Source organism: Haemorhous mexicanus, chromosome 1 (assembly GCF_027477595.1).
Source record: "Haemorhous mexicanus isolate bHaeMex1 chromosome 1, bHaeMex1.pri, whole genome shotgun sequence".
NCBI lineage: Eukaryota > Metazoa > Chordata > Aves > Passeriformes > Fringillidae > Haemorhous > Haemorhous mexicanus.
In genome coordinates, this window is record NC_082341.1 from 39,432,095 (window position 1) to 40,008,810 (window position 576,716).

Below are 576,716 nucleotides of genomic sequence, written 5' to 3' on the forward strand. Positions count from 1 at the left end.
AGTGAGAGGCACAGCCAGCCCCGGGAGGCAGACGGGCAGCATCACCCCTCGCGGGCAGCACCTCCCCGCTGCGCGGTGGGAGCGAGAGGGAGGTCTCCTCCTTCTCTCCCTCCCCGCCCCGCTCTCTCCTCCCTCCCTGCCCGCCTGCCTCCGTGCCTGCAGCCGCAGCGCAGGGCAGGGGAGCGGCGGCGCGGCAGGCACAGCCTCCCGGCGGGCGCCCGGCGGAGGCAGGAGGGCGGGCGGGCGTTGGCTGCGCCCGGCCCCGCCGCGCCGCCCGCAGGCTCCGCCCGGCGCTCCCATGGCGCGGCGGCCCCGCGCCAGGTGAGCAGCGCTGCCTGTTGCGCCGAGCGGAGCGGAGCGGAGCCGCCGGGGCCACACGCCGAGAAGTTTTGCGGGAAGGCGCCGCGATGTGAGTTGCGGCGCCCCGCGGATGCACTGGGTGGGGGGCGGCAGCTCCGGGAGGAAACTCGACGGGGAGGGAAGGGGGGGAAGGCGATCAGCGCTGCTGCCTCCGAGGGGCTACCGCCGTGCCGTGCCGTGCCACCTTGCCCGGCAGCGATCGGCGAGGGTCCACCGGCGATGCCCCCTCCTCCAGCCCGTGCTGGCGAACCTCCGGGGTCCGTGAGTCCTGTGGGCTGGCGGGGTCGGGATTCCGCCGAGGCAGGGGGAGATGGGGCGGGAATCCAGAGGCGGAGGCTCTGGGAAGGGGGTTGACACCCTCTCGTTTGGGAGCAAACGAGGGATTTGAGACCCGCGGCCCCCGATCCCGTACCGGAGCAACATCAGAAAAAGGGGTGGAAAATAAAGCGCCCCTCCCATGCGTGTGTGTTCCCGGCGCGCCCGGCCGCTGTCCCTGCCCGGCCGGGTGCGGGCGGGCTACCGGAGGTCGGTCGCGCTGGTCAGCGTGCGGGCGGCGGCCGGGGCGCCGAGCGGGGCTGCCGGGGAAAGGGGGCGGCGGAGGCGGGGACGGGAGGGAAGACGCCGTGTGTGTTGCCGTAGGATTTTTCCACTTTGAGACCTATCAGGACCAGTTGCTACGGTTCGGGCGGCGGTGGCCGCGATGCGGGGGGAGGGGGGAAGAGGGCATCTCCCTCCAAAGCGAGCAACAAATGGCAGCGGGGGCGGCAGCCGGGCTGCAGGACGGCGGCGGTGCCCGCTGCGCCCAGGTGAGCTGCGACGCCCCCGCTGCACGGGGAGGCGCCGGCCGGAACCGTAGCGGGTGGCGCTGGAGCTGCCCCGGGGGGGCTGTGACGGGGTGCGGGGTGCCCCCGGCCCGGGACAGGAACGGGGGTTCAAGGGTCCCGCGGCCGTGGGGAGCTCCGTGCGACCCAGCGCTCCGAGATGGGAGCGGTCGCGACCTCTGAGCCCGCACAGAAATGTGGTGATCTCTCGCAGCAAGCGGGTACTGGGTACTGTGTGTCTGTGGGAACCGCGGGCTCTTCTCTCGCCTTTCTGGCAGGCTACACGTCCAGAATTTCCCTCGCCAAAAATTTGGAAAATGCCTCAGATGTGCCAACGAGAATTCTTCTTTCCGTCTTAGCTTCTGCCTTCAACAATTAGGAGATTTTACAGTATCGGTTAGGAAATGTGAAAGTGATTAAGGCTGCAGGTTATCATCCCGTCTTTCTGATTGTCCCTAGACAGCAGAAATAGTGTAATTACAGAATGAAAACAGCCAAACAACTTGAAAAGCATAAATAGACCAACCACCTAAAGAGTCAGAATGAGAACCAGGCAAGCAACATTTAGTGCTCTCCTCAAAGAAGTAATTCTAGAGGTATTTACATAGATATGAAAATGACAGACGAAGCTAAAGCTTTTGAGATTATTGGAATTAATTAAAATATAATAGTCATGAGAAAATGTTACTGATTTGGTTAGGAAAGGAAAACAAGCTTTCCTCAAGCTGAAAACTCTGTCTGGGGTAGCCTTTTCTGAATGTTGAAAAGACCTGTCAAAAATTTCTTCTTACAGTAACCTGTCTAATAATTTGTAGGTTTAAACTGGAAGGTGTGTGTCACGCCCTGCTGAAAGTGGTAGTTTGAAGGCTTTGATATAGAGCACCACAGTGTTCATATGGCTTACCTACTGATATTATTCTTAGTAATTTAATTTAAAAGTGTAAGCTCCTAGTTTGGTTTAAAGGGAAGGAAAATAAGCTGTAGAATGAACTTAATTTGCAAAGCCTTTGCTACGTTCAGAGTCTAATTTTCTAGTTTAGTTTCTAAATAGTAAAATTGCTACGTTCAGAGTCTAATTTTCTAGTTTAGTTTCTAAATGGTAAAATTGCTCAGAATTAATTATAACTGTGATTGCAGCAGCCCTTGCTTGTGCAAGTTGCCTGGATTTCTGTGGGATCATTTCTGTAGGTAATCTGATTGCTCAAGATAGCAGGATCAGGCCTGTGGTCAGAGAGTTCCAGCATGCAGCACCGTGTAGGGTTGTGCCCATTGGCGCTAATGAGATGATTTGGACTTTGGCAAGAGGAGTGTGAGGTTAAGTCCAGATCTCTTGCATTTATTCAGCTATTGCTGGCTGGGTCACTGAACCCTGATCTTGCCATCCTCTGAGGTTTGCTGTAAAATTTGTGCTGACTTCAGTCCAGCCGAAAGGAGCTCCTGTGTGATTGTAGTTTCCAGTTGCCTTAGGGCGGGTTGAAACTGCTGAGTGTCTTGGACATCAGGGCCTGAGTGAATAAGGATTGTACCTGCAACTATCAAGAATCAATGTGCTTTGCCTCAAATGTGAGATTAATTGAAAGAGAAGTATCATTTAATAGGCATATAAGTATGTGCTCTGGATCCAGTCCTGAGCTAATAAAGTCCATGAGAGTTTTGCCATGTATAAATGGAATAGCAACACTTAAGGGTACAGGTGTGATTTGTCTTTTCCATGTGCTTTATAGACCTATATTTCAAATCTTTTGGGAGGTAGGAAATTCTTCCTGCTCACGCTGAAACAGCATTAGAGTAACTAGAGTAACAGAGCAAGTGCATGATATGTCAGCTCAAGAAATATCCTCCCAGCAGGAGAACTGGAATTTATAAAATTCAGCTGTATTCAGAAGTGCTAACTCAAGTGTCTAAAGCCAGAGAAAAAATGTATTGCTTCATTTCAAAAGCACCTTTAGATGTTCAGTTAAATAATAAGGTGCTTCTGAGTCTTGTTTTTAAGGATATTTCCTGTCACTTCACTAGGAATATTTATGTGAGTAGCACAAGGGATACATGGCTCACTGGCAGGAAGATTTTAAACTTTTTAATGAAGTGGATGATTTAAACAAGAAGGAATATGGGTAGAAATATTTCTTGTTGCCACTTCAGTTAATCAGAAGATGAACTAAGGAAGGTACTTCCTCTCAGAGTGGAATACTGCATTTGTAATGACTTACAGGATTTGCATGTAGCTACTGTCCTTGTTGTCATCTGCATGCCTGGTCCTTGGATCAGCGCTCATTAGAGAATGCAAATTAAATTAGTGTTCTGTGGCTAGCAAAATAATGCCCCTGATTTTGCCTCATTCAGTAAGCTTTGTTCATAAGCTTAGAGAAAACTCTTGTGAAACAATTTAGAAACTTTTAATAATGTTAAACAGAACCTTATTTTAAAATAATGGTATTTTGAGCCAAGAATAAATTATTTGAATTCACAGAATATGTAGCATTTACCTTGGCTTGTTTGGCCACACATTTTTAAGTTGGTATTTTATTTACTAAAAGTAACCTCTAGAAAGTGCAATTTTGATAGGGCACTTCAGTACTGGTATGGATCAAATGCCAGTATGTCTATTGAAAGTACAAGCAGAAAGGATTTAGGAATTTCTCAGCACCTTCAATAAGTATTTTTAAAGGGATTACAGCCTGTGAATACATGAATGAACAAGGTATATCTTTTGCTCTTAAATCCAATGTGCTGTGGGTGAAGCAGCATCAAATTTAGAGATGTTTTGGTGAATTTAATCTCTGCTTCTAGTTTCAGTCCAGCTCTTTTCATAAGTAGTTTCTATGCTTCTGTCATTCTGGCGTGGTTTGTTAGTCTGGATGCACAGCAGACTTGTGGGTGCATCCCAGGGGGAAAAGGAGTGTGGTGTGGTATTGGTTTTACTCACCGCTTCATCAGAGCATCAGATAAACAGTTGCTGTAGAATTTGCTGTGGAGGAGGATGTCATAAGTTCACAGTGCTTAAAGATGCATGATCCTGCTTCATGGAGATGTCTGTGGGTGACTGGTGCCTTTGTCTGTACTTGCCACTGATGACCTGCACTGCTTATCCCCATCAGCACCTGTATCCAGCACTGGCTTTGCTTTACATGCTTACTTTGAGCTTGGAAATGCAAACACAACGCTTAGTGTTACCAAACAACAAAGCACCTTTTATTTCTCTCTCTCGGCTCCACTGAGTTCCTTCACCAAGCAGATCTTTTTAAAAAACAGACATATTTCTGACTGACTTCTGCAGTGGACGTGGGGAAGTCCTTTTCATAAGGATCGTCCCTGCTCCTGAGTTCTGTTTTCCATCAGCGAGGAAAAGGCAATGGTTGCTGAATTGAAATGGTGTTTCTTTCTCTGGAGAGTATGAACTTTTGTAGTGATGAAAAAAAGAGATGTAGACAAATGGGAATAGATGAAGAAGGCCTGATGCCCACAAAACAGGGGAGAAGTAGATGACAGGAGGGAGAAAGTAGTGGCTGATCTGAGTAGTTTGACTCTTGAAGTTGAGGTGATCTGGGCTGTACCGTAGCCCTCTGGCTCGGCTCCATGCTGTGCCATGGATTTGTCATGGCCCTGCCATGGGCCTTCAGAAAAGATGTGTAGGTTGGTTTCAGTGGGACTAGAAGCCTTGCTGAGGAATTGAATTTGGCTTTTTGTATCTCAGTTCCACTGACAGAAAGGTGATAAAGAATGCCTCTTGAGGAAATGGGACTGGTAAAAAGCCTTTTCAGAGATACATTGATCTGGATAATTGGACTTTTTACTTAAACAGAGATGAAAATTACCACTACAGATCTTGATGTACTTGATTAAGGTTTACCTCTGCTTTTCAGCTAGCGAGTGTGTGTTTTAAATTAATTTGGCACTTCATTAATAGCAGTTTCATAAAGCTGCTAACTTATCCTTTGAGAAGAAGGAAAAAAGTTAACCTCTGCTTGCCAAATAGTACTTTAAAGATACGCTAATAAGGAAAAATGAAAAGGGATAGAAGTGAGTGACAATACATAAATGGGATGCTACTCTGGCCTGGAAGCAGGAAAGCAAATGGACACTATTTAATTATTTAAGGAACAATAAATGAGAAGTCGAGTTCTCAAGTGACAGTAAAAGGAGAGATGAACAGAATTTTAAAAGGTTAGGAATGGGAAACAATGCTTAAAGAAAATAGAAGGTGGACGGGAGGGGACCAAAGGGTCAGGGGATGGACTTAAGATTTCTGTGGAGTTTTCAGCTGGAAAATATTACCTCTATATTGTGGTGCTTGCATAACAGCCAGTATTTCACTCAAATTGTGGAAGTTTAGTATACAGTGTCCTCCTGGGGGGGGGTCACTTCATGTTCCCACTTCACCCTCTGGATGCATGACCTCAGTTAATAGGGCATGTGCTTTTAAAGATGGCATGTCTTAGGTGTCGGGCTCTCTTAAGAGGCTTACTTTGTGGATGTTGTTAGTTGTAATGGTGCTGTCATTTACTTCTGTCAAAGTTGCTTCCTCCACCAAACAATAGCATTGATTTTAAACAGAGTATTTTTTGCAGTTTCCCAAAATTGGGTTACACACTTTCGCAACTGTACTCACTGAAGATACGTTGTATGTAAATATCATAAGTATTCAGCATTTCCTTACAAATGTTTGCATTGGGAGTTAGTGGGACACATGAAAAGTATGTGAAGGCTTTATGCCTCATGTGGATTTCAAGTGTGTATTGTTTTGGTGTGATTTGCTTCATGCAAAATATTCTTGTAATGCTTACAAAGTATACATTTTTTTGTGTCCTTGTGAATAATTTGCAGCAAAAGCGTGAAGCCTTTGGATGTGGAAATAAATCCATGGTGCTTGCCATTGTAAAGGCATTGCAATTAAAAGAAAAGGAAAAGCACTGGGTCAACAGTGTTGAGTTCCTGCCAATATTCCCTCACCTTTAAAAGCAGAGACAAAGGCTTCTTCCTCTTTAAAAAAGGAGCTGCAAGAAAAATTTTGTATGAAGTTGCTTGTTAGGTCATATATGGTTAAGCAAGTAATGGTGGTTTTATATCTTAGTGATGAAACTTCATCTTATCAGCATTAAAACCAAAATAAATTTCTTTTACTGGTGTTTTAATTCTTGACTTTTTAACCTGTTTCTGGTCTGTGTTTGAAAATGAAAATAGGCACAATCTCTTTAGACTTCCATTTCAATTATTTTTATTTTTAATTCTTCACATAGCAGTTTTTGCATATTGCTTTCCATACACTCTTTTATAAAAGAAAAGGAAAAGGCAAAAAACCCCAGAAGGCCTTTTCTTACACTTGTAAAAATACTTCTGCAATGCTTTTTTTCATGCCGAAGATTTATTTGGAAATGTTGATAGTCTGTTATAATTACCACCATCTATTAAAAAAAAAAAAAAAATGGAGTTTGCCAGGAGCAAAAATTGTGGAATCAATAGGAGTTGCAGAAGAGGGAAGGTCCTCAACAGCAGGAGACTGTTTGCAAGGCTGGAAGTTGGTAAATCCAGGGGTCAGTCTTTATAGTAAATCTTGCTAGAGCTGGGTTTGGTTTTGTTGGTTTTTTTCCCTAGATGTGCTGCAGATGGTCTTTAAAATTTATCTTGATTCTTACATTTTATTAAATGTAATTTTTGTTATAAATGTCAAAAGAGTGACCCTTAGTTCTTTTCTCCTAAAATGAAGTTAACAGGCTAATTCTGCCATTGCAACCTTCAAATAGTATGATTGTGTTTCTAAACATCCTTTTTGCCCTTGTTTTCAGCTTTGTTGACACCAAGTCATTGAGATGAGAATTGGTGACTTTTAAATAGTCTATTTTTAACAAAGTTTTTAATAGAATATTACTGTTTATGAATGTGTGTCAGTCCCAATTTGCACAAGCACTAAAAGGGAAGGCTTATATCGGAGCAGATCTGCTTCTAAGTACTCACTTTCAGCTTTGTTGTTTTCTGGCTGTTCCTGGTCCTGTTCTTCAGGTGGGAGTACCAATTTTTACTCTGCTGCTGCAAGGGCATCTATTTTTCAAAGCTGAGATATTTCAAACTGAAACCTTTTGCAAAGGAATGGTCTATATCATGTTATAAAATGAGATACAAGTGGGAAATTTTGGTTTCTAGGCTCTTCTAACTTAGAGTGAAATAACTCCTCAGACTTCAGATTTCTTAGACCTTTAGTTGTCACTTCTAACACGCTGCATATAACCAAAGCACACAATTCAAAAAAATAAGAACATCTCAGCTTTGACTGAAAAGCAGCACATGGATGACAGCATGCAATCCAGGTAGTCCTTTCTTTTTCTGTGTGTTTTGAGGCTGCAGAGCTGACATGTCATGTCCTTCTACACTGGATTTGTGATCCCTTCTTAGTTATGAGCAAGACTGTTGTCATTGAAAGGTTAACAATTTCTGTTCAGAAAATGTATTGGTCATTTTCTCTTTCCAGAGTCTTGCACAGGTTTTGCCCTTTGACAGAAAACATTTAATCTGTATTCTGCTCATCATTTTCATCAATTACTTAGTATACTTATTGGCATCTCTGATGCATAGTAGGTGTTAGGAATAATTTTTTGACAGAAAGGGTTATCAAGCATTGGAACAGGTGTTTGAGTCACCATCCTTGTAGGTGTTTGGAAGATGTATAGATAAGGCACTTAGGGACATGGTTTAGTGGTGGACTTGGCAGCGCTGAGTTAACAGTTGGACTCAAAGATCTTTTCTAACCTAAATGATTCCGTGATTCTATAAATACTTATTTTGCTAGAGTAGGACTTGACAAGATTTAGACATGCAAGAAACCTAAATCTTTGGCTCAGGAAACAATCCTGATGGATACAAATGGTATTTCAATAACTTTCGATCCAAAAATGTTTCTTGCAAAGCGACAGGACTGTTTTTCTTGCCAGTCATGGCAGGTGCTCCATCTGTACAAATACCACCTAATTTGAACAAGTCAAGCTTAACAGTTTTTTTTTTCCCACTATCTGCCACATTTTCAACAATTTTTTCTCTATTCTTTAAACAAGTGTGAGGCGAGGCAGCATTGTTGGAATGAAATGGACAGAGGCCAACCAATTACTTAATTGTAGTAGATTTTTTTCAACACATTGAAAAGCAACAGTCAGTGCAGTGTCAGTAGCATTGCAGCTTCCCTTGGTTGTGGGCAAAAAAAGAAAAAAAATTGCATGAATCTGTTAAAAATGGAAATGCATGCTGTTGTGTTGTCTGATGCCATCTCAGCCCTTCCCATTGTTATGCCATGTGAACAACTATGGTCTTATCAGCTGTGTGCTGTTTTTTCAGTCTGGATTGTGCAGCAATAATTGATGTACCCTCTTGTATTCAGGCTTTGTTTTCTGAGAACAGCCCTTTCTCACAAGCTTGCCCTAAGGGATATTTGCTATTACACCTTTGTCACTGATTTCAGCTCATGGATGTGTATTTATTTTTGTAAAAAGCTGTCATGCTAGGGTTCTTTCTTGAGGTAAAATCTGACCACAGGTCAGATGCAATAAAATATGTTTTACATTCCTTTCAGGATTAGTTTGTATAAAAGTACATTCCAATCTGGACTTTCTGTGACTGTATCACCACAAACATACTTTTACAGACCCTGACCGTTCTCCAAAGAACTTCCCTTAGAGAAACAATCTCTATGCAGTGTCAGCTCCATGCACTGTCATCTTAGTGGTTTTTTTTTTCACTGTGCATGCATGACTTGGCAGGCAGTGCTTTGATGATAAGTAAATTGATTTTAAAAGCTTATGGACGTTTGAATTAACTGGGAAATCATTAGAATAATGTAAAGCGAGTGAGGTTGCACAGGTCCTTTATTTTCCCCTTGCTGTGGGCTTGCAGAGCAGGTGTTCTGTGGGGTCCCAAAAGGAGTCTTGTTGACTGGAGTTAGTGTGTTGTTTCATTGCAGCAATATTCTATCAGTGAGCTGAGACTGCTAGTTTTAAATTCTGATTCTTGAAGCTGTGGAGTGCAGCTTTGAATACCGAGTAAATGCTTGGGCATTTGCGAAGGGAGACTAAAAATATTATCAGGCTTGCAGAGCAGTTCTTCATTAATGGAAAGCATTGGTGGGCTGGGGGCTGATTCTGTGACCTCACGTGGTTTTCCATTCACTTGGCTGCTCCAAGTAGCCTCCTCCATTTCCTATGCCTCCACAGTTTCCTCAGATTATTTTTAAAGATATTTTGTTACCTTTCTTCTAAACGTATGTAAGGCTAGGGGTTTGACTGTTGAATTTATTAAATATCAGTATTGAAGTAAAATTGACATTTTTGTAAATGTAGATGTGATGTGTGTATGAGGAGCTCATGTGACTTTAAAAGCATTTGGTCTCGGCCCTTCCCACCTTGTTTCTGCTTTTTGGACCAGCCACTTGCAGGTAAAGGACACTGACAGGGTAACATTTCAGTGACTTTTAAATACCACAGCTGACAGAGAAAGATTGAATTTTTAAGGATCAGCTATCGGGGAAGTGCACATCAGTATTCCCATCTAGGAAAAAAAACAGCCATGTTTGTTTTTAATTACAGATACTGAGCTTGTTGTGGTCAGTTGATGCAGAGGTAGCCTGACTGCAGAGGTGGAAAGTTTGTGGTCATGGAAATTGGAGATTGGTGAGAGGTGATCTTCTTGCTAACATTGATATTACTCAGATCCACTATTTTCACTCATACACCTGACTGTTCTTGGAATTACCTAGCAGCATTTGGCATGGAAGTGTTGCTCTTGGAAACAGTTTCAATCTGAGAAATTAGCCATAAACTTTGACCCTTTTCCGGTATAATTTAGACTAGATGGTTTTATTTGACAACTTAATAGTTGTACCTAAGCTGCCTCTAAAAATATTTTGCACTTGAACTTTATTAGTCTTGAATATATTACTTTTTCAAATGAATTTTTATAGTTCCTACTAAATAAAGGATGAACCTGGAAAAAGGAAATTAAAAGCAAGTGATCTGTGTCTTCACTTACAAAACAAATGCAATATAAAAAATTACATTCTTCTCAACATTTTCACACCAGCATGGGAAAAAAAAAAAGCCCATCTGTGTAAACTTACTGAAACCTGTTTCCTGTGCCATTGCCTTTACTCCTTCAGGTTAGAGAGAAACCTGTATTCCTCGGATGCCATAAGGAGAACATTGCTATTTGGTGGTTGCGGCAACAAGCAAAGAAAACACTGGGCTGTGCTTAGCTCCCCATAATGGTGAAGGCCTTTAATTTTTCATTAGGGGTTTGACCCTTGGTTCATTTGAAGGGTGAACTTGATTTCTTTGACCCTACAGAAAAAAAAAACCCAAACAGACTAAGCAAAAGCACCGGCTGCTGTCATTACTAATTCATCAGATGTGACGGGGTTGGTGTTCTTCAGCTTGGGTTTGCGTGTCAGGATTTAGGGAAAATAGAATTAGAGGGAAGTGATTTCTGTAAAGAGCTGGCAGGGATGTACCAGATAAAATACCCATGTAAGGAGGCTCATCTGAAGAGATGAAAGGCAGAGTAATCAGCACCTGCAGAAACGTTTCCTTTAAGGTTTGTACTTCAGGTGAGAGGTAAAAGATAAAACACACCACGAATACTACAGCATGTCCTTGCTAAGCCTACGGCTGCTTTCTTGGCAGCCCCAATGGAGGCATCTTGCTGGGCCCTGAGAAGATGAGTGTTCTGGACAGGTCATGAGGATTTTTCAAGGCTAAGACATGAGCCCTGGTGCAAAGGCCAAGTCACGGAGCTCCTAATGCATCCAGGGAGGAGGCATCTCAGACAGGAGCTCTGTCTCTGCCCTCACAGCTGTCAGCAGTGATGGGCATCCCTTCAAAGTTTGTTCAAGAGCTGAGCTTTTCTACAAAAGTGGAGTTTCTGTATAGGATGGGTGGCTGGTCCAGGGTGAAAAAGGAATGACGGCAAGTTTTTCAGTTACTCTTACTGCACTCTAAAACACCAGTTTGACTGTTCACATGAGTATTATCAGTGTAAGCAGACAGTGGTTTTAGTTGCTGTTGTTTACATGAGGCCTTCAAGGTTGTCATTGAGGGCTACAGGAAGGCTGTTCCAAAACCTTACTGAGCAAAAGGGCTCAATTCATTTTCCCTAATGAGTGGCATGGTGTAGGGTGAAATGGATAGATGAGATTTCAGCGTTCTCAGCACTGGGTGGAAGGGAGTCCCCACATGACTTTTGCAATATGGGTTTGTAATATTTTCTAACTTGCCAGGCATTACTCCTCTGTTTTGTTTTGCTTCCCCAGTACTTTTAAAACCTTGTTCTAGTTTTCCTCTTGACCTAAGTGATGTTTAAAGAACAAAGTCCAGGAAAGATGTTGGTACAACAAAGAAAAAAACTTCTTGAAGAGGCTTAGGAGGTCTGAAATGGGAGGTGAATAGTTCTTTTTCTTTCTCAGGGGAAACTGGTCCTTCTAAATAAGAAGGTAAAGTGTTCTCAGGTGGCAGAAGAGTCTTCAAAATGCTTAAACAAGTAAAAAAATCTCTGTGTTTCCCAATGAAAGGGGGGGGGGAAAGATGTTTTATTATAACAGAGACCTGTAGTAAGTTAATAAAAAGTAAATTTTGTGTCATTTTCCTTCAAAGTATTTTGATACTAATGAGAATCTTTACAGTCCCTAAACTTTCTAGAGCTTTCTTTTTTATCCTGCTGTCTTCTCCTTTCACTGCTGCTGCTCTCACAAAAAGCTGTTTACCCTCTCTTTGAGGTGTCAGCTACAGAGGACTCTTCCAAGGCACCAGCTTGACCCTTTATGTGGGCTAAGGGTTGCATGAAACAGGGCAGCAAAAGTCTTTCAGTGCGGGTGCCTGGAGCTACCCTTCCTGTACCCTTGCTGGAGCTGGTGTCTGTGCCTGCTGGGGAAGAAGCTGGATTTTTTGAGAAGAAAAAAGTACAGGAATGTGCCTAGGTTCAGACCTGAGACTGGGGTTGTACAGAGGTTGTGATTAAATTGGTATTTAGTTTGGAAGCATCAGTATTGTGGATTTATTTTTCTTATTTTGCTTGAAAATCACTCATATTTAAAGATTTCAGGTAAACCTGTGTCTGAGCTTGGTGGAATTGCTTTGATTTATGTGGGTGTAAGGCATAATAGATTTATGTCCATAATGTGCATGCTGTCTCAATTTTTTACAGGCTTATGCAAAATCATAATGAAAACACCTTGAGAATGGATGTTATTTGTATTGATTTGAACAGAGCATATTTCCAGATGGGAAGTGAGGTATTGTTCCTAACTTGCAATATAAAAATACTTGAAATAACTGTTTCTGGGACTTTAGTGTCATCTATTGAATTCATATCTACCCTTGTCATCTGACAGACTACTAAAACAAGATTCTGCTCAAAATGATAGAAGTGACAGTCATAAAATTCATTCCTGCTGAGCCCTGTAAGGTAGTTAGTCTGAGGAGATTTGGATCTCACTTCAGTCATTCAAGGGCAGTCCTTTGGAAGCAATTTGCAGAATATGTAATTGTGCCCATAAATCCCTCGCTCCCCCCTGCAAATAGGGTAGATTTCTGTTGCCACCCTACTGTGTTGAGGAAACAGCATTTTTCCCCTCCTTCCCCTCTCCTTTTCCAAAGCCCAGCAGTTGTGGTGAATTCCCTCTGCCACTGGCCATGCTTTCATTCCTCTGCAGTGTGGTTACATAGAACTGCTTCTGTGTTCTGTCAGTGTTTGATCCCTTCCAGCTGGCAGTGAATCGAAGAAGTCGTATGTATGGACACCCAAAGTCTGCCCTTAGCTACACTTGTGAAAACCTGTGGCATTACACGGTTGGCTTGGAAAGGCTTAAGAAATCCCACGGGATCCACTCCGCTGAAAGTCACTCTGTAAATGTTAGACAGGGCTGTTGTTTTTGTTCTAGTACATTTTACTTTAAAGCTGCACCTGAGCTGCAGTCGATGATACTGTTTCATAACATTGAAAAAGAGGGACAGATTTGGAGTATGGGAGTGCAGTGCTGTCAGTGGGGTTTGTCACTGAAACTGTCATAACTGGGTGCCTCGGCAGTGTCTGTGCTGTGAGAATAACATGCTCAGTGGGGTTCTGGTTTCTGGCAGCATTCAAGCCACTGGTCACCATGCAACCATCCTCCTCCACAGCCTGATCTCCTTTGGGAAAGAGCCAGGGCCATCTGCTAGCAGGGGTGGCAGCAGTGGTGTCCAGCACTCTGGGGTATCTTGATGGACCCTGATCTTGCACAAGAGCGAGTCCCAGGCAGCAGAGGATGTTTCTTCTGGGCCAGGAAAACTGTGTTTAGGTCTGACACGTTCCTGGCATCATCCAGTATGGAGGAAGTACAGGTCTGAGGAGCCCCTTTGGTCTTCTGGCTCTGCGGAAGCTCTGGGTACTGGCCTGTGGTGGTGTAGCTGAGTGCCCTGTGACTGTGAAACAAGGTGTAAAGGAGAAGTACCTTGGTGTATGGGTGGGCCCATATGATCCTTTTGCTTCATGTTTAGTGCAGAACTGCAGGAAATAATGTTCAGGCAGATACTGTACTGACCCAGCATCTGACTCATGCTGATCTTTGCCAGTGTGGAGGATACTTATGCAGCTGGTCTACAAATAACCAAAGAGCTTGAATAATTGTATAATACTTCTTTTTAAAAGTGTTGCAGTGACCTGAGCAGATTGAAGTTGCAGTTAAAAAGGTCCTGCCCTGAGTAATTTTCTTTAATTCTTGGTTTCTGTTTCTCGGGATGCTTGGGAGACAAGATCCCAAGATCTCTTCCTTGGGAGACAAGGAAACAAATTATGAGATGTGAGGAAGGTAAGCAGAAGATAGGATGAAAGGTATTATACACACCTCCAGGACTGTCATTGAGTATTTTTATCTACTTCTAAATTGTGGAAAATTTTCAAAAGAAGAGTTCTGTGTATTTTTTTCCAGACTGAATGGAAATTTTGCCATTGGTTAATATAGAAAGGAAGTCGGAAATATCAGAATTACATGTGAATTATTTATGTATCCAATTTGCTGCGGTGAACGGAGGAACAAGGATCTTAAATGCTGTTAATTGCTGTGGATTTTATTTCACTGCCTATGGTCGTAGCTGCAGGCCATGTAGCCTCTGGAGGTGACCTGGGTGCCAGGCAGTATAAGGGCACTTCTGGAAGGGAGGAGGGAATGTACAAAGCGTTCATTGCTGGCAGTCAGCTGACATCTGGAGGTTTTAGCATGTTAGCAGAGAAAAGTGATGTTTTTCCTTCAAGTCCTTAAGGATTAACAGCGTTATTTATATTTCTTCTGGTATGTCCAGAACAGAAAAAATAATAGAAAAAAAGTTACATTTCTGTAGTACAGCATCTTCACATTTTTGTTCTGTGCTTCCTATATTCAAGGGATTTCCTAGCAAGAATAGAAACATCTGCAATAGCAGCTCCTATTTATGTTAATCTTTTCCAATCAGCATGCAGCCTGAAATAATTACAATAAATGCACTGTCTGCTCCAAACACTCACAACTTCCATTTATTTCAGGCTTCTTTGCTTCGCAAGTCTGAGAACATAATCCTTCATTCTGCTCTGCTTCATCTCCTTTGCATGAATTTATCCAACAGTATCTTTTGTGAGCTTCATTAACAATGGTCATGCCATGATAAATTACATAAATTGAGAAGTTTTTAATTAACTAAGTTAACAAAACAGCCCCACAAAGCATAATAAATTTAATTAGGTAACGTTTTCCTGTAATAAGTTTGCACACGAGGTGTGTAATGAAGTAGGCCAGGGTAAAATGTGTAATCTGAAAGCTTTTAGATTTCATAGCTGCAGAAATAGTTTCTTTTTTAAAAAGGTATTTTTATAAGATCATGTGCTAAACATACCTTGTTGTGCAAAGGATTATGCAAACTTGGCAGAAAAACAATAGTTACTGATAAAGACATGACTAAGAGTATGTTTAAACAGAAGAAGACATATCTTCCAGTCTTCCCCCCTCTGCTTCTGCCAGAGCTGCTCCCCAAGCCAGGGTCATTTTCTCCAGCTTGGCAGTGGTGCTTTGGCTCTGGTTGGGTGGGTTTTTTTGGTTCTGGGCAGAATTTTCGGGTGTTTTTGGTCAAATTGGCTAACGTATGTGTTAGAAAGAGCGCATTCAGAGCAGAGTCTCCTTGCTGGTGCTGTGTGCTTTTAGCTGGGCTGCTTGCCCAGGTATGTGGGAAGGAAAAGTAAGATCAGCCTTGGCTCATGTGTGGAGTGCTGTGGAGCGACTTCTCAGGTGTCCTCTGCAGCTAACGGCATCTGTCTTTGCTTTCTCTTTCCTAAACTTGCATCCAAAAATATTAAGATTGTTATCCCCTGCCTCCTACCTTCTTACACAGCCCAGCCAGGCTGCTTTTGCTTGGGCAATGTTCCCACCTAAGGAATTTAGTTCAAAAATAAGAACTTTGCTTTTCCTTTATGTGCAGGACAGCTTTGTGACAGTAAATGGTACTCAGATTTTGATGATGAGACAAAGTAGCAATTAAACAAAAAACAGTGGGATAGGACACAGAAAGGAACTCTTTAATTTATCAATATTGGTTTCAATTTCTCCCAGACTCTCTGCAGTCACAGAGAGCAGTGCAGAGGGAGTATGTGGGTACATCACATTTACTGTTTTGGTTTGGTGATGCTTAAAGTCAGAGTAATTGTCTTTCACAAGTGCAAATGAGTGTGCATTGAAGGCTGTGAAAAATAGTTATCAGTATTTATTATCTCTGTGAAGTATCCTTTTTATATTTTAATTTAGGGCTGATTTAGAGAGACAAGTTTGATGTCAGCAACATCAGTTTACAGTTTGGGGTGGATCTCTGGTTTTTGCAGCCCACTCACATTGTTTATCATCAAACTCTGAAACCAGGGAATGGGACTTTTGGACATTCTGTGAAAAACACATAGCACTAAGTCATCTGATTTGTGCGTGCATGTAATTACTCTGCTATCTGCAAGAGATATGCAGTATTTAACCAGGTGAGGTCTATTGTGAAGATGGAATGGCAACTTACCTGAGCTGGTGAATAACTCCTAACCAGAAAGGTCGCAAAATTGTGAGAGGTGGATATCTTACAGTTTTCTGACTCACAGGCTACAGTTAATTGTCCATCAGAAGACATTATAAAGCATTTCTGCATGTGTATATATCCTGTCCCTCTCTGTTCCTGCCTTTTTACAATCAAGAGTAAAGCAGCTGTAATTCTAGAGATGTTAGGAGGGCATAAAGTTTATGTAGCAGAAGCACATCTATTTTACAGAAAATGTCCCACTTAAATTTTAGGGTTCTACCTGAACTGTTTGAACAGTTGCCAGACACACTCCCAAGCTTGTAGGGGTATGGCACAGAAATCATGACTGTACTCCTTTGAAGAATTCAAGATAACCTGTAGCATGCATGGTAAGTCTGGTGGTAAGGAGGGGCACACAGATCTGGAGAGCAAAACAAAGTGAAAGAGTGGGTAGGAACAAAGAGTAGGGGGGGAAATTAATGCACAGAAGCAGAGGGGGGAAATTAGTGAAAGAAATATAGGAATTAAAATACAAAGTGTTGAGTGAGAAAAGCAGCTCACCAGCAGTTGCTCGCTAGGGTGAGAACATTGTATGTTCAAGAAGAGATTCAAGCAGACCTTCCCCGGAGGTTTGTGAATTTTCCAGGTGAAGGACCTCGGGATGAAGAAGATTCTTTGCCTCCTAAAGTGTTACAAGTTAGGTAGCTGAGGCAGAGGAATTTTCTAATATTATCTGGGAAAGAAGATATTAGAAATTAGGGTCTTGATGACAGGAGTATGTCAAATTAATGCGTGATGTATTTTTGGAATTATACAATGTGTCATAAGCCAATTTTGTTCCAGGGGAAATGTGACATCTTCTCCCTTGTGAGTGAGGTTTCCAAAGGGCTGAAAAGCAAGGAAAATGGAAAGCAAAAAGTGAAGTTGTCAAGTGGAGAAGAAAAGCATCACCTATGGTATTTAAATTGTATAAATTTGTGTTGATGTGTCCTGCTCCTCAACCCCTTCTGATAGCTCTCTGTGTGTTTCTACTGCTACGCCTGTTTTCCATTTTCAGTCTGTTCCAGGACAGTAAATTTTACCTTGACCTGTGAAGCCAGTCATATCCTTTTACATAGCAGTGGCTTCCCAGGAAGCAGTAACATGAGTCTGTACTGTTGCCATGAAATACATGCTGTGCCTCGCAGCAGATCTGTTTCTTAACTCACAAAAATGTGTGCAATAGGATTTTGCTGGGCTGCTGAAAACATTTGAGCTGCAGTTTTACATACTGTATTCTTGTTTCTTCTGCTTTCAGGATCTGGACTGTTTAGAAAAGAAATGTAGAGTTAACATCTGCAATCTGGTGTGGTCTTCCTTTTCAGAAAAAATACTGTTTCTGGCATTCATGTTGGGAGAGAGGAGCCATCCTTTCCAAGACTTTCAGTATAGGTATGAAAATGTTCAAAGAGTTGACAGTTAGTAATTATTATTCATTGGTGCTACTTTGCTTCTAGTACAGTGAACATATTTTTGAAGTAGAATTAAATCCAAGTCTCTCCAGGGGCTGTTGGTATTTTGCTAATGCTAAATTAAAGCGTGCCATGTGCTGTGCACTAGAGGTGGTCAGTGGTGCCTTGACAGAACTTAATTGTGTATGTGGCAGGGGTGCTCTGAGTCACTGCGTGGTAGGTGTGATGCAGCTGCAGTCTGGTGGGAAGTCACAGCCCCTTGTGTTTTCATGAACAGGAAGGAGACATTCCCAAGCTGCTTTCCATCCTGCCTGCAGGTTAGGCAGTCCAGCTCCTGGAGTGGTTATCCTGCACAGCCAATTTTTGTTCCTTCTGCTTGTCACATATCCCGTTGCTTTTTCAACTCCCAGGCTGTAAATGCTTAAAATGAGAAATGAGCTAATTAGAAGCCATGAAATAGAGATGGAAGCCGAGCTTCCTTAAAAAATCAGTAAGTGAAGAAGCAGGTCCAGATTGGAGAAGAAGGGATGTAGTCTTTATAATCTTCAAAATTATCAACTTATTAAGCTGTTGAATCATGTGTTTGGATTTATCAATATAAAATTTAGTACAATTCCATCCTTGGGACATTCTGGTATATGTTGGAAGTTTTTAAATGGCACTGCCCTGTTTTTACCACTTAATACATTTTTGGTACTACTTTCCTTGATGAAGTCCTCACCCTTCTCAGCCGGACACTTGGAGCATGTTCACTGTGCCCGGATGATACAGTCAGTGTGCAGGATGTTGCAGCATGGCTGAGCTGAAGTGTTAGTGGGAAGAGAACCACCACAATTTAAACTTGTGAATGGTGCACCTGAGTCAGCAGAGTCTCTGTGTGGGGAAGTTTCATGAAGAGCTGAACTGAAGGCCTTATTCCCAGGCTCTCCTTCTTCCCACTCTCTTTTCCTTCTCTCATTGAGGGCTAAACTAGCTCAGGCAGTCATGTACTGGATGTGGATAAGGTTCCCTGAAGATGGTAGCTATGATCTCTGTAGCATGCAGTAACTAAAGGGAAATTTATGGGATGCAATGCTCAGGTGCAGGTGGCAGGTGAAGGATTGGGGGGGAAAATCCCCCTCATGTGTATTGCACCCTCAGTTATCCTCAGTGCAGCATTGGAGCAGAGAAGGAGAAGGAGCTGTGGCTGCAGCTCAGTGCTGTGGCTGGTTAAGTGGAGACACAGCAGAAGACTTCAGGAGAGCAAAACATCTGAAGATTCACAGGGCTAGCATGATATTTGGGAATTGCTGTGTGGAATTGTGGCATTTTGTCAATTTATTTTGTAATCTGTGATGACAGTAAACTGAATATTGAACAGCTTAAATCTAAGCAACTGTCATTTCATGCTTTGGTGAAGAGGGAGTGGGTGAGTGAGATAGTAGGGGTAAATTGTTAATAGGACTGAAACCAATATGTGCAGCTTTCTCTGAACCTGCCCACCTCTTATTTTTTTTGTGTAATATTGAGCAGCTGGGGCTGTGCTATCTCAGCTTACCATCACTAATCAGGCTGTAGATCTCTGGGGACATGCTTTGCTCTCAGTTGCTGTGGTAGAAGTCTAAGATTATTACCTAGATTACTTGCATATAGACCAGCAAAATCACATAAACAGATTTTGAACCTTTTTTGTCAGTGTGGTTCATGAGACATACTCTCATTTTTTGAGTGCTCTTTGTTTAGTCAAAGAAGAAGCCACTTGTACTCAAAATGAGAGAGCATTTGCACTATTGCCTTTTTTTTCTTCTTTGTGAAAAATTATACTGCTTTTAGTAGAACTAAAATTAATGGGGTTCACTGGAAATTAAATTATTTACTTTGTTTAAAAATGACATTTTCATAGTCCATAGTCTTCATGTCTGCCTGTAAAAACATAGGACACAAACTTGACCAACTTAGTTACTGAAGCGTTTGCTGCTGTAAGTGAATTTCTTCAGCTGTTTCAAGCATTTTTCAGGGAGATTTTCCCCCTGCCTTGAATTCCATGGAGTTTTTATCTGAAGTATCCCACTGGTGACCCTATATATACTTTTTAATGCTGTGTTAGGTAGGTCTATTTATGAGTTGCTGTTCTAGACTGCTCTCTCCAGAGATGTAATTTAGAACTGGTGTTTCATTCATTACTATGCTTACCTTGGTCTGAATCTACAATTTTGTCTGTTCCTTAACTTTCAGACCAATGACTCATTCCTTTGCTTCATGGGATTGCTGCATGTGATCTTATCCCACTCTGAGATGAGCTTTGGAAGTGAGCTAAAAAGAAATGTTTACAGCATTCAGCATAAATCACAATTCCACAGAGAAACTTAAGGGAAAAATAATGGAAAAAAAAGGGTTTCCTATAACTCGGAGATGAATCTATACCTAAGGGATTCCTTGTTTTCTCCCAGGTAGCAAGTGACAGGACCAGAGAAGATGGCCTTATTGCACCAGGGGAGGTTTAGACTGGATATTAGGAAAATGTTCTTCACTGAAGTGAAGGCATTGGAATGGGCTGCCAGGGAAGTGGTGGAATCGCCATCTCTGGAAGCATTCAAAAGGCGTGTGCATGTGGCACTTGTGGACATGCTCTAGTGATGGACATGGATGTGGCCAGGTTAATGGTTGGACTCAATGATCTTAGAGGTCTTTTCTAATTTCAATGAGTCTGTGATTTTAAACCATTTTAATTATTTGTCTGTTCGTATGACTCCCTTGAGTCTTAGTATATGCCAGAAGATGCTCTTCACCCCTTTCTAACCTTCATGAGAAGGTGTGCAGAAGGAGAGTGGTGCTTCCATTCAGGAACAGGGTGTAGCAAAACCACCTGTGGGAATCCATGTGAAAGAAGAAATCTTAGTGCAATGTCCATTGTATTTGCAGGCATTTTCTTTAGAAGAGCAGTTCCCTGCATGCCGTGTCCCTGCGTGACTTAGCAGCATCCTGTAGGTGTGAATGCCTGTCTCTGCAGAGCAGGATATGCAAAAGATGAGGGCATGGGTGGTGGAGGTAGACATAGTGACTAACTCTTTATTCCTGGAAGTGCACCCTCCATGTGGAGGACGGCATTAAGTGTGTCCCAGATAGGCTTCTCACACTGCGTCATTGCTGGGGATTAAGCCATTTTCCCCAAGGATTCTGTGCTTGGCAGAAAGCTCTGCAGGAAGTGCTAGTGTTCCTCCAGATTTAAACGTATCAGCACTTGCATAATAGGTTTATTCTTTATTATCCACCTTTTTTTTTCTGTTTTGTGGCACGGGCTTCAGATACTGCACATGATGATTTTGTTCCTGCTGCCATGTGGTCCTACCACATGGTGAAGGAAGGATGTTCGGACATGAATTATTTAATCTCCCAGAATCTGACAGTTTTACATTACTACTTCACTTTGTTTTCTTTCTAGTATCTCTTCTGGTATTTTTATTTTTATTTTTAAAAAATCAAACATTATGGCTAGTGATTGTTACCACAAAACTGGTTGTTCTTGTTTCCAGCCAAAAGATAGTTAGCGAACTCCAACTGAAAGAATTATCAGGGTGTAATTTTGAGGAGGTGGAGGGAATTCGCTTACATCAATCTTTCTGTTTTGCTAGGTTTGTGAAGACCACAAGGCTTCAGTTCTCTAGGTGATTCTAACTTGCTCATGCTGATTTTAAATGATAAGGGGAAATTTGCAGTAAAGACTTGTCATGAAATTTGAGGAGTGAGTACCTTTATGCTCAAGGTAAATGAATAATCTCTTTCTGTTTTTAAGTACAAGTCCCAGCCAGCCCTCTTGCTGATGGTATCCTTTAGAACTAACCTGGGTTATTGTACGTGCAGAATGCAGACTGTGAAAGGATAGCAGGCAATGTTTTGGGGGTTATCTGTTTCTAAGGGGTGTCATGGTAGCTAAAGACAGCATAGAGTTTACACTCAGCATGTTCAACTTGTCTTCCAAATGCTGTGTTCCTACCCCTTTGCTGCCAGCCACCTGGGACCTGTTTTCACCTGGTAAATGTTTCTTGTGGCCGTTTGGAGGGTCTGCATGACTACAGTCCACAAGATCTTTCTTCAGCCTGGCAAACCATGTTTGCACAAGTTAGTGGCTAGGTGGTAAGGGTCAAAGCTGGGATTTCTCGAAAGTCTGTGAATTAGGTTCCTTCAGAGCACAGGAAAAATGTGAAAGAGGAGCATGGACTAATTCTGTTTAACAGCTTGTGCAAAATATATGTAGGAGTGTAAAGAAGAAACTGTCACTACTGAATCTCAGAAGAAGTAAATGTAAGAAAAATGTTTAGAATTCAGGGAAGAAGGAGAAAATAATGTGCACAGATATAATGTGACCCATCAAGTTCTTGTTCAAAAAGGAAAAATATTCAAAGGCCGTTTGGGAAATTTGGGTAGTTTTCAGTGGGCGTATTGTGTTGTATCTTGCTACCAGTTACCAAGTCTCTAAGTTTTTGGTGAGTGTCATAGTTTTGGTGCATACCACTGCAGCTTGCTGACTAAGGCTAGTGAAATTTGTTTTTACAATGAGAATGGGTATCCTCATAGGACATGGATATAAAGAGTTTGGCTGATTTATTCTTCACCTTTTGAGACAGCTAAAATGTTCATTACAAACAGCTTGTAAAATAGCAAAGAGCATTTTGTTGTTAGTGTTATGTGAACACAAATTTTCGGTGTGATTTTATATGAAGCAAACAGAAAAAAAAGTACAGCAGTTTACCCCACGTATTTGGCTTCTATCACTATAGAAAAATATTTGCTTAAATGAATGTGACTTCCGTTTGGTGTTATAAGGGAAAATATGTTTGTACTTCTCTTCTTCTCTTTGCCATACTGTTTAATCTTGCTTACTTTATGTAGCCATGCTCAAATATACCATATTATATGGTATTTTTATGAATTACATGGGCATTTGAATTTCCTCTGCATGGCCCTTTTCCACCACGAGAAAAGCAGTGAGCAGTGGGTTTCAGTGCTCAAAATTAATGACTGTGGGCAAGTATGTGGTGGGCTCCTTTTTATTTGGCTTAGTACCTAAGGGAGCTTCTCTTCAGTGTAAAACTTGTTGTTTTGAAGTGTAAAACCAAATTGTTCAGGTTTAAGAGGAATTTGTCTGCTATCAGTGCTATTACTGCACGAATTTTAAAGGTATTTCTGTTACTGTGAACTTGAAAATTCAGGTGGTAGTTGATTTTTTTTTCCCAAGGCAGGAACTGCATGATCCTGTAGGTCCTTTGCTAATGTGTGGAGGTTATCCTCATGGATGACTCCCTCGGTGGCTTTGGAAAAAGTCTGGTCAAGCAGAGGTGCCCCCCTTCTCACCTCCAGATTACCTGGACCTGTAGAAGCGTTGGGCAGAGGTGGTGTGCCTTGCTTCTGCAGTGCCTTCTGGTGCTTGAACTTTCCTTCAGAGCTCGGACTCCTGGGGGGCTCTGGGATTTCTGGGTTAAGCAAATAGCCTGATAGAGTGTTTGAATGATGCCAGGAGATGAAAACAGCCATGCTGGATCTGCTGGAAGATAGCAAGAGAAAGCCACACAGAATCCCTGAGCAAATGCAGTGACAGATACCAAGCACACCCAAGGGCTCTTTGTTTGTCAAGCTGAGGACCAACATAAAAAAAGTCTTTTTTCCTTTTAAGGCTACAGATCCCAACAGGAAGCTTCAGGGAAAACCTTGGTGGCTTGTTCCTGCGGAGTTGGGTTTTTTTCTCTAGGCAAATGTCATCTCCCTGTAGAGGGTTGTGAATTGGCCTCAGATGTTCTAAGAGAGTATTGTAAATGAAGGATGGAAAAATATATTTCCTATTACAATCTGCTTGACTGACATCTTAAAATTAATAACAAAAGTTGGAATTTTAGAAAGCTTGTTCCGTGGGCTTGTTTAATTTTGAAGCTTTCTAGCTACACTTTGAGGATTATCTTCTGTAATTTGTGTATAGAAAACAGAATGAAAGTTTCCCCTTGTTTTCTTGCCAGCTTGAGTGTCATTTTGATGCTCAAAAGCATTTTAAAAAAAGGCTCAAACTTCTTTTTTCTCTCTGTTTGTTTGGTTTCTTTAAGAGCAGTGTTTTTAAAACAGTTTGTATGAGAGTAGGCACCCAAGGTGATGTTTTATGTATTGAATTCAGTTAATCACTTAATTGGTCCATTAGGTTCTTAGGAATTTATTTACCTAAATAAATTGACTGCATGTAACTTGTTGTCATTTAAAAAACTTCTCCTTTCAAGAGTTTATAGATAAGTTTATGCATATTTACGGGGGATATTGTCATGCTGTCAATTCAGTAATTCAATTTGTTGACTTCAGTTACAAAAATGAATAAACATTTGCAGTTTTGGTCCTTTGCTTTTGGATGCTGGTGTGAGTTAAAAAAGAAGAATACTATTTTGATTTAGAGTCACAGAGCAACACAGTAATTGTGTCTCTTCAATGTTAGTTGGCTAATATAACCATTTCTCGGGAAGCACTGTTCTTGAGGAAATGAACATCATTTCAATTAATGCTTTACACCATGTTCCTTTCAAATAGTGTTTTTAAAAGAGAATATCTGTAATTGGATCTGCTTACTTACTGTAGTTGTAGTGGAAACTATACTCAATGGTAAGATATTTCATAAAATCTGAGTGATAGAAAACATCTACAGCCAAGTTCTGTTTTGGCCTATTTGTTTATAACTAACTCTGTGTTGCAAGTGAAGAACCCCATGAATGGCATCTCTTCTTTACAGACCACACAGGTTGTACAGTCATATGTAACATAAAGAGGAAAGAAAAATGTGCATCTGTAGGATTTAAGCATTATGCTGCAAAGCCTAGAATTACCTCTGTCTTAAGTTCTGCTGCTTTTGAGTATTTTCTTCTTGAGCTGTAGATCTTTCAGCTGTTCTGTTTAACTTGATTGGAAGTAATCATGGAATGGCTGAGGCTGGAAAGAATCTCTGGAGTTTGCTTAGTCCACTGCCATGCTCAAGCATGTTGCTCAGAGCTATGTCCACCAGACTTGGATGGAGATGCCACAACCTCTGTCAGTAACCTGTTCCAGGTGTGACCACCCTCACAGTAAGAAGAGGGAAAAAAAGGAAAAGAAATTATTTTCTTACTTTCAGATGGAGTTCCCTGTACTTCAGTTTGTGCCCATTGACTCCTGTCCCTTTGCTGGGCACAACTGGGAAGAGTCTGTCTTTATTATTGTCTCCCATCAGTTGTTTATACATACTGATGAGACTTGCCCTGGGCCTTCTCCAAGCTGAATAGTCCTTGGAATCTCAGCCTCTCATAGATCAGATCTTCCAGTTCTTTTATCACCTTTGTGGCCTTTGCTGGCTTGTTTCAGTCCATGTTTTGCACATACCAGGAAGCCCAGGACTAACTCAGCTCTGTGCAGAGTTAGTGGTGTCTCCCCGGGGCTGAGTGGAGGGGGAGGAGCATCCTTAACCTGCTGGTGCTGGTCTTTCTAAAGCAGCCCATGATGCTGTTACCCACCTTGCTGTGAGGGCACACACTTTGTGTCCTGCAACCCTGATGTTTCTCTCTGCAAGCCTGCTTTCCAGCTGATCAGGCCCCAGCTTGTAGTGATGCCTGGAGTTAACCATACCCAGGTGCAGAACTTGGAATTCACCTTTGTTGAGCTTCATGAGGTTCCTGCCAGCATGTTCTCCAGCCAGTCCAGGTCCTTCTGGATGGCAGCACACCCACCTGGTGCATCAACTGCTCTTCCCTGATTTCTGTTATCAGCCAGCTTGCTGGAGATTCTCTCCCACCCTCCGGGCTGGTTGTGAAAATGTTAAATGATGTTGGTCCCAGTACTGACCCCTGGAGTGCTCCACTTGTGATGGGCCTCTTGCTGGACTTCGTGCTGCTGTGCACAGCCTTTTGAGCCAAGCAGTTCAGCCAGCGTTCTCTCCACCTCACCATTTCCTTATTTAGTCTGTCCTTCATCAGTATGTCAATGAGGATGTTACGGGAGACAGCATCAAAAGCTCTGTTGAAGTCAAGATAAATAACATTCACTTCTCTCTCATCTCAGCAGGCAGAAAACTATTGGTTGGCCTTCATAAATCTATGCTGACTATTCCCAGTAATTTAATTTTACTCCATATGTTAAGGTAATTGTTCCCAGATTTATTTGCTGATCACCTCCCCAGGGTTGGAGGTGAAACTGACCTGCCTGTAGTTTATGGGATCCTCTTTTCTTGAAAACAGGACTGGCTTTCATGCAGTCCTCAAGAAATTCCTCTGATCCCTATGATCTTTGAAGGATAGTTTAGAGTAGCCTCCTGTTAACTTCAGTCAGCTCCCTCAGCACTGATGGATGCATCCCCCCTGAATCCTGGGCCTTGTGTATGTCCAGTGTGGTTAAATGTCCCTTTACTGGATCCTCTTCTGCTGACACCAAGCTGTTACCGCTCCAGCTTTTCTCACTGGTTACAGAGCCCTGGGTTTTCTGAGCACAGAATATTGAAGGAAGAAGTACCCTTTAAATTGATGGCCTTTTTCCTAGTAGTCTGTCTTTCCAGGGACAGATTCACTTAATGTGCTTTAGATACAAACCAGTCCTGTGCAGAGTGCATGTATTAAAAAAATTTAGAGTCTGTTGATAGACCTGTATTTAAATTAAGCTGTTAATGTCTTTCCATGATTACACTAAAAAAGAATTCTGTCCAAAGCAGTATGAATCTACCAAAAAGGTGTGAGTTTTTACTGTGTGCTTCTTTCCTGTGTTGACTTGGCTGAGTGCTGACTGTGCAGAGATGTGTAACAGGAGTGACTACAGACAGTGCAGCGATTTCAGAGATGGTTTTCATGTGTCAGAACAAGGGGAATTAGTCTGCAGTCACATTCGTGTTGCCATTGAGAGCTGTCGTCCGTGCTTGAGCACGGTTGTTTTAAGCTTGCAGGGGTGTAACAGTCCCAATCTACAAGTGTTTATGTGCAGTTGTCAAATGGGGAGAAAGAAGGAGGAAAAAAAAAAGCAAAGCTTTTATTTCCAGCTCAGCAGGAACCTGACAGCTCCTGAGCTCAGCAGGACCAGAAACTGCTGCTTCTTGGGTGAAGCCATCAGCCCGAGGCAGGATTTTGGCTCCTGTCTTCTTCTGAGCTCCAAGTCTGGCAGCAGTCTGGGCTCACGGGTGCAAAGCACAGATCATCCCTTTGCTGCTGAGTATGTGCCACTGATGGGGAGCAGAGATTGGTCAGCCCTGCCCTCCAAAGAGACATGGGGCATCCACACTGAATGGAGTGAGAGCTGAGCAGCCGCTCGTCCTCAGCAGTGTTCATTTAACTTTCCAGCATGGCTCCACCTGATTTAAGTTCATCATAACTTTTTAAAAGCCTTTTCCTTTCTTAAATTCCAGAAACAGCCAGTGACTCTCAGAGGATTGCACAGCACTTAGGACTCAGCCTAGCAGCACATGGAGATCTGCCAGGCTTGCTCCTCCTCCTGCATGGAAGCAAGAATGGCTGTGCCTGGGAACTGTGGCCCTGCCTCAAAATTAGTGGGAGGCTGCAAATGTTGCAGTAATTATTCCCAAGAGTAGCTGTACCAACTTCTGGGCTGCTTTCTGCTGGCACTGCTACACAAAAAAGGTTGTTTATTTTCCTCAGCATATCTGCTGCTGTCATCACATCTTGTGAAGAATTGCAATGTGTGTGTCTGTTCGTGGTGGACCGTTCGTAACACAGCCCACATCAGGTGTCTCCTGTGAAAACACATTGCAGGACCTCACCGCAACCATCTGAGCTTCTGCTTCAGATCATTGCTCAGCTCCTGAGTGTGAGCCCAGCCAAGCAGCATTCGGTGGGGCCGCCTTGTTCACCTGTTCATAAAGAGCTGCAAGGAAGCAGCTTCTCTTTGTTTTGAAGAGAGCTGACTGAAAGCTCCAGAAGGAGGAACTGATAAAGAAAAAGTACCATATTTTTAGAAATATGGTCGTTTTAGACAGAAAATATTTTTAGACAGAAAAAATGCCAATGTGGTTTGTATTTTGTATTTTGGTTGAAGTTTTTCATGTTGTATAATGTTTTTAATTTTTCCAAAAATTTTTAAAATTCATATTTAATAAAACACGTATGTTCCAGTAGCACTAAATAGCCATTAAAATTTTAGTAGCTGTATTGATTGATATGGGTGCTATGAAAAATGCAGCAGAAATAAAAAAACTATTTAACTGAAAGAATGCCACTGTTTAGGAAACGATACTAAATTTTTTTTTTCCTCTTCATTAAACTTCAGGCCATGTCTGTTTTAATGAGTAAAGGAGGGTGTAGCATTTTGCCTGGGAAATACTTGGGTAACCTTAAATAAAGTATGTACTAACATGTTATAAATAGAGTCTTTTTTCCTCTCATTTTACTACTAAAATTTATTCTAAGAGAAGCCTAGCTATTTATTTTGTTATTAATAAATAATTGCCTTACTAAGGCAGATGTTAAAGTCATTGATGGAGAACTAATAATTCATTCTTAATGGAGCTTTTTGCACAGCCATGAAAATAACTTAATAATATGAAATGATGATGTGGTGGGTTAGTACTGTAGATGAACTTGGAAGACACCTCCTGGATTGATGGTTGACTTGCCCACTCCTCCCTGTTTGCAGAGGTCTTTGCCAAAGTGCATTTCTGTGTGCAACTTTGAAGAATTCTAGAGGGGCTATTTGCAAAATCACAGCTTTTTGGTGAAAGGAGAGAGGTTGAATATCTTAATCAAAAGGAAAGCAGACCCATCATAGTAGCTTTTCAAGGCTGTTGAGGCTCGTGCCCCACGGAGCCACGGGCTTGCCTGCCTGCAGTGTCCCTGCTTGCCCTGGTGCAGCCATGTGGTGGTTGGTAGCACACACTGATGCTGTAGCTGTGGGTGTCTCCCTTTCATGTTCTGGGGACACTTTTGAGCACAGAGCACTGTGGGAGCCCTGGTGCTGCAATAATATGTGGCTGTTGCCACTGTGGACACCCTACTGTTGCTCACATATCATGGATCGGTGTGAAGATGGGTCAACAGCACTGTGTTGACTGAGGTTTAACACTGCTCCTCAGGTTAGCAAAAGTTTTAAATGTGGGATTGCAAGCATGGGCTCTCCTTGCAGCTGGAGGAGATGGAAGATTTGTCATTTTCAGAAAGCATCCTTTTGGGGTGCTGCAAACTGTCCTTGGACCAGAACAAGTGTGTGGCACCACTTCATTACAGAAGCTTAATCTGTTTGTTGTGCTTGAGCTAGTCTGTTATCCTCACTGTCCAGGGAGGAAGGGCAGGGTGGAACTGGAGGATACCTTTGCCAGACTGAAAGCAAGAAGGGAAGCAGTCAGGAGTGCAGGAGTGCTCAGATCTGAACCAGCTTATGAAGATGGCTGCGTGTTGCTGCAGCACTGTGGCACTGCATCTATGGCAACTAAGGAAAGAAGAATAAGATAATCTTTCCTGTGATGGGAAGCACAAAAAAAAAGATTTGAAAATGCTGCTCTCAAGTGATACAGTTTGGTTTACTTGTCGTCGTGGTGGTCTTCATGGTACATAACCTGGGACTCGATACCAGTGTTTTTTAGGCCATTTGGACATTTTGGATGTCCTGGACTCCTGACTTGTATTCACATGGGGAAATTGAATGCATAAGAGGTAAAAGTGCCTTCAGAAAAAGGAGGACAGTTAAAAGGGTGCTTTTCATTATTGACTCTCAGTGTGAAGATGTGTAAATATGAGGAAAACTATTTTTTTTTCACCATACCAGTGCATATCTCCCTATTGTGTTAGTCAGTAGAATGCTGCTGCTGCTGAGCTGTTTCATGGTTTGTCATGTAGCTCCCAGAAACATGGTATAATTTATAGAACTTGTTAAGGCTTGGCAGTTTTGCTGGGCTCCAGGCTGTAAGGAGTTCACCCATGGGCTTGTGAGCCGATGTGGTCTCTCATGTGAAACTCCCACATCTGGCTTCCTCCCTTCATGGTGGCTGCACAGGCCTGAGATTAACTTCTGGTTCTTTTTATTCTTTGCTATTCCTGCAATTCCACAGGGTTGTCTGTCAGCCTTAAACTTTCCTGTAGGTACCACTATTCTTCTAGCCTCTGTCTTTTTGTCCTTGAAGTAGTAGTCCTCTCAGTGAGACAAAGGCTTTTCTTTGTAGCTGGGCCATCTCTGTAAGAATCCCTGAATCGTAATATTTGCTCCTGACAGAGGAAAAGAAGTGGGTGAGTTGCTTTGAACTCACATGCTTTTATTTGGGCCAAACAAAAGAGCAAACCAAAGAAACAAACAAAAAAGAGGCAAGTGACAAATAAACAGATGAAAATGTCTTAATTTCAAAAGAATATCCATTATTTATTTGCTTTGCCATTACATTTCATTATTTCTCCATTACTTTTTTTTTTTTTTTTTTTTTTTTTTTTTTTTTTTTTTTTTTAAGAAATTGTTTCCGGAGAGGAAATAGAAGTCTCGTTTCACCAACCAGTGCCCAGACTATTTTGGGAAGGTGTGACACAAGGAGCGCTTACTGGCAGATAATGCCACCATCATAGTTGTGCTGGACACACCTCACTGAGAGTAGCTGTTGCTTCAGGAACTCGAGGACAAGCAGGCAAGAAGGAGGGTGTATGTGTGCCAGGCACAGATTCCCCTTGCTTTGGTTTGACTTTTATACATCTTACTAGAAATGAGTGGGTTAGTGACTGGGCAGGGATCGCAGGTGACACACTGGGGCTTGGCATACCAAGGAAAACCTGAGGCCACTTGGTCTCCTGTACTGAGTGAAGAAATTCAGCTTTATGGCTCTCCTGGACTTCTGACTGAAATAAGACTGGTAGTAAACAACTTATGTGCTAATAGCAGGGTGCCTTATCGTGCAGGTGGTTTGGAACAGAAGTGAGTGCCTTTAAGCATTGTTTTATGGTGTTGTGCGTTTCAGACTGAAAAATGGCCACAAGCTTTATTACTTCAATGTTAACACTTTTTCATTACTCTGTCCCTCCCCCCTCCTGCAAACTGCTGCATTCATCCATTATAGTGACTCTTGTTTCCCCTTCACCTGGCATTTTTCACAGCGTGGGGGACGTGGGTGGCAGGAGGGACAGCTGAGGACATAATGGACCTCATCTGTTGCCGAGTGAAGCCAAAGCCCAGGCAGCCGCCAGATTACCTGTTGAGGTACCTTGTAGAGCCCTCAATGATGACAGCATCCCTCCTGCCATTTCTGCTGGTTTCCAGTGACCTGCAAGGGGACTGCACCTCTTATGAGACCTTTTCCCATTAGGTTTTTCCATCCTCCCTCCTGCTCCTTGATGGCCGGGTCTTTGCAGTGCAGATGTTATCCATCCTTTCCCAACCCTTGCAATCAGCTGTTTTCATTGCACTTGCCACTGAGGGCTGTGTGCCAGGATGTTTTAAAATTGGGAAACAAGCAGCCATGATTCACAGAATCGAATTTGCCCTGCTTTCTCCTGCAATGTGGAGAAATGGTGTTAGAAAGTGTTTTTTTAAAAATCCTATTCTTATATTCTCTTTCCCATTCCAAGTGTGTCAAGTTAAGTTTATCTCAGTGCCAGTACCAACAGTAACCATAGTTAAATTAGCCTTCCTGTTTGCTCTGCTTGGGTTTCACTTTTCAACAAGCCTTAGTAAAATAAATGGTGCCCCACATGTCTTTAAATTTCATTATCATGACCTAACTTAATTTGCTATAAATTATTTCTACCTGAGCTTCTTCAGCTGCGAACTTGCAGCCTCGAGTGTCTTGCTTATTGGATCATTGCCCAGCTAATCACGATTTTTTTTTTCCTTCACAATTCCTGCTTTTTGTATCACCTAGGTCTGCCAAAGTCAACTTGGCTGTATAACCTCAGAGGGGATACACACACAGCTGATACATTCTTGTCTTTAAAATAAGGGTTTTATTGAAACAAGTTTCAGTCTGTTCCTGTTGTGCTCTAGTGCTACTGATAAAGACCTTTTTTCCTTTAGTGAAAATGTGACCTCAAGGGTTTGTTCTCTTCTTGGAGGTAGCCATTGCAACACTTCATTTTGGCTCTTCCTTCCTTTTGTTTTCTCCTTGGGAAAAATGACTGGCTGGAAGATCTGTGCACACTCAGTGTCGAGCAGCTGTGCCTTGCTTTTGTTTTTTGCACAGCTAGGTTCCATGTCTGATAAAGGCTGGTGCTTATTTCCACTGAGAAAAGGAGATTTTTTTTTTTTTTTTTTTTTAGAGATGTTCCTTTCATTTAGCAGTTGGTGATAATTTTTATTTCAGTGCTGTGAATGTGGAAGGCTCGCTTGCTTCTCACCAAGGTGATGAGCTGCTAACAGGCTAAAGATTTTTGCTGAGTAAGGGTCAGGGAACCCTTAAAGGATTTCAGACTGCAACCTCAAGTTGTTATAACTACTTGCTATCATCATATGTATGTCCTCAGAAAAGAAACTTAATACAGCAAGTTTTATTATGACTTTGGAAAAGTACTACTACATGGTTAAAAAAAAAGAAAATTACCTGACTTCCTGGGAAGCCTTGGGGATGCTCCAGAGCACTTATTTCAAAATGAAAACATGCTGATTGTTGCTTAGATGTAACACATGTAATTTGTACAGTTCTTTAATGGCAGCTGAGGGCCTGATGTAACTCACCAGCAGATTAAAAAATAGCCAGTTTGTTTAACTTTCATTTGGAGAAAGTGGTAACATGCAGCTCTTGCTGATGATCAGTGGAACATTATCTTTCAGTATAGCCTTTCTTTTGAAAACAGACACTCTTGCTTGGCATCTGGATCCTGGTGGAGCAGATATGTCTGCTAGGGTAGTTTAGCTCCTATGGTGATTGTTGATACAGGGTGCTGCAAGAGCAGTGGGCACAAAAGGTATTGCCCTGGGCGCACAGAAGTCTTCTCAGTTCAGACATGCTTCAGTCTGACCTAAATTTTTGGGCTCAATATGAGGTTTACTGGTAAAATGACACGTCATTTGGTAGGCAGGGGGTCAGATTAGATGATCTTAAATTCTTAATTAGGGAAGTGCTGCCAGCACAAGATGGCATTGAAGCTTTACACTGCTCGATTTTGCTTTCTTGGGAGATCCTCACCTGAAGCAGGGGTGCAGAAGTTGTACTTGGACTAGTTTTTTCCACAGCCTCTAATGGCAGTCGCAGCCAGCAGAGCTAAAAGTGGGTCCTGATGGGAACCTGGTAATCATGTTTCCATGAAAGTACAAAATCCCTGTGTTTGACTATTCCAGGATACCACATTTTGAGCTTTTAGAGTTATAATGATACCGAAATATAGAAGGAAAATATATTATTAGAACTAAAAAAAAAAAAAAAAAAGAGGTAATTTTCTCTGGCAAACTAATGAAAAAGAAATTACAGTTATTTTAAGCTGTTCATGGATTAAAATATTAGAGGTGGGGATGTTTTTTTTTGAGTAGTTTGATACAGTAGGTTATGATACCTTTGCTTGACACCTTTGGTGCAGAAATGGAAGTGTGGTGTTGTAGATGTGCTCTTGGCTCTCTCAGCTATGCAAATGGCAGTGTGCAGGTGTAATAGCCATTGGCACAGCAAAACCAGCATTACTGATCAGCCAGTTTCTTTGGCAAGGTCAAAAGGCTTGCAGCTAACTCGGTGTGTCACTTGATTGTAGAAGGTCACTTGAAAAGTTGCTTAATTGCTTATTGATCTCATAATTATTCCATACTTGCTGTCTCTTTTGCTATTTTCTGAATTATATTATAAGTCACAATTTTAATTTCATTAGGACAAGCTTGTGGTTTTGTGGTGTTGAGCATTCACTTTTAGGTTTAGAGCTTTTAATTGGAACTTTCAAACTTGATTGGTTTCTTTTATATGCTGGTACACATTTTATTTTTCTTGCATTTTTCTAAATGAGTTACTCTACTTCTGCAAACTTCTTTAAGGTCCTGTTAATATACAGGTAGCATATTTCAAAGCACAAGGAGCTGAATTTATAACTGCTGAGGTACTATATTTTAACTGCTGTCCCTTTTTGCTAATTTGTCTTGTGGGGTTTCTCTCCCCTTTAAGATTTTTTCAAAGTAATTGCTCTGGAAGTATGTTCTTTTTCTTGCTAGTCTCATCTTGTGTATTATTATTATTCAGGTTGCTTCATTTTAGTAATAGCTTCTGCTGGCTTCTTTCCTTTCAAATTCTTTGTGCCATGAATTATTGCTCTGTGTTTGTGTCACTGGGAAGTTGTGCAGGAAGAGAAGCAGCCTTGACTTCCTGAGTTTTAACGCTGCGGGGTAATCTAGACCCAGTAAAAGCAAGAGTTGGTGAAAGTGGGTGCTGAACTGTCACTGTGGCACTTCCTCTGCTCACATCTGTATTTCCTGTTGGGCTGTCTAACCCAAAAAATGTTTTCAGCTGTGGTGACCTGTTGTAGTTCCTGGGACAGAGGGTCAGCTGGGAAAAGCAGCGTTCAGCCATTCTCTGCTTTGTTCTCCTTCTCCCTGTCATGCTTCGGAGTCCGCAGCACCTCTTGCAGCATTCCCTGGTGCCCAGGTGTCTGCTGCCAGCAGCTGTCCTGCTGCTGCCTTGGGCAACTGATGGCAGCTTTGCAGAGCCACCAGTGTGTCCCTTGCTGAACAGTCCCCTCAGGTCAGCATGCTCATTTCTGCCTTGCTGACTTTATTATTAGCACAGCCTCCCCAGCCTAGTTACAAGCCCTGTCTTCTACTAAGTTGCAGGAGCATTTGGATGAACCTCAAATGAGCCTAAAGATCGTGGTACACAGAACCAAAGAAACACCCTTAAAAGTGGAAGAAGGGTCTCTAGGTGGTCTGAATCTTGCTTATCTTTGCAATAGCCTTAGTTCCTTTAAGGCCTGTCAGTTTCTGACAACACAGTTTTGTTAGCAGGGGTTAGATTTGCACTTTGCAAAAATAGAATGAGGTCTTCAACTGGGCAAGGACACCATCTGCAGTCACCAGATGCAGTTATCAAGATTAAATTGCAAGACTTGCCACTGATTATGCTGGTAATCATTGAGGTAATCAGTGTAATTATCTTGAGATCAAGACAAGATTTTCTCTGATCTGATGGATTCTGCCTAATTAAGTTGAAGGAGCATCCATCATTAACTACTGGAAAGAGTATGGCTCCAACTGGGCACTTGTCTGTTTCACTTTGATCATGTTATTTTATAATATGGGAGAAAAATAAGTCAGCAAATATTGTGAAATTGACATCTTATGATGAAAGCATTTTCCATTGGGTTGTATCAGATTTCTTGAAAACATATAGCATTCCTTATTCATGAAAGGCTCCTAGGTATTCTCCTCATAACCAGACTTCAGAAAAGACTTTAGTCTGGATCTCTTTACCCAAGGAAGATGAAGCATTTCCACTTCAAGTTATTTTAAGCTTTCAGTGTATATTTTTTTTACTATAGATCATGTGGAGGATTGACTCAGCTGCAACTGGAAAGGATTTGCTTGCCAAATAGTATGGTTGTTGATGTTTTCTCAGAAAATGTGACTGAGACTTGGTAGAATATAATCCCAAACTCTGATGCACACTAATAATCTAGAAAAAAGTGATGAGGCTTTGGAGAGCTCTTCACAAGTAGTTGTGTGTGTGTTGGAGCATTTTCCTTTAGCATCTGTAATGGGGTTCTTCATGTTCTTAGATAAAAAAATCTTTTTGCAAATGTGTTTGCTGAGCAGTAACTGGCATATCTTGAGCCTTTGTTCATTTCTTCTATAGGTTGTCAAGACAATTTCTTCTGAATATAGTGATAAATGATGTTAAGGATTATCATGTGTATTACATCTTGTGCCTTTCATTTTTTACTTGCTTTATGTTGTAACTATATATGCACTATAAGTGTATGTAGCATTTTGCTTTCTTTTTCAAATGGCATAGGTGTGCACACAAAATGCTGTTTACATTTCCCATCAGGGTGTATTGCTCAGGGAAGGGACAGGAGCCGTCTGCAGTCTACGTCAGATGAAGAAGATGCTGGAGATAACAAAGAGAAGTAGGCAGCACTGAATACCTTCTAAAAAGCAGGTGATTCAATCTTTGTTAAGGCTCAAAAGAATGAGGTCTAACAGCATCCCCAGCAGCTTTAATTTCCAGCAAGTTACCAAATTTCATTCCAAGAAGTGTGTTGCCACAGAATAGTTCCAAGAGCAAAGCATCATAGGAGATGATTGGTAATATTTTTTCTGTCATCAATCTGTTATTATATCTGCTAAGTTTCACACAATTATTTATCAGCTGAGAGCTGCGAAATAATTCCTGACTTGATGTGAAAAGGGAAAAAAGTCAAATACATTTTTTAACAGGAACCGAACCCATCAGTCCTAAAGTGCTGATTCATTTGCCCACACAGTATAATTAAGATGTTAATCTGTAATAAGGAGTGATACATTCAGTGATTTCACAATCAGAAAGTAATTATAGCCTAAAATGTTCATTTGGCTCTCCTCAACCATTTTATTACTCTGTGACAGGTAAGGGAGGGCATTCATAGCTCAGGATCTGTAAACCTTTACCTACACACTTTGCTTGTACAACTGGGAAAGGTTTGCAGTTATATATAGATGCCTGTACTGCCATCCTGGATGTTTTTTGGGAACAAAATGTTGATTGGCATTCTGAGTCCTGTCCTAGGGGAGAATGTTTCAGTTTGAGTACATTTGGTGTTTCATTAGATAATGAATCCATTATGTAGTTTAAGTTCAGGCTCACACTGATTAATCATGACATTTCAATTATTCATAGAATCAGTGATCTTTTGCACCCCTTTTTTCCCACCTCATTTGCCATTGGCTCCTATTAATTTCTCTTTTTGCTGCTTTAGGATTTTTCATCTTGCCATATTCTGAAATCCTGAAACTCTTCCACTGCTGGAGACTTTAATCTGGGAATTTAAATGACCTGGCACCTTGCAAGCAGGTCGTGGTTTGGTGCTTCATAGCATCTTAACTGCCCACTTTCAGGGTGGCTGAGCTGTGAAGCAGCCAGGCCTCCATGTTTGAGGAGTGACAGGGAGAAATGCGTGAAAGACACAGGTTGTCCTGGCAATCCAAACCAGGTTCTTTTTTCATCTGCTAAATGGAATTTCCTCATGTTGTCCTGGAACCATGGAGAGGGTTGAGTTGCCTGACTCGCAGTCCCTCTGTGCCCTTGGCCATAGTGTGCTAACAGCACATAGGTGGCATTGTTTTAAAGGATTGTACTGTTTGTTTGGAGGAATTCACCCATGCAATTTGATGTTCTATAGTGCACAGATAGCACAGGGGTCAGAAGTGGCTGCTGCATTCCCCTTTGGGTCCTGCTGCTCCTGTCCAGCTCCAGCTTTCAAGTATGCTCACTTTTCAGCTCAGTGCCCACTCAGTCAGTCACATTGCCATGGTGTAGTTTTATCATATATCCATAGGTGTGTGAAAAAAAAACCCTCAAGTTCTTACTTTTACATCAATCATGTGTTTTTAAAATGTGTGGGCTGATTCAGCCTGCAGATGTTGGTGGAGCCAGGCAGGACTTGATGGAGGTTTTTCCCCAATGTGCACAGAGTCTGCTGACCTCCAGAGGCTCAGATCTCTCAAACCTGTGCACAGGACAGCCCAGTGTGCAGCTTACTGGGAGGTCTGTATTTACCATTAGTGTAAGATTCATTAAGGGTAGGAGGTATATGAATAGTTCTTTCTCCAAATATCTTCTCTGTTTTAACTCTTCCTAAATATGCCATTAGCTGTTAGTGGTTTGGGAGTAGTGGTGGCAAATCTCTTTCTTTGGGTTCAGATAAAATTGTCCTGTCCTCTAATGAACTGGACTTTTCAGGCTGGATAATCACTTTTCAGGCTGTTAATTTTAGCTTGTAATCTCCATCTTACGTCTGTCTTGTCAATACTTATTGCAAGGTAATATTTTTAGAGATAAAGTAGTATATGGCTTTTTATGACAGTGGGAAAAAAAAAGAGGTATACAATGTCATCAACCACAACTCTATCAATGGGGGATAGCAGGGCGGGGGGTGTGTGTTTTATAAGCAACAGACTGGCATTACAGGAAGCAGAACTCATGAGAAATAATGTATTAGAAAGGGACATATTTTCTGTTTCAATGGTTAATTTGCTAAACCTGATGTAACCCAAAAATACTCAATATGGCAAAGTTAAGACCTGTTTTAATAGAAAATAGAAAACTAGATTTATCAATGAGGATCTTTCTATAAACCAACGTAGTCAATGTCTTAAAGGAGGGAAAAAGTTATAATAATGTCAGATCTTTCAAAACTATAAAGCATCTCAGTAATTTTCTGGAAGTTAAAATAATGATCTTTTTCAGTGCTCCGTTTAATGGATTTTTAGTTATAAAATTTTAATATTTATTCAAAGTGCAAGTTTGCTTTAAAGATGTCTAAAAAAGGATCCCTGTAGGAGTCTCATTTCCTGGACTTTTCTAATTCTGTATCAAAATTCCGATGCTGGCACAGAAGAAAGTTGTTCGTCTGCAGGGTAGGACTTTACTTAGACCAGGCTTGAAAAGTTGAGCTCTTTTTCAGGGATCTCCTGAGGGCTTACTGGGAGATGAGAGCTTCCTTTGAAGGCAGTAGAGCTGCCCACAGAAATAGGAGCTGTCTCTAGATTCATATATGAGTTGTATGGGCTGTGTGAGAGGAGGATGGGAGGCACCCTGATAGGTGCAGTGCACCTCTGATGTGGGGGGCCTGCACTTGTTTGTGGGGATACCTTCAGTATTAACTGAGAACTCAGTTATGTTTGTTGTGAACTCTGAGATCCCAGGGATTGTGGAGCTCTGCAGTGCCATTTGGGATCCATTTTCAAATGAGGGCTTCTCTGGGTACTGTGCCTAAAGTTAGTAGCAAAGTCACTTAAGCTTTACAGCTGTATATCCTTGGAAGCACAGTAAGCCTAGGCAGGTGAATTGTGCATCAGTCCCTATGATCCACATTCTTAGGAATCTGGATTGTACATAATTTTTTCCATTTTTTCTGGTGGTTGAAAAGTGACAGACCAGACAGATTGAGTTACAGTCATGATGCAGCCAACAGCTCACCCCCTGGGGTTGAGCCATTGGCTTCTTCCTTTTCCCTGTTCTGATCCTGCCTGCTCACTTGAGCACATCAGCTACAGTAAAAAGAAATTCCTTTCTAATCATGGAGCCTTCAGTAACCTTAAGTACAAACTGTGTGTGCAGTTGCTGAGCATTAGTATTTAGCTATGACCCCTTTGACATTGCTGGAGTAGTAGATGCAATCTTTTTCATCAGTGGGTCCAGCTTTGAAGAGAAAGCAGAGAGCTGCTGCTCATTCTTCCCATCAGTGTTTGACAAGCAGGCAAAACAAGTGAGGATGCTGTGTGTGAGTCTGGGGGCTCTTGTGTTGGCATGTACCTGTGTGATCCTGTTCTACAGACTTAATTTGTGGCACTCATTCTGTGATTTACAACAGGAATCTTCCCATAAAAACATTTATGTTAAATACATTAGGTCATGGTTTTGTCTTTATGTGTGAGATCTTGCTTGGTGAAGAGCTGTCAGGAGAAGGGTAATAGTCTTGATTTTTCCTCAAAAAAAATGTTTGGGAGTTCACCTGACACTGTAAGAATTCAGGTGAAATTCCAAGTAGAAGTGTTGTCATACTGGAACAACTTGAACAAAGACATTTTACTGTCACAGGTTATTTTTGTAGTGCTAGGAAGTAATCTTTGAAGGATCCTACTAAAATATAGATACACAATGCATGGAGAGGCCGTCTGCTGAACAAGTAGGAGTAAATCCCTCTCTTGCATCTGAAAGATACAAATTTGCAGGAAGAGTGTCATCAACAAGTGGCTCCCCTGATTTCACCTGAGGGTTTAGGGGGTTGTGTGTGTGGGTGTGTTCAACATACTGTAGGCAGAATACCTCTCAAGGCTGGTTGTAGTCTCTGCTTTTGAGTCCTCTGAGAGCAGTGGCTGGCTTTCAAGTGCAAGGATTTGGTGTCTGTTCCATTCTCTTTTATGGAGGCAGGGGACGTGTGAGTACTTGGGTGATGACCAAAGATGCTGTGTGGACTCTGAAAGGCTCAACGCTGCAGTAGAAACCCCTTCCCCTAGTCAGACAGCTTTAACTAAACATATATATCTTTTTATGCATCGTTTGTTATCTTAGCATTGCCCTAAACATCAAAACATCTCAGCATGTGTCATTTTTTGGCTGTTCTGTGTGATGGTTATAGGATTTTCTATCCTTCTATACCTTTCAGTGAAGACAAAACAGGATAAATTAATATTGCAGGCCATCTTGTCCTGGACTTTCTGTGTGACTTTCTTGAGTCTGTGGAACCTTTTTCCATGTCGGTAGTTGGAGGCACCAGTGCTTCCTCACATCACTAGTTTCTTGTGGGGAGAAGTTATTGTTCAGTTAGATAATTTAGTAGTGTTGCATTCAGGAGCTTAGATACAGCACCTTGTTTGCAGTAAAGACAAACACTTGCAAGTACTTGACACCTGAAGCTCAGTAGAAATCTCACTATGTACTGAAAGCAGTGTGCTTTTCCTGAGGATTTCAGGATTTGTACATTTTCCTACATTGTTGGATGTAGGCACTGAGTGAATGGTCTTGGGGGAACTTAAGAAGAGGAAGCCTTGGAAACCTGTTTAAATTGCAAGACTGTAAAGAGCTCTTCTGTGCAATCTTTTGTCTGTAGTATTATTCCCCTGCAATATTGACTTGGTGTTAAGGTATTCTATGTTTGTACTTATATTTTAGAAATGTGCACAAAAAGCCTTTTTATCCCATGGTGCTGCAAGTGCTCCTGGTCTTGCTGTAATTTCCCTGTGCCTTTGTACACTTTAATTTCTTTTTTTCTTTTTGCTTTATTTGCAGATTTATAATTAATTCACATATTTATTTTAATTCTTTGTCTTTCATCTCTTTGTCTGTAGTCATTACTGTTTCTTCTGGGATATCTCTACTGTGTTTGTTCCAACTTTGACACCTTCTTTATTTATTGTGTTCCAAGCAAGAGGAAATTAGATATAGCTCAAGAAGCCACAGATCTTCCTACTGGCATTAGAAATGTGTGAATCCTAGTTTTCTTTTATTTTCTTGCAGTCACTAGAAGTAAAGTTCTTGCTCTAAGTTTATTGTTGAAACCTAAACCTCAGATATCCCTTTGATTGTATATTCTGAAGCAAACAAAGCTCTGTTTACCCTGACTGATGTGGTTTACCCTGATCATTGTGTTTCTTGTGGTTAATTTACTGGGAATTTGCTGAGCTTTGTTCTTATTCAGACAAGTTTTGTTGAGTGGGTTGTTAATTGCAGGTTTAAACTTGTATTTGCTCTATCTAGCAACTTAAAACATTGTGAATTCTTTCCTCTCTATATTAATTTACTTAGTTAGGCCTTTAGAAGAGGCACTGCTTCATTAAACACTATCCTGTTTAGTCTGTAATGACTCTACTTCTTCCACTCTAAGCACATTAATACATTAAATAGTTTCATTTGTCTTCAGTGGGATGAGGATGTTCTACAAACGAGCTTGGGGCCTCTTTGATTAATGCTTTTTTTTACACCATGTTTTTGGTGGTGTAACAGTGCTGTGGAAGACTCAGAAGAGTCTACTCTGTATTTCCAGGTTGACTGGGTTTTTTTAGCCAGTGAAGCAAATTTGATATTCATTTGTCACACTGTGATGAGAACAGTATCGTTTTTGTGCTTCTATAAAATGAAGAACCCGAGACTACTTCAGGTCTTTGCTCTTTCCCCCCAGTCCCTTCCTGCAGCAGAGCTCCAGTGCCAGTGGTGGGAAGCCACTGTGTGCAAGTAGTAGGTGATGAGATGATGCTCCTTCTGTGGTGATGAGCTACACCACTCCTCTTCTGGTGCAGCAACACAGTAGTGAGACACATGAACATGAAGGGAAAAGAAAATAGGTGGCTGTTTTTCCAGGGGACAGGCTGTCCTGCCACAACACCCAGGGCTGCTGGGGGGAGCAGCAGATTGCCAGCTCCGAGTGCCAGGGGGAGCAGCTGCCAGCTCCAGCTTGGCCTCCGAATGGGCTGCACATTTTAGCAAGTACTTAGCGCTTTTGGGCAGGCTGGGAAAAAACAACTTCTGGAGCTTATCCCCTCCTGTGGCAGATTTCTGTCTGGTCTGAAGAGCAGGCACTCCAGTGACCAAAGGGCCAAAGGGAGAAATGGGAAGGATGCACCCACTGCAACAGGGATCTTTCATGTAAACCCTGTTTTTTCCACAGAGGTGATGAAGGATTTCATTGACTCGGGAGGTGCTACCTCACCTCTCTTTCCTCAAAGGGAGCTTTTCATGCTCTGCTTAGTTCCCTTCTAAGCAATTTCACATTTCCAGGGTTAACTTCACAATTTCTCATTTCCAACAATTACATTTCCTTTTAATTTTAGAGTAGGAGTTTTATGGAATCCAAGTGTAAGCTTTCTGTTTAGGTTCTTGGGCAATCACTGATTTGAACAATGGGTAAGTTGAAGATTAGAGGTGACACACTACTCTCTCCAGTAGTTGCAGTGGCTATGCTGAGCTTGTGAGCATTCCCAAGCCATGGAGTAGTCACAAGTAATGTACGTGCCGTTAAGATTGGTTTGAGTTGTTTTATTTTTCTTTTCCTGTGGGGTTACTGACATACTGAACCTCAGCAGAGAGGGTTAAATAGAACTTGAGCTATGAGTTTGAAATTATGCTTGACACATGCAATCCATATTACTGCAGTGTGTCAGCAACTGCAGTTGGTATGTCAGTTGTGCAAGTAAAAAAGTGATTGCAATGCAATTTCTTCTTTTTCATGTAAAATCACATATATCCTCCGTGCAAGGATTTTCTTGCTCAGTGGGCTACAGTGTGGATTTAGAAAAAAACATAATTCATTTATATGTAAATACAACCTGAAGGCTACACATATCTGAGCTTCTACAAAGACAGAGAGCATGTGCATGAAAACAAATGGACCTGTTGTTGTTTTAAATTCATAGTTTACCATAATAGGGGTGGTGGTGGGGAGGAAGGGCTGTCTTTGAAACCATATAGGTCAGCATTTCAGACTTCTGTATCTGTATTCTAATTAAAGGGGAAAATGGAAAAGCTTCTGGATGTTTGCTATTTTAAAGCCAGCTTGAGGGGGAAGAAGGAGAAACAGTATTTTTCATATGTCCTATTAGCAAATTGCATGCCGTGAATAAGATATTGTAGTGTTTGGCTTGTATATAGGTTTTGTGAGTTTTATTATTTGTGAGTTTTGGAGGGTGGGGTATGTGAGTTTTTGATAATTGTTCAATTTCTTTTTGTTACATGAAAAGAAAATTTTCAAAAAAACTGGAGGTAGAAATTATGTCTGTGGCTCTCACCAAATGCTGGGAGGTACAAGAAATCCAGCATTCTAAAGCAAAAAAGAAGGAGGGGGAGACAAACAAGGAAACAAGGAGGTGGTGTGTGATTGTGGTGTCTTGTAGCAGCATTTGCTTTACCTGATTTTTGTTCCTTGATATAGTAAAAATATTTCCTTGCTGAAGTAGTTGGTCTTGGACTTAAAATAGCATACATTATTTTGAGATAAGTTCACATTAAACACCACAGATTCCTCCCTTAACCTGTCACTGTTGCTGGAGATGCGAGTCTTAGCTTCTATCGATGCATCTTCTACTTCAGCAAGGGGAAATGCAATTTAGTTTTATAGCTGTTTAAGAAGAGTCTGTGATAAAAGCAAACCAGTGCCTTCTCTAATAAGTATTAAAGACCAAACCTGTGCAATTTGTAGTAAGTGTACTCTATCCTCTTAAAAATGTCCTGGGGATTTATGCACTAAACTCAGATTAATGCTAATAGGAGTTACTTAAGAAAATAAATCATTCCTTTATCATGGCATTTCCCTTTAATATCTTTTTATTTCCATTTTTTTTTTAATGAAAACAAAGGTAGAATTTGAGTTTATGGTATAAAGAACCTTTTTTCCTTCTCCTTTGTAGGCATGCTTCTAAGAAGCGTATTGACCATAAGGAAGCCCACGTGCTAGTAACCAGTTTTTACTAATCCCGCCGAAGAAGATGAAGCCACGTTTCAGCTTTGCCGATCCTTTTCCCACCCTGTCGGCTGAATGAGAAATGGTCGTGTGATTATGCTGACAGCCCAGCATGCATTTGGTAGACCTGTGGTTAACTCGTTCCCTCTCCATGTGTCTGCTCTTACAAAGTTTTGTCCTCATGATACTGTGCTTTCATTCTGCCAGTATGTGCCCAAAAGGCTGCCTCTGTTCCCACTCCGGAGGTCTGAACGTCAGCTGTAGCAATGCAAACCTCAAGGAAATACCCAGAGATCTTCCTCCAGAAACAGTCTTACTTTATTTGGACTCCAATCAGATAACATCTATCCCCAACGAAATTTTTAAGGACTTGCACCAATTGAGAGTCCTCAATTTATCAAAAAATGGGATTGAGTTTATCGACGAACATGCCTTTAAAGGGGTGGCAGAAACCTTGCAGACTCTGGATTTGTCCGACAACCGGATTAAAAGCGTGCACAAAAACGCTTTCAACAACCTGAAGGCCAGGGCCAGAATTGCCAACAACCCCTGGCACTGTGACTGCACGCTGCAGCAGGTGCTGCGGAGCATGGCCTCCAACCACGAGACGGCCAACAACGTCATCTGCAAGACCTCTGTGCTGGACGAACACGCGGGGAGACCCTTCCTCAACGCTGCCAACGACGCCGACCTCTGCAACCTCCCTAAAAAGACTACTGACTACGCCATGCTGGTCACCATGTTTGGCTGGTTCACCATGGTGATCTCCTACGTGGTTTATTACGTCCGACAGAACCAGGAGGATGCGAGGAGGCACCTTGAGTACTTGAAATCCCTGCCAAGCAGGCAAAAGAAACCAGATGAAGCCGATGACATTAGCACTGTGGTATAGTATTCTGAATACAATGACTGCCTTTGTGATGGAAGCTAGAGTTGGATGACGCTAAAACCAGAGGTTTACTTCTAACGTTCATTGTAAACATTAAGACTTTTGGGGCTTTTTTTTCCTGTTTAACTGAATTACGCCACTGTTGAGCTTTCTAACAGAAAGTTTTGTCCGGGTGGTAAACTTCAATTATTTCTCTGGTGGTATCCTAAAGCAAGTGAATTAATATGTAAACATTAGTTTAGACCCATTCCACTATTTAATAACGAAATTTATTTTTTTAATTTAAAAACCAAATAAAAGCTTAAATTTGAACCATGTAAAGCAGAGTAATTTGTTGATCAGAAACCTGTCCAGTGCCAGAGCACTCTTGGCTTGTTCAGTGCCTGTGAGGTAGAAGAGAGGAGCGATGATGAAGTGGGCTGTGAGAGGTCCAGGATTGGAGAGTGCCCAAAGGGCACATCTCACCCATGGGTGCAAGGTGAGCAGCTGGTGAATGGTGCCCCATTTTGTGGGCTGCCTGCCACGGTGGGAAAGGGGCACAGTGAGGGCAGAGCAGAGTGCCCTGACTCTGAGTGTAAGGGACTGATGCTTGCTTAACCTCTCAGAGGGCATTTTGGCAGTGCTGGGGAGGAGGCAACCTGGAGGAGCTGCACCTCAGGACGTCGAAGAGAGGTAAGCCAGGGGCATGTGGTGGTTTTCATCTTACACCCACTTACTGCCTTGCATGAGCTTCAGGTAGGTGACCTCAGCACTGGGGAGTACAGCAAGAAGGCAACAGCAAGCTTAATATGCTGGTCAAACTAGAGTAACTAGAGTATCACTAGTGATAATTTAAAAAAAAATCTGGTGGGTTTAAGCTGTAAGTAATTTTGTAAGTAAATGTGACTTCTGTTTTTTAGGGAGCAGCCTTTTAAAAAATGTAAGGTAATAAATGAATATATAGGCTGGGCATATTCTATTGTGTGTTAGGATATATGTATGTTTTTGTATGATTTTGTGGCTAACGTGTGGGAAAATAGAAAGTCCACATGAAGTTAAACTCAGCCTTGCATATGACATGGGTATTTTTTATTTCTGATGTCTTTAAAATCACAGTGTTTTTCTCTTTTCATAGATAAAATTTTCAAAGGGAACAAATCCACAAGAATGCATTCCTCTTGTCCTTTTTTACCATAATAAAATGATGCTTGTCTCTGGGTCCCTATAGATCCAGTCTAACTGACATTGGAATATGTATGACAGAAGGGTGGATTAAAAAATGTATAAAACACTGCTTTGCAAGAGAAAGTGTTAAAGGTCAGCCTTAAAAAAATGTAAAAACCCTCCAGAGTAATCTCTCTGATTAGTTTATCTATTATTTCTGTCACGGTTCTGTTACAAGCAGAAGCTTGTTTATATATATATATTTTTTTTTTTTTTTCCCAGAACACTGTTAAAATAATAGCTAAAACTTGTTCCAAAGCAAGTAACAGAAGAGGAAAAAAAAATTAATTACCATAGCGTGAACTTTTTATGTCATCTTTGCAATTTTTGTCATCTTCATAGGGTGAGTCCTTGTAACCGACTTAGCTGTTTGCATACCTCCTTGAGCAGTTTTTGGCAAATTAAGAGAATGTTAATGTTTGTAAAGGGCACAGTCTGTCCATAAAATATCCACTGCCTGATATTTCTGTCCCTGCCACCAACTCCCTTAATTAAAAATGTTACTTTCTAAGGAGAGGCTCTTGTTGATGACACATCATCCCTAGTTAGCATTTTATGTTTTCCTGGTTCCAAGCTCTATCTGACTATCTATCCAAGCCCCCCAAACTCTGTGTGGCCTCCTGCAGGACCCAAAAGCAGTAGGGTTAAATACACATGTGAGTCTGAAGAGAGCAGATAAAATGTTACACTGTACTGGCAATATAACAATCTCTACTGAAAAGGACATGGAGTGTCTCTGTGTAGGCTGAGCAAAATTACTTCCTGATATAATTCCCCTAATTTCTCTAAACTTTCCTTAGGAGTAAAATTGTTCTCATTTCTGTCACTGTGTTCCCCAAGCAATATTTAAGATCCCAGATAATATGCTACTGTGGGAAAAAGCAGGGGGGGACTAGCTAAAAGATGACTCTAAGCTGGAGGTACTAACAATCAAGAATTTGGTGTTCTTTATTCACAGCTGAATGAAGAAATTTCTCCACAAAATTTGGACAGAATTATTTAAACAACATTTAAGAAATCCTGGTCAGTATTAAAACACTTTAAAAAGTCTTGGAAGGTTTTAAATATTTAATTTCAAGCAACATATTCAAAAAGAACCCCTCTTCCCAAAACTGACTGAGAAAAATATAAATAAGTTATCTTTAGGTTTTCTGGTTTTTTTCTTTATTGCTTGGTCCATGAGACAGGATCTGGTATAGTTTTACCCCAGCTGAACTTCTGGCTTTCCAGCTTTAAATTCTGACCCAAACAAATGTAAACAAAGTTAAGCATTACTCTGTAGAACTGCTTTGGAGGGATGGTTCCAAGAAGATAGGAAGATGCTTCTTTTTACTGTGTTTACCTCACACCTTTCTTTCCAAAACTACTGTCTCTAGAAAAGCCTAGGTGCTGCCCTTTGAAGTCAATGGCACAAACTTTTAGACTTTTATCAAAGTTAAACCTTTCGAGTTATTTCATTTACAAAACAAATTTTGCTGAGAAATTAGTAATTTGATATATTTTTATCTATTATACCTTAGCATGTAAATACAGATGAGAGGAAATGGATGTTTTCTTACTCACAGGAGATAGCATATGATAGAAAATAAGAAGGGATATACATAATACAGTGATTTTATTTTTCTCTTAGGATGCTTCAGGAAAAGTAGAGCTGGGACTTAATAGCTTACATGTGATTAATTTCTCTACACTGATTTTCTTACAGAAAACATTCATATTTTTGTTTCTAAATGGTAAAAGATAACTGTCAACATTAGTTTTTTCTTAAAACTAGTGGTGATTTTTCTCTGCTAATTTTCTAGAGTTATACTCTATGGGTGAGATCTGTGGTAGTGCATTTGGTCTGTGTAGTAAGGCTCAGGCTTTATGTGTTTGTTTTATTCTTAATTTGGTATGCTGTTAGATACAGATCTCTTCACTGTTAATGTATGTTATATTCTTAAGTCTTTGGTAGCGAGATTTTGCACTGCAATTGCCATGAATTTCAGGGGTTGAGTATGAACAGAAAATGTGGTGATCCACGTTCTGGTCTTGCCAGGAAAAAAAAAGAGAAAATAATTTTTTTTACCAAATAGATGCCATGCAGAAAATCTACCACATTTGCTTTTCAGCTTAAAAGGGGAAAATCAGAAGCATTAGAAAGCAAAAAAAAAAAGGGAACTAAAAGGAGCAGCTGTAGGCTTAAACACTTGAAGGTGTCATGGGGTCTTGCAACATGTTTAAATATGCAGCGGGGTTCTCAGAGTGAATCTAAATCAATTTTAAAAAGGATGTCACTCCACTTCCACACCTGGAAAAAGAGCTAAACAAGAGTAAATGAGATCTCTTTTAAAAACAATTTTTAAACTTTAGGAGGGAAATCTAAAGAAGGAAAATCTAGGAGAATATAAATTCTGAGGTTACATGTAAAGCCATAGTATGGGCAAAGTAAATGGGAACATTTTTTCCTAAGCAAGTGAAAAACAGAAGTCCAACTAAAGCAAGAACCAAGAGTTCATAAAGTATTAAGGGAGCACTGTGAAGAGGTAGGGCAAATGTTTTGAAAGAAACTAGGCTAACATTTAGAGAAGGGGAAAAAGTCACCTATCAATTAGTTGAAAGATAGAAAAGTAAGATGAAATCATCTGTTGCCTTGAAGGAGAATGGTTACTGAAATTTCTGAGGTGTCCCCTGGAAATCAGAATGGGTGCAATGTTGTACAGTGTATTCCTGGAGAAGGGAGTTGATAAGGAGCTGATAACATTTGTGGGTTATGAACAGTTATGAAGGGCAGTCCAGCCTACAGCTAACTGTGAAGAAATACAGAAGGTTCTCACATTTCTAAGTTGGCAGATGATGATATAAAGAAGATTGGATTTTGTGTGAATAATTACAAAGTACTGCAGATGGCACATCTGAACATGAGGATATTCTCTTAATTGGCTGTAATCAAATGGAAAAAGCATCTTGGAGGCACAGTGGGAAGCTCTTCAATGACAAACACCAGAAATTATTAGGAGGGAAATAATCAAACAGCGTGGTGGAATGGCGTGATAAACCACTGAATAAAATCTGTGATGAATACACATCTGGAGCATTGCATTTCAGTTTTCCTTGTCTTCAAGGAAAATGAACTTACTTCTGAAGTACTGGCTATGTAGAGAGAGATAATAAGATAATCAAGGGTATGAAGTTGTTTCCTTAGGAGAAGACATCTAACATCCCCAGTCATGGAGGTGAGATGACATTAGAACTCACTGTAATAACTGGAGTAGTAAACAAAAGGGAAATTAAGAAGCTCTGATCTCTTGTTTCTTGCAACAAAAACCAGCAATTTGGTTAGACAATATCAGGCAGTGGTTGCAAGGGTTTTTTTAGCATTTTTGTAGAGAGTATGCATTTAAATGAAGTGCAGGTTACTGTAGAGAAGAAAACATATTCAAAGGTAGGACTCCTCAATTCCTGGAAGTCAAGGTAGTTAGCAGTTAACAATGCTAACATTATATAGGTACAGTTCTCAACAAGGAAAGTCTCTGTTCATTCTAGGAAACGGGATGGTTTCCCTAGGAAATGCTTACAGGCTTGTGCTTCTCTTACTCTCTGAGATGCTGTTGTGGGTGTTTGTTGAGGAGAAAGGAAGGTGGGCTTGATTTGTATGGCACTGATGCTCTCAAATGTCCAGCGGGATGCAAATCAAGCTGCCTTCTTGAGAGGCTGGTATTTGTAGCATAGACAAGGAGATTTTCTGTGCTTGGGCTGGGAATGAAGTCTAGGAAAAGAAAAATCCCATGTAAGTGTTAGTGTCTTCTCACTGTGAATTGCAGCGCTAACTGCTGGACAAGGTTTGAGCACTCTGTGCCCAGTTGTGCCAAGACTGTTAACTAAAGGAGTGACAGCTTTCCACTGGGGATCTGTGGAAAAATTAATTCAAACCTTGCTTGACATATCAAGGCAAATTGTTACTATTCTTACAGCTCACCTGGTGGTCCATCTAGAAAGGATGGGAATTTCTCTGCAGGTTCTTCATTAAAACAAGGTTAAGGACTTGATTTTCACAAAGAAATCCCTTCATTGTTGTTTCTTCAAGTGAAAACTGGTGTGATGAATTCTTGAAAGTATAAGTACTTCACTAGTGCCACTTATGACAGGGAAAGGGCTGGAAGCTTTCATTTTGTTTTGCTGGAGTCAACCCGAGGAGCGAAAGTCACCAACAAGCATCAGACAGAGGCGTATGCGTGCCATGCATTAGCAATATGTGAAGGAGGTGTTTTTTGCATGCCAGTGCATCCATGAATATCTATCTACATGTACATGTGCAGATGTATGGATATACATCTCTCAAGTTCAGTCATATTTCCCTGTGGTTAGTCATGTTCAGGTAGCTGTAGATACACACGCGTGCAGATAAAGCAGTGTCTCCTTTGGATGCTTTCATTTGCCCTATTTAATCATGAAAAGAGTTGCTTTGTTGCTTCAAAGCCATGATTCATACTGCGTTTAAGCCAAGTACATCTCTATCCTCAGCCTTTCACAATGCTCCCTGATCCCAGTTCCAGCCACACAGAATGTGGAAGAAAATGAGGCAACACTGGTAGAGCTCATCCTCTTTCTGAGATCCTTAGTCACATCCATTGGCTACCATATCGAGCTGTTTGAGACCTTTGTGAACAACCTTTTGTTTTCCAGCTGGCTCAGAAAGCAATACAACTTCCAAGAGAGCCAGATATTTAGGTGGATGATGCAACGCCTTCAAGCTCATATGGAACTGTCCCATTTGTGAAAAGCTCATATGGAACTGTCCCATTTGTGAAAACCCAGCAGTGCAACTACAGCTCATGTTCCTGGATCACTTCTCCTCTTCTGCACTTGTAAATTAGTAGGTTCTTGGCATTACAAGTGTGTTTGGCTGTGTTTTTCTCCTAGGAGATAGTTACAACCCTTGGAGGAAATTCCTTGAGATGGCTGTGGGTCTGAATACAGCTGCTAATTCCAAAAGAATTGCCAGAATGAAAAATGAGATGCACTGCAAGGAAACTCGAGAAGCTGTTAAGTTTATGGGAAATCAAACATCTGTATTATTCTTAATGCTGTTTTGAGGTTTTAAAAGCACATTGTGGACATCCTGCTGCTTTGGTGGGGCAGTCTGCAAGCAGATTTCATAAAAGAGCAGCAATCTCCAAAGCCTGTTAGGGGCAGATTAAACTGGACATTGAGGAGAAAAAATGTCAAAACCAAACCAACATGACAAAACTGCTAACAATAACAACAAAACCCAGATAAGCAAAAAACCCAACAAAATAAAAAGTCCATGTTAAGCTGTCTGTTTAGGTATCTGCATCCTTCACAATCAGTAGTCACTGCCTTATAATGAAAGAGTTTGCGATCTCTTGAATTCTTCATAGCTCCATTTTAATTTGTAGAAAATAGGTCTGTTTAAATACATCTGCCCTAACACTGGTAGTGTGTGAGCTGACACTGCTCATATTTAAATGGAGATTGAAGTTGAGCGTGTTAGCTAAACCTTGTCTGCACTGAGGTCTGCTTCTATGCCTGTCTGCACATCTGTAAAGAAACCTGTAGGTATATGTTAGAAAAATACACATTTTCTGTATATAGGTGTGGTTATAAAATCATGCTCTTTCAAATATGTTTTGAAAGTTTTTGATATACAAAAGCAAGGGAAAAATTGGGAAGGAAGAACAGACCCCAGAACTTTCAGGTTGCCTTCAGACATCAAAGCGGGACAAAAAGGAGGGGGAAAAAAAGCCCTATCAAAACCTATTCTCTTTTTCTTCCTTTGAGGATTAGCTTTATGCTCAATGCTGCATTTCATGGTTTACCAATTTTTTATTTCTGTACCTAAGCCAGATTAGCATTCACTTTCAGCAAAGTCTCTTATAAATGGAGTTCTTAGCCGCAGAGAATACTGAAACATATCATGGTGTCTGAAAAAAAACCCTGTGACTGCAACAAATAAGCCCTCTAGGCAGTATCTCTATACCCTGTTAATTAAATTTAGTGGCAAAGTTGTTGAATTAAGGTAATACTAGAGAGATTTCAGGTTCTTGAGTAGATGTTGGCTTTTATGTTCTTAATGTGACTGTGTGGGCAACCAACACACCTTTTCACTATTCTGTTTCAGGAGCTCTGGGTCTGGTGGATGTTACAGGACACAAAATCCACTGTCCCTTTCTTCGTGTAGTCCTTAAGGACAAAGGCTTTGGGGAATGCCATGTCTGGGAAATGCCACCCTCACTGAGAGCAGATTGTTCAGAGTCTTACCCCAGCACTGCCCACTGTGTTGGCTTAGGCCACTTGTAAAAGGAGGGAAATTGCTGTTTGGATGAGATCTGTGAAGCCTCTCACTCTTGAAGGGACTTGCTTACCACTAGTAGCAGATACATCACAGGTCAGGATCCCAGAGACTTCATCCTTTAAAACCATAGGGAGCTTGCTTTCCTTCAGAATGATTCCAGTTATTTTTGGTACATCAAACTTTCCAGTACTATAAACTGAAAAACACCAGCACAGCCTGTTTGATTTTCAAGACAAGGGTGTCTAACCACATTGCAGCTGTACTCAAACTAGAATATTTTCCCTTGTCTTTAGTCTTTTGTTGTTTGTTGTTACATTTGTGGTCGAATAAACTTCATGGCTTTTCAGATTGAATCTTCAAGCAAGCTTGTTTTCACTTATCAGAAAAGATTTCCAATTGCTATTAATGGTAAACCTCACTGGAAAATGTATTCATGGGTCAGCAGAGATTTGTTATTTTCACATGTTTTTTGCAAAATTCATGAACTGATTAATGTATTAGGGATTTTTACAGAGCAAATAATGTAAGTACACACAAGCTTTTTTTAAAAGCAGGGATAATCAAGAAATAAAGTGAAATTTGCTGATTCTATTCTGAAGTTCTGAAGTAAAAAAGGATGATCTGTTTAGGAGAGCTGGGTGAAGTATAAAGGTATTCCTTCAAACCACAAGCTCTGAAGTACACGGAAACATCTTTTTGTTTTCAAAAAGAGTTTCAGGGTTGTGGCAACCCTGAAACTATAGTTGCAGGATAGTAGATGTAAATTGCAATGCTGAAAATAATAATAATAATTAATTGATCTTTAATTGATAATTAAAGAAAATCCATCTCTCCATTTGGTTCTCACCCTGTAATGTACGGAAATTCCTGGCTGAACTTGAAATTGTGCTTTCTTAGTTAGCAAGCTTTCTTCCCAAGTTCAAGAATGTACTTTGGACTGTATGTGAGACAGAATTTTGAGATTGCCTTCAGTGAGATCAGCATTTCTTTAATAAATGTATTATTATTCAGGGTGAATTGAGCCACCATACTGGCAATTGCTTTTGTACTTTTGAAAGGGTTGATTTGGGTTTAACATCTAAATAATGACATCACACAGCTCTGCAGTGATGCACCCTCAGACTTCTAGCATGGCAATGAGGAGCTATCCTCTCCTTATCCTAGTGGCAGATAGCAATGACAATTACCTTAATTTTTTATTGTTTATATGACAAAAGACATGTAGTGGGTTTTTTTGTATTTGGCTCTAGACAGACCTCTGGAATCTCTTAAGTATGTGTGTATGAGGACAAGCTTTTAGAGTGAAGAAAAAGAGGAATTTAAGAGGGTTGACTGCATGTAATTAGCTTCCAGTAACGGATCACAGTTCAGGCAGCCATCACCCACAAAGTTACTGTATAGCAAAATTGCTGGAGTCAGCAGGCTTCTGGAAAATACCCACCACTATTGTTTAAATGCTCGTGTTCCAGTATTTTTCCACAATTATTCTTGTTTCTGCAGCATTGTGTTCCCTCTGTGAGCACCACTGTGGAGGTGATTGTTTTGGGAGGAACAAGCTCTGAATATCCAAACTGTCCTGAGGGTGTGGAAAAAAGGTCTTTCATGGAAACTACCTCAATTTAAAAAATGACAGTACATAATCGTGGACCTGAGGAGACCTGACACACATTTCACGCCTGGCCCCTGACTGCCTGAGTAAATAGATGCCATACTTAGCACAGAACAAATGGTTTGGGCTGAGAAGGGTGAGTCATTCAAAGCCAAGTTGCTTTTCCTGAAAGCACACAGAAATGCAATGATTAAATAGGCTTTACATTTGGAAAATCCTGCAGGCAAGTCTTTAATCAGTCTTGAAAAGCTTTCCCACGTGCTGCCAGTAGATTTGTTTTGACACAGCGTGGTGATGGCTCTGGGTACGGCAGTCAGTTTTAGCTGTAGAGGCGGGTGGGTGACGACTGCTCACGTTACGTGAGCTCCGTGTTGGGTGTCTGACGAGCGTGCTCCTTCTGCTGCAGGTGCTGCACTGAGCTCAACGGAGAGCCAGCTTTTCCACACAAACTGAGGAGATGCCTGAGCTGCGTGGGCCGCCTGAATTCAGGGAGAGTGAGCAGATGGCACCCCTCGCTGCAGGCCTGATGGTGCTGTTCCTGATGAACTTGGTTTGAAACACTAGTTCTCATCCCTTGTGGAAAGCCACAGTGGTTCATGATACATGGACCTCAGCTGTTCCAGCTTCCTGTTCCCATACAAGTGTGTGTGTGTGTGTGTGTGTGTGTGCAGCAACACTGGACTCAGCTAGGTCTTGCTGGTGGGAGAGAAGAATTTCTGTGCTGGACATTGTGAGTTACTGTGTGTACAGATGATAATGTTGGATGGCAACAATATCCCTGGAAATCTCCCTGCACCCTTGATGGAGAGTGGGTGGGAGAAGGTCAGAGGGTGCTTGCCACAATCATGTGCAATTGAAGTATTCATATAAGTGGTTCGTGTTTATTCTGTTTTCTATTTTCTTACTGGTTTAATACTGGAGCCTCTTCTGTAAAAATGAAAGAGTAATTAAATCATTACTTATCAGTAATGCCATAATGTTTCTGCCGTAATGAAGAAACACTTAATTACTGTATGTTACATGTCACATCAGAGCCTATCACGTTGCTTTTCTCTGGGAGATTCCCCAGGGAAGTAGTCAGCAAAGTTCTTGGTACATTCCTACCTGACTGTAGAGCACACAGCTTGGCAAAACACACCTTGTTCACCTGGCAGCTGCACTCAGGGGGGTTCTCTGTGTCTGTCAGAGGCAAACTATCCACTCATCTCTCAAACATTGTGCATTTCCACATGTAAACTTCATTTCTTGTTGGAGAAAAGGTATCATTCAGAGGGGATGGATGAAGGATGATGAGAATCTGTGAGTTATGCTCCCAGGGAAAAAAGAGTGGTTGGGGTGGATGAAGCAGAACTTCATTTGAGGCAAGGGGTTACAGGAGTAGCTGGAAAAGTCAATAAAGCCCAGAAATTTGTTGATCTGTATATGGGAGAAGCCCTGAACTCTCTCCAGACAGTGGAGGAATAGGAGGGAGAAGCTGAGGTAAGATGCCTACCTGGAGAGGATGCTCTGCATGGAGATATGCATTCATTCAGGCAGGTGCTGGGAAGGGAGGGGGAGATGCAGGGAATTCCCCTGTTCAGTTGCCCCAACCCTTGCTGACACCATGACTTGTTTTCCACCTCCCATAACACCATTGATCCTTCCTCTGCTCCAGAAAGGCTGTCTGAGCTAGGAGACACATTATGGTTCTGATGGTCAGTTAGCCAGTCCCACCTGGGCTGGCCAGAGTGTTTCTACCTGGACAGCTGAGCTCTGGAAACCTGGGCTGGTGGAAGGCATCCCACCACTGGCACTGCTCCTGCTGCGAGGCTGTTTCCCACTGAGTGGGGTGGGGGAGAAAAGGTTCCAGCCTCTCTGGTGGCTGCTGGGTTGGTCTGCCTCTGCCATATTGCTATACCCCACTGCTTTGCTCTTCAAGCTGATACTTGGCTCTTCACTGCCCAGCCTTCATCAAGGGCTGAGGAAGAAAGATATTTTTCTTTCTAGGAGGTGAATCATAAATAATGTCCATGCTCTGCTTTCCCACTGAAAGGTTTTTAAATCTGCTGCATATGCCCTTTGAAACACAGGGAAAATACAGTGTATGTGATGAAGTCATCCCTTGTTATGCTTCTATCTGCTTTGTATGTATTTTTAAAAAGTTTTAAGCTGGGACACCTGCTGTAATATCTGTCTGGGTGACATCCAGAAGTGTAGAGGGTCAGATCCTTACCTGCAGTAGTTTAATGTAATTCCATTAAAATCAAAGGAGCAGTTCTCATTTATCACAGTAAAGGTCCTCTTGCAGAAAGTATTTTTGACTGCCAGCATCCTCACTGAGCATGAGGGAAAGAAATCCATGGTAATTTGGGGGGACTATTTAGCCAGTCTACTTTAAAGGTTCTCCCGTTTCAGTTGTGCCTAGGGATTCCTATCAGAGAAAAAGATGCTGATAAAGGGGATGGTTTAGCACAAGTTTAATTCAACATTGACTTAAGCTGTCAGGGCTAAGTAGATCAAGAAGAATAGCACTCAAATTATGACAGCTTCAAGGCTTTGTAGATAAGAGAATCTAATTTTAATTAGGATCTTCACTGGATTTTGCAAAGTTTACATTGTTTCATCAGTGCATAGAAGGACAAGAAGCAATATGAACACTTCCATCTTAAAAGTAGAAGCAAACCTGTCTTTTGTTTTAGCCCAAAGCCTGTGAAGGCCAATATAACTCCTGTTCTTTTTCCTGGAATTATGTGGTTCAATATTACTGTTTCAAAGCTGTACTGAAAATGATGTTGCTATACTGCAAGGACAGTAAAACAGACTTTACTGAAAGCAAAATTTTTCTTCAGCTGACTGAAGACACGCCTTCCTCCCAGTTTAGAGATGTCTCCCTCGCCAAACAAGATTTTTAAAAAATTAAGTTACTTTTAAAATATCAGTCTCAGGCTTTGTCTTAAGTTAAAAACTTTTAAACCAGAGTTTTATTAAGGTTAGTGTTTATAATGCTAAGATTATGTCACTTGCTCCTATGAGGAATTTATGGATAAATAGTTTACCAGCAGGCATCCTGCATTTAAAAAACCTTGTTTTGCAGGTTTATGTAACTAATTTTAGATACAGTGTCTGTCTCTACCTAAGATCCTCATCGTTATCAAGGAAATGAGAATTTCTCAGGTCTACTATCACTCTTAATTCTATTAAATGTACTCAAGCACCATGAATGTAAACCCTTGTTGTCTGTTGCCAGCCTCTTCCAGGACCTCATCATTCTTAGATGGGATCAGATAGGAGGCTGGTCTGCTGGGGTGCTTGATATCAAAAAAGACTGAGAAACCACTGTTGAAATAGAGGAAAATTGTTCAATTTTTAAACAAATATACCTGGGCGAAGCTCACTTTTGAAGGAGAGAATCTGTGGAACATGATTTGAAAGGTGTTCAGAAAATAGATGGTTCACTTTTGTTGTTTCTCTCTTTCTTCTTTTTCACTTTTGAAAATGAAGTCCTGCAAAATTTTACAGCGATTGGAGAAATAGAAAAGTAGTGAATTGCCACAGCCAAATGAGAGGGTGTTTAATAAGAGAAAGGAAAGGGGATTTTTTAAGTCAGGTTGCTTTAGACTCTGCTAATTTATTTTTGGTGACTAATTAACTTCAGATAAAAGAGATTGTAAAGCCTTTAATATCAATTTCAGTTCTTCATGAAGATGCAAGGACTCGAACATCCTTGATGCATCCTTTATTAAGCCATGGAAAGTGTGAAAGACTAAACTCTTGATCTTTCAAATTGATCTGAAGGAGACGAAAACCAAGAAGGTTTTAGCTTTATCCTCTTCATCTGTCCTTGACCCAGCAGCTGTAATTTAGCCACCTAGTTGATGGGGAAGACAAGCTTAATACAAAATATATATCTTCTCTCATGTCAGCTACAATGGAAGGAATATTTGGTGTAGAGGTTTTAATTTCTTTTAATTTCTCAAGTTTCAAACTGACCTGTGCAGCTCTAAATATACAGAAAGTTAAAAGCAAATTTGCAAAACCTCAAGCAAAAGTCTGATTGAGTTTATAAATCTGGCCTTGATGAGGAGACTTAAGGCTGGATTATTCAGATTGTTTTGGAAGTCAAGGTGATTAAAAATTTCTCTTAAATAAGGAGGCATCCTTTAGCCTTGAGGAAGACGGAGATTGGAAATGCCTGTTTAGGAAGATGGTAAAAGCCAGAAATCAAAGCATCTTTCTTTAATAAAAATACTTTTTCATTTCAGAAGTGCAGGGCAGCCTGGGAGAATGAAGACAAGAACAGGACCCCTTCTTTTTCTTTTTGTGCTGAGCTTTGGTGCTCACAGATGCTGAGTGAGGGTCTGTGGGGATATTGCTATGGGTGGGGTGAGGATCAAGCAGATGGGAGCTGCTGTTTCTGGCTCTGCCTGGGGAGAGGGCAAGGTGTGGCTTCAGCAGTTTGGTGGGTTGTCAGCCTGGTCATCAGCAAGAGTTTGCACTGCTCCTGCCATCATGCCTGGAACCTTCCCCACCATGCATGTGACTGCTGTGATGCTCACCCAGATCATCTCCCATATGGCCCCCCAGGTGTGGGAGTGTTTGTGGCAAGTGTTTATTGCCTTTCCACTTTGATTTTTTTCTTCCTGTCAGTCACTGAAGGGAAGATTCAGTCCTCTGTGTCAATGCAGAACAATGACATACCCCAGCAGGGCCTAAGGGCTGGGGAGTAATCTGCAGGTATCTCCAACTCCAAACTCTGCAGAAGAGTTTGTCTTCCCCACTTGTGATTCCCGTAATGGGAGGAAGTGTGTTTAGATAAGGAGTCTCATGTTTTGAGAGTGCTGTTTTCTACAGGCAACGTGCTGTCTGTATCTTTTGCACACTGGGCAAAAGGGGCTCTGGCGTTGTAAGAGCAAAGCCTAAAGAACTCTTCTAAAACACACATGCAGCTTGCTAGTAACCACTTTCAAAGAGAGGACATTGCTTTTATATCCTGTTTTCTAAGACTATTGCCAGAGGAAAACTGCATTTACTTCAGCGTCTTGAATGAGGACGAAGGGCTCAGAGTATCCAAATTCTTGGTTGCTCATTAGAACTAAAGTTCTTGGTATCAGATATCATATTCTAGTGGAGTATTAATCATCTTGCTGGGAAAGTCTGGCTTTAGAAATATGTGGCATACTGAAGTGCTTCCACTTTTGCTCATCAAATTTAGCATGAAGATCAATTTGTGCATCTGCAACCTCTTCAAAAGTAGCTGACAACAGAATGGCTTGTTTGCTCAGAGACAGACTTCTGTGGCTTGTTACATGATATGGAGTATCTGAGTTCACCCCTTGTCTTGTATTTGCAGTTATCCTAGGAAAAGGGGTTGGGGAAACAACAGGAAACCTTGAGACAGACTAGGATAAAAAAAAAATTGACAGAATTTTATGATGGAATAAACAGTGTTTTATTTTATCCCCTTATAAACCCAGCTGTCTAAACTATTTTCACTCACCTGAGACCTGTCAGTGTTGGGAACATCTGCTAAGATGTTCCACTGCTGATGATGGGTATGACATTCAGCAAAACACTTGCAAAATTTTATATACAGGGAGATGCAATATGTTTTTCCTGATCATCCCTATATGCCGTTAAAGAACACTAAAGTTCACTCAAGGTTTTCCAGTTGGCTGGTTTTGAATTTAATTATCAAAGACCTTAAATTACTCTTAAGCCCTCAAGCACATTTGCACTTGCTCCCCCTTGCTTAATGTACTTGTTATAAAAGTAAAAGGTACTGTCTTTTCTTAGACTTGTGAATATAGCTGAGAAAAAGGGGGGGGACCCAATAGAAAAGATCTTTCAAACTGCAGAAGAAACTGAAAAAATTCTTGCTTGTTTTTTTTTCTCCCAATTGTGTCAGTTGGCTACAAAAACATGTCAACTTCTCCCATGTATCTTGCCAGAGGCCTTATGACAGCTAAAACAATGCTGTTGCTGTTTAAATGGATACAGTATTTTCAGCTTTGAGAGCAAATAGTATTCATCATCCCACTAATATTGCTATTCATAGAAGAGACAAGTGGTTCACCAATCAACTGCTTATTTTACAAGTCTGTCTCTAAACAGCCCCAACACCACTGTCCACTTTTCAATATAATCTTGTTCCAGCCCACTGACAACATTTAAGACAGAGTTTTCTGGCAAACTGGAGAAAACATGAACTGGTAAATATGGAGTAAATGGGATTTCAAACAATCTAAATGTAATGATTTTCTCTAGATGATCAGAAAGAGCTTGCCTATCATTAAACAAAGTTTGGACAGATCTGCAAATCACATCTGTCATTGCTGCAGACTTGGTCTGCAGTTTGTGCTACTGCACAGCCCCTGACACCCTTGTCTCTGCTGGGAGAGTATAATCACCCAGTGAGGCTTCCTTAGCATTTCAGTGCCACTGCACCATCCTAAGTGACCATGTGCAAGGCTACTGTCAGAATTTCCAGTGAGGAACAAGAAGCCTCTTGTGCACAGAAGGCAGAGTATACTCAGTATACTCATGTACATAAAGCACAGGTTCACTCTAGAAAAGACCTGAACTAAATCTACATTAACAGAATGTAATAGAAGTGGTGACACAGTGTGTGACCAGTTGCACGGTTTCTGATATTTCTAAAGTGATTAAGTATAAATAATCAAACCATGAAAACATTTTTGCTGCTCTACAGGCATCTTGGCACCAACGTGTCAGCCTTGCAGGGACAGCCAGTCACACATTAGTCAGAGGATAAGGTAATGGGTTCACAGAGCACATCAGCAACAGATCAGTATTTCAAGCAAAACAGAACTAATGGAAAAAGAATCATCAGGACATTTATGCACAAAAGAAGCCAAGGGGAAAATATTAAGAGAACAAGAAGAGCGATATTATCCCACTAAACTGTGTTTTGTGATGTTGCAACATGGAATCGAAGTTGGTGCAAATTCTTGTTTCTTAGAAGAGATTTCTAACCGTTTGAGAAGAGTTGGTTCAAACTGATGGGGAAAGTTGCCTTCTTTTCTTTTTGAGAAGCTGTTGGTGTTTTACAGAGAGGTCCAAGTAGTGTTTAAATTTTCCTGGAGTTTTTTTTTGGTTTTTTGATGTTATTCCTCAGTTTGAAATAAAGTGTCTTACTTTACTACTCCATAGAAAAATAATATTTTAACCTTGAGGCATATATACTAGTTTTATTTCATTTTAGCCTATTCAGCTGCAAAACAAGTAGTGTGAATCAAAGCTGTTGGTTAAGATGTTTTATAATTTGTTGGCTTCCATTTAAAGCCAATAACCCTAACACTTCGTGACTGTGCTAGTTCTCAAAGAAGTAACACACACATGCAGCTTTCATTGATCTTTGGGAAGGCTGGAAAGCTATTCTGTTAACATTTTAAAAGCTATGAAAACTTTCAATTAAACAGTGTGACTTTTGTGCTATCGAATTATTCCTTAACCTTATTGAAAGATATAATAGAGCTCTCTCTGCCACTTGTCATTCCTTGTTCACTTGTTATGCTGAGGTGCACCATCCTGAGATGGTTCATAGGAGGCTGCTCAGCTACGAATGTGTGAAATGGATGCAATGACCCAGCAGTGCATCTGGGGAGCTGGCTCCGCTACAGGGCTTTGCATTTAGCCACTGTGGGTGAAAACTGCTTCTGGATGCAATTATCCTGGCACTGCGTGAAGGCTCAGCAGTCAGACAGTGCTGCTTCTGCAGGAGTCACTGTCTCTGGGGGTATAAATCAGTGTCTTGAGTACCGTGCTACTGATTTACAACAGCGAGGGTATCGCTCCTCACAAGCCTGGCCGGGGTAACGCTCGGCTTCCTGGAGCACAACAGCCTTGGGAGGAGGCTGGTCTCAGCTCTCCAGGAATGAAGTTGCTCCTTCAGTGCATGGGAACAGTTAAATTCACTTGCACAAAACATATGTTGCTTGCATAAGATACATTTTGGGTGAAAACTCTGCTTTTAATTATAGACGGTTGCATAAAATGTCAGTGATTAAAGCACAGATTTAGCAGTATTGTTGGCCCGAAGGATGCCAGCCAGAAAGCATGTTTCTCCTCCTGTTTACTCCTCTTGGAGCAGAATTTTTCCAACTTTATGAAAGTTTTCTATGCAAGTGGAAAAAAAAAAAAATCAACCAAAGAGGAAAGTAGCATTTCCTCATCTATTCTGTCTCCCAAGTTTTCTCAACAGTAAGATTTCTCAGGAGCTGAGCAGGGTGGTTTTGAAAGAGGGAAGATTGGAGATCTGATATCTTGTTTCAAAGCAAGAAATCTCAAAGTCAGGTTTATGTTGTCTGAGGCAATCTCAGCCTTTGGTTTCCTTTTGCCCACAGGCTGATGGGGAATGCCCCTCCTTTAAAACTGCCAGTTGCCTCTGATAAGTAAAATTCCTTCAGTAATTCTCCAGAGCCTGAGATAATTATATCCAAGGCAAAACTAGAAAGGTTTGAAATGTGATCAGATATATACCCAGCTGAGCAGGATCCACTTAAGTATTTGTTCTGACTTAGCCATTGTCACTCCAAAAATACTGCCATGGAGGAAAACATAAACATGATCCCTTCCTTTTTGGGATTGTTACCATCTGTATCATAGTAACCAAGCATTTCTTGCTTAACTTGCATTTAAAATTAACTGAGTCTATGCATTGCCTGCCTTTAGTGTAATCATAATATAGTAATCACAGCTCTGTTCACAGAATGTGGTCTACTTCGATAAGCATTTTGCTTCAGCTTTGAGTAATGTTTTTTGACAAGTGCTATTTTTGCCACTTCTTCTATAAATATATAGGTTATTATTATTCTGCTGTAGTGATTCACTTCTGTACTCATTCCTCTGGAAGTACATTGAATTACACCAGCTGAGATTATGGCCTCTACTGTGCTTTTCAGAATGTTTTCTTTTAGTCTCCTCTATTTTTAGGTCAATTACTGAGTCCAAATCACATTACAGGACTGAAGATAGCACCTGTCCTTTTATTTATATCCTCATATTTTCTGAGTTCCTGTTGCTGCTTTTTTTGACCTCCCTTCTCCATGTAACTGCTTCTCATTATGCTATTTCCTGACTTAACCTAGATTACACAATATCTGTGTAGATTCAATAACCCCTTTGGAAGAATTAATTGAGCAGAAAATGCTGACAGGAGACCTGTGGGTTAACCCCAACAAAGGCAAAATCTTCAAGCACATTAGGAGGACACTTTCCTTTATAAATGACGTGATTAATGGTAAGATCCTATTTTACTGTGAATGCTGTGCGTAAATTACTTTGGCAAGGTTTGTTGAGAGAAAACCATGTTTTAAGGAGTACTTCCTGGAAAGCCAGGTTCTGGCTGCTTCTAAGAAGGATCCTTACCACCAGGAGGGAGCACAAAAGGCTGCCTTCGTTTTCTGATCTCCAGTTTCTGCATTTCTTGAAAAGTCTGACAGAAGTCATTTGATTCACAAGGTGGTTGCCAGCTATGCGTTGCCAAATGTTGGAGAAGTGGAGAGGAGCCACGCATGTGGCTCTGGTCTCTGTCTGCAGTCAGACTGGCTGCTTCTGACAAATGTGGAAAGCCAACCAAAGTAGCAACCATCTGACCCTCAAAGAGCACTCACTTGGAGTTACCAAGTTTGTACTGTCAAATGTAATGGCCAAGAGCCAAGGCTCTTCTGTGTGAAGTGCCCAGTTAATAGCTGAATGAGTATTTGGAAGTCTTGGCACATAGTTAGGCTTTGTTTTCATCTGACCTTTTCTAATCTAATTTATTATATGTAACACATAACTTTCTTTGTGTAGAGTATTTTTTGTCTTTAATAATTATACTTTATCCTTAAAAAAGAGCAGTACTGATATATCTATGGCAGTGTAAAACTAGAATTACTCACAAGTGTGGCAGATTTTAAGCATATTTCCAGCATGATTTATAGAGATAACTTCATATGCTCAAAGAAACTTAAATTTCAAGAAAGGACAGCTCTTCCCAAAATTCTGCACTTGCAGTAGGATGGGCTGCTGTAATTTCAGGCTATTCAATCATCAGAGTTCTCCATGTCAGTGTTTGGTCTATATTTCACCATGAGCAGTTAAAGATCAAAATAAGGCTATCAGTTTCTTGTGCTCTATCTTTGATTCTGCATCACTTTACCTATAAAGTGCCATTCCTGTGGGTTTCTAGCTGAAATTTGAGCTGTGCCAGACTTAGAATGACTTCTTGGATCCCACAATGAAATGGCCCTGAGAGGAAAATAGGAACAAAATAGTAAGTAGTGGGTGAAAATTCTACTAGTAATAGATTAATCCTTTGTTCATCCAAATATGGCACTGAATTTAACATATTAGGAATGTTGTCTCCAATTGCCTATTTCTCAACAATGTAAAACAACTACAATTTTGATTGTTAAGACTTGTGTCTAAGATTATGCCTTGAGAATAAGGTTGGAGTGAGTTATGTGGCCAGGGTTAAGAATTCAGTGTTCGAAGTCAGTTTCTGAAGAAGAAGAAGACAGCTCTCATTTTCCAGTCAGTTTGAACTAAAACAGCACCTGAAGAACATTTATGTTTAAGGTGTTTTGAGCTCCCATCTCTGGTATTGCTGTCACTGCTGTTAATTGCTTACTTGGGTTTCTTTCCACTTAGTGCTGATTCTTGGCCCTGGCAGACTGACTGTAAATTTACTGAGAAAGAATTCTTTCTTTGTCCTCAGCAAATCTGAATAATTAATTTTTATTTTAATCATTATTCTCCTTAGCTGATAGTATCTTTGTGAAAGAAAGAAAGAAAAGGACATGTTTAATTAAAACAAGAAAGTGCTGCAGTTAAACAACGTGTCAGTCACTCTGATAGTTGAATAACATGCTATTTTTTCAGGGTTGCACACTTGCCTTCTCAGCACTATTTACTCTACTACTAATGCTTCCAAAGCTTCTTTTTGCAGCAACAATCTGCCAAAAGCTAAATAATTTTCAATAAGCAGGGAGGAAGCTTTGTGTTTGCACCTGGAAAATATTGGTAATAATTCCCTGTCCAGGGGAGTGCCAGGAATGGGGGCTAAGGGCATGCCCAGAGCAGGGGTCAGAGCTGTGCCTTGTGCAACCACCTTCCCCACACAGGTGTTCCCAGTGTGGGAGACTCTGAAATCTCCAATTTGGTGAGGTGATGCATTATCAGCACCTCATTAGCTGCCATCCTGCAGGGGACCTGCAGTAACTGTGTGGGTGTTATGACCAGTGCCAAGCACGAGGCAGTTTGTAGTTGCTTTGGGCTGAGTGAACAGGGTATGTGCAGGGGAATTCACTGTGCTGTTTATGAATGTGTGTATTTTTGCTTCCTGCTGGGCATTTCCTTGGTCACAGTGTGGCCTCCAGGACTAAGATTCTCCAGAATATTGCTGCTTTTATTGAAGATCTAACAAGAACCAATTTAATCTGTACTGGCTCTTCATGATCAGCCTCAGATTTATCTAAATCTCATCCAAAAACACAAGGGAAGATGTTTTGCATCCCAAGATGCCTGCTTCAAGAGCAAAAACCCAAAGTGAATGAAGAAAGCAATAAAGTGGTTAAGTTAAGCATTAAGCTAAGTGGTTTAAAAGTTTTAATGTATATTTGAATATTTATGCACTTTAAAAAAACCCAAAAACAACAAACCCCCACTGAAAAAAGAGAAAAGAAAAAAGAAAAGAAAAGAAAGAGAAAAAAAAAAAAAAGAACGGAAGAGGAAGAGGAAGAGGAAGAGGAAGAGGAAGAGGAAGAGAAAGAGGAAGAGGAAGAGGGGAGAGGGGAGGTGAGGGGAGGAGAGGGGAGGAGAGGAGAGGAAAAAGAAAAGAAAAAAGAAAAGAAAAGAAAAGAAAAGAAAAGAAAAGAAAAGAAAAGAAAAGAAAAGAAAAGAAAAGAAAAGAAAAGAAAAGAAAAGAAAAGAAAAGAAAAGAAAAGAAAAGAAAAGAAAAGAAAAGAAAAGAAAAGAAAAGAAAAGAAAAGAAAAGAAAAGAAAAGAAAAACCACCACATGATATGTGCACAGAAATGGTATTTAAAATGTCTGTCCTGAATAAACATGTTTCCAGGCCTGGCTTCATGTGAATAAAGCATTCTGGCTTTCTTTTAGATAAATTGCTTATGTGTTGAAAAATAATCTTTTCAGTGCTTTGTATATACATGTTTATGTTTCCAGCATGGATAACTGTATAGAGCTCATCACTCTGGTCACAAAAATTACCTAAACTGGAAGCTGTTCACTCTGGGCTGGTCCCACTGCTTATGCAGAGCAATGTGCACAGAGCATCCTGTTTTCAGGATGTCATCCTCCCAACCAGCAAGGGTAGTTCAGTGTGCTTTCTCCAGTTTGGGGACAAAAAGTGGTATGTACAAAATTCTCATTGGTGCCAACATTAGATCTTTTCTTCTAGCTTACTGGGAATTAGAATAGCTGCAGAATCCATCTGTGCCAGGATAACTGAATTGGGATAGAAGGGGACTTGCCTAGGGCTGAAGTGCAGGGTGCATAATGATCTGTGCCAGTGGCTGGAGAAGATGTCTTTGGTATGGACATTAACATGATGGATAGGTTGAAAGAATATTGAGAACCTTCAGGATTCCAAATCTGGAAAACCAATTACTGCATGATGTGGGTGAACTTAATAAAAAAATGATGATGCCAGTGAAACTGTAGCCCTTCTTCACAGAACTCCATCAGAACTGCAAAAACACATCTTAAAAGGAACCTTTGGAAGGATCAGTTTAATAAACCTTAGTGCACATTTCATTAGGCTTGAGCCAGAAGAAAGAGAAGGACATGCTCTAGCACTGCTTCCCTTTCAGAATGGAAGCAAGGGTGCTAGGAGCTGTACCTCACCTCATACCAGTAGAAACTCTCCTATTCCACAAGTAAGGCAATAAAACCCATAACCATTAGTCTCTTGTCCAAATCTCTCTTCTGACCCTAAGCAGACTTCTGAAACGGCCATGGAGAGACCCATCTCTATATGACCAGACCAGATTTTTCATCAAATCCGAGGGAATGCAGAGGAAGAAAACTCTGAAGGGATCCTTTGGCCGAAGTGGAGTGATCTCCCAAGTGGGAGAAAAAGACACACTTTAGAGTACAATTCCTCCTCTTCTGAAGGTGATACCTAAGTGACAGATAGGCTGTGCCTTGTTTTTTCCATTGACTGGAAGGAGGCTACAGGGAGTAACTTATTATTATAAATGTCTTTGTTTTAGATGTCTAAGATTGGGTGAGACCAGCCTTCTTGAGGAGCACCCAGTAAATATGCTCAGTGAAGCCTCCTCTCTAATACCAAGATGAAGAGCTCACTATATGTGCCATGGTATATTGGATGGATTCATCTGTCCACCAAAGTCTTTAGGAAGAATTATAATGAGTTTCTAAAAACTGGAGCTGATGCTTTTAAAATTATGTCATGTACCTTTTGCTGTTCAGTTTCATTACCTTCAATTTTTCGGTTATTTTACACTCCTAAAAAATCAGTGATAAAAATGATGCAGTCATATGGTTCTTACCTACAATCAAGGGTACCTGAAGGAAATTAATTTGTGTTTGTTATAATGCTCTGAATCTTTCCTAAAAAGACAAAATTCACAATAAATTTCCTGACATTCTATAGATCAGCATTTATTTTACAGTCGCTTTTCAGTCCTGGTCATTCCTCTGTCTTAATTTGTAATGATTTCCAAAGCACCATAATCTGAATAAATTGATGAAATGTCCCTGTGTACATCAAAAGCAAATAATTTTATTGTTTCATTGCAAAATAGGTTCTCTAGAGCATCCATCCACACCAAATTGAGGTCCTGCGTTGTACAACTGACTTTGCCATCTGCTTTGGGCATGGAGTTCAACCAAAAGCCTTCAGAGGCTACCCCCATCAAAGAGAAAAATCTGTCTTCTGATACAGAAACTTGGCCCCCAGACTGGCACATCAGACGAAAGCACAGGAATCAAAGCCAATTTGGGATCCAAACATATTAACCAGGGGCAGATTGAAGCATACAGCACATTTCTCTAAGGCTAACATGAGTTCTGATTTGTATCTTGCAGTTATCACTATCTCACTGAGACTTCACAAGCAAGATATGTGCAAGTACAGAATTTGTTGCTTTGCATTTGAAGCTGTACTTTTGATTCAGTTGGTGAGAAAGTGAGAAAACAATTAAGGGAGCAGTTGTTTGGGCTGGTGAAAAAGAACAAAGGAAATTATGGTGACAAACTAAATGCTCACATATGAGCAAGGACAGATAGTCTCACCTGAATGTTCTTAAAGAGCAGGCAGAGATAATTACAGAGGCATTATCAATCATTTTTGACACCTCATTAAGAGCAGATGAATTGCCACTGGACTGAAGGACAGGAGAGCCAAAGAACAGCCAACAGTTAAGTAGGTAATAAACAGGCCAGACAGATGTGGGCCTTTGAGGCAAGCTTCAATATCCAAAGAAACAATGAAAGGGTTTATTCCTATTGCTATGGCTTCCAAATGTACAGATTTCAGTGCCTGTGGGAGGAAATACTCTCGGGTGCAAGGAGAAGCAATCAGATGGTCAAGAATATGTTGAGCTAGTAGTTGCTGACTGAGAAGCAAGACAACCCCCATGCTACCCCCTGCCATTCCTCATATGTCAACACCAAACACTTATTTTATATTTAGAATATATTTGGACAGAATACTGAACAAAGAAATAGTCATGATCAATGGAAGAATCCAAGTAAAGGATTAGACACATGCTTGCTCTGTGATGGTTAATCTAATTTAGCCAGTCCTTGTATTGGGCAGTGATTTTGGATGCTAGCACAGGATTTAGTTTAGTAGACAGAGGCATAGAAGCACAGAGGCTAGAGGTACAAGAATGGGCAGCCATGTCCTGGCAGAAATAAATTTAGCCTTGCCCTGAATCTTCATTTTCCTTTCAAACAAATCCCAGGCTGAGTTACTTACATTGTTTTAGAATTCTTGAATATCATTCCAATATTTTTTCCCCCTATTGGGGTAAATTGTTTTGCTCCATTGATTTAAGACAGCTCCTTTGGGGATTTTTTGTTAGGATATGTATGAATGTCCATTAAGAAAGAACAGCAACAGAAGCATTAATAAACTGGAGCAGATGTTAAATTAATATGAAGGCAATGATCCTATGCTGATAAATGCCAGCTAAAGATCTGTCCTACTGAATACCCAGAGAAGTCACTTGCCAAACCATATTATCTATGCTTCATTGCCTTATCTTCAGTATGCCTGAGAAAAGCCAAAGAAAATTAATTCCTTCTTATACCATTCACAGCCAGAAAAGGATCTGTCATCATCAGTCATGAAAACACTTGAAATATGGATGCACTGTCTTAATTTCCATGGTCTTCCAAGTCTAGCTTATTGCCTTGCTTTAGAGGACATAGCATTTTTTCAGTGTGCATGGGTTTCAGGCATTTTTGTCAGCAGAGCAGGATGGGGTGGTGGAGGGGAGAATGGGTTTTACTGCCATCTCTTCTTCGATTTAGAACTTTATTTACTTCATTAATTTTCAGGCACTTGAGTTTTCTACTTATGTCCCACTATTATGCATAGACCATTAATCTATTCTGAGATCTTCAGCTTTTTAACTTTCGGTCATTCATAGCATTTTCAGTCACCTTTTGTAGATATTGTCATCTTTGAATGGTGTATTACTAGAGCTTTTTAGAAATGTCAGGATATGACATTGGCAAGTGCCAAGTGACCCTCGTTCCCTTCTCCAAAAGCCAGGAGAAGACCAGGTCTGTGATATGTGAGATCTCACTCTTAATTAGGACTGGTTTAAGCCCTTATTTCATTACAATTGTAGCTACTGTTTTCATTTTGTATCTAGGATGGGCATTAAACTAAAAAGTGCAGCTGCTTTCAATTATACTCTAATGTTCTGTTTCAAGATAGTTTTCATTTTTTGTGGCATCACTTAGTTGCCCTTCCCCCTTCCCTGCTGTCTTCTGCACTCAGAGCTTTTAACCACTTGGGAATGATGCAGGGATAGGAATTAACAGATGTAATTTGCCACTGCTTCTGTTTCTGGTAGCAAGACCAATTTCACTTAGTGAAAAAATTATCTTGTTACAAGTCAACTAAAAACTTCTGTCCATAGGGAAATGCTGGAAGAAGTTGCTAAAATTGATAGGATGCTGTTAGAGAGGTGCCAGAGATAAAACCTTTGCAGGCCTACTCCTCCCTTCTCCTTCTGTATCTCTCCGTCTGGGCCTGGGATTACCTTACAGAGAGGGATCTTTGGTGGTGAGATGGGGGAAGGGCAGCAGACACAGACTGCACCTGCAAAGACAGCATTCCTGCATGGAAAGGAAAGGTATCCCAGTCCCATTAAGTCAGTACTATCAGGAGTCATGGACCCCAAGTTAGCGGGGAGAAGCAAGGACCCTGGCATCTCTGACACAAACCTGGCAGAAACTGAAGGGCTCCTGCGATGCCCTTTTTAATGCCATGGTTAGGCTGAGTTTGCCACAAGTGTGGGCAGGTTGAGCAGCCTTGGGGTGAGACACCATTACCAAGGCAGCAAGGGAACAACACAGATCCTGGGAATCACTGGTTTTGCTATAGGTGAGTGTGCCTTCATGGAAAGCAGGAGAGAGGCTTTCCCAACCTCCCTGTGATGAAGATGAACTCTGGCTGTGCTCATTTGATGCTGGGGTTTTGTTACCCTCTGTCAAAATGAATAGAGAGAAATAAACAGCAACACGTGAAAGGCATGTTGGTTTGTTGTGTGGTCATCCAGGATCCAGAGGTGAAGAAGCACCAGCAAGGACAGTGGGGGTGTCTTCATTCTGCTCATTCTTCATTGCTTCCTCAGATTAGAAATCTTTCCTCCTTGTTAACAGCAATTTCAAAGAGAGAGCAGCCTGCTCCCATGCAAAGTAGCCACATGAGCAAGGCAGATGAGGAGGTTTTCCTTCTTACTTACCAGCTGAAAAATGGAATCTAATGTATAAAACATCTCTTGTAAATAATCAACTGGCTTGTTTATGCCTCCTAATCTCAAATTTGAAAACTGTCTGGAAACCTGAAGTACCTTGGTGATAAAATAATGGGCATTAGGCTTATTTTCTAGCAAATGAAACTTTGGGAATCTGCCAGCAGTAGTCAGGCTTACTGGGCCATATCTATTCAAAGCAGGGAAAGGCATGAGCTGAAGTCATTGACTACCTGAAAGTTCAGAGAGTGATGAGCAAGAGTGGCCTCTCTCAAGATGTGAAATAAATAATAAATGGCCAAAAAGAAGTGGTAAAGAGCTAAAAATAAAATCCAACTACACTGTAAGCCCTTGTACAAATGGTGAGGATCATTTCACATTTCAGCCTCTTCTCTGCTTCATTTCAGGGAAAAGTGTGTTCACAGAGCACCTCACTAAGCAGGTTTTTTTCCCCTTGCTGTTCAACTCCAAGCTCTGTAATGAATGTGTCAGCATTCTAGCCGAGCTGGGAGGGGAATTTGCACATCTTGGCTAGAGGCTATGTAACCCTAAGGAGTGTGGTTATCCCTTCACTTTCACGCTGAAAAATTCCACTGACTCTGACTCTGAAGTTGCCAAGCAAGGGCTGGGGTATTAGGAGGTGAAAATGTATTTGCAGCACCTCCTTTTTAGAAGGAAAAAAGAGGTGTCTTCAATGCGAAATAATCTGAAGGTGTTGAAGGGGTCTGTTTGAATCATGCTAATAAACTCTTTGATGAAGTAAATTGGTTTTAAATGGAGGAGCTGGACACACAGTCCAGCAGACCTGAGAGAAACCACAGGTAAGGGATAGATCTGTCCAAAAATGTGTGACTTCATGAAGCCTTGTGATGGAAAAAGAGAGATGTGGGTGCAGGTTGCTGAATCTTCTGAGTGCTGCCTCCAAGCCCTTACCTCAGTGTGAATGGACACTCACATAAAGTCTCATTAAAGGTATTTACTGAATTTGACCAATACAGAGAACACATTTTCCAAATTAAAAAAGGTGGCTTTGATGACTGAGTGAAAGTTGACAGAGATGTTGGTTCTCAAACCCCACGGTCCAAAGCTGGACTGAGAAATGAAGAGCCCACCTCAGATTGCAAAGAAAGGAGTGACTTAAAAGGGAAGAAACACAGAATCACAGAATTGTTAGAGTTGGAAGATACCTCTGGAGATAATCTAGTCCAACCCCCAAGAAAGCAAACATTCTGCACAAGGCTCTTGCTTTTAGAAGAGAGTAATAGGATGGAGCTGTCTCCCTTGCTATGTGCTGAGTAACAGCTGTGAAGGTATCTTCAGTCAAGGAGCAGGGGGAAGCAGATGAGATTCATCAGAGAACTGAGACTGAGCAGCAAGGAGCTATGACAGGAACTGCAAAAAGGGAACAAGTCAGAGACAACACACAGAGGCAACGGTGTCTTCACAAATCCTCCTTCAGATGAGAATTTCCTGTGAGTGGCTGTCAGGAAGAAAAAACAGACAGGATAATGTCGGGTATGATCATAGTGGGCATGCCAGAGCAATGATACAGCAAAACCTGGGGTGAGAGAGAGGAACACTGAGGGCAAATGGCAGAGCAGGGCTTTGGGAGCATGAACTCAGAGTGAAACAATTCCAGCACAAAGGGAAGCAGCACTGCAGATGCACAAGCAGCATCTTGGCTCCAGCAAATGCATTTGGGAGAAGTGCAAATGGTAAAGGCCATTCACCTTGGTTGCATTAGCAATTTCCACAGCTCACAATAGTGCAGTTTTGCTTAAGCAGTTGTGCTTGCATGTAACAAGGCCCAGCCCAATATCCACTTCCACTGGAACAGATCCTGACTTGCCTGTGTGTACCCTCCTTTGCCTGCTGACTGGGTCTCACTTGACAGAGTGTGGGTTGAGACATACTGTGCTTGCCATACATATTTGTCCCATTTTATTTGGTACCACCACCAGGATGCTTCCCTCTGCTAGTACTACTGCAGGCTTTATTTCACTACAGAAATAATGCGCGTCCTCAGGTTCTTTCCATCACACATCCTCTGTGTCTAGTCTCTGAAAATTTTTTTAGGCACAGTGCTCAGTGTCTTTTGGCCTATGTGACATGTGAGAATGGAAAACTGATATTTACTCCTGACTCTTAGTTTGGTCTTAGACAAGAGGTGAAAGCAAGAACCACAATGAAAAACAGAAGATGTATATTGGAAAGATTAAAAAAAGAGATTAAAATATCAAACCACAACAGACATGTGTTGTGTGTATTAGGAATTTAAGGTCCTCTTTCATGTAAAACTTCATGGTGGTCTGGATTTTTTGAAGTTGCTCAAAGAGCTGCTTCTGATGTCACCTACAGTGCCATTTTTTACATGGCAACTTGCTTGTTAGCCCTTTTCAAGCACTATTGGCATTTTAAGAGGAGTATGGCCAGTTTCTCATTTATTTGAACTGTGTAAATCTACAGATCAGAGGCTTCTCTTTGGTATCAGATTATTCTCTGTTAGTCTACTGCAAATTCCCCTCCTCTTTTCCATCACATTGTAACTGCGGTCCTCCATTTGCAGGGAAATGGTCTCACACAAGTAAAATTATATCCAACTCAAAAAATGCCAGGAATCTTGAACTAATCTTAGCTGTTGTTATACTGTCTCACAGTCCATCTTTGACAGAGATTATATTTTTCCCAGTGAATGAAATAATGAGATGTTTTCAAGTCACTTGACTAGTTTTATAGCTTTCAAAAACAGCACTGCATCCCACAGGACAAGGAAGGTCCCAGAGCTCTGTGCAAATTTTCCAGTGATGCTGCTTTCACCTCGTAGCATTGAGCTGCAACAGGACCCAGCCGATCACTCCTCCTGCAGCCCACTGATAATGCCACTGGTGGCGCTTTTGTTCTGAGATTGGGAAGCCCAACCTTAACGTCAGGTTGCCATTTATAATCAGAAAACACAGGAAAACTGCACCACCATATTATCCACATGTCACTGGTGCAAAGTTTGAACTGGCTTTTTTGGTTTGCCCTCAGCTGGAAAGTGGAATGAGCGTGTCACCTTTTGATACCAGTGCTGGATCCATCCTCATTCGTAATGAGCCGGGAAAAAGCTGAGAAATCACTTTCACTCATTTATGAGCAGTGTCCAAAGATTGCTAACAAAGACTGAATGACCAGAGCCCTGACCGCCTCCCTGCACTGCTTGCAGTAAGTGCTCATCAGCCAGCTTGAACGTGCCTTTTTTTGCATGTGGAACACAATGAAATCACATCTGCTCCTTTTTGTGTGCACCACAAGTGTGGCTGTGGCCCATCAGGGCCCTTTCCTTGTGCTGACAGGTGGCAGAAATTGAGTTGGTCCTAAGACCCTAAAAGTTAATGAAGGCAGACATCTGCAGCAGAGCAGTCTGTAGCTGAGCCACTTAGAAAACTCCCTGTGCAGCCAAGAGGAGAGAAGACACTTCTGTGGAGCCTTAATTTAGATGTCTATTTTAGGGTGGGCTGAATCACACTTTGATGCCCATTCAGCACTGACCTCTCCTGGTCACCACTCAGCCCGGGTGACCTACATTTAGGTGAGTGACTCCCACCCCTGCTTTATTCAGGCAGATGAAGTGCCTCTCTGGAAGAGCACTTTTGGCTGGGTGATGTCTGTAGCAGAGCTGGCTCTGCCTTTGCTCCTGTAACCATGACTGCTTGAGAGGTTATTTTGGGGCACCCGGGAGCAGTTTAAATTTGCTCTCCCCAGTTGCAGGCAGTTTCCTCCATCTGGCCCTGAGGTCCAAGAGCTACAGCTATTGGAAATGCAGTTTGCATCCCACTGCATCAATAAAGGTGATTCAAGCACAGTATGGGGCTCTAAAGGCTCATTTCATTGATGTTTGCTGTTATTGAGTACATACATAACTTTCCAGCCAGCTGGAGATGGCTGTAATAAGACCAGTCTCAATAATATGGAAAGGGATCCTTCCAGAGAGAAAACACAATGGCTCACGCCTCCTTCCCGAATTGTTTCTTACTTACAAGTTTCAGAAAACAAAGTTCTGTTGCCAGGATGTTTTCCTAGTGTTTCTTCCCTGCCTGGAGGGAACTTGGGGACAGACACAGACAGTTCTTCTCATTTCAGAAAGACTGTGATAACCATTCAACATGCAACAAAAAGGACGAGTATGACCAGTGTTGCTAGACCCAGACAGCCCCACAGGTAGGGGTAAACCCTATAGGCATTTAAACCAAAAACATAAGCACAAGCATAAAATTACCCTCACATGCCCATCCTTGGACATCTCTGAGAGACCTAAGTGGTAACAGGAGGGAAGATCTCAGAGTGACTCTTGTCTATTTAACCAACTTTATGCTTTAGGAGTTTTTCTTTTACGATACCAAGTGACCTCTGTCTGACTAAAAGCTATTTTCAAGGCTTTTTCTTCTTAATAGAGGTGAAGATTCAGAAACAGATTTACCATCCCTTTTTAAATTTTTTTTCAAAGATTCATACCCCAGTGTTAAAAAAATGGTGGTCTTCTTGTCCTACAACCCTTTCTGGCTTCCAGACTTTGAGCTTTATACCCCTGTTCTTGTTTCCTGCTGAAATCTTCTCACTAGATTAAGTATTCACTGTCCCCTACCTTCCTTTTTTCCCCTATTTCAGCTGCTATCAAGCTACTTCACAATAAATAGATCAAACCCTCTACAAATAAACCATTTTCTCAAACTCATCAGGCCTCAAATCATCTCTGCACATTTTCATTTTCCAAAATGCTTTTCAAGATGCCTGCATCAGGACTTCAAGCAATATTTCAGTTCCAGTGGAATCACTTCCCTGCTCCTACTTGTTCATCTCATGTTTATGTAGCTGAGCATTACATTTGCTTGCCAGAGCATCACAGGGGGACTCTGCTTGCTCTGTGGCAACTCTGAGACTCTCCTTGTTAATGCTGCTTCCACAACTCTGCAGTCTCAGCCGTATTAAAAAGCTTTATTTGATTACACTCATACACCTAAACTTCATGCACCATTGCATATAGTTGTCATTATAATTTCTATTCCAGCAGCATATGTGATATTCACAGGTTTGTTTTAAATCAACAGGAATGTTGCATTTAATTCCAGATCACTGATGAAATTGGTTGGTCAACACTATTTCTAGTACATACCACCATGGGATGCCACTAGAAATATACTCATTCAGAGAAAATTTTATGTTAGCAACAGCTTTGCAATCTGCCATTTAGCAAGTTCTAAATTCATCTTATCCAAGCTTTATTGACACTAATTGCTCATTTTTGCAACCTTGCCATGCAGTTGCTCATTTTTGAAAAGCTCAGATTATTCTATGCCAGCAAACAGTACACATTAAACCATAGAAATATTTTATGTCTACATGATAGTGATTATCAGCCAAACACATAATTCATAGTAAAATCAGGGTGTATTGACAGGATTTGTTTTTTAACAGCATCATATTGACTGTCATGAAATGGTATTCACACCTTTTACTTCTATTTACATTTTCATTAATTAAATCATGTAGTTTTTCCTCTTATTCTGCAAGGGATATACATCAGGATAGCAAGGTGATTGCCCGTATTAGCCCATTTTTCCTTTTTATTGTACCATCACCAAAGGATTGAAGCACTTGGCTGTACGTTTTGATGCAAGTCACCCAAGTCAGGTGATTTATAAACATTCTTTTTAAAGACATGGCAAAACTTCTTACTTTTCAATGGACTGGAAAACATTTGAAGTGGCATAGGCTTATGGCCTCCTTTTCTCCAAATACAGAATATAAATATCTATTGTCAATTTCTTTCTTTTATGTCCATTGAAGTTATGAATGGTCCTATTTTCACTTTGCAAAGATGGTCTTTTATTACTTCATCTGCTTTTACTATGACTCAAAAAGTCCTTATGCTAAACCTGGCAGACCTTTTTTTCTGTAATTTCTTCACCTTCCTTTGTGTGTTTTCTCAAGTGCTAAGTTCTGACTGGTAGCTGTTGTTTACCCCTTTCTAACACCATTACAAAGCACCAGCCCTGTGGTTTATATTCACTCCTTTACTTACAGTGGGAGGTTCAAAGCAGAGAACTATCATACATGTGTAATAACAGCAAATCAGAGGGCATGAGAAGATTAACACCACTTCCTCTGTCACAGTCTGAAAGAAAAGAGCATCTTAAACTTCTCCTGGTACCCCAATCTTTGACCTTGCTGGACCCTTAAGCCATGAAGAGCACCCAACACTAACTTACCCTTGAGAGGACTGATGGCCTGAGAGCAGGAGGTTTCAGGCTTTATATAAGACATGTAGGGCACATTTCTGAGTAGAAACCATTGTTTCATGCTCTCCACAGCTCTGAACTGCTGAAACTCTGCTGAAAACACTGAGGTCAACATTTCAAGGTCTGTTTCTTAAACAAATTAAAATATTGCAAGGATCCTGGAGCTTGGAGGCTTGCACATTTTTTTCTCGAGGTTAGGGGTTCATGTAGTGAGCTGTTGGGTGATGTTTTGGGTGATGACTGAGGTGTAGTGAGCTGTGCAGAGCAGCCATTATATTTAGTAGGATGGAGGGGCTGGTAATCAGGATCACAGAGTAACTTGGGTGGAAAGGGTCAGGAGGTCTCTGGCTCAAGCCCCTGCCTGAAACAAGGTAAGCTTCAGACCGCGCTGCTTGAGGGTTTATCCAATTGGGTCTTGAAAATCCTCCCAGAGAGGAGACTGACTGCACAGCCTCTTTGCTTTGCTGCCTGACTGTCCTCGCAGTGAAAAATCTTCTCCTTAAATTTCATGAGAAATCGACTGTCTGTGCTCCACTATTGTGCCCAAATATGAACAGCTCAGTTCCATCTTTTCTGTGAGTTCCTTGTACTCACTAGGCACCTGTTGTTAAGTCCTTCCAAAGCTATTGTATCTCCTGATGGAAGAAGCCCACCTCTCTCAGCCTCTCCTCATAAGGCATGTGCTCCTGCCCTGATCATCTTGGAAGTTCTCTGCTGAACTTGCTCTGGATCATTGGTGCCTTTCTGGTGTTGCAGGAGGCAAAGCTGGACACAGTACTCTAGATATGGTCTAACAAGTGCTGAGTAAAAAACTTCCTTCATCTAACATCTGTCTTTCAGCCCCAGTCCTTTTCTTCACAGCTTTTCCAGGTCCCTTAAGTGGATTGCTTGTACCCTGTCTCCATTTCTCGTGTCATTACCGCTTCAGTACAACAATCTGCTGCCCTGCTTTTGAAACTCTCACAGCTCTGCCTTGCAGTCTGCCTGAGTAATCAGTATTCAGAAATAAAAGTGATATTTTGAAAAGATGAGCACAGGTCTGGCTTTGCTAATGCTGGCTGCTGTGGCAGACTATACAAGAGAAACCAAAGAAAATCAAAAAGTTCTTCTGTCCCTTCCCAGAACAGAGAGTGACAATAATGGATCCGTTTTCTACAGCAGCAGCCATGGGAACCTTTTCTTTGCTAAAAAAATATGCCCTCTCTGCCCAGCCTACAGCAATTTTTTATCAAGGAAAGCCTCTCAGCACTGCCTTGTTATTTATTCTGCCTGCATGGCCCCTCAGTGCTGTGGCTGCCGCCAAAGGCGGACTCAGGATGAGGCATTGCCAGAGAATGTTAAAAGCAGAAAAAGTCCCAGAAGCCACACAAATGGATGCAAAACTGTACATTCTCTTCTCACTCCAGAAAAAAAAGCAGCAACTGTTGGTTGTACACAGACTTCACGGAACATTTAAGCTAAAGAACCCTGAAATGTCAGGGGAATCATTCCAGATGTTGCGAAAATGGATGTGATTCTACACACAGAATATTGAACATTTCATTTTATGAGGATTGCCAGCATCACTCACTACAGTGGCCAGATAGACCTGTTCAACTTTTCTATTAGGCAAGGAGCAAACCTCAGCCATGTCTTCCAGGTTGGTGAGCTCTGAAGCAAATATGCACAGGAGTGCCCAGTATGCCATAAAAACTGTAATTAATACAGGAATTAGGTACTCCTGCAAGGAGAGGACATTATATAATATTCAACAACTAAAACAAGGCAAATTTTCATGACATTGCAAATTTTCATGGCATTCTGTGTGTTCTTAGAATTTTAAATTTCCATACCTTCTTTTTTCCACATGCTCTGTCACAATCCTTTCTCAGCCCAAGCCTTCCCAACTGGTGATCCTAGATATCACCTTTCTTTCCCAGGGTCTCTTGGATTCTTCCTGGTAGGGTCCATCTTGGGTCTTCCCACCTGTGTGCTCTGTATCAAGAGCAACAGCAAAACAAGGCTGAGATCCATCAACTGGGAAGCTGTGCAAAGACAGAGGGCTTAGTGTTCTTTGACAACGTGATTTGAACAGAGAAAAGGAAAGTTTTCCAGGGGGTAATTGTCAATCACTTATGGCACTTAGCAGCAAGACCACATATTGGCCATGTTGGGGTGCCTGTGGAGTAGGTGCAATAAACACATGAAAATGAACCCATGTGATCAAAATCTGCAAGACAGACTGATGTGCAAATAGAAGGACAAGCAAGAGTTTGGGGTTCTTGTTTCTTATGAACATGTTTTTTCATCCTCAGCTCAACCTGCTTCAGCTGCTCTCCCAGACATTTCATAAATTTGTAAAACCTTTAGGCTACCAGGCCCAAACACCCAAATATGTAACTTATTCAACCATTTTCCAAAAACAACACCATCTGTGATCTATGATAACAGAGTAAATGAAGTAAAAAAAACCACAAAAAATAGAGAAGCTGGTAACATGGTGATTGGGGTGCTCTATTTTAAAACAAGGCTGTTAGGCACTGTCAATACCATAATTAAGGATAATAGAAACCATTTTTGCACACTGATTTCCTGTGATAGATCTGAATTTTCCTCAAAAATTAAGGAAAAAATCAATAATTGTAAAGATTATGTAAATCTGGTCAGCATTACATCAGCCTGAGGATGTATTTATTTTTACTCACTGAAACACGTATATTGACAGTCATAGGAACTGACTGAAAGCTCATTAAGGCCTGTTCTAAACTGGAAGCTTAAAGAGGAATTTAGACCTGATCCTTATTTGCTTAAAGTAGTAATGAGGTATTTCAAGAAAATACTTTGTTGAGAACAGTGAGGGGAGAAACTCTGCTCAAATGAAAAGGCTTTTTTATGTTCTAATGTCTATCCCATACAATCCAGTGCACATGGAAGGTCATTCAAGCCCAGGGAAATAATTTTCCCCTCTCACTGTTGCTTGTTTCCAATTTCTGGAATACAGCAGCGTCCAGTGGCTGTGCTAGCCTCTGGGGGAAAATGTCTGCCCCAAACGTGCATGGTTTGAACACATCAGAAAGATGATAAACAGTGGGAGGCTGTAACCCTCGTGTTACAGAGGCTGACCCAGAGACACTGAGTGACTGCACTTGCCAAAGGTGACCATGGGAATCAGCAGCAGCACCAGGCACTGGATTGCTGACTGCCTTATTGTCCCTGAAACTACCAGCCTCTGAAAGGACACCTTTCTCTCCTATTTTTTCTGAACATGCTTTGCTTTTTACCAGGTGGTGAAACATAATCAAAGAACATATTCATTACTGATGTTTGTCCAAGAAGTTTCTACTAACATCAGCTTCTTTTCCTCCATACAATGCCAGTTTCACAGAGTCATTTGCATCACATTGGGGAAGTCCTATTCATGCATCATTTGCAATATGAACCATCTGTTTTACTCAAAACAGAGATAACAGACAATGCAGTCTCAACACTGAAGGGATTCAATTTTTAATCTTTGTGCACATTTGTTAAAATAATCTACCTTTGAATTTCAAGCTCAAAAATACTGTCAGAGCAAACACTGGCCTGCAAAGATCATAGTGATTTAATTAAAAATGTATAAAAATGTCAAAGTTGGCTTAATGCTCCTGTGGGAAGGAAATATTGGCCAAGTTTCTACCCATCTTAAGTATATATTGGCTTATATTAATTGCCCCAGAATGAAAACAACCTTTTCAATCAGAATTAATTATAAATTAAAATTATTTAAAGTGTATTTACATTTGATGGCGACACTGGCACATACAAAGCTATATGCAATCTCTGTTGTAATGCTGAAACTGTTCTATGGCTCATTCTCAAGATTTCATGTCAGAGGAACCAATAACTTCCTTTTCAGCTTCAGTAGAGTATTTATATATTCACATCTACAATAGTTATTCCATCTCAGCAGAGAAGTAGCCAATTTTTCCCTAATTAAAGCCTCATTATGCCATCTTAATAGAAACACATAGCTCTCTTCCACCTCAAAACCCTTGCTAAGTTTTAACAGTGCCCAAGGACACTCCATAAATCAGTAGTGGCAGTACAATTAGTACTGAGGATTTCTTGGCTCTTAGGTCTATATTCAGCTGCTAAGCCAGCTCTCAGTTTCCATCCCCTGCCCACTCTTTTTGGTCTATATCAAGTTTTGTAGGTCATAAATACATGCAATGTCAAATTAAGTATCCCTTATCACAGCCTGCCCACTCAACAACAACAACAAAAAAAAAAAAAGGCAGAAAAGAAGGTGAATGACTATTCCTTGTCAAGGAATAAACCACTGTCTATTTACCAAAAGAGATAATGTGATACACTTTAAGGGTTCATGGGCTCTTTTCTTCCCCTTTCTGGCAATATATTCCTTGTGCTATTCTGACAATATAATATGTTCCAAAGAGAAAACAGAGAGCCAGTTATTTTTTTAATAAGGTACCATATTTTTATTTAACATTCAAGCAAAAGCTTCACAAATGGGGTTGAAATGTAAAACAAGCTGTTTCCTAGCACCAGTGGAAAAACCTTCCCAGTGACATTAAAGGGAGGTCTTCATGGACTTCAGCTTGTCCCTGGTTAAGCTGGCACACAGTACAGCAGGATGGCTGCAACCCTCTTACTGTACTGGTGCTAGACAGGAGGTTAAGGGATGGGAAGGACCACTCATGTCTTTTCTCTCTGAACTCAAACAGGCATAACCAGACAAATATATTTAGTGGTATTAGCTCCCAAGGCTTTCTTCCCTTAGATTTCTTTGCAACACCTGTTGCCACATTTTGTAAGAAGCAATACCATAAGTCAGTGCCATACAACAGGCTTGGTACTTCTCTTGATGTCTAACCTAAACCTTTCTCTTATCTATTTTCTGCCATGGCTGTGTGTTTCTTTATTGTTCCCTTCTTCAATTCTACAGCAAAATAAACCTTCATTAGATATTGAAATGCTCTCCTTCACTGAATGGAGAGGGATGATCATGTCTCTGTCTCTGCTCACAATGTCCCTGAGGATGGAGCCCAGGATCTGATTTGACTTTGTGGCTGCAGTAGCACAATAGGGACTGGGGTTCAGCGTGTTGGCCAACAGGACCCCCACAGGAGATTCTCTACTTCTGCACAAGTGAACATTTCCTACAATTTCCTTCTAGGTCCAGCTACCTGACCTAACTCTAATAATGAACAAATCTTCTTGTAGTCTCATCCTCATGTAATTTTAGATGCTCCTTCTCAGCCTCAAATTCAAATCCTGATGCTAGGAAATGCTCATTTTAAAATCCATTTCGCATTAAAAATCCCCCATGTTAGGACATCACTCTATCTACCATCTCAATAAAAATTGTGGTTTATTTGACTACTACATGCTTGATTTTGTTCAGTAGTGTCCTTTGCCGTGTTTTTCTTTCCAAAAGTCTTGATGAATTCCAGGGGAGGAAATGTTCTCATAACCTGCACTGGGATTTCATACAGAATCAAAACAAACAATTGCTCTCTCATGTGTAGTGACACATTAATGCCAAATTTCTCTGCTTCGTCTCCACAGATCTCCTTGGTTCTCAAATGACCCATAATCTGTGGAGCAGGAAGGATGGGCTGAAAGCCCTGGTACAGCATTTCGTGAACCCTACAGATTGCAGCGTCCCACTTGTGTGATCTGAAGCTGTCACTGCCACATGGATAAAAGCAGCTTAGTTTAGAAGTAGAGAAATGTTCAACTCATTAGATTTCCCAGACCTTCAGCTGCCTTCCAGATGTGGTTCCAAGTGCTGGCTTGAATCAAAGTCTGTTGGTAATTTCTCCAACATCCAAAATTGTTACTGAACCAGATATTATTTTAAGTCAAAAGAACAAATTTCTTTTTTTTTTTTCCACAGACACAGAAAAAAGACAGATGCTCATTTACCCTCTGGCTCTTTCTCTTTTATTAATTTTATGTTTTAGGGAGTGAGAATGGGAGTGAGGGGGCATGTTGGAATTTTATTTTTTTCTATCTGTTTGGGTAAAGAGACAAACTGGGGTCTTTTCCCTCCTCTAGTTTACAGCTGAAGAAGTGTTTTACCTTCTGTACTGTTTTCTTTCAGTTCAATAAAAAGGATTGAATAAAATACGACATAAAAATATTATTATTATTATTATTATTATTATTATTATTATTATTATTATTATTATTATTATTATTATTATTATCATCTCATTTGGTTTTTCAGACTGAGCTAAATGACTGCTAAGATGTAGAAGAGAATGAGAAGAGAGCTCACTTTTTTACCACAGCCCTCAGAAAAGTTTATTTTTCTGACAGAAGTTAAATCTGCATTTTTCTGTAAGGCTACCTTAAGCATAACAATCATGAAGGGCTTATGTCATGTTGTGGCTTCTGGGTATTTCTGTATTGTTGTCAGAATAAAGGTAAGGCTGGTGTCATGAAATGCCAGTAACACCATGCCCAGCATAATGCAGATAAGCTAAAAGCAATGTAACCTTTAAAAAAACATCAAGCTGCTATTTAGCTACTGCACACATTAGCTATCTGCCACCCCAGGCTAGAAAAGTGGATGATGCAAGTGTCTAACCTTTAGTGCAAATATATTTGTATGTGAATTATCCCAGCTTTGTGACCTGTGGCTTCCTATCCAAACTCACCTTCTGGCACAGAACATGGGATGAGACATTTTTCCAATCACAGGGAGGAAATAAAGAAGGGGGTTTGGCTAGAGAATGGGAGACAAAAAAAATCACATAGCAGGGAACAGAGAAAGTGATTCAGGCACTGCTTAATGAAAGTGGTAGACATGCAAGGAGCTGATGCAAAGCATGACAGCAAGAAATATGAAGGAAATATAATGGGAAATGGTTACATCAATTTAGACCTGCTCAGGCACCGTGGACCCAATGCTTTTAAACAGCCTGTGAGTCCACATCCCCCTACTTAATGTCCAGTCAGCTGTAAGCAGAAGATTGTAGATTAAATAAATACCATTGTAAATGACAACATTCATCTGTCTAATTACCTGCTTGTTGCTGTAATTTATCTGACTTGCAAATCTGTCTCCAGCAAGGTGGTAATAATTTAATTACTCCTCAAATGCAGGAAAACTTGGCAGACACAGATCTTAGTTACTGCACTGAAAGTGTTTTCAAGCATAATATAATGAGGTATTTTATTCAGGTAGTACTCTGGGGGTTCTTGGTTGGAATCTCAGTTGAAATGATGATGTACTGTTCTGCTCCATATTTGTTCTGCTCCATATTCACACACAGAACATATACTTGTTTCAGCTTTTAAAAACAATCTTTTAACCAAAGAAGCATGCAAGATACTACATTCTTGTTTCACTTTAATGTTTGTGCACACTGGTTTTTTTGAGTCTGAGCAGAAGGCAACAGCCTATAATAAGCAATGATGAGAGATCTATAAATATGTTAAATATTCTTTTTGTTTTCCAGGAGATTATGTGACTTTGGGTTTTCTTTAGCAGGAGAAGAGCACATTAGTCTAGTAAATTATATTAATGGCAGACTCAGGCCTGGTCTTCAATAGCAAGAGATATTCCCCTTAGGCAAGGTAGGATAAATAGGAAAGGCATGCAGCTATGTCCAAGGGAGGCTGTAAATGTCTGTGGCAAGTCAACTGTCTTTGGGCTTTAAAGTGTTTTTTTATAGGACTGAAAACTGAAAATATGAAAATAGAAAGTCTCTGCAGACCAGTGGGATGTAAGCAATGGTTGTTGTGTAATTCATTTAGTAGTGGCAGGCAGCTGCCTTCCAGACCCTCTCCTGCCAGAACAGAGAGGACTTTATAGGGGAAAGGAACTTAATTCCCACAGTAGCATGTGGAGGTGTGGAGAAGCATTACACACACTTAACTGCATTATATCCTACTTTCCTTATGTGATAATCCTCACACTATGCATATACGTAAATAAGTATTTGTTTTTAGCACAGCATTCTTCCCAGAAACTCTTTTCAAATAATTTTCTGGCTAGCAATTTATCTTCTTTTGATACAACTATGATTGTTCATGCAAACGCAACGCAAGCCGAACACGGATATCTCTCCAGGATTAGAGCTGCTGAGTGTCCAGCCTGGGAGACCAGCTGCAGTAATACCAACACCTCCCTAAACAGAAGGACAGCCCCTGGCAATGCACAGAACACATGATTACTGTAAACCACAAATTACAGCCTTCTGTGCCCTCCTTGTCGACCGTGTACACACTGGTGGCTCTCTCAAAAACAAGCCTGCAGCACCCTGACACACAGATTAGGAACCCACTACCTTCATTACAAGCCTCCATTTCAGATGTACTTAACCTGCAAGGCTTGTCTTTCTGTTCACCTCCATAATAAAATACTGGATTTGAAAAAGAGAGTTCTTTAAGATCTCTGTTTTAAGTATTCATAGTCCTTGGGACATTAGTTTGGAAAAACTTCATTGCCATCAGTAAAAACAGTTCCAGCTGTGCTACCTTACACTGAGGATGGGACAGTGTCACTGAGAGCAGCCAGGATGAAGTGCCAAGTTTCAGCTTGTGTGGGAGTGATGCTGACTGCACCCAGGCACAGCTCTCTCATTGCAGCCTGTCCGGTGCCTGGCTATAACCCCTGAGAGTATCCTTCCCAGCTTGGGTCCCAGAAGGAGCCATTACACACTGCCCTTGTGCACCCTCATGACAGATAAACTCAGCATGGGTTGGGGTTTTTTAATTCCAAACTGGTTCCAAACTGCTGTTTGAGCTGCAATGTGTAACACAGTCTGTCTGTCATTGATACTCGAGTGCACCCTGATCCAGTATTGGAGGGGGCCATGAAGGCTCAGGGAGGTTGACCAGAGAGGGTGTGGAGTCTATCCCACTGGAGAGACACAAGATCCATCTGGACACAATCCTGTGCCATCTGCTCTAGGACAACTCTACCTGAGCAGGGAGGTTGGACCAAAGGACCCCACTTTGGTCCTTCCCAACCTGACTCACTCTGTTTGTTTGTGATTCAGTGAAGTCAGGGTTTTGCTTGAAAAAAGGCTGGGCAAGTAAAAGACATCACACTACAGCTCAGTTAGGACCACTGTATACCATTACTGTGACTGGGGACCTTTCTTCTCTTGATCCCAGTGATGAGCACCTGTCAGTGTCACTGGGAATATGGTACTGTCATGGAAATGAGAAAGGCACAGCAGAAAAAGTCTGGAAGGAAATTACAGTAAGAGGAGCACAGGTTATAACACACAGCACATAAACACGTGCAGTCCTTGGCACCGTCTGCTTGCACACAAAGAAACTCCCTGTCCCCAGCCCAGTGCAGGTCTGCCTGCTGGTGGTGGAGCAAGAATCCTCCTCCCACTGGCACTGGCTGCTGGCACCTGGTGACCTGGTCAGTGTGGAAATGGCAGTGACAGATCAGTGTTTGTGCTCGATGTGCTCGCAGCCATGCCAAGCCAGCTGTTTTCCACGTCTCTGCTGTTTGCTCTCTCCAGCTCATTAGCTGGTGGTCAACACGAGCAGCAGTGAAACGGGGAGAGCTCTGTGTGACACTGCTGGTCTCACATCTCACCTGCTGCAGGTGTGGGCCAGAGCTCTTGCTCCTCCCTCCACTGCTGCCAGCCCAGCCCACAACGGAGCTCTCCTGGCCCTCCAGGGCTCCCAGCAAGTGCAAAGCCCAGGAAGCTGGGGCAGAGTCATCTCTCCCCATCTGCTGGAGGCTGGATAAGCTTAGCCATAGCCTGAGACTTCACTCAGGAGCTGCACAACAAGCTTGTTACATGCAGATAAGGCAAAAGTCACATTAAATTGTGCATGAAATAAAAACTGACCCCCGGTGGAGGTGGCAGGGTTAGGCAGCTGAGACAGCCTTACCCGGGCTCTGTCATTGCATCCTAATGCCAATGCAATTTCCACAGCCTCCAGCTCCACAATCCCTCCTTTGATGTGACTCAGTGATCTTTTCAGGTGGTTAATTCCACAACCTGATCTGCTTTAGCACTGGAGAAGGTTTATACCTGACCTGAATCTCTGCTTCTTTACACAGAGCTGATGAGCCTTCATTTTATCCCTCACAGTTTTGTGTAAGGGAAACTGTTTTTCTCTCACTTCTTTTCACATTTCAGATGTTTGTACAGCATTATTATATTCCTGTGGATTTTGACTTTTTATTGAAGTGATATGAGAGAGGGGAAGAGAGGGCACACCAAGAAAGGGATACTTAGAGATCTCCATATTAAATTATGGGGGAAACTGAGCAAATATTTGGTATGGGTATGATGTTAAGGTAAATCCATGCAGGAGGATGCTGTATTTTCATATTTACAAAAAATGCACATACATAAGCACAAACTATTTTTCATCATAGAAATTCTTCATTAACCAATTCTTTTAATGCTATAGGAAAATTCCCCCCTTGAAAAAAAGAAAGAATTCTGAATGCCTCTGAACCCAGCCAAGCTGAATCAGAACAAAGTCTCTGTGAGAGGGGACCAGGGAGGAGTTTATTTATTTACATATCACTTACTGAGTCTTGTGAGCCTTCTTTTCAGACCACCTGATCCCAGAGCAGGATACCAGCATGAATGCCTCGGCAGCCTGATCCTATACAGCAGGCTTTATCTATCTGCTTTTAATCTAATTTATAGATCATCAAGAATACAAATATTAGCTGAATACACGGTAAAGGGGTCACAGAGCACAGCAGTGTGGGCTAGTGCCTGAGCAGAAACCCCATGATCTCCAGTGCCCATTTGTCATAATGCCTTTAGCTGGTCCCTGTGCTTCTGAAGCCAGTAAAGCTGGGTCTCTCTAGGCACCAGACACCAGATACCCAGTGCTTCCCACAGGCATGGAATAAGAGATGACAGCTTTGGCTGCTGCTCATGTCCTGATCACACTGAGGCAGGGGATGGCACAGTCCTGGGCTTTACTTGTCCGGTCCCTGCATCTCTGCTCTGCACAAAGAACTTGTGCCCAGATACTTTTTAATGGGTGAATAGAGCTCAGACCCAAACTTAAAATATGGCTCAGGCATCCACTGGATAGGTGCTATGCTGCTGTGTTGGGCTTGTTCAGGCTACAGATTTTGTGTGGCCAAGCAGGACTTTGGGTTGCAGACAAAGAAACTCCCTGTCCCCAGCCCAGTGCAGGTCTGCCCGCTGGTGGTGGAGCAAGAATCCTACTCGGCTGCAGATAGCCAAAAGTCCATCATGGGTCCAGTTGCTGACCCATGAGACCACTGATCGCTTTCCATTCCCCTTGCAGAGTTTACCAGCAAAGCCTCTCTCCAAGGCAACTCAGCTCTATGCTCTTAGCTGATGATCTTCTCATGGTTTACACTGAACTGAAAAAAAGGTCACAATTGTGCCATTCTCTGAGTATGAAGAAAAGCTCAGTGGTTTTCTTTCTGTGAAGCCTGAAAGGCATTTCAGATCTTCAACTGCTGGAAAGCCAGCAACCCTTCCCATGATTTAATTTTCAAAGGCGTTGACTTAATTCCCAGAAGGCAGTGATAATGCTGGCTGTAATCAAGAGGGCTGTGCCTAAGAAGAATAAGAATTCCCCTCCAACTAATTTTTACTGCCTAGTTACATGAGAGCAGAAAGCTCTGCAGAGACAGGGTAGAAATTCCCTCTCCCTGCTCCTACCTCAGATACAAGCAGATGTGTCCTAGTGGGACAGATCCATGACTGCTTCCTACCAGCTTTACTTTAGTGTAAATGTACTGACCAAAAGAAATCATCTCTTCAGTTTCAATAAGCTTAATTTTCCTCTGCATCCTGCAGATAGTTCTGTTTTAATCCTACAATGCTAATCTTAAATGACAAAATGGTCAGAGGGGAAATCTGGGGGAAAAGTGATGATTTCTAGCTACTCAGAGTTCCCCTTCTGAGGGAGTCATTTGCTGTGCTTGGAGGTGCATGTTTCCCCTATTGCAGGGAAATAGGGGAGAGCTGGCATTTCCAATCACCGGCTTCTGAAAGGCAAACTGAGTGCAGCCTGTCTGCTAAAATCTGGCAAGGGCTGAATTATGCAGAGAAGAAAGGAGGACCATATCATTTGCACAGCATGCTATATATTTTCTTTCTCTGTGTTCTCGTTATGCCTCAGCAGTCTTCTCTACCAAAATACTGAAATACAATCCTTCCTTCTGAGAACACAGTGAATAATTCTTTTCTAGATAAATTCAATCCCAGGAAAGCCACTGATCTTAATGGCACAGCAGATGATTGAGCTAAGTCTCAATCCACTTAATGGCCAAATAATGGCCAAATAATCCGAAATCTGCTATTAAAATTTTCATCAGAAGATGCTGGCACGGAAAAACAGACTTCTGGTCTGTCACGCAGTAGCAGTTATTGCATGAGACCATTCCCTTAAAAACGATGCTTTTCTGTAGCCAGGATGCCTCTCTGGCTGGTTGGACCTTGCACATTGCTGCAAGTGCCCTTCCTGTTTGCACTGTGGCAAGTCAGAGCTGCTGGCAGTGCGTGGGCTGGCCAGCAGCGTGTGCTGTGTGCAGGGCAGATGCCTGCTGTTGTCAGCCACCTCCAACGCCTCTCCCACAGCAAATGTCATATAAGGGAGAACTGGAAAACACATTTGACTTACAAAACTATTCCCAGTCGCCTTCTGTAGAGTCTGGTGCTCTACCTCCTCTCTGCTAGTGGCCTGTATTTACTTTTTCTGCCTTCCATTCCCTCCCCACATCAAAAAGAAGGTGGCCATTCAGGCCTGAACTGAATGGTCACTACACCAACTTTAGGTCACTACACCTACTTTATTATTTGTTTTCTGCATTGACAAATGTGTCTGCATTAATGCGTCTTAAATACCAGTTCTCCATTTTGTATTGCATTTACTATTTTCTTTTAAATTTTAAATTTGCCTATTTTAAACATTTATTTTCCCTAAAGTTGATATATTCCTCTGGAATTTTACCATCTTACCTGCATTTCTCTTGTTTCTTCAATAATAAAAACTTTCAGGACTGAAGGGAGAGTTTGGCTACTTAAGGAATGGTTTCAGTTTTTCTAAGAGAGCTGCTGAGAAACAAATTTGTATTTGATATGATTCCATGTTAACAGAGGTTGACCTTATCTGAGCACAGCCTTAAAAGGAAAGTCTGTTCAGGCTCAGGCTTGAGAGTACACAGACATGTGGACCTTATGTAAGTAGTAATAAGTGTTTACAGCATTGCTCAGATATCTTCATTGTTCTTAGCTGTACTTTTGCAATACTTTTGTTTGTTCAATTTCCTTTCTCTACTGTAATCTTAATGTAGTCATAATGGATTTGATTATATGTTGTTGCTCATTCTTGGCTTATTACAAACTGCTGGCAGACAATCCATGGCTCAAATGTACTCCTGCAAAACCAGCTGCTAAATAATGCCAAATAACAAACAAGTCCTTGGTGCAGAATCTGTAAACCAAACAAAGGGACACATCTCTGCAGTATGCTAAACAAGCCTCTGCCAGTGTTAGCAGTGTGACTGACAGGTGAAGATAAAGGGCAGCAGTAAAGAAAACTGGTTTTTGAAGCTTACACAAAATACTTTTTTCTACAGAGCATGCATCACAAATACAGAAGAAGTGCTATGGACTAGCATTCAGGATGTGTGAAAACTTCTTTGGCATGAGCTGCATGTCTGATTTCAGCCCCTCTCATGAATAACACCCTTGTCCCAAACTTAAAACAGTACAAAGCCTCACAGTGTGTTTGTGCTCTTCTCCTCCTGGGAGACAACAGTCTCAACAGAAGATGCCTATTTGTGAGTCATTGGATATGGGAGATACAAACACTGGAATTTATAACAGCTCTCTGAAAAATCCAGCTCCTCATTTCCTTTCCATTTTTTCAGGCACTTACAACAAGCTCACTTTTGGAGTCAGAGGCAATGCTATGTTCAATCCTGAGATTTTATTTGCCTCCTTATTTTTTCAACAACAAAATTAGACATCTATTTATTAATTTCACTTCTGAGAGAACTTGGACACCTCTGTCACTTTTATCTGCTGTCTCTTGTCTTATGCTTGGCTTGTAAGCTCTTTGGGCCAAAGACAGGTTTTCTTTGTAGTGTTTTTGATTGCCAGAGTAATAAGAAAATAGTAGTTATAATCTACTGATGTTTGTTCATAACAATAAATAAATGCTGAATGTTTCCTGAAGTGAACAAAACCACCATGTCTTGCTTTTAAAATCCTTCGATTTGAACTAATCACTCATGGAGTTATTTTCTATGCATCTATGTGATTTAGACTTGCATCCCTGTGGAGGGCATCTTGCAAGCACATACTGAAGCTTGTTTGGCAAAACACAAGCATGTGTACTCCTAGTGCTGGACTGGGCCTCCAGGGAGCAAGTGATGGCTGCCCAAGCACAGCTGGGTGACTCTGTGCTGATTAAATTGAGGGGTATTAATGCTAACTGTTTCTTTAATCTGCTGTCATTTATACTGAGTCTGAGCAATGGTCTGAAACATGACTGCCCCCCCGGAGCAGAGAGCCCTTTGTTAAAGTACTGGGGTTATAGGTGCAAAGAGGGATTTCTTCAGCCTTACCTGCATGAACCAGCCAACACTAAATCATGCATTAACATGAAAACCTCAGCATATTGATTTTACAGACACTGATCTCTTTTCCATGCAACCCTTTCAGTTTTCCCCAACTCTTCACTGAGTTGTGTTATTGTGGCTGAAGTAGCACAATGTATAAACATTAAAAGGTCACCTCACAGCAAGCAGAACTGTGTGAGACACAACTGGTCATCAGTAGGACAAAGATGAAATCATAGAAAAGTTTACATTGGAAGGAACTTTTAAGGTCTTCTCATACAAACCCTCTGCAGTGAGCAGGGACATTTTCAACTACTCAGGTTGCTCAGAGCCCCATCCAACCTGACCACGAATTTTTCCACAGATGGGTATCCACCACATGTCTGGGCAACATTGTTCCAGTGTTTTATCAACCTCATTGTAAAAAACTTGTTACTTATAGCTAGTCTAAATCAACCCTCCTTCAGGTTAAAACCATTCCTCCCTATTCTATCAACAGGCCCAGCTTAAAAGTTTTTCACCTGTCTTTCTTGCAGGCACCCTTTAGCTACTGGAAGGTACCATGTCCCCCTGGAGCTTTCCCTTCTCCAGGCTGAACTCCAACTGTCTCTGCCTGTCTTCAAAGGAGAGGTGCTCCAGCCACTTGATAATCTCTGTGGCCCTCCTCTGGACCTGCTGTAACAGGTTCATGTCTTTCCCATGCTGAAGAAAAATAGACATGCAGAGGGTCAGAAAATCCAGGTGGTTTTTTCCTGTTTAAAATATTTTGGAACAGAGGTCAGGCATACATTCACTTTGAAAAAAATTGTCCAGATCCCGTGATCTGAGAACACTATCCACTGCCATGCAATGCTGTCACAAACATTGACATGTCCCTATATCCCTAGAGTTTAGCACACAGAAATGGCAAATGTACCATGACCAATTTTATTCTGCAGTGTTTACAATACCTGGTGCCTTTGTCACACACCCAGTATTTTCTTACCAAGGCTGTCACCGAAACCTGCAGAAGCTGAGTTTACCTGGTTACTCATGAGGCAATGCCTGCTCTGCACAATCCTGCATTAGGTTCCAGTTTTCTCTCAGGTGAAGTTCTCCTATGGCAGATGGGATTCCACCTCTTGTTCGTGTCCAGAGGAGCTGAAAACAGCAGAAACTTTGCTTAATTGCGCTCTCGCAAGAATGAGCACTGGAAACAGAGCAAAAGAACCTTTTTTTCTTACAGGGGTGCTGGAGGCCCATCTGAAACAGAGAACTTACCTTTGTATGTGTGGCTATCTGGCCAGTGTGTTCCATCCTCCCTATGTGTGCAAGGTGTTGTTCTTCACATAATCAGAGGCTGGGAAAGACCCGATGACCCATGGGGCTGGTCTTTGCCCAGCCGAGACCACAGCAGCACGTGGTCCTTCAGCCTGTATGGGGTAAAGTTATACTCACTGACACTCAGTGGGAAAATTTAAGCTTGTTTCCACGAGATTGCTACTCCTTCACTGTATTTTCCTAGAATCACAACCCAGAAACCATACATAGTGTGCTACGTATATACAGCAATGCCTAAAAAATGCAGTACTGAAAAAAAATGAAGATCTTCTGTCTCAGAAAATTTTCTGCAAACCTTGCCTATTCTATTATTTTCAGCTACTGTCATCTGATCAGAAGTACATCTTTACAGACTAAAATGTATAGAATTGAAGGAAGCAAGCAAATGCTATTTTAGTGAGTGTATTATCTAAAGTAGGACTTCCATCTGTTTCAGACCTAATTATTACATCATCTTTATGTAGCACAATTTACAATGAGTGAATTAAATGCTTATGTGAGTGGTTCATACAATGTAAAACACAGCTGTCATTTTTACAGACAGAACAGGGCAAAATGTTCTTGATACACTGAATTTCATTTTTCTACTGTGTATACAAAAAAAAAAAAAAATCCCTTTGTAGCAAATATTTTTCCCACTCTCTTAGTAATACACAATTGTATTTTTGGGAACCATACAGCACATACTCGGATTGCAATAAAATGCTGGATATTTTCATCTGCCAAAGAAAAGACTGAGTTTAGTGATCAAAACAGCAATCTCTTTGAAAAGCATTCAGCTGGTTCTTCCTAACCTAGCTGTTGCCAAACAAAGACAGATTAAGATTAATTGCAGTAATTAAACAAAGGGACAAGCTACAGCATTAGTAGCAGCAGTGTATCACATTCATGGTTCCCAGATATTTTACTCAACAGGAAAACAGAAAATCACAGGAGTTCTAGTCAACATTATGTACATTTTCTATAAGGATTAACTCTTCAGCTGATACCAGTTACAAGGCACGTGCATGTATAGTTTGCTACAGCATATCGCTCTTCAAAAATCCCTTTAGCAAGTAAAAGTAAGCTAGATTTAGAACATATTTTTGACTAGATTATAACCCTCTAAAATAGTTTAATGGGAGCAATTTTTTTTAACTACCCATTTTTTACTTGCGTTTCAAAATTCATCTGACAAACTGAAGTGAAAAGAGAGGTAGAATATAGATTAGGGTCTAGAAAAGTTCTTGTTTCAAACCAGATAAGGAATAGTCACCATTTTATTTTTGTTTTCCCCTTATCCAAGATTTTTGCTTGCTTTTGGGTTGGGTTTTGGTTTTGTTATTGCTTGTGTGTTTGCTTCAAAAGAAATGTACCCTGTGTGAGGCCAGTTTTGGTCACATCAAAGGTTCAGGTTACAATGTCACCAGGCTCCCAGCAGGACACTGCAAATTAGCTGCACTCAGAAGGCTTGGCTGTGTAGCCATTCTGAAAGCCAGGATATTGGCTGTTGTTTTCTCAGAAAGAAAAACCAAGGACTGTTGGATCTCTCAAGCACACACCCTGTCAGGGTAGAAAGCTAGATTTAAAAAACATGTTCATATTTAGGATATTCCAAGGGATATAAATAGTCTTGTACCAATAGTTTATGGACTCAGCATAAATCCATGTGTCTCCAAAGCTTCTGCTCTCCTAGGATTTTTCCCATCCCTTTTGTCCCCACAGAGCTGAACATAAAAGCAGTCTCAGCTTAGCAAAACATAATCAGAGATTATGTCAATTAAATTTAAAAAAAAAATTCCTCTTATGTCCACTTCAGTGTGGCACAGACACAACCTGTTTTGCTGGGGTTGGCACAGCTTAAGGCTTAGTCATTAGTCATTAGGACAGAAATATACACGTTAAGAAATCAATAGGCAGTTTTGCAGCAGAGAGGTAGCAGAAGATAAACAGAGCTGTACTCTAGGAAGCAATTATGTATTTTCCTCATTTAAGCTTTGAACTGGAGACTGAATCTGATGGTGGGAAGAAAACATAAAGCTCAACTGAGGAGGAGAGAATGTGTCCCTTGCAAATAATTTCCCAAGAATAGCTGCCTGCTCTGACATCTTTTGATCGAGCTATTTCTAGAGCTAACCCTCTGCTTGTAAATACTAATAGTGTAAATACTTGAGGCTAATCTTGTTTCAGAAATGTTTCATCTTGGCTAGGCATTAATAAACACTGTACCAGAAATGCTAGGAGTCTAGCCTTCCTATAACAAATAAGGCCTTCCTATAACAGATCAATAGTGGAGGCAGATGAAGACCAGAAGGATGTTTAGACGCCTTTGAAGTTCTTCAAGCACATTTTGATTCAGCCAAGATCTGGTTTGGCTTTCCCTTTGCACAAGAAAATTTTCGCTTGTGTAAATGCTCACAGAAAACAATTGTTAGTTCACAGGTTGAAGTTTGCTTGATGAGAAAAGAAAATTTTATTTGGTGGAGAGAACAAGACCCGTGTAGTGCAGTCATTCATCAGGACAGTACAGGTAAAGCAAGTGGATACCTGCTCTCCCTCCAGCTATGAGTTACAGCAACAGCCATTACAGACCATTCGCTAATCATTTACAGAAAGGAGGGTCTATTGTATAGGCCAAAAATAGATTGTGGATTTTTAAGTCTCCTTAAAGGAGTCAGATTTTCATGGTCAAAGGTCCTCAAGACAATCTCATTCTTCAGTTGTTTTTGAAAGCCATAATGTATAGATCAGTCTGTTAAATAACAAGCAAACTACAAGTAGCTGGCTGCTATTGCAGTAAATTATTGTTATTATTACTATAACTTGCTATTATTATTATTACTATTACTGTTGCTATTGACAAAGATTGGCAGCATGGGTGAAACAACTGGAGACAGGTCCCCTCTTTGAAGGAAGTTCTGTAAAATATGCAACACAAAAAAGACAAGCTCAGCTCTAAATAACTTCCACTCTCAATGATGCATTAAGGGGAGAGAGAGAAATATTACTTTTCCTTATTCAGTGCAGTGATAGCGTTGAACTTTCACCACTTATCTGTGGCTAAAGGCTGTCCTCACTTATGCCAAATAAAGGGTAATAATAGCAACAAGTGTCACTGGACAAAAGTGGTGAGTGAGTCTTTGGTACAGCCTGTTATTGATAAGACTCTGAACCCCTGCCCAGCTGAAGAACAAGACTACAGCTGCCAAACAAAGCGCTTTTGTTTGATGTGGTAGCTGCAGCCATGTAGGGAAAGGTGCCAAGTATGATTCTGAAGTAGCCTTTTAATAGCAGATAGCTAAAATGAGAGGTTGCACTGAGTGGGAACACAGCACACGTGGGGGGAGGCAGTTTTGCTTGATGTGTGAAAGCTTACTGTTTATACAAGCTGATGCACATGGCATTGCATAATTGTAATTGGATGCTTTTTTGTCTCAGGAGACATCTGAATTGTAGCTTAATCATTTGTACGTGACATCCTACAGCTCCTATTAACAAAACAAAAGTTTTGAATTGTACAAAGATATTAAAAAATCCCAAAGAGAGTTTAGCAGGAACCACAATCACCTTTTCTTTCCATAGCTTTGCCTTAGACCCCCCAGCGTGATGTTTATGGAAATGTATTTCAGGGTAAATTATTAACAATGCAGACAGTAATGTTGTGATTCTGTTTCAGTAATGTTATGATTCTGTTTCATTCCAGTAAAAAAAGAAATGTACTGTAGAATAAAAGTCAACAACTCATTTCACAAGTCACCATCTAGTGGTATGTAAGAACAAGAACTACTATTCTTAAAGCTTAGATGTTAAATAAATCTTGGGGTCTTGGGGACCTAAAATAACCTCTTCAGTGCTGCTCCAAATGAATTTCTGAATAAATATATGGGTCCATATGTGAATATACAATTTTTACATATATGTTCAGTATTTAGATGTATGCATAGCTGTAGTATAGAGAGCTATTTTAAGTAAATTGGTATTAGTCTATTCAAATTTGAGTTGCAATAAAATTTTATGACATGTATTTGAAATTATGCAGCACAACAGTTTGTAGGGTACATGTTTTTTTAGCCTTTTTCTCTTCTCTGTATGCATTTATGTGTGCGTTTCTCTATGTGCATCTGTGGCTGTATTTGTGTGCCTGTAACTGATGCTCCAGAGCATCCCATGGAAGGGGTCAGTATTTCTTACTAGGCAGCTGAGTTGCAAAGCAACTCAGTGGTTTGCAGTGGCAAACTTGTGGTTTGCTAGTACTATTTGGTTGCTGCAGGAAGAAGTGACATTTCCCCCACTGCAGCTATCTGTTCAGAGAGAAAGCTATTAGGACTGACAGAGAAGCTCACTCTTTCTCATTATATTCCAAGCCCTTACAGATGAGGCAATTTTTCAATCTTCTCAGTTGTGATAAAAGCTGAGGACAAATACAGCATTATACTCTATTCAGCCTGTATCTAAAAATGTTCTGAATTTATTTATCTCTGAAGAAAAGCTGTATGCAAGCCAGCACTTTTTCTCCTCCCCAGTCTACCTTTCCTATTTGCATTTATATTTAGCATTATTTCACCTGGGGCCAAATCTTTGAGACATTATTTGACTTTAACCCAATCTTTCTTCCTGCATTAGTCACCATATGAGATTTGTCCAACAAAGGACTAAATTAAAACTTTGCAGACAGGATGTGCACTAGAACTTCCTGATGAAACAAAAACCACATGGCAAACAAGATATGACATCAGATTACAAAGATGCACTGATGGCAAGCCATAATATTTCTGCTCCTAGGCTTCCAAAATGCCAGAGGATACATGGGGTGGAGCTGGAGGCAGAGAAATGAGATAGGCTTGGTGCAAGGAAGGATAATCTGCAAATAAACAGCTATGATTAGTACTTGGCCACGTGCAGCTTTTGTTGCTTGGACTCCCACAGAAAGAGCAGTATGACCTGTCACAGAAGCTAATAGCAGGTGCTGACCAAGGCCAACTCACCCTTCTCCCCGCAAGGCTGCTAAGAGCAAGAATTTGACCATGTCATGCTATTCTAACTATCCTTTCCTTTTGGGAGACTTTTGTCATGGAGATCTCTAAAGTTAAGGCATTGTGGTGGGAGATCTTTCACTGGTGAGCACTGTGGTGATTGAGCCAGACTTCATTAAAGGCAAGAGCACAAAGGAATGCAATGAAACCATCTTACAGAGCACCAGGTGAGCTTTGGGGACGAATCTTCCTAAAATCTAGTCTGCAAAGCAGGGGCTTTTAAATACTTTTACCAATTTTCAGTACCTGCCTCCTTGTACTGAGCCTGGAATAAGGAGAAGAGCAAGTACTTTCTATGTGGTCTGATGCACTGGATTTGGTTCTCTCAGTGGCAGGGTACCACGGGTTAGCTTAGTCACAGGACCTGTCTATATGCCCACTTTCACTACTTTAAGTGCAAATCAAATATTTTACCTTTAATTGCTGCATTTAGCTAATGCATTTTAGCCCATGTTTATTTTAGTTTAGGAGCAGGCATATGGACACTTACTTCAGCTCAGCCCAAGAGGTAACTGCTTAGGTCTTGGCTGTCTTCTTGAATTTTAAAGTCTGCCTGGATAGTTCTCCATGGAGTCTGGGAAGGGGAAGAAAGCTGAAAGGAGAGGGAGTAATGTCCCTGCCTCAGACATCCTAAGAGCCCAGATGCCAGTAGGAAAAATGCAGATTCATGCTTCCCCAGATTATGTACTAACTTTAAAAATTCCATTCAATTCTCTCCTGAAGGAATTTCCCGGCTTCCTGTATTATTTTCTTTTTAAAGGCGTGCAATGTTGCAAGTGGCCAAAGGCACCTCTTGCCTGATGTCTACTTTTTACCTGCTCTTTTAAAAAATGGCTTTTTGCAGATAGCATCTAAAAAGCAAAGTAGAACACTTGAATTTGTAGCACAAACACAGAAGAGTTAGCCAAAACACTCTAGAAGAAAATAAAAAAGTGGGTTTAGGAAATGCCAAGGCTCCACTGCAATTACTGGACCACCGAGGAAGATAAGTAACAAGGATAAGTGGTCAGATCTACAAGTGGTGTAAACTGGCATGGCTGAGGTAATTTCAGGGGCACTACATTGATTTTCAGCACTGAGGACTGAGGACTGTAACTAGGGAGGAATGTGTAACAGCCTTGTGAGGCACAGATTTTCCTTTCTGTGGAGAATATTGTTTCAGTCTCTCCCACGGTTTGTCAGTGACTGCTCCCTGGTGAGAACATGAAGAAATTGTCAGGTCTATTAACCTTAACAAATGTAAATATGAACCCAAAATGTGGAAAAAATGCTTGAATCTGAGATGAATTTCATTCTAAAAGACTGCACAGCTAAACAGTCACTTCTGCAGCCAACCCAGCAACAGCAGCCACTCAAAAAGAAAATTGTTCACCTCGCTCCTTTCAGGTTGTCCTTCCTTCCCATTTCTTGTTTTGGTGGCAGCTCATACAGACAGCTGCACTGAAGGAGGTTGGAGTCACTGATGTGATTTATCCCAAATAAATTGCCTTGCAAATGCAGGTCTTTCTTCTCCAGTCAAGACTATTGCTCACAATTTTTCTATATAACTGGAAACAAATCTCACTCACAAATTCACTCACAAAGATGCTGCTAGGAACAAGATATATTCTCAGTTCTTGTAGCACCTGACTGGAACCAGGAGCTGTATCCCCTTATTGCTGTTCCCTGAAAGAATGGCATGTCCCATGTCCCCTGTCCCACAGGGAAAGAGGTATTCTTTTGCCTGATAAAGGCTTTTCCTGATCATGGGGAAAAGTATGGCATCAAACTCTGACCAGTGCTCCAAAACTGCTTGGAGCATGGCTTAGTTTGGGATGGAGTTCATAACGCTTACATTTCCCATAAAAACTGTTGCAATAAAAACAAATAATCAAAAAGAGACTCAGCCCACATTTCCAGGTCTGCACTCATACAGGAGGGCCCAAGGGATCCCGCTGCACAGGACTGGGATGGCAGGAGCTGTGTGAAATGGCCTTTTTCTCCACATTGTGAAAAGGCCTTTAAAAAATTGCTTCCTGCAAGGACCACTGCCCTGCAAGGATTGGGATGGGGCTGGAGGGAGAATTGGACTGGGGAATTCTTGGCAGATGCTTTGCATTTCCTGCCAACATACACAGACATGCCTGCAAGAAATGCAGGAAAACCTCCAACTAAGTTCCAGTCTGTGCTTCAGGATCAGGCAATACTGGCAAAGCAACTCTGCAGCTTAAGGTAGAGAGAAGCCACTCTTTGGTTTATGCTCTCAGGTTCACTTCTCCATGGTCCAGATTCATACAGAGACAGAAAGTTGTGCACTGTATTTTTTAAGGAGTCAGAGGCTGGATTCTCCTTGGTGCTCCCATGGCCCAGTTATGTACTAAATAGGAGAACTCCCAGGCTCAGGACTACAGGCTGTAGAAGCTGAAGGTGTTCCAGCCCAGGGCTGTCCACCTGTGTTTCTGCATCTCCAGCTGTGCCTCTGTTGCTGCCTCTGCATCAGCAGCATGGCACACACTTCTGCATCTCAGCAGCTTCAGAGCCAACCTGATGTCACAGGTTGAACTGCTGGGCAGAGAGGGTGGAGTTAGCCTGAAGGACTGGGCACCTGTGTTCTCTCAGCTCTGTTAGAGAGGTAATACCTTCCAACCAGGGGTAAAAGTTTGTCTGTCCAACCCTCTAAGTGCTGGGGCTGTGCCTGGGAACTGGAAGTCCAAACCTGGAGACAGGAGACACTGAAAGCAGAGTAGGGGAGAGAAACTCAAACTTTTTCTTTCCCGTGTCTCTATCATCAGTTACCTGTGAAGGTGGTTTTCAACCTCCAAGGTCTCACTGAGGGCTCAGGCACTGGCACTGTGCATTCAGGTGCTGGCAGGAACACGTCTTTCTCATTCTGCAACAGAAAACAGGATTCCCTCTGCTTACCAACCAAGTGTTCTAGGATACTTGCCCAGACAGCAGACTTTGAATTTCTGAGTGAGAAAATAAATATAAAATAAGAGAGAATTCCAAAGCATTAGGAGAGTTGCCCTTATATGCAAGAATATTGATGAATACTTTCCGTACTATAGTGGCACTATAGAGTATACACAATGGGACAAAGATAAAAACAGGACTAGATTTTTCAGAATAACTTTAAAGCATAGATGGACATTGGGTTCCTTTAGCTCCATTTAGATTAAAAAAAAAATTATACCTACTGTTCTTTTCTTCCCTTAAAAAGAAGACATTTAAACGTCAATGGAGATTTTATTTCATTTTGGAGCTTTCTTGTGTTTTTCAGTTTCCAAGTCAGAAGTAAAATGGGTAGCCCTTCATTTTATTTAGCATGAAATGAATTACAAGAAAGTGGCACCTCTAGGAATAAAATTACTTCAGTCTGCATGTTCATGTAAGTGTAAAACGTACTGCAAGGCAGATTGCTTCTCCAATTTCACTACACATTTGTAATAATAAAAAAGTGGACTCTGAGGAGAAGTGAGCCATGGGCTGTGTGATTTGAACAGCTACATTAACACACAAAGAAAAAGGAGCAAAAGTTCTAGACAGTTCTCTATTAATAGAAAAATCAAACAGCACCCAGAAATGCATAAAGAGGCAGTAAATGAAAGATTGGATGATGTACATGGTAAGAGCAAATCTAGACAGATTTCCATTTGAAAATAAATAAAGGCTCCCAGTGGCAAGTAAATCAGGGGAAGGGAGGCAGAAACAAATGAGCAGACAGAAGAGGGGAGGAGGGATCATACATTGCAATGTACAGTTACTGGTACTTGGCTACAATACAGTGTTGGAATGAATGAGAACCTATATCAAGATTCTAATTTACAATACAGAGATACAGGGAACATTCCATCAGTGTTTGGTAGGAGGGAAAATGAATGCCTGAGTCATTCAGAAAGCAATGATAGCTTGTTTATAATACCCACATCTGTCACACCACTCTCTGTTGTAATTACATTCCCCTTGATGGTAAAGAAGAAGATTATGGAGAAGATTATCCCAGGGAAGGATGTACTCATGAATCTGCAGGCAACATTCAAAGAACAATCCACTCAGAACTTGGCTAATCCAAGAAGCAATAGAGCATACTGAGCCACTGAGCCACATTTCATCATAATAAAGCTAAACAAAAAGAAGGGACATACTTAACTCTGAGCAGACCTTTGATACCAAAGTAAAGGAAAAGAGATGGAAACTGGAGGAAAACACCTAACTAATAGCTAAATAACTCATTCTGGGCCACCTGCAGGTAATTGAGGTTGGATCTTAAGGACGGAATAGAATAGAACATTTTAGGAAGAAGTCTTGCTTTTTGAATGTCTAGTAGACAAAAACCAAAACAACTGTGTATCTCTAACTCCCACTTGAAAAACACCAATCTGAAAATGCCTATCCACCATGGAACAAAAGATATTTTTTAGCACTCAAACATACTGGGTTTTGCAAATATTTTCTGCTATTCATTCTACTTTGAGACAACTGAAAACAAGCTATAGCACTCCCAATTTAAACTTGATGGTCAGTGATTATATTATAGGTTGTCCATGTAGCTCAGCCTTAGAAAAAGAATGTGGAAAATCAATAGGATTCTACACTAATGATGAATTTGTAATAGCTCAGAGTAGCTTGTTCTCTTCAACTGATACCATCAGTGTAATGGCAGTGCCAAGGAAATGACAGACTTGAGCCCTTGCAAGATAATGATCACATTTACTCCTGTTTAGAAAGAAAAAAAAAAACGATTAAGGACATATCATTTTAGCAGTACAAGCAAAATAGCATGTTACAAATGCTCTGTTAAAAAAAAGGGGGGGGGTGGGGGCGTTGGGAAGGAAACTGGGAACAAATCTTACTGCTGGACTAAAACCTTGGTGATTTGGGGAATCAGTGAATTGGTCCCTCAAGACTTCCTCTGCCCCTCCCTTTCACCCAGATATCCCATAAAGATTTTTTTTTTTTTGCAAAAAACTGTTTAGAAGTGCAGCTACCTGGTGTAGCTACATATTTTCCTGTGGTTTTGTAGATGTTTCCACATCTACATTTTCCTGTTTCAAGGAGAAAATCAGACAGTACCACCTCTTTGTTGTTCCACCTTTGTCTCTCTGTGTAAGCACAAAAATCCAGCACACGCCAGAAACTGCCCATACATCTTCCCAAAACAGACAGGGGAGCTATGTGGGTGCAAGGGCCAGGTTGAAAATCAGTATTTTCTTCTAGATGAAGGTGATGTGACCAACCCTGCAGTGTGATGAGTCAAGGCCTTGAAATGATGCACATTTAGTTCCCAGTGCTAAAGCACCAAGCTTTTTACACACCACATGAATATGTAGCGTGATTGTCAGAGCCTTACACTTTGAAAAGTTAGGGAATTGGCCAGCAAAATGGGATTTTGCAGACAGGCACCTGCCACATGTGCCTTCAGGACTGCAGGTGCACAAGTACCAGTACAACATTTTATAGCATTGTTTTTAATTTTCACCCCAAATCCCCAGCATCCCATATGGAAGAGGTTCATTGTAATTAAAGAGTACACCAGCTGTTTCCATGTTGCAGCTTTGTAGATTTGCTCTGGTTTATGTATATTGCAGCTGAATCAATGTACACTTAAGCTAATGGGAGATCTCATGTGGAAAGCATCACAGAGAAGCTCATACATCCTCTTTGCACCCTGGGACTATAATCTATTTACATTCCAAGGCTTTTTTTGTTTCATACCTGCACAGGAGTTTCACTTTGGTTTGCACTGTGGCCCTTACTGTTCCTCTTCTCTCCTGTAGCTGGCAAAAGAAAGCTGTAGCATCTTTGTATTTTGTGCCTTGCCTGTAAGATCTGTGGCAGTGTACCATGTTTAGAGAGTTTGAGGCCAGAGGGGATCTTTAGCTCATCAGCTACTGCTCTTTAAACTGCCCTCAGAGTAACTTGTCATTGCCAAAAATGACACACCTTCAGAGAACATGCCTGTTCTGGAAGTCACTGAAAGATGGAGAATCTATCACTTCACTAGATAGTTTGTGTCAATCACTCCTACCAGAACAACCTATGTCATGTTTTTAGTTTGAATTTTCTGTCCTTTATCTTCATGTTTCTTTCTGTACCTTTGCTTGCTAGATTAAATGGGTGATTCACTCACAGTATTTTCTCCCCAGTATGTGAGTATTCTGTGACTAAGATGTTACTTTTCTCACAGATTCATTCTGTAGTGTCCAGCACCAAATGCATCAGCCTTTATACTGTTCCTTGGAGAGAAACAAGTGAGATCACTTCTATCCCCTTTTATTTATTCAATTAAACATGTTTATTACCAAAATAAAATCAGCTAATTACTCCCTGGCTAACTATCCTTCTTGACTGCTTTTACAGTTTCACTGACCTGTCAGGGTGTGCTGCTACCTGGAACAATGTGCCAGTGGTTAAATCAAGTATTAACCAGCAGAGATTGACATTAACTAATGTAAAAGTATTCATAATTTCAGCTACTATCAGAGAGAAGTCTGGACTGCTGGTAACAGAACATTTTAAAGGCTGGAGGGCATTTTCAGTACTTACACTGAGTGACATGCTCACTGTGATGGCTCAGTCTAAAATATATGTTGTCTAAAGCACAATTGTGCACTTTTGGCACAGCAGCATTTACTAGCTAGCAACTGGGTGGAATCATGGAAGCACCAACACGACCCCTTTAGGTTTCCCTGTAAAAGCCAACAGGCAGAGAGCTTCAGAGGCATTCTCGCCTACCTGTCAAAGCCAAAGGTGCAGAAGTCTGCGTGGGCTGAGCAAAGCTGTGGGCGCTGGGAATGCCAGCTGTTTGCTCCACCACTGGAGCTCCAGGGACACTGGTCAAAGCAGAATCTTGTCCCTGAAATCAGCCCTCAGCCTTGCCAGGTGCCTGCAAGCACGTCTAGCTCTGGAGGGCAAGGCTGTCATTCCCCCAGTGAACATGCTTGCAGATTTTTTTTCCAACCAGCTTCACTTCATTGATCCTGCTTAAGTGCAGGTCACTACCCACAGTTACATCAAACAAATTGGAAGGGCAGAGAATTGGAAGTGAGAATGTGGGAGCTGGCAGGAGTGCCTTTTTAAAGATGGTAAAAGGTTATGTTAGAAGAGAGTCAGTTATCTACACAAAGTGTAGTGGTCAGGTTTATCAGCTCTACTGTGTGTCACTTTTAACACCAGAACATCTTCAATTCACTATGGGTTTATTCTAGTAAGACAAATGATTTCATTCCTGATTATAATGTTGAAAGCAGGAGTGTATAGACAAAGACAGCACAAAGTCATCCTGAGCAGCACTTTACATTTGAAATCTCTCTTAACTGCTGTCTTGGCTCTGAACGATATTACACTGTCATCCTGAATTGCTAGTTCTTAGATTTCAATGATAGTTTACAAACTTACAAAGTTAGTCCTAGCCACAGGGACAACCACCTGTAAAAAAAAAAAAATCCAACCAAAAAACCCCCACCAAAAAAAACCAAAAAAAAAACCCCAAAAACCCAATACAGAACATTTATAAAAACATTCTTTCATACCATCTAATTTTCCTCCAAAGTACATTTGATGCCCTCATCTAAATTCCTTATCAATGGAATCATTGTCATAAAATTCAATTTTAAAATTTAAAATTATATATGCATACTTTCTTTTGTTCATTAAATTATTTTTGCGTACATCTGAAAGTAACTTATTTGAAGTGCTGCCTTAAAAGAATAGATATTCAGCACATTTTTTTTAAAATGTCAAAGTTTGTTCACAAAAGTAAAATATTCTTCCTAGTCCTCGGTTTATGGTTGGATTGTAAAATAAAAACTTCAGAGATATGAAAAAACTTTGGGGGAAAGGCAGAATGTTAGTTTATTCCAAAATACAGATTTCCATACATGAAATATGAAAACGGCTTCTAATATAAGATCAAGATTTTCAGGCTCTTAATTTGCAGGGCTTTGGAGATAACCATTTTGCAGAGAAATTCCTCAACATTTCTTTGCACTCAAGGATGACAAAATAAAAACTGCTATGTAAGTCAAAAACACATTTGGCAAAAATGCAAGAGATAATTTAAATTTTTGTAGTATACATTCAAGGCTGTATAATGAGCCATATATAGCTTCCCTTTTTGTATTATGCAGTATATGGACTAGGAGATTATTTAGAATAATATTAATTTTCATGCTATATTAATATGCACTGCTTTATGGCTAAATATTGTTTATATATTCCAATATTCCTGGTGTGATTCCATGATGCCTTCAAAGTAAGCAACAATATGGAGAACAGTAAAGGGACTGTGCACCGACACACACAGCTGGGAACAGCTATTGGAACATTTGAATATCTCTGTGTATTGGGATATCAGTGGCCTTTTTAATTAGAAAAAAATTTAAAAACCCTTTTGTGCTTACCAATTACAGCCTAATTCTAAGCAGCCCTTGGAAAAAATTATTCACACCTCTGTCATGATGATGTGACCTGACATTCTGCACTTCTGAAGCAGTCAGAACTGCACTTCATCAATTTCTGTGCTTTCTTGGTTTTTAGCAATAAAAAAATTGTTCTTTTAACTGTGCTGCACTTATGTTTGTTATGGATTCCACTCTTATGCTGTTTTACTTCTGATTGGCTATATTGAACAATTGAGGTTCTTTACAATAACTACAATAAGCCTTATAACAATTATTGCTACCTTTACTGATCCCGCAAATTTATTTTTCTGTTTATTTGGGAAATTGCAAAGATCTTTCCACTTAGGGAGTGTAATGTGATTTACTGAAGAAATTACTACGGCCATCAGTGCCAAAATTATGATCTCTATTAAAAATGTAGTTCAGCCAATGAAAAATGCTATGGTAATTAGACTTAATCTGTAGTTAGACACATATTAGGTACTGTATTCTATATATAACAGACACGATTTAGTTATAATAAATATATGTGATAAAATGCTCTCTATTTTCTGCGAGCTTGAATACACAGGCTAATCTTAGCAATAAGTCTACAAGGTGGATTTCAACTTTACTCAACATATGTATCATACTTTTTTTGGTGAGGGTTAAAATTCTCTTCATATAAAATAAAGAAAGAAACAGAGGATTCTGCAGTTTGAAAAGTTTTACATAAAGGTAAAATTTTTTTTTTGGATGGAGGTAATACCTCAGAGCCATCTAGGGAGAAATGAAGTTTCATCAAAGGCAGGTTTGACTTAGTAGTTCAGAAGTCCCCCCCATGTCAGAGTCCTCTGCCATCCCCAGAGAAGGGGGTGAAGTTTTCAATAAGCCCTGCTGTAAAAACGTCTGGAAACTTCCAAGACTTGTCTGAAAAGTCTGTGCTTCACAGCTTTGTTATGCACACAGTAGGTATTAATATTCAGAAATAGAATACCCTTATGTCTCTTTTTGTCAAGTATTTCATTTTTCCATAGCTGTTAAAAGCACTTCACAAAAGATAGCTTTTTTCCTTTTTTGTGAATTGATCCTCACCTGAGTTACAAGTAGAAGAAACATCAGTAGTTATTTATGCAGCGCCATATCTGTGATTTTACTTCAAGGTAGTCTTGGGAAAACTAAAAGAACCAAACCAAAGTCTTCTCTTTGTAAGCTTTGTCAATAGGTTTTGTTAAAAGACTTGATTTCTGCAGGCTGAATCCTACAATGCTAACAGGGCTTTATTGAACAGTTAATTCCTTAGTGTAGTTCTGCAGAGATTTGATGGACAGGAATCCAGGCTTCCGCTAATGACTGTAGATGACCAAAATGGTAGGTGGTCTTTTAATCCAAGGAAGAGTCTTGGTAATAGCACCTGGCACTACATTTCTCTCTTTTATTCAGGAGTTCCCTTTCCTCATCCTTCTTGTCTCCTTACCCCATAACAAGGGGGTTTTGATAATAGAGATATCACTAATTATCTCTATTTATAGAGATATCTCTAATTATTACCATCCTTCTCCTACTGCCTCACTTTCTGGACTTGCACTCTGAAGTATCACGTGCAAAACACCTCTATTGCCACCCTGGGAATGTCCTGAATTCATAGTCTAGGTATGTTATTGAAATAAGTATGTTTTTCCTGCTTAAAGTGGCCTTCCTGGAGGTCAGATCTGTCCAAGAGACAACATTCCCACAGTGCTTCATGAAGTGTATGTCATAAATCACAGTCACAACATGCATACCTTAGCCAATGCAGACACGGTGCATTAGAAGCACAGATGACCGAGCACTTTCTCAAAACTGCCTTTCCTCTCTCCTTATCTTTCCAAGGAGTTCATGGTTTCAGGGAGACCAAATCTGACACTGTGAGATTTAGGAATTTTTTTCACACCAAAACCATGAAATTCTTTGGGGCTTGGTGAAATAACCATTCTTCTGTTTACATAGCTTTTTAGATCTTTTTGAAAAATAGGTGTTTTTTTACCACATGTAAGGAATTTATATTGGTTATGTTTTCTTGTCAAAGCTGAGATACTCTTCCCTCAAGAGGATTTCCTTTGAGTAATTGCCTAACTGGTGGTCACTGAGCTGTAATTACTCCAGATGAAACCAATTGCCATCATTCCTCACAGTGCAAACTGCACTCCAAACACTCCAAATAGCATTCCCATTAGTCATATCTCCAGCACAACCTGCACATTTTTCCTGCTGAAAACAGATATTGATTTGACACCGTGCTGAGATGATATGATGTATAACTGATTGTACATTTCTGTATAGTATTAGATTAGACTAATGCATCCAGGTTTTCAATCTAATTACCTCTGCTCAGCTGATGGAGAGAGTTGTACCCTGTGCAATTGCCTTGGCAATTGCCAATATCACTTTATAATAATCTACTTAGAGTAAAAAAATCATAGTGAAACAGGAATAAGCTGCTTCTCCCAGATCTTTTCTAATGTCACTTGCATTTTCAAGAAGATTAGGCTGATCTCAGTTGGTAAATAGACATTTGAATCCTACTCATGAAAAATCACACCAAAAAGTACTCAACATTTTCATGGTCTTTGAAAGATTGTATCACATTGGCAGTCTACCACTGTTCCATGAATGCACTCTGGTATGATTTGGTCTTAGCAATTTATGATGATAAATACCTGAATTGTGCAGCTGGCCCTGGATCTGGACTCAAGATTTCCCCTAGTGTAAGATTAGCTAATATATAATTTTTTATTCCCTGAACAGTACCTGCTTGATAAGGCATACAGTCAGAGAGTCATCTTAAGTTTGGCAGGAAAACTAAGTGGTAAACATTCCATTAATATCCAGCTGGATGAAGAGAGGAACAAAACTAAAATGGGCAGGAGACAGAAAGTACAAATGGTCTTTGATCATGAGTAGCCGCATTTTTTAGAAGCAAGGAATTTCCAAAACACCACAGAATAATTTTTGTTGCTGTTCATTATCCATTACTTCTCATGGAAATCTAAGTCCTATCACTTTGCTTTCCTAGCTGTTGCAAAAGTACCATAGTATTACCTGAAGCATGTCAGGGAAACAGGCTCACTTGAGAGTCTTCTGTGTCTGTGAATGATCAGGATATGAAAAGAATGCTCAGTTTCTGTGAAGCAATAGCCAAGAAACTAAACAGCATCAATACACAAACCAGAAAAAAAAACAGAACAACTCCCCTGCTTGGACTCTTTTTTGTGGGAAACCTCATTACAAAATCTGGGTGATACTGAATTGACTGTAAAATAGATGAGGCTATTTTTGTCCTTGAGAAAATGGACAAAAGTAGCAAATTTTCAGGATGAAGATGGTGGTCAGGCAATAGCTCTGAAAGAGCTCACCAATGAAATGGTTTGATTACTGAAAGTGGCGGATAATGCTCTTAAACCTGCCCCACACACCTGAAAATGTCAGATATGATACTAACTGACCAAAAAGCAGTTTCAGGGAGAACCATGGAAGTCCAAACATGGACTTCTGATGCCTGACCTTGGCTTCAGTAGCATGCTACTACCACAAGGAAAAGACACCAGGATAAGGATGATCAATTAGGGAAGAGTCCACGTGTTTTTCTCTAAGGCTATGCCTTACCCTGCTGGCTCAGTGAAGTAATTTGAAGAAGTCAGGAAGGAGTTGAATAGAGTGAACTGACTGGTGTGGTGTATCTGTCCTTCTAGAGCAACTTCAGTAGATTTCCTCACATTTAATTTCCTGAGCATTTGTAATAAACATTAAAAAATAAGAGAAGTGAAATGAACAAATGCGATGGTGGGCAGAAACCAGAGGGACGTGTGCAGGAGCCTGTTCTGGTCACAATATTGATAAATGAACTGTCTGTGAAGAAGTGCACAACTTACAATAATGAGTGCCTGTGCAGATCACAGCAGCTGATAGCTTTCAATATAGATAAACATAAAGGGATGAGCCCTGGACAAAAGTACTTCTAATGTCACATCCTAAATGATGGGCTCTGAGCCCAGCACTAATATTCAGAAGCGAGATTGTTCCATGAATACATCAGTGTATCGGTCAGTAGCAGTCAGGGATAAATAGAAGTTAAAATTGCAAGACATTAGTAAGAAAAATAGAGAGTGCAATATGCAGTGTTACTGTAACACTCTATGGATGCATGGCTTGACTACAATTTGAAAAATATGCAGTTTACATCTGCCTGTGCCAGAAAATTTATATTAGAATTAGAAAAAGTGCCAAGAAAAGCTTGAAGGATAATCTGAAATGGAAAACACCTTCTATAAAAGAAGTAATTGAGCAGGCTATGACTTCTGAGTTGGAGGAAATTATCCAGAAAAATTATGATTGGTATGACGATGGTAATTAGAAGCAACTGTGAGCAGTGTTGTCTACCACAAGAACTGCGGATCTCCAAATGGAGCTGGTGGGAGCCAGATTCAGAACAAACAACAAAGGAAATTGTTCATTGTGCATAATGTACCTGACAAGTTGAAATATTTGCCAAAGGATGCCATAGAATTATGGAACACTTATATGATCTCCTTTTGTTCAGCAAGTGCTTGGTAATGAGAATGTGATCTTGGGTTAGGACAATCATACGAATTCATGTGATCAGATCTGCTTTTTGGTGAATTATAGATTTGGTGCATTGATTAGGACCTGGAGAAAGGAAACACAAAGCCATAGCACAATGACTACTGAGGGAGAAATGCTGCTGATAAATCATATATACTATGTTATTTTTCCTTTTCTTTAGTGCCACGAGTGTTTTCTGAAGAGGCAGGAGTCCTACTATCACACCTGTAACTAAGACCATCAGCAACAGAGGGCTGTGTATCAGGGCAGGAACATGCAGGCTGGAAGCCAGTGAATCACTGATGTTGTGTTCCAGGTGGTTTTACATGGTAGACTAAGAAGTTTGGGCCCTGGAAAGTTGGCACAACCAATTGCATGCTGTGCACTGTAAATCAGGGAAAGCAGCTTGCAATTAAGAAGGAGCGTTGCAGGTCTTGTCAATATACTCCGTTTTACTGATTTTCAGAATGGTCCAAAACCTCTGGGTCAAATTGTTAGTGAATGTAAATTTCAGTCAATTAAAATTAGAGTTTTAAAGTTTCAGAATCAGGTAAAAAAAAAATCCTATGAAAAGGGGAAAAGCAATTATAAAACCTGGTCAAGAGAAATAATTCCCCTTCTACCTCTCTTGACTACCACATATGACTGCTCCAGCTTCACCAAAAGAAAATCTCCATCAAGAGTCATTGACTACATAGTAATCCGCTCTACTTTCTTGCACCCATTATTTTTACCAAAAAAAAAAAGTTGAAGCATTGATATTTTACCTTTATGTCATCACATCCAAGAACTGGAGCCTCATCTAAACCCCCTTGAAGTCAGGAAAGGCTGTCATTGACTTCAGCTGGCATTGGAACAGAGTCTGAGAATGTAAATTGCCTGCTAGCAAGCTAAATAAAGATCTGGGTTCAAGAAAAGTTGAACAGAGACAAATTTAATAGTACTGGCATCAGTGAAGTTATACAGGTCTGCAAGCACATCAGCCTTCATTCTGTTTGTTGCTGTTCAGTTAAGTTCAGTAATTCATTCCATGAGGCAACACATCAAAATGGCATTTGAAAATGATTTTCACTATCAGTGAGGGCATGAAGCAGAAGATTAAGTAGAAATCAAAGATTCAAAGGGTTAATAATAATATCTTACAAATGGGAAAGGATACTTTGCACTGTTTATGCCATGAACAGTATTTCAAAAAATTGAAGCAAATCCCTTTTTCAAGACAGCATGAAGTCAAGCCCTATCTAGAAAATGGTACATTTATTACGATTTCAAGAAAAAGTATTCTTGCTATTATCTCTGGGATGAGATAGACTTTGCAGGAATGACATAAATATTCTTCCCTCCAGTGTTTGATTGGCATAATCTGTCCCCAACACCTACAGAATATGATACTATATTGCAGGAATGTGGCATCAGTCTTTTTTTAGGAGCAAATATTTAGAACATCTTGAAATATTTCATTGTCATACATGTGTCTGTGTGTATAATGGAAAATCAATTTTGCTGCTGATGTCTTGGGATGTATCTTCTTGCACACAGAAATACTAATTGAAGTTTCATTAGTGCATAGAGACTTACCTTATTGTGGTATCTGGGCTGGAGAAGACAAGAAGAAATAAAACAGAAAAGGAAAAATTCTTGTAAGTATTTTTGTCATCTGAACAATTGCTTTGAAGGGAAGAAAACAGGACCTGCTATGCTACACAAGTTTATATTATAATTTTTTCTATTGCTATACAACAAGCGTCACAAATTCACACAAATTTACCACTGAGTTTTGGTTGGGGTTTTTGTTGAGGTTTTTTGACTGACAACTTTTTTTTTCCCCAGTATCTCAAAGAAAATCCACCAGTGTTGTTCTTTGCAAAGACCACATTAACCATTATTGGTGGGAAAAAAGATAACCCTCAAGAAAACCACTTGGAACTAACCAGTTCTTGCCCAACTCTTTCATTCCTAATCACACAATGAGAACCTTGAATGGATTCTGAGAAGCACTCAGAACCCAAAACATCCCACCTACTCACTGAGATATTTTGCACAAACATTTTTGGCCATGTGGGCAATCAAATCTCTCAGACAGGATGGTCAGTTGCTGTCTGGATGGGAGTCTCCATCGCAAGCATTCTTGCAAGAGCAGCTTCTACAAGATCCAGGTGGGATACCACAATTTGTTCTGATTATTTCTTACAGCCCAGCTGGTCTGTGGTCCTACATGATGACTACAGTACATCAATGATCCGTTTCTATTTATTATCTTAAAACTATGCATAGAACTTCTTCTAGCTTTCCTACTATGTACAGTGTCCTATGGAACTAGAGAATGCTTTAGGTTGGAAGGGGCCTATGAAGGTCATCTAATCCTACCTCCTGCTGCCCCCAATCCTGCCCTTAATTGGTTCAGGCTGTTTAGGTAGTGAAATCTTGCTAGTTATATCTAGAACATGTCCAAAGACATTTCTGCACCTGCATTTGGCAGACTATTTAAATTGATCCATGTGGCATTTGGCCAGCCGCCTCACCTGTCTCTGGAACTAACAGTATCATTGGTACTGCCCAGGATTCCTCCACCCAGAAGGGACTCCACCAACACTTTGAAGCACACAAATAGTGACTAACTGGTCTAGGCACAACAGGCAATTGTCTGAAATTTCCACCGTGGCAGTTTCTACTCCATTGCTGTGCCATGGAACAGCACAGAGATCAATCTACTGCCAATTTGTCTCAAGCCAGTCCATTGCCACTTCTACTCAGAGATCACCAGGAGACTTCATGGATCAGCCACAGAGCTGAAGACAAAATGCATTGGCTGTGTGCACAGATAGAGTGCTGGTTCCCATCTATATCAAACCTGAATTTAATCCTTTTATCAGAGCTATAGTTCAAACCCAAGCTTGTCAAATGCTTCATTCTTGGGTCTAACCAGGCTACCACTTCACTAACACACACATAATTACGGGGTAAGAGAAATTTTTCCCACTTCAGCACTTCCATGCATTCAGCCATGTGATACTGTCACATTTGGGAAGCATGATTCTATTTATACGTTCAAGTAGCTGTCATAGCAGCCTCAGCATCAAATAGCTGCTCTGCTGGAGTGAGCAGATAGTTGCTAATGGGAAATGTTACAGAACTCCTGTGGACAAACCTCATGCTAAGCAGTATTGCTGCTTACTGTAGGAGTCAAATTAGAACAATTTTGCATCTCTGAAAAAAAAATTGCTGCTACATAATTGGGTGCTTTTAGCTGAGGTTGGTGCCACCAGGGAATTATCTGGATACATGTATTTCAGCAATTCATTTTACAGAAATCATTAGGAATGGATGTCCATCTCAGACATACAGCTGCTTCACAGTTTTCACCCTGGGTTAAACTAACTAACTTACAAAAACACTAGTCAGGACAGAGCACCAGCATCATATTTTGATTTTCCCTGAGTCATACTGGTGATTACTTCATCAACAAAGGAAATTGAATGTGAGACTGAAATGGGAAACAGAAGCACACAAACTAATTTATAATGGATGTGTGTCTCATATTTCCATTTGCATGTAATTCTGATATACTAACACGGTACTTGCTGGTACTCCCAAAACCCCATAATACTCCAAAACCCACCAGCTTTCTGAGCAGAGTACAGGGACACATACTGTGCTCAGACACTCCTCTAACACACTTCAGAGGAGGGGCCATTTTTTTCAATTTAATGGGTTTTTTTTCTTTATTGCTTTCTGTAACTTGAAGACTTAAAAAAAAAAAAATAGCTTCATTCTAGCCATGGATATTTTACTGAAAAATACTGCCTTCTGTAATCTTATAATTGACCATGATTTGGAACAGAACATTGTTTACAATGCTTATAGTTTCGAATGGGAAAAGTTTACCATCTTAAGGCAAGAGATGCAGTCAGGCATGACTTTGGCTTACAGGGTCAGATCTCCAGTACCTCATGTATAATCCAGAATTAAATTAGCTAAAAAACTTATTGCATTTTATTCTCTATTTTTTCATATAAAGATATAAAATATTTTTATATTTAGACATATACTACATATTAAAAAATACCTAATTTACTATTAATTATATTAATTTATCTAAAATTAATTAGAGCTAAAAATCGACAATTTTATTAATATGGAATTATGACCTAACAGCCAAAAACATTAAAAACTTTTAGATCAAATCTGTGAACTCAGAGGCTCATTTGCAATAGAATTTCCATACTTCCATTGACACTTCCCTTGAGGGAAGGGTTTCTGCAGCTGCCCAGGCAGGGTGGCTCAGTGAGATGAGGGCTGAGCATGGCAGCAATTCCAGTGGAAAAGCACCACTGATGTCTTAGCTCCATATGTAATTTTTAGGGTATTGGGGTACACAGGCACGTTCTGTACACACATACCTGTCTCAGAGCTGCTCTCTCCTCCTTACAGATCTTGTCATCCACTGTCCTCCTCTGTGAACACAGACTCTCCAGCAGAGACCATGTTATTTGTAGCACTGCCAAGTCTAATCCACCTGCAGAGGCACCTGGGAAAAACAATTTATATACACACAAAAGTACCTGTGGAGGTTGAACACACTACATGTCAGCACTTCTACTTCAGTTAAGAAAAACAGCATCAGCAAATATAGGTCAAGAAGAGGAAATGTATTCAAGTAATCAAAGTTATCAGAAGAGCCCAGTCAAGCAGATTTGAGTCTTCAGGTAGCCATGAACCCAAGTCCTGACTATCTGGAGTTCCTTGCTGAGAGTGAAGCACTAGCTGGATATGCCATGGGAGCCTTGGCACTGAGGATGTGCCAATCAGTAATCTACACTACTAGGATTTACTTGCCAAAGGGTCAGTGTTCCAGGATGTCAAATTGCCATTTGAGAAGTGATAAACTACAGAGAGATCACCGTTCACCAGGAAGCAGTGGAGACTTTGGGACAGATTGAGATATTATAAAACATTGTTCATTAATTATGCCCCATGAGAGTCTACCTCCAACAAGGGACTGCCATGCTGGCCAGCTTAGTGTAGATCACATCAGATTTTCCCTGTCTATTTCAGGATCCTTTTGCCTCCTTGGTCTTTCTTCACAGATTGACTTTTTGCAAGCCTTGGACCTGGACCAAGATCCTGGCCCCTGCATATCACTGGCTCATGGTCTGTACTGGCTCACCAATTCAAAGTGTGGCCCATTGTTACCTTTCAAGGAAAACAAAGAAATGCTTCTAAAAGAAGTCTAAGGATGGAGGGGTAATTTCCTGTTGCAACTCATTGGACAGCTCCCGCCCATACCAAGCTGTCATTACAAGAGCACATTTTAGCACCCCTGAGTGAGAGAGCAGCATCTCACGGTGACACAGATAGGATATCAACAGGGGCTCTAAGAAAATAGATCACTCTGTACCCATTAATGCTGGGAGATCATCTACTCATGTTGCAACACGACTTTATATCCTGGCTGGAGTCCAGGCTTTGTTACAATTAGCAAATTAGCTGAAATTACGTGAGCCAGCAACTAGCTTTTATCTAATATCTGTAATTTACCTTGGGAAGAAGTTTGATTTCGTCTGTCTTGTTCCTGATGTAGCTTGATTGAGAGTGAATTTTATGCAGAATATTTCCTCTCTGGCTAAAATGCTGTCTATTTCTAGAAGCTCTGGAGTCAAGGTCCCATTTCACATCTTGGGAAATCTGGAATGGGTTTCCCTGTGTGCCCAGCTAGGGTGCTGGTTGTTTGAAGATGTCCAAAACATCCAGAAAAAGCCTTAAGTTTATATCTCACTCCAAGATAAGTTTCAGAAGGGACTCAGCATAGAAGGGTGATGCCAAAACTTCAGTGTGCACACCCCATTTGGGAAAAAAGCAGATCCCCACCAGACAAAGCACTGGGAGAACTGGGAGAAAGGTGTCATATTAAAATATTGGCTGGTGACTCAGACTTGAGACAACTTCTCTGCTTGATTATAAACTTAAGGGACATGATCTGGGAAAATTTAATATTTTTGCTTGTTTTTACAAGGGGTGGGGGGAGTTCAGCCACAATGACTTCTGCTGCCGACTGTAGCACAGAAAGAATAAGTTCACAGGTAGTTGTGAGGCATTTAAATGTTGCAGTGGAAAAAGGCCATGGATATGCCTGGCCAAAACGGTCAGGTCTTTGCTTTATATTAATATATATGTTAACCTTCCCTCAGTAGAATTGTGGCCTAAAGACAAATTCATTATCTCTCCTTAAAATAGCCTAGACATAGCTAAAGCAACTGAGGAACAAAGGACTAAAAAACTGTTGGAAATCTGGGAGCTGTTTAAGCTAAAAAGGAAATGGTTATGAAGGATTAGAAGAAGATGTAGTAGCTCCCCTGGGCCTTCAGCTTAGCAGAGCATAACCATGACCAGCTCTTGTGATGACCCTGAGAGACTAGGAAAAGAGCAGCAGGTCTAGGATTTGTGTTCTTACATCAGGTAAGACAAAGAACATTCCATTACCTCATGGCAATGTGGGAAAATGGAAGAGCAAATGTTGATTGACTGCTTTTTTAAAGTGAGATATGAAATGAAACACTTATCACCAGAACAACTTCTGATAGATGAGATCAGAGGAGAGAAGAGGTGTCCCAGCTAAACAATATTCCGAGGAGTTTATCTGTGGATAATCCACATTACTCTTTTCACAGAGCTATGATCTGATATTTAATTTTTCCACCACACTGTGTGTTTTGGCAGGATGTTTTTACTATCTCACATAAGAACCAAATTGTTTTGCAGCTTTAGGATGACAAACTCAAACTCTTCTTCAGGGTAACACTAAAAAATGAAGATATGGAAAAAGACTTCAGTGATGCACAGCCCTTATGTGTTGTTTTGTTACAAGACATGTATCATCAACTTCCCACACATTTTTTATGCAGGAGATCTATGGGATGCTCAGCTTGGTGCTCCACAGATGCCACCACCACCAAACAAATGACAGGAAATTGGCAGCATGCTGTGGATTTACTTTCTTCAGCTGAATGGAAAACACTGTGCAGTATGGATCTAATACCCTTCCCTCTTCACCCACTCCTGCCATGACTCCATGCCTTCAGGTTTCCAAAGCAGGTCTCAAGTTGAAGAAAAACTCAGTCCTTCATAAGCTGAGTGTAAGGTTTTGCCAATGTACAGCAAAAACCTAGCCACTCCACAGGTGCCACTTGGAAGACATCCAGTCCCTCCCTCCCTCCCCTCCCCAACAACACTACAGAGAACAATTTTTTTTCATAAAGGGGAAAGCTGGAAGAGAAAACACTTAATTAGGAATTTCAAGAAGAATTAGAGTGGGTGGGACATTATCATTCCATCTGTGTTTGTGTTACAATTTCATCTGGAAACTAAGCAGACCATTGCACATGCCGCTACAAATGACAGCCTGTCCCCCAGGCTGTTCACCCCACAGACAGTCAGCAATTATAGCAGTGCTCTCAAGTGGCCAGCTCTGAGTCACACCTAGTACTCTTCATGTGTGCATACACCTTAAGCATTCCACAAGCTGCTAACGAGGCATTTGCCAACGAGGCTCCAAGGTTTTGAATTGTGTATCTGTCCTGCTTTAGATGGAGACTAATACAAGTGAGTTGCCTGTGCTGTATTCTTCTACCTCTTAATCCCCAGGGTTAGCACTCCCTGCACACAAGCTGAGGGCGGCTGGCTGCCAAACTGGCCCAGCAGTCTCCTGCATCCCCTTCAAGTCAAAGGCATTGGCACAAAGTCTCAGTGCACCTAAGGAGCTGCGAGGAGCTCCAAAGACAAAAGTCGGTCATACTGCTTCTAACATCCCTAGACTGAGCTGATTTCCTTGCAGATCAACCTTACAAATACACAGCATGACTGGAGATGACAGCAAAGGCACAGAATCAGTGCTTACTTGTATTATTTGCTGGTTTATACATATACAGCCACAGAGAATGGCCCTTGGTACACTCCAAGCTGAACAAGCATCATCTAAACCATAGGATTTACCTGGGGAAGCAAGCCATCCTCAAGGGAGGCACTAATATTTCTTCCAGGCCTTTCAAGATGATTCTGTCTGCTCTTGAGCTGGGCCTGGCACAGCTCTGGGGTAGTGTGGATGCCCATCTCCATGTCTGTGGTTTCAAGACAGAATTGATAAGGCAATTTTCTTCCCTACAGAACATTTTTTTCCTCCAAAGCCAGGTACGGTTATTGGGTTACCAACCAGGGTGAATTTCAGCTGCCTAAAAGAAATCACAGAATGGTTAGGGATGGAAGGCTGTTTAACCTAGGGAAGAGAAGGCTCCGGGGGGATCAAAGACCATCTCATTAATGTGTACAAATACCTGAAGGGAGAGTGAAAAAAATGGAGACAGGTTTTATTCAGTGGTGCCCAGTGACAGGACAGGAGGCGATAGGTGCAGACAAAAATACAGGAGGTTTTATCAAAACATCAGGAATCACTTTTTTTCTGTTTTTACATCACTGAGAGTGACGAAACAACATCTTGTCCTGGGAGGTTATGAATCCTCCATCCTTGGAACTGCTCAGGAGCTGTCTGGACATGGTAGTGGTCAACCAGCTATAGGTAGCCCTGCCTGAGGTCCCAGATAAAACTCGTATGTGCATTGCTTTCCTTCACAACAGATTATTGGCAGAAAGACATGTCATTTCCATCAGAGCTAACTGGAAAAGGGAGCACAATTAAGACTGCAAAAAACAGGCAAAATCTAACCCTTATAGCAAAGAGCTGCTCAAAACAATCCTGGTTGTTACAGTGGATAAAACACATGAAAAGGGAAGCTTGAGGAAGGACAGATGTGATGTCTGGATCTTAAGGCAAATGCAAGGTGGCAAATCTTATCCCTACCAGATGGCCCTATGATTACACAACCTTTCAGCACACTGATGGAGTTTGAGATTTTCTGTCTTGCAAGAAGCAGCTTCATATGAGTTTCAGCAAAGTAAATATGCACCATTGACTTTTATTCAGTTTTAATAGACTTTTGCAATTCACTTCTTAAAACATACTTCTGCTTTATGACTGCTGCTTTCTGATACTCTCCTCCTTAATCTCTTTTCTCATAGATGTTTAATTGTGTAGAAGAATCACTGTGATGTATTTAACTTTCCTATGATTTCCCTGTTTGGTAATAATACCCCCAATAAACTACTGTTCTCATTAACCAATTTACTAATTTATAATCAAGGGCAATGGCTTTAACAGTTTTAATAATATGCCTTGTTAATAATGTCTTAATGAGGATTACCCTTATACTGCTCTCAGTAGGCAGAAGGCTCCCTTTCTCCCCAAAATGAGAAAAGGCATATTAATGAAAAATAACCTTCTACCTCCTTGCTAAGTGTTTTGTTGGAATAAAAAGAAAACATGGAAAAGTACTGTCGATTTTTTACCTCCATATTCTGCCATTTAGAAAACCAGTGAATTAGAGTAGGTGTAGTACATGATGCACTAGCCCATAAATCAGTTCTGACTCTTTCTTACTTGCTATAATTAGACACCAAAAGGCTCCTTTTATATCCTCAGCTGAATCAGGATGCAGGCATTCTTATCAGCTTCACTGGACGGAGCAAAGAGAATACTGTTAATTAACTCAGGGCAAGAAGTGAAATCGAAAAGAAATATTGAGTCAAGGTTTTATTGAATTAAACTAAAAGATCAAATCTAAGAGAATCTTCTCCCATAGAACTAAGGAAACACAATAAAACTGCAATGACTGAATATATGTTCTGCTAGCAGTAGCATCAAATATTTAGTGCTTGCAATTGAACAATAAGGAGACAGGATTACCAATGATTAGCAAAAAGAATCTGGAATGGCCATGTTAAAAATAGCAGCTCACACATTTACAGGTAGAATAGAGAAGCTGCATAAGAAACCTTGCATTTAAATAGAGGGGAACAGAAGCATAAGTCAATGCATGATCAGACAGCCCTGGAAGTTTAAGTGTTGGAGGAAGAAGCACTTGGCAGAAGGCAGCTCTCTAATGCATCCAAACTGATGGAGAACTGAATGCATCTTTCCTTTCACAGTTTTGCCAAAACAGAGCACCCACAGGCTGGTCTAGCAGTCTCTGAGGAGCAGAAACCTGTTCACACTCACCTGTGCAATGCACTTTTGCTATGCTGCATTCTATACACATAAAGGCCCACCGACCTCTGGTGATCATAATATTTTAGGACAAAATTACAAACCCTTTAGCCCTCCATCTTCCAGCATGTTACTCGGATGTCTCTGTATTCCCCATTCCATCACTGTTAGGATTTGAATCCTGCCTCCACTGATCTGTTAGGATTTTAAGGCATACTTATGTGAGGAAAATAATTTAATCTCATTAGCTCTATGTACTGAAGACATGGCAATTGCTATGATAAACACCTATGCTGAGATGGGGAGAAATTGATCTTCAGAAATCAATATTTGCCAGCCTATTTCTTGCCTATATTTTGGTTTTAATGAGTGGAAACTAGAAAGATAAAAAGAGCAATATCCAAACAATATTTCTCTTCCAGAAAAGCCATTGCAGCTAGAGCTATAAAGTGTCCAAAAACATTCATTCAGTTTGGGATTTAGAACACAGTAAAAATGTAAATGTCACACTGTTTTTCAACCTTTTGCAGACAGGACAGATCAAGGCCTATTCACCTTACACATGTGACTATACCTTTAATTTATATTTTGATCAAGCACAAAGTTGGAAGTAGCCTCAGTATTAATTTTTAAGAAGAAAATTTCTAAGAAGAGAATTCTCTCACTCCAAACTTTCATTAGTTTCCATTATTTCTTGGAAGGTTCCCATGATAACAAGAAATACACATGGATGAAATCTTGTTTGCACTAAACTCATCAGGCATTTTCCTACAGACTTTATTGGTGGCAATATTTTACCTAGTATCTTAGGAGGAGTAGATTTTACTTTCCCTTGAAGAGTCACAATTTTTACTGGTAAGCAGGCAGTATCCTTTATACAGCAATTCTGAGGCAGCTCAGGCAAGTGATAAGAACTCACTGAACAAATTTTGATGCATTCTGAGACCACATGAGAAGGTAATTAGATAAATTCATAGAATAGAGTTTTCAGAAAAACAGGGATGATTTTGTTCTTTTCCTTGGGCTTCAAAACAATGTAAGCCCTCTGATTTGGTACTGAATTAAACAATGAGCTCCTTGCCCTTGACTGTGTACAAGCTACTTTTAAATCACTGGCATGCCAGTTCAATTCCATCACTTATTTATTTTTTTAGACTGGAATAATTTAAAGCCAAACTTAATTAAGCTTCTGACATTGTGAGATGGCATACAGAAAACTGTTTAAAATACGAGCCTTGTGTGACTTGGTTCTTGATATCAATCCCATTTTAATTTCCTACATTATCACTGTTTAAAAACATGCCTAAAGCTGTAGGTTTTTTCCATGGCTGGTGTTTGTCATCTTTTGTACAGATCTATGACTTTCTTTGCACATAAAGACATGCATGTTCCTGTGAAATATTTTATATCACTTGGCTGCCTCTTGATTACATCTTGTTTCTCCCCAGATGTAAATACCTGGGGTGCAAAGACAGACAACTTCACTTTTCTGTTTATTGTGAAAGTCAAGCTGAAGCTAGAGGGGAAGAAGTGGGGATGGAGCCAATCAGCACTTGGTCTGACACGTTTTAGGGCCTACCTGACTGTTAATGAACAATGATATTTCCCTTCCTATATTTGCTGGACTGGCTTGACTGTGGCATAAATGGAGATGAGAGAGGCCACAGAAAAAGACAGAAAAAAACATGGCCAAAGGACGGGAATAAAAAAATACACACAAAACATGACAGAGTCATAAACCAGGACTCTGGACAAGCAGAAACCAGGACCTCCTTGGTCCAAACTCCTCTTGCAAACTGTTACACAGCTTTAGGTAACGAGCAGATTTGGCTAGCTTTGGAAAATGGAACTTTTTTCATATCTTCTGGCTAAAATCTTGGTCCTATTAGGCTTCAGCATTTTACGAGTCACTAGGATTTCAGTGCTAATGAACTGCATTCCAACTTCACTTATGCGAAAGCCAATGGTTCAGACAAAATTACTCATTCATATATAGTGGTAGCTGTTCATTCACTTAGAGAGTGAGAAAAGGCATTCAAATGCAAAATAGCCTTCTCCTTCTACCTCCTGTCTGAGTGTTTTGTTGGAACGAAAAAAAATATACTTAGATTTACCATTTGATTATGCCCTGCATTTTAAATCACACTGAAGTAATGTGATTGACTGAACTTTGTTTACATAAGCTCGTTGAGCCTTGTGATAAATTTCTCTCTGATAACCCAGGACTGACACCTTAAAGTGCCATCAGTTTTCCTGCCAGATAAGGGAAAAGGCAGGTAAGCAGCAGATCCTTTGGAGGTGGTGTAATACTTTCCATCATATCGATTTCCTCCCTCCCAGAAAGGTACAGCTGCATCTGACTGTAAAACTCCCCACCGTGGGAGGTATTGGGTGTTCACATGGAAGCCAGAAGGCTTTTTTCTCTCCCAGTAAGGGAGGGAAATGGCACAAGGAAAAGCATGGCCAAGCAGCAGTTAGGTCATTAGAAGGGGTCACAAAACACCAAAGTCCCCCAAAGTGCCCCCCAACTAATTTCCACAGTGTTGTTTCAGACAGTGTAAAATCCCTCTGCAGGGGAGGGGTCAGGTTCCTGCTGCAACCTAATTATTTTAAAATAAACCTGGCTCATATGTACACAGGTCATTCACTGTCTTTTCACTCTAATCCACCACTAGGGATCTGTTAACTCAGTTACCCTGCCTCAGAGGCGGGCTGTAACAACTAATAAGTAAAAATCTATAGAACTGGCAGGAGAGGCCAGAAGTGTCAAAAGTGGTCATATTACCATTTAAAATCCTTAGCTGAAAAATTAAGAAATAGCCATGTTCTGTTTAAAGCATATGAACAGCATATAAATGAGGAAAATACTTGTTTACACAATCCAGTCCGCTTTGATTCAAGAATCAGTCAAGCAGCTGCCCAACTTGAAAGATGGATTACACATTCACATACCACAATCAAGGTCAAGACAGCTCTCCACCATTTCCTGGTACATAATATTTCAGACTTGAGTTTTTAATCATTGGCTTTTTAGATACAGTTACTTTAACCCATTTAGCATCAGCTTGGATGTGCTGCCTGAATACTTCCACTTACTTGTTCTGAAGGGCTGTGGCAGAGACAGGAGCTTATTCCTACCCTCATCATTGCTAAAGAAAACCCAGGTCTGTGCAAAACATTTATACTCTCAGCCTCAAGATCCATCCTGATGTGGATGAGGTATTGTCTCTATTCTGGCCTCCTGGGCCAGGTATTCCTACTTGCATCCTGTGATGGAAAACTGGCAAACCATAACAAAAGCTTAAAGTCCACTCTTCAGAGTTCTCTGGGGGAAAAAAAAAAAAAGTAAAAGCTTGCAGAAGAGACCTAGCAAATACTACACAAATTAAAGATTAAAAGAAAGGGCTGTTCTGGTGACATATCTGTTGGGATCTTGCTCTGAGCTTTTGCTTCTGAAAGATAAACCCAGGACTTCCCTTCATGAGTCAGCAGCAACATAAAAGTAATTGAACATCCTGCAAGGAGAGGCCTGTCGTGTTGCTGTATTTCACTGCTTCAATAACCCGATGTTATTAAAATTTCTTGCAATCTTCTTGCTATTAGGCAGTGCCTTATTTGATCAAATGATTATGAAAGATGGAGGGGGCTGTTAGCTTATAGAGTTTCCTTCTGATACAGAATTACATGGTAGGCTGATTCAACCTGAGTGTGAAAGCAAAAATAAGAATTTCTTTGCCTCCTTGCTCATTTTTCTATTTTGATTTCCTTATATTTTTTATCCAAGAATGTCATAGACTAGTAATATCCCATGACTCCATTTCACACTTACTTAGCAATGGTATTTATGACTTACCTCTGGTAGCAATCTCCTTGTGTGAAGGTATGCAATATATCTTGGGATCAGGAAAAACCTCCTTTTTCCTCTTTTTAGATGATATCCTTGCACTCTTTTATCTAACTGTATTACCAGTTTTTTCTACTACTTTTCTGTAGCTTTTTCCTCCTTCACTTCTATAGAAGACAAATCTCAAGATGAATGTCTGCTTTTACAATGTATTCCTTGGAGGAGGAGAGCACAGGAATTTGCTTTGACATGCTCATGCTTTTAATTGTCTGGAGTATTCTCAAGACACATCAGTGTATTATCTTTCCTAATTTCCTTTTAATCCTCTACACAAGTCTCTAAAGAGCTGATGTTGAGTCTCTTCCTGATATCCCTGGATGTAAGGATGTTCAATGCATATTCCCTAGCACAAACAGAGTCATGCCCAGGCTCAGCCCCCAGAATGTAGCATTTTTAGACCAACACATGGGTATATTTGAATGCTAGTAATCTCATGTCTGTTTATAGTTATGGTTGTAATGTTTCCCCCAGATAATAACATGGAAATGGTCTGGGCACTACAAGAAGAAAAAGAAAGCCCACCATTCTGTTAGAATCTAGTTTTACATCACACCAGACATTTCCATTACCTTCTCTGCTATGCCATAAACACAGGACTAGGTGCTTCTCTCTGCTCCACACAAAATCCTGTGAGAACCCAGAGAATGGTCTCAGTGAACAAGCTTCTGTAGCAAAGAATAGCCAACCCACTGGCAGAAAAAAGAGGCTTCAGGAGGAAAAACTATGTGACAGAGAGGACAGGCCTTATTGCTTTTGACTCTTCTCAGCTTTCTTAAGTGGAGTTTCTTTTCCCTTTTTCCCCTGTCTTTGGCCTGAAGATGTAGAATTTGCTTATTATGGCAAACAAATTCAAATAACAACCAGAATCAAACAATCAATTTAGAAACTTATTTACCAGAAAGTTTTCCCCCTCATATTAAACAAAAAAAAAAACAAAAAAAAAAAAAAAAAAAAACAAAAAACAAAACAAAAAAAAAACCAAAAAAACCCCAAAAAAAAACCAAAACAAAAACAAAAAAAAAGAGCTGTTGCCATAAATCCTTTGCTGGCAGATGCTACTGCTGTGATGATATCCAGCAACCATATCAGTCCCATTCATTCCTTGCTGGACTTGGTACTCAGCAGCCCCTACATCACATCCATGAATGATCTCTCTTCTGAATGGCCATGCCAGAGCTTGGACACACTAGCTGCATCCTGAGCCTGCTGCTGGGTCTGGGAAGTCCTTCCTGGTTCTTGCTCAGTTCTTCATGCTCTATTTCACACCTTTGGAGGGAAGCATTCATTTTACCTAAAACAACTGTGGCTGCCTGAAAATAAGGTTTAGACTAAACTAATTCACTATATTGATTCTGTAGGCCATGGAGAGAAATACGAATGTACTAAACACTGATGCTCCCCACCCATCTCAGGATGGAAGGACTGCTTTCCTTACAGAGAAGTGTCATCAACTGACTGGGCAACAATCTTGAAATACTGATGCAGGCTGTGATAGGCAATATTGTGCCACTATATTTATGGCTTTTTAGTTTTCTAAGCAAGCAAACAAGAATTAAGAATACCGTATGTGCAACAGTGATATCCCATGCATTACAATATAGTGACATTTGTATCATTAAAGGACATTGTGACAGAGTGCAACAGCTAATGTACTGAAAGCTGATATATAAGGCTGAGGTACCACAAATATAGATCCATGTCAATCTGCATGGCATGGTCATAGCTGATTTTGAGAATGTTATGATCTGACTATATATTGACAATCCTGCCAGATTTTGAGGGGTGTTTCCTTCCCCTTTCCCATATACAGCTGCTTAAGCTAGAAAACTGTCACAGGCCCTCTGTACCAGGGAATAAACTGAAATTATGAGACTAGGAACTACATTTTCCTGTTCTTTATATACTTCTACTAATTCATCCTTTTTCCAGTTCTCTTCTTCTGCACTGCTTTCTGAGTCTTTATGTCTCTCCCTTCCCCCAATTCCCTTTAGATTATCTGTCCGTTTAAAATTCTAACAACACAGTAACCATTTCTCATGCTTTTGATGACAGCTCATAATTGCTGACAAGAAAGAGAAGTAAACCATGAGAAAATGTGCATGCATTAAATTGTCATAATGTCATAGACACTCCTGAGATTAGTAATGAGGAGGTTGGGCTATAGTTAAGACAGCTAGACAGCAAATACATACCAGTAAGAAATGGCGGAATATAAAAATGAATAAAATAGTGGCTGTGGAAAGATAAATTAATATAGTAAGGAAAGCTCCTCACCAAGAGAACAAAAAGGTGACAAATTCTGCTGATGATCCTGCAGAGTCCAGCAAGAAGGGATTTTATGAGAGAGGCAGTTGGAAGTTGGAATAAATGTGGTGTGTTTATTTCTGGAGCAATGTCTACAGCTCCTGCCTCCTTTGCAACCTTCTAGGAATGTTCACTTTTAAACAGAAACATCAAGAAATCAGCACTGTAATCCAGCTCATTGCTGGGTTTAGGGGTGGAATTGCAGTCCATCTCTGCTATAAAATATGGCTTTAAGATAGACGGCTTTGGTAAGGACTTGGCAGTCAGTTTGTTAAGACAATACCTTTCTGTATCTGCCGCTTTTAGACAAAAGAAGGTAAAGGCTGAAACAGCAAAGTTGAGAAGAATTCACCTCTTTACATTTTTGAGAAAAAAATTCATTCCACTAACACTAGATTTAAATTTAGGCCATGATAATCAAACCCAAAAAAGTCCCAGTGAGCAACGCTGAATATCCAGTACTAACGCCAAATGATCTGCTGTTGAAAACCTGATCATGTCTCCTGAGGTTTCCACAAGTGGTTCCAGTAATTGGGGTTGCAGTTGGCCAGCTGCCGTCTAAGCCAAGCTCCCCTAATTAGGAGACCTGCCCGTGCTCCCCAGGGAATTGCCTCATCAGGACATCCCTATGGATTTCTGCAGACCCCTCAGACTTTCTGCTTTCAAGGTTACCTGGAAAATGTGCTTCTCAGAAACACAAAGGGATTCCTGCAGCAACACAGACATTAGTTGGAATGTATTAACTTTGACTAGGATAAAGTGGGGCTGGGGGAAGGGTGTAGGCAAGGGGAAATGACAAGGAACTGATAATCTACTTGTGATCTATTCTACAAACATCAAAGAGGGTGAGATTTTGGGCGGGTTTGTGGTAGAGATTTTTGGTTTTATTCATTTCTAAGGATGGATGAGCACTCTAAGGGAGAGAGGTGAATGGCTGAGGTGTGTTTTGGAGTTCAGAGGAGAAAAGGAGGTGCCAGATCTCAAATCCAATACACATTTTACACAGTAGAGGAATTATCATGCAAATCTATTTCAGTGATCTGGGTGTGTGCAGGAGGGATCCCAGATTTCCACAGTCCCTTTTAAAATAGCTTGCATATAGCAGTGAAGCTTGGCAAATGACCTCCTTCCACATGACTAGCCAGTCTTGGCTGACTAGTTTTTATAATCAGCCTGTAATGTAAAACATAAAATACTAGTCTAAAGCACAGCTTACATTTTCCTTCTTTCTCACCTGATTCTGATCTCAGCAAATCAAGTTAGTGGCTCATTAGTCCCAGGCTTTACTTATGGAACACAAAACAGTTGTTCTCATGCAGTATTTCCTTCATTAAATTCTTGCTTGAGGTAGGAAAAAGTAATTTTCTCTCTGGAATCTGAACAAGATGGCCACAGCCATAAGGTTCTGTTACAGATGGGTTGATGGGACAGCTGAGACAAGAATCTCTTTACTGAACAAGCTAAGGAATAAATGCTCCTTCTGCTGGGAATGGAAGCTAATACAAATTGTTCAGGATGAAGAAATTACTCATCTCACAACTCCCTCTGTACAACTGAGCATCTCACCAGCTTCCCATCACAGAATGCTCTGGCTGGTGCCTAAGGTACTCAGATGAGTTTCATTTCTTTGCTCCAGTGTTTTCCATACTTAATGCCTATTCTCAGAAATATCCCATTAACATCCACTTTCCTGTAAATGTCCCTAGTGACTTGACATTTGGGCATAAGCAGCTCACGTGGCCTCAGATGGCAGTTAATTTTAGCAGTGGCAAAACTTGAGATAGCAGTCCTCCCCACACAAAAATATGGGTGGCATGCTCATAAATCCAAATGTTAGTGGTTTGAAAAGGCTGACAACTTCTCCCTGTTTCATGGAAAAGAAAAAGAGGCAATTTCACTATAAAAAAAGAGGAATCTGCACACATTTGCCATGTGAGCTCACTGGTACATACCATGCCAATACTGCCAGGTTTATCAGTATCTTGGTGAAATACTCAAATCTGGCATGTTTTACTGCTTTATGCTCTTTGTCTTCAAATACTCTTGCTATGTCTGGAGAGAACTGCCTGGGCCAAAATAACTTACTGCACATTTCAGAGCACTGCCTTCAGCATAGCCTGGATTCAGTCAAGTTAAATTTCACCTGGGGAAGAAAATGAGGAAAAGAAATTACCCCTTGTAGTCCTGACTTCCTAGGTCACTGGGATCAATCTTGTGAAAAATTAGTTATGGACATCATCCCCACACAGAGCTGGTGGTCTGGAGGATGCACCCACAGTGAGGCTCTGCCCATGGGGAGAGCTGGATCCACACACACCTCTCACACCAGAACCAGAGCTGCAGGGGGTGAATCATAGGCAGTCCCCATGATGGTCTTGGGGACCTGCAGCATGCACAGCCTCCCTTTCATCCCCATGACAGGACAGGCACAATACACCCTGCTAAGGGTGTTACTGCAAAGGAAGAAAGTGAAGAGAAGATACTTTACCTCCCTTGAGTTATTCTGTGCTTGAATACCTGCAGGAAAGATGTAGGTTATTAAATTCTGCAACAGAAGAAGCCTGGTTTCTGCAGGTTGAAGTCTTGAGGCTCATTGATATTGCTTTGTGGGATGGTAAAAATTATGGCTGAAAGTCTGCCTGGAGCTGGGACAGGTGTGAGGCCAAGAACTCTGCTTGGTGGGGTCCCACTGCACTCACCAGCAGGGTGTTTGCAACAGGGTTCCTGGTCTTCCTCCTTTGTTGTCTTCCAGACCCTTTTCTTTCTCAAGTTTGGGTGATATCACACAGCTGGTTCAAAAATTACTGTGGGGAGAGGGAGATATCAACAACTGCATATTCCCACAAGCACGAGTTTTATAGGACAGCATGTGTCTGCATCAGCTGTATAATTATTCCAATAGAAAATCTTTACACTTTAAATAGGGAAGTCTGAAAAAAATAAAACACCTGGTTCCTGGAAGTGACCCCTCTGTTATTCTGAGTCTCTCTGACAAATCTGGCAGCAGGTCACCCTTGTATCATTGCTCAGTGCAGTCCTGTCCTCCTTGTCCCTGCCCCAGACAAGTATTCCCAGAGCTGCCTGAGTTCTCCTTAGCAGACTCCAAATTGTGTGCAGCACCCTTTTCCACTCTTGTTAACACAAACCTGGTTTCAGCTCTCCAAGTCCCACAAAATAAAGGTGAGGCCTGGAAAGAAAAATCATCTAGACCCACATTCTTGGTGGGTTGCTAATTGTTGCTATTTATGATGTTGGAAGTTCAAAGGCCATTTGAGGGGATGCTGAAGACACTTGGGAGTGTTTTGCTTTATCCCATAACACAGAGTAATGTGTAAATTCAGGCATGTGGGGAGAAGGTAAGCTAAGTGTATTCTTGTAAAATCTGTAAGAGATAATTTGCTAGCCCAGGACTGCATTTTCAGAGTGGGCTGCTCTCACTGACCATGTTGGGACATTGGCTGAAACATGTTAGCTCTCATCAGTGTTTTGGGGTCAGGTGAAAAACAGTAACTCTCAGAAAACCTAGGTATTTCAAAGCTGGAAAAAGAAAAGTCTGACAACATTCTCTACACTGCTGGAGCAAGACAGAAGGCGTGAGACACTGGTTTCTTGAGGAGTCCAGACATAATATGTGGAAATAATACAATATAATTTTCATGGGTCACCCATTGTTAAGCAAAGCTCTCATTAAAGCAAGGCAGAAAAGAGCAAACTTTGAAGAGAGTGATAGCTTTAAAAGTGGATTTTTCAGCTTTTGTTACATTTCACTGCATTTTTCAGCCATTTATACCACAGATAACCAGTGTCTGCTTTGCACTGGGGTGGAGGATTATGGCAGCTAAGATGTACTCTCTTTTTTGTGGACTTCTTTGCATTTCAAACATTGGTAATTAAAAGGAGAAAGGTTTATTCTCCTGAAGAATTTCAATTGCCAAAGAAATACAAGAGAATTTAATCTCCCATCCTAATGTTTCTGCTATCTTTTTTGAGATGCAAGAGGTTATTTCTAGTGACTGTGGGAACCTAGGACATTGCCAGTTTTGAGAAAAATCCAGATTTGATGACTTACAGCCATGTCCTCCAAGTTCTGGGAAACAGAATGATATGTTCAGTTTTTGGAGGAAAAATAGTCCTATAACCCTAGGTATTGAGCCCTGAAGTTTGGCCCTGATTTACATTTCTGTTGAAAAATTATAAACCCCAAAGTATTCAGGAGATATAAACCCAGGTCTCCTAGAGCACTAAAGATAATGATGCAGTGAAGTAACTTCAAGTATTATATGACCACCCCATTATTTGTCATTGTGCATTTCAGGGCTCTGCCAAGTTGAAGTAAAGGCCATGCCAAAATATCTGGTGCACAATGAAATGAAGACTAAGAAGATTAGATATGAGCCTCAAACTCCATTCAGGGACACTGGCCAGATGAAAATTCACAGATTCATTTCTTTGGGGTTTGTTATGTCTTAGGTAGGTTTTGCAGTGTGTGCCTTAAATCCTGCTGCTGATTCTGACTCCCTTCTCTCTCTCTTCTTGCTACATTCTGCCTTCTCTACTACAGGTTTATCACCTGTCTCCTGGGTAACAGCTCTCAGTGCTGAGGACTGGTTTCTTGTGATGGTATCCTTTCATTTCTTTTCCCTGTAAAATCATAAGAACTTATTGAAAGTTACTTTCCCCTGTTACTACTGACTTACTAATCTATCTGGGCTGCAATTTGGTTCCTAGAACATTTATTTCTGATCACAGACTATTATCGTCCTCATTGAAAACATTTGACCTGAAGAGAAACACAACTGACCTGCCCCCTTTTCTCTTGTTTAGCCAAACAGAGCTCTTTAACTCTAAAGTTCCCAAACATTACAACAGATTTGGAAGGGATGAGCCAAAAATCTGGACATCAGCTATCCTTATGCTTTCTGAGTTTAGCTCAACATCCAAGAGATAGAATAGGGCTGAAGGTGACAAAATTTCCCTTTATGTCAAGTATGGTCCAGCCTGTAAACACAACTTCCTTGCACACATCAAATAGAAGGGAAATTATATGATTATTTGCTCACAGAGACTTGGTATAAAGTTATCAGAGCAGAACCAGAGCTCAGTGATTGTCGCTATGGTATGCTACTGCCAGCTGCAGAAGAATGAAGGGACATGAACAGACTCAAAAGTCTGGCAATCTTTATTGCTGCATTTGATTTTGAAAAATCCTCAAAGTCTCTCTTTATAAGCAAGAGACATATTGAGTAATTTGAAATAAAATATCCCTGTCAGAAAGGCATTCCAGTGAAATTCCAAGTACTCTTCTCTCACCTGTTCACCCATTACATCAGCAGCCTCTTCTTGTGATAATACAAATAATTTCATTGACACAACTGTGGTTCTGGGCCATAGCTCCTACAGTGACATCTGTGATTTTCCAAAACCAAGGAATGGAACAACCAATTAATTTCTTCATAGTTCTACTTCTCCTCATATGCACTATTTTCATATTCCAAATAAATTTTCTCTCAAATCCACTGCATTGTGAAAATAATACTGAAACAAACCCCTTTATTTCATAAATTATTTGCCTGCCCCATTCCACTGGATTACTTTCATCTTTAACTGTGTACTTGAAAATTTATCAGAATGTTGCTTTATTCATTTTTCTACTATTATCTATGGTAAGGAAAGAAGAAGCAAGAGAATAAACACCAAGGGCCATTTTTTCCAAAGGAACTCCAAAAATCACAAATAGTATGTGCTGGTGAACAGCTGTACATGAGAGTAGATATATATTTACAGATACAAAACACAGCATTAGCCACACAGTGTTTTATGAACGTGGAATGTCCCAGTGCCTGCACAAACACAAACACTCACAGATACGCTGAACATGTTTCTGCAGAATGACTCACAGTTTGCCTTGAAAAGGCAAGTGGAACTGGCAAGACTGTGCTGATATTTCTACAGAACTATCACCTGTGCTCTTTGGGTATGAAACCCAGTGAGTCTGAAGTTGTAATTGTGATTTCTTAATGATCAGAGAATCACATTCTTCAATAGGGTAATCTCTCTCTTTTTTTTTTTTTTTGGGGGGGGGGGGGGCGGGGAGAATGTGCCTGGTTTTGTTTGTTTGTTCATTTGTTTTTAAATGTATTTCTCTCACCACCACCAAAGAGCATTGTAATACTTTTTAAAAACAAATTACTTCTGTGAGGAGAACAGAGCATAAGGAGAACAAAGCATAAGTAATTTCAGCCCAAAGGGTAATTTTTCTGGAAAGCACTGTGCAGCTGAATAGAAGGTTTGGGCATGAGAGAGTTTTTTCACTCATAACTATAATGCCTTGTTATAATGAATGTCAGAAGTCAATCCTTCATTACCCAGCAAACAGAAATTAAATAGAAACCCAGTATGTGACTTGGATTTCAGACTCAATGACAATATATTTCCATCAGTCCAATTTAGTTTTCTTTTACCATAAGGTCATTACCTTCTGAATGCAAATCTGGAGAGTGTCTTCACAGCCATCTTTGGGAATATTTGGAAGTGCATTAGTCATTTCAGTTACAGTAAGAAGCATTAATCACTAATCCATATGAAGCATCTATCTGATGACAGGATACTTAGTATCTTCTTCCTAATGGACAGAATGAATATGTTCTTAGAAATATGCAGAGGGACCACAGAGTTATCTTTATAATTCATAACTACATAATGAGAGGCAGAAAGCAAAGTAAAACAAACTAATTTATTTATTACATAGAAACAGCATTACTTTTCAGAAAAACATTTTAATTTTCCTAATTGCCACAGACCTTATGTTCTTCAGCCTTTTTTTCCTAAGGCTTGTCTCTGCTGTGTGTTGCACTTCTGTGGTCCACTTTAAGTTCCAAACTGACACAACCAAAACCAGCTTTTTAGACTTGATTTCATTAAAATAAACACTTTCCAAGGGATGTGGAAAGGGAAATAAGGCAACAATATTAATATTAGTGTCACACACTCGCCAAGGCAATTAGGAGGTCCCCATTGCCATCACAGTTACACTGAGCCCTGGGCCACTGGTCTCCTGGGAAAGGGAAGCATCCAGAAGGCACAGGAGAATTGCCCTGGCAGGTCTCATGTTCAAAGACCTTCCTTAAAAAAGACTCTATGTACTTCCTAACTGCTGCTCCCTTACATGCCCCAAGCTCTAAGCCTGGAAGAAAACACCAAATTTTAACACCATTGTGGAAGACCTGTGTTGAGATACAGAGACTGAAAGTAAAGATAAAACTTTTTTTAAAAACACTTTTCCATACTTCCTAACTAATTTAGCAGTTTAGCCACAATTCAACCACAGCACAGTTATGGGAAATCATTATGTGTACTCTTCAACTCCACTCTTCATGACAGAAATTATAAGGGTAAACATCAGGGAATCTAATAGCCTGTAAGACTGAAAACTCCAAGTTACTTCTCTGTTTTTCAAGAAGAAGTGAAGGCTTCTTTTGCTAAAATATACAAAAAAAGTATGTCTTTAAGGACTAATTTAGCAAAAGAGATGAGCAAATCTGGAAGACAAACAGGAATTTTTACACAACAGTTTGTGTGATATTAGGTAAGCAATCATATGTGACTGTAGGCATATATCTCTTTAGCCTAAGTGGTTGAAGCTGATCTCTGAGCTGCTGAGTGAGCCTTTGCAGTTACTAAATAAACCTTTTTTCAAAACCACTTTCCACCTAAGTCACTTTAGAAATTCAGATCAATGTTCTATTGTAAAGAGTCAGCTCCCAGTTGAAATAAAGCAATTCTAAAGAGCTAGAAATGCACTTGATAGCAGTCCAGACCATGAATCTGTACTAAAATTGCATTTAGTGAACAGTTTTGAAATATGACAAAGAGCTTTAAAGTAAAACCAGATTTTGATTAAATGTTTACGGGTCATCTATGGAACTGACCTTTACCTAAACTGTAGCTTGGAACAGAGACTTCAGCAAGTTTTAAGCATAATTTTAAAGCCCAAAGAAGTCAGCTGCCTCTCAACAGAGACTGCCCAACATATAGTTTTTAGCAAAACTTATTTATCCCGTGGCCTCAGATGCTTTGCATGGGTTTACAATGCAGCATTTGGGATCTGCCCCACAGCATTCAGAGCCAGCTGGGTATTAGAAAGACAAGTGATGCCAGCCTATGGTGGGACCTAAGCACTCTGTATCTGATCTGGGTATTCATCAAATCATCTCAAAATCAGGTTTGATGTGAACAAAGGAAGTCTGAAAACCAATGACTTCTGAGCCAGAAAAATATGTGTGAATCCAACCACAAAGTTTAGTTTACCTCTAGATGACAGTCTCAATTTTCCATACTGAAATAACTGTCAGGCAAACCACTTTGTTAATGAACTGTTGTCCAAAAACTGGACAACAGTTGTGAAGAATAATAGAAAATATGAATAAAGGGGGAAAAAATGTGGCTGTAAGGAAAAAAAATCTCCTTCACCCTTTTCACTGCATCTACAGTTTTTAAATTTTTTTTATTTTTTTGTTTCCCTGCACCATTTTCTTCAAACAACTCTTCTTGTGGTGCCATTCAGCCTTTTCTTTCTGTAGAAGCTTAAGAGAGAAGCAATGGGAAGAGACTGCCAAACTTTTATGTGCATGATGTGGGGAAAGGGTAAGAAAAAGAGAGGTGAGATACTTGAAATTCGATCTCTTTTAACTGCAGGTTTACAACCTACAGGCTACCTACCTGTTCCTTGGGGATCAGGGGCACTTTGATGTTTAAAAAAAGAGGGATGAACTTGGAGTATGCTGAGTACCAGTTTTAGTCTAGTGAGGGAGCAAGGAAGGATTTACCAGTTGGCCCATCTGTGAGCAGCATCTGGGAATAAGAGTTTGGAAATACTTATTAGGCTTATGTATTATTAATACTTATTACAGGATGGCTTCAATAAGTCGGTTCAATTAATGTGGTGATCAGGTCTTTAAAACTTTAAAAAAAAATAGAAAACAACTGAACACTTTCCTAAGACATGCCTACATTTTCTATAACATTTTTGAAGCGTTAATCCATTAATCTTTGCAACACACCAACAACTCAGGTATCATTATTTGTATGTAATGGGAAAACTTAGACTCTGAAATTAAACTAACAGAGACAGTTTTAGAGTCACAAAAGTGTCCAACTTTCCAGGTGGAATTCAGAGGGTCTGCAAGCACAGCTATTAACATTTTATCAAGTGCCCTCCCAGCTGCCCCAAGACATGAAAGCTAGAATCAGAGGGAGATCCAAAGCCAACAATAAAGATTTGCAGCATCTTCACAGAGGAAAACTTAAGGACTTGCATTAATTGCGAGGTGAAAAAGTACCTTCAAGTCAGTGACAAGTCACACACATACTGCCACATACTGAATTGCATGGCTGATTTTACAAAAACTGAACTGCCACATACCGAATTGCATGGCTGATTTTACAAAAGCTGAACCCTAAAAGCCTCACTCTAGACTGGACTAGGTCTGGAGTTCAAGTCTGTTCCACAATCCACACAGAGCATAAACACCTCTAGCAGATGTTTGTTAGTTCATTCTCTCTTGAGGTGGGAGTTGAAAACACATTTTTCCCACGGACAAGACTGATACAGCACTGAAGACTGCTCATCTCAGGTGGCTGAAGGCAGGGAAATGGGTCTGACCCTTGAACAGACTTACTGCCATTTCTCATATGATTTTTCCACTTCACTTAAATCTCATTCTCTCTTTCTCTTTCTACCTATAAGTCTGTAAGCTTAAGATAAATTTTCCTGAATTTTCATACTATTTTTCACCACTGTTAATATATACAAATGAGAGGGCTGGGGTTTTAAGATAATAATACATCCAAACCAGATTTTTATTTTAAATTATATGGGGTTGCCACAGTGCAAACACACTTCGGTACCACCCAGAGCACAGCCCACTTGTTAGGCAATTCTCATTAAAACATGAAATCAGCTGTGAGTTGATGGTACTAATGGACCAGCAAGAGATCAGTTCAGTGTAATATTTTTTAAAGGAAAAAACCCACCTGTTATTAAGCCTTGTCTTAACTGTTATGTTTTGTCTTGATGATGAAAACTCACTTAAGCAAGTTATCTACCAGTAGCCACTATTATTCCTTGACCAAAAAGTCTTAGTTCACACTACTCTGTTCTTGTTTGGAGAGAGAAGATGCTCTCTCAGAGCTCAGCTTGATAAATTATACAATTATATATCCAGGGATTTGGTTTTGATGCTTTTAGTGCCTTCCGCCTTTGCAACTTAGAGAGCCAGAAGCAACACAGAGCTGAAAGCTGACAGGAAAAGGTTTACAATCTTTTCACTGTAGAGACAGTGAAAAAAAGGAACTTGAAGGAACAGGACAAACTGAGTCAAAGATTCTGCTTTGTTAGAAAGCAAAGGAAAAAAAGAAAAAGACCTGAAAGTCACAAAGGTTGTCTCTGCAGACCCAGGGAGAAAACAGCTGGCAAGCAGAGATGCTTTGGAGACATTCTCTCCGGCCACTCTGACCTCCAGGGAAGGACAGGCAGCCCTCACTGCTCTACAGTATCCCTTCTCTTCAGCCTTTCCTTGTTCCCCTGCGTTGGAGGCAGATGAGCTGTGGAAGCTCCTGGTGCAGATTCATCCCCCGGGACTGACCAAATGCAACATCTGATGCTGCAGCACAAGGAGTCAGCCTAAATTGAGATCAGCATAACACAAAACATTATCCCTACCTTAAATTCTTGTTTTCCAAGTACTTCTAAGCATAAAGAAAGCCATCTGTGACTGCTCTCATGAAGAGCTGCATATGATGCCCTGCTCCTGTGCGTTCTGTTTTAGGCTGCAAGCTCTCTGGAGGCTGCAGTTAGGCCACAAGAAGGAAAGATTTTGCCTGAGCCAAATCCTTGGGCCCCACCACCACACACCACATAGCTCCTGCTTCTTAACCTGCACCTGCAATGCTCACTAGTGCCTCTAATTCCAGGGAATAACTGTGGGTTTGTAGCAAGGCACCAGATGCTTGTCAGTGTAATGGACTGGGCTATCTCAGTGCTGGCACTTCTGGCTTCATGCAGCCAGTGTTCCAAGCACAGCCATCCTGACAATTAATGATGACAAGTGACCATCTCACTACTACACTACCACAATCCTCTACACAGTTTCTTTACAGATGCAATTATGGGATACCAGATCCAATATAACCAAACCATAGCCCAGCCCAAAGCAAACAGCAGCAGCGCAATCCCTGCTTTCCAAAATCCATCAGCCACCCAGCTGCTCTATGCCCCGGCCCACCCAGGAGTAAAAAGAGACTCTTGGGTTGGTTTAGGTCATAACTGCTACAGAAGTGACTACAGAAGGAGTTGGGGAAAAAAATGATATAAAGAACAGTAACACATTGCTAAGACCAGATGGTAATCACTGATGAGTTTTAAAGCAATTCAAGGATGAAATAGTTGAATTGTGGGAGACTTCTGTAGCCTTTCATTTTAAACAGTCTGGGTATTTAGAACTGGAGGATAACATATGTGATGCAGAGGTCCCAGAGGAGAATTACGGGAATATCAGATTGATGTCCACCTTGGACAAACTAAGAGAAACTATAAAGGGTTAGCAGACAACTGCATAAGCATTGTACCATAAATAATCCATACTGATAGAGTCAGTGAAGCTTTATATAAAAGGTCATAATCCTGCTTTTTCTGTCATGTCAACAAGTTTATGTATGGGACAGGGTTATCTGAACAACACAGCCTATTTTTAATTTTTAATAATTTTTAAGAAGGCTTTGAGAAAGACCTTTAACAAATGCAGCTCTTAGAGGGAAGGTCTTATATAGTTGTAAGATATGAAAGGGAAAAAAATCACCAGTTCTCTTATGAAAGAGAAAAAAAATTACCAGTTCTTTCAATGGAGGGAAGAATCAAGAGGAATTTTTCAGGGGTCTGTGCTGAGACCTCTACTTTTCCACATATTCATAAGAAAACCTGGGAAAAGTTGAATTGTGGAACAAAAAAAAATTGTTGGTGACAGCACCTTTGCTAGTCAGACCATAGGCTGACTGTACAAAGTCTTACAGCAAGACTGAGAAACAGGATGTATAGTAAAATTGTAGAAGATGATAGAAATGATAGAAGATGGAAAGAATAATCCTTACTTCACACAAAGAATGATGGACTTTAAACTGGCTTTCACCACTCAAAAAGTCCTGGGGCTCTTGCAAGTGACACCATCGAAACAACACTTCAATACCTAACTGCAGTCAACAGAGGAACTTGGATTTCTGGCATTTTTAGAAAAATAATGCAGAACACAATGTAAATATTTTGTTATTGTATAAATCTATGGTTTGTTACTTCAACCTTAGAGAAGGTTGACAGAAAGGCAACAAGAATGGATAATCAAGGGCATGAAAGCATTGTCATACTGAGGCTAAACCCTGCAGTCTGGAAAAGGGATAACTGGGTATGATGTGGTATACACAAAATATTTGTGTCATGGATAGATAGGAACTGATGTTCACTGTCTTATAGTACAAGAATTGCAGAGCATCAAATAAAGATAACATCAGCCAGGTCCAGTACAAATACAATGTCTTTCTTATTCACACAGTAAACAGTAGACTGCCGGATTTGTTGCTAAATTACTTAAGGATGCTAAAAATTGGCATGGGTTCAAAGTGCACAGGTACATGGAAGAGAAATATAATGACAATCACAAATACATTGAAATACCAGGAAGTCTCTGAAGTGGAAAAATTTTGGGCCTGGAAGAGATTCAGGAAGACGTTTCACAAGTGTTTGCCGTTTCTTATTCTTCCCAAGAAGTCTGTTCATAGGTACTCTCGGTAGCAGGGTGCTTGGGTTGGATGGATAAATGTTCTGACCCAGGACAGCCATCCTACTGATCTTAATATATTCATATCCCCTTCTGACCTAAGGAATAAGAAGATGAATTCTCAGCTTTCAGTAAATGAAGCCCCTTTGAAAGGCACTGCCCAAAATGAATACACCAGGGAATAAGCCATCCATCACATCACTTGCTTTCCTTTAATCTACGTGCAGTTGAAAAAGGTTTTAAGCTTCTTTGAACATGAGCCTTCAATGCTGGAGGACCAGGCTTTCTTGTGGAAATCTACTGTATTTCTCTGAATGCTGGGTCAGGCTATAAGTGTCTCATCTGCTCCTGCCTCAATAAAGTTTATTTCTGGTAGCCACTGTAGAGATCAGGACACCTCAAATTAGAATTATAGCAAATGGATCAGTAAAGAGGAACTTTTTGAGGTATTTCAGATTGATTCAGGTCTCCCTGAATGTCTTGAGACTAGGGAAACTCTCTTCAGCATCTCATCATTTCCTTGGAAAGGAAAAGGAGTTGGGACAAGGAGTCAAAAACAAAGAATGGTAAACTCGGAGGGTAGGGCAGCTGAGGAATGTGGACGACAAAAGAGAAATGCAGCATGGCAGCTGGCAGAAAACAGTGGTGACACTGAAAAGGACTGTGAAAGTCTAACCCATTTTCAAGAGGTTTCAGTCAAGATTCTAACCTTGATAGACCCAGATTCCAGTGCTCTTACATTAAATAACACCTGTTCTGTCAGAAGCTATTTAGAAGAAATCTCCCAGATACCACTGAAGCCACCAGGTGGAGATGCCATCAGCATGAGTTGGAAATATTGGATCTCATGAAATTAACACAGGTCAGAATAAATCTCTGTGCTGAAGCCAGTCTCTTAAGAGATGGAGAACTGCTTACAAGCACTCATTCTTCTGAAATAAAACTGGGGCTTCAGGTAAACTCCTTGTTTAAATATCATACATAATTTCTTTAAAGAGCTTACAGTCTTCCATATTCAGGATAAGGAAGATTATTAATTTTTAAGGGTATTTCAAGATAAAGGCAATGGAGTGGTGTGTGTGTGCATGTGTATGTATGTTAGGTCAGAGAAAATGAAACTCATTAAAAGTACAGGACTTCCAAGGCTTGAATGAAGTAAAATTTTGCTGAAGGAATCTTGTTCCCATCCTGCAGTCAGCTCTTCCTCGCATGTTAGAGTTTCTAGCACACCAGCCCTGGTGTGCTGTGGCTTCTTAGCCCACATCTCTCACCTACTGAACTTTGGAGCTTTACTCCTACGGATATCTGAATTTTTTTTTTAGGAAGGGGTTTGAATGACTTTATGGCAAATTCAGTGGTGATGGAGCCAGGATTCCTGGAAGATGCAATGCAATTCCAAGATCTCTCATAGATGTGCAGCAGTATATTAAAATTCAGTATCTAAGATTGTTCCTATTTTCAGTTTTCAGCACACTTTCTCCCATGGAAGTTGCTAACTTTATAGTGGCAGCTTTGTTCATGAACCAGCTCCTGAACTACCTAACATAAAACTGGAGGAATTTTACCTATTATCTCCCTTCCTTTTCAAGTAAATAATCTTTCTTTCAACTATTATCTTCATTTGCACTGAAAGAATTATCTGTTAATCGTTTTGGTTAATTTACATCTGTTCTTTGCTGCAAAATCTGAACTCTAAATACAATACTTTCAATCTGCAAGATTTTACTGTCTTGAAGTTTAACAAAGGAATCCTTATACCAGGAAGTATTGCAATATGACTGAGAGTTGGCTGCAGATTTTGAAGGCGAGGTTAAGGGTATGATTGCATAAAATGCCCAAGAAAACAATACTTCTCACTGATCTCTGACTTTATCCTTACCTCACTGTCAGAGGCTTCTGTAATGCTGCTGTTTGCCTTTAACATTTGCTTTCTTAAGTCATCAGCTGGTACTAATCCACAATGAGACCTAAACAGAATGTGAGACAAGCACAGGCTGCTGCCAAAAAAGGTGAGTGTGTGACCTGATAATGTCCTGAAGTCAACAGAATTGCACTGATTTTTCTGCCTGAAAGGCCACAGCAAACATACATGAGGACATACAAGTGCTGGGAGGTACAGCTGTGATTTCATACCATGGCAATGCTCTGAAGAAACTTGACGTAGACACACTTGGATATGTTCTGTGAATCTGGAACACTCAAGGAAAGGTAGAAAAGAGCTTTACAGCAACTTCATAAACTATATTACCTCTGTGAATCTCAAGTGAATCTGATAAGCTTCTTCCTATTAACCTCTGAAATCAGTGTCTGGTATCCTTTAAAAAACAGTTGCTTCAGTATATTACTCACTGGCATTTCTGTTTTATATGAGCAGGTCCAGTGAAAGGGCACAAAAAGTACTCAGCATATCCTGTTTGTAGACTGAAGCTAAGAAACCTTCCTCTTCAGCAGCAAACATAATTGAGGATGTAGTGGACAACTGAGTCATCCAGACTCAGCTTGGGCTGAAGCCATCTGTGCAAGAACCATACTAATTTTTAATGATAAAGGCAACCATGAAAAGAAAAGCCTGCCCATATGCTGTTTAATATGGATGTATCACACATGGCAATCACAGCCCCAGGTGTATCTGAGCTGCTGGAGCAAATAGTTTGTTTCTGATTAACAGCTCATTTTTCTCTCTTAATTACAATCATGTACTTTTTGGAAAAAAAAAAAAACAACAAACCAACAAAACAAAAAGCCACTCCAAAGACCATTTTAGAAAAGGCAGGCAAGACTGAGGAAGTCACCACTGGTTACCCACCCATAAAGGGTCTCTTCCATGTGTTTGCTTTTGCAGATGTGGATATTTGAGCCATTGCTTGCAAAAGGAATGCTACAGTGGCACAATTGACTTGTTGGGATAAAGCTCTAAAAGCACACGTGTTTCTGCTACCTGTGGAAGGCAGCACGTGAAGGAGAGGAAATGCTGCAGCAGCTTCTATAAAGGAAGAAGGGCTGACCCTTCTATATAATCTATTCCAATTTTCTTCTTAGCCAAAGTACAAACAAGATAGCTAGTATGAATGGAAGAGCAACCAGAAAACTCAGTCAATTAATCCAGCAGGTAATCTTTAAAATATGCCCAGAAATCACTGGCTCTTTCTGATACAATCCCATTTCTTACCCAGGAGCTTTGTACCCAGGCTGTGCTGGGATGTCTCACACTCTGAAGAGGGCATACACAAGCCCCCCCACTAAGGAGGGGAGGGAGGTGCCACTGGGCAGGGTGCAACTGCAACAGAGGGCCTGATCTTCATGTGAAAGTCCTTCCCCAGCTTCAGATAGTGAACTACTGCAGGAATGATGGAAGGAGAGGGACACTGTCCATGAGAAAAAGGTTTGACATTCAAGCAGAATTAATGCTAACACTTCTCACTTCACAAAGAGCTTGCAGGAAATGTGAGTTATGGAAGGATTGCAAGGATTTCCTTTAGAGGAAGACTTAGATGCTTGCCTGTGGTGTGCAGTACACTGCCAGTCACTAACACCAATCTCTTTACACCCTCCTACACACAAAGCCTGTGCTATCCCTATCGCTGCATCATTCCTTGAACAGACTGTTTCACACGGGTTGTCACGCGTGCAAATGAGGTCACCAAAGGGGAATTATGCTGTCAAACAAAACAAAGTCTATCTCAGGCTGTAAACACATGAGATGTCTTTTCTTTCAGCTTTTGGGGTGGATAATTTTGTGAATAATAGCAGAGGGAAAGAAGGACAAAGGGAAGAAGAAAAATATAGCAGGGTAGCTACTGATGGGTTTAGCTAATTGCTGTATTTAATTTTTAAATCTCTCCAAGACAGGCAGTGACTGGGGCCTATGCAGGGTTTAAAGACTGAAGTGCATTGTATGTAGACCTAGAGAGAATTTCTTTTACTAAGGCCTGCAAAGGCTGACAGTGCCAGCAGGAGGGAGGTCAGGACAGCCCTTTCAGTATAAGGCAGGCATCACTGCACCCCACTCACATGCCTAGACCTAGGCCACAAAGACTGGGCTATGATGAGGAGCTGGGTGGCCAGACCAAGCCAAATGGCAGAATGAGAAACAGCACAGAGACAAGAGCAGACCAGGAGCTACACACCAGTCACACCAGAGTATCAGCAGGGTATCAGACTCATGGCAGCTGCATGAAATCCTCCCAGGTGACCTCTCTCGCCTGTCTGCAAGGACTGTGACAAATAGAAGCAAGAATATGATAGCTTTATAACCCTGAACAGAGACAAAATGAACAGAAGATTACAACCAAGAATAGCCAGTAGGTCACTTAATCTTGTTCATCATGTATTATTGATAGTCTCTGTATTTTTCATGACCTATGTTCAGTACTTGTCTAATCTTTTTCGCATGGTCTTACTGCACACGCGAGTCCAGTGTTTCCAAGTTTCTGGGCAGTTGCCTGTGGTGGCACTCACAGGGGGAATGTTTCAGAAGCAGCAGCCCATGTTGGAGAAGGGGTTCTGAAACATTTCTCCCCATGTACAATCCTTTATGACCTGCATAGATATTCTAAGATTCTGTCCAAATATTTCTGTCTCTGACCATGCCCTATTATATCCCCATGTCTTCACTGGAGATCTGTCATCTCTTGTGAGAGCTGTCCCTCACCCTTCTTGCCTGTTATCCCCTCTGAGTCTGTCTAGGGGACTTTTGAATAAAGTGAAGGGGAAGCATAATTCACTTTTGAATAAAGTGAAGGGATAGTGCTTAATCCCTTGGAGCGATCTCCTTCTGTCTGAGCTATGTGGGTGCTATTGTGTGAGGCACAGGGGTTTTGGTAGAAATCAGGGACAAATCACCCACTTCTTTGGCTAGTGCTGAGAAATTAGTTTTCAGAGATTTCATTTTCCAGCACAGGTGAGCATTAGACTGCAAGATCAGGAGTTAGGCCTTACATCAGCTTGCATATTTGCAGAATAACTGGTTTTTTCATGAGTATTTTGGGTGCTCTTTGATTTCTTTGAAATTATTTTCACAGCCTTACTTTTTAATACCTCAGGGGATAAAAACCAATGCAGTGCAGAGGAAGAAGACATGCAATAAAAAGCATATAATGTTTTATCTGAGTCTGTCCGTCTTTCCTTGCAAGTGGAAAAACACAGTTAAAAACAGAATGGTGCATGACCAATTTTCTAGTCATTGTGTCTTGTTTTGTGCTTGCAAGAGACCCATGCTTTAAAACCCCTTTTCAAACTCCCTTTCCTTCCCTTAGAGAAGGGAAATGCTGGCCTGCACTCAAGGGGAATGCAGGTTCAGACAAGTCCTGGAGTGTAAAATTGCATTGGGTTTCAGCTCAAGTTCCACAAGGTAGATCCAACAGAGCTGGAAAATATCTACATTTTCCCTGGAAGCTTTGGTATCCCGTTACAGAGTTTCTTTAAGCCTGCCCTGATGTTTCTCAGAACCAGAAACATGCATGAGAGTACAGAAGCAATTCAGAGAACTCTTGTCTCAGAGCAGCCCAAGGCTGTCTATTTTCTTTGTGTGTGATCACTCTAAGATCAAAAGAGAGGAGAAAACTGACAAAGTCATAGAAATGGGAAAATCCTTCAAAATATTCAACTAATTCATGCTTTCCTGGTTCTGATCTCTCCAGAACTAAAGAACTGATTTTAGTTCTGTAGTCCTGAGATGAAGCCCTTGGAAATTTCTTCAGATTTAAAAACCTCGTTTCCCACTTTTCAGCAATTAATGTCTTAATGGCACCAGGGTGACAAGAAAAACATTTGTTTAAGTCCCAAAGGCCCCAGAGACCTAAAGATTATAGAGATTTTGAATGCATTATCTGGCATAACAGAATTAAAGGTAGGATGCACAATGTGCCACAGCTTACCGTTGTCCCAGGACCATGAAGAGGTGTGTAGAAGCATCTTGGTGTGTAGAAGCATCTTGGTGCCCAAGAAATTTTGTGCTTTCCATTGCAGTCTCTCCCCAGAGATGCAGGTTCAAGGCTGTGTACTCCAGAACTCTCAGCCATGTCACTGCTGCTTTGTGTGTCCTCCTTACCTGTTAGCAGCAGCATCCTCCAGCAACCTCTGGGCCTACATGCAAATCACATGCAAATCACAGACTTCACTGTAAGGGATTGCAGGCGTGGTTAAGGAAAAACCCAAAGCATTTTGTTCATAAAGAATGAGAAGGTAACCCAGGAAAATGATATTTCAAACAGCAGACTCAACTTCAGCTATTGCAACAGTGCAAACAAAGAATCATTGTCTTTTCTTGTGAATTCTAAGGCACATAAACCTTTCCAGTGGAAACAAATGTGAACCAAAGTAATTGATCCTAGACTTACAGAGGGAGAAATAACCAGACACCTGGACAGGTCTGACTTCAACAGAAGCCAATGCTTAGGTGCAAATTGTATCAACAATTTCTAACACATCTCTCTGTTTAATTACACAGATCTGTACTGTGTTTGCTTGGCTGCTTGATATTTTGGCATTTCTTTTCTCTCTAGGATTTTCAGAGGCTTCAGATTTCTACTTTCTGCGTACCACTTCTTTCTTTCCAAAGAATTCCTGCTCTTTTTTCATGTTCCATTTTAAATCAAGTCCCACCTACAGCACATTTTGATATTTCTGAGCTGTCACTTCTACCTATGATTCATTTTTGCGTGTTTTGTCATTCCTAATTTTGCAGTTTCTTGAAGTGGCTGAGGAAGATGGCAGGTGATAGAAAGATCTACAGGAAAGAAGGAAGAAAACATCTTGTATTTCTTAGTGAGCTAAATTGCAGGCTGTGACATTTTCAACAGTCCATATGGAGGTGATCAAACTGCCTCCAAAGGACAGCAAATGCTTCTCCACAGAGCCTGTAATATGCATATATAAGACATTTCAATCACTTCTATTGCCTGGCATTTCTCCTTAGGTTCTGTTTCCTATGTTTCCATGACTTGGGGATTTTTCAGTCCTTCAGGGCAGAGCAGGAGCTGGGCTGATGGAGGTGGCATATTCCCCATTGGCAGAAAGGGGCAGATACAGAGGGATGTTGGAGAATATTTTTTATTGCTGTTGTAAAGCTGAAAAGAAAGATCAATTGATAGAATCAAACTACCCCTAAACTTCTGGATTAACAGCTTCTCAGATAGATCAATTGAACAAATAATGAGGAAAAAAAAATTCTGAGTTGAAATCAGATAAGAAAAACTCCACTCTCCAAGATACAGAATTAGAACACAAAAACTAGATCAAAAAAACATGATACTTCAGGCACTGTGAATCATCTGGAAATCTTGAAATAACTCTACCTTACTGAGACAACTCTGAATAGATGTATACATTTGTTTTATTTGGGTCCATTTTCCTTCCTTCTTTTTTTTAAACAAATGGGTCTCTATCAATGTCTCATCTGTCTGCATTCCATACTGAATTGTAAACTATATCCCATCTTTCATCTGCAGATTGAGAGAGCACTGCAAGGATCCAATCAAGCCAGATATTAGTTCAAATTCATAACTCTCAACTCAATAGCTAGTCCTACAAGAATCTCATTTTGCTTTTTAGTTGTAAGCTCTAATGATGGCTGCTTAAATTTCACATTGCTTTCTTCACTGTCAATTACTGTATACCTCTCCTTTCTGACATGTCTTGGAACTGTTTCAATATGAAGTGTAGGCAGGAGTGTCATTAGCAGTTTGACACACACACACATGCTACTTCTACTGCATCCTGGCCTGTACTGTTCCAGCATAATTAATTAAACCTGGCATGTCTCTGCACTAAAGAATATACAGGGACTGCTAGCATCTGGAGTGCACTAGTCAGCAGCAGCTTCTTTTCAGGACTATTCCCATCAAAGTTAATGGGAACAACTTCTTGTCAGTCTGCTCACATGCTTCCTCCTTAACAGGAACCCAGGGAACACCACTGAACACACATCTGCATGTAAATCCCCACTTAGCCCACACCTCTGGAGAAGCAGCCCTACCTCCAGGGCTGCGACATGTGAGGCAATTCCATCTGTCCAAACAAAATCCATAAGAGATCTAGGATTGGAGAAGGCAGTGGAGTATCAAAACTGCTCAGTGATGAGGTTCATTAGCCCAGTTGCTGCACTGCACTGACATGGCTGTATTATAAAGTTTCCAACAGCTGACCTGGATTTTCTGCACACTTCCACTGGAAAGCAGATCTTCACAGACAGAACAGGTCCTTGCAGAGCAGGTGATGGTAGCTAAATTGGTAATGCTGCCAACCCATTAATGAGTTAGAAAACAGGCTCCCAGCCATGGTCAAATGCAAGTGTTATTCATCCAGACAAGGCTGCTGCTCAGAGCTGGAATGAATTGAGAGAAATAAATAAATGTCTCTCACAATCATGAAATATTTGAAAAAGGAGACTTTTAAAAGCAATCTAAGTGCTGTTTTAGAGATGAGTTACTCAGCCTAGGACCTCCTACAAAACTGAAGCAAGTGAACCATTTTTTCTGCAGGTCAGCATGTTGTATTAGAGCAAACTTTCATTTCCCAAGAATTACACAAAAGAATTCCAAATTCATTTAGGTAAATGTCTACCTCCTACAATGACAGACAGTTGTCAAACACACTTGGTTCCCAAGGACTAAGATAGATTGAGGTGAATTTAAAAAAACCCAAGACTATTGTGCAAGAGAAGAAATTTAGAAAAAGCCCAGACTATTTCTAGAGAAGTAACACAGTCGTTAAAGGACCACAGCTTCCTCTACAGATATAAGGATCAAGAAACTTTCCAGAAGTTGAGTCAAAGCCTTTGTTGTTTCTATGAAAAAGCTGAATTCACACAGCATCCAAGGATGCTGATTTTAGCTGTAAGGTTAAAGGCAAGAGACTTCTTTATTTTACTGAATGCCACTGTGCCTACTTATTGCTTTAAGGGTTGCTTCATTTTCAAGCTGCAGCAACTTCATAATGGCATCTTTAAACCATAATGTTCTTTTTTTATACTGGAAATGTCACTCAGCAAGTAAAACCAGATCAACCATATCCAATTCTGTCCTTGTGATTAGTTTTCATAGCTGGTCTTTCATATTGTGCTTAATGCCCTGAACAAGAATAATCACACCTGCCTAACCCATCAAACTTAGTGGTTACACCAAAACGCCCACTAATGTAACATATATAGAATTAATATGAGGTCAGGGTTGAGGACCAAATATGGATTGATTTATTCAGAAATCTATCTGTAAAACTGATGATTAAAACATGAGATTAACAACACAGCTCTAATGGAGACCTCGGGCAAGAGAGGGGCAATGCAGAGCAGAATGTGCACTGCTTTTTGCCCCTTGCTTATACACTTCTTATAAGCTCAGTTATCTGTTGCAGGGTGACAGTTACTAGAGATAATTCTGCTTTTCAAGATATTATGTAGATGACTTTCCAGAAAAACCTCATTCAGTGCTGGTAAAAAACTGCAGACCTTTTTCTGGGGAAAAATGTCTTGTTCATCTCATCTTGCAAAGACTATCAACAGACATGCACAAGATTCAGAAGCACTGTTTGAAAAGAAAGAAAGCAAATTCCAACCTCATTTTTGTTCAATGGTTTTGATGTGACGGATCCCGACAAAAGAATACCAGAGTTTCAAATACCTTTTTACCTTTTCAGTGTTAGTGAGCTGCTAACTGTGTGCATGAAGGACCTGCCAGAAACCTCTGAAGAGTCACCTATGTAAAGATGATGTTTGAGACATGGTTTCTCCAGCAGTCATTATTTGTCAGTAAGAGCCTTCTCTTTATTTCCGCTTTTTGATGCATCAAAGGTGGCTCTCATTTTCCATTCCTTTCTTTCCCTCTGCCCTGCACTGGCAGCTCTTTAAATAACCACATCTGTTATTTGGTGGCTTTTAGCAGAGAGAGCTGAGCATAATCGGCAATATATTTTCCAGTAAATTCATTAGGCAAGAAGAATACTTTTTTTTTTCTATTACATCAGCCTTACACGCAGGACAATCACTTCATTTTCCATTTAAATCTGCTTCAAATAATTCCACATCATATTACACTAGACCCTGTTGTTCTGTGCTACTTACAAATGGCAGGAGGAAATTTGGAGTAACAGGCTAATGGCCTAATTCATAGACATGGTAAGGCATCTGGAAATCAAGTTTCTACCATGGCCCTCATCAGGGATCTATTATTAGATCAAATCCTGAGAAAACTTCTGGAACTTGAGCAGGACTCCTTCAGCAAACACTGCTGACTCATCCAAAACCAAATTCCTGAGCCAAAGTGTTTAACACTTGGTCAAGTTGTCTTCTACACTTGGAAATACTCTGATTCTTCTCAATGTCCTCTCAACAAACCCTCAATCTCCTTGCTCCTTCACTGGGAACATTACAAGTAGGCAGTGAACACATCTGCCCCACCTTCAAGACACTGGGGACAGCAAAACTGCAAACTGCAGATATGTGCCTGAGTAATGACTTCTTAAAATGCCCTAACGTGCAAAAGGGAGAAATAATCTAATTCTCTTCACCCTTTTATCAGATGCTGGAGACATTAAATCAGCAAAGAAGGCATCAGGGAAGGCAGAGCTAAGCATTGCTGCCTGTCCTATGAGGCTAAAACTGACTGCTCTGACTCATTCCAGCTGCCAGCTCTGCTCTGCAGGGCAGTGTTACTTCCACTTTCACCCACATGAGCAAGAGAAGTCTCCTGGCATTGCTCTGCACTGGCACACCAGCTGCTAGAGCTGTGGGATGGATGCCTGGGATGTAGTGACAGAACAGAGTTTCACATTGCCCAGAGAAAGGAGATGGAGGCGCTGTTTGCTGACCTGCCACGTGCTGGGCAGCCTTCCTAGTTACATATCACCCCAGATGACACTTCTCCCAGATCCAGCTATTCCAGTGTCAGCCCTTCAACAGGCTCCCATGGTTCTGTGCCAACCTGCCCTTGTTGCTAGCAGGTACCTGACCCTAGAGAGATATACAAGGGAGCTGGGTGGTTCTTCAGGCATTCAGGCATCTTTAAGCTTTGGCTTAAAGATTAACCTCACCTGTGGATGAGAAATGCCTTGTGCTAATCAGTTCAAAGCAGGGTAAAGTGAAACACATTTTATTTCCAAGATGATTTCTTTTCAATCTACAAAATAAAAAACCCAGTTTCAAAACTTTATAAAAAATGGAAGTGAAGAAATGAAAGAAAAGTCTGCCACTATTCTGATCACATCTGAAAGGTTGACTATTTGTATTCCTGACTCATTTTAAATCATCTTCCTGTTGAAGCATGTTAATCTTAACGGTTTTTTCAGCCAGCCTCTCTTTTGAGGTTCTCCAGCTCCATCAATATTCCACCCTGCTTCTGGATGCCTATCAAATTTATTTCATTCTGTCTCACCCAACAGATAACAAGAGGAGGATTAAAACCAAGGAAGGAAAAGGAGATGTTTCTTTAAGGGAACAACTACTATTTGTTGTACTTGACTGGCCTGTCAGCTATTTCTTGGCTGGATGAGAGGTAAAATTTCTCTGTCCAACAATCTCATGTCCCTTTATGCATATATTTTAGTGTGACATATCTTCATTCACTGAACCCTGCCACAATTTGGACATTAGTAAACACTGTTGCTACAAACATTTGCATACATGTAGCTCTTACTCAGGCCAGGTACTGAAGCAGTCAGCACTTCTTTTTGGGAAGTAGTACATGTGGGCTGGCTGGATCCCATACCTGGCTTTGAAGGGAGCCATAAATTCCATTGGCAGTGTAGGTCTTCCATGCTCTACACTTCCAAATTCACTGTTTGTTACCACATGTATGGATACTCTGCATGCATAGCTCAAACTGCCAGTGTCACTTTCTGCCAAAAGACTTTTCAACTCTCACAGTGTTCTGTGTACTGAAATGGTCTCCTTTGCTCTGTTTTTGCCTATTAAAGGCCAGGTCAACCTTCATCTCCAGCAGTATTGTTGGCTGAACAGTCCTTCCCCCTAAGCCACCTGGTCACATCCCTGTGCTGTCGACACAACTGCTAACAAGGTTGTCAGAGACCCAGAGCATGAAAAGGATCCAGCCCAAAACTGTTCTCCAGCCAGCTGTGTGATCAGGTGTGCTGACACAACAGCAGGAGCAGCACAGGCTTGTAAGGGAGCAGGATTCTCTAGGCAGCCTGGCCCCCAAACACTCATGTGTAAGTCAGGTTTTTTATCACATCAGCCAGTGAACTCTGTGCTATGTCAGGGAGCACTCTCCCTCCCCACTAAGCACCCATGTCACCTATTCACAAAACAGGAATCCAGAGAAGACTGGGTCAGGGAAGCTTTGTAAATCCAAAGGAATGACAAAGGGCAGTAATTGTAGAGCAAGATGCATCCATAACTGAAGCTGAAACCAGGAGTTTTTGGGTATATGGGATACTTCTCTTTACAGATTTTAAGAAAAACTCATTTTAAATTTTGAGGGGCAAGACTGCCCACTGCAGAAAGGCAGAGATTGTCTTCATGTCCATTTCAGTGTTGTCTCTGGCTAATGGGTATCCCCAGTCCTGCACAACCTGCCCATGGGAGCTGACCAATACATAGCAACTAAGGAAGCTGTTCCTGGGGCTGATCATGGACCAGAACTCAAGAAATACAGACTATTTAGAGCTGTTCAAGCACCTCCACTGTACACCAAATTTAGCGTGCATTCTCCTATTAAATCTCCTTATTACTTCCTGATCTATAGCCACTCTCTACCTTGGGAAATGAAACCTGGCAGCACAGGTGATTTTTCTTCCTACTTCCATCTGCTGCTGCAAACACATGCTGCAAGTTAAGGAGCTATGAATGATGGAGTGTATGTAAATTTAACTTAATGACAGCTGCTTAAAGAGCAATGGGCTAGAAAGGAGAGCACAAAGGTCTTTGGGTGGAGTATGTAAATGAAGAGAGAGTTTCTATGTTAAGAATTATGTTGGGAAAAAAAGAACTTGAGGAATAGTGGAGGTTTTAAAGGGTGGGAGTAGGATCAAAAAGGTTTTGTAGGTCTGTAGGGAGGCAATATCATTCTTCTGGTGAATTAAAGAAGATAAAGTTTCCATAGGCCTTTGACCTATGTAGCCTAAAGTTTAGGTGAGATCCCTGAGAGCAGAATAACCATGTGCAAATTCACGCTTTCCTAAATGGGACACTGTCTCAGAACACGGCTAAATCTTGCTCTGACATGACATAGTGCCTCAGAAAACACTATAGCATGGTTTACTGATGAGATATCCACCACTGATGAGGTATCCACTTGGGTTCAGAATATTGTAAATGAATTAAGTTGTCTGTTCAAGTGGAAAAAAACACTAAGAATGCCATTACTAGTCATGACCATAAACACCTTTGTTCACAGAGTAGGCAAGTTACCTGTAGACAGATTGGCATCCCTCCAGTTATGATCTTTATTCTTGATTTATTCTTGGCTCCAAACTTAGAAACATTAATCAGAATCCAAAGAAACAGGCTATTTGAGAGGCAGGAAAAACAGCAAAATAAACATTTCGACTTCCTGACTACTCATTATTTATAGTGAAATGAAGACTGGCATGTATCTAGAGGAGCTTTTCCACATTATTTGCCATAATCAGTGGGTTTCAATGCCTCATCATACAATGACAGCATCACCAAAAGGAAAGATGACAAATATTGTTTAAGACAAATAATGCTGCAGGCAAAATACAGAAAGCTTGCCTAATCATTCTTGTTATAATGAGGATTCCAACTTTACCTCCACAGTTTCTTGCAACATTTCTATCAGTATTTGGCATGTGACACTAAATAATTGAGATGCTAGTAGTTAGGGACACAAGGAGTGACAGCAGCAAGAAAAGATGTCACATGTCACCATTGTCACAACCTGTTCCTGCTGCTGGCACTTTCTTTAGCTCCTGTGTCCTGGCGATGGATTCTACAACCTTAATACAATTCTAATTGCATTAGGAGGTTTTAAAATATGTTGTGCTGATCTGTGTTGAATTCAATGGAAATTGTGCTCCTGCTGCCAAAATACATAATTAAGAACAAGATTTAGGTATCTTCTGGGAAATACAGCTCATAAGAGGACTGATTCTGAGGTCTGTTATACTGTCCTGCCTGAGGACAGAAGCACAGCCTAAAAACTCAAACCAAAGCACTGTCCATTGTGGACATGTATGTAGTGCACTTGATATGGTCATCTAGGGGCAATTTCTGTGTCATTCTTTGTAGTTTTTTTCATAAGAAACCACCAACATGGAGTTGTGATTTTATGAAAACTGCCAAAAACTGACAGCAAAATTAATTTCCAACAGAGCAATAGCCCGTTTACAGCCCCATCTTGCATGGGTAAAGTGAAGGCTATTTTTTTTTAGGGTTTAAATGCCCTAGAAGTTCAGGCATTTAGTGGATCCCCCAAGCAAAATGTTCTCATGTGTATAGACACTCCCAGAAACTAAGGAGTTTCAACAGCCAGCTAAACAGTTGGTAAGTTTCTATCTTTATTTATACTTGAAGAAAAGAAACCATTTCTAAGTTGCCAGGCTTCATCATCAAAGCACATCTATACTTAGTTTTTAGTGACAACCCCAAAGGTTAAAAAAATATGAGTTACCCTCACACAAAAAATATCACTGACATTGAAATAGCAAGATGTTTTTGTATGGGATTTTCAGACTTTTCTTTGACAATTGGGACAGCTGATGCCACATTGATTGAAAAGATCACAGAAATGGTAGAGAGGTGGGAAGAAAACATCTACAGATGTCATCTAGGTCAATGCAGTCATCACCTAGAGCAGGTTGCACAGGATGTTGGGTTGAGTTTCGACTATCACCAAAGATGGCCCCTCCGGCCAATCTGGTTCCAGTCTGCAGTTAACCATAACATTTTTTTCCCCTTAGATTTGAGTGGAATTCCTTGTATTTTAATTTTTGCCCATTGTCTCTTGTGTCTTTTTCTTGTCATCACTGAGAAGACTCAACCTTTCTTACTCCCCAGTATGTCAATTGCTCTCTTGTACGGGCGAGCCCAGACCTGAAAAAATCACTGGAGATGTGTCTCATGAGTGCTGAGTAAAGGGGAAGAGCCATCTCCCTCAACCTGCTGCCAAAACTCCTTCTACAGCAGCTCAGGTGATTGTTGGTCTCCTTTGCTGCAGGGACACATTACTGGCTCATATTCAACTTGGTGTCCAACAGAACCCCATGGCCCTTTTCTGCAAACTTGCTTTTCAGCCAGTCAGCCCCCAACACAGCTGATGCATGGCATTACCCATCTCCAGATGCAAGAATTTGCTTTTACCTTCGCAGAGCTTCATGAGGTTCCTGTCTATTTCCCCAGCCTGTTGGAATTCTTCTGAGTTGGAACACATCCCTCTGGTCTGTCATCTGCAAATTTGCTGAGGGTGTACTTTGTCACATCCCTCACGAAATTAGTGAAGTCTTAAACAGTTCTGGACCCAGTTTTGACCCTTAGAATACTCCACTAGTGACCAGCTTCCAGCTGGACTTTGTTCCCTAACATCCTTAAGACAAAATGGGGATGGATAGTTGAGGTAATCAGACAGCACAGCAGATTGGAAACTGGCTGTACCAATGGGCTCAGAGGGCAGCTGTGGCACAATGTCAAAAGCCTTGCTAAAGTCAAGATAAACAGCTGTGTTGCTTTTCCCTCATCCACTAGCCAGTCAGATCACCATGGAAGACTATCAGGTTGGGCCAGGTGGCATTTCTCATTTACAAATCCATGTTTACTTACCTAATCACTTCCTTGTCTTTCAAGTGTCTGGAAACAGTTTAACAGTTATTCATGCCCTCATACTGCCAGAGATCAGGGTGACACTGACCAGTCTGTAGTGCCTCAGATTTTTTTTTTTCCCTTGAAGATAGGAGTGGCAGCTGCTTACTTCCAGCCTTTTCTAGGGAGCCTTATTCTCATTCCAAGTAATTTCTAGGCAAAAAAAGCCTGACCATCTTTTTCCCAGATTTCATACCTTCAGTTCCTGCTTTGTGATCCATATTCCTCCCTTTCAAGTCTTAGCACTGTAAAAATCAACCAAACATTGATGTTACTGCAGGGTGACATGAGGTGGGAAAGGCACAAGGGAGTACAGCTACTAGGGTGCTTCTGCACCTTCCTGCCCTTCCTGCTAAGCAAAGGAGTAAGGATTCTGCTCATTTTGCCTGTCTGCTCTCCTCCAGGAGCTGGACAAGTGGAGCAGACATCTGAACAAAAACTGGGCTGATCATTCGTTGGAGACTGAGGTTTTTCATCTCCCTAGAAACTGGCTCTTACCACAGCAGAATCATCATTACCTTTGGCCTTCTCCCAAATAAAAAGCACAAAGCTTGCAGGCTATTATCAGAAGCAGCTTCCAGCTTTGCCTGAGAAGTGGTTCTATACAGGGACGGAAACATTACTGAAATGCAAATTGAAGCAGTGAGAATATGCAATGCCAAAAGGAGAAGTTAGACAACATGGGGAAAGCATATTTTCTGATGAGAGATGACCAGTCTTTCTCCTCTTTCAAACCTTTCATATGTTTAAAAATCCTCACAGGATACATCCAAGTATCTCAGACCCAAAGGGTGACTTTCTTGGCCAGCTTGGAAAGAATATTTTCACTGCATATGTTTCCTTCCCTGATTCCACATCCACGAACCCAATTTTATTTCAAGAACTCCATGTCAGCCCAGTCTCCTTATGTTTGCATGATATAAACCTGGCACCGTAGGCCACATGCAGCTACAGAACCATCTTGTCCATCTCACTATTACAATGCTTTTCACATAAAGTTTTCAAGTCATGTATCTGACCCTACATTCAGTGTGACACTCTTGAAGTATGCAAAGCCAATGAATCAGGCCCTTTAGCAAGGCAGAATTTTTTTTGCTTGAAATATTTTGAATTTAAAATAAATACTATATTTTCTAATTTATCCAGCTATTTGTTCCACATTTTCAACTAGAATTGTTTACATAGATGGACTATGTAAACAAGCAAAGTAAGAGCTTCACTAAACTGTGAAATTGAGAATTCTACACATTCTACCTCAATAGGTGACTTATTTGAGACAGTGACTAAACTCTGGCAGTTGAGCCTATCAGGCTCATCTGAGGATTAGATTGTACAAAAAACTATCCTCTCATCTTTTCTAAAGGGCCCAAAAGACAGGTGAGATAGATACCTATATCTTACCTTTAAAGTTCAAGTGTAGAAGAGAACAAGATGTTGGTGGGAAACCACCAACCATCTTTTCAAAGGTGTTAGCTGTGCAAATTCACCCACACACTGCTACTTACACTGTGGTTTTGCTGGCAGAGGATAGCATTGGGAAAGAAGAGAAATGCTCATTTGTGTGTCAAATACAGTTCTGCTTTCTTTGAAAGAAGATTTTAAGAAAGAGGACATAAAAGCAGATGTTGGTTTGTGCCCTTCGGATCTATTCCTGGCTCCAATCTTCTACAACTGGATATTTTAACAGAATTGGAGACAGCTGGGATTGGATTCCTGTTACACTGGGCATTTTTTGTATGAAATAGAGCATGTGGAAAACTACACGCAGATAGAGAAGACTAGTAGGTCTTCTAGGAAACTGCAGGAGATGTCCCGTCCACAACACCGCAAGCAGTTGACAAGTGTCCTCATCCTGCTTGGTCATTTTCCAGCCCTTGAAGTTTGGTATTTTTTTCCTATCATTGCCTCTGTTAGGCACAGACATACAAAGCATACACACACTGAAACCCCACAGGATTAGTCATTCTTTGTTTTTCCATTCACATTGTTTCCTAAACAAACATCCATGAAAGAAGTTAGGTATCCATGTACATAACAGAATCACAGAGCCAACATTTAGGTTGGATAAGTCTTTTAAGACTACGAAGTCCAACTATTATCCCAACACTGCCAAGTCCACCACTAAACCATCTCCCTTAGCGTCACATCTACAAGTCTTTTAAATACCTCAAGGGATGGTGACTCAACCATTTCCTTGGCACCCTGTTCCAAGGCTTGGCAATCCTTTTAGTGAAAACATTTTCTTAATCTTAACCTCCCCTGATGCAACTTGGACTCTTTCCTCTCATCCTGTTGCTTGTTACCAGGAGAAGGGGCCAACCCCCACCTGGCTACAACCTCCTTTCAGATAGCTGTAGAGAGTGATAAGAACTCCCCTGAGCCTTCTTTACTCCAGGCTAAACACCGCCAACTCCCTCAGATGATCCTTACAGGACTTGTGCTCCAGACTCTCCATCAGCTCCATTACCCTTCTCTGAACCTGCTCGAGCGCCTCAATGTCCTTTTTGCAGTGAGTGTCCCAGAACCAGACACAGCACTCAAGGTGTGCCCTCACCAGTGCCAAGTACAGGGGGACAGTCACTGCCCTGCTCCTGCTGGCCACACTACTCCTGATACAGGCCAGGATGCCATCAGCTTTCTTGGCCACCTGGACACACACTGGCTCATGTTCAGCTGAATACCAAGCAACACCCCCAGGTCTTTTTCCACCAGGCAGGTTTCCAGCTGCTCTTCCCCGAGCCTGCAGTGTTCAATGGGGTTGTTGTCACCCAAGTGCAGGACCTAACATTTCACCTTGCTGAACCTCACACAACTGGCCTTTTCCCATCATTCCAGCCTGTTCAGATCCCTCTCTAAAGCTTCTGTACCCTCCAGAAGATAAGTACTCCTGCCCAACTTAGTGTCATCTGCAAACTGACCAAGGGTGCACTCGATCCCCTCATGCAGATCACTGATAAAGAAATTAAACAGGACTGGCCCCAGCACTGATCCCTGGGGAACATCACTTGTGACCAGCTGCCAACTGGATGTAACTCTGTTCACCACCACTCTCTGGGCTCAGTTTTTATCCAGTAAAGAGTACATCCATCCAAGCCACAAGCAATCAGTTTCTCTAGGAGAACGCTATGGAAAAAATACTTCATGGCCATGCTACAATAGTTAGAGAGCACCTCTCTCTCACTGGCTTCAGTACAACATTAATGCAAAGCTGTAATTCTTTTGTACTCTTCAAAAGTCCTGAGGCATTCCTATCTCAGAAGCAAAGCATAATTTTTCTGCTTTCTTTCAACAAATATCCAGCCTGCAGCCTCAGCTGACATACTGGTCATGAAGATAAGCAGACATTTGCTTCAGTGCTGTCTTTGCTCCATATATTAAATTTTCCATTGCATTTGATCACTACCTTAAATGGAATCTTCTTCTCAAAATCTGCAGAATCTCCTCATTATTGGCTCCAAAAAGGCAATATATAAATATATATAAAAAATAGAGTAACCTATAACATATAGTCTTTGTAATAGAGAGATGTAATATTTTATATCTACACATTCAGGTATATATAATGATATGAAAGAAAAAAAAAATATGTACACTTTTTACACAAACCACATAGCAATTTTTTTTCTTAAAGAAATGTGTCCTGAGGTTTCAAGTTGAAAAGAATATGAAAAAAGGAAAAGCTACTCCTGACTGAGACTATTTGCACATGTTAAGATATTGCTGGAAGTTATTTAGGTGCTGTAGTGATGGCTGAATACCTGTAGAAACCAAAGTAGTAAAAAAAAAATTCACTGACAAGAACCTTATTTTTCACTCCTTTGCTATCTTTCTACATACTATTTTTGGTTAGTTCCAAAACCATTGGACGATCTACTGAAGCCATTAAGCCAATGCCCAAGGGAATCTCCTTTCATCCATGGAAGAATTGCAAAAATTTCCATGAATTTCCCATCTGCCCAGGGCTCTACAAACTGTGATCAGCAACAAAGATGACATGTCAGTGCAACCATTCTTGCAACCACCTCCTGAGCTAATTTGGAGATGTCTTACCTACAGTCACAGACTAACCTATGCCCCCTGCAAAGTGCTCTGAGGTCCAGCATTTCAGTTGTTTCCCTACATAGTCGGGTGCACCATCCCAACTTATGCCTGGATTTTCATGCAGGGTTTTCATATCAGTCTCCGAATATGAATAATGAAGACTTAGTGGAGTGAACTGCAGAATGTATCCACTCCAGGTATTGCCAGAGACACTGCAAAGATACTGTCAGATTCATTTCTCAGAAACCACCTCACTAATCTCTAAGTAGCACTGATTTTCAGATGGTGGTCTAAAGATTCTGTATCCTATTGGCAATGCCTTGATTCATCCTCTTGCGTATTAAATCAGATTAATATTGAATTATATCAAATTTAGAAGGCTATGCTGTGATTAAATTCACTAGAAGTTCTTCAGATTTGAAAATTAAATACTTAGCTGTTGCTATAAAACTTAGTTGTGGGTCTTGGCAAGGTGATGCCATGTACACGCATGAAATGCAAACCACGTTAATGATACTGATTTTTGTTAATACTAACAAAAGGACAGACAAAGAATTGAAACTCAAATGTTTTAAGTCCCAAGGCAGTGCAAAGATTGTGTCTCAAGGTTTTGTTTGTGAGGGCAGAAAAATCCCTTTACGTACTGCAGAGCTCTTCATCCTGTCAGCCAGAGCACAGGGCCACAGCCATCACCCTACACAGCTGTCACAGCACATTTGAGCACTCTGATCCCTCACGGCCTGCTGGGCTCAATGCTTCCCCAATGCACAAGTGACAGACATCCATCTGTGTCACCAGTTTCACCAGCACAGATCTCTTGGTAGTGGCAGGAGAAGTTCAGTAACAGTTCACAACAAAACGTTCAAAAACAAAGCACCAGAGGCAATGACCAGTGGCAGTGACATTCTGATAGTGGTCAAAAAGGTCACATGTGCAAGTGAAGTTTTGTTGTGAACTACAGATGCCTCTTATGGTCAAGGGATCTCAAAAGAAAAGCCAGGCAAATGAACCATTGACCTTACTTGTCCTGAAGAAACATAAATCTTTTTGGCTACTGCAAGGGTCAGTAGATGCACACTAGAGACAGGCTCAAGCTTCCAGACTGAGATGCAGACAGGATTACAATTTAGAATCATCCCTTCTTTCATGATGAAAAAATGTCTTTCCAGGCTTGGTCAGGAGTTTGAGGCCAGGCTTATCTCTATTGCACAGACCTCTTGATGCAAGAGAATGCTTGCCTGAAGAACTCTGGCAGAAAAACACCGTGTGTCAGAGGGATTTAAACCAGCAAACTAGTTTGCCTCCTGGCAAACAAAACTTGCAGGTTCGGGGTTTATGATCTCAGGAAAGCAATCGTAAACTTCTTATGCATGCTTTTACCATACATAAGCCCTGTGATGCAGCACTGCAAGTGAAATTCAAGACAAACAACAAGGTATTGACATCCTGAATGCTTTTCCTGGATGTGCAAAAGATGAGAGATTTTTTCCTTCTTTCTTGTATACACAAGTGGAAAACACGCACTCCTTCCTCAGCACTGACTCAGTTGTTGCATAAGGATTGTTTGTTCCAAATGCAGTTAAATCTCTTCAACGCAGACTTACTTTGGGCTATTGCCAAGGCTTTAACAGAAGCTTCACTTGAGCAGCCATAAAAAAATCATTTCATTTGTTCTAAGATGCTCCCTGAACCTGAGCTTGTCTGCCTAGCTAGACTCTAAGTATTGCCAGCTGACTCCAGGGTCTTAGACCTCAGTTGTCACAATCTTCTAGAGCTTTCTCACACTCCCCCAAAGACCTTCTTGATCTTTCTTTTTATCCGCTTTCTATATGTAATCATCTTCCTGGTGAACTAAATTCATTTTGTTGGCAGCTGACCTGGAAAGGAAAAAAAAACATGTAATCAACTAATTATTATGGGAGCAATAAACACAACTAAGTCAAGGGATGGTATCTCCATTGTTGGCTCATATCCCAAGTTGGACAGACAGCAAAATATCATTTTTACATAAAAATCACAGGTGGAAAACACCCTACCATAATCTTTCCTGCCCATGCATATTATGCTAAGTGTATGCTGAAACAAGCTAAAAATAAGTAAACTAATGTGGCAAACTCAGATGCAACAGGAACTACAGTCAGGGGAGAGAACAATAAAATTCTAAGGTTTTGGGCTGTGGGAAGGGATTACAGTGCAATGAGAAGGAAGTAGACGCAAGAGTCTCTCAAGGTAAAAAGCAAAATTACTATGAGGCAGTTGAAGCCTTAGGTCTCTCTGAGAGCAATTTCCTGAGGTGCTTCTTGTGTCTTGACTAGAACAAGACAAGGAGGACAGGTCCCATTGAGTTGTTCAAGGCATAATACAGAAAACAGTAACAGACAGAGTGGGTTTAATTTACTATGACTTGGGAAAGCTTGGGGTAGATGAACCTACAGGGAAATAAATGTCTCATTGTACACCAAAAACAATTTGTTCACAACTGAAATTAAAATCAATACAGAACAGCTTTTTAAGACTTGAGAAAAGCCAACAGGTGTGAAGGAGAACAACATAATATGTTAAAAGATATTTAAGGGATTAAGTCATTAAACTAAAGATAACATTTTAAAATAAAGTTTAACATAAAAGTTGATAAACATCTAACAGGAAACAGTGAATTACAATGCCAAAAAAAAAAAAAACCCAACTTGTTAAGCAGGTCTATAAAAAGAAATTATCAGTTCAAAATCATCCTTTCAGATACTTTTCAAGAGCCAAAAAAATGGTCTTAAATGCTTAGCTTGATGTGATAATAACACAGCTCAAAAAGTTGGTGAAAAGAAAAATATGTGATGCATGATAATACTGAAGGTGAAGTAATTATATAGGAATGATATAGTAGTAGGGACATCTGTGAAGGAGTATTTACAGATTAGAGAAAGCCTACAGTCAAAAAGGTCACAAAAATTAACAGGGTCACTAAGAAACATTGAATTCATACAGGCTGAAATTTGAATGCCCAAATTGAAACAGATTATTATTTTTGTTGGTATTGTTATTTTTATTATTACTTTCCTAACTATCCAGAGGAGCTGCTGGGAAAAGGGTGTGAATGTAGAGGACTAATAATGGAAGGGGAGTTTTACCTTTCTACATGTGGAGTAAATGTCACAACAGCGCATAAGAAACGATTTTACACCACTTAAACTATATTTTCATGGAACAACTAACATAAACAAAAGAAGTAATATTTGGCTGTTTCCTAAGTACACAATTGGACCTGGATCAAAATGATACTGACATAGTTACCATGATTATTAAAAAAAGACTCCAAAAGAGTCTTGATTATTAAATGATTATGATTATTTAAAAAAAACCTCTAAGAGAGCAAATCACATCCATGCCAAAACTTAGCATTTAGTACTGGCACATAAGAAGTATAGAACATGATACTACAGCTGAAACCTGCTACTGGCTAAAACTGGGAAATGGGATCCTGCCAAACAGAAAAGAAAGGCTCTGGAAAGGAGATATGATCAAATTAAATGCAATTGAAAAAAAACCAAAAAAACAGAAAATGAGGAGATTTAGTGACTACAAGAAAGTGGTCTGAGAGGAGAAGAGATGCAGTGCAAAGGACCAAAAGAGGCCAAAACATACTTTATAGATGTTGCAAGAGCAGGGAAAAAACAAGGAGGAACACACAACTTGCAGGGGAAGATATGAAGAACATGACAAAAATATTTAAAAAAAAAAAAAATTCTTGGTCGAAGTGAAAGCCATCAAAAGGCATGTCATGCCATCAAGTGCAGGGACATGCAGCAAAGCTTGCCCAAATTGATCCCCATTGAAGGCTGAAACAGAAAAGGAGGACTTACCAACACTCTGGAATGGACATACCACCTAGGGAAATGAAATTGAAGGAAGAAAAAATAAAAATTTGGGAAATTGAGTGACTACAAGAAAATGGACAGGGATTACATCAGGTGCAATGCAAAGGACCAAAAGAAGCCAAAAGTAACTTCACAGATGTTGCAAAAGCAGGAAAAAAACAAGGAGGAAAACACAACTTGGAGGGGAAGATATCAGGGACTAGGCATGGATACTTAAAAAAAAGAAAAAAAAAGAAAAATCTTGGTCGAAGTGAAAGCCGTCAAAAGGCAGGGCATGCCATCAAGTGCAGGGACATGCAGCAAAGTTTGCCCAAACTGATCCCTGTTGAAGGCTGAAGAGCATGAGAAACAGGAAAATGTTCAGTCATTGGGGTGCAAAAATGCACACTTAGAGGGGTACAAATGAATGAACACTTTGCACTGATGTTTGCTATGGAGGAGCTTGCTTAGATGTCCTCAACCACACAGGGCTTTGCAGGGGCAATTACAAGAGCTGGGTTAAGCTGAAGAGACAGTAGAAAGGTCTTAGAAAAAAATCAGCAGAAGTAGCATAAAAAAACCACACCAAACCAGGTAACTGTGATGAGTCCTAAAGTAATTGAGCTATTAGTTGGGAGATGTAAACCCTCAGTGAAATCAGACATAATGTCTGAAGAATGGAGGAAAGGAAATCTGTTGAAAATTCATTAAAACATTCCCATGGTGAGACCAATAAATCTAAGTTCTCTGCAGGAAATCAGAAAAAAAAAATAGAAACAGAAGTGCCTTCAAACCAGATGAAATCTATTCTGTTTTTTGTTTGGGTTCTGACATCTCTGAGGACCTACAGGGACAGGACTCACTACTTCATATTTTAAAGTATACATAGCATTTTCTAATATAAGTGAACCATTTTCTGATTCACAGTAAAAACTTCAAAGCTTAATTGCTTACTTGGTGTCATCTAGATCACCAAAACAAATTTAAAAAACCCATCGAACTACTGAAAACCAATCTTAGACTTGATTGATAAATGAGAGTAAATAGTAAAAGCAACTGATAATCTGTGTTCTTAAAATGATTATGTGGTGCCAAGGATAGTACATTGATTATATACATCAACTTCCACAGTTCACAATCCTATGCCAAGTTTCATGCTGTTGCTTTTTGCAGCATTCCCATTTACTCTACCTTACCTGTGATTTATTTCTCCATTTTTTACCCTTTTTCTCAAGCTCCTGTGCTAACAACCTGTGCTGGCCTATGCCATTCCATGTAATATCTAATCCTTTTCCCATTATTGATGCTTAGCTGTTTTTCAATATGTTTTCCCATATTTATTAATTTTTAGTATACCTTTATTCATCCTCATTTTATCAGTGTTTAAAACTGTAGCCCACTCCCCACATCAACCATAGTTTTCGTTTCACCTTGTGACAGTCAGATACTTTCCCATGACTACTTAAAACTGATTTTCTGTGATGAATTCCAGCTCTCATCCTATTATTTCATCAATAATCATTTGACAAAAGAGTTTTCAAACATTTAACATGGCACATTGCTTTTCATCTTGCTTTTCATAGGCTTTTAGTTTCCTGAGCTTTAATCTTCATTTAGATTGCTGGGTTGTGCAAAGCACTGATCATATGATAATCCTCTTTTTTGCTGTAATGACCATGACCTAATCAATTTAAAGATGATTTGTATCCAACAGTCCATCAGTTAAACAGGTTCTGCACCAGTTTACTACAGAACAGAAGCAGTGAGCACATCTTTTGATGTTAAACATCACCCTTGGTAGTATTCTGTTAGAATTCACATACAAAACAGTTTTACATTTTTTAACCTTAAAAAGATGGTTAACCTTGTTTAAAAGTTTTTAGAATCACTCTTGCAGTTTGTGAGCAATCCAACCATACCAGAACACAACGTGCAAGGCCAACTAACATATTGCTGTAGCTACTATAATTAGAGGACATGAGCAGCACTATCTGAAGTCATGAAGCCATAATTACCTGCACCCGTGTTGAAATGATGCTTGTGAAGCTAAGCAGTAACTCAGTGTCAGACTATCTAGAAACAATCTGCTAATGAAAAGAGACAAGTGCACCAACCAGGTACAACAGAGTGTGTACAGCTGACACATCATGTCATTACAGCAGACCATAACTCTGAAAGCAAGATGTAGCCTGTAAGCAAAGTGAAACAGACAGGCTAAGATTACTTCAGAAACTAAACATTACGACCACTAACTTTCTCCTTTTTTTTAATTATGTATCAGAAACGTAGGTCTCTCCCTCTTACAGGATAATCTCTACAAGGATGTGTAAGGAGGGTTTTTTTAAAAAAAACTATTCAATGTTAAAAATCAATTTCAAGGGCTAATTAATATCCAAAATATAACAGTTTGGTAGTATTCTGTACTTCTTTTTTCCAGAGAAACCAATGGCAAAACTCATAAGGAAAGGAAGACTTTAAACGCATTCTTATTCTCAGACAGTGGGTTCTAAGAAAAAATTAAATCAAACTTTTCAGCCCAAAGATGACCCAGGAGAACAAAGAAAGAGAGTAGAAAAGGTTTTTCAAAGAGAAAACAGCATTCATGCAAAAAAAAAAAAAAAAAAAAAGGATAACAAATAAGGAATCTAAACTGGACTTTAAAATGAAAAAGCTCAACTTAGACCACACAAAAAAAAAATTCTTTACGTTAACAATTGTGAAAGAGTGGGCTGGGGCACCTGGACAGGTTTTAAATCTTGTGAGATTTTCTTTCAATGTGACTTTCTTGGTCATACATCACCTCACAGATTTTGTCAAAATCAGGTGTAATTGCAAATACTAAGTAGCAACAGTCAGCAGCAATTCAGTAACCACCCAACACAGTAGCCTGAGTCTACCAGAGAATAGACCAAAACTGCTGGCTGTTAAGTGAATTACCAAAACCATTAATTACCAACACCAGTTCAACTAGAGCTAGACAGCAAATACAAATTATAAAGGTAGCAGGTCTATCTGTTTATTTCTCTGTCTCAGGACTACTGAGGCTTTGCTCATTTAAAGACTGGTAAATGGCTGACCTTTGAAACTTGCAAAAAAGAGTAAAAAATAATAATTAGTTACACACAATCATCTGTGAGAAGTTTAACAAGTCTAACTGATGCTATCCTAGGGCAAAAGAACCAATCCCAAAATCTATTCCAGCCTTATTTTCAGTTATTCTAATGATCCTATTAGCTAAGAGAAAGAAAGAGAGGAAAATATGCCTTGCACCAATTGCACTACTAAACGAGCTGCAGGATATAATTATATATTTCATTGCTTTTATGAAAATGGATATTTTTAAAGCTATTATTTTCCAGATACTTTGATCTACAAGAGAGTAGGGACTCCTATTCTGCATTAATGAGAGTCCACACATTCAAGTAATCCAGAGTTCTCTTCCAATGTAACTGCATGCAGATAGAAGGCCTTCTTTAAAATGAGCAGTATGAATATTTGAAACACTGATTAAAAAATTTGTGAAATGGCTTGAGAAACAGTCTCATGAGTTAAAGATCAGAAAACAGTCTACAGATCCTTTCATTTTGCCATTCCTGTGGAAACTTTTAACTTCTTTCCATCTTACTCTGCCTTTTTAAGTGACAAGCATTCACTAATCAAATGTGAAGACAAGCTACAATTCAGACAGCAAACAGATAAATATTTCAGGGGAATGTTAGAAAGATAGCACCATCTCAGTCCAACACTTCTGTTACAAAGACAATATCTAACACTTCCTATAAGAATAAATGGGAAGGAAATGAGAAGGATCCAGAGCAAATTTGCACAAACAGACAGGAAAAATTATTGCAGAAACTCTTAGATGGCAGCAAGAACAAAAAGTTGGCATATTTCTTCTGTTCTGTGCCCATACAAACAAGGTTACCAAATCTAGGATAGTTTTGTACCATTTCATCATTTTATATTAATCAAGAACATCACTTTTCTAAAATTTTGGGAGAACAATAACTGCTAAGATGAGGAATGGATCCTTCAGTATTTTATATTTAAACTCCTTGATTTTTCTCCAGGTCTTCAAGAGTTTGATTTTTTTCCCCACCACATGAAAAACTTACCTGAATAATAGTAGTAGTCAATTTCCACCACTGTTGTCAGAAAATTCACTTAATTTTAGGCTGCACTTTATGGGACACTAACACTCTCAGTCTGATTGCTTCAAGAACACTCATTTCTCCTGCATTACTTGACATGGTGCCTTCTTAGTGTGAGACAAATATTACCAACATCTTGTCCTGCACTATATGGCCTATGTGCTTAGATAAAGATTAGCATGCAGTTTTGCCATTAGGAATTCCTTTTGAGTTTGTTGTATCCCTACAAACCCCACCCCTCCCCACATTTTTGCAATGTATATAGAATTTTAAGGCATGTCATGCAGATGCCTATTGCAGTAATTGCTAACCAGCCTTAAGGCTGGATTGAATTCTATTCATAAAGAAAGGTTACGTCCCTTAAATCATTAATGTTGGAGCACAACTGCCAAATCTGTGTAATTTCTGAGAACAAAAACAAATGAAATTCCAAATTGATATTCCAGCTAGGCTCTGCAGCAGTTTGAAGATTTTGAGCCATTAAAAACACTTCCTTTAAGAATGTGTCTTTAGATTCTTTTTTTTTTATTATTTTTCTCTCAGGTCACTCTAATTTAATCAACAGTTGCCTAATTTACTGCATGAGTTAGCTTCACACACAAATATTAATGTAGGGGAACCTGAAAGGGCTGCAAAGCCTTTAAGTGATTCAAGGCATATTTTTTTCTGTAGGGATACTGGTCCTTCCAGCATATAGGAAAGTGTATGGGTGATAACTAATGCATGATAACTAATGTCTGGGAATGGAGCCTGACAAACTGGAGGCTCCAGGCATCAGAAGAAGACCTTATTCAGGTCTGCTGTTCTGGCATCTGAGTCTCCTGGGTACCTCCTGCTGAGGTAGGGTAAAAGAAAATATGATGCTCTTTGTCCAGCACCTTCGAGGACACAAAATCTTCCCTTTTTTTGTGGTGCCTGAACAACAGAGAACCCCTTTATTGTCATTTCCAAATCAAACATTCAGCTTCAATGCACCTCTAGCATTTCAGCTCTGGTCACGGTGTGTGTACAGCATAATGAAGAGTTGTCTCTATAAATCAGGCAGAGCCAGAGCATGGATGGAGTGACAGCTTCACACTCTGGTAAGTTGCCATGATCTCTATGCAAGCTTTAAAAACTGGGTTCATGAATAGGTTGAATAGTATGAAACTAGGGCAGGAGCCTGAAACAAAGCCCAAAGGTAAAATACAGCAGAACATCTGCAGAAAACACCCTGACACTGAAATAACACTATGGCACTTCCTCTCCTGTCCCCTTCTACCTGTGATCAAGACTCCTGTCAGGCAAGAATATTTGGCAACTGGTTATTTAAATGCCTTCATATTGTCAATTAAGTAAAATGTGGGGTTATGAATACTTTAGGCTGAAAGGTCCTAGATGGCTCTTTGGTGCAATGTAAATTTGTAAAACTTGTTTTAAAAGGGTCAAAAAAGGGGAAAGTCCTTTGGAAATGCTGAAGTGCATCAGTATCACACAACTTGAAAATGGTCTTTCCCTTTACTCCTCAAGGTGGGGAAGACCTGGATTGTGAGAAGCATGTGGAGCCCTTGTAAGAGAGCTGAACAGCCTGTCCGCTTTGATGAAAATGATTACAAGCTCGCTACAACAACAGCGTTAGAGAGCAATAGAAACAAAATATAAAATAGATGGGGAAACACAGCAGGAGGTGCCTAAGAGCCACTGCAGAAAGATGTTACATGGACAGAGGCAAGGTTCACACAAATAAACCAATGCATTATTAGAGTTCGAATCACGTAGAAAGCAAACTCAAGAATTTCAGCAGTTTGCCAAGAAAATCAATGGCTAAGCCCCTGATGACTGGCAGAGCTAGACATGAAACAGCTGTTGAGCTTGTGATGATGTTCTAGCTAGATGACTGGTCCATAGCTTTCTAATTAGCCTTTCTGTTCTCAGTCACTTCTTTGAAAATGGATCTTTATAAAAGTGGTTCCTGTCATTTACCATCTATGACCTGTTAATAATCTGAAATTCCAACTCCTATGAAGCAATTTCTTTGGAGTTCAAAGAAATTGTTCCCCACTGATTGATATCATGTCAAAATCTACCAACAGAACTGATGCAAATCTGTTGCATTACACAAACCAAGGACAGAACAGATACAAAATACCTTGTTTTTCATCACCTTTCAGGCACTTTGTCCAATGCAAAATAATCTTGCATTTCAAGTTTCACCCCTTCTTTCCAGAATAATTTTTCAAAATTCTTCAGCAACATGGAATTAGGCGCCAGGTTTGGGGTTTTATTTAAGTGTTTGGAGATGTTGACAGGGTTGGGAAAATGACAGTTTTTCATATGGGGACCAGTGAAACACCTGGGAAGATCTGATTGGTTTGCCTAACAGAAATCTCAAAGCAGACGAACTGTCAGAAACCTTGGCAAAATATAAAATGCAAATGACTCTCCTTCTGATTTTCAGCCACACTCAGTCTCCAGCTAGGAAGATGATTTTCCTCTTCAAGCAACACTAAGCTCAAATCTGTTCTTATCCAGGTGATCGATACACTCCAATGAAGTCTCAGGAAGAGACTGAAAACAGCAAAACAACGACCCAGTGCTCTTGATTTTCTGTGAGGCCCCATATGGGACAGGAATCACTCCATCAGCTCATGTAGATAAAGAGTTCCACATCCAAACCTGTCGGCAGACCATATTTTGCAAACATTACCACCACTTAAGTTGCTGTATCTGAATCTGGTGTTCCTGTTGCAATTATCCTTCTGGCTGTACTTAATTCAATTGGACAGATGAAGACATCAGGTTGTACAGATCAAGACACAAAAGAAGTGTGCTAGAGGACCTCTACATTTTGGATATGGTTTTGGCAGATGTCCTGATTACAAACACGATCTCCTTAATGTTCAAATTATGTTTTCCTAATAGTGTTTGCCCTCACTACACTGGCAGTAATTTACAAGCTGTAATCTGGTCTGTGTCTGCTACTGTATTATCGCTCTATTAATATCTATTAAGTCTCTGAAATATATTAAAATTCACGTTCAACACATTTTTCATGGAATGTTTCAGGCTAATGCATATTAAATAAAAAGTCTAACAGTAAGGAAGCAAATGACACTGTCTATAATCAAAAAGGAAAAACAGAAGTCTAAATATGTTTAAAAGACATTATTACATTTGGACCTGAGGAGCACGTTAACAAGCTAATGGAAATTTATAGAAAGCCTACAAAGACATTTCTGTCAGTATTAGCAAGCAAAATGATATACAAAACAATTGGAGTTAGCATTTGTAGACCTAACATACTTTTTCAGAAGGCATAAATAACATTTCATGCCTCATTGTGTTTTAAAAAAACTTAGTTATGGCCATAAGTTTTGTGAGTAAAAATTCTGATATTTTAGTAAGTATGACTGTGAGTAGGTTTTGGAGAGCATCTGATGGCACGTTGGAACACCTGTAACTTTCCAAGTAGCAGAGTACAAAATAAGCATTTTTTGAAACAGCAACATATTGTCCATAAGTAAGAAGTGAACAAATAAACACCCCGAACATTTAGAAGGAAGAATTACACAGAAAGATTTTGACCATACAGCTCTGAAATAATGATGGTATAACAAGTTTGAGTAAATAAAGTGCACCTAAATAAGGAAGGAGATGTGTGTGTGTGAAGGAGGGCACTATACTCCAGTAGTTGGGAATTTCCAAGATAAGAGATTGAAACTATATAAAGATCAAATTTTATTACCCTGTTCCAGGCATCATTTAAAATATATGGTTTTACTGCATAATTAGAAAAAAAAGAATCCGCACATGAATTTTCTAATCCCAAGGATACAGAGAAACTGATCAAATAACATAAAATTCATCAATTAAAAAAGCTAGGCAGTACTGTATAGCAATGGATGACACTTTTCAAGAAGGTCACCTGGAAGACAGGAAGTCTACATGCATGTGTGCGATTCAACACTCCCTGCAGAGAGCATATTTCTACAGGATCACTAAAGCTGAATGTTTCCAAGTGGCCCAAGTGCCATCTCTGAGATTCTGAGAAATACACACACACAAAAAAAGAAAAACAAGTCATGAAAGCAATACAGAAGGAAGTAGTATTAAAAGAAAATGTTACTAATACATTGAAAATCCTTGATACAGAGATACAGCTTACTTTACTATTTTCCCCTATCTAACAAATAAATTCCCTTATCGAATAAATAAAATTAAATATGAGAAAAGTGTTCATTTTGGGGTCATTGCTTTAGTAGGTAATGAGCAATTTTTCTCAGCACTCTGATATGTTACCAATTCCATGCTCCTTTCTTTGTCAGTTTATTTTCAGTTTCATAAAATATATTATGAGCAATATAAGACCAAATTATGCCATAATTCTTGATGTGACATTCTGTAGATTTTTTCCCCCATTCCTAACATTCTTTACAGACCATTTTTTAGACTATAACAAGCTAAGGAAAAAAAGACTGGTTTAATGACTGTTGTTAGACAATCCTCTTAAATAGCACATTTCATCATTTATATATCTTTTATCTATTTCATTCAATAGTGTGTTGTTCCTTTTCCCTTTTATCACTGAAAAGCTCAAAAAGGAAGTCATTCCATGTGTTCAGTACCATCAAGAAAGACTATTGCACAGAACCAGTTAGAATTTCCACATTCAAAAAAACTATCCCAATGCCAGCCTGCAGTTTTCTCAAATTCTTTCATGACTACTGTGCATAGAACAATCTGTGATTAGAACTAGAAATTCTGACATCCACAGCAGCGATTAAAAACTGACTTTTGCAGACCAGTTCTAAACTTCTGGGTTTTGCAGATCCCAAGGACACAGAGAATCTGACAAAATAATGGATATTCACAGAATGGTTGAGGGTGGAAGGGATGTCTGCAGGTCATGTGGCCCAACACCTTGCTCAAGAAGGGCCACCTAGAGAGCTCAGTACCCAAGACCATGTCCAAAAGCTTTTTGAATAGCTCCAAGAATGGAGAATCCACAACTTTCCTGGAAAATCCGTGTCAGTGTTCAGTCACCTTCACAGTGAAAATGCGCTCAGGCAGAGACCCCTGGTTTTCATCTCTGTGCCCACTGTCATTGGTCCTGACACTGGGCACCAGTGAAAAGAGCCTGGCTCTGTCCCCTTTGCACCTTCCCTTCAAGTATTCATGCACTTTGATAAACCCTCCTCAGCCTCGTCTTCTACATGTGGACAGCCCCAGCTCCCTCAGCCTTTTATCCTATGTGAGATGCTCCTGCCCTTTCATCATCTTTGGTGCTTTGTCTGCCTCTCTTTGCTGGGCTCTCTCCAGAATGTCCATGTCTCTCTAGCACAGGGTCTGCACTGGACACAGCACTCCAGGTATGGCCTCCACAGGGCTGAGCAGTGGGAAGGATCACTTTCCTTGACCTGGTCTCAAAACTTCCCAGAATGCAGCTCAGGTCTATGCCACAAGGGCACATTGCTGGCTGACATTCAACTTGAGTCCTTTTCTGTAAAAATGCATCTGCACATTCTCATTCACCACTCTAGTGTCTGCCCTTTTGGTGTTTGGTTATTTTTTCAGTTTGCCAGTGGCAGTACTAGGACATCCATGCAATCAATTGCATCAACAGCAGCTAGGAATGAGGTGAAAAAGCATCTTTATATCACTACATTTCTGCTTCCAGATTTTATTTTTTAAATAAATTATTAAATGTGGCTTAAGTAGCAGGACCAGAAAGTGAGCCAATCTCACAGAAACTGGATTTGATCTCTTCAGGAGCACATAAAAAAACCTTATTTTTCCAAACAATAATTATAATAATATTCTTAGATATAAGATAGTAAGAAGAGGGAAGATCTTCTTTTTAAGGAAATAAAGAGGATGTAATTGCTAAAATACAAGTCAAAATTTCAGGAAAATTTGATCTTACATCCTGAAGTGAAATAGGTCTATAACAATTCTCAAGAACTTGTTGTTCTCATCTGTGACATGCGCTGTTTCACTCAAAAAACCTTCCACTAGAGTTCCGATTTATGAGTAAAAGAATAAAGCTATTGCTAGTTCATCTGCCCCTGCATAGCTTTTGCACCTGTAAGATGAGGATCTTAATCTTTAGCAAGTTTGGGTGCTAAAAGATTTAATTAATTGATGTCTATAAAGCACTTCAGAGGCTTAAATGAAAAGCTGTACTGGAATGCAAATAATCACTACACCCTCCAATACGTTACAAAAAATACAGCTGCCTTTTCTCATCTAAACAAAACTCTCCAATGTAATAATGAAATTTCAAAATATTTCCCACGATTCTTTCCTCCTCCTCCCTCTACTTTGCCCCAGCGACACACAGTAATAACCTTCACCTTCCTCTAGAACTGAATGGGAAAAAGAAATGATGAAAACCTTCTCAAATATGAAAGACTAATACTGAAACACCAAGTAATCTGAAGGCTTTTAAAAAACATACAAATGAGTCAAAGCTACAGGACGTCAATCCCTACCATTAAGGGTATTTAAGACTTAATATTTTACTTGCTAATGAAGCAAACATGTAAAATAATTACTGTCAAGCACTTAACACATTTTAGTGAAGAGGATGGATATAATTTGCTTTAGGAAAAAAACAGCAGTATGTGCTGCAGTAATGATTACAGAATTGCAGATTACAGTACAAAATTCACTGGGCTTTCTTTTACAGATTATATTGAAACGTGTTTTAGGATACCCTTCAATATTTTATTTTTAAGTTTATTTGAATGCAGTGCATTCAGCTTGTCTCTTTGAAACAGCAAACAGTCAACATTTGCAATGTGCAGTCTTGAAAAATAGAAATGAGACAAGAGAGGGGTAACAATCACACTTCAAAAAAGATGGGTAACCCTCTTCATTTCTAAACAAAAAGATGCACCTTGTTGCCAAACATGCTTGGCTGAAGAACTAAGACTATCTTCTAGATCTTTCTGAGGTATACAAAAGAACAGTGCAGCTACAGAGGAATACACAAAATCAAATAACAGATCTTGAAAAATAGCCTGAGGAAATTAATCTCTCTCCCACATATAAGTATACTATCTTCTCTTCACAGGCTGACAAAAACAAGCAGGAAAGCATGAAGCAATTGAAATAGAAGGTGATAAAAAGTTAGGTTAAAAATATGAGCATAGCTTTGATTATGTGGGGATTATCTTTTTCCTGCTACTAATTCTAAGAAAACTCAATTTGATTAGATGCCATACATACTTTTCAGGCTTCCTGCACTAGGGCACAGTCAGCTTCCCAAATGCCTCTGTAGTGGCAGCTTCAAAAAAGTTTTCCTGAGTACTCACCAGGATAGTACCAGTATGGTGGGTGTTTGTTTGCTGTTATAGCTCTATATTTCAGCAATATTATCTGTTTTTCTATGTTACATTTGCTAGAAAAATCTGTAAGAATCCCTCCCTCCTGGGGATTAGCTGATCCCCAGGTTCTATAGCAATATATATCCTGATTTTCTGTGTGACCTCAGTGCTAGCTGCACCAATGCAAAGGTCATGTGGTTCAGAAAATGCATAAAGGAGGAGACTCACTCTTAGGAATAATTACAATACTTATTTTGTCAGTATGGGCAGTCTCATGTCTCAATAAATGAAATTGCAGAGAAGTAGCCTGATCAGATACTCCACAATATATAGTGATTTCAGCAGAATAGTGCTCAATTATTGTCTTTTTTTGAGTTTACTCAATCTTTTAAACAGTTGTCCCAAACTTCTGCTCTGTCAAGTACACTCAGTTTCACCTAGTGAAATCTGAACACAAAATGAGTTTCCTATTGGTAAAAAAAGGGTTTTACTGCTGATTTTCACCAGAATGTCTCACAGCAGTGACTTCTTACAGATAACAGGAGTAGAAGTTAGTTCATTGTTGATTAACTGGAACATGATATTTTTTCTTGTCCATTACTCCTTCATGTCAGGAACATCTATTTCCATCCATTCTATAATTATTTTTCAATAAAATATCACTATATTGCATCATCATTTAATCTTTCTGAAAGTCAGTGGGCAGGTCACTCAAGGCAAAGCTCTAATTGACTGCCAGGCTTTCTTATTCAGAGAGGGTATTCAAAATTTATGCAAAGGAGCATGGTAAATGTCTGTCTCAAAGAAGTGAAGATGACAAATAGGTCAACCTTAATTTAGGCCCCATTCAAGACATCTTTTAAAAATAGCTGTCTGCAGTTACAGACTGCTACACCTCACTCATTTATTTAATGCCTACTCTCTGCAATATAAACCTAATTGCAGAAATGATCCCTTCAGCACAACATAATTTAGGACTAACAGATTGTATTGTAGAGGTTTACAGAACTGTGCTCCTGCTGGTTCCTACAGGTCTTCAGGGGAGGATCATTCCTACCAACACTGCCAACAGGTGAAACATCGGTCTGTGCCTATTTTCACAGTCTATTTTCATTGGCTGCAACTGGATTACAAAGGATCACATCTGACAGCAGATTCCACACCCCTACAGGAATATGCTGTGGGCCAGAGTGTCAGAAGCACTACATCAAACTGACATGTTCTGCTAACATAAATCATCTTGTATACTTCCACTGTATCATGACCTGCCTAAGAAAAGGTAAAGAATTAATCATCACGATCATGCTAAAGAAAGGCAAAATTTTGATTCCAAATACTGCTAATTAAAAAAATTTTTTAAATCTTTCTAAATAATGTGAATAAACATTGTTTCAATGGCTACTGTTTCAATTCTTTTATGCATGTATTTGTAATATCTATACATATTACACTGTGACAGAAACTCAAAAAGGTATTTTATGGAACAATTCCTTCCTTATGCTGTCTGAGGACCAGGTAGAAGAAATAAGAAAGCTATAAGCAAGCTCAGAGAGCAAATTGACTGACATTCCACTCTCCAATAGCATACCCTCATAGTCATGATCTTTTCAGTGGCTACCATCAGTAATAATCAAACTATTCCTCACGGAGCCCTGCCATCAAGGATCCAAGATCCCCACAGACTGCTGCAACCCCACAGAGCATGTTCTGCTCAGTTCTGAAAGTCAGAGGTCTCTTCCCATCCACCAGCACTGCAGCCTAAGCTGCACCTGATGCACAGGCAGTGAGTCCTCTGTATTCAAACCCTGTCTTTGGCAAAGAGACTAATTTTCTGTCTGGTGAGGTGCATCTCCTGTTTTCATCCATTCCTTTTTACCCTGCAGCAGCACTGCTTGCTGCTCCGAAGGGTGGCTCCAATGTTTGGCCACTCTTCAGCCACACAGTCACACACTTGGCAATGCAATTCACCATTTGGGCAAGCGTGGAAACATTAGTCCTCTTTAAATGGGTATTGCTGATCACACAACAGACAGGTCACAGACACCAGACTTCAGCAACAAGATCTTCCCTCTTTTCTGACACATGGGAATATTGCCATGGTGTTAATGACTTGTACCTTTTGAAGGCATTGAGAGCAGTACATGGGGTACAGGAACAAGAGTCAGTGCATTTTTAAAAGCTTTGGAAGCTGCAATCTTAGAGCTCTGCAGTACAGCAGTACCACTACCACCAACAGGCCATAAATGCTTAATTTGCAAGGCTTCAAAAGTCCTGAGGCTTGTCAGCTGTGCTTTGTCTGAAAATATCTTTGTTTCAATTGGAACAGCTATGTTTACGATTCCTCCAACTGACCAGTTCAATACCTCTAATTGTTGTACTTTGATTTTTCTTTGAGCAAGGATAGCTATATGTAGAGAGCTGTAAAAAGTGGTTACTCAATGTATACTGAGATACTTACAAGACCAACATAAGGATGTAGTATGAAGAGACACGGGCCAGGTCAGACAGCAGGGTCCTTAAGAGGGCTGTGACTTAAAACACAGGATGTGGTATACAGGAATTCAGCTATGGGATGTTAAGAGATGGGGCACAGACTTGGCACTGGAACCTATAAACAACTTCAGCCATGATCAGCAACAAAATGCAGATCTAGACAAAACTGGGTTTAGAGGTATCTAAAAGAACAAAGAAACAGTATCCAGTACATGTAAAATGCACCATACATTACAAATCCAGATGCCTCATGGAGCTGCAAACCAAAAAAGAAAAGGCAAAGGAGTAAAAGGGTGTTAGCAAATGTAGAAAAATTATCCTGAAGGGAGGATCCTAGGGTGAGGAAGATGGAGCCATCAGTGTGAACATCCTGTTCTTCCTCGGACAGGACTACAATTGCTGACAACCCCACTAGAACCAAACCACTGACCCTGGGTCACTAAGGAGCAGTGTAAGGGTGAGCATAACTGCTCCAAATGGGGAGAAGCTAAAAAGTGTTTGTAAAACAATTCAACTGCATTATAATTATTTATTTTTCCTGCAAGAGATCTAGACTCATAATGATTCTTTAATTAGATTGCTAAGATTTCAACTATATTAACTTTTAAAAATCTCATCTATACTTATTTAACATATATATACACAGATATAGATATATACATATATATACAAAAAGATTTGTGTATCTTCTTGTCTATAAAGATTTGGACTGTAACTGACTACAGATTCCATTGCCAAGCAAACTCTCAACTAAAAACAATCTGTATTTGCTTACATTGCACCAATGGAGATGGAGGCAGACAAAAGACAGTAATGAAGCTACAGCAAGCCTAAATTTGGAGCAAAACTGAGTAAACGCAATTACAGTTTAAGTCAGGGAACATGTCCTGACTGGTGGAAATTAGAAACATAGGTCAAAATACAGCAGCAGACAATGGGTTTAATTATGGACATAAAGCTTTCATAGAAATAAGTTTTAGTTTGGTAGGAAATTTGATTACTCAAATGTTAAATATTTTTAAATTGCTAGTTTTCTCATCATGAGTCTCATGTCTCCTGTTGAGAACAGTTGAATACAGAGTATTCATACAATTTAGCTTCCTTCAAGTCACAAAAAAAAAATTAATTAGAAGACCTTTGTTTCCAATTGCTGTTATCTGTCTAGACAAATTGAATGATGAAACCTTCAGCTGAGAAGTTTTTTAATTCAAGTGCATGGTGAATTCATACAGTCAAACCCAAATATTCTCAAGTGGCTTCCTCTTTTCACATCTCCTGAAATGCAGTCATTCAGAATTGCTGGTTCTTCCCAAAAGTAGGACAGAATTCATGCATGCTAAAATTGTGTCTATTATTCAGTTTGGAGAAGTCACTGCTAGAAGCTTTCCTGTTTACAGCATGGAAATTTGTTGGCCTTTCTTCTTTAATGAATATAAATCCAAAAGTTCCTTAACTAGACAAATTTCTTGATGTGAAATACCAATAACCAGGCACTAATCCCACAAAGTTACAATGACTATAAGAAACAGTCTTTAAACACATTATTTTGTGCCTGTGAACAGGAATTTCCTTATGGAATAAAACTCATGATTTGGTCCAATGTCAGCATCTGATTATTCAGATGGATATGAAAGGAGACTGGGAAACGATTCAGACAGAGTACAACATATGTAAATCAGGCTATAGAATACAGACACAGTACATTCTCCTGAGAAAGTATTTGTAACCAGATGACTGTAGAAAGTGAGTGCATGAATAATAGAAGACAGAACACTTCATAATCTCAGGTACTCCACTGCAGCCAAGCAAACTAAAAAAAGGACTTGCACAAGTCACAGTTTAGATTAACTCACAAATTATCTAAAGTTACCTGTAGTTCAGTATAGTTTTTCAACATGGTCAATACCACACTTTGCAGGATCTTTTTCAATTAAATACTAAGTACAGCTGTGACTGTTTCTCAGATTTTTGCAGAGGTTATATTAAAGATGTAAAAAAAAAAAAAAAGAGCTACGCACCATGAAGGATACCAGTTATGAGCTAAACTGGAACCCAGGAGATGTCAGTTCCATTCTCAAATTTGCTGATTATTTGTTGAATGATATTGAGCAACTTAGTTTTGGTTTCTGTGTTTCCCTAAATATGCTTCACCTTTGTTATCTATACAGAATTTAGCCATACAGAAATCATTCACGTCAGAATTGGCTCTTGTTACCTTTCATACAATGGGAAACACAGTGGAAGCTGGTCTCAGTAGAGACCATCCATGTACTCATGCCATAAAGTATTTAACAGCTTAGATAATAGATCTTCTGTAGCCACTGGCTGCCCCACATGCAAAATACATCAATCAGCTCTTTCCTACAAGAGTCAGTATGTCTGTTCTGTTGCAACTAGGGAGGGAAAAATAATCCTATGGAAAACTGGGAAAGAAACAGAAAAGACCACCAATTTCCTGCTTTAAATCAAAGCCTTGGTGGTTGCACATGCCACCAATCCACTTGGAGTTACTGGAGAGAAGTCAGTTCCTCTGCTGGCCACTACCTAGTGTTCCACTTCTCACAGTCAGAAAAACTAGTACAAAATTTTCTTCCAAGTTAAAACCACTAAAAATACATTTTTTTAAAAAAAAGCAGTAACACTAATTAATTATATTCAATTTCTCAACAAAAAAAAAAAAAAAATTAAATTCTAAATTAACATCATACAAATCCAGAAAAAAAATATAAAAATGATTCTTCAAAACACACTTGAAATAAAGTCAAAAGTATTTCTAGAGTATTCAGTGCACACTGGCAGTTTAGAATTATAAAAATTTCTGAAAAAAAATTATATTAGAACAGGTTACTTAAGTGTAGATTGTTTATACGCTATTTCAGCGGAAAATTATTATTAGAATTCATACGCAATTTGAGTAGGACATATCAAGGCTGAGTTTAAATGAATAATTTTGGATAAAATAACCACGTAATCTGTTCCATTGGCAATCTAATACAGTGTGGATTTGCTTCATAATCCATCAGATTTAACCATACTGCATTCCCTTTCTTCATACTGGCAAAGCAAAACTAACACTCTGAACTAGAATAGAAATTGATTTTGAGTGGCACCATTGCAGGAAATGCATCATCTATGGTGATTAGCAGACTTTTACCATCAATATTGCACCATTGTATAGATGCAAAGGCAGTGCCTGATGACTTTCAATGTAATACGTAAAAAGAGGATCAGTTTAATTACTATTGTTTTGGGGTTTTTTTGCATTGTCCACTGGGCCCTCCTTCACTGCTTCAAAATTCGGGGCATTGAATTCACAAAGGTAAAATTGTACATTTAAATTGCTATGAAATGAATGCCAATTAGCTATTTAAAGTTACAAATGAACCACTAGGGGAAAAATAAAGAACAATGTACACACATACATACATCTGTATCGAATTACTTACAAGTAATTGTGTGACTGCTATAAAGCTAATAATTTTCAACAACAATAATCACCAAGTGCATCCTGATTATTTGAAACAGTTATGGTTGCCACAGTAGCAACTGTAGGGGAAAGCCTTTGCACTTAGTAAGAATTCCTTACTAAACTGTAGACAAAAACATTGCTTCTCTGCTACTGGAGTGAGGCATTTTAATCTACACCTAACACAGTGAATAAAAATTGAAATTCTCGAAGTGTCTTTAAGTACTTTTGATTAGCAGCAAAAAATGTATTTAATTTACTTATGCCTGTTAAAGAGTAAAATGACTCTGTATATAAAATGTATAGAGATGTACATGATGCATTTTATGTACACAGATCTTTACAATGTGTGGCTACAGACATATAACATGAAGACAGAAATAGCAGTAAAACCAGCTGGTTTTAAAATAACAATGATTTCAGAAGTTGTGCCAGTTGCAAATAGTGACTATTAACATGTCACATCAGCATTAGAAGTTGCTACTATCCAAATGCAAAAAGTGAAGTTCCTTCTAAATATTAAAATCATACTGATGGTATTTAATCTGTTTCTAATTCTGGCACAGTGAATCTACATGTATTTTCTGTCTGGTCATATTACAAACCTTTTTTTCTTTACATAGAAGGCATACATGAATATAAATAAGGCTACCAAACCATTGTTCCAGAAAACCTGACTAGGCAACAGCTTCAAAAAAAAATTTCTAAAAATAGAAAATATGTACTATTGAGAATCGTGCTTTTTTCCTAATGTATAAACCTAGAAGCATTTTTTTGCAATTCTTCTTGTAAAGTGCTTATGCTGTAAACAAAGCTAAAGAATATCATCTGGAAATGGTACTTGAAGCTGTTCCACATTGGTATGTAATTCAATGAGCAAAGCTTGACCCTTTGGTAATCAGCCTCTGCTGAAGTACAGGCAGGTTGGCTTCACTAGGAACAATTCCAAACCCTCTGTTTAGAACCACACGTTTTCTTCTTTTGCTGGATAGTTCTTTGTTCCCTTCGGGATAGTAGAGATACCTGGGGGGAAAAAAATTGGTAGGCAGTTGGAAGTAAGAATTTCCCACTACTCACACTCACCAGGCATGGGATCAATCTTTGTGCTACCAGCAGAAAGCTGATGCATGAGCATGATGTAGAAGCCAAGGAACCTCAAAAGTCTATCAAATGAAATGGTTTTAGTTCATAGTTTACAACAGTTTGATGCAGAAATCTCTGGGTGAAACTCTATCATTTATGCTACACACAGGGAATTACTTTGTCTAATGATCCTCTGACTCAAAATTTATGGACTAGTCTCCACAGCACACAAATAGAATTAGAACAGCATGGTGCAAAGGTCTCCTACAGATAATCAATGAAGCCTGAATGCAACATAATGTATTTGTGGGACAGCTTTAACTTATGTTGCTGATGTAACATATCCAGAAACTTCAGCACTATGGAGAACTAGCTGAAAGCAAGTCTATAACATCTCTTCTTTCTCCTTTTCTAATTTCTCTTTAGCTTGCTACATGGAAAATTAACACAGAAAGGGATAGAGCTGCATCTGTCAGCTTTATATTGGTGAAACTTGTCTCATAATCAAGATGCATTATACTGTTACAATTCCTCTATGAAAATATGATGTAAAGATTTCTCATAATCAATGCTGTGGAAAAGTAAAACTGGTTGTTTTGGTTTTGCCTCAAAATTCTATCCATCCCCAACACAAGTGTAAGAACTCTTCTGAAATTTTCCCAGACTACTCGTATACAATTTGTAAACTCAGACACATAAAGGCCTTGCAAATATTCCTCTGTTCATGTGGTCCCTCAGGAAGCAGTGTTATTTTGATTACTGAAGTACTGAAGGATATCAAAGTATTCCAGGAAGGAGGAAAGGAAAAATATGAAAAATAGTTTATAGCATTGTATGCACACTTCAACAACAAAGGCAGATAGAAATCCCTAAGCTGAAAGATTGTTATTAAAGTTGTAAAGTCAAGGGCACTTAAGGAAAATTAAAAGGCTGACAGCAAACTTCCACTTAGCCTGCTATGTGGATAACATAATCCTTGATGGGGCACCCTGTCTGTGCAAAAATTAGAATCACAGAATGGTTGTGACTCAACAAGGCCTTTAAAGATCATGTAGGCCAATGCTCCTGCCATGGGCAGGGAAGACTATCATTAGGTTCTCAAAACCCCAACCAACCTGAACTTGAACACTTCCAGCGACAGGGCATCCACAACTTCTCTGGGCAACCCGTGCCAGTGTCTCACCATTGCCACTACAGACAATTTCTTCCTTATGTCTACTCTAAATCTACTGCTTTAAGTTTAAAACTCTTGCCCCTTACGTGATTGCTACAGGCCTTGGTAAAAAAAAAAAAAAAAAAATCTCTTCTAAGCCCCTTTTAAGTATTGAAAAGCTGTAATAATTTTTCCCTGGAATCCCTTTTGCCTGAGCTTTAGAGCTTGACTCCTGTTCCACGTGTATAACACCTGCCCCAACTGCAAATCATTCTCTCTTCTCTTGGTCAGTCCCAGCTATAGGTGGTTCTTCCTTCTGCCCATACCAATCTCCTTCTCAGAATTCCTGCATTCCATCCCCTGTTATTCTTGGCTCTGCACTAGACCCATTCTTATTTCCCAGCTTCTATCTCATCAGTTTTTTCTTATCAGTTTTTGCCCAGGCATTACTTTAAGATGATGAGACAGCCTCACTTTCTGTTCTGATGTCTAGACTTGACCTGACACTATTTCAGATATTTCAGTACTCTATTAAGTCTGCTGTTAAGCATACACCTACTACTGTGTGGTTTTTTTTGAAATTATGACACTGGCACAGATTTGTTAAATGAAGGGTGAAATTCATACCTGTGAGCAAAAACAAAACAAAACAAAGTACTTTCCTTGCTGTATCACACAAGTTAATCAAGAAAACATCACTAGAATGTTTTTAATATGGGCAAGCAAGGTAGGCCAAAGTTTCTTATCTTCAATGCCTTCATTTAGTGCTGTAAAGGCAAAAATCTTTCAAATTCTTCCACAGAACAGATTTCTAGAACTGTAAGACTCCACGAAAACATGGATAGCTAAGAAGATTGAGAGGATTCACAGATACAATGTCACAGTAAGAAAAACAGTTATTCCTTCTTTTTATATCATTTTCCCATGATTTGTCTGAGTAAAAGCTTTCAAATTAACTTTCAAAACTGGAGTTGATAATATGGCAAGACCTAAAAATTATCTTTATGGAGTACCATGTCAGAAACATGAATATTTGACTTTCCCTTACCAGTAAATGGATGTTATGCTAGATAAAAGGGAGTACTCAAAAACAAAAGACACAACTACAGTACTTAGAGCAACATTGTGTCTGTTAGTACTATACTTACATCCTGAAATAGCTTTTGCTCTGTCTTGCACCTTTATATCAAAACACCCACCTACGTAACTCTGCAATTCCTCCTCTAGCCATAGTCATTAAGGTCGTGAAACAGGTAAAAAATAATTTATCTTTGTATGGCCCTGATTTCTGAACACTGAAATTTCATCTTTCATTTCTTCCCAAACTTTCAGATTGTCTTTTATTTAGTCTAAGAGTTCCAAAAATGCCTTTAAACACCATATTGCTATGACACAGAAGGATATTACATTCTTAGCAGCTAAACTGACCGGCTGGACCAAACCATTAAAGCCTATAAAACCAACCAAACCAAACCAAATCAACAACAACAAAATAACCCTATACCCCCCCCTAAAACTCAAACCAACCGAAGAAAAGCAAACTCTTAAACCTTCCCCTTAACTTCAACTGAAAGTGTTAAGTTCACAGCAGCTGTATAAGAATGCTTGCACAAGAATGATTTTAGACTATACTGGGCTTTCTGAACCAGCTTTAATAGGAAGGTGCCTTCTTATTTGATGTTCTTTGGCAGAGTTTATCTATGCTCTGTGGACAATTTCCGCCATGCGCACAACTCTGATGCACAGCAGGTGTTCTTAAATCTTTTCATCAAACTGGTAGAAAGACCTGCTTCAGAACTGCAAGAGCAAACCCATTTTATTAAGGCCAAACAAGTCTGTGATGACAGATGCTTCCACTCAAAGGTGGAGAGCTCATAGAGGAATGTCTGAGAACTCAGGGCATGTGATCTCTGCAAGGCACCAGAGCCATCTGCCCGCAGTGGAAAACAGTCATTCCCACAGTCCAAATGCTGACAGACAGCTTCATAAACATGCACTTTTTCTACAGCCACTGTGGACTTCAGGCATTCCTAGTGTCAGGAGACCACTTAATTTTGTCTATACATCACTGAACTGTATCAATGACTTGGTACCTATCAGTCAGCTTAAATTCAGGCTAGATGTTCTTTCATGTTTTCCAACAAGAGGTGAAATGCACCTTTCCACAGATCTCATTGCTGAAGATAATCCTCAGCTTGAGTGAAGGAAGGGGTTTTGCATCAATAACAATCCTACCACGTGATCAGATTATTCTGGTACTTGCACCAGATGGATCACTTCTCTGTTCTACACCACACAATGTCATGAATAACAGCCAGGTTATCCATCTTTTATACCTAGCAGTACTAATACGAGCCAAGTCTAGCAGTCTTGATGCTGACTAGTTGCTAAAAAGCAATAAACAGTTTCTTCCACAGTCATCATTCTGACTCACAGGAAAAACAAGCCTCAAAAAAGAAAAAAAGAAAAAAAAGACTTACTAACCAAAGAGCAAAAAATGTCTTGTTATGGCACTGTAATACCAGGAAAAAAATTAAAATTATCTTTGTTATTAGCTTACTGGCTACACACGAAATAACCAGAACATTTCTGCAATTCTCTAAAAATATAGTTAGCAATAGGTTTTTTCACACCTAACCATTTGACTTTTACATGAAGAGCTGTAATGCCCTAGAATCCAAAGCATACATTTTCCAAAGCATACAGTTTACAATTCATCATTTCTGTAGATTTCTACCATGACCATGAAGCCTGGACATGTATCTTCTGAATGCAGCCTACATCTGTGAAGCTGCAACAAAATTATCTCTCCAGCAAGTGTGAAAAGGCACAGCGTGACAATCACCATGAGCAGCAGCGAGCCCTGCCCAGCAAGTGTCTTTTAATCCACCTCATGGCCAAATTTTTGCCATTGGGACTCTCTGCATTCATCAATGTGACAAATATTAGTCACTGTCCAACCCCACGAGTCGGCTGAAATTAAAGCTTGGATCAATTGCTACACCAGGTTTTCATGTTGCTCTTAATTTCTGCAGGATCCGCGACTTAGGAAAGATAGGCCAATACTGCCTCTTAGTGGAGGGACAGCTGCCTCAAAAGGTGAAGTGAATGCTGGTCTCTGGAAATGGCCTGGAAACTTCCAGTGCCACACAGACCCTCAGCTGGCAGCCATCAGAACTGCAGGGGGCTAAATGAAACTGTTGCAGCCACGAATACTTAGTAATGATGATGATAATAATAATAGTACAATAATTAATAGTAATAATAGTAATAGTAAAAAGTACTTCTGCGTTTTGGCAAACTTTTTTACCTCTTTGGAGAGAGGCACAATTCAGCAGAATGCTGGTATGACTTGCTGGCCCAAACAATTTTTTTTATGTGTGAGAACTAGGAACTTACAAGGACAACCATTTGGAAGAAGAAAACAATTAACAAATACCTGGCAGCATTAGTGAAAATGGTTCCAGGGGAGAATAAAAAGGAGCAGAATGTCTTAAATCACCTAGATATCACCAAGTCAAAAGATCTGCTTTAGATTCCAGGAGTGTTGCAGCTGTGTACCACCATCTATTGCCTAGTTCGGTATGTTCTAGAACATTAAAAAAACATTAACTAAACGAAGTACAAATGTGAATCCATAATTCTGTTAGCCATCTAACAGAATTAAAGTGGTACATTATGTTGAAGAATACTTAATTAACACAGTAAAAATTTGCAGGCAGCAAAAGCTCCACTAATGCATTTCTATTTTCAAATTATGAACCAAATAAAAATGAGGGCTGCCTCAAAGAGGCTCAGTTCAGAATCTGCCATCATTCCTGAGCTATATAATCCTTCTGGGGATAATACCTTGAGATATTCTTTGAGTAGTTAAAAATGTATAGCTATCATTAGAGACAGACTTGACAGTTTTGCTCTTCATGAAATAGCTCTAATGACAAAATTAGTTGCTTCTCTATTTCTAAAATTTTAATAACAATGGAATAAATTTCACTGAAGAAAATTAAGAAATTATGTGACAACATATCAATATATCCATTTGATTATGAAGCCTGTTTCCTTCTAGTCTTAATTGCACTGCAACCATTTTTCTTTCCTACAAGACAATTGTTGAAGCATTTCTCACAAGCAGACATGGTCATTTGAGCTTGTATGCTTTCAGCTGGGTTAGAGTTAAATTTCTTAGTAATTTGCATGCTGCTATGTTTTGGTTTCATGCTGAAAACGGCCTTGACAACATAGCACTGTTTTAGTTACTGCAGAACAACACTTACACAGCACCAGGGCCACTTTTGCATCTCTCACCACCCCACCAGTGCTTAGGCTGGGGGTGCACAAGAAGCTGGGAAGGGACACAGCCAGGACAGCTGACCCTAACTGACCAGAGGGATGTTCCACACCATGTGGCATCACGCTCTGCAATAAAAGCTGGAGGAAAGAGGAAGGAAGGGCAGGGTGGTATATTTGGAGTTATGGCACTTGTCTTCCCAAGGAATCGTGAGATGTGATGGAGTCCTGCTTTCCTGGAAATGGCTAAACCTGCCTGCTGTTGGGAAGTAGAGAATGAATTCTTTCTTTAGCCTTGCTTGCAGGTGCAGATTCTGCTTTACCTAGTAAACTATCTTTATCTCAAGGCAAGAGCTTTTTCACTTTTATTCTTCCAATTCTCTCACCTGTCTTAATGCAGGGGAGTGAACGAGTGGTTGTGTGGTGCTGAGGCTGCCCATGGGAGTGAAACCACAACAGAGCTACAGCACTTGGCTGAACACATCTCCTCTCTCTGACCACCGCATTTTTTCTTGTAACTGAGTTTCTGCTTGGATTAGGTCTCTTCAAGCAATTTATTAAAAATACATTTCTGCATGAATTTGGGTATTACATGTGTACTTGAATATAAAAAAGCAGGATGAAATCTTGAAACTGGTATTCACTGCCTTATTTATAAATAGCCTCACAAACAAGGAGTTTGCCTCTTGTGCAGTATAATATTAAATCAGAAGGTGGAAAAGAGAGAGTGGCACAATGGATGTGAGCGGAATAATTTGGAAACATTACCGGGTCTTTTTATGCATGTTTACCAAATTTCTGTATAAATAAGTAATACAATTGGAGTGCTGAGTAATTTCAGGAGATTAGTGATAAATGGGCACAAGTTGATTATTCAAGATAAAGCTGAGGGTCATTATCCTCAGCTGGTCATTAATCCCCATGAAATGACTGGTATTGAGATAGTAATTACTACTATAATGAAAATGGGGTAAAAAAAGCAGCATGACATTATCCTTATGAAGCTGTCAGTTCCTAAAGAATTCATGTTTCTCTCATCACCCAATCAAGTTGCTTGAATTATTTTATTTTTAACTCTTTATACAATTCATTTGTCCTACTACAATTTTCACGTTATCACCTCACTTGAGGTTTGGTTCCCCATCTTATCTTCTTGGAATTTTAGAAGGGCACAGCAAGGGACCTCACTGATGGGAGAGAAAGACAATGCACATAAATTCCCCCAAGGCAGAAAATAAATACAACATATTTTTGGGATTTTCTCTATAAAGTGTGTTCCACAGTGAGGTAGAAGATTGCATTATTATGTTATCTAGCTAATTTGTCTGCATTTAACCATGGTTTTAGCTACAGCACACATCCCAATTCTTTGTTCTAAACCAAGATTCACCTTGTAGCCTTACAATATATGTAATGGATAATGTCAATGTTAACTTGGTCAGAAAATGTGAGGAAACTTGGCCCTAAAATGAAAAGCATCTTTAAACATTTGCAATTTCTCAAATCAAGTTTGTGGTATTTTGATGTGCCTTCTAAGGACTTTTGAGTCCTTGAAATTCTTTTCCTTCTCATTTCTACTAGACAAGCTAGAACCATATTATGAGCTGAAGGGAAGGCAATTTGTTTCCTGCTGGAAGCACTGTCATTCTATTTCCACTGGGAAAGACCCACACATGCTGCATCATTACAACTTAGAAAATTTAAAACCCAATCTAAACTAAAAGCTTTTAACATAGCATAAGTAAGTTTAAAAATAGTATTGCCCTATATGTTGCTAAAGCAAGTAAGATCCAGATATTCATTACTCTAAGTAGTTTTTTCTAAAGCTCCTCTGTGAACATTTTTCTAATAAGGGGATTGCAGGAAAGCTACAGGATGGATTGAGGTTCTGCTGGATAACTCGCAGTTGCTTCTGAAATGTCTCACTGTATGTAAAAGAGAGGAAGTAGAGCCAAGCTCAAATCAGCTTTAGGCAAGAATGGCTGATGGGATGTTGCTGTGAGGGCTGCAAACCAATTACTGTGTGATGGAATAAAACCAGGTAATGGTGGACACTGATAAGTGACTTGCAGTGCAGCTCAGGAAACTGATTTGTTCTTCTAGCTTGCTCATGTAGTTTGGAGAGTTTGAGGTGAAACCTAATGATTCTGTCTGCTAACCAAATGAATCATTTAATACTGGACAGCTATCAAAACTGTGCTCTGGCTTTTTGGACAGAGTGTGAGCAGCAAAAAATAAAAATTGCTTAAGTTCTGAAGGCTCTGAATGGCACTGAGCAGAACACACTTCAGAAAATATAGCAAGTTCTCTGGAAATATAGACATGTTTTTGACAACCAAGGCTAAAGCCTGGTCTGTCAGTTTTCTGGAGGAAAGAACCTAAGTTATTTGGGAGCAGAACCTTGCCTGGGGGACAATTAGCATAATAGTGACAGGGGAACCAAACATAATTATGCATCACAGCAAATAATAGTATTCAAACTGGGTTTGCATGGAAAGGTTTTGGTAGTGGAGAACTACAGGAGTGGCTTCTGTGAGAAGCTGCCAGAAGCTTCCCCCACATCTGACAGAGCCAATGCCCGCTGGCTCCAGGACTGCTGCTGGCCAAGGCAGGGCCAATCAGAGATGGTGATAATGTCCCTGAGATAACAGATTCAAAAGGAAAAAGCTATTGTTCAGATTTAGTTGTGCTCAGAGAAGGGTGAGAGCAATGTGAGAACAACAATTCTGCAGACACCAAGGTCAGTGGAGAAGGAGGGGCAGGAGCTGCTCCATGCCCCAGAGCTGAGATTCCCCTGCAGAGCATGGAGCAGCCCATGGTGAGGAAGCTGTGAAGCTCCATGGGAGGTCCATGGAGCAGCCCATGGAGGTCCATGGGAGTGCAGAGATCCCCCTGCAGCTCATGGAGGAGACCACACTGGAGAGATGAATGCCTGTGAGAAGGCTGAGAACCCATGGGAGGCCTATGCTGTAAGAGGCTCCTGGAAGGGATCTACAGACCCATGGAGAGAGGAGCCCACACTGAAGCAGGTTTCCTGGAAGGACTTGTGATCCTGTGGGTGACCCACACCAGAGCAGGCTATCCTTGAAGGACTGTGCCCTGTGGCAAAGTGACCCATGTTGGGGCAGTTCGTGAAGAACTGTATCCCATGGGAAGCACTCAGGCTGGAGAAGTTTGTGGAGAACTGTCTCCTGTGGGAGTAACCCCACAGTGGAGCAGTGGAAGGACCCCTCTCCCTGAACAGTGGCAGGAACAACCTGTGATGAACTGAGTGTAACCCCCATTCCCTGTCTCTCTGCACCCCTTTAGGGTAATGCCAGGAAGGAGAGAGGGGAGTGGGGAGGTATTTTTAAGATTTGTTTTACTTCTCATTATCCTGCTCTGATTCTGATCAGGAATAAATTCAGCTAATATTCCCAAGACGAGTCTGTTCTGCCTGTGACAGGAATTGGTGAGGGATGTCTCTCCCTGTCCTTATCTCAAATTCATTAACTTCTGTTATATTTTCTCTCCCCTGCCCAGTTGTGGAGAGGAGTGACAGAGCAGCTGCGGTGGGTACCTGGCATTCAGCCACGGCCAATCCACCAGAAAAAGCATAGTGGAAAAACAAGTTGCTGGTGACAGACCAAAAACAGGGTTGCAGTATGACTGTCTTGTACCTGCCAGCTAAAGCCAGGACATGCTGTAGTGACACATATACAATGAAGTCAGGCAAAATCTGCAAGAGCAGTCATATGCATGCCATTAAGAAATCTAAGCAATTGAAAAAAAAACCAACAAAATCTAGACAACATACATCTTTAGCTTCTAAGGAGATTCACACCTGTGAGAAGATTTCAGTCCATTCCCCCAAAATTCACTCCAAAATCAATTTTGTCTTTGCTACAAATCCCACAAAGAAAACAGAGATCAGCACTGATTGTGGATAACATACTCTGAGTGCTGCTAAAGAAATTGTGTGACTCAGGGAAAACAAAATGTGCTTTCCAATTTTGCTGCGCTCCTGTGAAAATTAAAGACATAGCACATCAACCAATGTGATTAAAGATGAATGTGCCTTACATACATGTTGAAATGTACTGCTCAGTCTTTCACCCGTTTCCTTCTGCAGGATTGAGAAGAATTCCTTATACTATGCTGTCATCCCATGTAGCTATGAAGGACAATTTTATATGCTTCCCTTAAAATAACATTTTTAAAGATTTAGAATCTGAAGTTAGTTTTCTGCAGAACAGATATTCTCCAAGGAATTACAGCAGAGCAGAAAAAAAGTTCTGAATAAATCAGGAAAAGAGAGTTAATTATTTCACTGCTGCTAGTCCCATGCCCTTTTCTGTGGCACTCACGTGCTGAAAGTATCAGCATGTGTGCCTGCAGCCTTAAGAATGCTCTACTTTACAGGAATTACATTTACAGTAATAGGACACGAGGGAATGAAATGAAGTTGTGCTAAGGGAAGTTCAGGTTGGCCTTGAGGAAAAGGTTCCTCACTGGAACGGTCTCCCCAGGTAAGTGATCACAGCACCAAGCCTGCCGAGTTCAAGGAGTTTCTGGATGAAGCTCTTGGTCACATGGCTTAGTGTTAGGAAGTCCTGTGAGGAGCAGGGAGTTGGACTCAATCCTTACATGTCCTTTCAAAATGAGATACACTATCATTCTGATTTCCTTTAATAGATACCTTATCTCTGTAGTAGTTCTTGTAAAAAAAAAAAAAACTGAACTCCATATTCAGCATATTCACCTCCTTTGTTACAGTTAATTAAAGTTAGACACTTTTTACTAGTCTGTGAGATGAATGCCTATGAAACTACAACACATTTGTATATTTATAACAGGACTTGGCAGACCTTGATGTCTTTTTTTTGTTTGTTTGTTTTTTGTTCATAAGTTGTGCAATGCTTTTTCTACAGCATCAAATTCTGGGAGATTGTCACGAGGACAAAAATTTTAAAATACTTGAAAACATTCATAAAGAAGTTTGTTAGACCTCATGGATGAAAAAGTTATCTGTAAACATAATTCAAGCACACCCTGAAGGTTTAAAGATTGAACTGTTATTTTATTTTGGGAGTGTTGAATCATGATTTTCAATACTTTGAGCTGGCATCTGCAAGTCACTTGCAAGCTGAAATATCAGTTTAATGAGTAGCCTATAGACTACCATCAGAAACTTTTCGAGCTTGAATCATACCAAAAACTCTGAAGAGTTAAAAAATAACTGAAAAATACTGCTGAGGCACCAGGAATCTTTTTTAAAATCTCTTAATACTTATAATAGGGAGAGCAAGGGGCTGGGAGGGTTTATGTCCGCTTATTTGTTTGTTTTAGAAAACCTAACTGCAGTCTCCCAGACTTTAAAGTGGTGATTAATGTAAAGACAAGAATAGACTTACTTAATTGAAGCAGTTATTGCTTCTTTTGCATTAAAGACTATTTGAGATTATAAAGAATAGGATATCAGGTAAAAAATGAAAAATTATACAGTTAATATGTTTTCTTTCTTGTGTCAAAATTTTTCAGCAGGAAAAGATATACCATCTTGAGGACAAAGCATTTGCCTAGTTTCAAAGACCACCACATCTGTTTTCATCCCCTGTACTTTTGTGCTAGTAAACACTTATAGTGGCTTTTGCACTGTACTCAAACATTTTGCTAAAGATATCACCTTTGTCCTTTAAACCCTGTAATGACAGAGTGCTAAAATAAAATATTCTTCTATGTAATTAACCTTTTGTTCAGATGTGAGTTTATGTGGGGAAAAATGTGAGGAAATTGCTGCCAGACTTGTAAGACTCTTTCATCTGATTGAAGAAAACAGATGTGGCCAAAAAACGCTGCTTAGATTAGCTAACATGTCCTACATACATTTCTTCCAGTCCATGCATCCATAATGCACCAAGTTTAAAGTGAATTGCAGTCACATAAACAGGAAGATGATACATTTGGGTTTATCCATTCATAATTAACCTTTTCTTTTTAAATTGACTAGACTGACCTGTAAGAAGAGAAACCGTAATTACCGCTTTCCTCTAGAACTTCCTCAATTAGAGTCTACAACACAAAAGAACCTAATTTCAGTGAATTATGTTCATTAAGAGTAATAAATGAATACATATAGGTAACTATACAGCTTACCTGCAACTGCTCATATGTCATCCCTTCTGCCATGCCAGATGTGCCAAGAATGCCTTCAAGTAAAAGGCAAGTAATGTTATACTGCTGAATTTGGAATCTGTGCTCCCTTATCAGTTTCTTCCAATTCCACTTCAAACATAATGACAAGCCAGAAGCTTCATGATCAGCAACTCCCACTGAGCACCCTGAAAAGGTGTGGTTGTTTTGTGGCATGATATGAACATTTGGTGCACACACATTATGGAAGCATTCTAACCAATGAAAATAATTTAAAGACTTAATGTAACAGAACTCAGAAATGCAGCTTTCTTATTTTTTCCCACTTATGGTGGAAAGGGCACACAGCCAGCAGCAATTTGTGAGGACAAAAGTATTGTCTGCAGGTTAAGAGATTCAAAAATTACAGATAATGAGCACCTCAACAAATTGCATTATCGTCTGCAGGAACAAAATAATACTCATATTTAAAGTGATTGTTAGGGACTCATTTCCTACTCCAAAGTCACCCTTGACACCTAGTATTAATTCTGTTTTTTGCAATAAGCTGTGGAACAGACATGCTATTTTCCACACAAAGACCATCAAAAATAGAGCTTCTCACTCTTCTTTCTGGCACCACTGATTTTAATGTTACTGTATCCTCTAGTCCACGGATTGCAAAACAGTTTTTTCTGTATTTGGAAGAATGTAAATGACACAATTACCAAAATACAGCCTGCATGTTTCTCTTATGTCCATTGCACAAAAAAACACATGATGAATAAAGTCTCTGAACCAGGAATTGTAGTTCCCCACCCTGGGTGATGCCACAGCTGGCAGGTTTGATTTTACATGGTGTTTATGATTTGTCTAGCTGAGTATGACTTGTATAAAGTAGAACTGACACATATATAGATGTATTTTCCAAAATGTGTGTGTGTATATATATATAAATATATGGGAGGGGTATTTTTCCCTCCTCAAGTTTGTATGGTTTGATCTAGCTATGTAATTAAATCAACCCATTACAACTGCTTCAAATGTGACAAAAGAGCAACATAAGTGTTTAAAAAGAGTTGATTTAAAAGTTATACACAAGGACAGGTAAATCCCTAGGATGACATTTTCAGTTACAAACATTTCTATTAATTTTCATGGATGAATCATAAACTATTTGTATCTGTGATATTTCTTTATAATTTCAAAGTGTACCCTCTTCAATCAGCAGAAAGTTCCAGCAGTGCTGAACTGTGTATCTTACCAGGAGTTGAACAAAACAAAACCCAACCAACCAAGAACCCCAAACCAAAAACAAAACAACCCCCCCTAGAAAATCACTATGGTCAACATAACTTTGTCTTTAAAGACTGATCTTAGCGTAGCAATTCCTTCTGCTTTGATACCATACATTTTATTAGAAAAATATACACCCCTACAGAAGTTTATGATGCTTTGTTTACCTTTTCTATCATCTGGAAGCAACATAATTCCACCTGAAGAAAGATGTGCCCCATGCCAATCTGCTGTGAAGATATTGGATTCAATCAATTCAGCAGCATCTAGGGGGAAAAAAAAAAAAAAAAGAGACCAAAAAAATAAAGACCTGAAAAGTACATCCTTTCCATTTGCCAAAACCTCAGAGTTCTAGGAGGCAGTTCGCACTTTCTTATGTTTCTCAGTGCAATCAGAAGTCAAAAGAAATTTCAGTTCTTTTTAGATTAATGAAAAAGTGGTGAACATGATTACGAACATCCTTCTTCTCTCCAGAAACAATGAACATTGCAGGCTACTCTTAGTATAAAGCACTGAATTTCTAAGAATATCTGAAAAAATTGTCACAAACTATACATTTGTGTGAAGATAAACAGGAAAGTATTCTCTTGAACCTATGAGAGAAGCAGCTGATGACTCTGGTTTTTAAAAGTCTGACTTCAAGTGAAATTGTTAGCTGATATTCAAGTGGTATCATTCCCATTAGAGGAATTTCAGTGCTTTTGAAATCTGGAAGTTCAGCTACTTGATTTTATGAGCAATGATACTGACATTAGACTTAAAAGCATCTAGTTTTGAAAACATCTACAGGTAACAAGGTAACAACTCTAACAGGACCACCTTTGTGAATGGGAGAGAAATCTCAGTTATGCATTTCTGCAGCATGATAACTTTTACAGTTATAGAAACAGAAGAATCCCTGTTGTTGGAGGACCTTTACTCCACCACTGATCAGTGGAGGAATCTTTTTGTCTGTAATTCTTATTAGGTTTTCTAACTTGGCATAGTTAAAACCATAGTTATTTTAAAATTTTATTTCGAGAAATTGTACAACCTCATAACAACATTTGCTGTAAGAGTTCAACATCATTCTTTTCTCTATTTAGGTTCCTCCCATTACCTCAAAATTATATCCAAATGATATTTCCTTCAAGGTAGAATGCCCAGAATTGTATTCAACGCTTCAAGCATTTTCAATTTACTACCATTTACTTTATAAAGAAAGTATTTTTCCCTTTTCTACATGATTAAGTCCAATAGTTTTGAAGTTAACACAATTTTACAGTGGATAACATTTACAAATAATTTCTTTTATTTCTGAACACCTGAAAATTAAGTTAATTTCATAATAAACACTTCCTTTTTCTTACCGTATTTTTGGGCATTTGTTTCTGAAAACATCAACTCAATACACAACAATCAGGTATTTCTTAGATTTATTGTTATGGCTGGAATACAGGAATTGTTTACTGTAAATTCCAACTTGATTTACAGGACAGCATGAAACTGATAGCTCAGAAAGAAGCATCCTTATGCATCTTTAGAAGCATCCTTAGAAGCATCTAACGTACTACCAATGTGCCACCTTCCAGGAAGTTTTAGAACCACAGGTTAATTATTACAAAAGCAAAGGAAGGACCCAGAATTTGGGATCACTCTGTTTCACAGCAAACAATTACATAGAAGATTCCATAATTCAGTGGAAGTAGGTGATAACCAAATTAAGTTACAGAGGGACAATTACGTGAATGATAGTAAGTCACCATAGTCATCAAATTTTAGGTACAATAATAAATCTAATAACTACTTTATCATCAATTCATAAGTGAAATATCTTAGCTTCAGTATCCCACAGTACACAGATGCCAAGGAAGTAAAGTTTGCTGATTGCAGTCCTCTCAGAGATTCTGAAAGAACATTTAGAAATTCTGATATTAGTCATTAGATGTTTCTCTGCTGGAAAGCATCCAGCATGTGACTGGAAAACATGCAAGAATGCTTTTTTCAGTCAGGGCATTCTTACAAATCTGCAGTACTTTTAAATTGACGACACTAAAATGTTGCTGACACACTGTGCAACAGCAGGACAAGGTATGTTATATTTAAGGTACTCTGGGACAGTGCTCTCTTAAGATTAATGGTTTAAGTAGGAATACAGTCCAAAATATGGAAAATATTAAGGAACTATTAACAAATCAAGCAGAGCTTGCATAAATTAAGAGCTTATATAATCTCTAGTTATGCTACCCTTCCTCTTGCCTTTTTGAGCTCTGATGAGATGAAATCTGGTTTTGTGTCTTAGGAGCTAACAGGTCCTTTCCATTTAGAGAGAGAGTTCTAATAACAAGATATAAACTTGAAACCAACCTGCAAAAATTTCTTACTTAAGAAGACTCCATATTTTCCAAATACAGGATAGCTGGAAAACATTTAAAATATTTCCTTTTGAAAATGGACTCTTACACTTATATTTTTGTGATACTAATATCAACAGCATGATTGAATGGGAAGAGAGACAAACTTGACCACAAGTAGTGAATAGTGTACCACAGCTTTTTGATTTCTGATTTCAGTTTACAAGGATTGCTCTTCTGACTGAAGAGGGACTTGTTGAATCTCTCAACGATTCTGCTTTTCAAGTTGCATTGCAAAGCTGGAGGAAGCTACATGAGACAAAGAAATACACTTTCACCATTCAGTTACACGTGCCATAAAAAGGACCCATTCAGAAGTGCCATTACTGAGAAATGTAGCTACCCTGCAAAAAGAAACACAGACATCTAATGACATGGTGATAAACAACAGTATAAGACTTGATTTAGTGACATATAATAAGGCTCCTTTGTTTGTCCATACTGTTAGGCTTAGCTTACCATATAACTCAGTTCCTCTAGCCTTGAAAAATCTGGTAATACCAGATTTTCCTCCCTGATCAAAGTGCTGGTATTTGGGACATTTTTCTACAGATGAAGCACATAAAACATTGCATTAGATTTCATGTCGGCCATAATGAAATGCTCCGTCTGAAATTAATGAAGAAGCTTAGACCTTCCTTGAATGTGCATAGAATGGCTTCAATGGCCTCTTTTATGGTCCTCAAGGGTCTTAATACAATTCAGAACACCTCTTTTGCTCTAAGCTTCCTGAGGGGGGTAATTTACCTTTCACTTGTTTATAAAGCATAACTGATTTTACATACTTTTTCTTCCCGTATCCTTCTGGTTGAAAAAAACCACATCTTTCATCTATATTCAGAAAAAACAAAACAAAACAAAACCACAAAAAAAACCCCAAAAATAATGTACTAAAAGTCTTCAATAAAGACTTTAAAATATTTTTTTCTTTTAAAATAATTTTTATGTTCCAACAGCAAATGCACAGTTTCAGCTGCTGGTAACTGCAATGACAGCAACCCATTCTGATGTCTGACAACTATTCTGTGGTTACTACCCTTTTGAATTTATTTTCTGTATTGTTTCTGCATAGTTGCTTATACCTGCAGACACTGTTTGAAAAACAATCATTTTCTCCCATTTAGTACACACTTCATAATCATGTCATTAATGCAAATTCATGAAGTACCACTCAACTGAATTCAGGAAGCTTTTTGACTACTTAGAGAGGGGTTGACCACTAATGACTCACATTCAAGCACTGCCATAGCAGACATTATAGAGACATTTATCCCACTGGAACAAATTACTGCTCTTAGACAGCTATAAATCCAGAATGGTTTTATTGGCCTCACAGGAGTCCTGATTTGCTCCAACAAACCAGGGATCAATGTCACATGCTAAGCACAAAAGACTTTTCCAGACAGCTGCTGGCATGCAGAGATTTTTTTTTTCCTTACAGACAGACACTACTCTTCACTCATGCAGATAAGGCCTTATACATATGCTTTAAGTCAGAAGTTGAATGTTCCTTAGCCTCTGAGAGAGTAAAAAAATGATGCCTTAGGAAAGGCTGACAACATATTCTTATGGATTACATACCACTGCAGTGTGTAGTTAATGTACCATGGGGATACTGGGATATTCTGAAGCGGAAATGGTAAAGAACAAGGCCAGTGCTTGAGAAATTTGGAGTTGCCTCAGGCACTAGCGTTCAATTTTAGCTTTTGTTTTAATGAAATCAATTGTCAGATCAGTCAAAAAAAAAAAAAGCCAAGGATTTACATAACGCTTTTTAAAAAGCTTTCTCTTACATTGTTTTCCAGAGATCACTCTGATTCTTGTTCCCATGGAAACAGGGAAGGCTGCTAGCAGCCAAGAACTAACATGCAAGAACTCTTCCTTGCAAACTTCAGTTTAGAACTGTCAGCTGGAATATGTGACAGTTTGAGAAAACATCTGTGTATTATAAAAAATACTCCACCTCAGATTTGTTAAAGCATAAACAAGTGCAAGGGAGGCATGTGGAACACAGTAAGCAAGTACAGGTATGAATTTTGGTTTCTCTGAAATCAGAGAAAAGCTGTTGCTACTGCTACCGTGGTCAATTCTGAGCCAGTTTTTGAGCTGCTGTTAGTTCTCAGTTCTTGAGCATCCACATTACAATAACTCGTATTAATTAGTAAGCCACTTGAGAAAACCTTCTTCAACAGAAAGGATAGGATAGAACTAATGAGCACCTTGGACATACTCCTAAAATACAACATAAAAACTGAACTGCCTCATTTCTGCTAATAGGAGAAGGATATAATTTCCAATTATTTTAAATAATGTTTGTTTCCTTTGTCTCTGATAATTTAATTATTGTATTACCTGTTTTGATAAACTTGACAATTAAAAAAAAAAAAAAAAAAAAAAAGAGAGACATGTAAAGCACACCCAAGTTCAGTTATGTTATTCTGTTCTAAACAAAACCAAACAAATTTGTCTGATCAATCTCAAAAGCCCTGAGGTGATAAACATTGCATCCCAAATGTAAACACTTCATTTTGGAAAATAAAAAGCTTTTCTCTAATAATAGCAAATGCTTCAAATAGCTGCATGGTAGCCATCTTTCTGCAGAATAAAGAAGTTCCAATCACATTTTTAGGTGAGAACTCAAGGCAGATTTTGTATCAGCTCAGCTCCATTTTTGTTGTGGAATCAACATAAAATAACTTCAACTCTCACTATGAAACAGTTGAACTTAATTTTAGAATAAATCTTAAATTTGAAAAATATCTGACATTTCAAAAAGTTAATAGGTTCAGGATTTCCTTTATTGCACTAAAAAGCCCAAGAGAGCATTACTATGTACTGATAATTAAAATACAACTTAAAAATATCAAACCTATTACCACAGAGGAAAGCATTTTATTAACTCTCAGTGTCAGTATATGATATTGTCACCTTAAGCAGTCATATTGCTAGTATGACAGAATGTTGTAAAAATACTTTACTGTACAATCCATTTTTCTGAGGTGAGCTACAGCTTTTTTTTTTGTATGACTCAATTATTGCCATCCTCCACATACTAATATTCAAAGTTAGTCTTTATTTTAATGATATATTTTTAAAGCATCCTGCCATCTGCAAAAATGTCAAGTTCTGTTGTTTTTAAAGAACAGTAACTAAATTAGCAGCACTTTGCAGTAACATCATTTTGACAACAGCAAATGACTAAAAAGTACAGAATGTCAGAAGCAACAGCAATGCATACTTGAGTGCTGAAGACAATTTTGTGCAGCTGAAGAAGGATCTGCTGAACAGGGTCACTGATCTGATGCACCTTCCTTTGTGATACAGCAATTCCTGCCGACTCTGTGGATGGCAACAGTAAAATCAGGAGGGCAGCTCATTTTGTTGCCTTAGCACAGTGATAGCATACAATGTTTAAAACTTGTAGCTGTAAATACCAAGTTGAAATGCTTGACTTGTTTTCCCAATAATGCTGGGAACAAAAAAAGGATAATCTAAAATGTTAAAAATTTAGACAATGTAAGTGACAATGTGTTTCAAAAGAAAATCCCTTTCTCTGAATCACTAAATTACTCCATGAGGGAGGCAGTAGTAATGTACCTCAACAATTGTTAAAATTTTGTCACATTTATTCAAAAGGATAAATATATGACCAACATAGTTTTCTTAACTGATTTTTTTACATAGACTAACACAATATACTTTTTTACATATTTTGATGTTATTGAATTTATTTTCATTCTACCCTAAGCATTTTAATAATATGTCTGATGTGGACTATTTCAATGAGGTAAATCTATTGTTTAGGATTTTTAATGTTGTGTATTAAAGACATACATATGTTAGACCCAGAGATTAAATAAAAGTTTGTCAGCAGACTTCCACTATAAAACACTTAGTGCATCACAAAAGAACATTAGATCACAAATGAATCTTTCCAAGTTGACCATTAGACCTGGAGCTAAGCAATGAGTTTTGGCCAAAGTATTGAACTTCAGCCAGCAGCCCTGTACCTCTCCTAAATACAATTTTCTCTAAACCATACTTCAGAGACTAATTTAGATATTCTAACATTTACTCTCACAGAACCACCCTGAGGATCATCAAGTCTTGTGTATAAATTTACAACCACAGAAAATTTCCTTTTTTTTTTCCCTCAATGTGATCTTATGTCAAGATTGACAATTCTACTGGGAGGGTGAGGAAATCCAAATACTAACATTAACTAGTCCACAACAGAACTACTGCCACTTTTTTACTGATGAATTTCTGTGGTGGTTACTTAAATAAGAAGAAAGATATTCACAAATATTATCATAGTTCAGATCATCCAGATCTGAACTATGCTCTGGCAGAAATAAAGCAATACAGATAAACATCCTTCTTTACCACAGGAAGACACATTTCTAGCAGGACCAGGAAGACAACACCATTGACATTGCTGGGGTTTTGTGTTGCAGTGCCTTTTGGCAGGTATCCTGAGAAAGCCAAGTGAAATTCAGTTTGACATATTTTCCCTAGGTCTTCTCTTAATAATCAGTAAGAGGAAAAGAAGCTTTGCATTTCCTCCAAGTCACTTAAAGAAGAACTTGCTTACATCGGTTCTGCTCAAGGTGACAGTGGAGGCCATGCTATAATAATCTAAAAATACATGAAGAACAATTTTGATTTCATTTTTTTTCCTTCATTTTCACCTCTCTACCATCTGTTTCAATACTGTTATAATCAAGGTCCAAAAGAATCCAGTGTAGTCTTGCCATTATAGCCTTAAAATCTTCAGTAATGTTAAGGACATTCATAAAACCTTGGCCTCTTTGACATGTTCCCTTTTTCACTGCTCCCTGTTCTGTGGTATTTGTCTCTTTTCCTGTCAATGGCTTGTATTACAAACCAAAAGTAAATAAATCAGGGTCTTTTTCTTTGTAGGTCTTAAATTATTTTTTTCTGAATAGAAATATGTTTAGAATGATAACAGCAAGCAGCAAAGACCAAGAAGTACACAATTTGGATTTCTCTGTTATTCAGCTTATGGAGCTTTTTCTCTTTTCTAGTATGACAGCAACAATATGACTTAAAGGTCTAGGAGGACCAGATTTAATGTCTACTTGTAGTATCTGTGTGCTTCAAAGACTTTAGGAGTTCCCATGAAGTCCACACACTTTGGACCCCTCCAAGTTCCTTGATTGTTTGGTTTGGTTTTTTAAATACAGAAGTATAGCATTATTTGGAAGATGAGGGTACATGTGACACTAGGCTGCTGAAGACTTGACCAAAGCTTTTAAGACTTTTATCCAAAAGGAAAATATCACTGACAAAAGATAATGGATTTACTCAATTTACTCACAAAATTGAAAATATCAACAAAGACTAGAGAATTTTTCTGTAGATCATTATACCTCACAGACATGATGTTTAAACTGAGTTATTATCTGGCATCCTTTAGCAAACAGCACTGAATCTACAGAAGGTTGACATGAAATTTGGATTTGTTTTGCATAATTAAAATTCTTAATACAGTTTTTATATTAAAAGCAGTAAAATAGAACTTAGTACAGACAACAAGCACTTTTTTGAGAAGATCAATATCTTAACTGGTCAAAATAATTTTATTTCAAATAGTATTTAACTCAGACAATATGCATTCTGAAATCACAGCTTAGCAACTTACTGGGTATGAAGCTTTTCAGTAAAAGGAAAAGTACTTCAAATGGAAAATCTGTTTCATCAATCATGATGTATAAATACATAATAATTTGCAAGGGCTGTATGAAATATTCATTTTACAGGAGAATTTCCCATTTCATTCTGCAGAAGTTTAGCTGGGATAATGACAATTAATATGAGATCTTATTGATTCACTATTGGAATTCATACTTTCAAGAAGTACCTTAGTGATACTTCAGATAACATATTTGTATGTAAAATGTAATTATCTCTTTTTCCAACATTTAAAAATACAATTATAAATAAAACCATGATGTTTCACATTGCAAAGAGCTAGAGCTGGTAGACTATGAAACTGCCATCTCATCATGTACAAACACTTGATTTTCTTAGTGTGGGACCTGTGGGTGAGTGAAGGTACTCTTAAAAGCAGATCAATAGGCAATAAAGGAGAAGAAATAAAAGAGGAAACACTCTATATGCAACAGGAGAATAATGTAATAATGTTCAAAAACTTGAAGAGAGTTAGTTTTAATGTAAGTTAAAGTTTGAATTTGTCACAAGCGCAAAATTACCTGATCACAGTCTTGATCCAGAACTGCCAACATAATCTATCATTATTTTAAAAAAAAAAAGTTTTAATTGTGTTTGGCATCAATGATTGTTGAGAAAATAGCAGTATTCCCTGAGTCCTTCTCTAAAGGAGTTTTCTCTAAAGGAAATCTGTCCAAATTCACTAATTTACAACTGTGCATTTTTAAAGGCTGCTTTACTCTGCATGTCCAAAATAGAATTACTTCTACTAAATAAAAGTTTCTTTCCTTGGTCAGTACTAGTAAAGGGGGGAAAAAATTGGTATTGCATCACCAGGACAGCAATATCTCAATGTCAGAAATACAGGTCTACGTGTATCAGTGCTAGATCCTTCAATCAACTCTAAGACAAACACTTTCCCAGCCTGCAGACCTCACTAGCAGAGATAAGCAATAACAAATGGGCACAGACACCAGGGAACTGAAGGAAGAAAGGTGATGTCCTGATGGATGGCAGCCACCATAGCCCGAGTACAGCAAGAACTTTTATCTGTTTTTGTGGCAGTGGGGAAAACCACAATTTCAAGGAGTAGTTACAAATTAAGACAGGGAAATAGTTTTGCTGATGATAATGTGAGGGGAAGAGATTTGTAAAGCAGTGAGTTTCTACAAAGAGAAAGAAAAAGTGCCTTCTTCAATCCTCAAGCATGGGGAGGCTGCAACAGAACTGCAAAAGTTGTAAGGTTAGGAAGGGATAAATGGCAGATGGGATGGTGTTGTGCTAAGAACCATTCTGAAAGCAAAAATAAAATAAAGCACTTGACTCAAACAGGGTCTGTGGAGAAACAGAGGAAAAGAATCAATGCTATCATTATAAATACTTATGTGACTAAGTTAAAGGTAAAATGAAAAAATTGTTTGAGAGGAAGATGCAGCCAAGAGTGATTTTGGAGAGTTTTTTTCCAGTTATGAAAGAAAAGCAGAAATGAAGAAATAATTAACAGGATTTCTAAATAAGGGTGGTGCCAAAGTGATCAGAAAAATAATGGTCAAGAATGTATTTGATGCATTACTGAAGAAATAGAAGAAAAAGGAAGATCTTTAGAAGAGGGATGGTATGATCTATTTTGCTGTTGTTTGTTTCCTTTTTGAAGAAATGAGGCCTCCACAATGCAAGAAATGGGTGTTTATGCTCACACAGCAAGTCCAGAGGAGTTCCAAGGGACAAGATACTGCTCTACACTACTACAACATACTCTAAACTATCAAATACACAAGCACCATTTTCTATGGAAAAATATCTTTTTAAAAATGTAAAACCAGAATTTGGCTAATCAACTGATGTCTGTTTAAGTTTCAGCAGCAAGGTCCATTGTCACAATATCTATCACGTAAAGCTTTTGTGTGCAAACACCCTCTAACATATTCTCAAACAGAATTGGTGTCCTAGGCTGAGGTAAAATGAAGCCATGAAGGTAACCAAGGACATGTTTCATGAAGGAACTCGAGGAAATGTTCTACTGTGAAACAACCAACTGGAATTGACAGTAACAACGATCAATGATATTTAAATAATAAATTACACCTACCTTATCTGAGGCTCTCTTTCAGAAACACTAAAACTTTGTATAACTATACCTGAAACAAACACATAAATATTATTTTCTGTTTAAAAGAAATGTACAACACGCAGTTAATATCTTCTATTCCCAGACATGGTGTCAAAACAGCATTTAAAAAACAGCATTAAACAAGATCCAAACCCCCCCTTGACTATCAAGTTGCTTTTTGATGTATCAAAAATTTGCTTGCATCATAACAAAAATCTCAGCCTGACAGAGTATTTTAATAAATTTTGCCAGAAAGTTGTTACAGAAAGTAACAACATAGGCTGACAAGGTGTCCACAGAATATGCACCAGGATTTGCATTAAATTGTTACAGTTATTGCTACCACTATAGCCACAAGGTTGTCTCTAGTGTGGAAAAGGAGATCAAATATTTGCCCATGCTCTTAGAGGTTCACCAGATATTTATTGGCCCCAATCCATTTGCTGGTTATCCATATGCAATAACACATGCAATACCTTCCTTTTAAAATAATCCTGCTGAAGTCAAGGCCTTGAAGACAGCAGTATGACCAGTTATTGGGTCAACATATAATCAGCAATAAAACTGAATGTAAGCATTGAAATAATTTATTGCATACTGCCAAAGAATGTGCAGAAGGAGAGCTAATGTTTGATGACATCTATTATTCATGCACTTGGAAAACATCATCTTAGAGCAAATATTAGTCTGAAGCATTTGTCTTAAATCATTCCTGTAAAACCATTCTTTTGATGGTAATTTGGATGGTAATTTGAGACCACCCTGGTATCTCATTTTGATTGAGTCTATGTTTAACGAAAAGATAATTCTGCTAACTGAAAGTTTGAATAGCAAGATTAGGATATTCTTACAATTTTCACATACAATTAACGTATTTTAATACAAGGCCTGCACCTTTGTCTACATGAGACTTTTTTCCCACACTAGTAGCATCATAAACATTATCACTAAACAAGAACAGAGGCATCTAATCACTCAGCAGATAAGGAAAAAATATTTTTAAGTCAAACTTAAACTCATTTTCCCATTGTTGGTCTTGTTACAGCAGTTATATTTGTTCTTGAGCAACTGTAGAGCAAACATATTTTTGAGGGTCTTAGATCTTGTCATGTTCAAACATATTTTTGTGCTGGACTCTGAAATATTTTTCCTACTTTTCAGAGATCCTATAAATTTAAAAAAAAATCTGAAGGAGGCTTTCATCTGTCAAACTGAATTCACTTTAAAACTGAAAGAAATTATACATCTTTAGGCCAAATCTGTCTCCCTAATAAGGAGACACAGAGACAGAGAGAGAATGAAAGAGAAAGAAACAACATTTTAATCTTTGCTGATACTTTGCTTAGCAAAACAGACACCAAAATTCCATGGTAGCTAGCACAAAAAACTATTTGATAAGAGCAGCTAAATTACATAAGAGCAAATAAGCCAGGCCCTAATAGAAGCAAAAGTTCTTCAATTTACTTTGTTAATGAGACAGAAAAAGAGAAAAAGAGAGTGCCCACGGCCTAGAAAGTGAAGGAAAGGAAAAGTATTATTGTGCCTATTCAAGGAACACATATTTTACCTGCTTAGGACACAGACACAATAGCATAAATACAAAAGTAGAAACTCTGAGTGAATGTGAGTCATGTTGCTTGGGCTAAGGATTTTGAGTTGCAACCTCAGACACTCTGTCACAACAAATACCATGACATATTATGTGAATATATGCAAGAAAATCTGTAACTAAAACCACTTGGCTAGAAAGCTAAGAGTGAACATAGATGTTTGTTAGAATTTTATAAAAAACAATCCCCTTTTAGTGTATTCATATACAAAATTGGGTTTGAAATATTTCACCCTTTGGCTGTTTCAAATAAATGGCCTCTTATCAGGAGAGGGTTCATATCCAAATTTGTTTGATCTGTTTGATGACTCACCACATTTGACTTGCTAATCTGCCGTCTCATGAGCGTGTTTACAAGTGCATGATATTTCACACCAAAGAGTCTGTCTCACCACTGACTGTACACAGCAGAGATGCAATATTTTCTGATTCATATGCTAAAGTTAGGAAAACACTTATTAATGCTAAAAAACAAAACCCCAAAGATGATGAACATCACTAAACAATCGCAAACACCCTTCAGGCCTATATTTACTGCTTTTTATTATGCTAGAGACCCACAGAGCAGCTAGACCTGTGAGAGCAATCTCATTCTGTTATTCACTATGAAAACCCAGGAAAATAATTTACTTAATAACTAAACACAAGGAGACTCAAACATGTAAGAATCATTGTAACAAACACACTCACATGAGTACCCACACATTCAAGGAACACTAATGACTTTATTCATAATCCCTGGTCTTCTGTGTATGAGTTATGCTAATCATACAAAGCCAGTATGTTAACTCTTGGAGCACACAGTGCATCCTGGTGTTCAGCTCAGGGTTTCCTAGACCATATTTCCTTTTACCATGGCTACTCCTTGGACATGGTTAGGAAGAGCAAGGCAATATGTTCTGTTCAAATGCCTTGCAAGAGGGCATTTTTCAGTTCAAGACAATCTCAAGGAAAATGACATACAAAGCCTCCATATCTCTCCTGTTTTGTGCCCACTCTTGTTAGAATGTGAACCACATGCAAAAGCCAAAGCTTTTAATTCTCATCAGTCTCCCTGTTCTGAACAGCTCTATTTGGATTCCTTGAGGACGCTAAAAAAAGTATCAAATGAGGCATAAATAATTTCTCTGACTGCTACTTTGGTCTTTAGCAGCTGATGTAATTAGAGCAACTTCTAAGACTAACTTCTTAACATGCATTGACATCAGTAAAAACCATAAAAATACATTTTAATATGAAGTTTAGTGTTCTGCTCTGGCAGGCACCTAAACAGGCAATTGCAAGGGAAGAGCTGGTAACATGATATGAGATCAGAAAAACCTAAGATAGTAACTTTTGCTTTGGATTTAACTTTCATTTCAATAGTATCTGAAAACCAAAGCCTCTGAAAACTTTTCCAAGTTTGATCAGACTAGCAGGAAAATAGAATTAAAATTTTGCATTAGCAGAAAACTTCAGTGCATCTCCTTGAATGAAATGGAAACAGAGAGTTTTTTTGAATGACAGCTCAATGATCTTTTCAGGAGTAAGGTGAAATTACCTTTATTTATTCAAAAATAGTAACTTAGTAAGCTAATAGTAACTTAGTAAGCTAAGCTATTCAAATCACTATACACTGGAATGGACAAGCCCAATCAGGTTAATTAACCTGTTTTGCAGAGCAAGCAACTATGTTTTATTCTTGCTAGCAGTGATTCCATGAACAGCAACAGAAGTTGACATAAACATACTTCAAACTTAACTCAGGCATCATATAGGAAAACCAGGTCTTGGCTGATGACTTCAACAAAATCCCATTAGCCTGAGGTCTCCAGAGAAATCTGAATCTTAGACAAATCAAGAGCAGCAAGCCTACAACACACTAAGGTCTCCCAAGTACTTCACAGCCCATTGATAGATTTCTTGGTGCAATAATAATTTTCAAGAAATTCCTTAAACTTTCTCCTCACAAACCAAAAAAACATATATAGCAGATGTCAGACAATCCTATTCCAAAAACTTACCAATCTAGTCATCTTATCTAAAGAAGAAATGTCTTGTCAAGTCACCAAATCCATCAAATACAACTGGTGTGAATTTAAAAAAAAAAAAGGGCTCATCTCTGTGACCTCAGAATTTTTAAGATATAAGGTAGCTGCCTGCAATGTAGCCCAAATCACAGGCTCCAGAAATTACATTAGTGAATGGGAGTTCATTTCATAATGTGTTTGTTGTTATCCTCTAAAGTAGTCAAATTTGGAATGAAGTGATGACCTCAACTCATGATCTAAGTGATGAGCCAAATCACTTGCTACATAAAACAGGCAGAGTACCTATTTTGAGAGTATCCTAGCTCCAGTCCTGTCTCTGTGTAAACCAGTTGCATTTCTCAAAGAAAGATGTAGGAGACCCTTTTCAAGTTACATCTCTAGAATATTGTTCAGGCACATCTGTGGTGTCTTGATTACATGGTAACTTTGAATACTATTACAGGAAAGGAATCCTGAATATCAGTGTCTTTGCTTATTGGTCACAAGACATAAAAGTGTAGAGACTCCTCCAAATAGCAGAAGCATAAATGAAATTACGAGGTAAGAAAAAAAACTTTTAAACAAGATACAGCTGCACAACTGGACAGTGTTTTGAGACTTCCTAATCTCTTGAAAAGCCTGAGCAATTCTGAAAAGAGTCTATTGCATGCTACCTCTATATTGGGAGGAAGGTTAGGAGTACATAGAGCCTTAGACCAGGGTTTTCTAACAGCAGGCTTTACACAGAATCGTCCTTCAATATATTTAGGACACTGTCCTGGTTGTGATGAAAATGAACATGATTAAGGGAAACAAAAAATATTGTCCAGACAAAAAAAGTAAGTTTTTCAACTCTCACCCAACTGACACACCAACTCTGCTGGACTACTATTCATTAAGACATATAGCATATTTTTCTGCTATTTGTTTTTACCAACAGAAGTAAAGATATGGTTACACTGTAAACCAAATGAAAGAAAAAACTCTTTAATATGACTAAGCTAAGGTAAAGTTAGGAACCTTGTAATTTTAAACTAAGAAAAAAAGTGCAACTAATAAACCATTACCATCCCATCATTCTTCACAGCTTTTTGACTCAGTATGTCCCTATCCTCTGTCAATCTTCATAATTTGAAATTATAATTACTTCAGGAAAAGAAAAATGCATCTGTCACTGCTGCCTCTGTGCTTCTGAAATGTGCAGAATCTTGTTCCTGTAAGATTAATCATTTCAAGTACCAGGAGCAACTATTCCAGAATCTATACAACCTGCACTTGGCAATCTTGTTAAAGGAGCTGGTCTTGTAGAAATACATTGTCTATAAATTCTGTACTAAGAAGAATAATCCTTTTTTTAAAGCATAACTGAAAAACACTGAGTATGCAAAGTTGTTAAAAATTTTATGACAATATGGGACTATAAAAAAAGCTTCCTCTATTACACTGACAAATCCATACCAGTGTCTGTGCTACTGAACAGCTCAGCATATCACACCTTTTTGCAAAATACCACCCTAGTTTCAAATTAGAATGATCACATTTTCCCTGAGAATGATGTGATGACAGCACGATTGGACAAATCCTTTCACGATCCTCATCAATATACCTGAAAGTAAAACTCTCATCTTCATGTTAGAAATTTCCAATTTAACTAGATCAAAGTTGGCCACATTTCCCCCTGTAATGCTGACATGCTTGACAAAACCGTGGCTGATAATTCAAACTCTGTTAGCCAAATGTTCCATTAATGAATGGAACATTTCTCAAGCAATACCCAACTACCCTGAATTTATGATTTTTTTAAAGCAATCTTTTCTTTACCCCTGAAAAGTAGAAACATTTTCCAGCATTAATTACAACTGATCTATAACACTGACTTCAACATGAAGTAGAAATTACAGCTGATCTAAGAACTTAAGACTGCTTGTAAGACTTATTTTCCTGAAAAAGCAATCCTGAAGTATCTACATAATAATTAGGATAATTATTTATTATTTTATTTTATTTTTTATTTTATTTTTATTGTATTTTGATTATTTTTTATTTAATTATTGTTATTTTCTCCTCTATGCCAGGAGAAAAATGGATGACTTCTAGAAATGCTGATTAAAGCTACTGAGACTGATAAGAACTGATAGGATCTTTCCACTTAAAATATCTAATTAAAACTATGGCAATATGGCACGGTAACATACAAATATTAGGAAAAGCTGATATTTTGTTAACGTCAAAATCTTAACAAAGAAAAATTAGCTGCAAGGAAAACATTACCACTAATGCTTTGGGTGTGGCAAGTTAGAAACTACACAAAGGCCTCAAATTTCTGTGCACAGAATTTCTGAACTAGCCCACAAAGAATTACATTCCTGTGAGACACACAATGTGTTATTCTTCAGTAGGAACACAGAACAGAACTTTGTCCCTGGAAGCTGCTTTTTCTCAAGGGCTTCATTCTATGCAACCCCTTCCCACAGTTATTCAAGGCCTCCCTCTATCCTGCAGCCTTCTCCTGTTGCTCTCTTAGCACAAGAAAGTGGCCACAAAAAAGTGCTTTCTAAAATTATTATTTTTTAATAAAACTTTGACAATAATCTCAGGGCTGGCGAGCCACAGGTCCTCCAGCCTTCAGAATGGCAGGCTATCCAGTTACAATTAGCACATCATTTTAATGGATTTTAAGTAGAATTACCAAATCATTATTTGCCCTGCACTAATGGCTTCAGTAAAAAGAGCTCATCAGAGCTCTTCAGTATCTGGGCCAAAATATGAAATAAAACTGAGATACCAAATAGGATGACAAACAAATAAAGCTATTCTAGGTTTTTTGAAGCCTGGGACATTTGCAGCAATAATGTTTCCTAATCTTCAGACAACTACATTCCCTTTACCTTTTAAGAGTACATCTAAATCATCCCACATTTTATTAGTAGAAATCTTAAATTTTGCTTAACACCCATCTCTTTTTTTTTCGAGTATAAAATTCACTTTGATTTCACTAATCAGAATCCCACTGCATTTAATAGGTAGGTCATGGTAGCTCACAATCTAGCAAGTAAACTCATAGTGGTTAGTGCTAGTGGTTTTTGAGTTGATTTTTTTTTTAAATTTTCAAACTGGAAATATAATCCCAAAAAAATGTTACTTAAGATAACACCCAACACAGCTGGTGTTTTCCAATTTGATTACCATAAATAACTATAAGCAGAATTAATGCTGTGTTTTGTCACATAATTCTGTCCTAATTAAAATCTGCACATTCCTTCAGTTCCATTCAGCCAATTCTTCTAGACAGCTAAAGCTTGCCTCTTTCAACTTTCTTCTTCACACTCTTCCATCTGTTTCTTATCAATATTAGTCACCTTATGTTTAAATTAACAACCACCTTCTTTCTCAAAAAGCCCAATAATATTCCAGTTTTCATAGTTGCTACTGCAAAATATGGGGACAAGCTGCACGAAGTCCTGGTGGTACCAAATGTATGAAACTGGATATGGCTGTCACAGAGGCACAGTGACTTTCTCTACTTAGGTAACAACAGATTGTGAACTTGGGACAAACTATGAAATACCCTCATATGTTGGACTAAAAACTGCTTTAATGTTAGAAAGTTGTGCACATTTCGTTCTTGAAGAATCTTACCAGCAGCAGACTCTTTCAAATTACTTGAACTGGAGCTGCTTTAATTGTCCACTATGTCTATCTCATTGTCATTCAGAGAAAATACCTGCACATACAAATGAAAACAAAGAACCTTTTAATCCACCTCTGACCAGCATGATAGCACATGATGCTTCTTCTGCTAATGTCTACCTTTCTCCATAGTCCTGTCACCCTCTACCAGGATTGCTTTGCATGTTCTTTCCTCATCTTTTCCATGTGCAGACTGATAACTGACAACTGGAAGGTCAGTATTTTCTGAAAATTCACTTTTGCAACTGACAAAACAAAACTGCAACTGCTCCACTGCTGCTACGATGCAGACTCAACTCCTCATCATTTTTCTGATGAGAAAGAACAAAAAGGCAACTTTAGCTATTGTCCTTTTCCAACTAGAAAAAAACAAAATTCGCAGTAGAAAAACCAAAAATTGAAGTGTCACTTGTGCATACACACATAAAACTAGATTTAGCTGTTAGTCCAGGACTGCACAGGACCTGGTTCAGTTAATGATTCTAAATTTAGAGCAAGACTTTCAAACTCTTAAACTAAAATTATTTTTATCTTTTGCGTTTAAGGCTTTGTTCTTGATGACAGTCTTCTCACAACAAGCACTGAAAGTGAGAAAAATGAAACAAATGACAGAGCAGAAGCAAATACTGAACAAAGGAAAAATAACATCCTGGACAAAGGTAGTAAGTTCCCAGGGACAAGCACTGGAAGACTTGCTCTCTTCCATCTTAGATAACAAACTGCAGTTCTGGATAAAGAAAACATGTGTAACAGTCAACATAGTAGTAAATATGAAGTGAACTTGAAATATGCTGTCATGGTTTGACGCTGGCCCAATGCCAGGCACCCACAAGAGTTGCCCACCCACCCTCCCCTGTCACAGCTGGGCAAAGGAATAACAAGGAAAAAAATGTTAACAAAGGCTTCATGAGTGAAATAAGGACTGGGAGAAATATTTCAAGGGCAAATCAGGCCCAACTTTAGTAGCAAAGTGAAGTTTATTACTAAGAGGATCAGAGGAGAATAACGAGAGGTAAAATAAGCCCTTAAAACACCATCTCCCATCTCCCCCCCCCAGCCCCTCCCTCCTTCCCACTGACAGTGCAGGGAGACAGGGCTGGGAGGTTCTGGTCAGTTCATCACCAAGATTTTCTTCCACTGCTCTGGGAGAGGAGTCCTTCCCCTGTGAGGCCATGGGGTCCCTCTCACTGGAGACAGTTCTCCGTGAACTGCCCCAGAGTGGGGCCACTCTCTCGAGCAGCAGCCTTCTGCACCTGCTGCAAATGTGAGTCCTCCCCATGGGCACACAGTCATCCCAAACCTGCTGCAGCATTGGTCTGTCTTCATGGGGTGCATTTTCCAAGGACAGGCTGCTCCAGCCTGGAAGCCAGGGCCCTCTCTCTCCACCAGGTCTTCCACTGGATCACAGCCTCCTCCAGGCATCCACCCATTCCCCCATGGGCTGCAGGTGGATCTCTGCATCCCCCATGGATCCCCATGGGCTGCAGGGGCACAGCTGCTCCACCATGGTCATCACCAGGGCCTGCAGAGGAATTTTGGCTCTGGCACCTGGAGCACCTCCTCCCCTCCTTCTCCACTGACCTTGGTGTCCCCATGTTGTTTCCCTCACATGTTCTCACCTCCTCCTCTTCTCTGACTAGAAACAAAACCCATAACTTTGTTTTGATTTTCTTCTTAAATATGTCATCACAGAGGAGTTACCAGCCTCTCTCTCTGGCCCAGCTTTGACCAGCAGCATGTCCATCTTCAGAGCCATCAGGGATTTGCCCTGCTAAACATGGTGGAAGCTTCCAGCAGCTTCCCACACGATCCATCTTCGTGGCCCCCCTGCTACCTAAAACCAGGCTGTGCCAAACCAATACAGATGTGATGCCAGAGAGACACGGAGGCTGAAATGACCAAACGCTGCTGGCATTATCAAAGCAGAGCTATGAAAATCAAAACACGGAATACAAATTATTTGCTTGTGACATTCAAGTGCTGCACCTTGTTTGTTATTTGATGCAGATAAAATTCTGCCCCTGCTGCTGTCAATATTTATCATTTTTCTGGAATGAATAGAAGTCCCCAGTCCCTGCTATTGCTTCTATTTTAATGCAACATATTTTGAAGGAAGACTTTTTATGATTTCCTATTGTTCCAAATCTTCACCTATTATTTGTTATTTCTGTTGCATGTAAATAAATTCATGTTTCTTTTTACTCCATCTTGTCAAAGTAAAGCATAATAAAGGAGGACAGGAGATAAACTGCATAAATATATCAGATTAAACAAATTAATATATTTAATATTAAAGTAATTTCAGAAGATAATACATTCCTAAATACTTATATTCTTACCAAGTCTGCATAAGACAACTTGCCTTGTATCTAAGACAAAAGTTTTTCCCTTGAAGTATTTTGACTTTATTAGGACACAGCAGACTGAATGCACTAGAAACTTTCTCCTCAGAAACTTCACTGCATCCCTGAGCATTGACTATACATACCACTGTCTACAAAATTATCTGCATCAAATATCTGCTTCCCCACCCTTTGTTCTAGTCCCAAATTGATAACAAGCCAAGAGATGGCTTGTCAAGGTTTTCTCTTTAAATTCAGATGGGAAAAGGTCATTTTATACTTCAGTACTGGACTGAGGTTATGTCCAAGATGCCACAATAGCAGTGACTGCAGTGTAGCACAGCATGAAAACCACTAATGATGACTCTCAAAGTGACTTAAAGAGAGCACTCCAGTCCTGGCACTCATGAACACACTTCTTGTGCCCTGAACACTCAGTGCACAGTTACTGAAGAGAACCATTTCACCTGCTCCACATCAAAGGAATCAAAGCAAAGACAGAGAAGGGTCAAACTGCATGGACATTTCAAACTTAAATCTCCTTTCAACTCTTTCAGTATTGAACCTCATACTCAAAAGACTTATTGTTAACAATAACTTGTAAATCAGGTGGAGCTGAGGGGGGAAAAAAGATCAAAATACATCTGATACCAATTGGTACCAGATCTCACTGTCTATTAAGAAAGGAAACCTGTTTGAAATGCCTGAATGGAATTCCATAGACCTCAACCTGAAAATAATGGACAGACCTACTACAGAAACTCTTAAAATATCAGTGGAACATATCCTAAAGTGTTAAAGTAGTTATATAAATTGTAAAGCTATAAACTGTCTAGAAAAAAAATCTGTTCCATTTACATTGCACTAGAATATAGAAATCTGTATTATTTTATTACTAATCTGAGAATAATACATCAATTTGCTGTGACATACCTTACTCCACCAAGAAAATAGCTAATAATTTTAAAAACTGATATTATGTACTGCTTTCTCTCTTTTTAATAGGACACTGGCTGATTTAGAAGAACAAAAGTACCCTGATTAGAAGAGGATAGGAGGCAAATTCAATGTCACTTTTGCTCACCATAGCAGAGGGACCAAAATGACCCACATAAGGATATAAGGATATAAACAATATCATTTTTTGGTAAGTTCATGGAAAAAAGTGTACTCCAACACATTGAAACAATCATTTTCATATGCCTTGAAGTCTCAGAGAGACTTCTTTCAGATAAGGAGAAAGACAGATGTTTATCTGTCTATGAAACTGGAACGTTCAACATATCCCAAACATTGAAAATAGAAATCAGTTGATATTTATTCACTTGAACTGTACCCATACCAACACTTGATTCTAGAGTCCAGTATTTTACAACTCTCTGTGGGGGCTCCATCAGTAGATATAGTGTATTTTCACATTTTCCTTATAAACTAGTGCCTCAGTTTCCCCATTCATCAGATGAATTCTGAAATAAATTCTGCCTTCTTGTATAAAAAAAACAGCTGAAAAGGAAAGCTAAGAAGAAAAGCCCCCACAAAAGTGTTCCAATTATGAACCAATTAATATTTTTTCCAGCATTCATCTACCGTTATTACTGAGCAAAAGCTTCTCTGCAAATTTGCATCCCAGCCATGAAGAAAACTTTTGTCTTCATTCATATCCTGTATACTTACCCTATCTCTTCATTGGTAACTAGCAACACTAAAATCGAGATATACTTTGTTTTTGGAAAAGTGAAACCGGAATTGATGGCTTTGACTTCCAACAGGAATCTAAATGCTGTCAGAAAAAAGAAAACGTAGGTTGAAATAAAATAAAGATACTAATCTTTTATTTAGCTCTGTTTTGTTATACTGCTGCCCAGAAGAATTAACTTTTCTGTCTTCATGAAATATAGAGCTCTCTAGTGGCATTTGCAAACAGCATTTAATTAGTCTTCTTTATTAGAGACATTTATAATTACAGCATTATGCTAGTCAATTGAATTTTCATTAAAAAAAAAAAAAACAAACTACAACATATTTACACTGGTAAACTACCAATGAAAAAAGTAATATATATCATGAAATTGGCAGGCAACAAAAACAGGCTAAACCAATATATCATTTTCAGTAAGGTGGTCACAGCTCCTGTGCATTAGGAACAAGGAGTAGATGATACATATGTGAGTTTTAGCAAGTTTTTGACAATGTTTTTCATAAGGTCCTAGAAGAAAGCTAGGAAGAATGAGCTAGACAAAATCACGATCAGTTGGCTAAATAATTTACCATAAAAACTGTACTCAACCTGGTAACTGCTTTGAGTGTTTGCTAAACTGAAAATGAGTAGTGAGCACAATTTATCAGGCTCCTTTTTGACCTTGTTCCAAAAGCACTCAATGTTGTCACTGAATTACAGTGATAATCTGCATAATGGATAGGCAGAGTGCCTATTAAAGGTGCCACCCACTCACATCATATATCATACTGCAGCACATACATCATACACAGGGCTGTGCCAATGAAAGGGACAGCTGGTGTCAAAGAAAGTTGGAGAAACTGGACAAGCTAAAAGAACCGATGAAGTTTAAAAAGGGAAAATTCAAAGTTCTGTGAGCAAGAAGAAACAACCATGGAACTGCACAGACTAGAGAAGGACTGGTGACAGAAGCTCTGCAGCAAAAGACATGGGGATTTTGCTGGATCAGAAACAGAATATAATGCTACAATACCATGCTCTTTTGAAAAGGTAGACATCATACTGGGATATATAAAAAAGAGAATAATTCTGAAAATTTGTGTATTCTTTCTACTTTGTAATAAGAAGATTCTCAGTTGAAGATTAATTAGGTCCAATTTTGAACACTACACTTAAAATCATATCAATCTTACTTCGCAAGTCATGTTCTGTAGAACTATGATTAGTCTAATTTCTTCTCTGTCTCCACATTTTTTATTATTCAGCTCAAATGAAATTTAAAAAAAAAGAAAAGAAAAAACCACCACTGGGGGGATACAACATAAGAGAAAAACCATACATCACTTTTACCTATTTCCACTGTGGGGAGGAAATTTTCAGTAATTAAGTGTTTAACTATTGCATCTATCTGGGATCCTGCAGAAAGAAATATGTGTGCATATTTCACTGTGTAACAGGTTTGAATGCACACAGCAAACAGCTTTTGGGGATATTCTGGACTCCATGCTATCAGAGCCCTTATATGACATTTAAGGTTGGGTCCGAAAATTTCAAGTGCCATATACATCCTATAGGTGCACAGTCGTATGTCAATCTAATGTCTCCTGGAAACCAGACATACATGAAATATAAACCCTTTCAAGCAAAGACCAAAATTTTCTGTAAGCATCAGACTAAATGCAGATGTTATCTTCATATGGAATAAAAAAAATACTCAGAGTATATTTTGCTGACTGTAAAGACAGTTTTTTGCATTTCTGCTCTTTCCAAACTGTTTCTATAACATGACATTTTTAAGATCGACTGGTCAAATACCTGTCAGGAGTGACAGGTAACTCTAAGGCTTGGAAATGGACAAGATAATCTTTGACAACTCTTCCTCCCTTACATTCTGCAATTCTATTAAAAAGCTTTGATGCACTAACAAATAAAACATTCAGCAACTCTTAAAAAATTATACCTTCAAAACAGTTCTTGTATTGTTGCTTTATTCTCCAAACTTAATGGTATAAATTTAAAAAGGTTCCTTTCTTTTAATCACACCAACATTTTTAACATTTAGACATAAGTTCTAGTACCTACTACTTAAATAGCAGAACAGAACGGTGTCACAATGGAGTGAAAGGTGGAAGAATAAGAAAACAATTTGTGGAATGCCAGGTCTTCATGACATTCCTGAGTCCTTGCTCATTTCCAAGGGGATAGCTATGCAGCAATGCATGGTCATGATCATGCACATTTTTGTTTTATGAAACAACAAATTTTAGCGATAATTTAAACAAAAATATTTTAATATTCTATATTGACTATATTTCTGAAATATTAATAACCTGTTGCATGCTAAGTGTTTTAAACCCAAGCATACTCATTGCTTTAACCAGCAGCAAAACAACTGCTGCACACACCCACGGTTTTAAGAAAGAAAATCTTTTATGCTCTGAATGGCACAAAATCTATTTCTAAACACAAAGGAAATTAAAATGAATATTAATCCAATCTTTATGTCTTTTTCTGAGTTAACAAATAAACTTGATTAATTCAAATTGAATTGCTAATTAAGCACTACTTTGTAATGCATGTGGTGATGCTTAGAAACTAACATGATTATTAGCACAACAATTGCCAGCAGAGCAGAACTGAATTTGGACATGGGGGGAAATGACTGGGTGAAAAACCAGTTAAATTATGTTGTGCTTCTTGGTCCTTTATATAGCAATGATCCTCAAAAATACAAAATGCAATCAACTCATAATCACCCAGATGTGGAGTATGAAGTTTTATGTCACAGATAAAGGTCAGGAAACTGCATCAGCTATTTCAGGTTTGGTCAGATTCTTTAGTTTAAATTTAGTCATTTACATGTAGTTTGAAAACAGCTACACTGCTCTGTTTACTATTTTCAGCCAACAAATAGTTGAAGAGCCTCTGCAGGAGAGATAGGCAGACTTCCTAGCATGGGCTGTAGCCAGACTGCCTGCTAGAGGAATAATCAGAGTATGTTTTCTGTCAGCACCAACCTAGTCCAGTAGCACAGCACCTTGGTACCTACAGACCTAGCCTGGGAGGGCCAATGTTGACCTGCAGCTAAAAACCCTGTCTAGAGGGAAGATGACTTACAGTGGTCTGTATGCCATGCTCTCCAGCATGCTGAGTTAGGGAAAGACCAGTTCAAGTGTGAAAACAGGAAAATGCAGAGAACAGCCCTGCTAATGGGCATTCTCACTCATTTGAACACTAGGACAAAGCACTCAGCTAAAGGCAACCTAAATGAACCTGCTCAAACCAAGCAGAGTTAATGAATTCTGACTCTCTATTAACCCCAGCTAACGCGGAATGGGGAGACACTCCATAGATCAGACTACACTCAGAAAAACATATTGGACCTACTTTTCCCATTATCTAAGCATCATTGTCCCCCCTTACTGAGTAACTGGGAACTTGTTCTGAATATGTGGATTTGCACATATCAATTTTAAAATGAAATGGGTACTCTAGCAACATTATTGAAACAAAAATGAAAGTAAGCCTAAATTCCCAAAGTGTTGTCATTATATTGCAAAGGTTCCATATTGCAAGAGTTTCGTACCTCCTTGATGTTTCTTGTAGGCAGCTCCTCTAAGCTCTGACTCTTCCTCCATCTCACAGTAGCCAACTGACTCCAGTTCCCCCTCAACCAACCAACCCACTCTTTTATAGCACTCTTCTTCTTATTGGCTACAGATGTGGCCTGTTAGAGTCAGGCCTGTTCCTAATCTCTAAGAATTGGCTCAGGTGTAACTCCTTAGGGGTAAGATTGCTTTCTACACTACCTTTATTTTCTCATATTGTATCCCTCTACAATTCCCCCTTTTTTCTTTTAATTACAGAGTTGCAGCATTTCAAGATGTACATGCTCAAATAAATTAACATTATGACACATTCATATATTTCATTTAGAACTAATAGTATACAAATGTTCAAACATATTACAGTACAAATATATATATATTTCTAAGTGTTGGTTCAGTTTTGCAGGTTTTCTCATTTTACAAAGTACTTATCTTCAAAATCTTTTATACTGATGCTTAACAGACATTAATAGCACCACTAATCAATAAACACATTGTACTAAATAATATAACTATTCTTTTCCCAGTTCTTATCATTACTTTAGTAAATTCTCCCCTGGTCCTTTCTCCCGACTCCATGGGGTCATATAGTTCAGTATTTGAGTCCTTTTCCCCAAATCCATGCTGTCATACAGTCTAGTATTTGAGTCCTTTTTCTCCTGAAATCACGTCAGGGTCACCATTTGTTGTCATTATATTGCAAAGGTTCCATATTGCCAGAGTTTCACACTGCCTTGATGTTTCTCATAGGCAGCTCCTCTAAGCACTGACTCTTCCTTCTCGCAGTAGCCAACTGACTCCAGTTCCCCCTCAACCAACCAACCCACTCTTTTATAGCACTCTTCTTCTTACTGGCTACAGTGGAGGCCTGTTAGAGTCAGGTCCCTAATCTCTAAGAATTGGCTCAGCTGCCACTCCTTAGGGGTAAGATTGCTTTCCATACCACCTTTAATTTCTTATATTGTATCCCCCTACACCAAAGAACACAGAGAGGCATAGAGAAAGAATATGACAGAATATATGTGCCTCATGCACAGATCAGAAACTGAGGAAAGGAAGTTGTTCTGACCATCCAAGTAAGTCTACCATGTCTGCCCATTTTTAATATATTCTCAGAGTAGCAGAAGGTACAAGTGGCTCATATTTTGTCATATATTTCTAGCTGATGGACTCCAATTATAAAATTTACACTTTCCTCTACCACATTCAAAAGACGGGACTGAACTGAATATTCATAATTCTATATTGTTTTAGGTGTATGTATATTTTACATTTAAAAATGTAGCAATGAGAGAAAAGTTGAAAACCTTTTAGGATATATACAGTAAATGAAACAATAATGGATGATGCCCATGTAATGAAACACATGCTTCCAAAGTAATAGAAGTGACTTATTTTCACTGTTTTTTAACAGACAAAATCCATTTCTCAAATCTATATTCTTCAAAAGGCAATCAAATCATTGTTTGGATATACACCCATCTCTTCAAAGGAAAATGTTAGAAATACAATTCATTAGCTAGATCAACTACTGTTTTGAGACTTATACTTGCTGTGGAACACAGAAAATTCAAATTTACTGGTCTGTTTGGTGAGCTTACACAAACTACCTTTTTCCTTTCCACCTCTTCCTACCCAGAGCATGAAAAAATAATATTGATCACCTTGAAATGAAAGGTGCAACATTAATTATTAATGTTAATAAGAAAGAATTATTGCCATTATTCTTACTTGTTTGGGTCTTCTGTGCCACGTGTTATGTCAGCAACCTTAACCTTTCAGAACTGAACACACAAAGTCTATCAAACACCTACCACCCCTATATCTGTTTCTGCTCTAACATAAACAGTTTCTGGGGAGTACTAGGAAATATAAGAATTTGTGTGGGGAGCTGATGATGATTCTTTTTACTGGGATTATTTTCAAGCATGGATTTTATGCTATACTTACCACACAAGGTAACTAACTGTACTTCATCATCTACTGACCTGCCTCTCAACTGCCTGTTTACCAGCTATCAAACTGGAGTTTTAAACTACTTAGAAAACAAATTCCACTCTGGCTCCAAAAGATCTCTGTTCTTCAGTTTCATATACAAGGACAGAGAGTACAGTCCTAATTTCAGAAACATTCCCAATATAACACAACTGGGATGAAAAAGGAGGCCACAAGTATATTTCAGTAGAGAAAGCATATAAACTAGCTGGCTTCAACAAAACATTGAACTACATGGCAGAAACACCAAATTCTCTGACACCATGGAAAAATGACAAATTACTTGGGTGTGGACTTGCTGGGGCCTTGACTAAGATAAATTAGGCTGTCTACAGCTCACAGAGCTTTTATTTCAGGAGCAGCTGCTTGAAATTCTTCCAAGCACTTTTAGTCAGAACATTGCCTTTGCCTTTTTTTTTTTTTTTCAGAAGGCAAACTTTTCAGGAATAATATTTTCTTTATTAGAAATCCTTCAACTTTATAAAATTTTCCTAAATACCAGGAAGAAAGAAACAACATGGCTCCTTCTGTTTCTAAGCCTGGTAACATGCCCCTGAAATTTGAAAGATCCTAGCCTGATTTATTCTTGTTTACAACAACTTGCAAAATTAGGTCTCCCAATTCTCATTACTAAGCCATATTGCCCTCAATTTCTTCAGTGTTCTGGATCTTTGTCAGAATCTCTTGTTCTTTGAGTACGCATAATGAAATATCAATTGGAACTAGAACTGCAGTATTTCCTCCTTGAGAAAGGTAGCCATTATCACCTAAAACACACAGGCAGTTTTGTACATAGATGCGTTTCCCAAGTATTGATACAAAACACAGCTGTTCTAACTTCTATGTAAAACTATCCATTCTATCATCTCTCACAAATGTCTGGGTAGGACATTCTTCTCTCAAAGACACAATAACTGCATCAAAATCCTATATCTAGCATCTTTACAGCTATAGCACATTTTTTGCTAATTTCATCACAGTAATGCAAGAGAATGACTATATCAAGATACAAAAGGTAATGGCATACAACAAGCTTCCAAATCTTTAGGGTTAAGAAAATTTAAATGAAAAACACATGGGAAAAGTTGTTTATAGTATTTTAAGTTACAAATACTACTCTGTATCTTTCTTTCAAACAAATACCTCTTACATTTTAAAAGGCAGTGGTTTGTTACAGTTTGCTGGTAGGTTTTGGCACTGTTTTTTATTGAAAAAAAAATGGTGTAATATAAATAATGATCTTAGACTGATAGGTCAAAGAACTCCTGAAAAAAATATTAACCATTGATACAAGTTACTTGTTTTTGGAAGGTGAAGACTTGGTACTAAGTGTTTTAGAAAACCATTTTCCTACACAGAGGTTCTTGGTACAAGCTACTGAGCCCTGACAAAAGGAATCTAAGAGATGCAATATCTGAACAGACAAGAGTGGCTGTGTAAATTATAACTTTATACTGGAATTATCAAAACAACTTTCAAAGGGCAATTTTGCTACACAAAAACATTATCCTTGTATTTTTAAAATAAATTCTCTGAGATTATATATGGTAGATAAACTACTGATGTTCTTCATGAAGAACGCTTAAAACACAGCCTGAAGCAAATGGAAGAACTGTAAGTATTTCTACAAAACTGTATCAGAGAGTTAAAAAACATGAACAAATATCTTATCAGCATCACTGGTCTGTATTTTGCAATCTGTAATTAAAAATTTTATTCTTGTAGGTTCCATTTTCTAGGTGTCATTGTCTATGAATCATACACAAGATTATCAACTTGTTCCACCCTAATCAAGCGTATATTCTCCTATTCACAAACCACTCACAAATGTGCTGTAATAATTAAATGTTATCAGATATTATCAAAACTGTAAGAACCTCCATAGAAATGCCATTTTCCAACATAGAATAACATTGGGTTTTAAGATACTGTCATTTTTCCTGCATAAGAATGTCCAAAAAAAAATTAATGAATACCTTGTTAAAAATAAATTAAAGTGCCTGCATGGAAAAATGTTACAGAAGGATGTGTCTTTTAATTTTGATTAATTTTCTCCTTTGATGCACATTATTTTCTCAGATATGGCAAACAACAATAACAAAATATAAAGCCTAATACCTGTACTTACTTGTGATAAAATGGGAAGTTGATGATGATAAGTTACTGCATTTCAATTAGCCTCCAGGAAGTACCACTGGGTTTCTCTCCTCTCCCAATCCAGTTTCCTCTCCAGCATGAGATGAGAGGTGGATAAAAATTCCAGATATTTCATCATCACATCAGGCAGCCGTGAGCTGACTTCTACTATGTCTGGACATGCCTCTGCATCAGGAGTCAAGCAGCTACAGGAAGAACATTCTCTATTTACTTGTTTCTTTTCCACCACTGAATTCCTGCCCTGGTATTTATGGAGTTATGCCAGCCAGCACTGCTCCCTCATCCTGCCTGGGACAGTTTGATGCTGGGCAGCTTTGGTGTTGCCACACCACAGCACAGCCTCCAGCATCAGCTGGAACCATTTTCCTTGACACTGACCCAGAGAGAACTGCTACTGGGAACTGTGCCTGTGCATTCCCAGACACACTGAGGAGTGCCTGGGGCCTTCTCCTGGGATGGGGGAGATGAGGCCTGCCTTGTGGGGATTGGGTCAGTACTATTTAATGTCTTTAGAATGACCTAGATCATGGGAGAGAGCGCATTTTCCAAAGGTTTGTGGACAAAAAATTGCAGGGATACATGGGCAGGGCAGTTGTCAGAGGGACCTTAACCACCTATTCTCAGACCTGAATGCTACCTGCATAATGGGAAGGCATGGCCAGATCCTCCTCCGGGGTGCACAGCATTAGAGCAAGAGGCAAGAGACATAAGTTAAACCACAGGGAAGTCTGGATAGATCCAAAAATTGTTGTTATTATTACCCTTTTATTATTATTATTATTATTATTATTATTATTATTATTATTACTATTACTATTACTATTACTATTACTATTACTATTAATCACAAAGGCACACAAACCCTACAGAGGGCCCAGAGAAGTTGTGGAATCTCCATCCTTCAATACAAAACTGACACAGACAAAACCCTGAGCAGTGAGTGGCCAGATCTAATTGTATCTGCACTGAGCCGGATGGACTAGATTCTTCCAGGGTTCCCTTCCAATCTAAAATACTTTAATAGGTCAATGTTAAAGGCACCCTCAGTAATGGTAATAATATATTATTAGGTCTATTTTTAAACCCCCAAAATATTTTCTGCAGTGTATGCAGTGTAGGACAGGAAGGCTGCTAGGGACAGTCCTGCATGTACTAACAAGTGCCTTAAACCTGTTAGCTCCAATGAATCTGGTTATTTACTACGATTTCCTTGCACAGCACCCTTGATCTGCTAACACAAACATATAACCCAACACTCTTCTTCAAAGAACATGCCATAGAATGACTTATGATTTCTAAAGCAGTTCTTTCTAAGTAAAACACAACTGACATGCATAGCAGCACTTTTGAAAATGCTTTACAATGCTTGAACTTCTTTATTTTAATATTTTTGTTTGAATTTGGTTAAATGTGTTAATTAATTTCACTAATTTTCATAACTTTAAAAATATTTTTTACTTTAAATTTTGTATTTCTTTTAAAGAGGTGCAAGTTTTCACTCTTAAAAAATACTTTGGGTTGGGGTTTCCTGTTGATTTTTTATTTTAATTCACTGAAACTGGGCAAAAGTTCCAAGACCAATGGGAGCTAGAAGAGATTTTTATTAAGTCCTATATCCATTTCCCATGCATCTAAAAATTATTTATGACTAAACACCAAGTAGGTTGATGTTCAACTCTGAAGGAATTTAATGGCTATGATTCCAGAACTTCCTTTAGTAGCTTAAAGCAATAAAACTGTATTTTAATAACAATACTAAAGAATAGTAACAATAACAGTAAATGGAAAGTTACAGTTGCAACAAGGAGCTTTCAATATTTCTTCAAATCATTATCAAGAAATTATTTTTTTTACTTCCAACATTCATCTTTGAAATGTGTTCTGTTTTAGTCATTTGAAAATAACATCTTTTCTGTTAATGTTTCCCCCATCTACATAACTAAAATCTCATTATTACTGCTTTTCTTTAATGTTTTTATTCTTTCTAAATAGCTCACAAAGCATAAGCAAAAACCTAAACATAACAAATAATTTAAGATTTAACCCATTGTAAGAGATATTATTGAAAACAATAGCTGCCCAAAAATAAACAATAACAAAAAAACCTTCAATGTCTCCCACTGTTAGTAAAATATGCAGAAAAATTCTTGTGAATGTGAAGATTTTAATATTTTCATTAAAATTCATTTCAGAATCTCTTAAATGTTAGTTCCATTAGCTCCTGTACTCTCCATTGTCGTCCTTTATCCACAAGGTCTTTAAGTAACAGAAACCTTTCTGTACACTAGAGCATACTATAAAACCTTAGTTTACAACCTTACACAAACGTTTTTTGTAATGTGCTTTTTAGAGACTGAATTGAATATCTGAATGAGAAAGCATAAGCATTTTTGTATTAAGTGGGTTTTTTTTTTCTAAAATGGGAAAATCAAGGGAGCTAACTAACTAAATCTCTAATTCACTCTGTACTTCGCCTGACACAGTACATTATCTCCAGGAAGATAAAACATAGCTGAGAAATTTGTGATGAGTGAGTGTAGCAAGTACAGGCTCATCTTTTCCTCCATTGCTTTGTTACCTCTCCTGCTGTGCTAACAAAATTTTAACGTAGTGAAAAACATATTTCTATCAGTCAGATAAACAGAAAAAACTATGAACATGATCATACAGTGATCTATAAATAACGTACTCTAATGGAGTTATTTCCTTGACCACAATCTGCATTTGAAAATTACTCAAATTCTGGATATTTATTGGGAAAAATTGACGCATAGGGAATTAAGTACAGCACTGATACTGTTAAATGTAAATTTCACTACTGAATATAAAGTCTATACTGGCTAAATGAATGCCCTGACTACACTGGTATGAGTTTTCCAGTTGCATATGTGCAGCTATATTGTAAATTTTATAATTGGTGTAAGGAGATAGCACTGTTTTTCTTTAAATCCAAAGATATTTCCTATGCAGAGACAAATACTGGCAGTTGCTAAAGTCTGCAAACTGTCACATTATCTCTGCTGGAAGCATACAAAACAAAAACATCTTTACAGCAGGATGTCGAAATAAAATGAATAATTACCTCTTAATGGTAAATGAGACTTTTTCAGAGTACAGTCCCTCTGGCACAGGTTCATACACAGCCCCTACTATCAGAAAAAAATAAAAAAAAATCTACAGTTTGTTGAAGAAAAATACTCCAGTATTTATTTCAGCATCCAATATGATAAGTGTTGTCTCTTGAAACTATCTGATGAGCATTACATCACCAGCTCTAACTTGCAGAACAACCTAAATGCAGACTGTCTCTTCCAGTCAGGCATCCACACTACTTACTGTAGGTTAAAGTGCTACAATATTGAACATATACAAGCAATTTTTGCAATCAGAATGGTAAGATAGCAATTCATACAATGACAAACACTTGTGCTTGCTCACAAGACACACACATTAGAGCTGAAAGCAGTTTATGTGTCAATAAACTTAAATATAAATTCTCTTGGATCTTGAGAACACATGGAGAATTAACTGGGAGGCTGATCCGGCAAATGTGAGTACCTCAGTTGCCAAGGAGGGCATATTGGTGCTGTAAACTGGTGGGCTCAGAGTGGCCATCTGTTAAAGGATGCATCCTGCAGCTCAGACATCAGCCTTCTCTCCATACAGCTCACCCTTTACAACTTGAGGACTAAGGAGCAAGCAATGCAAGCCCCAAGTGTTTTATTAATTCCCCTAGGAGTAGGCTTATTCTCTTAAAAAAACCAAAAAAACAAAATCACCAAATATTTAGTTACTCACTACAACATAATTACACACACAATTACATTCAAAAGGTTGCTTATGTGTCATTTACCAGTGAAATTCTTTAAGGGGAAGTACAATGAATAGATTTTCAACTTCTGCTGCCCTTTTTCTCACAACACTAGGGGTTTACATTTTTTTCACCTGTCCTTTCCACTCACACTGTCTTTGGACTTACTGGACATGAACTACAGCATTTAGAACAAGTTTACAATGATGACATTTCAATAAAACAGACTAGAGAACAGATAAGTATGGCACCTCATCTCATAATCCAGATACCAGAAAGATTTGAATACAACTCCTGTATTTAGAATGATAATGGACATAGTTTTGCTATTAATGTAAGTAAATGAACTTGACTCCTTGTATCATTTTCATCTTCTTAAAACTACTGCAATGCATTCCTTGTGAGGATGCAACATGGACACTCAGCAGGCAGCCAAATGATAATACAAAAAAACATTGTAAAGATACATTTAAAGAAAATGGAAGAAGGCAGTAATTTCATTTTGATGTAGTACAAAACAGAATTTATTTCCTTTGTTTGATTTCCTCAGTGCTTTTCTTGAACCTGGATGATAACAACGTACACTAGTAGGTGTATTCTGATGTTGGAGTTCAAGTCTCAGTAGTAAGTAAAGATCATATCACAGAATGTGTTTGATTTTTTTTTTTTTCATTCAGAGATATAGAAAAATACTTGACTTCTTTCATCTGTAAAATCAACTTTAAAACCAACTTGTTTACCTTTTTCCTTTAGCTCAGAATTGCTAACCACTTGATCTTCATAATCATAGTACTGATATCTTTGGTAAAATGACTTATTTTGGTGCTCAGAGGTACTGTGTAAATTCAAATAATGATGCTAGAGGAGATCCTACTGCTATATACAAAATGCAGATTTTTGAAATATATGGGATGAGGTCCCTAGACAAAAGATAAGATAAATTAGGTGACCTTAACAGAATAGAAAGTCAAAGGGAGGTCACAGGCAGGGAAGTGAGAGGGACTGACAGGTCACACTCTTCTGATAAAATGATCAAGCAAGATACAGATTCTTGGATCAAATCTAAAAAGCAATTTTCTTTGAATCTTACTGCTGCTGTTACATAACTACAGAGTGGGTATTAAATGTTGTTTTAGGACATAACTGTATTTCTGTAATCACACTGTGACACTAGCTTATTAGATGTCTTTGTGGAAATTTCCTTTCTGTGTATTAAAAGTGTCTACTAGCAACATTAATACTGCAACTTATGGAGATGGTGAGCTCAAAAAGGCAAAGCCCCTGTCTTAGTTAAGTCCTAAGCATGCTCCCAATCAGGAAAAAACTCTGAATTGAATTTTATTGTTTTGTTCTAAGGATAATTTTCATCCACAGAGAGATCAAGTTAAAAATTATTATTTTACATTACTAAATTATATTAAAATACCAAACTGAGATTATTCCAACCAAATTTATGTAACTGTGCAAAAAAGCTGTACAGCAGTCACAGAAAGAATAAGCTGAATACAATTGAGAGAGAAACAGAGGCAACCATGACCTAGCCTAAGCATCTTGATTCCTGAAGATTTTTCCAGGGAAAAATCTTGCCTGATGTCCAGAGCAAACAGCAGCCCACCAGCTGGTGACTTGGAAAAATCATACTATGATTTGGAAATCATGGAAAGAATACAGTGCTGACAGGGTTATAGTTTTAGCATGGTTTCCACAAGAGCACAGTAGCTGAAAGTTAATGAAGTCATTTGTTCTGTTTACTCATGCTGAAAGATTTCTTGTTCTAAATGCTTATCTAATCCCTCTTTTTTTTTTTTTTTAATCAAAAGGACTTGTAGCAGAATAGTATTTGATCTTTTCTTCCAGAACAAATTTCTTAGTCAGAAACCTCAGGTATTGAGAACATTAGAATAACCAATACCTTAAAAAATACTGTCTCCTTCTGAAGAGGTACTTTAAATGACTGAAGCAATGTTCATTTAATGTGACCATGAAATTTTTACAGAGAATATAAATCCCCTACTTATATGATGCTATGCTTTTGTAGCTAATTAGTTCTGTAATTTAGATTTTTAAATAGGATTTTCAAATATTATTTATTTACTTTTCAAGGGATGTAGTAAAATCCATCACCATCCATCTACAGGCTTGCCTCACCATCTGCTAGTTAGAAATGTGGGTGGGGTACAGTAGTTGTTGATTAGCAAAACAGTTCTGCAGTCAATTTGCATGTTTTGGATCCCCAGTGGCAGGGATGCCAAGCAGAGAAAGTGCCCGGTTCTTGTTCCTGTGCTCCGCCACCCACCAGCAGGAGGGTGGTGGGAGTACATATGGTTTGCCTAATTCAGATGACAATTGTGTATAAACTGTCACTGTCTGGTCAAGACCAGAAAGAATATGTGGAACCAGTCCTACTCACAAACACTGAGAATTTAAGCATTAGTATGACTTTTTTTTTATTATTTGTAAAGGCGATACTCATCCTTTAACTTTAAGCTGAAGATAACTCAATTGGCTGAAGCCAGACAGCAGTACTAATTAAATTTTTAGCAAACAGATGTCTACATCATAAAATGCATTCAAATCAGAATACAGAAAGGGGGAGCCCCTAAGAGATTATAAAGATTTTAATTTCCATTGCTCCAAGGGCTGAGCTGACTGCCACTAAGCAGCAGTACTGATACTATTAGCCACAGCTACTAGAAGTGGCAGCATGTAATTCTTGCAGCTAACATATTCAAGATAATAGCTCTAAGATATTTTTCATCTAAGATATTTTTAATCTAATAGCTCAAGATAATTTTCATCTAAGTTTTCAAATCACTGGTGACTTCCAACTTATATATTCAAGCTGAAAAATGCTCACTCCAGCATCATTATGTTGTAATAAGAGAGCCCTTCACTTAACAAATGTCCACAGCAAATGCAAGACTAAATTCTTTTAAATGAAAGACAGAATTATAACCACAGAATAACCATCCAAATTCTCAACATCCTTTAACAGACAATTTTATAATTGTTTCTTAGAAAGGTCAACATACTAGCACTGCTTTTATTCTTAATAACAGAATCCTCTATGACCATGGCCTCAAAATGAGCCACTGCTTAATCCAAAGAGTTGTTTTTCCTTCTGAACTCCTTTTTACAAAATTAAGCAGGTATTTTAAATACAGAAGAGATTTCGCATACTACACCACATTTATAATTAAGAGGTTTTTTTAAAAGAAACAATAATAAACAAATCTTGTCAGTACAGTGCTACTTGTAAAACATCAAACACATTACACATTTAACCAAATAACATCTACAAGGCCTTGGAGATAGTTTTGCCATCAAGCTTTCATTTATAATTTTGCTTACTAATGTTTTTCTTTAAGAACACTTTTAACAGAGTTTTAAACAGACTGCATCTAAATCTGCTACATTTGCACTACCATACAGCTATCTGAAAGATGACAATCCTCACTAGATTACCTCGTGTCCACATTAGTTAGCAGTGGACAAAAGCCCAATATTAAGAAATAAGTCCTAAATTTGGAGAGGGAGGAAAAAAGGAGATGAGGGAATGATGTTTTCAAAACAGCATTAATTTTCTAGAGCCTCTGAAGCTTCTAAAGAACATTATCAATACTTTCAGGCTGACTTGACATGGGACACAGCCAGTGAAGATTTCCCAAACTGCCCAGAACTTCAAAGAGCCACTCATGACTTATCTTGGTGCAGAGTTCAATGGTGCTTCCAACAGCTGTAAGAACATGCTGGGATGTGGCATCCTGCAGGAGGAGGAGCACTTATAATGAGACTTGGTTCCAACTGGACAGTGGGGAATTCATGAAAACAGCAGTGATCCTTCAAGACTGACTCCCAGAGAAAGTGCTGGTTATAGGAAAGGCTAAACAAAGAATCATCAGCCAATGCCAAGGATTTTAACAATGACAGTTATTGCTTTTAGCCTTTAACATAACTTCAATTCATTACTTAAACCTTGATGGACAATTCCAGCAGTAGGTATCAGCAATACAAACACTCATGCCTAGAAACCATAACTATTTCAGGAAACAATCCAAGCTGAAAATAGCTGGAAAGTAGCAAAGAATCCAATATGCTTATCCCATTCTTCCTTACCTAAGAATATTGATTTTTTTCCCCACTGTTGGAGACAGGACAGTAGGAGAGATTGTAGACAAGCTTGCCATACATTGATCAATGGGAGTTTTTTGTTTCCTTTGGTCCCAAATGCTAAAAGAGTCTCTGCAGCTTCTATTAACTTCAGGTAAGTCAATATCTTTGTAAAAATTCCTGTATAATAATACTCACTTGCAATGGATAGCCTTACTGCTTGCTGGCAGGACTCACCAAGCAAAGCAGAGAAAGGGATTTTCACAATCTTTGTACCTATGACTGCCACAATTCACTATAAAAATGAAACCTGCTGTTCCCTGGCCCAGGAAAACAGGGATTTATCCAGTAGTGCCTTGAAAATCTTCAGAGGTAAAGACTACACAACCTCTCATTTCCATATTTGACTGTTACAATGAAGAAAAAAAACTCTGCATATATCAAGTTAGAATTGCTTCTGCTTCAATTCATTTCCTGTTTTCTCAGAAAACTTCCAAGATCACAAAGTTCAGTACAAAGAATGAGAAAATGCTGGTATTTGGACACCATTTCTAGGTTTCTACAAACCCATCTGTATTTAACCAAACTGCTACAGGATAATATGTGAATATTTGGAGATCACTGTGAAAAAACCCTACATTTACTCTAGAATCAGTTTTCTGAGACACAGAAAGAGAGGGGGATAATGCAAGGGAAAAAAAAAAAAAAAAAAGCACCAGCATAATCCCAAAATAAAAAATAGAAAAGCAGTTGCTGCATGTCACAATTTTTCTCTGGATAGTTTGCTGCAAGCTACAGATACACATTCATTACCATAGCTTCACAATTACCACTAAAACCAATGGAAGAAGAAACTGGAGCCACAAAACTGACAGTTTGAATAAAGAGGTCTTATGAATATTGCTGAAAGCTTTTTGCATTTCTCACCCACATAAAGAATTCAACACAAGCCTTTTGGGGATATTCTGTCTATCCCTTGAGTGATAAAGCGGGAACAGGATTTTCAATCACTAGTTAAAATTTTACCTTCACAGTTTTCTTTTTCAAATGGAAAAAGTATGGCCAAGTAAGTCTGTAATAATTTATTATGTTGTTGTCTAACTTGCTACCATTTTTCACCATACAAATTATGTTAAATAATTTTGGAGAAAAAAAGACACATAATTTCTTATTCACAAAAGAACATTTTTGCAGACATCCTAAACTTCTACTGACACTTAGAGAAAAATTCATCACTTATTCATCAGTTCCACCAAGTTTTAAAATGTACAGGGGCAGGGAAGACGTTTACTATCTTCAGATGGCAATTATACAGTGTGATAAATCCTCGTGCCACCAGGTGGGGAATGTAATTTTAAAATGGGTGAAGTCAGCTAAGAGAGGCCACTTCCATGTGTATGATTGCTCTCTCATCAGTGTAATCTCAACAGCTTCATTTCCTAGTCCAACCATTGCCTGCCTCTGCCCAGAAAACTCTGCTACATTCATATAATTTCTTCTATAGAGAGGCAAAACCAATCCACAGGCAGTGACAGGCCACTAATAACTATAGGATACAGCAGACTGCATAATGCCTGCCTTATATTTTTACTAATACATTCAAAAAAACCACCTGGTTTGATGTGGAAGAACGCTTTTCACTGCAAATAGTTGTAAATTTGTGTAGTCTGTCTCAATCTCAAATGTTAATGAGCATTGAGAAATGTGTAAAAACAAGATCCCAGTAATAAACCAGTGAAAATTTCAGTTACACTGCTGTTGATCAACAATTTAGAAAACTCACTAAGTTACTGCTTCCTTTCAACATAGTTCAGTACCTCTCTGTTTGAAACAGTCAAGAAGTTTCACAATTTACTTTCTTGGGTTTTTTATTCTATACTTTTGAAAATAAAGATATGGACATACAGTTAACTTTCAGCAACAGATTCATATTTCTTTGAATTTACAAACCTTCCAGCTTTTCTGTGTGCCAACTTTATACAAGATTGCTCAGCTATGCCAAACATACTAAATTTGAAAAATAACTTATGGTCCCTAGCACTGTAATAAGACATTGTTCTAGAACACATGAAAAACTGCCACCAACTCCCTTCTAATTCACCCCTGCCACATATGAATATAAATCAAATTACATTTTTTAAAGGTTTACTCTGTCGTTCTTTACTCACATCGCATTGTTAAACAAAACCAAACAAACACCTTTTTCATACCTAAATCATTAAATACTCAAGTCAAAAGCGTGTTCAGAGCACAAGGTCCTCTTCCCAATTCCTAAGTGCCAAGAGGCACTTGTAACTACTTTTTTCCCCCATCAAAAATTTAGATCACATATGAAACTGTGACAACCACAACAGCCTCATGTGGGGTAAGTTATTTAGGCTGTATATTCAAAAAATACTGGAAGCCAAGATGGTGCCTTGCTTCTGCTGCTCCCAGTCACTCTCTTCCACCAGGGTCTGCTCTCCTGTGCCAGCACAAGTACTTCTACAGCTGCTTTACACATCCAAGACCTAAAATATTTTTAAGCCAGCTCAGTTCTCTAATCTAGCTCATCATTATGTTTGCCTGAATACTTGTGTTTGCCCTGGAGTATGGCTGGTTTAGGTTGGGTGGTTGTTGTCACAATTGGATTTTTTTACCTTGAATCATTTCATTGACACAGTTTTTATCACAGCCTCAGAAACAACTGGTTCTGGCAGAAGTTCAGCCAAGGAGTCAGCTTTGGAAATATAAAATCAGCTTTCACTGAAATACAGTTTTCAGTTTTACCCTTAGCTCATAATGCTGAACTGAAACTCTCTTTTACCTTTACTAAGAAAAACAAGGTCAATCAAAATATAACTATACAAGAAAGTGGATAAAAAACTTCAGCATATCTATTACCAGTTCCTCTTTCTGGGCATAAAGCCTGTACAAAAAAGCTGCTGAAAGGAGCAGAAGAATATTATTGACAGGACTTGTTTTACATACTCAGAAGACCAGCAAGTTATATTCAACCACTACACATTCTGCCCTCTTTGAACTCTACCTTTTCTGCAAGAGTGTTCATCTCTGCAGACAGACCTGGTTTTTGTGGAAGCTTTACACTTTCATTGCTTTTATACCTATGAGCTTTTAATGCTAGAGAAAACAACTGCTAAATCACAGCCCTTTCTGAATTTCATAGAGCAATGCAGCTCATTGTAAAAGTATCTTCTTTAAAACTATATTTAAAACTGAAGGATATGTTTCTCAAATATTTCCTGATTATGTTTCCAAGGGACATCGATATCTAAATGTTGCCATGTTTGAATACACAGAAAACAACATCCTCCAACAACTCCCAGGGATGGCAATTGAGTACTTGCTAGGACACATTGGCTTAAGAATCAAGAGCAGGCAGAACAAAAAAAGAATTCTCATAATGTAAAATGTCATAGGTTGAAAGCATGGGAGGCATCAATATGGCAACTTCCTGAATATGTGGCTATGCCAGAAACAGTGTTGCTAATCCAGTCTATGCTTAATTTGGCAGTGAGGTGTTGTCATTATATTGCAAAGGTTCCATATTGCCAGAGTTTCATACCTCCTCGATGTTTCTCGTAGGCAGCAAAGACAAAACAAACAAAGAAAAAAAAACATAACCTCCCCCCCAAAATCAAACATGATAGAATCTGTTTTACACTCTCTAAACTAAATTCTCTACAACTGTGAACATTCTCATTGATTTTTACATATATCTGTGTGTGTGCATGTCCTTGTGTGTCTCAGTATATATGTACATGCACATATATAGATACATATATATGTGTGTGTGTATACATATATACAGAGTACTACTGCTCAAAGATGTATTATTTTGGATCTCTTGAATTTTCCAGACAGAATGTTTCATTTCAGAAACGAAGAAGTTTGGGAGCTCTACAGGGTACAGCACTATTGAGTTACATTGGCTATAAAAATAGGGAGAATGCTTAACATAATCCAAGGGCCCAGGACTCAACATAGAAGTATCTATTACAAGTAGATCACAAATATCAGAGTTTCATGGGCTCTGATGTGCATTTACCCCCCACTGAAGCACTTCTATATGACTCTTAAAAAGTTACACAATGTGCTGGCTTGGGCTAATGTAGATTTAACTTTCTTCACAGTGGCTAGAATGGGGCTATGTTTTGGATTTGTGCTGAACACAGTCATGGTAAATAGAGAGATGTGTTTGTTATTGCTGAGCAGGGCTTACACAGAACCAAGGCCTCTTCTGCTTTTTGTACTGCCATGCTGGAAAGGAAATTGGGAGTGCATGGGAGGTTGGAAAGGGACACAATGGGACAGGTGATCCAAAGTGACCAAAGGGATATTCCAAGCTATATGACATCATGCTTAGTATATACAGAAGGAGGAATGGGGGGACATTTGGAATGATGGCATTTGTCTGCCCAAGTAACCACTACATGTGATGGGCCCTGCTCTCCTGGGGATGGCTGAACACCTGCCTGCCCATGGGAAGCAGTGAAATCCTTGCCTTGCTTTACTTGCATGCACAGCTTTTGCTTTCCCTGTTAGACTGCCTTCATTTGAACCCACGAGTTTTTCATCTTTCACGCTTCTGATTCTCTCCCCAGTCCAACTGGTGGCTGCATGGGGTTTGCTTGATGGCTGGGGTTAAATCATGACACAGATCTATTGGCAATTTGTTTTGCCCTTCATCAGGATAGGGTGTATGGGCATATTGGGAAAATGTCCCATAAAGATACAATTCCATTTGGCCTTCTCCTCTATACACTGTATCTGTCAACCCGGAGAAAAAACTTGCTGGGAGTCAGTGCACAAAAAAAATACTATTCTTTCTAGGCCTTCATTTTTTTTAAAAAAAAGTTGTGTCAAGGAAAGTTTTAAAAGCTTTGCAGCCTCTATTTGAAGAGTTGATGTTTACATCGAGCTAATTCTTTCTTCAGTTGTCATACTGTTACTAAAGAATGTCACAAAGAACCACCTTTCACACTGTGATAAAAATACACTTATCTAATCAAACTCAAAATGTGCACAGCTGTTTCAACTTTTCTACACTTCTGAATTTTCAAGAGTATTACATGCTTCTTTGAGAAGTTATAAGAACAAATCACAGTACCATTAATTTGTAAGTTAGTGTTCCAGTATTACATACAGAACTGCTGGGAGGCTTAAAACAGAAAAACATATTAAAGTTCCAATTTATATCTGTTATTCCTTCAGACACATCATGGAACAAGATGAATTATAAAACAACAAGAGGAAGTATAAGCTGCATTCTGCAACTTACAAAAAACAATTTCCTTTTGATGAGATTTGTTATTTATATTATCAAAACCAAGCATCACTGCATGGTCCACCCATTTATACAAAAATACCTAGCAAATTATCAAGCTGTCAGTTTTAAAAGAAATGCTGTAGACAAATTGTAAGCTGTGGCAAATGCTATCCATACACAGAAAAACCTGAACCACTCATATTCTAAAAAGGTACTCCTAACACACAGCTGGCAGATTCTTCTAAGAGTTTCCTGCCAACTAGAGATAGTTTTCAGTGAATTCATATCCCAATTTCCTATAAAATACTTCAGGAACTGCCTTAAGTCTGTAACTGAATAAACAGCTCAAGAAAATATTTTTTTTTCCTTTATCTATGGAACAGAAATCTGAACAGTTAAAAAATGGTAAAGGATTTTGCTTACTAAGAAACATGCCTTTTGGAATAAACTTCATTCAGTGCCTTTATCAGGCTTAAAAGCTGGATAACCAAGCTTATCAAGAAATTGCATGAATATTTACGTTTTAGAGGGAGACACGGAAAAGTAAGTATCTGCAAAAAGACAACAGAGCAATAGTAAATCCTACCCTACAACAACTCTAAAATAAACCTAGATCTTTGATAACTGATTTCAAAGAAGGTGTCTATTTCACCTAACTTTAAACTCCTCTAAGAGATTTATGCTAAGATCCCTCTGTAGCAAATGAAGAGAGATAGACACATCAGGTGGTTGATTCATCTCATCAACTAAACATATAAGGTAGATGGGATGAAATTCATTATCAGAATGCCTATTTTTTCCTTTACTTTCAGTAATCTAGCTGCTTGACTTGAGTAAGATGCCCAGCTTTTAAATTGCTGCATATAAGAAGATGAATCCCAGCCCCACAGGGACTTGTTTCTGACAGTAACTTTTGTCTCACAGTAAGGTATGAATTAGATGACTTTGCAACTATTTGGATTTGCTGGAAACTAATACACTAGATAATTAACTAATAACAACTCTTCTGTCTAGCAATCACATTCAGTATGGATTAAATGGAAAAATAAAATCAAACAAGAAAAAAAGCAGACAGATGAAAATTTTACCTGAATAAGATGGGGACTTCATTGTTTTCTTTTGCATAGAATTTAAAATTCTCAAATCTAAATAAAGTCTGGACCTGTTGATCCAGATGCCCCCAACAACCACCACAAAAGTCAATAGATGAAATAGGCACACAGACTCATAACACAATAATCTATACATATTTTATTGTATTTTTTATTACAATGTATTGCTTTCTACCTCGCTTACAAATATCAGCTGAAAAAGTAAGGTTACACAGGAAACTGAGCTAAGACTAAAGAGAAGGAAGGAAGAGATTTGAGACACCACTTCATTCTGTTCAGCTCACTACCAAACCCCAGCAATGGGCACCCTTGAGAAATAGACCAGAAACAAAATAAGACAAGACACCTAAATGGAACTGTCACATGATCCTGCAATGAGAAAAACGTTTAATTCCACAGTTTTCTTCTCCAAATTCTCTCTAAAAATCCTTTTCAGGATAAGCTAAATGTTTTGTAAATTCATCTTGAAATAGGAAGTAAAGAGAATCAACATAGACATTAATTTGTAAATAATAATTTTTAAAAAATCTACCCACAAATTACATTTACATATCCTTCTCCCAATTTAATAACTTGGCACATTGCTCTCCATAAAAATACACAGACTACTTGTCTGCAAGTGGTATCACATAGTTATTAACACAGTACCCTCTCTCTAGTCATAAAATCATTTACCCCTGCTTGTGTAGATTAAATTGTGGAGAACCTAGAGAGATACTGGGCAGTAACCCAGGAAAAGAGCTTTCTTCAGCAGAATAAATGGCAAATGCAGACATATGAGTCTATCTGAAACCACAGGGTATTTAAATTCAAACTCTTTCAGTTGGAATAGATAGAACAAACCAAGGAAAGCGTAAGTTTGAACAATTCTTGATAGAGCTTTGAAATCTGGCTTCTGTGAAAATGCAAGCAACTGAACAAAGGCCACACCAGAAACTAAACCCCAAGACCCAAATGAAAAAGCAAACAGCTTTAACTGACCATCAAAGAAATGGTAAAATAGCAAAGAGGCTCTTTAGGAAACATCCAAGACAGCAAGATAACACATAATGGCCCAAGAAATTCAAACAGCACACTATATACTGAGCAGCAAAGTAAAGAAGAACAAGAAATAGTATGATTTAGAAATAGTAAGGATTTGCTAAGATGCTAACACAGCTAACATCTTGAATATAGAATAGAATGGGAAAGGCAGAAATAAACTCACCAAAACTACTCTAAGTCCTGCAGCTCAGATGTCATAAGAACATAGTTTACCTTAATGTAGCTCATTTAACATTACTTAAAATAAAAATGAAAGAAGAATTCCAGCAAACAAATGCCAGTAACATTGGACTAAAAGACATTTACAAGATGATAAATTAGTCTGATTAAATGACTAATCTTATTATATTGAAAGTATTCGTTCACTATCATTATTACCCCTTCCAAAGAGATAATAATATAATCATTATTATAGATTAAAATATTGCTGTAAAACTTATATAAGTTCTACAGAAATAAGTACATTGTTGATTTATAATGTATTATGGTATTATAGTAAAACAGTACTTTTTTTTTTCCCCTGAAGATAGCAGTCTAAAGTCAACATGGAGACTATAAAATTATTACATGCTACACCCCACCCCTCAGCATTAAAGTAACTCTTTAGAAGCTGGATCAGCACCACCCATTTGATAGAAAAGAAGTATAGAAAACTGCTTTCACACTCCCTTTCATGTAAACAACTTGTGCTATGACTTCAAGCTACTTTTAAGCCCTTGTGAGTACAACTCTACTCAGGATAGGAGAAATACACAATATGGACTAGTCCATGTTACTTACAAAGGGGCTTGTTTTCTTTTAGTCCAAGATTTTTTTTCCCCTTCTCCCCTATCTAGTATTATCTCTTACAGTGAAAATTGTATAATTGCCCCAAAACACTTTTCTGGAGAATATCTTCATGCTTTCTTACTTTGCTCCATGTAATTTCCAGTTTTACTCCCAAGTATAATGCTATCTTACACTAGGCATGATATTAAGTACATTTCAAATGTCGGGTGACATTAAACTAGACAAACTTCTAATTTAATAAAAACTATATAAAATTAAATCATTAGAACATCTTTTTGTAAGGCAGCCTCTGTCAAGTACTTATAATGTTCTTCCTTGAGGTTTATCCAAGTGTCCTTTTAGTCACCAGGGGCCCACAATGAAACATAATGTTCTACACAGAGCTGTCCTGTGGGTTACACACAGGGACAGTACTGCCTGCCTGTCCAACCTATATTCTCCCTGTGGATTCTATCTCCAACTGAACTGGAATTTTTGCTGACACCCACCATTCTAAACTTATGTTTACACCACAACCAAACTTTCACAATTGTATTTCATTGCCATCTTTCATTCTTGGAGTGAACACTTGTATTAAACAACTTTCAGAAGATCCTCTGGTAAAAAAAATCAGTGTTGATATACTGAAAGGATCATTTAACTCCTGTTACCTTTCTATTTAAATCAGCAAATCCCCTCCAGGAGCCATCTGTTCCATGAATGGCAAAACTAGCACAAGACAAGTTTTCCACTAGTTTTCTGTTTCCCCTGACCATTACACAGTACCTTCAGTTTCCTATTCTCTGGGTTATCTAAACACACCAAACTGCTGTCACACAACAGCATATACTGCAGCTGATTTTGGAAATTTGGAAAGTTTCAGCTGAGTTTAAAAACTTTTCTTGCCAAAACAGAATTGTTTCGCTACTTGATCCATCACCAAATTTTCACAAACATTGAAAAAAGCTAAACTCTCAAACTTGCTCGAAATTGGTGAAATGTTTCAGATTCTATTTTTGGAGAAATAAAGTACTGCTGGGAAATCTTGTAATCAGTTTGACAATATAGATCATAAAGGCTAAAAATAAAGTATTTATGAAAATACAACACACTCCCTCATCTTAAATGACCTTTCCAAAAACAATAATACTTTAATTAAGTGAAAATATTATGTCACCATAATAAGCAATGCAGCTACTGCAGGTCTCTTCATGAGAAATCATACCAGACTATTGATTTATGCAATGCTCTCACAAGATATGGGTATAAACAGAAGCAGTGACCAGTACTAGAAAAGAAATCTGGTTAACATAACACAGTACACAGAGCCAGTGTATAGTCCATAAACAGAAATTAAGATCAAGGAATATTTTCTCCTCCACAGCAGAGAAGATGAGGGAGTAAAAGAATATGTCCAATTACCACTGAAATAGGAGTTTCCTCAAAAGACCACAGCAAGAAAACTCCTCAACACTGGCACAAAAAGCTAAATAAACAACATTGTTCTGTGCATCAGTTTCCTAACATTTGAAAACAATTTTGTTTCAGAAAGATCAAGTTAGCTCACCAACTAAGGTAGAACTTTCTTGCCCACTTCTTAATGACACCTGAGGGAATCTACTCAGAGTTTCTCAACAGCTTTTAAAGATCAGTCAAGCTCTCAAGCACTTATGATGGGACCCTCTATTCCATCAAATCTCAAAATTAACTTAATTTCCCAGAGTTCATCTAAATAGTCTCTATACATATACAATTATATACATCTCTTGATGTGCCAGCAATATATCCTCTCTTCCTAAATCACAATCCTTTCTTTGAAACAAATAAATGGAAGGTATAATTGAAAGGAAACATCATTCTCCATAACCATGGACAGTTGCTGTGTCTCTTCTGGGAAGGCCTTTGAGACAGCACAATAATAAAGACTGTCACCACCAACTTGAAGCAGATTGTTTCTAGTGACTTATGAGCTGGGAAAAGACTTCAGGATTCATTACCAATTCCCTAAAGCAGTCTTTTCCTCAACTTTTAAAGTATTAAGTGTAAACACATCTATTTAATACATTTGGTATTCTAAACACACACATTGCTGGAATTTTAGTTCAGGGAGATAACCAATTAAAAGGAATTTAATTAGTGTGGTAGTAGAATGCAACCTAGTATGAAGTAAAATTAAAAACCATCACAATTACAAAGCATAATTATATAAGCCCCTGTCTAAACAAAAAACAGTATCTGTAGTTATTTTATGATGACACAAGGTTCAAAAAATTGCATTAGCACATTGATTCAGTCAAGCCCAAATACAAACATGTTTGGTACATACAGTGATGCATTTTAATCTGAACCATTCTGCAAAACATTGCTTAGTCAAATTTAAACAATAAGCATCAAATGCTATTTTTGATATTTATTGTTTTGTTTCTGCACTATATTGTCTGCTCACAGAAGGATGGGTTGTGTCTCAAACTACTCAAAACTATTGCCTGTCAATTCAGAAGAAAGCTATTTCTGCCATTCTAAGATGAAAACAATCTTTCTCATCTCTTTTTGGTTTGGGGTTGGGGGGGGAGGTTTATGCATTGGTAAGTAGGCAGTCCTAATTTTTTATTTTTTAATAGCCTTTAACATCTACTTAAATTACTCAAAAAAGCCCCACTAAAAAGTCTAGTCCAAGCACTGCTTAAGTCTGTAGGGTCTGATTTCTCCTTCAAGACTTGTGCTAAAATATTCTGTCAGTTCCTCTTATTCCTTGTGAACAGGCTTCCATTTCAAAAAGCCCACTGTCACACCCAGAACTAACCAAGCACCTTGAAGGTGGCCTCCAGTGCGTGGTGATGTTTGCAAAGCCTTTTCAGCATTCTTAAATTATTATGACATTGGAAAGACTAATATCTTAGCCTGTCATTTTAAATATTACTCACGCATATACTTTAAATACAAAGACATCTGTACTGTATCCTTGTTCTCTTTTCTGACTGCAGACAGACAAGGATCACTGCTTCCATGATTTTGCCTGTGGAGTAGAACTGACAAGTAATGTCCCAAAAGACTGCTTACTTGAGAAACTGCAACATGTAAGGGACATTTTATCCTCAATCCTGCATCCAAATAACTGGATAAAGAGGTAGAAAAAGATCTGCCAAAGTTCTAGCTCTGATATGAACTTCCATGTACAAAGACAGGGTATGAGAATAATAATAAATATAGTATAAGCAAAAATAATATTTTAAAAAGTATTTAAATCTACAGAACACTACCCTCAAATAAAAATTTCCTACAAAATATTAAAAATCCAAAAGATATTAGTGAAAACAAAACAGGCATCTAACAGAGGAAAAAGAAGAAGAAGAAATAAATGTAGATGGGATAAGAAAAATTACAATTCAGCGTGCCTGAGGGCCATGGCAGCATGGTTTTGACACCTCTGACACCTCTATTTTTAAACTGGTGTTTAAAAGAGCAGAATAAATTCTCATCAACAGCTTCTCTTCCCAGCTGTAAGTGAACAAAACAAATTGATTATTTCAGAGAAGCTGAAAAAAAGATGGCACATAACTAGTTACACCAAACTCTTACAACACTCTGTATACCCCAACTATCACTCACAGATCCAGTGTCACTCAGAGATTGTGCATGCTTCAGGAATATTTGGATAACCAGTTAAGGCACCCTCGCAATCCCCTTACCTTTGCTCACTAAGAACTACAAGCATTAGTCTTCCAAGGTATGTGACTTGAATATTTAACATATTAAAAGGTCTCACTCTTGAAGCCATTTTAGGATTTAGGGATTTCTAGGGAATAAGTGTCAATCATTATCATTCTGGTACTAGGAATTCACAAGAAACAATTTCAAAAATGGCAAAATTAATTATGTTCAACTGCCAAATGCCGGAGTTCTTGACTCACTCTTAATTCAGAGGAACAACCAGCAGCTCTCCTAATGGCTTGGACCTTTTAATGTGTTATCACAGCCTGCAGGCCAAACATTGTCACAGGTATAAGGCCTTCACATGTGGTGGTGGTGGCAGTAATTGACACTGTTTACATACACCTTTTTATAATATAAACACACATTTCCTTATCTACAAGGATATTCTATATATAGACAAACAAGTTACTGCACTACTGCAGCTCATTCATTTTTGCACCGACTTAACCCACAGTAACCACCATGTGTTAACAGCAACATCAAAAGAGGGAGGCAACCAACTGTTGCAGAGGAGCTTGTGACTTGCACCTTCCTCCCTTCTCCATTGCAACTTCCCTATCTGCTCCAAGAGTAACCATGAAGAGGGAAGCCCCTGGACTAAAAGTTACATGCAGGAGTACTTACCTCGAGTATAGGATTACCTATTTATTATAGGATAATAGGATTACATATAGGTAAGACATATATACACCTAGAGAGAGAGATCTACCTAGATATATATCTATAGAAATACCTATAGGATATCCTATATTATAGGATACCACTGCTTATGCAAGTTTGCAGTTTTCTTGCCTTCGCTTTGCGAGGCTAAGGTCAGCTACAATAATAAAAAAAGGGGACAAAAAGATTCCCATCTCAATAGCTGCCACCTCCACTGATTGATGACAACCAGTGCACAGTCACAACAGCTGAAAAGCTGGGGGAGGGTGAAAGGGAGATTTGGGATTTTATATCTTTTACATTTCACAGAACTGGACCATATTATCTTTTTATCTCCACATTCATCAGCAAGTTACACTTGAATTAGGCCTATCTGCTTTAAAAATACCATAAGCACACCTCTGATGGTTTCAATCTAAACTATATGACCAGTTTCAGGTTTCTATTAATATATTTCAATATACTGTATGACAATGCTATGTATAATAAGCAGTGATGTCATCTCTAATAATCTAAATCTATAGTAATTAGTTTTCTTTCCTTGAAATTATGACAGTTGGGAAGGATGGACTTTCCAAGAAATTTAATTTCAAAGAAGCATTGGGTGGGGGGGCCCTAATAACTTGATAGCTCATGTTCAAAAATGAAATTTGTTAAGAAATAATGGTGGCTCTTAGACTTAGCTTGTGAAAAAGCTGTAGATACAGATCACCATGTAATTATGTTAATATTAGTGCCTTGTTTAATTATCAGGTAGTCTTTCACAAAACATCACACACAGTCTTTAGAGATTATATTTTTAATCAAAGTTCCAAGCAAACAGTTCAAGTTTGTTTTTTCCAATTCAATATTCTACTGCAGCCTCCATACAACAATGCAGTTAAAATACATCACACTTCATTAAGTCCAAGCACAAAGAGCAGAAAACATTACTGTACTTCATAAATCCTGTTAATAATTTTTGTATTGCAATGCTACTTCAGAAGAAGATTTGTGTTGTAAGTAACAAATCACAATGTTTAAAATAATCTAAGAACTTCTGTTCTACTTGGACAGAGCCCATTGCATGCCTATTCCAATTGCTTTCACTCTGACACAGTTCATAAAAATTTTATTTCAAAATGTTACTACCTATCAAAAGAAGCTGGAGATGAGAAGAAATACAGGTAAGAAAAATTAGTTTCTATTGGCTCTTGCTCAGTGCAAGCCTTCAGGGTCATAAAAGGAGCAGTTCTTGAATTCAGAAAGGGCCTTTGATAAGAAAGCCAAATCTAGACGCTCAAGCCACAGATCATTTTTCTTTGAACAAAATGTCCAAAGAAGGACTAGCTCTGCAGTGCTTGGAAAATGTAAGTAGAAAGAATGCTAAATTAACAGGATAACCAAGAAGCCTCCCTTTTCCCTTGAGTTAAGGCAGTCCTCAGGCAGTTCACTACAAGAAATATTAATCCCCAAAGGACCAGAGGTTTTTGCAGTGGTGATACTTCCCTGTATTAATTGGGCTGCATCATTCCAAATTCCTTCCTTTAGAATTCTTCAAACAATATTTGATGAAGGAAGAGTGTTGAGACATTACAATAATTCATAAATTCAGTTCCTATTGAGAGATGTAGAAAAGGAAAGAAGGCAGCTGAACATCTCAGTTCTGGAAATAGTAGTTTATTTTAATACAACATGAGTGATTATCTGGAGAAAAGAAAGAAAGCAAGGGAAAAATCAGCCAGATGGAGTAAATATATTCTTTTCATTTTAAGCTCAGGTCCTCAGAAATGGAGGGATAAATCCCTTTCACTGGCAATTACTTTTTCCAAATTTGGCTAAACTTTGTTGACACCAGCAAGAAACTCCTAAATACAACTGGTGCTGCCAGAGCTAAGGAATGTAAAGCCCAGGACAATCTGCTTTACATTAAGCATAACATTTTTTCTTAGCTTTTTCAAGCCTATAATAGAGATTCAAATGAAAATGAACTGCACCAAACTAGTGACATTGCTTCTTTTAATTTATTTAAGCATGTGTCTTAATAAATAAATAAATTGGTCTAAAACTTTTACTATTCCATGATTATTTGGTATATGGTGACAAAAGTTGCTACAATGACTAACAAACAATAAAATAACTTCTGAGAACTGTGACAGGCCTGTCTCATGTATCATTAAATGAAGATATGACCAAACAGGAAGGTGACCCCTATTAATTAGGGGTTTGTTTTTATTTTTTTAAATTTGTTAAAAAAATAGTCAAGCAACCATACAAGACAATCCTCAAACAGGAAGAAAAATTAAAACAATTAAAACAATATGATGTAGTCATAATCCTTTAGATTCTGATCACCCTCCTTCACTTTTTTCACTTGTTTACACTATGTTTAGAGTGGCAGAATAAGTGATAATGAAGCAAGGTGGCTTCAAAAAAGATTAAAAATCTGTGGAAGAGGGCATGAAGGAAAGACAGAACTATGAAAATAGGACTAGGCTGACTTAACTAGTATCTTAACCTCCTACTTCATAGTCTCTGCAGCTTTCATGATGGCCAAATTACAGAAACTTTCTAAATTTTAGCAGTCTCTTCCAATGAGCATTTTCGATACCTGTAATGTTTTTTTAATTACTCTTTTTATTAAGAGAATCTGGATTTTCATTTGCTGTTTCATTTCCCAAAATTCTTACCTAAATTTTCTTCTGCAATATAAACAAAACAAAAATTATCCAGATACAGCTTAACAACACTTATTTCATATCTGCAGGTTTTTTGCCATAATTTATATCTGAACCCTATTTGAAAATGTCATTAAGTTCTCCTAAAATCAAATGCACACACAAAGACCAAAAGCAGAGCAAAAAAAAAAAATATTAACAGAGTATCAAATTCACCCCATATATGAATTTCAGACCTGCGCACATCAGATTTTCACTGTGTACCCACTGAGCAGTTTCTTCTTCTACCCTGAAAGGTTCAGGATGAGAGAAAAACCCTTTGCTTCTCTTCAGCAAGTTTACAATTGTAATCAGGCAGGTTTGTGAGCAACTGACCGAGGTACAGCAATTTCGAGTATAAAATTATAAAATTATATATTCATTTTAAAATTATAAAATTATATATTCATTTTCTATAAAAACATATGCTAAAATCAAGATAATTTGCAATTTAATCAACAACAGTACATACTTATTCTACTTTTACCCATCAATAGAATTAACTTCTCCTCATTCCCAAACAAAACTTTTAGCTATTCTATCCTTCTTTTTTCTGAGTGCTTTTATTAATGCTTTGTAAACAATCTAGTGCTGATTTTGTGAAGCTTGTAACTTCTGCACTAGGAACCTAAGCACTGATCCGTATCTAGAACTGAGATTTGTGGAGAGATGTGATCATGGTATTAATCCACCAACGATTTCCAGAACGTTTGATTTACAATGTGAATATAAAAAAGTAGAAGATTGTACTCAGCCTGTTATGAAAATAAGTTTAAAAATAAAGTACTACAATACAGTACTGCAAGGACTTCCTTGAACCTCAGTGTGAAGGGTAGCAATTCTGATTATGAATATTAGTTAAATGAGCCATGTAATCTGCTAAAAAAATAACACTGACTGATTCAAGTGAATCTGAGCAGTGACTAACACACAACAGACACTGGTTATATCCACCTTATCTCATGGCCACTGCTTCTCTGGACATGGAACAGAATCCAGAGTCAACAGGTGTTTTATACAAGGCACTCAAGCAAATATTCTGAATTACAAAACTAACAGGGAGCTTTCTTCCAGCAACTCTTTGAACTTTTCAAATCACATTCAATTAACCATTCTGACACTCCATGGCTGCCTGCTATGATTAGAAGCTTATCCAACAGGTGAGTTGCCTCAAAGCAAGCATTCTGCTGCTATATAATCCTAGGTTCAGACCCATACAGATCTTTCCAGCTGCTATTTTACCATGTGAACTAAACATTAAACAGAACATGCTTCCTAAAGCAGAGTAGGGTACCCTTCAGAATTCTCCTTGATATCAGCTCTGAAAGGTGTCCAAGTGATTCCACACAGCCCTCTGACCATCAGGGTCTAAACCATACTGCAACTAAAGGACACTGAGGAAAAGTGATGATCTACAGAGTCTATTTTGTCCTACAAACAGATGCAGCTATGGAGCTCTAGGCAGAAATACACTGGGCTAGAACCAAAATACAGCTGCAGTGAAATATAGCTGCAATAAAAACAGATACACATTTTCAATTTAGAACTGTAACTTCTCAATGTCTTATATAAAAAGGCTGGGCAGATTAAAAGGAAAGCCACAGATAATATTGGTTCAATGAATCTTTAAAACCCTATAACAAAACAACTTCCAACCAGGCTGCACCTAAAATTCCACTTTTTTTGTATGTGTCTGTAACAATACATCAGAGTTTCAGTCTGACCAGAGATGTACAGTTTTGGTAATACTTTTCTATCAATTTAGACTGAGATGTCTTACAAAATTGCAGGTTGGCATGATTCATTATTTATATTTTCATAATACTGGTAGTTCAACCAATTATGATTAAATGCTGTACCAGCATAAGAGATGGTAGTTATGGACCTCTTCCTATGGAATTTATGTCAAAAATTAAACAGAAAATGAGTAGGGTGGGCAGTTCTAGAGACTACAAAACAACAATATGCTTAAAGTTCTCCATAGTCAGAAACAGCCCAGCTAGGATCAGATTGTAAATGTCTGTTTACATTTGTAACAGCACACAACTTTTAAGAGCCTGAAAGAGACTAGGATAATTCAAGTTTAATTGACATGTGTAAAAGATGTCCTGGGAAATACAAAATGGTTGTACAATTTTCACATTAGAATGAAGCACCTCCTGGGCTTAGAACTTTCATTTCTGTCTTGTGCAAGTTTAAAAACAAAACAATAAAGAAAGATCTGAATAAAGAAAGTATCTTACCACACCCATTACTTAAGAAAAAGAAAACACAGTGTGACTATAAATATTCAAAAATTCTTCAGAATATTAATGTAGAATGGCTTGGGTAGGAAGGGATGTTAAGATTATCAAGTTCCAAGCTCCCTGCCATGGGTTAGGACACCTTTGACTACACCAGGCTGCTCAGAGACCCATCTAACTTGATCTACTCTCTCTGAGTTTGAAGCCATATCCCCTTGTTCTGCCACTACAGGCCCTTGTGAAAAGTCCTTCTCCAGCTCTTTTTTGGTCCCCTTTATGTTCAGAAAGGTGCACTAAGGTCACCCCAGAGCTTTTTCTTCTCCAGGCTGAGCAATCCCAACTTTTTCAACCTTCCCTCATTCCACTCCTCTTATCTGTGTAGTGGTTTTGGTTCGCCAGTTTCAGATCTCCCATGTAAAACCACCACAATCCTCTTCCTAACCTTCCTCTGGATTGACTCCAACAGCTCCATGTCCTTCTTGTGCTGAGGACCCAAGAGCTGGACACAGTACCTCAGGTAAAGTCTCACCAGAACATGAGGTATTATCTCAAGTATTTCTTTTCCAGTAAGACCTATACACATGATATTCAGAGACCATCCCTAGAAGAGGTCCCTCAAATTTAATCTTGCATTGTGCCAGGGCAGCTGCAGATTTCTTTGTATGAATTCTTGTTTTCTTTCACCATAGGTCCCTGCCTACCAAGTTCTGCTGGAATTGTTCTACAAGGGCCACCTGTAGAACACTTCTCCATGAATTCGGGACAAATAAGCATAATTCTTCAGCAGCTTTATTGTTTTCCACTCTGACAGCAAGGTGGGAGTGTCTCCCACTCTATGCACTCCTATCCCTTTCAACCAACATAAAAGCAGAGACTGTGTAAGAGATCTTCAAGGGACTTGGAATGTGAGTGGTCCCATTCTCATATACAAGGTACAAAACGCCTATCTGTGAGTCCAAGAATTTTCTTAAAGCAGTTCATTGGCTGTTGCAGAATTAAAGTCTGAATCTCTAAAAGGTCTTTCTCCAGTATATTGATCACTTCACTAGTTTTTTTAAATCAAAATACACCATAAGAATCTGAAACTAAGGCACCTCTCTAAAGACAATATTTTTTAAGAACATTAGTTACAGATGAGTTATCTGCTTTTGTTATACTGCCAGATTCTCATAACAAGAGATTAACAAGGGTCACTATTTCCAGAAGAACTGATTGAGGAAAAGAAAATAGAGCAGTATTATAAGATTCTTTTATAAAGCAAAATAATTTCAGCCATATGCCACTTACACAGTCACATGACACTGTTTCACAGGTAGTCCACTACTCTAGTTAGATCAAGGCAAGTTTGGGCCAGTTTTCAGATTTGGAAGACTCCAGAAAATTGAATTCTTTCTATTTAGGATGAGTGTGCAGCTTGTAAACACAGAAGTTCAGTTTTCAGTAGATCTTAGAGCAGACCTTCTCTTTTTAAAAAGCTGACAGGATAAATTCAATTCAGAGATTTCTCAGCATTTTAGCACATGCTTCACATTCATCTGACATTTTGTTGTAACTTTGACATGGTTTAGCCCCAGCCAACAACACAGACTCAATTTTTCACCTTCCCCACTGGGAAGGAGAATTGCAAAAAAAGGAAATAAAACTCGTGGGTCAATGTAAAAACAGTTTGATGACTGAAACAAAATAAAATATTATAATATTTCATTATTATAATATTGTAATTTATTATAATATTAATAGCAATTGTAATTAAAAGAATGTGGGGCAGAATAAAACTCAAGAAAAACAAATGATGCTCACTGCAGTTGCTTACTACCTGCTGAAGGATGCCCAGCCAGTCCATGAGCAGCCATTGGCAACTCCTGGCCAACTTGCCCCAGTTTATATACTGGGGATGACATTCCATGGTATGGAATATCCCTTGGGCTAGCTCAAGTCAGCCATTCTGGATGTACTCCCCACCCCCAGCTCATTGTGCAGCTCCTCACTGGCAGAGCACAGAAAACTGAAAAGTCCTTGATTTAGAGTATACACTCCTCAGCAACAACTAAAAGCTCAGCGTGTTATTGACATTACTGTCATTCTAAACTCAAAACACAGCACTGTACCAGCTACAAGAAAGAGAATCAACTCTATCCCAAACAAAATCAGGACAAACTTTCACCAAGAGCACTTGAAATGTACTAAATGTACAGTACATTTATCCTCAACTATTGTGAGACATAACCAGTAAGATCACAAATGCTCCAGTCTTTGGCATACACAGACTGTATGAGTTAGGAACAATACCACAGCATGCATCTATAAAGTACATGTTAACTATCAGCAGAGAGAAAGTAAATTCACCTTAATTTCATTAAGGTCATAAAAAAAGCAAGGCTTAATAAAATTCAGAAACAACAGATAAAAGTTCTTCATCTCTCTCCAAAAATTCATTAGGTACTACACTTGTACTGGCTGTAGGACTAAATAAAGAAGTGTTTGTTTAAATACTGCAGTAGTTTCGAACTAATTGCTGTAGAAATTATCCAAATAAGTTTCTGTTCTTCCAATTTTCCTGAACTCCGGTAAATCTTTGACAGAAATATAAATGCTTTTCAAGGGCAATTTTGAGCTTATACTTGAAAGTACATTTAGACTTCTCCATATTTAGAATGAACTAAAGATGAGGAAAGGTTGTTGAGCCAAGACTGCCCCTCAGTGGCAGTAGTTGATATAAAATACAATTATAACTTTAAAATCGTATTTGGAATATTTATTTTCATCACTCAAGGACAATTGCTCTATTAAACCACATTCTTTCAAAACTACATCATTACTAAGAATCTGAGGGGGTTTAGCACAAGCAATTTCATAATGAATAAATTTAAATATGTAGATCATGAGGTAAAAATAGTTACTATGAAACAAAAGTTGCTAAATATTTATAGCTGAGTGTTTTGTGGATGGGTGTGCCTGTGTGTCTTCAGTTTACTGTTATATTTAAAGAAGAGAGATGGAATTTTGCATAAAGACTTCTCACAACAATTCTACAGCATTCAAATTGTTTTCTTCTGTGTCATGAGCAGCAAGAAAACATGCAATTGTTCTTTGAGAACTTTGAAAACTACAGGATCTGAATTTACAGATAATACACAACCTGTGCACCAGGTTGTATTAATTTGCTAAAAGACTAAAACTATGCCATGCTTTGTACTGCTCACACACATATTGCTTTCAAAGTCCTTCCTGGAAACTGCCTAGGTTCCTTCCTCCACCCTGTGGCGATTACAGAAGGATACATCAAGTATATTCACTACTACAGACATACAAATAGCACCTCACTGCAGCTGATCTGGGAACAACTGAAGGCTGCTAAACAATTTCATGGCAGAATTGGAATGGAATAGACAGCTGTTATACTTTGTATGTTCATTAGCACTTCTTCTCTAATCTGGTTATTTCAATATTCTTGATAATTTAAGTAAAAATAGGCCTTGAAGCACAACTATAGTTTAAATATTTTAAGGCTAAATCATCTCCATCATATTTACCATCCATAGATGCAAAAAATATAGCCATGGCTGATGACACAATATTTGCATCAGCAATTATTTTACTTCTGTGCCTGGGAAGGTCATGGAACAGATCCTCCTAGAAGCTATGCTAAGGCTCATGTAGGGGAGGGAGGTGATTTGAGATGGTCAGCATGGCTTCAACAAGGTTAAGTCCTTCCTGACCATAGTGACCTTCTATGAAAGAGTGACTACATCAGTAGACAATGGAAGGGCTACAAATGTCATTTATCAAGGCTTCTGAAAAGCCTTTGACATGGTTCCCCACAACAGTAATTAATGAGTGGACTGCTAGATGAATAAGAGATTGGTGGGATGGTTGCATCCAGAGGATAGCGATTGATGGCTCATTGTCCCAATGTCCACCAGTGACAACTATTGTCCCTCAGGGATCTATACTGGGACCAGTGTTATTTAATATATTCATTATCGACATAGATAGAGGGATCAGTCTACATAAATTGCAGATGACACCAAGCTGACTGGGGCAGTTGGTACACCTGGAGGATGGGATGCCATCTAGAGAGACCAGGACAAGCTCAAAAAATGGGCCCATGGGAATCTCACAGTTTAACAAGACCAAGAGCAAGGTGCTGCACCTGGGTCAGGGCAACCCCCCGGTATCAACAGAGGCTGGGAAAGAACAAATGGAGAGCAGCCCTGGAGAGAAGGACTTGGGTGTGCTGGTGGGTGAGGGGACATGACCCTGCCATGGGCACTCACAGCCCAGAAAGCCAAATGTCTCCTGGGCTGCATCCAAAGCACAGTGGGCAGCAGGGCAAGGCAGGGGATTCTGCCCCTCTGCTTCCCTCTGATGAGACCCCATCTGGAGTGCCACATCCAGCTCTGGGATCCCCAGCACAGGAAGGTCATCAACCTGTTGGAGTGAGTCCAGAGGATTACCAACAAGATCATCAGAGGGATGGAGCACCTCTCCTGTGAGGGGAGGCTGAGAGAATTGGGTTTATTCAGCCTGGAGAAGAGAAAGCTCTAGGGTGACCTGATAGTGGCTTTCAGTACCTGAAGGGAGCCCCTGAGAAAGATGGAGAAGGACTTTCAACAACAGTGCATAGTGACTGGACAAGGGGGAATGGTTTCAAACTGGAAAAGGGTAGGTTTAGATTAGATATTAGAAAAAAAATTCTTTACTGTGGGTGTGGTGAGGTACTGGAACAGGTCATCCATCCCTGGGAGTGTTTAAGGTCAAGATTGATGAGACTGAGCAAGCTGTTCTAGAGAAAGACCCCCCTGCAGGGGCAGGATTGAGGTGCCTTTCAATCCAGTCCATTCTGTGACTCAATGATTTCACACAACATTATAATAATACAGTAATTTACTAGCTTCTAAGAATGAAAACCAACACCCAGAAATCTGAAACCTTCTCAGAGTTTCAGTAAAGAAATGCTTCTCAGGTACATCTTGAGAAATTGTCTCCAAGCAAAGCAGTTCTACTTAATAATTGTAGCTTTGTCTTTATCCCCCAACATGATATTGTTCACAGTGAGATCTCAATGAACAATCCTTTTCTCTTTATGCAAATAATGAAGAGCTAGACAAAGCTTAAAAACAAACAGAAAGAGCCTCACAAAGATCCTTAACTACAAACTAAATAAGGACACATTAAATTCACAGCTATGTATTAGTGATTGATATAATAAGCATTAATTTGTCATTTATTAGCCTAAAAACATGGTGCTACTAATTACAGGTAGGAAAATCCTGGCAAAAAGAATGGAGGCCCTTACTCAGATAAATATATGCCATATTCTCTCTTTTGTAAACTGATGTTGTTTTTCCTTCAAAGAGTGAAACTGTTCTCCCAATGGCACCCCCTCCATAAGCTCCATCACTATATACAACCTGTCATCTCATAAAAGAAATTATTTGAACATTGTATTTATACAGAAATAATTTTTAAATAGACTATTTGAGATAAAAATGTATTTTAAAAGCTGTTATGTTAAGTCTTTAAAAATTGTATTTGTACAGATAGATACACCTTAATCTAGTTCTACTCTTTCTTGTTTGAGTTCTTCCTCAATTTATGTCACAGAACTGTAAGGAAAACACTGCCTGATAATCACTCAGCAGGCAGGTGTATGTAGGTAACTCTTTATTGAAAAGAAAATTAAAACAATATGGTTGGCAATCTGTATCATTTACTCTACTACTCACCATAGCTTTTCTCCCTATTTAGCATTTCAATTGTACACTTTGGATTTTTAGAGGAGAATAATGATGCTTGCTACATGTTTACATTGCATCTAGTTTTACTGATAGATAAACAAATACAAATACTATTTCTGTTTTTTTTTTTTTTTTTTCAATTTTAAAGGAATATAGGCCTGTTTGAACTTGTAGCAGCTCTGGAAGGAAGATTATTGCTCAAATTTGACAGGCTCCTGCCAACCTGTAAGTGGTTTTATTATATATTTCTATTTCTTCATTATGTATAATGTGGTAATTCTGGACATTTATACTCACTTTCCAAGAAGGTTCCCTAAAACCATACAACATTTATACTCACTTTCCAAGAAGGTTCTCTAAAACCATACAACATTTGGGTGATACAGCTACAATGAGGAAAGAAATGTTGATGCTTAGAATAGTTAAACTGATGGCACAGTATTTAAAATGTTTAGCTACACATAGGAAGGAAGGATAGTAGAAAGATTCCACAAACTTGTTTAGGAACTCCAGTGCGCCTTCCTTCACTGTTACCCCAAATACAGAGAAATGTTGCACATTACTAGAGTAATCAGCAGGAAAATAGGGTACTATTCCCGGCTAAACACCCCCAGCTCCCTCAACCACTGCTCATAGGACTTGTGCTCCAGACCCTCGACCAGCTCCACTCCCCTTCTCTGGACCAGCTCAAACACCTCAATGCCCCTCTTGCAGTGAGAGGCTCAGAACCAAACACAAGATGCAAGTTGCTGCGTCACCAGTGCCGAGCGCAGGGGGACAATCACTGCCCTGGTCCTGCTGGCCACACTGTTGCTGATACAGGCCAGGATGTCTTTAGCCTCCTTGGACACACTGCTGGCTCATGGTCAGGCAGCTGCCAACCAGCATCCCCAGGTCTCCTTTTCCACCAGGCAGCTTCCCACACGAGAACTCACAGTTAATTCAGAATGCCGGCATATCAAACTAGAGTTCATGAGACACACCTGCTCTGTGATGATGGTTAATTCAGAGACAATACTTTTTACACTGCTATCTCTGTCTTTTTTGTCCTTTCCAAATGCTGGATTGCGTAAATTGACTCCTTTCATTGCCAGGAGATGTTGTCCATTATGTTTTCTAACCTACAAACAAGGTAAAACCTTTGTACAATAAATATAGGATGGGGATAGGAAGAATGGTATTATGGCTAGCAGATTAGTTATCAGAGTCCAAAATTTTCTCACAGACTATGTAATCGTTTCTTTTTTTGGTGTATGGTTGATTAGCAGAAGAACTACAATCCAACAGTACAGGTTAGCAGTACACTTCTGAACTTGCACAGTGTTTGAAGCAATATTATCTGTGCCCAGTGTTGTTTTTCAGATGAAACAGGCTTGAATTTTTGTGGTTTTACACAGATTGATTAGCCTTTGCAATAGACAAATGCTGTTAGTGGAAAGGAATTAAGAGAAAATAAGGTAGGGAACTAAGAGATACACTAGTCAATCGTAAAAGTATGACATGGAACAAACAAAATCACAGCAAACACTAACAATCTCAGATCCACAAAGGTCTTTTTGCACCTACATTTCCCAACTAAACTTCACAAGACAGTTGTGCCTAGAACAGGTATTAGACCCTCTTCATGAAGTTTCTCCTCAAATCTGTAAAATAATAGCAAAAGAAAGGTTTGTCTTATATACAATTCCAAAAGCTCCACTGCCAAGGTGCTCTAAAATTGCATCATTTCCTACATGATTTGTGGGTGCCTTATTCTGATTCATGTTCTCAGGACTTTCAGCAATTTGCTTCAATACAAACTCCTAGTCATAAATTAAATGACAAATAAATAAATTTAAAATATTTTTTGCCTTTCTTGTGCTAAGAATGTGCAAGAATACAACTTCCTAAAACTCTGGAGGTTTGAGGTTTTTACTTACCTTTAAAACAGCTACTGGCAGGTGGTTAATATGTATGCTTTGATGCAACTCATCTTAAGCTCTATTTGTCAAGACTCAATGATATGGCAGATTTATAGCTGAGCAAACAAAGACAGTCATGAATTAAAATCACTAAGGTAGCATGGCAGAAGGAAGATGAAAATTTCATCATTGAAAACACACACAATGGGGCAGTAGAGAAACCACACAAGCACTGCAAATATTCTTAAGAAAAATATCTGTGAAACTCAAAAAGGATTCTCCAATATCTGCAACTCTATTTCATACCAGTAACATTTTCAAAGGCAATACAGGTAGCAGTAGAAGAAGCTGAACAAGGTTTCATAAACTTCTTGTCCAAAACAGACTTAGTTTCCATGTGATCATTAAGTTCCTTATTAATTCATATGGCTTCATGTTCAACCCAACTACAGCTGTTTAGCTGCTCTTGTGAGTTATTTCCAGCACATTCTGCTGGAATCTAAAAATCTCAGTGAGCATAAATTAAGCTCCTTACAGTTGTGTGAAGCAACTATACTGAGCATATACTCCAGTTTGTTAGATTACATGTTGGTTCCATATACCTACCCACCAGGAAGGTTTGTATTTATCTCATCCTTAAGATGAAGTGCACTATAAAATCTCCTTGCAGTAGAAAGGTATCTACTGTACCAAATCTGCCCTCCAATTCTAATCTAGAAGAGTTGTGCCAAGAAAGATGACACTAGGATGAATTAATTTTTTTTTTTTTTTTGGGTGGAAACACCTTTCTTTGCTATCCAAGCACACCTACCTGATTAGATAGGGGGGTAGCTATATACCCATTTTAGGGGCTCTGTCAGAACAAAGACCGCGTGAGAGGCAGGATCATGAATGAATTCAGCTGTGCTAAGGACTTTGCCAACTAGAGCAGCAGCAGCTGTGCTCATCCCTTTGAATCCTGGATGTTGAGAATTTTAAACTTTCTGTGCTGAAAGGCACAAACTTGCAAGAGAGCACTGCATTTGACCTGAGGCTGTGGAGAAGACTTACAAAATTGATTAATAGCACTGGGATTACGGGTGTGTACTTGGTTAGAAGTGTGCCATATCACAGGGTGGAAAACTTAAGGTTTGGGGGTTTAGAATATAGTAATAAATATGAAGCAAGATGGAGGTTTTAGGACAGAGGCAGGTTGTTCTTCTTCACCTTCTTCTTCCTTTTTCTTCCTGGGTTTGTGTGGTATTTTGTAATTGGGCAGAAAAGTCTGCATTGCGGGCTTTGAGGGATGAGTTATTGGGTTAAAAGGGAAAATAATCTAGGTGTCATTTCTTAATTGGATAGTTTAGTCTTAAAAGACCTTGGAAGAAGTGATAGTTAGCCATTTTGTGCCTTACTAATGAAAGTCTGCAGAACTCATGGTTGTGAGGCTGTTACAGTGGTAAGAAATAATAAACACCTGAGTCCAAACATGAAATACTGTCTCAAGTGCCTTCAATCCCGACCTTGACAGAGGTGGAAAATACAGAGAATCCACAGTCCCTGAACCCCCCAGCACTACATTCCCATATCTTAGAGAGACACTCACCACTGCACACAGCCTGAGAAAAGCTACCTGGTAATTAATTACTACTAATGACCTTTAGCCTAAGTTGACTCTAACCAGTACATGTGCAGGGGTAATGACATGCAAAACCAAGAGCCATTCCATGCTTATTTGGCCTATATTTATTCTACACTTAAGTTTTCTCTGTTTTATATGCTGCCTTTGTGTATTTTATTTAACATCCATAGAAAAATGCTCCGGAAATAAACAGATATTAGTTGAGTGTCTAGTCTAGGGCAAGTTCCAATGAAGATCAAGGCTCTATAAAGAAGATCTGATGATAGACAGCCTGAAAAAGTAGAGGAAAGATTATCCAAGAAAAATATTTACTTTCCTCTACATTATACGAGGTGCCAGAAACAAAGTAAATCAGAACAGAAATTGAGTCTCTGTTTAACTTTCAGTTTCTGGGCTATTTGTTGTTTTGGGGTAGAGGGCTCTCTTTTAAGTATGATTTTTTTTTTCTACTTTACTTCAAAATAAGCTTTAATTTATAAAAAATTCTCAGGGACTGTTGGGGCTTTCATTGTGCAATGATAATAAAGGGAGTTACCTGTAATAAACTGGATTTTTCTTTGTTTGATGAAATTAGCTTTGCTATTGTATATACTGCAATTGCCTGGAAGCAGAAAAAGGTCAGCATTAATAGTGCCCCTTTGCATGAAAACAACAAATCAAAATCAATTTTCAGATAAATCAGAAGCTAATAGTAATGGACAAGTTCTCAACATCCTATTGCATACCTAAAATATAAGCTTAAATGTATATAAGAATTAAATCATTGTTATATTTAAACTGATACCACAAAGGGAGCCTGTGAACAGATAAAGAAGACATGCTTTTATCTCTATAGGTGAAGGAAATTGCAGCAATAACTCTCCTGTCACCATGTGGCACCAGATTTTGAATTGTCACAAACAAAATTAAAAAAATAAATTGGAGAAACACCAAGAGCAATAGACTGAGAAGTCTGTCCATGTCTCCAGAATTTTGTGAAAGCCATACTGAACTCAGCTTCCATTTCCATGCAACCATGTATCCTCCACTGTTCTATCCACTTGGTAGATCTAATAGATGGGCAGTAGTTGGAGTACTGCTCCCCGTTACTTGACAAGGTCCCTGATGGACACTATTCTTCTCTTTAGCAGACTTGAAGGGACTATGTGTCAGCTCTGCAGAGGCCCTTCTGCAGTTCCTGATGTTTTCTTCTGCTGTTCAGGAAGGTAGACTTAAGCTTAGACCATGGTTAAGCTTAGGTTTGTGCTGTGCAGTGGAGCCATTGAGTCAAACACATTCTGTCTGCTACCAGAAATACTGCAGACTGTTGCCAAGACTGTGACAAGGACAGAGGACAGACAGACAGGTAGAGAGCAGCTACAGAAGAAGCAAAATTCCCAAGAGCCCTTTGACACCAATGATACAAACCTTTACAGGGTACTCAGAATAACTTCCTTGGCACATAACTGAAAAAGCTGCACACTTTTTTCCTCTGTTTTTAACCCAAGTGAGTTGCTTCACCTTGTTTACTATGCAACTCTTGAAGTTATATTAGCAAAAAGAAAGAGGTAGCATTTAAAATTACCACAGTGGTATTGGAGGGTGGAACTCCAATTGAAATGAACATGCTTGAGGCTATGTCCTGATCTGAAAGGGGGATGTTGGCTGGTGTTTAAACAAATGGAGAGGTCGGTGTCTTTTAACATAATGAGCAGAAGAAGTTACGTTTGAAACACCTTCTCCAGCTCTGCACATTTTACCATCAATTTTTAAGTGATTTACTGACACAACAGTCACCATGCACTGCTGGGGCAATGCAGAAAACCACTCTGTTAAAACCATTTAATTTAAACAAGTGATATTTTATTTTACTGAAATCAGACTCAGCCTAAAATATATCATTATATTGTTTAGATAAAAGTTGTCTAAATCAGTACAGCTTATTGACAATTTTAGTGCCCAAAAATAATAATTTTTTTTTCCTAGACTTACTTTCATTTATTTTCTCTTAACCAATAGTTTTGAAATATTCACAAACTTCTTTCCGGTTCGTATTTAAGGTTCTTGTTCTCTCAGTTCCTCCAGGAATACATCTAGTTGGGTTTTAAGCTAACTTGAAGGCTTTGATTTAACATTTAGAGTTTAACAGCTGGCTACAGCTTTTAGCTGATATTAATATCCTTAATATTTAGATCTTTGACTAGGTCTGGAATACAGCCAGGGATTTTAAGAATGGTTTATCTCTGGAGATAGAATGCCAGGAAGTTCTCTCAGAAATACCACACTCTTACAAAAAGAGAAATAGTTTGTGAAACAGCAACATGTCAATTTTTAGCTGCATAGTTTTTTGCAATAAACATCCAGAAATTCAGAATTTGCATTTCTCAGTTTATTCTATGATTACTTTTATTTACTATCCTATTTTGAATATGACAAAAGCATGGTAAGAGATGCCAAAATGAACCTTGTTTGAATAAAGCTGTTTATTCTTCCAGACACCTATGTTGATAACCTTTGTGTGTTTGTCTCTGTGTAAAATGATAAAGAAACAGAAATACTAAAGTTATAGACAGGCATATTTCCAATCTCTTAAATTATGATAACAAAGAACAACAATTAAGTGAAATTATAAATGATAATGCCTTACTTTACTGAATAAAATCTTCCTACCTGTACAACGTGGTAACCATTAGTCTCATTGAGCACCAGTTCAGTAATTGCAGCACAACAAGCTAGAATAAAAATTCAGAAGTAACATTTAAGGCCATTTTACTCTATTGAGAAATCTCCTCCAAAAGGAATTTGCTCCATAACTACAATTGAATCCTCACCTGAATAGAAGTCATTAAAAGACCACTTTGAAATCATATGATTCATAATGATATTTTATTGAAAATTTAAATAGTGAAGAAAAATATGATCAAATAATTTCATGCTAAACACAAAACTAACTAACTAATTAACTAACTAAATTTTTGTCACCGTTTGTACAGGTGAAGAAATACATATGATTCCCAAATTCCTTATGCTTTGCTTTCTTCTAACAAAAGCATACTTTTTGAAAATAAGTGCTGGTATCACACATTTGAAAATAAACAAATCCAATTTGATGCTCCTACTTCCTAAAGCAGGTGTAAGTATTTACAAATGTGTAATATTTTGAATCCTTCTGCACAAGTGTATGTAAAGACATAACAGAGTATTAGACCTTATAAACCTACCTGCTTGAAGTGAGAAATATTTTCTTGTATCTCATCAGGACTCAGCTCATCTGACAAATGAAAATACTGTATTCTCCCTGCTGCATTTGCCCTAGATAAACTTCTAACTGAAGAGTTTGATACAAGGGTCAGATGCAAGATTTCTTTCCCTGAAAGAAAAAGAAAAAAGAAAAAAAAAAAATCAAGTTGCACTGCTAAAAATGGCTTAATATGCCATTGTTAACCATTCCCAAAGTTCTGAGAATTTGTATGTTTTCACTAAATTAGCTTATACACTTTGAAAACGCAAACAAGCCTTTAAACAGAAAATTCCTTTACCATGTTCATCAATCATATTCACAATTCTAGCTCACTAAATAGGTGTCTGATTAATAGGAAAACTAGACAGAAATGCCATATTTATGACTTATTCATTATTTAGTTTATACATTAAAAATATGAAAAACACCTTAGGATAACAATGAAATACAAAAGGCTGGAAAAAATATTGCTTATTCATTATGTTCTAAATAGTCTTTTAAATTTTGCTGACATCACATACAGCTGAACAAGCCAAAGATGCTCTTTGACAAATTTGGCTTGGTCAAATATATCTTAAAAGAACAAACAATCTTGTGCAATTGCCAGAATGTTGAGGACTGAAAACCTACTCCTGTAACATATGAAGGAGCTGCTTGATTCTACCCCAGATCCAAATTTCCACATTAGCCTCAGGACCTTCACAAACCTGTACCAGAATCCAAACTATTCTCCATAGAAGTTTGATGTGATCAGAATGGAGCAAACTGAGTAAGACTGGAACTTCTTCATACATTTTTATTTGCTCTTTGACTCATGACTCTGCACAAAGGAGTCACAGCAACTCTGCTGTGAACCTAAAAAAAAAATCAGCAAGAAATTTTAACAATAAGTCCATTATCACTTTGTATTGTCAGTTAGAAAAGGAGAAAAAAAACATAGGAAGTTTAAAAAAAGAACAGAGATCTCCTATTAAAAAAAAAAAAAAAGTTAAAGAAAACAACTTAAAGTCACTGCAACCTGGTTAAAGTCAACCAGGCATACCCAGGCAGGATGGGAGGTGGCCAGGTGGGCTGCAGTCAACCGTGCTGCCATCTTCTGATTAATGGCATTAGCAGTATAAGTAGCACTGCATGAACTTGTAAAGTCCATCTATGGAACTCAAATAGCCTAGTTCCACAGATAACACAAAAATGCATCATTCTTCTCTAGTAGAGTTTGAATATTATATTTAGAAAGTGATTGGATATATACCCTAAAAGGTTTATATAAGATTTTCATTAACTGCAATGAAGGTGGACTTCCCATAGAAAATATGGTTAAGGATATCCATTTCCACTTTAAGCAAAAAAGCTCCATGTGTGTTTAATTAAACACATATCTGAATTTAAAATTATCCTTAACTGGCGTTGAACTTCATAATCTTACTGTCTACATTCAAATTCTAACTCTTACATCTAACTTTTGATTTACATATAACCCAGAATTTTCAAACACAGAAACTTAATAAAACTTTTTCATACATTAATTTTGTCTATTCTTAGTTACTTATATGTGTGAAATAGTTAAGCATGAAACTTTTAAAACCTCATCAGAATTTTAAAGGTGATAAGTGATGCATTATTAAATTTGAAAGTCTTTCTGTTTTTCACTGAAATTCAGTAATGCTTTGCTAGCAGTGTTAGCTGAGATGATTAAACAATTGAAGAAACATTGATGATTTTCTGATGAAGAGGATGTGGGATCTGACTCAGCCTCTGGCATAAACTACAGCAGCTCTAGGTCTTGTAATTTTACTAGTTTATACTGGGCATCCCAGGAACTGACAGGGCTCAGCATGGTTTTCCATCTAACCACTCAGGTCTGCCAGGAGCAACAGAGATGCACCAAGAAAAGTAATTGTCATTACTTTATGATAACATTGTAACTCATTTGCACTGGAGGCCATCAGTGGAGAGAGGAGATGGATTACAGTGAGACTGCTGGAAAAGATTTTGCTGTATCAGTACGTGACTGAAAATACACAGGTATCAGAATTTGACCTTGGGTATATTCAAATGGCACATTTTCTAATTCCTCTAAATACATGCATCTCTAAATAAAAAAGTAAAAATTTACTTTAACACAATTGATTCACACACAAAGTTTCACCTGTTAGAGAGAAAATCGTGTTCATGTAATATCACCAGCAAGTTCTCAACAATCTCATTTATCTCCTCCCTATATTCTGGACTACAAATTGATTATTCCTGGCATTTTTATCAGATGAAATTATATGAACAACATACACTGCTCTTTATCTTTCCCAGTACAAAAAAAAAAAAAAAAAAAAAAAAAAAAAAAAAGTGAATGTGTAAAAATAAAGACACAACTATATTTTATGTCTTACTGGTAATTAAGGAAATGGAATTCATTTTTAAAAACAGCCACAATTTCTATGAACATTTGTAATATACCCCAAACTCTTTTTTGCCCAGTCCAAATGTAACACAAACTCCTACATTCTATTCAGTGAAGAAAGTTAAATGGAAGTTGAAAATGTATGTATAACATCATTTAAATTAACACAGATATTAAAAACAAATTAAACTGAATCAGAGTTTTGGGAAGTCGGAGACAGCAGATCAAGAACAGCAGTTTTTCTTCTATAATACCATTATAGATGAAAGTTGCTCCGTCCTCCTTTTTGCTCTTTTTTCCCCTTTTAATCTTTATTGAACTGCTAATGAATGAGAAGAGGGCACATATACATGGATTTGGCTGTATGAGTTTATCATTTACTACACTGAACAATATTCTACCTGATTATTGTGAGGCAGTTATATTAAGCTGAGGACAGAAGATTTTTATGTGTAGGAATTCCAGAATCCTGCATGAGGATTGCAAAGACAGATTCTGTGATTCCAGTCTTGCAGAGCCATCCACATAAACAAGAAGCCTGCAGCAAGGACCAAAGTTTCTATTTAGTTTATATTGCTTCAATATAAAATTAAGAACATTTAAGTTTTCCTCATAAAGAGCAGTTTTACTGTTCTGTCAAGAGAAAACATTAAAAAGCTTTTGTTAATTATGGCACATTAAGTTGAACCTACCATTCTACCAAAAAACACATGACTATCTCTGGCAGATAATAAATTTATTAAGGTCTGGGGAAAAAATGAAAAAAAAGGTAAGTAAATGTCTGATTCTCTGTGATTCTGTGTAAATATAAAGTATATTACTTTATTTTACAACTCAGAAACATATAGAATCATTTAATGAAAAGTAAAAATTAAGATATCAAATCTTTACACAACATGTTAAAAGTTTTAGGTACCTTTAAAGTACACTTAAACACCTAAAATCTTAGAATATACCCAGTAGGACAAGCAAAGATGTTTCTTCTCAAACTACAATTAGTATGTCTTTGACTGCTAAAATGTCTCTATTACACCATTTTAAAAATTTGGTTTTGTGTAACACTTCAGAACATTAACTCAGGCCTCCTGAAGTAAAAAGTTAATATTCAGCTTATATTTAAACAGCACAGTAATTTAAGGCCCTGTCTGTATTTCTGTTCATGATTAATATCTAAATAAACTCTGTATTTGTCTAGATTCTCTAAAAATAGGTTGTCTGCTACTATTTGATCACAATTGCCATTGTTTTTCTGCAGCATGATAGAATCATGAAACCCTAATTATACTGATTTTGATCTCAACTTTATCTCAGTTTAGCCACAAACCAGCAATAATCAAGTACAGATTCTTAGACTGATGGTAATACATAGCAAGGGATGTCTGGGTTGACACAGAATACTTAGACAAAGTGAAAAACCACAGCAGAAATTTGTGTAAGAAAACTTTAAAATATATTTACATTTTAAAAATATAAAAAACTATTTGAATCACAGTAAAGTGTAGCTCAGGACAGTGTATACAGGAGCACCACTTTTTATATGAATAAAAAAAAAGAATGTATAAGAATAAATGCTTAGTCCAAATGTTTACAACCTGTTTTTCTCAAACAGCCAATAATAATCAGACCAATTAACTTACAGAGAAGAACTTCTTTTTATGATACTATTAATACATCTGTAAAACAGAGAGATTATCTTACTTTACAAGACTGACAAGGTAAGGAATTTAGTCCCACCTAGGTCAAATCTGAAAAGCATGTGTTATTCTATTAAGTAGCTAATTAAATAAAATTAACAATTTTATAAAGCATTTCATGTGCTCCACTTGCTATAACTCACTCTTTGATTTCTAACATCAGCAAGCTTTTGGAAAATATCTGTGGAACAAAGGAAGACACACATCTTGACTCTTTCTCACTAATATTTTTATTTCACCAGTCAGATAACAGAGAAAAATACTGCATAAGTGCTTTGAATCATAACTAGCTCAATTTCTCTTTTATTTCAATGCATAAAAAGATACTAATTTCTTAAATAAATATTACTTATGTAGAAAAACAAGCTGCTCCTTTCTACAGGAATTTTAGCTTTTACTCATGTGATGAGGCCTACAGTGAATATACTACTGTCTCACTTAATCACCACCTGAAGTATTTTAAACATTTTAAGCCTAACACAAGAAGTTGTGAGTAGCCTTATGATTTCTGTTATCAGCTACTGCACTTACATGTCATGTTGACCAACTTGCCTACATTATGCTGCTCTTCTCTGCAAATAAGATAACGATTTGCTACTGTTTCCATATACTACAAGTAGGGGAGGAAAAACAAAGGATAGCATTAAGACAAAAAAAGTTTGCAGACTTCATAAACCTAGACTGTTCTGCACAGGTAGGGCCTGTAGGTGGTGCATCTGTTTCATGAAAAAATTTTCTGTAATGCAAGAGTAGCATAGCCCTAAGGTTTAAACCTGTTTTAACATTAAAAAAAAAAAAAATTATCAGTACGCTTTTCCCTTTGAAAAGTCATTTGCTACAGTGCAGGGTGACTTTGCTCATCTCCCTTCAAAAGTCTATAGTTTCTTCTGACTGAACCAATTGTGCTGACTTTTCTACTTCTTATCCCACTTCAGGAGGCATTTCTTAAGTCTCTTAACTAGAAGTCCTAGATGAATGCAGCTAGATTATAGGACAGTTGTTTTGAAAACTAGTGAAAAAACCCACATCAACTCCTCATTTGAAAACACAGGAACAGACTCACTTCTTTCCACAAACCAAGAATATCTGTACGCTGCTTTTTACAGTATATATAATTTTAATCATAATAAACTGACAGGCAACATAATGGACAAAGGCACTATGAGGAATTCTACCTGACCTAGATTTTCAATTCCACCCAGGCTGTGGAGCACTTCCTACAGGAAAATTTAAAGAAAAAAAAAATGGTTCAGAATTACTTATAATAAGTAGATAAATAAAAACACGGAGGTGAAATGTTAAAGGTTCTTAAACTGGAGCTTTCAGTTTCCTTCACTAGCTAAATTATGGGAATTTTACATATCTTTATGATAAAGTCTAGGGCTCAGAGCAATGACGGAGCCATCTGTTGTGGAGATTTACAGTTTCTTTGTTAGGGTCAGCAACAACAAACAGGACACAAGGAACAACAGAAATCGAGCAAGTTATGCAGTAATGGTGTAAAATCACTCTTGAAATCTGCTTATTTGCAATTCCCATCCTCACATATAGAAATATAGATATATACATGTACATGTGCATTCATAAGAACAAATGTTTTTACACACAAGCACCTACACAACTGTACACATGACACTTATAAGCATCTTCTTATCCAAGCAAGAAACATTTTGACATATTGACTTGGTAGCATGGATCCCTTATTAATAATCTCAGGCAGATTAATACTCTAAGAAAATGGATGCACGGAGCTTGAATAACCCATTGCCTGTAAATTAAATTTTCAAAACATAAACCAAATGCAATTTAAAAAGTGCTTAAATAGTTAAATAAAACAGCTTGATTCAGGATCAATTGACTAGATGATTAGTGAGCTACAATAACAGTTCAACATACTACACCATAGAACTTTTAATACCATTTATTGAAACACAGCATCAGCTATAAATAAATTTATTACATTATATGAGCATTACCAGCCATCACTTATTATCATTGGACTGATGAGGGAAAGTACATACTCATCTCTAAGAACAAATTAACTGTGCTTTGAAGTAAACTTTTAGTGGTTGAATTGAGGCCCAAAAGAGCAAAGTAAATGAGATACCACAGAGCAAACTTCAGTGTACAAAATACACTTATGCAAAAATATGGGTGCTACAGAAGTAAAAATAGCTATATTTAAAATGTACTTTGGAATTATCATAATCTATCCTGGTTTTAAAAAACTCTAATTCTATTATGCTGGAAATAAATTGTTATTTAGTTCAAACGTTCTTGAAATAGGATTGTATTTCCATATAGAACTTCCTCCTTTATATTTCTCCATATGATTCACCAGCATAAGACATGGCAGAAAATACAAATCAGATTTGCATAAAGTGTCCAGAGGCAGTAATCCCACACAAAATACCAGTAATGGAATCACTATTTCCATTGCCTGTTGAAAGCATTTATCCCCAATTCCCTATTTAAAATAAACCTAAAATTAGACATCTTTGTCATGTGTTTTTTGTTGCTGTTTTAACTGAGAGGACAAAATTTGTTTGGATAAGTTTCTTGGAAACAGAAAAAGTGTATGGGTCATGGCAGTTCTCTTCCCATTTCATCATTTGCAGTTGGGAATGATGCCAAGTGCTAAAAATACTTCCATAAAAATAAATGTTTTACAAATAGATACTAACAAACTCTCAGCCCTTTTATGCCAATATTCTGCCCTAAGTAATACCATTTTTCATTATGATTCCATAATTGGCCACTTCAGAACAGCACAAAACTTTCATGGAAAGAAAACAGCAACCATATACCTGTGTGCAAAATTTGTAGGTCAGATTCTAAAGTGGCCTGAAGATATTACCATGGTGGACAGCCACTCCCTGAGCCTGATTAACATTTGAGAGCCCCTTCTGCTACAGTTACATTTACAATACACATTACTAGACACACTAAGGTATATCCAGCTTATCTACATATCTACTAATTTATGCTTGTTTCATCAACCTTGCCTGGGTGCTTTCATTCTTAATAAAAGAGACTTGTTTTGCCATATCACTATCACAAAGAACCACCAAAGAGAACCAAAATATAAGCCAAGTATGTCACAATGTATAAACAGAAGTTGGGAAATCACAGTGTAAGCTATTCTTGGATTTCTGGCAAATGAAGCTGAGCCACTAACCTCCCACTGGTGAGTACTGAGTTCACATGTGAAAAAGAGGAACCACATTTAAAAATTGCTTAAATAATCTGTTTTAAACTCACTGTCATTCAGATAATCAAAGAGGACACCCCTAGTTCCCCAGTTGGTTCTGAACGAAGGTCTAAGCAACTATGTGGTGTTTTTGGTTCCTCTAGTAGTTACATATTAATCCCTTTAAATGCTCTAGGATTCCATCTTTAAACTTCTGTAGCACTTAAGGGGTTCTTTAGAAAATGTACTTGAAAATGTACTTCCTTTAAAAAGGAAAATACAATACAATAGTAAAAAATTATTTACAATAGTAAAAAAATCCTGAAAAATACAACTTTTTTCCCTGAAAATATCTTTCTCTGCCCCCTCTATTTTTGTAACGTCCTGTACTTTTTCCTCACATAAATGAGAGCAGCATAAGAAAAGGGATTATCCTTTCCAATCCTGTCGTACACAGAAATACAAAAAACCACAAACAAGTGGCATCAACTTATCTGAATCTTATGGAAACCACTGGTCTTTTACTATAAAGGCAGCAGTCCATAAAATACAAACAGAATCAGTACAATAAAGTAGAAAAGCAAATCATAGATTACAGACACCATATACAGATGAATGATCAAGAAAACACAGCAGTTAGCATTTTGGTCATAAAAGTTTTGTCATATACTCAGTCCTGTGTTCTTCTGTCCCACCAACCTGGGCATTGCTCCTCAAGCCAATACACAAATGGTTAATTAAAACAACCACAAGTGCTGCTGGTAATTCCCACAGAAAGGTGTGTTGTAGCAATATGGGATATTATCCAAGCATCTTGCTTCTTCATGGAAGGCAAGAACGTAGCCTGCCTTCTTGGTTATGAACGTGTTTTATATACTGACCTGCAGGTAAGTCTGTATTTAACTAAAGTTGTAAAGATATCATGAAACAGCTGACGCTTGGGATGCTTGCTAAAATTTCTCTCATTCTTGTAGGTCACAATAAAAAGGAAGAAAAAAAGAAAAATGGTGAATTGTAAATTAACTTGCCACGAGACAGTTTTGCTCTGCTACAACCTAAAATTAGCAACAAAAACTACGAAATGTCATGCCAGCAGTTATCACAGAATAACACAATTTCAGATTACCAGACATTAACAGTCTGTCTCATGCATAATTTGGGATTATCAGAATGGCATAACTTTTCCACATAAAGAAATGATCACTATTTAAAATGAGTTTATTAACTCTCACCAGTATGCTCTGCTGAGTGGGAAAGGTTGAAACGTACAAAGGCAGGAACATAAACAGTTAGGTTTAAAAAAATTAGAAGTACATAATTCTCATCTTAAATACTGGATTAACATGAAAAGTACAAGTAACAGACATATGTAAAAATACAAACGCCTTTAACACCTCAACAAGGTGATACGCTTAGATTCATAAAGATATCTCTCATTCAGGTATATGAGAGTGTCATCACCAGCCTTAAATTATTTTTACCTAAATTATTCAAGCTCAACAGATTCTGTTGATTCTTGCCATTGACCACTGGACTTCTGTTCATTGCTTTTGACATTTTGCCAAGTTCCTGTCACACTGGTTTGACCATTTCAATATATATAGCCGGAAGCTAAAGAGGGAAGGGATAGTAGTCATGAGGCAAACACTGCATTTTAAGTTTTCTGAGAATATTATCACGCCAAAGTACCTTTTCTCAAGTTCTGACTTGAACTTTGGACTTAAAACTTGCCATTATAGAATGCACACACCTCCTCTGGAAAACAAAACTGACATGGTAGAAAACTGATGCAAAGCAAGACTGAAAAACCAGTACTGAGAGGTAAGTAAAAGGTGAAGAATGGTGTCTTTTCAAATTTATGATAGCAAAGCTGGACAAAATCTGCAACGCTTGCTCATTATCTGTGTTTCTTACCTGTCCCAATTCCACAACTGCACAGCCTTCACATTCTTTTTAGGTTGTACAACTCACATGTTTCAGCTTTCTGCTCAGAAGCAATTCCAGGCCTCTAACCAGGTAGAAAGTGCAAAACTCCTACCTCACATGGATGAATCCTTTAGTCATTTTGTCATATCTTTTTACAGAAATGAAAGGGAGAAAATGTGATTCCAAAGACTCACACCCATAATCATGTGTTGGTTTTCTTTGCTTCAAATGGCAAATACAAGCTTCACTAAGTGAGTTGAGGTAAAGGAGATTTGACTTTCTCCTGTAAGTTGGTATTTAAGCCCTGGATATTTTTAGCTGAAGTGTTATTCTTCAAAGACAAAATGTTTATGGTTAAAATGCTGATCTTATTTTATATTCTGTGCCACTCTCCCCCATGCTGTTACTCACACATCATTAAGCCTACCTTTGTGTGACATTGTGAAAGGGCACAGAGGAAAACAAATCTGCTATGCTACTTTAATATATGCAACAATAGCTGGATAAAATCTGCTCAAGATACAAAATAAAGCAATTTTTTTCCTGTTAAAATTAACAAAATGTGGTATAGTAGGATGGGAAGTGGATCAGTTTCATTATTTACCCATTCTAAATGTGATTTGTGCCACACAGAAGGTCTAATGTTGCAAAGAAAAAACAGACAAGAAGAAAGACATCCTCTACTCATGATTTTGCTAACATGTTTTAGTCACTATAGTACATCATGTTCTAAGCATATGCCAGAAACCATAATCCCCATTAATTATAATTCTAAAGCACATTTAATAACAGTTATTGAAAAATACCAACAAGGTTGGTTCCTTGACTGAACACTTAAGAGAGACTGAAGCCTTTTTAGATCAGAAAAGGAAAAAACCACACCAGTGTGTGTTAATAGTTACATAAAAGTATTTCCATAAGTGTAAAGAAGGTCAACAAGCAGCAATGCTACTGACAGAAAATAAAGTTTTCTAGCGTTGCCTGGTGTCCACTTTTGCGTACAGAAGAATTTACAGCTTCTCCAGAATGCCTTAAGTCAACAAAGGTGTAAATAAACTTTGTGACCAGAGTAACAGTTGTCATGTTTATACTGCACTTCAAATTGAAGCATCCTGCTTTGGCAGCCAGTGTAGATTCCACACGAGTCCTGCTGAAGTTCAAAGTAAAACATCAGATACTACACCTCAGAGATCCCAGGCGGCTTTTGTTTTTATTGCTTTTTCTGTGCTCTTCAACTTTTTGTCCTGATCAGGCACTGTGTATCATCATTATCATGATGGAGTTAAAAACTCTTTTCCTTAAAAGCAAAGTAGATACAAAGAATTATATCACTGCAGAAAAGGAACGCATGTTTACTTACAGAATCAACCGATACTGCTTTTAGAAAAAAAAAAAAAAAACCTTTGCCATTTTCTCAGCATAAAGCCTTGGGCATTATATCAGGATATCCTTTGAAATTCCAGATATTAATAAGAAAGCTTTTAACCTAACATACAGAAACCTTGATTTTCTAACACATGCATAGTCAATACAGTCTTACTCTTTCATGTATTTTTTTATTATGACTTTTCCTTTTATTTCATCTTCTTGCCATTATTTCTCTCTGTGAATTGACTGCTTCTGTTACAGCAATGCTTACAGGCTAACATCGAGGTTGTCAACAACAAGCTGTTGTCCAGACAACAGAGATTTAATAGTTATATTTTCCAAATAAACAAGTCAAATGAAGGGTAGAAAAAGGAGGTATCTGACAAAAAAATGAGATGCATACAGTGAGTTGAGAGACGTGATTCTCTCCCTCTACTTGACTCTCCTGAGACCCCACCTGGACTACGACATGCAATTCTGGGGCTCCCATCAGAACAACAGGGACCTGCTGGAGTGAGTCCAGAGGGCTACAAAGAGGAACAGAGGGCTGGAGCACCTCCCCTGTGCTGAGAGGAGCTGAGGGGGTGGGTTGCTCGGCCTGGAGAAAAGAAAGCTCCAAGGGAGATATCCAGCAGCAGCCCACTACCTAAAGGGGTCTACAAAAGAGTTGGAGAGGGACTTTTTACATGGGTATGTGGTGTTAGGACAAGAGGATGATGACTTTATGCTAAAAGAAGTCAGGTTTAGATTAGATATCAGGATGAAATTCTTTACTGTGAGGGCGATGAGGTACTGGAACAGGTTGCCCAGAGAAGTTGTGGACATTCCTGAAAGTGTCCAAAGTCAGGCTAGATGGGGCTGTGATCAATCTGGTATATAGTGACAGGTGCCTCTGCCATGGCAGAGACATGGAACTTGATGATCTTAAGTCCTCTTCCAACCCAAACCATTCTATGAATCTGTGACCACACAGTCTGTCAAAGAATAACAGAAATTTTCAGCAGTTTAGAATCCAGGTCTTCTGAATGTCTTATACCAAACCTACCTGCTTTCCTTACAGTGGGACACAGAGCTTCTTTCCACAGATGAGCAGATCTGTATGGCATGGCCTCATCAGGGCCATTACCACACATTAAATCCCTGCATAAAAACATTCAATCTGTAGGTGTGACTTCCCACAAAAGCCCTGATCTAGTCACTTTCACAGTACACAACACCTGTTCACTGAACATCTTCTAAAGCCCTAGAAAAATACAGAAAGACATGGAAAGAGGATATTCAAGAGGAATCTCTCTCTGCAACAAAAGCAACTATATTGATACAGATCCTTCTCTGAGTGAAAAAAAAGGTCAGGCACAGGCTGGGGCTGTATAGTTACCCTGGAGAATTACATACAGCTGAAGCATAATGGAAGAGCACTTAAATTTAAAAACCAAGGATATAATCCCACTGTCTGATCCTTTCTACCTATTTTACTGTTCACTCAACATGGACTGTTTGGATGTTCCCTTTGGTGTGTCCTTAACAGGATTTTCTGTATCAAACCTCAGGGCCTCCTTTTCTTGCTGTGCAGTGTAGAATTCCTCTGCTACTGATTTTTATTTCTCCTCCTCATAAAGTCAAAGAAGAAGAAAACTGGTCATGAAACAAAAGCACTGTTAACTACCCGAAGCTGCTCCTTCCCAAATGAACATTACAGTCATTTTTCCAGTTATACAATCTCACATCACAGAACTACCCAAAATGCAACTGTTGACAGTATGAATTCGTGCACTGTATTAAATCCCTCTCGGAAGTGGCCTGTAAGCCCAGTTCATCCATGTCTAGTCTTTTAAACAAGCCTTTATCCTACCACAGGGAATCATTGATCTGGATCCACAAGAAACTTCTCTCCTCTCTTCCCTGCATCTGCTCAAGAAGGTTATTAAAAAACATCCCAGAACACTTCTGTGGCACCAGTTATTACCAGGGAATGAATATAAACAGGATTTGTTCCACCACTCAGCAGACAAAACTACTGAGTTCAGACTAAACCAAATGCAGTTTGCTCAAAGCATTTATTTCCTTTGCTTCAAGAGCATTAAAAGTTAAGAGAAGCCATGTACAGCGCTAAGCACATTAAGACTCCTCAGGAGTAAGACTTTCCATGTATTATTTCAGTAACATTCTTATATCATCTCCCCAGTACCCTGTCCATTTGGAATATTACTGAGGCATGACACAATGCAATAAGCACCTCACATTTGCATAGTAGGAAATACTGTGAAACTCACAAATTGTCTACTTGACCATGAGTATATGTGTGCACAAAGAACAGATTTCAACCAATTAAAGAACAACCAAACCACACACAAATAGCTTGTTCATAAACAGAGTTAAACCTTAAAATTTTTAGCATCCTTTGAAATCCTTGGGTTAACTCTCCAAACCACAAATAGCAGGATTCCCAGTATGGCTATGATTTAATCCAGAACTGTTAGGTCTTTGTGATTATTCAAAACATTTTACAACTGTCAACCAACCTTACTTTAGGGCTGCCATTCCAGTTCTAATGCTACCTTGGGAAAGATGAAACAGAACAACAGATGACAAATATTTTAAAGGTTTGTTGCCATTACAGATCTAAAAGTCCCTGTGCAAAAATTGAACCTGATAAACAGCAAGCCACATTCCCTTCATTGCTGCTGAGAATGAAGAGACACTGGTCACTCAAGGATACAGCACTCACCCAGCTCTGAGGACTCACCCTGAGGTTACCCCTCTGTTTCCTAGAGGACAACAAGTCAGCACAGGTCAGGAAGCCCTTCAGGAAAGAGGCCAGCTCTGGCCACAAACTGACCCTGCACTGACCTCTTTAGTCTGTCAGCCCAGCATTATCTCTGATGCACAGCTCACTGGATTGGGAAACCTGATTCAGGTTATAAATAATCTCTCCTACTTTAGCCCTGATTGCCTTGTCTCCAAAGCACTTCTACTGTACAAGAACAGGGACAACATGCAGAAAGGAGGATTTATCCATGTTGCTTAGAATGTTATGCCCTTCACCTTACTACAGAAATTAGACTAATTAACTAACAGCCAGCTGCCAGTGAAAATGGCTTTCCCCATTCCTTCCTTCCGCCAGCAATTCTCTACTTCTTCAGCTGATCTGACCCAAACCTGAGCCAGTTTAGAGAGCTAAACACACAGGAAACAACACACTTCCATTTATATTGTTACTTTCCTACCTAACTTAGCCTGCTAATTTCCTAGCTAATGTAGCTCGCTGGCACAGTGGACAGATGAGTGCCCCTGCTAAAAGGGCAGAAATGCACAGGTGTAAATCGAGGGAGAAGAGCAGAAAGCCCCTTCCATCAGTAGCCAGTCATTAAACCAGGTAGGTATATTAGCACCATGAGCGAGGGGCAGACGAACAGAAACAACTCCATTTTCCTTCTATCAGCCAGAAACCTGAGAGAAGACAGACATCATTAATATTTCCTTACCTATTCTCACAGTTATTTAACTTTCTTGAAGTCACCAAGTAAGTTCCCACCCTGTGTTTCTTCTTTACTCGTGCCAGCAGAAATTTCCATGGATTCCATGGAGGCAGGCTATTCACTGTCCTCATAACTATGACACCAGCCATGAGGAATGTGTAAGAAACACACCAAACAACACTCACTAGTTGTGCCTAATAAAACTGAAATCACACAACTCTTTTAAAGAACAGAGACACATTTAAATAAAAATGCCTTCACAGCACAGTCTCATTTAATTCCATTTAAGACAATGAAATCAGAGTAATAGGAATTCATTAATTTTAACTGGGGATAATGACATTTAATTAGTTATGCTGATTCAATTACATAGGAAGAGGGATGCATTCTGACAGCACTGGAATGCAGGACAGGACAAGAAATGTTCCAAGAACCCTGTCAGAAATGAAAGAATCCACATGATGAGAAACAGGAGACAAAGGAATTATCCCAGACTTGATCTGTGGCCCAGTCTAGTATCTGTCCCAGATGACATAAGCACATAAGCTTCAGAAGGTAAAAACAAGCCCCAAAACAAACAAAACCACAAAGAAGTGTTGGAGGATGAATCTACCTCCACTGACTACAGTGTAATGGTCTCTTCAACAAGAAGATGTCTCACATTCCTTATATGCTTTATTAGCAATAACTAGTGGATATGGTCAGTTTGTAAGCCAACTAGTTTCTAGATTTTCCCTTAACTCCTTTCTTAATCACTGCAGTGGCTGAATTCCACTGTCTAATCATACACAGGATAACAGGCTTAAGGTGGATAAAGAAGCAGTAGATATGGTGGCTTTAATAAGACTTTTGATGCTGTTGCTGGATAGCAATGTATCTAATACCCTATCTAATACCATAAACTGGATCAGATGAAGGTCAGGTGAAAATTCACAACCTAAAAGAACAATTAGAAATATATTATTGTCAAAACAGAAACAGATTTCAAACATGGTCAAAATGATGGCAAAGGAAGCATCAAAGGTGATGAAAAATTCCCAAAAGATACTTTTCCTTATCCAATCTGGCGGGGAAGAAACGACTTCTGGCTGGCTTCCCCTCTTGTTCTCAAAGAGCATGGCAGTCATAATAGATCCTCACCAATGACAGGAACCCACACAGACAATGTTTGAAGAATATTTCTTTCATTTTAACTGAATCAATATGGAAATCTATGTGTTTCTTACACGCAAAAACTTCCACACACATACATGTCTCAATCTTTCTTTAATTACTTCTTTGGAGATTCTCTAAAGGTTAACAAGGGTAAGGTTCTTCCTTGTAGTCCTGACAAATGAAAACATTCAAGCTACTGCTGTTTTGGGATTGTTTGTCTTTTGCTTTTTTTTTGGTTTGGGTTTTGGTGGGGTTTTTTTGTTGGTTTTTTTTTTCCCTCGGAACCACCTCATGCCATAAATGGCGAGACCTATTCTCAGATTGCTGGGGCCACCAAATGTCAGTCTCCTGGTTAATTTCCAAAGTGTAACTTTCCTCTGTAAAGTTTGCCTAAATCCATCTTCTTAAACAGCAGTTTATGGAAGGGGAAAAAAAAAAAAAAAAACCAATAGCGGATCTATAGTATCAACTCAAGAGTAACATGTAGCTCGTTGAAGTTCACCCTCTCTGCTCTCACTACGGGGCAGAGCTTTATAGGGAATTGTACCGCCATTCCTTAGAGCCTCTGGGAACCACGAGATTTTTCAACGCCTACTGAGAGCCCAAATCTGGTGAAGGAGCAGGGATGTGGAGCACGTCATTAAGCGAAACGGGAGGAGAATGGGGACATTGCATCGCCTTCCCTGCCCTCGACTGGACTCTCCCGTCCCGAGCCCTGCGTTTCCCCGTGTTCCCGTCCCTCCGTCCCGCTCCCCGCGGTCCCTCAGCGGCTCCCCCCGCCGCGCCCCGCGGACGGCTACGGCGACGCTCGCTCCGCCGGGACGGGGCCCCTCGGCCAATCGCCTCCCCTCTTCTTGGCCCGCCGGCCAATCGCGAGCCGCCGTGCTGCGCGGTCCTGCACCGTTGCCATGGGCACGGGGAAGCCCCGGCCGGGCCCGCCCCCAGCGTTCCCCGGGCCCGGCGGGCAATGAAAACAGAAGCGGCCCCAGTGGAGTCCAGGAGATTGTTTATTGCTTTTACCAACTTTCTGAAACGTTACAAAAGATAATTTTATTCTAGCAGTAATTAAAACAACACAAAGGCTGAATCACATTAAAAACGAGTCCGAGAGTTGTGTTTTCTGTATAAACTGAATATTGATTCTACAGTTGGAATAATGTTTTCATTTGCTTTGGATTTGTTTATAAAGTAAGAAAACGTCACTGTAATTAGAAAAGCAGTCATAAAAAATTCGAACCGTACAGTATGTAATCACATTTCAAATAAAGAATATTAAAATCAAAACAGCAGTTCAGCTGCAAAAGCTGAACCTGGAAGACACCTTTGCACCAGCAACAATAGAAAGGAAAATACTAGAAATGATGTGTCTTTCCAATAAAATCATTTAGAAAAGTATCGATTTTCAAACTCATTCATTATTCCAAATAAATGTCAACAGATACTAAATTCAATATGAAAGTGTCTTTAGGCAAAGTTCAATGCCAACTACAAAGTCCTAGAAGTTTTCACTAAAAACATTATAAAATAAAATTGACAAACTTACTGAGCAATTTGCTTTATTTATAGCACTACACTTACGCTGACTCAAAGCCGTGTGCATCTATAGTCTTAAAATTTGCCATAAAATAAATTACTGTTGGTATAAACAAAGTATTTCCCACGTTTTACTGTACTTGATAATTTTGTCCTAGATGAGTAATTAAAACATTACTAATCATAAGAAAGCAAAAAGACAACTAAGCTCGCTGTGGTGCTCGCCTGACAGGTTACGTTTGTGAACTGAGAGTCCTGAACCATTCACTTTATGATGGACAGAACCTATGTACAAGACAAACCCTTTAGAGCAGCGCAGGCTCTGCGACGTGACACCCATTTGGTACAGAAATATTTTACAGCCTGTCGAACCTGCCTTTGCAAAGGGCACGAATTAGGAAGTGACCGGATAAAGACAGAGATGCAGGTGAAGCAAATGATAACTTACAGGAGAACTTGCATTAAATGAAGAAAAAATGGCCAAGATACTAGGTTGAAAAAGATCCCAAAGCCATTAGGGCACCAAGTTCTACCCTGATAGGTTTTATGATAACAAACTTGGCAATTTGGAACATTTCATGGAACAATTATATAAAATATTATGTTATAGCTGCAAAGTTAATCTAGGAGGAAATTGTTGTTAACTCGGGCATTGGTAAACAGAATGAAAAACGTGTGACTGTAATACATATGAAAATGAGTTTTATAGAATATAATTTAAACACAAAACTGCATTTTAAGTGATATATTTTAGATGATAATTTAAATGGAGTGGTCAAAATTAAGACCTACATTTCATGTAAACATTACTATTTATAAATAAATTAGAAAAAAAAAGGAAAAAGAAGGAAAAAAAAAAAAAAAAGAGGGACTTCCTGAGGTGGCTCTGCAGCCAGGTACACAGTAGCACTAAGCTCCATTCCAGGAAACCAAGGCATCTATAAAAAGTGCAGGGTTGTTTATTTTCCTCTAGCTATTGGAATGGAAATCCATTGGCGTAGTTTTTACAGGGCTTAAGCCCTATAAAAAAAAAAAAAAAAAAAAAATCAGTGCACAGCAATTGTCACTGCTCTTTTGCATCCATTAAGGCAAAACATACATCTACATACAATAAACTACATCCTTAGCTGTCTTATTTTAATACTATGTGTGACTTTAAAGCATGGAAGGTGTAAAATGACCACTGAATCACTTAACCGTACATTAGCAACAGGGATTTATGCACTTAATATCAGATCTTCTCCTGTTCATATGGGAAGAAAGTGCAAGTATAACTATTGCCCAAGAACACTGGAACTAAAGGTCACTGTAAACTGGTTTGCCAAGTCATGGTATTTCTGGCACTGATTAAAATATCTACACAATTAAATAAATACTGCGATTAGACTTGTGGGGCTTTGGTTTTTTTTCCTTTCAACGTTACTCAAAATATATCCACTTCCTGTAATAATGACCAAAACTTATGAAGTGGAAGCCAAAGTGTGCAGCACCATGAAACCCTGATTTCCAGCATTAAAGAGTTAGAAATCCAAGAGGCTTCTAGTAATTTTTTGGGTCTTTGGAAACTGTTGCAGGACTGTGAACAGGAAGCTAAAAATACAACTGAGAGGACAGAAGTACTGTATTGTGGATGATGCTACATAAAACCCTCAAAGTATCTCTTCCCTCCTCGATTCAGAGCAAGAGGTACTTAGCTGTCAACGACTGACATGCAGATGGGTGTTTGGGTTTTTTAAAAATAATATACAAAGTTTTGAGAAACCATCTGCTGTAGTTTCGTTGTTATCTCAGTTTGACCAGAGGGAAACCATGGGTTACTTTCTGAAAGAGCACAAAGTCAAACTAAGGCACAAGCTACACTACTATCTAAGAATGCAGGTCATTACCCAGTATTGCTCAAACTGGTAATGCAGACCTCTCTTGCTTTGCCCCCGACCTGAGCCTGTTATGACTGTTTGGATACCATTATTCATATTGCTGTACACTACGATTTCCTTTCTTTAAACTGCCTTCTCAGAATTCAGTTAAATGAAAAAAGGAAAGAAAAAAATGTTAAATAATTGCATTACATTTAAAGGGAACAGTAACAGTCCATGTAATGTAAATACTATTTTTAAATGTTTCTACTATTCCCACTGATTGCCTTATTTTTGTAATATACAGTTACCTTCTCTACAGGTGACACTTGGCTGAAGAGCACCAAAATTCCACCTCAAGTGGTATTTTCAGATAAAGTCTGCCCTCCTCCAGAATCAGCTCCTTTTGCAATTGTTGAGAATTTTATCACTTGGTCCATGGTAAAACTCCCAACACTGCTAAAAGCAGCATTAAGCAAACAGCATCTTCTAGTATTAAATGAGCACAGATTCTAATTAAAGCCATTGTAATGCATCCAGAAAGGGCTAGTGGCAATTCAGAATGTAAAGAGATAATGGTGGAAATTAAAGCCAAAAAAACTAAGGCATAAGGCAAAAAAAATATTAAGAATGGAAACTGCACAGGTAAGTCATCAAGATTTTCATTTATATATAAAATTCTCATTATTTCAAATATTATAATGCTAAACACTAGAACTTGAAAATGTAAGTACAATAAATGCACTGACTGCATCTTTATCAGTGGAGTCCCCAAAAAATCCCATTTACTTTAATAAATGAATATTTATTTTTTCAATTCATCTTACATGATAGAAATTTATACTAATTAAAATAAATAATGTGTTTAAAAATAAGTTGGTGTGCTACCATATATGCCCTTTACAATGGAGAGGATCAGAACTGTACATACAAATACCACAAGCAATTAGTAATCCATAAAATAATACTGATCATAAACCTATTCCAGAACTGAGCTACAACTAATTTAATCAAATACACAGTAAATTAAAAAATTTATTAACCAAGAAATATATTTGATGAAGATATTAAATACTCCAAAATCTTAAAGCTGAGTAAATTAGACACTGAAAATCTATGGGAAAAAATGTAAGCAAAAACAGGAAGAAAAGAATTCAAGAGTACTGACGTGGTAAATATTTATAATTTCCTATAGACCAATTGCTGCCTGTAAATCCAATTCATATTGTGTAAACATGGAGTGTCCAGAATGGCAAATACTGACTTGGGACTGTAACTGCCATTACTGCACTCATACTGCTACTGGACAATAATGAAAACTCAAAAGAATTCAAAAAACCAAAGAAAGCAGCACACCAGGGTATTTAGATACATTTTAAGGCTTAACTAACCACCTGACTTAGGGCTCTAGGCCACTCCTGTAGCGTAGGAGAGACAAAATCCAGAAAACACTAGCATGGAGTGGAGACATAAAACACAGTAGTTCTTGTCAACAGCACATTAACATTTGTTCTATGAAACCACAAAAAAAGTATACCCTGCAAAAACAAGCACTAATTGCCTGCATGGAAAACAAAACTTCTGTGGCGCACATTATAAACAGAGGTATTGCAAAATTTTAAGCAATGTGGACCAGTAATCACCAGCAAAAGCTGATGTAACTTTTATGCACGTATTGATTATGGAAAATAATAAGCATTCATTACAGTCTTCCTATTTAAAAAATGAAAATAAAATTTCCAATAAAATAAATAGCTGAAGTGTGATTACCACTCATCTTATTTGCTGGGAAAATCTTTGCATTATGCAAGCATATCTACAGTGCCCAAAAAATGGCAGAAATTAAATATATGTTGCTCCTTAAACTGGAAATCACACTTCCATGGTATAATATCCTACAGTGATATATATACACACACAAATACACGCAATTCCCATTGGTTCCATTCTATAAAGATGTTTCAGCATCCACATATCTCACAACAGGTGACTTTTCCACTTCTATTTTCACACTTTCTGGTTTTTCAGGGCTGTTTGGAAACAAAGAAGAAAATGTAAAGTCTGGCCCACTTTAGGAAAGGTTAAATTTCAAATGTTTTATACTTCAAAATGAACACTGAAAGTATTTACATAAGGATGCTTTTATGATAAGGCACTTCTATTACATTTTAGTAATTGTTAAATAATAGTCACAGGAACAGTACAAACTTAAAAGAGAGAAAACACCAATATCTCCTTCATAAGTACCATATCCAATTCCACTGCTTTTATTGATTTGAAACTGCTCATGCAAAACATCTTTAAAAACAAACAAACAAATCCCCAACCCAGCCTGCAAAACTGTCCAGGTAAAAATACTCAAAAATACATAACAAGCAATATTACTAATATGTCTTTATTCTTGGGAAGGGAAACCATCTGTTCAGAAGAATGAAAGGACATTTCAGTCTGTTCAAAAGGGGAAACCACACTTCCAACAGCAGCAGAGGACAGTAAGAAACCTGTGTAACCTGAACCTTCCATTCAAGTGACGCAGAAGACCCAAAAGACAAGCGGCACCTGAACAACTGACACTCTTAGGGAAACAGACACTGAACAGTGCCTGACTGAAGGACAATAAGGAATGTCCCAAGGTAGTTGGAAGTCAGTAGAAGATTAAATGGAACAGTCTAAGAGGGAGGATGAGTTTCAAAAGAGATGACACATTTGTAGAGTTGCTCTTTAAGGAAAAAAATATATTAGAAATTCATGCAAAGAGAAAAATTCTGGGTCTCCTTAGAAGATAAAAGTGTGCTGGGACTCCACAGTCTGTAAAATACAATAGATGGCTGAGGAAAAAAGAAAAAGCAATTAGGATCAATTCAGAAAAACAAAAAAAATTTGGAATTTATCTTCTTAAAAATATATGGTTTTTAATAAATCATGCCAAGCCACACAACATGTCATCTGGAATTATAAAAGACATGTGTCCTTAGTATTTGAATATAAATCTGAAAATATCAGTGCCTACAGAATCATTTTTACCACAGCACTAAATGTCTGTCTGTACCACCAGATGAAGACAGCTATGCAGAAAAACCTTACAGAACTGAAATTAGTAATTTACTGGAAATTACTTTTGAATGACCAGTAGTGACACCTCTGAATCTCAACAGGATGCAAAGAAAGTATAGCAAATACCTCAAAACAGCAACCAATTGAGTTAAGGCTCAAGAAGTCTGCCTTTTTAACATTTTCAAGATTAATGCACTAAAAACCTGGTTAAAAACCTGGTTTCTGGCACCAGTGGTTCTTATTCCATTTGTAGTTTTCCTACCAAGATGGATTTTTTACTGTACTAAGCTCAAGCAGGGTATGCTATAGAACCAAAGGGAAATGTCTTATAGCAAAACATAATGAATAGATGGAATAACAAATACAAAGCTAAGCACAACAAAGAACACTGCAAACTGATCAGAAGCCTGATTCGCTAGCATTGCATATAATTCCACACTAACTTAACCTACTCAGGAAACAGGAAAGTGAGAGATGAAATTGTACTGAATTAGAACTGCCTGAAAACCAAATCTAAGCATTTTCATTCTTCTGGAAAAAGAAATACAGGCCTGTTATCTCTTCAAGCCTTATATGCCCAATGACTATCAGATAATGCACTAGAATCATCCACAAATTCTGTAACGGGCTGCTTCTAAGAATTTAGCAAGGAAGAAAAAAACCTACTGACACACATACTCTCTTATCTCTTCAATTTGTCTTCTGGATGGTCTCACTCATGTGGTACTCAAGATTTTGAAATATTTTCATTAAATATATGTTTAACATTTTTAAAATGTTTAAACAATACAGCATAGACATTCATGGAAATGGTGCCTGCACTAATGAGTCTCTTGAGCTTTTTCTCTTACAATACACCTCAAAGCTCTTTCTCTGTCTCCTTTGCCCTTGACTGACCTGCTGTCTGGCCAAAACAGTGTACTTCCATGCCTCGTTAGGAGCAGTGCACGTGGTGAATAAACAGACGGTGTACAAGTGCTAGGTCACCACTAGTGCTTCCAGCAGTACCTGAGATGGCTTGGACAGAGCCACGAACAGAGTAGGAATGCTCCAGCCTTGGCCAGAGTATGAACACTCCCTCCTCACCATGAATACTTTCACTGAGATGCAATTTTATACAAACCTGAAAATTTTGTATCTCTCAAATATGTCTTCCTCTGACAGAATTGGCTGAAAAAGATCAACCAATAGAAGATGCATACAATAGACAACAGGACTGCTTAGGTTTAGTTTTCTGAGGCAAACATGCCTATTCTCCCCTTTCCTACATAAAAACTGCTAAGCAATAGCTTCATGAATGAGGAGCAGTCCACAGATAGAAGTTCTATAAATCACAAGCCTTTCAGGAAGTTGGGGATATTCTGCACAAATACTCATGTCTTGGCTTGTTTCCCTAGATAGATTCAGTTAGACAGGGAATAAATTAGGATAGAATAGCAGAATGATTCATCACACTCAGACTTTGTTCTTTGATGGGGAGCTCACAGAGAAGAAAGGCTACTGGCCAGCGTAGAAGATGCTTGTCAGCTTACAGGGAAAGTTCAGAGCACTGAGGGCTCATGATCTGTCCATGTACTTCATTCAAGTATATTTCAGTGAAGATAGCATTTGAGACAGGTTCAATTTTTAGATATTTAAAATGAGTTGAGGAAAAGCAATCCAAGCAACACACTCCCCCACAAAAACAGATCCTAGGGCAGTACAAAGCAACAATGAAGCCGCTGGACTTACTTGTATTCTCAGTGGAATTTGTATTATTGAGCATCAAACCACTACCATGCTCATGTACATACTAGTACTTAGAAACCCTAAGCTCATCAGACTAATAAACACTGGTGTTAAGTAAATAAATAGTAATTTTAAAATTACTATTTAAAATAATAGATTAATAAAATAGTAATAAAATTCCTTATAGAAACTGATAAACTTCAGAGTAAAGAGGAAAAATTAAGCTCAAATTCAAATTCTTCTAAAGTAAGAAGTCAGTAACTCAAATTCATAAACCACATTTTTGTTTTTTAAGATACAGTTCAATAAATACAAGTACAGCTGATAAACACAAAACAGTTAGAAAAGGTGTGAGTAATTATAGCTACCTCAGGTTAGCTCTGGTTACTTTGGCATTCTCAGTACTCATGGCAAGAGCCTTCCACTGTGCAGTTTTGGCCATTTCGTCTGATATGTTTACAACTGAGGGATCAGTGCTAAAGAACAAACATACTTTCAGGTTAGTATTCAATTCCTTGCAACACTATTATACTTACTGTCACTCATCATTTACATCAGTTGTGCCTTCTTTCAATATTTACACAGCCACAAGTTGAGTTCACCTCTTAAAAGTATATCTCAACAAAAAACTGAAAATTTAACTCACTAGCACTACCATAATTACATAGCATCTCAAAATAGTTTTTCACATAGATACCAGTAAGATATTGAGAATACTTGAGAGGTAACCCATACCTAAGTTCAGAAAATTATTTTGCATGCCCAGAAATAATGAATTGCATCACACTGTTGTGCTAAAGCTTTCATGAATCAGTTACTTTAAGTGGCCTCTAAGAAATAATCAAGGGCAAAGTAGCAAAGGTTAATGAAATTTCAAAAATTCAAGTGAGATTTGAAACTATCAAAAATGTAGAAATTCCAATTATCTTGACAGATAAGTTTTGGGTTTTTTTCTCAAAAGCCTTATTAGATATTTTGCAAGGTTCTTTTGCCAGACTGCCCCCCTCCCAAGTGCTGCAGAATATAAGTTTACCCTCATAGATGTAAAGTTTTTAAAGCCCATTTCCACTTTTGTCCTGCACACAGTTACATGTCCAGCAGACTCAGGTACTGCCTGTAGGTCTGCTTTCTGTTCTGTTCCATATTTAAGCTTCAGAATCTAACCCAAGTCATTTGTAAGTTTTTCAAATGGCAGAAAAAACTTTCAAAGCCATTCTTCCTCAGGGATCCCCACAAGACATATAAGGCAGCAGAATACATACAAAACACATGCACACAGTTGATTAAGTCACAGCTCTACTGTGAGAGCAATTAGCAACTCAAATGTTTTTTTAAAAAGCTTTAGCATTTTCATTTGAGTTGTTTAAGTCTGATTAAGCCTGCTCTCAGAACAGACAACAGCACTCAGCAGAAGTATCTGTCTAATCCAAATTTCTGTCTGTTCCCAACTCTCATCAGGGCATACTTGGTACTACCCTAGATCCATAGGAAGGCAAATTTTTAACCTAGGAACCCTCAGTATTATGGAGGAAAAGAAAACCTGTAAGCTATCTATCTCTCACATCTTAAAGTTGTGTTGGAACAGGTGAGAACACCTGACAACTCAGCTAAATACACAACCCCAGTAAGGGAAACACCAACTGAGACAAAATGCCTAACACCAAAGCTGAAAAAATTTTCATGACTGAAATTCTAGTACTTCCTTTTCTGGAAGAGAATCTATTTGTACATTTATGTTCAGAAAATAACACTTTGAAGTAGAAATGGTTGCCTGTAAAGCAGGTTTTGTGTACCACAGAAATTACGACTTTAGCCTTCACTTAGGTAAATCAAATAATACACACTTAGATTTCTTCTGAAAAACCCAAGTGGCTGGCAAACACATGGCTCAACTGATGCTATTAGTTGCTTAATGCTCAGTATTTCATGCACAGTAGCACACAAATACTCCATCAAAACTGACCAAGGATGCTTCTTCACCTTAAGTACAGCTGGTCGAAATTGAGTCATCTGATCTGTTCAAGATGGTCATGTAAATTTATAATTAAGATCCAGTTTTAAAGAACAATGCAATATAAAAATACTAATGTAGCACCATGAGATATATCTTCTAATTTCCTAATCATGGCAAAGTTACCAGCTTGGGGAAAAAAATTATTTTAACTCATACACAACCAACTTAATATAAAGCAAATTTCAGGCTCTGATAAAAGAACTTTTAAACAGACACATTTTATACCTGTATTTCAGGGTTTTTACAGGAAAATCTATATTTGCTTCTCCATATGCAAGGTGTACACTGTCATGGTCTGAAAACATTCTCTCTGCTTCCTGTAAATTCCAAGAAGTTTGTAAAATTACTCACAGAGCAGAAACCACAGTAGTATCTCAAGCTATTCAGTTATTATCTCAAATCACTCAAGTTATATGACAGGTATTCCATAGGGGTAAAAGGCACTTCTGTGTAGGTACCACAGTTGAATGCAGGAGACAGAGCTTATGACCTTTCCTCTTAGAAGTGTCTTATTAAGACAGGAGACATGGGAGACTGGGGAAGGAGGGAGTTCCTTCGCAAGGAATTCCTCGAGGAGATGCGCAGCAAGGCAGGACTTTTATGGAGAAGTTCCAGGAGCTTTATTACTGTATTTTTGGTAACTAGTAGTTGCACTAATGACAGCTCCACAAACACAAACAAAATGTCCCTGATATTTTGTTTATGTGACTAATTTAAGCAGAATAAAGAAATCCTATTCCACCACTTCCCTCTCCTTTCTCTCCATTTTCTTTCCTTCTAATCTGATGAAAGACCAAAATACCCAACATTTTTGTGCTAATAACTGCTTCTTTCCACTTTGCTTGAAAATTCTGATCACAAATAAAAATCATAGTTCGTAATAGCATAACTGAAACAGAGACTTAATTCCTTAACTACCAGCAACTGTTCTTCTAGTAAAGAATTTAATTTCTTAAGTGAAGAATATCAAAATGTGTATCTGGTATGTAAGGTCATATACCCAGGTCACATAAAATTCTTTTAAATTGCTTTAAGTATTTCCTAGAAATTTACAACATGCACAGTTTGATTGTTTTCACACTTACTTCTTTCTCTTTTATCTTTTCATCATCTTCTGTCTTCTTTTTACTTTCTGGCATAAGATCATCAAGCCAACTAAGCTCTTTTTTGGTGAAACACAAATCCATAAGCTTGCGAATGAACACTAATGCTAGAACCTAAAGGGAACCACAGACAAAACACTTTATATATTAAACTATTCAAATGAAGAAAAATGCACACACTCTTTCAGAACACTCAGATTCTGTAACTGAAGCCCTTTTTTCTAGTACTAGATTTCATCTTACCCCAAAGGTAAATAATTTCCACTTTCAATAGCTATTCACAAATTAATTGCTTGTTTTCAGGAAATGAGAAGTCTTTGTGTTTCAAAAGTGAACAGCTTGTTCTACAGGGGCTTTTTGTTTCTTTCCCATTCCCTTCTTTCTTAAAGGCAGCAAACATCTTCTGAAGAGACCCCGAATAATACATGTAGTCTTGTACAAAAATTATTAACTGACAAACCAGAAAACTTACCATCATAGGAAAAACAACAGCAGCTGCAGAGGCTTTGATCACCCACAACAGAACTAGACAAGTGAGCTGAACAACTGTAAAGATATGCACCTTCCAGAGTGGCACATAACGCAGATAAATCAGGTCAGGTTGATGTTTGGCAGGCATTCCAAACAGTTTTATACGGTCAAAAAACTGCACGGAAAATAAAATCATTCTTGAATTAATTATTTTTTGCCTCTCCAGAAGAAAATAAATGCTTTCAGGAGACTACAGAAATGTAAGATAATCCCAAACGAAATACTAATGAAAGACAGTGAACATTCAAGGGGGTGGAACTGTGGGCTGTTTTGCAGGGATTGTCCCCCCTCACTAATAATAAAAAAATTACAGAATATTTCAGAAAATTTGTTTCTTAGCTACACTACTGAAAGAATAAATTAAAAAGAACTGAAAAGTGAAGACATAATGTTGAAAGAACAAATATGTGAACATGACACTCAGGAAATTATCCTACATGCTAATCAGAAAACATGGAACAACTTTATTGTGGCTCACATAATGCAGGGTGTTACAGTTTCCTTTTCATTCAGTGTTAAGCAAAAGCAAACTGCTTGTTAAAATCAGACTTTACCTGAATGCCTTTTAAAGAAGATACTCCCATGTAAAGAAAGACACCATACAAAACTGGCATTGGAATAAACTGGAGGGGGAAAAAAGACCCACAGTTAAAAGTGGAATCAATATGACATAAGAGAGCAGTCCATATCAGTGAAAGGCACAGACCAAGTTATTTTTTACTTTATATTTTACTTAAGTGAAATATGAGGGCCTTTATTTAAAAGAATACATATGTATCATTGAGCAGCAAAAAAAATTGTAGAACTAACAAGGCTATCACCAGGATAAAAAAGTAGTTCTGACTTGACTGCTCACTCACTCAATTTTCTAGGTTGCAGGAAAAATTTCAATTCATGCTAAGTATACTGCTATAACTTTATGTTGCTATTTGATAGGAACTGTATCAAGACTACTGTATTCTGTACAACTTCATGAAATAGCCACATCAAGTTTTACTTCTGAACACTTGAATATCTGAAGCAGACAATACAAAAACCTCACCATACCTACTGAGCTATGAAAATCTACTAATTATTCAGAGCTAAGTTTTGCTTCAGTTAGAAGACCAATTTAAAGCTTATTAAAGATAATATTTATAATAATTTAAATTGTAATATATAATAGACAGCTTACATAATTTTATACAGTTTGATTTTATATTTTTATAAAATTTAAAGCTTACTAAGATAACAAAGTTGTCCACTGATTTCAGTGGCTCTTGCATCAACCCTCTGCAGTGAAGCTTTCTTGGCTCCTGAATTCATTAAGCTTCCAAGTAAAGGACAGCCAAGATGCAACGTGAAATCTTAATAAAAACTGCTGCTATCAAGACTGAACAAACACCTTTATTTAAACAGTGTGAAATAAAACTATGCCTTAGGGATTCATTACTGCATGTGTGTGTGTGGCTAGTGTCTTCACTGTAAGTTCTGTAATTTGATATAGTGTCTTCTACTGCATTAAATCAGTATAAATCCACACATGGAACAAAAGCACAGCAACTGACAGAGGCAAGGCTTTGTTCTCCTTATTTCTTTTGAACAATAACAGTCATTCACACTGAAAAAGAAAAACATTTCTTAAAAGCAAAGAGTAATAATTCCATTCCTATTACCCTGGGCCCATAAACCAAAAAGTATTAACTTCTAAGAATAAAAAGTTAGAATATGGGATTTAAAACACTTTACTTCAGCAACCAGCACTTTTAGTTTTTGCTTTTGAGCAACAATAAATCTATTTCAGTGTTTCTGCTTTTGATTCTGATTATTCACATTATACAGCTGAGCTCTTGGTAACTTTTCAATGAGAGATTGTCAAATCTGAATACTTTTTTTAGTAACTGCAATGGCCTTATTCGTTACAGACCTTTACATTCTTTAGTAGACATACAAATGGTCAACTATTTAAAATTTGTAATACATAACTACTTATTAAACTATAGCTGCATGTTTACAGGATTCTTCTTTCCCATTATCTAAATTTGAGAAGCTTCATTTCTTACAAAATTTCTTGAGACCTGTCTTTGTTTAAACAGACTTTTACAAAGTTCTTTAGAAATACCAGCAGTTATGCAGTTATCTGCATTTCTGGCAATAAAAAGATAGCTCTCCTTTTAACTACTGGATTTGAAACAACAAAGTAGAAGTTGAACAGATTTTAGTTAATCTGAGCAAAATCCGACTGAATTAACTAATTTTCTTCCAACAGAGTCACTGAAAGGTCACTAGGGATGTGAATTAGGAGATAAAGTGTAATCTGATGCTACAACATAACCTGCACAATCACCATTATAGTGTGATCATGTATGAAATAATCTTGACACTCTAAAAATCAAATTAAGTTTAGTAAGATGAAGAACAAGAAGTGAAAAATGTAATTTCTCCCTTTTAAAGCAATGTTTCTGCTCTTTCTGCTACACTATATTACTGCTGCTCAAGTAACTTTACTTCTTTATCATATTCCTTTTCTCTCTCCATTTAAGCACTTACATAAAAACAGCAGTTTTTAGGTAATGTGAACTCAAGAAACTAAAAAAGAGCTGGCAAGAAAATCAAGTAACACAGGAAAAGGTTGCTTTCTTCACTACTCACTACATTCCTAGCTTTCTCAGATTTCATTTTCTTGCATCCTTCCATATTGTTTCTATTCAACTAACATCTGTTGCTAAAAAAGCAATTTGAGAATGAGTCCAGGCATATCTTACTTAACATAAAAGAACTTTCTCACATTATGAAATGCTGAATCGCAACATCAAAAGCACAAAGAAACTATTTTGGGAAAACTCTTTTACCTTTAACACAGAGGTCATGAACACTGACGTCCCCATCAGCACAAAAATCATCAATCCTGTCACTCGCTGCTCCCGGATTCCCAAAAACTTTGGTTGTTCTCCTGGTGCTGAGCATTCAGATTCAACTTTCAGGCTGTTAACATGACTTATAGACAGGACAGTTGCAGCAACAAACCACGGTAAGCCCATGATAGAACATATTCCCAACATAATACCAACCATGAGCAGATCAAGATGATAACCACAGCCTTTCTGTAAAATTAAGCAAACAAATAACTTGAAAAACTTTCTATTTATATGATCATACTTCTAACTCAGCAGGTGAATAACCTACAACTACAAAAGTCTGATACTTTGAGAGTATCCACAAAATTATATTTGCTCTTGATTAGTCAGTTTATTATAGCAACTGATGGTAATTTCACAAATTTGCATAATGAATCTGGTTTTAAGTAACTTACACAACATTAGACTTCCATAAAAAGTACTTTTACCTTCAGTTTATGCTCTTTCCTGTTTATAATAACAGCTGTTATTTGTTGATCCATGAAAATGAGAATGGTACAGAGTAAAGCAGGAACAGCAGCAACCAAGAGTGTCCACCAGGGATTGCCTCCAAGAGGATTTATGAACCATCCTCGATCTTTTCGAGTGGGCTGAAAAAAGGACACCAACCCGTCAACAATGAGAATTACATGACTAAAACTGACTGCAGATTTTATAATTACAAACAGTTTCAATGAACATCAGATCAGTCTCAAGTATATGTTTATGTTGTTTTCCAATGGCTTTGACCAAAAGACTGATTTAGCTGTTACAGGTGAACATGACATTTATATGGGAAAAATTAGAACAAATCCATTTGATTCCTTTATTTTGTACATTTACGCAAAAGAATGCTTCCCTTTCAGTAATAATATAAAACATAATTTTTTCTGTCAGATGAGACATACATCCAAAACCATCCAAAACCATCCAAAACAGAAAAGAGAAACTATTTGATCAACCACATTGTAATCAAAAAAGATAAACTGTTTCTATACAATTAGATTGTTCTACTGTTCATAAAACTTCAATGATTTTAAAAGTTATGCTTTTCAAAAGGTTTTGTTTCTTACTTCAAACTTCTCTGGAACATGAAGCTTAGGAGAAGGTACTCCTATAAGATAGTCAATCACAACCATGATTACTATGGTCAGAAATACTGCAAAGTCGCTGATGGTGGAACGCACCTATAAAGAAAAGACTTGGATTAAGTCTTCCTTTTTCACCATTATAATTTGCATGTGTAGAAAGACTATTTTCTCCCCTACAAAAAGTGAGGTTTATTTATACTATACTACACCACTGAACATTATCTATTTTATCTTGTTACTTTAAAATTTAAGCTGCCTCCCAGCATAGTATGAAGTTGCAGAGGACAAGTATTCCGTACAGCTGCTTACTCATTTAAAAGTGGTCTACTGCAAGAGACAAATTACTTTAAACTCCATCATCTTCCTTCTCCCCTCAATCCCATTAAGAGGCTCAGCCATCACAGCTAGTCCCTGATACCTTAGGTCAGTAATATTCATACTTCCATGTTTTAATCAATAGGAGGTGGATAATTTGCAATACATTCATATTATCAAAGATAACTTTATTAAGCATTAGGAAGACATTACAGGGATGAGCTGAGGTTTATAGCAGATCTAACCACTGCATTTTGCCTACAGAAGTTACATATATCAATCTAAAAAGAATCATCACATTAACATCTATTAGAAACAGTAATCCCCTGAGGAACCACTCAAAACCCAATAGACATCAGTAGTGTGGGAAAAGTAATTAATTGTTTTGTATGGCTAAGTGAGGAAAAGAGCAGCAATATTGTCTCTACTAATGATACCTGTCAATACTGATTAATGGGGGAAGATGGACTGCTTAGATCTTTCTAAGTTTAGAATATCTTGCTGTAATTCTACAAAAATACAGAATAAGCACCAAATTCTCTGCAGATGATTTCTTTCCTCAAATGTCCTAGACTTTGTAATTATTAGCTGAATTTTATGTTTTAATTTCCTTTCCTATCTTAAAGAAATCTCTTAAGACAGAATTCAACTCCATTAAATTATACCAAAGTATATATTACAAGGTAACAATAGTCTAGTCTCTAATCAGAATTACCTTAGTTGGGAAATAGCGTTTGGTCTTGAATTTCTTAAGGAAAGAGGAGAGGAAAAATGTTGCAAAAAATAGTATGACAGACCAGAAAAGAACATCTGGAATATATGGTCCGTGATGGCCACAAGCTGATCCATGAAACACACCATGATATTCTAAACATTCCTGCAAAGAGAAAAACTCTTTATAAGTCTGTTTTATTAATTCAGTATATTCAACTAAGCTTCCAACTTTTCTATATAAAAGAAAATGTGAGAAAGTTCATAATTCCAAAAAGGGAATTCTTTCCTTCATTACTACCTCACCCTGAAAAGGCTAGACATGTGTGCTGTTTGTTCCAGAAAAGCCACAGCAGCCAGCATGGATTATTTCAGGTTGCCAAAATGCTGGGAGATGCCCAAGAAACAACTTCTTTACAGTCACATTACTTCTATTCTGTTTTACGATGCAGGAAAAGCAGAATATCTAACATCAATTTTAAGCCAACAAACATAAAAAAGGATCTCCTCAGTTCCTTCCATCTCTTTGACTTTGCTTTGTTCAGTTAAGGGAAAAAACACAGTCTTATAAAATAAGATTACCCAAACCATAAGAAAAAGTTTCTACCAAAGTAGGAAAGTGTCGTAAATAACAGATTTAAAGAAAAAAGAAAACGTCAGATGACAGCTATCCAAAAGAATTACTGAAATGCAAAGCAAAAAGTTCAAGTAGACACACAGAGTACAACAGGAAACAACAAGCCAATAAGTCAAGTAGCTGGAAGCAGCAGTGCACTAACCTAATTTATTAGTTAATTCATTGAAAATTTTTATCTTATGGCACAAGTTCTCCCTTTTCACAATCTACCTTGATTGTAAGATAACACCAAATCCCGGGTCAGGTCTGTCTCTCAGGTAAGACTAAAGATGCTTTAGAGGCAAAGGCATACAGACAAGAAGGCATATAAAATAAGTAATAAATATAAAGGAAATATAAAAACTAAGTTCAAAAGAAACTGTCATCCTAAGTGACTATGGTAAACTAGGAGCCATAGGTAGCACACAAAAAAAAAGTCCTGCTACAAGTCAAGTAAAGCACTGAGGTTTTACATGGAATTTCTGCAAAAGAGATGCTTTAGTGTGAATGTCTATGCCCAGACACAAGGGGAGCCCATACACAGATATCCACTGCTGTTCTAGACAGCCTCAGATTGCCAACCTAACAAGCATAACAAAACCAGCAGCAAATCCAAATAATTCAAGAGCAGGTGGGAATCACATGCCAGTGTAAGCAAAGTGGCTGTACACAGCTGCATTTATTCCACTGCACACTGCCCACAAAACTACTTATCAGCAAAAATGTTTCTCTCTAAAAGCTTTCCAGAACACTTGCACATGATAACTTCCCTCCTCTTCACCTACCCACAAAATTAGATATTGGTATCAAATATCCACTTCATAAGTTAACACCTTGGAGCCTATTCTAAATAGTTGTTTTCAATTTCAAATAATTATTTTCTTCCAATCAATATTTAGGTAGTTCCTTAGATTCTGTGGGAGTTTTGTACCTATGTCTAATAAACTAATGAAATGTGTTTACTGCCACACTTCAAATACAAATTCCATCATCATATCATATTAAACATATTTCTTTGAGGAACTGGAAGAAAGCAAATTCCTGCTTATTCACCTCATCATGTTCACCTGCAGGAAGATTACTGTGGTGCCTAAGAGCATTAAGGTGGCTACCTCAAGCAGACTTACATTAGCATTTACTTCTCTGGACTCACTCATCTAGTCCTCTACAATGACTATGTAAAGCCTTATGGAAGAAATTAAGAGAGTTCAAAAATACAGTTTTAAGGAAAACAGTCCAGGTTCAGTTAAAAAAAGAAATCAGATGAAAAAATGTAATAAACACTGGTACTGTGCAGGTGTTTATTTTTTATTCATATGCACATATACACACACAGATACATACACAAGCTTCTAGATACTCACAGAAACTGTAAGATTATTCCATGCTATATCTTCACGAGACTTATTCATAGTCCTCCACAAACGCAATGTTTCATTGCTTGGTTTCTCAGGCTCAGAACACACACATCTGAAGGGAAGAAGAAAAGTTTATATGCTTTTAAGCTATATGTGCCAAAATGCAGCAATTTGAAGTAAATTCAAAAATCCTGAAGAGTTTAAACCAGAGTTTACCCCAAACTTCTATGGAAGAAGCAGAGTACAAGGCTTTTCCTTACATGACCTAGGACTATTGAGAGGGTAGGGGAAATGAAGAATCAGGTCACCCTCAAGAAAGACACCATATCTGTGTATGTAGCAGGCTAACTGAAGATATAAATGCTTACAGTGCTCAGCTTTAAAGCAATTGTATACATAATTTTTAAGCAATATTTTTGTAGAAGTAAAAATTCCCCTCTCTATTGCAGCATTTTGCAAACTCGCACTGAAGAATCCTTTCTGTCAGACAGGTTGACAGAAGTACACATCCGATTAAAAAAAAAAAACAAAATAAAAAGGACTGAATATTGATTTAATGGGAGGTTTTCAAATAAAGCTATTCAAGTACACCAACTGGTAAACTTAACACATAAACATTTATGTAGAAGAGGAGAAAGAGGTAGTAAGCAAGAAATAAGTCTCCTATTTCTATGAGATTCACTAAAGACACTGAAAAAAAACCCAATGAACCATGGAAGGGAAAATCTGCTTCCTGGTGGTGTGAAGGATAAAGAAAAAAGAAATATTAAATGTGCATGGGCGAAAAGAACCTAGATTTGCAAAGCACAATGTCTGGAGAATTTAGAAAATACTAAGTAAACATATTTTTTTCTGTAACTGAATTCTAAACTATCAGCAAAAGGAAATGGGAAAGGAGTGGAAAGCAGTAGCTCCTACAAAGCAGTTGCCAACACAGAATCATCAGAAGAGAAAGGAATTGCAACAATAAGCATGACGAGACAAATCATAATAGGTTGCTGGTCAAGGCAGCAACATAAACAACCACGCTGAAGGAAGACTTGACAAATTTCTCAACAAAGGCAATGAAGATAAAGTATGCCACCAAGTAGATAAGCAGAAATCCAGAAAGAGAAAGGAAAAAAACCCACACCCAGAGAAAATGTTAGAGTATTTGACATTGTCTTGTGGCTCAATTAACAGAACATGCTTGTTCTGCACCCTTTTCCCCACTCGGGGTTACAGAGTGGGGAGAAAAGGAAAGGGAAAGGAGCAAGAAAGCAATTGTGAACAGCTGGATCTCCTACAGCTTTGTAAGAGAAAAAAAATGCAAGACAAACCCAAGCTGAACACTGTGGCATGTCCCAAAAACCACAGAGCTAAACCAAATTAAAACCCCACCTTCCCGTCTCCACCCTCATGGCCTGCCTGTGGCAAAACACAGTCAGGTGGCAAGTGCCTAAAGATCTACAGTGCAGTTTCTGCCAGCTCGGTGGATTGAACATGCCCACACAGAAGTCCAGTGAGGACCCAGAGCCACTGAAAACAGAAGGATGAGCAGCCAGTAGGAAGGGAAAAATAAGTGAGTGAGCGTCCTCCCACAGCCCACTCCTCACGATGTGGCCTGGTCTTAACAGTGGCTAAGACAGGAAAGTGAATGTAAATGTCAAGTGTCAACAGAACGCCAGAAGCAGACTGACAGGCTGTTTGCCCTTTCCCCCTGGAAGAAAGTACTGAAGAAGCACTGAATGATTGCAAAAGTGGGCAGAGATCTTGGAGGGGAAAAACAGTAGTCCAAAACGGTTTTGACACTGCTAGAAGTCACCCTGTGTGCAAGGAGATCACTGTCCTGGCCAGGCAGAGCAGCTGCCCAGCAGGACTGTGAGTATTCTGCTCTCCAACTAGGGAATGACTGTCCCAGTGCAACAAGCAGGGACCCTCACCACAGGTGAGACCTTGACCTTGTTAGGGGTCCCTCACCCACACTGTGACCACACAGGTACAACTGAAGTCAGAAGATGCACATCTCCAACAGGAGGGGAGTACTAACATTTAAATTATTTCATTTAAACTATGAGAAATGTTTTCTCTGAGCAACAGGGAGCAGCATCTTCATCTGGCAAGTGTGAGCTGGTAACCCAACTCATCCTATTTCATGAAACTATACTTCCTAGAAGCAGCAAGGCAGAAGTCCTGTTCTGACCTTCAGCAAAGCTGTTTTAAAGCAGGCTTTGTCACAACCCCTTATCCCTTCCAAACACCCATAGCTAACACAGAAAATTCAATTTCACAAGCATCTTGAATAGAATTGTTTTGGTGTTCCTCATGCCCATATCACCCTAGCATTCCTCCTATCCTCCTGGAAGTGGCACCCGCTGCCATTTAGTAAACAATATGTCTCTCTATATGTCCCACTTATTTCACTAACAGATAGTAACTTGGTACTTACGAATATGAAGTCAGTTTATTCAAATCATTGCGCATGTTGAAGGGATACACTTCTCCCAAATGGATAAGCTTTTCCAATGCCTCGTAAATAAATATGATGCATATAAGCGCTGCAAAAGCTTCCTCAGTAAATCGAGTGATGTAGCACACGAGGCTGCTGGCATCTGTGGCTACAAGCACGATGCACAGAAATGCAGTCCACAGACCAATGCTAGCTCGCAGGGAGAGGTAGGAAAGACCATAATCCCTGGGTGAAGAAAGAAACAAAAAGCATTAACTGAGTCAAAACCCACCTGTATTACATTCTATTTGAAAAGACACTGAGGCCAAGCTTTATAGGTTTTCAGCACTTTTCTCATGCTTGATATTAGCTCTGAAGGAAGCAGAATTTTTTTTTTGTCTCATCTCCCACCAAAGCAAAGCAACACTGCAAGATGTTTCTAGGACTGACAGTGCAACTACCTAGCTTGGGAAGCATCATGGGGATGGGTCTCTCCAGAGCTACTCAGATGGCTTCTCCTAGAGGATAGATCGATCTCTGCTTACCCCTGCAGAAGCAAAGCCAACAACTTCACACAGTCAGAATATAACTTTTATTTCCATCCTTGCCACTTCTTATCACTGATTTTCTCATTCAGGTTTGCCAGTGGCTCACAGCTTTACCAAATCATATCAATTCCTCAGTCTCTTGCCACTGTATTTACCTTCATGGACATACACATTTACTGCACATCTGCTTCCAATCACAGCTATTGAAACAGGCTAGAATGTTAAAAAGTGCATCAAGCCAATATAAACATCACTTACCTGCAAAATTTAAATAATATTTTTTCAAATACTAGAACTGGTCCTGTGCTTCCCAAGATAGTAAGAGGTTGCCCAGCAAAGAGAGAATAGGCAATCCCAGTTAATGAGGCTCCAAAGAGAGACTCTATTGCACTCTGTTTGGGGGGGGAAAAAAAAAGCTGTAACTTTGCTGCCTTTCAGGTTAGCATTTAGCATCATATCCTCATAAATACAGCTTTAAGATGCACTAACTTAGAAACAAGACAAGATGTAAACACATTGCAATTAATATCCATGTTTGAGACAAGAATAACTTAACACTGTTTTGCAGTACCAATACCATGGACAAGATTTTGAAAACTTCACCCCTGAGAAACATAAAGCCATCCAAAACCATGAGAACAAGTTACTAGTCCTGCTAGCACTGCAGGAAAAGCATACCAACAATTATACAAAGTTACCAAAAAAAAAAAAAAAAACCAAAACAAAACAACCTTAACTAAAACAAAAAAACCCAAACAAACAAAAAAGGAAAATAGTTACTCAACATGTTGTTTACAGAAAGAATTAATGGTCTCTGTAAAGAAAACAGATATTTGTATTCCACCATACCTACAGTGTGCTGTATCAAACCTGCATCAGTCAACCAAGCATTACAAAAGGAAAAAAAAAAAAAAAAACAAGCTGACAGGCAAAGGTGCAGGGGAAATCACTGAAGAATATTGGTTTATGTATACATGACACCAAAAATAGATGAGCAGTAAACCAATGTCCCGCCTGGTAATGCATTTCTTTTCAAGGAATTAAGGTATCTACTTCAGTTCTTGAGTTAAGTGTTTCCCTGAAATATTTTCTGCCAAAAATACCCAGTTACAATGTACCTCAAAAAAGAGAGGCCAGAATTTTAAATACTAAAATTATATTAAATTTGCTTGAAAACAGTTAATTACACCACCTACCACAATGAGAAGTCATGGATTACAGATTTCTGTGATGGAATTACAGTGTTCCTGGTGGAACTTTGAAGCATTTGCTATTTCGAAATTATGCAAACCTAAGAAAACAGAATTCTTCAAACTTGAGCTCCAATTCAGGAAAGCATCTGAAAATGGTCAAAATGATTTGCTGAACTGGGCTATTAAAAATGAAAATGAGTCCTTTGTTCATAACATTAAGAAAAAAAAACATAATTCCAGTCTCTCGTTCTATTACCTTCAAATTAGTGTTTTTGGTTAGTCAATGCATTAACCTTGGGGCTCTTAGTCAGGGTGGCAGGGACAGGAGCACTGTGGAGGTGATGGCCTCTGAGAATGCGAGAGAAGGTTTCAAAGACAAACTGTGTACCTTACAATGTCAGCTACTGTGCTTGAACATGTGTGTGCAGTAACTAAATGTTTTATTCAATGATGCACACCAAGTATCTGAAGGCAGGAACAAACCCGCAAACATTTCCAGATAGCTAAAAGAAAGAAGGTGTTTGAGAATCAAGCTTTGAAAGGAGGGTAGTTTCATTATTATACATGTTGTATATTCAAAAGTTACACTGGCATTTTAGTTATCATTCCTACATTTACAGTGGGAAAACCAGCACACAGAAAAGACATAATTGATTTCTGTATTTTCTATCAGCTTCAAGTGCTACATCAATAAACAAATATCTGAATCAACAGCAATAATTGAAAGAGATAAAACAGTTAACTAAATTTTAATATAGTACAAGCAGTATCAAGGAGAATTTTGTAACATAGGTTTCAACAGCATCTTAGCATTTGTAAAAGACATGTCTGAATACATCCTTCCCTCCCACAAAAGGACAAAGCCTTGTTTATTTGTGATAGATTTAAAAACAGAAAATACACTTCAAACTAGTTTACTCATAAGCCAATTGACACTAAGTTACTAACACTGCTGACATTAAGTAATTCGTCCCTGCTTCAAAAACTGCTGGTGAAAAGGTGCTGGTATTTATCTACTGCCCAACATAACACTACCAAAATTTTGTATGCGTATGGTTTACATTTCCATCATTTACAATGAAGAGTATTTTCTGCTGATAAACCTCAAACACTTTATTTTATTGTGAGCAACATATGTATTAGTGCAAGCATAAACACATCCTGTCAGTTTCATAAAACTGGACTGGACTGCTGGCCACACACTGCATTATCACCCTTGTAGGCCTACTACTCAAGGCCAGTACATATTCTTGGCTATCCACCTTGAGCCTCTGACTTTGCCTAAAGTAGGCCCAGTGGGATGGTGCACCTTTACTGCTATTTATTACTCTTAAGCAGCCAAAAAGAAGGCAATGCAAGCCTTTTCTCAATTCATGAAGCCATTCATCCAATAAGGCAGGATAAACATTTTTTACCTCCCCTGTGCATCTTCTCCTGTTCACATAGGTTCCCCACATTTTCCATAGCAATTACCTTTTGGGGAAGATCTGCTTTGGGGCAGGCTAATCAAGTGCTGTGGGTAAATTCTTCAAATACAAGTATAAATAAATGAGACAAATGCACACAGTGACTTGCCTCTGAAGGTCTAAAAGCCTGGCCGCTACCATTCTTTGTACTCACTATTCTGCCTTGTGTAGCTTCTCCCAGGAGCCCTCCAAAAGTGATTACAGGAGACATACAGGCACAGTATAGGAAAAGAATCGAGGCCAGGCACTGCAGGCTTAATGCATCCTTGAAGTCACTCAAGAAAAAAGGTGCTTTCCTTTTGATGTCAAGTATCAAACCACCAAAAAGCCTAAATAGGTGAGATGAAACTCGTCAAACTGTACACTAAAGGATTCTGGCTAGTTTAAAACTATGGGCTACACATGACTGCCAGTGCCTATTGCCGGCACAAATTAGCTATTTCATAATCCAGATTAAAGCATAACAATTAAAAACGTCAATGAGAAGCTTATCTACTCCAATTCGGCAGTATTCCAAATATAATCAAGCAGGTTACCCACATTTTTAAAAGCTGACTACTTTTTTTTTTAATATATGGGCTAGATACTGAAAAAATAACTTTGCAAACAATTTCACCTAAATGATACTTTAAGTCAAATCTGTCTTATGATATTCAAAATAATGGAACAGAGAAATATGCTAAATCTCAACCAAGATCACTGCATTATCACGTTTCAATATTACTACCCCAACATACAGTTGTAGCTTCTTATTTGAATTCACTACATACATAGGATTACATCAATAAATAAATTTAGGTCTATCATTTTTAATAGTGTTCCTATCTGGAGAACACAGATATTCTACTTAGTTCAACTGGGTAAGTTATTACCAAGAATTTTAAAATCAATTTTTAAAAATCTTAAAGACTCCAAAATAATAGGCATTAATTTGCATTTAGAAAAAATTATTTTTAATTATTAAAAAACCCCTAAACACTCCTAAGAAAAAGAAAAGCCTTATCTACAGATAATTTTGTGAGCAGAAATGAACTTTTCAGCTCCAAATACTGTCTACAAAAACAGTAAAAGGTACTTATAACAAAGCTACAAAGGTAAAAATCAACACAAATGCTGTGAAGTCTTTCTCGCAAATGTATGAAAAAGATGCATTTGATTTGGAAGTTTATTATTCTGGGGATAACAACACTGTACATATACTCCAAAAATTTTCAGTTGATTTAATCTCTACTCTCATTTCAGATACTAAAGTTTAATCATAACCAGTATTTCCAATGTTGGAGATTTCTTTAGCAAATATTTTGGAATAAATAGAGAACAACTAACTGAAAGAAATTCCTTCAGTTTTATTTTATTTCTATAAAAAACCTGACCAAAACCCAAAGCTAACCAATACCAAACTACTTTTGGCCACTTTTCATTTCTTATTGTTCCATTTCATACATGCTTAATAAAACAGATTTGCATTAACGGGATTTTTTAGTACCTAGCCCAACACTGAAAATTGCATATTCCTGCTGTAATTAAGATAATTGCATGCTCCTGAAGATTAAAATTTAAAACCCAACTTTTAAAAGTCAGTTAGTTAAATTAGGCAGCATCTTATGCGAAATCCTTCACAAATGTGTTGAGAAACATTGCCAGAGGCTTGAAAATACTTTAAGAAGATTGGCACTTACAGGCAAGAATCCAACACTTGGAAAGGACAAAGGATGCGCTCTGACACTTGTACCGTGATTTTTTAATGTTTAAATGTCAATCATTAAGATGAAGATTTATCACTTTTATTTCTTTATGGAAGCTAGCATTTGGAGAAGTGAACACACCTTCCAGTTCTCTGAAGTTCAGGTCCAGCATGATGGCCTTCTTCTTTAAGACCCTCTCCTGTAGGAGTAGATCCATTTGGAAATTTAGGTGCCTTCCTTTTCTCCTACAGAAGAGATGCAGGGGAAAAAAAGGAAAAAGGAAAAAAAAAAATACTTTGAGACTGTTTTTACACTAAAAAGTATAATTAAAAGAGAGCATGCATAAATCCTATGCCTTCCACACCCTTTTTCATATTCCCAGCTCACCAGCAGTCCTCCAATTTCCAAATCAATCTTTTGTTGAGTACAGATGACTAGAACTGTACAGTACCACCCAGAAGACCTTATTAGTACCTTGCACAACAGTATTCATCTTCCCTGTACCTACAAGAAATAGATTCCTGAAACACAATGAAACAAAGCCTAGATTTTCAACACACAGTAGAGGCTCAACGATGAGACAGGAATCTTTAGATACTTTTTTTCTTCAACCATTTACAGAGCAGAAACATTTAACATATATCAGAAACTGACCTCTTTTTATGATACACACAGTATTTAGTTGAAATATAATTGAGAAGCAATTCCCCTGCTGAGCAAGCTGCTTACCAGCCCCTCATAAATTTTTCAGCTGAGCCTGCCTTCCAAAAAAACCAGAGCCCAGCTTATTTTGGAAACAAGTTACATAGTAACCTCAGGCAACTCATGAATAGATTGCACTGCTGTTACCCCATTCTATTCCACCCACTCTGCCAAACCACCACAAGACCCAACACCAGTGTCAACCTTCTGAACAAAAAGCTCTGGTCTCTCCCCTGCTTTTGATCCTGGAGGCCCAAATTCCTATAACCTGTAAAGAGGGAAGAAGAGAAGAAAATCTCTCCAAGGACCCACTTTCCTTAGCTCTCATTGTAAGCCTGCATCATCACAACTGAGCAATATGATCAATTTTTATCTATTTCATAAACATTCTTTTATCAGTATATGCTACATAAAACACACTGAACACTGTAATGAATACTGCATGCAAACAGAAGTTCTTACAATAATTAAAATATTCTTGCTGACCATTCATTGCTAGACTACTCATAGAATTTGGTAACATGAACTCAAGTACAATTTCCCACCAATTCTTCCAGTTCTCACATGAACTTATTCCAGTATTTCAAAAGGAAATATTGTAAATAAAATTAACTTAAAAGCATAGCAGAAAACTCATTAATGCGTTCCCCCCCTTCCTAATTTTTTTTTTTTTTTTTTGGTAACTTATATGGACAATCAACTTATTCTTGCAAAATGGATGTGGGGACTTTCCTGATGCTTTACAGCCATGTGGACAGGAGCCAGCAGTGTGGCCAGTGGGCCAGAAAGGCCAATGAGATCTTGGCATGTGTCAAGTAGAGTATGGTCAGCAGGACGAGGGCAGGGGCAGTGATTGTCCCTCTGTATTCAGCAGCTCAAATCCTATATTCATTTTAGGACCCCTCACTAAAAGACAGACTGGACTTTTTTTTTCCCTTTTACCTGGGAAGGAACACTTTTTGGCGGCTCAATTCGTATAGATGGATCCCACTCTCCCGGAGGCAGGACTGTCACTTGGTCTAAAAACTCATCAATTCCTGACAACAAATCATTTCGGTCTTTTGCTTTATAGGCAACATCATGGAAAACCTACAAGAAGAAAGTACTCAACGCTCATTTTTATTTTATTTTTTCTGAAAGAGGAACTGATTATCATTATATAATGATTACACTTGATTAAAAGGCATGGAAAATATTTTGCAGGTCCTCAAAAGTTTGGCTTTTACTTTACTTACATACTTTCAAATTAAAAACTACCAGTATTCACACTCCTATGGACCATAAGACATGGAAGTTTTATCTTCAAACTCAAAACTAATACTGAGGTAATCTCTAAAATTAAATGAAAAGGTAATCTTCAATTTTCAGGACATCAAGTTCATGTACTATTGTCTGAAGAATTCTGCCTTACGGCCACACTACCGCTATGCTGTGCTAAATAATGACAAAAAATACTTGAAATAAGCTTCAAACCAAACCACAAGTTTTTATTAAGAATAAAAATGCATTTTTATACATCTACCTTAATTAAGTTTAGAAGACTGCGTTAAAAGCACATAAAAGCAATCCTATTAAAAAAACCTGTACCATTTTACAGACTACTACAACATGAACTCCAAGATATATTTTATACACATAGAGAAAATAAATGCTATTTTGCTATAAAAAACTGCTTGTAGAAGATGATCCTAATTTTTTCTGTACATTTGAAACCTGAACTGTTTCTCTCCAAATACCATTAAATTTGATCATTAAATCTGCTAATCTTAAATAGATCTCTAAAGTCTACTCAGGTCTTTTTAGACCATCAAAAAATTGTTTTTTCTTTCTATTTCAGTGATCTAGAGTAGTCCTAAAAATCAGATCAGCCTATCTAGAAAAGATCAGAAGCTGCAACTAAAGCTTTTAATATTCAATTCTCACACTGAACAAAAACTGTATTCACACACTTACTACCAATTGCAAAATGACAAATTTCTAGTTTACATCACCAAACTTCAAATTGTTGTAGAGTAAAAAGTACTTGCATTTTTGCTAGTACCTTAAAAATTATCAGAATTCAGTAGGTGGCGCTCAATGTGAAGTCAAAATTAAAACATCCTAATTTTGCTCAGTAAGATGGCAACACTCTTACAAGGTCCTGGTTCCCTCCTGTGGTCCTTAAACCAACAGGGCTCTAAGCATATGACTTCAAAATGCTATTAAAATTCTTATTTTATTTATTTGACATGGCTTAGATTAAAAAAAAAAACCTATGATGACTCAATTGCACGCATTTTTAAAACTTTGTGTCCTGAGCACTTGTGCAGCTGCTTCTGTCCTTTCTGACATACACTGACTCATATCAAATGCAGTTCTATTTAATAGTTCTGTTAATCAATTTAACACAAAAATGAAATCTATACATTAAAGCCAAATTTTGTTCTCAGAAACACATTTAGGATTACTTCAAGACAGACAAGAAGGGAAGGTAATTTACCATTATCTACTTCACTAACACAAAAAATAATTAAGTTTACAGTTCTTCATTTAACTAGTTTGAGGGTTTTTGCCTTTAACCTACTACTCCAAATCATGTACTGAAATCCGTTGGTAAATACCTCATTCTAGACTTTAACCACAAAGCATTTAAAACACATCACTCACGTCATCTGTCATAAGCGTTGCTATTGATCGTCCAATTTCATGGTACTGTGGAGCTTTTCCTGCTGGTCCCAGCAACAAAAACAAAAACCTGTGAAGAAAGTAATACAGATGAGTACGGCTGACTCATCTGCATATATTCAAGAGGGGGTCTTTCAAATTAATGTTTAAAGAAAATTTAGTGGTGGAGTAAAAATACCATTTTCACTGCTTCAGATCATAAAAGACTGCTGCAACACTGTGAAAAGATTCAGCTTAAAGTCATTACTGTAAGGAACTCAAATCCTGAGCCAAAATTATTCAGACATCTTCTTAATTAAGCCTAATTTTTCAACTTCTTATAATGCTTTAAACATTGTAGAAATCCACAGACTAGAGCTCAATGACTATTTTCCATGGATTCTAAGCCTTTCTAACATTCCCGGTAGCAAAGACCTCTTAAGTGGTAGCCTAGGAGCTCTATGACCTGTCCTATGCTCCGTGATGACCACCTTTTCATGGGAATTCAACCCCCCATTACCTGCTGTGACTGGGCATGGCACACAGAGGATGCACCCACTGTACTTCTTACAGTACACTTGGGCATACTCATAAGCCATATCCTAGTCTTGTGTCAGTGGAAAACAAGGGAACTTGGGTATTTGAACACCTATAAGAGACATTCTGGGAAGCTGATCCAATGGGTCACAGCACATATTAGTAGATCCTTGTGCAGTAACAGTGCCTAACATAAAGCTCACCAAAACCTTGAACAGGAATAACATTTTATAAATTCAAAAGGATACAAACCAAAGAGTGGACCTCAGTAATTTGTTTCACAACCTTCTTCCTATATTTCATGAAAATGACATTCCCAAGCACAACACATCTGAAAAAAGTAGTGTTTTCTTTCAACTCATAGTACAAAAAGGTCACTTGTCTCTTCTTTGCAAGTTTACTACTCTAACTGAAAACGAGAGGGCATCCTAAGAATCCAAGTATGCTATTCCAGATCTGCAAGTCTACACCATTCTGAAAAACTTAGGACAGAATAGATTCAGCTACAGTAATCAGTATGCAGAAATTTTGGAATTATGAGTACTCCTGTCAACTACTCTCCAAAAATTCTCACATATATATATTTCTGCCCTTCAATAGAGTGCATAAGCTGAAAATCACGAAAATAAACAAACACTTTGATCATTTCAAAACATTAAAAATCCACCAAAAAACATAAATACAAATATATGCCAAACATCACATAACAGCCCAATACATCAATGTGCACAGAAAATGAAATGTCATCCATGATGATTGATGAAATGATCTTCTACCTTCATCATGAGACCTGTATTTTAACATTTTGAACATCTGTGGTAAACATACCCACAGTATTCTGGTGAAATCCTTGGATTTGGGGGAGCAGGGGTGACAGCACCAGGTTGGATGGCATATTGCAGACTGAAAACTGCTTCTAAGTATTAGCTGAAGACTGACTACTCCAATGTCAATCATGTAGATTTGGGCATCCAATAAAAAATTGGTTTTTCACCACTTAAGTCATTCATATGCAGAGCATTTGTATAAAAAGAGCAGATGTTCAGATCAAACAGACCTTCAGACTTAGTGTGCTCTTCCCCACTGACAAGCTGTGTCACACCGAAGGGAACTATAACTATCTTCATGCCCATCTTCAAAATGTCAACACCAACTTGGAAGACTCAGTGCTTTTACTCCAAATCACCTTTCAGTTTCAAATCCTGCACTTGCTTAAGACAGCATCTTTACATGTATATAGATGTATATGTTTGTGTGCATGTATACAGAGATATATATAAAGATATAGAATGCATTCAGAGAATTTTGTGGCAGATCTCATTCCTTCAAATTTTGCAGCAAATGACTGGCATAATGTTAAACAAAACTCTACATTTTTTGAGCTTAATACAGTATATATAAAAATTTACAGCTATTTGAGATCTTAAATATTATTATCTTATTGCATAAGTAAAGCCAGACTTTCCAGGCATTTATTTACCGTGTAGGAACCGGAACCTCTGTGAGACCCGAGAGAAGGACAGCAGGGGAGAGCCTCACAAAAGCAATAATAGGTCTTTCTAAAAAATCTACTTCTCCCACTAACACATTTGATGCTTCTGCTCCTGAAGGAATTTTCCTCATGAAGTTCATATCAACCTATTCATACAAAGATGAAACAAGTGTTTAATCCCTTACATTTCTTAGCAGAAATTCCATAACACAATTATGTTTATCAGAATTTACAAGACATTTATGCTACAAAGAAAAATTAAAAAAAAAATTAAATATCCCACAATACAGAAAAGACAAACACATTTATAAAATGTCAGCCAGCCAGCCAGCCAAATAATAATAAACTATTTTCTGTAAGTTAGAATTACTAACACCTAGTATATTCTAGAAGACTCCAAACTGCATAATCACCTTTCTAATATTATCATGACAAACATTCTGTGATAGGACATAAATTAACAAAATCTATGCACAATTAAGTAAGGAGAGTTCATGTAATTACACATGGTTTCTAGAATGCAGTAAGTTATTTAACAGCCATGTATTTCAAGTATGTCATAATTTTGAAAAATAATTTCTATGTTCATACAAATCATAAAGAATGATGTCTGAAAATCTTCACCTTTATTTTTGTACATAATTACAGAAGTGCATTAGAAAATGGTACAGCACATGAACTCTGTTCACATACATACACACATACACGCGCACCACTAACATTGCTAGCTAGAGAACTTACATATGGCCTCTTGAGTCCCACACCAAGTGTGCCACAACTACAGGAGGCTGACTCCTATCCAACAGGAGACAAGGCAGGTGTACACAAGGACAGGCCAAGCAAAAATATATAAACTGTGACAAAGGAGCAGGAATATATGGCATCTGCCATGATTAGATCAGAACTACAGTGTAAGTTAGCTATCCTTAAGCAAAATTATTTAACTTGGCAAAACAATTTTCTTACAGTGTTTCACAGTATAGATGACACTTCTGACTGAACTTTATAGTAACAGCCACAATGGAACTTGCCCAACAAATTTAGATTACGGAAGAAATATATGAGCTTTACAGCAGATTTTTTACAAGGTTTCTTTCAGAAAGTGGTATTACATGTTACTAATGTTACAACTTTTGTAGAGGAAACTTATTATACATATAAAGCAAATTCTTCTTAAAAGCCCTCTTCACACACAAAAAAAAAAAAAGAAAAAAAGGAACCAACAAAAAGTTCTAGCTTGTACAACACAATGTACAAAACTACCCTCATAAGAGCCTTAATAGCAGATGTGTAAATATCTCCATCAGCATGAGAAATTACAGCAGCTGCACTCTTATGTTACCAAAATACTGAGAAGTATTCCACTGGGAAGAATTTTAAAACATGTGGCACATTTAGCCTAGATGGTATTGTGACACAAGTTATCTCTCAGTACACATTTCATGGATACGCCGGTACACCTCTTTGCTGTAACTAAGGGGGAAGATACAACCAGCACAGTTTTTGTTACATAGTTAATTGATGCTAAACACGAAGGTACTTAATGTTACTTACCTTACTAAAATCAACAGTGCTGTTTTCTCTGCTTCCTCCTGTTCCAGAAGCTTTAACATCTCCACTTTTCCCAGTGTCCAAATTTCCAGGTGCTGACTGTGGAGATGCCAACAGCCCTAAATTAAAACAAAGGAGAAGTTGAAAATGGTGCAGGAAATAAACTGAGTGTGCAACACTACCAAAACTCAATGTGGCAGCTTGCTTCACACAAAAGTGCACGTTATTCAATAAGTGCCCTACATTAGTATCATAAATGCAACATTAACAAGTCACTGTGTTGTCAAAAAAATGACATAATTTAAAAAATTAGGTATTGCCCCAAATGATGGCCATTTGCAAAACAGTCACCAGAAAACATCAGCTGCTTTAAATGCAGAAAAGAGAACTGCTAGCATTTTAATCATAACTGATTCGGCAGTTAGTATGTAGCATCTTCACCGTACTAAGAAGTCCTCGGACACCAAACGCAAACACCTCTAGTCTGCTGTGTAGCAGTTACTGCAGTTGTAAAAAGTGTCCTCAAGCCTCACAAGGAATGTAGTCAACTAAGTTAACTAAGCTATAAAAGTTTAGTAGTGTATTACATGAAGTATAGCTTGCAAACCATGCTTTCAATCAATAGACCTAAGCTCCCACTATTCATCCAACCATGTGTTACTATGTGGAATATACGCTTGAGCTAAGAGCACACACAATAGTCTTTCAAGTTCAACACACAGCTTCCCTCTAACACTTGCACCAAAACAAAACTGTGTTATGAATCCCGCACATTGCCATCAGCACCGAATTGCAGGTTCATTAAAGGGTGCAAAAGGCAAGTAACCCAAGCATTCATACACACTGAATTCCATGTTGCATCATGGTTCTCTCTACCCAATGAACATTTAAAAGCTGGTCTAGGCATGCATAACCCAGCCCAAATCCCACCTTTTGAATTACAGAGCTTTTGCTTGTTCAGTTTAATGTGCACTAGAAATGCATTTGGCCTTCCTTGCTTGTCTACACTAGACCTTTCAGCTGTGGTGACAGAACATGGTTTCACATGCCTTCAAAACCACATCTAGATGAAGACTGAAGCCTGAACATTGTATTACATGGAGAAAGTTTGTATTTAGGCCAAGCATCTCTCTAGTCAAGATATAAATGAAACCCTCTCTGGCTATCTTCAGGCTACTGCTCTATCAAAACTACTGCCACATAACTACTTGCATATCCCCATGTTTATAATTTCTCCACTTTGAATTTTTTTTTAGCATTTCAAATGATGACTAAATTCTCTTTATTTCATCCCCATACTTGTTTTCAAAAAGCTCTTTCAAAAGGTCATCATATCAACAAAAACATGCAGGTCCAAGCCTTTACCGCTAATTTTCATTCTTACAGTTCATAAGGGATTTAAGTGGTGTGGGTAGTTTTTCCTGAAGCAAAAACCAAATCAAGTTAATAGGCTGTCATTTCCTTCATAAATCCTAGCATGCACAAGTAATGAGCCAACACAACAACAAAAAAAACCCCAACAAGAAAAACCATGTTCTACTCCTCTGCTTCAAGATTTATGTTATTCACAAGAATCATATCATCAACCACCTACGAAATGAGCTGATCTAAGTATTTAATGCTTAGGAGTTGATGTTTGTAGAACTAGAAAGAAATATTAAACAGTTATTGCAGAAGAGCAGCATCATACAAAAGTTTAGACATCTAAACTCCTTCATTTTTCCCCTTCTCTGTAGCAATACAGGTAACTTAGAATGTTTTTATCTGATGAAAGATGAGCCATAATGCATCGTTTTGCACTTTCTGGAAAAGCACTGGGAGCAAGTGCAAGCAGAGACTAGAACAAAAAACGGAGAGATAATCAAGGACAAGGACAGAGAATAAGGATTCTGAATATTAGCAGAAATATTTATTACTTCAGTGCTAAAGTGATACTGATTCTTCTAAAAGGTTTGCCTTCAAAATTTCACCAATCAGTCACAGTCAAGGCTCACAAGTTTTGGCACTGACACAGGAATATTTGTCTGATCCTAAACCATGTGTGAATAGTTTTCTGTTGGCCTTGCAGTTGGACAGACTGCTGGTCTCACAAGACAATACTGCTCACAGGTTTTCAGACCTGAGCAAGCATTTCCATATCACTACACATATCCATCAATCTGCTATTTATAGAGAAACTGTGAATTGAAGAATTAATCTTCTTCAATAGTGAAAAACTTCTATTCCAAACTCACATTAATAAAATAACTTACTTCCCTCTCTTCTCTGGTTCAGCAGATGCCAACTCAAGGACAACTACCTAGAAATACTTTTCAGATCTAAAGACAGAGAAACTCATTGTTATGAAGCTACTGAGGGGGATCCTTAAAAACACAGCACTCTTCCTGATGTTAGTTAGGCAGACAGACCACTTGTCTCCTCTGAAAGACTACAGTGAAGTGAGTCATGAGTAATTTGGAATAAAACCTCATGAGCTCAAGTTAAGGTATTTATAACTACACCATCACTAAAGATCATGTGCTTTTTCTAGCCAACTACACTTAATACTTGTGATCATAAAAATCTAATCAACAGTATCTACAGAAAAAAGAAAGCAAGAAGATTACATACAATTGTCTCACATGTGTTTCATATGAAAAAGATGAGTAATATATGAGTTCAATATCTAAGCATGACTATTTCAAAATAACTGTATTTAGAAAGGCAAAAAATATATAATACAAATCTTCTAAATATGAAGTCAACCATATTTATATTTGAGAAAATTCAAATCAATTTTTAAAACTAAATTCCAATGCAGCTCTAATGCAAAACAAAAGTTCAAATTACTACTAGAGGGCAAATATGCAAACTTCTCTGAATCAGTATTTTCAGGAAGCAATTACTGTAAGAGGAAAGCCATTGTAAATGTTATTTTGCAAAGTTTTTATGTACATTTATCAGTGGACCAAAAGACCTTAAGTCAGTCTTAAAACTGACTTCTTTGCTGTTGTTCACAGACATTATGAAACCTCAGTGATGCTGGTGAATTAACTGTTAATTTTTAGCTGTGACGCAGCTCTTTTCCCAGCCCTTCCTATGGAATTCATTATTCAACAGTTCAAAGATGGGAAAACAAATACTGCTCTTCAACTTATGACAAAATTAAAAAAACATTATTAAGAGAAGCCTTTGTCTGGTTGACTTACTATGAACTGATGACTGGCTGATTAAAATTAAGTGGTAGACCAAAGGTGTGTCTCTTTTCCCTCCTTTTACAGTAACTCATATTAAGTTCAGTAACCTTCCAGCTATTTATGAAAACTAAAAAATAAAAGTCTGAATAATACAAGGCAAATGACAGAGGAATGTATACAGAAAAAAGCCACTTATTAGAAAATTAAAACAGCTCCTCACACTCACAGGAGGCAAACCAAACTCAATCATACAGATGTGTAAAATGTTTTCAGACTGCAATATTCTGAATAACTAGAGAAGTGATACAGACCATAACCTATAGTGGAATGGACCAGGAAGATTTGTTTGGGTTTTTTTCTTAATTAATACCAGGAAGTTAACTTCCTTGTCAGGGTTTTCTTTGACTCTTGCCTCCCAAGACAGAAATTGGTCCAGTTGCAGCCTTGAAGTCATAGTCTGAGAATGTCTTCAAAAGCAAATCTAAAGAAAAAACATGTCTTTCTGTGGTCAGATGATTTCTTGAAACTAAAAAAGCAGGGGAAACTCCAGAAAGCAAAAATATCTTTGTTGTTGGTGTTTATCATTTTGTGGAAAGATTTATGGATTAACTGGGAAATTATGCCTTTCAGATTTTTTTCTTTATGAGAAACACCCACATGAGGAACAAAACTGATTTGAACATGACTTGGAGATTCTTCTAGCAAGCCTTAGTAGTGATGATGGTAATAGCATCATGTACTTGAGCTCCATTTGTTTGCTTTTCCCCGGATTCTAAAGATCTTGTGTCTGGCATGCTGTCATTTCTGTCAGAGAAATGAGAACTGGAAAAATAATTACAGCTATTATTTTACTTCTGATTTCTAAGCACATTTGGAAGATGACCTGTGACAGAATTATTGTCACGTGAATTCTCCTAATTTCCCATAAGGAAGTCAGAAAAAGAGATTTGTGTTTGCTTTTCTGAATTTAAGTAATGATGAGGCCTCTATACTTCAACTGAAGATAAGAAACTATGACATAGTTTCTTTCCTTTTCAGTGACTTGGCTGCTAAAGAGAAAAGGCAGATAACCACAGCTTCTTTCTTCTCTGTCAGCATATTTCCACTGTTAAATGTAACAGTGTGCTCTTATTAATTAAACAAGTGAGGAAGAAACCAAGCAAAGCCTCAACTGATGAAGAACTGAAGGAGATCAGCTCCCCTGCTCCCAACATACACAGGCCTAACACAGTCAAACCTACAAGTTGGATTTTGGCAAGACAAATTTCTAGTGAGGGGAGGAAGAGCCTGAAGAGCAAAAGGAAAGACGACCCCCCCCCCCCCCCCCCCCTTAAAAAATACAATCTGCTAAGTAGAATTGTGAAGTTTCCAAACAGGTGATAATTTTGCAAAAGTAAAGCTAGTGTAACAGTACGTCTGCAGAATGCAAATGTTATGAAACTTTTACTAAAAGCATTTCAAGAAAGGATGGAAAGTTTAACAGTTTCTTTCAACTTACCTATATACCTACATACCTTTTCACATATAAAGAAGAATAGCTGTGCAGATAACAAAATAATAAATTGCTGAGTTCTGGCCTACAATTACAAGCTCCTAACTACTGTCTCTTATTTTGCATATCAAATACAACAAAACACTAATGGAGTGTCTGATCCTAAAGCAGTGCAATAATGGAGAACTATCTGGAAACAGCTGCAGGTGAACTGAACCTGACCATTTAATCAGTTAACTACTGCTGATTTTAACAGTCATGGTTTTAAAAAGCACAAAAACAAAAATAAAACTGCTTGAAAGCTTCATGACACAACTAAACTATGAATGCCACTGATAATTGTATCCTTCCTCATTCTTTTCATATTCCCCTCTAATACTTTACCATGGTTTCAGCTGTACCTATCTCAGGATATCCAACACTGGTTTAAGACATTAACTCAACCACTGACAAAACCAAAGCAAAACTTGCTACGGACTGTAGGTGAGTGAAAGGAAAAGGCCACCATTTTTGACATTTTGCTTATATATTAGATTTTAAAACCATATTCCTTTTTAATTACACAAATGAATGTTAATTAAAGAATTTTTTGCTTGCTTTAGTTAAAAGCTAAAAAGTTAAAAATGCCAAACAAGAAGACAGTCACAACTGAGAAAAAATAAACATGCAGGCAGAGGTAATGGTTATCATATTTTTTTGTGCCAAAAACATTGCAGTGCAAGTGATCCAGATGCAGAGAGCATCACACATGGACAGCTTAAATTTCAATAGTTGCCTGGTGTTTTGCCAATATTTTCCTCTGTCTTCTTTTCCTGGCTTTCCTGCACTTCTAAGTCCTCCTCAGGTGGGTGGATTACTACTGAAGGAATATCATCACTGGCAGGTGACACCAGCAATTCCTTGCCCTGAAGCGGGCTTGGCTGGGCACTTGTGGTTGGGCTGCAGATAGGGCTGGAGGGTGGTGTGTTTTGAGGGGTGGTTACAGGGGTTGTACACCTTGAGGCTGCCGGGGTCCCAGCTCTTGAAGAAGGAAGAAGGTAACTGAGAAGAACCGACAAACGGCTGTCTCCTCTCAGGGAAAGATTGGAGGCAGAGAGACCTGTTCGCAAAGAGTGGCGGGAGGCTGAAAGGCCTTCCCCTGAGATAAAACAAATGGAACACCATGAGGCTTACAAAAGGGATAGATTATATTAGATTAAAACAAACCAATCCAAACCCACACAGATACAAATACGCATTAACAATTTACATAGTAAATTGCAAGCATTACAGGCCGAAGTGTCATACTCATGCAAGTAAGATAAGAGATAAGAGCAGATCTGATACCAGACATTAGGAAAGTCAGAAATTACTGAGGAGTACTAATTAGAATGCTGAAGATCTGAGGGAGAAGATATTATCTTAAGTCAGAGTAAGATTTGTTAACAAAAAAAAATTTATCTCTTGAAACTGACTCTTCAATTTTTCTAGAATTCCTTATTCCAAATTACACAGCAGCTGTTAATCCATTCAAAAAAATAAACTAAAAACTCATTAGCAACCAAAATATTACAAGACTTCTCTATCTGTTAACTCTGTTATGTACAAAGATTTAGTAATTTTTTAAAAGTGATCATGACCAAACATATCTAAATGTGTTAAATGCAACTGTCTTCCAATAAAAGTCTTGTTTTACTGAGAACTTTCGCAGGCAGCTGTAGTCTAATTTTTGAAGAGGGCACAAAAATGAGATACACAGCCCCTTCTCCATATCCTCTTGCTGTGACTTACCAATAGCCCCATATGGCTAAAACCAAACATTGCTCCAAAATCCCTTGTTACTTTTGTTGTTCTAGTTTCCATGTCCCACTAATTTCTTAGGAAGAGAACACAGTCTTGTCATGGTTCCTTCAGACTGGAGTTTGTAATGAATTTTTCAGTTCTTCCTTAAGCAGGAAGAGAGACTGTTTATGCTCATATTAGTACTTGCATTAAAAGGTTTAGTGATACCATTTCTCCCATTTGCCACAAACACTTTTCCTGGGATGACCAGTCTCCCTGAAAACATTACTGGTGACTTCTACAATCCCTGAAATCCAAAACATGCTGGTTTCATGTACCATGCCATCAAACAAGGAAACAGCAAACTAGACACATTTACTCTCACATTTATACCAAGCACTACAGGGACCAGTAAGCTGAACAACCCCAGAATAATTAACAAGAACGAGGTGCATAAAGCATGCCCAGGTAAAGGTCACATACATTCCCCTGCCCCCAAACAATCAAAGAGTGGATCCTACAGATACAAACCTGATTTAAGAAAAAAAGCCTCCAAACTCAACTATTAAAATATCAAAACTGCAGAGCAGTAAAGAAAATAGGACCAACTGAGAAGACTTGGTTGCCTATAATAATCATTACAGTAATAACTAAATTCTGTAAGTATTCCTGATAAATCACAAACATGTCCTAATACACACAACCCCCCCTAAGAGAGGGAATCTAAGAACTAATATGCACATATGCATGTTTGGTTTACCAGCTTATTAGAGGGTTACCAGAGCATAATAAAAAGAAAAGTAAATCAGCACATGCTGACAAGGAGCTCATCATATTATACTGGTTTCTTGTTTCAGCATATATCCCATAATCTCTTGTAAAACGAGTATTAAGAATAATGTGCCCTAAAAAATGGAAGTGATACATGAAAGATAACTGTCAAGAAATTTTATACCTGGGGATACAGGTGTTTAAGGATGGGGAAAACCAAGTTTGTGTGTGTGAAATTTTCATGTTTGCTGAACAAAACATGCAAGTCAGGAGTTACAAGAGACATTATGCTCTTAGATAAATTAGCTGCATTTTCATTCTTGAAAAAATAAATCTGAAACTATTAGAGAAATATTTAAGCATATATCATATAGGCACTGGCTAACAAAAAAACTACCAGCAAGCTCAGGCATTCACTGGAGAATACTCCAGTACATGTAGCCCTAACAAGCACTTAACTAATTGAAACATACTCAACGAGGCATCCTTCAAGACAGAAAAGGAAGTTCACTTCAAGGACTGATTAATGAAATCAGAACTCAGTTTTCATCAGAGTAAAAACTTTCATTTTTTCAGAATAAAAAAAAATCCATGTGTCTTACTTAATGCAAGGCAAAAGGAAGCAAAGAACAGAGATGAAAATAGAGGTCCCATAAAAACACAAGAATACAAGTAAGCTGCTCTGTAGTACATATTGCTATTTGGAATTTGGGACTGGATGTCTAGAATAAATTTTCAGGAACTGGTTCAAAAAAGGTATCTAAGAACATTGCTAATACCTTTCTTGGGTTTGGAATTTTTGTTCCCATTAGAACCTTCTCTACAAAACAAGATAAACAGTGTTCTAGCTAACAGTACTACCTTCACCATTGGCATAGCAAGCTTCTTGTCAAATGAACACAACACTGGGTTAAAACACAGTAATTGTCAGCATCACTGAACTCATGATCACCAAATCTCCTGTGTAAAGACTGTAAAAGCAAGTAGGATCCATCTGACACATGTATAAGTTATGCCACAATGCTGAAATTCCTCAAACATTGCACATTTTATTTAAGTATATACCAAAGAAACATTAGGATAAATGTATGTCTACTACTATGCTTCAAAATAATAAGGCATGCTATAGTATACAGGCAGGAGTAGAATATTTGAGTAAATTTAAAAATATCAACCACAGCTACTTATCACACACACACTTATTGTTAGTTCTTTCCTCATCAAGAAGGAAACACTTATCTGTTATTACCAGCTGACCTTTCCTTCATGTCCCAGTGAGAGCATCATTTACCAGGTTAGTATGAACTGGAGGCTACAACTTATCTCACCATTTCGTTCAAGCAAGTGAGGGTCAGAATGTTTCTTGCCTATATCTGCGAAAGACCGAACTAGAGGAATCCGACTGCTGAATTTCTTCTCATTCTGATGATGGTGCCTCTTTAGAAGAGCCTCTCTCACTTTCTCTCTTATGGATTCATCCAGCTGGCCAGAGGCAATCATGTTGTCCAAAACCATATCTACATAATAATAACAAAAGAAGAAAATTATATAGGTGGCTATAACATCTCTCCTTCGCCTTACTCAAGCACTGTAGTTGCATCAAATAATAAAAGAAAATCAAAATCTGTTTAAAAGAAAAGTCTTCTCTTTAGCAAAACCATCTTCAAGAATCCACAGGAAATTTTCAGATGTCACTAAACAAGCAAATGTGAGAATAAAAAAAGCACAACATGCAGATTCAAGAGAGGGTATTTATTAGTAGCATCATTTCAAGAAATGTATGGTATTAAGTACCTTATAATTTGAGCCATTTACTTCAACTTTCAATGGAAACTCACTTTCAAAAAAAGTATTTATTGTATTCAACAAACCTACACTAGGAGTGAGTACACAAAGACAAACACAATGGAAAGCAGACTTATGACAGTCTTAACTTGGCGTTCCCTACTTTAAAAGTATATTCAACTACATAAAAGTAAAAGTTGCTATGGAATGAAATGAATTACACAACTCGTGTCATCTTCAGATGCTCTGCTGAGACTCTTTACTGAACTTCATGTGATCCACATGCCTTAGAAGAGGAAGTACGAAACAAAATCTAGGTATATAATCTAAAACTAACTACTCATCTGTCAAACAACATCAAGTTTCAAAAGGGCATCTCACCAGTATGCTCATACCAGGAAAGCAAGCCTACATATCAGGGAAAATACCTACTGTGTTTCTTAAAGGTCAATTTTTTAAAATAATAAAAAATACCAAACAAATTCATAAAGGACCTCAACCTGCACAAAGCAACACAAATCTATGTAACAAATTTTTAAATATATTTTCCCAGTTTTAACTAATGTATTGAGACTTAACTGCATTGTTAAACTGAAATTGCATAGAATTCTCACAATGAAAAATGTTAGGGCTCAGAGTAGGGCTCTGTTCCAACAGAACAACATGCAGTAAAGTGTCTGTCAGCACAGTGCAGCTTCTTTCTGAGACCACTGGTAACACACAGGCACTTGTTACAAGTTCTCAAAAGGAAACCTGCCACCCTCCCTCTTCTGTTATGAGTAACAAACAATATTACCTACTGGGTGTTGCTGGCTCCTGGAAACAAGACAGCACACTTGTATATCAAGCACTGCTAAGCCACATGCTTCACAATGGCACCTAAAATTAACTTGAAACAAATTCACACAATCTCTTAAGGCATCCTAGTTGCAACTCAAGTGCCTGCTACCCAGAGTGCTGGTCACATGGACTTAAGCAACTACTTTCCTTATGTATTAAGAGTATCACTAAATTTGATTACTCAAAAAAAAATTATAAATCAAAACTTTACATTTACCAAGATGTACTGAACACTCTTGCTCAGTAAGTCAGAAAAATAGGAAGGGAATACCAATTTCCTGAGCGAATTTCAAGGATTTCAAAACAAGAAAACATTTCAAGTGCTGCCAAAGTTTTTAAGGCTAAAACACCTTGTCCTTCACACATATGTTGATCAACCCTAAGTCTAACATGATTCCTGTATGGTACCTGTAGCAAGAGATACCAGGAAAATTATGTAGAACTAATTCTAAATTCATTTAGGAGCAAGCAGACATATATAATGTATATATATGTGTGTGTGTATGCATGTATGTATGCATGTACCTATATATATTTATATATATATGTGTGTGTGTGTGTGTGTGTGTGTGTGTGTGTGTGTGTGTGTGTGAAAGTCTCCAAAGCTGCCTCTATTTTATTCAAAATGACCATGTGATTAGTGAGGACACTCAACACAGCAGGTCAAACAACATGTACAGCATTTATTTCTGCTCACCTCTTATAAAGGTGAAAAAATTACCAGATGTGCAACAACCAGCTGCACTAATGGTATCAAGTTAACATCAGCCAAAATATGATTAATAATAATGGTACTAAAGTGCACAATTAACTCCTAAAATGTTCTGGCAGATATTTACAATTCATCTGTAGAAACAAAGACAGAGAACACATTAAGGAATTAGAACAAAAAGGCAAGTCCTGGGCCTACTAAGGAGCTCCTACTCATACACTTTTGTAAGTGATGCTTGTAGGACCAACTCCTCTCAACCACACCAAAAGAAGTGCAGCAAGCACGCACATACCTGTTTCTTCAACACAGTATTTTCAAGAACACAGACATCACCAAAACTACCTCAAGTTATAGATCAAAATTTAGGAATAAAGTATTTTTAAAAATTTCTGCTGCAACCTGCTATCTCATCAAGTGTGTTTGCTCTCATGTCCAACATGACCGTCCCATTAAGAATACAGCTCCGCAGTTCAAAGAGACTGTGCAGAGACAGAGTCGCCACATAAGGCTTGCTCCATCGATCACCGCCATCTTCAACATCCTCTTCAAACTTCAGCCACCTGAAATGCATTCACATGTACACATTTATATTTCTCCTGGGAAGAAAATTTGGCAAGCAATCCCACTCTTCCATGTGGCTTAGGCATGGACATAGAACAGAAAATCCCATTTAATCATACTAGCTTTCATTTTCTCAGACAGCCCAACTGATTAACGTTTTTATCAGGCCTTAATAACCACAGTCAACTGTTTTAAGTTTTTACACATTTTGTTTCTTTGGGCTTGACCAATACCTGTCTATTTACATGTTCTCATGAAGAATATGGCTATCTGCCTTATTACCTGATTCGCATCCTGATTTCATTAGTATTTTAGGATTAGAAAGCTGTCTGAAACATATGATACAGCGTGTTCAAGTCTCCTAAGGCTGCTAAGTCAGACATTTAAGAACCAGGTAATATTAACACGTGAAACTATAAACTGATCTGGATCCCCCTCACAGGCATTATGCAAATTGAGTTTCTACAAAAATTAACATGCAATAAGGTAGCTGGAAGTACTGAATGCAGAAGAATTCATCACAAGGCATAGGTACAAGGAAGCAACAAAACTAGTAAGGGTCAAAACCAATCACGGCATCCTGTAATGTTCAGGCATGCAATTTGCAAAAAACTAATCAAACACTACCCAAGAAAAAAAATAATACCCAATTTTCCTTATGTTAGAGAAAAAAATGATACCCATATATATTGGCAATAATATACCAAAGAGATTTCTGAGACTGCAAATACCACACTAGGTGGACGAACACCCGTATTTATAACTTGGCATACTCATACCTTTCAAAATGTTTGGTATCATCAGTTTTAGGGATGAGAACAGAGCACTAGAAAGACTTGAAAACAATATTGATTCTTTCAGAGTTTGAAAAGAACTAAAGTTTTGGGTTGCTGTGCATGAATTGAGTGAACTCCTACAGATAGTGATGATTCTAAGCCAAACCTGGTTTGCAATTCTTTGAAATAAAATTACTGTAAGATATACCTTGAAACAATCTACTCCAGACATACCTAGCAGTTTCTCTCCATTCATATTCTTCTCCATCCCTGAAGCAAAGTTCAGCCATTTCAGTGAAGAGATCATGAGGAATGTGTTCATCATCATCTTCAGTACCCAAGATAAACTGCACTCGTTGGGATGGTGTGTCTTGAAGAAAAGGAGAAACTAAATAATTAGAAGAATTCATACTTCTGTGAAATAAGAAACATAACAGTAAAATCTCCTGCCCTCAGCTAGAAATAAGCAGCATAACATCCTCTTTAAGAGGGAAGAAGAACAAAAGAAACATATACATGTCTTTAAAAGAAGGCTCTCTAAAACCTTTGCACTGTTTCTGAAAACAAAACGTCTGGAAATCCATGTTCATGAAAATTAATAAATTGGTTTTGGCTCTTCTACAGATTGCTAATATGAAAATTAACATCACCAGTAAATTTGGTTTAAAAAAACTAGAAATTAATACACCGAAACACTAGAAACCTTGTTTTCATTTTGAGAACAAAATAATTAATACCATCATGACACAAGACACAAGAAGAAAAAGTTAAAACAAAACAGGCTGATGGAAACAAACAGCCTTACTTACAGATCAGCTGCCCAAGCAATAGTTCAAGATGGTCATCAGTGAGTAGCCAGGCACTGACTGTTAGAGCAGCAGATTTTTCTGTGGTCTGTTGCTATTTATGTAGGATAAAATTTTTCATTGCATGGTTGGAGCAGTATGTATAAATTAGCATAGGAAAGTAGAAAACTATGTAGCTGAAGTGTCCAGAAAACATTCTAACTTCTCATGGCATAATGCCTAGTGGAACAGGCTCAGTAACTAGTTAGAAAACTATCCTTATTAATCACATAAGTGCTAGATTCCAATTAATATAAACAAAACTTTAAAAAAAACACCCATTACACCACATGATTTTAGAGTTATTCTTAGTATTTATACAAAGATTTTGTTTCAACTCAAGTGAATTTTCATATTACAAGGGTTCAAAAAATGTACTAATTGCAGTGTTCTCTCAAGGAAGGCCAGAAATAGAAAATCCAAGTTTATGTCAATTTTATTTTTTTTCAATTTTCTCAAATTTAGAAAAATCTTAACTTTGTTCACTGCAACATCACTCTTACAGCTTTTACATATGAATACACAACTGTAGGCTTCTGCTGTAGAAGGAAGATGGCCTTTTAGATTTAAACATAAGATCTGAATTACTAACAAAGTTAATTCCACACTGAAATTTACTTTAGCATTTTTGTTCTGGTATGTACCACCATCTAGTAGCATCATTCTGAAATGTGCTCTTGAATGCAAACCACATTTATTATAAGTTAAGGTCTATAGCAGATGGTGTCCATCCCAAAACCAACACACCCCAGAATCCGGCCAAACCCTGTGCATGTAGTATACAGAAGCAAACAGAACAAAGAAAGTGAATTTCTGTCAACTTAATATCACTTATTTCTACAAACATGATGTCCATTATAACAATTTGTATTTGGCAGGGGAGGCAGTGAAGATAGTTGAAACCAAGAATCGTAGAATGATAAAAGGAGATTTGTCAGAGCATTTCCATTTGAAAACTCCTTTATTTCTCCCCATGTAGAACATGCTGCCAGTCATTGAAAGGTAATAGTGAACAGCATGGTGTTCATGCTTAAATTCAACCATTACACCATAATCTGCTAGTTCACAGCAGTTTAGGAATTAAAGTGGACTTAGGGTCTTGAAGAAAAACTGCCACGCATACTGCCAAATATTTTCATTTCAGAGAATGATATGACAAAATTGTCCTCTCTTGAGGATAATTGGTGGGGGGATTTGTGATCCTAAATCAAAAACTTATGAGGCAATGCAATTCCTTTACTACAGACAACAAGAAGACTGAAGTAAATATTTAAATAAAATAAGATCAGTGATCAAATTACCATGGCAAATGCTGCTTTTCACAGCTACATGCTTAGTTTCAAAAATCAGAGGAAGAAGCATACACGAATACACAATCTGAAAAAAGGTGTCTAATTTAAATAACACAGATTTTCATGCTACAGGAGAGCATTACAAAGCTCTAATCTAACCTATTCAGTGCAGGCTGCTGAACATTCATGCAGACAGCTGGACCAAGTCCAACAGCTTCTGACTTAGATAAAACACAACCACAAAATCTGTCTGATTGTACACAAAAAGATATTAATTACAGTGAGAATAAAAGAAATAGCACAAAACAAACAACATTAAAGCACAGAGCAGCTACTACAAGTTTATTTTCAGGAGACACGAAGAACATGCACAACAAACTTCTTACCATATGATGGAGATTCTCGGCCATCCTCTCTATCGTTATCTTTTTCTTTTTTTCTTCTGTGGTGCCTGTGCCCACGATGCCTATGCCTTCGACGGCCTGGCTTGCCAAGTGGGACATGAACTCCGATATATACAGCTCTGTGGCCTTTTCAAGAAAGTTTAAAAGGACAGAAGTAAACAAAAAATTACCTACTACTCAAATTCAGTATCTAAAGACAAGGGGTTTAAGAAATAAAAATCGAAAAGCACTTAACAAAAATTACATTTAGTGAACTAACATGACCATTTCCTTTCTGTCCTTCCAGGGTGTCAAGGAACTAGTGCTAGACTAATTTCTCTGATAAATTAGGTCATATTATACATTAGGTCATTATTCATATTATTCATTAGGTCATTACTCAGTTTAAGAATTCAGTTGTAATATAAATAATACAGAAGTACAAGCTTGACCTGTAACACTGAAAGAAGCTACTTTATAAACATGAGGCCAAAGCAGAGAAATTACATTTTAGTCCTCTTTTTTTGCAGGGATTCATATCAGGACAGTTGTAAGAATGGCAAAATAATCTTCTGTTTCAGCTTACTAACTTCATCAAGAAATTACCTTTCATTTAGAGTCTGCAAGTAGTTCTCTGTCCTTGAAACAGCTACCAGTATTTCCTCAAGCAGCACATAAGACCTCAAGGTCAAACTGATGTTGAATTCCACCATTAACTTAGTATCAGGAACATAAAAGGAATTTCTATTCTGAAATGTATGTCAACACTTCAAATAACTTCCAGAGATGCTGGGGTGTTTTTTTTTTTCCTATTCTAGAATGTTTTAATAAATTTAGGAGCACATCCTCAAATTAATGAATACTGCTCTTTAAGACACGTACTTTCAACATCTTGCTTTTCCTTTGACCTTTGACATCAAGACAATACTAGCATCAACATCTTAGCAAAAGATATCAATCAAGTGACTGTTATGAACATATTACTACCATGTCTCCTGTAATGCAGATAGCATATACAATAGGCTTTTCATTGCTATTTAAACAAACAATTGCAGGAAAAGACAAATTAATTATAACACTAAATACTTTGTTCCATGGTGTTGAAGAGTTATTACAGAAGACTGACATTAACCAAAGGAAAAGGAAGTGGTCTTCCAGCTCTTAGATAGATGCAAATGCAGCAAATTTACATTATGAAGGCAAGCCCTAGAAATTGTGACTACACATACACGCATATATATCTATGTGCCTAGCACACATAAAGATTTTAAGATTCCTGGTGATTATAGAGCGTTAAAGAAACAAAAAGTAGTAAGATGTCAAGCTTATTTTCCAAAACAAGAATCCCTAAGCCCAAAACGATACTGCTTTATAGAAGTTTTTTTTACAGTGCTACCTGACTAAAAATACAAGCAAAAACCATTATTCACACAAGTAAGTTCAACATTTAATTAATTCAGATTCCTTTTGACATAACAGGAACCAATTCTTGACACACTTCCAACACTAGTTTAATTAGAGCTGACTGACTGGCACTATGACCAAATCTGAAATTAAGCATATTAAAAGCTATTTGTTTCCATGTAAGAGTGGAAAAGAGATTAATTTCTGGAAGCACTCATCAGTCCTATTTATAGATAGAGACTTTTTTGTGAGTTTCTTCCAACAATACCCAGCCCCTGCCCGGCAGCCTGACCTCTGCCCTCCATGACTGCTATGCACAATGCAATTCCCAGAGAAATTAATGCCAATGTGCCACCTATAAATCACTGCATTTGGTATATATGTATGTGATATGATTGGGTCATATGCAATATGACCATTAACAATGGTCTGATGGTTGCTGACACCATCATGATGCAATAATCTTATGCATAGGGAAAGCAAAAGTACGAGGTTCAAAAATAACTGCATTACTCACCACATTCCACTCAAAGCTGCAAGTGAGTGAGCCACCACTCACTGCAGGTGCTGTTACTATGCCTGTTTCACTGCAGGTGCTGTTACTATGCCTGTTAGGGTTTCTGTTTTATTTTATATATTCAATTAGCAGGTCTCAAACTACAGTTTATATATACACTCCAACTGTTCTATTTGTTGCCAAAGTGCTGGATTTTTTTGCAGGAACTGTTTCTTCATAAGAGAAACTCTAGCACACTTCTAGTAATCTAGCATTTTATATAATTGCTTACTTTAATATTGTTAATAAGACTCTTTTAAGCATGTGTTTTGCTCACTGCACTAAAGAAAAAAAAAAAAACAAAACAAAAAACCAAACAATCAAACAAAAAAACCACCAAAACCCCCCCAAAAAATCAAAAAACAAAACAAAACAAAAAAAAAACCAACCTTGAAGGAGTCTGAAACTATTCAGGATTTTACTCCCTGAGAAATAAGGACTTCCACATTTTGGTCTTTCACTGTTCCCACAAATAAGAGACAAAAATCCCTCACAGATTTTCCAAGGATCTCCATCTTAAATGACATACCTTGCTATTGCAAAAACTGGCAATTGTGTGACCATTTTCACAGTCAAAGACCATGTTTTGCTGCATGGAGAGGTGGAAATGATGAGTCTATCTCCTTTTACCTAATTGCACTGAGACAGAACTTTTTTTTTTTTTTCCAGTTGAAAATTTTGGAGGACAGCAGATATGCTGCAAAGACACAAGTAAAAGCTATGGAAAACGGAGCTGAAATAAGCAACAAACAGAAGGTGTTTTTAAACCTGGGTACAGAGCAAATGTCTTTTACTATTACAATATCATGTCCAGATGCCTCATAGCTGCCTCAAGCACACCAAGCAGGCACTGCCAGGTTAGTAACCTGGATGGTCAGTCCACAATCTACATTTGATACTGCTGTTCCACTCCAAAAGGAAGATTTAAAGGAAGCACCTTCTTGCCACCTGAACAAACAAGTGTTTCACAGAGACAGGGAACAGTCTAGCCACAGGTTATGATCCTGCCCTTCAGCCCACACTGCCCAGAAGTGACTACTGTGAGACTATTTCCTCACATAGACATGGTCTTGCAGGCAAATGTAAACCAAGAATAACTTCCCCAAAGCACTTCCGTGTATGCAAAGTGTTCAGACATCTGAAATGGTATTTGGACTAATATGAAATGTCGATGAGCAAATTATTTTCAGCACTTATAAAGTAAAATGGATCACAATCCAATGTAATTCCATCAGAATAACTTTATGAGAAACCCTGATGTTGACAAAAAGCCCCTGAAATATTTTTCAGAGCAAGCAGTGAAGGTGGCAGTACAATAGGCTAACCACAAAAAATTTACCTACAGCAAACAGAAGCTGACTGTACCGTAGGAAAAGGGACCTTCATTCTGCTATCGCAGTCATAAATAAAGACATTTCAACTACTGTCTAGAAAAGCTGAAACTACTGCTGTTGAGTACACTGTCATGATTACCCAAAAACAGGTTAATATATTCAACTCCAAAGGTGGGACAAAACTACATAATAAAAATTGGACAAGCTTAAATTTGATTCTAACTCAACAAAGCAAAGCATTGAGAAGCCTTCTAAAAATAAGATACCTCCACAGAGTAGGTCTGTGTTTCCTTAAGTTTCATTATTCAGATAGGAGTAATAACGTTTGCAGATAGATAGAGATTTACTTATAATTTACAAGGAAAAGCAAAGTGAACCAAAACCATGGCCATTTTTTTTTCCTTCATTCCCAGTGAATTGGGTGAAGCAAGTTATTTTTCAGATTTCATATTTTTCAGAAAATTTTGGTTTGGCCAAAAAACCAAACCTAAACGAAATAAAAAACCAGACCTCCAAGAAAGATAATTAATATAACATTAATATATCATCAGTGAAAGCAATGGAAAGAAATTTAACTCTAAAAAGGTTGGGATTCAAGTTTCTAGCATGGGGGTGTTATTTTTACATGGGACACAACCTTTACTTGAATACTGTGTTTAGAAGTTCAAAAGGTACATTATGTGACCTACAAAGCTTTATTCACGTAAATGTCTGTAGCACAGTACCACTTTCAAACAAAGCTTCTTACAGAATTACTATAAACCAATAGTCAATAGAATTAGTAGACTGCCCAATACTAAATTTAGTAATACAAAGCTCAAGAGATGATTGCTCATTTTAATCCAACGTGACTTTATCCAAGCTTAGCTGTTCAAATCCACTGAGAGTATTTACTACTTAAGGCCTTTATCAATATGAAACAAACTTAAGTGTTAGGGTCTTGAAACGTGTCTCCATCACATGGTTGATCTCCAATCACATGGTTGGTCTCACTCCAAAAGTCACTTTGGGTAAAGTCCTATAACATTTACAGAAAAGAAAATGCTCTATGTTTCCTGATTTCTCCCCAGAGCTCCTATGAAAATGGAAGATTTTCATAATTGAAGATTTCTCAAGTCTGAAAGAGAGCAACAAAAATGCCCTGATATCACCAGGCCTTCTCTTTTCACACAGAACCTTCTCTTGTCTTTGGCTAGATGCCTTTAAAGCTTCATAGAAAGAAGGACATTGTTCTCCATCTTAACAAGGAAAAGCAAAGGAAATCAAGTTTGTATCTACATGGATTCTCAAACCCTGTTACTTAGAAATTTGAACTAAGAGTGATCATATATTAATGATGAATGTAAGGACCATCTGCAGGTGAGCTACCTGATCCAACCTTGCTCAAAGTACAGCCACCTTCAAAGCTGAAGCCATGGTTTTGATCAGTTTAGTTAGGATGACAGCCATCTTTTTAGTCATTTTACAGATACATGTTCTACAGCCTACCTAGGCAACCTATACCAACCTACAGCAACACACTACCTGAAAAAAAAAAATTCTAATATCCAACTATCACTTCCAATATAGCATCTTATGTGTGTTCCCCTTCACCCTTTCACAACACATCATTGTGACCCCATCTTCCCAACTGAAGACTAAAACTTTGTGACAAGAATTACTGTTTTTTCTGAAATTCTTCAAATAATAATCTGAAGATGGGATAATTTATTTTATACAGAAGCCTTTTTCAATCAAATAATGTCATAATCTATCTCATTCTAACATGGAGCATTACAGCATGGAAAAACTGGAGTATCTGCAAGAGAGACCCTAATCCATTCCTTAAGATCATAAAACAGGGAAGAAATCCAGCTGTTTGATGCCTTGACTCACTTCTCCAAATGCATTACCCTAGTAGGAAAGATCTGGAACACAGCATCTCATTCCTTGGTATTAATTTCCCTTACATCACAGAGAGTACTTGTATGCATAAAAATAAGCTCAATGCAATCTACAAGTACAACTTCTTGTGACCTTTTCTGTCACAAGACTGCTCTGAAGGTAGAAGCACAAAAATGGGAAAAAGGAGGGGGATGGCAGAAGTAAGAGTGACAACAAAAGTGTCTTTTCTTGCCCTTAAAAATTTCAGAGTCCATAGGACTTCTCCAAATATTCTTGGTTCTGGTAAAACTTAAGGAACAAGAACAATGCCTATACACACACACACACATCCCTTGTTCATTTATAATGAAAAATCACTCAAATCACTAATTCACAAAAAGTACCGTCGCTATGCTAATTTTCTAATTACAAGTAATGTCCTATTTCTGAAGGATGCAATTAAATTCAGAAATTAGTATTGATAGAGAAGTTCCTGGCATAAGAAAGAAACTAAATATCTCAGACCAAACAGCATTTTTCACTTATTTTATAAACTTTTCATGCACATTCCCAAGAAAGAATCAAATTATCTTCTACAGAATTAATGTATCAAAAGTGAATATAAAATAATTTAATATAATCTTGGTCTTCAACACATCAACTGACTACTAAGTAGTCCTTTAATTACCACGGATTCTTCTTGTTAAAGGAACTATTTAACTAAAGCTATCTCTTGCTCTCAGAATTAAACATTTGAGATAAATTTTCTAACCAAACCTGTTGAAAGAAGTAAAGAAAATTCTTTCACACAATAACTGCATGCTATGACTGGAACCCAAAGGTTTCCCACAGTACAGTGTATTTTAGAATTCAGAACAAAACCTGGGCTGTACTCTGAAATCTCCTGCTGCTCCTAGGAATTCGGTCTATCTGAGAATACACTCTTTATACTTGAACTGATAAAACTGAGAAGCACAATCCCAAACCACAGTTAGGACAGCAGAGGGTAAAGCATTCAGGAAGAGTGTTTTCTCACTACATGACAAAGGTTGGCATATTATGCAGACAAAAACAGTAAATGTCAGATTACTCATTACACACAAAAGCGATTTTTTTCTGACTTAAAACCAAATGAGTTTGTAGGGGCAGTCATAGAGAAAAATGCACTGAATACTTCTGTTAGAGCAATGATATTCAGAAAGGCATTATCAGCATCTACATTAAACATGTAGGTAGAAACAGTAATAGGAAAAGCTTAGTGCTGGGTGGCAGTGTCACACAGGGATTCTGGCACAGACTTCCACCTGTGGCTCACTGCCAGCACCCATGTCCCTTGCCAGGGAAAGGAGCCAGCCCTTGGCACTGATGGGAGGGAGGACAAGCCATCCCTGCACTGCACAGCCAAGCCAGACCAGAGCTGGGCCCCATGCTTTATCGGAGCTGAGGATCCTTGGTGCAGCCTGTCTCTGCAGCAGAGCTCAGGAAAAAGAACACACATACAAGGTAATTTCAAAGAGTTGTTTCTGTTGGAGGAGAAAAAACCTAGAAATAAGCAATTCAAGTAGGAGTCCCATTAACATTCAAGACTAGCCCTTTGTCCACTAAACACAACATAAAACCACAGAATGGTTTGGGTTGCAATGGATCTTAAAGACCATCAGTTCCCGTCCCCTGGTAAAGACACAAGGCTTCCACATTCTAGCACTGTTCTTGTAAAGTATTTAATAAGAAACTCCTGAAATGAAAATTTTCTGACTTCATCAATGGGTCACAAATACACTGTCATAACAAATTTGATCACACCCCTCTTTTGTACAAGTGCTTAAATTGATTGGTTTGTCAAATGCATCTACTGGTATTTACAGAAGGAATCTTACTTCACAGAAGCATTACTCATTCCTGACAAAAACTCAACTCTCTCCTTTTTTTATTGATTTTGTAAATAATAAAAAAGGTAAATTTAAAAGCTTAAACTGCCATGAAACACTAACTTTCAGTGAACTGCAAATAGAGAAACCATCCATTCAGAAACAGTTCTAATATCCAAGGCACAAGTTTAGTCAATTTTTGGAACAACTGATTTTTAAGGGATTGAAGAAAGATAAAGGTTATGAAAAGTCATCAAGAAGTAATAGGTTGCAAAATCAACTGCCTCATCTCAAAAATTTTGTATTTGAGTGATCTGGGACTATCGAGTTTACTGCAAGTTTTAAGTTTTGGTTCATGCTGTTTGGTAGAACTTCAGTTTTATGACTATACTACTTAAATAATATTTTTATGTGGGTTTCAGATTATGAAACTATTATAGTTTGCAGCTGTCTTTTTATAAAATTTCTGATGCAGTCAGAACAAAAACATTACATGTTTTTCTTTTAAATAAAAGAAGTTAGGGAAAAAATCATTAGGAGACAGTTTATATCAAACACTTTTAAAAAGCTTCAAACTGTACACTTGTACAGCAAGTCTTCTACTTAGATACACAATATTCACCTAAGGGAAAAAAAAATACAGGATTATTTGACTGCTTGTCCTTGTCAACTAAGATTAAGTGAAAACCACAGTTCTTTTCTTAAATAAAAATTAAGGCTCATCAAGATGTAAGAGATAATAGGGTCACTTAAAATGTAAACATTACTTACACCTGCCACAGGATAATGTGAGAGTAGATAGCTATTAAACCATCTTAACTCTTGAAAGCTGGTGCTTGGACTTATGCTACAGAAAACTAGTCTACCAAGACACACATTCCTGACCTCAGGATTGTTTCTGGAATGAAACTTCTGTTATGTGTAAACTGCTTATCAGTGCTATGCCTGCTAAGAGTAACAGAATGTATCCCTTTTCCCTTACACTGTAGCTCATATGTAAATGTATCCTCAAATCAAGGTTGAAAAGTAGCTACACATTTTAAAAGATGCATCCTTGTAGTATCAAGCCAGCCCAAGTTAAGAACGTTTTCCTTAAACATCATTTAACAGAAAATACATTTTACAAGATCACATGAAATACCTCTGCCATTAATATTCTTGCCTTACTTCCAACTCCTGGGTGACTTTGTTATTACTCTCATTCACTGCAGCTCAAAGAGCCTGGCATCAAGTTAAGAACATTAGGTGCTCTTAAAAAAGGTTATTTTAAGATGTTATTCCCTTTTCTAGCTCTTCTGTAAACTGACATTTGTTAATTCAAAATAAGGCCTTACAGCTTCAGTAAAGTGCCGTACCTTTATTTAGTACACACACAGTCTGCCCACAATTGCAGTTTACCATCTCTAACCATTCCTCTTTTATGGGAAGAGTGTTACAAAACAAGCAGCCTGTGCCTAACCTTTCTAACCTAAACACTGTCACTCCAGACAGGTACCACACTCTGGCAGCCACCATAAATAGAATGCAGAGCTTGAGAAGCTCCAAGTCCAAGATCTATTTTCCCCTTTAGCATTTGTTTCTCTTTCCACTAACATTTCATCACAAAATTTCCAGAACATACAACACCAAGAAACTGACACCACCAAGACACCTTCCCTTTAGTCTTAAGAGCAAAATTATGCCCTCTGCTGCATCAAACCTATCAATATTAGCTTGTATGTGCTTTAAAGAGGTTAAGTATCACCTGTCCATGTGGAGTCTAAAGTGTTGTGTTTCACACCAGAGCTGAACTCAATGCACTGCTTGCTGACTCTCCTTGAAAATACATCAATGCATACTTCTGTAAAGGTTCAAAATTCCTAGTTCTCCTTTTCAAGTCACCAGAAACACATATTGAAAGACTAGACTGAAGTAGTTTAAAGTCTTAAAACACTTCCAATGCCCAGTGCTTTAGTACAGGGCTTCCCAAGCCTACAAGAAAATATTTATGTCAGAAATGAAAAATAATGCTAGTTGGAATAGTTTTACTGCTTGCAGTCAACAATCTCATTTATCCCCTTGTAGGATTTTGATATCAGAATTAAAAAAAAAAACCTAAAACTTCCACATACCTACTTTCATCATAATAGCTTATAAATAATGAACTCTTAAACAGAGCTGTAAATTCACATAAATTCATCCTCTAGAACATCCTGAGTCTGAAGACTCTCTGAGAAGGTAATTATATGAATTGAACAATCTCACTTACATACATTTTCTCTTTCATAAAGGAAAGAAAAAACATTTTGTTCTTACTTTGGAACAGTTTTCACTTTGATAAAAGTCAAATTATATGGTGCCCCTCTCTTGCTCCATTCTATCAATAAAAATTTAATTCTTACACACATACAAGGTACTAAAAAATCTATGTGAACACCAAGAATAATTCCTATTTATGTGAGAAAATGTGTGCCTATATACAGCTTCACATATGTGATAATACTACTGGAAAACATTTTTCTTGTCAGCTACTTATTAGTTATTTGTTAAACCTCTGTAGGTTTAACAGCCAGCCCCCTCTTGCACTGAGATACAAACACCAGGCCACTTCAAAATGAGTGAGGGAGTGAAAGAAAAGATGAGGGGTATTTTCCGCAGCAGTTATCCAAGTGCTTAAATTGCCTCAGGCAGCCTGAGCCCCCTGCCTTCCCACCCAGTATCTTGGTTAACTGCAGTGCTGTAGGAACTGAAGCACTCTACAAGAATGTGCTCTGAAAGAGACTGGCTGCACATTCCCATGTCATTCTTTGTGGTCGAGGTATTACAGCTGCTAAGGCTGCTGCCTCCAACACTACTCCAGCTGGACGCCTGCTTCCCCTTAACCCCTGCCTCCCCGCAAAACATGCACACACTTTTTCTGGGTAATCTCCTGAGAAAAGCAAGAGAAAGAAATTAAGGAGGAGACACATTAAATCTCCACTAAAGATTCAACTCCAGAAACAGCCAAGGCAGTGGTTTCCCTACAGCAGAACCCCATCTAAACCAGCATTGTCACAGCCTCCACTGCTGCATCTCTCAGCCCCGCATCCACGCTTCCTTCCTCTGCTCAGCTCCGGCACACATCCATCTGTGCGGTATTTCGGGTGCTCAACAGCTGAGATCTTGACCATCTTCCATTCTCAGAATGTTAAATTTTCCAATGGCTTAACAGACCTAGCTGGGACTCTGATTTGGTCAGGCCAACTGAAGTGTTAGTACAAGACAGAAAACAGTAACAGAATGAAGGGAACAGATCAAGAGTAAGACTGCAACAGCAGCAAACAACTTCAATCACTTTAAACCGTCTCCTGTTATACCACAGTATGAGAAAAACATCACAGCAACCTAAATCAACTTTTCTTAGCCAGAAACTGCTGCCATTATGGTCTTCCAGTGTGCTGAAGCAGTAAGAGTCAGTACAATTCAGTGAATCTACTGCCTTCTAGCATTCTGCAAATGTTAATTAAGCTTCAGAGTATTCCATGTGAAAGGCAAATAATGAAGACTTTAACACTGGATGTCCCTAGTTTTTTCCTTGTTCATTGAGGAGCATCCATGAATCCTCATCCCAAACCAATTTGTTTTCGAGTAAGAAAAATGTCATGTCTTACATGAAATACCTAATTTTACATTCTGCTACATAAAACTGACTCATTGCTATTTTTATTGCTAAATGTGGGATCCCGAGTCAAATAAAGAAGACTACCATAATGCTTTACTGACAGCAGATTGTGGAACATACAGTTTACTATGGAATCAGAAGGACAGTTACATGTGTGTTCAGACTCTCAGTATTTGAAGTGCATGACCACAATCACAAGGACACTTAAATTTCAAAAAAGAAAACAAACATCTCCCTCATGACCCCTGTTTCCTGACTTTAAATTCTGCAGAATGTGACATCATTCATGCTGGAAAATTACTTACCAACAGGAATAATTTTTTCAAACCTAAGTCTAAGAAGCAAGCTTTCCTTGGAAAAACAGGGCAGGTCACCTCTGCCTTTCACCAGTTTCACTCCCAGAATTTCATGACAGCCATACAATTTTGATGCCTTTTAGCAAGGAAAATTTATCTTTTATCCTTAGGCAAAAAATACATTTTAAGCAAACACAAAACCAGCACAAACTTACTCTCTAGCTCTTCCTTCTCAAAGTTTGTATTGATAGTAGAGCTGATTTTGCCCATATCCACAACAGCTTCTTCATCATGACCCTGAAGAAACAAGACACAAGTTTAAGTTACAACTAAATAGAACTTTTTTCCTAAATTCCTAAATATGTTCTGAGACAGTATGTCATCACTGAAAACCTACCCATCCAATTTTTCAAGAAAACATTACCCCTGCATTGAAGGAAAAGAGAGTAAATCAACAAACAGGCTAAATACCATAAAATTTCCTTCTGCAATGCTCTGGGATTTCATTACAATCGGGACACACATTTCAAAAGTAGAGTATTCTTTTAACTTTTTATTCAACAGCAATCAATCTACTTTGATGAAATAACTAGTAAATTTACAAAAAAGATACAGAAGTTAATACTGAGAGATCTCAAGCTCTTCTCTTTAGGGGGGAATTCCTGTGTGAGCTTTTCCAGTTTTTTTGGACAAAGGGGTAGCAAAAATGTTAGGTTATCCAACCTAAGGTCTTTCCTATATCAACATCTCTGGAAATACCAAAATAACTGCTTCATTCAGGTTTCAACAGCCAGCTTGTTAACCTAATTCACCTTTTTTTTTTTACCCACAAAGTTAAAAAGCAGCAGTTTCCAGTAGACCTTCTGGGGTTCCATTACTACTGAAACCACACCACTCTTAACATGAAATACTTGAAATATAATATAGGCTTATCTGTGAACACATCCTCTAATCACAGTTAGCACATCACTAAAGCAGACCTTAAAACTGCCTTTTGCTCAGTCTTGACAAAAATAAAGTAACTGAATAGTAGAAATCTCAAGCCCATCTCAGACTTGACATCAAAACAACATTAGAGTTGCCTTTCTCCACATGTTTGCATTCCTTAGAAATAAAGTCCACTTTTCACAGCTCACAAATTACAGCCTCCTGACAGAGCTGGTTCTACAAAAGATCAACTGCCTACGGGCAGTTTTACATCCAAATATAAGGGTAAGGTGAACTGCTAAAGATGACTGCCCCTGATCTTTCTGCTCCCTTGGGCACACACTTTTTTTCCTTAAATCAGACCTAACCATCATGAAATCAGATAAAAAGCATTTAAGAAACGTGTGGTTTCTTTGTTGTTTGGGTTTTTTTTTTTAGCTTTTTTATAGCAACTTGATTAGTTTTCCATTAGATCAGCTCACCAAAGTGACTTCTCTTGTGGCCATATGACAGCCAGATCGACCACAAGTTTATCTGTTTGATCACTGCTTCTAGCAGCACTTACATTGATCTGATGCATTTACATCAATGCACAGAGGATCTGTGGTAATGGGTTCATGAGGGAAAAACAGAAGCCTAAATCAGGAGTCTCACAGGAACTGGGAACCCTAACAGTGTTGACATTCAATTAAACTTTGGTCTTAGAATTATGCAAATACCTTATATATAGAACAAGTTTGTCACCTCACAGGAAAAGTGGCAAGGATGATAAACAACATACCTGTGTGTAACAGGTACAAGCTAAAACACACTGTATCAACTCCCACTCACCAAAAAAATTTTTTTGAACACAGAACTCCTTGATCTAAACAAAAAATATCTTTATTATAGTATATTGTGTGCATATACACAAAACAAATTTAAGTATTTAACTACTGAGGAAAGAAGATTAAAGAATATGAGAAGATGACAAGCACCACAGGCTGGGAAAAAAATTCTGATGAGGTTCAAAAAAAGGTTAGATGCAGCTAGACCACAAAAAACTAAATGCAGCTGGCACTATGTAAATAAGCAAAAACACAAGAGGAAAGAGTAGCACATGGCAGAATAAACTTCTGAAAACTAAATACATGTCAGTTCTGAGCTGCGTCCCTAAAAATAGGATTTTCAAGAAAGGCATTACACAGTAACCTTTGTCACTACTGCTGCTTTGTAGTGACAGTAGAGTTTTGCAAGCAGGTTAGAAAACTCAAAACCTTGTACATTCCACAGAGCTACAATTTAAAAAATTGAGGCAATGTCTCTTGGGCAAGACCATGAAAATGTTCCAAGGATCTGTCAATAAAAAAGTGGTAGAAATTTTTCAAGTGTCATGGTAATAAGATGTGAGGGGAATATGGGGAGAAATAGTATATTCCTGTCTCCTAACACCAAAATCCAGTGTACTGTAGTACACTCCTGTTCACAGAAACAGATACAGTATGCATGTTACCATAAAACTCCAAGCAGAGATGGAAGCAGATGGAAGAATTACAAATTCTCTGAACTACTTTAGGTGGTTTTTTTATATGTGAGTAGAAAAAAAAAACCCTAGTAATAGGAAAACCGCTATCAAAATTTGTTCCACAATTAGCTTCATGGTTACAGCCACAGACTCCTGAAAATTCCTGTACCTAAACACACCCATCCCCAGTAGTCCTTTTAGGACACTTGAAATCTTGCCAAACACAGTTTTTGAGCAACAAACGAAGAAAGAGTTTTTCTCCAGATTATACAAACAACTGCATACCAGTAGAAAACTGCATACACACTATGAAAAATATACACATAAGAAGAAATTTTCATCTCCCAATAACATTTTGAAAGTGGATTTGCTGTGTGCCCTACATCACATTATTAATTTTTTATCACCCTTTGCTTCAGTAAAAGAGATTCTCTGCCAAACTCATACATACAGAAGCAGTCTTCAAAAACCACATCACGTGAAAGTAACATGTCTTTTAAGATTAGATTACAGGAAAGCATGCGTGCCCTTGCAAACCGTTCTATCACTATCTCAAAGTACACAACATATGCAGACTCTTCCAAGAATAAACCATTAACAACCACAAATATCATACATGAAGGAAGCATATCATTTACAGCCTTTGTTCAGAAAAATACAAAGCATCATTTTAACATATCTGTTTTGTGATGCCAAGAGCAAATCCCAGTATGAGATATTTTTGCCTTAGGTCAGGTAAAAAATCAAAAATATTCAAATACATTATAAAGTAATTCCAAATTACAACCTTTTCCTGGTTAAAAATAAAGTCTGTAGGGCATAGATTCCCAGTAATTAAAAATGATCTATCATGTCAGTTGAAGGCACTGAAGGCAGGGAAAATTTTACAGCTGCCATTTCAGTTCTCTTGCCTACTTTCTAAACTTTTTACATAAACAAAGAACAGCGGGATTGTGGAAAATCTGTCAACTTCCCTGTTTTAGGCAGAGAATGACTGGAGCTTAAAGCAAATATTCCTGGGCAGTTTACCATTCACTGCATGTGAAACTTTATGTAGGACAATACCACAGATGCCCAAATATAGCTGCTGTAGACAAGCCAAAGTAAAATTCAAGACTAATTTAGAATGTATGTAACTTTCATTTTCAGTCAAAAGACAGAACAATTGAGAAGGAAAAAAACCCAACATAAGCAGCAACCAAGGTGCCCTAGGGAGAGATTAAGCTTTCACCTTTGGTTTGCACTTTTTTTTTTTTTTTAAGGAGAGGGTAATTTATAAAAACAGAACAAATCCTGAGTACTTCAAGGGGAAAAAAAAATAGGAAGTCTAGCACCCTGTATTAAGAGACACTAAGTGTACTTTTTCCTAACAACAGATTTCTGGATACTCATAAACATACTGCAGAAACAGCCTCCATATAAAACCTTCATATTCAGCTAGAGGTGCCTGCATACACTAGAATCTGTCTTCTCAGCCTTCTAACTCTCCTCAGCATGAAAATGAAATCCCTTTTCAACTGCTACAGATCAGACAAGACTTTCAAATACTCAGTGCTCCAGCAGACTCCCAGCAGGATTCCTCTTGCCACCTCTGGTTTTCAAATTTTTTTTAACAGTCTGTGAGAAAAGAGTAATTCCCTGTTGCAGAAAATCAAGCATCAGAAATTGTTAACACTACTTATTTACCTTCTCAAACATTTATTGTCGTTTAGTACAGTACACTTTTGGTATCTAGCATATTAATGTCACATGTTTTTAAAACTAGTACTGAAAAAAGAGTCAGTCCTAATTGCATCAATTTTTATGGACGGCACTGAGTTTGGAAGAACTGACAACCTCCAGCAGTATGTAGTAGCTACAGTCTCAAGGACTAGCACGAATATGACGCATGGAGTATTAAATCCAAAGGCAAGTTTCCACTGTCATCTCTGCAAGCACTTCTCACCATGCAACTCACTTAACCTTGTGCAGTCACACACACGACAGATTTCAGATGGGCATGCTGCCAAAGTGCATTACTGAATAACCACTTCCAAGACAGACAACTTGCTAGAAGCACATTTTTAAGGTACTTGAAATACAGTTCAATCAAATCATTCTGGAGATAGACAGTGATCATATATAGCTGATGCAGCTAACTGTAAACCTCTGAAATCTATGAGCAATACAGTAACCATGTTAAGGATAATTTGAGATCAACATTCAAGACCATTACCTAGCTAAGTCAATGTTTATGTGCTCCATTTACATTTCCTCAGACCAAAGTTCTTCCCCAGCAGAATTAGAGAGTGACTTGCAGCACCAGAAGGGACTGTATTAGTGCTCATGGAACTAAATAGGGCTTAAGAGAGGGCACAAACAAACCTCCACAAACACCATCACCCTCCCCACCCCCCAAAAAAATACATTACAACTTTCATGCTACAAAGAAGTTTAACTTCAGCATTTATTGAAGTAGATGCAAACAAAAAGGAAAAAAAAAACCAAAAACGCAATACAAAAAGCAACCAACAAAAACTAACCCCAACTCAGGATGGGGAGGAAGGAGCATACTCATATCAACATTTTTTTCTTTATATATCTGTCCCTGGCCAACAGTTTAACACTTCTTATTTTAATAGTATTCTAATATAACTGCCAATACCATCCCAGTGGTGCTACATACTGCTTTGTGATTGTAACTGTATGCCAATCTCTCTGGCTTGAAGAGAAAGCAAAGAGTTTCCCCCTCCTTCCCACAAGAACCCATGGATACATCTCTACTTTTTTAAGTACAAGAGATCTGGCAGACAGACTTTTGCTCTTAGGCTGAAATGTGGCACCAACAAATCATTCCTCTCAAAACAGGAGCACACCCTGCTTACAGACCCAACTGGTAAACCTTTGTAGCATATTGCTGTAGATTTACCAAGATCAACAGCATACGAGCACTTGTGCACTTTCACACTCCTTCTTTCACCCCCAGTAAGTACATAGGAGCAGTTCAGCTGGATCAAACCATCCATCAACATGCTGTCTGCTAGAGGACACAACAGGAGAGGCCCTGTGCAAACTGAATCAGTGTCAACAGTGGCTTGACCTTAGGAAACATAGCCAAAGCAGGACTCTTGTTCTATTATCAGCCCTCCTTTGTGGGATATACATTCAGGAGACAGATATGACAGCCATCAAAAAAAGCTCCAGTGACAAAAACAAACAAAAAAATAAATTAACAAAAGATTGTTGATATTGCTCTGCTTCAAAAATTAAGGTTTGGCTATAAAAAGGAATTAAAACCATCATTTTGACCATATATCTCAAAGATAATCAAAGAGGAACTACACAACCTCACTTTACAAATGTATCCAGGTATGTGTGTGTACAAAACTGACCTTTTTCAAAAATAGATAAACAAACTCACTTGTTTTGTTACATAGGTATTGAAATATATTGTTCATGGTAATTTAGAACCCACAGGGTAAATCATTATTCATTGTCACAGCCACATTTCCCAAGTGGTGTGTTTCAGAAGACTGTATTTCTGCTCTAGGCACACATAATACTCCATGTAGTCAGGAAATAAAATACATCTACAATTTACAGAATGCACATACAACCCCCTCCCTATGCATTCAACCTTCCAGATCTGCAAGTTAATAAGAATACTTGAGGGAGTAAAAAACAGGCAAGACCAGTGTTGCAGACCCACAGAATTAGGAGATGGAGTCTACCAAGGAGAGCAGCCCTGAAAGGGAAAAGAAAAGGGACCAGAAAAACAGTCTATTTGTTAAGGTTATATCTGAATGCTGTATGCAGAGTGAAACGACAATCACTCTTCTCCAGGCAAGCATCAGATCTACCCCATAGGTCTTCTCCCACTGCTACCCACACACAGCACCAAGCAGCCTTAGTTGAAAGTGAGTAAATAGGAAGGGCTTGTAGATGTGGTTTACCTGCAGGAACAAATAACAGCAGCACTTGGTAAGTTCTAAATATATTGTTTTACTTCTCTTTCAGACTGATTCTGCTTTTAAACCAGAGGTAAGATGAGCCCACAGCAGGCAGGAAGGCAGGCATCTGTAGCTGCTGCCCCCCTAAAGGACAACCAGGATACAAAAAAAAAAAAAAAAAAAAAATCAAAGTTCTTTCTAAATAACTGTACTGTTCAACTTTAGTTGAACAGCACAAGTGGTCCTATAGATGCATTTGTAGTGAGTTCTTTGGGCACAGTCTCTCGACACCAATACTGTATCATCAGAAGTTGCCAGAGTGATGAAACACTACCAGTTCTAAATCAAGCACTTCAACCTAACAGCCAAGGAAAAATGCACCACATATAAATGAGCCCTGTCTCATTTTGTCATCGTACAATTTTTAGCTGGCCTTCCCCTCTAAATATATACAGATGAGAGCACAATTAATAATAATTCACTTGCCAGGTTTAAAATAGGAAGCATACTATTGATGGGTTGATGGGTTCCCCCCTAGTTGTATTTCCTATGGCCTCCTTCACACAGGAACAGCTGCTTAACAGAGATTTCTATTTTCCCCTACTATCTTAGCAGAGGGTATTGCTCAAGCACCACAGGAATGACTCTAGTTCAGCTCAATGGCTTTGGTGTCACCACACCCCCCTTCTTTTCCTGTGAATTTTACCTATGTGTGTACAACTCCTATTTTACTCAACAATCCTCACAGCCACTCCTCATCAAAGCTACACTCAGAGCCTTGCAGGAAGGTGTGACACTTAGATTTATTTCAGTAAGACCATAACTATCATGGAAGAGGTTAGGGATACTTAGACATTTTTTTAGACTACTAATCCTCTAATTAACTGTTCAGCTTACGTTACTAAATACATGTGACCAATCTGCTTCTAGAAGACTTACAATAAACACAGCAGCTCTACAAACCTTGTTTGGACAAGTATGTCCAAAAGACATCAAGAGACTTCAGTTGGACTCTCCAGAAGTTTCACTGTACTTTTAATTTTCCAAAACTGTATGTGGAAGGCACTAAAGATGTGTATGTGTGCTACTTAAACACCACAAAACCCAAGCACTTTCAGAAAAAAAGCAGTTCTAAACACACTACTATTTTCCTTCTTGCACTATCAAAATCTAATGTTTATAAGTAGTTTTATCTCAGTTCTAGCAGGCCTTAATCCAGCCAGGGTCACACTGAGCACCACAATGTGCAAGAGAAGCCATGTCCCATCCCAGAAAAACTAAACATCTTCGGACAATAAACCAAGTGTTTGTGTTAATCACAAGAGAAAATGAAATGAAGAAAAAGTCAGAAAGAGAAGGAAACATAATGTGAACAAGAGACTGGTCACGATTGTGAATGGCTATCAACCATGACACACCACAGCAATTCATTAAAAAAACTAGATTAGCACAAGAAAAAGAGAAGGCTTGATTCCTAGCAAGGTGCAAGTGAGTATTTGATTTACAAGTCTATTTGAATTCGGCCTAAGTATTCTGCAAGCCAGAAAATTCACCACCATGCATAAACTTAGCAAATAGTGTCAGCAATCTAACACAAGATATCAAATTGCATATCTAATATTATAGTAGCTATTTCACGAAGTTGCATTTTATCACTGCCTCACAGTACTAAATTTCATTCAAAAAAAACCAACATATCTCCATTCACTTAAATGTAATTACGTGAATTCCTGAAATAACAGGTAAAAAAAAGCAGAAGTACTATAATGTTTACAACTAGTCCCCTCAAATCTTTGCCTAGTCTTCCAGGCATATTCATGCTTGATAGAGTTCTGTACCCAGAGCTGAAAGTAGCACCACAATGAAAATAAAAAAATTGAGCACTGTACTAGAGAAACCTTGACAAACAAAAGGCCATTACAATCTGATGCACTCTAATACATCAAATTCAAATTCTTTCTTATGCTCACACAAGGGAATAGAAAATTCAGCTGTCATACATAAAATAATTCAAAGATCTTTAAAGTTTTACACCTCAGGAAAATTCCATCCCATAGATTTTAGTTTCTAGGAAACTTTTAAAGTAGTAATCCCTGTTACACGCTGCATTGCAGTTACATGCAGTGGTAATGACAACCCACACAATGGCTAAGAAATAGCATGTAACACTAATATTAGAATTCATTGTATAAATCCCCACAAATGGAGTTTTTTATCTGTGCCACTGAGGTCTGAAGAAAATGTTATCTCTGTGAACACCTCACCTCAGTTACACAGCTCATTAAGTTCACTTGCCTTTTTTTTGTCAAAAAGGAACAATTAGCTGGCTATTTTAATATTCTCTACCAGAAACATCCTGGCTATACTTACACACAGAATCAAGCAAAGCCACAGATGATAACCTTCAAATTAAGAAAGGCTGGCTCAAAATAGTGCAAAAGAAAAAACAACCCAATCCAAAACACTCAATCAATCTCAAAGTCTGGTAGTATACTGTCACAATTGTAAGAGCACATTTTCTTTCTGAATTAAGCTTGTTACTATGATTAGGCAATTCTAACAACACAGCAAATATCTTCCCTAATATAGAAATCTCTACTCAAACTACTACTTCTATCACCAGATCTTTCAAAAATTTCTTCCACAACTAGTGAGTCTAAGGTAGCACACAATTCTGAGCCACAGCTGCTAAATATCACTTGCATCAAAACACATTCAAGCCATTATTACATTACACAGCTGCTATTTACATACAGGTTGCATTTTCTTCCCTTGACGAGCTTCTTCCATGCTGATGTGCAGAAGCAGAGAATGCCCTTGTAGGAGACCCTGTAATGAACCTCCCCAGAGATCAGAGCCTGCGCATACATGACTGCTTTAGCTGGCTGTGCTTGACACAGATGTACTCCGGGAAATTGCTCCCCAGCCAATCGCTCCCGCTCCGCTCGCTCATCTCCCAGGCCACTGATTACGGCTACCGCAGGGTCACACAGCAGCAGAATGGGAAAGACAGCATGCCTTCAATTCCAGCTCAGGGAATACCAAAAAAGGAACCGAAACTGAGTTCCACACTTCACATTTTCTGCATCAACAGCTGCTAAGAACAGCTCCAAGGTAATATTTTTGCTCTGATCCAAGACTTCATTAGCACTACAAAACGCATTTGTACCATGGGTCCCAGAACAGAACAACCCAGAAGTCAAACATCTGCTAAGTGTTTACAGCTGTATTATCAACCTTTCACTGAATAGTCATTCCAGTGCAGGTGTTTGGTTGTTTTCCTTTTCAACATAAGCTATATATTCTTGTTCAGCAAAATAAATCAAGGCTTCCTAAAAAGAAAAATTCTTTTTTTTTTTTTTCTTCTCCTCTCCTACCTTGAAAAGGCAAAAAAGCATTGATGTTAACTTCAATTAATCTCATGTGTCCTCCCAGAGTAAGCGGTCTTTGTTTCAGGTATTACTGTTCAGGTGAGTATTACTATTTAGGTGAGTACTATTTTTTCCTTCCTTAAGCCAGCCTTTGAAAAATGCAATCTCTGCTCAAGCAGATCAAATTCAGACCTTCATCTTACTCTTTCCCTCTTCATCACTAACATAGCCTTGTCCCATCATCAAATGCATAGGAAAACTGGCTCTTTAAGGAGTTATCTATAACTTAACCTTTAAGACATGCCACTGCCTTGCTTGTTCCTTTTTCTTCTTTTACTCCTACGTCTTGTGTGATGCTGGACTGATGCCACCCCAACCAACAAACAACTTGGACAAAATAGAACAAGTAACATACTGTCCATGAACTTGGTGCAAATATACTGTGCAACTATGAAGACGGTATTTATCACCTAGCTGTAGAGAAATCAGAAGGCCACATTCGGTTCCTCTCACTGCCTGAGTCCAGAAAATTCTCTAACCATTGGCTAATCAAAGTATTCTCAGACAGTGCTGACAAGAGAGTTTAAAAGTAGTTTGTTTCCACTCTGTAAATAGAAGTTCACTCTAACACACGTATGCATCTTTTAACTTCCAAGCTATTGAAGGACTCTCTGCTGCCATATGTAAATGGTTATAAGCGAAACGATTCATACAGGAAGCACAGAGTTAAACATAAATATCAGATACCCTAACTCTTAGTGATCTCTTCTAAACTGGGCATCCTAAATCACACCTATTCTTTCTCTAACGAAGAGCATGGATTCACACAGCTCTTCAGCTGCTCAGATGAATACTGAAACAGCTATGCTGAACTGTGTCCTGGTGGCTCTCCCATACTTCAATGAACTGTTCTTAGCATAAATCCATACTAGAATTCAATTGTTACAAGTAAAAAATATGTTTGTTTAGGTTGGGAGTGGGTGTATGAAGGGAAAAGAGGCTATTTATTCCTTAGGGATAGAATGAGAGGGGTGGGAATCTCTCTTTTTTTTTTTTTTAATTTAATTTTTATAGGTTTGGGAAAAAGTACTTGCTTGGTTTGAATACTTAGAGGGGAAAAAAAAACTTTTCTGAAGCAGCTTATTGAAATTTCTTTATAGTCTGTAGTGTGCTAATTCCTTGTTAACAGTCACTCAGTCTTGGAACAAAACAAACGAACAAAAAAAACCCACTCAGAAGCAAGACAAGCACGTTTTTTTCAAACAGATGGAAGTTTTGTCTTTTAAGTCCCATACCAAAACACTTTGTGGATAAACGTCTGCTCTTCCCTTAGAGTAAATACCAGGAAAAAGCTTCCCATCAAATGGAGAACAGCAGATCAACTTCAAACTGCAATTGTTTCAACATGTTTAACTACAGAAGTATTCTAAAACAAACTGTAGGCAAATATATTCAAAATTATCACATCCTTGAACATGTTAAGTGACAACACTGTGAGAACTCAGAGCAGAACTATTTGTGCTGGAGCAATATTTTAACCATATGTTTGATGCTGCAAAAATATCTCTATGAAGTATATGAGGACATTGATTTTAATAAAAGAACCATAAGTACCTATCATGAAACATACACTTTTTCCTTCAATATTTCCTCCTTCATTTTCACTTTTATACCCCTTCAAATTCCACTTATTTGACCTTATCTCAGTCTATAAAAACACATTTTTAAAAGATGGTTCCAAAAGAGTATGTACCACTTATCTAGACCAAAAAAAAAAATTCATCTGAGCTCTTACTTCTTTGAAAAACTTTTCATATTTTCCCAAGTGATACACAACTCTGATCCCAGTCCATTATGAAGTGGCAGTGAACTGCTTTACTGCAGGGTCTGCAGAGTGTCTAGCAGGCAGAGCTGTGCTTAATCTGCCATTCTGAAATGGCAGGACATTTAAAGTAGCTGCAGTAAGCAGGACTGAGCTCTCAGCAGGATTTACCACATGAGCTCCAGCCCAGCTGCTATCTGACATAGTCAGATATGAGCACAAGAAAACTGAGTGCTTGCTTGCTTGCAGAGCAAGCAAACTGACATACCCACACATGCAGCCCTGGAAACTCTGTATCTATTGATACTTTAAAATCCTGGTTTGGGGGGGTAGGGAGGTGGGCTGCTAAGAGTTGCATCCACAGTCCAAAATCAACCCTTCCTTTTATGAGAAAATTAGATCAGGGAGTTGGAGTTGATGATTCCCTATATTTCCTTCCAACTCAAATTATTCTATGACACTATGACTATCTTTTCTAACATTGCAGCCCGAAAAAACCAACCCAGTGCCACCCTTCTTCATTCAGCTGAAAGGACAGCATCTACCAAGCTTAAAGCATCTCTCTTTAGGAAAGAAAAAAAAGGCAAGAAATAATTATGAGACAGCATGACAATACTTCTAAATGAGGCTTTATTTTGGACAGGGTGAGGGTGGCCCAGGCCATGGGGGGATTCAGGAGGGAGGCAAGGTGCTAGGAAATTAAAATGATGAAGGGGGCAAGTTGTATAACACAGTCTAAAGCTCATATGTCAAACACCTCTACAGATGGCTTTGTTCAGCTTCTCATCAAAGGGGAACCTATTAAGTCATATTAAAAAAAACTTCCTAGGAGTTTCTTTTTACAAAGAAATTAAATATGGGGTATTTCTCCAAAGAAACATTACTGCCTTAGCAAGGGAACACAGAAACCTTTGCCAGCAGTGGCTCATCATTTAATGAATTTAAATTAGCCATAAAACCCAAAAGTCTTACTGCCTACAAGTATTTTTCAGAATACACTTTCTATGTAACACCTAGTTCCTAAGACAAACACCTGCACAGCATGCTTCAGCTTGCATTGGCATGTACACATGGAACTGGGTTTTTCCAAAGAAAGAAGGGAAGAAAAAAGATGTATTCTGTACAGATATTCTCTGGTGTATTGCCCCAGTAGTGGAGTCTTGGGTATCTCAGCACATTGCAGGACAGCTGTCAAAAGCCACCAGGACGCTGAGAGCAAACATGAGGCAGATCACTAGTTTAAGCCCTCCTGACATTACACAACTGCACATCATTTGGACAGCTGAATACATAGTCTCTAGAGATCCTACTGAAATTTATAACCTGAACCCTTATTAACAGCAAGATTACTATGTTCTCTAGTGTACTATGTACTACTTGATTAATCACACCACATTCTGATCTAAATACACTGATGAAGTAGAAAAACAAAAGATGTGCGTAAAGTTTTCCAGGACATGTTCCAGGACTCAAAACTGTCCCTCAGTATAGATGGATGAAATTCACCATGTTCCAACAGAACCCCACCAAGATCTATCTTACAGCAGCATGCATGAACACGTGGCCAACATGCAAATGCCACTGAGCTAGGCTAGGGAGGGTTGGGTGATTCAATTTGTTGGGGTTTTCAGGAGGTTGGGTTCTTAAACTTTGGGGATGTTTTTAGTTTTCTGTTGTTTTGTTTGGTTTTTTTTTCTGGGGGGAGGGGAAGAAGGGATGGCAGGGAGACACAGAGGAATTCAAAGCTGCTCACTTTACAACTGTAACATACTGCCTTTAGCTAAATTAATCTCCAGGCATTTTGGCAGCATTTTTGAGAGATATTCTAGTTTTTCTTTATCCCAAAATAGTCTTAGATTGCTGTGCAAGTTCACAAGAACTATAAACCAGGGCTGTTTCAACACTATTAAGACTGCCTAAGAAAGGCCATATGTTTAACTGTTCTACAACCATTTATACAGATATTCTAAATTATGGAGTGGTTTGGGCTGGAAGAGGACCCTGAAGATCATCAAGTTCCAATCTCCCTTCCGTGGGCAGGAACACCTTCCTCAGAGTTGCTCAGAGCTCCAACCTGGCCTTGAAGACTTCCAGGAATGGGACATCGACAACTTTTCTGGTAACCCTACTGCAGTGCCTCATCACTCTCACAGTAAACAGTTCTCTCTCACATCTAATTTAATCCTACTCTCTTTCCATTTGATCCTATTCCCCCTTGTCCTGTCACTACATGCTCTCTTAAATAGTCTTGTCCCATCTTTTCTGTAAGCTCCATTCCGGTACTGGAAGGCCACAGTTAGATAAGTCCAAAGCCTTCCTTTTTCCAGGCTGAACAATCCTAAGTCTCTCAGCCTTTCCTCATACATGTGCTCCATCCCTCTGATCAACTTGGTGGCCCTTCTCTGGATTCACTCCAACAGGTCAATGTCCAAATATTAAACACTTATCCTCTAGATTAATTCCCTAGAATAGATGGCATCATTGTGAACAGCTGATGAGTCCAGACATGAAGCAGCACAATAAGAGACAGATAATTTTATCTTGTTTTTATTGACATTATTTAAAGTGCTTGCACAATAAGATCTGCTTTCCCAGACAGCAGATCCTCAGGAGGTAAACAGCATACAAAAAAACAAAAAAATAAATTTTAAAAAGTCAAACCATCCAATAACTGAGTTAGGACTAATTGCTCAAACTACACACAAACAGAACCTTTCCTTGACAAGACCATCAACCATCAGCAGCCAATAAATAAAAGAATTCTTCCCATGAATGGTACAATTTTTGAATGATTATTCACCTACATGTCATTCCACAGAAAAACAAAAGACTGAATCTCACAAATTCACATGAATTCAAGGCTTAATTCTTCACCTTCAGCTTTCCCTATGTCTCAAATTCTCTTGATATAACTGCATCCCATTCAAATCAAGTGTCTGTATAATAACTTACTAACAACACATTTACTTTTACAGTGAACAAAAATTACTACCTACAAATCAAAACTGAATAAGTTACAGTGGGAGGGTAATGCAATGTTTCCAATATCTATAGGTAACTAATACAAGAGGAGGAATCAGCACTCTGCTGACCCACAACATTTCTTTTAAATAAGAATACAGGCAGGCAGGATGGAAATACAGTCTGCTCATGCAATCTGAACTACAGCAGCATTTCTTCATAAATTTTTAGGTAAGTGCTGTAACATACAGGATTCATGTGCTGTCATCTGCAGATTATTTTAATTAACTTTTGAAAACTGAAGGAAAAAAACAAAAAACCCAAACACAAAACAAAAACCAAAATAAAAAGTCCACAAGTCACATCTCCAAAGTTATGCTGAGGAACTTTAAGGTATTTGAAATCCTTGCAGCATGAAGGCCAGTCACATTATTACCACTGTTACATACACTGAATATTAACCAGCCACCAGTGTACTAGCAAGCCTCTACCACATCAAATTCACAGCTACCAAAAAAAAAAAGTTTTAGCAATCCACATATATTTTATTAATAAGGCAGACAGTACCAGAAACCTGCAATTCCTGTTTTGTGCTAGTGCTGGCCATAATGCGAACCTGCAACATGCCAGATCAGGGAACTGAGCCAGCAGTAAAATTGCTCTGATGGTATTTTACCACTTCAATTCAGATGCCACTCAGTACCGGTGAGTCACAGGCAGGGGAGACTGCTGAGCCCAGAGGAGGTAGAGCAGGACCATGGGGCAACACCAGCAAAGTCTGACTCAGACTTTAGTGGAGCCACGCAATTCCACTACTGTAGCTTCACATCTCAGCTTGGAGAAATGGCAAGGCGCCAGTCACATCACTTTCTACTCTTCTCATAATATTTTGACAATGCAACATCTTTGCCTTACATTGGATCTGATGCTGTCCCACTTCTGCCCCCTTTGCCCTTCCTCACTCTCACAAGCACCAAGCTCTTTCCCTGCCCTTGCACACACTGACAAGATGCCTTCCAGACTAAGGGACACCCAGAAGCTGAGAGGGCACATCAGCCACAGCCATACGAGCACACACAGGAAACATCCCAGAGGACATGGTAATGCTGGTGGTAATCAGCATCACAGGATGAACTTTGGCAAGCATCACTCTGGTTACTTCAGAAAAGCAGGCATGACACACTTAAAAGAAACCAAAAATTGTGTGCTACTGTCAACTTGGAAACTGTGGACACCCATAAGTGAATAGAAAATGTTCAATTACATGAAAAATGAGGCCAGACTGGCTACAGTCACTGATATTATGTACTCAGGCTACTACAAAGCGCTGGGCAAGAGGAAGTTGCACAAGCAACTCCCAATTGCGAAAGCAAAGTTTTCAGAAGAAATGCAGAGGGGAAAAATCAAGGAAGTTGGTGGCGCCTGTGTGTTTGTGGAATAGAAATTTTTGTTTTAGTATTTTTTTAATAAAGACAACGTGTAAAATAAGCCAGGGGGAAAAAAAATAATCACCAGCATTGGTGGTTCAGTGGTAGAATTCTTGCCTGCCACGCAGGAGGCCAGGGTTCGATTCCCAGCCAAAGCAGTCAGTACTTTTAGGGAGGTGATTCCATGACTCCACTCCACTGAGACCCCACCTGGTTCCCAGCACAGGAAGGAATGGACTTGCTGGAGAGAGTCCAGAAGAGACCCACCAAGATAATTAGAGGGATGGGGCACATTTCCCTGGAGGAAAGAGAAAGTCTCTTGCACTTCAAATGGAAAGAGAGTAGACTCACACTAGATATCAGGAAGAAATTCTTTCTGTCGGGTGGTGAGGCACTGGAACAAGTTGGCCAGAGAAGCTGTGGCTGTCCACCCCTGAAAGTGTTTAAGGCCAGGTTGGAGCAATGTGGTCTAGTTGAAGGTGTCTCTTTCCACACTAGGGGTGCTGGAACTAGAAGACTGTGCCTTCCAACCCAGACCATTTCTTGATTCAATGATTCTGATTACAAAATGAACATGTAACTCCACATTCACTTCAGAAAACTAAAACTGACAAGTCTTTTTCGAGCTTGTAGTGTTTTTTAAGGTTTTGTTTGAGCTTTTCAATGGCTTCAGAAGTTGAATCAGCTTATGGGAAAGGAGAAAGGATGTAGTGGAAATGACATTTTTCCCTTTTAGAAATCAGGAACTAGTTAGTTCCAGCTCACCCTTACCATGAAGCCATATTTTAAGACACATACTTTCTTGCCAAAATTTCTTCCATTTTCCTCTTGCATTTCTAAAGCACAACAATCTTAAAAGTCTGAAAAGCCTGAAATAAAGAAATAAAAAAGCCTGAGATAAAAAAATCTCAGAACTTGAAATTTCTAGGAGTCAGTCCAAGGTCCTTCAGAAGGGCCACTGACAGGACATTTAAAAGGAGATCCACTTCTGTTTCTTATTTGTCTTGCCTAATATCTTGTAAAGCTATACAAACAAGCCCTTTCTGTTTTAAAAAAGCAAGCAGTTGATTTTCTGATGTATTAAGGGTAATGTTTTCTCACAGAACCTACTAGCAGGTTTTGTGAAAAGTCAGTTTAAAAGTAAGGTGTTGATTCTGGCACAACTGACTCATACATGCCACTGTACACGCTGCTTATTTTACAGCAAAGTTCAGCTGACAAAATGCAAAGGGAAACTGAGCTAGAGATCTAAAATTAGCCAAAAAAAAAAAAAAAAAGCCTACCTCTTCTGCAGCCATTCCATTTTTTGTCTCGAGAACAACAACGACTGACACAGGTTTTATAATTTTATTAGTTTCTGTTTTGTGAATAACCATGTAAAAGACAACACAGTACTTTAAAGAAGGACACACATTTCTCTTGCAAAGAGAAAAAAAATTGCTGTAGGACTCCTATTGTAAATTTATGACTTGAGGGGCTACTTAGTAAGAAAAGGTGACAGCATCCAACTCCTGGCAGGCAGATCAGATGCTCTTCATTTGCTTAACACTTAGAATTCTCTACTTCAGAAGGCATTAGCATGGTTTGCATGGGAGTTCTAACAGGCCAAGAGCTATTAAGAAGGGTGCTCTCTGAAAAGGCATTTTTCATTATTTCAAAATTAACAACAGAAGTTACCAATCTTTCTAATAAAGTCATAGACCACATTTTCATGCACCTTAATCTGTACACTACCATCCAGTAGAACAAATACATGTTCAAGGAAAGACAATTTATTTGAGACAATGATTTTAAGCAAAATCGGAGCATGTACAACAAAGAGCTTGGACAGGCTTTTGGCTTTCCCACTGACTTCTGGAAGACAGACAATTATCTAGGATTGCATAAAGTCTATCCATAAAAATTCTGCTGCCATGATTTTATTGTAAGGCAAATTTGAACATGCAGAGTAAACCTACACCAGCCATACTTCTTGCGATGCAATCATAGCAGTTCTGACCAGCCCTAGAACTTTAAAACTGGCATCAATAAATCAAAGTCATTGCCCTAGACACAAAGTCTCCTCCTGAACTCTATGCCTGAACTTGAAACAGCTTTAAGATGTCCTTACAAACATAATTGATACCATTAACAGATAAAACTAAAATGCCAAGCCAAATGCACAGTGAACTGAACATTAACACAAATACATAAAATATATCATCCAGACTGGAAAGCTAAGCAAAAGACCTTCCAGCAACATGAATCAAATATGCTACACCCAGTGGCTACAAGAACTTTATCTTAACATTTTTAATTCAGGATTTCACAGCGAGCAGGGAATTTTCAAATGCTGAAAAGAATGCAAGAGTTATTCTAGTCAATGGCAATTTTATCTGACAACAAAATTAATTTTCTACACATATGAGATAAGGAGGAAAAAGAGAAAGTAAAGAAAATTGCATTATGTTTCCCATTATTTAGAAACCAAGCCTCCAGAACAAGTATTTCTTTCCAATATTATCAAATTTGTAGAGAAACCACCTACACAGAATCCAGTACTTCCTTTTACTGCGGCATATAAAATATGAACAACACAGCTAACAGCCCTGGGGATGTGTTATGATATCAAATAAATTTCTGCAATCAGATATCTTAATTACATATGCATTTATACAACTTTAAATGTTCAGCTGGGTTTTTTCTGGGAAGGAAGAACATCTTTACGTGGTGGCTTTTGGCAATCAAACACAGCTTTCATCATTCCACAATTCCAAAAGACTGTTCCACTTCAAACTGATACAGAAGAGACTTTGAAAAAATAAATGAGATACATGAGAAACAACAGTTAAGAGCAGCTTTATTAGAACTGTCTCACCTACTCCCAAAAGCAACACATAAATATTTAAATAGGAAAAATTTGAACATACTTGTCCTAGGAACTGCCCATTTTTCTAATGATAAAGCTCCTTTTTCCAGTGTTACTTCACTTAAGTCTGGACACACACAAAGAAATCAACCTATCCACCAAATAATTTGTATTTATTCTCACAGAATAATTTGTATTTATTTCTTCACAGAACTGACTCTACAGAAGAAAATCAACTTCCTGTAAACCAGGTTGGAAAAGTATCACCAACAGCAAGTTGTAAAAATTTCCCCTGTAAAAAACAAACAGAATCAAACTGGCTTCTACTGCACTCTAACCTTCATCAAATGAGATAGTATCTGAATGACAATAAGACATTCAACTTTGGCAGAAAATGGTACCTGTTAATTGACATTTGAATACACTTTGATATTTGGGGCAGCACAACATCATAGCTTTTGGTTATCTTAACATCAATTTCAGAGCTTTTGTCTGAGATGTAATTTATTTAAATAGAAGCAATAATTTCATATCTGATTTTAACAATGTTTTACACACTTAAAAACTGAGGTTTGCAAAATGACCTGACTCTTCAACTTGCAACACTTTCATCACTGGTTATCAAAATCAACACTACCAGAACCATTGTTTTGTGGGGTTTTGGTGTTTTTTTAAAGCATATAAAGCAGAATTATTCAAGGACAATGAGACAAATAAATCACTATTTCAAAATACTTATAACCAGGCCAACTGTCCATTAAAAGCTTTTTATGCTGTCTGAGGGCCCTGTGCATTGACAGGAACTCAAAGAAAGCGTAAGATGCCCTTTCCTCACTGGAAAAGAACAACTGTGCCAAGAGGAAGATCTTCCACTAAAGAAAAAGTAGTTCACTTTAGAATTACAACATCCATACCTAGACACTAGGGGGAACCTGAAAGCAGTCTGCTTCAAAAGCCTCTTGCACACTCTGATCCTGCCATTGACTCTAAATTTTCATTCATGATCAAGTGATTTAGATATACAAGGGAAGAGAACCTTTTGCAGACAACTGAGGTCATAACGCTTAAACATTTGAAATGTCGTCATACACTGGGAAACAAACATGGCATTCTGACAGCCTCAGACAGGAAGTTATTGTACAGTAGTACAGAGACCATCCTTCATTCTCTCCATTCTTGCAGTTCTTCCAGTCTTTTTTATTGAAGAAAATTGTGAAGCTGCATACTCATATACCAAGAAAATTATGTTAAACAAAAAGCAGTTGAAAAGGTTGCAATGCTTCTTTACCCTTACTGTTTAGGAAATAAAGCAGCCTGAAGAAAAGTTTGCTCTACATATTTGAAGCTTGTTTCTACTTTCGACTCATTCCATAATGGATGCAACTTTTGGATTTTTGGTAACACCTGATAAAATGTTATTAGCAACTTACACACATTCATAAACATGCCTTCTCTCCTAAACAGAAGCACCCTGGGCACATTGCACAACAGGGAACTACGCCACAATTCAGACTTTTGGAACCACTGTGTCAGCAGGTTTCACTTCTGCTCTGTGTTAATTTGAATATGCAAGATAACCCGACACTTGTACAAATCTTTTTGGAAGCATTAGGAGACAAAGATAGGCATGCAGTTTTGAGAGATGTCATTAGCCACATTCACAGGCTAACACTTTCTAAGGAGGATGGAGGAAGAGGGTGATAGAAGAGCGTTCACTAAGGATTTCCTAAAATTACCCATTTTCTTTCTTTTTTAAATAATTTTTTTTTACCTCTATGTACTTATTGATACTTTAAAGCAATATCACATTTCATAACTAAGCTTTTCCAAAAACTCCCATATTCTTTCAGTTAGCCATTCACAAATTTTCCAGGTATTACAAACTAACCTGACTGAATTCTTTTCTGCTAATGTTACCAATAGAACTGTCAATGCATATTAACAAAGCACAAACATAGCTGGACTTGAAGACTTTAAAGGTCTTTTCCAACCTAAACGAGTCTATGATTTCTATTATTCTAAAGGAGAGACATCAGTGCTTACACTACTGAAGTGGAATATCCTGAACATTTTGTATTAATTCTGAAGTATCAACTGAAACACAATCTTTCTAACACTAACCTCTTCACCAAGATTTTATGAACAAACAGCAATAGTCACAACACAAAATATCCTCTGCTTCAGTTGCTTTTACAGGAAATTTATGACACCACAGAGGAAAATTTTAACTTTTGTAAATTAGGAAGCCACTGAAGGGGCCACTTGCAAAAGGGTATTACTAATAAATGATCTAAGAAGGCATGAATATAACTCACCCACACTACACTGTCTTGACAATCAGGCACCACTTCTTTGCAAAGTGAGCAGGCCTTGCATTACAGACATTCTCTGTTACAATAACAGAGATGCACACAAAAAAGTCAGTATTTAAAACCAGAAACCTTACTTAGCCCTTAGCTGCCAAGGAAGACAAATTGCTCAATCCTCAGCTTCTCTGTTGTGCTGCTGGTGTATGCTATAGCACCTTCTAGGATGAAAAGAAGACTTGATTGCTCTCAGGTGAGGGTCTCAGAATACCATAACAGGACCACAACCAATTATCCAGTTTAAACCAGGTAATTCCAGCTGTTTCATTACAGCACATTACATTTCATTACAGTTGTTCAGTCTCTGAACAACTTTGATATAAACCACTGCTCTCATTAATAAGACTTCTGTCAAACTACCTGCTACAAGTAAGTTTAACACATTAACTTACATAATTAGTAGAGCTCATTTAACAAAGATCAGCTTCCTCATCACTCATCAACTGCAACAAGTGCTCTGCTTTTTTTACATGGGCTCAGAGTCTTGTTGCTTCACTTGTAACCAACAGTTTTCAGGATTGGATTTTCTATGATTTGGATTGATATAGGATTATTGACCTTTATGTCATATAGAATATAAAGCATATAACTTGTTTTGAAACTTTTTGTCCCCACTGGTGGTGTAAAATTAAGACATCACTGCTCATGCCTGTCCCAGAGGACAATCACTATGGAAAAATAGGGTTATATTTATAGGCTCTTCAATTTCTGGTACTTCTAACAAAGCTGCCTTCTCAGAGCTTAGGGGGCTTAGAAGCAATTTCTTCAGTAAGATGAAGCACATGGCAGAGAGAACCAACAAAAGAAATGCTGTCACATACAGGGCACATTTACATTTCAGCTTTTATTACATTACTATCTGCCTAGAATTAATATACTGGAAAGCTGCTGTGGGTCTCTGCCTAGAACACACTTTGCTTGGAGCTTAGCAACTTGGGCCAAAGTTGAGAGACAGCAGCACAGTAACACAAGGAAGGGCAATGTTTTACTACTTTAAAGGAAGTCAGTTTTCAGTTATACCTGAATCAGTATATGAAACAGAAAGGCTGCTGAGTTACAAATGTTCCTTCCCACTTTAACCGAGAAGCACTGGTCTACACCCACCAAGAAAACTTCACTCTATGCTGCAGTATAAGTCACTGTCAATTTTGCAGGTACGTGGAATAAGCACACCAATTTTTCAGTCACAAAGCACATTTTTTTACAGAAAACATCCTGTGGAAATCCTTCAACATCACAGATTCACTGCTCACACAGAACAAGAGACTTAGTGACAACCCAGCTCCTTTGAGGCCGTCTGTCAATACAGAATCAATTAAGTTGGAAAAAGCCTCCAAGATGACAGAGACCAACCTTTGACCAATCATAAACAGATGAGGTTAAGGATGGACGTCAGGCAAATCTCACTCTAACAATGAAAAGCACTGGATACCAAATAATGAACCGCAATAAAGGGGGAAAGGGAGAACTACAGCCTTGTCAAAACACTTAAAACTTGTCTCTCCTGCTTGCTGTTACACAGTAATTTTCAATAGAACTCTCAAGAATTACCTTAACAACAGAACCTACAGAAGGACACCACCAAGCTCTGCTTTGCCCCATTTCACCTCTCACAATAAGACACTTTCTTGACGATTACCTTATCTTAATGATTCCTATGTAAGCAAAAAGACATTTAAAGCAGTTCCCAGATTATTCTCCTCTCTTCCATCCGACACTTGATTTCAGGAATAACACTGGACTTAAAAATGTTTATTAAGGATTTGTTAGTGGCATGCTAGATTTGTACTAAAGTATTTCGATGTAGAGCTCTACAGGAGGCAAGTTCTCCAAATTAAGGTCATGTCCATTCTTTTCTCTAACAATACATAACTTCTTCCGTTTAAATTTAGTACACCTCTAAGATAAATATATACACACACAAATAATCTGTTCACCAAAAAAGAGCCATTGTTCAGCTTTCATTAAATTGTACAGCATATTGTATACATTCATGGTACTTGGATTTTTTTAGCAACCCTCAAGACAGGAAGGAAATTTTATTCTATCTTCACCCAAGAGCCTGTTTTATACCATAGTACAACTGAAGCTGGAAACAGGTTCTCCATATCATAAAGTGGCCATAATTCATAAACCTGTTTACAGTCTTACTTGCAATTGATCCTCTGAGCTTGACTGCAGCAGCAATGCAAGCCACATGACAGAAGGAAACATGCCATCTTGGAGGGATGTATTTCTTTACTCTTCACTAGAAATTCAAGCACATTGTACACTTGTACTTCATTTCCAGAAACAAGCATGCATACAAATACAGATTCCCTTTCTGCCACTTCTAAAAGGACTCAGGTCCCCAGGCACAGCCTCCCTGGGCTCTCAACAGCTTCCACAGCACCTGACACCTGTACTGCCACTGCCCATGCCTATCCTCAGCTCTTGCCACCTCTGCAGCCTCTAAAACAAACTTAAATCTCTGCTTGGAAATACCGCCACCATTCTCTACAAGCCATTTCTGAAAAGAGATACAGATTTTCCTGGGTCCCTGGTGCTCTCAATGCCACCAAAATTGTCATCTGTCTACAACCTTCTCCAGCACCTGGAAGTGGACACTTGTGACATTACTCAGAATATGCAACAGTGGTAATTTCAACTCAAAAGTATTCTGCAGCAACCTCTCAGGGAGACAAGACTACAGCTTTAGCTGTTTGAAAAGTTATTATCTAAGCAATAGTCATCAAGCATTAGATATTTCTTCCAAGAACAGCCAAAGACAAAATACACCTTTCTTTAGAAAGCTGAAGGTAATTATTTGTTAATACATCAAACCCAACACGGTTTTCAAAGTGAGACCTATCTCTTCCACCCCTCTCCCAGAGAAACTCAGCTATAGAGTTGATATATGTGGACTAGGAAGCAGACCTGGTTTGAGGACTACCATTTTCACATGCAAATGCTCACCTTTACATTGCCTCCAGGATGCGGAAGTTTATAATCGTCAGCCTGGCCTACCATCAATGCAAATACAGTAAATATCCAGTCATACACCAAATCACTCAATGTGACAGGGAGAAATTCATTGTCGTATTTAACAAAGCAGAGTATTTCAAGTTATTTCTTATTAGGACTAGCTAAAATCACTTATACCAAATGGCTTACAGTAACTTGTCCCCATTACCAATGAGAAAAGCACACTGAACTTTCTTGTTTGCCTGGCTTTTCAAAACCTTCTGTCAATGCAAAACACAGAATACAAGTTCATTCTTTGACCTTGAGCATATCAAATTTTTTCAGATCCCTATTTATATTTTGCCCTTCATTTATATCTGTACAGCAAAAGCGACTCACTCATGCTCAAGAATTAAAGCCTCACACTAACATTATTTGGCTTCACTCAACAGAATATGGCCATTTTCTTCCTCAACTATAAGCCAACAGGCTGCCTACCAAGCCCATCTGCACTATGCAAAAGTTATTTGTATCCGTAAGTGGACTAAATTCACTGCATTTAATCACATCAAACAAAACATTGTTTGACAAACAAGGTTTCCTATCATGTCAAAATTATTTGGTGGACAGCTGTTTCATTAAGAAATGTTAGCATCCTACATCTATTTATTTTTTTTCCTATTACCCCTATCTATTTTTTACCCCTATTTATTTTTTTTCTATCCTGGTGATAAGATTTTTTTAACCTTTGTGTGTCCTGCTCTAAAGTCTCAAATCTAAAATTTTACTTGGCTATAAAATAAATCTTCATTCAACTGACTTTCAGGAAAAATACTCTCAACTTCTCAACAAACTGATCTTTTTCAGCTAAAGCTCTACCTAAAGCATCTGTGTATAAAACAAGGCCCAAAAATGTTTATTCTTACAACACACAGAACTATGCCCATTTACATATTTCAGTAAAAGCAGTCAAAGTTGATCTAGCAAAATACACTGCCCAATATGCTGAAAAAGCCCTCTGGTTATGTTTCTAAAAACATGTAAAGCAATTGTAAGCATTTCATATAGCAACAGCAGTTAAGGCAGGTAATGGATGGCAACACTGATGCCAACAAGCAAAAGAAAAAGTTGGTTTTTTTTGGACATATATCTGCAGTTTGAAAAACTCAGGGATTTCCACAAAAATCAGATACAATAGCTTTAATCAAATTGCTTGTAATTGCAATCTAAAATTAAAACTGGTTTTGTAAACTTAATTTATAAGCAGAAACATTATGTATCTGCAATTCAAATTCAAATATTAATTAGAAGTATCTGCTTAATTAATTTCCTTTTTGATATCTCTCAATCACACACAAGCACAGCAAAGTTAATAAAAAAAAACAAGCTGAAAAAGGAAAGGATCCCTGCTACTCTTGGGTTTATCACTTCCTTAAATGAGTCATAACAATCATCAGATGCTATCTGTTTGTTTTTATATAAACAGTTTTAAAATTCATGGCTGGTAGGGTGTAGCCATTTGACAAAAAAAAAAAAAAAAAAAAAAGAAGAATTTACACTAACAGGAACACCAACTGTGGCTATTCAGTAAGAAGTTTCTCATTTCCTTTTTTGTACACAAAGTCTGTTTGGAAATATGTTTGACATGTTAAAGAAATGCATGTGCTTACATAATAGTATATCTTCACAATAGTGCTGTATAAGGCAAAGGAAAAAAAATTTCAAAAATCAGTAGCCTAAAACAAGCAGTAAGGTTAAATACAATCTTTCCAATAGTTTTTTTTTCTTTAATAGAAACAAAGAAGCAATAAATGTGGCAGTAGACTAAAGAATTCTACCTTGTTGCTTAGAACGCTATAGAGTTTGCAATCAGTCCTTTGACTTCATGATTTTGTCAGAGAACTTACATTCTGGTAAGCAACTAGGAAAGAAGATCCTCTAGCTTAGTACTCACCCTTCTAAGCACCAGTAGCGTTATTCAGTTAAAATCCCTCTGTAAAAGAGACAGATGAAGAAATTCCTAGAACATAGACTGAAGCCACTGTGTTTCCACCTATAACAAACTAAGTTTACAGACATCACAAACAAAAAGGAAAAAAAAAAAAAGGTTTTCAAAAAACTGAAGCATCTCCAGTATGGTAGAACTCTCTCTGCTCTACATAATGAGCTATTTATTAAATGCTGTTAAATATTTCCAGGTAAGGGAAAGAGATACTGATTATTACAGGCACATGATCTGGCAAAACATGAATATGAAAATCTGTTGTGTTTGGTCCCTCCAAGCTGAGAAGCCACGAAGTTATGCAACATCAGCCAAAGCAACAGCACCAGCCAACAAAAGACTTTAATGATCACTGTTACTGAATATTTGCCTCGAAGAAATAGCAGTCATTACAAGTTTACAGCACTGAAGTTGTTAAAGTAATATTGACATGATATGCCCATCAAAAACCAGCTGCAGGTAGACCAAAGCATTCACATGAACAAATGTATTTTAAATCTATATTGTGAACAGAACTGGATGGTAGTGTAATAGTTTCACAATATAAACCTGGGCACAGCACATCGATCTACCGGGGTTCAGGCAACAGATGGCCCAGCAGCTCACAGCCTAAGTTACAAAAGGCCCAAAATACCTTTAAAGTTTGTGCAACGTTACAAGGTGAAGTCTCCAACATCAGCCAAAGGAACAGGTACATCCCAATTCCAAGAACTGCACAGGGAGGATGTCACCATCCAGATGCTGGCCTGCAGGAAGGCTATGCTGCTCCTCCGTGGCTCACTGCTGTGAATCACAGTGGCCTCCCTCACCCTATGGGAGGTGTGCTATCTTTGAGCTGCTGAGCAGACCAGGTGAAAGAGCTGCAGGAGATCAACATATGGCACAACAGGGAAGATAAGATAAGCAGGAGGTCCTGGGAGGTCTCCTGTTTGCCAAACGATGAATAAATCAGGCTCATCCAATCCTCAAACTACTGGACTTTCCTGCTTATCCATACGGACACCAGTGACACCTCCAAAATGCAACTATTGAGCAAATCAAGAGTGATTACTGAGCATTGTGAGCAAGGAAGCCCATGCAGTGTTTCTCAGTCTCTCCAGTGAGAAGCAAAAGGCTTAGGGCAGATTAGATGCTTCCAGAGGGTCAGTGCATGGCTGTCAGCACAGCTTTTGCGCTATGACCACAGAAACATCTTCCAGGAAAAGGAATCCCTTTGACAAAGTGTGGCAGGAGTGTATTTGTCGCCAGAAACAATAACTCTGGGAGTATGGCTTTAAACTAGGCATGGTGAAGAAAGGTTGTCACACTGAGGAGAAGTGAAGATGTGGGAACACAAGTCTGGAGGCTCACACACTTCCCTCGTGGAAGTCGCCTGTCTGTGAGCCGATCTCAAGTGCTTCTACACAGCATGGGAAGTACCAGGATTCAGTCCATGCACCACTGCAGAGCTATAACCTCATGGGAATTAGAGAGTGATGGTGGGACAGCTCACATGGTTGAGGTACTACAACGGAAGGTCAGAGATGCTTTAGGAAAAACAGCCTGGAAAGGTAAGGAACATGGTTAGTTTAAATCTATGCAAAGGGATTCCTGCATTGCTTGGAACAAGTGACAAGGCATTGAAGACCCCATAGGTAAGGATCAGAGAGAGAACAGTCCAACACGGGCAACTTTGTATTAGGTACCTGCTACTGACCTCCGATGAAGAGGAGGCTGCAGCAAAAGGCTTCATTTGAAAGCTTAAGGAAACTTCATGATTGCAGATGCTCCAGGGCCTAAAATAACTAGTATCTGCTGGTTCAATATAGGCAAACACCAGCACTCCAGGAATTTTCTTGAATTTGTTGAAAATTACTTCTTGGTGCAAGTCATCGATGACCTAGCTAGTGAATATACTCTGCTGGACCTGTCACTCACAAACAAGGAAGAAGCAGATGGAGATGTGAAAGCCAAGAGCAGCCTTGGCTGTAGCAATCATGAAATCATAGAGTTTAAAGTCCTGAGAGAGGGAGAAAAGACAAATACTAGAGCATACAGGGCACAACCCAATACATAGTTACAACACGGCACTTCAGGAGAGCAGATTTCACCTTGTCCACGGACCTGCTTGCAGAATCTCCCAGGAGACCACAACGGAGGGTGAAAGCAAAGCCTGAGAGTACTGGCTGACCTGTGAGGACAACATCCTCAAAGCACAACACGTAGGAGTTCAAGCAGACCTGACAATGGACCAGTGGACCAGTCAAAGAAAAGGGAACCTGTGGCTGAGCTCAAATGCAAAACAGAATACATGAAAGGTGGAAGCAGGAGTGGGAGGAATATACAGACATTATCTAATTGTGCAGGGGTGGAGTTAAGATAAACCAGAGCTCTGCAGTGGTTGAAAATAATAATGGATGCAAAAGGCACTACAAAAGGGAGAAAACAAACTTTTAATTTTTCATCCAAAAGTGAAGTTATACAGCAGAACCAGAAAATAAATCTTTGTACAACAAGGTGTTATTCATACCAGCATCTGCTAGCCATCCTTTATTTAAAAAAGAGAAAATGTGAAGAATTAGGGCTTCTAAATGCAAACTGGAAATCTGATCAGTTAGCAATAAATGTGATTTACTAGCTGTATTAGCTTACTCATAACCCTATCTAAAAGAAAAAAATAACACATGCTTCCACTTGGCATGATTTTTGAGATCCAGGACACAGCAGCCTGAATCTCTTGACACAGCAACACAATTTTTGCACTGAGAAGCAGTCACAGTTGAGAAATGGATACCAAACAAGATTCTATTACAACAGCTCTGTGAACAGATTTGCTTTAACTTCTTTCTGTTCTTTGGTAACAAAGACATACATGCAAAGCAGGCTGATTAGAGATTCTCTAGTCTTCTGATTATAATATGCCAGTGAAACTATCAGTGTGTTCACAATGTTCAGTGGCAGCATTTTTTGTGGAAGCAAATTCTTAACTTTTTCAAGTAAGGAATTACTGGCATCACTATCCCTGCCATAACCTAGGTATTCACAATAACTTAGCTGCCTTTTTCTTCATCCCAAAACAGATCCCAGTCAAGATACAGCCAGCATATATTTAGTAGACATTAGTCATGGAAAATGAAAAGGAATCAGCCTAGTGCAAAAATGAGTAAGGGAAAAAAGAAATCTTCACTTTACATTTTAGGGAAACACAGTTTTTTAAGACAGTATTTCCACATACACACTCTAAATACATGTCCTCATAGTAAAAACAGTAACTGAAAAAAACAGCCAGGTTTTCATACAAGTCCTCAGTTCACCCCACCTGCAAGCAGATCTCAGCTACCAGATCCTCAGAACTATAGCTGCACTGTAAAAGCAACAGTAGCAGAGGGCAGAGTAGGTCAAACAGCACAATTCCAACACACAGGGGATGCTTCTCTGTAATTCCCACTTCCTCTCTACAGTTTCCACCCACATGCCTCATTCACAGGAAGCTCCAGTTTGTCTGGAGGCAGACTCCAGACATTCTGTTAAACTGGGGCAACAGTTTGACAACAGGTGCCCAATCCGGAAGCATCTACTTAAGTTTAAAAAAATCTTCAAGTCTGTTTTTAAGTTTAAAAATATTCTGATATTTCAGGATATTATCTTAGCACTACTAGCAAGAATCTAAGTCTAGATGCCTTACAGCACAACTACATCATATGAAAAGTATGAGTACTCATTCTGTAAAAATTGTAGAAAATTTAAACTTGCAATTAGTTTGAATAAGTAAAAATCCAACCAACAACCACAAAAACCCTGAGCCACAAGAAATCTCAAAATCTCTCAGTAGGATTCTGGGAAAGAAAATGACTCACCTATACTTCACAAAGTATCACGTAGTGAGAGTTCAAATGAAGACTTGAATTAGGTACTACAAGTTGGCAATGTGTTAATCTAAACTCATCTTCAAAGCAAAAGACAGAAGAGAGAGGGAAAGGGAAGGTCTAGGTGGTACATTACTAAGGATATAATGCAGAGACAGAGTCAAACTCAGAAAAAAACTTTTAGAAAAGAGGATCCTATATCTTCTGAAGGATAGATAATACAAAATAATACAATGAGCACGGCACTGGGAATGCTTCTGCTAAAATGGGACTTGCTAGAATTAATAAACCAGGGGTATTTCAAGGTTGTGAAGTACTCCAGCACTGCTGAAACAAGACAACTGACGCCAGTATATCCAAACAGGACAACCATTTCATTACATGGGTTTGAGTCATTTTAGTTTAAGGGACTGGAGAAGGAAAAACAAAAGCTCAAAAAGCTCAAAAAACTTTGGGCCTTTCCTGGTCAGAAGTCACAAGAGCATCCAGACTGTCAGATATCTAACACCACTATGGATCAATATTCCAAAAAGATACTTCAGGCAACACAAGGTGTACAAAGCTCTACTCATGTGACACTGGACTATTTACAGATACAACTGTAATTCCCACAAAGAACAAGCATTCACCTTTTTCTCCACATGAAAATGGAATAGCCTTCCTGCTGTACAGTCCTGGCACTGTTACTGGAAGATTAAAACATTTAGTCTTCTCTGTAGGTAAAGAAATGAATAAAAAATTGGAAGCCATCCTCTAAAGACAAAATGACTGACAACACTTTATGAAACAAAGTTTTTCAAACTTAGGTAAATAGACAGGCTGATACATAACTAAAATGGCTCCATCTACTGGTTAAAATGTACATTTTATAAGTTATGACACTCTAGTGTTGAGAATTTAATTCCCAGTGAAACAAGGAACTCTGAGGGTGCCATGCACGAACACGAGACTCTCAGACAGATAATTGTTTCTAATAGGTGTTGAGATATGCCAGCAAGGTAGATTTGAGATTTGGGCCATTTCATATACATGTTGGTCTTTTTTAAAAATAATGTAATACTTTCATCTACTGGTAATTTTGCAAATGTAAATTTAGAAATGCAAATATTTAGGAATATTGCAAGATGACCTGTAAAATAATCAAAATTCTCATTTTACCATTCAGACATTTTCTGATCTACACAACTAATAGTTGGTGCTCATCTCTGTGTCCTTACTTACAAAACACTCAGCTGAATTTCACTATTCATAGCACTATTTCAAAACATTAGCTGGGCATCTATCTTCATTTTAGCAAAAAAATCTGATGTATCCCTAAACTTTATCATTCCAGAATGTGCTATTCCAAAAACATGACAATATTCATTGCAGACCTTCTGTAGCTAAGTTTGAGTATACTCAAAGTATACTTATACTCTGCTTTTTATCTAACACTAGTTATAGAGCAATTCTATTTACTAAGTATTACTACTGCTTCAGGGCCACGGAAACGTCCTGGGCAACAGATACCCTTGAGTAACAGGCATCAATATTCAAAGGCCCCCAACAAATCTGATGACATGTCAAGTCACCTGCAGAGGCAGATAAATGACATTGATATAAACCAAAAACTACTCAACTTGGTACCACCCCAGCTAATTCCGGACAGAAAATAGAACCACTACAATGAAGTGTAATGAAAGTTCTCAAGTAACACAACAAGTTTTTGACACCCATGGTAACTTTTCAAGAACTCAGAAAGACTGCCAGACATACACTTAAAAGCTTACAGAGGCCCACAACACAGTCCAAGCTGTACAAGGTACGCACCGTACCCAAACAGCACAACAGAGAAAAGCAGCTTGTCTCTCCAAAGTCATGGCTTCAAGTCTGCAAGGCTGGCAAGCTACTACAATTCTCTCTGATCAGGGCTATTTAGCTAGGGCACTGCCACACAGCTCTAACTGTATTGCTTGAACTTGTGCAGAGCATTTGTTCAGCCAGATGCCACAAACTTGTGGGGGAGGAGAGTTTCCTGCACAGTCCTCAGTTATGCAGTACAAACATATCCTCAGTTACCCTTGTCCAGCCATAAAGGCAAAGCACCAGTCTAAGCTCACTATGCTAGTAGGAAAAAAATTTGTATGCAGAGACCTGTCGTTTGACTTCACATCACAGAAGCCCCATGTTGAGTAAGATGACAGCAGAGGACAGTGACTGCAACCCACCTGATAACATGCAAGCACATCTGTTAAAAAATTTTTAAAAAGCTGTAGCCAACCACATAGCCACTTCAGAAAAAGCACTGTGACACTAATGCCCTCTTCAGTGAGATAAGGCAGACCACAGTACTTTTCTGGTTTGATTAGGAAAGCCAGAAGGAGATCCTTGGAAACATGCCCTTCTCCAACAGAGCCACTTTCAGTTCTATCATCATCTACAGTAGAATTAATGATAAAAACAGATGTGTTTTTTTGAAAGAAGACACAAACAAACCCATTACTTAACTATACTGAGCATTCTACAATCTTGTGAATATTTTCATATACATGAAGTAGTATCAAACACTAACAAAAAGAAAGTTTCCATCTACTTTAAGAAAACTAAGTATTTTGAAAATATTACCTGCAAAACATCTAGAGACAGAACTGCACTACACATTCCTTTAAATGCTACTTACAGCTGTTGCAAAGAAGCCCACCAAACGTTACAGTAATGAATACCATAATGACAAAAGCTAGAAGCTAGAACTAAGATCACTCATATGCACTATCAAGCATTTTTAATACCATAACTGTAACTGTCAAACTCACCACAGTATAGAAAACAAACTACCACGTCCCACCCCTATTTGAAAAACCCAACAAGAATTACCATAAGTAGCTGTTGAGGGAAGAGGAAAAACAAGACAAGCATACAACTCCACCTTCTTACACTCACAACCTCCAGCTGTTTTCAAATCAGATTTCCTGGGGCTGTTGCTCATCCACTTACTAACCTCAATGTATCTTGTCTTCCAACGTTTGTCCAAACTCCCCTTAAGTTCACACTGTATACACTGTACAGCAAATATACCTGTGAATCCCTACACTGAGTTTCTTTTGTTTGTTTTGAACTGATTTTGTTTGTTTTGAACTGATTTTGTTTGTTTTGAAGTCTGATTTCACTGTGTGCCTCCTGTTCCATGCTCACCTACTTTCTCGACAGGAGTTTTACAGAACCTTACCATATCACAGTTCCATCATCTCTACTAGGCTGACAAGTCCTAGACTGTTGAATACTTTATCATCTTTGAACTAAATTCATATCCTCTTGTTATTCAGTGAACATTTTCCAATAATAACGCATCTTTTCTAAGATGGGGGGCAGGACACCTAAGAGTATGTAAAGTATGAAAGAACCATGGATTTATGCAGTTATGTATTTTTTTCCTATTGTATTTTCTAGTATAACAGAGCATCCCAGATGCTCTGTTCATCAGTCACTCTCTGGCTGTAATAACTATCAGGCATTCATTTCACCTCGCCCTTCCAACTTTCAAGTACATATTGACACCAATGAAGTTCTTCAAAACACCAACGTTCCAAACACTTATTCGTTCTCTTCTGTAAGACTGGATCCAAAGTACAAAACAAGAAAGGTTAAATTTTTTTTTTTTGTATTTTTGATTAACTAAATGGGAGGGGGCAGCATGTGACTGATAGAAGTGCTCCTCCATAAGAGAGCCACCAGATCTCAACTTATTACATATCTAATATTCTATGAACACAGAAACAGAGGAGGAAGGAAGAAAAGGAACTGTAGGGACTCCTCTATTTGATTACACTTCTGTATTTTTAAGCCACAGCAATGAAGCTCTCAGATTTGATCTACACTTTTTTACAAAGTCCTTTCATCTTATTGAGATGTTTATTTCTGAAAAAGTTATGCACATGTAAGCAGTTTCAGCAAGCTTTGCTAGCAGGGAGGTAGCCTGTAGTGTCAAGATACACAGGATTAGAAAAATTACATCAAGCTCTATTGTCAAAAATACTCATCTTTTGGATTAAGTAGCTCTCTTGTACATAAAATGACACCTCTTGCATATGAAAGCCACAACAAATCCAATACTGCTACACTATGCAATTGCCCAAAGATCAGCACATCCTGTCTTTCTGTAAGCCATTTAATTAATGTGTTTTCCCCAGAAATTCCTTTTTTCCAGTTCCTACCACCTCTTCTGCCCTCTCACTTTTCTAACCATTTCAATTCAGCTGGAATTATCTCCCAAATACACTCTGGCACCAAGGTCTGGTATTGCTGTTGCAAAGAAACCAATCTGGACCACTCCGCTGAGTACCTCTGTTCATAACAGCTGCATCAAAAATGACCGTGCAATGATACAGGAGTTCATCCCAAAAAAATTAATTTCTCTTACAACAGAACCTAAATGACTGCTGTCAGACCCAACAAATGTGCTCAGGGCACACTGACTTTCATGACATCTGCAATACTCTTTTCATTTGGATTCACCTGAGGAACTACCTGAGATGGTAACCATTACCATCTTCCACTGCAACCCCACACTGGAAGCTCAAGGTTTTTCAACTCCCTCCACATAGTTTAGTATCTCTTTGCTATATATAGGGAGTATTCTCCTATACATAGGGAGTATTCTCCTACCAGCTAGGAAGAGATACCTCATACAGAGGAGCAAGGTAGTTTTAACATGAGTTAAACCTATTAAGCAGTCTGATCTTCCACAGAATCTACTGTGAAGAAATTTACATGAATTGGGTACGTACCTACTTTGCAACAGTGTCAAGACACAGAAATGGTCTAGAACACATCTGCAAAACCTTTCAATGTGAGCACAAGTATTAACATACAAAGCCAACATACAAAGATTGTAACATTTGCAAATTTCATGGCCCTTTGAACCACTAAGTTATCAACGCTCCTGTTATAACAAAGGAAAAACACACTGAACATACTGATGTCACAGGAAGCGAGCACTTCATTAGACTGCCAATTTTATCAAATGTGACTCAAGTCTCTCCTTGAAGAGTAACGGAAAGATGATGAAAACTCATGTGTTTTCAGTGTTATTTCTCTGTCCATCACAGCACTCTTTGTGTTACAAACTACACATCCCTCCTCCTCAGGCACTGAAGACAAATCCCAGCGCGACACCTTTTTGGAAAAGGCCCTGAAGGAGAACATCAGAGTAAGAGCTCAGAGGCTCATTAACAAAATCCAGACCTTGAGTCATCTGAAGGGAGGGGAAATTACAAGCGTGGAACCACATGTATTTTTCAGCAGCACAGGAAGGCAACACATGCCTGCTTCACTGAGCCACCCGGCCCGAGAAGGAAATGAACCCAAGCTCCGTAGTTTCTACCCATCTCCCCCTCACCGACACTTCCACTCCCCAGGACCAGACCCCCGCCGGGGAAGCGTGCCCAGCACCCGAGCCGACCCCGCCGCCGTGCAACACGAGGACAAGGGGAAGCTCGCCGCTTGCCATGTGTGCGCACTTCTCCCTCGCCCAGGAACTCGTCAGCCAGCGGGGCAGGGAGAAAGGCGAGGCCAGGGGCGGCCGCGCCGCCCACCGCCGCCGGCACAAGCCCTGCGGGGCTCTCACAAAGGAACGGGGGGGTGGACGGGGCAGCCGCGGCCGCCGAGCACACGGAGCCCGCGGCCGAACAAAAGGCTCCGGCCCCGCCGCCGCCCCCCGGGGATGGCAGGGGGCGGGGGGGAGACACGGCCGCGCGCACGCGGCCGGCACGCGGGGACACCGGGCGAGAGGGGCCGGGACCCCCGGCCGAGAGTCCCGCCGCCGAGGGCTGGGCAGCCACGACAGGGAGCCAGCCCCGCCGCGTCCCCAGTGCCCCGGCAGGAGGGCAGCGGCACGACCCCCGGGCAGGACGCGGGGCAGCGCTGCCCCATGCCGACCCCTTTGTGCCACCCCCACCGCACCGCACCGCACCCCCCGTTACCGTGGTGAGCAACGGTCTCATCTGCTCGCCCGCCCGCTCCTCTTCCATCGCGGCCCCGCCGAGATCGCCCGGGAGACAGAGCGAGAGAAAAGGGCGCGGAGCGCCAGACGAACGGCGAGCTGGAACCGGACGCGGGGGCTGCGCTGCCTAGCGGAGGCGGGCGGCGCCGGTGCCCTCAGGACGGGGCGGCCGCGACTGCTCCGCCGCACCGGGGGCTGAGCCCGGACCGCCTCGGCGGCGCGCCCGCTGCCCCCGCCCCGCGCCGCCGGCCGGGCCAATGGCAGGCGGCGCAGGGCGGCCGCGGCCCCGCCCCCGCCGTCCGCCGCCGCCGGGGCTGGAGCGGCGCGGGGCGCGGGGGCGGCACGCTCGGTCCCACGCGGAGCCGCGTGGCGGGCCCGGCTCCCGCCGCCGCCCCTGCGCGGATCGGGAACACCGCCGGACACAAGGGATCAGATCCCGGCGGGACTGGGAGCCAGAGAGGGTGACTACGCCTGCTTAATCCTTGCCTTCCCTTTCCTTTTTTTTTTCTTATTCTTTTTCCTTTTTTTTTTTTTTTTTTTAAGACACCCTTCGCACTTCCCGGTAACTTCTGCCAGCCTTTTACCACGCAAGCTGAAATTTTCCATGCCAGGTGTCTGCCTCGGGCTGATGTTTTTTTTTTTTCTTTTGGGAAAAAAGTAATGAAAATCATTCAGTCACTTCCAAAAATAATGTTATTTGCCCTTGCATAAATAGTTCAACAATCCTTAATTCAAAAGGCTGGGGGGCTGGGAGGGAGCAGTATCAAGACTGTACTTCTGGCTGCCCCTGTAAAGCTTTGCTCCAGTGAAAGTTTTTAGAAACAGCTGTTAACACTTGTCTAGTGGAGATAACTTTGCCTCTGTAAAAATTACACCCTCCTTAGGCTCATTCAGTTGTGAAACACCATGTGCTGATGGGGCTGAACATCCACATACAGCAGGTGAACCATCCCTTCGTGCTTCCTGTTCTTGACTACATGCTCACGTTGCCCTGGGGCTCCTCCTTACACCTACTCCCCTACACTTTAGGGGGATTGCATACTGTGGCTCCTTTTTCCACCCTGACACTCTGCAGAGTCTTTACTTGCCCTCAGCTTCTGGGCTGAGCTGTCACTGAAGCTCTAACATTAACACACGGTGGGCACCAGGAGGGCAGAGAGGCCACAAAGCTCCACATCATGAGCAATACAGCTAGTTCCCTGGATCACTTTTGGGATGCTCTGGGCTTAGCATTTGTTACAGACAGTGTCAGAACTCTGAATGGTTGGGAAGTGTCAGGAAGAAAATAGCAGTGACTTCACTGCAACAAGGCCAGTCCCAGCTTGACTTCAGAAAGAAGCAAAAATTCTAGAGTCACTTGATGAGAGGCACAGAGGTTTACGGATCAGGCAGGGATCACAGGAGATGCAGTTTAAGAGTGAAGGCAGGCAGGCTGAGGCAGACACAGCACAGTCAAGACAAAGGAAGGCGAGGGGATCTCAGCTGGACTGGGTCTCAAACAAACCCTCTCAAATGGAGACAGAAGAGCTTCTGGTCTTATCAGACATTTTGGAAGCAGCAAACGAAAGGAATGCGTGCATCAACAAATACCATGCTGAACTAAGAACACTATAAAAGGAGGCTCTGCAGAGCCCGTGGACAAAAATATAAACCTGGCTGTGGAGGCAAAGCAGGCCTCTGGCACTGCCTACCAGCAGGAGGCTTAGCACAGCCTCAAACACCAGCTGGCCACAGGAGAGCAAAAGGCTCCTGATGTTTGCTTGAGCCTGGGGAGGAAGAGCTGATTGGTGACCAGTAACCCTCTCTATGCTTTTCAGGAAAGCTGCTGGCAGAGCCAGATCAGTCTGCAAACAAAATTAGTTCACCATTTCTCTGAACAGAAGCAAATGCCCTGGAGGGAATAGCAGGTGCACACACCGTTGGATGGCACTGGGCACAGATGCAATCCCTGCAATCCTAGCCAGAGCTCCTGACCCATACAACCTGGAGGGAGGTTTTGAATTAAAGATTTGGCATGCACCTACACCAGGTCACTAAAACCTGCACTTTGAGAAATGCATCATTAGTGTCAACTACACCTGCCTAGTTGAACTGAGAAGATGAAGTAAGACAAGCTGTGCAGAACTGATTGAATAGGGAGCAGTCTAAACACATTCTTCAATCAAAGATTATGACCCAGAGTTTTAATGGATAATAAAGCACTGAGCACAACCAGCACAAAATAATAACCTTGATATTAAGGGCCTTGATACACCTGCAGTATAACTGTGACCTATTCTATCCTTTCCTTTTCCAGGAACAGTACTGGCAGAGTTTCAGCCCAGTTAAACCATTGAAAATGGTCTTGTACAAAACAGCATGGCTATAAAAAGGGATGGTTTGCAACTTCATGTCCCACGTAACTGGTGCTAAATATGTCTTGGGAGGCAGATTGCAGTGGTCCTCCACTGATATTGGGATGAACACAACCAATCTTCACAAGCACTGAATTTCTCCATTCTCTGGGGATTCAGTCCAAAGAGCAGTAATAGCTAAAACAGGACTTCCCTTAATGTGCAGTGAACTACAGTATTTAGTGAGGTTTCTCAGGGAACAGCAGATGAAGGGTTAGAGTCAGAAAAATGTTTGGTCCTTCAAAAAGGAGCCTACTGACATGAATGCCAGTTAGGTTTGGCATAAAAGGATGTTCCTTTCCCCGTGATGTCTGAGAAGGGACCTCTGACAAGATGCTCTAGCACTTTTTTCTCTAGCCATCAGAGAATGACCAATGGACAAATCAAGGTTCAGCAGGGCCCAGCATTCATCCACCTTACTTCCTTTGGCACTCTGTGGAGAACATCTCCAGGTGAACACACAGTCATTTGCTGAGCTGAAAAACTTGTTTGCTCATTGCATTCCATCTGGTCACCATATGTATAACTATAGCAGAAAAGGCCAACCTGGCTTCCCCGTGCCATGCTGCTTGAGTGAAAAGAAACTGATGCCACTGTTTACAGCAAGTTGACCAGACCTTCAAAACATTCAAAACTTACCAAACCTCCCAGAAGTCATTATCAAAATAGAAGCAGACCAGCTTTGTGTATACGAATATGAGTGCAACTGTCCCTGACACACCAGGTGATGTATGAAAGGAGGTGGGTAGGGCTTGTGTGGCACTGAAGAGGTGGACCTTCAGTATCTTTAATAAGATACTGTACCTGGTCCACTAAGAGTGGCCTGATGGTGCTTTTCCTCCATTCCTCTTCCTCCCTTTCCTTCCCCAACCCCTCCCCAAACACATTCTTGGACATAGATGGAAGCAGCAGAAATTGCTGGATAAGCCAGACCTCTGATTAGGAAACTGCCTGTCTCCTGTCTCCTTAGGGCAGTGATATAATAGTCAGCTTCGCACTTTATTCTCCTGCTGTTTAATTTCTTGCCAGCTGCCAGATGCTTAAAGGACTCAAAGAAAGGAAGTTAGAGGCTGACAAAAGCACCTACATCCAGCCTAACACCAGCATCAGATCCACTCCAGTCATCAGCTGCTCTGGCAGGTAGGACCTCTGACAGGAAGTTACCACAGACTTCACAAACAGGATGGAAAGATGATGTTTGACAGGTAAGTGGAACAGCCTTTACTTCTACCAAAGTAGATTCTTTCTCAAGGTTTTTATCTATTAATACTGACTGTTTTTACAGGCTGACACAATATTACTAACAAAAGCATTGTCAACTTTAATGAAGCTGAGTACCTGGTACAGGTAATCACAATAGGAGGTTATTTTAGCAGTGGTAGCACCCTAAGAATGGGGAAGCAGGAAAATGCCAGGAGTCAGTATTCCATGGTCCTTGTAACCTTTTCTTTCAAGACAAGGCAGACATAATTTCTATGGCTAGGACAGAATTTCATACTGAGGAGCCGTCAATACAAAAACAAAAGAAGGAGCTGAGGGGAAAAGAAGATAAGGGACCTGCCCCCTCTTTCTCATTAGAGCATCTGATGCTGGCAGGAGCAAACAATATTAAAGAAACAGTGTGAGGGGGAGAGGGAAGCAGTATGAAAACAACCAGTTCCTATAGCCACCCTAGGACAAAGAACATTCAAATAGGAGGAACAAAAGTCAAACAAAAGGAGTAAGGGCAAAAAGACACAAATACTAGTGCAAACAATCACATGTACAGAAGGAGACAGGCAAGAGAAACACCTGGGTAGGTTGAGAAGACTGGCTCCAAGCAAAAAAGTGGAGTAAACCTGGGGAGAAAGCAAACCTGATTTCTCAGGGATCAGAAAGGTAAGTATCAGATGTTAAATGGGGTGTGAGGGAAAGAAGGAGTGAGGAAACAAACACAAAAACTAGAGCTGTAAAAGGAGAAAGAGGTGTTCTGACCTAATGCTCTTAAAGGAAAGGTCTAGGGAAGGAAGATTCTTTGCTAGGAGGAGGATAGGAGAAAACTGAAGGGTCTCAGGATGCCTGCCAATGAAATTTCTATATCACATTTTAAAAATTAAACCTTTTCCTCTGTGCTTAACTAAATGGTGAGTTCTTTATACTCTGAGTACCTGTTTGCCAGGTTCAGACAGAAAAAAAAAAAAACAAAGACATTTGCAAAGAAAGCCAGATGATGTTGCATTTTGAGGACAAGTGTCATACAATACTTAGCACATAAAAAAATTACCAGTTCAGCTAGCTAAAACTGAATACTGAAGATCAGTTGAAACTTGACATTGTTTGGCTAGCTATCTGCAAAAAAAGATAAATCCCCCTTCCCATGCTTGTGAAAGCTATCATGAAAGTCAGTGCTTGTGAAAGAAACAGATATATAAACTTGAATGTTAGTAAAAAGCAAAAAAGAGAAACAATACATCACTCCGGTGGAGTAAATAATAAATAAATACATCCTAAGTCTGCACAATTAAAATAAAACTCCTAGAAGCTGTTCATTAAATGCTGTAATGTATTTTCTGTGATGAAGGCAGTATGAGTGATCTAGTAAAAAAATAATAAAACCCAAAAAACCTGAAGCAATTGTGTAAATGAAAGCCATCTTATAAGACACATGAACAACAGGATCACATCAAAACTAAGAACAACCTGCACATTCTAGCAGATGCTTAAGATTTACAAATGTTGAGTGCTCATCTCTGCACAGTTTGTGGGTGTAATATAAAATGCAAAATTGTGACTAAATATTTATTGTAAATTCACATGGTCAAGGATCAAAGTTATTCGTGTTTCTTTCCAGGAGATTTAGTGTACTATGTGGTTTTTAAATGCTTATGAAGAAATAATCAAAGGCCTGATGAGTTCATAATCTAAAGCTAAGAAAAGAAGACTTGAGGACAAGTGCAGCATGTTTGAGGTATCCCAAAATTACCAAATTCCAAAGTTGAGGAGTAATCAATCTCCTAAAACTATCTCTTTTGTGATTGTGCTCAAAAGAGGTTTCAGTATAAACAAAATGATGATGTCACCATCATTACAGTCACTAGCTTCAACAAGTACAGGTTCAGATGAGTAAAGTAGATTTGAAAGGCATATAGCAAGTCAAGACAGGCTACTTAATGAATAAAATCACTTCCACTTCATTTTCTCTCCTCAATTCTCCTTTTAAAAGATCAATTGTCCTATTGTTTCTTTTTTTCTTCCACACAAAGAGAAAGAATACACATTTTAAATATGTGTGTTTGAGCTGTTACATAGTTCAAAAACAAGTTTTAGTCTAGGGAAATTTATCTCACCTTGTCTTAAAACACAAAAAAAAAAAAAAAAAGAAAAGAAAAATCTGCTGCTTCATAATTTTCTGGTACAGACCTCTGATAAAAGGAAAATATTTATTAACTTCAGTGTATAGAACTTGGCCATTTTAGAAGGCATGGTGAGATAGTATGAAAGGACTCTACACTAACAACTGACTTGACCGTGTGTCCATCTATTGCTATTTATCCCTTCCTTAATCATACATGACACCTACCTTGTGCAACTAACACTAACACAAATAACAAATTTGACCATCAACAGTAGCAGACTTCAAAGAAATTTTCAGTTAAATTTCCATACAAATCACAATTATATGCAGCTGATTTTTAACACCAGTTTATATTTCTTACCCCATCCAGCCTGTGTGCATTATATAAAATGTACTCTTGTGTAGAAAAGCAGTGAAATCCATCCTCAGACTTGACTACCTGTTTAATGCTCACTGCATTTCAGTGCAAACTTAGCATCACCATGGCCAGCTTAGTAGAAGGAGACACCTTCCTGACATTTTACCTCCACATGGTTTAGCCCTATGGTATTTACTTTTTCCCCAGACCAAGAAAGGAATAGTTGTCTAACATAAAAGACAACACTGGCACAATTTAGGTTGGAAAAGGCTTTTAGATATCAGAAGAATGAAATCTTGGGAACCCTTTCAGGAGGTTTAGGGTAACCTTGAGAAAGCTATAAACTACTTAGCTTAAGATAGACCTTGAAGTAGTAATTAAGGACTTCAGCATGTAAATGCCTGCAGTAGGAGAAGACTCTTCCAAGAAAAGATTCCAAGAAGTTCTTTCCAATCATGCGGTCTCACACATTTCACGGCTGCACTTGTTCCTTGTTTTCTATACAGGCTCTCAGTGTAATATTTTAACCTCACCCAAGCAGGTCTTCACATCACCAAAACAATCAGCACCCTTTATTACAGCCTTACTTAGCCGAAAGTCATGAGTTTAACCTTTAACCTGCTCCTCAACCAAGGAAGAATATTAAAGATTAGTCAACTTCTGCAAAAAGTTTTCACATTTTTCATTCACAGAAGGAATACAGTAAATAAACCCCAAAGATATTAATATATCCAGGGTTCCAGGTAGCTGAGGTAAATTGTGCAATATGGGACCAAATCTCTTTTCCCATAAGGCTCTCCAGATGATCATATTCTTCCCACACAATTTCTCTTCCATCACACCAAGGAGTTTAATCATACCTGTTGTGATGAAAAACCAAGTTCTAAATGAGTTTGGACATCCTCTGGACTCAGCTCCAAAATGCTCAACACACCACATGCTAATTATCTACATATAAAATGCCTTCAGAGTTGTCATTTCTGTTTCAAAATGACATATCACAAGGTCTTCACCCAGGATCTGGTGACTGTACCTTTTTAAACAGTTTTCACATCATCTGCATTAACATGATTTTCCTTTTTTTTTCAATAATCAGTTGGGATAAGGAAAAAAAAGCAAAAACAAAAACAGACAATAAATTTCTGCAATCGCTGCCTTTCCAAATGAACTATCTTTATGACATAAAAGTTTTCAATTTGCTGTTGTAGTCTTTGTTTTCTGACCAAGAACATAGCCAAAAAGCATGCCTAACTTCAATGCTTTTCTTCCATATTTAAGTAGTTTCAGCTCTTGAGAAGTAAGATACTTAGAGACAGAAAACAGAAGCATAACAAAGTAATAGTCTTATAATATTTAAATAAACAGTTATAATAAATCAGAATACAATATTATTTAATTACAGACTGTAATGTGCTTTACTGAATATCATCAAATTTATTAAATATTGCCTTTTTTCTCTTAAAGAGTAACCCTATATATTTCTATTTTCTCCACAAGAGATAGGAAACCTTTACTTTTAAAAGGGAATTAAGCAAGAAGGTACAAGTAAAACAAGAAGGTAGTTTCACTCCTGGCCTCCTGGGAGAGAACAAATTTGAATATTGGTCCTAACAGAGCATGGTCAGTATAGTGAAAAATGTATTTGTGGATGAAGGACACAACTGATGTGAATGAGGTTACACGTCCCACTAGGCAGAGCTTTGTGATATTTTGGGGGAGGAAGTGGTGACCTACTTTGTTTACCCCCTCACTTAAAGAGAAATACTGCACAGTTCATCATCTTCACTATCTCTGGTTTTCTGGCACTCTTAGGGGAGCATGGATATATGGAACATTTATTTACAAGTCAAATGCACGTCCCACATTTAGTTATGTGCTAATTAAGATGACAGTGCTGCTAATGAGCTGCATGTATTCCCTAATGCAAATCAGATTAGGAATTACAGAGATTATAACCTCCCATGAGGGAGCTGTTGTCCAAATCCCTCGTGTAAATGTGACTCCTAGAAAGTTCAGATCTCCTATCTGGGACTTCTAGAGAACAACTACCATTACAACATATTACATTAAAGAGTCTCAACTGAAAGAAAGAATTATCAACGGCAAATGTAGGTGCGTTATTCATGAAAGTCATTACAGCATAAATTCAGAGATTACTGTCCCTCAGAATATTCTTTTAGCAAAAACAATTCATCACCAATAGATAACATGAAACAAAATAATACTTTCCAGGTCCTTGTAATCTAAACTATCCTTGTATCTTTTTCTTAACGAAGAGGTATTCACCAGGTTGTATTAAGAGCTAGGATGTCCACAAAAAAGCCTAGAAATAAAACAGATCAGAGCTGAAAATTTTCCTAAGCTATTATCAAAGTGCACTCTGATTCTTGTCATTCAGGACTCTTCCACACATGTGCTTTCAAGTCTAATGACTTACTCTAGTTCCAGTCTGGAAATTGCCACAGCACAAATCCCACCCGTTAGACAATTCTGGGCAAAGAAGGTGTGAGGCTTAGAGCAAGAAGAAAGCAGCCAAAAATGAGAACAGCCAGCTAAGAAAAGCAAGGTACAGCATGACCTGTCTCAATTCCTAAACAGCCTGTCTAGAAGATTTGCTGAGTGAGCTGGCAGTGAGTTTAGAAGTGATGGCCCTAGGCCACACAGGGCAAATGGAAACTGCTACCTGCACTCTTCGCGCTGTACCAGTTCTTAGAATATTTATGAAAGTACCAAATTGGAAGTAAATGCTACCCAGGACAATCGTTCTGTCAACAAATGGAACACATGTTTCTGCAGCACTCTGGTAACTGACTGAGTAGGAGTCAGATTACATCCCACCAGCCAGCTGGGAAGCTTCGTTTTCCCTTGTGATTGCGAACCACCAAGTTGTTTTTGGCAAGATACAAGTAGCTGTGGCCGTGACAGACATCTAGTCACTGAATTTCCAATTATGGAGAAGTTGCACTTAAGAGTTTCAGAGCTGAAATATGGACTTCACCTTAATTCCACAGCTATTGCAAAACAATTTGCCTATGAAGCTGCAGGCCAATCTGGGCAAAAAAAGCCATGGAAGTTCAGGAAAAGTTTGCCAATGCACTTTTATTTGTCTAGAAAAGTGCCTTAAATGTCTATATTGTCTAAAATGCCAATAGCCAGGGCATAGGGATTTCCAGTTTTAGTAAAATGCAATGATTTTATCTCAAAATGGCTTTTTTCAACTGATTGGTATTATTGGGGGATGAGTAAGAAAGCAAGCTGGAGTCTATTGATACCAAAATTTAGACAGAAAGGAGCTTCTTGGATATTCTTCCTTTGAATTTGCAACATTAAAATTTTATCCTGTTTTCCTGTCTTCAAAAATCATCTGGCTATACATTCAGCTTGCACTCAGGTGCCTTCAAAATTCCTTTGTACTATGAGTCCATTTCTTGCATATTTCGTATTGCAAAAAGGGTTTTCTGTACAGGTGTACAAGTAGATGGGACTGGCACTACTTTCTTCATGCTGCTTAAGTGCTCCTTATATTCTTCACGATGCCAGTTCTTCAGTATGGTGTGTTTTAAAGGTGCAACAGAGTTGGACAATCTCAAATTCTTATCTGATAATAGAAAAGTCAAATTTCTTGATAGGAAAAACTTTTCTTTTTGTGATCATGAAGGTTACCTAGCATAGCACAAAGTTTCATACACAGTATTTGCTAAGAAATTCATACAAAGGACTTCAGAAAAATCAGGTATTAGATCAGATATGAAATATATTAAAAATGAAGCAATATGTAAATAAATTAATTTTAAATGAGTAACAAGAAAGAGAAAACTTGTGGAAACAGAATATGGAAGTCAATTTTGGGGAAAAATTTTTACAAGACACAATTATTTGCATCTTTTGAACTGGGCTACTTAATGTAAAATGCTTTATGTCTGTAAGCAGATGTCTTTATTCCTGACTAGACTGCCACCATGTGCCAAATGGGTGACAGCAGATACTCCCGAATTTGAGAAAATCTAGGTTCCTTACTTAGTGTGTTCGTAGCAATTGAAATTTCAAATAGCCAAACCTGGAACAAAACCCCTAGAAAACAGGCATAAACCTTGAACCTAACTCATAACTCTCATTTCAAGTCATCTCCCAGTAACAAAACTCTTGCTTGCTTTGCTGACTTGTTAAAGTATTCTCAGTCTAAAGTAAAAGCAAAACAATTATCCCTGTGTTACTTCTTCAGGTGTGGTATCACAGAATCATAGAAGAGTTTGGGTTGGAGGGAACATCTAAAGGTCATCTTCTCCATGCCCCTGCAATGGGCAGCAACATCAGCCCATGGGGTAGCTCAGAGTCCTGTCCAATTCTGTGACTCTGTGATTCTTGAAAGCAACATGACTATTAATTCCATGGTAGGAATAGCAACTGAAAGCAGTGGCTCTGAGTCACATCAGCAGATTCGCTAGTGCTTTCTACAGAGCTGCACAGAATTTCTAATCATCTCTAATTTTGATACAGACTTTCAGATTATTTCTTCTTAAAAAACAAAAAACATAATATTCACTATCTTGATTTAAGAATTTTATCAATGTATGTAAGAGGATTTTTGGAAACAAATCTTATCACCATCTCCAGGACAGTGGAAGCTCCTACGGCACCAAAGGAAGAATGCTGCCACAAATACAAAATACCAAAGGACAACAACAGTTTTACATAAAACAATCTAGACTAAGCTGATTTTTAAAATGCCGACTTTGATGAAGCCTGTGAGGGATCTAAAAGCATGTTTGCACTTAAAATTAATATAATAATATATTAATATAATACTGTATCAATATATACCCACTTTCAAGAGCCCATTTACAGCACATGGCTTTCCTGAAGCCTGTTTTATTTCAGCTTAGAAATTATTTTTTTCTTCCATACTTGTAGTTCTAATACTCCGAAAGTATTTGATTATAAAGACCTATACTGACTGTATCTAGCAGAAAATCATCTTGGCCTGGATGTAGAAGGGTAAAAAAAGCCAAATACAGTCTCTGTTGTTTCATTCTTTCCTGAAAAGACACACTCTGAGCAAGACTCTTCCTTACTAAAGATTTGCAGTTTGTGTAAATCATCTTGGCTACCCTGGCTTGACTGCATCTGTGTCAAGCAGTCCATGCACAGCCTAAGCAATAGCAGTACATCATCTCAGAAGAGTGCAGGGAGAGATGGAAGGAAAGAAGCTGACCAGGCATGAGACTGTTCTAAACTGAGAACCAAGCTGGCACACTAGCATGGAACTCTGCTGGGGCTGATCCCTCTGGTGAGAAAGCATCCACAGAGATGTACCCCCAGATAGTTGCTGACATTTCATTACTCTCCTTTGCCTTTTATGGGAGCTGCCATTTATAGCCAAGAGACAGTTCTTGTTTTATTCCTTCCTAGTTTCTGGATCTAAACCAGTAGTAGAAGTCTGTTCAAAAAACCTACATGAGACTTCCCAGTTTAAAGCTGCCACCACCAGGCTCCTGAAGTTTGAAGGTAACATGCACTGTGGTTTGGCTTTCTACCTTATCTTCCCATCAGCATTGTCTTAAGCTTTTATTTATATTGTTCTGTCACAAGGAAAAACATACAGAGACAACTCTTTTATCTTCAGCTCTGTGGTGTGGTTTGGAGTGATTTTGGCAGTATTGTTTATAATCTGACCTGCTCAAGCTGTGAGTAAAACATTCATTTACACCAGCAGATACAGAAATCATATTTACACATTCAGTTCTGACGTAGTACAACCAATAATTCTAACATGCTTTTTGATCCCTAAGTGCAAGGTACAATAAGAACACACAGTCTTGCAATCATTATACACACTTTTTTTCTATTTAATAAAAAAATTACTATGACAGCTACAGAGAAATGTATCCCAGAAATTTAGCACACCAAAATTGTCTATTAAAATAAAGTTCCTAGGATTTGGTTTCTCAAAGAAAATCCACATTATAATGACAATGTGAGGGTCACAAATTTGGTCTCTATTCTCAGATCCCCCAAGATATTTAAGTGTTGCTGTTGCATTGCATTTCAGTAAGAAATTTGCTCTCCACCTTCTTCTCCATTACAGTTACATTTGAAAGAAAAACAAAACACTACTGAAAATAGTTGTTAATTCAACATTATCATAAGTTCAGCAAAGCACTGCACAAATCTTCCAGTACAGAATATGGCTTTCTTTGTTTAAGCTTCTAAATTACATTATATAAAAGCCTATTAGAATTTAGATCACCCACCCAGAACCCTGTATAAACCCTAAGCTCTGCAAAGTGTAATACAAGCCAAAGATAAAAGATTGTAAAGGGAAATAAAATGCCAAACATAAGCTTCACAATTTGCCAAGAATACTGTAGATAAAAATAAAGCTTGGAGTTTAACTCCAATACTTGGCTGCAGGAAAGCTTACTTTGCTGAGGACTAGAGTTTAGAATAATTCCCCAAAGAACTCTGGCACTAGGAGACTGCAAGGACTTATGTTATTTAGAAAACAGTTTCTTCTACAGTCAGAATGATTAGCTTTCAAGAGCATATCTGGCTTTCCTCCTTCTAAGTTTTTAGTTAATATAAAATCCTTTTGACACTAGTCTTTTTGGAGAAGACCCAGAGTGGAGAAAAATGGTTCCATTAAAATAGGACAGCTTTGCAACAGAGATGATAAATTCCATTATGTCTCAGAGCAGAAGCAACAGTAATCAGATATTTTTGGCTACTTTATTTTCTCTCTGGCTACAGAGGAAAGGATTTTCCCCTGTGAGTGGCTACACCCCAAATAACTCAAGTATATCACTGTTCTCTCAAGATGTCTAGGCCAGAGACAAGTTACAATTCTAGAGCTTATTGCTACTACCAAGTTTTGAGTTTTGCACATGGCTCCATGCAAGGGAGTATATACCACCATCTATTTCTACCACTGAAATGCTCTGCCCAAATCTAGTCTCTGAGAACAAGGCTATATTATCTCTTTGCAGCACTCACGGCAGTGAACAAAAATCAGCTCCTAACTTGTGAGACTGCTTCCCTTGCACCTATTATTTCTGACTCAGAGTCAGAAGGCTGGTGTGTGATCCCATAGCTATGTGGTTTGATCTGCACCTGGGCTGCTGCAGTCTTGCTCTCCTCTGCACGCTACCATTTATCTCTCCTGTGCTAGCACTGCTGCTTCTGCAATTGTTTGGTGAGGTGAGCCAGCTGAAAACCAATCCTAAAAAAAAAGGATTCATTTTTGTCTGACTCAGCCCTCAAAGGAGAGAGGACCATGGCAGCCCCAGTAGTTCAGCTACAACTGCTGCAACACTGCACCTTTTTTCGCATCTCCAGCTTGCCCATCAGATCAGACTCTTCTGTTTCCACCAGTAGATTTTCTAACTCGAGCCCCGTGTTTCCCTCTTTCCTCTTGCAGATTCTCAGTTAGCTGAAGCTCTTCATAAGCATCCCCTGAGCAATCTCATTCTTCCACTTCCAATCCCCTGCCCTGAACATCAGTGAAAATGCTGCCATGCAGTGACAACTTGTTATAAACAGAGATCAAAAATATCCCCCTTGTTTACTTACCCTGCCTATTTGCAAGACTTGTTTATATGACAGTCTTTGAAGTACTGGCTATGTCTGTGCTACATGCTGCTCAAATACAGAACAAAAATTTCAGCTGAAGACACAAGACAAAAAAAGTTCCATGCCCTAGATCCAACAGAACAGTTAATGTGGTGTGTGTATCAGTACCAGGACTTTCAGTGCTGGTACCTGCTGCCATTGCCATTACCACCACTGATACATTGAAAAAAAATTTAATTAAATAAGATTTTTACAAAAGAGTTGTGAGGTATGGAGCACTTGTGTCACTTGGGCCACACATTACTAAATTAGCTGCCCATTATCCATGCTCACTGTGCCTGCCCTTGTGAGGCTCAGCAGAGAGAAACAGGGTTCTGTGAAAAGCCCCCCCCCCAGTTGCAGCTACTTTTGGGAGCAGCAGAGCAGCCCAAGCCAGCAGGACTTACTATAAAAGAAAGGAAGGATTGTCCTTATCCCATCATACTGACTAAACCCCACAGACAGCAGCCCTTCCACTCTGTCCTCAGACCTGTGTGAAACCTGAGCACATTTTCAGCCCAGCTGTAGCAAAGTTATTTAGTGAAAGAGCCCTGAATGTCACCTGCACACTCTGACACAGGTTACATGCTTTGCATGCTTTTTGGAATGTAGAGACTCCTCACAAACACCGAGCTTTTGCGATGAAAATGTCACTCAGCACTACCAGCATGTTTTTTTCAGGCAAGAAGGTAGGGACAAATCAAAGGCCATTCCTTCTATCCTTGCTACAGTCCTCAAGCAAGCTGGACACTATAAATCTAGGACACCTCAAAGTACCTTTATTAACAGGCTCAAATGTGATTCCTGGCAACAAAGTCCAGACTGTGTTACTAAAATAAGATGACAGAAATTAAGTACTCTTTGCACGTATTTTGCCAGTAGATTGCCAGAACAGGTTCTATATGACTTTCCTGATAAGAGCAATCCTCCAGCAACTACCCCACAGTGTCTTTGCTCTTCAGGTAGTATAAACTGTAGTTGCTTCTTAGCACTTCTCCACCCAGGAACCCAGACACCATCACTCTTTTCTGAAAAGCTCACTTTCTAGCCCACCTTGCCAGACAAAATCTCCATCTCAAAACTGTACTGCTGCCTGGGAAAGGATTCTTGGATCCCTTAGGCCTGCAGGTTTGTAGTGCCTCTTGGAACTCACTGCAGGGCATATTTACATGGTTGCTGGAGCCTGGAAAGCAAAAGTGGGCTCTGCTAGGAACACATTAGGTAAAGGCACAGCAAGAGCCTTACTGAGAAGTGAAGAAAACATACAATCCAGGCTGCTCTCCTCCAAAATAGACAGGGTTCTTGATAAACCTGGCAGTGATGTCACTCCACTGTTGTCACTCGCGTTGTCACTTGGCACTTGTACCTCCTAAGACCCAGAAGGAGAACAGCTGGCAGTGCCCACTGAGAATGGATTTCAGGTATTATCCCTGATTGGAGATATACACTGAGAAGAGGATATAGACTTCATTTATAGCAGGAATAGCTCTGTCCTAAGTCAGGTTAAACCTACACTTGGAAAGAGACACAGTAAGAGCAAGGGGAGGCAGTTCAAATTACTCTGGCACAAATTCTTTTCATTCAGGAAGTCTGTAATCTACATTTCCCTCCTTTGCAATGTGTGAGATGCAGGCAGGTGGTTAGAGAATTAAAAATTTTACTTTTTAAGACTGACTTATCCCAGGGGTGTGTCCTAAGGAAGCAGACTGAAGGAAAGGACTGAGAATTTCCACTGAGGAGCACACCAGGAGAGCACTGAAAGTGCTTTCCTGACTCTGGAAAGTAGCACATGACAGCCCACTGGCCCTCTGTGTAATGCAGCTGTGTGCATCCCCACTGCACTAGAGTGAGCAGGTTAAAGTGACACTCTTTGCCTCACAGCTGTGGCGAGCAGAGGCCGTGTGTGTGGCCAGGTCCCACAGTGCAGCTGACAGGCACATAGCTACACAGCTCTGCGCTTGCCCACACCCAAATATGTTTGTCAGTCAAGGAATTTTGACAAGATACCCACGGAATGGCATTCACACACCTTGCAAACTAGATTAGATTTTCCAAGGACACAGAGCACAGCAAAGATCCTACAGAACAGGACTCTGGATGCTGGTAGGATGCTGTTCACAGTGTCTATGCATCTGTTGTCCATAGCCACTCATAATGGTGGCATATCCCAAAGATCCTGAGCACAAACATAACAGCCAAGCAGCCAAAGGCCATGATCCACTCTAGCTTTTAGTGTCAGACCTGGCTTTAGTCACATTGGCCAAGACTAGTAACAGGCATAAAGAAATTGAACAGCTGGCCACAGTTCATCTGTATGGAATTAGCCTAAGCACTATAGCCACTCTCTTTACTTCTGCTAGCAGAGATTGATCTGCATCCAGTGTTCTGTACTGTACCAAAGGACATGGCTCCACGCTGGCAGCCTGAGCCTGTGTCACACAAACCACTGCTGCTAGGTTGAAACCAACCTTCTGTATATTGACTACTGTGCCAATAATGTTTGCTTCTTATGTTATCTTATTGGAACAGCTTCGCAGAAACAGAAGTCATTTAATAACTCCTTATCCAAGCTTCAAGCTGGGTTTTATCTTTCCACTCTTCTTGCAAAGGATATTGTTTGGGAAAAATAATCTGACTGACCGTGGACTTCTTTCTGTTTGTTTCTATGCCCATGAAAGCACTTACACTTAATTTCTTTTCCTCTATGTAGTCAGACAGGTTTAACCATTTTCTAACTTGGCCAGTAGATATGATGGCACATGGATATGCATCCTATCATGGTTAAATGTCAGTTTCATTGTTTTTAATGCAATGTATGATTTATGTGCCATCTTCACACACTAAGTGCTATACATGTTGGACACGCTAGGTATATATTTTGGATCTCGTAAGTGCAAGTAACTACAACAGTCTTTAAAAGCTCAACAGTCTTGAAGAACCAGTATAAGATACACATTAGACTATTGCAATGAAGGAGAAAGAGCAGACTTGGACTTCAAGACATTTTTTTTTTCCTAGAAATGTGTATTTGGCAATGTGGTAATGTTTCTTTTCATCTGAAGGTGACTAAAGATTCACAATTAAAAAATGAATAAAATCTATTAAACAGAGAAAGGGGGAGGGGCTTCAAGGCAGAAAAGAGACTGATGGCTTTCCATAAAATGTTTCGATTCTTGCTTTGATTTCTTTTAGCTTTGTGTTTTGCTGTTGCCTAAGGAAAACTCTCTGATCGAACAGATCACATCTAATGTCAGACAGAGTTAATCTAATTCTGTTCTCTGGAATACTGTTAGTTTACCAAAACGATGCATCAAATCCCTAACTAGTTCAAAGGCTGTATGTGCAAGTTATTATTTCCCTAGAGATAGGACAATCCAAATAAAACATTGTTTCTGCTCCTTGGACCAGAAACAGAAAAGGCTAGTTTTGCAGTAACAGGCACTCCTAACATTAGGCCTATTTTGTCTGACAGAAATGACTTGAAAGATTATCAGCTTTATGCCTCTATTGAGGACTGTAAAAAGATCACAGAATATCGCCCAGATACCAATGAAGGAAATTATTTTTTCAATATACAAGTGAACTTCCTGAGTCTCTAAGTTTTCTGAGTTCCACTAAGAGGAAATGTGATTTCTTTTCAGTGTTGCTGTAGAAAATTCCATTCATGAGAATTGGATTGACAGTCTCTGTACCTCACACTATCCAAAAAGAATCTCCCATAGACATATTAGCTCATTTACTGTTATGAATGGTAACTGCTTACGGCAGCACAAACAGCTCTGGGGACCATTTGATGTAAATTCTGCAATCGCCTAATTCCGTGCAGCTCCAATGATTTCAGTGCAAATATGTTAGATTTATATTAGCACAAATAAGCAAAATTAGAACTTGGAACCGCACTCAGCAAAGTTTTCTCACACTCAGTCCTCCTACCAGAAAGAATCATTTGGTGTTTCCGTTTGAACATATTTGGTAAGCCTTAAAAAACCCCTTCTTTCCTGCAAAACACACACACACACACACACACACACACACACACACACACACACACACACAGGTAGTGTCACAATGTTACATCCCACTTAAGTGTCTCCTTTAAAAAGGAAAAAAAAGATGCAATACCAAATTAAATTTGTAGCACAGTGTGTCATTTTTGGCATAAACAGAACTACCTCAGATGGGCTTAACTTAAACTGTATCTCTCTGCAGACAGCTGCATTCAGAGCAGACATGTCAGATTTATCATACTTTCACTGTCTCACGTATTTATGATCCCACTGGAAAATAAAACTAAAGAAAAAGAGAAAAAAAGTGCTGACTCCAGTTACACCTTTAAAATGAGAGCAGGTACAAACACGCTCTGCTTAGAGCTGCGTCAAGAACAGCTCATTCAGACACATGCAAAAAATACATTCACTCCTATTCCAGCCTCCCAGTGAACTTTCACCAGCATGCCAATCAGCCACCAGAGCAACCTAGAAAATCACTTAACAGCACTTGTCAGTAGGATTTTACCCCTCTCTATTTTCAGGTGCATAATTCCTAATGTGAGGAATTTGGGCAGCTGTGTATCTTTGAGAATCCAAATCTAAACTTTAAGTAATTCAACCTGAATCATTAACATGTATTTGAAAAAACCTACCCTGTTGGGAATCCATCCTTACCCAAATCCCTACGCCATATTCGGATTATTCACTTTGCTGTCTGCAATCCACATCCCACAATCCCCTGCAGCAAATAACTGAAATGCTTACACTTCCAAAAAGCTGCCACTTCTGACTGCCCATGGTAATTCATACCTGAAGTGGCTCCTTACTGGACAGCAGGTAAACTGATGAGAAATGTCTGTGACTTCACAAAGTGTTAAGTCTTTCCTCTGAGGAGGAAATGTTTTGCACATTACAATCTTTCACCCTCTCAAGTGTTACCAAGCACTGGCACAGGCTGCCCAGGGTGGTGGTTGAGTCACCATCCCTGCAGGAACTTAGAACATGTGTAGATTTGGTGCTAAGGGACACAGTGGATTTAGCTGTTAGGTTTATGGTTGGACTCGGTGATCATAAGTGTCTTTTCCAAACTAAATGATTCTTAGATTGTTTGATAGAATCTTGGATTGATTCTTAGATGCATGGCAGCACCTAAAGAACTTATAAAGTAGGAGAGGTTAGAAGACAGCTCATCAAGGCAGCATCTTGCACAATGAACACTGTGTATCAGCTGCTATAGATGGAATTTAAATATTTTATTCCTTCTAGGTTAAATAAAATCAATTTGAAAGCTTCACAGTCTAACATACAAGATCTACCACAGGGAGAAGACAAAGAGTATTTCTCTACAAAGCCACGAATGCTGATTTCAGAGAATACTCTAAATCAGGCAGACCATCACTGGTCATCAGAAAATGTTTTTAATGGTTTTAAGGTGTAAATGTCACTATTCTTTGATACATTTGGATCTAAATTTTTAAAAGGTAAGAAATACATCATACATAGGTTACATATTTTGCATCAGTCCACTATCTAGCATGTATGTTTCTTTTCCTGTAATTGTTTTCAGGTTCTACACCTTTGTCTGCTGAAGCCAAACAAAAGGAGATGAGATATGTCATCTTATGGATTTCACACACAAAAGCACTCAAGTTGTGAGCTCAGGCCTCAGGAAACAAGTTCAGACACCCTGAAGCTCAACTGGCAATTTTCTTGCCTGAAAGAGACTTCTTAGGGGAGGAGGGAGACTCAAACCAGTTAGTGACAAAGAATGTGGGCATCACCTTTCACAACACTCACGTTTGTAAGATTAGCTGAGTCCAGCCCATCCTCTCATTCCTTCCTTGAAGCAGGATCAAAGTACCCCAACACATTTCAGCAGGAGTCCTAAAAGTATACTGATTTGACAAATAGCAATTCAGATCTTCTGTTTGCTGGTTGCTGTTTAGGGGTTCTCCCCCCCCAGGTTTCAAGGAGATTCCTTGTACATGAGGAAATAGACATCTGGGGGAGAACCTTAAGAAGTCTATTTCCTCATGTACAAATACACGATCCAGCCTCATTATGTGTATTCCTGAGACTCAAGAGGACCAGACAAGTCTTAACCACCTAACTAGGAGACTCCCTAGACATGTAAGCTTTGCTCAGAGACACAGCAGGCTGCTGCCTTTCAGCAAGCCCTTGTTGTTTTCAGTGCCTGAAGGGGCTCTGCTTTGGGCCCCATTTAAAGGAAATCACAGAACACAGAACCAGAAGAAATTTCATATAGAAGTCTCTCTCCCAGCCCTGAGACTGAATCAGCATCATCTCTATGATTCTCCATGCAGTTTTTCCCCATAAAAGCTGCAGAAATGATAACTACCTCAACTAGCCTTGCCTGTATGCAGTCCAAACATCACTTGCTGCAACTCAAGTACTATGCACAGAAAACACAGGGCATAATTCATGCCTTTCTATTTTGCAGTTATCTTGTCTATATTTGATGTCTTTTTTATCTTTCTTTGGACTGCTCTTTCCTAGACTAGGAACTGACATTTTTTCTGTCTTGTCTTGTCGATCTTGTTAGCTGGAGATACCAGCAGGAGGACAGCACTGCATTTCATTGATTGCCATAGTGACAACTTATTTGTATGCCTGAAGACCTTTATCTTTTAAAAATCTAGGATTTCAAAAGTCATTATGACATATACCAATGGACATTTTGTCCCTTCACTGGTAAACGCAATAATTTCATTTACCACTGAATTGAATTATTTTGCTCTGCCATAAAAAAAGATGATTTGTTAATGCACAGGACTTTTATTGAATTCTGCAGCTCATCTGACTACAGCAAACCACTGGGTACCATAAGTTTTTTCTATAATACATGAGAAGAATATGCTATTCCTCTAGTCAGCTACACTTACACCTGCTGAAAACAGCCATAGTCAAGATAATTTTACTAGTAGCAAAATGAAGAAATAGAAGATTTTTTCCCCTCCCTTTTCACAAACACATCATTCAATTTTTCCAGTATCTGGCACTTATCAGTTTCTTTATTAGATACCTTACCTATATGTTTTCTCCATACCAACAACTGATAAACGACCACAGTCAAACTGGAAAACCACATCTGTTCAGGAAGTGTGCACAGACAAGAAAATTACTTCAGTCATTATCTCTGTATCTCCACAAGCCAGAAAATAATTCCTGGCTTTTCAATAGGAAAAATGAAGGTGTATCTGTTTTACAAAGTACTTACTACCTGAAATGTTTAGACTTTGGTATCCTTTTGTAAAAAGTTAAGTGTGGAATACTTCAGGTGTCCATAGTTAAAAATCACCACTACAATGTAGCCTGCATGGACAATTAATAACGAAATAAATCACAACAAATTACACACTGACAGTATAAAGCAAGGCTGGAACAAAGCAAGTGGGAAAAAAAACCCACAAAGCTCTTTGTTTAGCAGATGAATCAGTTTCATCATCCTTGGTAACAAGATCAAGCACTGTAATTAACTGTCAGAAAGCTAGTAGTGTAATCCATCCCAGTTAACTGAAACCAGGGTGTGATGTCTGAGTATGTTTTTGTGGAAGGCTGTTAGCTTTGCAAGCCCTCTTCACAAGAACAGAAAACAGGATAAATATTCTTTTTAGTGAGTTAGATACATTTTAATCACGCTGTAACTAAAAGTCTTTAGAAACAAAGAGCAAAAGGAAGAGAAAAACACCATGCTCAAGTACTACCTTCACAAAGAAAAAAAATACAGAATGAGGCTTCATATAACTCAGCAGTGTCTGTAACTAACTAAAGTGTTCAAGAGCAAGTGGTCTCGAGTTGGAGACCCGATCTGTCAAAATTCTGTCTCTAAATGATTCCTACTCATGTAAGAACATTCATAAGAAGAGCTATAGCACTGATCTTTATGGTTCTCTCCATAGAAAGGAGAGGACAGAGGATGAAACAGTTCCAAATATAATTTTATACAGTGTCATGTATCATTCCCTTTTATGTTTGTCTCTTTCTATTTCCACTCTGAGTGAGAGTCAGTAGATTTCAACAAAAATATATTAAAATTTCAGCATAACCAGAGTTTAACTACTTTCAAAATACCTGAGCTGGTCAGAGCTAACTCTTACATCATATGAAGCACAGATGTGGCTACTCTGTCACTTGTGAACAGGCTCCAGCATCTCAAACCCACTACAGGCATAAGTGACCCAGCCTTCTCTACAGAGCGTTGGATCCAAGCTACACTGAAGTCTTCAGATTTTTCCAAAAAAACAAACAAAAAGAACTCTCTAAAACACCACTGCATTCAGAGACATTGATGTTTAACCATGCACTACTACAGACTGTAATCTTCCATTCTGTGGTCTTCAGGGCTGTAGTTAAGTTCCACAGAATAACGTTGGCAAAATCCTTCCTTCATGACATCCTCAACTTCTGAATTCTTCCAGTGTCACTTTTCTACCCAGCACTCTGCCCTGGCTTCTAAGATCTCCAAAATTGCTTGGCTTCTCTATTAGTTCACTCAGTTGACTTACTACCTATACTCAACAACAACATAAACCCTTTACAGTGACACTGCAGGCCACTCATCTGTTTAGCAGACACTTTTAATCATTTGGGATTAGACAGAATATAACTAACAAAGCAGGCATTATTCAAGAAAGGAAGGAAAGAGAACGGATTCAGGGGTTTGACTTGAGCCTGGTGAAGTTTGATCCAAAATATTTTTAGGAACTGCCTGAAGCTATTTCAGAACCATTAGCAATTATCATTGAGAACTTGTGGGGGAAGGATGAGTCTTTTGATAAAGGGTGAATACAGTGCTTATCTGTAAAAATAGAGAGATAGGAGGACCCTAGAAATGACAGAGCACTTAGCCTAACACTTCAGTTCTTGGAAAGACATCAGAACAAACCATTCAGCTCCTATGTAAGCACCTCATAGATAAGGACACATCAGCAGGGATTTGTCAGTAGCAAATCACTTCAGTCCAAGTTAATTTTCTTTAAGGCAAACAGCAAGCCCAAAATCCAGTGGAGATATGAGCCACTGTTGGATTGTTGCCTTGTTAAGGCTTTCATGCTCCATCACATAACAGTCTCATAGGCAAGCTACATTAACATCTTAAGACAGGTACAAAATATGGAAAAAACATTCACAATGATGAGTTATCAACAAGAAATGGTACAAATGGAAAATATATCAGCCTCTGTTATGTAGAACACTGCTCTTGAGCCTCAGCTAGTCAATATATGTATCTGTGACCTGAAAGCAGGTAGAGACTTACCAGAGCTGCAAACAATGTCAAAATGGAGGGAGCTGGGAGCACTGGGGAAAGTGACAACTGAAAGTAATGAGTAACTGGGTCTCTGGCCCTGTTTACTATGACTGTATTTTCCTTCATATCTAACCTTACGCAAAACACAAGCTTTAATCCCCTAATCTGACATGTCCTAAGGCTTCCCCTTACCCATTTTGTGCTTTCATTCAATACTTTTTGGCCAAATCCAGACAATTTTGTGTCTCCTCTCAGGCTGTCACAACTCGATACTTGACTGCAAGTTCCTGTTGAGCAGAGCTGCTTTTCACTGTATTTCACATCCCAAAACTTTCCTGTGGTTTCTAGTAGTTTACACGTTACAAATCAGTTGAAAGAAAAGAAAAAAAATCCAACATAAACCAGGCAGACTTCTTCCTTGTCAAAAGTGATGATTGTTGTTTCAGCATTTAAGTATTCTGAATGTTTTGCACAGGACATCACACTGGACAGGAACTGAATTTAAATTTGCATGCACTTTTAATTATGCTTTTTTTTTCATACAATATCTAAGGAAGAAGTATTTGCCTCTGGTATGTACTAATAGGGCTGACATGGAAAACAAAGTGAAGTCTATATAAAATGAAACCATTCCATACAAGGACACAGGAGCCTAAGGGATGAAATTGCCAGCCCTAAATGGCACAGCAGCCAGCTTCTGCAGTGTCTGGTCTTGCAAACATTGAACCCACATGCTCAGCTTGACTATGAATAACACCATTGAGTTGAATGGAATTACTTACAGTAGTGAAGTCTGTGCATAAGCACTCACAGATTTGGGATTTAGCACGGGCCATTAGAAAAACAAAAGGAAGAAACCGATGTCTCCTGTGCTACAGGGAGGTTTCAAACCAGCAGATCTGCTCAGACCCTGGTCCAGAAAGGCTGGCATTTCTGTAAATACCTACTGTGGAGTCTTCCAAGCTAGCAGATGGGGTGGAGCTCCCATGTAGCAGAGGCACTGCGGTACCTACCCAAACACCTTCACAGTGTCCGTGGTGCTTCTGGATCTAAGGTGGCTACAAAAGGCACTCTCAAGTTGGGCACCTGTGGCCTCTTCACTCAGTTCAGAGAAACCGAATCACATACTCTATGTTCAGTCACAGTGAAGTACAAGCCAAGAATAAAACCACAGAGGCTTTTACACACTGCCCTCAGCCCACCACACTGCTATTTTCCAAACTCCCAGGCAAATGAATACACATGTCCATAGCCTTTGAAGGACTAGCCTCCATACTGCGATGCATCTCCTCTTTACTATCTCTGTCATCATTTAGATCTGACTTTGGTTTGCTTAATAGTTTTAAATGTGCCTTTTTTTAATTTTTTTTTTTTTTTAAGGGAGTAAATCCACTAGATCCTAAGAGGTACTTAGGTCACAACACAAAAATAAATTATCTATGGAGGATTGAAAATAGGCCTGTACTCTCTATTCTGTAATGCTTTATGATTTAGTCACTGGAATGGAGAAAGGATGATGCCACAGTCAAAGCACAGGATTGACACTTAAGTGACAGGCTTTACCACTGACTGTTAGAAATATCCTCTATGATTATAAGCACATTATCCAAATTCTTCAAACACTGATGAGTTTCCATCAGTGATCCATCAAATACAACCAGAATGTCCGAGCTGGATACTCAGGTACCATACACTCTTCATTCTGGAAATCCAGGTTTCCTTTTCAATACCTCATATGCTGCCTACCACATAACTGATGTTTTCAAAGGAAGTGAGAGTGAGGTGGGGAACATTAGTTCAGAAATCAGAGCATTCAAGTTGTAAACTGGGATTGGATTTCAAATCCTAAGGCTTAATTCATTAATGAAAACATCTGAACAGGAAAGTGTTCAGGACACAATGTGTTATTTCTTACATTTTTCTCTCAAGTTTGCTTGCTCCAAAAACCACACTCACATACCATTCCCTGTAAGGTCAGCCTGAAGGTGTTGTAGTTATGGCAGCATTAGAACTGAAACAGCCCCACCAGGAAAGTGCTTTACAGCAGACTACCTTTGACTTCAGCATGGGAAAATAATACCAACAACCCTTTTAGGCTGACACTTCTGCCTGGTGTAACAGGAAGTGGTACGCACAGTGCTCACAGAGCTCATCTATCGAAAGCAGAGACACAGCAGAGCACGAAGCAGGAGCCAAAGAGCTTTTATCCAGGTTCACTGCCCACCCTGCTCTGCAAGGCAGCAGGACACAAAAGCAGGGCTGAGATGATGGTGGCAGTGCCCCATCTCCTCTTCTGAAAGGCGCAGGGCACTGATGCAGGACTGACTGCAAGGCAGTGGTGCAGCAGAGGAGGAACCAAGACATTGTGCTTGCAGTTACAATGAGTGCCTCCTGGCACAGCTGCTCAGATGCCAGTGGCACAAGTTCAGTGTTGCATCTAGAGCTCGTTTTGCTGAGGTGGGCTTGAATAAGCCGTACAAGCTGAAACACAGCTTTGCTGTCATAAACTGTGGCCACAACAGGGAACTGGTCTGAACTTTTATGGCACAGTGAACTGAGTAGCACCTCCTCCAGACAGAGAGAAACTGTGTGCAGAGGTTGTTGTCAGGCAATCTGGTTATCATTTCCTTCTGCTTTCTCCACTTGAACAAAATCAGAGGCGTTAGTCAGCAGACATGGCGAATTAGTCTCACCAGTGATTTTGTCAGTAACAACTCCTGATGCCTTCAAATTTAATTTTCTTTTTTTTTTTTTCACTCAGAGAAAAATATTAGAAAGTCCTCATTGTTTGTATTCTACTTCAAAGTTGTCCAAAAATGTATTTTTGAGAAGGGATTATCAGTAAATACTCTTTTATCAGGATCATTCTGAACTAAAAAGTGGGTTTAAATTTGATCACTCTCTTTTCATAATAAAAAAAAAATAATTAAGAAGTCCTTGTGTCAATAGACATGTACACATCCTTATGATATCCTGTCAATGCACTGTTTCATAAGATAATACTGTCATATGACAACAGGCTCATTTTTATCACAGGCTTCTTTTGAACAGAGAATGTGTTTCAGCAGTTTGGACTTCTGTCTCATGGGTGGGCATCTGTCAGAGAAAACATACGGATGGGCCTGTTTAAGCAAGTGGACAGAAAGAAGTTGTGGAATACAACTCCAGGGTTTTGACAGGTGTGAAACACTCCTGAGCTAACTCTGAACAGGACACCAAGTACAAAATAACAGGGAATGCAAGGCCAAGAAAGCTCAGGGTAACAAACAGGAACCCCAGAATGCCCACTGAAGGCTGTCCACATTCTGGAGCTGTTGAGAAGTCTCTGCTCTCAGGGCAGAGCAGAGCTGCCACTTAAGCAAGGATCAGAATTAACCTTGCAACAAAGATACATAATTTTCATTTCCTGGTATTTAATATTTCTGTAGAATATCTATGTTTTGTTCACTGCCATGTCACCTGCTAGTTCTATGGTTTCAGCCACAACAGTTTCATACAGCTGAAATGTTTTTCCTGGCCACAAAAGTTTTGCCTTGCCCAGACAGAAATCCCCTCAAATGTTTATCTTGGTCTCTTAGAATACTGGCCCAAGAGGCAGAAATAGAAAAGTGCAGCTAATGGAGCAAACAAGTGAAGGGGACTGAAAAAGGAAACTGGAAAACAAAGATCTAAAGCGGTGAGCTACCTTCAAAGATATCAGAAGAATAGTTCCAGCTGCGAGAATAAAAAGGTGAAGTGCGTGACTGTTTACTTTTGTAAATATTAACAGAGGAGAGCCAGAGCAACTCAATAGAAGGCATTATTATTTTTTGTGTGTAATAACAGCACACCTGAAACTACCAGTGAGGAGTTTTAACTGTACTAGACCCAGTTTTTACCTGAGGAATTGTCCTTATCCATCCCCTTGAGTTCCCTTTGCTAGCACTCAGCAGACTGGCATTTTAGCACCTCTCACATTCCTTTGACAGCATATTCATGACTCCACAATGTGTGTGGAGAGAAAAGTCAAGCTCATTGTTTTTAAATGCACTAAAACAAAACAAGCCAGAAAAGTCAACCGTAGGGTATTTACATGCTTATTACAAAAAGCAAGGATTGGGAACTGGACAGCTAAGATCCATTTAGTCACTGTCTTTGCCAAGATGATTTCTTTGAAATTTGGACAGATGCATGACAGAGTTATTGCAGCTCAACAAACAGCTGGCAATTACTTTAACTGCAGCAAAGCATCCACTCTGTGTCAAGAGATCCCAGATGACAGAGCAATCCAGACCGATGGGGCCCACAGGCTTCCTGCTATGGCACAAGATCAGGAAAACCAAGTATTGTGCCTGACTGTAAGGACGAAAGGCCTTTAATAGCCTGCTCAATGCCAGGCTTCATACAGATACTTCAGACTGTAATTCTACTGCCACAGAGGAACTGAGCACCAGCCTTGCTACATCTAGGCTTCCACATCTGCCTTGTTTACCAGATTTTAGTTAGACAGGATCTTGGCTCCCTTGTTAGAGTTGATTTTAAAGAAAGGTGAATTGGGCAAGGTGGTATAAGTAGGTAAAATGTTGGCTGATTTTAAAAAAAAAAAAAGGTAAAGTAGACATTTCTGTTACCTCACCGCATAAGAGCCAAGAAAATGCTGAAGCAAACTGCAAGATGATAAATTCAGAGCTGATAAGAAAGTTGTTATAAATATATATGTAATATAAGAATTTCAGCCAAACCCTGCAGTCAGACAGCGTCACTGAAGCTGCAAGTTAGGCAAGACTCTACCAGGGTTTACACATTTATAAAACAGAGTTATGGTAACCATTTTTTCAAAGGTTAATTAATTACACTAATTACAACAATTACATGCTCCCAGGCTCAGTATTTAGAGATTGCATTGCAACAAGAAAGAGGCTCCTTTGAGGACAGAACCTCACACAAGCTAACTAAAAGCATGCTGTGCCTTGCCCTAGAGCACCCTATACTGACCACTGCTGGAGAAGGGGAACTGTCATGCTGAAGCAGATCTGGAAATGGATCGACTCCAGTGACTTGTCTCAAGGTACTGTACAGGTCCCTGGTCAGGCAGTGAGGGGCTGCAGAGAGCTGGAGACAAACTTTGCAGCAGCATCACTGGGGCAGGGCTGGGCTGAAATGGCAGCTTGAGCCCTGGATAGGGTGAGGGAAATCCCTTAGGGAAGCTGGGCAAGGCCATTAGTGCCCTCAATGCCATAGCAACTTATAAAAAAAAAAAAATTAATTACTCCCAGTCGCTAAATAGTTTTTCTATGATCAACTGAAATGTGGCTTCCCGGGTTACACTGAAAAAATAAATGCTCATCAACTTTTATGAATAATGTCTCTATGTCTTTCAAAGGGTGGAGGCATCGGAGTGGGAAAAGCAGACCCAAATTCTACTCTTGGCCCTGCTAATGACCTGCAGAGGGGAGGTCACTTGCCCTCAGTTTTACCATTTTAGAACTGGGGACAATGCAACAGTCCACAGCTACAAGCAATAAGCTTTACACATGGCCACAAGAAATAGGATCATTTTGCATCAAGCCATTTTGGAAACTTTCAGCATTGAGTCTGAGATACTTGTTTTGTTTGCTAATATATGCTATATCTTGGGGTTATTTTCTAGCTAATTCATACCCACACTCTGTTAATTGCCAAGACTCCAAACAATACAATTCTGGGAAAGAGAGAACTATCTCCTCAATGCATTTAATGTAATATTTTAAGACTATGTAGAGCATTTTATCTGTATCTAGATGACATTGTTAAGGCCAATATGACAAGCCCATCTAGAACTGGATCTGCGCAAGCAGTACCCCTAACAAAAAGATCAAAGGTGAAAATATGGTCAAAGTACTCAAAGCACAGGTTAGATTGTTTTGGTTTGTTTTTAATCAGGAAACTCCACAATTCAGCACAACTGGGTCCTTCCACATACTGAGTGCTGTTATCTCAGGAGTCAAGCAGTAATCCAAGAGAATCTCTGCTCTGCTGATTTCACAGCTGTTGTTTTTTCAGATACATTATTTACAGATTATCATAAATTTTACATTGGTCATAAGAACAGATGTTGTCACTGTTCCAAGAATCTAATAAACACACCTATCAAAAACAACCAAAGCAGAAAAAGAATCTTGAAGCACTGTTTACATCTGTCGCTCATGAGATAATTATGGACAGCTTTTCTGAATAAACAACCTAAAATTCCAAAATATTTTTCCAAGTGAAATCAGATAAAAAGACAGAAGTGCCATCAGATAAAAAGACATCAGTGTTCCTCACATAAAGATGGCATATAAGGAAAAATATTTAGATTTAAAAAATGGAAAGGGTCTAGTCCAGTTTCACTGGTGTTATGAATGTCTTTCCATTGACTCCACAGAGATAATATGGCCAAAGACAGCAGTCAGCAAGAAGGCCTGAAAAATGTAAGCACTGGATAAAGGATATGAAGGATAAGAGCAAATTTGGCATGGATTATAATGAAGTTAGGATAAGGCTGGACTTTGACAAATAAAGAATTGAACTGATTTCAGAGAGGGTCTCTTATATTTCACAATCATCTTGGGGGATATGCAACACTATTGACTATTACCTTCTTAGAAAGGTGTAAACTACAATTGTCCCAAGTACCTTCACTACTCACTGGCCTGGAATTTTATCATAAATAATAGAAGCAATAATCCCTATTGAAACTGTGTTATCATGATATCAAGAGGTTGGCTTGCATGGATATTTGGTCACTGTCTGCCAGGGAGGTAGTCAGAAACCAATTAAAGCTGTCTGGCTGTGCTGACATTTTACTCAGTGTTCACCAAGTCCTTAATTTCTGTAAGTGTACATTAAAATTTGAGCTGCTGAGAATGAAGGGAGGAAAAAAAGTTGAGTCCCTGAAGTCTATTCTGTATCAGGTTGAATTTTTTTTTTAAAATCAAGTCTGATCAGTTCCCTAACATGGGTAAAAGTCCTGTATAAGAGGCCATGTCACTCTCCATTCCAATGGCCAGAAGCCATAGTTTCCACAAGAAACAAAAGCAACTAAAAGCTTTAAATCCTATCCCATTGTAGGAACACAATTGAATTCTCTTGCCAACATGAGGACAGAGTATACATAGTCACTGCATAGGACTGACAGTCTGTGTGGGAATTACTGAAGTCTAGCTGCAAGATTCCCATACACAGACATTTCCTGCCACGAGAACGTTACAGTACCAAGTCAGCATCCAAAGTAATCTAAAGAACAAAAGGAAAGCCTCTAATAGAGGGAAAAGGAAAAAAAATTATACACAAAGATCACTTCACATATTCAATATAGGCATTTAAAGCGGAGGATATCAAGGTCATATTGTGCAGCCTTTTCTCAGGCACATCAACAGAAGTGTGTTTTTAAAGTAAAGCCTGAGGCAGTATCTGACCTTTTTCAATTTTATTTTCTTTTTCCTTTGGATAAGATGGTTTGGAGATGCTGCCTAAGAACAGAACTAGAGGGCATACCAAACTCAAACACACATTTGAAACTGAGCATCATCTGTTTCAAAGTATGGTCTCAAAGGAACTCTATGAGTATGAGTAAAAGAGACAAAAGATTCTTGGGTCCATAGTCTGACAATATAAAAATAATTTATTCTTGCTATAAACAAAGCACAGAGAGTTTAATTAATCGGCCATTACATCAGTCATGTTTTAAGTGAACAGAGCAATTCTCATAGAGGTTTGACGGCCTTCCAAACTGTTAAATTAATTTTGTGGTGACAAGTGAACTAATACAGATAATGCTCTGAAGCAACTCTGTCCACCTACCTCCTAAGAAATCTTGTTAAGTATAGAGAAGAGAGGTGTAGGCTGTGACTGTATCAGCTCCAAAATCCAGCTCATCCTTGTGACCTTGAATGCTGTTGCTCAACACATGGAGAGAAACAATTTCTGATTTCCCCAGAATTGCCATGATGCATCTCCTTCTAAACAAACAGCTTAGGCTAAATACTTTTGTGTCTCTATATACACAGACATCTGGGAAGTAAGCAGATATCATCCATGACAACTCCCCTTCTATGTTACTTCAGATCAATCCCACTGTAAAGAGATGAACTATTGAGTCTGCAGTGATTTCCACTGTTCTTTCACTTTCCTCTTCCCACGTCTCATGACCTACAATTACATTGCATATAGCAATAATTTTTAAAAAAACCAAAACCAAAATAAACTACACTAAAGCATTTGTTTTCCAATGTACACAGGTGGTACACCTGTGCAGGGAAGCAGACTGTCTCAAACCTAGCTCTGATGTTATTACACAGCATTAATATAACACTTCCATATACATCCTATATCTCACTGCTACCATTATTCATCATTACTTCTCAGTATTAATTACAGTGTTATCAGAACAGCTTTTAAAAGTAATGTAACAGGCACCTAAAAATATCTGTGTGCCATTGCAAACGGTGTGCATTAATACATATTGTGCCTGAGCACTTATGTGCCTGAATAAATTAATAAACTCTTGCTTTCTTACAATGTGTTCTTAGAACAACTTGATTTTTACTGAATTTTCCGTTTTCAGCTTCTCCTAGAAGAAAGCAGCTTTGAAAAGCATATTAAACCAATCACATCATGCAATGAAACAGGAACCCCTCTATCTGTGAGTGCTGGGCCGGGCTTGGTGCCCCCCTCTAAAGAGCACTGCTGCCTGATGCACAGGGTGTGATTTACACACGTGTAACATCTCCCTCTACTGGCTAAAACCCTAGCAATACTTTCATTTCCAAGCAGGAAGGTTTCATCTGCAGTGAGAATCCCCCCAACAGGGTCACCTCCCATCCTCTAGTTTTTACACACTTTTAATCTCCCTCTGAAACCCTAAAGCAGACAAGGTTTGCATGGTGGCTCAGGTGATGATGAACGGGGCACAGTTCAGTGAAACCCTAAATCCTTGATGCTAAAGGCCTTAGTGAGATGCCAAAGACCTCAGTGAAATGCTCTGAAGACAAGCAGACTTAAGTTCAGTAGGGACTTTCTTGGAAGCTTAGATTTAAAGAGGACTTTGCAACTACAGTGGCTTTGCAGAAGCTTTCATCTTGGACTCTGAACAATGTCTGATTTAGCAACACTGATTATTAAATTGTTTTGAAAACTCGAATCTTAAGTAAAAACCAGAGCCCATTAAATATGGATGCTTTACCAAACCTCAGTTCCTCACTCTTTGATCACCTCTGAAGCCATAACTCAGTGTTACTGTGTGCCCCACACTAACAGCAGTTTTGTATCTCTGCTGTCTTTAAATGCTCACACAGCTGACAGAACTGATGAAAAATTATCTTGATACATTCTGAGAACAAGAAAGGCTCACTTATGAACACATTCCAGACAGAAAGGCATGGCAGGGATACTCTGTGAGGAGAATTTCACCACACAGCACCTACACACACGTTCTGTTTCCAGCAGTGCATTACACGCTTCCTCCCACTCTGGAGAACTAATAGTTAACAGAGCCTTTGGGCTACAACTAGTAGTCTACAGCTAGGATTTGTACGGTACAATTAATTTCCACACACTCCAACACCAAATGGCATAAAGCTAAGATAAACACATTCTAAAGTTAACCTCCTTTTAACCTGCTATCAGAGTTGCCCATATAGATCTCCTGTAGTCAAGAAAAACTGAAAATACGATCCATTCCATTAAAAATGGAGAATTCACTTAATACTAACCCTTCTAAAACGTGGCCTACACTATAGATTCTTGATATATATGCTACAGACACTAATAGTTTTCCTGCTACAATATTGTAAAGTTCAACAAATAATTAAAAAACTATTTATTTTATAATTCAAACAATTGAAAATAAGGTAAATAAAAGAAAAATTATGTTATTCATAGCAAGGAAGAATTATATTCTTTTCTTTCTTCTCCATTTTTTAAAAGGCTTTTTAATTCACTATTTCTTCCTTTTATTTCCCTTCGTCTTTTGTTTGATAAGCTTTTTTCAAATTTCCCTTCCCTGCATCCTGCATAGAGGGCAAAACCATTCATGCAGAATTCATCACAGGAAAACAAACATAATATCTCGCTCCCATATTCCCAAGAGGGAATTAACTGAAATTACCAGTTCTTGGGAAATCGGCGTAGAAAAAAAGCAGGAGACATTACTACAGCCAAGTTGTCAGGGAAACTGTTAGCACACTGGCAGCTCAGGAAAATGGGCTATTTGAAACACTTTCTACTAAGTACCCAAGTAAACTCTAGGGTCGTTTGTGGGGATTGGAGGCACACAAAGCCTGAAAGCACTATTGCCTTTGAAAGGCTCAGTAACTCCTGGCCATTGTGGGGGAGCGCCCTGCAGAATGGACGCTTGCTACCTTTTCAGCACAGTCAGAGAGTTCTATGAATAGCACTTGGCTAATTCCCCCTTTGTGGAAGTCTTTAGGAAGCTTTTCATTGTATAGCCCATTCTATAGAACTCCTAAAGCCAAAAGATAAGAGTTTTCTAAGGAAATTGTCCAATTCTAAGTGGGCTTTTTAAAAATCATTTGTGCCCAGCCCTGTTACATTTCCTTTGCTACTCAAGGAGCAGCAATTATCACAGCGAGCAGCAGCCAGACTTTTGTGACAGAGCTTCATTGCTTTTAGTCCTGCATGAGTACATGAAAGGACAGCACTCTGCCAATTCCAGATTCGGTGAACTGCACCTAAGTCACAGAGCTAACACGGGGCAACACAAGGCGGTGATGATCAGTGCAACACTCCCCTGAGCTCGGTGTTAGGGAAGGCTGCAGACTGTGACACGACCTGAACTTAGGGCACGCTGGGAACCTGCTGCTGGGGTGAGAGACTGGTTCCAACAGCCCTCCCTCCAGAGGTGCACTCAAACCCAGATGATGTCTTGTTTTGCTGGGCTGGTGCAAACACATCCAACTAGAACTATGGCTGGGAGAGCAGAAGATGAGAGCTAGAGGTGGGGGGGGTTTGTGGTGCAACTGCACCTGAAGTAGTACTTTTGTGAGGAGAGTAATGCAGATAAAAAGAGAAAAAGCACCACGCCTATGCCAACCAAACTTTCAAGTTGACTGTGTTACGAACAACTGACCAGTCAGAGCAAGAACATTAACTCTGGGCCAGGGTAGATGATGGAGAGAGGGACAAGAAATCCTAGGCTTCAGCCTGACCCAGGACTGCAGTGAAAATGTAACAAATGAAGAAATAAATGTCTTTTACGACATAAGGGGAAATGCCTTGGTCAATTGATGATTAAAGGTGTGGAGCTCTCGCATACCCAGCATTGTATTTCAGAAGCTGAAATAGCCAGTAGCAGATTTCCCATTATCATTGCATTCGCATGGATCAGCCAGAGACCCGTGATCAAAAATATACGAGCCAGTCTGGGAATAAACATAATCCATGCAGGGGTGGAGGAGGGGGGGAACATCAAGAGATTAAACACTTGCTGATGACAATAACAGGTTAACAACAGAGTAAAAACTGAGATTTTTGTGGGCCATCCCAAGGTTTTTCTCCCAATTTCCCCTCTTTCAGAAATACTGCCTATGTAATACCATGCTTAACTATATCCAAAGTTATTTGATTACAGATTTTGAGACCTGCTAAAGACAAAGTTTTGTGACCTGATTTTACCTTCTGTTTCACAGGCCATGGAAAGTTTCCTGCATGGCTTGCTCATAGAGCATTAAAGTATTCCTCTTTCTCACATTACTTGATTTGCCTGCATGAACTGCAGACCTACCAGCCCTGGAGATCCATCTAACTTGTACCTACTTATCCTCCCTAAAAGTGCTTGCCATCTCTGGCTCCCTTTCACCTTAAGAGCGTGAGGATGTGCACGCACATATCCAAGGTGTGTTAAGAGGTTAAAAGGGTGCTGGGAGCATCACGTAGATGATTGGAGGCTCAGCTTGGCACAAGAAAAAAGGCCAAGGCGTGCCAGAATTTGCAGAGGCATATTCCTCAAGTTGCTTGAACTTTACTTGGCTTTCAGACTCCTAGCAAAGACCACAAGACTGAAGGTCACCATGTTCATACAGAGAATTGTGAAGCATGTGAGTGCACACACCACTGATTCTGTGCACATCTGAGGCCCTGCCATCAAGGGCATTTTGCCATATGCATTCCTCCCTATACAAGAAGCAGCCATTACATTCAGATCATTCATTTCACTGCTATAAACCTCCAGAGCAGCCTAGCCTGCAGTTTCGCTTTTCTCTGCTCTGAGGGAAAACATTCATTGTAGTTCTCCAGGTTACCGAGCACATATTGGAAAACTACTGGGGCTGAAGAGGCATGGGAAAAAGAGTGAAATCCAAGTCTGCAGCCCCAAGGGCAAGAAGGGATTGCACAGCACTGTCTGGACAGCCTGCCCGCAACATTTGGCTCTTCCCAGCAGTGCTTACACTCACCTTCCTCATAAATTAATCTGCTTAAACCACCTCTGCCAAACCTTGAAAGAAGAGCCAGAAGGCACCTGCAGCAAAGTCCCACTTCTATGAAAACTGCCCTGCTGCAAACAATTGGGAAGGATACTCTTGCAGAGACTGGGACTCTGATTCAATTCAATTCACAACTCAGCAATCAATTTCCATAGTGAGACAGAGAAAGGCAACCTGTGCCTCAACAAGTAATGTGTGACAGGGAAACAGTGCAGCCTTTCTCCCAAAGACACCTTTTACTGGTTTGCAGAGCTTGGCTCTGAGGTTACTGATACACAGTATAATCTAGAAGGACTTTGAAGTATCTGTACTAGCTCTTGAGATTAACTTTAAGAGTGGACGACAGTCACATTAATAGTACCTTTGCTCAGTTAGCCCCCACAAAAAGCAGGGTCTGCCCTATAGGATGCCACCTTTTTCTCTCTACCACTAATCTCAAGACCCTTGAGAGGAGAAAGAAGTTGGCAAATGTCCCTGGCACAGAGTGACAAGGCACATACAATGCTGATACTCCACAAATATTTTGGTGAATGATCCCTCTCGCAAATATAACTCCCTTTCTCTCAGAGAAAACACAGCAACTCTGTTCTAGGACTTCTCTAGAGAAAGATAAAAGCATTGCCATCTGGAGTTGAGGAGAGGGTGAATAAAAAGAGGACTTGGACAACAGAGGTTGTGCAAATAACACAAGCTGTGGTTGAGAAGAGAAACACAGCAGGTGAGGTAGGGAAAGGAGGAGTACAGCGTTTCAAAGGGATCACGATAACAGACAAATATGTTAACATTGGTATATAATAACACTTAACATGACATGCATTTGGCATTGCAAAACCCCTACACCATCACAAATAGCATCACAGGAGAGCATCAGGCCATGTGCACACTCTAACCTGTAGGCACGTCATTCCCATCAGCTTTAGTAGGAATTATGCATCTGACTAGGGTTTGGTAACATTTTACCTCCATGCATGCCCCATGAGCCTGCACTGAAGTACAGATTAACTGAGACAGTGTCTGTCAGAGGATGCTAGGTGTTGGAAAAAAAGAGCATCACTTCATCTGGGAGCTGTTAGCTCCAAACTCATGCTGTGTCTTAAACATACAATACAATACAATTCAAAGTTGGTTTTTTCTTCTCTGCAGGCCTAGTCCCTAATGGTATCACCAACAGCATGCTCTAGCTTGCATTAAGCAGCACCCTATTCACAAGAAGTAATTTTGCAAGAAATTGAGGTGATTTCAGCATATTTCTAGGTATTAAAAACGGTTTAGCAAGTATCAAACTCTGAAGTAAAGTAGATAATAGGCATTAATCACCGAAGTAAATCCATTAGTCAGTTGCACAGCATTCGTGGCTGTTCCTGCACCTACAGTATCGATGAAGTCAGAATGAAACATCAGCCTTCTCCAACTTGCTATAGCAAATCCATGTTACTTGAGCAAAACAAAAAATTCCAGCCCCGTGATCTCCTCCTTCACTTTTGCTAATTACTTTGGTACAGAGATTTCAAAACCATTTTTATGCCACAATAAAAACATAATGGCTCATCGAGCCTGCAGAGGCATAATTACTACAAATATATTTGCAATGCAGATAATGATTCTGAATAGCATGTTTCCACAGGCAAAAGCTAAAAGGAGAAAGCAGACTGATGACTGTCACCTGACTGCCAGTCTTCTAAAACAATGCTCCCTCCAAGAAGACCTGCACTGCTGCCTAAAAGCTAATGTGCCTAAAAGTATGTGTCTCAGGCATCACTTAATATTTGATCTTTCGTCACATTATTGGTCAAAGTGGTGTATTTTCAGAGGGTTGGGTTTTTTTTTTTTCATATCTTGTCAATTTTGCTGTAAGCAAAGAGCATTAGATAAAGGATCACTAAATTAATATATTTCACTCTGGAAATTCAAATTTCAGTCAGCTGTTCACCACTATGGAAACAGCTGTTCAACGCTTATGCTTATTTAATGCATGGCATATCCAGATTGATAGCTAGACATCTCCACAAAATGAGATGTGGATTTATATGTTTGTAATTAATATACATATACAACTGGATTTATCAATACCATTCCATGCGACTGAAGGCAATCTCCTTAGTTTCCTAAAATGACAAAGAAGGGTCCATACATGGAAAATAGATCCACATTCTTAAAATTCCCTATTTAAACTATCCCTGTTCATGAAATGCAAGAGGCAAAGTTGAGGAAGAAGGGAAGACCAAATTAAAATAAAAAATATTGGTTTTCCTTTTTTAAATTATGGGAGGAAAAAAAAAACCTGCAAAATATGGAAAATAGAACTAATCTTAGTGAAAGAAGTGTTCTGGAACTTTGAAGTTCTATTCATAATTCAAATGTAAAGGATGGACGGATTCTGAGGAGCCCAGACAGGTATTTCTGTCAAGCCAGTTACGACTGTTTGCATTTCTCCTAGTCACAGTGTCCAGGAAGATTTTACCTTGGAAAGATGGCAGCAACCATCTGAAGAACAACAGCGTGTCTCTGCTGCACAGTTACCAGCAGTACTGCATGCGTTCACCCCAGTGCACGCCAGCTCCGAAGGCAAATGCTGCCTTTCCTGCTCCAAATGGTCAAAGGTAAGAACATCAGAAAAGCAAACTCTCGTGCAATGCCTTTGCCCTTGCCGAGCAGCTGGCAGTCTGAGGCACTTCCAGAGCTCCCTCCTCCTGTGAGGTGAAGTCAGAGCTGAGGAGACAGGACACCCATCGTGTCCGAGCCCGTTTCCTGACACTGCACACACACAGAGGCCACCTGCTGCAAAGCCCCCCAGCAACACCCCTGTGCCAACCTCCTAGCTTGGAGCCATGGCCTTGGGGGCACTAGAACACAGGAGTTGGGGAGCAGTTTCCATTGCTTCCACGTGGCCCCTGTCTGCTCCCAGCTGATCCTGCACCACCCCTTAGCAGCGCTGGCCAACTGCACCAGGGCTGCACTGGGAACCACACCGGGGCCTGACCCAAGTGACCCATAACCATCTGCAGCCAGCTTGTCCTTCAGACAAATCAGTCTTCTGATCCCACCCATGACTCCATCCCACTCGCTGCTGTAGCAGCACCACTTCTAGGGGCACGTGGGGAGGGTGGAAAAAAGAAGAAACACAGGAAAATGCCTGAAAACAGGAGGTACATATGGCATCCCCATGGCCAAAATAAGTAACTTACTAAGTAATTAGTTTAAAACCCATTCTCGAAGACTTAACATGTCTGAATTGCTGAATTCTGAGCCTTACTCCTCCTTCATCAATCCCTCTTTCCAAGAAATCCATGAGTCTAAGTTTACTAAGCATATTTTGAAAACTGTTCTCTCACTTACGGTGAGGGTTAAGTAACCACCCTCACATCACCTCTCTCTCAAGCGCACAAAGCCATCCCCAGTACCATGATAGGTGGGTTAAGTTCTTTTGGGGAATAATTCATGTTTGAAATAATTGATCTTGCCAGATTCTTTTGGTCTGTCTCAAGCAAGAACTCAGAAACTGCTGAAAACACGCAGAGAGATGGACAGCAAGCAAAAAAGAGAGCAGAAAGGAAAAAGAAAATGGACAAACAACAAACATGTTTGAGTCAGAAATTAAAATGGGTTAGTTTTCAGGTCTTGTCTAGCTTTAATCCTGGATGATGTGCTTGCCTGAACCAATCTGTCCATTGTCAGCAAACAAATGGCAGTCAGCAAGCACTTCAATAGTCTTCTCTTGAGTTATTTTTTATGTTCCAGCTTCTTCACTGCCAAGTGTTCAAACCTATCTGCAACGATTTGATTTTCTTTCTAGTTTGAAGAATGTGATGACAGTCAGTGCAAGAAAGCTGTACAATAGTTAATATTGTGCAAGCACTAGAATGATGAGAACACTGTTGTCAGTAAACATGGTCATTTCCCTAAAATGCATTTATCCAGTTATTAGGCTGGCTTAGTCCATATTCGTGTGGACTACTGGAATTACAGAATATTAAGTCTTCAAAATGTTCATTTAATTCTATTGAAAAAAGAGAAAAAATGAAGCTGAACACCTCAGGATCAGATGGGCAGTCTTGTAGGAAGAGCACATTCCTTGGAGAGCAAATGGAAGGTCTTAGCTACCATATACAACCTCCTAAGCCATTAAGGAGACAGAGCATTGTCTGTTCACAATTAAGTCAACAGCAAAACCTCACTGGCATAAGAACTAGCACCAACATGAGAGCTGATCTGAAACACATGTCCAGGCCCTAGCAAGCTACCTTGACACAATGGTTCACCCTTTACTTCACTAGAAGCATTTCCCCCCTGAAAAACAAAGGCAACTTTTAGTAATATTCTTGCAAGGAAGGAAGTCCAGAAATTCTACCTCGTAAAAGCTCTCTTTCCTTCCCACCCACTTGGAGCGGATTTTTTCCGCTTCTCGTCTCTCTCATTTCTAAGTCAAACTCCTAGCAGCTGCTTATTGAAGACCTAAGTGGTGATTCTGGCTGGCTGGTGGCAGCTTTTTTCTTTCAAAATAACAGACAAAGAAGGACACACAATAAGAAAGATTTCTTCACTGTTTCCAACACAGTGGATGAGTAATTCCAAAGGTATCAAGAATTTCTTCCATTTGCAGTATTGCTCTTCTGCTTTATTTAGAGGATATGACAAAGAACTAACTTAAGAGATATCAACAATGCTATACCACACAGAACGATCTCCTTTGCAAGGGGGAAGGATGTCATTAACAGCTGCCACATATAAAAGTTCATTGCACATTATTCTTTTGCAATGGAGATTTCTGAATCCGTTTCAATAGTTTATCAAGATAAAACAACATAAACAAAACAAGATAAACCCCAAACAACTCCTCCTGTAATATATTCAAATGCTTAAACACTCTGTAAAGATAGTGTAGTTTGCTGCTGAGTGACAAGCAGGTGGTATATAATAAGCATACACAAATGCTTTTCTCACTTTTAGGTTTGATTTAAAACTCAGAGAAGATTCCAGAAGAAACAGCAAACTGCAACTTGCCACAAGTAAAACGCACTCTTGAAAGCACACTGCATTCACCACAGCAATGGTGAGAACAGAGAGTGTTCATGGTGAATCTCTGTGCTACATGAAAGTGGTCTATGTAAAGCTTATATCCAAGAGATCTGAATTCAGTTTTGATGTGCTGTTGATTTTGTTCACTTTTGCAACATTTGATAGAACTGCTGTTATTTATTTAATCACTGCCGCAGACCCAATACCAGCTGCAGATAAATCAACAAGAACATTCTTGTTATTCTGGCATGCCTTCTGTAAGCTCTTATAAAAGAGATTTCCATTCTTGCATGCCTAGGAATAAAAGTTCCATCAATCAGAATCATTCATCAGTTTTGTAATGCCCCTCTGCCTGACCTTCATTGCCTCATGCAACAAGCAACCTGCTGAGTCTTCTTCTGCAAGGAAGAAGCCTATTCATCTAATCCATCAAACAGAAAAGGAGTAGTCATTTTGGTCAAATTCATGGAAAAAGCATGCTGTGGTGGCTAACTGAACCCCAGGATCCAAATCAACTTCAAACTCTTACCTTCCAGTACACAACAGGGGCAATAGTGCAGTAATCAGACAAGCAGGCAGCTGACAGCTGCATTTAAATAGATTGGGCCTGATCATCTTAAGGCCAATGTTGTAATGAAAGGACTACAAGAAAGAATTATTTTAGAATTACATCCCATAGATGCTGCTTATGATATTTTTTCAAGAACATTTACAGTAATATCCTCCTTTAGGATAGGCAGCAAAAGTTATATGTTTCATTTTTCAAAGTTATATTTTTCAAAAGTTATATTTTTCATTTTTCACAGCATCAGAAAACTTCACTTGGGTATGACATAAAAGAATTAAAATGGATTGGGTGATTTTGAGTATGCCTTTGGTGATTTAATCATATTCAAAACTACTGCTGAGAGAAGGCCGATTCTATGTGGCCCTAGTACAGAGACTACTCTGACCTGAGCTTTAATCATGCATAAACAGTATCTAAAAGAGATTCTCTGTTGGAACTAATCCTTTCATACCTTGACTCACATTCTTCTTTAACCAACAGGAGATATTTAATAGATTAAACTATTAAATATTATTCTGGTCCAGACCTGGATCATAAATCCTCAAGAGAACATTTTCAATTAAAACAGCCTGAAATGACCTGGTTTTCAATGCTCACCATCTGATACATCATTGTGGTTTAACTTATTATTCTAGTAATGGAACTATTAGGTGCCACATCAGCATCTTAATGATAGATTAGGACAAACCCTGGAATTATACAGCTTTGCCTTTTTTCCAAGCCTCTTGACCTTATTTTCCTAAATCCAGCCTGACCAAGGATCTCTTTAAATTGTTAACATTGCACAGATTTTTGTGGCATGGAAGTACTGAAAAATATATCATGAGAAAAGCAGAGGCATTACAGATGGGGAAGTAGTGGCAAGAACTGGAAATAAGAACTAGAAAGGAACTGGAGTTTTTACAGTGATAAAAAAGGTTCACCCTTTCTGTATTCATTCTGAAGAAGTTCTGTTTGCTTTGTATTTGAGGAGGAATATTAATTACCTCATTTCTCATCCCAAACTAATTTACACCACGTCTTTCCCCAAAAACTTGCAATTACAGCAAGGAGAAATAGCGTGAGAGCAGACTTTATTTTACTGCATATGACTCTATACTAATATATACACACCAGTTTGTCTTAATTACTTCAAATATGAACTGACATCTATTCAGAGCTGACCATCCAGCACCCAATATCACAGAAAACAATCTCATGTTTCATTCTTTTAAAAACTTTCATGAATGTTGCTTTTCTTTGTTAATTTTGCATCATTTTTTCCACTCTTCCAGATCCTTCAGAGACATTAATATTCTACAATATGGCTTGAACTCAGACAGACTCTCAGGCACTGCACCAAGAACCGTTAGCTTTAACAAAATATAATCTCATTCTGCTTTTTTTCTTACTGCTTAGCCAGTTCCTCATCTCATGCTCTGCCTCTCTCTCCCAGTTAGATGAAAAATAACACCCCGTGTGGAGCTTTGTCAAAGGCTTTTTGAAACATGATCTCTCCATAAAAGTTGCTGCAAAGATGTAGACTACACTAAACAGAGAAGGGATCAGAAGGCCAACTGCCTGGGCATGACTCATTTTCTGCCACACATGTAAGCTGTGCCTCGAGAAAGGCTCAGAGACAGAAATCAAGACGTCTGTGATAAAATGGGGTCTGCAGTTTAATGATTGGCTCCTAGTAAGCTCCAAGCTTCACTGCTCTGAAAAGGAATTGTTTGTGCAAATCGTTATGCTGGCTCCCAGCAGACCCTCCTTGTCTAAGTCATTAAGACTCTCCCTCTTACCACTATTAGTCACGCTGAGTACTAATATTATTCATTATTACTCATAGTTTATTCTTTGAATAAGCTCATTAATTTCAGTGAGAAATTCGCAGTAGGATGTATTAGATAATCTATGCATTTATGTATGCATGTATGTCTAATTAAAGGGTATCAAATGAGATGACAGAGTTTCTACTGCTGACTAAGCTGATCCTTGAAACTCTGGACCCAGAAGTGAAAGTGTTTGTGGCTGATGCTAAAGACATGCTAAGTCAAGCTTTCTAAAGTACCTGTGGCAAAATCAATCTTTACAGCAATTTTCATGAGGCTACTGTGAAGTTACGCCAGCCTTTCACCTCTGGGCTCTACTGTCTGTACAAAAGAGGCTTGGAAAGGGGCAAGGCTTGGAAGGGCCTCAGTACTCTCAAATAACACATTAGCATCAAAACTGGGAAGCAGACTTAGAAGAAAACACACACAGGTTTGTACCTCACAGACCACTCTTCCTGTTTTTTTGTGGACACCACTGACATTGAAAACATTTCTGCAGATCTTCCTTCTTCCAAAGCTGTGGAGGAGAGCAAGTCAGTTAAGCACACATTATGAGACCAAACTGTACTTTATATCCCTCTGAAGGTATCCTGTGTTAGGATCATCTGGGAGCAAAGGGCAGACTCTACTTAAAGAAGTGAAGAGCTCACGAGAGCATCTCAAATCACCCAGGTTGTAGGCTGCATGAGTGTTGTTGCTTTTTATTTTTTAAAAAGGAAAGTTAATTTTCTCAGTGATTTCAGCACATTGCAAAACTTCATGTATTACAACATTAATTCTTTAATTATATTTTTGAAGAGGGAAATTCTTGTGATAACTTTTTACAGAAATAAATTGGGACAGCAGTGCTACAGGCAGGAGGAGACTGGAGGGGGGATGCTGTCTGAAAACAAGACAATGAGTCAGAAAAGCATGACTGGTGTCTGCTCCCTGATAATTTCCTTCAAATGTTGAAGGAGCTCCTTCTATGGGTGAGACTTATGACTTTTTCCTCCGTCCCCCTGTCTTCCCCTCAGTCCCCTCCCCCAAGGAAAGTTTACCAGCACAGCTACACAGTCATCACCCATCCTGTTTTGTCACCACTACCCACCTCATCCCTATGAAAGCCAGCTGGATCAGGCAGTGCCTGTGAAGCCAGGCTCCTAATCCCATCAGGGGAGGGTGATAGCAATCTGAAAGTGGCAAGGCGGGACACTTTCTAAACACCACCACCCACAGGAAAAACTGTACTCAGCTGCCTACAGACTATGCAAATCTGTCTGTTCTCCTGGCCTGGAAAAGGAGCAGGAAAACAAGGGCAGGATCAGTCTGTGCCGTTCACTGACAAGGCCTTGGAGAAGCAGACACAGTCTGTGCCCAGCTCTGGGGAGCACACCTTGAATGTCAGCCCTGTAGATTGATCTGCTCTGTCTCGTGTGCTAGACATGGCTCACATGAGTGGGTCTCACTTCATCTGGTCCGGAGCCAGGGTTAAACTTCATGCTCAAGGCAGAGCCACAGGCTGGTGTGACAGCTGAGGTGAGCTCAGTGCATCACGAAGAGGTGACAGGTCTTTTGCCACTAGACCCCACTTACTGTGTTTCCATGTTCCACAAAGTCCTACTGTAAGGATGCACCCGATCTACAAGGGCCCCTCTTCCACCCTCACCATGCTCTGCCCCAAAAACCTTCCCCTGCCACAAGCCTGGCTGCAGCATGTCTGAGAGGCAATCAGGACATGGCACCCTGGATGATACAACGCTGCCTGCTTCCCCAGATTGTAAACATGAACCCTCCCTTGCAGCTGGGGACAATTTTAGTCACCACAAGCTCTTGAAAACAACTGGTATGTTTTTCTCTGATACACATGCTAAGGCTGGGGAAGGAAACATTTATCACCTCATCCATGGTGGAGCCAGACTCCAGGCAGGCACCAGTTATCCAAAGCAATTAAATTATCCTGCCACTGACTGAGCCCTCAAATTGTTGTTTTCTGTCTGATAGGCTTCTTCACACATGAGGAGTGGAGTTCTTCTCAGACTTATTACCAGAGGTACATTAAACTTCTTGACTGCTAAGGTGTGTTTCTAGACAAAGGCCAATGCCAACATGGGACACAGCTGCATACAAAGTGTCCACCACTTCCTTTAAGAGCTCAGTCATAATTCATGATCTCACAGGGATGGACCAAGGCTGACTTTAGCTTAATAAAAAAAAAAAAAAATCAGCTTCAAGGCTGCCAATTCCAGTAGCATAAAACCAGGAATCTTTCAGACAAAGCTGGCACCTTCCACACCTGCAAAATTCAGGCCATATTATTAAGAACCCTGAAATTTCAGTTATATCATTCCAGCTATATCATGCAGAAAAGTCTGAATTAATACATTTCTTTGTTGGAGAAATAGAGAAAACAGTTATTTACCTATCACATAAGAATATAGTGAAGAAATATTGGGTAACATCTCTCTCCCAGGTCATAAATCATCACACAAGTATCTAGGACTTCTTTTTAATACAAAAAACTCATCATATAATCTGTCTTCTACATATACAGCAATGGCAATTCCCATGGATATGATAAAATTACGTGTTACAATTTTTAAAGAAACATGTTTTATCTGGGGTCCAATGAACAAATACCTTTTAAGGAAAAAAGAAAACAAAATGCCAAACCCAATTTAAAGCCATTTCAGTTTTGATCATGAGGAATGCTGGGTCAGTCCTGTGCCCAGATACTGGTAAGCAAATGGCAAATGGACTTCATTGACTTCAATGGGAGAACAACAGCCCCTCGAGGCAATGTATTTTAAGTTACTGATATTCACAGGAATTTCCCTGCAAGCACAAATGTCACACAGTAACCACTGGGCAAGAATAGAATAGTGACACTATTACTAGTGCAGAATAATGGTTCGTGACCCTTGCACTGTGCCCTATAGTGCAAATATCACTACATTTATTAAGCTATTGCTTTTCCTTTGTGTCTGAGGGTATGGATCACAGCAGGCAATATTTTTATATCTACAATGACCTTTGCAAAGCTCGCACAGCTAGATTATGTTATGGTAATGGTACAACCCAAAGGTCATGAGACATTATTCTGCCCTAGTAACTATTAGGGATGTGATGGGAGTTAGAGAAGGTATCTCTCCCTTGGGCCAGTTTTCCACCTCTGGAGACCTGGGTTCAATATTGGCCACACCAGTGACACCCTGGAGGCTAAGAGTCCTCACTAACATTTCACCAGGTAACTGAAGGCTGTGCTTTCTGACTTGGTGAAGTTCACTCTCTCTTTAGCTCCTGAATCATCCAGATACTCATGTTAATATCAGAGGGAGTGAGAGCCAATTTCCAAATGCAGAGGAAAATGCTGCCACCCTCTAATGAGCAGACATGAAGCTACAAAACCAGCTTGAAGGTGAGCAGAAGGCACTGTCCTGGATAACACTGACAAAACAAGCTTCTAACTCAGCAGTGCACAGCTTGCTGGCAGCAGGATACACTTGTGCTGTGATTGTCAAAACATTAGATTATGATGACAACATATTGTGCCAGTCCATATTTTCAAAATTACACAAACCTAAGAGAGTGGATGAAAAGCACAGCAAAAAAGAAAAAAGTTTTAAGAGCATTTAATGTGAATTTGTATCCAGATAGAAAAGTGAACAGCAATACTGGCTAATGCGTACAAATGCCTGCAAAATATGTGTATTTTCATCAAAATATCATTTAGGGACACAGCATGCAAAGTGACAATGGGAAAAAAAAGGTAAAATCCAAGGCTTAAAATCACATGGAAGACAAAAAAAGCAGCAATGAGACACTAAGGAAGCAGAAGCTGTTGCATCCACTGTTGAGTTCAAACTATCCTGTTGATTCACACACAAGCAACACAAGGTGAAGTAGTTGCAGCAGAAAGAACAAGATTCCTAGGGATGACACACGAATCAGAAAACCATTCACCTCCGTTGTTTCAGAACACCCTGTTCTGGCACTGCCACAACATGTCACTTTGAAACCAAAATGGCATTGAGAAGAATTACACAAACATGGGCATGTGGTTCACCCTGCTGGGGCTTGTTGCTTGTGATGTAACCACCTGATTTTTTTTCCTCAGTGTTTTGCATGCCAGGATTATACGTTTTTTGTTTTTTTTTTTACAATTTTTAGCCTCCAGGCCTTAATTATATTTGTGTTTTGCTGGTACAACAGCATTTTATGCTGTGTAACTGTAACAGAACACCATCATGTCATGTCTGTGCAACAGTAAGTGCATTGCATGGTTCTCCTCACATTAAGCTGATACTGAAAACACCTTAAATATTCCTACTCTGATAGAAACAGGGAACAATTACACGGAAAGAAATGAAACACTGTCAATTTCACAACAGTTTTAGAAAACAAGAGAGCATTTAGGGACTAGATTCTTACAAGGGTACCAGTACAGTTCCATCTAGTTTTTCTCATTTTGTTCTTAATTAAAAAAAAAAAAAAAAAAAAAAAAACAAAACCCAAATCAAATAGAAAAAACTGACATAGTTTTCAGGGGAAATTACAACAGAATGGGATTTTCTTTTTTTTTTTTTTTTGTCCCTGACAAGGATAGGTCATGGCTGGTGAATATCACAATTCTCTCAAGTGAGCAAACGGGTTTTGTGGCACAAACCTGCCCTCTGCTGGAAGTACAAGAAAATGGGAAATACAAAAGAGAATCCCACTATATTTCCAAACGGATGCTTTCTGTATTTTTTGTACACAAGCAGCACTTCTTCACATTACATGTTATCTTTCTTGGAGTGAAAATGAACTGTTTTTTCGAACTCTGAATAATCCACTTTATTCAATGCTACAGAACAACACCTCATCTACCAAGAGAACATTACTAATCCTGCATAAAGGTAGGTCCATGAAGGAAGGCAAATGCTGGCACAGTGAAGAGGAAGCACTTACATGATAACAATATGTATGTCTTCCTTTCCTCGTGAAACTCACCACTAAAAGGCACATCTGCATTTCACCACTGGAATATTAAATCTTCTTCTAATAGTGTCACTCTCTATAAACTCTGAAAATCACAGCTGTCATTGCTGTCTTGTCCCATTCCTGCATATTACCAATTATTTTTTGCCATAAAAAAAGCCAAAAACCTGCTTCAACAGCTCCAGCATAGATTCTGTATTCCCATACACAAAGATCAATGCATATTAAATAGACTCTTAAGTCCCTTGAGCCTGATACAAACACATCACTTTTGATTTAAACAGAATAACCTTGTTAAAACTCAGTCTCCTTGCAAATGAAGGGCCGGCCAGGCCAAATGAATGAGAGTGACCAGTCTTTCCTCCCTGCAAAGCTGCAAGTGTACAATGTTTGTAAACACATGGTTTGTAGGTACCATTCATTAATTGCAAAAGAAAAGCCCTATCTCCTCCAGCAGCCACTCACTCTTGACTGAAAGCTAACTTGTGCCTCACTCTTCAACCCTCCAGTTCATTACCCCTGGGTATTGCAGCTTACCCAACCTGGGCACACTGACAAAAGGGAACTGCTAATGGCCAGAACCCAAAAAGCCACTTGTGCCAAGAGATGAACTTCAGGACCACTTGAATTTTTCGTGGACTTCATGCCAGTAAATAACTGCGCACAGGTGCTCCTGCACAAACACAGGGTTACCTGAAAGTCACCGTCACTGCACATGTCCCAAGACCTGCAAAACTGTTCATCCACGTTTGAAGGTGACCTTCCTGTAGACGTGATCCCCCCATCTTGGTACTCCCATGGGGCAGGTGGGGCTTGAAACATCAGTGCATCTAAGGTGATCAAACACACTTCCACAGTTTCACAGTGAGCCTGTATTCAGATTCCACAACTTTCTGGGGATTGATAGCTCACCTCTCTGAGCACTACCTACTGCTGTGCCATTATCCAGCCATGCTTTTAAAAACATTACCTGGCAAAGGTGTCCACTGCTAGTGCTGGCCTCTTCCAGAGCTGACTAGGAGCTGTGCTCACACAGACCTGCAAAGTGCTCAGAGAGACAGCTTAGTCTAGGCATCCCTGGCAAAGAAGTAAAAGTATGGAGTCATTGTCTGGCTGGAATCTGTGTGGTTTTTTATTCCTGTGTAGGACAGGAGCTCTGGGATTCTGCTGTGCTCCTTCCTGTTCCAGCTGTAACCAGCATCCATCCTGAAGAATGAAAGGGACAACCTGGCTGATCACTTGGTTTCTGTGAAAGGCAAAGGCTGCTGCACTGAACTGTGCTCTGATTTCAACCAGAAATCCATATCTGTGTGTAGGCACTGACGATCCTGCATTTGAAACATGAAAATTTCTCAGCAATATTAAAGTTGACCTGCCAAGTGGCAAATACCTCAGACACACTGAAACTTTTGGAAAACCCTTGTAAGTAAGTCTTTCTTGGAAGAAAAGACTGCAGCTGGAAATATGCAAAAATACCTTATTCACCTGCCAAAAAAAAAAAAAAAGTACATATGTATTGCAGAGTTAAATCTCCTGGTTGCACACTCTGTAGTTTCAGTCTAAGCAGTATTCCAGAAGAATCAGAGCTCAAGTCACCCCTTACACCTTTGTACTGTACAAATAAGTCTGGTGTTCAGGATAACCCTCAGCAGGCAGAGGCTTTGCCAGTATCTTGTGTCTATATAGTCAGGGTACTTCAGGTGGAAAAATACAATCCAGTAAGTATGGAACACAAAAAATGCATTCTTGCATTTTCATGTTGCTGAGCAGCACTGGCATCCAATTAATAGGATCTCAGGTTGAAGATAATTTTGTGATATTTAAGATAATTATTAACTGAGTTAATGTCTTGCATTTGAGTAATAAACAAAGCCTAACATTATTAAACCAAAGTAAAGCAGTGAATTAACTGGTTTTATGGCATGCTCACTTCCTTTCTGTGACAGAGTGCCAACCTACAAGAATTTTATGTGCTTCAGTGAGTGAGAAGACATGGCATTTCCAGCCAAATCTCATATTACCCACCTTAAGGGCTGGTGGTGGTACCTGCAGGTGCAATCACAGTGCCCAGGGAGGGCAGACTGGAGAGCACAATGGGATGTGCCAGCAGGACTGGAAGACAGGATGACAGCATTTCAGTGGCTGAATTCTGCTCCCAGCTATTTTCATACAGATGCTCTGGTGCTCTGCATCTATTTTCTAGTCAGGATAACATCCTTCCCCTCTTTCCCATTTCTCTTTTGCTTTCTGTGCAACTCAGCTCTGTTTGCATTTCAGCCTGTGCCAAGTTTGGGGTTTTTTTCCCTAGATTTGCGCAGTCCAATGGCCCCTCTTGAGGAACTAGGTCTGAATTTTTCATTTTTTGATGTTAGCATTCTTGCTTACACAATTCAGGTCTTGGTACTACAATGATAATTTTCACTTACACTCTCTATAGTTTTGTCATGTACCCTCCAGAAGGGTAGCTATATTTTTAGAATGATCAAAAGGCATTTTATCAAATGAGTGGGACACATTCCTAAATTTTCTGTGTCAGAACTGAACTTATTTGCGTAGGCAGGTATTTTTCTTGCCTTGTAATCTTGAAATACTGTGGTCACAGCAGATTTTTGCTTTGCCATTTTCAAATGATAATGTGTCAAAACCCTCCTGGGTCTGTCCTGCTCACTTAGTTCTGATCACTGTGCCCTTTCTTCTCTTGAAGTTTTCTTTTCCAATCAAAATATGTTAATTCAATCTCCCTAATTTCAGAGGCAGATGAAGTGCAGCTGACAATTCTGAGGCAGAGTAAGGAGGAAACCAGGTTTGGTCACTTATTTTTTGCTATAAAGTTCCACAGCACTTCAAAGGCCCAGCCTATGAAGGTGGAGACAGCATCCAGGATACCTGGGAGCCCCTTTCCATAACAGGTCCTGTGGGCATCCCCTCAGCAGAAACAGTAAATGTTCATTTTCCAAATGATGCCCAAACCCTAGCAGAACACAAAGCACATTTCAAGCTGTAAATCCCGAGGGCCGCCCTTATATTTGCACTGTACCACACAACCAAATAAACTGCTGGTCGAAACACAGCTGCAAAAGGCCAGAAGAGGATTTTGTGCTCAGCTTCCTTCCTTCCCTGGCAGCCAGGTGTTGTGGAGAGACCTCAGGCATCAGCCGCGGCTCCCAGCGCTCACTGACTCGCACAAGAGGGCACTGCAGCCACACACATCGGGGCACGGCTCCTCAGCCCAGCCACTCGCTCACCCGAGCACAGCCAGGCTTCGAACAACTCTTCTCTCAGGGAAGAGCCCCCTCTCCTCTCACCCGGGCTGGCAGCAGCCACAGCACTACGTGGCACTGGTACCCTTTGCACACACAGCAGAATGCATCACTCCGGGATAAAATATATCCAAGTCTGAATAAAATTTTACAGTTATGGTTTATCAGGGATTTGAAGTCAGGGAAAATATCAAAAGTTTATTTTAAAAGAATTTAAAATCCCAGTTTATGCTACTGAAGTAAACCATCTTCTGTGCTTGTTATATTGTGAATATTTAGGTTATACTGGCAAACAGAAACGTAGATATTCATTCACAGGACAACCTAAAAAGAGCTCATGGCAGATTCAGGTGAAGGGTAGTAAAAACTTACCAGTGTGTCTGCACATTTATACCTCCAAATAAATGTTCTGTCCTCAGGATTAGAGTGTTCAGAGTTTCCACTAATTCAGACACAAGTAATAAGCACAATATACCCCAAAATGACTACCACTAACACAAGGTACCAGTGAGAGTTAGGTAAGTTTAGGCTCCCCACTTAATAGATTCAGTTACATTTACAATGAATACCAAATAGCAAAAAAAAGGTGAAATACTTATGTCCTGTCTCAGCACCTCAAAGTACCCCATGTTTGTAGCTCTCAAAACGAAGTGAGAGAAGTCTGTCACATGGAATTGTACTTATGTTCTGATTTGACTCAAGCACTGGGTGGAAATATAGGCTATTTAGAAAAAAAAAGTTCAACATGGGAAAAATTAGAAGATTAAAATAATATCTAAAATCAAAGAGGGGCCATTCCTGGTAAATCAAAGAGTAAGAGCATAAGCAAATCCCACTTGGGCTTTTAGAGCGCTTTTCATTTGGCACTGATGATTAACAGAAGTGGTTTGAAAAGAATAAATCTCAGCAACATGGGTTGAGATTTCCAGTGGGGAAATCTGCAATCAAATTATTGCAATGGAAGGCTGAAGAATTTAAGGGGTTCCTATGGGGAATCAGGATTAAACCACATCAAGGAAGTGTTAAGCATGATAGTCCAGAAAGAGCTCAGGAAATCCTTAAAGCTGGTGGCTGGAAGCTCTCAGGAGAGCTATCAACGTGTACTACTCTTACACTGTATTAGCTGCTCCAGGGATAATTTGCTGCTCAAGGCAGACTCTTGGCCTAATGCCACATGACCTCTATGTTCCTGAGCCCCCCCTTGGCACACAGGAACCCCTAACCACACTGATCCTGAGAGATGAGCCAGCAAACCACATCAGGCCTTCAGCCTAGGTCGCTTTGCCTTCCTCTAAATGCTAACACTCAAAGCACAAAACTTCCAAGCATTTTCCTGCTCCTAACACCTTCCTTCTACCTCCTTTTACTTCTCTGCCCCACTTTTTCCAACCCTACATTACTGAAAAATCCCACAGCTCACCAGCCTGTCTTAGGTAAGGCTTCTTTATGCTCCCTAATCCTAGCAGACTCAGATTAAAAAGGCAGCTAAAAATCTATTACTTTAGCAGCTGATATCAATTAAAATTTGCCAGGTCTCAGAACATCTAATAAATTCTGAATTTATTAGCAAGATAATTAGAAAGCCACCTAGTCATAGCCTCTCTCTTTCCTGTTCTTTCTTCTTTGCTTTTACACTTTTGTCTTCTGCTGTTGTTGTAAAGCAGAGCTGGACAACAAAAAGCACAGCGAGTGCTCAGCAGACTTCACCTAATAACAAGACGTGATATCATCTCTATGCCATATAAAAATCAACCAAAAACCTCAAACACAAAACTGTCTTTGAAATAGAATTGCAGATTTTTTAGTTTAAATCCTCTCTGGATCTAATAAAAGGGAAGTAGGGGATACTGGTACAAACTTTCTTGACACTACAAACATTATGTCCCTCCATATCTTCAGAAGATTCAAAGTGCTCATTATTTAGCACAGTATTTCACAGACCAGTATCTCTGTCCCCAAAATGTCACATAATGGTTACTTCTGTATGGTGACAGTGCCACATAAACATCAGGAGCTCTCAGAGCCCTTTATTCCAATAAAAAAATAAAACACAGCACATGACATGGAATCAGATATCTGAGAATTTTTAAAATTCTCAGCAAAGGCACAGCCAAAACCTGTATCTGGTTATCCACCACTAGATTTCCTAGGATTTATCTCCCATTTGTCTTGTGCCCAGACACAGCCATAAATTTCTCCTACTTCCACAAAGATCAGCTTTTGTGAATGGAAAAGTACTTTGCTGCACTCAGTGCATTATACATTATAGAACAGAAGACTTCCCTATCTCTGAACCACTGCAAACAACACATGAAAGGTTTGAAAAGCTGCTTGTGTACAGCCAGTTCTAACATTTGCTATTTACAAAGACATAACAACTATAGTAAATTAATTCTACCAAGATCCTCTGCACTAACCACAGGAGCACTACAGGTGCATTTGTAAAGCCAAAGGGCATAGCACTAAAACAGAATAATCCCCTGTGACATACAAAAGCAGTGTCTGATTTGCTCCTGTCATCCAAAGACATTTGCTTGTAGCCCTGTGCTACCTAAATCCAAGGTGTTAATGTACTAGCCTGACTTCAGAAATCTCAGGAGTTGCTCACCCCAGGCAAAAGATATCCATCTTTTTGGGGGGCCTACTATGGAATATAACACATGAAAGCTCTATTTCTAAGAGGAATAAGGCACCACCTATCTAAAGGAATAGAATTTTTTTCCTTTTCTAGGCTAATTCTTCTCTTATTAGGTTTGTAGGGAAAATAATCATGTTGTTCTTCCACTAACCATCCCCCACACCTAAAGAAAACCTGCCAGAACAAAAATCCCAAATCCCCTCAAACCAACAACTCTCAGAGCCAATGCAGCACTGCACCATACCTCTCTGTTCAGATCCATTTTAAAGAGCTACAATTTTGTGTTACTAACCTAGGGCCAAATTCAGCATGCTCTACTCAAATTAACTTCAATAGTGATGCACAAATAAACAGCATTCAGGGAGACATGTAAGCACTACCGATCAATGTGCAGACTGCCCTACCTAGGCCTTTGTGACCCTGTCTCTCTTAGCTTGTCTGAAGGCACCCTACCTTTGCAAAGTCTCTGATTCCAGCCAACAATTTCAGAAACATTCCCACTTCTTTGGGAAAAGTTTTCCTACTTGTATCCTACCTTATCTTTCTCCTAACCACACTCCTTTGCCTCTTCCAAGCTGCATGTGAAAGACTGCATGCTAGATCATTAGGTATGTACACCCCCTTTGCATATTTAGGAGCATGCTAGATGGTCCACAACGACAAAAACATACCCCATTTGCTGTGACAGGTGTTACATCTGCAATCAGAAATGCTGGAGAGTTGCAAGCCCAGAAAACAGGCCTGTGAACCTTGTATGAATTCCTGCATGGAAGCTGACACTATTATGTTTATGGAAGTCGGGCATATCCCTCAAGGCTGACACCTGGAACCTTCCTCCTAGGGCTGGCCTGTTTTAACTGACACAGGCAATTCTTACAATTTAGGAACAGCTCCACAATGTGGAGGCTGCTACAATGCATTACAGAGTAGAACTTGAACCAAGTTAGAACATCTTCAGCAGTGAGAAACACCATGCACAGACACAAAGGCTCCTGATGGGTCTGGAAGTATGCTGGTGGGTCCAGCTCAAGTGCTGAAAGGAAGTCAGCTTCAGAGCAGACATGCACAAATGGGATGTAACAGGGACTAAAACCCTGCACTAGCAAAGAGAATCCACATGCAACTCCTTCCCACGTCTTCCTGATGTGACTCTCTGCTGCAGAACTGGATTTCATTGTGTGGAAATAAACAAGAAGCTCTATTTTGGCATTTTAAAAGCTACAGCTCAAGGGCCTGTCCCTTGGAAATGCTGACCACTTGATTTTTGCTACAGTCAGTTCTTTTTCTCAATGATCAGCACCTTACACCCTCTGCAGGCTCACACTCTTCCTTAGGGATTAATGTCCAACTTTTCATCAGGAGCTCAGGCAGGGAAGATACCTGACTTACTCAGAAACAACTCTGAGAAAAGCATGAACTTCAGAGTTCAGCTGCTCAATGACTTTGTGTGATCCACAGAAAAAAGCAGCAGACTGCCAGGACTGTACAAGAAACAAACAGGGAATTTCTCATTTGAAATGGAAGTGGTCAAAAGTGTCAGAATATTACATGGAAAGCAGAACAGGCACCAATGAGCCAGCTCCTACAGATCCATTTCAGTGAAAGTTTTGCCCTCATATAATGCTGTTCTTAATAAACAGCAGTGAACCCAAGATACTATTTGCTCCTGAGTGCTGTCAGAAGGCAGACAGATAAATATACTCATACAGTTGTAGGCTGAGGCCAAAAAGCGAGAGACTGCCTCAAGAAAAATCTATAGTGCTACAAAACATTCAAAATTATTTTATCTGAGGCATTTTGGACACTTTTGGAAAAAATTATGAGTGAAAACCTTCTGTTTAAATTCAGCCTGTCTAGTCCCATAAGAAAGGTTATTGTGTTCCAACATGGTAGCAGAATATTTCCATTTGAAAGACAGCAGAACTCCTGCCTTTTTCATTACATTGCATGGGATTTTGGAGCAACTGCTGCAGCATAGAAACTTCCATGGTATTTTCAGTACAGGTAATACAACAAATACACTTATTTACCTGACAGATGGGCACCTCTCTTTAGAATTTTGACTCTTTCCAGCAATTTAAAGCATTGCTTCAAGAAGAGATTTTCTTGATACTATTTTCTTGATAGATAATTTTCTGATGCTATATCATAACACAACTGATGATGAGGCTGTAAGATTTTATGGCACTCTATGAGTTTCCCACAGTTGCAAAATAGAAACTGAAGGTGAGTTTTGCTTATTAATAATAACAGTAGCATCCAAAATTCGTACTGCAACAAACACACCTGTGACAGTGATAATTCTGTGACTGAGGGTTAAACACGACTTCCTAGCAGTTACCAACACTTCTCCTTCAAAACTGAAATACAGTGTTTATTGACACAATTCCATAAAATGGTAACTCTGGTTGAACTTAACATCAGATTTAAAAAGGTGAGAGAATCACATCACATAAATCATAAAACATAACAAAAATTCCATTAAATAATTTTTCTTGATGAAGACTCTTCAGCTAAGTCTTTAAAGGTACACAATAATCCAGGAGGGCATCTGGAAAAAGCCTCTAAGATCATGAAGTCCAAGCCATTAGCCATGCACCACTGCCATGTCCCCACTAAATAATACCCCCAAGTGCCATGTCTAAGCTTTTGGTGAACACCTCCAGTGATTCCACCACTTCCCCTGGGCAGCCTGTTCCACTGCCTGAGCACTCAGCAAAAATTTATTTCCTAATATCCAACCTAAACCTCCTCTGGTGCAACTTGAAGCAGTTTCCTCTTGTCCTATTGCCCATTATGTGGGACAAGAGATTGACCTCTCACCCGGCTACAGTGAGAGGTGCCTCCTGTCAGGCAGTTGTAGAGAACAGTAAGATCTCCCTGAGCCTCCTTTTTTCCAGGCTAAACAGCCCCACCTCTCTCAGCTGCCCCTCAAAACACTTGTGCTCCAGGCCCTTCACCAGCTTTGCTGTCCTCTTTTGGACACACTCCAGCTCCATTCCTCCAGCAGGCTCTGTTTGATACAGATCCACATCTTCACCCTGGCTCTGCAACTGACCTTCCTCAGATCTTCATTCTGTACCTTCCTCTTCTCTGCCCTCAATGCTCAACAGTGCATGCCGGGCATGCCCTTCAATGCTGATCCAGGCCTCCAAGTTTTCTCTTTCCCTTGTACATTCACCTAGAATCAGGCCTCCCTTTTCCTGCTACTGAGCCACTCCATCAGCTTCCAGCCTGCGGTCCAGGCTCCATCCTTGTGCGGGCTGCTGCTGCGCAGACAGAACTGGGTCCCCGCACCAGTCAGCGCCCTAACGCCAGCACACCCATCCAGAGAGCATCCATGCAGGACCCTGCTGCCACTGCCAGGCCCTGTGAGGGCTTACTCCATCCACCACTGCCTCCAGAAAGGAAACTTCCCAGCACGGGAACTTAAGGTGATGCAGTGCTGAGGCTCGACACCCCAGGCAAGCTTCCCTGATGGCTCAGAGCAGTAACAGGCTCAAGGGCTGCTGGAGCATCCAGCTCCTGCACGGCCACCAAACCAGTGCAGTGAGAAACTGAAATGCTTTTAGTACTCCCATTTACTTGATGAAAAGAGACAAGAACAAGGCACTGATGAAAGAGGGGTGGGCACTCAGGGAGAGACAGGAGGAGTGAGAAAAGGGCAGCTCCAAAAAGCAGCACTCACCCCAGAGGATCCGAAATCCCAGGGACAGTGGCAAAAAAAAAATCACAGAGGAACCTAAAGAAAGTACCTGCAGTCTGAAAACAGATGTAAAAAGGAGACTGCTTGGTCACCTCCCTCACAGGGGTTATAGGATCCCAGTGGGATAGCTCACACAGCTGGATTACTGCTAAGGATGAATACAAGCTCCTGAGAACAAACACACTGGGAAGGTGAGGAATAGGGATGACTTAGAATCCATGCAAAGGGCTGCCTGCAAGACACACTGCTTTGCTTTGAACAAGTGACAAGTGAGTCCAGACATGGGTGAGGATCAGAGGGTGAGGTCCAACACTGATGACTTTGTACTAGGGGCCTGATACCGATCTCCTGGTCAGGAGGGGGAGTGGGAGAAGCCTTTGCTTGAAAGCTGAAGGAGCCTCCATGAGCTGGTACTCCAGAGCTCTGGTCCCCACTAGTACTAAGGATGAGAACCACCCTGATATCTGCAGATAGAGTAATGTATCTGGGCAGGCACAATCCACATTTCCAGTCTGTGTTGATGGTAATTTCTTTGTGCACATGACTGATAAGTCTTCTGGATTTCTTACAATGGGATGTAAAGTGCAGCTGTAAGATCGTGATTAAAGCTCTGAGAAGTGAGAAGGACAAATAATACAGTTACAAACTGACACTTCAAGGCAGAATTCAGCTTAGTTCAGAGTTGTTCTTGGTTAGGATCCCGTGGAAGACTGCTGAGGAAGGGAAAGGAAAGCCTGTGAGAGCTAGGTGGTCTTCAGAAACAACCACCTCAAAGCATGAGAAGCCCATTCCTGAATGCAGAAAGTCAAAGAGGCATGGTGGAAGGCCAAAGGGATGAACAGAGAGCACTTTACTCCTGAGTTCAAACACAAGAATGAAGTCTGTGTGTCATTCCTGAATAAAAAGCAAGACCAAATCAAGAACCAAGGATCTTTACTGCTTTTCGTTTTTTTAAGACTGAAGAATTACAGCCCCGTGTTTCTGAATGCACGCATCAGCTTTCGAAATGAGACAAAGATTTGGGAAGCCACTCAAACTAGCTGTGCCTGGACAATGTCCACCACACAACTCTGCACTCATCTATTTCTCTCCTCAGGTGCTGCTGGCTGGAATTTCCAAGTGTCCTGTGAGATGACAGCAAACACGACGTTGCCTATGCAGCACAACATGGACCACGTCCTAATCAGCCAGCCCATAATAATGAACTTCCAGTTTTTCCAATTTAGCACAGCCTACTACTCATACACTGGATTTTAGCTTTCTCCAATTGCAGCTTCCTCACAAAGATAAAGGAAACATTTTCCATTTCTAGAGCCTGATGCAGAAGTTGTGAACTCAGTGCATACCTCCCTGCTCACAAATTAGTCCCAGGAAACCTATCCCAACAGGGATGTCATTAATTACAGCTAAATTTGGGTGATATTGCAGGGTCACCAGCCTACACAAGTCACACACTCAAGCAATATGTGCATTATTGTGTTCCCTGACATCTCTTCCTATCTGATCCCCACATCTCCTACAGCCATGGCACAGTGAGTGACTTTCCCAGGTACTTTTTCCTTTCTGGACACGCAAAAGGAACAGAAAGGCATGAAACATTTATCCCAACAGCCTGGGAAAACACCGTTTAATCTGAAGGAGAGATTTTTGTCTTTCTAAATGATAAAGCTGCAATTTTGCAATTCACAGTATCACAAAGTGAACCAACATGAGACTACACCAAAACCAGATCCTGCCCTCTCCTTGCACTGCCTCTGCTCTTGTTGGGCCATAGCTGAGCCGACCCAACTCCAGAACCCAACAGAATGCAACTGTGCTTTTCTCCTGGATGTGTTTTCTGCCAAATCTGTAAAATGAACCCACTCACAGAGAAACTGGATGAACCCCAGAAGTGGTGCAAGGTAAGAAATAGACCTGCAAGCCAAGCCTAAAAAGGAAAGACTATAGAGAGATAGGTTCATAACTCTTTCTCTCAGTAAGTGGAACCATGAATGAGCTCAATCCCCCTCCCACAGATTCACTCTTCCTCTTCAGTAAAGACACACCATAAGAGAGCTTTTAGTTTTAATGCCATACTTGAGAGCTTTGCCCTATTAACCTCTGTAGCTGTTATGACCGAGAACTTGGAAAGACAAAAGAGAGTTAATCTACCTCCTGTCCACCAGGATTTTTTCTAGGTGTGGTTATGGTCAATCTTCAAACTTTTCTATAGAGTGTTTTTCACTCTTTATGTCAGTGATCTTCAAACACGATGGGCAGCCATTAGCACCTCTCAACAGAACAATTTGAAATATCAGCTTGGAGAACAACGCAGATCAAGCGTGATGGATGTGAGTAGGGTGGAGGAACACAATTTGTCTGCTTCCTGCTGCTTTTGCTCTCTAACTCCTGGTTTGGAGAACACCCCACCAACAAGAAAATGGATCTGTGGGTTTGGGTTTTTTTAAATTTCCAGTCCTGGAAATTTCTTTTTTTTTTTCTAATCTCCACTCCCAGGCTAGGTTGAGAAAACATTAAAAGGGCATTGTGTCTCATTTTGTATCCTTCATGCTTCTCTACAGAGACTAAATACAGGTCAGAGCAGAGGGAGACACCTTAACCACTTACCAAAAACACCCACAATCCAGTCTAGCAAAGTCAGTCATCACCCCAGAGTTCAGGAGAATCCTACCAATAGCTGTGGGATCTATTTTTTTATCTCTGTGGTGAAATGCTACACTATTTTTTTGCTTGTTCATTTCTTGTGTAGTGTACTAGAGCCAAACACACCCCTTGTTCCAAGCCAAATGTGAAATGAAAAGCAACCTGCAGAGAGCATCCTTCCTGCAGCTCCAGGAGACACTGCCCTAAAATTTACTAAACTCCTAAAATTTCAGCCCATTTCCAGGGGAATGGATGGCACCTCCTCTAAGGTTTCTCAGTCAGTGGGAATGTCAGAAACTAGAACTAAACCCACATGTTAATCACAGTTTTTGGGAGCAGAACCACATTCTGGCTGTTGCACGTGTTCCATTATACCATGCAACGATTTTTGTGGTACAGCAGAATCAGGGAGCTCATATTTGCTGATATACCTATGGGAATGGCTTTCTCTTCCCATGGCTGGAGTAAGGAAATTGCTAGAAAGACCTAACCACAGTCAAAGAACCACAAAGTAAATGGCAGAACAAGTGCATGCCCATGGACAACTGTTTTGGGGTATGAGAGGCGCTCTAAACCTACATTTCACCATCTGCCCACAGATACCTAAATGCCGTGATTGTACCACTGTGGCATCTCCGCCCTATCCAAAAGTCCTCTCACCATTTTCCAGACAAGAGGGTTTATACCAGCCTGCTTAAATGCTTTTGAAGTTCAGTACCTAAAGTGGCCAGGTCACCATCCAGACATTCACTGTCATGTGCTGTAATTGTGTGGTGAGGGGTGGTATGGAAGGGGAAAAGAAAAACAATCACAAATCCTGCTGCTTAAACTGCTGAAAGCAGTCACCAGCACCCCTGGCAGGAATATACAAGTTTTCCATTCTTACATTCTGCTCCATTTCTTCTCTCTGCTCAGTGCCAGCATGAGCATTTCTGCTGCTGCACAGTGAACTGAAGTAGAGAATTTATGTGACTGAAAAAAACCCTCATTGTTCTCCACCCTATGCTGACAGTAGACATTTCCAAAGTTTTGTTATGCACATACAATTCAAGCAGATAAAGTAGAAAAATATGTTGCATATTTGAAAGAGAGATGTACAATACAGATTTATCTGCTATTCAGGATCATTACTGGCACAAACTTAGAAACTTAATTTTTCCTCTGAGTAAAAGTAAGACCGCTCAAACGTCCCAGATTTTGCCAAAATCTTTCTTCTGGATCAAAGATATTTCCCCTCACAACAAGAAATTTACCTGATAGTTCCTTTCAAATAATGCTGCAAAGGAGCTGAAAGACAAAGGCAGCAGAGCTGAATCCTGCCTTCACTGAAAGAAGCAACAGAAGAGCTGGGTTAACCATAGTCTTGCAATATACAACACAAAGTTAATGGAAAATGAGCTAATCAAGGTATCAGAGGACACCAGGCTACACAGGTGAGGCTTTGGCTTTGTCTGTCCTATCTGGAGCAAGAGATAGGATAAAATTCACATGCTACTGTGAATAGCTCCTGAAAAGACATCTTTGCACTGACATGCCCTCTGCAGTGTCAATTTATCAGGTCTGCTTGCTCAAATAGTATCCTCATCAGGGCAGGAATATCATCTTATAGTATTTCTACTTGGAATGAGAAGTGAGGAGAGGAAAGAAGGAAAATTTCTGTTATTGAGAGCTTATCACTAAAAACAAGCACACGCTAATATATTATCAAACTATTTTATTTGCTAATAAAGGTTGTTTTCTTCCTCAAAGGAAGTTTGCAACTATGCCAAGCAATTCACAAAAACTACATTGCTTTGTGGAAAAATAAATGATAACTAATCCATGAAGTTTAATGATCAGTGCCCTACGCACACCACAGAAACCTAACCCTGCTCCAAGAAACCCAGGGATCATAACAGACCAGAGCCCTTTGTCCTCCTACTGTGTCCTGCCACAGTGGAGAGGAACCTTAACACAAAGTTTCATTTTCAAAGCTGCTAAAATGACAAAATGACACTACTTTATGGGGTACATACTTTAGCAGTGCCTACTTTATCCACAAGAGTCCTTCTATAAACCAGTAAAACTGCAGAGCTCATACTTCAGCAGAAGAGAACAGGGACTTACATGGAGCTCCTAATACAGATTTGTTAATGGATGTCCCACTCCACACATCCTTTCCTCACCTGCAGATATCACGCCGCACTGATGAGAAAGAGAACTGATATTTTTTCTGCTGGAGTCTTTCTTTCTCTGGAGAACACTGCAGGAAGAAGGAAATCACTTTGCTTTTTGCCTGAGCTTGATGATAAAAGACAAGTGACTTGGGAAAAACTCTAAAAACACCTGACCAGATTTGGGTCTCAGACAATCAAGGAAGTCTGACAGCGAGTGATGAAGAATACAGGCTCCTTTTCAAGCTGCAAACATCATCATTATATGAATTTAGGTATTTATTACTTTAACTCATTTTAGTGGTGTAAGCCAAAAAGTGGCACGTGCTAGGAAAACCCAGGTGCTCAATGCTTTCCTCAAAAGCAAGATGGATGAAGATCAGTCAGCCAGGGTTCACTGCTGTTACAGGAACCACATCACCTGAAGCCCTGTCCCATCCATCTTCTCAGACCATCTTTTGAGGGGCACTGGTCAAAACAGGTTGGAAATTAACCCCTTTGCTAATAAACATCAGCAAGAAAACAGTTCCCTGCTGCAGATGGAAACTGAATTGCACACAGCAGACAGAAAAATCAATTTTGCTCTGCAGTCTGGAACTGAGCTAACAGTCAAAGCCTGGGCAAAAGAACTCTCCCTCCAGAAACAGAGACTTCTGCACCTGATTAACACCACTCACAGGTGGAAGCCCTCTGCAGGCAGGTAGTTTCCCCTGTGACTAAAGTTAGGCCTTTATTTTTACTCACCAGGATCAGAACTGCAGATTTACCCCCTTTCCACCCAGCACTCCCTGTGTTTATGCAGTCTTTCAGGGCGGGCAAACCACAGAGCATTCCATCATCTCTCCTGTATTTCCCCTTCCTCTCCTGCATTTTATCTGACTCTGAAATGAAAATGGGGGAGAGGGTGGCAGGTTAGAGGAAAGCCTGCAGAGGATTCCTCCTCCCCAGATTAGGATTTAATTGTATTCCTAGCGAGTCCCTTCTGGTTGCACTCAGTCTTTCAGATGAATGTTTCATCAATATGATTAGGATCACATCCCTCATTCTCCTCCAGTTACACAATCGGTTCTGACAGCTCAGAGTATAGTACTCCCTAAAGGAAATATTAGATACCACCCTATCTTTTTATTCAAATCATATTTTGCACTCCACACTTTCAGGCTAATGTCATTCTCCCCTGGATTACATATCTGTGATACCCAGAAAGCACTAAAACCCTTCCAATAAGGATTAGATTAATATTTATATTAGCCATACCCATATCATGATGATCACGGCTATGAAGATCTGGGGAAAAGGATGAGTAGGCTACAGAGCTTAGGGGGGCTGGGGAATTGGACTTGGATAATGTAGGATAATAATAATAATAATAATAATAATAATAATAATAATAATAATAATAATAATAATAATAATAATGTTGTAAAGACTGTCACAATTTCATGGGGTGGACGGGCATGAGGAAAGTGCCGGCGGGCCCCGTCTTCCTCACCTCATTCCCCCCCGCCTCCACTTTCGACCCAGAGCCGAGACCGCATAGCCGGCTCCCCCGGCACGGCTGGCCGATATTCCCGACGGGAAGGAGAATTTCTGAAAGGTAACGGTACCGCAGGAGCTATCGGGGGCCTATTCCCACTTCGGCGGCCGCTGCCTCAGAGGCGACCCTGGGCGGGGGCTGTAAAAAATCACCTTTCCCGGGAAAAGCGCCCCTCCATTAACGCCGCGCTCCCCTCAGAGAGGAGGAGCTGGGAACAAGCGAGCAGGTGTTAACGAGGCGGCGTTGAGGAAGGTGGGAGCGGAAATTCAGACCGAAAGTAAAACCCCATCCCATTGCTCGAAAAGAAAACATACCGAAAAATATCGGCTCCTTCCTGCCCGGAGCGCGGCGGTGGCCGCCCTGAGGAGGAGGGAGCCCTTTCTCCAGAGAGGGTCGGGGCGGTGCCGTCGGAAGAAAGAGCTTCGGGGTCGTTTCGTTTTCCGCGCCGGGTGTGAAGCCGCGACGATACGGTTTGGGGCGAGCAGCGAGGGATGAAGTTTCGTTGGAAAAAAAATACCAGAGGGTTGTTCTCGACGTGCCAGGTCTGCTTTAACGAAAACAACACCAAAAACCAGACTCTTCGGCGAGGAATGGCCTTAGTCCATGGGACGAACCCGTCTCCGCTGCCTCTATTGCTCCGCCGGGCACTTACGCTATTTAAAAATCAGGGCTGCGCACCTGGAGCACCGATCCGTTCCCTCGGTTTCAGGGAGGGAATATCCCAGAGAACTGCTAACCCGCGGGCAGCGGCCCCAGGGTGCGCAGCCCCTTCAGGGGGCCGGTTGGGGAAGGAGCCGACCCCCGAGTCGGGCAGAGCCTTTGCCCCGCCGGCAGCCGCCGAGCTTCGCATTCTCCCTGACCTAGAGCGAAGTTTTCCCTCTCCATCGGGCAGGGCTCGCCCTCCACCTCCCTCCGCACAGCACCGCAGTGCTGTAAACAACTATTATTTATTTCTTTATTTCGCTCTAGACCCGCCGTGCCCGTCCAGCTCACGTTTGAAACTCGCTCGCAGTTTTCATACGAGAGCGTCGGAAGTGGCGGGGCCGGGGCCGTTCCGCCGCAGCCAGGCCGAGGTGGTGCCGCATTTCCCGCCACACGCCGGCCTCACCCGGGGGGCGTGGGGGCTGCGGAGGAAGGGGTGCTCACCCTCAGGCTGTCCCCCTCCCTCCAAAGCCGCCAGAAAAAGCACGGCGAGGCGAGGCGGAGCTCTCCACCCGCAGCTCGTTGTTTGTGGCTGTAAATCACATTACGAAGCAAAGTGCAAGGGTAGTTAACTTTATCTTTTGTTAATGTAAACAAATAAAAAGCATTCAGTTCCTTGATCTTTATTTAAACCTGGCGTTGTTTATCGGTGTCATCCTATGAAGATTAATTAGATACCTTTATTCACAATTTGGCGTCTGACACCCCATTTTAGGAATGCATTATAATCACAAGGTGTTAATTGGGGCCAGCCAGGCACTTACGTTTCTATTAAACAGTGTGAGGACTTTTCACAAGTATTAAGTTATTTTTTCACCGTGCGGTGCAAAAATATACAGCTTTTAATAACAGAGCGCGGCGGAATCGTGCTGTGTAATCGGTGTTTGCCGGGCGGGTGGGGACGGCCGGATACCGCCGCACCCCCACGGCCAGGGACAGCCCTTCCCGGGGCTTTTCCGGGAGGGGATGGCCCCACCGGGAAAAAAAAAAAATAAAAAGAAGGAATAATATGCTCGGTCTTTAGTCTCTTAAAAATTGCCTCAAGTCCCCATCCCGTTCCAGCTGGGATCCTTGGGCAGAGGAAGAGCTGACAGGACAGCTTGCAGGGCCAGAGCGTGGCCCGGAGAGGCGAGGCGCTGATCGAAATCTCCCCGGACACCCGCCGCGTCCTTCTCCGGAGGAGAGGGAGCCCCTGCCGGTATCCCCCGATAGCGTTACCTCCACTGGGGACAGCCCCGGCCCGAGCCCTGCGTTTATTTGGTTTGCAGCCGGGAATCGTTAACAGCTTAATCCCATTACTGCCTGCATATCCTCAGGAAAGGTCCCGCTGCCGCAGGAGCTGGGATTCAATCGCTCTGGCAGAAGCTTTCCCCTCAGATAAGCGGGCAGGGGAATTTCTTGCCTTGTTCCGGGAAGCAGAGGGGGTGAGAAGGGGGCGGCGGGAGGAGGCAACCCCAGGGCTGCCGCGGAGGCGGGCTGGGTTCACAATTCGCTGTCCAGGCTGAGCTCTCGCCTCTGGAGGGATTGGAGGGGGTGGAAGGGGACAGGAGGCCATCGTATTTTGGAGCGAGCCGGGGGCTCCCAGCTTGTGCAGAAGATGCACAGGACAATGTTAAGCAAAGAGACTTTAAAAAAAAAAAAAAAAAGGGAAAAAACCCACATCGAGTACCACAGAAAAAGTGTCAGCACTGCAAAGGATAGTTAGATTTTATAGACCCATCACCTATGATCATGCTCCCTCCTCCCCTTTTGCGGGACACCCAGCAGAGGCAAAGATGAGGCAGAGCCATATCATGCTATGCCTGGCACCACCACATTTATTAAAAATTATTACTATCTACATAGAAAAAACAGAAACAAGTTTATTGGGAGGGGAAAAAGTTTGTGGGCCAGTTTAAAATGGCTGAAAGTATAGGCAAGAATGGGTAAAATTACATCACTTCCAGTTTCATACAGGGCAGCTGAAAAAGTCACTTGACATACACATAAATAGAAATCTCCTTTTGCAATGTGTCATATGCTAAGTTTGATTAATCAAAAAATGCCTTTTGAACTTCAAAACACCACCGGATGTCCTTCCAACTGAACAGCTATAGGTCAACTATGTATACATTATTCCACAATATTCTACAGTGTACCTAGACAAAACACCAACTGTACACTTGGTTTTTGGCCACCTCAATAAAGGTTAGGCTTTTGGGATTGAGGCAGGGTTTTTTAATGCAAGTTCTAAGCTAAGAAAAGTCAGATTTGTCATTGTAATCCCGTTGGCAACAAGAGCCTCAAGTCAAAATCCTGCCTGGCAAGCAGGCCTTATTTTGGCATTTTCTGCCAAAAGAAAAAGCTGTAGCTGAGCAATATCCAACTCAGCCAACTGTGTTGTGGATGGGTTGAAAAAAACCAGCTCAGTCTAGTGCAGAACATAGCATTTGTGCATTTCCCTGCAACCCAGTTCCCTTTTATCAAGCAGGGAAGGAAATTAAATTTGGAATCCCACCCCCTCTCTTTCCTTGCTCAGGAGTGCATAGATTTAATCAGGCCTCTGAGCCAACCCAAACTGTATACCTTAGTGTCTCCAATAAATATGCCACATATTTAGACACTAGAGTACTCATTACAGCTTCTGCATATGGTTTCTTCTAAACAAGGGGAAGAATTCTCCCATGGTTTGTTCTTTCCCTACTTTGTTACCTGCAACAGTCAAAAAGCTTTGGCACCTTCTTTAGAATTGCACACAACAACACAAGGTGGAAGGCAAGAGTCTTTTCGGCAATTGTAATGCAAAAAAAAAACCCAAGGCCACCCTGGAAAAAAAAACAAAACAAAAAGAAACCCAACAACAAAAAAACCCCCAGCCAACTGGAATAAAAAAGATGCTCTAAGAACTCGCATAGAACGCATAGTAGCCCATGCCTTTTGAAGTGTCTTTGCTATAGTCCTCAGCATTAATGTCCTCACATTTCATTGTCGGGGAATTTTCATTGCTGGAAGTGCTAGGGGAAAGCCGTCTCCTCTTACAAGCACCTGTGTAGACCCCAGAATCATTTGAATCCAGAGACTTTATAGAGGGTGGAGTCTCTATCCAGGAGGAGCCAATTTCTTCTTTCACCTTGTCCTTGGAAAGCTGGTCTTCAGTGAATCCCGGAGGACTTGTTCTTGAGGGCCAAGTTAGTCCTGTCGTCATTTTCCGCTGGTAAGAGCCCCTGCTCCCCCAGCCTGCCATGGATGGGAATGCCGGGTCGGGGTAGTATCCCAGAGCGTGGGATGTCTGGAGCGGGAGGGATTTGATGCCATAAGGGAGCAAGGTGCTGTGAGAATACTCTGTCTCATAGGAGTTCATGTCCAGTTTGTTGGCACTGGGCTGCTGCGTCACAAGCCACCTCTGAGGGGAGGTGGCCATCTCCTCGTTCTGCTGCGGGGACAGCAGGCCATTTGTCTGAGGGACAGTTCTCTCACCGTTGTAAAACCTGGCTGGGGGCAGGTTGTTGACAAACTGTTCTTGGAAGAATGGCTGCATACTGTATCGGGCACCAGGGACGATCTGGTGGGATCTAGGAGAATCCGTGGGAGATGGAGTTAATCTGTCATTTTCAGAAGCTGTGTACATGCTACAACATAAAAGAAGGATACTGAGTGCTTTTCTTTACAATTCCACTATGACAGTAACACAACACAAAAACACTAACACAAAGAAACCAGATATTTCTTAATGAGAATCATAACTACATTTAATTGGATCACTATTTGTTTTAATATGATTTAGCAGGTGCTTTTCCTAGACCACTGTAAGTTTTCTACTACTACAAGCATTAGCACAAGTGAAGGTAGAAAATTACTATTAGGCAAGTCTTCTGCTGACAATTTAAAGCAGCTGTCTGTTCTGTGGAAACACCCAGTATACTGCTGCCAGTAAAATCTGCAGGCCAGCTGGGTTCTGCCAACCCAAGTTTCCTACCGAAATTCAGAAGCCAGCAGAAAGACAGGTCATCTAGACAATACACTATTCAGACATTTTAACATAAGCAAAATCACCAGTAGAAGAAGTACTGGTGCTGAATAATTGAATTAATGATTAAAGAAAAACCCTTCCACAGACATTTCAGGCCAGAATCATGCCTCCTAGACTGACACATCTGCAAAACAAAATAGAGGTATACTTACGAGTCATAATTGTCTCTGAAGCCTTTTGCAAAAGGATTATGGTCAATTTTGAGCTGTGTAATCTAAAAGTGAAAGCAGAATATATTAACATAAGATGCTGAACCCACAAGTCAATTTTGTTCTTAATTGCAATTTTATACATCGATACTTACATCAGTGTTTTGATATGCTGTAACTGCTATGAACTGCGTTTCAGGAAAAATAAACGTTTGAGTCTTTGAGGAATCATTCAGATCTTCAACACCATCTTCAGTCACTTCCACAATGTGAAGTCGGGGCTGGTACTTGTGTAGGGACTGAAGTACTATCATCTAAAAGAAACCATGAAAGGGACAACATATCTTTAGATAAACTGCATCTAACATTAAAAGACCTATTTTACAGCATGAGATTTTATTCCTGTAATCTCTTGGTTTAGAAACAGAGCAGTTTTAACAGTTATCAGGAGCTGAGTCACAGCTTGCAGCCCTGCTTTACTAAGAGCTATCAGCTACCCTCCCACTTTCTGAGCAACTCCAGGGGATCAATATTGTAGCTAAAACAAAAGTAATTTGCACATCACATTCCAACATTCTCAACTATTCATACGGCAAAACAAAGACAACAAGGTCTATGACCCAGTTCAAGAAAGGAACGAGTCATGAGCACAGTGATCTAGCAGCTCGATGAAACGCTGTAAAAGCCCCAAAAACCCAGGGCTCCCCCGCTAAGCCACCAAGAGCCCCCTCAGGCCTCCCTCTCCCTGCTTACCTGTGCGTTGTTGTTGTTAGCACCTTTATTGTTCGTTAGCTTCAGCTTTCCAAAGGAAATCTCCTGCCTCATCCAGTGAGCCCCGGTGTTTGGTGACTCGGGGTGAACGTAGACCTTGTTGCCTGGGGAAGACAAGCCAGTGAAACGCCGGCCGGGCGCGGGGCTTTGTTCGCCACCCGCACAGCCCCTCGGCTCCCCGATGGCCACCCCCCCACACCAACAAGGCTTCACGGCGCAAAAAGAGTCTCAAGACGATCTTAAAAGCGTAGCTCGTCCTTAGCAGGATGCCGGGTGTGGGGAAGACCCGGGGCGAGGGGGGGGAGGGGGGCGGGGGCCAAACTGGGAACCCTTTCCGAGAAAGCGACCCGCGGGGAAAGGGGGCGAGGAGAGCCCCGGAACCTGCACCCACCTTGCATATTGTTGTCGGCTTTGCCACAGGTCACCCACTTGCCCCCCTGGAAACGCCAGTGGTTGGGGTCCGCCAACACCACCTCCACGAAGACGTTGTAGTGGGCCGTGGGGTTGAGGCCGGTGATGTTGAAGCTCAGGAAGGGAAACATTCTCCTGGGGAAAGGAGGAAAACCACAAGGCACGGTGAGGCGGGCCGCGGGAGGGGGCGCGGGCTCCGGCGGATGCTGTAGGCGGTCGTGGAGTGCCCCGTCCGTCCCGGCACCAAAGAGACTAAGGAAGCCAGCGGCGATCCCCAGCCGACCCCCGCCTTATCTCCGGGCCGCCGTGTGTGGGCAAACTGGGGAGTAGTTTCTCGGGGAAAACATTCCGGGGCACCACCGACGGACTGACCACGCACCTCCCACCCGGGGGACCGGGCAAGCGCAGCCCGAAGCTGAGCGTGCCCGGGGGTGCCACCTCGCCCCCCAATCCCGACCACCACACCACTTCCCTCCGTTTCCACCATCCCCCGCGCCCCCTTACCGGCCCTGCTTGGTGATGATCATCTCCGTCTGATGCCGGTGAAACTTGAGCCAGAGGGGCCGGTTGCAGAGGAAGACCTGCGCTCGCATCCCCGGGCCGGCAGCTGGCACCCCCAGCGCCCCGAGCCCGCCGCAGGAGCCCGACGCCGGCGGGTAAGGGCCGTAGAGAGGTCCGCCGCCCGTCGCCTGCCCGTACTGATACCCGCCGCCTCCTCCGAACTGTGTCCGGCCGCCGGGCGGGCACACGGCGCCCGCGAAGCCGCCTGGAGACAGCACGGAGCCGTAGGGGTAGCGCGGCCCGCCGGGCGGCTGGTAGACGGCGCCGTGCTGCGCCGCCGGCGGGTACGGGAAGAGGGCGCAGGGCCCCCCCAGGTCGGCCGCGGGCGGCCCGGGCGACTGCAGGTAGTAGCGCTCGGGGCTTAGGCTGTCCATGGAGTAGCGGGCGGCGGCGGCCGGAGGTAGCTCCTCGTCCCCGCATGGGGTGGCCTTGCGACCGTCCGGCTTGGGGGCGGCGAAGGGCGGCTCGACGGCCTCCGCCTCGCCCAGGATGGCGGGGGCCGCCCCAAACTTCTTGGGCATCTTGTCCAGGTCGAGGCGAGGTGGCGATCCCGAACCGGGCGGCCCGCGGGAGCCGCCAGCAGCGCCTGTCCCAGCTCCCGCTCCGGCGGCTCCGGCGCGCCCGCCGCCCTCCAGCGGGTAGAAGGGGGCGCCCGGCAGTGCCCCTGCCGCCGTCAGCAGCGGCTCACCCAGCTGCATCCTCGATGGGCGGTGCGTTCGAGCTCCCACTCAATCCCGTGTCGACCCCGACCTGTGGCCGCGCAGTGCTACGCTTCGGCAGGGCTCCTCCGAGGCAATTTATACCGGGCTCCTTGGGCTGCCGGGGAGGGGCTTGCGCCAGGCTGCCTCAGCATCGTCCTCCACCCCCGCCGGCCCATTGGCTGGGCCGCGTGACACTAATTTAATTAGACAGCTACTAATTGGAACAAGTCACCTGTGACTTTGGTGTGCGCCCCGTCCCCTTCCATGCCCCCCCCCCGTCCCGCAGCCGGCTAGCCGAGGGGCTCTGGCCCGCTCCGTGCGCCCACGTCGCTCGGACTGAGGGGAGCTCCGCATCACCCTACAGTGGCTGCGGTGGAGGGCCCGGCTCCCACTCTTCCAAAAAAAAAAAAAGAAAAAAAAAAAAAAAAGACCTTTTGCTGATGTGGCACCGTCCTATCGCTCGGGCGCGTGAGGAAGAATCCGCCGCGCTGAACGAGAGATGGAGACGAAATGGAAAGGTTTGGGTGGGAAAACCGGCACCAGTCAGGTAGGAAGGGCGGTGATCAACCGGGCCGCGGAGACGGGGCGGAGGACTCTGGCCTCCCGCAACCTCTCCGCCGGCCACCTCGCCGTTCAAACAATTCGGCTTGTGTCTCTGCTGCGTCCAACAGCCTCCTTCCTTCCTCTCCGCTCCCTGAGCAGCATCCTTATCATGGGGTTAACACGTTTCACCTTATCTGTGGGAAGTGGCGAGTTCCAGTTTTCAGGAACTCGTCAGTCGGTTTCTCACAACCCGCGTTCCCCTTCAGCATCTCCCACCGGGAAGGCAGATTTTTAATTGAGGCGGTTGCCAGATCCGTTTGGCGCTTTTTCTCAGTGCAAATCCCCGAGCCTTTAGCCTCAAAAGATAGAGAACAGCGCTTGGGAAGGGGTAGATGCCCGTGTGATTTTGTGGAGCGGGCAGAGCCGAGGTGAATGATTTTCAGCTATAAATCCGCAGCCCCTCGCCCTCTGCTCGCTACCGGCCATCTCGCAGGGAGCGCTGCAAAGACCTGCCTCCCTCCCACGGCTGAATTTTGAACTAGACCCGCTGAGCGGCCAGGATTTCGTTGCCTGACAGAAGGATCCGGCCGGGCTGGAGCAGCCCAGCTCTGCCGCCCGCCGCGCCGCCTCGGCCCGCTAGCCCCGCGCTCCTGCCGGGCCGCGCCGCATCGGGCAGCCGAGATAAATGGCGAACAGCTGACCGCGGCCGCCGAGAGCCGGGGCCGGGGCGCTGCCGGAGCCCCGCCGGGATGCGCATCCTGCGCAAGCCGGGCGCCGGCAGGTGGGGGCGCGGGGCACTCCGGTGGTGACCTCCGGGGACGGGCAGGACTCAACCCCTACCACCGGTGGGAGCCGAGAGACGGGGGAAGCGGCCCTTGCTGTGCCCACCTCGGGCTGCGGCCACACAGGTGGGAGCCTGGGTTAGGCTGCTCGCAGCCGGCAGTGAAATACCAGCCCCAGCCCTAACCACACGTTCTCTTCGGGATAATGTTTGCCTCAGTTTTTGCGTGGATCTCGTTTGACAGAATAAGACAACAAAAATGCGTCGGAAAAGTCCGACGCTACTGCACGAAGCGGACCAGGCGCTGGAGCCGCGGGGTGCGAAGTGGAGCAGAGCTCGGCCGATCTGCCCTGCTTTGAAAGCAAAACAAGCCGAGGAGCGTCCTGCCGGGCGCTGCCGAGGCCGAGCCGCTGCTCCCCTTGCCGCGGCCGGAGAGCCCGGTGCCGCTCCTCTCGGCAGGGCTGGCCCCAGCCCGGGGCTGCGCTCCGGCAGCCCGCTCCCTCGGGTCTGTCTCTCCCCGCCTAGGGCAGCGACGGAAGGAGATTTTATAAAACCTCTATGTAGGTTTTAAGGGAGTTCATTTTACGGTCTTATAGACTGAAAGGGTCACATTTTTTCAAACATTCCTTCGGGTGCCGCGTAGTTCAAGGCTAATGCAGGTTTTTTCCCCTAAAACTCAGGTGGTCTCGCGTTCATCTGGGCAAGGTAGTAAAGCTTTCGATGTTGCTTAGGTTTCTTGCGGATTGCACCAAGAGGAGGGCATAAAACCTGTGGCTGTCCCGGGAAAGGGAGACCCTTCCGTTTTGCTTCGAAATACGCCCGGAGTGAAGCTCTCCCTAACGAACGAAGGAACGATGAATCCTTCTCAAACTTGAGGTTATTTTCAGCTCAGGTCGGGAGAACAGCAGCCTGGCTGCCGTTCCTGCCTCGTATTCCGCAGCTCCCGCCGAGCCGGGGCTCTGGCGGCAGTGGCGGGGGAGGCCGGGGTCGGGGTTGCCGCCCCGGGAGTCCCGTCGAACCAGACTGCCCGGAGACCTTCCGCGGCGCAGCCTGAGGGAGCCCCGGTAACGTGGGGGCTTCTTCATTCACTCTGTACGCTGAGAGAAGAGCTGTAATTCATCCCCTCCAGAGTCCCGCAAATTAAAGTGAACAGTCACATTACCAAATTCTTGGTATCCAATATTTGTCATTCCTATCGCTGCCAATCTACCGTCCCTGGGAATCAAGGGAGCAACCGGGCGAACGCCCCACCCCCGCACCCCCCGGCCCCTACAAGCCATCTCCGTCCTTACTCCCTGTCCCTCCCGGCTCTGCCCAGGAACACCACCACAAGAACTTGCGGGATGTTTCAGTCCTGTGGGACTGGAGACTTCTGAATGGGTCCCGCAGCCCTTAGCTGTTATCTTAAAGATAACACTGCGGAAACACCAGAGTCTGGTGAAGCAGAAAGGAGCACGTTAGGTTTGGAAATCTACCAAAATAACCTCTAAACCACACATACAAAAGAAAACCCAACCAAAAAAAAAAAAAAAAAGTTTTTGAAAGAAGACGTATGTCTTTGAAGGGTTACAGGTTATCTTGTTTCGTTGGGCTTTATTCAAATATTTTCATGGAGTTTATTCAAATAAGGAGCATCTCTGGCTCTAAAAAAGCTGTTCCAGAAGAGCTTTTTTTTCTGCAGCCCAAGTTACAGCAGTGTTACACTGAACTGAAATAATTAATACTTTGCTTTTGGGCTGGGATTGAAACCTTTCCTTTTTCATCAGAGTGTTGGAAAACAGCCTCTGCTTCAACAAATTGCTTGGACTGTTGTGATTGAAACTGTACAACGGAAGCACCCTGCTCTGGAGGGCCTAAGAGGAGAAATTTGGAACAATGAGATCTATCAGGCTGTTACACACTTACATATGTGTGTATGTACATATGGAAATCCACATATCACCATTTATAGCCATATATGACCTTTATCCTTATAAATACGTATCTGGATACATACACACACTCCTTTGGATCTATATGGACACTTTAAAATGTTGCTTATTAGAATGACCTGTCACACTATTCCATTGCTGTATTCTTTTCCTGAAGTTCTGCTGCCACCATGGCAGGATTCACAGGTATTTTCTGAATGCTACATCTGTTTAGTTTAAGTGAGGTAATTTTTTCTTTGTTTGATTTTGGTTTAAAACTATCTGTAAGTTTCTGGATATTGTCTTCAGTTTGCTAGCATCTGGTTCCCAAACGGCTTTAATACTTTCACCTTTATGTCCAGCTTGTGCAGAAATTTTGCAGATTTTCTTTCTGTTTTTCCAGTAATTCATTCTGTTGGCTTTTTTTTCCCCCCTTCAACTTACACTCAGAGTATCACACTGGGCAAATGAAGGAAGACTTTTAACTTCCACTCTTTCACCATGTTTCAATGGCATTTTTAAAATCACTAAAGCTGAGATTTTTCAGATATGGCCAGTCAAATATTAGTGCTTCCTTTTTCAATTCTTGATATCTTTCTTTTCACAGCCACTGGGTCCTTACAGCAATCAGAAAAAAATCAAGGAGGTATTACTATGGCTGTGCAAGGCTTGGCATTTCAGCTTGTCGCTGAACTTCAGGGGATGTTTTTATGAGGAAGCCAGCTACACCCTTTGAGTGCCCAGGGACTTTCTTCTGTCACATGCAGTCAATGTCCGTCTCTTTCATGGGAATGTTAGGAGACTGAATTAACTGAAAATGCTCTTTATTTTCTGATGAAAACAAGTCCTGCTATAGCTGCAAAAACCATCAAGGCATTTTATTTATGCCAAGTGGGATTTTCAGTGTGCAGACATGAAGAAACAAGTGTAGATTAAAATCTTCTCTGAGGTGGAGAAAACTTGAACCCAAATGGGTTAAAAAGTAGAGTCAACTCTTGTTGAAACATATTTATATGGACTTTAAATAGTGGAAACCAATAGTCCTACAAAGCCAAAGAACTATTATCTTTAATATTGACCAGGAAAGGTGTCACATTAACAGCAATTTTACCCTTTGGTAATGATTCAATTTAGCTGCCACTTTCTTTAAAAAGGCAGCATACAGACATACAAATTTTTTTTAAATAGCCGTATGTGGACATAAACCCCATAATAAAGGCAGGGCTAATTTATAAAAATCAGAGAGTAAAGAATAGCCCTTTCCACAGAATAGCCCTTTCCACCCCAGGTATACAAAACAGAAAGGACAGACAGAAGTCAATGAAATAGGACCTGGAAGAAGCAACTCAGGATTTGAAAATGAAGTGGTGTTCAAAGCAACTTCATTGGTCACTTCCTTTCTCTTCCTTCAAATAAAATAGCACCTAAAAAATCTTAAGCTGTAATTTTAAATTAAATGGAAATGCAATGCTTAGTAAAAAATATTCAAAGTCTGATCCCAATTGGTAAAATACGAACAGACAAGGGTAAACATATTCAATGCTTGAAGTGAATTTTTTGCAATGGCTAATTTTGCTAGGTAAGACTACACACCAACTTTCTGTCCTTGGGCCTATGATACCCTATTGGCTAAAGAAGGAAAAAGAAAGTGTGTTCAAGAAAGTGTAAGTCTTTGTAAGGTGAATGCCTTTGGTGCTTTAACAAGTATTTGGGAAATCTATAGTAAGGGAGATGGGAAAAGTATTAAATTGTCATTAGCTTCCAGATGACTTTCCTTGCTCCAAATGGAATTGTAGAAACTTAGTGGAAGAAAGAGCCTGAAATTAGGATCACAAACACAACCATAGCCATGACCAGCATTTAATGTTTTTGATATGGCTCATGGCTTGGGCAGGTGCACACTCTACGGGGTGAAAAAAACATCTGGATGGCCAGGCCCAGAGAGTGGTGGTGGTCTGAGTTACATCCCACTGGCCACAAGTGATATTCCCCAGGGATCAGTGTTGGGCCCAGTCCTGTTTAATGTCTTTATTCATGATCTGGATGAGGGGATGAGTGCACACTCAGCCAGTTCATGGATGACACCAAGTTGTGCAGGAGTGCTGATTTGCTGGGGGGCAGAAAGGCTCTGTAGAGGGATCTGGACAGGCTGGATCAGTGGTCCAAGGCAAAATGTATGAGGTTCAACAAGGTGAATTGTCAGGTCCTGCAGCTGGGTCACGAGAACCCCACTGAACACTGCAGGTTTGGGGAAGAGCGGCTGGAGAGAAGGAAAGTGGCCCAGTGGAAAAGGACCTGGAGGTGCTGGTCAGCAGCTGGCTGGATATGAGCCAGAATGTGCCCAGGTGGCCAATGGCATCCTGGCCTGTATCAGCAGTAGTATGGCCAGCAGGAACTGATTGTCCCCCTGTGCTCAGCACTGGTGTGGGCACACCTCAAATCATGTGTTCAGTTTTGGGCCCCTCACTGCAAAAAATGAGGTGCTGGAGCCAGTGCAGAGAATGGCAACAAAGCTGGTGAAGGGTCTGGAGCAAAATTTATGCAGAGCAGATGAGGTAGCTTGGGTTGTTAATCTGGAGAAAAGAAGGCTCAAAGGGGACCATTCTGCTCTCTACAACTGCCTGAAAGGGGATTGTGTCAAGGTGGAGGTCAGGTTCTTCTCTCAGGTAACAAGCAATAGGATGAAAGGAAATGGTCTCAAGTTGTGCCAGAGGATGTTTAGTTTGGATATTAGGAATAATTTCTTCTCTGGAAGGGTTGTCAAGAATTGGAACAGGCTGCCTAGGGAAGTGGTTGAGTCGTCACCCCTGGAGGGGCTTAAATAACTTATAGGTGTGGCAGTTGGGAACACAGTTTAGTGATGGACTTGGCAGTGCTGGGATGGTGGCTGGACTACATTATTTTAGAGGTCTTTTCCAGCCTAAACGATTCAATGACTATTTATCCATAGGGATCTCCAAACAGCTCTTTGTAAATGCTTGCTTTTTCACCCTTCAATAAATTTAGTAAGGGATGCCTAGCACCTTTTCCCTGGCTTTAAAGCAATATTGCCTAATCACATATAGATTTGTGCCCATAACCATCCTGACAGTCACACAATAGAGACGTGAGAACATAACAAAATCCATGTCATGGGTGTGACAGCCACAGATCTGGGCAGTTTGATCCTATTTGTATTTACAGATCTGTTACAGACAGTTTTAAATAGCTAATTTTGGCTTGCTTCTCCTGCTTTGTATGAGAAATGACTATTAAAAAAGCCTGGATTCAGCAATCACAGTAATTAAAATTAGCAGCTCAAATCCAGTAGAAAGATGTTCTGCTTTTTTATTTTCTCGCTTTAAAAAGTACAATTTCATCCATGTGAAGGCCCCGATAAACTTCACGCTGCTCAGGGCTTATGATGTCAGAGCTATGAAATATTTCCTGCTGGTAACATAATAGCTGAGAAATCTGAGTTTTGGAAGGTTTGGGGTTTTGTTTGCTCTCTGTGCATTTGGTATGAGGCGTACAGTGGGAAAAGAATTAACGCTAGGGGCTGAAAAAGCGAATAGCAGTGGGCTACAGTGTAATTGCAGAAACAATGAGGAATTTCACCTGGTATTATTTGTGACAGCAATTAAATAGCAAGGCTTAGCAGGGAACCACATATTAAATAACTGCCGTGACAGGCGAGTCCGCTACAAAAATAAGCAGAAAGCAGAACGGGGAAGACATATGTACTCTCAGGAAAGGTGAGAAGATAGCTGTAGGGTTCCCCTCCCAGGGAGGGCTCGGGCTTGCTAGCTGCTCTCCCCGGTTCCCATCAGCATCCCACTGCTACCGGGGGCGGGATGGAGCCGGCATCTTCCCTTCCAGCCGCTCCGCACCTTTTCTCAGGGTAACCGGGGCGGGAGGGGAGCCCAGCGGAGGAGGGACCGCCGGAGGACCGTACTCCGAAGGTGCCCCCGCAAGTGGGAGGGGGTCCGTAGCGGGGCCTGCGGGGCAGCTCCAGCCCTGCACCGCTGCCCTCGGGAGCTCCCCGGTGCGAGGGCCCGGAGCAGCCGCCGGACGGGACGGGGCCGGGCGGGGCGGGCCGTGGGTAGCGGGGACGCGATCCCGGCCGGGAGCTCTGCCCCGCAGGCAGTTTCAGGCTGGGGGGTGGTGGAGAAGGGGGACGAGGGGACATGCTGGCCTCCGCCTCTGTCTCCGCTCTTTTAACCAGTTTCGAAACATCGCTGCCAAATCTTCCGACCTGCGGAACGACCGGGGACACCTCTCCCCCCGCAGCTTCCGCGGAGAATCCCGGCAGAACCCGCTGCGGCCCCGCGAGTGAGCCCCGGCGGGCAAGCGGACATGGATGGCATCCCCATCCCCATCCTCATCCCCATCGTTTAGCGCGAGATCCGGCGGGCGATCCGGCCGGATTAACGCCGGGCGCTTTGAAATCCGGGTGCCGCAGTGATCCCGGGTCGGGGTGCTTAGGGCTCTCCTTTCAGTTGTTAATTACCACTAAGCGTTTGTAAGTACCTGCGCTCACAGACCTCAGCGCCTTCAAAACAAGGGCATGCACGCAAATAGCTCCAAAATTACCCATCTGGGTACCGGCAAGACCAAAGGCGCAAGTGAGCGGAGTCGTTAGAAAATAATTGAAGCAAACGGGCACTTTCTTTGCCACGTGAATTTCAGCTGGGAATCTCGTTGGCAGGAGCGGCAGTTTCAAAGGCGTCCACACCTGCGGAGCCTGCGCCCGCGGGAGCGCGGAGCCCGGGGGGTCGCCGGGCGGGGGGGCGGGGTTGCCCCCCCCGCTCTGTTTAAATGTCCAAAAAAAAAAAAAAAAAAAAAAAGAGGAAAAAAAAGAAAACAAAAGCCATCAAAACAACTTCCAATTTCCAGAAAAACATTTGTTAAGAAGGAAACGGCTGTGGCGGACACCCCGGTGGGATATCTCCTCACTCCGGGCAGGAGGGTTCCCACCGTTGGTACCAGTCCTGCAGAATTGCCCTGCTCGGTTTTGTTTGTTTAGCAACTGAGATTTAGAATATACACAGCAGCAGGAATTATCTTCCATTATGAAGAAACAAAAAAGATGTTAACCCACATCTTCACCCCCGAGCCCACCCAAAACCCCTCCCACACAAACCACCACAATTTGCTTTTCGGTGACACAAGGACAATGTGAAGTGAGTGATCCTTGCACCACTTTTCTCCAAATAAGTTCAGTGTGAAGTATAAGCACTGTGTTTTCTATCAGTGATGACTGTGTTGATTCCTAACACATTAGTGAGGGAAAATTTTACCTAGAAGAATTTGAATTTTACAGATGAGTACAGACAAATGAGCAACGTCACAGAAGACGTTAAACCATATCACAAATGCATATTCTTTTCATATTGCTTTTTCATTGTCTGTTTTTCTGGGGTTTGTTTATTTTTACTATTTTTTCCTTTTTCCACTATTCACATCTCAGGCAGTTACTGGTTCTCCTGTTGCTCACGGCTATGGCTTGTAGGGCAGAAAATGATGTAACGAATAGGAAAATGATTTGAATTAAAATACAGCACTCTTAAGGCACGACCCATCAGAAAGTAGCAAGAAACTTGGTCTGAGCAGTCAGACCCTGATGTCCACATGGTGATGAGGCCTTGGTAAACATAATGTTATCAGGGCAACGTTTCTGCCTATTTTACACATTATTCAGCTCTACTCAGGCTAAAATCCCACCTTCCAGTTTCTCTTATATATAGCCTAAGGCGTAGGGTTTAACAGCTGGGCAACAACAGGGCAGGTAAAATACAGAGCCTCTGGGTGATGACAGAAAACAGGGGCCGTATCCTTCCATCCTGCAGATGTCTTCCTAAGGCTGTGTTCCTGCTGCCTGCAGGATGGATGTCCTTGGTTCCTGAGAGGAATGCCTGCCTCTGCTGCTCCTCCGGACCTCTTCCCAGCCTCTTCTCCTAAATGACATGCGAGAATGAGTCAGAGATAAGCAGTCGGCCCGGGAGGTATCACAACAAAGCTAAGGACACGCTTTTCCTTCGGCCCAGGAAGCTACGGGAGCAGGGGCTGTTTACCCGCGGGGCAGATGGAGGCCACCAGCTGAGCAGAGCACGGGCCTCTCCTCCTGCAGGCACCCACCCTCAGAAAAAAGAGTGGGACGCCACAGGGTCTGTGCTGTGGTAACAGGAGCGGTCAGGACAGCGAGCAGTGATTAGGAAGTGGCAGAGCCGGACCCAGAGGAGCTTTGCGGGGCAGGTTAAGCTGCGTTGTGTTTGCATTTGAGCCATTGGCTGGGTTGGGATACTGGAGTGCTCCTGCCAGGCAAGTGCTCTCAGTATGCAGCCTTCGCCATTTATTTCATCACTTCTCTCCATGGGGTGTAGTAGGTGAGAGGTTCTAAGGGGTGGATTTTTAGTGCATTGACTGTCTCTGAATGCTAACAGCTCTGGGGACTATTTCGATGAAAGGAGGATTGGCAAACCCTGAGTAGAATAAATGCTGTTTTAAATTCCACATTTGAAAAAATAATAATAAAAAATTCTGCTGCAAATGTGGAAAACCATCCCATCAGGCAGCCATTACACAAGTTTCAGAAAAAAAACCCCACAAACAAACAAACAAACACCAAACCCAAAACAACAGAGCAAAACAAGCCTGCATTTCTATCTGGTAATAGAACAGCTCTGGAAGTAATTGTCCATTTTGTTTCACCTTTCTTCTTCTGAAGTTTTGAGTCTTGCCTGTCACGTTTCACCATCGAGGAGACCTCACTGAGGAGCTGTAGGGTGGGTGTTGCCCCCGAGGGCAGGACCCGCGTGGGGAGCAGCAGCAGCACCGGCTGGGGGACACCAGTGGGCACCACTGTGAGCCGCTGTCCCGGTTCGCTGAGCACTCTGCCGGTCCCTGGGGCTCCCCGATTCCGGAGAAAGTGGCCAATTATTTTTCTGTCTGAAAGAGTCTGTGATGTGGCAGAGAATGACAGCTCCAAGGGAGAAAACACCTCTTCATTAAAAAGTGCTGCTAAGCACACTGAACGTCCAGATCCCAGCACCCAGTTGCACAAAGATTAGGATGAGAGCCAAGAAATTACACATTTTCACAGATCTTTTTGTAAACACATACACACATACATATATATGTGTGTACAATGTATACGCAGACACAAACACACACACACAAATATCTGCAGGCTAGCTTTCAACACAGGGTAGCCAAAATCCTTCAAGTTCCTATTGAGACAAAAAATTCCTGCAGAAGTCAAGTTTTGCTATCCGTTTGGATGTGCTAGGAATCGCCCAGGAAAAAAACTCAATTAAATTGGTTACCAAATGCAAGAAGAGAGTCAGTTTCATGGAAATAAATGATTAGGCATTTGTTGAGGAAAATATTAAACAGAAAAGAGAAAGCAATAATCTCTGCTTTGCACACCTCTCTTTGAGAGATCACAGGAAGAGAGGGCCAGGCTGCTACATTTTGTAGGTTTCATTTTATTTCATTTCATTTTGGTGATTTAATGAATACAGGAATTAATTTTCATGAATGAGAAAATATTTCTAAAAAAAGATACAAAACAGATATGAATCATGAGACAGTGAAGAATTGGGTTTCCTGGTGAGGCACATGGTGTTGTAGAAGAGAACCACTTCTATACCAAAGAAAGATCAAAATGGAAGCTGCATTTTAACATCCCTCTTTTTCTTTTCCTTCAGAAATTCTGAAAGGCTGAGAAGGTGGCATTTTAAGGAAAAGGTGGAAGAAAAAGCGGTGACATCCATGGCTACCGCAAGTAAAGCAAGGTAGAAGTAATCATTTCCACAGTGGCTCTGTGGCAGAGTTCAGGCTCCAAGATGAACAGAAGCAGCCCTCAGCCTTAACCTAACTCCTCATGGCCCAGCAGCTTTCCTCAGCCCCGGTCCCTGGCTGCCTGCATTCATGCACTGAGCTGCCTGGGCTCAGCAGGCTGCTGCCTCTCTCCCCAGTTACAAGCCTGACTCTCTCTCCCTTAGCCTACCACAGAAGGGTGGCCCAAGTGGGATGCTCAGAGCATCACACCAAGCTTGTTTTGCAGATGAGCCCTACTCCCTCTTGCTCACATGTTTCAGTGAAGCAGGAAACAGAGTGAGGGCAGGGCAGCAGTCGACCCTCCAGTCATGGCTATCCCTTTTTTATAGGGGAACATACTGAGATAAACCACCACCAGTTCCATCCAATCTGGGGGAATATTCCAGCTGAACTGTAATCCAGGGGCACAGGGATGAATAAGGAAGGAGGCGGATTCCCATATTTGTTGTTCAGAGCTGAGCACTGAGAAATGTGGAAATGCTGTGCTGACAAAAGGGTCAACCCCCTGTGACTTTGAATATGCTGCTATTTACTGACTTGTCAGAATCACTAAACAACATTTTTCTAACCATTACTGCAGTTTCATTTTAAAATTTCCACCTCCCCGTGTCCTCTCACCTGACCAGATAACACAATGCCTTCTTCAGCATCCTAAAGAAGGAATCTAATCTGCAGCAAGGCAGAAATACTTGAAATAGAACAAATAACTTCTTCTCAAAAACAATTTACAGAACTGTTTGTTCTCAATAAAGATTTTAAGCCACAATCATTTATTTTCAGTAGAACTTTAAATTCTACAACATTTTATCTTTGTTCCCCAGTTGCAATGCAGAATTGCTGGGATTGATTCTCTGATATTCATATTTTATTGTTTTCTGGTTTAAATGTGTGCAAACATAACCATAACATGATATTGCTTTTCCATGCTTAGCATATTCTTCACCTTATCTTCCTCTCAACTTCTTGATTTGCACGCAAGAAATCTGTTGTTAGAGAGAATGCAATGTGCAAGCCAACAAAATCCTGTCCTGTGGGGGGAAGGAGTCAAAGTAGTACACGTAGCTCAGATGAAGAGTATGAAGTATGTACAAGAACCTGATCCCGCATCATATGAAAGGCCCACAGTCCGAATGCAGTGTGCCAGGGAGAGAATAACTATTGCAAGAAGCAGTGAGAAGACTCTGGTTGCAGTTCTACCAGGTATTGGCTTTATTGACAGGAGCAGACCATGAAGTCTCTAGTTCCCTGGTAGCTGCCTGCCTGCTCTTATGGCTCAGATCTCTGCACCTCAATCTGTATGAACATTTGGAAGGCTGGGCTGTAAATCAAACTTCGAGGGTAGTAACATTTGGAAGGCTGGGCTGTAAATCAAACTTCCTCCCAAAACAGTGTGATTTTAACCTTGATTTTTTTCATTTGGTGATCAGTGCAATCTTTCCAACAGCTGCATCAGCACAATGAAGACAACAAGCAGCATTTCAGGAACAAAACAACCAAAACTGTAGGATAGGAACTTTCTCCATTGGTTTTGCAGGCATCCCATTGAACCTTCCCTCGCAGATGAACAGGGACAGAGTTGGCCAGGTTGTTGGTTGTTGCCTGCCTTCAGCATCCAGGGCCAGGGCTCTGTGCTCAGCAGGGCTGGATCAGTGCACTGCTCAAGCCTCCATGGTGCTCTGCTGGCCCAGTTTAGGCTCAGGCACGTGGACACATTTCTGTCAAATTGGTCCACACACCCATAGGAGGTTCAGCCCTCTGCAGGTGAAGGGGCAGCACTGGGCTCAGGAAAAAGGCTGCTGGTGCAGAGTCAACCTGTTGCAATGCTTTGAAGAAATCAGAGCCCAGGCAAGAGTTTACTGACCAACTGCCTGAGGCCCACAGCATTTCTGATTTACTACTAACGAACATTAAAACCAGATTTGTGGTTCCATGGTCTGGTGGGCTTGATGCACTGTAGCATCTCAAGGCATATGAAGATAAATGATAATTTTCTTGCAGGTGTTGCACCCTTAACTCTGGTTGTCTGACAGGTGGTCTGGCCACAGCACAGCTGTATTTATGTCAGGGGCTGGAGCAGTAACACTGTCAGGCCTTCTAGCTCCAAGCAGAGCAGCAGCTGCAGAGTTAAATCAGTCAGCACTGGCTTTTCTCTCCAGATTTGATCTCAAACATGCAGGACAGAGGCAATTACACCTCTCTAAAACAGCTCTCCACTGCCTGCCTTCCTCTATATTTACTTGCATAAAACCCAGAGTCAAAAATTTTGCCAGTCCAGAATAGTAATAGGCAGTGGCAGATCACGCCTAGTTGCACTTTCTGTCTCTCTCACCAAAGTGTAATCTAGTGGTATCTGATATGGCTAAGAGCTAGAACTATGATTTACTATGCTTGGTTAGCGTACAGCAGCTCAGGCTGCTGCAGGTTCACAGCATTTTGCTTTGGGGCATGCCCTTTTCATCACTCCTATTCTCAGCTGTGGCCTGGTCAGGTAGGCTAGTCCAACCATTGGTGGGATCTCCTTGTCAGCCAGAAACCTAAATTAGTGCTTAAAATTCATGCTCATATCCCAGTTCCCATGTGGTTGTGCTAGGAGTCATATGCTATGCTGCAGGGGCCAAAACCCATCGCAGAGGGGCGAGGGGACCCCATGAACCCCTATGACCACTAAAGCATGCTGAAACCAGAGCCTTGCAAACTTCTGTAGCTGCACTTTGTGCCCATTACCTGAGCAAAGGCTTTGCCAAACTTGATTTTGAATTTGCTCCCTGCTATCCAACCTCTCCTTCCAAATAAGTGTGTCTGCTAGAGACTTCTTATTTCTCTGCAAAGATGTGGACTCTGAACAGTGCTACTCAGATGAAATTTGCCTCAGTCTCTTTATGCAGCTAGTGACAGGTCTGTGGGAAATTTTTTTACCTAATGAAGGGCCTCTCAGTAAGCATCAATAGTTTTCAACTGATATATCTAAAGCACCCCCAAAAGCTGACTGAGAAAAGTATGTTCAGCCATATATTCTGTAAAACAGCAAGAGTTTCAGTAACATATACTATTTTTAAAAGAATATGTTGCAGTTTCCACCGAAAATATTCAAAGGTCTGTGAAGGAGAAGATGTGCTCAACTCTGCCGTGGTGAATCCCTGAAGGCACAGGTGAACAGCCTCCAAAGGAAAGAGGACCACTGTGATGTCTATTAAATCCTGATTGAATGCTTGATTTGCCATAGCTTTTGGAAATTCTGACTTAACAGAAGTTGCAAACAGTTATAAAAAACAAGAGGTGGAAATGATGTATGTAAAAAGAAACACTAAAAATGCTTAGCATAATACTACTACAAAAACTGAGTTAAACAAAAGTATTATATAAAAGGTATAGCCAAACGGCTGTAAAGGCAATCTGCTCTAAAGCATACATGCAGGGGCATTTGAACTGTGACAGCTGAAAAAAAATTCACAATTACATCAACTTTTCAGGCTGAATTGTTACTATCATTCACAGGAAAACAAACCAGTGAGTAAATGAAAAAAAAAAAAATTTACAAGGTTCCCCCCATCGTATTTCTCAACAGTAATGAGAACAACTCTCCCTGGTTGCGACTTACATGAACATGTCTGAGATTTTCTGGGGTTGAAACATCTCTGCTAAGTTTAGTCTCTGTGTTTTTCAACACAGCCCCATCCCAACCCCCTCTCCCCTTCTACCTCAGCAAGTTCCATCCCCAGCACTCCAGCTTCACCTTTCCTACTTCTGTTTTTTCAGTATGGGCAAGTCTATGGTGTAAGCATCCTTACTATTGACTTGCCTGGTCTGGTACCAGCACAGGTTTGTCCTAGCACCCAGGCTCAAACCTACCTCCCCCCTTCCCAGCAGTACTCTGGATCTGTGTCCTGCTGTCCTGTGAGCTGAACTGTCTGTGTGTCCCTGCTGGGGGTGACCAGGGTGGCTGCATGCTGAGACAGGCCCTAATGTCATCATACAACTGCTGGTGCCCATGCATTGCCCCATCAGCCTCTCAGCACATAACATCCAGGGAGCTGGCTTATCCATATCCAGCTGGGTTCCCTGTAGCCAGCACTGAAGTACTCTAGGGTATATAAGAAGCTTTTTCTGGTCTCAACACTTTAAACTTCTGCTGGAGGAAAAAGCAGAGCAGATGGTGCCCGGACTGGGAGCAACTCACCTTTGACGTCTTCTGAAAACACAGCCTGGCCAAAGGCCACTAGCAGTTCTAAATAACCTGAGCACCTACATCTCTGTCCTTTCCTGCTCTTACTCTGGCTCTTGTTGCACCAGCCATATGAGAGGGGTTCAGCTCCCACTGCTGACGCTCTGGAATTGAAAATGCCTAATGTTAGAAATTGATTATGTTACATTCTAGTGGACAGGTGCAGAAATAGTTATAGGTTGAGCTTGGCTACTTTACCTGTCTTGGCTACAAAATAATTTGTCCTTCTTAATGCTGAAATAGAGACAAATCTTACTAAACAATCTCTTATAGTTAAATATGTTTTTGAGAATAGTGATGGCAGTTGACACACAGCATTAAAAACCCCCAAACTCTTGGCCATGTAATTTATTTGGAAGAAAAAAAGTACATGCTTATTTTCCTACCTTCTTCTTAACCCCTACAGGCTGTGTTATCCCATGTGTAAATTCAAATTAACACTTCTCCCATCTGGATTTCTGTATATTTAAATTGGAGGCTTGGAATAACATTTTTCTTTTTAGAATAAATGCTTGTGAGAAACTACCATGTTTGAAGAAAAAGGGGTTGGGTTGCTGACCAGTCTAGTGCCCAGCTAGGAAAACCAGAGCCAACTCTGAAATTACTTTGTCAAGTTGTTTGTTTTCCATGTTTAGCCTTCACAGCCTGAGGAGACATCAGTGTCTTTGAATGCAGGGCACATTAGCTGATAAATATTTTTCTGCAACTTTATTAAGCCCTTATTTTTACCATAGGTATGACCTGCTATCTCTACCTTTTTTTCCCTCAGTCCCCTGGGCAGCTGGGCACTGCCAGCAGCATTACCCCCTACCTCTGGGGCACTCTGTCCCATGGGGAACCATGGCAGCTGCTCCACTCAAAACTCCTCACTCAAAACTCCTCTGTGAGGCAGGAGGGCAGGCAGGTGTGGGTATAAAGAGATGGGTGACCCTGATGGGAAAACCAAAACCCCAGGAAGATACCTCTCAAGACAGCCAGCACATCTGGGGCAGAGGAGAGCATCACCAGAGCTGGGCTGCATTGCCCTGCTTGACACCCTTCTTGAGAGAGCCAGCACCTCCACCTGCCCCCTTCACCCTGGCAGATGGGCTGAGCCCGAGTGAGAGCTTATGATTTGCCTGCACATGCTTCACTCAGCTGCAGAAAGGTGTTAGAGTGAAGCCCTCAAAGCCAAAATCATCAGCAGGCAGCACCAGCCTCTCTCTGCCACACTATTGCTTGTAGCTTCCCCCAGCTCATCCTTCCCTCACAGCAGGGCAGGATTCATAGAGGAAATTCTGCTTCGCAATTCCCAAACAGATGCTCTGCCAGAAACCCACCAATGAACAGAAACAGCTGCTCCTCAGCTTCCTCCTTGCTCTCACTGGTCTGTGATGTCTTCTCCATGTAGAGAAACAGGGAGGAAGCATGGCCTGAGGCCTCTGGATGCCCCATCCCCATCCCTCTCCTCCCTGGTGCCAGCACAAGGAGCAGGAAGCAGCAATCGCTCAGCAGATTTGCCTCAGCTTGTTTTGGCTGGTTCAGGGGAGGAAAAGCCTCAGAAGTCAATTGGCACAGCTTGAAAGGAAATCCCAGCACCCCCCACTCCCATCCTGCCTGGTCCAGACTCCAATGCCTGTTCCCAAACCCAACAAGCTCTGCTGTATTAAGCTGAGATGCTTCACTAGACTTCAGCTGTTGTGGATCCCCACTCTGCCCACACAAGGGTGAGGGGAGAGCTGGACTTCCTGGGACTGTCCTGAAGCATGGACGTGAGCAGCTGGAGGAATGCTGCTGCTAGTGCTGGGTGGTCAGCATGGGGTGCTCCACAGTTTCAGCAGGAGGCTGGGGGGAAGTGATGGGCTGTTTGCTGACATGATCACAGCTTTTTAAAACAAGCTTATGCAGCAAAAGCTAGGACATCTCAGATGATGCTTTTCAGCATGCTGCTGGCTGGTGTGGTGGCTCCCAATGAGTGCAATTCAGTACGGATCCACGTGAAGCCACATACGCACCAGAGAGCAGCCAGAAACATGGGATGTTGCAGCCCTTGGGCCAGAGGTGAAGCTGTGGCTGATGGGCCAGGGGGCAAGATAAACCTATGGGCTTTCAAGGACTATACCTTCCTCCATCCCCACCTGCAGCAGCCACACACATTTCATTTTGCATGCTGCAGTGTCATTTCTTGCTCTCAGGTTAAGTTTTTACCTGACTGGAACTGGTGCCAGGTCCTCCCCAGCCTGACCTGGTGCCATCAGGCCAGTGGGAATCCAGTCTCATCTCTTCAATGCAGAATGAATCATGGATGGCTGGTGTTCCTAACTCCCAATGCATCTAGAAATGCTCCTTCAGCTGACCAGGTGGTCATGCACCAGTGTCACAAAGCCCACATGTCCCCATATGACACAGGACAGCCACAGTGCAGGAGAACAGTGCAGTGTCATTTTGGGCACAGCAAAGACTAAAGCAGCTCTCACCCACGCTGGGTTTTAGCCAACAGCTGCACACCTGCAGCACACAGAGCCCAATGTCTTGCCTACTTTCATGCAATCAGGAAACAGGAATATAGATAGCATGACCAGTGGGAGAGGATGTAGCCTTTTCATAGTGGTATCACTACCTCTGGAACATATAAGTTCCAGCATGTTTCTGTACATTATGCAAGCAGCCTCTTTTCCCCAAAAGTGAAGCACCAAAAGAGCTGAAGTTGATGAATTTCTGCCTCAAGTAGTGACCCCATTCCTCTTACACTCTGCTCCTCCATTTCACTGTTTTTGTCTCAAAGACCCCTTCCCACACTGAACTCCTGTTTGTTCATGTGGCCTTTTAATTCACTCAGCTGATGGAGAACACTCAGTATGATTTTCCTGTGGCCATTCACATGAAAATCGTGATTTACTCTGTGTTAACATTTTGCTGAGTTGAGTCACAGCAGGGTCTGAGGAGCAGGCTGGGCAGGTGGAGAAGAGAAGAGATGAGCAGAAGGAAACAGGACATCTTCCTGTTGATGGCAGAGAAAAGCACAGTTGCATCACCTCAACTCGTCTGAATAAACATATTTTAGAGAAGCAGCTTTGTTGATTTTTAAAAAAATATTTATTTATCTTAACGTTAGAAGATCAGCTTACTGGGCACTTTGTCACTCTTTCTTCAGATCTAATGTTTTCCTTTAGAAAATGCTCTTGCTCAAGCAGAAACACAGTTCTTCCTGCAGAACTGACTAGCAAATCCTACATTTTGTGTTGCAGAGAAGGGAGGTTAGAGGCATTCAGAGGTGATTACCAGTTTAGCCAGCCAAAGGCACCAGGTAAGGGTATAATTCTCCTGGATGTACTGAGTGCTTTGCCAAAGCCAGACCTCCGTGTCCTGCTCACACTTCACTGCACACTCTTACTGCCAAAAGAAGCGATTGCCGGTTTTCTTGAACTCAGGTAAGTCTTTCTGTAGTTAATCAGTAATAGCTTGCACTTCTTGAAAGATGTGCTATTATCAGCACTCGGGCCCATCCAGCAGTGTTTCCAGTTCCTGTCTCTGATTCGTTCTTCATTTTTGTCAGGGGGATCTGAGACAATAAATGTTAAGTACCGCAATTATTGTGTGTTGTTACTTATCATGGGTGGTTACTGTGCATTGTACTTGGAGAAGCCTGAATCCCCAGGGTTGGAGGCACCTTTAAAAACCCAAAACAATCAAGCCCATCAACGATTTATCTGTATGTTTGTTAATACAATGGAACTTGATCCAAAACAGCATACAATGAAAAGACCATATGTCTTCAAAAGAATTTCCTTTTGACCACACACATAAATGTCAAATTATTTGATTAAAGGAGCTGAGATTCTGCACTTAATTTATTCCTGGCCTTCTGCATGTTTCATAACATGCAAATGTTAATTTTATTATTTTTTTCTGGGGACAAAGGAAAAGGTTTTTGTTGTGTTGTTCTGTCCACTATCTCCTTAAGCAAGTTGAAAAATCATTTTGGCTTTGCTGGGATTTTGAATCAAGTAACACAAATCTGCTGATTTTATTAGGCAGTTTGGGTCTGACAACAATTTAAAGCACCTAACAAGGTTGCCACCATTGAGTGCTGTTCATATGGTGCATTTGGCACATACAGTGCTCAGCTGATGACACAGTGGGCTGTAGGTCCAGCATTGTTTGACTGGCTCTTACCCCAGCTCTGGGGAAGGCAGCTGCAGTGCATTCAGAAGCAAGGAACCTACGGCAGAGCTTGAAAAACAAGCAGAGAAGTGGGAAGGATCAAGTTCATGGCATAAGCAAATATTCTACAAATCATCAAGAGACTAACTGGATGGCCACAAAGAGATTTTTGTCAAGGGTTTTATGCAGCTAAAATCAATTCATTCACTTCATCTGTTTTGAACATACTGGAGATGCAGCTAAAGATGTCACAAATGGTTAGAGTTGCCTGGAAACCTTCAAGGTGTCAATTGACCATATTTTTAGGTGCAGGAATGTTACATGGACACACCACAATTTCACCAGTGATTTGTTTAAAAAACGAATGGAGTCAGAAACCTACAAGGGAATAAAAATATCAGGAGAGTGAAGCTGAGTTGAAGCAGGGTAACTCAAAATCAATATTTTGCTTTTAAACTCTTAAGGGGAGGCCCAGGAGGGCTGCACTCATTTTGTCCTCCTTCCTTATTGTCCTCGGAGGATTGGCTGAGAAGTGACAAGGCTGCTCCGTACTTACTGCAGGACATTCCTCACTAACAAGCCACTTGTTAGAGTATTCGCTTCCCTGCCCAGAGCCCGGCTTTCATCAGACAATGGTCAAGCCAAATTTGAAACTAGAGATGGAAAAAGGGCTCCTCTCCTTTTGCCGTAGGAATGTGTTGAATGTCCTTCTGTCCACAAACTCGGATCTGTACGCGAAAACGGGTCACCGCATCTCCAGCATCCTCAGCACAACCCCAAGGGTTTGCATTCAGGGAGTAAATTCAAACTGAGGTAGCTCCGGAGACTGAGCTTGTGGTGAGGGGAAGAAGTGGCCACATAACTGTATCCTGCCCCTTTTGCTCGTGGTTATTTGTCTGTGGCTTTGTCTAATACGACTGGGGGGAAAGGAGGCAAAAGTTTGTAGGTGTTTTTCTAAGTAGAGGTGGACAAAAGGCCAGGAAACTTCTGGGATGCCATTTTCTCCAGTTCTTCGAGTGTAAAAAGAAATGTCTAGAAATTATTATAAGGTCCTTAGATGCTTGACTTTCAGACTGGCTCCTTGGGGCCACACATACCCAGACAAAGCACAGCCACACTGAGGGATGGGTTTCAGGATGATGGGTTCAGACAATTCACAATGGTCATGACAAAGATGCTGCATTGAAAAATTCAGAATCTGTGCTCTTATGTGGTTGTGTTTGCTGGACTCAAACAGCTGAGAGTGAGCTACCCATCCCTTCACCAGGGTGAATGAAACAGAAATTTTTTTTTTCCTCCCTTAAACAAGGACTAGTTTAAAGACTAGTGGCTGGCCAGCTGAAATTCTGGATGGCCCATTAAAGACTCCAGTTTACCAATACCCACCTGTGCACCCCTCTCACCTCTGCAAGACACAGAAAGGGGCCTGTGGTCCTGCAAGCCCTGTCCTTGACATCACAAGGGAGCTGTAATCGTAGCAGAGCCTCTTTCCTCACCCATGAGGCAGCAAACACACCACGAGCAGGGCTACTAAGGAGAATGGGGGGACAGCAGAATAAATAACAGAGCATGTAAATCTACAAAGTCATCCAGCACCAAACTTCAAAAACTATTTTATCTAAGTCCTAAGGTGACAGAAGCTGGATGCCTCATGACTTTCAAAGCTCTGGACCTAAATCCTTACAAAAGAGCAGGGCAAGCTCTCAGCCATCCCTCTGGACTCTTTGCAAGCCAATAAACCAGAATCAGCACAAGCAGAGGGTAGAAGAGCCATGGTCCTTGTCCCCGCTCTGCTTGGTTCATAGCTATAGAGTTCAGTAGGAACTTTGCCTTGTGTTCAAGATCACCTCTTGAAGGAACATTTCCAGAAAAATCTGTTGCAGGAGGTACAAATATTTGTGGACCCTGAGTCTTGAGATCAACACCAGAGCAGGGTGTGGAGGCTGTGTACTATCTTAGGAAGCCAAGGTTCCTGTCTCCTTCCCAAGTGATGGGAAGGCCCTGTGAGGCAAGGAGAGTCCCAGACAGAGCCATGAGACTTAATTTCTACACAGTGAGCTTGCTGATACAGCTGAAGCCTGGAGCTTCATCCATCCAAACCATCCCTGGCCGTGTGTAGCTCAGCTGCCCCGATGACAAGCAAGGCTGGCTTTCCTGATGGGAGCCCTTCAGCCAGTGCAGGCTGCGGTGCAATGCCATTGGGCACTTTTCACTCACTGTGTCCTGGGGATGGAGAGGTGCCTTGGGAGCTGGCTTCTGTTTGCAACAACAACCAAAAAAAAAATCTAATCAGAGGGAGGATTTACACTTTTAGGGTTTTTTTGTTTCAAATGAGTCCTCCCCCAGTGGTGCTGCCCACTGGAGGCTTGATTGGCCCAGAGAGTCCCATCTGACTTGAGCTGCCAAGTGGACCATGTGCTGGACTTCAGATCTCCCAGAGAGGACAGATGTGTGCTTCAGTGCCACCTCATTAACTCATTTGTTTAAAGCCCCCAAACAATCCACTTCCATGCAGATGGAAATCCCAGCCTCCCCCTTTTCACTTGGATGTGTATTCTCCTGCAGATACGGCAGATACGTGTTGATCTGCTCAGTTAAAAAACTTCAAACCCCTAAAATTCTGGTCTTTGACCCTACCCTAAAACTAATTTGAACTATTCTCAGCTGATCTGGAGTTGAAGGAGATGGCTTTTGACTAGAAATACCTTATCTCTAGACAAGTAATCGTTGTTAATTAAAGCAGTAAAAAGACATTAGCCTCTGCTTACTTAAGTTTCAGCCAGTGAATTAACAAGCAATCCATGGTGTCCTTTTAAATGAAGAGGTTCTCATGGAATAAGACAATCTTAGAATCAATATCCTTTTCCTGTGAGATCTGAAAAATAAACCCTGCAGCACAGACAGAGTAATTTCTCCTGCACAAAGCACGCATTTCTAGAACATGCTTTCTCTCTTTAAAACATACAACTCCTTTCTCTCTTTAAGACACACAACTCCTCCAGTTATTTTAGAAGTAGTAGATAAAAATCTGGAACCAGTTGCTAATACAGAAGTCACCATGTGGAAAAAAAAGGGTATGCATGTGTGTGTTATGCATGTGTGTGTTTGAACATAGAGCCTTCCCTCACTGGCATTTCTGTATGAGTAACAACGAGAGGTGCTGCAGTTGTAACTGCAGAGAGCTTGACAGAAGATGGAAAAGAAGTAGCCACAAGATTTGACAGTGGAAGAAAAAAATATTTATGGTAAAATACTTCACATTGTATAAAAACCTCATCTGCCTCACTCTTTACTTGCAGAAAGACAAGGATTACTGTGATAATTGCAAATATGGTGATAATACACTGAGAAAAGCTGCTGGGGAGATGGGAAAGGGCCTGGAACAGCCCATGTAAAACACACCTAAGATGATGCTGCCAAGCACATTCATGTGATGCAGGAAGCCCAGGAAGCATTCCTTGATTAAAGTGTGGCATATGTACCACTGCCAAGGAGAGGATAGATGGGTGTTTGGACTGATCCACTGATCCACACACCCCCTATATAAAAGTTTTCTACCTGAGGTTTGAGTCTCCTAAATCATGTGTCTGTGTCAGCCTTTAACATGGGCCAGAGCCAAACACCTCCAGTGAGGTGTTATGGTTATACTTGCTGATCCTCAATGTCCACAGGCTGGATTCTCTGTGTACTGACTTCTTTAGTGTCCTTTGCACCAGGGGAAAGTGAGGCCAGCTGCAAAATGCCAGCACTTGACACTTGTTTGCTATCAAAAATATCTGTTGCAGTGTTAGTCAATAGCAAACTGGAAGTTTTCCCATTGACTACAAACTGTAGAAAGCCACATACAACTTAGCAAATTCTGCCTGTGAAATATCATATACAGAATCACATTTTTCTTTTTGCAAATTAATCTAGTAGTCCTAGATCTCTCTGATCTCTAGAACTTTCTTGGGAGGTTTATTCCTTTTGTAGAGTCCTGAAAAAATGAAAAAAACTCAAACTCCAATCTTTCTCTATATTTAAAATTTCCACTTCCCTGTCAAATGGTAGATTTTAAAAGGTTGTGAAACATGGAAAAAACATTCTGTCTGCACAGAGAACTGCAACCACCTCATTTTGGATTGAGGAAACACCAATGCATCACAGGCCAAGTGAAGCTGAACTTTTACTGCTTCACAGAAGTTAGCAAACTTGCTGGAGTTTCTCCCATCAAGTTTTCATGGATATTCTCCATTCAAACAGTATCAGTTGTTTTTTTTCCTCCCTCCCTCCCTGTCTGTTGCATGCAAACATGATTCCTATTACTAAATCAAACCAACATAGGCACAGTACATTTTCTACACCCTAATTAAGGTTTAAAATTTATTCTGAAATTTCACATAGAGCAAAAAACATGAACGTGATCCTCAGCTATGATGTACTCTTCCAGAAGAGTCTGTCATTTAAGGTACTGAGGAAAGATAAAGATGAAGAGCATATAGAAAGAGATCAAAGGAAAATTTTCCATTGCCATTAAACCCCCTCTGTGCTTCTAGTTACTGACTTTGAATGTCCCATCCAATATTTGCTAAAGAAAGCTACCTAATGTCTGTTTTCCCCCTCTCCCCCTCTTTACCACCTTAGCTACAATGGGTGGGCACGTGCTTAGGGGACATTGGGATAAAACTGAGGGCAATCAAAGCTTTGAAGTGCACAGACTGGCAGCTACAGCTGAGACCTTGACCTGTCAACATCAGGCAGCTCCAGTCAGACAAGATGTTCTGAGGAGACTTAGCACAGCACCCTTGCAAAGGGCACCTGCACCCAGGACCTGCCTCTCTTTTTGCCTTGGAGCCGCCACAGCAGCAGGATGAGAGCAGGGGCACAATCTCATCCCCCAGATCTACCAAGTTCACAGAGAAGAGAGACGTGTATTAGCATTTAAATGGGATCTGCAGCATGTTTGTTGGTTTTACACATCTGGCTCTGGGAGGGCAGCAGCTGGGATGACTCCAGACAGAAAATACAGACTTCGGTGTTTCAGAGTCCCAAAGCCTCCTTCAGCAAGTGGAGTTCATAAACCTCCTGGCAGCTCCAATTATGATATCCTCACTCATAACAAGCAGTACCTTACTCCAGGGGAAATCTCTTTGATTTTTAATTTAGCCTAAGTTGTCACATAGGTGTAAGACACCAAGACTCAAAAGTTCCTGGAGAGTTAGAGAATACTGGCATTTGCATTTGAATCTCAGCTGTTGGCTCCAAGTGTGAGGGAGGAGAAGAGGCACAGTCTCCCCTCTTCTTCCTACTTACACTTCTTGCATATGTTATTTGGCAAGAAAAAGAATTCTGGAAAAGCAACAAATGCTGGGGTCCGTCCCAATGTTTTCAAAGGCTGTCATATTAAAAATTAGCTCAAAATTTGATACTTTTTTTAAAATTCAGGCATTTAATTCTTTTTTGAGTGACTTTGAAGAAGTGTAGTTACAATCTGTAATGAGTTACAGAAGAGATCCCTAGCAGTTTTCTGTGCCTGTCAGCCAAATCTCCTGCAGAGCCACTGGTTATTGCCATTTTAGCAAGTAAAACCCTCGTGTTAAAGATAGGAAATGGGGCCATCAAAAAAGTCTCACCACAGCCAGTAAAAAAGCCAGAAATAGCACCTTTGTCCTGACTGCTGCCTGCTCTACCCACCAAGCCATGCTTCTTTCTTGGATACAGAGAGAAATTTTTGCTTTTTAAGCTTAGCACAAACTCTCAATTTTCTGTTTTAGTTCTAGCACTATGTGCCTTTGCTCTTCCTTGTGGTGTGTTCTTCATTCAGTCCCACTGCACCCGCGTTTTCCTGCCTACAAACACCCTGTAACAGCTCCTGCTGGTGACTCAGCTGCAGTGGAGCTGTGTATGGGTGGGGTGTCTGTCCAGCTGTCTGTCCAGCTGCTTTGTCCCCCACATTCACTGTGAAGGGTCTGAAGTGCCAGTCTGTGCACTTCAAATTTCTATGCTGAATGCAAAGTGGAGAGAAATGGAACTAGTGCAAATATTAAGACACTGGTGTGACTGCATGAATATTTAAGAGCATGTGTGTGAATTTGATGGCTAAGTGGCCACCAAAGGAAGAGAGAAAATAAACCCTGGCTACACTGCATCACAGGCTGTAATAGCTACAGATGAAAGACTGCTTTGTATTCCAGTTTTTCAGAAGGTAATAAGGAGTCACCTGTTTGAAAAGAGATAAACAGGCTGGATCTTCAACCCTCCCATTTGGAAACATTGATGTTTAAAGTGAAATGTTTATTGGCTCTAATGAGGTTGATGCTAAAGGGTGTTGGGTATTTGCATACCAATTTCTAAACCTCCAAAAGAAAGGTGGTGATGTCTGAAAGCAGAGAATGACACCCACAAGCATTCCTCTGGTTTCAAAGTAGCACCGTTTAGAAAAAAAAATCACATCCCAGATATTTTTTTTTTTAAATGCAAGAACAAAGAAATTTGCAAAGTAATTAAGAAGCAAATAGCCTAAAACCATCAAGGAGACTAGATTTTTAAGAGTTAAAATGTTGCTGTAGGGTTCTCTGGTAGAACCTACCATTAGCATTAAAAAGAAGAATTGGACACTTACATGGTGGCAGGCAGAAGGAGCTCAGTCTTTCCTAGACAGTGAGACATACCAGGATAGCAACACTTTGACTTTAGAGCATTAACAAATCTGTAAATGATTAGCCAAGAAAAGAAATCTGGCTGATTGTTTGTCAGTTCATTAACCATCCACTGCAAAGTATATGGCTATTGTCTCCTGCAGTCAGAACAGGGTGATACAATACAAATAATAAAGATAACAGCCAGAAGACCTATTTCACTATGTGGATTGTGCACTTGATCTTGTAAATCAATTTTTGCATACCTTGTCTCTCTGCAAGTGATATCTGGAAGGTGAAGAGACAAAGTAACACACATCTAAAATAAACTGAATTAATCTGGAAAATAGGCTCGCTACCGGTTTTTGATCCAGCACTTATGTAAGAAAAAAAACTAGCTTTGTGTCACAACACAAATGTCAGTGTTTTACCTTTTCTTTGCACAAGTGAAATGAATTTTATTTGGTTGAGCATGTGCCCAGCTTTAGACCTGCGCCTAAGTCCTGTTTTTAGCAACTAAACACTGCTTGCAGTACTTTGCTGAGTCAGGGATTGGATTCAGTGCTGCCATGCATAGGCAGCCATATGCTAGGCACATTATGGTATACAGTGCTTAATTTCCCAGGGGAAAATAAACCTTGCAGAAATTTTTCTTCATCAGGCCTTTTATTAGACATGGCTAGATCTGAGTCCCAGAAGAACCTGTTTTCCTTGGCTACAATGGCATGTATCCTCCTAGAAAATACAGAAATTGGCTGGGCACACTAGCACCAGAACTGGTAGCAATGCCAACAGCCAACTAGACCCTTGCTTGCATGTTTATTAAACAATGATCAGGAAAATATGTGATCACTACCTATTCCTATTTAACTCATGGAAGAACCAAATCCACTCCTGAATCATGCCTATGATCTTCTCGCTTGAAATGCCACACTCTCCCCTTCCCACTGGTGAACAGGCAGTTGCTGCTGGTGTAGGATGATATATTTGATGGAAACTTGCTGACTGCTGATACATAGGTAACTGTCCCTCTCAAGATCGCCCTTCTCTTTTCTTTCATCTTCCATCATACAAGTGTGGTAAGATTTTTTGCGCCAGGATTTCTCTTGCCGGATTCATGTGTAGCAGCTACACTGAGTCCTGGTGGCAGATGGGCACCAGAGACAAAATCCAAACCAGTTTAGTTCCTGATGATTTATTTCTTACCTTAATGTTGAGAAATTTGTCTTCCTGCTCTCCACCTTCCCTTAACTCATCTTGAGAAGAATTAATAACCTGAGATACACTTGGCATTCAACAGGCCAAGGGAAGGGATTTCTGTCACAGATCACTTTTAACACGGATTATTGTAACTGTAATTTTAAAGTCAGTCAACTCCCTGGCTTTTTAATCTACAGTTTACCTTGCTATGCCTTACTTGCCTCTCAGAAAGTGATACAGATGGCCAGAATTTTCAAGTTTCTTACTGATTTTTCCAGTAAAAAGGAATTTACACAACAGCAGAATTTGCTTATCACCTATACATGATCTATACATAATTAGCTGTCTTATGGTTAGTAGATCCAAGGTGGAAGAAATCTGCTAGCTGAAGACAAATGGAATGCAGCAATAAACCAACAATCAACTCGGTGCCTCTTAAAAGGGCTTTGGAAAGAAGCATCCACTTGTGAATGGAGAAACAAATTCAGCTTAAAAATAACAAAACAAAAGCAAGGTAAAGACTACCCTTAGAAGTGGTGGACTCCTGGGTGATAAAAGCCCTGCTCAGTCATAACTAGGAGCTGCTGCAGGGCAGAACCAAGCAGCCAGAGGGGAAGAATGTGCTGCTTCAGTCCACTTTGCTGTTCGGAGAAAAAAAACACCCATGGAATCATTCATCCCCAATTGCTTCAGTACCTTTCCAGGCTGAGACGATTCTTCCATTGCCATCTAAGTTACCTTTTTAATCACAAAATAGAGTAAATCCTGTCCTCTAGAGCTCCTTAGGGAGAAAGCCAGTCTTGCTAGCACAAAAGCTTTCAGTGGGTTTTAGGTGACCTCCATCCATCTGGGAAGAGAGGACATCCACACAGGACTGATCATAGACCAAACACAGACTCTGTGTCTGTGCAGACTCCTGTTTTGCTACACACCCAGGCATGAAGGAATTAAGGCCTGATCTGCAACACAAAGTTAATCACATATTAAGACATCTTAAAAGCATGGAATTTTTCTTGTGTGCCCCAGGGTTAGCATAGTCCAAATAAAATCATTAATAAAATTTAGTACTAGTCCTGAAAATATTGAGCATCTCCTGGTTTTCCATGCTCCATGGGGCTGTGAGTTCATGATACAAAATATTTGGCCACAAAACAGACTTGTGGTATTACTGGAATCCCATCCATGGCTCTGCCCTCCTGTTCCCTCCAGCTGTGGCTGCTGATTTCTGCCCCTATACTGAGAAGAAATAATCAGGCTGGGATATCAGAGGACACATCAAACCATGTTAACATGACCACTATCTTCATGCCTAGATGTTGCTCACTGAACCAAATGATTTATGAGGAAGAAAGAAGCAAGATGCTTATGCAAATAATAGCAACACAAAAAAAACAATGCACACACATTGCAAAGAAGGTCAGTGTATCAGACCAAATAAGGTTCTTGTCTCCATATCTCAAATATTTCTAATCTAAGTCCCTAAAAAAGATAAGCCTGCTTCATCTCTTCCAAAACAGCTTCCTTCGACACTGCGGAAAAAAACCCCAATTTTGAAAAAGAGTAACACAAATTAAATTGTGTACACTGCAGGGATTTATCAATCTGTATCACCAAGGGAGAAGAAAAAGACAGACAAGCCCTCTTTGTCTAACATGCTGTAGTGAGAGAATTGTCATTGTCTGTGGATTCTTTTATAAATAAAATAAATATAAAAAGACAAGTAATTTTCTCACCTAATTTTCCTGTAGAACTGATAATTAAGTGTTGTTGGCTGCATCACCAGCACACATTTGTGATAGTTGATTTAGTGTCTCTGCACATTTGAAAGCTAAAAATTTTCTCTTTTCCTGAGTAAAAATACCTGTTTCGTGGCCTTTTCTCTCCTTCAAGCAATAAGTCAGCTTTATTTTTTTAAAACTTGCCATCAGTGAAAAGTGCTGCTTTTTCAGAAATCTTTCATGTGTCTAGGCCCTCACTGAAGAGTAATTATTGTGGATGTTGTAGAATGACTCTCAAAATATTAATAAAGATGCAAGATGCTAACTTATATATTTTGAAAGTATATATTACAAAAACACTGGCTTGAACACAAGGCCAAAGTTTAGAGGGACAAACCTCTTATTGGGTAGAAGTCCTTAACTCACTGTGTGGTGTTTTGCACATCCATTAATTTATCTTCTTAAGTGGGAAGTGTTGAAACTACAGCTAAGACAATGCTGGACATGGGAATAAACCATCACCTATGTGGGAAGTACTTGAGGCTTTCCTCACAAATGTGTCCATCCTTTTAGTGTGGTTCATTCTTACCACAGCAGCAGCAGCCTGGCAATATTGTATTGCTGAGTCAAAGCTTCATGGCTGACAGCTAAGCAAAAGGAAGACAAACAGTTTGGACACAAAAAGGAGAAGGTTTAATTTAAGGTGCCCAAGCTGGAAACAGACAATCAGAGCCTTTGACCAAGAGTTTTTGCACATCCTCAGAATTAGGTGCAGCTAAGAGAACTGCTCTGTTCTTGGCTCTTCCTTTCTCAATGGCCTCAGCTCTGGCTCCGGAAGACAAATCCTTCACACTGTGATGTTAGAATGTGTCTGGATGTGTCTGGCACTCCTCTCTGACCACATTGACTGACAGGCTTTCAAGAAAAACAATGTCTCTATGTAAATCGAGGGCCCCAACACCTGTGCCAGGGCATCCAGCACCTTGCTTGGAGGCACACACCTTTCACTTCGTTCCACTTATTTTGGTACAAAAAGAAAAAATAACCCTCCCACAAGAGGTGACATTAAAATAAATTGTGTCTAAACTGAAACCAAATACTTGAACAGTTTGCCCCAGCATGAAACTTGTTTTAAGTTAAACCATTGAAACTTTCCTGAGTACATGAGGCTTTGAAGAATGCCTACATACTACCCATGACACCGCAAATTTCAGCAATAACCCACGGTAACTCCCACGTCATGTACACAGTAGCACAGTGCTTGCAAAATTGTTGTCATTTAGTAGTCTCTGTACCTAATCAAAGCCTGTACACACACACCAAGCTAAGTGCAGAGCTAATGACATGCCATCGGGTCATTTTTGCCACCCTGAGTGGCAAGAGACATTAAAGGAGACATTAGAAGAGCCTCCCTTGAAATGGCCATGTGAGAATAGCCCTAATGGTAGAAAAATAACATCATGTATGCAAGTATTCTTATGAAAGTAAGTAATGAGATAGGATCAAAGTCCTAATATAACTCTCCTAGCAGGATCAATGCTGTTTCTGCAAACTCTATTGCCTGAATATTGCACTGTAAATCCTTGGCTTATTAGCTCCTGCAAGTCCTTCTGGGGCGATTTAGGAGGTTTATTGTTGTATGTCTGTACATGGAGGCATTAGGAGAGATGGGAATTGCATGCAAGCCTTTGCCACAACAGTTTGCAACCTGGAAAATTAAACTGCTATCAATCCCACCTTATGTTAGTATTCTGGCCCTTTGGCAATGGTATTCTGAGTAATCCAGTATTTACATACATATATGGTTTTCATTTTGGCAATTAAACATCAGGGACCCTGAACTGAAGCCCACAGCTGCCTGCAAGGACAGAAAGCCATTTTGACAGCAGCAACTGGCATGGGCTGAGCATGGGAGCACTTTCTCATCTGTCCAGCTTTTACCTGTGCTTTTGCCTGTCTGCCACTGAGCCTGAGTGTCGGTGTGCTCAAAGCCCCGGCAGCAACATAATGCTCACCAGTGATGCTTCAAAACTCAGTCTTTTCAAGACTAACCCTGCCATCTTATAAATTTCAGATAACATTTTAAAAGGCATTTCAAATGAAGGGCTTGTTATTTCCCAAGTAGAGACAGGCAGCCCCAGCTTTCTCCTTTCTGTGTCTTGCCTTTTTCCATATCACCATTGTGTAACAACCCAAAAGATACATGACATTTATCACAACACTTCTCATCCATTCACCTGACAATTAGAAATGCCCAGTGGATGGGCCAGAGGCCTGGTATTTATGTTTGTATTTTTGAGTTTCAGCATTTCTGTAACCCTTCGTTACCACTAGTAGAGCCAAAAGTCAGCACTCGCCTCGTACAGCAGGCACATCCACATCACTAAAACACAGGATTGAGAAGGAGCTTGGGTGTGAACTCTGGTTTGTGTAAAGAAGCACTCTCACCTGTATTTTCTGCCAGCTGTCACATCACAACCAGTTACACTTACCACCAGGAAAGGTTTGTCACAACCTCTTCTTCCTCTTGGAAGACAGACCTGAGTGTGGAGCAGCGAGGAAACCTGCTGTTTCTTTGCCCATGGACAGCTGAGGCCAGATCCTGCTCACAGCAAAACCTGACTGTTACTGTTTAAGAAAACACATCCTTGACTACATTTCTAAACAAATGATAATACTCTATTTTCTTTTCATACCTGGAAAATTTTTTCGGCCACCACATGTCCCCACTGGTGATGCAACTCCATTTGCAACCCATTGCTCATGACCATCCTATATTTTCAGGGGCATCACACAGGCACACCATGCTCAAGGATGACTAGAATTTGAATAAACAGAATTATTTAGGGCAGAATTTAAATGAAATGATACTAATTATGATGTGTTTATGGCTAAATCTAGGGCCAACTGAGCTACTAAGATCATTACTCCGGAATTTATTTGCAGAATAAGTAAGTATAAGAAAAGCAGGTTCTTGCTTAGACATGTCTGCAAATAACAAAACATCATTAACACGCAGGAGACTTGTTACATTTTGGTGGATTTGATTTTCGAGTACCAGGCTGGGTTTCTTGCTTCCCAGTCTCTGCAGCCCTGCCATCACCACTAGTTGCAGGAGAGGCTGTTTCCAGGCAGTGGCATTCCCCTGCAGAGGCTGTAACAGCACACTGCCCAGAGGCACGGCGTGTTGATTGAAGCATGGTCTCTATGTGTCATGTGTCAAGGATGATATGTCACCAAATCAGCCTTGCATCTCTACGCAAGGTGTTGAGATAACACTATCAAATCGTGGCCTTGTGACTGTTTTTTAGTGTCTAATACAGCAAATGACTATAAGCTCACTCTGGAATAATGTCGGTGTCATGAATGTTTACCAATGCATATCAAAGCTGGGATCAATGCCAGGAAAGGATTTTAAGTGTAAATTTACAATGAAACACAGACAGAGAGCTGACTTCCCCCCTCCAGCACAAATTACAAGCAAGTTTACACTATATTGTGCAAGGGCAGAGGGCGATATTCCTGACACATTATTGAAAAAACAAAGCTTCCCTTCCTTCTTTCTGTGAAGGAAAAACATAATTTTGGTTATGTTGGTTTACTGCTTGAAACTGTAAGATAAATCACATTGTGGGTAAGATGTAAGCTCTGACTTGCCAGTAGACTGGTTACACATGTACTTACAACTCTCACTGAATGACCCACATCATCCAGTTGGACATCATCATGTTTTTTCACTTCTCTTTTTATCATGTTCCACAGCTGGACATGTCTTCCCAGACCCTTGAAAATAGTGCTTGTGCAGCAGATGCAGCAGCATGCCACCATCTGTGCACACAGAAATTCCCTCCCTGTCCCACCAGGTTCCCCCCAAGCAGCTGGTGTTTTGCAGGGTCCCATAGCTCAGAAGTGAATGCCAAAGGATGCAATTTGAGGGCAATATACTGTTGCTTTCAGTTTTAATGTTTTGCCATTGCTGCTTTGAAGGGCTTTGCAAGCCTGCCTTAAGGATTGCCTTTCTTTGTCAAATGGCAATATTTATTTGGGGCAAATAGGTTAAAGGGAGAATCCTCCATTTTTAACTCCTTTTCCCTGGAGTAAAGGAGGAAATTCCTACTTCTGCATTGGAGCCTAAACTCTGTATGGGCAATTCCTGACCTCCTGGACATCACAGTCTGCTACCCAGGGCCTTCAGCCCACTGCTCAGCAGGCAGCAGCACTGTGGGGTGTTTCATGGGGCCAAGGCATAAGAGAGATAAAGGACAGACTCAGCCCTTTCCTCTTTCATGCACCTTCTCTGCAGCCAGCTAATACATCCTTTTGCATATGCTGAAGCTGGCCCAAAGTGGCTGGGACCCCTTGCCCAGCAGCATTTGGTGGGCAGTGCTGCCATACACCATGTCAGCCTGCACACAAGTAAGGCAGTGCCTGAGCCTCACACACATCTGTAAGAACCTGAGCACTGATATCTCACTTCAGCCTCATCCCAGATATGTGCTTGTGCATGTATGCATTCTCACAGCCTTACAAATGAACAAAAAGTGTGGTTCTTTCAGGCGGTGACAGTGTCACAAGGAAGTGGCAGACTCGGGACATCAACACTGCAGCTTCAGTCTATCAGCCTGGGAAGCCCCTGCCCTGTGCATCACTATCTGCAGCTGATCTCAACAGGTACACCCCACTCTCCTCTTGGGTCCTCACCATTGCAGCTAGTCCAAGAAAACATGTGTAAGCTGGACCTCTGGGAATTACAGACATCTGAGGCACACTGGGTGTTGTAGGTGTTACTGCCCCTGCCTTTCTGCTCTCACCCCAAAAGCAGGCAGCAGATGCTGACTCACATCTCACTGGCTCCCAAGTTACAGCCTCTGAGGAAGGAGAAAATCAGCTTGCAGAAATGGGATGGTGTGTGAAGTGTGGCTGCAAATACTGGCCTCAACCTAGCGCTGCTGTGGCCAAGGAGCCAGCCAGAGCAGCGGGGCAGGACAGCAGCAGCCTCTGCAGCCTCACAGAGCTGTGGGCAGCTCTCAGCCCGTGTCAGAGCTGGGGCTGAAGCAAGTTTTGGCAGGTTTAAGGCAAGATGGTGTAGCTGTGGCTGAAGGTCCTGGCCAGCAGTAAAGCTACGTGCTGCTCTGAGCCATCATCCAGCCTGGTCAGGTTTCCTTGCCTGTTGCCGAATAATGCAGCATCCTGCCACAGCCCCATGCCTTGGTGTTCCCATCTGCAACCCAGAGTCCCTAAAACTTCCCTTCCTTCATGGAACATTGCAAAATGTTTGGACCCAAAGCTCTAGCTAAGAGCCAGCATTACTGATGTTCAGCTGATGATGCTGAAGGTAAAACTGCAACAACCTTGAACTTGGGGGAAGGAGGGAAGGAAAGAAAACCTTTTCATGTGGACACATGCCAGCACCATAGCTGAATGCATAAATGAAAAAGATTTTCATTTTGGAAGAGGTGGGCACACTGAGGCCATTGTAGGGCAAAGCAAAACAGCTGAGCTGTGACCAGCTAGCAGCCACAACTGGCAGCCACAACTTCCCCACTCACAGCAAGGCATCATTCACTGAGAGGCAGCAGTGGCTAAATGGCCCTGAAAGAATCCAAGAAACAAATTTGGAGCTGACAGCCAAGCTCCTTTGCTGTCACTGAGGCAGTGGCACAGGAGGAGCTGGCATCTGATGGGATGGGCACGTGGGCTGGGTGCCTCCACACAGCAGCAGGGGGAGGACAGAGCCCTGCTCTGGGAATGGCCAGGAATAGAAATGACTGCTTGACCAAAGTATCACAACTACCACTTCAGCTACTCCTCTCTGATGTACTGTGGTTTCTTTATCCAGCACCTGAGTAAACCAAGCACAGGAAGCACCAGATGCTGCATGATGTTTTTAATCTATTAATCTGTCTTTGCAACACCCCTAGGTTTAGAGCAATTTAACTTTTGATTTCTAACAAAACTAGCAGTTTATAATCCAGACTGCCCGAATCAGAAGAGTACAAAACTTGAGATTCAACCCCCCACCCCCACTTTAATTTCCTTCAGCAATTTATCACCTCTTTGCAGCTCACACATACAGAACAACCAGAAAAATTTTTTAACACCCCTTTGGCAAGCCACATGGAAGCAACTGCCACAGTATTTTTTTTATTATTGTTTTCAGGGCCTATGGCAAAGGAAACCTAAAAAAAAAAAAAATAAGAAGCAGCCAAACCAAACTAAGAAAGAAAAAAAATTAAATACTGACCTTCCACAGGCAAGACATATGCAAGGAGTGTGAGAATCCACATGAAAGGGCAAAACATTTTTTTTTCAAATAGAATTTCTCTGGAAAACATATTGAGAATAGTATAATCTCCAAATATGTATTTACACTACCTACATACACAGGTGTTTGTCCATGCATCTATTATATATTTATAGAAATTATTTTAAATGCAGTAGAGAAGGTGTTGCTTGAAGTTTCATATAAAAGCAGGAAAATGGGAAGTAAAATTCAGTTCCTGCTCCAAATCCACTAACACTGCATGTTAATTTAATACTTTTTCTGTTCTATTGCTCAGGTCTTCTATTAAATCAGACCGAACTCAGGCAGCCTGTGTAATTTCAGGACAGATGGAATTGCCCTTGTTATTTCCCATCCACACAGCAAAGGATTCTCTGATGAGGTGAATACTTGGGGCTCAGGTTTTCCTCTGCCCCATAGCTTAGATTCTCATTTTACAGTGCTGTGAAGTGGTGTTAAAATGATGCCTTACTAAATGGTAGTATTTTACAACCACTAACCCGACCCTTCAAAGCGGTGTTAATGACTATGCAGAGTGCAGAGCCAGAAGAATCAGACCTTAGGTGTTTATGGCCAGGAAAAGTGAGAGCAAGCGCAGCTCGCTGTACTTGCAGCGCTGCAGCCCTGCCACGCAGAGGCTCGTGCAGCTCGTTCAGCTCTCTGCATGACCTGCTTGCAGCCAAGCAGCCTACTTTGGACTAGGGTGGTAGCTATGCCTTCTCTAATTTGCTGTTTCATTGCCAGGTTTTGTGGCCAGGACTTGATGTCAAAGGCCATAGCTCTTATTCAAGAGCTATGTTCCCTCACCACGCCCAGCTCAAGGATACATTGAACCCACATTAAATGCTAGAAACAAATCCAACCCAGCTTTAAGACCACTCCGCAACAGACATGTCATCACCTGCCCTAGGGCTTATAACCCTTTCATCGCTAAGTTTCGTCCCTTGCATCCCACACAAGTGTGACCAGGTTAATTAATTCTCTTCACTCACCCTTATCATTCTTATCTCTGCACTTTGCTGAGATGCATTTCCACAAAACTGTGTAAAAAAGCAACAATATTATTACCAATCCATACTTCTTCATTAGGTCTGTTGACGGAGCACCAAGCAGAAGCACCCCACTGTTTCTGACTGTTGTACAGAACTGTGTCTCTGTTCAGAGCTTCTTGTCTGACTTTCAGATCACAGGTTCTCCAAGGTGGGGAGTATCTTTCTGTTGGAAATCTGCCAGTCTGCTGGTATGGTGGAGTCCTGACCTGACAGCAAACACAGACCAATATTTCATCTCTTACACAGAGAGCATGTAGAAGAAAATAATTCTGCCCAAGTTACTTCAACTAGTCTTCTCTGAAAACCTTTGTTATACTGCAGGGTGAATACTTTACATGGGACAGATAATGGTTCCCATTACCCTGTGCTCCTGAGACTCTTTTCAAACACCATGTCTCTTGCAGAGGAAAAAAAATATTCATGTAGCTGCATTTTGCTCCCACAACCTCTCAGTATGTGGCAAATCCCCTCTCTTCTATATGTGCCCTTGATGGGCTTGCAGAGCCCACTGAGAGGAAGCTGACATGCAATCCACTAAGAGCCAGCATCGCAGTTCCCTGCTGGGCCCTATCTCCTGCACACACAGAGACATTTGCCAGCTTGGGGCAGTGGTGTGTTGGCACTGGGGTATCAGTTCCTCCTTTCAGAAACAGGAAATATAATGGACGTGTTATTTTTCTTCCTGGGATCACCTACCTACTGAGGGCCCTACAGCACTGTTAATGTGCAATCCAAACACTGCCCAATTTGCTTACAGACAAGTTTTCCTCTTAAGGCCCATGTGCTTTGTACCAGAAATATGTGTGTGCATGTGAATTTCTCCTGCTAATACCAGAGGCACAAGGGAGTGTACATGTGTGCAGATGGATGATGCTTGCACAGTAAACGCTATGCAATCCAGAACAGAATATGGTACCAGTCAGTCATTGTGTCACTTTAGAGCTGCCTTTTTCTTTTCTTATACTACATACAGTGCATTTCCAGAAGTTCTTCCACAGCACACAGGATTTTTTTGGAGAAGGAGAGGGATTCGTCTACTTGATGTTAAGCATCTTATTGAGACTTCTAAGCTGCCTGCCTTAAGTTCTCTTCAGGAAGGACTCTAAACTTGGTTTACTTTTGTCTTCACCACAGGCTGATTTCAGAATAATTATTATTCCTGAGTTTAGAGTGAAAAATCAAGCAATGTTATTGTGTTGCAATGTAAACTCAGAGTAACTGACCCCCTGGGGCAGGCTTAGTGAGGGATTTGATCCTGTCCACCAGGGGAGAGGGATAGCACCAAGTGGTCAAGTGGCAATGGTCATGAGATAAGGTATGGAGAGGCAGGAGGCAGACCTCAACACCTCAGGTGCTCAGACCATACCCATCACTGCTGTTGGCAGGAAGGGTCACTGGAATTGACACCAGTTTGGGAACAGACAACTCTTTACAACTACCCATGGGAATTGATACAAAAATGGCTTATAACCAAAAATTCAGTAGCGCTGCAAAGGGTGGATAAATTTGCACTAGAAAAAGAAGACCAGGTAACATTCCCCATTCCCTACACCCAAGGAACTGCTTCTGCCTACAGCACCAGGCTTCTGACAGTGCAGCTCACAGAGACACCCCAAACTAAAGAAGCTGTACTGGTCATTGCTTTTACTTTTTCTTTAGTGTAACTGCATCCACAAAAGCTCACAGGGACACCGCAAACTAAAGAAGCCGCACTGGTCATTGCTTTTACTTTTTCCTAAGTGTAACTGCATCCACAAAAGGCTTTTGGTAGAATAGAACTGCTGTTTAAAAAAATCACACTTCAAATCAAGAGTATTTTTCTGGTAAGAGTTGTTGGAGTGTGATCTTTAAAGCACTTTACACTTGTGATTCTCCTCTGTCGTGCTCATCCCGCACCACAGCACTGCAGGAATCAGGAGCACTCACACAACATCAGTAGGCAATCTTCCCCAGTCACAGCATGTGCCCAAAGTGTATATTAAACACCCATCAATATTTGGCACGAGGATGCTATTTGCCATCCCACTGTCACCCAAAGACATTTCAGCTTTAAAGCTGTACCCATACAGATTTAAATTAAACCTGCACCTATACAGCTTTAAATTCAAGCTGCCAGGGACTGCTTTTGGCCACTGAGGCCAGCCAGCACAGTATGGCCTGTGTCTATGCTACCGGCTGCTCTCCTTGTCCAAAACCTGCCTCCGGTCTGGTCCCTGGGAATGGCCCGTGCTGGCTCCCAAGCACTGCCTGCGACCTGCTGGGAGGGCTGCTGCCTGCTTGGACCAGGTAGCAGCACAGATGACCGAGTTCCCGTCCCAGGGATTTTCCCTGCCGCTGTTTCCTGACTCAGATGGACGCAGACAAGGCGTCTGCACAGACCGCAACACGTGCTGAAGATCTTTGCTTACGTTACTGCACAGAAGGATCAGAACTCCATAGGTTTGGGTCAGCAAACAGTCTTCACAAAGAACAGTCCAGCTGAGCCTTTACACATATGCTTGGCTATGAGTCAGGTAAAATCTGGGATAAAGAATCCCCTTTCTGTGCTTTTCCCTAGCAAAGTGGAAGACGAGTAGGAAATGCAGGTCCTCTGGATGCCTCCTGCAGCTTTGCAGCGTAGGTGTGGTAGTCATCGTGATGTCCACACAGTATTTAACCAGAACCTGCCCACTTTCAGCATGAAGATGGTGTCCTTGCAGGTCTCTCATGTCCCCCCAGTGACTTGACATATCTCTCAGGCACTTGTCAGCTCTTCACCTCATCTTTAGAGATGAGGTAATGGAGAAACCACAGAAAAATACAACCACAAGGAAAGCTCTCCAGGGGTAAATAATGATTTTTACTAGAGCAATTAAGACAGCTGGAAGTAATAGATTTTAGAGAAAATAATTTTTAAAAATCGATGTTTTGAAAGGTTATCCCTTTTTTCCAACTATCACTTGAGCTAGTAACACAAATTGCCTCTCCTTGCTATTTTCCTTAGAGCAGACTAGCTGTTACTGTCAAAATTACTCTCACTTTCTGCAGAGAAGCAGATCACCTAAAAGAACCACAACTGCTGCTTCTAGACATGATGAAAACACTTCATACCAGTGCTAGAGCAATCTGCCTCCCATAATCCCATGAAACCAAATCAACTTGAGGACTAACCAGCCCAGCTATGAAAATATCCATGTCTAAAGTAACTTCCCAGTCTATTGTGTGGGCATCATGTCTGCAGATAACAAAGTCCTACTGATTGGACAGACATGAGATTAGATTAGATCAGATCAAATTAGATTTGATTAGATCACAATTAATTCAAGATGGGTGCTTTATTATCTCTTGACAAGGTTCTTGCTCTTGTGCTGGGTTTTTAGGGAGCAATGAAACATCTTGAATGTTTAGAAAACATAAGTACATTTGTATTCTGCACAGACTTTTTGATTTTGTTACTGTTAAAGATTTTAGAGGGGACTGAGGTGTAAAACCAAATTTTAATCCCATTGAAGACAGACGTGTTCTGAACAGTGTTGGAAGTGCTAAATGACAATGGCACGTAAAAAATTTTTAGCTGGGAAGGAGAGATGCACTTGCAGTTTAAGAGATAAATAAACAGTGCATATTTAAAGATTCTCAGAGCAAAAATAAATACCTTCTGAATACAATGATTCCTCTCTCAGGACATGGTTATTTGTTTGCACCATACAAAACCAACAGCAGGCTAATATTCTCAACCTGAAATATCTGCTGTACTTCTGTTCTGAAGGTTATTAGACCAAATTTTTGCCTATCCTAAAAGTCTGAATGCATCAGTGAACTACAGAAAACTTCCCTTATGTTTAGCATTGTGCAGATTAAGTGCTGAGTTCTTATTTACTCCATTGACAGGATTCCTCAGCCTCCCCTTGGTCTCCTTTTTTTTTCTTCTGAAGTAAGGGCTCAAGTCCAGGCACCCTAGGTTCTCTCAGCAGGCCTGGAGGCTCTCACTGCTCTCTGTGCATATGAGGGGAAATGGCATGCTTCTGGTTTTTGTTTGGGAGCTTTCAATGAAGAGTTGAGAGAAACGGCAAAGTGGACACTTCTCATTAAGGGAAGAAGGAACACTCAACTTTCTGAAGGTAGTTTGCTTATATACTTGATACACTTTTTATATACTTTTAATATATTTTATATACTATACAGCTGGATTTTTAAAATTATCAACATACCCATGTAATAGCTTCACTCTTGTGTTCTCCATATCTCCTTATGCCTCAAAAGGTTTTCCAGAGTTAAATAGGAAATAATTCTGAGGTTCATCCTCAAACTATCTGTTCTATCAGGGGATAAGGCCATTAGATGCATGTGCAGAAAAGCAGAATGAAGGACAAGGCTGGAAGGTTTCCCAAGATTCTCAGGCTCCTCACTGTCTACAGAGGGCATCACAGAAACAACTTAGCTTAAGCCACTTAAATGACTTAAAAGGCAAAAGCAAAATAAATTCTCCAAATACCACCGATGTACAGTGATGGGGCTATTCAATCAAGTCATCAGTGGCCTCAGGTTTATCCTGAAGGCGTATTAGATCCAATCAGCTTCCTAACTATCACTGGCTTTTACAGATTTCTTACAGGAAACAAAGGAATTAGGCCATATTGGTGCTGAGACTTCTCTTTGGGGGTTGCTTCTCATACTTTTTTTGGTACCATTGCATGGTACATGTTGTTTTCTGTGTTCTTGGAAACCCATGGTCACAACCACAGATAAATTTAAGTGAGTTCTAAATGCAAGGCACATCCACATTTGTGTGCTAAGAAGAGTTCAACTTAATAAGAGGAAAAAACTTAACCAAATTTAAGGCGTTCTTGGTTTTCCCTCTGTGCTTTATTTGTTTTGAAGGTTGCAGTGCTCCTTTACCATTAATTAATTTTGGAGTGGATGAGGCAGACTGTACCATCACTCAGTTGCATTTCAGGGAAGTCTCTACTGGGATGGGACACCTAAAAACATCTCTCCTAGGGCTGTCTCTTCAAATCCACCACAGGACCACAGTGGCTTTTGTGCTGTTAAAAACAGCTTATCCTCTCATGGAAAAGAGATGGAAGTGGAATGTGAAGGCAGACACCATCCAGGACACATACCAGGTTTATAAGCAACATCGAGAGGCTTCCTTTGGATTCACTTCCAGGTCCTTCTCCTACCCTGCACAGCAGGGTGGATGTGTGGTTCACATCCATCAGATACAACCTGCACACAGCTCTGTCATCCACACCACATTTTGACTGAAGCTAGTCATATTTTTAGGAACTGGGTATTAACCTGCATTTCTACGGATTTACTTTTGTCTGTAATTCTTGCATCCTCTTGGATAAAAGGAGAAATAATTTTTGAGAAGGATTTAACTGTTTTCATGCATCCTTGTGAAATACTGCAGTCAGGTGCTGCCCCTCATATCTATGTACAGGCAGTGACAAACAGCAGCAAAGACAGAAGTGCAGATACAGAGATAACATATGGTCACCTCGAAATTTGGCATCACTATTGTCTATTGAAGCCACTGAGATTGCTTCCAGTGAGTGGGCAGAGGATTTCAGATATGACATTTAAAAGGCACAAGCAAGAAGCTTTAAACTATAATGTGTTACTAACAGAGCTAAAGCAGTCTGACAGCCCCTAGCAGACATGAGGCAGCCTGGGAGCTCTGTCTCAGCTGCTCTCCTTGGTCTCCACCTGACAGCAGCAGCCCTTGAGCCTCAATAGGTACAGACACAGCTCCTGGGAGACATTACTGGGAATGTGTTTTGCTTTTATTCCTGCTTTAAGTTAAACTCTTTGCCTTAAGCAGCCATGGTGGCAGGTGACAGGTTTCCCTTTATTTTGCCTCAGGTGAGGGTACCAGCCACTAAGTTTCAGAGGCAGCAGATTTATAATGTGAGTCACCACAACAGCACTGGTTTAAGCTATTTTGTCATAAGTGTGGCTTTTAAACTCTGGTGGCATAACTTAAAGCACAAGAGGGGCAACAGCCTGGCCCTGAGTAGTTTAAGTGACTACAAATGGCAAATGCATTGTCTATGAGCATTGGCAAGCTGAAATAAGGCCACAGCATACCTGAAGTCTGGACTGATGGTGCCAGTTTGGGTGTGGTTTGCTTTGGTAAAAGCATCCTGAGACTGACACTGTGTAATGCTATCTCATAGTTATAGAAGTTATTTCACTGTCATTTGAGGCCATTTTGCTACAAGGACGTGCAATGTAGGGAAAAATCCAAAACCCAATGGCAAAATCACCTAGAGATAGATGGTGACATAGAATTGTAGGATCATCAAAGGGCATGGGTTGAAAGGGACCTTAAAGATCATCTAGTTCCTGCCATGGACAGGGACACCTTTCACTACACCAGGTTGCTCAGAGCTCCATCTAACCTGGCCTTGGACACTCCTAGGGATGGGGCATCCACAGTTCTCTGACCACTTGTTCCAGTGCCTCACCACCCACACAGCAAAGAATTTCTTCTAACGTTTAGTCTAAATCTATCCTCTTTCACTTTAAAGCACCTCTTGTGCTGTCACTATATGTCCTTGTAAAAAGTCCCTGTCCACATTTCTTGTGGGCTCCCTTCAGATACTGGAGGGCTGCAGTTTGGTCACCCTGAAGCCTTCTCTTCTCCAGGCTGAACAAACCCAATTCTCTCAGCCTTTCCTCACAGGTGAGCTTCCCCACCCCCCTAATCAACTTGGTCTCCCTCCTCTGCACTCACTCCAACAGGTCGATGTCCTTCAATGTGATATGTAGAACAGTCCATACAACCAGGTCTCATCTCATTGCTGTAAAGCCTGTTCTAAACCTGGAAGTGGTAATCATTGCCAGAGAGGAACCTTGTTTGTCACAGACAGATGTATCAGGAAGATGTCACATGCAAGCACAGGTATATCAATATAAATGCACCTTATGACATACATGTTATTTCCCTTCCTTAACCAGAGTTGCTACAAAATCATGACAGCCATTAATCTGACCTGAGCCTCTGCTGGGAGGAGTTTTACTTTAGCTAGACAAATTGACCTTATTATCCTCTATACACTTCAGCAGCTTAAGCACCTTGTCAAGTAGATTTTTAGCAGTAGAGGGCTCTTTAATTTAGCTTGTAAAGGCACAACACAATGATATGGCTAGCAGCTGAGGGAAGGTGCTTTTGGATAATACCCAGTAAACAGGACTGGATTAGCAACGTTCACTTTCACAGTACTCTTCATTTGCTAATGTATCATAGTTTTAAGATTCCTCCAGCCACATGCTCCCTTCTGTCCCCCATTTAGAGTTAGGGGTAGAGTGTGGGGTCTACCTCAGATCTGTTGCTGATGGAGGTTTTGTAGCCCAGGCCCAGCTGGTCTGGTGGTGGCAGATCCTACTGCTGCAGGAGATGATTCTGCTCCCTTGGATTTGCCAAATCCTACTTCAACTGACTGCATGGTCACATGCTATCTGAGGAGGTAGAAGCCACTAGTGAAAGACAGGGTGAAGAGAGGAATCTTTAGTTAGGTGTTGTGTTTGCCCTTTCTTTTTTCCCTTAGGCAATAAACAAAATGATTCAGGATAGACCTGAATTTAATTACTGCACCTCACAATAGAAAAAGTGATGAACTGAAAATGTGCTCAGTTTTTCTGCTTTAAGCTTTAAATCAAACACACTTGAAAAATATGATCTAGTTCAAACAGATATTAGAAATCTCCTCAAATTAATGTCCTTATGTTGTCTACGTAATACCCATCTATTAATCTAAAGGTAGCTGGCAGGTATGGGCAAACCTTACTGTTCTTGTGCTAGACCAGTTACTGCAACAAAGAAAATGTGTCTGTGGAAGAAGTCTTAAGAAAGACAAGTGAGAACTTGCAGGTGATGACTGAGGAGGTCCATCCTGCTTCCTTGGCAGTGAATGTGCAATAAGCATAATGCTGCTCAAACTTGCCCATTCAGAAGAACTGGACAGTTGACTTGCAACTTTGCCCATTTTACATCACTTTCAACTTTTTCCAGACTAATTTCTGAACTTGACTTCCAATCAAGATCTCAGTAAAAAGCTGAAGTGTTTTTGAAGACTGGACAAAATTACCTGCAGAGAGTTCAGAAGTTGGACCACCCCAGCAATGTGTGTGGGGTGGCATGGAGGCACTTGCACGCAGCAGGATTTTTCAGAAGTTATGTTATTAGTCAAAAGGTTATGAGTGGGTGTAGAACTTAGATTTAAGAAAATTTAAGAACTTAGATTTAAGCAAAGTTTGTCTTTTTTATTCTCTTTTGTTATTCAGCCTAGCAATAACCAGTAGGAGTATATTGCTTTATTGAAGATTCTGCAACTTGTAATAATTTCAGAGCGGTAAAAGAGTAGTCATGAAAAAGACCAGCAATGAAGCAGAGGTGAAGCAAAAGGACAGGTTTGAGCCCTTTCTCTTTAAGATTTGCAGTGGGCTCTGCTCACTTCTCTGAGTTAGTCCCAGCCATTCTCCTCTGCTCATCCCTACCTTCCCCTTGCAAACTCTAAGCTCCATTACAAAATAAAGCTCTTTCTGATGTCATCAAGCACAGTGATGGGTTTGTACAATAGCAAGCATTATTTCAAAAGCCATCTTTCCAGGTCCTATGACTTGCAATTGAGCTACTTAGTAGAAGTTTCCTCAATTATGTCTAAACAGGTTGCTTTTGTACCAAAGTGAAGTTTTTATCAAAAGAAGACAAAGCTTGACTGGCATTACAAATGCTCTTCAGAGCTATGTATATCTTCAATCATCAGCCCCTCCTCAAAGATACAGGGATATTCAGAAAGCACACCCAGGCAAAATGAAACATGATGACAAGGATACAAGGACTGGCATTAAATTAGAATCTGTATACAAAATAATCAGTTATCACAGAATATTCTGATTTGAAAATAATCAGTTATCACAGAATATTCTGATTTGAAAGGGACCCATAAGGATCACTGAGTCCTGCTCTTAAATGAACTCCATACATAAATGCCTGTTAAATTCCATACAGGCATTTAACCTGCATCCTTGGGGCTAGGAATCAGCTGTTCCCACAAGCTTTCAGACTCAAAAAGCAGTGAAACCAGAGAAGTAGTTGCAGAAATGCAACATGAAAACAACTTCAGTCAAGACAAAGCCAATTTCAGCCAAGATGAAGTCTGTATCTCAAGGAAAATCTGCAAAAGTTTTGGTTTGGGGTTAGTTTGATTTTCTTTTTCTTTTTTTTTTAAATCTACATTTAAACAGAATCAAAACCACAGGGGAAAAAAAAAATTGGTTTACAAAGTTTTCAGCTCCCAGAAACTTCAAAACATGATCCAGACAGATGTGGAAAGAGAATTGAACCAGTGAAAACCCCATTGTCAGCATTGCCAGTCTACAGGATTCTAAACCAAAGTAGATTCAAAACTTTCCTCAACGTTTTGAAAGTTTCAAAACCAGTTTGCCCCTTTCTCATAGAGGCAATGCTACAAAAGTTCAAGTTCAGAGCACTGATTCTTGGTTTGTCTCTGTCCAGTTTAAATACAGACCATTCCAGAAGTGTGACTTTTTCCACAACAAAATTAGGAACATAAAAATCTCTACAGATATATAAAGTAAGTTTAAAGCAATTAGATTGTGTTGTATCAGCAAAAATATAAGATAATCAGTAATAATATGGGTTTTTTCCCCAAATACCTTCTGCTTTATCACCACCTATGCATCTTGGAATATGCATATAATAGTTAAAATCTCACATACACTCTAATTGTTTTAAAACCATATAATTTCATGTATCACAGCAGTTACTATTATTCTTCTTGCACATTTTAATTTTTTATCTAGTCCACTAAAAATAAACAGTTAAATTGCAAATCTAGTGTTAGTTGTGATCAGGTACTTTCTTAATATATTCTATGAAAGATGCAGCTTCTCTTTACGCATAGAGAGTGCCTGAGGAGTTTTTAAAGTTAAAAAATATACACATAAAGGAAGGCAGTAAAGCTTCTGATTGTTGTCTGCATACAAATTACATTTTTCTAGTCCCTGAGGCTAGAAAATTGCTCAAATTAATACAGAAGACCCAGGAGAAAGAAGAGACCTGACTTCTGTGGATGGGACCTTAAATATAAAGTCTGCAATCTAGCATTGTCTTTATTTTTATACTTATGCAGTTTTAATTCTACATTAGCATTTCAGAGAAGGGACAATTCTTAGAAATACATGAGTTTAAATACTTTAAGGTGAGAGAGACACAGTAAAACCTGTTTTCAAGTAAAACCAGATTATCCTCAGCCTTTCTATGGAGAAAAAGGCAATGGGAAAATAGAGAAAACTTCAAGTCAGCTTAATGTGTCACATAGCAGTGACACAGAAAGACCACAAAGCTCAGATCTTCACAGCTGATTTTTATTTGATAGAGATAAGCAGACCAGAAAAAAAGCAACAAAAAAAGAAAAAAAAAAAAGAAAATAAGAGAAAAAAGTAGTGAGCGCTATGGCAGGAAATTAAGTTCAAAAGGGAATTCCAAGTGCTGCAGATGACGGGTATGTTACTCCCTGATCTCTCTAAATTAGTTTTCGTCTTTGTGACCAGGTGATGTGGACAGGACCAGACCTGCACAGTCCTTGCATTAACCAAGCAGTGCCCAAGAATCCCCTCAACTGGCAAGTCAGCAATGCTCCTCATGCCTTCCATGCAGAGCAAAAGCCACAAGGGCCATGTGTGTGGCATAAACTGGGATTGTCCTGTGCCAAACAGGCAAGCAAAATCAAGGTGGGGGAAAGGAAAAAAAAAGGCCATTAAATCAAAATGCAACTTTATACATCAACATGTTGAAAGTCCTGTTGTTAAAAAGAGCAGGCAGCAGACGGAAACCACTTCTCTTTAAAACTGGCAGCGTATCAAAATGTTTTTAAAAATAATCAGAGAGGTGCAAACCACCAAGGGGACCCTGCTGCTTGCAAACTGGAGAGTGGCTTGTACTTCTCAGGGCATGACTGATTTCGACCCTGTTGTGGGTCAGCACACTTCCCACCTGAGCCCGAGATGTGGATCTCTGCCAATTGATACAGCCAGCCCCAGCCCCACTGCCGCCCCACTGCAGTGGGCTCTGCTCTGTCTGCAGTGACACACAGCAATCCCTTCATGAGCTTCCCACCATGCAGTGCCCGGCAGGCTGGTGGCTCTCCTCCTTGTCAGCAACCAAGAGATGTTCAGGAGATGGATTATTTTGGCTGTGGATGGTCACCTCAGGACCCCTGACAATTCAGGCAGGGCTGTGGCACTCCAGGGCCATGCAGAAGGATGCTGTGGTCCTGCAGCGGGCCCAGGGTGCCAGTGCACGCTATTTGGGCTAATGGAAGTGTTGGCTCTTTCCATGGTTCTTCCTTCCCTGAAAGTTATTTGCAGCAGGAATGTGTCCCTTGTCTGCTTGTAAAGCGAGAGACGGGCAGAGCCACTGTTAAGGCTCAGCCCTGAAAGGTGACCTAGAGCTGGGCCTCATCTTCACCTCCTGCAGCTATGGTTTCATGGTGTGATTCGTTCAGTGGTGACATTGGGGGGTGACCTGTGTCCTCCCTGGGCTGCTGATCCTCTGGTGCTCTGGCACCTCCCACAGCAGCTTGGGTTCATCTGCACCCGGCTGACAAGATCAGCCCCCTGCCAATCCCAGTGATCGCCCAGCAAGGTGTTCAGAGGAAGGAGCCAGCTCTGGTTGCAGAGCAGTGCTTTGGCAGACGGCACAGCCAGGGTCAGGCACTGCCCCAGCTCCCCTTGGTCCAGGCCCACTGCCAGGCTGCGGAAGCACTGGACAAAGGGATCCATGGCTGTCTTGCCCTCCCTCCACAGGTTCCCACCCGCACAGCTAGTAAGGCCTGACAAACAACAGAGGATGCTCTGCTAGGGCTGTCAGAAACAAAACGCAATTACCCTCTGCCGATTGCTTCAAGTTGCAAACAAAAGACGACAAACAAAACACACAACAGATCCCCCTCCAGGCCCGCAGAGCAATCAAGAGGAGGCTGACAATGGCAGGGCCCCTCCAGCTCTGTGCCAAGGACACTCACCCCCAACAACAAGCACACGCTGCTGCCTCGCAGAGCCCCTGGCCACCCGCCATCCCTTTTGTCTAGCACGTATGGAGCCCATCCTTGCTTGCAGACCGCCCTGGCTACGCCAAAGCTGCATCTACCACCGGCTTCCTTGCCAAGAGTTCAGTATGTCTCCCTGCTGCAATCTCAACTTTCCACTGTCAGCTCCTGCCCGTGCACCACCACCACCACCACCACCATCTCCTCCTCCTCCTCCCCCGGGAGCTGGATGTGACACAGGGGTTAACACGAGTTACCCAGAAATGAGTCAGCAATTTCCTTGCCTTGAAGTCACTGCCTGGTTTCCAGAAATGCTGACAATTTCCAGATCAGCCCAGCATCTGAAGAATAAATGAAAACGTGACTCGGAGCCTCTGAAGCTGATGAACACATAGCTGATCACTGTGCTCCCCAGGCCAACACCTCAAAGTGGTATGTAAGAACCTAAGATCACTTTTTATTCAAAGCCAATTTGACAACCAAATCTCTTCAGTTGGGTGCCATTAGGTCTGTGCAATTAATGTACTACATTTACCACTGTAATACTGAAAAGTGCAGTGCAAATTCCTCTGGCTGCACTTGTTTCTGAGGCTTGCAGTCCCCATCCTACCTCCCCTTCCCTGCCAGAATTTCCTTTAAAAAAAACCAAAACAACAGAAGCAGAAGGACACAATGTTTTTTACTAAGTGGAAAAACATTTGTTCTCCTCTCACCTAACTATGAAGATATGATGATCAGGGCTGGTGGGATTAGGAAGTTAAAGCTGGTCTGGCTGAGTACTGGGGCACTTGTTCAACGGGCTACTCCAATCTCTCACAGCTTCTAGGCAACACGTGAAGGCCAAAGAAGAGAATACATATGATCTGTGTGAAGTATAGCTGCAAGAGAGGCAGGAAACACTGTGAGAACACTTTTTCTCAACATTTATCAATGTTTCCATTTCCAGACCAGGAGGAAATCCTCCAAAGAAAGACTTTAAATTGAAATGTTCAGTCAGTACACAAGATAATCAACATTTTTAGGTGTTCAAAGAACACAGCTAATGGCCCCTGTGGTAAAGGCTTCAGACAAGGGACAGGTTTTCACTTCATTATGAAGCACAAGGAGCAAATGTTCACATTTCTATGACTTCCTATTAATGTAAGCACTGTTTTAGAGACAAATGCAATGTACTTCGATAATGAAACTAAATTTGGAAATGAGCAGCTTAGATTATAAGGGTCTGTATATCACAATCAGTGCATGCTGACTTTAAGCATTGTCAGCCTGTACAGATTATCGTCTTATAAATGTATCACCTCCACTAAAGATGTAAAGATTTGTATCCTAAAATGTCATTTGATGACAATCTCAGGTTCTTGGCTGGTTTTGGGGTTTTTTTGTTTTTTGTTTTTTGGGGTTTGGGGTTTTTTTTGTGTATGTGTGTTTTGGGGTTTTTTTGAGGACTAAAAGCAAATCAAGCAGATTCATATTCACTCATACTAATTAAATAGCCCATGCAGATGATTTTGCCAAATTTATCAATAGCAAAAAGTCAAAACCAAGTGGAAAAAATTGAGATTTGGTGGGGAAGGAGGGGAAGTCAAACAAAAAATCTGAAGCTGTTGCTACAATTTCTCATCACTATGTACATATTTTTATACTTTTTTCCAAGGAATATTGATTATTATTTACATGAAAAAAAATAGCAACATGTAAAAGAAGAAGCACGGTGCTTTTACACAAACATAAATGAATTATTCACCTAAAAGCACTGTATATTTCTGTCCATGATTTCACTGATTTTTTTAAAAGTTTTTTTTGTTGAATTACTTTTTCCCCCATTTTGTCCCACTCCCTGCCCACTCTCATTCCAAAACTAGTCTCCCACATTATATCTGAGCTCTCATTTAACATAACCTACCTTACAGCCATTCAGACTAAAATTCTGACTATTAAAACTGATTTCAAGTGATCATTTCTATTTTGGCTCACTCATTCACATAAATTTAATTTCAAATTAGGTTCAAACAGTACCCATTTGCAGCTTGTGAGTAATTTTTAATGTACTTTTACCACAAATTGAAAAGAATAAAACCCCACTGGTTTATTCAACAAAGTCTCCATTAGTCATCATGAACCATATAACTAACAAATATGGTTTTTATTTCATATACTCATTGGGTGTTGAGGGTGAGGGTGGAGGTATGAGTGGGAGAAAAGAGGTTACTGAGGTTAAAAAGAGGAATGTATGACTGTGTACGCCCCTGGTACTTCTGCTGCTCATTCCCTCTTCGCTTTGTGTTGTGTGCTGGTAGGCACAGAGCCAGCACTCTTGCACAGAGATCAGTTGCTTCTGTGGCAATTTCTTCTGCACATTTTAGCTAATGGATGTGGTTGTCTATGTGGTTTTATTTCAGCATGTACAAGTCCAAGTAGAACATTCATTTTGGCACATGTCTGTATTTTCCCACAATATTTATCTAGCATGCTAGATAAATAGCTATAAAATGAAATGTGTGTTACTAGAGGTGCCCCTAAATTTGTGTTGAGTTTATTTATGCCTAATATATGCTCACAAAGGCAACAACACCCAAACAGATGCATATGCCTGTATTAAAGGGATAGATTTTCCCCATGTTCTCATCTATTATCAGTATGGAGAGCTCTGCACAACTAAGAAATCACAGACTCCAGAGACTTAATGCCCTAGCTGGTCTGAGCTCTGCACAGTCTGAGAACCAGCAAACAAAGGCAAGACAATTCAGGGCACGCTCAGTCATCCTGGCAGTGCAGTCATCTTCATACAATAAAGTGGTCACTGTTCTCAATCTGCTGCGTGCCTCTGCCACTGTCCCAAAGCCCTGGTGTCACTTTTGCCAAAAATCTCTGGTAAGATACTCTCTGACCTCCTACGACCTCAGTGTCATCCAGTGAAGATATTCCACTGAGGAAACCACGATGGAGTATTTTCTTCAGAGTCCCTGCATGCAGGGGACCCATGTGATGGTGAGCTGCTCCTTTCTAAGAGGCAGATCAGGTGGGGGCTGCAGCTGCACAAGCCAAGGGAGATGCAGGTCAAAGTTCTCTCTCACAGCCAGATCAGGCAGCTTTTTTAGGTTTTCTTCTGAGATCATCTCACATTCACCCAACACTATCTCTAACCAGCACTGGCAGGTGTCTCCAGGCACTGCTCCACCCCAAAACACAAGCCCAGCAGTGTCTATGCAGCATCAGTCCAAGGACAGCTCAGCACTCCCAGTGAAACCTGTGGGAGGCACTGAGCTGGAAGGGCCACCCTCATGGAAATCTCCACCTCTGCTGGAAAGAGAGGGCCTTTTTCCTCTTCTCTCCTGCATCATACTTTTTCTGCTCAGCTCTACTGAATTTTGTTCATTATTTATAATTAGAATGTGGAAAGCAATTACTATCTTCCCTGTTGTTCATACTCTAAAGCAACACTTAAAGAACAGAGAAACAGCTGAAATCTAGGTCATTTCAAAACCTTAACTGCACTCCTAGTCACTACACCTGTCCCTGAATCCCCCCAATGTTTGTGGTTTTGCATCACATTTTCCTATGTTAAAAAATATATTAAAATTATCTTTTTTGTTGCCAGTTGAAAAACCCACAAACAAATGGGCAAATCTGACTAAGTGCTTAAGCAGAGAAAACAATGGAAATGTGTATGCACCAAAGGCTGTCAACAGTCCCACAGAAAGAATTGGAAAGACAGAAAAAATTCTTTAAGCTCTTGTAACAACAAAATGTCAAAACCAAACAAATAACAGACAGAAGTGGGAGCTAAGTGTTGACTGTGCCTTGTTAAGAGTTTAGTGAGCAAAGCCGTCCCAGCCTTCCCCTGGGGTGCCCCAGTCCAGCCCTGGGACTATCTTGCAGCTTCCAGGGATAGCTATTGGGAATGCTTCCTCCTCCCCTTCACCCTCCTTAATTATTGTTAATAAAATTTATCTAAAATTCTGTCCTGACATTGAGATACTGGTATTTGTAGTGCCTGTTTCTTTTTCTTTTTCTTATTTTTTAATTTTTTTTTTTTTTTTTTACAATCCCCTTTTTATGCTTAACCTAGAATAGGTTATGAATTTCCTGGCTTCTGTGGGTTAGATAGGAAACTCAATGTTACTATTTTAGTGTAGAATGCAGACATTTTTGTGGTCATACTTACCATAGCTGAGCTAAACTCAACAGGAAGCAGCATTTTTATTTGCCTGTTGGCTCGAGATGCATATCCCACATCTATAAAGCAGAAATAACTGATAAACTGATGGAAAACTGATGAAGGACAATTTAGAAGGAATTGGGAGGTGATATGTCAGTGGTCCAGGTATAAACCATGCCAATAAAATACAATGCTGCTTTGCATTCAGGGGTTTGTATGAATTCAGGACCAGCTACAAAGCCTCGGTTACCAAACTGCCCTTGTTTTTATGCTCAAGTAAGGAAGGAGGCTTCCAAAGGGAGACCTCCAGGAACAAGCCTAGAGTTTGCCTTCACTTTAAGTATTTTCTTCTCAAGTAATTGTCACAGCTAATTTTTTTTTTTTTTGTTATAGTCACTCTAAGAGATTTTTGCCAGAAATCCATGGGGGGAAGAATCCAGCCTAGGGAATCAGAAAATATGTATTTACATGTTTGTTCTCAATATGTCCACACAGAGCAAAGTTTACAGTACACCATACCTATGGGAATGCTGCAGCTTGGAAGACTTCCAATAGCACTACAGGTCTCTTTTGCCCCCAAGATCAAGAGCCTGCAGTAAGGGTACTGAAAAATATCCCTAGTTTGGGTAGGTATGGAGTTGGGTCTCAAACGACAACATTTTGAGGAGTATCTGAGGGAAATGGTGCTGCCTACCTTGCACTGACCCAGCAAGGTACTGACCCTTCCTTGCCTCTTTTAAAAGCAAATGTTTTTTCAAGTTAGTCCTCTACAGGTTCTAGCATTATGATTAAACTCAAAGACAAACATAATTTCTACAACATCCTTGTAGGTTTGTCTCATTCTTACTCTGTCCAACCACAATTCACTCAGTCTTCTTCTGATATACTACAGCACTGGGACCTCAAGAACTGCCTGTGTCTCCTTACTTGGGTAGGTATGGGGGTGGAAAGGGCTGTGGTGGAGTAATGCTCCTCATTCATCCCTTTCCGAGCTGAAAGTCCCTTTTCTAAATTTGAAAATCTTGTTCTGTATGAGAATCTTGGAGAAGCTTGGCACGGCCCTTTTTAAGTTTTATCTCGGTTGATACTTTGTGGTATCAAGGTTGAAGGGGGTCACATACTTCCTCTGTGATCTCCACCCAAGCCACTTGAAAAAAAAAGTGCTGTGAAAATCTAAAGCTCACTTTCTCTCATGCAACTCTGTATTCATGGCAATAAAAGGCAATACTGAATATAAGCCTCAGCAGGGGGGATTGTTAGAAGCAAGGTTTCCATTTGTGCGTGCATCTGGCAGTGCTTTGTGTACTGACAAATTCAAGTTCTCCCACCCTGGCTGCTCTGTTGGCTTTGCCCACCATTCATGTAGCTTCACACAGGGGAGAGAAAAACGTATTAAAAATAGGAAAATGTGACTGTCAAACTCCCAACCTTGACAGGTGAAACTCAGAGAGTAAAAGCAATCTCCAATATCACATAGAATTTAATTTTGTAATGACTGTCTTCTAAATCTTTTTCCACGTTCAATCCCCCTGTTAAAGGAAATCTGGGGTATCCCAGGAGTGTTTCATGTCCTAATCAATTAGTGCAATTTAATAGCCAAACCATGACCACAGTTAAAAGGACCCTTGGAGAATAGATCCCTCTCTGAGAATAATGACAGATATTGGGCAGCTTAGGTAGGCAGGGTTGGTTTTGTTTGCAACAGTCCACCACTGTTTTCTGAGCCATCTGATCCCCTTGTAAGCCATATCCTAAAGCACCACTTTGGCCTATTAAACTAGCTACACATCAGCTTTGGTTGGCCTGAATATACTGGGTAGCATGGCTGCTGGATGAAAAAAGTCAGATATTCCTGGTTAGATGCAGAAAAATAGAATAGTTCATGTTGGAAGAGACCTTTACAGGTCACCTATTCCAACCATATGGCAATGAGCTGGAGTATCTTCAACTAGATAAGGTTACTGAGAGGGCCATGCTACTTGGCCTTGAAAGCCTCCAGGGATATGGCATCTACCATCTCTCTGGGCAACCTGTTCCAGTGTTTCACTGCCCTCACCACAAAGAACTTCTTCCTAATATTTAGTGTAAATACACTCTTTTAGTTTAAAACCGTTGTGCCTTGTCTTATTACAACAGGTCCAGACAAAAAGTTTCTCTCCCCATCTTTCTTAAAGTAGTCTTAAGTACTGGTAGTCTGGAATGAGGTCTCCCTGGAGCCTTCTCTTCTCCAGGCTGAACAGCCCTGACCTCTGTCAGCCTGTCTTCATAGCAAAGGTGTTCCAGCCCTCTGATCATCTTTGTGGACTCACTTCAGCAGGTCCATGTCCTTATGTTGGGGGCCCCAGAGCTGGATGCAGTGCTCCAGGTGGGATGTCACTCAACTGGAGAGGCAGAATCCTCTCCCTTGCCCTGCTGGCCATGCTGCTTTAGATACAGTAAAAGGACACGGTTGGCCTTCTCAGCTATGAGCACAGCACGGCTGGATCATATCCAGCCCTTCATCCCCCAAATCCTCAGCAGGGTTGCTCTCAATGTGTTCATTCTCCAGCCCATGTTAATACCAGAGCCTGCCTTGACCCAGGTGCAGGATCCTGCACTCAGCTTTGAACCTTGTGAGATTCACATAGGCTTCTCATGCTTTTTCAGATCCCTCTGGATGGTACTCTGTCCCTCAGGCATGTCAAAAGCACCACTCACCTTGATGCTGTGGGCTAACTTGTTGAAGGAGCACTTGATCCCACTGTCTGTGTCATTGATGAAGATATTAAACCACACTGGCTCCAATACAGACCCCCGAGGGACACCATTTGGACCCACTTATCTCCATCTGGACACTGAGATGTTGACTACTGCCCTCTGGATGAGACCATCCAACCAATTCCTCATGCACAAAACAGTCCACCCACCAAATCCATCTCTCTCCAATTTAGAGAGAAGGATGTTTTAGGGGACCACATCAAAGGCCTTATAACAAACATCCACTAGAAATGTAAGGAGATTGGGAGAAGCAATTGCTTCAGCAAAGACTAGAAACTCAGAAATACTGCTCCATAACTTTTCTCAACCACCTGAGCTGACACACTGTTTGTAAGGCAGGGTCGTGAAACTGGGAAATTGAAATCTACTGGATCCTACAGAAAAAAATGCTGTACTGGTTGTATTGGGACCTTATGCAGGCAACTGCACTCCAAAGCCATGCTGGAGTGCAGTTGCACACAAAGCCATGCTGGCATAATTCCAAGCACAGCAATTTGATGCCTCTGCTGCTGAAGGTGCAGGCTGTCCTTGCCAGCACCACTAGACACTAGAGCAGCTTCCCTGTGACCTGAAGCTGTGCAAAGTGATCAGAAATAGAATGTTATTTTAAAATCCAGGAAACAGAGCCAAGCAGGAAGTTTTTAGAAAATGCTTCTTGTCTCAGGACACCAAGCTCTCCATGGAGGTCCTCTGCTGGGTTAGTGAAACTTTCTACTCTCTCATTTCTCAGAAGTCTTTGTTAGTATCTATTACATACAGGTATGCATCTATTAACTGTACATTAATTTAAGTTAAGAAGATTCTTCTTGCCTTGTTGCGAGGATCAATCTTATTATTAATCTCACTTATCTTTTCCATTTCACTCTAGTGGTGGCCACTGGGGAAAAGTCATTAACTTGTGTGTTGGCAATTTTAAGAGTTTGATGCTGTTTTGTGTCTGAAGAAAGAAATCCATCTGCTCTTTTTGATCTTGAGCTTACCTTTGTTTCTCACATTTCCTGTCTTTGTAAATCTGCTTATTAACAGTTCCACTATATTGCCCTATATTCAACACTGTCACACTTCTGCTGAAAGTCTTATTCACACTTTTGTCTTCTCCAGGCACGATTATTGTAATTTCTACCTCCATGGCCTTTTCCAGGAGTTTGCTTTGTCAAGACACAAGAAGTATCATAAAATAAGAATAATGCTCACTTTGTCTTGTACGGAACAGAAAGAATAAGAGAAGTGATGAAGAGAAGTCCTCAGCTTGCATTAAGGACCTGTACCTTCAGCTGCTTGAGGCACAGCAGTGGGCAGTGACACAGCCAAGATAAGGAGCATAGTCTCACTTCTATTTTAAGCTACTCCCTGGGAATAAAATTTGCCCCCTTTTCACTGCCGAGCTCAAACATCTGACCCTTGTTTCTCATTAAACAACATTTTGTTTTGATCATTACTCCAACATCAGTGGGTAAGACCTTGGTGCAGATGAAGTAAAAATATTTCTGTCCCAGAGACAAACTATAGGCCTTAATCTGTCTATATGGCTCAGGCCAGAGGTGAGGCACAGTCAGTACCCTGGCCAATACAGTGCCTATGGGGATTCAGCTCCACTTAGGCTGGGGACACTGGGATGCCCCAGATTATAATGGCATGTTCCTGTCAAAGCTGAAGGCAATTCCAAGGCATCACTGAGAGCAAAATGAACAGGAATGGGCCTGTACACTGTCACAGCAAATTGTGATGCATCTGTCAATCAAATAGATTAGATGCTGATTCCCACTTTTACCCTACTATTCACAGGGTCTTCAAACAGTCACAGCTACAGGACCATACTAAATATCTGTCTTGCCAGCCAGAGATGATCCAGCAGTTTAAGTTTCCATGCTGTAGGTAAGAATTTGGATTCAGTTGTGGCAGAACTGCAGAGGGTCATGGGTCAAATCCCCCACTGAAGTAAATGTCATGAGGTCTTTTCACAGCAATGCAACCAAACTGGCTAAAACCTTATCTGCACACAGTCCCATACTATGCAAAAGTTAGCATGAGGTTATTCATCCAGCTGACAAGATGCTATATAATATTTATATCTATTACTCACAGTCTCACTGAGTTGTACCTAAATTGACCCCAGGAACATAAGTATGTGATTAAACAAATCTTCTAAAGAAACATCTTCCCATGTTATAAAAACACCAAGAAGATGAAATTCTACAACTGCTGCCAGTGGTTTCCACCAATCATTTATTCTCCTCACAATTTAACCAACTCAGCAGTACATCTTATTTCTAGCATGAATTTACTTAGCTTTCCTTTTCGGTCACTGAATCTTTTTGCTTGCTTGTTAGTTTAAAGACTTATACATATACACGTGACAACAAAGTAGCTCTTGATTTTTCTTGTGTTAAAGGATTGATTTACAAGTGCTTCACTGGAAGGTGCTTTCTCCAGCTTCCTTTGCATTATCCCCATGCAGGCAGAGGAATGTTGTACAATATTCTAGTGGGGGGTATGCTTATGCTGGTTTTGGAGACAAATTTGCTTCTCATCATTTTCTACCAATCTAAAATATCCCTTCCTTACGGCGGGATCTATATAATTCAAATGTTTTTAACTACAACTGTTAAAATTCATATCTTGGCTTAAACCAGAATAGTTCCCACTGAATACAAACCTTTGATATGGACACATAAACAACATGTTGTGACATACAGGACATGAACAAATGAAATAATAAGTCTATAATATAGTGTGGTCTTAAAAATGACCAGCTAGTCCCCACTAGTTGTACATATCCATATTCTTACTCCACTCAAATTCAAAGGATGCCCGGATATAAGGTACATTGCTGTAAGTGCTGGCTGTGATTCCTCCAACATGACAGACAGTAACTGATCTAGTGTACAGCCTGTCAGGATGAAGTTACCTTCACCACTTTGAAAAAATTAAACCTTGCAGAGTGAGCACAGCACTTGTACTAGGAACCCTGTGACTGGATTTACTGTCCTTTGGAATCAGAGTCTAACAAAGACAGACTCATTAACAGCCTTTGATTAACACAGTTCTCAAAAAAAAGAAAAAAAAAAAGCTGAAATCAGGTTCATGCTTGTTAGAGAAACTGTATCAGAAACATGTTTAGACATAAACCAAGATAAGTCAACTTTAGCAACAGAGAATGCAAAGCATTGGATTACATGATCCAGAGTCCAAAGGTTTTTGTCTGGTCTTTTGTCTCTTAAATTAAGCAAAGCACTGACACAGTGTTTTCTCTAGAACAATCATGTGGCAGTGCTTGTAGAGTAATTTTGTTTCCCCTTTTATTTCTTCACGTCTTTAGTATAGCCATGTGGATTTGCTGGTTTTGTTGTGGTAGTGTTCTGGGGGGGCAGAAAATGCTTTAAGATCACAATTCAGGAGTTTTGCTGGCCACTATTTACATGTTTTGGTTACAGAGATAAACGAGTCTGGTGCTCCACAGCTGTCCCCCATGCAGCCCCATTAACACACAGAAACCTGTGACCTGATCTTAGCTATGTTTTTGGAGTTTTCAGCTAACAATACCACTGAAGAACTTCAAGTTCGCTTTCATTTTTCTCACTCAAGTTAACAACCTGCTCAATTTGCAGTAAAACTGCCTGCCAACCCACTGGAATGCCAACAGTTCTCAGCACCTGTCCATGACTTTCCTCTTGGGTCAACACCAGGCATGTTTTAGACTAGTTTGGTAGCCCAGCCTCCCAGAGCAGACCACGTTCCTGCAGGGCTGGGAAACATGGGATAAGCCCCACAGAAGCAAACAATACCAAGGAGGAGCAACTTGTTTGTCTGGGGTTTTTATGTGTTACTATTCCTACATGAGCAGCACTGAGTTCAGTGCCCAGAGCAAGGTCACAGCTGCACATGGTTAGCTGCACTATGAAGCTACACTTGGGACAACTGGGAGATTGGTTATTAAAAAATGAAAGGCATGTTGTTTATAAACATTTTATAGAATCTGGAGAAGGGTTTTCAGTTACAAGTAGCAGTAATGCATCCTGTTAGAGATGCACTATCAGAAATGCATTCAAAGAGCTATTTCTTTCCAGGCTGTGCTGAAACATAAACACAGGCTGTAGAAAATGCTGTTGTCTAAAGGGATTGAGGGTAGCCAAAAAGTCATTGAAGCTAAAATGTTTAACGTTCCTCTTTTTGTAGTATCAATATCAACAGACATGAATGTGCAGTCTTATTGGCTACTGCTTTAATCATCAGCATTTATTAGAAAAATCTCTTTTGAATAAAGCATAAAATTCTCTGTATTAAACATAAAATGGAGTTGTGCTATTGTATTAACACTTGTCTTAACTAACACCTAAAGTTACACTCATTGGAAATATACATGTAAGTATATAGAGTGCTGCCCAATTTTCATTGTTCTTCCTCCACCCAGCTTTTGCTTTCTGCTTTTCCTTACCTTTTTTTTTTTTAATATAATCAGTTTTCTGTCTCAAGAAACAAAATATTTCAGGTCTCCCTTATCAGGAATTTTCTTCATTTACAAGAAGCTTTTCTATTTAATGCCATTATTTCCACAGTGAGCTTATTTCTTTCTTATATTTTGCATAGAGATATCAACAGCAGTGACACCAGTCTGGTGGAAGATGAAAAACTACATCAAGGGATACACCAAGATACAAAAGTATAGCACCTTTTTTTTTCTTCTTTTAATGGAGCAGCTACACACTACTGAAATCAATCCACATGTATTTGCAGTGATTCAGACACTTTAAATACCTAGTTCAAAATGCCATGAAGTGAAAATGAAAGTAAATGCTTCTGATAGTAGGGGTACTGCAGCTTAGATAAATAATTGTAAGAAAAACAAATAAATAAACAGAAAATAGGAATTATCAACACTAGACTACCTTCAAACTAATAGAGCTCTATGGAACACAGAGGATGCGTGAGACAGTGCATGGCACACAGCTAAATTTCTGGGGTTTTTTCCCCTGATATTGGTAACATCAGGTCAACTCTTGTCTCTCTCACTCTTACGTTTTTCCTGCCACCCTATTTTTGTTAATGATTAATGAATTTTAAAGCAGTTTCACACAATCAGCAACGTGTTTAAAATTTCCAACTTACATAAGAGAGTATTTTAGGCTTCAAAGGGGGAAAAATCAAGTAGTTCAAGGTCTTTTCCTTCACTATCTTGAGTTCAGAATATTTCTTGGCTGGGATTTGACAAATAATCTAATTATAACTTCTATTTCGACTATCAAAAGAGAATATCATCAATGTCTAAGTCAGAATTGTGGCATTTAACACCACTGCTCTGTAGGAAAGATTTTTTTCTGAGGAAGAATTATACAACCAAAAAATAAATGGTATAGCAAATTACTTACATAATTTTGAACACCCTATTGAGGTTCTTTGCATATTCAGTGGAAAAACAGATGTTTCATCTAGATGATGGTGATTTAGATGTTAGTGTAAGTTACTCCTTCCACCACTCACTGGGATTTTCTACTGCATCTGGGTTTTTTTCATCTAAAGTTAGGTGAGCTGAAGAAAATTTTTATAGAGTAAAGTAATGCCCAGACTGAGGAAAGTTAAGCTTATTCCTGGGCTTTTTTGCCAAGTTCCCAGCAATCTGAGTTTGAATTCAGCCTGTGCTTCAGTTCCACCTGTTCACTAATGGATGGTGTTGCTTTCCCTTTCTACACCTTGACAGGTGTTGTAAGGCGAAGCTGCAGCTCTTATAATGATAAGACTTGATTGGTACCTAGAAAAACTACTCCAGGAGGTACAGGAGAAGAATAAATGACCCCTACCTTGCAAAACCTGGATATATTTGCTGATGTGTTTGTAATTGTGCTTCCTCCTGTATTTCCTTATCTGCTTCTGTAGAAGTTCTTCACTTTCATGAGAGACTTTGTACTGAGGCCTTGGGAAAAATGACACCCTCTGGATTATCAAAAGCCAGTCTATGAAAAGAATTCTACAAAAGCATAAGCCAAGTTCATCAAAACTCTTTAAGGATATTAGGATGTATTATTTGTAAAATAACAGCTGTGTGTAACAGGTATACGTAGGTGAAGAAGAAGCCCAGCCCAGGAGAGGTTTCAGACAAAATGAAGTGTTCCACTGTTTTGCACAGAGAGAACTGAAGTACAAAGATGTGATTTGCTCAAAGATGAGAAACCTCTGGGAGACCAAGAAAGTGAACCCAGATCTACTGAGCTGGTCCTTGTTGAGTGTTACAACCACAAAGCTCTCCTTCCTCCTCATCTTGTTGCTCACTCTAGTTTCTCTTTTGTTTCTTTGTAAATTTAGTCCTTTCCTCTCTTTTACAAGAAACCATTATTTAAAAAATGTGAGATGTAAAGATCTTTCTTCTCCCCTGATTTACTCCTTCCCTTAACAAACCATATCTATACAACTAACTACTTCTTAATTACATTCTATACCATAAAAGATGTACCTTAAATCCTTTTTCTATGCTTTACACAGGTCTCTACTTCCTGCTTTGTTCTTAGGTTATAAACTAATGAGGCAGTCTGAATCTTTCTGGAGCAGCTTTTCTTCTCAGATTAGTCTAAGAAAACCATATGTTAGTACATGGGGAAATGGCAATTCCCCAGGAGAGAAGCAATTCCTTAAAAATCACCAACACAGTGGAAACTCTTCTTATTGCAGGACTAGCAGTTGATCATCTTTAATTCAATGATGGTTGTGCATAAAACTGACATGCAAAGAATAGTAAATTCTTTCCTCAGTGTTTGGGGACCTGACTCTAACTCTTAGTCATATTGCTGAATACTGAGTCACCCAAGGACCACTTCTAGTCAAACAAGGTACTGCTCACACAGATGGCCCCCAACACGAGTGAGGACTAGAAATTTGTACCTAATGTGTTAATGGCTAGGAACGAGCCTAAGCAAGGTTTTACCATACTTGGGGTCTGTCCTAGAAAAACTCATGATGAAACTCTTATTTCAGAGAGCTCATTCCTTTTTAACTTTCTTTCAGAATCTGTGGCAGTCAAGTGAAAACGTATATGGTTTTTAAGAAAAATCTTCCTGGGTTAATTCCTCAACAACTGCTGTCATAGGTGAACTCCAACGTGTATGACAACAGATGACCAGACAAACCAAATTTCTTGGTTTGTCTGGGCCTTTTCTGAATTTGCTTTATGCTTGCAGTAAGCTGCTCCCACTGAACTCTTTTACTTCTCAAGTCCAGCAGGTAAAAATATATCCTACAGTGCACAGAAAACTAGAATGTAGATAAGGGGGAGCTTGAGGGAACATCTTCAAGGAGGAAAATAAAAAGTTCAGCAGAGCTTGTTTCAGCACTACAGCCACCACATTACTCAATTCAAAGGCTAGTCATGTCAGTGTCACATGCTACAAGCTTTCACAGCCATGTGAAATCAATCATGTGTGCTTCATTGCTTAAACTCCAGCCCGGAGTCTGTCATTGTGAGGCAGAAAAATGGAAAAGATCACTGTAAGACCATGACAACAGCTAGGTTTTTTCTTTTGGGGGTGGTTGACATGGTCTCTGTGGGAAGAGAAAGATGAGATAACCTAGTCACTAAGAAGTCTTCCACTGTAAGAAAGCAGCTACATACAAGACCATTTGTATTTCAAGCTCTGGTTGTGTACAGTGTCAGAGGGATTACTGATCCCTGTATAGAACCTCATAAATCTGCTTTGTTCCTTCCCCTTCCACTTCTCCCCCCTAAAAATATTCTTGGTAACTGACACCATTTTGTTTGCTAGCAGAGTCAACAAACAAGCTGACAATTAGATTGAATAGAATTACTTTCTGTTGATGCTAGATAAACTGGCCAGTGCTAACAACAGGTGGCCACGGTACCTGTGGATGAGGAAAACCTTCTGCTGGAGCACAACCCCAAGAAGCTGTGCTAAACCATTGTTTCAAGCTGCAGCCTAGGCAGGAGCTGACACGGTCAAACTGGGATTAGGCAAACGTGAATGAACTCAGTTGCTGCAGGAAATGACTGTTCACCTGTGCCTGTCACTGTGACATAAAGAATGGTCTTAACATAAGTCCACGGAGCCCACTCTCCTCCAACAGTGGCAGAGAAGCATCTCAAAACATCCATCCTGTCTTCAGCAATGAGAAGTGCAGGGACTCTGAGCAAGAGGAGCTTTGTTTGAATTTCAGTTAAGTGCCATTTGCAGGCAGAGGTAACATGCAATGCATATTTAAATGCAAACGAAACCATTTGGGGATGCAAGGGGCCAAAAGGGCAAGCTATTATGGTAAAAATCTGGAATACAGTTTCTCTCAGACAGCATCCAGATGCTACCTTAGATGTGCTGGTTTGTAAAAATGCAGATGATCAGGGTATCCAGAAAGAAAGTGCCTACAGGACAGGCAAATTGAGTGTGGTAAAGATCTTATCTGTCCATCTGCTTGTTTAAAGACAGCTAATGAATTTCAGTCTCCTAAACTAGCTAGCTATTTGTAGCATATTGAAACCGATGGCATTTGACTGCAATTTAGGGAATTCACAAACTACAGTACAGGTGTTTCAGGGCTGGCATTTTCCTTGATCAGCCACATCCCTTCCCCAGCCACATGACATCTCAGCAGTGCTAGGCACAGTTCAGCACTCAGGAGGAGCTGCCTCAGGTTGGTTCCCCGCAAATCCACAGAGCTAGGACCAACTAGGTCTCAGCTCCTGGACTTTTCCTTTGTCACCCCTCCTTTTTCTGACTCATGGTTGTATATTGATATGTTTGTATTATTTTGATGGTTGTATTACGAAGTACTTGCCATTGGTTCATGCTCTGAGCTTTCTCCCTAACACTTTGGTGACACTTGGTAGCTTGTCATGCCAATAAAGCCTCATTTTAACTGAGCTCGAATCGCACTAACAAGATGCAGAGGAGGAAGTTAGCAACGCACATTACAATGAGTCCTTGGAAGGAAAGATAGAGGAATAAATTCACTCTTCAAAATTATATATTACACCGAATTGCAGGAAAACATTAACTATTACCTCTTGCAGGGATCCAGCTGTGATCTTAACCATAAGTGTTATGTGGGTACAAATTCAACATGGGCTAAAACAACATTACACCTATGGAAAAAGAATGACAAAAGAAAAGTAGAAAAGAGAGAAAGAGTACAATCATTGACAAAGCCAGCTGTGGATCACGAGCCTTAAGGAGCACTTGACTTGCGATTCCAGTCTTTAGACAGCTAAGCCTGAAACCTACTCCTCCATGAAGACATGCCAGGGCTTGCAGCTGTACTAATTAAGTACGTTAGGTGAAGGTTTCTGATATGATAATCAACAACAAAATGGCAGCTTTAGCATTTAAGCCATCTTAATGAGGTGTTAGAACTGAAGCCCTTTGAGGTGAATGGGGAAAGTTTATACACGCTGCTATTGTTCCAGCCGTCTGGCTCTCCTCTCGAAACAACAGCGCGGTGATTACCTTAACAGCCAGGTAGAAAAGAAGTTGAATTCCTCAGCTGTTTTTTTCTCTACACCCTTGAAGTTTTCAGCTGCTAGGAAATGTAAGGACAATGAGAAAAATTAACTGAGATTGAAAGCACCGGGAGAGTGAACAAAACTCCTTGAATCACCAATGTATGCAGATTTGGGTGTGCCTATAAGTTATTTGAAGCTTCAGTCTATTTTGATAGTGGGGGAGTAAATGGATATTGTGTTTTTAATGGCTCATTACCTTGTTTTTTTCTTCTTTTTTTCTTTTCCCTCCTACAGAACAAAACACCTTTTTCCCAACAAACATCGGGTGCTCATCAATGTGACTAATCAGCCTGTATCTGCACAGGACTTTGAAGACAGAGAAAGCTGGTAGAAATCCTGCGGTTTTTTACTGCCCAAGTAAAACTACCCAAATTCCACTTCCTTACTAAGCTAGTCTTGCAAACATCTGCCAGCAAACAAACAACTGAAGACATAAGTACATCTCTTCTTTCTCCTCAGAGAAATATTATTTTCATAGCTAAGTTAGGACCACTTAAATGCAAGTAACTCTCCAAGGAGGCTGCCTGGGGAGCAATGGTACAGTCACACACGAAGGCACTTCTGTACATAAGCATCAGCCAAGACACTGTACATAATTTATTTTTTACCAATAACTCTGGAGGCAGACTTATTTTCTCATGCAGATCTCACCGCTAAAAGCGGAGGAAGGTTCAGAGGAAAAAATACTCCCTCTTAATTTTCTATGGCACACCTTATCCTAGTCTGAAAGGCAAATCCCCAACCCCGTGTAAGGTAAAGCTGCTGCCACTCTCTCCAGGTGCTCTACACCACTTTTGACTGTAGCTCTACACCACTTTTGACTGTAGCCAAATGCCAACATCTCCACCCGAAGATTTTTAACTCTCTAGCAAATTCTGCACCCACCTGAAGTCCACAGTAGACTCTGATTAACTTCATTTTGCAAGCTATAGAGAATCAACTTTTGGCATTATTTTAATTGTGCAATCTATTTTACTGTGTTATTAAGCTATTTGTTATAGAATTTGTCATCAATCAAAACACAAAGTATAGTTCTGGTATATGGCTAGCCCTTGCAAATAAATAAATGCTTTGATGTTGGACATAATTTTGTCCAGCATTAATAAATAATATTTACTTGTGTACTTTGCCCATTCAGTGCATAGATGTCAGACCATGGAAAATGTTAAGGGTGTCTCCCAGAATAATTGTTCCCTTTAGATTTCTGTTTGTGTGGGCTTGTTTATTGTGTGCTTTTTTAATTAAGTAATTGACTGACCTAAAGCAAGCAGCTGCTTGAGCTGAGTATTAAAAAAAACCAAAAAAAACAAAACAACAAAAATACTCCAAAACAGAAAGGTAAGTGCCATCCCTAGAAAGAAAGGAAAATATTTATTTAGATCACTGAAGACCTCAGTGCAAGCAAGAAACTAGTCAATTAACAGGCTTACCCATGTTCCTTCAGAAATTGCCCTTAGAGAAAGTTTTGTTGAACCCTTTGGTCCTTATGCTTAGTATTGCTAAACCAGATCTTCATACCCATACATGGTGTAACTGAAGTCATCGAGACTGTACATAACTCTTTGTCAGATACATATAACTCTGTGAACTGTTTTCACAGTGAACTCTCTTATCTGACCCTAATTTTAGATTGATGTCTTTAGTCACTCATTCTGCAAAACCCAAACCAAAATAAGAGTACTGGGGCTGAATCCCTCAGAAGGGCCTTTAGGAGAATTGAAGTACTGGTTCATTCCTGAAAGCAGCATAATTAATTTTCAGGCTCTGGTGAAAACACTATTAGTGATAACCAGAACTGCAGAATTTTTTGTATAGATTTGGTACTAATATAACTGTACTATGCCTGACTTGCCTGGACAGAAAGTGGGAGAGATTAGGCTCATTATAATTTTGTAACATAGACAGGGACTAGTTCTACAATTGCTAATGACAATTACAAAACTTCAGTTGAGGAGAGAAGGTATTTCAAAGGCATTTTGCTCCCTAATTTTCATACCTAATAGGAACATTAATTTGCCAAGCTGCAGCCACAGCCTTGCCAAGAAACAGAGCCTGAACACGAGTGCCAGTCAGAGAGTGAACATATCAAATCCACTTTTCCAAAGGTAAAACTTCCAGCAAGAGCTAGTGAAAGCATCTGGGTGAGTAACCCCTTGAAGGACTTGTGATTTGCTGGAAGGAGTGGGAAAATGGGGTGCTGTTGTCTGCTCTTAGTAATGCCTCCTGGGCCAAAAGTGCCATGGCTCCCAAGAAGGCTATGGAGTCCAGTTTCCTCTGCTGCCAGGCAGGACCTCAGGACTTCAGTTCCAGTTGCTGCTAACAGCAGTTGTTCCAGAAAAATTATTTTCTGGAGAAACTGTGCACAGCTAAGCATGTGCAGCATCCCAGTTGTGATGTTGAACAGGCCATTATGAGGACAATATCCACCTTCTTGCACCTAGACTTCCTATCTCCTTCCTCCTTGTGGTTCATTTTCCACACCTCTAAGGCAAAGAAAACCCAACACAAAGCCTAGATAGCTCTGTCTCCAAACAAGGTAATCCAAGAAGACTCCAGAAGCTGAAACTTGAGAAAATCACAAGAAAGGAAAGCCATTTCCTTCACCTACACTGATGACTTTTTTTTTCTTTCTAAATTTGCAGACCATGGAAGAAAGATGTTTTTATTGTTTCTTTCAATGTGAGAAAATATTCCCTCATTTTCTTCCCTGTTACTGGGAGAAAATGAGTAGTTAGCTCATTACAATGACACCAGAGACAATATTTTTGGTTTACTGATTTACATCTTCCATCTTTTCTTATTTACAGACAGGCATTTGCTTCTAAAAATGTCCAGCTATGGCTGTAGCTACAGCCCTTAACATCACACATCTAGCTGGGGGAGTGTGAGACACAAGGTGTTCACAGCTATCAGGCCTAAGACCTGAAGCAAAACTGTACCTGTTCCTATTTCCACTCACCTGTACATCCAGTGGTTGAGGGTGTTGTGTCAAGAGGAATTTGCCTATCTGAGGAAGACATGTATTTTAACGCCTTTGTGGAAGCCGGCGTTGATGCTGTCAGAGAGGCAGGAGCAGTGAGTAATTTTCACTCTGACAAAAAGCCCAAAATCAAGCTGTCAACCACCCAGTCACCACCAAAGGGAGTTGCTGGGGGTTGCTGGTGAGGCAAAGAGGGAGAACGTGGGAGTTTGTTAAGTTTTGACAAAGGTGGGCTAGAATTACCCCGGAAATCGTGACTCAGATGTTTTCATGGCCCCAGCTAGCATTACTCCCAGGAAACTCTCTGATGCCAAAGTCACAGTTTAGTTACACCAGTGACTCACAAGTGTGAAGATTCATATTTTAGCACTTGACAATCAGAGGCAGCATTAAACCATTTAAAAATGGGTTCTGATGAAAATTAAGGACTTGGGCTCTTCTGACCATGGGTGTGCATTAGGATCTTAAATTGAGATGAATGGTTTAATTGTTCTTTGTCACTTATTTTGGTTAACAGTTCAGGGATAAAATGAGCTTATTGCTATAAGAAAGATAATTGTTTAAACCTATCAGGAGAACCTACATTAATTTTCACTTTCCCTTATGTGCAAAGTATAAAATGTGCATAAAATGTAAAAAGAGAAACCTTATCTGTGAACACTTCTGTACACTGGTCTGCCTTTCCTGAGCTAATAGAGAGCTCTTTAAATGATGCTAAAAATAACATTTTTTTACCTCTTTTAGGAGAATCTTTTAAATTGTCAAGAGCCTTCTTTTTTTTTTTTTTTTTTTTTTTTTTATAGTATCCAACACAAATGAGGTCTGCCCTGGTAGCCTTTCAGAATGAAAATGTAAAAATTATTTCTATTATCAGTTTTGCCAAACCTTGAAATTTTTATCTCTGGTATTAATTAATGAGTTTAGAAGTAACCCGCTGGTACTGATTTTTCACGTCTTGTGATTAAGTGGCAATTTTGGTCCTCTTTTGATCTTCTCAGTGGAATAACTTTTCTACTTTGTGCAAGGATAGCTAGAAAAGGTGAACACAAAAGGCTTCAAAAACCAAGGGAAACACTTCTCTGAGGTTTGTACATATGCTTATGTATTTGCAAAATGTTGTGATTTTTAACTTACTATCCTCCTTTCTTATGCATTTTGAGGCAGTGGCTGAGGGCATTGAACAGCCATGAAAAATATTGTAACTATTTATTCAGCATCATCTCAGTAAGTTAAAGGAATCATCATTAATGCAGAACTATCAGTTTACCTGGTGTCTTGAAATAGATAAAGTATGACCCATTAGACTCATCCTTTTGCCCCAAGGCAATAAGATCTAACGCATTTTATTAACTGAGAGAGTGTAGCACAAAGTGGCATACGGCCTTTTGGCTGGGATGATTTATGGTGACACACTCCAAAGGAGCTAAGAGAGCTTCAGATTTCTCTGTGACTCTTGTAGCTTTTCTGAATCAGGCATAGGAAACTGAATGGAATAAACCTGCCTCTAATTTACAGCGACAGGAGTGAGATGAATACTCAGTAAAAATGGTGACACTGAATGAGAGCAGCAGTCCCAGTTGTTCCACTGGTGAACACTGCTGGAGAGAGGGATGAAAAAAGAAACAAAATTGCCTTTAAACTGGGAGCCGTTTACATTAGCCCTTCCTAATGCTGCATGTCAGCATTAGGATCAGAGATTAAAATCTCTGTAGAAGCAAAACACAGGTAGCTCATTCAGAGCCACTTAGCATAGTATTTTTTATTGTATTTGTAATTGGCAAGGCAAGATGCACTAAGATCAATGGGGAAGCAAGTTGAATGTGCAAGATTCTGCTTTACTGCCTTTACTTACTGCACTCAGTTTGCTTTCTAGTTTTTACTGTGCTACATGGTGAGTGACAAGTGATGAGACAAACCAGCAGTGTTAAAATAAGCTGCAGTCACACTGCCAAAGATGTATAGTGTCTTTTCCTCCTGGAGCTGCCTGTCTGATGCACAGGGAGGTCTGGACGGCCCTTTTTTGGGACACTGGCCAAAGAGGCCATGCTGTTGCCAGGTACTTGAGTACCAGGGCAGTAAAGTCACCAAGTGAGCATCCAGGGCTTCAGAGGGTGAGCAGACAAAGGTCCTTTCATCAAAGGGGCTGTGGGGGGTAGCAAGGGCTGAGACTGTATCACATGTGTTTGCTCAGTGGCACTGGTGGAGCAGCCTGATCCTGATGTGTCCCTGCCCCCCTGCACTGGCTGGGGCATGTGGGACAAATGACTGGGAGTGGACAAGCCCTTTGCCCAAGAATTGTCACTCCCTCGGGTGTTGCATCACACCAGAGAGATTCCCCTCTTCCTCCTGTCCAAACCTCCCTGGAGCACAGGAAGGTGATGAGCCACATGCCTCAGAGAATGGAGCAGATATTTTGTTCTGGTCCTTTATTTTCCACTGGTCACTACAAGAGACAGAAGCCCCGGCCATGGGCTGGCCCACTCCTGAATTGTATGAGTCTCTGCCTCAAATCCCACACAGGTCCTCTGGTTTTTACAGCGCCGTGCAGGCAATGCCCAGAGCTGGGCCACAAAGCAGTGATGACCGTGCAGTGCCCATAGCAGGAGTGCCACTCCTTCCATTGAGGGGTGATGCTGTGAGCCCAACAGAAGCAGGAGTTCTACTGGGAAGGGCCTGGCAGCCCATGGGTTCTTGAATTCACAGGAAGAGCATAAAAAAGCAATGGATCCAAGGTCCATTTTCTCAGATTGGATAGAATGGGGTTGCAGCTGGGGATAGCCAAGCAAGGCACTCCTATGCAGTGGTTTCCAGGGCTGGGGTTGCAGGCCCTAGAGCCAGGGAGATTATGGTGGGACTTGCAATGACAGGCTTCACCCAGTACTGCACTGTACCACAAGACCTTGCCTCTGTCACAAAGCTGGTGGCAGGTAATCTCGCCCACATCCAATTCCACTCCTAATATATGTCTTGATGAGTTATTGCCACCTTCATGTCACAGTTTACCACACATCTTATCACTGAGTAGAGGGCTGTGCTGCAAAGTAAATCAGTAAAATAATCCCAACAAAAAATAAAAGTGTCTGGTTTGTTTTTCTCCTTGATCTTAAATCAATATAGCAAAACAGCAGAGAAATAACTGCAACACAAAGACAAGAACAAGCTCTGGAAATCAGAAGGAACCAGAACTTTTAAAGAAGATTGTGCCACCAAAAATGGTACATTGTGAAACTACAGCCAGGATCTACACAAAGGGTCTGTACTTGCATCTTTACAAATTTTCATAACAGGAAAGCTTTTGATGTCAGCTATTATTGGCAATAATGAGTGCTGTGTGCCAGACCTGCACGTGCCGCTTCAGAAATGTATGCCTAAGAAGGGAAGTTCTTAATTTGATTATTCAAGCAGGCTTGAGACTGGTTTGCAGTCTCTTGCATCAAGATTCCAAAGATCTCCTGTCAGATTATATATCTTCACTTATGCCCCATAGCTACTGCCAACAGGATCAGAAATGTTGTTTTTAATTAAAAATGTTATTTCTAAATACAGTTTGCAGTGTATATTCTTGGTGAGAAGTGCTCCTCACCTTGTGAACTTTCAGATTGCTGTACTGCAATCAAAATATTGCAAGCTTACTCTGATGTCTTATCTACATAGGCTAAGAAAATGTGTCTGGATTCCTCCTAAAGGCTTTCCTGGTGTAGCTGTGCTGGCTCAGAGTTGAAAAACCCATGCTGGCAAAAAGCTAGAAAATAAAAGGGCAGAACTTCCAACCTTTTGCCATCATAGCTTATTTAATTTAATGTGGGCATCTACAATCCCAAAGGAAATCTCTTGCAAACATTATCTACACTTCACCTATCTTCTGTACTAGAAAACTGCCAGTCATACTGCACTCTCAACCACTAGAGAGCTTATAGGAGAAACCTAGTAGCAGATTAATTCCTGGCCTCAAATGATTTTACTAGATCAGGATGGGCCATCCCACCAGGTGCCCAAACCAAACTCATTCTTACTTTTTAAAGTGTAAAACTGAACTCCTGCAAAGAAGGTGTTTTGTAATGGAACTCTTTTGCTTATATGAGTTTCCACTGGGGTGTTATTGTACACTTCTAGCAGTTATTGTTTTCAAGGGGAGACAAGCTTAGAGTCTTGACATGGGTTGGAGCTTTGACTTAATAATAACCAGCCTGGTTTTCCCCCCATCCTGCATCTTGTATGGTCACTTATACCTGTCCACCTGTGGCTGTTAAATGCTACCACATGAGAGCAGTCCTGTCTTACACCCTCTTTTGTTTACTTGTTACAGGAGTAAAAAACTGTTTTTGTTTCAGGACAATGGAAGCTCATACCCAACGTGCTCTGGACCAAAACATGCAAGGGAAGGTACTTTGATATACAGCCAGGTTCAAAGTACTCAAGTCCAACCAACCAAGGTATTTCCCTATGAATTTCTCACCATTCAGCTACTAATACAGTAATTCCCCAACAGAGAAGCCACATAAAAAAAGTGTAAAATATGGTCACCACCACTTTTTCACAGGTGCACATATTAGCTGCAGAATTAACTCACACTCTCTAACTTTGCATATTCCCTTGCCAAGAAAGCTACTACCAGATTTCACCTGGGATAATTCAGGGTGATTAACTCTCTGGCCTGCCTTAGGGGGTGAACTCCCAAGTAAAACCTTGAGTAAGGGGTCTCTTATCCCTCTTGCTTTGCAATGAACACAAAACTGTTGTTACTTCCTTGTAGTCAGCAGTCCTCCAACATCTTCCCTAGTATTCTGTGATGAGATGGGAAGGAAAGAGAAACGCTTTCACAACAGACTAGGAAAGGATCACAGAGCACTTCAGCTTACCACACTCATAAATTTCAGGGGACAAATCCTCATACGCCCTCGCAGTGCCTGTAACTGGTTCTGCACTGTGACTGCTCACCCTCTACAACAGCTTAAGCTCAGATGTTCATCCACATTAATGCTGCAGTGAATCTATTCCCATATTGACAGGCAGTAAGGCAAGAGAGGCAACACTAGCTAACGATGCCTGAGAAGTCTAGTTGTCCTCTTTGGGGTCAGAGAAAAGCTGGTATGACAGGGGAAGGTAAGGTTTATACACACAAGGCTTTAGAGAGCAAGCAAAACAGAAGAACAACTGTGTTATTATCCATAAGAAGCTAAATCATCATAACAAAAATTGGCTCACTGTTTGTGACTTTACTGCAACACTTGTCACATTTGATCATTTTCTTAAAGGCCACACTCTCAATTTTCTTTTTGAAGAAGCTGAAGGAACAGCTTTCATCTAAAGAATATAAAAAGTATCCCTGTGGTTGCAGGGCAAACCGTGAGAACACAACCCACAGCAGTTAAAAAAACAGAAAGCATATCAAAACAGCACATTGTTGCCTGAAAAAGCCATGCAGTATTATAATACTTTCATGACCCTGTGAAGCAGAACTTAGTGTCTTTTTGAGTGTTTGGCACTGGCATTACATTGGTTCCACTGCAATTTTCTTCATGTTGTGAATTTGCCTGAGCCTTAGCTCTGAGTGCGTGTCCACCAGCAACACAGAACTCCTGACATTGTCAAACACCTTTTCACTTTTCCACAATGCTTCTTTTCTTAGCTCATCCAGTCAGCTTGTAACTTCAAGCAGACAATAGGATGCTCACAACCACTGTAGACTTTTCCCAAGAGCAGGCTATCAATTTGCATGAAAGCAAAAAATGCAGAAAGACACATCAAATTGTCACTGCATCTGTACAGAGCTTTAAAAAAAACTGTTTTTTTTTTCCCCTTTTCTTTCCTTTCCTTTTATTTTTCATGGAGGTTTTCCCTGAAGCCTCAGCTCTCATGCACTGTTCAGCTGTTGCTGTGTTTCTGAGAGCAACCCTGTGGATTCCAGGGGTCCCTTTCTTGCTGAGCCTCTCTGATACCGCTAAAAAGAGAGGAAGGTTCCAAATGTTACTGCATGCTACATTATTTCTCTTTTTTCTCATCTCTCATGTGTTTTTAGTTATATGTGCATGTTGTTGATTTTTTTTTTTTTTGAGACTGTTCTAAAAGCTTTTAACTTCTCAAGCTTTCAGTCAAGCGCAGAGCTGAACATTGTACAGATGCTCGTTCTGACGGATCCTGAAGGAAAGGGACAGAGCCATTTGTAGCAAACGGGAACCCACGTGCGTGGGCATAGACAGGGACACACACAGGGATATGGGAAGCTTTGCAGCAGGAAAGACTGCAGGATGGACCCACACAGGCCGAATTTTGTTGAGGCTTTTTTGCAAACACACAATGCCTTTCCTGCAACTTTGGTTTCACAGTTTGCGGCTTCCAATATTAGTAAGTGACTAGAAGAAGAGAATGGCCACCAATGTGTTTGAGAAGAGAATATTTGGATTTCTACACACATTTTACAAGGAACTAATCCACATGAATCCCAGCCCTTTTCTATGGGAATAGGCACTGCTGTCCATCAAACAGAATGTGGTGCATGCTTATTGTAGTAGTATTTTACTTTTCTGCCAGCAGTCTGTCTTTTCTTTTTCTTCCTGCTTCGCAAACAGCGAGTACAGAAATCTGCAATTCAGAAACTGTCCTAGATTCTTCCACTGCTGCACTGTTAAATCACACATTTGATGGAAAAAGACAGTCTAAACATTCAGCTCAGTTATGAAGACTCAAACATGAGATCCAGCTGTTTTCATGAAGCACGTTTTGATGGATGATACAGACTTCAGACAAAAAAACACTCCAACTCCCAGTGCCACAGTGCATTTGATTAGAAACAATTTTAAAAACATAACTTTTTAATTAATGAAGTGACCCAGAACTCTAAAATATGAAACTTGACTTTCATGATCTAGGAAGCGTCAGCCCCTCTTCTGGAGTCCAAGGATGAACCACATGTATATGCATCTTCTTTTGCTGTTAGTAGTAGTATATGGTCTCATCCAAACACCAGCTTTAATGGAGCACTCACACTCCTCACCATCTCAGAGGGAGATTTGGGACACACTGCCTATCTCTTGGAAAATAAAGAAACACTATGGAAATTAACAGCTCTGTAATCTTTCATAGAACTTTTTTTCCCCAAGTCACTAATGCCTGTTTATGCTTTTCTCCTATTGTAATCAGCCACTGTTCCTCCTAAGCTTCAGAAATATCACAGTTCTAGGGAAAATAAAGTGTTCATGCAGGCCATGCTGATACATGTTTGATCTGGAACGATTCAGAGGGGTGATCCAATTAGCAGTTTAAAAATAGCAACAAATCTTTAATGTTAAACAGCAGTTTGCTCCTCCTGCTCTGTCCCCAGCCAGTTTGGTAAGACTCTCGATGAAAAAGTTGCTGAAACTCTTTTACAAGCCCAACCTGGCAAGAAAGGTCCAAATGGATGACACTGATTTGATCAACTCAGTCATTAAGAGTGTTACTGCCAGCAGTGATATTACAACCTTCCTGACCTGAAAGAATTGATAGACAAAAGAGCTCTGAGGGAGACACCAATTAATCTACTTATCTTCCTGCAGAGTCAGAAACCCCAGGTCCTCCCTTCTGCTTTGATTCCCAGTTTCCTCTGAGTTTCTCCACTGAGTAGCTTCAAAGTTCCAGCATTGAGGTTATACAATATATAACCTCAATATAAGATATATAACCTCAATTTGCAGCACCAGCTGCAGTACCAGTCTGCTCAATAAACTGGCTGGTGCATCAGCCTTCCAACACTGCAGCAGCAGAGGTGAGCCCAAAGAAGCCTGACCCTGCCTGGCAGCGAACCCCAGGAGCACTCAGTGCCTTAATAAATAATGCAGGGTAAGTACAGAGAAGGCATGAGACGTGGGAAATGTGATATCTCAGTTCTGAAACCCAGGTGGACCAAGTCGGCAGCCTTGGATAGAAACAGAATAAGTGTGAGAAATCACTCATCCTTAATAAATACTAGTTTCATAGGCCTTGCTGGTTGTGAGAAGCATTCAGCTTCAGCAAGTCATTGAAAACAAAATGTGCATTTTTTCACTTCAGAGGATTTAGGATTTGATTAAGTACAAAAAGAGGGAGCTCAGTGAGTAAAAGGACGAGACTCTCACTTCAGGGAATTCAGGTCAAGCCCTCTGTGAAATGAGTTCACATCTCAGCTCAGCATCTCCAGCAGATACTAACTCACATCACAAAACCACTGTAAAGGATTTGGCACAGTATGGCACATCTGAGGATTTCTGCTCAGAAGGGTGAAGGAAGGGATGAGGCTTAGCCTGCACTAGTGCAGGACTATCATCCCTCAGCTGCAGAAAGCAAGCCTGGAGAGGACTGGACAGGAAGGTTTGGATTATCTTTAACCTGGAATCAGATCTGTCAAGTGGAGACCACTGGAGTTTTATTTTAGAGCTGAAATAAAATTCTTCTCCCTCTTATCTGGAGATGGTGGTGTTGAAGAGAAGGACTGAGGTTACCTTGTGCTGGGACCTCTTTGAGAGAGGAGGAGGGAAAGTCCACACACAAAGGAAAACAACTGACCATGGGTGTTGGGTGAATCAATTGCCACACTGATGTCTTGTGGGCTGTGTCCAACCAGCCTCCAGCCAGTTGTGTGCAGGTCTTCCTGCTGCAGTGTAGCTCAGAGACTGCTGTGCAGCTACCACATGAGCTCCCCAGGGTTCATAAAACCTAGTGTACCATGGTGAAGCCACAGTCACATGCAGTACTTAGAAAAGCAAAGACAATCAATCTATTAAGCCTGTGAAATGAGTACATCTAAATTAAAATTTATAAATATAAGTAATTCTTTACTTCTCAGGAAGAATTAAAGCATAGCAAAAAAAGGCCATTGTATTAGATAGTGAGAACATTCTCCTGACTTCCTTCAGCATCCCCATGTTGATTAATTCCAAGTGTATTCATAGGGGCACTAGGTAAACTGAGTTCCTCCCTCTTTCTGTCAAAGCCCATTTGCTCTCTCTGAACATGCAGAAAAATAAGCAAACATCAATTTCTGTTCATTCAGGATGATCTTTGTCAAACTTTGGTTACCTGCAGAGCTTGATACACCATCTTAAACTTGGCTTATTAACGCATTTCAATGTATTATTCTTTTGAGGACACAAAGCACAAGGATGTGTTCATTAAAGAAAAAAAAATGCTGGAGGTATTGAGGTCCAGGACCTTTTTTTACCTTCAGCTGTAAATACTGGGCTGACATTCTGCAGTGGTGAACAGGATTCCATTCCAGCTGTGAGAACGAGCAGATGCCCTCTAGTGGTGCTTTTATTTCAAATTCCTGCTGCTGAGCACTGAAGGTGCTTCCAACATGGAACTCCACGTGCCTTCCTCCACAGTGCTCTGCAGAAGGGAGCCAAAGCACAGAGCAGGCAGAAAGGAGAGAAGATATCATGTATAACCTCAATTCTGGGTAAAGCCAGGTTGTGCCACGGCACTGAATCAGAACAGCCCTGTTCCAGACTTGCTGACCTTTCCAATCAGTAGGCTTCCTGATAAAAAAAGTGCCTCCAACTTGACCAAATGTGACATCATCTCCAGGTTTCAGAAAACAATGCTTTTCCCTGTAAATCTCAGTCTTCCTTGACAAGCATTTACCCTCTTTGTCTGCCCATTCCCTTCCAACACTGACCTCTATCCCCAGAGAGGGGAGCTCTGTAAGAAGCACTCTCCAACAATTAGCTGACAACATGTGGTGACTTTGCCAAGAATTGTGAACAAGCCTTTCTGCTCTGTGAAAAAGACAGGTTATGAGAGATCCTCAGACAATACCAACTAGCCAAAACACCTTTAATGAAAAAGTTGGGAACTTGATGGAAAATTTTCAACAGTTCCTTCCCCCAGGTCAGCCCCTGGGGGAAATTGTCTGTCCCTGTTCTTCTGTAGATCAGCTGGAAAATGGTACAGCCAAAGCAATGCATTTATCCACTCCAAGAGCGGACTGCAGTTTAAAGTATTTACAGTTCTAGCTGCAAAGGCATATATAAACCAGTCTGACACATTTATCCAGTGTTTAACTTGCTACCACTTCATGATAGTGGGAAAAATGACAAAAATTACACCTTTGTTCACCTACTGTAGGCAGGTGCCATTAACCAGGACATGTCTAGCAAGCAGCTCTTCCCTCCCTAACAGGGAAACTGCTTTAGATTCTTGGAACATATTAATTACTAGTTTTAGAAACCAGCATCCTCTTTACTAGTCTTAGCAGTCATGGTCAAAAGCCAAGAAAAAAACACCAGTCATTTTGTGGCTGTTTCTGATCCTGTGTTGTCTATCCCAGCCATAGTGAGATGTTCTCTAGCAAGTACAGCTGTAGGAATTCCAGAAATTACTGAGGACAGAGGCTCTTCAAATGAACCTTGCTTCTGCTGGCACTGTGAAACAGGAGTGCTGGTGCAGCTGCTTGTTCAAATTCAGTGTTTGAATGAAGAGATGTGGTGGTGATGCTTAAACTGCTTTAGGTTGTCTTGCAAGAGGACCTTTCACTGTGATCTTAGACTATAAAGCTTATCAGGCCTTGGAAGAGACAGCTAGGTTGGCAGTTTAGATTACATTTTTAGCTGAGATTGTTGTTCCCAATATATTTGAAAGAGGTAGACACTGCACTTTATTGGCTTTTTTTTCCCCCAGAGCACAAACATTTCTGGAGCATTTACAGTAAATGTAAAGAGAGACAATAACATTTGAGTCCTGGAATGAGGATCAATGGTCTGTCCAGCCTAGTATATTGTTACACTATCAGTCAATCAGCCAAGCCATTTAAACTAGGAATGTAAAATGTTTTCTAGATAAACCCTAAGGATTTGTGCAGCAGCTTGCACAATGATTGGGGCCACTAGAGTTACCAAACTATGAATAAGAATTATGGCAGAAGGGAGCAGTGACTAAACTGTGAGGTAATATCAATGCCCAGAGCGCACCTCTGAGGAGTTTTTTGCCAGGGTGGGGCTGTAGGATCAAAAGAAACATTACAAATACATTGCCAATGATGTTTCCATTGAAAACAGTATCTGAGTTGAAGAGGGACCTGAAGAAATGTGTTCCTGATACCCTCAAATCTTAAATTCCATACAAACAGAAGATGGACAACATGGGGAGGGAGGGGAACATAGATGGATTTAAGAGTTGCTCCATGCTTTTCAAGGAAAGAATCATTACTGATGACCAACACATGGAGGGGGGTGGCCAAGGGCCCCTGAGGTTGTCTGACACTCAAGGAACAGCGTTATGAAAGCAGACATCTTATAAATAATTATAAAAAAAATCTGTTCCTTTCTTTTTCACTGACCCCAGATGGGCAATCTAGCCCCTTAAAGATGGTCTTCCTCTGTTCAGTCAAAAATTGTATGAAAATGAAGCATTTGACAAAGAAGCTGTGAGTTTTTGCAAAATACATTTTTAAAGCCCACCCCAGAGTAGCTGCCTGAAAAAGTCTTTATATATCTAAGTTCCAAGCCACTTGTCAACAATTATTATCATACAGAAAGACCATTTTCTTTTCTTTGATATTTTGACCTTTATGACTACTTCTGAAATAACTGATTTTTTGGAAAGGAGCAAAAGGGAAAATCACATAGTGCTAATTACAGCAGGGCAAGAAGCTTTGCTATTAACAGACTTTTAATGTTAGTTGTGACTTCTACCTAACAGGCTGTGCTGGTCTACACCAAATTGGAAGATCCAGCTTTTAGTGTTTTGGGTATCATTTCTAAAAAATGTTCAGTACATCTCTGTTGATGTGCCAAAAAGAGACATCAAGGCTATGCATTTTGAAAAGATAGGTATTCTCTTAAGGAAAATGGGTGCCCTCTTAGTTTATGTACATCTTGTTTAAAGTACTTACTACACTGTTTTATTTGGGCACTTTGCTTATTTTTATAAAGGTGCTTTTGCCTGTAAACCCTTTTTCTCTTCTGCATCCCTAACCTTTCTCCAGCTGCCTCTTGCATACCTTTTGTGCTCTCTGTAAGTCTCACTGCATGGAATTGAATCCAGGCCAAGAAATTCTTGCCTCTTTCTGGGTCCCATGCTACTGCTCATGGGGCAGTGCTGCATGGCCTCTAGCAATTAAAACCACAGGATTTGCAACCACAGCATGCCCCATCTCAAAGCACAAATGCAGCACTCTTTGGCTCTAGCTCCAGGGAGTTAGTCTGCAGAAAAGTGGTCTTGGGGACACAAGCCAGGACTGGTTAATTACACACAGAATTTTCCCCTGCTTCTGAGCAGTCTCTTGAGCTTTGAGATGAGAGAAGATGTTAAACGTGCAGAAAGGCAGACCAGATATTTTAAGCAATTCCTATTCTTTGGTCCCCACTGGATTTAGCAAAAGGCAACGATATGTAGAGATAGCTGTGCTGCATTTAGACATATTAACTCAGGAGCTGTGTAAGCACAGCAGCATGCAGCTCAGTACAGGGCTAATTTGCCCTGCTGCTTGTTTAATGCCAGCTTGTATAATTCCACAGTGATTTGCAGTAGCCATACCCAATTTCCACATCAGTTGCAGTCTTCTCTCCTGTAATTGAGTTACATATCCTCCTTGTGCACTTGCAGCTTTAATGGCTCTGATTTAGGGAAATGTCTCAGGCTGGATGCGGAAGGGGATTAAAATTTGTGTTCTTGGACCTGTTCTTGTGTCTAGGACCTGTCTATAAGTGAAAGGCAGGTCATTACATTAATCTAATTAGCATGTAAAACTGTTGTATATCAGTTACTAAAGGGAAGGACTGTGTTTAGTTCTCTGCCAGTGTGGATGTATGTGCAGTATCCAGCCCTGCGACCAGAGGGGCTCAGTTCTGCACAGTGCTGAGTGGTAACTCCCACACCAGATCAGCAGAAGTCACAACACAGTTTTCTTCCTCTGGACTTGCTAGCAATTAATGTCTCTTCAGGATTCAAATCCTTAAATCCTCCTTGCATTACTTGTACAAAAAACCCCCCTTCATGCCTTCAACATCCATATCCTTACTCCTGTGTATGGTTTCTCAAAATTCCAAAAAGGAGCTGCAAGTATTGTGCTTTAAGTTGCGAGGTGAAGGCAAAACAAGGTAATTCTATCATATGTAGCACAGGGAAAGGCTGTGCCCCTCAGCAGGCTGAGGATGCTGTTTACAGCATTGCTCTTACTGCACCCAGCTATAGGAGTAGAAAAGGCTGAGAGGGAAGGACAATACCTCCTAAAGGGAATGGTCACTACAAAAATCATTAAGAAGTGCAAACTGACTTCTTGGGAAAGTCAAAACAAGGCAGCATTCAGCAGGGCAGGGCTGCCACTGAGCCCAATCGAGCAACTCACACAACCACATGTCAGAGCCAGAGGCAACTCCATGGCCCCCAACACAACCAACTGCCTCAGGACTCATACAAGGAGCCAGATGCTCTGTCTGGGAATCACTCTTCCACAGGTCCACATCAAGATCCCAGAACTGTCATTTTGAGAAGAGGAAGAGCAAGTACAACATGGTGACATAAACTAAAGGTTGAACTGGACTATATTTGGGGTTGTTTGGTTGGTTTTTAGTGCACTGCGTTATAAATAAAATACTTATTTCTGACTTACTTTGCTTTGCTGCATGATTGGCTTCAGTTATAAAAAGAAAAAGTTCTATGTCCTCTTTATAAATATTAAGGATGGGCCCCAATTACATTTTTCCCAGCACTACTGCCTCAGGGTTGGGAATCCAAGGACACCATCCCCACATGCTCATTTGAAAAACAAACCCTCAGATCACAGGCTGATTAGGCAAACAAACCCCTCCCTGTCCCGACATGGAGACAGGCTAAGGGAAGAAACATTTACCTAGATCTCCACCCTCAGACTCTTAGATAAGAGTCTGAGCCATTCTTAATTTCAGTAATCAAGGATGCAGCCAATGACAATTGCGAAATCTAATTCAAAGGCAATGTCCATCCTTGGAGGCACATCCATCTGGGAAAAACAAACTTTGAACAGTTAACTCACTCATACCAACTTCTTTACCACCAAACAAAAAGGTAACAGAATGATCAAAACCAATTCCCTTGCCCTGATATTTTAACAGGATCACAATTTAAAGGAGAATGCCTAAAGTTTAACCTTAGAAATTACTAATTTTTGAAGTGGCATCTTCCCACCATTTTTTCTGCTATTGTAAAATGCACAACAGCTAATGTAGTGTAAGGGAAGAAGTCTGCATCAAAAATTAGGAAACTTTGGCAACTGTCAATTTAATCCATAGATACCTACGTTTTGATACTGGGAAGCAGCTGTGGTGCGTTAGCTTCAGCTTTGGTGGGTAATTTTTGCCTTAATACCTTCATGCTGCTGCTGTTGCTCAACATTTCAGTACAGGGGGAAGGAATGCAGGAAATCTTGCAAGAATGTAGGAAGCATCACGTGTCTGGTATTTGGGCAAAATTTTTTCATGTGTTGCACCTGGGTTAAAAAGAGTGTTTCCTCAGTAATGGAATGACATGGCCAACCTTCTTTGCATGAAGTGTTGCTTTTTTTGTAATTAGGCTTAGTATTTTGTTGTTTTGTGAGAACACATCTGGTGTAGACTGTAAGTAGAACTGCACAAAAGGGGATCTGGGGAGATGACACCCTCCAGCAGCTCCATCCAGCAGGTGGTACAACTGCCAGTGGTCTTTGCTCCAAATCCCACAAGAGGAAAAGAGAGATCCTTATGTCCAAAATAGAAATATTCATCCTAGAAGCAAAAAGTGTTTTTGCTTTGGTATCCCCACAAGGATCCCCTCAAGTGACTCTGTAGCAGCAGGCTGAATCAGACTAGATCAGAGCTGATGTGGCAGCAGTGACAGCACTGCCTGCTCAGGGCCAGCCGCAGCGGGATGCGTGCTGCCAAGCTGGACTGTGTGGCTGCACGCTGAAATGGGGGCTGGCATCATTCAGTGTTTTGCACCAGAACAGACAGACAGAGGGGAAACATCCCTGACCAGCACTAAATTCAACTGGATCTGTGTGTGTGTGATGGCAGTGGGGACTGGAGGCTTTTTTGCATCTTTGTAATGACTGGACCTACAAACTGATCTATATGGGAGAAAACTCAAAGCAACTACAGCAGTAAAGCTGGAAAATGGTGAAATAGAAGCAATTAATGGCAAATGTAATGTGCCAATCCATCATAACATGGAATAAATGTTATGGCACTCTAAGCACAATAAGAATGACCAGCGTAATGATAATGTCTTCCACTGTATCCCTTGTAATGCCCTTCAAACTCACAATCACCCATAATTCTTGGTATTGCAAAACCACACAATTTACATTTCAATACAAAGAAAAAGCAGGATAGATGTGAAGCTGATCTTAATGCAAACTTCCAATGAACCACCCACACAAACTCCTTCTAACATTCTACATTCTCGTTCTTAAAAATGAAACTCCAGCACCAATTTAAATGTCAAATACAACTTCAGAAATTCCAGACAGGTCCTATGACATTTTAGGGTTTTTCCATTGTTTCAGTCAACAATTTGCTACACTAAACCTCCATGAAAACTGCATCTTTCACTGCAATCACATCTCGCTCATTTGTGAGTGATGCCTTCAGAATATTCATATTGTCAAATGCCTAGGAAACACCACAGGACCTAAATACATGTTCTAGACATGCTTTTCTCTTAAAGATTTTTTTAGAAGGTCCTTCTCTCTCATTCTGAATTTACCTATCAGGCACACATAAGAATAAATGTGTGTGTGTTTCAAACACCTGATACTTTCCCTACTGTTTTACGCAGCACCAATCAGGTTTAAAAGGGTCATTTCAGAACACCAAGACTGAGAAGAAATCACAGTAATAAAACATTGATCCCGGAGTGTGGGAAGTGTTAACACACAGACAGTGGAGAAATAATACTAGAAAAGAACTGCTTTATCTGTTCTATGTTCACTGTGTTAAATAGTCATATCTGTTGACTCAAATCAGCTTGAACTTGTCTGTGTAGGTGTCACACACAGGACTATTTGAATACACCAATCCATAGATGCAAAGATTTTGCCTGCAACAAACAGCATCTCATCTTTCCTTGTTATAGATGTGTTGAATGATCTGTGTTTGGTCAGTGTAGGGGGAAAGAGTGTGCTCCAACTAAAGGGCAGAGGCCCAAAGGATTTTGCTCCATTTCTGGGAGATAAGCTACAGCAGTTACTGCACCCCATTGCCCACATGCCCCTGCTGTCAGTGGTCACAGCCCCCTTCCTATGGATGTCAGTGATTTGCACCTTAGGAAAAGTATTTTGTAATCCCTTGTCAGTGATTACAGCACCTTAGGAACAGATGCTGCAGTATTTATATAATGCATCCCTTAGTTTTACTTTAGGTTAAGTACCAGGCTGTGATTTTGGATGAGGAGCAAGCCTTGTTGTGCTATTCCTGTTCTAGGTCATCTCTCCAGCAGATAGGAAAGGAAAGGTAACAACACTTTCACCCAGGACAACTGACTCAGGACCTTTAGCACTCTGTAAAGGGCCATTTGTACCACAAAAGTTTTACTGATAATGACAATACATTCAGGTAAGTATCTCACCTGTAGGAGTAGGACTTCATGAACTGCTTCTTCTGGCCTTGGTTATTTGCTGTATACTATGGTCAACTCACTGCTGGAGATCCCCTTGCCTCAACACAGTCCAACTGAGTGGGCACAAAGCTATACACGGGATTTCAGGGCACCAGTATTAAGTCTTGCATGTCCATGAATAACTTGAAGTCTGTATCTTGCACGCCAGTTAATTCAGCCCAAGAGTAAGAATGCCTGGCTCAGCACTGTCAGGTGATTGTTCAGTGTTGATGAACACAGAATTAAACCCCTTGTACCAATGCTGGTACTTTGCCAAATTTAATTCCACTGTTTTAACAATGTTAATTTTTGCTACCTGTTATGGTTTTAATAAAAAATCCCAGTGTACCGGGTGTTCTGTCTATTTACCAAATTACCAGGGGCAAATGATCATCCAGGAACCCCAATATTCTTTCATCTAGGGGAAAAAATAAAAGGAAGACAATATTTCTACCCTTTGACACTGTGATGAAAAACTTGGAAACTGAAACCAAGTCTTACCATTGCCGTAACAAGTAGTCAACACTTACTGTTTAAATCTAGTTATTTGGGGACCCTCAGTCATTCTTTTTTGAATGTTGGGAACCATAAAAATGTACTTTACTGTTTTTAACTTTTTATATAGCCTGGAATAACTGATCCATCTCAATCAGTGATGTGGATTTTCTTCTGCCTCTAGCATCATTCATGTAAGATTCACAAATCCCTCCTTGTGTTTTCTATACAGTTGTTGTGCCCCTATTCTTGTTTCCAAGCTCAAGAAGATTACTTGTGTAGGGCTTCCAGTTAGCCTAATGAAGTTAGTGAAGCTGGCCTTAGGAAGAAGAATTTAGAGATTTCTTTTTTTTTTTAATACAGATGATTAATTTTAAGAAAAAAAAATTGTTAAAATATTTTAGATATATTGAAAGCTAAATTAGATTCAAAGCACATGGAACTGTATAAGTGAAGTGTTCAAAGGTAAGCAACATGCTTTTTTCCCCCTAAAAATTTATCCAAACAATGATGTGGTTTGTACCTAGACTTACACAGGGCATGAAACCAGCCTCATTAAAATCAGTAGGAGCCTCTAGACTTCAGTGGAAGGAGTCAATCCAGAACGTTTTACTTCCCCAACTTTACAGCATTAGAGCCTACATATATACCATCCTATAGGACTACACCAGGCCATGTTGAATACCCACTAAATTTGCTTTAGCCCCCAATGACTGATTTGTTTCCATTGACTTCTCTTGATCAGAATCACACTGAAAGAAGTCCAATTAATTCCTTTAAAGACTCAGCAGTGAATGCATATGAGACACATAGCTATTCATTATCTGAGCTATTGTTCCTAATTATGTCCCATTCCCATCCATCTTTTTAAAAGGATGCTGCAGCCACATCACTTCAGTGTTCAAACATTGAAATCACACGCAGTTTTCACTGCTTGAATATTCTTGACTTTTAACAATGAAAACTGGAAAATTTGCCTGTAATCACTGGGTTTAATTATGTCATTGATGGGCTGCATCTCTGACTTGTACCAGAATGTAGCATAGCTTTCAAATTCAGGAAAACAGAATTCAGTTACACGTTGGAGGTGAGCAGACTGGAGATTAGAAAATAGGTTGTAGTGAATAAAAAATATAATAAAGGACAAAGAGGAGACAACTATTTTGTGCAGGAGATGAACTGCCTGCAGACCAGAGACTGGTGTTAAATCCTGAACTTCAGTGAGTGGGTGATGAGCTGGGTTCATCTAACACCAACAAACATGATATAGCTACAGGGTATTTCACCCTGGTTAAATACCAGATGAATTAAAGGCTGTTGCCAGCAGCTGTGATGAATGTCACTGGGATGCTGTCTGATTGCTCTCTGGGTCTTATGAGTGAAGTATGTCGGCTCTTTCTTTGTTAAGGTCAGTGTGTATTTCTAATGGTTCATCTGCAGGGCTTTGCTGAAGGCACCAGTGAGAACACAGGTGCTGGAAAATGTCTCTTTCATGCAGCACAGACTGAAACAAGCGGGACTGAATAGTATAAGGAAGAACTTTGGCATCAACATGTTTGCAGTATAGAAGCAAGGCTCACAGATCAGGATAAAGTGACAGGCATTTGTGGATGGGATGAACATACTGCCAAAGGAGAGGGTACTTTATTTAACTTCTATAAGCAAATAATTTGCCTTGAGTTACCTGCTCAGAGAGACTTGCACAATTTTTACATAAAGGTGTTATCTCTATGATATCCTTATCAAAGGAGCAGAAGGAAAACTAAAGGAGCCCAAGGCAAAGATGCCTGAGTTATATATCACAGCTCCAAAGGTCTCCATGCCACATGTTGATCTAAACCAAAGTGGCATCAAAGGTGCCAAAGGGTGATATAAATGTTTCCATTCCCACCATATGAGCTGATTTGAAGGGTTTTGAACTAAAGCTTAAAGGTTTTTTATTTCACTGTATAAAAATCCTACCATTTCAAGAAAAGTCCTAGTATTTTAAGAAAAAAATAAATTGCCACACCTCAAATCCTGTGTTCAGTTTTGGGCCCCTCACTACAAAAATGACATTGAGGGTCTGGAGTGTGTCCAGAGAAGGGCAACGAAGCTGGTGAAAGCTCTGGAGCACAAATTTGATAAGGAGCAGCTTAAGGAGCTGGGGGTGTCCAGCCCAGAGGAAAGGAGGCTCAGGGCTTTATTGCTTTCTACAGCTGCCTGAAAGGAAGGTGTAGCTGGGGGGGTCGGTGTCTTCTCCCAGGTAACCAGCGATAGAACAAGAGGAAATGTCCTCAAGTTGTGCCAGGGGAGTTTAGATTGGATATCAGGAAAACCTTTCTCTACTGAAAGGTTTTCCAAGCACTGAAACAGGCTGCCCAGGAAATGGGGGAGTTGTTATCCCTGGGGGTATTTAAAAGATGTGCAGATGTGGCACTTGGGGACGTGGTTTAGTGGTGGACTTGGCAGTGCTGGGTTGGCAGTTGAACTTCATGATCTTTTCCAACCTAACTAATTCTATGACTTAATGATTCTCATTCTTTCCAACCAAAAAGCTGCCTACGTCAAAGGAAGAAAACATTAACAGAAAAAAAGTAGTGGTAGCCCTGTAACCCACTTAAGTTTGAACAAGTTCAAGTGAGAAGGTTGGACTTGACCTTAGATATCTTTTCCAACCTTAAAATTCTATGATTCTACGTTTAAAAAAAAATCTCAAAATGAGAAAGGACCAATGTTTGCCCATTTTCAAGGCTTGCAAGGTCTCAAGTACTGGGCTTTGAGACAGTGATTCAGAGAAGGGTTATGAGCTTTTTAACACTCCTGATCATCTCTGGATGATTACCTAAATTAAGTGCTCCTATTCCTCTGGTCTTCTTCTGTACAGAATAAAGTGGTGGTTGGCTTTCACAATAATGCGAAATTTCAACTCACTCACTTTCCCACCCTTCCTCCTCCAGTCTGTCTCTACATAATACTGCCAGAGGAATAATTCCTGAATTTTTGTCATGATCAACAGTTGCATAACAAAACAGGCGCACTATGGCATCTTATTGTTTCTCAATGAAGAGATGAACTGGATGCGCTCCTGCCCTGGAAAGCTCCATGTACTTCTTTAAAGAATATTTTTAGACAATATTTTATCATGACTTCCAACAAGCCAAATTATCAAGCTGTTCTAATGGCAGGAAAATATGTTTTAGTTAATTCCCACCTTGCTCACTAACAATCTCTTGAGGTAAGAGGATAACTAAGATTTTGCCTACACCCCAGAGTAACCCTAATCCTGAATGTTGATAATGAGTACAGGTAAATATAGTCAACCTGGAGCTTGCATTGACTGAAGGAACTCACCCACCATCCATCATGAACAGAGTGATGAGAATCTGACCACATCCAGCAGAGGCCTCCTAGGCAAGCTCTGTTGACCAGCTCAGTAGGCCTAACATGCTTCTGGATTTACTTGTCTTTCCATGAATCAGCTTTTCTGCATTCATGCACAGACTCACTCTCACACATGCTGTCCATGCTTGATCCCACTGTTCCACATGTGCCATGAATCCCCAGTGTCTGAGACATGTTGAAAAGCCACAGATGCTTCTCTGCATGTATGCAGTGATCACTTGTCTGGCCAACAGGCAATTGATTACTGCCAAAAGTGGGCACCAGGCTCTCTACAAGATAGTTAATGTTGCCATTTGGGCATTAGAAACATCAGTGTAAGTCCCTTTGCCTTTCTTTTTGTTTTTTAGCACATAGTCTCTCTAATGTCAGGAGATCCCAAGAGGACAGAATGAGTGTTTATTTGGACCCTCTTGAGATGTGGGTAGCAACATGATATAATTAGGGTCAACCCTAAGACACTTGGAAAAAAACCCCCACCCCACCACTTAAAATAGTGCACAAAATTCATTAATATCTATAGGAGGCACACTCTTAGAGCTTGATTTGAAACACAGGTATGACTTTGTACCAGCCATTCCACGCATCAGATCCAGTCTGATAAGTGCCAGTCCAATTCACTAAAAAGGAAAAGAAATAGGAAAACCCATGACCTTTTTCTATTGTTACAGTGAATTAAATTGGCTCATGGGAGAGCCCAATGACTGCTACAGCTGAAATAAGGGAAGAGGCATGGAAGTAGTGAGGGAAGAGCACAGGAGGATAGTTACTCTATCATGGCAGTTGTCTGTTGCTTCAGTATCATACTGAAAGCTAACATAAAAGCATATGTAGCCAGTTCAGAAACAATCAGCATATTTTGAAGTTACAACACAGAAGGTGGTGGCAAAACCTGACTTGTAATCTTTTTACCAAATACTTACTGGGGGGAAAAAAAAAAAAAGCAAAGCAAATACATAACTAGGGAACCTCACTTAGTACAAGTACTTTGTCTCAGACAATGTCCCTTGACACAAGTGCCCTCTTTGTCCCCTTCTCTGTTATTCCCTTCCATCACAAAATCAAGGTGAAAGCTTCACAGCCCTGTCACTTCATCATGGATTGCACTGCAGTAAAAACAGAACTCCAAGTAAAGACAGACAAGTCTTAGTTAAAAAAAAAATACTGTCATTAATTCTGCAAGTTTCCCATGTAACAGATATCATCAGGGTGAACCAAAGCATATTGGGATTTTTCCAGTGGTATGAAGTTAGATGTGTTCCCCAAACCAGGACTGGGCTCAAGATGCCATTTTCCACCATCCCAGCTCCAGTAAAACTTTCACCAAAACTCGATGAACATGTAGTGAACCACATGCTTTAGGAGAAAATAAAGCTCATGCCACTTGACTTGGTTTTTGGTGCTTCTCATGCAAAAACATTCCCATGACAATTCCTTGTGAGATTCCTGCTGGGCTTCTACAGCCATACAGGCCAGAACTGGGGCTGGCAGTCGCTGCAGCAACTGCCCTGATTCCCAATCACACCAGCTTCTCCTTGCTGTAAGGCTGGCAGTGACTAAATACAACAGAAACCACCAAGCTGGTTCCTTACCAGTAAAGGCTGGTGCAAGTCCAGTAGATCTGTGTCAGACAGACTCAGCTACATTTAAAACCAGGTTGTAGTAAAGTGAAAGAATAATGCTGTGTAAAAGGACTTGGCCTTTCATTTAATTCTCTCCATTAAACTGCTCATTTACACTTTGAAGAATATTGACCCTGAATGCTGAAAGAAAATTACTAAGTACACATTTTTCTTCATCTTCACAGCACATAATTGTTCTATTTCTTTTTGACAGATGTAGGGCAGTACTGACTTCAATTACTTTCCTTCATACCTCTCACCTAGTTCTCAATCTTCCCCTATTTTTTCCCGTTTACTCTCTTACCAGAAGCAGTGGGCTCACACTCATAAACTGAAATGAGATCCACAGAAGCTGATGTACAAGGAAGGGACTTTTATCTGTCACTCACAAATGAAGATATTTGAAACTTCAGCCAAAGAGTAGAATAGTTGTTTGGCTCAATAGTGTTTTAAAACACTGTAAATAAATCCATTAGAGCCTATGTCTCAAAAGGTCTCAAACTTTTGCCATATCTTCTCTTTTCTTAACAGCTTCATTACCTTCAAGTTATGCTACTTTCAATTTGCTTTTCTTAATAAAGGTCATCACTAGTAGAAAACGAAACCAATTTTTACTTTAAATGCTTGTCTGGTTATGATAAACAAATCCCTTTAGCAGTTTCTTTGAGTTTGAAAACATCTGATTTCTTCTTCAGGATGTAAAATGTGGTTTTCTACTGGGCTCTGATAGCACACTGAAAACCACAACATTGACAAGGTTCATGATTTCACAAGTGAGCTCTAATTTTTAATGACTAAACTTTTGCATGGAAATGGAGATTGGTTCCTCATTCTCCAAGCTGTTCATGCACAGTAGCTCCAAGAAGAACCATGAGCTACACAAATCCTGTAGTCTGCCATGTCCCACTTTCAGTCCAGACATCCACCCAGAATGGACCCCTCAGCCTACTCATGTATAGCAAGTATGTTTTAACACAAATTATTGAGGACAAGGCTACTTGGGTCAGGAGCAGCATTCATTGCTTTGCAGAATCAAACTCATGCTGTACTAAGCTAAGCACACACACACACATTTGCACTGCAGTATGTTCTCAAAGCAGCACTGTGAACTGTCTGCTTTTTCAGTGCCTAAGCTGAGGGGACACTCAGAGTTGAACAAAACAAAGAACAGCTCATGAGGCTAACTACAGGGCACTAAAAAGTACCTGAAATGATTTGGAAAGAGAATATAAATGGAGTTTGAGAGCTACCAGAGATTTCTTATAAAATGACCCAATATAAGATATTCCAGGCTTGTCCTCCTCCTGTAAGATTTATTTTGTACAAAAGTATTCTTGCATGAAAAGTAAGCCAATGCTGCAACTGATTTCCATCATGCTAGCTTTTCATGAAAAGGAAATATGGAAGGAAAAAAAGAAAGGGAAAGGAGAGGAAAAATGAATTCCTGTACTATGTAAATATCTACAAGAATAAAAGCTTTGAATTGGATGACACCACAGTGAAATCTAAAGTTCAGCTATGTCAAAAACTCCTAAGTAAGCAACAGAGAGTTTCACTTTCACACAAGATTACTCACTGGACTCTTTGGAACCAAACAGTAAAAGATTAAGCTTTTCTGAGTCAGGAACCTACAGGAGTTGTTTTGCCATGTACTACATTACATTATGCCATGTCATAGAGAGAAGCTAAAGCACAAACATGGAAGAGTAATTAAAAAAACATTGACACTGCAAAGCACCATAGTGCTGATGCAAAAGGCTCAAAAACCTTTGAGTGAATGCAAAGAGAGGGAAATTTCTTTCTGACTTGAACACTCCCCTCATACTTTAACATGACTTCACTGTCTGATGATTGTCTCTTCCTGAAAGCAGTCTGTGAAAATGGGGATGGGATGAAAATAACTAAAAATACAAAAGAGATGGGACTGGATTTTCCACTGTGTCCATTGTTGGTTTGATTTTATCCCACTGAAGCTATTATAAAACCTTCAATAATTCAGCAGAGCAAAGCTGTAACGGGACTGTATCCTTCCAAAAATTTTATTCTTAAAAGAAATGCAACTTAAAGACTTCCAGGACAGTAGGAGTCCCCAGTCAAAAAGCAAGGAAAAGCAGCCTCTTTCCTTATTTCCAGTGACGAACTTTAATTGTCTTACTTCTGAAGAGGAACTAGCTCTTTGAAGTGAATCAGCACACTTGCTAGACAAGGCAAAAAAGAGGACCTTTGCCTTTGCTGTCTGACTCTAAATTTTGAGACAATTACTGCAGTTTGATGTTTGTATAGAGAAAGTGTGGCCAGGAAGGAAAAAGACTTCCTCTCCTGAGGACACCTGTTCTAAGAAGCTCTGATAAATTGAATATGCATAGCACAGAAGAGGCACTTGCAAAGTGTTAAGTAAATCACCTAACAAGTAACAAGGGAGGTGGGAAGAGGAAGAACGGAAGGATACAAGACAGACAGACTATAGGATAAATCAAAGCATACACAGATTGCCACATGAATGTGTACAGCAATATTTAAGCTATTTCTTTTTTTTCCCATTAGAAGAATGCATTTCAGTTTTCATAGGCAAGGAGTGATTTTCATTAATTTTTCCACCTTTCCAATTCAGTAGATAAAAATGAGAAAATGCTCCATGTTAACCTTACAATTAATTGTTTTTAACATGAGATAACTTCATTTCAAATAAAAAAATTTTGCGTTTCCCACTTACTCAAATTTCTGACTTTTCAGAATTTGCTCCTCAACACTACCTCTTACTGATTATCTTAGGTCCATGCAGAAATCATTCTAGAATGGCAAGATTTTTAGCTAGACAAAAATTCGACTTGCTGAACGACTCAAATGTCTTTCCTCTGATAGCTGCATTTGGTGCCCAAGACCTATGAAAAACATAACAGAGCCTAGATATATTGTATTTTCATAAAATTTTAAGCATAACTTCCTGAGTTTGGGACTGATAAGACTGCATGCTGAAATAAGATTTCAGCAGAATTAAATACAAGATTGCTGAAAATATGGGCAAATCTCATGTCTGAGATGCTCTAATAAGCTGCCATCAGCTCAAAGGAGAGATCTGCTTTCCTGTTGCTCTACTCCTACTAGTACATTCCAATGCCATATCACTTCTTCCAGCCTTACACTTCCACTCCATGGCAGCAGCTCTGGAGCAAATTCAGCACTAAACTGTTCATACTTTTGCTGCATAATGACCTGTTGGTTTAGCAAGTTCAGCAGTATGGGATCAGGCGAGAACCAGAGGTGGTGCAGGGTGAAAAGGGTGCCAATAGATCAGCCTCACTGTTATTATAGGACTTTAAAATTTGGTGTCCTTTTCAGGCTCTTACTATCTTTAACATGTGTCTTTAACATATATTTTTGTTATCTTTAATTGCTAAGGGAGAACTCAGCCCTTGAGCTATTTTTCTCTTGTCCAATGTACTCAATGCCATCTCCCACTAGTCTCGGTGGGAGCAGAGGGAAGTCAGTCCTGATGAGTCCCATGCACAAAATGTCTGTCCTGACAGCTACCAAAGAAGCCTCTGACAAAACTTCCCTGCTCAGTACCTTCTAAGCCTATCCCCATGCTATTTGTCCTGCACTTTTATATGTGTCACATTTACTTGATTAAAAAAAATAATATGTGTGGTCATCTCAAGCATAGATATGATGGCTTTTTGTTGGTAGCATGTCTGCACTTTGCCAGAGGAACCTCTGTCCAACCGAAGCTTATTGTTGACTTCTCTTAAGACCAGCAGGTAGGCCAAAATTTTCACACATAACACCTATATTTAGCACCAAATTGACATGGAGGACAACATGACAGCAGGATGGCATTAGAAACTTTTGCTGGTAAAGCAGTGTGTAGCACAGAGCTGGTTAGAGGTGTGATTTTCGTGCAGCACCGCTAACATCAGCCAGAGCACTAGCACAGACACAGTTAAAAAAAACTACTTCTTGCCTGTAAAAGCTTATTTCATTCAGGGAACTGACACAAGATGCAGCAAAAAGAGGTGTTTTGCTGATAGAAGTCGGGGTGGACATCAACAATGATCTAGAGCAAGTGGGTGCACAGCTGTGATCACATTGTATCGCAGAAGTACCTCTTCACTGGTACATACCTCAGGGAAAAGGAGAGGAGGGGCCAACCATTGTTAGCTGGCAAAACTGCTCCTGGGCAAAGCTGCATTTTCCAGAGGGGAAGGCAACAGTAGGACTACACCAGAACCAGAAGCAACTTTATGCAGGGAAGTGTGCATCAGGTTTGGTGTCTTGCCTTTACCAGGACTCCACAGAGCTCAGGTAGTGGAATGTTCGTGAAAATTTCAAATGCTAAAGTTGGAATATTTTGTGGCAAATTTTAGGTACCCATTCTTAATACATATGTTCTGAATAGCTGGATTTCTAAGTCTGTCTACACAAAGACGGTCTGGGACTTAAAGTGTCTTCATGACATCTCAAGAAATAATTAGGATTAAATGGGTGAAGACTGAACCCTACTCTGTGTGTGTTTCTATGTGTGTGTGTGTGTGTGTGTGTGTGTGTGTCAGAGAGAGAGGGGGCAGGGAGGGAGGGAGAGAGAGAGAGAGAGAAGGGAAGAGAGAGAGATCCTTTTCCTCATAAGTGTGAAGGAAAGCTACCAACATACCACTTCACATAAACATCACGTTAAGCCCTACTGCTGTCAGGGCTAATTGAAATTTACAGGATTGGTACTTGCAGTATTAACCCAGGAACTGTCAAACTTCATTATTTCCAGTGGAATCTGACAGTCTTGTCTTAACATTATGAAGTGCCAGTCTCTTTTCCCTTGATGACAGAGAAATAACATCTGCATTTCCCCACCCAGAAAGGCTAAAAGGGCATAAAAACTAGTGTTATGGTCAGTATTTCAGTGTTCTCAAGATCATGATGGTCCAGTCACATTTCTTATCACAAACACAAAACAAAAAAATAAAAAACTAATTCTGTTTACTTTATATTTTTACCTTTATAATTCCCTGCTGAGTCACATAAATACTACAATTTCTCCTTAGCAGAAAGAATGCTACAGTTAACACTTTTGATTAAATGAGTATCTAGAAAAGTCCTTTCTTCCTCTGTTTACAGCTGACTGAAAGGACTGAGCGTAGCAAAAGGCAGACAGAGAAAAGCAGCTTTTTGTCTTCAGAGATCTGTGTTCAGCTAAAAGCTTGGGCATGATGTAGAGGCTGTATCCAGTACAAGCCTCCTTTATTGTTTCAGGTTCTGAAGTGCTGTCCACAGGGATGAATTTAATGTCTTAAAAAAAAGAATAACACACCTATATCATCATGAGCTGAAGACTATTACAACATTCCACACACAGATCTTTAACCACACTCTGTTAAAACCACTACTGATCTTTTTCCCAGCATCATTGATATCCCTGCCTTGCTGAGATGTTTATAGCCACAGATGTTCCTTGGTAAAAAAGAGTGAATGTATAGGTAAGCAAAAACCAAAATAAAACAAAAACACCCACAAAACAAAACCAAAATAACTCCCCCTACAAAAAACCCAAATAAACAAACAAAGCCACAAACACCCGCTCCAAAAAAAAAAAACAAAAAACCAACCAACCAACATCATCCACTCCCCCTACCTTCAACTACTCAAATTCAAGACCTTACAAACTAACTTTCTGACATCTCACTTAAAATTACACTGGCAGTGAGCAGCTCCAGGTGGACTGAGTAGGGTATCTGGAGCCAGGATGGATGGACAAATCCATCTTCTCCAGAAATAAATAATTGGAGGTAGCATTATATATACAACAACGTTTATAAGAGTTACCACAACATCTTGCTGCAGGAGTGAAGAAAATTTAGCTAAAATGGAATAAGTAGCAGCTGTATTTTTTCAGTTCAAATCCCAGTGCTAAGCTTTTGCTCCTAAAAGTCTGGTCACAGATTTGATCTACAGGACAGCTTTTTGAAAAAATAAGATTCCACTTCTCAGTGCAAACCAGTTAAGCCAAAACTAAGTAAAATGTACCAAATCTGAGCAAATTGCCCTCCACAAACAGTCTGAGATGAGCAGTTCCATCACAGATGTTTCCTTCTCTCACTTTCCCTCCTGTAGTTGCTTATCTCCTTTTTTCCCTAATGTCAAGTTGTAGTGTGTGAACCCAAAAACAGTGAAGGATTTTGGGTTAGCCTAGTGGAGCCAGAGCCTGTTCCAGCAAGTAATGCTTGGGCCATGACATGGCACCCACAAAAGAAGATGGAAGCAAAAGACTTGGGGCTATTGTTTTGCACAAAACTTACAGAACAAACATTACCACCTACAGGTTTAAGAAACACAGGTATTTCCAATGTATCTGTCTATACATGTGTAGAAAACATTAAAAATCAGTGGATCAACCTACCACCACTCCATCAGGTTACCTGAGATAATTGCTGGCTGTGAGTTACTCATTTTTATTGTTAGTGTGTCCAATACTCCCAAGTTCATTAAGATACTTACTTGAATGTACATAGGCTAGCATCTATTCTCACATTCAATTGGCTAAAAGAATGAAAATAATTTCTGTGATCATAAGTACAACAGATCTCACTTCTCATAAACATTCAGAACTGGCATGTTTCCAAATACTCAAAAAACTTTCTGAATAAAAAATGGATAAAAAAGGATCATAAGTAGTTTGATGAGGCTGAGAGGAAGAACATATTTCTTGCTCCTCTTCCATCTCAGTTCTTTCAGCTCCAATAAAAGCACAAAAGCAAAGGTCAGTGCTCATCATTCAGGACCTTGTTACTGGAGAAACCAGGAAAAGAGAGAATTAAAGTGGAAGTCTATTTACAAAATGCACAGTACAGGAGAGTTCCACTCTGCAATGATAAGGTGAATGTTCATTTACACTGGAAGATACTTTAAAAATTTGAGGAATTTTTTTTCCACACAAATTCTCACCGGACTATAGAACTGTTATGGGAAGCCAAGAAACCAACAACACCAGAAGATGAACTAGTGGATTGGACTTCATTATACAGATATCAAGAGAATCCATATATATCATTAACCAACCACAAAATTCCTGAAGAGATGCTAAACCTGGTTCACTAAAACTTAATTATTAGAGGATAATACACATCTTAGTGCCATTCACTGTTGGGCACTGGATGTTGTACTCTAACTGTAGGTCTGATCTAGTAAAGCAATTTCCATATTTCTGATTTGGCTGAAAAACTCAAGCTTATTCACACATTTTCTCATATGTGTATCCTTTTGATAATCATAAAGTAATTTACAGCATTTGAAAACCATCCATAAGGGAGGCTTTATTAGCATGTACCTAATCCCATGTTTGGCATCTGCTACAAGTATTTTTCAGGACATGAACAATTAATGGTATAATTACAGCTTTTATACTGGCTAATATCTTTAATTCTGGGCAGTCATTTATATTATAGATTTAGCAGCATTTAGCAGTATTTAGCCTTGAAACAGAGCCCAGCATTATAAATGTTTGCTAATAATTAATAGCTGTTTTGATTATTGCAAACTAGCATGTAATAAACAAAAACAAACAAACAAACAAAAAAAAAAAAAACAAAAAAAAAAAAAAAAAGAAAGCAAAAAGCATAATCATACTGCATTTCCTGAGGATCTTCCAGGATCACTGTAATGCTTACCCGGCATCATCTTCTCTTGCTTATATAAATTATATCAATGCATATACCATGGTAAATGCTGAAATGTCAGGAACTTATGGGCAAAAACCCCCCACATTTAGGCTGGCAAATTCATTTTGTGAAAAACAAGAAGTCCAGGCAGAGGATGAAGATTATTCTCACTTGAAACAACAGAACAATTGGTTTGGAAAACAGAGCTTAATGTGTGAGCTGGCAGCTATCCAAGTATCCCAGAAAGATGTTCATTTTCTTTGCTCAGATGCTTCTCAGTCTCTTCCTGAACTCCTGGTTTACTGTGACAGTCAAAAGCTGCACAATATAACCTCTCACCAGGTTTGGTGATCTTTTGAAGGAAACAATTTTCACCTGAGGATCTAGAAACAAGAGAATGTAGGTCTGATTCCACAAACCATAATTCTTAATTGTATGGATAAATTTTCTGTGAGATATATCTTTATGGGCTGGGGATTTTTTGTGTACTTTCTTTCAACTACCCTTTATAATTTTGTTTTCATCCTCTTTCTTTTTTTTTGCCTCATCCAAATGCCCACACTATAACGTGTTCCTGTTCTCTGACACTCAGCAAGAATTTATGAAAAACACTGTCAGTATTTTTCCTTAGCAGAGAACTTGATGGATTTGCTAATGGCTATTCCTATGATTTATATTTTGTATTATTTGTATATTATTTACATTCAGAAATATTGCTATTTGTTATCCACAAACTCATTCATTTCCTGTTCACACTTCAATCTCCAATACTACACTGATTTTTGTCCTCTCCTGAAAGCCATTCATTACGTTGAAAAATTAACAGACGTCTTCATTCTTGTGCAGCTAAACTCAGAGGGAATCAGTTGCCAATAAAAGTAGAAAAATAACTGCTTAAAAGTGTCAAAGATGCTAATTGAATTCCAGTTAACTTGGCCTGGCTGAAAGCCAGCATATCTGGTAAGGCACTGACAGGGAGCAAAGATCTATCTGCTGACGATATATTGTGTATATTTTTCCTAAAGACAAAAAAAAAAAATGTTTGGAAGAGGAGCAGTAGCAATGTGTGCTAAGCAATTTTTTCTCCTCTATTATATCACTTTGCCTAATGTGTTATTGTCTTATGGTTAAATTGTTATTATCATTCAATGACCATGATTTGAAAGGAAAGAATGAGTAGGGAATGATGCACATGATAAGCAAGAACTTCTTTAAGTACTACTTGCAGTTCCATACCTAAAACAATGGCAGAGCAAAGCTAAGAAAATATGGAGAACAGCAAATAAAATAAGAAAGTAGAGAGAGCTCCTCCTTTGTGAGAGACTAAACTGGATGGAACTCCAAGCTGGGCAGCAGATGGCTGAGAGGACAGGTTTAGAAGTTTATGATGGCAATGGACAAGGTGAATGGTTATGCAGCAAGTTCCAAACTATTCTAACAAGGGGTTACAGAACAAATAGGTGACCCACCTAGAAATAATTTTTTAAATAGTTAGTTTGGTTTTAACCAACAGGAATGAACCTCTGGAATATATTGCCACAGGCAGTTGTAGATGCAGAAGATATCATCAGATTAAAAGAGGTCTGGATAAATACATGGACAGCAGATCCATAAGCACACACTAACATCAACAGGCATGATGCATTCTCAAACATCCCTTATCCAGCAGTTGTGGATGGTGGGAAAATGCAAGAGGAAAGGACTGCAGAGACTAGCTAGGGTTGCATGCTGTTCCCAAATAGCATCTGCTGTTGTCACTGTTGGGAGAATACACTGGATAGGAAAAGGAAACCAAAAATTACCCTGTTGGATTAGACCATTGCTAACACCAGCATCACATCTTCTATGCTCATCCTGTCTTCTGATTCCAACATGCTTGTACCATTTCCAGCACAAGAGGGACCTTTCTGTGCCAAAGGCTCAAGAAATCAAAATAAACTTTAAGAAGGTACACCCAAATCTAGAGAAACTACCTAACATGCTTGCTGAAGGCCTGATGCAGTACCTAGTTATTTGACAACATAATGTGTTCCAATTTTCCCTCCTCTCTTAAAAAACAACAACATTGCCTCTAGAACTTTCAATAATGCATGCATTCTACCAATGAGGCATGTCTAGTTAGATGTGATTAGAGGCAATAATGCCCTATTAACCTCAAGTTAGACTTAGGAAGGTAAAGCAAATACATCAGAAAACCAATGTACATTTAAGAACTTCCCTTTATTTTTCCCTGCTGGAAATCAATACACTGCTATGGTAATTCACCTGTTTTATCCTCAAACCATAATAACATGCAGATCCAAGGAAAGAAAATTAGCCTCTACATAAAAGAATAAAATTAGCAGCACGTGTCCTTACTATGATAATCAGAAATACTTAAAGTTGACCTCAAAGCAAAAGTAATTGGGCTTCTGCTCTTTTGTGTCTCTTAATTATCTCTGGAGGGTATACAATAAAATATTGTCTTTTGTTTGTTTTCTGCATTAGAAATGCAGATGTTTTCTGCCTTGGAAGGCTTGAGATCTAAGACTTCACATAAAGCTGGAGGTGACTTGCATAGAAGGAAAAAATTCTTATGATTTTTTTGACCTTGAATGTCACGTAAAAACAAATGTACAGAGCACTAGACTAGATGGTCCTGAGAAAAAGCATTATGCATGTTTATCACTGAAAACAAGGCAGATAAATCCACATGCTTGATATCTATAAAAAACAGATGCAGTTTGGATTCTTTAACCTAGAAATGATTTATATACATTTATTTTCAGGTAAGCCATGGATTTACCATGCACTTATGCACTTGATAGAGCCTATGTTCTTCCACATTATTTTGGTAGACCTGGCTCCTCCATGTATTCTGCTAACAATGCAAGTTTATTTATTAGCTCTTGCCACCAGTTTATGGCATGTGCAATATACCAAGGTTGCTGCTTGGTATAAACTCATGAGCACATGTTTTTCTAATGAACACATAGCACACTTCAAGGAAAAGAGAAAATAAAAGAAAACTGTCGCACACTTTTGAGCAGAGTTGTGTTTTCTGAAAGGTTTTACAATTAATCTAGGTATGAATTCATATCCCTTATTTTTTTTGTCTAACAAATTTTGCAGTAGATGTTATTATTCTTGCATTTTTTGATTGTTTGTTAGCTAAAAATTTTGTTATTTTCTACTTTTTAACATAGGAAAAAATCTGTTTTCTCGTATTTACAAGTATCTTGCAAATAATTGCAACACGGTCTCTAGATTCTTACCCCAGGGCACATAACACCACCTTATGCCATTCTTCCATCAGTAACTTTCTTGATAAAGACCTGTGGTCTGTAACAATACCTATTAAGAAACCTAGGCCCAGATGATCAAATAAAATAATAGCTAATTTCTGCAGATAGTTCTTCCCTAGGAATAGCAAAAATCTTTACTTCTTATCCCAGATCAAGGGAAGAATTAGAACTTTACCCAGTAAAGCATGGTCAACACTAGTTTAACCATGAGCAACATCTTTTATAAAAAAAATGCTTGAAATTCAACCAAGTACTGAGAAACGAAGGTGCGCTGCTGTTATAAAATCTGCATTTCCAAAAAATTTTGTTTCTCTCCCACCCTGCTTATGTGTCATTTTCCCATTCTTATTTTAACCTCCAATGAAATAATCAGATTACACAAAGACCAGTAACACCTCCATGCCGAACTCCTCTCTGGCAGGAGATTGTTAAAACATTCCGTGAAAGATCTACTGACGTGATGTCCCCTGACTGTCCAAACGTAACAGCACGTCGGCACTGCATCCTTGTGCTGGAGAAAGCTCCCTGGGAACAATACCTCGGTGCTCGCAGGCAGGAGGCTCTGGGTGACCGTTGAGTGCACTCGGATTTTACAAACTGTCATATGGCGAGATAGTGGTGGGTTTCAATGCCGGCACCTATTCAGTCAGCGCAGATGAACTAGAATCACCATTTCAGTTATATCATAGCTCGGGGCGAGAACATGTCACCCTCTTTATTTCCAGCTCGGAACAAGCTGCTTAGGCAGATGCTAACTGTGGTCCTCCCTGCCATGTTCTGTAGAGTGGCCTTTGTCTGGGTTAATTGAGCCCCCACTCCATTTAATAGGCTGTTGAAGTCTTATTGAAACAGAGCTAGTGCCGCAGGTTAAATACATTGCAGTGCTCTTGTTAATCCCCTCATTAACGGAGCTGTAAAGCTTGTTGAGAGCTGTGAGTTTGCATATATTATCAGAGAGTTCTTCACTCAAGTGCTATCAATAAAATGACAAAGCCAGTTTGCAAATAGTGAAATCAACAGTGACACAAAGCTAGATACCTTAAAAAAATAAACAAGTTAATAACTGATAAATCTAATTTTCACACTTGAGGGATAAAAAAAACAAGGTTGAAGAATCTCCTTTTTTATTGGATGAATTTAAAACATGAATTATACAAACTCAATTACTTTCCTTGAGCAAGAGAACAAGCAAGAAAAACACCACTTCTTCAACAGGGGCTTCTGGCAGTGGTTTGGCTATGGCTGTTTAGAAGTACTGTAATGAGCCATGCACAGACTAGCTGCACTTAGCAAATTCAAAGAAAACAAATGAACTCATAATACATAATAAGAAGTGAACTTAGATATAAAATACAATGGAGCATATTAAGAAAAACCTCATATGGTCTCCACAGGAAAAGGAAGCTGAGTGGGCCCTGGAAAAGGAAGTTTAAGAGGAACATTTAGCCGATCAGGGCTCTCTCACACCTTCCAGGAGGGGGAGCAGGCGAAAGGACTCCCCCAACACATGCACAGAAGGATATGTCTGACTGATGAACAACAAAGAAATAGGACTCTGTGGGTGATGTTCACTAGGAAACGGGAGAAGAACTCTGAACAGCAGAGACAGTTGGTAAAAGCAGGTGAGAGCAGAGCCAAGCTATGGTGCTGATGTTGATGTGAAGCAACAATCTTCCATGTTCTAAGGAAGACAGAACTGCCTTAAAATATATTTTCATGTCTAGTCATCTTTTATCTTTTATCTGCGTTGTAGGTATGATCCTTAGCAGTTCAGAATTCCATAGAGAAGCCTGTAAGTGAAAGCAGTGACTAAGATCATTGAAACGGAACTATTGTAGTTTCAATGTTTAAGTGCTGTTCAGCTTTCTGTCTCTGATCAATGAATGCATATATTTTAGAAAAGCCCAGTAGGGTCATTTCAGAAACTTGACAGCAGCAGCCAAGGCTTTTACAGATACTTTCAAAAATTATTTTTCTAAAAAATCACATGAATGCCTCTGGTTGCCCCTGATTTTCCACTTCTTGAAGAAAAACTGATTTGCATTATTTTCATAACAGTCCCATTTTACAAATAGCTGTAATTCTGATCAAGATCTTCTTTAAAACTCTGGAATAAAGCAATATTTGCCCATCCATGATAAGAGTCTGCCCTCTCCATGCACAGTGGCTGGACTGGATGATGACTTTATTAAAGGCAACTCTTCATGGTATAATGAGAACTGTGTTTTCTTGGACACTTTCACTACTTAATCCTGAGTGCTTTCTCCTGGGAATGAATATTATGCCATTTCTTTTCTACTGTAGTTTGATGTTCTACTCTTTTCTTTCTTTCTTTCTTTTTTTTCTTGGAAACAACCAGAAAGTGGGGTTTTGGGTTGTTATAAGGGTGGGGTTTTCTTCCTCTTTCTTTACCTGTATACACCATGTCTATAAACTCTATACAACTTGATGTAGATGCAGAATATTTCTTTTCCAAATCACCAGGATGCTATATTTGCATAACAAAAAATTCTGAGAAAAACTGGACATGAGATGATAATGTGCACCTACAGCCCAGAAAACCAATTGCATCCTAAGCTGCATCCAAAGGTGGCCAAGAAGTCTAGGGAGGTGATTTTCCCTCTCTGCTCTGCTCTCATGAGATCTCACTTGCATCCAGCTCTGGAGTTACCAGAACAAGAATGTCACTGACCTGTTGGAGAGAGTCCCAGAGCATGGCCATGGAAATGGCCAGAAGGCTGTGAGGAAAGGCTCACCTGGAGAAGAGGTGGCTCTGGAGAGACCTTACTGTGGTCTTTCAATATATAAAGGGGGGCTTGTAAGAAAGATGGACAGAGATTTTTTACCAAGGCACGTAGTGCTAAGTTAAGGGGCAGTAGTTTAAAGAAGATAGGTTTGGATTGGCCATAAGGAAGAAATATTTTACAGTGAGGGTGGTAAGACATTGGAGCATGTTGATGATAGAAACTATGGATGCTCCATGCTTGCAAGTATTCAAGGTCAGCCTGAACTGGGCTTTAAAGCCTTTGATCTAGTGAAAGATGTCCCTTGCCCATGGCAGGGAGTTGGATTAGATGATCTTTAAAGGCTTCTTCCAACTCAACCATTCTTTCATTCTAGAGAAATAATATAAAATTAGCAAAAGTTGCTCCTTTTGCCTTATCTCATTACTTGAAACTTTTTTTTTGGTAGTATTTATACTTTAATAGCAGTAACAGAAATTATAATTTTGTCCAGTGCAATTGGCTTTATGTTCAAGTTTAGTTGCTGTCCTCATGGGTTTTTTTATCATATCTTATAAATTAATCAATCTGAAGCAATAATAGATAACATAAATACCTTATGTCCCCTGTTACCAAGGTCTCATAAGCCAGTTTTTAAAATCAAATATGTAATGCTTATATATTGCACTCACTTTTTTCACCTGAGTTAGAAACCATGCTGAGGGAAGAGGTTACTGTGTACAGTAAGGAAGCTGTACACAGTGCTTGAGAGTTGGCAAGTCTGCAAGTCTTGAAACAAATGATGTGTTTTGTGACTCTATCCATCCTTCAACATGAAGGGTGCTACGTTTAACATCCAAACCACAATGATTGTTTCTTACTGGTTGAATCACTATTCACCTAACTGCAGGCAATGCTAAAAACAGCTTCAGCTGGCTTACTCCAGGAACTTACTGCTTGCCTTGCCATGCTGGAGACTTACTGTCATTTATATGGAGATGCCTTTACTAAGCGTAAGCAGCATAAAATGTCTGTATGCCCATGCTCCTGCACAGACTACAGAACATGTAGCAGGCTGTTATTGAAAACTGCATTAGTCCCTTAGGCATTTCTGTGAGGCTGCAGTCAAGAGGATCACTTTACTACATGCACAAAGATTTATAGTAACCCACAGAATCTCTGTAGTGTTTTGCACAGCAAAAGATATTCCTCTTCAGTACAAGTCAGCCCAACCAATTGTTTTTCACTAGACTTAGCAAAATATGTTTTGAAATCTTCTTTCCTATATTTTTTAATTATTCATATCAATGAAAATATTAATATACCTTTCTCCCCATTCTTGAGGACATCTGTAAAATGACAAAAAAAAAAAAAAAAAAGGAAAGGATGGCATAAGTGGAGGAAAGGATCCTTCATTACCTGGCATGGTGGATGTGAGTTGCCAGTTTCCATTTCAGTTTTTACAACTACTGTCAGTCGAAGGAACTCACTTCCTTTCCACAAAAGGTATACTGTTTAATAGTATTTCTATTAATAATTAGAGCCTTTGGGTTGCAGCAAGTGATTCCCAGAACACTTGCCAGAACTTGCATTTCTTCATCAAAATAAGACTGTTGGCGAGTGTAAGCCAATAATTTTTAATGGAATTTCCTTTACTTCCTCCTCCTATTTCCCTCTCAGGAAAATATTCCACCAGAAACATTTTTCACTGGCTCTTTCAAACATTGAGCTTGTAGGCAGGCAGTGGCTGAATAAATATAATACTGCTAGCATGGGTCCAATGAATAACTGTCCATCTGTACAAAGCTTGCTTTGCTCCCCATGGATCTAAAATGGCACCTGTTAAACAACACACAGATGGGTTTTATGTTTGCCAGTTGATCTAAATAGGGATAGTTGTCTTATTGATGGTGATCCTTGGCTGGCCATAATCCTCAAAAAAACAAGGAAAATTTTGGCATAGGAACACTACTAATATACTTTTAAAAATATCTGTTTAGATTGATTTGAGAAAAATGGCTTTTTATTGAATTTTTTCCTTACTACTAGGCAAAAACCCCTGTGCTTAATCTGAAGAGGTGTATATCTAGCATTAATCAATAACTCAGCTTGTGAGTATATCAGAAAAATCTCTTCAACCAACATCTTCCCTCTGAGGCTACAACAAGCTAAAGAACATTGTCTGTTTGACTTTATCTAACCTACATTGCCTTTCAGGTCTAGAGAAGCCCATGTGATATGATGTCCCTTCAGTGTTGTGTTCTACTGTCATACACCAATGTTTTAGTGCTCAGAGTCTACTCACTCACCCAGCTAACATCCAGCCTTCCACTGCACACAGCTTCCATAATCTTACAACACGCCAACATTGTCATCTCAACCCAGTGCTGTACTTTAGCTAAGCAACAGGGATTTGGAGGCTGTGGTAATGTGCTCCCTTTTTCTCTCAGTCAGTCAAGAGGAACAACCTTCACTGGGAAGAACCAGATTGACAGAAAAATTAACTATTTATTTATTGTACAGATTTTTAGTATAAACCCTTTAGGAGTTTTTGCTGAATTTCTCGTGTAGCTTGCTGGGAGTAAACTTTCACAGTAATAGTGTAGGACATCAGTTTCACATAATATCCCTGACTCTCAGTACCAACCCTTATCTCTCCCTACCAAAATGTCTCATCAACACTAACATCCTTGCTTGCTCACAAGGGGGGAAGTTACCAAGAACCACACTTGGGTTAAGCATATGCTGAATTGTGGTAATAATCTTTGCAAAAGATGGGTATTTTTGATAAGTTTGTTTGATTGTTGGTTTTGAGATTGCTGTAGCTTTTATTTCTACAGACACTTGAAGGAAGAGACTTGGTTTAGAGCACACTCAAACATAAAATCAAGAGAATTAGGGCTACCTTCCTGTGGAGCCTGGAGTTTCATTTGTGGATGAGCTGTTCTCCCTTCATAGTTGAGAGGGTTTTGGTAATTTTTGAAGATCACATGGTCAGAAGAGTGCTCCAAATTATTTTTGTATACTCTTCAGGAACACTACCTAAACTGAAGCCATGTTATAATGAGTTGCAAAGAGCTGCATTTGCACATTAGAAAGAGAAGAATTTCCAGGTGGTAGAAAAGTTACATATACCATGAAGAAAGAAAAGAAAAGAAAAAGAAAAGAAAAGGAAAAGAGGAAAAGAAAAGAAAAGAAAAGAAAAGAAAAGAAAAGAAAAGAAAAGAAAAGAAAAGAAAAGAAAAGAAAAGAAAAGAAAAGAAAAGAAAAGAAAAGAAAAGAAAAGAAAAGGAAAAGAAAAGAAAAGAAAAGAAAAGAAAAGAAAAGAAAAGAAAAGAAAAGAAAGGAAAATAGCAATATTTATGTTCAAATGAACTTGAAAACACAGACATAAAATAAAGTCATTTCAGCACCTTTGCCCCTACAGAGGGAAAATAACTCAGTGAACTTTTCAGAACATTAGAACATCAGTCTCTGCTAAGCTCTTTCCCTCAAGGAAAAAATGTTCTGATGACATTGACTGTATGTAGACTGCAGTTTTTAAGAAAGCCTTAAGAGTGATTGGAACAGTTACTTCCCTCTGCTTGGGTGTTGTATATCCCATGGGCCCTTTGAAATTCCCATGCATGATGACGGATGAATTCAGCTAGACAGTCCTCTGGATTGTTTTCCTTCTAAAAGCATTTGCAATATCTCAGACAACTCAACTGAGAAATCAACTGTTGCCTCTTGTGTGATATGAAAATATTTCTAAAACTACAAATTTATTTTTATGTCTTTTCCCTAGACAGCTTAAAGAAGGAAATCTACAAATTAGGTTTAGTTGATTTTCTGGTATAAACTCCTCCAGATCATTCAGAAATGGAGAGGGGAAACTCACAAGGACAGTCATCCACTAACACCGTAACCTTGGAAATCAAGATGAACTATCTGCTAATATACTGAGCACTCAGACCAAGAATCCTTTGTTAGTTATCTCTCCATAAAATCAACAAAGAGATTTATTTGACTAAACATTGAAAAAAGAACAGCCAGAAAAAAAACCCCAAAACCATGAAGGAAAGTGAATTAATGAAGTACCAGGTCCTCACTTTTGATATGCTAGTTGTTGGCTCTGTAATGAAATGTGTGTTGACCACTTGTACAGGAGGAGCTCACTGCAAATAATTTGTCTTGTCATATACTGTAGAAGCCACAAAATGATACATATTAGCATGAAAACAGGAAAAACAAAGTTTTAACTGTTCCTAGCCAGGTACTGCTCCAGACCTGAGCACCCCAGCAGAACCTATTGCATCAGCTCAGCACAGAAGATGACAAGGCCTTGACTCCTCATCTCTCTGTTTCACTTGGCCAAATGTGTTAATAGAGCTAATGCCATCTCATTTTCTCACTTTGGTTCTAAAGAAGGTGACCAGACAACGAGTGTGAGGTCATTTTGGAAAAAGGAGGACTGCTGAGGTAAGGGTCATTGAAGAGGCAAGGTGCAAGAGTTCAGGATCTTGCCTCCTGGGAAAACTGAAGTTTGCACTCTGATTTCTACATTTTTACAAATTCCTTGTCATAAATTATATCTCCACCTTTTTAGTCCATTTATCTTCTTTGCTAGAGTTCATCTCTCCCTAGTTTGGAGGCTAGGGAGGAATGTTCAACATTTGCAGAACATGCTGTTATGATTAGAGAATTGTAGGTAGAACACATCACCATTATGGCCCATAATTGTCACATATAATCGCAGCGTCCTCTTCAGAGCTAAGTTCGCTTTCTTCTGTGGAATAGAGATGCCCAAAGTAGCTGTAACCTGCTGCTGTTACTGCTAACACCTGCAAAGCAAAGAGCTGCTGCTGCAGCTGGACAGCCATAGGGGACAATGTCATGAGCTGTACTTCTATGTTCTTAGACAGAAGTTGCAATTAGAGTTCTGTGGGAGCTGTCATAGGAGTGGCCTCTCCAACAGGATCTCCAGGAGGATAAATCTACTTATTCTAGAATCACTTTTTGACAGCAGATTTGTCTCTGCTCATAATTAACTATCAGATCAAATCACACAAATGACCCCCAGCTGTCTGCAACTAATTCCTCCTAGTTTTACTCCTTGTTTTGCTAACTGCTAATTCCTAACTCCTTTGCCTGTTCTGAGCTCCAGTATATCTAGGTATGTGTCCAGAGAGAAAAGAAAGCTCTATGCGCTTGTTTCCAAATGTCATGGGAAAGTCAAGTTAGATTTTCCAATGTAATAAGAAGCATATTTATTTTATCTAAATGGAGCAGACTGGGTCAGGATATGCTACCTGAGCATCCAGGAGTCTCTGCGCTAAATCCAAAACAATCTAGCAGAGAAGGGAAGACTTCTGAATGCAGCCGTCATCCCCCATGTGCAAATACTCACCATCCCAGGAGCAGCAGAGTAAGCCTGGCCATTTTGTGAGAGTGCCAAAAAGACAGAAGGCCATCTGGTGCTATAGACTGATCTAAAAGCAATGAAGTCAATACAGCCTGGTTGGTATACAGTACATAAGGCTCCCTTACAGACAGATTAGTCCCCGTCCCTGTAGTCAGGAGAGACTGGACATTACGTTATCTGCACTAGAGAAGCAAACACTGACAAGCTGCAAGAGACAAGCTGGCAACAGGGCCTTCAGAAAGAGCAGAGAGTAGGAAATGAATCACAGATAGATTTGTTTGGGATTAAGAATTTTGGGAAAGAAAGTGGCTGAATGTATTGGACCCAGCTGAAAATTGGTGTGTGTAAATTCCTGCCTGCCATGATTTAAGACATGTTACCATTTGTATAGGTAGTTCAGAAAAGCATAAAGTTGTTATGAGGATAATATAGGAAGAAAGGGAGTAAACTGTGAGATTCAAATCAAGAGAGTAAAAGGTGAGCGCTAACACATGCAATCACACCAGCATAACCCAATGTCTCAGTGGTCAGTTGTGTTCATTGCATTAAATGTGATAGTACCATGTGCTTATGCAAACATTCAGTACTGAAAGACAGGACATTTATACACACAATTTTTTACTGTCCTGAGTGGGAGAGCAGGATTGAGTGCCATACTTGAGGGCTGAGGGATGGTCAGTGTTGCATAAGCAGTTAGATGAAAGAGTGAGCAGTCATCCAGTCACTTCCAGACCAATAGTTTGCTTTCAATTACTGGTAAATTATTTGCATTGGTGCCTTTAAATATACTTAAAAGGAGATCTATAGACTGAGCTCTGCAAAGGAGCTAATTTGTAAAATTTATTTAAATGAGTAAGTAGTTTAGCAGGTAAAAGAGAGGGCTGACATAAATTATGGAATTCTCTGGTCCTTCAGTCCTTAGCTACAGAAGCTAAGTGGGCAAAGTGGAGAAGGCAGAGGAGACAAAGTAGTTACACAGATCAAAAATGGTGAAGTAATAAGAAACAAAAAGAAAGATGGTTGCTATGGCGTGAGGTTATCTGTGGTTGTGCCACAAGGTTCCATCCCAGGGCATCTGTTGTTTATCAACTATCTGGAAAGTGTTTTGCTGACATTCCAAAACTATTCAAGTCGATGCAGACCAGAGAAACTGTGAAAAACTTTGAATGTCTTAAGCAAGTAGAGTGAATATAAAACATGATGGCAGATGAAACCAAATGCTGGGAAGTATCATTGGAACACTTTAAAAAAAATCACTGGAACTGCTCACTTTACTGGGTTCTGAACTGACTGTACCTCAAAAAAAGACTCCACAAACACTGTACTAGATCAAAAAAGACCATATGAAGAAACAGTAGTGGAAAAATCAAGCAGTTAGTGGGCTATGCATAAAATACAATGGTAATAGAACAGAAATAAAATTATGTATGTCTATGTATTACAATTCAGTTAACTAAGAAATCTCTTGTCATCCGGAACACTGCACAATTTTAATTACCCCTATCAAAAAGGTGACAGAAGAATTAACTAAGATAAAAAAATAGTAAAAAGACACTGACAGACTCTCCTATGTTTGCCTTAGACAGAAGGCAATTAAGTAGGAGCACACAAAAAGAATCACAATAACAAATAACACGTTCTCAATACAAGGGAGCATCCACTGAAATGGAAATTTAGTGGCAATTTCAGAGCAGCAACAGGAAAATCTTCCACACAAAGCAAAATTATATATAATTATAATGTTAAATATTACACAACAGATAATTTCAACAGCCAGCAATTACAGCTTTTGGAAGCACACCCTTCTACACAGTCAACCAACTCATATGGCAATATACTGCCAGACATCCTGCAGTATCTTTGACATATCTAGTACTAGCTGCTGCTCAAGGTAGGACAATACACCTTAGATCTGATTTACTCTGGACACTGCTATGAGTAATTACTGGAATAAAAATGGTTAGTATTGTATATAGTCCATATTGACATTAAAGCTATCAGTTGAATTACTTTCTTTCAAAACTTTGCTGCTTGATCTGTTTCCACTGTTGTGGTTTCAAACCCAGCTGGCAACTAAGTGCTATGCAGCTGCTCACTCACAAGCCCAACCTCAGTGGAAAAACCCACAGGTTAAGAAAAGTTTAATAACGACATAAAGTAAAATATAATAGCAACTACAACAATAATAATAATGAAGAAGGGGGGGGGGGGTGGGTGGGGAGGAGAAATAAACCACAAGATAAAAAGTTCTGCACACTACAATTGCTCACTATCCACTGATCAATGCCCAGCTTGTCCCTAAGCAGAAACTGGCACCTCCTGGCCATTTCCCCACAGTTTATATACTGGGTATGGAATACTGGTATTACGGAATATCTGTTTGTCCAGTGTAGGTCAGCTGTCCTGGGTATTCTCCTTCCCAGTTTGTTGTGCAGATCATTGCTGACAGAGCATGGAAAACTGAAAAGCCCTTGAATTAGGGCAAACTTTACTTAGCAACAACTAAAACATCAGTGTGATATCAACATTATTCTCATACTAAATCCAGAACACAACAATGTACCAGCTACCAGGAAGAAAATTAATCCCATCCCATTCCATCTGAAGCTAAGATACCATCTATTTTTAACTGGAAATAAAAAGCAAGGAAATCAGCAGCATTGAACCCTTCTCTGTCATTATATTTCTAATTTGTTGTAGAAGAAGTGTTGTAAATTCCCTTTTCTCTGATAGGGGTTTGAATGGAGGAGATGCATGATATTTCTTAGATCATTAAGTTGCTACTATTGATAGCAGATAGCTATTTATGATACACATTCACTTACTCATGCTTTCACTCACAGTTACCAGTCAGAGCAATAGTAGGGACAACAACTCCACCATATACTTGGAAGCTAAGGACCATGCTGAAGCATCAACGGCTTCCACGAAGTAATTTAGAGAGTCCTTCAGAGAGTCCTTCTGTTTCCTGAGATGGGCATACAATCCTGTATTCTTTTCATCCAGCTACCAATGTCTGCCAGGACATGGTCCAAATTATACAACCCACTGTTAATGCCAGCACATTCAAGTAGCCTTGTATCAATTCAGCAGATTCAAGGTGCCCTGAGTTTACTGGATGTTGCAAATTCAACATGACTACTTGGCTCCAGATCTTATCCTGAGCAAACTTTTACTAACTGCTTTCTCAGCACCTACTTTTCCCCTCCTTAGCTTGTAGATAGTTAGCTACCAGAGTTAACACAGGCTTATGAGAAAGGATTGATTCAATCAATCCTGCCTTGAGTTTTATGCCAAGGCTTATAAGTAGAAGGAGTGCAAAAGTCCACCACAGCTAATTCTTTTACAGGGGAACTTGCTGCCTCCACATGTATTAGTAAAGTGTGGATATAAGCCAGAGTAGAAAAGCAGAAGGTGAAATGGCAGGAGGGGGTGGCTCTACCACAATCTTTTTTTTGCAGAACTGTCCAAGTGTTCTCCTGAAAGTTGTGTTCATGTCATGACTTTAAAGTCTGTGGTATTAACACTTAGCCAAAACAACATGTTGTCCAGCATGTCCTATAGCTCAGCTTCCTCTTCCAGGGAACTCTTCTGGGAATCAATCTATAAATGGATATTGTTCATATCATATATGATGTAGTACAATGTAGCACATTCAACAGCTATAGTTCTTGCTCCACAAATGTCACACGAAGTAATAATAATAGCAGAGATCTCAAAATACATTCCTACTACTAATCTTTGACAGCAGATTGGGTTTTATATTGTGTCTTGCTTTAAATATCTCTGCATTCATTAAGACCTTCCTGCAAAGAGCAGGAAATCTTGCTTAAATTTTACACAAAATCAATCAGAATCAATCAGAATAACTTAAGTTTCTGAAGGGCCAACCTAAAGGTTGCCTAAAAGATCAACACTGAGACCGAACTTGCAAGTTGGACCAAGTTGCTCAGTCCTTCAATGAATCATGTTCTGAATGTCACCAAAGATGGAGATTCCATGATTGGTCTGAGTCCTATTTCTACTGTTCCTTCATCCTCACTATGTTCTTTTCAACAGCCTTCTACAACAGAGGCTTCTCTAATCGTCTTTCTGACTCTTCAACAGATTTGCTCCTGCATGTCATAGAATCACAGCATGGCTGAGTTAGGAAGTGACATCTGAAAGCCACCTTGTCCACTGCTCAAGCAGAGCCACCTAGAGTTAGTTGCCCAGGGCTGTGTCCAGAAAACTTTTGAGTATCTTCAAGGATGTGAGACACCATGACCTCTCTGAGAAGCAGAAGCCTATCTCAGTGCTCAGTCCCCCTCACAGTGAAAAAATGATTCTTTATGTTCAAAGGGACATTCCTGTGTTTCTATGGGTGTCCATTGCCCCTTGTGCTGTCACAGGGTACCACTGGAAACAACCTGACCCTATTCTCTCTGCACTTTCCTTGCAGGTTTTTGTACACATTGGCAAGGTCCCCACATACATGGATAATATGTATACTATAACAAAGTATAGACCCCCAATATGTCCATATTTTTCTCATACCAACTGGCTCAGAATGGAAACCAGCTTCCACAAGGGATTTTAAAGGTACCAAGCAGTGGGGGACAGTAATTTCCCTCAGCCTGCTGCTCTGTTTTACTAATGCGGTATGGAGCTAACCTCAATCAGGACACTGTTGACTCATGGTTAAGGATCTGAATGCCATATCAACATTTCTATACACAACCACTCAGACACATAACCTGACTACCAAAATCTTCCCATTAACCCACACTACTTCCCATCTACTGGGAAATTCCCTGGAGCTATTAAAAAAAGAACTATAGCACATGGACAAAATTTGTGTATATCACACATTCTGAAGAGTACCAAATATAATACTTATAGTTTTTACATTCTTTGGATGGTTTGCAGTGATGACCTGCCAGAATTACAATCATGACCCGCAACAAATTCTGAAAAAACAAAAAAACAAACCCTGAAAACAGTAGTGCTCTACAATGTAATAGGATGTATTAGAGAAAAAAAAAAATAACCAAACAAATTGTCTGTGGATTAACAATCTAACAAGTGGTATCTTCTTTCAGCACTCTGTCATGTTGTATGTGCATCCACGTGAAGTTTTCTCCTTCAGAATGAGATCCAGGCAGTATCACTCCTTGAGAGGCATGCAGAGATTCAGTGTAGAATCTGCCTTGGTCTATAAAGAAGAAAGAAGCCAGCTCTGCTGATGGTGCCTTTTAGGAGTGAGAGAATCAGGCCTTGAGAAGGATGCTGAAGTTGCCAAAGCAGAGAGACTGAAGCTAAGCCTGCAAGGAATACTGATGGTTCCTGTGTAGAAGAAGGTGGTAAGAATTGTTGATAGTGCAGGACGAGAAGCTGTAAAGAGAGGAACATCTGTAAATATTCCCAATATTTGGCTTCCAGAGCAGAGACTGGCAAAAATACTGATATCCTTTCTCTGATGTATTACAAATTATTTTATATGAAAATCTACTCAACAACAGGAGGAAGACACAAAATAAAAATGGAGCCGAAATCAGGACTGTGGTATGAGATGAGGAGGAATGATGTGATGAAAAAGAAGACACTATTAAAACAAACATATACTGAATAAATATATCCTATATATAGGATAGATTGCAAGTTTGAAGAGGTATGCAAATCAGACAAAAAGACAAAACTTTGCCAAGCCATTCCAAATTGTGCATCACCTTTCATGTAAACATGAGCTCACAGATGTATAAAAAGGAATAGGGAATTTCATCCCTGATCTTTTGCTATGTTCTTTTAGCTATTAAGTCAACAGATAAGTAACATTTTCCTCCACCTTGTGTTATAAACACTGGTTCCCAGCTATTTTAATTCTTATCAAGAAACTGAAGTGTGTACTTCATCATACTGGTGGTGACATTAATCAGTGGGTGACACTGTGCACCAGACGTAAGTAGTATGAACAGATAAAAAGGAACAGCAGAAAATGTAGAAACTTAGCAAAAATTCTTCTCCATGCTTTTGAGAGTAAAACTTTTTCTGTAACTGCTAACAAACAATAATCAGCAAGACGATATCCCCAAGGGTTGATAAATTTGGTTGAAATTAATCTCACAGTATGTATTTTCAATTCCATTCTATATGTTTTTAAATTATTTGCAGAAAATAAAAGTATCAGCATCTGTGTGTTTTTTCCTTCATATATTTAATACACTTCCTATGCAGGTCACTTCAGAGATGAGCAAAATTCAAGGAGTGAAAAAATGTCACATTTAATTAGGACTATGAAGATAGCAGTAAAGTATGCTCCTCCAAAGCTGTCAAAACAAAATTATATACATTTCATACGACTTTAAAAAATGCCATATTCTGAGGTAGATTGGTATGAATCCAAAGCTGTCCACTGAAGTTATGTTGGTGTAAACCTGGAGAAACTAAAATTGAGGACTGTCCCAAAGCATTTTCATTCTATAATTTTCTGGAGAGTAGGTTCCCAAATAATATACACTGGAATAGACAAGAAAATAAATCTAACACCAGCAATAGAGTTATTTGTGATATGTAACTACAGGAATGAAACCAGAATCCTGTCCTCAAAACTGCAAATATTCCTGCTGAGTCTCTTTTCTTGTGATGGAAACAGATGGTTGGATACATCAAGGCCAGATTTTAATCTCAGCTGTAATCATTTAAGTCCAAAGCTGTTTTGCTGAAGTCTTTGCAGGGGCTTGTTTTACAATAGAAAGTGGTCAGTGGCTTAAGGTATTCCCAACCCCTGGCTTGTTTTCATTGGCATGCTCTCCCCTTGGGGATTTGGGTTGAAAGAAAACAATTAATAAAGCATGACTTTTACAACTTGGATCAACTCCCTGATTTAATGCACAAAACTGACTCACAACCACTTGCACCAGGACAACTCGGAGGGTGATGTCCTATGACAAACACCAGAGCAACTGGGACAGGAATACTGTTTAGCCAACAAACATGAAGCTGCAGCCTCAGGAGGTTAGCAATGACCAGAGGGCTAACACAGTGACGAAAAGCAAGAACTTGTGCAAGGGAAGGAGGAGAACAAGCCAGAGGTTAGTTTAATAATTAGAGGTTACTAAATTACATATACCTTGTGAAATTCACTATGGTCTAGAGCTCATAGGGAACTGGATAAAGTAATTTAAGCCCATTAGCAATTATTTTTTACAACCTTGAGGATACAAGAGGTGCTAAAAGTCTGGAAATAAGTAATCAGCATGCTGGCTTGCACAGGCAAAAAGAAGAATTGATAATCATTTTAACTCAATATATGTGTATGTGTATGCAGTCATTGGACAGGGCAGGCATACTTTGTCCCACACATCTGTCCACCTCCCTAATGTTAGCACTGTTATTTTTACTAATTTCATCTGTGTGGTAAGCCAAGTCAAGGAAACAGTTTGTCTGAAACTGAAAATTCCTCCCGTTCCCTCTTTACTCCATTCTTCAAAGCTGCATTAGTTCTGCTGGAACAAATCCTTAATTTTACTTAGCTGTGTAGACACCAATGGCATGCAAGAAAAAAACCAAGGAAATAATGTGCAAGGAGGAAAACAAGACAGCCCAAGTTTATTTTGGTAACACAACCACACGATCATACCTAGCAGCTGGCCAGCCTAATTCAGCACAATTAATAATCACATACAACTCCAGGATCTAATAAAGAGAAAAGCAACAGCTATGATACATTTGTTAAGATTAAATCAGGTCAGGCAAACCTAATTTCCATCTATGACAGGCACCAGACAAGGACAGAAGCAGTACCTGTGCTATAATTAAATGTCACTTATGTTCTGCCACTATTTTCTGCAACATTCTTGCAAATCAGGTAAGGCAACATGGCCTGGACAACTAACTGCTAGATGGGCATACTTTGTGATCAAAGCTGGAACAGAGAATTATGAATCTGCATCTGAAATATGAACAAAATTAAATTAAAATACCACCACTATAGCAGAGAGGCATTACAACATTTTCATATGGGAGCAATATTTTAGTATAGTCAGGAGCTAGAAACAACAGCCTTTCTTTATACTACTTTCATTTGTAACAAAGACATAAAGACTAAAAACCTGACAGAATTACACTTTCTGTATTTGTCCAGCTGGAATTTCTTTTTTTGTGGGCTTATAATTCAGTCATCTTAGAACTGTGCCATTGCTGGTATTGCTTCCTGGTGGCTGAGATTATATCAATCACTTCCCAAGGGAATTGAGCAGGAAGGAACTAAAAAGAGTCAACATAGAAGTAGGACTTTTGTTTCTTCCACAATAACTTACTAAACTTCATGTTTTAGGCAATAACTGAACTGACATACCCACTGGAGTCTACTTCTATAGCTATATACTTGATTACATAGAAAAGTACTTAGATTTCATGGTTTAAATAAGACTTTTGAACTGTTCTACTACTTTAAATTATTTTAACACATTTTGCCTTTCATACAAATAGCCATTTTTTCTTCCTAGCATTTAAAATACCCATTGTCATTGCTGATACATTTTGATCTGGCTGATACATTTATCCACTTGGGGAATTAGTTCTTCCACCTAAACCTAGAGTGAACCTATAGAATTTTCTAATCACTACATTAGAAACCCTTGTCTCTGAAAATGATGGCGGAATATCTTCTGGAATTGATATATATGTTCCAAATCTGTGATATGATCTTGATTGTCTCTGCTTTTATATTTCTTATAAATAATTATTTATGAGAAATTATTTATTTAATTATTTGAAATTCTCAGGAACTTCAAATCTTCTTTCTCTCAAATAATTCTCCACAGCCTTTCTGTATCAGGACAATTAAAGCTCAGTTTATTTTTGTTTGTTTCCTTGTTAAGTCATCACTTAAACTCTAATTCCTTTAACGTGGCATCCAATGGGTCAATCAGTTATTTTTGTTTCATGTCTACTGATCTGTCTTGGCTAGTAGGCCATACAGACTATATTTGACTTCAGCACTATTTAAAGATCTATAGCTGTTTGATCTGATAAATCTGTGACTCCACCTACATTCAAGCATCCACATACATTTTTCCATATAAAAGCTAAATTTGAGGGAGCTGTTTTGAACTGTAAATAGCTCTACAGTAACAGTTAAATATTCTAAGTCCCGCTGTACATTAGAAAAAGAGAGGAAAAATATCAAAAGCTCCCCTGAATATTGCACTTTACTAAACCCATCAGCAATGAAGTGTTCTGGCTACTTTTCCCTTTGGTTCCTTTGATAAATGCAGTAATCTGCAAAGCTATGACACAAACCAGTTGAGAGTAGCTAGAACTACTGTGCCCAAGAGAAAGATCCCCATGAAGCTTCCACAAAAGGTGTAAGATTGACCAGCTATAATGTAAAATTGCATATTAGCAACTGAACACATGCATTGTGATGGATTTGTGTTAATCTTTGACAAGCTACAAGACAACAAAAGTAACTAGATGAAGAGATTTCCACCAAATTTCTGTGTGCTGCTAAATATCTCTCAGATATACAAAAGCTTTGCAAAATAACGTTTTTATATTGCACACATGCTAGACTCAGCAGAGGGACAGTGAATGAAATCATGAGTCACATAAGATGTACTCAATATGTCTCTGGCAGGTCGTCATTTGCCAAGCAGCTTTCTCACTGGGGTTGCTGCATTAGGTCTGAGTCATTTGATGCAGGTGAAGTTTTGCATATGAAACTACCTCCAATATAAAAAAAAATAATATCTCCAACATGAAACCCGCAAATAAGTAATATGTACCATTCCTTTCAAAGTACCAAGTTGTTTATTTTATACCAGTGCATAGTGTTCTGTGTGATAAAAACCAAATTAATATAAGGCCTGACAATTCCATAGGGATTTGATAGGAAAACTGCTTTTCTTCACATTTTCATTTTGCACTGGAGTGTGTAGATGAGGAACCCAATTTTTTCTGGCTATCATTTCATATCATCTCTTCCTGCCCTGCAGATACTCATGGGCTGAAAGTCAAAAATCCCTTTGGAGACCAGAGCAACTATGGTAGCAAAACGTCAGGTCTGTCCACATCTACAGTAAACACAATCTGCAATAATTTCCTGTGGCACAGTGGTGAGTATGATCTGCAAACCCCTTCCATCTCTGTGGATCAAAATCCACACAGGAAATCATGGGAGAGCAAGCTCTGACTTTCTCAGAACAGGTGAACTCTGTTACAGAGAGCTGCCTAGCAGGGAAACTGAAAGACAACACATGGAGCTGACACAAGATGGGTGCTGATGCCAGGCAAAAAGCACAGCTCCATGTTGATCAGATGTTGCCCAGCCACAACTAAGCGTGATTCTCACAGAGATGCCGAAGTGCACTCATGGTGTCTCCTTTACTAAGAGCAAAAAAAAATGGATAAAACCCAGCTCCCATTGAAGGTAGCTGGAGCTTTGGCACCAACTTAACTGAATCAGCATTTCACCCCAAAACATCTCTGTTGCAGGTTAGCAAGGAGATTCAGGAGCTTTAAGCCTCTGTTACCTCCCTAGTCTTCATTTGGCAAGAAGAAGACAGCCTCAGGAAGAACTGCCCCTGCAGCATGTGGCTGGCACCACAATTTCCCACCGTGTTCCACTGACAACTTTAAAGAGACCAATTCATTAAAATATTATTCACCAATTTCACCAATTTCTAAGGGATTTACTTGGAAACTGAATGTCCTGCACCACCTCTTAATCAAGGCACTGTACCTTTTGCTCTCAAAGCTCCTTTTCCTTTTACCAGTGTTGGTTGCATCATTCTGTGTTGTATTAGCAAAGGAAAAACAATCTTCTGAAAGGTTTCCTACCCATCAACCTGCCTTGCAATCTTTAACTAATGCCAGCAGGACTGCTATTGCCCATTTGCAAGGCAATATGAAGCTTACTGAAGAGCATTCTACCTTAAATTATCACAAAAATCTCCCATAAAACACTGCTTTGGCAGAGTCATGTTTCAGAATCCCATGACTTCTCCTCCACATATTTTTTTTTCTTGTTAACTGGCCTATACAATACAGTATTTTTTAAATCTTGTGATTCCTGGTGTCTCCTACCAATGAAGAGTGTGAGCACACTGCTATTTTTATCTTGCCTGAAGCCAAATAATTAACAATTATGTTGCACTCAGCAATTATGCTGCACTGTATACCTTCCAAGGGCTGTGCAAACATGAGTTGGGCTCGTGTCAGTTTTTACAATTTAAATTAGGTAATTCCTGGTTAGTATTTTGAATAGAGCCCTTCCCTCCTGCCTCCCCAAATCCCAGAAACTCAGAAAGGAAATATTTGAGAGATCCAATTGAGTGCTATCCAGAAAAGATTAAACAATTTTAGAATGCAAACTTTCAGAATTATAAAAATACTTTCATTTTCAAAACTGAGCCTGGTTTTGCCAATGCCATTTTAAAAAGCCTTTTGGAACAGTAAGACTATGTTTTTGAATGGGAAACCAAGGTCGACAAACAGCATGCAAACAACTTAGGTCAAAATGGGTTAAACCCCACCCCCATCCCCCCAAAAAATGCCAACATTGAGAAGAAAATTCACTGATTGTTTTTCAATATACAGTTGTTCTTGTAACAATTCACAATGGCTTCACTTTCTGAGCACTAATAACAAGTTGGAGATATGCTGATACCAGCACAGCCAGGTGGCCTCTTTGATGTGAATTACAAAACCAACATCTGACCCACTAACAAGTTTCCCCAACATTTTGAATACTGGTATCAGTGTAATATTATTACTAGTAAGGTTTTGGGGGTTTTTTGCACTTGAGTTCTTAACAATTCAAAATTATACAAACACGAGGATAGGAAAAATGCAGTAATGTTCCTAAAAGCCCACCCACAAACCCAACCAATTAAAAATAAACACATTTTTAGAGTTATCACAGGAAATTTTAGATTTTTCCTTAATTAGCAATTCAGACTGATGGTAATTTATCTCTCCCAGTTACTCAGTTACTCATGTTTACTTTATAAAGCAACCTGTGCCATTCTCTATATACCTAATGCCATACACTTCAATAAACAATGAAATGGTTAATGAAGTTGACAGTTAAGTTAATGGCATTAGCTCTCCAGGCTGATACTGCAATGAGATTAATGGGGCATTTCTGATTTCTCAGAGATACAACTGCAAGCTTGCAGAAGGGCAAAAGAACTTCATTACAATGCTTGGTATTTGTTTTATACAGTTCTAGCACAGACAGATTTTAAACTGATGAGGGTCACATATAAACTGGAAATGAAGGGAATGGAATTACAGAGTTTTTCTTTGTAGCTATACGATCAAGTTCTCAGTTGTTCCAAGGGGTTTTAATGTGAATGAGACTGAAATCCTTATAACTGATTTTTGCTTTAATGAAAACCTAAATTCTGGAGCACAGATGGCAGCTGAAAAAAAAAGAAGAAAAAGAAACAGCATGACAACCTACTGTAAGGCAACTCACTCCAGTTCTTGGATAAGGGTCATTTCAAAGTGTTTTCCAATACTGCTATATATTACTAACAGTTCCATTGTACCAGAAAGTGTGATGAGACTAATAAATAGCCTTTACATGAACGGAAGCATTTTCAAACTGCCCCTTTGAATGAAAATTTCTATGCAGCTGCAATTTCTTAATGGTTTCTGGGGTATGTTATAGGGCTCATTTAATTCCATCCATATAGTTATTTTACTTTATTTTTATTTTATTTTATTTTATTTTATTTTATTTTATTTTATTTTATTTTATTTTATTTTATTTTATTTTATTTTATTTTATTTTATTTTATTTTATTTTATTTTATTTTATTTTATTCAAAGCTGAGTTAAAATACCAGAAACACTATTTTGCCTCTTTTGAAAATCTGAAGTAAGAGGTGTGAAATTCTGCCATTCTTACTCAGTTGTTACATGTTCAAACTTATAGAATTCAGTTTTTGCTTTGCTTCAAAAGCCAGACTTGTCCAAACCACTTGCAATCATAAAGTTTTCCAGAAACACAGGTTGGAAAACTAAAGTGCTTTTAACAGCTGTGTCCCAAGTTCAGAATATAGGTCTCTGCGTGCCTTGTTAGCCCTGAGGAGGGAAGCAGGGACTTCAACATTTTGGCTACGTCTTGCACTGTTTGCCTTTTGCTGTCACAGCGGCTGCTGCTGCTGTTGCTGTGGATGACATCTGATGTTGACATCAGACTTTTGGGAGATAGAACAGACTTTCAATATCTGTGCTCAGTCAGAGGGAGAAAAAGCCTTCACAAGAGGCATCACAAAAGGAGATAATTTGCTCCTCTTCCTCCTCAACCTTCTATCACCCTCTCCTGCAAACACTCAAAAGCTTCAGAGGAAAACAGGCTAACGAGTCACCCCTGAGCCCCACTTCTAATTAATTTATGCTCCATCTTAAGGGAGTGTCTCTGCAAGCACAACTGGTAATGTAAATAAATCATCTGTATTTTGCACAAAAGTCCTATTTATTGAAGTCATTCTAAATATTGTAAACAACCAACCACACATTGACTTTTCTTGTTTTGTGAACAGAGAAGGACTTTTAGGTGACATGATAGTTGAAGGCTGGCTTGAACACTGAGATCACAAAATGGTGGTTTTAAATTGTCTGAGAAGTTAGGAAGGGGGTCACCAAAACTGCTAACTTGGAGTTTCAGAGAGCAGACTGGCCTGTTCAGGAACCTGGTTTACACAGCCCCTAAGGAGGCAGTCCTGAAGGACAAAGGAGTCCAGCAAAGCTGGACATCCTTCATGAAGGAAATCCTCAAGGTACAGGAGGAGGTTGTTTCCCTGTGCCAAAAGATGAGCCCGCAGGGGAGAAGACTGGCCTGGCTGAAGAAAGGGCTGGTAATTAGGAGAAAAAAGTGAGAGCTTATGACCTTTGGAAGAAGGGGCAGACAACTCAGGAGGACTGCAAGTATGTTATGCAGGGAAAAATCAGAAGGGCCAAAGCCTAACTAGAACTTGGTCCGGCTACTGCCACAAAAGACATAAAAAACGTTTCCAAAAACATGTCAGCAAGAAAAGGAGGACTAAGAAGAATCTCCATTCTTCACTGGATGTGGGCGGAAACATAGTGACAAAGGACAAGGAAAAGATTGATGTACTTAATGTCTTCTTTGTCTCAGTTTTTAATAGCAAGACCAGCTATTCCCTTGGTACCCAGCTCCCTGAGCTGGAAGATGGGGGATGGGGAGCAGAATGAAGCCCCCATAATCCAATGGGAAATGGTTAGTGACCTGCTACACTACTTAGACAAATACAAGTTATGGGGCCAGATTGGATCCACCCAAGGATACTATGGGAACTCATGGAAATGCTTATCAAGTCACCCATTTCCCAGCAGTCCTGGCTAACCAGGGAGGTCCTGATTGACTGGAAGTTAGCAAATGCAAGGCCCATCTACAAGATGTTCTGGATGAGGGATATGGGGAACTACAGGCCTGTCAGCATGACCTTGGTGATGGGAAATGTCACAGCCATCATATGTACAGGATAACTAGGAGATCAGGCCCAGTCAGCATGCATTTATAAAAGGCAGGTCCTGCTTGGTCAACCTGATCTCTTTCTGTGACATGGTGACCCATCTAATGGCTGAGTGAAAAGCTGTTGTCTAGGATGTTGTCTACCTGGACTTTAGTAATGCCTTTGACACTGTTTACCACTGTATTCTCCTGGAGAAACTGGCTAATCGTGGCTTGGACTGGTGCATGCTTTGCTGGGAAAGAAAACCGTCTGGATGGCCAGGCCCAGAGAAAGGTGGTGGATGAAGATGCATCCAGTTGGCAGCTGGTCATAAGTGGTGTTCCCCAGGGATCAGTGTCGGGGCCAGTTGTGTTTGGTATCTTTATCAATGATCTGCATGAGGGGATCCAGTGCACCCCCAGTTATTTTGCAGATGACACTAAGTTGGGCAGGAGGGTTCATCTTCTGGAGGATAGGGAGGCTCTACAGAGGGATCTGAACAGGCTGGAATGATGGGAAAAAGCCAGTTGTGTGAGGTTCAAAAAGGTGAAATGTTGGGTCGTGCACCTGGGTGACAACAACCCCATTGAACACTGCAGGCTTGGGAAAGAGCAGCTGGAAACCTGTCTGGTGGAAAAGGATCTGGGGATGATGTTTGGCATTCAGCTGAACATGAGCCAGTGTGTGTCCAGGTGGCCAAGAAGGCCCATGGTATCCTGGCTTGTATCTGAAAGAATGTGGCCAGCAGGACCAGGGCAGTGATTGTCCCCCTGTACTCATGGTAAGGTCACACCTCAAATCCTGTGTTCAGTTTTGGGCCCCTCACTACAAAAATGACATTGAGGGTCTGGAGTGCATCCAGAGAAGGGCAACAAAGCTGGTTCTGAAGGACAAGTCCTTTGAGGAGCAGCTTAAGGAGCTGGGGGTGTTGAGCCCAGAGGAAAGGAGGCTCAGGGCCTTATTGCTCTCTATGGCTGTCTGAAAGGAGGGTGTAACTGGGGGGGTCGGTGTCTTCTCCCAGATAACCAGCGAAAGAACAAGAGGAAATGTCCTCAAGTTGTGCCAGGGGAGTTTAGATTGGATATCAGGAAAACCTTTCTCTACTGAAAGGTTTTCCAAGCACTGAAACAGGCTGCCCAGGAAATGGTGGAGTTGTTATCCCTGGGGGTATTTAAAAGTTGTGTAGATGTGGCACCTGGGGACGTGGTTTAGTGGTGGACTTGGCAGTGCTGGGTTGGCAGTTGAACTTCATGATCTTTTCCAACCTAACTAATTCTATGACTTAATGATTCTCATTCTTTCCAACCAAAAAGCTGCCTACGTCAAAGGAAGAAAACATTAACAGAAAAAAAGTAGTGGTAGCCCTTAAGTTACTTAAGGGCTACCACTTAAGTGGGTTACTTAACCCACTTAAGTTTGAACAAGTTAAAGGGAGGAGGATTATCAGATACTGTCCTACACTTACTATGTGAAAATGGGTTGAATACAGGACTTCCATAGGAGCAGAAGTTTTCAGAAAGCTTGATGCTGCAATCCTTATTTCTGTTATAGAGAATCTACCCTACAATACACTTGCAATGAATTGAGTAATTTGTATCTATGAATGTTGTTTAACATAGGAGCTGATAGAGTCTGATAAACCTTTGATTTCTCAATTATAAAACTTAACTAAAAATTAAAAAAGCAACTACTGTAAAACAATCGAATTTGCTAATGTTAACTCTTTAATCACATTCAGTGTTAATATCATACCAAGCCTATCTGAGTTGGAGGGCTTCCTAATACTTCTGTAAAACATAAAATACACAACATAAATTCAGCAACATAAAAATGCTTGTTCTAATAAGAATGAACTGAATTGTACACAACAAGGAGAAAGAAAAAGGAGTTTTTGCAGCAATATGGTAAACATATGTTCCATCCTTTCCAAGATGCCATTGTGCAAGCTATTTGGTGGGGTAGGCTGGTGGTTTGGTGTTGATGTTTGCAACAGATTTATTGTCTTTCAAACTTATGTCAGCTGCAGCAAAACAAAGAAGTATGTCAGTATGTTAAATGACAAATCTTTTCCCATTTTCAAAAAATGTTTCAGCACTAGTCAAAGTTTCAAGTCCTTAGATATTTTATACTTCTCAACTCATCTATTCCTCTTCAGTATTCACACATGTATTTCCAGCCAGGACAGGTGCACAGTTCTGCCACATATCACTCAGTCAAAATATTCAACATCTGGTGATAAGCCAAAGAGACTTTTTTTTTTTTTTTGAGGGAAGTTCATAGTTTCCTTTAGAAAGAGAATAGGAATGAAAGGGGAATCACAGAAATTCTCCTCCCATTAGCTCTGTGCTTGAAATATTATTAACACTTTCATTTTCTCACTCTTACTTTCACCATTTGAATCTGGGTCATAACAGCATGCCTACCCTTCTGTACCCTGAGTGGGTGGTTGTTTTGGCTGGAACTAAGGCATACTTGCTTTGTGACACAGAGTGCCCTTATGGTGACACATACCTGTCCTTTTCAGTTAGCCTTTTTTTAAAATCATCTTGCTTATTATAAAAATAGACTAGAGAGTAGAATTCATGTTATTCAGTACTCACATTGTTTTAGCAATGTGTGAAAGGAAAACCTATGAAATACTTTAGTCTGTTCTTTTCACAAAACTGGATTATTCCCTACAGCATCTTTTCCCTTTTCCCTTACCAAATACCTTTTCCTAAGTAAAATTCTTTGATACATGGTCCAATCTCAAATACCACAGCACATGACTGAAGTCTCAGGTTCAGTCTTAAGTACTCAGTTCTTAAGATCCAAAATGAAGAATCTGCAGAGCTAGAATTAAATTACAGTAGATGTTAAATTCACTTAGTGCCAGGCTGCTTATATAAAGAGATTGTCAGACTTATAAGAATTCTTGCATGAAAAGACAACAGGGACCAAAAGAGATATGTGAAGGAAGCCCAATCTTCAAATTGCCCTGCTAGCCAAAAAACAAAATCAAGAGCTGGTACATAAAAGGCTTAAATGATGTGCAGCAGAATGGGAGTGACACCTGTAGATTTATGCCTTTCCAAGCAAGTGAGGTCTCCTATTGACTCTGCATGTGTCTTGCTGCAATGCTTCTTTCTATTCTGTTTGAGGGATGGAAAGACTGTGAGCAAATAATTCTGGACTTCTACAAAAGTTGCAGAGAGGTGACATACTATTTTTCTGAACTAAAACATCTACCATTCTGAGTGTGATTCCAATGAAGATAAAGAAGAGAGATTGTTCTGCATGATTTTGTTTTTCCCAGTTATTAAATGATCATTAAATACTTGACAATTATTTTAAACAGCTGCTATTTTAAAAGTTCTATAAAATCCATACCAACAACCTGTTCAAAGTAGTTCACACCTATTTGGTTTTAGCTAACATACTGAGTAGACATAAATTACTTGTGTAGTTATACACAGTATTAAAACAATCCTAAAATTATACAAATATATGTATAGTGTTTGCTTTTACTATTTCTGCCACAAAACAAATGCAGGATTTGCAACCTGGGTAATTTGCAAGAATTTGCAAGCTGTAGAGAGAAATAATGCAGTGTTAGTTTTATAATTTAGTGTACAGGACACATTTGTGCTAAAGCTCTGTAAACTGGGCCCATGGTCAAAAGGAGCAATTAGCACTTTGTTAGTATGCAATGATGTACTAATCTACACAGTCCCCAAAAGCAATTGTCTATTCCTTTTGCCCTCATGTACAAATTTTCTAGAGTATGTACTACTCTGCCCCTAAAATAGCCCATTACAGCACAGCTGCTGTGAAATAAAAAAGATTTCCTGTGATTACAATCTATGTATGAATTAGAATTTGTTTATTGAAATAAAAAACATGTTGTTCCATTAATCCCCTTTTCTGTGCTGAGATAGCTGCACAGTCTCTGAAAGCGTCAAACAGCTGTAACTGTTGTATTAAAGAGCAAAAGGGGGTCAAATTTAGGTGACAGAATATTTCCATCTGAACCCCCTCTAAAGGCTTCTCCTAACTAAAATAAACTGTTGCAAGCCGTGATCTCCAGAAAAATAAGCCAGGTGCTAAAAGTGGATGGATGGTAAAAATCAGAGAAAGTATCGATAACACTGACAACTGAGAGGACTAAACCCTAATATTCTGTGAGTGTTCCACATCCCCCTCTTGTGGCTGCTATGTAAACGATGTGAATCTATCAGGAGTACCACTTAAATCAACATTCAAGGCAGATGGCCTTTGTGATAGTCACCAGAGATGGTCCACAGTGAGGGCTACAAAAATCAAGGCGAAAAACAAGGCAGCACACTGCCAGAAATCTGAGATTGTTAGAGCCTTGTTGTTAAAAGCTTAGTTTCAAAGGCTATTTTCCAAAAATCAGGCTCCTTATAAACTATTTCAGCTGTGGCACCCACTAGCCAAAACACCTTCAGCCACTAACCATTTTGGAAAATCTTGGCAGTGCAATATGTGCCTACCTACTAAGGGGGTAGAGGCACCCTCTCCTCCCTATTTCAGTTGCCTGGAAGCAAGCTAATACTGCAGTTTCATATTTACCCAGCAAAACTCACAAGGTATCTACCACAGGGTTACAGTTTCCAAAAAGGGTATGGACACTGAGACGTTAGGTCCCTCAGACTAATACTGAAATTTAATCCTCAAGTTTAAGGAGAAAATAAAAAATAAAGTTCTGTGAACTGACAGCACAATCAGTAACATATCAGAATGAACATTCATGGGGACCTCTAAATAAAAATACATGCTTCAGAGTCACTGCCACATAGCTGTCTTTGATATTATGCATGAAAAGCTCTTTGGCTCTTAAAACTATGAGAACAATTGGCACACCCTGGGATTTGACAGGAGGAAGGGAAGAACAATGAAAAGGTTTATGTATAAATAAATATCATTCCCTAAACTACTTGCAACACTGCATAAACTAATATACTCCTTCTAACCTTCAGAAAGAAATAAATTAGACATTATGTTGGGATGAGACTACTTAGATAAATTTTAACATACAGAACACCCTAACATTACAAAATTTATTAATGGAGCTGTTACACAGCAAAATAGTTCTACTAAGGTCATATCAACTACTTGTCCATCTCATTCAATTCCTTTTGCAAGCAGCAGCACCTGATTCATTTGATTTCCTCCATCTGTCTTTCTGTTTTCCCAGTTCAGCACGCCAGGACACCACCTTTTGCAAAGAATGCTTTAAATTTGCTCTGGAAAGGAAATATAGCAGCTTGGATATTATCCAAGAGGGCTAGGCATAGAGAAGATTTCTTTGCTTGTTTGCTCCCAAGCTGCAGAAAGCTATCTGAAATATTTGTAACAGTACTCAATTAGTTTTCAGTTACTTCATTTAGCTTTCATTGTCAATGAGTTTTGTAACAGAGCAGTGGTAGGTGAGGAGTAGATAATATGTTAACAAGAAGGCTGTTCCTGTCTCTACTTAGTGTCAGCACCTGCCATTTGGGATTCTCTCCAAAATTTGTGTTCCATTTGTGAGAATACTGAAAAACAGTGAAGAGACTTACTGAGAATTCTAGTTCTGCTTGTCTACACTTACTTGGCTAATTAATAAAGGAAAAGAAATGCACATACGGAACTGTAAGTTTTCAGATATGCTATCCACAGTAGAAGGCAATAAGATTCTGCCAGATTCAGCATTTGAACATATTGTTTAATATTCATGTAGCAAAACTTAAACTGATTACATTTCAAAAATTTTTTTTAGACTTGACTTTGCTGAAGATAGTGAATTGCTCATCTGCTTAATAAGTTTTTATTTAAATAAAATAACATATTTTAATATATATTGCTATCATGCTGTTTTAAATATTGGAAATTATTAACACTGGGAGAGAATTAAAAATTTAAACTGTTTCACCATCTGTGCTGTTTGTTTATTTTTCACATTTCATTCAACTTGGAAAGTGAAAATAGATTTTTTTTTCTCTTTTAATTTTCTGTATTAGCATGGCAATTCAGCATCTTTGCTACAAACATTGCAAGGGTATATTTATCTCCAGACTGCCAAATCAAAAAATGGTTTTCTCATAAATAAGTAAGTAAACAAATAAACAAACAAATAAATAAATAAAACCCCAAACACAGATAACTTGACTTAATTAAAACAATTACATGATTGGCTCATTGTTTCAGATTTTTATGTTCGTAACTTTTCCCAGTATACTACAGGCAGCCTGGGTTTACACAGCTGGTGTATATCTGATGTACTTGACAAAAGCCTTTTGCAAAAAGTTTGTCAGCTAACCAGGACAAAGGATGCCTGAACAGTGATGATAAGGTCTTGTCTTCGGTAAAGTGCTCTATGTTGCTTTTATGTGATGAATGGAAGAACAATGTGAATTTTTTTATAGGCCCACCTTTTATGTGATGAATGGAAGAACAATGTGAATTTTTTTATAAGCCCACCTTAATGCCCTGCCCACTTGAGTGTCGTAATTTAAAAGCACTAAACTCTTTAGCTGCAAAATCACTGAAGATGGAAATGAGTTTCAAGGTCCAGATTTACTGCAGAGTGGTTCCAGCTCTGATACCCTGTTACAATTTTGCTTTTCAGTTGGAATATCTCAGAGGCATTCTTCTTCCATATTACAATGAAGAAAAATCTGAAAAACTGAAGCCTGAATTGATGTTCCGCCTCACAAAGAGAGGTCATGTCCCAAGGCCATTTAATCCCTCAGAATCTGACAGAGGAGCAACTCCCCGCTGAATCACTTAAATTATAGCATGAAAACCAAAAATAAATCTGTTTGATTAGCAGTAACAAACACTTTCTTTGCTCCATGTTCTCAGGCACAATGGCTAGAGATCAATGTCATCTCTAAGCTAAGATTCCACACATTCCTCATAAAATACTTCCAGAATCACGCCACAATCATCCCACATTTAATGATTCCAAGCCTGGATTCAATAGCAAAGATCTAAGCCTGAGATCTTTGTTTTTTCCTCAAAGTAAACTAAAATAAAACCAATTTCATACAATGCAAAACTTCAGATTGCTAGCATTCTCTACTTACGTTTTGGTTACCTTTCTCCTGGACATTTTCCAGAACCATTCCACTGTAATTCACTCATTAGCTGCAGTGTTCTGAATTTCAACTGAACTTCTTAAGGCTATAGTAAAAGAGATAGAAAAAAGATGAAAGTTAAGGTTCAAACCTCTTCTAGATGAATAAGATTTTTCCTTGGCAATTTACTTTGTGTGGCTCATGCAGTAATCAGAGCAAGAAAAACACCACTCCACCCATGCTCCCCCCGGTTACAGCACAGTGAGTCAGGATAACAAGAAAGACCAAGGAATTTTTAAAAAAGGAAAAAACTGTGATTTAGAAGGAATATTTGAAAACCTTGAAACATGACAGCTTTGAATGTGATATAGAAATGAAGAACAGGTGTAAACAAATTAGACTTGCCTAACATGAACATGACCACATAGATTTTCTTTATCCTTTCATTTGCCCTCGAATTTTGATAAGCATTCTCTTGCATGCTAATTGCCTGGGGTTTGAAAGGTCTGACACACAACATTCATGATAGTCAGTTCCACTAATAGTTCTCCACTCTTCTTTTTCAAGTCAAAAAATCACACTTTTCAGAGACATAATTTTCTTATTCATTTTCTCAGGGGGGGATTAAAATGTTAAGTCCTTTATTCCTTAGCTTTGATGAGTCTGGAATGGATATTGTGAATGTGATATTGCAAATTGGCAGAAAGAGGTTATTTTGTCTGAATTTTTGAATCAGCTTCTCTCAAAGAGTCTAATCAAACCTGTCACTCTTATGAAGACTGACATGGCCAACAAGTATGCTGCTGAAATGCAACCTGCCAGACTTAGCAACTCCTGTCACAAACGCAGTTGAAAACCTGGATTTTCTATTGATCCCAACTTGGTTTTGCTATAAGGTGACTTCTGTAGCTAGACCTTGTCGATATTTCTGTCAGAAAGGTTACTGCATGTGTTGTTCATGTTCAATTTACAAAATGTTGAAGTGACAATGATGGGGATATTTGAACATTTATTGTTGAACAGTGAGAAACAACGTATTTGCTGATGTCAAGGAAGAGTCTATATATGCTCAGACACCAGCAGGTGCAGAAGTAATTTATCTATCCTTCCAAAAGCCCTTGGAAAACTCTTTTTCATTTGAAGCTCAAAAGAGCCTTAGGCTCAAAAATAGATTGTCAAATACCCTCTGATTCAGAACTAAGGTGTGCTCTACTGCAATTCATACTACAAAATGAGTGATTTTAATTTTCTTTCTCTCCATGGGTATGGTTTGCAAACAAATATTCCCTTGTTCCCTCTCTCCTCTCTATGAATGTTGCACTTTTCTTGCTGCATTCAGCAGCATAGCTTAGATCACAGCTGGTCATTTCAGGGCATTGGGAAGTTTCTGAATCCTCCAGCCAAAACTAATAGTTAGATTTTTAAAAGAAATATGAGAATTAGGCAAGCAGGGGTTACTGAGTTTAGGGGGGGTGAACAGCTAACTCACTTCACCTCCAGCAGTAATCCAAGACTGGAATTTGGGAATTTTTTCTCAGGCAGGATCCAGTAGGGAGTTTTGTCGGAATAGGGATGTCAGGACTATGTCTTTACAATATCATCCTTTACTAAATCTGAATGGTATCAGACCTGTTCCAGGGGCTTTTCTACATTACATTTCTTTAATGTAAGTGAGCAAGCAAGAACAAAGAAATCTACATAAAGTGGACAGAATAAGTTCAAAAAGAACAGTATCTCAGCAAGTATCTGTGGGTATGAAGGCTATAATAATATTATTAAATACCTAAATGTTTCCTAATCAATCCAGTCAAGTACCTATTAAAAAAAAAGAAAAAGAAAAAAGAAAAATCTCTCTTTTTTTTTTTTTCCCTCAGCTATGGTGGTGCAGCACCTGCCATTAGCTGTGGTGGTTCCTATTTTCATATTGTCTGACAGTAGCAGTTGGACTGAGCCAGAGCCAGTGAGGCCGAGAGGCAGACTCCCTGCTTCCACAAAGCTGAATTTAATAAGATGAGAACAGTATGCCAAGATGGTGAACTCCCTCCCTAGCACTTATCATGACACTAGTCACTCAGCAGGGCCCTTATTGCAGCAGTAATCTGGGTGAGCCTGGCAGAGCATCCTGCTTACAAGTTCAATATAATAGAACAGCAGGGCACTGGAGGCCTGGCAGAAAAGCTTAGCAAAGTTAAAGCCTATTACACCATGCTTGAAAAAAATGGCTCTCAAAATATTATATGCTGAGCAAAAATCTGGACATTCCAAATGCAGTGACATACTAAGTCTCCTCTATAATGGTGCATTCATTAGTCTATAGACACAAGCAACATGGATTTAAAAGTCCATAACCTGAATGGAAATGGATATGCAAATTCATCCTTTCCTTCTGCTTGGTTTGAATTTAATAGGCAGGACTAGAGTATAATGTATAGATAGCAAAAACAAATCTGCTCTGAGCTGTTTAAAGTCGTTGAAGTTAGAAAATCTCTGCTCTGCATTTTATCTCCTTTACATTTTCATAAATAACAAAAATAATTTGGAAGTAATTATTCATCTCACTTGTATATACTGGGATGTGAACATGAAATCTCAACCTGTACAAGACCTGTGGCAAGGAAAATGCATCAGACACCTCTTTAATGCAGCAACATAGGACCACATGCCCAATAGCATTTAAATTAAAGAAGAATGAACATTTGAGTGTGAGCTGCTCACGGTAGTATCATAAATCAGACTATATTTTGCACTGGATTATTACTTATAGGATTGAACATTTTAAGTCCATTTTACTCCTCTCTCCATTTTAGCTTCAGTGGCATCTGCTATTGTACAGACTTGAAATTAACCAGGAATGTCCTGATATTACCCTGAAAGATGTTCCTTAATTTGAACAGCATTTTGAAAAGAGAATTTTACTTGTTGAGAATTTCCAGAAAAGTCTTTCCATCTGGTCAAAAGACCACAATGAAAAGCTTCCCTGAAATGAATTCTAAAATGATAAAACAGATAAAAAGAGATGGAAAGAGGAAGGCATATACTCCTCTGCATAAATTTCACTTCTTGTGGGAAGATAAGAGTGCAATCTGGCTATTTTCAAAGTCAATCAGACCTTTTGCCTGAACACAATCCTTAAAGCCGTATGACATGCCTTTGGGTTTCCCCTATACTGTATATGCACTAGAAGAGCACCAGAAGAGCTAGGGTCTCCTGTGGTTTCTGCACCATATACATGTACAGATATCCCATATATGATAGAACTGCATGTCTTTCCAGCTGCAAGGAACCTCAAGAGGTCTTCAGTCCAACACACTGCTCAAAAAAGGATCAACAGCATTCAGAGGATGTTCTTCTGGACTTTGTCCAGCTAGGGTCTTCAAAACCTCTAAGGATAGAGATTCCATAATTCCAATAATCTTTGGGCCCCTCTTTCAATGTTCAATTATTCTCACAATGAAACAATCTTTCCTTACTTCCCTATAGGAACATTATAGTAAGGAACATTGAAGCCTTTCCTGTTTCATTTTAGAGCTCTCATTCATCCACCGTGCTCCGTAGCAAAGAAATTATGTTTGCCTTCTTAAAAACTACCTCTTAGCTATCAGAAAGCTGCTACTAGACACCCCACACCTTCCCTAAACAATCTTGCTCAGTCCATTCAGGTTCTCCTGACAAGACATGTGCTGCAGGCTCCTCACCATCTTGGTAGCTCTCTGCTAGACTTGCTGATGTTTACCAGCATCTTCTTTGTGCTGGAGAGCCCAAAACTGAAGGCAGCCTCAA

At 39.7% G+C, this 576,716-nt stretch overlaps 4 protein-coding genes, 2 long non-coding RNA genes and 1 other non-coding gene across 18 annotated transcripts; 4 read left to right on the top strand and 3 right to left on the bottom strand.

Moving 5' to 3' along the window:
• Positions 1 to 281: 281 nt before the first annotated feature.
• On the top strand, positions 282 to 44,868 carry LRRC3B (leucine rich repeat containing 3B). 2 transcript variants are annotated; one of them, XM_059846529.1, is made up of 4 exons: positions 16,228 to 16,596; positions 17,051 to 17,163; positions 17,505 to 17,638; positions 43,606 to 44,868. In XM_059846529.1, exon 4 carries the CDS (start codon positions 43,771 to 43,773, stop codon positions 44,548 to 44,550), a length of 780 nt encoding a protein of 259 aa, XP_059702512.1. In that variant the 5' UTR covers positions 16,228 to 16,596; positions 17,051 to 17,163; positions 17,505 to 17,638; positions 43,606 to 43,770; the 3' UTR covers positions 44,551 to 44,868. The 2 variants fall into 2 exon arrangements, with proteins under 2 accessions (XP_059702502.1, XP_059702512.1); XM_059846519.1 differs by lacking the exons at positions 16,228 to 16,596; positions 17,051 to 17,163; positions 17,505 to 17,638 and adding an exon at positions 282 to 409.
• A 136,920-nt stretch (positions 44,869 to 181,788) lies between these two features.
• On the bottom strand, positions 181,789 to 270,917 carry NEK10 (NIMA related kinase 10; the record flags this gene model as incomplete). Its single annotated transcript, XM_059838723.1, is given in 39 exon segments — positions 181,789 to 181,942; positions 193,438 to 193,493; positions 193,578 to 193,630; positions 195,017 to 195,115; positions 195,335 to 195,342; positions 197,379 to 197,491; positions 200,481 to 200,581; positions 203,198 to 203,378; positions 204,226 to 204,229; positions 205,026 to 205,074; positions 212,304 to 212,388; positions 212,503 to 212,604; positions 212,606 to 212,665; positions 224,106 to 224,319; positions 227,217 to 227,308; positions 227,693 to 227,822; positions 243,938 to 244,044; positions 244,736 to 244,779; positions 247,955 to 247,964; positions 254,582 to 254,674; positions 254,861 to 254,982; positions 255,643 to 255,688; positions 256,286 to 256,425; positions 256,978 to 257,104; positions 259,360 to 259,425; positions 261,474 to 261,535; positions 262,025 to 262,042; positions 262,045 to 262,141; positions 262,143 to 262,173; positions 262,675 to 262,899; positions 264,194 to 264,291; positions 265,135 to 265,188; positions 266,237 to 266,276; positions 266,278 to 266,317; positions 266,668 to 266,746; positions 267,312 to 267,353; positions 267,820 to 267,904; positions 270,208 to 270,306; positions 270,808 to 270,917. Coding segments are annotated over 39 exon segments (3,336 nt in total), but the record flags the coding sequence as incomplete, so codon positions are not given.
• Positions 270,918 to 278,243: 7,326 nt separating this feature from the next.
• SLC4A7 (solute carrier family 4 member 7) lies at positions 278,244 to 371,781 on the bottom strand. 10 transcript variants are annotated; one of them, XM_059846600.1, is made up of 27 exons: positions 344,755 to 344,955; positions 335,856 to 335,937; positions 324,683 to 324,826; positions 322,394 to 322,529; positions 321,222 to 321,382; positions 318,814 to 319,002; positions 315,729 to 316,091; positions 310,289 to 310,404; positions 309,476 to 309,529; positions 308,723 to 308,880; positions 306,709 to 306,796; positions 305,005 to 305,151; positions 303,502 to 303,605; positions 301,830 to 302,004; positions 299,275 to 299,408; positions 298,469 to 298,714; positions 296,047 to 296,152; positions 294,071 to 294,232; positions 293,023 to 293,136; positions 292,399 to 292,560; positions 291,905 to 292,156; positions 289,628 to 289,696; positions 289,015 to 289,188; positions 288,525 to 288,656; positions 287,665 to 287,756; positions 285,794 to 285,901; positions 278,244 to 282,673 (listed from the first exon to the last, which is right to left on the bottom strand). In XM_059846600.1, the coding sequence occupies exons 1-27, from the start codon at positions 344,788 to 344,790 to the stop codon at positions 282,592 to 282,594; spliced, it is 3,786 nt and encodes a 1,261-aa protein (XP_059702583.1). In that variant the 5' UTR covers positions 344,791 to 344,955; the 3' UTR covers positions 278,244 to 282,591. The 10 variants fall into 10 exon arrangements, with proteins under 10 accessions (XP_059702583.1, XP_059702574.1, XP_059702547.1 ...); XM_059846591.1 differs by lacking the exons at positions 285,794 to 285,901; positions 315,729 to 316,091; positions 344,755 to 344,955 and adding exons at positions 287,389 to 287,440; positions 371,543 to 371,781; XM_059846564.1 differs by lacking the exons at positions 315,729 to 316,091; positions 344,755 to 344,955 and adding an exon at positions 371,543 to 371,780 and having other exon boundaries at positions 318,853 to 319,002.
• On the top strand, positions 351,669 to 351,739 carry TRNAG-GCC (transfer RNA glycine (anticodon GCC)). The gene has a single exon. It is a non-coding gene; the product is annotated as a tRNA-Gly (tRNA).
• Positions 371,782 to 371,895: 114 nt separating the features above from the next.
• LOC132333328 (uncharacterized) lies at positions 371,896 to 399,558 on the top strand. 2 transcript variants are annotated; one of them, XR_009488251.1, is made up of 3 exons: positions 371,896 to 372,023; positions 374,985 to 375,095; positions 399,469 to 399,558. It is a non-coding gene; the product is annotated as an uncharacterized LOC132333328 (long non-coding RNA). The 2 variants fall into 2 exon arrangements; XR_009488188.1 differs by lacking the exon at positions 399,469 to 399,558 and having other exon boundaries at positions 374,985 to 376,076.
• A 9,016-nt stretch (positions 399,559 to 408,574) lies between these two features.
• Positions 408,575 to 414,473, top strand: LOC132333953 (uncharacterized). Its single transcript, XR_009488344.1, has 3 exons — positions 408,575 to 408,692; positions 409,391 to 409,553; positions 411,901 to 414,473. It is a non-coding gene; the product is annotated as an uncharacterized LOC132333953 (long non-coding RNA).
• Positions 414,474 to 437,745: 23,272 nt separating this feature from the next.
• On the bottom strand, positions 437,746 to 442,618 carry EOMES (eomesodermin). Its single transcript, XM_059846628.1, has 6 exons — positions 441,791 to 442,618; positions 441,267 to 441,421; positions 440,858 to 440,979; positions 440,260 to 440,418; positions 440,108 to 440,169; positions 437,746 to 439,554 (listed from the first exon to the last, which is right to left on the bottom strand). The coding sequence occupies exons 1-6, from the start codon at positions 442,543 to 442,545 to the stop codon at positions 438,825 to 438,827; spliced, it is 1,983 nt and encodes a 660-aa protein (XP_059702611.1). The 5' UTR covers positions 442,546 to 442,618; the 3' UTR covers positions 437,746 to 438,824.
• Between the last annotated feature and the right edge of the window lie 134,098 nt (positions 442,619 to 576,716).

Coding starts and splice junctions, on each gene's coding strand:
- LRRC3B (XM_059846519.1), top strand. CDS start 43,771: ATGCATTTGGTAGACCTGTGGTTAACTCGTTCCCTCTCCATGTGTCTG.
- SLC4A7 (XM_059846600.1), bottom strand. CDS start 344,790: ATGGAAGAAGCTCGTCAAGGGAAGAAAATGCAACCT. Junction 319,003..321,221: donor CACACTTGATGAGATAGCAG/GTTGCAGCAGAA, acceptor ATTATTATGTAG/ATATGGTTTTGGACAACATG. Junction 293,137..294,070: donor AACGCTATTTCCCAACTAAG/GTAATTCTGATT, acceptor TTTTCTTTATAG/GTGCGTTCCACCATCAGCGA.
- EOMES (XM_059846628.1), bottom strand. CDS start 442,545: ATGCAGCTGGGTGAGCCGCTGCTGACGGCGGCAGGGGCACTGCCGGGC. Junction 440,419..440,857: donor CTAACAACAACAACGCACAG/GTAAGCAGGGAG, acceptor GGTTTCTTTTAG/ATGATAGTACTTCAGTCCCT. Junction 439,555..440,107: donor TTCAGAGACAATTATGACTC/GTAAGTATACCT, acceptor TTTATGTTGTAG/CATGTACACAGCTTCTGAAA.